The following is a 487587-nucleotide window of genomic DNA, read 5'->3' on the forward strand; positions in this document are numbered from 1 at the left end:
CCCTACCTCAAGGGGGCCGTTTCAACCTCACCGGGGTCGTCCCTACCTCACGGGGGCCGTTTCAACCTCACCGGGGTTGTCCCTACCACGCCAGGGCCGTTTCGACCTGACTGGGGTCGTCCCTACCTCACGGGGGCTGTTTCAACCTCACCGGGGTCGTCCCTACCACACCGGGGCCGTTTCAACCTGACCGGGGTTGTCCCTACCACACCGGGGCTGTTTCAACCTGACCGGGGTTGTCCCTACCACACGGGGGCCGTTTCAACCTCACCGGGGTCGTCCCTACCTCACGGGGGCCGTTTCAACCTCACCGGGGTTGTCCCTACCACGCCGGGGCCGTTTCGACCTGACTGGGGTCGTCCCTACCTCACGGGGGCTGTTTCAACCTCACCGGGGTCGTCCCTACCACACCGGGGCCGTTTCGACCTGACCAGGGTCGTCCCTACCTCACGGGGGCCGTTTCAACCTCACCGGGGTCGTCCCTACCACACCGGGGCCGTTTCAACCTGACCGGGGTTGTCCCTACCACACCAGGACTGTTTCAACCTCACCGGGGTCGTCCCTACCTCACGGGGGCCGTTTCAACCTCACCGGGGTATTCCCTACCACACCGGGGCCGTTTCGACCTGACTGGGGCCGTCCCTACCTCACGGGGGCCGTTTCAACCTCACCGGGGTTGTCCCTACCACACCGGGGCTGTTTCAACCTGACCGGGGTCGTCCCTACCTCACGGGGGCCGTTTCAACCTCACCGGGGTTGTCCCTACCACACCGGGGCTGTTTCAACCTGACCGCGGTTGTCCCTACCACACCGGGGCCGTTTCGACCTGACCAGGGTCGTCCCTACCTCATGGGGGCCGTTTCAACCTCACCGGGGTCGTCCCTACCTCATGGGGGCCGTTTCAACCTCACCGGGGTTGTCCCTACCACGCCGGGGCCGTTTCGACCTGACTGGGGTCGTCCCTACCTCACGGGGGCTGTTTCAACCTCACCGGGGTCGTCCCTACCACACCGGGGCCGTTTCGACCTGACCAGGGTCGTCCCTACCTCACGGGGGCCGTTTCAACCTCACCGGGGTCGTCCCTACCACACCGGGGCCGTTTCAACCTGACCGGGGTTGTCCCTACCACACCAGGACTGTTTCAACCTCACCGGGGTCGTCCCTACCTCACGGGGGCCGTTTCAACCTCACCGGGGTATTCCCTACCACACCGGGGCCGTTTCGACCTGACTGGGGCCGTCCCTACCTCACGGGGGCCGTTTCAACCTCACCGGGGTTGTCCCTACCACACCGGGGCTGTTTCAACCTGACCGGGGTCGTCCCTACCTCACGGGGGCCGTTTCAACCTCACCGGGGTTGTCCCTACCACACCGGGGCTGTTTCAACCTGACCGCGGTTGTCCCTACCACACCGGGGCCGTTTCGACCTGACTGGGGTTGTCCCTACCTCACGGGGGCTGTTTCAACCTCCCCGGGGTCGTCCCTACCACACCGGGGCCGATTCGACCTGACCAGGGTCGTCCCTACCTCATGGGGGCCGTTTCAACCTCACCGGGGTCGTCCCTACCTCACGGGGGCCCTATCAACCTCACCGGGGTTGTCCCTACCACGCCGGGGCCGTTTCGACCTGACTGGGGTCGTCCCTACCTCACGGGGGCTGTTTCAACCTCACCGGGGTCGTCCCTACCACACCGGGGCCGTTTCAACCTGACCAGGGTTGTCCCTACCACACCGGGGCTGTTTCAACCTGACCGGGGTTGTCCCTACCACACCGGGGCCGTTTCGACCTGACTGGGGTTGTCCCTACCTCACGGGGGCTGTTTCAACCTCCCCGGGGTCGTCCCTAACACACCGGGGCCGTTTCGACATGACCAGCGTCGTCCCTAACTCAGGGGGTCCGTTTCAACCTCACCGGGGTTGTCCCTACCACACCGGGGCTGTTTCAACCTGACCGGGGTCGTCCCTACCTCACGGGGGCCGTTTCAACCTCACCGGGGTTGTCCCTACCACACTGGGGCTGTTTCAACCTGACCGGGGTTGTCCCTACCACACTGGGGCTGTTTCAACCTGACCGGGGTTGTCCCTACCACACCGGGGCCGTTTCGACCGGTCTGCGGTTGTCCCTACCTCACGGGGGCTGTTTCAACCTCACCGGGGTCGTCTCTACCACACCGGGGCCGTTTCAACCTGACTGGGGTTGTCCCTACCTCACGGGGGCCGTTTCAACCTCACCGGGGTTGTCCCTACCACGCCGGGGCCGTTTCGACCTGACTGGGGTCGTCCCTACCTCACGGGGGCTGTTTCAACCTCACCGGGGTTGTCCCTACCACACTGGGGCTGTTTCAACCTAACCGGGGTTGTCCCTACCACGCCGGGGCCGTTTCGACCTGACTGGGGTCGTCCCTACCTCACGGGGGCCGTTTCAACCTCATCGGGGTCGTCCCTACCTCACGGGGGCCGTTTCAACCTCACCGGGGTTGTCCCTACCACACTGGGGCTTTTCAACCTGACCGGGGTTGTCCCTACCACACCGGGGCCGTTTCGACCTGACTGGGGTTGTCCCTACCTCACGGGGGCTGTTTCAACCTCACCGGGGTCATCCCTACTACACCGGGGCCGTTTCGACCTGACTGGGGTCGTCCCTACCTCATGTGGGCCGTTTCAACCTCACCGGGGTTGTCCCTACCACACTGGGGCTGTTTCAACCTGACCGGGGTTGTCCCTACCACACCGAGGCCGTTTCGACCTGACTGGGGTTGTCCCTACCTCACGGGGGCTGTTTCAACCTCCCTGGGGTCGTCCCTACCACACCGGGGCCGTTTCGATCTGACCAGGGTCGTCCCTATCTCACGGGGGCCGTTTCAACCTCACCGGGGTCGTCCCTACCTCACGGGGGCCGTTTCAACCTCACCGGGGTTGTCCCTACCACACTGGGGCGCTTTCCACCTGACCGGGGTTGTCCCTACCACACCGGGGCCGTTTCGACCTGACTGGGGTTGTCCCTACCACACTGGGGCCGTTTCAACCTGATCGGGGTTGTCCCTACCACACCAGGGCTGTTTCAACCTCACCGGGGTCGTCCCTACCACACCGAGGCCGTTTCGACCTGACTGGGATCGTCCCTACCTCACCGGGGATGTGTCAACCTCACCGGGGTCGTCCCTACCACACCGGGGCCGTTTCAACCTGATCGGGGTTGTCCCTACCACACCAGGGCTGTTTCAACCTCACTGGGGTCGTCCCTACCACACCGGGGCCGTTTCGACCTGACCAGGGTCGTCCCTACCACACCGGGGCCGTTTCAACCACACCGGGGTTGTCCCTACCACACCGGGGCTGTTTCAACCTGACCGGGGTTGTCCCTACCACACCGGGGCCGTTTTGACCTGACTGTGGTTGTCCCTACCTCACGGGGGCTGTTTCAACCTCCCCGGGGTCGTCCCTACCACACCGGGGCGGTTTCGACATGACCAGCGTTGTCCCTACCTGACGGGGGCCGTTTCAACCTCACCGGGGTTGTCCCTACCACACTGGGGCTGTTTCAACCTGACCGGGGTTGTCCCTACCACACCGGGGCCGTTTCAACCTGACCGGGGTTGTCCCTACCTCACGGGGGCTGTTTCAACCTCCCCGGGTCGTCCCTACCACACCGGGGCCGTTTCGACATGACCAGCGTCGTCCCTACCTCACGGGGGCCGTTTCAACCTCACCGGGGTTGTCCCTACCACACTGGGGCTGTTTCAACCTGACCGGGGTCGTCCCTACCTCACGGGGGCCGTTTCAACCTCACCGGGGTTGTCCCTACCACACTGGGGCTGTTTCAACCTGACCGGGGTTGTCCCTACCACACCGGGGCCGTTTCGACCTGACTGGGGTTGTCCCTACCTCACGGGGGCTGTTTCAACCTCCCTGGGGTCGTCCCTACCACACCAGGGCCGTTTCGACCTGACCAGGGTCGTCCCTACCTCAAGGGGGCCGTTTCAACCTCACCGGGGTCGTCCCTACCTCACGGGGGCCGTTTCAACCTCACCGGGGTTGTCCCTACCACGCCAGGGCCGTTTCGACCTGACTGGGGTCGCCCCTACCTCACGGGGGCTGTTTCAACCTCACCGGGGTGGTCCCTACCACACCGGGGCCGTTTCAACCTGACCGGGGTTGTCCCTACCACACCGGGGCTGTTTCAACCTGACCGGGGTTGTCCCTACCACACGGGGGCCGTTTCAACCTCACCGGGGTCGTCCCTACCTCACGGGGGCCGTTTCAACCTCACCGGGGTCGTCCCTACCACACCGGGGCCGTTTCGACCTGACTGGGGCCGTCCCTACCTCACGGGGGCTGTTTCAACCTCACCGGGGTTGTCCCTACCACGCCGGGGCCGTTTCGACCTGACTGGGGTCGTCCCTACCTCACGGGGGCTGTTTCAACCTCACCGGGGTTGTCCCTACCACGCCGGGGCCGTTTCGACCTGACCAGGGTCGTCCCTACCTCACGGGGGCCGTTTCAACCTCACCGGGGTCGTCCCTACCACACCGGGGCCGTTTCAACCTGACCGGGGTTGTCCCTACCACACCAGGACTGTTTCAACCTCACCGGGGTCGTCCCTACCTCACGGGGGCCGTTTCAACCTCACCGGGGTATTCCCTACCACACCGGGGCCGTTTCAACCTGACCGGGGTTGTCCCTACCACACCAGGACTGTTTCAACCTCACCGGGGTCGTCCCTACCTCACGGGGGCCGTTTCAACCTCACCGGGGTATTCCCTACCACACCGGGGCTGTTTCAACCTGACCGGGGTCGTCCCAACCACACCGGGGCCGTTTCGACCTGACTGGGGCCGTCCCTACCTCACGGGGGCTGTTTCAACCTCACCGGGGTTGTCCCTACCACGCCGGGGCCGTTTCGACCTGACTGGGGTCGTCCCTACCTCACGGGGGCTGTTTCAACCTCACCGGGGTTGTCCCTACCACGCCGGGGCCGTTTCGACCTGACCAGGGTCGTCCCTACCTCACGGGGGCCGTTTCAACCTCACCGGGGTCGTCCCTACCACACCGGGGCCGTTTCAACCTGACCGGGGTTGTCCCTACCACACCAGGACTGTTTCAACCTCACCGGGGTCGTCCCTACCTCACGGGGGCCGTTTCAACCTGACCGCGGTTGTCCCTACCACACCGGGGCTGTTTCAACCTGACCGCGGTTGTCCCTACCACACCGGGGCCGTTTCGACCTGACTGGGGTTGTCCCTACCTCACGGGGGCTGTTTCAACCTCCCCGGGGTCGTCCCTACCACACCAGGGCCGTTTCGACCTGACCAGGGTCGTCCCTACCTCAAGGGGGCCGTTTCAACCTCACCGGGGTCGTCCCTACCTCACGGGGGCCGTTTCAACCTCACTTGGGTTGTCCCTACCACGCCAGGGCCGTTTCGACCTGACTGGGGTCGTCCCTACCTCACGGGGGCTGTTTCAACCTCACCGGGGTCGTCCCTACCACACCGGGGCCGTTTCAACCTGACCGGGGTTGTCCCTACCACACCGGGGCTGTTTCAACCTGACCGGGGTTGTCCCTACCACACGGGGGCCGTTTCAACCTCACCGGGGTCGTCCCTACCTCACGGGGGCTGTTTCAACCTCACCGGGGTCGTCCCTACCACACCGGGGCCGTTTCAACCTGACCGGGGTTGTCCCTACCACACCGGGGCTGTTTCAACCTGACCGGGGTTGTCCCTACCACACGGGGGCCGTTTCAACCTCACCGGGGTCGTCCCTACCACACCGAGGCCGTTTCGACCTGACTGGGATCGTCCCTACCTCACGGGGGATGTGTCAACCTGACCGGGGTGGTCCCTACCACACCGGGGCCGTTTCAACCTGATCGGGGTTGTCCCTACCACACCAGGGCTGTTTCAACCTCACCGGGGTCGTCCCTACCACACGGGGGCCGTTTCAACCTCACCGGGGTCGTCCCTACCTCACGGGAGCCGTTTCAACCTCACCGGGGTCGTCCCTACCACACCGGGGCCGTTTCGACCTGACTGGGGCCGTCCCTACCTCACGGGGGCTGTTTCAACCTGACCGGGGTTGTCCCTCCCACACCGGGGCCGTTTCGACCTGACTGGGGTTGTCCCTACCTCACGGCGACTGTTTCAACCTCCCCGGGGTCGTCCCTACCACACCGGGGCCGTTTCGACCTGACCAGGGTCGTCCCTACCTCATGGGGGCCGTTTCAACCTCACCGGGGTCGTCCCTACCTCATGGGGGCCGTTTCAACCTCACCGGGGTTGTCCCTACCACGCCGGGGCCGTTTCGACCTGACTGGGGTCGTCCCTACCTCACGGGGGCTGTTTCAACCTCACCGGGGTCGTCCCTACCACACCGGGGCCGTTTCGACCTGACCAGGGTCGTCCCTACCTCACGGGGGCCGTTTCAACCTCACCGGGGTCGTCCCTACCACACCGGGGCCGTTTCAACCTGACCGGGGTTGTCCCTACCACACCAGGACTGTTTCAACCTCACCGGGGTCGTCCCTACCTCACGGGGGCCGTTTCAACCTCACCGGGGTATTCCCTACCACACCGGGGCTGTTTCAACCTGACCGGGGTCGTCCCTACCACACCGGGGCCGTTTCGACCTGACTGGGGCCGTCCCTACCTCACGGAGGCTGTTTCAACCTCACCGGGGTTGTCCCTACCACGCCGGGGCCGTTTCGACCTGACTGGGGTCGTCCCTACCTCACGGGGGCTGTTTCAACCTCACCGGGGTTGTCCCTACCACGCCGGGGCCGTTTCGACCTGACCAGGGTCGTCCCTACCTCACGGGGGCCGTTTCAACCTCACCGGGGTCGTCCCTACCACACCGGGGCCGTTTCAACCTGACCGGGGTTGTCCCTACCACACCAGGACTGTTTCAACCTCACCGGGGTCGTCCCTACCTCACGGGGGCCGTTTCAACCTCACCGGGGTTGTCCCTACCACACCGGGGCTGTTTCAACCTGACCGGGGTCGTCCCTACCTCACGGGGGCCGTTTCAACCTCACCGGGGTTGTCCCTACCACACCGGGGCTGTTTCAACCTGACCGCGGTTGTCCCTACCACACCGGGGCCGTTTCGACCTGACTGGGGTTGTCCCTACCTCACGGGGGCTGTTTCAACCTCCCCGGGGTCGTCCCTACCACACCAGGGCCGTTTCGACCTGACCAGGGTCGTCCCTACCTCAAGGGGGCCGTTTCAACCTCACCGGGGTCGTCCCTACCTCACGGGGGCCGTTTCAACCTCACTTGGGTTGTCCCTACCACGCCAGGGCCGTTTCGACCTGACTGGGGTCGTCCCTACCTCACGGGGGCTGTTTCAACCTCACCGGGGTCGTCCCTACCACACCGGGGCCGTTTCAACCTGACCGGGGTTGTCCCTACCACACCGGGGCTGTTTCAACCTTACCGGGGTTGTCCCTACCACACGGGGGCCGTTTCAACCTCACCGGGGTCGTCCCTACCTCACGGGGGCTGTTTCAACCTCACCGGGGTCGTCCCTACCACACCGGGGCCGTTTCAACCTGACCGGGGTTGTCCCTACCACACCGGGGCTGTTTCAACCTGACCGGGGTTGTCCCTACCACACGGGGGCCGTTTCAACCTCACCGGGGTCGTCCCTACCACACCGAGGCCGTTTCGACCTGACTGGGATCGTCCCTACCTCACGGGGGATGTGTCAACCTGACCGGGGTGGTCCCTACCACACCGGGGCCGTTTCAACCTGATCGGGGTTGTCCCTACCACACCAGGGCTGTTTCAACCTCACCGGGGTCGTCCCTACCACACGGGGGCCGTTTCAACCTCACCGGGGTCGTCCCTACCTCACGGGGGCCGTTTCAACCTCACCGGGGTCGTCCCTACCACACCGGGGCCGTTTCGACCTGACTGGGGCCGTCCCTACCTCACGGGGGCTGTTTCAACCTGACCGGGGTTGTCCCTCCCACACCGGGGCCGTTTCGACCTGACTGGGGTTGTCCCTACCTCACGGCGACTGTTTCAACCTCCCCGGGGTCGTCCCTACCACACCGGGGCCGTTTCGACCTGACCAGGGTCGTCCCTACCTCATGGGGGCCGTTTCAACCTCACCGGGGTCGTCCCTACCTCATGGGGGCCGTTTCAACCTCACCGGGGTTGTCCCTACCACGCCGGGGCCGTTTCGACCTGACTGGGGTCGTCCCTACCTCACGGGGGCTGTTTCAACCTCACCGGGGTCGTCCCTACCACACCGGGGCCGTTTCGACCTGACCAGGGTCGTCCCTACCTCACGGGGGCCGTTTCAACCTCACCGGGGTCGTCCCTACCACACCGGGGCCGTTTCAACCTGACCGGGGTTGTCCCTACCACACCAGGACTGTTTCAACCTCACCGGGGTCGTCCCTACCTCACGGGGGCCGTTTCAACCTCACCGGGGTATTCCCTACCACACCGGGGCCGTTTCGACCTGACTGGGGCCGTCCCTACCTCACGGGGGCCGTTTCAACCTCACCGGGGTTGTCCCTACCACACCGGGGCTGTTTCAACCTGACCGGGGTCGTCCCTACCTCACGGGGGCCGTTTCAACCTCACCGGGGTTGTCCCTACCACACCGGGGCTGTTTCAACCTGACCGCGGTTGTCCCTACCACACCGGGGCCGTTTCGACCTGACTGGGGTTGTCCCTAACTCACGGGGGCTGTTTCAACCTCCCCGGGGTCGTCCCTACCACACCGGGGCCGTTTCGACCTGACCAGGGTCGTCCCTACCTCATGGGGGCCGTTTCAACCTCACCGGGGTCGTCCCTACCTCACGGGGGCCCTTTCAACCTCACCGGGGTTGTCCCTACCACGCCGGGGCCGTTTCGACCTGACTGGGGTCGTCCCTACCTCACGGGGGCTGTTTCAACCTCACCGGGGTCGTCCCTACCACACCGGGGCCGTTTCAACCTGACCAGGGTTGTCCCTACCACACCGGGGCTGTTTCAACCTGACCGGGGTTGTCCCTACCACACCGGGGCCGTTTCGACCTGACTGGGGTTGTCCCTACCTCACGGGGGCTGTTTCAACCTCCCCGGGGTCGTCCCTAACACACCGGGGCCGTTTCGACATGACCAGCGTCGTCCCTACCTCAGGGGGTCCGTTTCAACCTCACCGGGGTTGTCCCTACCACACCGGGGCTGTTTCAACCTGACCGGGGTCGTCCCTACCTCACGGGGGCCGTTTCAACCTCACCGGGGTTGTCCCTACCACACTGGGGCTGTTTCAACCTGACCGGGGTTGTCCCTACCACACTGGGGCTGTTTCAACCTGACCGGGGTTGTCCCTACCACACTGGGGCCGTTTCGACCGGTCTGCGGTTGTCCCTACCTCACGGGGGCTGTTTCAACCTCACCGGGGTCGTCTCTACCACACCGGGGCCGTTTCAACCTGACTGGGGTTGTCCCTACCTCACGGGGGCCGTTTCAACCTCACCGGGGTTGTCCCTACCACGCCGGGGCCGTTTCGACCTGACTGGGGTCGTCCCTACCTCACGGGGGCTGTTTCAACCTCCCCGGGGTCGTCCCTACCACACCGGGGCCGTTTCGACCTGACCAGGGTCGTCCCTACCTCATGGGGGCCGTTTCAACCTCACCGGGGTCGTCCCTACCTCACGGGGGCCCTTTCAACCTCACCGGGGTTGTCCCTACCACGCCGGGGCCGTTTCGACCTGACTGGGGTCGTCCCTACCTCACGGGGGCTGTTTCAACCTCACCGGGGTCGTCCCTACCACACCGGGGCCGTTTCAACCTGACCAGGGTTGTCCCTACCACACCGGGGCTGTTTCAACCTGACCGGGGTTGTCCCTACCACACCGGGGCCGTTTCGACCTGACCAGGGTCGTCCCTACCTCACGGGGGCCGTTTCAACCTCACCGGGGTCGTCCCTACCACTCCGGGGCCGTTTCGACCTGACTGGGGCCGTCCCTACCTCACGGGGGCTGTTTCAACCTCACCGGGGTCGTCTCTACCACACCGGGGCCGTTTCAACCTGACCGGGGTTGTCCCTACCACACCAGGGCCGTTTCGACCTGACCAGGGTCGTCCCTACCTCTCGGGGGCCGTTTCAACCTCACCGGGGTCGTCCCTACCTCATGGGGGCCGTTTCAACCTCACCGGGGTTGTCCCTACCACGCCGGGGCCGTTTCGACCTGACTGGGGTCGTCCCTACCTCACGGGGGCTGTTTCAACCTCACCGGGGTCGTCCCTACCACACCGGGGCCGTTTCGACCTGACCAGGGTCGTCCCTACCTCACGGGGGCCGTTTCAACCTCACCGGGGTCGTCCCTACCACACCGGGGCCGTTTCAACCTGACCGGGGTTGTCCCTACCACACCAGGACTGTTTCAACCTCACCGGGGTCGTCCCTACCTCACGGGGGCCGTTTCAACCTCACCGGGGTATTCCCTACCACACCGGGGCTGTTTCAACCTGACCGGGGTCGTCCCTACCACACCGGGGCCGTTTCGACCTGACTGGGGCCGTCCCTACCTCACGGAGGCTGTTTCAACCTCACCGGGGTTGTCCCTACCACGCCGGGGCCGTTTCGACCTGACTGGGGTCGTCCCTACCTCACGGGGGCTGTTTCAACCTCACCGGGGTTGTCCCTACCACGCCGGGGCCGTTTCGACCTGACCAGGGTCGTCCCTACCTCACGGGGGCCGTTTCAACCTCACCGGGGTCGTCCCTACCACACCGGGGCCGTTTCAACCTGACCGGGGTTGTCCCTACCACACCAGGACTGTTTCAACCTCACCGGGGTCGTCCCTACCTCACGGGGGCCGTTTCAACCTCACCGGGGTTGTCCCTACCACACCGGGGCTGTTTCAACCTGACCGGGGTCGTCCCTACCTCACGGGGGCCGTTTCAACCTCACCGGGGTTGTCCCTACCACACCGGGGCTGTTTCAACCTGACCGCGGTTGTCCCTACCACACCGGGGCCGTTTCGACCTGACTGGGGTTGTCCCTACCTCACGGGGGCTGTTTCAACCTCCCCGGGGTCGTCCCTACCACACCAGGGCCGTTTCGACCTGACCAGGGTCGTCCCTACCTCAAGGGGGCCGTTTCAACCTCACCGGGGTCGTCCCTACCTCACGGGGGCCGTTTCAACCTCACTTGGGTTGTCCCTACCACGCCAGGGCCGTTTCGACCTGACTGGGGTCGTCCCTACCTCACGGGGGCTGTTTCAACCTCACCGGGGTCGTCCCTACCACACCGGGGCCGTTTCAACCTGACCGGGGTTGTCCCTACCACACCGGGGCTGTTTCAACCTGACCGGGGTTGTCCCTACCACACGGGGGCCGTTTCAACCTCACCGGGGTCGTCCCTACCTCACGGGGGCTGTTTCAACCTCACCGGGGTCGTCCCTACCACACCGGGGCCGTTTCAACCTGACCGGGGTTGTCCCTACCACACCGGGGCTGTTTCAACCTGACCGGGGTTGTCCCTACCACACGGGGGCCGTTTCAACCTCACCGGGGTCGTCCCTACCACACCGAGGCCGTTTCGACCTGACTGGGATCGTCCCTACCTCACGGGGGATGTGTCAACCTGACCGGGGTGGTCCCTACCACACCGGGGCCGTTTCAACCTGATCGGGGTTGTCCCTACCACACCAGGGCTGTTTCAACCTCACCGGGGTCGTCCCTACCACACGGGGGCCGTTTCAACCTCACCGGGGTCGTCCCTACCTCACGGGGGCCGTTTCAACCTCACCGGGGTCGTCCCTACCACACCGGGGCCGTTTCGACCTGACTGGGGCCGTCCCTACCTCACGGGGGCTGTTTCAACCTGACCGGGGTTGTCCCTCCCACACCGGGGCCGTTTCGACCTGACTGGGGTTGTCCCTACCTCACGGCGACTGTTTCAACCTCCCCGGGGTCGTCCCTACCACACCGGGGCCGTTTCGACCTGACCAGGGTCGTCCCTACCTCATGGGGGCCGTTTCAACCTCACCGGGGTCGTCCCTACCTCATGGGGGCCGTTTCAACCTCACCGGGGTTGTCCCTACCACGCCGGGGCCGTTTCGACCTGACTGGGGTCGTCCCTACCTCACGGGGGCTGTTTCAACCTCACCGGGGTCGTCCCTACCACACCGGGGCCGTTTCGACCTGACCAGGGTCGTCCCTACCTCACGGGGGCCGTTTCAACCTCACCGGGGTCGTCCCTACCACACCGGGGCCGTTTCAACCTGACCGGGGTTGTCCCTACCACACCAGGACTGTTTCAACCTCACCGGGGTCGTCCCTACCTCACGGGGGCCGTTTCAACCTCACCGGGGTATTCCCTACCACACCGGGGCCGTTTCGACCTGACTGGGGCCGTCCCTACCTCACGGGGGCCGTTTCAACCTCACCGGGGTTGTCCCTACCACACCGGGGCTGTTTCAACCTGACCGGGGTCGTCCCTACCTCACGGGGGCCGTTTCAACCTCACCGGGGTTGTCCCTACCACACCGGGGCTGTTTCAACCTGACCGCGGTTGTCCCTACCACACCGGGGCCGTTTCGACCTGACTGGGGTTGTCCCTAACTCACGGGGGCTGTTTCAACCTCCCCGGGGTCGTCCCTACCACACCGGGGCCGTTTCGACCTGACCAGGGTCGTCCCTACCTCATGGGGGCCGTTTCAACCTCACCGGGGTCGTCCCTACCTCACGGGGGCCCTTTCAACCTCACCGGGGTTGTCCCTACCACGCCGGGGCCGTTTCGACCTGACTGGGGTCGTCCCTACCTCACGGGGGCTGTTTCAACCTCCCCGGGGTCGTCCCTACCACACCGGGGCCGTTTCGACCTGACCAGGGTCGTCCCTACCTCATGGGGGCCGTTTCAACCTCACCGGGGTCGTCCCTACCTCACGGGGGCCCTTTCAACCTCACCGGGGTTGTCCCTACCACGCCGGGGCCGTTTCGACCTGACTGGGGTCGTCCCTACCTCACGGGGGCTGTTTCAACCTCACCGGGGTCGTCCCTACCACACCGGGGCCGTTTCAACCTGACCAGGGTTGTCCCTACCACACCGGGGCTGTTTCAACCTGACCGGGGTTGTCCCTACCACACCGGGGCCGTTTCGACCTGACCAGGGTCGTCCCTACCTCACGGGGGCCGTTTCAACCTCACCGGGGTCGTCCCTACCACTCCGGGGCCGTTTCGACCTGACTGGGGCCGTCCCTACCTCACGGGGGCTGTTTCAACCTCACCGGGGTCGTCTCTACCACACCGGGGCCGTTTCAACCTGACCGGGGTTGTCCCTACCACACCAGGGCCGTTTCGACCTGACCAGGGTCGTCCCTACCTCTCGGGGGCCGTTTCAACCTCACCGGGGTCGTCCCTACCACACCGGGGCCGTTTCGACCTGACTGGGGCCGTCCCTACCTCACGGGGGCTGTTTCAACCTCACCGGGGTCGTCCCTACCACACCGGGGCCGTTTCAACCTGACCGGGGTTGTCCCTACCACACCAGGGCTGTTTCAACCTCACCGGGGTTGTCCCTACCTCACGGGGGCCGTTTCAACCTCACCGGGTTTGTCCCTACCACGCCGGGGCCGTTTCGACCTGACTGGGGTCGTCCCTACCTCACGGGGGCTTTTTCAACCTCACCGGGGTCGTCCCTACCACACCGGGGCCGTTTCAACCTGACCGGGGTTGTCCCTACCACACCAGGGCTGTTTCAACCTCACCGGGGTCGTCCCTACCTCACGGGGGCTGTTTCAACCTCATCGGGGTCGTCCCTACCACACCGGGGCCGTTTCAACCTGACCGGGGTTGTCCCTACCACACCGGGGCCGTTTCGACCTGACCAGGGTCGTCCCTACCTCACGGGGGCCGTTTCAACCTCTCCGGGGTCGTCCCTACCTCACGGGGGCCGTTCAACCTGACCGGGGTTGTCCCTACCACACCTGGGCCGTTTCGACCTGACCAGGGTCGTCCCTACCTCACGGGGGCCGTTTCAACCTCACTGGGGTCGTCCCTACCACACCGGGGCCGTTTCGACCTGACTGGGTTCGTCCCTACCTCACGGGGGCTGTTTCAACCTCACCGGGGTGGTCCCTACCACACCGGGACCGTTTCAACCTCACCGGGCCATCCCGACCTCACCGGGGCCATCCCAGCCTTACCGGGGAAACAGGAAGTTTGGTCCTCTGTCCCCTGCCGGCGGCTCCCCACTAGACAAAATCTTCAGGCGTTCCTGGTGGTTGAACATCCAGCACTCCTGCCCTCCACCAAGTGCAGAGACTGCCTGTCTGCTGTCCCCCAGCGCCCCAAAAGAGACTGGGACCAGTGGGCATGTTTGTGAGCTTGCTGGTACAGCAGTTCCACAGTGCCGGCCGAGTCAGGCCCTGCCCTGGCCGGCCCCGGACCCGACTCTGCCCCCCGATTGCGTCCCTCCCAGATGCAAGGAGCTGAAATGTGCAGCCTGCTGGGATGGGCTCTGTACTTGGTGCCTCTGCACATCCTACTCAGTCTCAATGCGCTTCTTTCTATGCGAGGAGTTGAAATCTGCAGTTTGTTGGGTTGGGCTCTGTACTTGGTGTCACATCCTACTCAGTCTCAATGTTCTTTCTCCCTTTCCAGTTGTAGAGCTTCCACTGGGCCAACTTTCCCATGGTTCTGTATGATAGGTGTTTGTCTGATATTTGGTAGTTTCGATGTTGTTGTGTGAGGTAGCAAGCACAGGTCTCTTCCTTATGCCGCCATCCTGGTTCTCCTGGGTCTGCTTCTTGAGTGTGTCTCCCATGGCTGCGAGCAGTTGAAGTCTGCAATTTGTTGGGATAGGCTGCAAAAGCGCAGATGGGTCTTTTTGTGCACCTGGCACAGCTTGGATGGGGATGTAAATTGATTAGGGCTGAGACTCAGGGAGTCGCCATGGCGGAGCAAATAGCACTGGCTGAGTCTCCGCGGCCCCTTGACTCTCTGCCAGGGCTTTGTGTCCCCCAGTGCCGGCGAGCAGCTGTGCAACAGAGTCTCCCTCGCTTTCTGATGGCTGCAAGGCCGTGCTGCCTCTCCCCGTAGGGTCTGGTGCTTCATGATCCCGCCTGAACCAGCTCAGTGGATATGAAAGTTTGCAGAAGCAAAGGCGTTTCTACTTGTGAGTCTGGCACAGCCCAGATGGGAATGTAAATTTCGTAGGGCGGGGTCACAGGGAGTCGCCGGGGCGGAGACTCAGCGGACCCTTGCCTATCCAGGACTCCAGGACTTTGCGTCCCCCAGTGCCGGCGAGCAGCGGAGCGCCAGAGCCTCCCTCGCTTTCTGACCGCTGGAAGGCCGTGCCGTCTCTCGCCTTGGGGCCTGGGGCTCAGAGACCTGCCCGAACCAGCTCAGTGGATTTGAGAGTTTGTAAAAGCACAGTCATTCCCTCTTGTGCCTCTGGCACAGCCCTGAGGGTAGGGCGGGGTCACAGGGAGTCGCCAGCGTGGAGGAAATAGTGATGGCGGCGTCTCCGCGCCCCTCGCCTCCCCGGGACACCAGGACTTCTTGTCCATCGGTGCCGGCGAGCAGCCGCGTGTCAGAGCTTCCCTCGCTCTCCGACCACTGCAAGGCCGTGGCCGCCTCTCCCTGTGGGATCTGGGGCCTCAGAGACCCGCCCCGAGCAAGCCCAGAGGATTCGAGGGTTCGTAAAAAACCGAGAATCCATTTGAAGCCCGCTTGGCGTGTGACTGCGTACCTCTGGTTTGGGTGCCTCCGTAGCTCCCACTCAGTCTCACTGCGCTTCTTTCTTTTCCTCCAGTTGTAGATCTCCCACTGCCATTGCCCATTTTTTGATTGGATCGTTTATCTTCCTATTGTTAAGTTGCATGAGTTCCCTATAAATGTTGGAGATTAAACCCTTATTGGTGATATCATTGGCAAATATGTTATCTCATGCAGTGGGTCTTCTTGTTGTTTTGTTGATGGTTTCCTTTGCTGTGCAAAAGCTTTTTATTTTGATGTAGTCCCATTTGTTTATTTTCTCTTTAGTTTCCATTGCCCTAGGAGCAGTATCAGAGAAGAAATTTCTTTGGCATATGTTTGCGATTTCGCTGCCTTTGGATTCCTCTAGTATTTTTATGGTTTCCCTTCTTACGTTTAAGTCCTTTATCCATTTTGAGTTTATTTTTGTGTATAGTGTGAGTTGGTGGTCTAGTTTTATTTTTATTTTTTGCATGTATCTGTCCAATTTTCCCAACACCATTTATTGAAGAGACTATCTTGACTCCACTGTATGTTCTTGCTTTCTTTGTCAAATATTAAGTTGAGCATATTGGCTTGGGTCAATTTCTGGGGTCTCTGTTCTGTTCCATCAATATATATAAAAGGCTAAGTGGCCACCATATGTACGACCATACAACTGACTGACCGGTTGGTACATATGACACACACTGGCAATCCTATCTAATAAAAGAGAAAGATGCAAATTGACCATGGCCCCAAACGCTTCCCATTGGCTAATCAGGGAGATATGCAAATTAACTGCCAACCAAGATGGTGGCCGGCAGCCAGGCACCTGAAGCCAACAGGAGGCTTGCTTGCTCCAGTGATGGAGGAAGCCAAGGTTCCCCGCCTGCTGCTGCCGGCCTCTAAGCTGCAACTCTAAGAAACATTGTTGCAAATATAGAAGGTAAACATTCCCCAGAAACCTGCTTTCAGCCAGCCGGGCTTCAGCCAGCAGGATCACAACAGTGTTACAATTATAGAACCCAAACAAACCCAGATCCCTGCTTTCAGCAGCAGAGGTCTCATAGCTGGAGCCGAGCCTCAGAGCTAAAACCAGCTCTCAGCTCCAGTGACAGCCATAGAAGGTAAATAAATCCCAGAATAAAAAAAAAAAAAAAAAAGGAGAGGTTGGGAGCCTCAGTTGCCTGCCAGCCTGAAAACAGCCATCATCCCCTCATCCAGGCTGGCCAGGCACCCCAGTGGGGACCCCCACCCTGAAGCAACAAGATGGTGGCTAATTTGCATACTGAAGGCAGGTGGCAGCGGGAAAGGCTGTCTGTGGTCCAGGACCCGGATCTGTGACCCTGCTGGGCAGGTGCAGTGCTTGAGGCTGTCCGTGGTCTGGGACCCGGATCTGTGAACCTGCTGGGCGGGGGGCAGTGCTTGAGGCTGTCCACGGGACCAAGACACGGATCTATGACCCTGCCGGGTGGGGGGCCGTCCTTGAGGCTGTCCGTGGTCCCAGGACCCGGATCTGTGACCCTTCCCGGGGGGGCGGCAGCTCGCACAGAGGCGGATCGGCCAGGGTTGGGCAGGGCAGGACGCCTGGCTTCTGCCCAGCCCCAGTCACTCTGGGCAGGTGAACAGCGCAGAGAGCCTCTGGACAGGGGAGGCAGGCTGGCGGAGGGCGGCCTGTACTCCCCACATGGCAGTGGTGACAGCTGTGAGCGCGCCAAGCGGAGCCTGCAGACTGAGCTGAAGTAGCGCCTGCAGGCCATCAGCGCCCAGGAGTGGCTGCGCAAGATCCGCCTCCTGGCCCAGAAGGTGCAGGATCACAGGGACAGCCACCGTGGCAGGCCAGACTGACGTCCTCCTGGCCTCACCACAGGGGTTTGTATATCTGCAAAGCCAGAGGCCTCCAGTGTGCACATCACCCCTGGCATGCGAACATCCCCAGCACACTGTCACCCTCCCACGCCTGCAACAGTTGCAAACCAAGGCGTGCACAAGTTTCCCCCGCCTCTCCACCGCACTTCCATCAACCCGGCATGCCTAACACCCCCACAGGATGTGCACACATCCCCTCTGATGCGCTCACGTCCTTTGGAGAGTGTCTGGGTGTTCTGGGTGCTGAGAGTGGGCGCCTGTGAGATGACAGTGAGAGGGCAGAGTGGTGATGCCCTGTTCCCACGGAGGCCAGTGCAGCTACGAGATCACCTCTGGGGGGTTAATGCAGGTGCTGAGGCAGGAGCAGGTGCAGACAGACACACCTGGTGGGCGCCGGCGGCCCTCTCTGAGGTGCCTTTGGTCAGTGTTCAAGATCAAGAACCCAGAGGCGGAGAGGAATTCCGACCTCTCAATGAAACAGTGGGATAGTCGGGGCAACTGTAGAGGAGGAATGTGCACTTTGGTGCCAGCACCCATGAGCGAAGGCTGCCCTGACTGAGCCTCGCTTGCTTGGGGCCTAGCGCACTCCTGCCGGGCAGCGGGTGACAGGACGTGCTTTTCTGAATTAATGAGAGAAAACGTTGATTCTCCTGCTGCCCACGAAGGTGGAAAGTGAAGTGGGGAGACGTGGGGAGTGAGCGAGGTTCCCTGTCTGGGGGTTCCAAATCTGCTGTTGGTTTCTTTCACCGCTGACTAGAGATATACAGGGTGTCCCCCCAAAATGTGTACACACTTTGAATACCTACTAATTCCAATGGTTTTAAGCATAAGAAAGAAACAACAATGGAGCTGTTATCTGTTAAAAGTGTGGGCACAAACAGGTAGTTGGACATTCCCTGAGGGGTCTCAGATTGGAGAGGGTGAAGGCCAGACTGAGGGGCCCCTTTCCTTCCCCCCTATCCCAGTGCACGAATTTCATGCACTGGGCTACTAGTCTATGTATATAAAAGCCTAAGTAACAGGACGACCAGACGACCAGACGACCAGACGACCAGACAACTGGATGACTGGCCAGTAGCTATGATGCACACTGACCACCGGCGGCAGACGCTCAACACAGGAGCTGCCCCCTGGTGGTCAGTGCACCACCACAGTGTGAGTGCCGCTCAGCTGACAGATGGGCAGGTGCCAAACACCGGCCTGAAGGCTGGCGAGTGCAGCTGCAGGCGTGCAAGCCTCTCCTGCGGACACTCCTCCTGTGCACCCGAGCAGTGGCAGCAGGCGCAGCAGGGCTGGGATGAGTGGGAGCGGTGCAGTGTCCAGTCTGGGCTTGGGGTCCTCCCTGGCCACCTGCCATTTTGCGCACTACTTCGTGCTGTGTGGGATCAATGCAGACAGCGGGCTGGAGCCCCAATAGCTGGTGGGTAAGGCTGGGCTGCAGTGGCGTGGAGGTCTACTGATCACCACAGGCCAGGCTGAGCAACCCCACCAGTGTAGGAATCCATGCACCGGGCTTCTAGTTTAAAAATAAATGTTGGCTTGCACATGCGCGATACATATAAAGCTCTCGCTGGCACCAATTGCACGAGTGTTTTAATTTTATAATACTTTATTACATATACTATTTTGACATGTAATTTTTTGCAGTAATGTAAGTACCACACAAATATTTTTTATTTATTTATTTATTTATTATATATTTTATTGATTTTAGAGAGGAAGGAAGAGGGAGAGAGAGATAGGAACATCAATGGTGAGAGAGAATCATTAATTGGCTGCCTCCTGCATGCCCCCTCCTGGGGATCAAGCCCGCAACCCGGTCATGTGCCCTTGGCCAGAATCAAACCTGGGACCCTTCAGTCCGCAGACTGATGCTCTATCCATTGAGCAAAACCAGCTGGGGCATGAATCTTTGTTCTAATTAATTTCATTTCAATGTGCACAAATCTGTGCACCAGGCCATGAGTTGATCTATATGAGTGTTTTTGTACCGGTACCAGGCTGTTTTGATTATTGTGGCTTTATAGTATAACCTGATATCTGGTATTGTGATCCCTCCAACTTTGTTCTTTTTTCAAGATTGCTGCAGCTATTCTGGGTCTTTTTTGGTTCCATATGCATTTAAAAAATATATATATTTTATTGATTTTTTACAGAGAGGAAGGGAGAGGGATAGAGAGTTAGAATCATCGATGAGAGAGAAACATCGATCAGCTGCCTCCTGCACACTCCCCACTGGGGATGTGCCCACAACCAAGGTACATACCCTTGACCAGAATTGAACCTGGGACCCTTGAGTCCACAGGCCGATGCTCTATCTGCTGAGCCAAACCGGTTAGGGCTCCATATACATTTTTGGAGTGTTGGTTCTAGGTCTGTGAAATATGCTGTTGGTATTTTAGTAGGGATTGCATTAAATCTGTAGATTGCTTTGGATAGTACGAACATTTTAATGATGTTAATTCTACGAATCCATAAACACAGTATATTCTTCCACTTGTTTATATCTTCCTCTATTTTTTTCAATGCCCCGTAGCTTTCTGAATACAAGTTTTTTACCTCCTTGGTTAAGTTTATTCCTAAGTATCTTAATTTTTTTTTTTATTGCAGTGGTAAATGGGAGTGTTTATTTTTTCTTTCTGAGAATTCATTGTTGGTATATAAAAATGCCATCGATTTCTGGATGTTAATTTTGTATCCTGCCACATTGCCAAATTCATTTATTAAATATAATAGTTTTTGGTGGAGTCTTTAGAGTTTTTTATGTACAATATCATGTCATGTGTGAATAATGAGTTTTACTTCCTCCTTTCCAATTTGGATGTCTTTTATGTTTTCTTCTTGTTTGATTGCTGTGGCTAGGACTTCCAGTACTATGTTGAATAAGAGTGGTGAAAGCAGACATCCTTGTCTTATTCCTGTTCTTAGGGGAAATGGTTTTAGTTTTTGCCCATTGAGTATGATGTTGGCTGTAGATTTGTCATATATGGCCTTTATTATGTTGAGATATGATCCCTCTATTCCCACTATGCTGAGAGTTTTTATAAAAAATGGGTTTTGAATTTTGTTGAGTACTTTTTCTGCATCTATTGATATGATCATGTGATTTTTGTCTTTCATTTTGTTTATGTGATGTATCACGTTTATTGATTTGCAAATATTGTACCAGCCTTGCATCCCTGGAATACATCCCACTTGGTGATGGTGTATGACCTTTTTTATATATTGCTGGATCTGATTTGCTAATATTTTGTTGAGGATTTTAGCATCTAGGTTCATCGTTGTGTGTTCACTTTCATTTGTTTCCAGGAAGTTTTTGACTTCTTTCTTGATCTCATTGGTAACCCATCATTGTTGAATGTTTTGGAGTGTTTTTACTCTAGTTGATTTCTAATTTCATTCTATTGTTATCTGAGAAGATGCTTGATATGATTTCAATCTTCTTCAACTTGTAGAGACTTGTTTTGTGTCCTAATATGTGGCCTATCTTTGAAAATGACCCATGGCACTTGAGAAGAATGTATATTCTACAGCTTTGGGGTGAAATGTTCTATAAATGTCAATTAAATCCATCTGATTCAGTGTGCCATTTAGAGTCTCTGTTTCCTTGTTAATTTTTTTGTTTAGAAGATTTATCCAGTGAAGTCAGTGGGGTGTTAAAGTCCCCTATTATGACTGTATTGCTGTCGATCTCTCCCTTAAAGTCTTCTAGAAATTTTTTTTATATTTAGGTGCTCCTATATTGAATGCATATATATTTACTAGGGTTATATCCTCTTTTTAGATCAATCCCTTTAGTATGATGTAGTGACCTGTGTTGTCTCTTGTGATGGCCTTCATTTTGAAGTCTGTTTTGTCAAATATGAGTATTTCTACCCCAGCTTTTATTTCCTTTCCATTTATTTGCATGGAAAACTTTTTTCCATCCCTTCACTCTCATCCTGTGTGAGCTTTTCTTCTGAAGTGGGTCTCTTGTAGACAGCATATAATTGGGTCATGTTTTTGTATCCATTCAGCTACCCTATGTCTTTTGTTTGGAGCATTTAATCCATTTTCATTTAAGGTTATTATTGATAGGTACTTATTTAATTCTTTATGCTTATGTTTCTATTTCTTCTTTTCTTTACAGCAGCCCCTTTAGCATTTCTTGCAGTGCTGTTTTGGTGGTGATAAACTCTTTTAGCCTTTTAAATTTGTCCAGGAAGCTCTTTATTTCACCATCTATTTTGAGTGATAGCCTTGGTGGATATAGCAATCTTGGTTTCAGATCCTTGCTTTCCATTACCTTGAATATGTCATGCCATTCCCTTCTGGCCTATAGAGTTTCTGAAGAGAAATCAACCGACAGCTTTATGGGACTGCTTTGTAGGTACCAAATTGCTTGTTTTCTTGCCCTTAAGATTCTCTGTCTTTAATTCTTGGCATTTTAATTCTGATGTGTCTGGGCTTGGGCCTGTTTGGTTTCTTCTTGCTTGGGACTCTCTGTGCCTCCTGAACTTGTGTGACTTTTTCCTACACCAGGTTAAGGAAGTTTTCTGCCATTATTTATTCAAACACTTTTTTTTTTTTAAAATCCTTTGCTAACTGTTTTCTCCTTCTGGCACTCCTATTATGTGAATATTGTTGCTTTTCATAGTGTCCCACAGCTCCCTTAAGATGTCCTCCTTTTTATAATTGTTTTTTCTTTTTGGTTCTCTGATTTTTTACTACCGTGTCTTCTACTTCACTGATACTATCCTTGACTTCCCCTAATCTGCTGTGTATTCATTCTGATGTGTTTTTAATTAGCGCTATGTCATTCTTTATTTCTGACTCGTCTTTTTTCAGTTACTATATCTTTTTCTCATGCTGTTGAGCATCTTTGCCATCATTATTCTGAACTCTATATCTAATAAATTTCTTATCACCATTTTGTTTGGCTCTCCTCCTAGAGAATTCTTTTTTCTTTCATTAGGGCTGTTTTCTTTTTTTGTCTCCCTATTTTGACTGCCTGTTTGTGATTGTGTCTATGTATTAGGTATATCTACTACGACTGCTAATCTCTAGTGCAAGACACCCTCAGACAGTGTTTCTGACTGGCCTGGAATCCCTTATTTGGAGCTATCAGCATTTCTAAGCTTGTGGCTTCCTCTGCTGGGGCTGAGTGCCTTTGGAAAGGACCAAGATGTCCAGGGTCTGCTTTTCCTAGTCCCAGGCCCAGAGGAGATCAGGCAAGGACTCAAAACCTCCAGAGACCCACCTCTGCCTGCAGTTTGTATTCAGGCTTGATTAGCCTTAGGCTATTGACTACAGGGTGCAAGAGGTCTTCCAATAGAATGGGCAACTGCCTTCCCCCCAGGCAAAAATCACCTGGATAACAAAGGTCTGAGGAAAAGATGTCCTTCACAGTGTGAGGGAATGACTCAGCATGGGAAACTGGGGTGGCTTCCTTCGGAGCTCCAACCCCAGAGCCCTCCATTCTGGACTCACACAGCTCCAGTCCATTCTGCCCTCCCTCCACTAGAGCCCAAACTGAGTGGTTGCACACGAATTTTGTACATTGGCCCTTTAAGAGGGTGCCTGCATTTTCAGCTGTCTCTTGCTGGCTGATATCAACTCTGTTGCTGTTCACAGTCAGATGTTCTGTGGACACCTTTCTTAGTTCTGGTTATGTGGACTGGGGAGTTCCACTTGGGGTTTAGACCTCAGAGTTCTCGGTGGGAAGCCATCACCATTGAGCTATCCCTTTGGACCTTCAGCTGCTATCTGTGGCAGCTGGGCCAGGCCTTTTGCACCTCTGCACTTCCTACCAGTCTCTACGCAGTTTCCACGCTCCATCCTTAGTTACCAGGATTCTCTCCAGCTAGTCTTCAGTTGATTTTTCAGGGTGGTTTTTCTCCATTTTAGCTGTATTTCCACTTCGGTCCTGGGAGAGTGTCAGTGTAGCTTCCACTTCCTCCGCTGACATTTTAAGCCCCCATTTAGGCTATAGTTACACAGCTGTTTAGCTGCAATATAAAACTAAGTTTCAAACTTGCTGATAGTCTTAAAATGGAACTGGTAGGACAGAACGGGATTAGGTGTACTTTAGTGTCTATCATGTTTTACATACAGTATTTAATCCTTAGAGTACCTGCTTAAACAGACTATCTTCCCTTTGTAGATAAGGCTACTGAATCTCAATCATGCCTGAGGCAATAACTTTATAACCCACAGGGCTTTGATTTGATAAAAACATTCACACTCTTTCCCACACCACAGCATGTAATTTTAAAAAAAATTAAAAAAAATCCTTACCCAAGGATATATTTTTAAATTGATTTTGAGAGAGGGAGAGAGAGAGAGAAAGAGGGAGAAAAAGGGAGAGAAATGAAGTGAGAGAGAAATATCGATGGGTTGCCTCTCGTATGTGCCTGGACCAGGATGCAACTGCACCTAGGTATGTGCCCTAAGAACTGAACCCACTACCTTTTGGTGCATAGGATGAAGCTCCAACCAACGGAGCCATCTGGCCAGGGCAGCATGTAAATTTCTGTAAATATTTTCTCCTTTTTTATTTTAAGTGATGAAAGAATGAACTTTTATTGTCAGTAATCAGGTGACTGAGAAATCATACTTTGCCATTTTTTAAATATTTTAAAATTTATTTTAGAGAGACAGGAAAAGGAGAAACATCGAAGTGTGAGAGAAACATAGGATTGGTTGCCTCCTTCCTGTACGTACCCCAATGGTACTCTCCCCAACTGGGGATGGAACCTGAAACCTGGATATGTGCCCTGACCAGGAATTGAACCAGCGACACTTCAGTGCATTGGACGATGCTCAACCAACTGAGCCACACCAGCCAGGGCCTGCTTTGCCATTTTAATGGAATACCTATTATTAAAACATATGGTCAACATATAGTAAAAATTATAGTATAGTAAAAATAATAAGGCACATATCAGAAATATAATCCACTTATAATTTTTCTAATTATTTTGTTCCAATTAGGACTAGTACTTAGGAATTTCAACAGCCAAAGGGCAGAAATAATTAGGACAGTATTAAATGGAAAAGCCACTTATACTTACTTTCATTTTTGACTACCATCTATAGCTGGGTTTATATATGCTGGACCTTTATGAATTCCATATGAGATATAGGTTAAACAAATGTGACTATACTTATGGATCAATGCAACAAGATATTTGTCAGCAGGGTAGTTCAGTGCTCAATCCAATTTTGAATAACCTGCTTTCCTTTTGCATATTTTGAAGCTGAATTCTGCACACTGAATGCTTTTGACTCTAAGAAAGGGAACCAGCAAAAGATCTTTTTCCTATTTTGTATCATGTAACATCAATCAAACAGGTGTATAACTTACAGGCTGTTATAGTACCCAGTGAAATATTACAAGTAAACTCTGATATTCACCTGTCATTTATAATGCTAACACTTACAAATGGCATACTCAAAGTTTTGTAGGAGACTAATCTGCAGCACAGTCCAATCATGGTATGCATTTGGAAAAAAACACCTTAAAAAACACTTTACTAGTTTAGTTCAAAAGTAATTTATTTCTGGGACAAATCCTAGGGAGTTAGGAAAGATTGCTTTGATATGTTTTAACTCTTGAAAGAGACAATCAGATATCTGAACAGACTGATGGTCGTTGGTGCCAATTCAACGCCATCCCCAACTTGGAGCAGTAAAGAAAAAACTTTATTCAGTGCAAAACAGCCCAATTGTGATACTACATTGCTGGAAAACAGCACAGCTGTGAGGCAGCCCTGGAGCTAGGCTCCTCTATAGCTAGAGAGAGCTCTGCTCCTCACTGGTCCGCTTTGCTTTGCTCTGTTCTGTGCCAGCCTGCTCTGTCCCGCACTGGTATGCTCTGCTCCAGTGTGACAGCTTCAGTTTTTCAACTCCATCTATAAAAATGCAGAATTTGGTGGAAAGGGAAAGAGATATCAGAGGCAGCTGGGAGTTTACTTATATAGACAGAAGTTCTTACCCCTGGTCCCTGATTGGTTCATCCTCATGCAAATGAGGATTCCAAATCTTTGCAGTTTTATTGGCCCACAAGGCACTGTCCTGATTGGTCAGAGCCGAGCTGTTCTGATTGGTCAGTGAAGAAGCTGGGGTGGGGGAATAGTTGCACAACTCAGACTGGATGAGGAAAGCTTCAGTTCTACTAGTTGAAATAGGAATCCAGGAACTCTTCTAGAAGAGCAGGCTCAGATGGCAGCAACAGTGAAGGCTTCTCCCTGAAGTGCAGTTTGCATGAGAGACCCTTATGTAGAAATGGCTGCTAGGCTGTTTTTTTGTTTTTAATTTGAGCCCCATTAAGCCACCAGGAGCCCTCCTCAATAGGTACCTCCTTTCTCAGGGTCCACACAGGGTGTGGCTTCCTTCCGAGCTCCAACCCCAGAGCCCTCCACTCTGGACTCACACAGCTCCAGTCCATTCTGCCCTCCCTCCATTAGAGCCCAAACTGCATTAGCAGAAAGACAAAACCTTTCCAAAAGAGGACTTTATTCAACAGTTATTGAAATATTGCTCTCATCATCATCTACACTATGTCACATCTCTTGCTGTCCCTCCTCCCTACTTCACTATGGCTGACTACCAGATCCTAATTTCTTTTTCTGCTCCTGTCTTCCATTAGGTCTTCTTTTTATCCAAAACATACTGACCTGAAATGAAAACTTTTTGTGTAGCCTTCTCTTTGACTTTTAGTTTCAGCTCTTGTTCACTCAGGCCTGCTATGTAACCAGTACTTATTTAGAGTGACTGTGTTTTCCCTCCCTGATTAAAAGGAACTGAGTAACTGCCTCTGTGGTCACTGCTTGGTGAGGTTATTTTGAGCTATGAGGGCTGAGGGCAGGGTTAGGTTGGGGAAGTAGCTGAAATCAGTTTCATGTCTGAAGCTAATCTTGGTTTTGTTTTTAAAAAATTTTTAAAGTATATTTTTATTAATTTCAGAGAGGGAGAGGGATAGAAACATCAATGGTGAGAGAATCATTGGTTGGCTGCCTCCTGCACGCCCCCTACTGGGGATGGAGCCCACAACCCAGGCATGTGCCCTTGACCAGAATTGAACCTGGGACCCTTCAGTCCACAGGCCGATGCTCTATCCACTGAGCCAAACCAGCTAGGGCTAATTTTGTTTTTTAAGTGTCATATGCATTGCAATCTAATTCTCATTAAGAATAGAATTAATGGGTGTACCCGACATATCATCTAGTTAATTATTAGAAACAACTCTGAAAAAACACATCACTGGCTTAGGAGGGACAGCATTTCTTTTTACTCTTCATTCCACATTTTAAAAATGACATTGTCTGCATTTTGAATTAAGGTCACCCTTTCTCCTTTGTAGCTCAAAAACAAACTAATTTTTAGTTTGTAAGTTTCAGGTACAATTGTAGTTTTGAAATAACCATGATATAAATCAAACAATTCTGCCAGATTAAGGGTAAAGAGGAGAGAAAAAACTATCAGAAAGAAGAAATACTTATTTGAAATAACAGATAACCGTGAGAAGTTATCAGCTGAATTTTAAAACCACAGAACTTTGGATATAAGGAAGGAGTGTGCACATGGCTAATAGACAAGGTTAATGAAAGCTATTATCAATTCAGAGTAGCAAATTGACCACTCACTGAGCAAACTAAGTGGTCTACCAGAGCCATTTAATTTAATAAAGTTACTTGATTCCCCCTTTCATAAAGCATCCAGGAATCAGATGGGGAAAGATGGGCTAACAAAATCTTTGCAATGGGTATGCTGATAGCCAGGAAAGCTTTGCATGGTGAATGGAAGAGATAGCATAGAAGTGAATAATTGATCCTCATAATATTTAGATCTTGATCTGCTTCCAGCCAGTGGACTATGCAATAAGTTTTTGGTTCTTTTATCGTTTTCTTCTTGCATTCCTCTAGATTTCACATATCCTTAATTTGTTTTACAGATCACTACTTTTCCTTTGGAATAAGCCAATGTGGCTAATGGAGACCAAAAGGTAATTAATAAATGTTACAATAGCTTGGTTTTAAGGTTTTGGTGCATAACTTCAAGACATTTTCATAGAACATTGTGTTTTCAAGGTACGGTTAAAATGAAACTTTCCATTAGGATAATGTAGAGGATGACATTTTTTCAGGAAAAAGTAAAAATCCTAAGCTTGTCTCTATCCGGCATCTTCCCTCAGGCACTGAGATTGCAGCCATCCAACAAATGGGGACAGGCAGAATGAGACTTCAAAAGTCACAAATATACAATATCTAATTTTTAGCAAGTCTGGCAATGAGATCTTTCCATTCTCCCCTCTTCTTTGTGATGTATATAGGAGTGAGTAGCTGCAACAGTGATTCTGGCTGTTGTCTAAAAAAGTTCTGACACAAGGCCTCAGTGTTACATATCACGTACATCCCACAGTCATAGCTGTTTTGTTGAGCAGGGGCTTTCTCTTCCACAAACACTAGTTTGTCTCCTTTTCTGCCTAAGAAAGCCTCCAATTTTTCTGCTACCTGCTTTGCATGAACTGAGTTGCTTCTGCTATGGGAGTCATAATGAAAAAAGCTATTTTTATCTTGGAGATAAACCAGCAAACTCCAATGGGTTCCCCCAGCTGCCTGGTTGGAATTATCATTGATGGCTAAAAATACAACTCTCTTGTTGGGGATGTCCAGGGGTTCAAGGAACATGGCAATCTCTGCTGGGTTGCTAGTGCACTTGATGAACTGGGTGACTTCAGGACTGATGAAGCAGACTTGGTCAGAGCAGTCATGAAACTCACTATTGGCAAAGTACTCAAAGGCAAACCCAATAATACGGTCATTGAGCCAGCTTGGAGGATCCAATAATGAGACATCTGATTGCCGCAGTAGACTGTCCATGTAACTCAAGACTACAGGGTCCATCTTGTACTGACCAGGATTGCTCAGAAATTCTGGAAGCTGAAAGAGAGGCAGAAGACAATATTTAATGTTGAATATGACACCTGGCTGTCAAATGGGGATGATAAATCATAGCTACTCTCACAGAGTTTTGGGCAAAATTAAATACAATTGTAAACTAACAATGCCTACCTAAAAGTAAACATTCAGAAAACTGCAGGATAAATGCTTTATGTTTATAATTAGGTGGAATGAAAACTTGGGAAATTTTCTATGCTGAAACAGTAAGCATGGATTTTTAATTTCCTTTATAAATATAGGGATTGGTTAAAGTTATAACTAGTGTTTTCCTAAACTCCATGGCATTAACGATATATTTGGCCCTTTAATGAATATGCATGATTACAATGGCAAATTATTTTTAAATTAAAGATGAATTTTCAAAGAATCTAAAAAATGTTACTAATTACCAAGGGAAAAAGTTTCTATTTCCACTTTAATTTTCAAGAGATAAAGCATTGCTTCCTCATTCCATAATGGAAAGTGACAGTGATTAGAGTTGTAGTTAATGATGATTTTTATTTTTTTAAATATATTTTATTGATTTTTTTACAGAGAGGAAGGGAGAGGGATAGAGAGTTAGTAACATCAATCAGCTGCCTCCTGCACACACCCTACTGAAGATGTGCCCACAACCAAGGTACATGCCCTTGACCGGAATCGAACCTGGGACCCTTGAGTCCGCAGGCTGATGCTCTATCCACTGAGCCAAACTGGTTAGGTCTAGAGTTGTAGTTAAAAGTTGTAGTTAACACTTTCTGTAATGTGAAGAACAGACAATCATGAGCGTAATAGAAATGAAATTCATTTCTGACTCTGCCCAGCCAAGGGACAGAGAGGGAGAGAGGGAGAGAGAGAAAACATCAATTGGTTGTTGTCCGTATGTGCCCCACCTGGGGAATGAACCCGCAACCTAGGCACATGCCCTGAACCAGGAATGTAACCTGCAAGCTTTTTATTTATTTATATTTTTGGTGCACAGAACAATGCTCCAATTGAGGCACTCAGCCCAGGCCATTGGTTGATTCTTATATGAGCCCTGACCGGGTATCAAACCGGCATCCTTGGCATATGGACAATGCTCTAACCCTACCCGGACAGGACTGGTTACACTATTAAAACAATAAAATTTTGTGGCACAATCATTTTCATGTAATCAAAATCCTGCAAAAACCTATATAAAAGTAAACATACAGTAAATAAAGTAAATGAGGTAACTAAGAAAGACCAAAGAGGCTTTTATGTGCATGAGGTATGTCATAATATGAACTACTTCAGAAACAATACAGGGCTGTTTAAGTATGTGTCTGTCTGTCTATCTATCTATCTATCTATCTATCTATCAAATGAGATGGCATGAACTAAGATTTTCTTAAGAAGAAAGAATAATTTGAGCAGAGACATAAATTGGAACTAGGAACAAAGTTAATGAGGCACAGAGCCCATTTGTTATGAGTGAGCCACAAATTTGGCTCTAATTATTTGGCAGCTAACCTAAGAGCATTAAGTTAAATATTCACAATCTCCATAAGGTAAAAACAAAGCATTTGCTTAGGAGAGGTAAAAGTTTTCTTTGCATTAAGGTCAGACAGTTTTCTCTCAAGAAATTTTAATGCCCCCCAATATCTTTATAATATATGAAATTGTTTCAAAGGATTGTTTCTTCTAATGATCTATAATATTCAGCCTGATGGCAAAATGAGCTAACAGCAATTTACATGGACACTTGGTGCTCAGCTTGCTGCTGATCTGACTTAAGAGTATATGAATATGAAGAGGGAATGACGCATGTGTACCATGCAAGGCTCCCTTAATCACTCCCCTATACTGTCAATGAACACTACATAGTGGTGAGTGCCAGACTGTACTGCCTAGCAAACACCTGGAGACCTGCTCTCTATGCTGCCAGCTGAAATCAGACTCATTATTTTTTTATTTTTATTTTTATTTTTTGTTGGCAAAATAGATTTTATTTTATTTTATTTTATTTTATTTTTCGCTTAAAGTATTACAAAGGGTATTACATAAGTGTCCTTTTTCCCCCCCCCGCCCTTGACAAGCCCCTGCCCTCCCTTACCCCCCAGTGTCTTATGTCCATTAGTTATGGTTATATGGGTGCATACAAGTCCTTCGGTTGATCTCTTAATCCCCCCTCTCCTCCCCCCCAACCCTCCCTGGCCTTCCCACTGCAGTTTGACAATCAGTTTGAGGCAGCTCTGCCTCTGTATCTATTATTGTTCAAAAGTTTGTAATGGTCTTTATTATCCATGAATGAGTGAGATCATGTGGTATTTTTCCTTCATTGACTGGCTTGTTTCACTTAGCATAATGCTCTCCAGTTCCATCCATGCTGTTGCAAATGGTAGGAGTTCCTTCTTTTTAACAGCAGCATAGTATTCCATCGTGTAGATGTACCACAGTTTTCTAATCCATTCATCTACTGATGGGCACTTAGGCTGTTTCCAGATCTTAGCTATGGTGAATTGTGCTGCTATGAACATCTGGGTACATATATCCTTTCTGATTGGTGTTTCTGGTTTCTTGGGATATATTCCTAGAAGTGGGATCACAGGGTCAAATGGGAGTTCCATTTCCAATTTTTTGAGGAACCTCCATACTGCCTTCCACAGTGGCTGCACCAGTCTGCATTCCCACCAGCAGTGCACAAGTGTTCCTTTTTCTCCACATCCTCTCCAGCACTTGTCGTTTGTTGATTTGTTGATGATAGCCAGTCTGACAGGTGTGAGATGGTACCTCATTGTTGTTTTGATTTGCATCTCTCTGATGATTAGTGACTTTGAGCATGTTTTCATATGTCTCTTGGCTTTCTGAATGTCCTCTTTTGAAAGGTGTCTATTTAGATCCTTTGCCCATTTTTTGATTGGATTGTTTATCTTCTTTTTGTTAAGTTGTATGAGTTCCGTATAAATTTTGGAGATTAAGCCCTTATCAGATATGACGTTGGCAAATATGTTTTCCCACAAGGTGGGTTTTCTTGTTGTTCTGTTGATGGTTTCTTTTGCTGTGCAGAAGCTTTTTATTTTGATGTAGTCCCATTTGTTCAGTTTCTCTTTAGTTTCAACTGCCCTAGGAGCTGTATCAGTGAAGAAATTGTTTTGGCATATGTCTGAGATTTTGTTGCCTTTGTATTCTTCTAGAATTTTTATGGTTTCCTGTCGTACATTTAAGTCCTTTATCCATTTTGAGTTTATTCTTGTGTATGGTGTAAGTTGGTGGTCTAGTTTCATTTTCTTGCATATATCTGTCCAATTTTCCCAACACCATTTATTGAAGAGACTATCTTGGCTCCATTGTATGTTCATGCCTCCTTTGTCAAAAATTAATTGAGCATATTGGTTCGGGCTAATTTCTGGACTCTCTATTCTATTCCACTGATCTATATGTCTGTTCTTGTGCCAGTACCAGGCAGTTTTGAGAACAGTGGCTTTGTAATACAGCTTGATATCTGGCATTGAGATCCCACCTACTTTGTTCTTTCTCAGGATCGTTGCAGCTATTCGGGGTCTTTTTTTATTCCAGATGAATTTTTGGAGAGTTCGTTCAAGATCTTTGAAGAAGGCCATTGGTATTTTAATGGGAAGTGCGTTGAATTTATAGATTGCTTTGGGTAGTATGGACATTTTAATGATGTTGATTCTACCAATCCAAGAACATGGTATGTTCTTCCATCTGTTTATGTCTTCCTCTATCTCTTTTTTCAACGTCCTGTAGTTTTCTGAGTAGAGGTCTTTAACCTCTTTAGTTAAGTTTATTCCTAGGTATCTTAATTTTTTTGGTGCTATGGTAAATGGGATTGTTTTTCTAATCTCTCTTTCTGAAAGTTCACTATTGGTGTATAGAAATGCCTCAGATTTCTTGAGGTTAATTTTGTATCCTGCTACATTGCCAAATTCATGTATTAAGTCTAGTAGCTTTTGGATGGAGTCTCTTGGGTTTTGTATGTATAATATCATGTCATTTGCAAATAAGGACAGTTTTACTTCCTCTTTTCCAATTTGGATGCCTTTTATTTCTTCTTCTTGCCTAATTGCAATGGCTAATACTTCCAGTACTATGTTGAACAGGAGTGGTGAAAGTGGGCATCCCTGTCTTGTTCCTGTTCTTAGGGGAAATGGTGTTAGTTTTTGACCATTGAGTATGATGTTGGCTGTGGGCCTGTAATATATGGCTTTTATTATGTTGAGGTATGATCCTTCTATTCCCACCTTTCTGAGAGTTTTTATCAAAAATGGGTGTTGGATTTTGTCGAATGCCTTTTCTGCATCAATTGATATGACCATGTGGTTTTTTTCTTTCAATTTGTTTATGTGATGTATCACATTTATTGATTTACGGATGTTGTACCATCCTTGCATCTCTGGGATAAATCCTACTTGGTCATGGTGTATGATCCTTCTGATGTACTGCTGGATCCGATTTGCTAGGATTTTGTTGAGGATTTTGGCATCTATGTTCATGAGGGATATTGGCCTGTAATTCTCTTTCATTGTGATGTCTTTACCTGGTTTTGGTATTAGGGTGATGCTGGCTTCATAGAATGAGCTTGGAAGTGTTCCTTCCTCTTGAATTTTTTGTAGTAGTCTGAGGAGGGTAGGTTTTAGTTCTTCCTTGAATGTTTGGTAGAACTCCCCTGTGAAGCCGTCTGGCCCTGGGCTTTTGTTTGCTGGAAGCTTTCTGATGACTGCTTCAATTTCTTCCATAGTTATTGGCCTATTGAGGTTTTTAGATTCTTCCTGATTGAGTTTTGGAATGTTGTATTTTTCTAGGAATTTGTCCATTTCCTCCAGGTTGTCTAGTTTGTTGGAGTAGAGTTGCCCGTAGTATTGTTTAACAATCATTTGTATTTCTGTGGGGTCTGTTGTTATTTCGCCTCTATCATTTCTGATTTGGTTTATTTGGGACCTCTCTCTTTGCTTCTTGGTGAGCCTGGCTAGGGGTTTGTCAATCTTGTTTATCCTTTCAAAGAACCAGCTCTTGGTTTCATTGATTTTCTGTATTGTTTTTTTGGTCTCTATTTCATTGATTTCTGCTCTAATCTTTATTATCTCCTTCCTTCTGCTCACTCTGGGGTTTTCTTGTTGCTCTCTTTCTAATTCTTTGAGTTGTAGAGTTAGATGGTTAACTACCATTTTTTCTTGTTTTTTGAGATAGGCCTGTAGAGCTATAAACTTCCCTCTCAGGACTGCTTTCATTGTGACCCAGAGGTTTTGGATTGTTGTGTTTTCATTGTCATTAGTGTCCAGGATGTTTTTAATTTCTTCTTTGATGTCATCGGTAACCCAATCAATATTTAATAACATGCTATTCAGCTTCCAAGTGTTTGAGTATTTTGGGTTGTTTTTATTGTGGTTTATTTCTAACATTATGCCATCGTGGTCTGAGAAGATGCTTTTTATGATTTCAATCTTCTTGAATTTGTGGAGACTTTGCTTGTGACCCAATATGTGGTCTATTTTTGAATATGTCCCATGAGCACCTGAGAGGAATGTATATTCCGCAGCTGTGGGGTGAAGTGTTCTGAAGATGTCAATTAAGTCCATCTGATCTAGTGAGTCATTTAGGATTGCTGTTTCTTTGCTGATTGTTTGTCTAGAGGATTTATCCAGTGATGTCAGTGGTGTATTAAAGTCCCCTACTATGATTGTATTATTGTCGATCTCACCCCTGATATCTTCCAGAAGTTTTCTTATGTATGTGGGTGCTCCTGCATTGGGTGCATATATGTTTACCAGGGTTATATCTTCTTGTTGTATTGATCCCTTTAGTATTATGAAGTGGCTTTCCTTATCTCTGGATATGGCCTTCACTTTGAGATGTATTTTGTCCAATATAAGTATTGCTACCCCAGCTTTCTTTTCCTTTCCATTTGCGTGAAAGATATTTTTCCATCCCTTCACTTTCAGTCTGTGTGAGTCCCTTCTAATGAGGTGGGTCTCTTGTAGACAGCAAATGTATGGGTCATGTTTTTTTATCCATTCAGCCACTCGATGTCTTTTGGTTGGAGCATTTAGTCCATTTACATTTAAAGTTATTATTGAAAGGTACTTGTTTGTAGCCATTTCTTTTTTTGTGTGTGTGTGGCTGTTTTCTTTCTGAGCTTGATATTTCTTCTTTTTACACCAGTCCCTTTAGCATTTCTTGCATGGCTGGCTTGGTGGTGATAAACTCCCTTAGCCCTTTTTTGTCTGTGAAGCTTCTTATTTCCCCTTCAATTTTGAATGATAGCCTTGCTGGATAGAGTATTCTTGGATTCAGTCCTTTGCTTTGCATCATTTTTTAGATTTCCGTCCATTCTTTTCTGGCCTGATGAGTTTCTGTTGAGAAATCATTTGATAATCTAATGGGAGCTCCCTTGTATGTTACTTTCCGTCTCTCTCTTGCAGCCTGTAAGATTCTCTCTTTATCCTGAACATTTGCCATGGTAATTATGATGTGTCTTGGTGTGGGTCTTTTTGGGTTCACCTTGTTTGGGACTCTCTGGGCTTGTGTGACTTTTTTCTTCCCCACCTCAGGGAAGTTTTCTGATATTATTTCTTCGAATAGGTTTTCTAATCCATGTTCATCTTTCTGTTGTTCTGGCACCCCTATTATTCGTATGTTGTTTCGTTTCATGTTGTCCCAAAGTTCCCTTAGGCTCTCCTCCTGTCTTTTAATTTTTTTCTCCATTTGCAGTACAGTTTGAGTGTGTTTTGCTTCCTTGTCTTCTAATTCACTAATTCGGTCCTCCGCTTCTCCCAGTCTACTGTTGATACTTTCAATGGTGTTTTTTATTGCAGCTATGTCGCTCTTCATTTCTTCTTGGGACTTACTTAAGTTGTTGATTTTTTCATCTGTTTCTTCTAGCTTCTTGCATAAGTAGTTGAGTTTTTCATCTGTTTCTTCTTGCTTCTTGAACATCTGGTGCATGTACTCTAGGAACCTTATTCTGAATTCTTTTTCCGTCATGTTGCATATCTCTGTCTCACTTAGCTGCTTTTCTGGCAAGTCCTTTTCTTTCCTTTGGGGGTTTCTTTGTCTACCCATGTTTGATCTCACTGACATGACTAGTTGTTGAGTCGTTCAGTGGCTGGACCCTGGGTGGCAGTGGCCTCTCCCTGGGTGGCAGTGGCTCCTCGGGCTGTGGTTGCTCCTTGGGCGGTTGTGGTAGCAGCGGCTCCTCTGTTGATAGCAGAGCCTCTGGTGGGTGCTGTTCACAGTTGTAGTGGCTCTTCTGGCTGGTGGAGGGAGGCTTCACACACAGCAACTGTTCCCCAGGCAGAGCGTGTGGTGATCAGGAGGCCACTGTTGCTTGACTCTGCTGCGTTGATTTAAAGGCACAAAATACAACACAACAAGGCACAACGTACCAGGCACTGAACACTATTGTATTTACGATATTACTAACCCCAAATAAAGGTGGCCACCCGAGCTAAGAGAGTTGGGAGATAAGGGGGAAAGAAGAGCAAAATGTAGAAGAGAAAAAAGAAAGAAAAAAAGGAGTGCAAAAATGAAATTGGAAAAAGGGAGGGGAAAAAGAGGAGGAAAAAAAAAAAAAGTAAGAGAGAAAAGAGAATGAAGTATAAAAGGGGAAGAGACTATTTATATGAGGAGAAAACTCCTATAGGTCCGCCACTAATACCAACAAATTACAGCAACAGATTCCTGGAGATGAATACAAACTACAAACAACCAATAATATCAAGCGACGCAAGGGGAAACAGAAGCACAGAAATAACCGGGGGGGGGGGGGGGGGGAGAGGGAGGGGCAGGAAAATAAAAAGAATAAGCAGTCTAACCTCTCAAACAATCCAAAAAAAAAAAAACCAAAAAAAAACCAATATACTTGTCAATCAAGCAAACAACAATGAAACAATAGAGAGAGAAAAGAAGAAGAAGAGAGAAAAAAAAAATTGGATAGTGAAGGAAGATAAGGGAAAGGTGTATAAGGATTTAGAACAGGGGATTGGACGTAGGATATATAAGCAGGGTTAAATTTTGACAGGGGGTAAAAAGAATAGGGAAAATCAAAAGCTGGAGTAGGGTAAGAGAAACAGGACAGCAAAAGGGAAAAAGTGGGGAAGGTTGTTTAGCACAGAGGCAAATTGAGGTAGAGAAAAATGTTGCTAAAGGAACGATGAAAACAGAATGGAGAACATTAGTCCCAAAATAAAATAAAGACAAAATAAAATGACACTTTAAAAAATGGTAAAATGGTAGCGGTAATAATACTAGTTAAAAATAAAAATGTAGTAGCTGAAGGGGCAAAATCAGGTGATGGAGAAAAAGAAAAAATAAAAAAAATAAAAAAAAATATTTTCTTAGTCAAAAGGAGAAAAAGTAATTTAAAAAAATAAAAATAAAAATGTGGAGTAATGCAGGTGCTTCAGATCTTCTACTCTTCTTATTGGCACGCCCGGAATTCAGGAGAATGTTGAGTTTCCCTCTGATACACTGTTCCTCCGTGTTGTAAGCCACAATCCTGATTTTAAAGTCGGCCGTAAAATCCCCTTATTGCCTTATCTGTATTTACAGAAGAGTCAGTTCGTGGCTCTGCCTCTGGGTGGCAGTGTGTCTGGATTGACCTCCGAGGCTATAAGTTCTCTCTGACCAGTTCTCTGACCAGTTCTCTATTGTACCTGAACCAGCTCCGCCCAGAGTTGGTTCCCCAGGCGCCACTCCCAGCTCTGTTTCCCAGGCTCCCCCAAAACAATTTTCCCCTACAAGCTCTGCTAGTGACCCCAACTGGGCAATCACATGTACTGCGGTCAACAATCAAACTCACAGAAGTAAGAGGAAGTGTGCAAACAAGAGCCTGGGAAGCTGTTCGAACTCGCAGGGTTCCACCCTCCAGAGCTGTGCGGAGTGTCTGCGCGGAGTGTCTGCGCGCGCTCAAGCCCCTGGCAACAAGTAGGCGGCTATCAGGGAAACTCTGAGGCAGCCCTTTTGCATCCAGTCCAACTATGGGCTCATTTATAGTGTTACCTTCTGGCAGCAGCCCTGCGGGAGCCCTCCCCACTTGCGAGTCACGCTGGCCTCTATGGGCGCGGATTTTGGAGGGCGGAGATTTCCCCCTGCGCCCGCGCGCGGTTCCTCGCTCCAACCTGAACTGCAAACCGCACCTTTGGGGTAAGTCTAACCTTTCCGTGGAGGGGTGCAGGTCTCCTCTGGCTCTTGCAGTCGCGCTGCTTGCGAGTCGTTGCCTCCGGGTTAGTAGCCGCCGGGTTAGTAGCCGATCTCTGGATGCCGGTAACCGCTTCCCAAGATGGCGCGGTCTCGCCGCTGCGCTGGCGCCCAGGGGGAAGTTTCAGCCTCAATCTCTAACCATTCGCATTTTTTAGGAGTTCTCTGTCTTTCCTGGCTGCAGACTGTCTCTCAGCTGAACCTCCCCAGCTTGATCGGGCTGATTATTACCCGTTTCAGCTGCTCGCCCCTATCTGCTCCGGGACGAAGCACCAACACGTCCGTCTAAGCCTCCGCCATTTTTCCTCTCCTCATTATTTTTTTTAAAAAATATTTTTATTGATTTTTTACAGAGAGGAAGGGAGAGGGATAGAGAGTTAGAAACATCGATGAGAGAGAAACATCGACCAGATGCCTCCTGCACACCTCCTACTGGAGATGTGCCCGCAACCAAGGTATATGCCCTTGACTGGAATCGAACCTGGGACCCTTCAGTCCGCAGGCTGACGCTTTATCCACAGAGCCAAACCGGTTTTGGCCAGACTCATTATTTTAACAGCCAACCCCTACTAGGGATAGAAGTCTACAAGGAGTAGAGTACCTGGATATATAGGCATCTCACTTAGAAGGGAGTATCACAGGCAGAGCCAAGATTTTCTTCAGAAAATAGTTTTTGACTTGTCTGTTTGATTTTGAAAACATCCAACACACAATGTATCAATCAAGGACTTAATTCTATTCCATACTGCATGACTGCAATAGCTTAACATCAACAATTGTAAAGCAAATGGGCTTAGCCGGTATGGCTCAGTAGTTGAGCTTTGACCTATGAATCAGGAGGTTGGGGTTTGATTCCCCGTCACATGCCTGGGTTGCAGGCTTGATCCCCAGTAGGGGGCGTGCAGGAGGCAGCCGATTTATTTCTTCTCTGAAATAAATAAAAACATATTTTAAAAAATAAAGCAGGAACTCGAGGGCAGCTTTCTCTTGGAGGTACTTGCAGCAATTGCTGGGACACTGAGAAGTGGGGCCTCTGAAGGCAGGACTGAGAGCAGCCATAACTGCTCGCTCCGCCCGCCCTGTTGATCCCCTGGGACCCACCCTGCCCAAGCCTTGCATGGAGGCGTTTGCTGGATAGCCTCAGGCAGAGGCTAGATTAGCACCTCCTTAGAGCTCCAGGAAAGAAGTTCTCCCACTGCAGACACAGCTGATTCTCACAGCCAATTGGCCTGGAGGGCAATCCCTCCCAGTGTTACCTACAACAACCAAGGCTTAACTACAACAAGACTGTGCACAAAGACCACAAGGGGGAGCACCAAGAGTGTCCTCCTCAGGTAATTGGGGAGGCTGAACCACTGGGCCCCAGAGGACACTTAGCACAGAAAACCACTTTATCAACACAAGAAAGCATTAAAAATGCGGAGACAAAGAAACAGGACACAAATGACAGAAATGGAGGAAAGCAAACTGCTGGATATAGAGTTCAAAACCACACTTTTAAGGTTTTTCAAGAATTTTCTAGAAACCGCCGATAAATGTAGTGAGATCCTCAAGAAATCTACTGAGACCCTCGATGTTGTGATAAAGGACCAACTAGAAATTAAGCATACACTGACTGAAATAAAGAATATTATACAGATGCCCAACAGCAGACCAGAGGATCGCAAGAATCAAGTCAGAGATTTGAAATACGAAGAAGCAAAAAACACCCAACCGGAAAAGCAAAATGAAAAAAGAATCCAAAAATACGAAGATAGTGTAAGGAGCCTCTGGGACAGCTTCAAGCGTACCAACATCCGAATTATAGGGGTGCCAGAAGAAGAGAGAGAGCAAGATATTGAAAACCTATTTGAAGAAATAATGACAGAAAACTTCCCCTACCTGGTGAAAGAAATAGACTTACAAGTCCAAGAAGCGCAGAGAACCCCAAACAAAAGGAATCCAAAGAAGACCACACCAAGACACATCATAATTAAAATGCCAAGATCAAAAGACAAAGAGAGTATCCTAAAAGCAGCAAGAGAAAGAAAGTCAGTTACCTACAAGGGAGTACCCATACGACTGTCAGCTGATTTCTCAATAGAAACTTTGCAGGCCAGAAGGGAGTGGCAAGAAATATTCAAAGTGATGAATGCCAAGAACCTACAACCAAGATTACTTTATCCAGCAAAGCTATCATTCAGAATTGAAGGTCAGATAAAGAGCTTCACAGATAAGGAAAAGCTAAAGGAGTTCATCACCACCAAACCAGCATTATATGAAATGCTGAAAGGTATCCTTTAAGAAGAGGAAGAAGAAGAAAAATGGAAAGATAAAAATTTTGAACAACAAATACACATCTATCAACAAGTGAATCTAAAAATCAAGTGAATAAATAATCCGATGAACAGAATGAACTGGTGATTTTAATAGAATCAGGGGCATAGAAAGGGAATGGACTGAATATTCTTGTGGGGAAAAGGGGTGTGGGGGATGCGGGAAGAGACTGGACAAAAATTGCACACCTACGAAAGAGGACAGTGGGTGGGGAGTTAGGGCGGAGGGTGGGGTGGGAACTGGGTGGAGGGGAGTTATGGGGGAAAAAAGAGGAACAAATGTAATAATCTGAACAATAAAGATTTAATAAAAAACAAACAAACAAAAAAATAAAGCAAATGGAACCAAACTAGTCTTTGGAAAATCACCTTTGGTCAAGAAAAGGAACTCTAAACTTCACATGTGAAGACTTGAATTTTAGACTCAGTTCAGTTACTCCTACAGTCTGTGTGATCATAAACTACTTAATTTCTTGAAACCTGTTTCCTCTTCTGAAAAGTGAGAATATTAATACAAATATATAGATTATTTGTCAATGTAAAATGAAGAAACAGAGGTAACTAAAATTATATATATATAATATAGTATTTCCAGATACCTATTGTATCATCAGGAAATTTATGTCTTATACTCAATAAGAGAAGAAACCCATTAAGGCACAAAAAAAATATGTATAGGAATTCAGTACAGAGTACAATCATACCTGGCAAAGAGGGTGAAAGGGAAGGAGAGCTTAGATCAGGAAAGATTTCAAGGAGAAAGTGGCATAAAAGTGGGCTCTTGCAAGACTGGTAGAGTTAGATGCAAGGAGAAGGGCATTAAGAAGGCAGAGAGGCAAGGAAAGTGCCTTTAATTGTGTAGTCTAGTCTGGCTAGAATGAAGTGAGAGTAGGTATGAAGGAAGTAGGGTTAAAAGGAAGATTACTAGAAGTTACTGGTTAATAACGCAAATTTTTTTCAATAGATGGAGTTACACATATGTTGATATATATGCTATTTTGTTGTATTGACAGCAAGCTTCAAAACTTTATGTCAAATTTTCTGAAGGTGTTAACATCATAAATATTTTTATGCTTAAAAATGTGGAATTTTGTGCCAAAAAAGAGCATTTGCGGGAAGTTTTAATTCATTACTTTATGTTGAAGAAAAGTGCAGCTGAAAGTTATCATATACTTCGGGAAGCTTATGGTGAACACGCTCCATCTCAAGATACTTGTGAATGCTAGTTTAAACACTTTAAAAATGATGATTTCGATGTGAAAGACAAAGAATGTCCAGGTCAACCGAAAAAGTTTGGAGACCAACAATTAACAAGCATTATTGGATGAAGATGCGTGTTAAACTAAAAAACAACTTGCAGAAAGATTAAATGTTGCTCAGCAAACAATTTCCGATCGTTTACAAGCAATGGGAAAGATTTAAAAAAAAATATATTTTATTAATTTTTTACAGAGAGGAAGGGAGAGAGATAGCTAGAAACATCGATGAGAGAGAAACATCAATCAGCTGGATCAGCTGCCTCCTGCACACCTCCTACTGGGGATGTGCCCGCAACTAAGGTACATGCCCTTGACCGGAATTGAACCTAGGACCTTTCAGTCCGCAGGCCGACGCTCTATCCACTGAGCCAAACCGGTTATGGCAATGGGAAAGATTTTAAAGGAAGGAAAATGGGTGCCACATCAACTGAACGAAAGAAATGGAAAACCGAAAAATCATCAGTAAAATGTTGCTTCAACGGCACAAAAGGAAGTCTTTTTTTGCATCGAATTGTGACCGGCAATGAAAAGTGGATTTATTTTGAGAATCCCAAACGCACAAAATCATGGGTTGATCCAGGTCAACCATCAACATCGACTGCAAGGCCAAATCGTTCTGTGTTTGGTGGGATCAGGAAGGTGTGGTGTATTATGAGCTTCTAAAACCAGGTGAATCTGTTAATACTGATCACTACCGACAACAAATAATTAATTTGAACCATGCTTTGATCGTAAAACGACCAGAATGGGCCAGAAGACACGGCAAAATAATTTTGCTTCATGATGACGCACCATCACACACTTCAAAACCAGTTAAAGACAAGTTACAAGATCTTGCCTGGGAAGTATTAACCCACCTGCTGTATTTACCAGACCTTGCTCCTTCAGATTACCACTTGTTCCGATTGATGGCACATGCACTTTCTGAGCAGCATTTCAAAATGTACGAAGAAGTGGAAAACTGGGTCTCTGAATGGTTTGTCTCAAAACAATAAAAGTTCTATTGGGATGGTATCTACAAATTACCTGAACGATGGGGGAAATGTGTAACTAGCGATGGAGATTACTTTGAATGAAGCACTTTTGATGTTTCTCTTGAAATTATCGTGGTTTTTTTTTTATTACAAAATCCACTTTAATAACCGGTACACCTGGTAAGTGGTGACAAGCTGAATTCCAGGTGAGAGTTTGGAATTTATACTGGAGGAAAAGGAATGACTAGCTAAGCCAATGCTTTAGGAAGATTAACAATTCAGCATAGCATATAGAATTCATTTTTGGAAGAGAAATAGAAGGTAGAGATCAATTAGACTTTTATTAAAAGTAAAGGTAGGAGGACATGACCTAAACCAGGGGAAATAGTAGTTGGAATGGAGAAGCAAAGAAGAAAATATATTGTAGACAGAGCCTCAATAAGTGATCAAAGGAAGGTGGATTGCATAGGAAAGAAAGAATTAAGAAATGACCTGAGAATTTTAGTTGGGGTGTCTGGGATTTTAGCTATAGTTCATTATTAATGTTGTAGGGAGAAGGAGATGGAAGGGAACCTAGCAAAAGAACCAAGAACCATCTAGAACCATCCTAGCGATATTCCTTTCTATAAAATGAGCACTATGCTTGGCATATCTGAGATACAATAAATGTTTGCCAGAGGAATGAAATGTTTGAAAAAGAGAGTCAGAAAAAACAGATTAGGGGAAAAAAAGAGAAATGAGGTCTCTTAATATTTTTGTATTGTTTGTAAAACCCCATTTTATTTATTTATTTGTTTGTTTGTTTGTTTGTTTTAAAAGATCTCTGTACTTGGTTTTGGTGAATGCTAAGGGATATTGGGGAGTGAACTGGGGAGACAATGACCTCCTCAGAGTCCTATTTGTAAAATCCTACAAAATATATTATAGTTCTATGTTTTGGGACAAGGAGTTTTTGGGTCCAGGCTCTGACTTTGACACTTGCTATGTGACCCTGGGCAAGTTATTCATCCTCTTTTTGAGTCTCATTCTCCTCATCTGTAAAATGATATAATAATAAAACTTGCCTCCCAGGGTTGTTACATGAATCAAAAACAAATGAAAACACTCTGCACAATATCTGGTATATAGCAGGCTCTCAAAAACTGTTAACTTTCTTCCCTGTTCCTTATATTTGGGGTGATAATAATATACCTTAAAGATTTCTTGAACATAAAGCATTTGTTTGTTTACATAAAGCCACAAAGTCATCAAGGATAGATATGGCCAGGGCACAACTCCATGCTCTTGTGCTTTATCTTTGGAAAAGAAGTGTGAATGCTAAACTCCAGAGAAAATGGTTCTCTCAACCTCAGAGTGAAGCAATGATGTTAATGTGTTGTTAGTATAAACAAACCCTGTGATTACAAGGTTTAGTTTTTATCTTCCAACTTCTGTAGTGAAATGAAACTAATATTGAATTCAATAGTATAGAACACTTCCTAAACAAGTTAATTTTCACCAAAGGAAAAGACTATTTTTTTCATTTAAATCTTAAGATCCTTAAAATGCATACTACTACTTGAATATTTGTTTGTTATAAAAATAAGATAATTAAATAAAAAGTAATAAAATAACTTAAAGAGAAAAATTACAACTCAATAATCATTGTGATTTCCTGCTGATATGAAAGGAAGAAGCTGCTGGTCTAGTAGAGAAAAACACCAAGTTGGGAGTCAGAAGATTTGGAATTTGGCTCATATCTTCAATTAACCAGTTGTTTGACTCCGGAGAAGTCATTAAACTTCTGGGTCTCAGCTTCATCACCTATATACTGCATTTTGGACCGGAAATATAGTGATTGTAGCTGGGGTTACACATTAGAATCATCTTTGGGAATTTAAAAATTAAAAAAAAAAACAACCCTGATTTTACAGAGGGAGGAAGAGAGAGAGAAATAGAGATAGAGAGAGAGAGAGAGAGAGGAATTGAACCTGAGACCTTTGGATACACAGGACAATACTTCAACCGACTGAGCCACACCGGCCAGGACTAAGAATTTAAAGAGCAGATTTGATCTATTTCTGAGGGCAGGGTCTGGGTACCTATATATTTAAGATGTTTCCAAGTGATACTATGATTTCTACAATTCTAAGTCTAAGCTCTCATCTTTGCCAATTTTAAAATTTGTCATCCTCTTTAAAAAATCCTAAAATAGATTCTAGTTTTCTTGTCCAAGGGTCAATAAATTAGTCCACAGACTAAATTTGGCCCACTGCCTCTTTTTGTAAATAAAGTTTTACTCCAACAAAGTCATATTCATTTGTTTACATATTGTCTATTGCTGTTTTAGAGCTACAAGAACTGTGTACCCTGCAAAATCTAAAATATTTATTGTTTGACTTAGAGAAAAACTGTGCCAATCCCTGTTATAGACCACTCTTATGTAATCTATTGTAAATTTCTAGGTTGAATCAATTTTAAGATCTTTTAAAGGTCTAATAAAGCATTGGGGCTATTTATTAAAATATCTTAAAGGCATTTTTTCAGGCAGAATAACTAACCTTTAACTAAAGGTGTTGGCTGTTTCAATCTGGATTTTTCAGGAGGAAATGTCTAAAAATACTTACTACAGTGGACATAAATAAGAATTGCCTAATTTATAGATACATAACTATTTCAGAAGATCAAAAATATACCTGAGGATCTTAATTAACAAGTATTTCATAAGGTGTCGATGTAAGAAACATCCAAACTTGTAGAGAATTTTTATGAGTTTATTTGAGCCAAATTGACGAAAATTGCCAGAATGCAAAATCTCAACGGACTGAGAAAACTCTCTGGAGAATGGCAGTTTTGCACCTTATTTTGCTCATGAGAATCAAAGAAGATGTAAGAGGTTTACATGAAATACATTGGTGATAGATTAGGGAGGCTGGAGAAAGCAAAGGGAAGAGGGTCTCTGGAATTGGATAAAAAGTAAAATGAATAGACACATACTTCTTTTACATTGGTGGGTATAGGATAGTTAACAGTTAACAATGAACATGATAACAGTAACATGAGGGGTTTTCATAGTATCTGTTCTGGTGCTGTGTCCAGAGGGGTCTGAAAAAAAAAAATTACCCTGACAGTCCAAAGGTATGTTATCAGAGATGCAAAAAGACAATAGATAGGCTTAGTTAAGGAAGATAACGACCTAGGACATGACTACTCACTATCACTTGCTTTTAGATAGAAAGTTTTAATTTCAGACCATCCTGTGTGGTTACTTTGGAGTTTGTGAGACCTGTCATTCAGGCCTCCCCTGAACTCGTCAGGTTTAGTATGTGGCCCCATTTTTATCCATTAAGTATGCAACAATTCCCATAGCTTCTGGGAAAATATCCCTGGGCTAATGAATAATGATCCAGATAGAGCCCAACAGAGAAAACATACTATCCTAGAATTGTAACTTTAAAATATATATATATAAATTAAATTGATTTTAGAGAGGAAGGGAGAGGGAGAGATAGAAATGTCAATGATGAGAGAGAATCACTAATCGGCTGCCTCCCGCATGTCTCACTGGGGATTGAGCCCACAACCCAGGCATGTGCCCTTGACCAGAATAATATACAGGGATTCAACAGTAGATTAGAGGATTCCAAGAATCAAGTCAATGATTTCAAATACGAGGAAGCAAAAAACACCCAAACAGAAGAGCAAAATGAAAAAAGAATCCAAAAATATGAAGATAGTGTAAGAAGCCTCTGGGACAACTTCAAGCGTACCAACATCCGAATTATGGGGGTGCCAGAAGAAGAGAGAGAGCAAGATATTGAAAACCTATTTTAAGAAATAATGACAGAAAACTTCCCCTACCTGGTGAAAGAAATAGACTTACAAGTCCCCAAACAAGGGGAATCCAAAGAGGACCACACCAAAACACATGATAATTAAAATGCCAAGAGCAAAAGACAGAGAGAGAATCTTAAAAGCAGCAAGAGAAAAACAGTTAGTTACCTACAAGGGAGTGCCCATAATGACTGTCAGCTGATTTCTCAACAGAAACTATGCAGGCTAGAAGAGAGTGGCAAGAAATATTCAAAGTGATGAATAGCAAGAACCTACGATCAAGATTACTCTATCCAGCAAAGCGATCATTTAGAAATGAAGGTCAGATAAACAGCTTCACAGACAAGAAAAAGCTAAAGAAGTTCATCACCACCAAACCAGTATTATATGAAATGCTGAAGGGTATTCTTTAAGAGGAGGAAGAAGAAAAAGGTAGAGATAAAAAATTATGAACAACAAAGTGACAACAAATACATATCTATCAACAAGTGAATCTAAAAATCAAGTGAATAAAAAATCTGATGAGCAGAATAAACTGGTGAATGTAATATAATTAAGGGCATGGAAATGGAACAGACTGACAATTCTCAGCAGGAAGGGAGTGTGTGGCGGGGTGCAGGAAGAGAATAGACAAAGTTCTTATATGCATGTATGCATTACCTATGGACAAGAACAGGAGGGTGGCGAGGGCCTGGGGTGGGGTGGGAACTGGGTGGAGGGGAGCTACGGGGAGAAAAAAGAGGGGCATCTGTAATAACCTCAACAATAAAGATTGAAAAAATTAATTATATCCTAAACAGAAAAAAAAAAAAAAGCAAGGCCCCTATCTCATACCTTATATCAAATTACTGTATTTTAGATGAAGTAAAATGTAACAATCCCTGCCCAGGTAGCTCCGCTACTTAGAGCATCATCCAGATATGCCAATGTTGAAGTTTTGATCCCCAGTCAGAGCACATACTAGAATCAATCAGTGAATATATAAACAAGTGGAACAACATATCAATGTTTCTCTTTCCCTCCCTCCCTCCTTCCCTCACACTCCCTTTCTCTCTCTTTCAAATCAATTAATAAAAAATGTTTAAAAAGCCGAAACCGGTTTGGCTCAGTGGATAGAGCATCGGCCTGCGGACTGAAGGGTCCCGGGTTCGATTCCGGTCAAGGGCATGTACCTGGGTTGCGGGCACATCCCCAGTGGGAGATGTGCAGGAGGCAGCTGGTCGATGTTTCTCTCTCATCGATGTTTCTAACTTTCTATCTCTCTCCCTTCCTCTCTGTAAAAAATCAATAAAATATATTTAAAAAAAAAAAAGAAAAAAAAATGTTTAAAAAAAGAGGAAACAAAGATTTAGAAGAAAATAGAGCTTATACAATTGTATGACTGGCCAATGAAGAGATGAAAAGATACTCCACTAGGAATAAAAAATACTTACTATCAATCAAAGAAATTCAAGTTAAAGTAAGATTTCATTTTTCACCTACCAAATTAGCAAAGATGAGAAAAACTGATAATAACCAGCATTGCTGACAGACTGGGAAAACAGCCATTCTCATTGTTGACAGAGTGCAAACAAATGTGAGCTTTTGGAAAAGTAATTGGCCATCGTATTTTAATTCTTTTTTTTCTTTATTGATTAAGGTATTATATATGTGTCCTTATCCCCCCTATGGCGCCCCCCACCCCCATATTTTAACATTTAAGAAATGTGTAGCCCTAGCTGGTTTGGGTCAGTGGATAGAGCTTCGGCCTGTGGACTGAAGGGTCCCTGGTTCGATTCTGGTCAAGGGCACATGCCTGGGTTGCGGTCTCAATCCCCAGTAGGGGGCATGCAGAGGCAGCCGATGAATGATTCTCTCTCATCATTAATGTTTCTATCTCCCTTTCCTTCTCCCTTCCTCTCTGAAATCAATAAAAACATACTTTAAAAAAAGAAAGATGTTCATAATATGCTATGGAAAGGAAGGTTATATAAAAAGTTGTAAGAGAAAAACATACATAAAAATAATAAAGAATGAGATCCATCACAAATTTAGATAGTTTTTCTTTAAGAATAGGATTATTTAAACTTAAACTTTTTCCTTCTATGTTTTGGTACTGTCTGCTTTATTCCCCCCTTTCTTTTGATAATGAGCACATATCCAGTAAATGCAATTATTTCTACTTAGAAAAACAATGTACTACCTCCCACTTTTTTTACAGTTTACATTCAATATTACTTTATATTAGTTTCATGTGTACAGCACAGTGGTTAGACAATCATATACTTTACAAAGTGTTTCTTCCAATATTTCTAGAATGCATCTGGCAAAACACATATTTATCACAATATTACTGACTATATTTCCTATGCTGTACTTTACATCCTCATGACTATTCTGTAACTACCAATTTGTACTTAATCCCTTTACGTCTTTCATCCACTCCCCTAACACCCTTTCCCACTGACAACCACCAGTTCACTCTCTGTGTTTATGAGTCTGTCCCAATTTTGTTTGTTTCATTTATTTTGTTCTTTAGATTCCACATCCTATCTAATAAAAGTTATATGTAAATTAACCGTAACGCCACAACAAAATGGCCACACCCACAGCCAATAAGGAGGGAATATGCAAATTGACATGACAAAGATGGCGGCAACCGGCCAGGAAATTTGCAACAAGGCCAAGTTGGATGAGCAGCACAATGAGCGCCATCAGCAGGCCCATGCTGGCCATCTACTGCTGCAACAGCAGGGCGGGCCCTTGCTGGCCAGAGGCAGCAGTGAGGCGGGAGGCAACTCGGGCACCAGCAGTCTCCCCGTGGTGGCCACGCTGTTGGGGAGACGCGCAGCCGATGACAGGTTGCAGGGCTCGAAGGCGCCCAGGGCGAGTGCCGCTGCGCCCATGCCCAGCTGCAGAGGCCAGGGGCGGGGGTGTGGCGGGGTTGGCCCGTGTTTGGGGAACATCCCAGAGGTCAGGGTGGTTGGGCGCCTCCCACAACCAGGCTCGGCAGCCAAAGGGAATGGCGAAGCCGGGGCCTGACTCCTGGGCAGATGGACGGTCCCCCCAGCAGAGAATGGCTACTACAGCAAACCCCTAAGGAAGGGCTGGACAGAAAGGCTGGTTTCACATGTGGGTAGGCCCCACCAGCATTTCCATCTTCACTCTCTTCATTATCATGAAAAGTCGGAAACCCTTCCCCACCGCTGAGCCAGGAGAATGCTGCGTCTGCCTAAGAGCCCATCTTACAAGTCTTGCTCCCATGGTGGCCGATGAGACAGGAGTTAAGAGCTCAGGCTCTGAAGGGAGGGATGAAGGGAGGGGTTTGCTTCCCAATCCCGTCCTGCGTGGGCTGGGGCCTCCCAGCCAGGGACCTTCCGAAGGCTCAGCTTGCTCATCTGTGCAATGGCCCCATTGCAGGGCTCCAGGGCTGGTAGTGAGGGCTATGCGAGCCAGCACCTGGCACAGTGTGACACTCATACATATAACACGTGGTTCTAATGGCTGACAGGTGGTGCTGTGACATAGGACATGTGGTTCTGAATTTTTTTTCTCCTGAGCTGCAGTCTGTTTGGCCCTCATGGCAACCTCCGTCGGGTTGTGTTAGTCCTTGCTTAACTCCACTGACAATGGGAAGAGAGAAATGGACCCTGAGCAGCAGAAAAACTACCTTCTGAAATGACCCCTTCTTAGAGCATCCAGCGTTATGTTCTCTCCTTTTTCTAAGATAAAAAGTTGCATGTTGCAGTGGGCTGGGGACATTATCTCGTGATGAGTAAGGGAGGCTATTACTAGACCACGGCACGAAATGAAAGCTGCCTGCTCTCCCCAGGGGACTCTCGAAAATAACCCTCTTCCCCAGCAAATGGCCACGGAGAAGGTGGACTGCAGTCGTGTACAGCATCACAAACCTTTTCTCAGATCCTCTGTTATCTAAATTGGCACCTGCCCACCACCTCTCAGGAGCTGGGAGGGGCTCACTCACCCATCGGCCGCGCCTCACAGCCCTGGAGGCACCAGGAGGCCAGTTCTCTGTCCCCAACGCCTGGTTCTCACAGCCTGAGTCAGCACTCCCTACGCCTCAGTTCCACCCAGAAAGGTGATACCTCCTAAGGATGGGATTTGGCAATTATAGAAACTCTAATCCATCGTGGAGAGATAAGCAGTAAAGGTTAGGGAGCCGTCACCCAGCGACCTCCCACAAAAGGCCCCATGTACAATTTTAGTTTTAAGTATGGAGGGTGTCCCCCCAAAATGTCTACACACGCTCTGAATAATTCTAAAGGCAGTGCTTATTAAAATACATCTCATTTTCAGAATTGATCTACCAGCTGTTAAAGTGTGTGTATGCTGTATATACAGGGTATACACATATATATACATATATCTAAAACTAAAATCTTTTAAATATATACACATGTGAATATGTATGTGTGTATATGCATGTGTGCACATACTTTGAATAATTACATGGATGTATATAGATACATATGTGTGTACATATACATGCAAATAGCCGGCAGATGGACATCCCCTGAGGGCTCTTGGGCTGCCAGACGGATGTCTGACTGCCAGCTTAGGTCTGTTCCCCAGGGGAGTGGGCCTAAGCTGGCAGGTGGACATTCCCCAAGGGCTCCCAGGCTGCCAGAGAAATGTCTGACTTAGAGGGGAGGGATGTCCCCGAATTTTTGTACACTGGACCTCTAGTATAAGTGAAATATGGTATTTGTCTCTGACTGACTTATTTCACTTAGCAGAATATCTTCTAGGTCCATCCATGCTGTGACTGATGGCAGAATTTCATTCTTGTACTCAGAAAATTATAAGATACTGAAGAAAGAAATCGAAGAAGATACAAATAAATGGAAGCATATATCATGTTCATGGATAGGAAGAATTGATATCATTAAAATATCCAAACTATGCAAAATAATCTATAGATTCAATGCAATTCCTATCAAAATACCAATGGCATATTTTGCTGAACTAGAATAAATAATCCAAAAATTTATATGGAACTACAAGTGACCCCAAATAGCCTCAGCAATCTTAACAAAGTTGGAAGTATCACGCTATTTGATATCAAACTATATTACAAGGCTATAATAATCAAAACAGCATGGTACTGGCATAAAAACAGACATATAGATCAATAAGTCCAGAAATAAACCTACACCTACATGGTCAATTAATATTTGACAAAGGAGGCAAGAATATACAATGGGGTAAAGACAGACTATTCAAAAAATGGTGTTGGGAAAATTAGATACATCCACCTTCTCTCTCTCTTTTTTTTAATCGCACCCAAGGATAAATTTATTGATTTTGGAGAGAGAGGAGGGGGGGGGGGAGAGAGAGAAAAAAAGACAGAGAGAGAGAGAGAGAGAGAGAAAGAAAGAGAGAGAGAGAGAGAGATACTGATCAGTACGTACCCACACTGTGGACTGAACCAGAAACCTAGGTATGTACCCTGACTGGGAATCAAACTCACAACCTTTTTGGTGTACGGGACGACACTCCAACAAACTGAGCAACCTGGTCAGGGCTTTACTTCCCACTATTTTTTTTGTGTGTGTGGTCAAACTGAGTGTTTGTTTATTTATTTATTTATTTATTTATTTATTTTTATTATGATGATGAAAAACATGTAACATACAATTTTCCATCTTTTTCTTTCCATTATAGTTCACATTCAATGTTATTTTGTATTAGTTTCAGGTGCACAAGATAGTGGTTAGACCAGTGATGGTGAACCTATGACACACCTGTCAGAGGTGACACGCGAACTCATTTTTTTGGTTGATTTTTCTTTGTTAAATGGCATTTAAATATATAAAATAAACATCAAAAATATAAGTCTTTGTTTTACTATGGTTGCAAATATCAAAAAATTTCTATATGTAACACGGCACCAGAGTTAAGTTAGGGTTTTTCAAAATGTTGACACGCCGAGCTCAAAAGGTTCGCCATCACTGGGTTAGACAATCATATACTTTACCTCCTACTCTTACACTGACCTAAAATATATCTGTTTCTTCAACTCACTGGTCTCACTTCTGTCTTCTAGAAAAAACAGAGTAACTGTAATCTCTCTTCTATAAATCTTCAAATATAAAGATGTAAAAATAACCTGATGTTTACTAAAATTAGATTATGTTCAACTTCTAAGTATGATTTAATTTGCAATTTCACAAAAAGAATCACATGCAAGACCAAATGTGCTTTTCATGGCAGGGTAAGTACAAAAATTCTCAGGAAGGAATGTCAAGCCATTTTTATTTGTTTGTTTCAATTTCCCCCAATTTAACATTTCCTTTTAATGTAGCCTAAACCACTCAGGGATTTGTATGAAGAGCGATGTAAAAATTACCAAGATTTATATATATATCCCTCTTCGAGGCAGAGATTAGATTTTACTCATCTCTGTTATCTTCAGTGCTTGACAAACTGAACAAGTATTAATAAATGATTTTTTTCTTGAACAAAAATACATTTTGAAAAAACTCCTAAAAACACAAAATTGTCCTAAACATAGAAGATTTCTCTATTTTGTAAGTTATTTATAAATTTGAACAGTATTCCTTTATCATCAATATTTTACAAGTAGAGGAATTCAGCTTTCAAAGTAGAAAAACCACTTGGTATGATGATGATGCCTGGTAACTCTACTGCCATAGATACCATTTGGTCCTGTCTTGGGCCAGGGAGGCAGACTAGGTAAATTTTGAGGATTTCTTCTAGCACCAAGGCTATTCATTTATTGCTTTGTTACTAGGCATAGCTATCAATGGCTAAGGTGTCATTAACCATAAAAACAGTTTTATTCTCAGTCTACCATTACTATCCCAAGGGTTCCATTTATACTTGTATCACAATTTTTTTTTTTTGCTCACTATAAACTTGTAAACACCAGCCTTTTCTTAAACTGAGTTTGTTTTGCTTAAAGTTTTCTGAGAAATGGTTTTATACAATTGCTAAATTGAAATAACTAGGGTTATAAAGACAGTGTATGTGGAGGCCATTAGATTTAATGAAAGGTTTGTGTAAGATTATATTTAATAAAAAAGTGGGCAGAATTGTGTTTTGGCATATACAGTAACAAAAACTGATAAGCTGTGACTGAGCTGAAGTTATAATCTGCCAGATTTCATAAGTAATCATTGTATTCACCATATATTAGCTAAATACAAACACAATTTGAAAAAAATATGAAAAAGCCATCATCTTTTAATTTTTTGTGTGTGTGTTAATCCTCACACAAAAAGGAACATTTTTCCATTGATTTTTACAGAAAGTGGAAGGGAGAGGAGAGACACAGAGAGAGAAACATCATCGATTGGTTGCCTGCCGCCCTCACTGCCCCTACTAGGGCGGGGGATGGAGACTGCAACTGAGGTACGTGACCTTCACTGAAATCAAACCCTGGGCCTTTCAGTCCATGGGCTGATGTTCTATCCACTGAGCCAAACCCGGTAGGGTATCTTTTAATTTTTTTGTCCTGTAGATTTCAAAGCTTGGTATGTTATTTTTTTCACAGACATTTATTTAAGAGGTAAATTATTATAAACTTCTAATGAAAGGGTTTCAAAAATGTGCTTGGAACATAGTGGGGGCTTAATAAATATTTAATAAGTGAATTAAATAAATGATGAATTTATGTTTTACTATAGTGTGCTGATAGAACAGGGTCTGATGACACCAATTATGACATATAAAATTTTGTCTTGCAATTTGTCTTTCAATGTTAATTAACAAGAACACTTGTGAATTATCTAAGTTTGAATTATATTATACATTATTAAGTAGGGCTAAACATTTTCAGCAACTATTTACTTTAGTTGCTAAAGTGTCAAGTTGCTGCAATAAACAGTACTGAGAAAATTAGAGCCAGATAAGGACAGAAATCCCCAAGTTATTGTTTTAAAGGAATTTAACCTATCACATTACTCTCAGAGAAAACTTATTCATTGGCCACCAGGGAAGCCAGGCCTAAGGTTTTTAAATGTATAGATGTTCAAAAATAATAACTATAATCAGGACAATTTTTAGTATCAGGACTGTGTTCTAGTGCTTTCAAAACAGATGAATGTGAGAAGAGGTAGCCATTTAATTGGAAATCAGAGAAAGGAACTTTTAGATTTTCTGTAAGTAATAAAAATTCTTATAACCCTCATAAATTTCAAGTATTCCCTCTGCTTTAAGATAGACTCATTCCTCCATTTCCCCCCAAAAAGGGAACAGACAGATGAATCTCAACCTCTGCATAAGTCTTAATATAGACTGAAATCTATATTAAACCATATCACCACTCACATGATCTCTAATAGGTGGACAGAAAGTCAGTATAGGCCAGTCACGCTGAAGAAGGTAGTCTCAGAGAATCTGGTTCATAAAGTTAAGTAAGTTTACTTATTTGGTTTAGTAATACTTGGACCCCAAATTCAATTTGTTGAATAATATGTTTTAAAAAGGGCACAATTTGGGGACTATCTTGGATTTGGGCAGTTAGTTTTATATGGTCTGGTATCAATCAGTTTCCAAAGGGATGGGTTATCTGGGCTTTGAGGAATGCCTTTTTGTTTCCTAATACATTGTATTCATCAAAGAGGTTTAAGGGATTGGCAAGGAAAGGAGTCTTGACGTTAAAAAGTCAGAAATGTAGGACCTACAGGTGTAGATGACAGTTAATCAAGGAAACCTTAGCAACATCTGGGAACTGATTTATGAAGTAAAGCTATTGCTTATCAGAAGTGCTAACATTATCATTTTATAATACAAAAGAATGGAATAGCCTCTTGATCATGTAAAATGCTAACTGACCTCTACATTGGTGTACACATCCCTGTTGAGAGGTATGCTATTTATCCCAATCCATGTTTCTTAAAAAAAAAAAAAAATTATCGATTTCAGAGAGGAAGGGAGAGAGAGAGAGAGAGAGAGAGAGAGAGAGTGAGAGAGAGAAACATCAATGATGAGAGAGAATCATCTATTGGCTTTCTCCTGCATGCCCTGACTGGGGATCAAGCCTGAAACCAGGGCATGTGCCCTGACAGGGAATCAAACCTTGACCTCATGGTTCATAGGTCAATGCTCAACTACTGAGTCACATCAGCCAGACCCAATGTATGTTTCTTCATTGATTTTTTCTTTTTTCAGAGAGAGGTAGTGGGAAAGAGTGGGAGAGGGAGGGAGGAAAGAGGAGGAGGAGGAGGGAGAGAAGGAGAGAGAGAGGTGTAAGATTCAGTTGCCTCCTTTACAACCCCCTCACCCCCACACTGGGAATCGAATCTACCATCTTCTGGAGCACAGACAATGCTCTAACTAACCAAGCCACACTGGCTAGGGCCAATCTGTGTTTTTTAGAGTAGCCAGCACATTGGGGAAATAAAGTAATTTAGCAGACTCTTTAGAACGTCCCTTGATAACATTTAGTTTAAAAAATCATTTATTTATTTATTTACTTACTTATTTTATATAGTATCTTCATTCCTATCTTATCTTTTGATGATCTAACCTATATATTACTGCTAGAATAATTTTTCAAAAAGAACTCTAATTACATTATCCTACTCCAAAAATTTTTACATCTCTCCATCATCTGCCAAAGCAAGTACAGATTACAGCCTGGCATTCAATGATTTCCACAAAATAGCCCCAACCTATCTTTCCCAATCTATTTCCTAGTACTGCTCCTACATAGATAGCTACAAACTAGGCCTCTCCTCCAGGAGGCCTAAAGTATTAGGCAACAGTGGATTGCTGCACCTAAGGTACTGGAGGAGAAGACAATAGCCAGTTCCCCACTTGAGCTCCAACAGAGAGGTTGGGAAGTGAACACCGCTCTAGTACCTCTCTGAAACACAGATTTCATATATCATGCTATTGCTTAAAAACAATAGAGTGAGTTTTTTTTTTATAAATCTAGGCTCCATGGGCCAGGATGTGGTTAGAATTTAAAGTTTCCATGGAATTGGATTGGTGAATAAAATTGCATTTAAAAATATTTTTATTGATTTCAGAGAGGAAGGAAGAGGGAGAGAGAGACAGAAACATCCATGATGAGAGAGAATCATGGGCTGGCGGCCTCCTGCAAGTCCCCCACTGGGGATGGAGCCCACAACTTGTGCCCTTGACCGGAATCGAACCTGGGACCCTTCGAACCTGGGACCCTTCAGTTCGCAGGCCAATGCTCTATCCACTGAGCCAAACCGGCTAGGGCTGATTTTATTTTTTTTAGCGCTTCCCAGATGATGCTGATGTGGTACAAGGTTGAGCTCTATTAGAGCTCTTGATCCTATAAATTTGACACCCTCACCCATGCACTATCCACTTCTTGGTTCCATGGTACACTAAGAGTCTCTCATCTTTAAAGAAAATATACTTGCGGCCCACATTATCGGTCCTCATCCTTCTTACCCTTTACAACGACGCTTCCTTAAAGTGTAGGCTACACCAGTATGGTTTCCACTAGCTATATCCTATTCCTCGAACTTTCTACTCTTCCGGACCAAATACTGTCGTATCCTTTTGTACCTGGCACTCTTTCTGCTTCTCCTATTTCTTTGACCAGCAATTGCTCACTAGCCTTCTAACACAAGTGAAGAGTGAGCCGAAGGTCGCCTTGAAAGGGTTTCCTCGTCCTCCGCAATCGCGGGGGGGGGGGGGGGGGGGGAGGGGGGCCGAGGGGGGTCCTCTTCTATGCTCAGAGAGTATCCTGTGCTTTTTTTCTGTTATAATTTACTTTACTACCACTGCGGACTCTCTCATCGTCTCCCACGTAACACAACACTTCAGAAAGCTGAGGCTATTTCATTCGTTTCTGACTTTCTTGAGTCCAAGGTATGGACATCACTGTAAAAAGTCGGAAGAATGAATGGAAAGGACTAAAAAAAAAAAAAAAAAAAAAGGAGGTCGGGGGCGGGGAGAGGGGCGTGTGTGTGGAAAGGGGCGGGGGCTCAGAGGGCCGCTGAGAATCAAGAGCCAGAACTGGGGAGGGGGCACGGATACGCTAGCTCTGCGTGGGCAGCACAGCGGCCCCAGGCCCGGACACAATCCCGGACAAACCGAAGCGGGGAGGCGGCTTCTTACCTGCCTCGGGCCTCACCACCTCAACCAGCCTTCAGGCACGTCTGTCTCTGTGTTGGCCGGAAAGCGAGAGCTACGGTCGCAAACCCAGAGCTTTCTACCCCAACCTTGCGACATTACACTCCAGTAGAGGGAGAGTCGAAGGCAGCGTTCCCAGCTCCGCCGTTCGCAGCGGAAAAAAAAACGTTTGGGCGGGGCTGCCTGGAGTCGACGGAATGGGTGTGCCCGCGCAAGCGCACACGGGACTCTCTGGTGGCGTCACGTGCGAGCGGGCGACTCGGGTAGGCGGTAGGGGGCGTGGGAGGTAAGTGCGCGCGCCTGCTGGTCTGCAGCTGGGGAGTCGCGCGGGGCGGGGCCGCGTGCGCGGGGTCGGGGGCGCGCGGGCTGGAGCCGACCGAGGACCGGGCGGCGGTTGATGGTGGCTGCGCAGAGTCCAGCCAGGACCTTGAGAGTCGGCGGCAGAGGCAACCGCGGCACCGGCTGAGGCGGCGGCCCGACGCGTGCTCTCTGGGCGGGGTGCGGCGGGGGCTGTGCCTGCCCAGGCCGGGCGGAGTCTCTCTGACAGGGAGGGGGATGCGCGGCGGCCGCTCGCCCGGACCCTGAAGCAACTGGGCCCACCCTCCCGGAACCCTCGTTGGCCTCCGTCTCTGCTGTCTCCTCCGGCCTCACCCTGGGGCCGAGGGTGGGAGGCAGCTTCCGCCATAGAGGAGGGGCTGTAGTGGCCACCGCAGCGAAGCCCGAGGTAAGACCCGCCTTAGCCACCCAGCGGCCCCGCCGCCGGCCCGGCCCACGTCTCAGTCTCGCTCTTGGGCTCCTGCGGGGCCGCCCGGCCCCGCCCCAGCGGAGACGCCCCAGGAGCGGGTCTGCTCCGGAGCCTCCCCGACTCACGATCCCTGCCCCGGGTCCCCAGTAGACCCCACCCATCGTCTCTCTGACCCGACACCATTCCGGCCCTCCAGCCGCCCGGGCGGTTCGGCCGCGAACCCCCGTACTCGCAGCACGCCCCATTAGAACCCTCCTCGGACTCTTAGGATTCTTAAAGGAGCCTCCAGACTCCGTGACATCCTCCCGTGAGCTTACCGGATCACAGTTTCTCTGAGACCCAGTCACGGCCGCCCCCTTACCCATTGCAGCCCCCAGTTCCAAGGCAGATTCATTGCTGCCCACCCCCCTTCCGAGCGGACCGCCCCCTCCCAGGTCGCTCACCGCCAAGCCAACCAGCTCTTTCCCTACCCAACTGAGCTTTCACATAGTCTATTTCGTGATGCTCTTCCCTCCGGGAGATCTGGTGTCAGCCACTCTTTAGACACCCCCTTCTTTCCCCACTCCTCTCTCACAGACCTCTCCCTACACAGACCTTACCTTTTTTTCCTGGTGGTGATCCTTTCTTTGGTTGAAAGGGCTTAGCCATGAAATGCTGAAGGGATGTTTGCTTCGCGTGTATTCTCCCCACTTGGTCATAAGGGAACCAACCAACTGACACCCATGTTTGAAGGGTTTAGTCTGGTGCTGTGAAAGGGAGGGAGGGGGAAGAGTATGGAAGCTCAAGGCAGGGTGTGTGTGCTGTTATAAGGTCACACAGCCTGCTTCATATCTTGTGTCTTCTGTAGAACATGTGAGATAGTCCAGAACTGATTTTAGGAAGCTCCATTAAGGATTAAGTCATATTCCACTAATTCAGCGGTTCTCAACCTGTGGGTCGCGACCCCTTTGGGGGTCGAACGACCCTTTCACGGGGGTCGCCTAAGACCATGGGAAAACACATATATAATTACATATTGTTTTTGTGATTAATCACTATGCTTTAATTATGTTCAATTTGTAACAATGAAAATACATCCTGCATATCAGATATTTACATTACAGTTCATAACAGTAGCAAAATTACAGTTATGAAGTAGCAACGAAAATAATTTTATGGTTGGGGGGTCACCACAACATGAGGAACTGTACTAAAGGGTCGTGGCATTAGGAAGGTTGAGAACCACTGCACTAATTGGATGTAACTGTGTCTCTATGTAGTATCATTTGCTTCATCTTGCAGATTTTACAGATCTTTTGTACTGGTTTGAAGGAAACTTTTTTTTTATTTGCTGTTTTTGAATTTGCAGGAGAAGTAATATTTATTGGTATAGCTTTCTTTAATCCCTAAAGATTTAATGTCAATTTAATATATTTCTCCTACCTAGGGTTGCTTGCTGTCTTGCTTTACCAAGGAGCAAATACAGTTATCATGCAGTGTTCACTGGTGTCATTACCAACAGCTTCTCAGCAGTAGTAAAATCTCTATATATAAAAGGCTGATATGCTAAGTGTCCATCCGGGTAATGACGTCACGTAGCAACGCCTGGCTTCCTCTCCCTAGTGACTAGCCTCCTTGGAGTTTCTTCAGCCCAGGAACACGACTTGCTTTATAGCCAAGTGCAAACATTTTACACTTTAACCAAATGTCTGTGAAATGTTTTCCTATGCCTCATCTCATTGATCCTCACAGAAGTCCTGGAGTAGGTAGATGGGAAACTCGGTGGAATCCTATTTCCTTTTCATTAGCTAGAAAATGGAGATTTAGAAAGCTTGGAAACTTGACCAGACTGAAAAGAAGTAAATCATGGACCTTGAAAATGACTTCAGGTTTTCTCACTGCGCAGAATATAGTCAAACACTGCTGCAGTAAAATATTTTACCCTTTGTTCTCCCTGCATGATCTACAATAATAATCTGCTTCATGTTGATATTTATTGCTGTGTTGCTGATAATTACCTGAAAGAGAAGTGGGGTGCTTCACTGGGCTGGAAAAAGTTTAGCTGCATCAGAAATAATGTCTAATTAAGCAAGTTTATTCTATATCCTATCTAATAATAGACAAACATGGTAATTAACCATACCTCCGCTACGCTTCCCATTGGCTAATCAGCAGGATATGCAAATTAACTGCCAACAAAGATGGCGGCCGGCAGCCACGCAGCTGAAGCGAACATGAGGCTGGCTTGCTCCAGTGATGGAGGAAGCCAAGGTTCCCCTCCTGCCTCGGCCCAGCTCTGAGCTCCGGATGCAACAATGTTGCAATTATAGAAGCTAAACAAACCCCAGGTACCTGCTTTCAGCCGGCAGCGGGCTCAGAGCTTAGAGCGCCAGTGATGGTAACAGAGTTTCAATTATAGAAGCTAAACAAACCCAGATACCTGCTTTCAGCCAGCCAGGGTCTCAGAGCTGGAGTCGGCTCTCAGCTCTAGTGACAGCTATAGAAGGTAAATAAATCCTAGAATAAAAAAAAAAAAGAGGCTGGGAGCTTCAGTCACCTGCCAGCCTGAAAACGACCCTCAGCCCCTCACCCAGGCTGGCCAGGCACCCCAGTGGGGACCCCCACCCTGAAGGGGATGTGACCAGCTGCAAACAGCCATCAGCCCCTCATCCAGGCTGGCCAGGCACCCAAGCGGGACCCCCACCCTGATCCAGGACACCATTCAGGGCAAATCAGCCGGCCCCCACCTGTGCACCAGGCCTCTATCCTATATAGTAAAAGGGTCATATGCAAACTGACCCTAACAGCAGAAAGACTGGGAATGACTGGTCACTATGACACACACTGACCACCAGGGGGAAGACGATCAATGCAGGAGCTGCTCTCTGGTGGTCAGGGCGCTCTCACAGCGGGGAGCTCTGCTCAGCCACAAGCCAGGCTGATGGCTGCCAGTACAGCGGTGGTGGTGGGAGCCTCTCCTGCCTCCTCAGCAGCGCTAAGGATGTCCGACTGCAGCTTAGATCTGCTCTCCGCTGGCAAGTGGACATCTCCCAAGGGCTGCCGGGCTGCCAGAGGGATGTCCGATTGCCATCTTAGGCCCAATCCCCTGGGGAGCAGGCCTAAGCCAGCAAGTGGTCACCCTCGAGGGGTTCCAGACTGCGAAAGGGCACAGGCTGGGCTGAGGGACCCCCTGCCCCCGAGTGCACAAATTTTTGTGCACTGGGCCTCTAGTATATATATAAAAGACTATGTTGACTCACACATGCGTGATATATATAAAGCTCTAGCTGGCACCAGTCGCACGCGTGTGTTTCAATCTGTCATTGTCGATTGTGAATTTGGTTGACACTTCTATTACAGAAAAAAGGGTGAATAGTGATATTAAAATATTGTAATTAATTTCCTTTCAGTGTGCACGAATTTGTGCACCGGGTCCTAGTATTGAATAAAATGTTGTTGAAGTTGCACTCCTGAGCTGTAAAGAAGGAAATGTAATGTTACACCAAATGATCAGTGCATAATTTTAATGTTGTAGGGATGACGTGTAGAGAGGTTTTTGCAGTCAGTATATTTAACATTTTTATTTTGTGTGGAACTGAAGAGGGGGATAATCATGTTTAAAACTATAGATAATAATTAGATGGAATATAAAAATCAAAGGGGTTAAAAGAATAGGAAAAAGTTTCTCTTTATCCTCTAACCACCTGTTTTCACTCTTTAGAGGCAACCACTAATTCCATATCTGTGATATTTCTAGCATATAGAAGCATATACATTTATATTATTAAAACACTAAAGCATACTGCATACTATATAACTTTTTATCCCCATTTTATAATAGACCCTAGAGACCATTCAACAACAGTACATGTGTTAGTGCTTCGCTTGCTAGCTGAATGGTAGTTCCATTTTGGTGGTCGAGATATTTTCAGTCTTTGATTTTACAAACAGTGCTTCATGCTTTTTAAAAAAATGTATCAGTTGTTATATGTATGTTTTAAGTATATATTAGGATTGGAAAAAATTTCCTGATGATTCTTTTGTGCTGAACCTGCCAAAAAAAGATATAACAAGTAAATTTGATTGATCTGCTGAACTTCCATGGAGTGACTAGCTTTTTTTTTTCTTTTTTAGATATGTTTTTATTGATTTCAGAGAGGAAGGGAGAGGGAGAGAGAGAGATAGAAACATCAGTGATGAGAGAGAATCATTGATGGGCTGCCTCCCACATGCCCCCTACTGGGATCTAGCCAGCAACCCGGGCATGTGCCCTGACCTGGAATTGAACTGTGATCTCCTGGTTCATAGGTTAACACTCAACCACTGAACCACATCAGCTGGGCTGGAGTGACTAGCTTTAATGGTGACTATAGTATTTGTCAAATAAGTTACTGGAGGATTTAAAGTAGGGGTCTGAAATGATCAGACTTGCAATTTTTAATGTTTTTATTTATTTATTTATTTATTTATTTATTTATTTTTTAGAGAGAGAGGAAGGGAGAGGGATAGAGAGACAGAAACATCGATGAGAAAGAAACATCATTGATCGGCTGCCTCCTGCACCCTGTCTACTGGGGATCAAGCCCGAAATCCAGGCATATGCTCTGACCAGGAATTAAACCAGTGACCTCTTGGTTCTTGGGTCGATGTTCAGTCACTGAGCCAAGTCAACGGGGTGAGATTTGCATTTTTAAAAGGTCACTCTGGCTTCAATGAGGAGGGTAGATTGAAGAGTAGACAAAGGCTAAAGGCAGGAATATCAGGAAGGCAATTCAGGCAAATGATGGTAGTGGGTCTGGACTTGGGTATTGGGAGTAGACAGGACTAGGTGATTTCAATGGATTTGGGATTAGGGAGAGGGATCATAGAAGATACAATCTAGGTTCTAGCTTGTGGCTTTCACTGATGTGTGGGGATCCATATGAGGAAGGAGTTTAATTTTTATTTTTGTCAAGAAAGAGGAATTCAATTGTAACATGTTGAGTTTGAGTGGATTATACTTCTGTCAGATATAGATGGCCAGTAGGCAACTGGATTTGTGGCTTAAGGTAATTATTAAGTTCTGAGTTCATAGTAATAGATTTTGGAGACACAGGACTTGGATGAGAAAAAAAGATTGTAGGACAGAAACCCAGCATTTACAGTGCAAGTAAAGTTGAAGGTCTAAGCTAGTAAATTATGTGATTAACCCTCTGAGTGCCAACCAGTATCCTAGGAACTATGCTAAAATTGCCAAGGCATTTTTGCTGATTTTCCTTAGGTACCATCTGTCAATAAAGAGTGAACTACTAGCATCTAATAGTGACACTGCAGGAGGAGCGCAATAGCGCTCCCGGCACTTTTGGCAAAAGACAGGAGGAGCGTGATCGCACTCCCCGGCACTCTAGGGGTTAAGTCTTTAAGAAATTTTGTTATTATCTATCCTATATAATAAAAGCCTAATATGCTAAGTGTCCAGTTGTCCAGTCGGCTGTTCCACCAATCAAAGTGTAATATGCTAATGATATGTTAAGGCTGCTCAACTGCTAGCTATGACATGCACTGACCACCAGGGGGCAGACAGTCGACGGGTCAACCAGTTGCTATGATGTGCACTGACCACCAGGGGTCAGACTCTCCGACCCATAGGTTAGCTTGCTGCTGGGGTCTGGCTGATCAGGACTGAGTGAGATGGGCTGGACATGTCCTGGAGCCCTCCTGTGGTCCCTCCCCAGCTGGCCAACCTCCCACATCCCTCCCTGGCCCCAATTGTGTACTGGTGGGATCCCTTGGCCTGGTCTGCACCCTCTCGCAATCTGGAATCCCATGGGGGATGTTGGAGAGCCAGTTTCAGCCTGACGGCGGAACGACCAGTTGCTATGACGTGCACTGACTACCAGGGGGCAGATGCTCAATGTTGGAGCTGCCCTCTGGTGGTTAGTGTGCTCCCACAGGGAGAGCGCTGCTCAGCCAGAAGACGGGCTCATGGCTGGCATGTGGAGTGGCAGTGGCAGGAGCCTCTCCTACCTCCGTGGCAGTGATAAGGATGTCTGACTGCTGACTTAAAGCCCCCGAGGGCTCCCAGACTGCGAGAGGGTGCAGGCCAGGCTGAGGGACAGCCCCCCCCAAGTGCACGAATTTTGTGCACCAGGCCTTTAGTATCTATATATATAAAAGGCTAAGCGACCGTCGGACCGGTAGCTATGATGCACAATGACCACCCGGGGGCAGATGCTCAACGCAGGAGCTGCCAAGCTGCGGTGACTTGGTAGTGGCGGTTCTCGGGTGACGCACCCCAGAACCAGAGAGGAGGGAGCCCAATTCCGGGGTATGTCACCCGAGAACTGCCCTCTTGCAATCTGGGACCCCTTGGGGGATTTCAGAGAGCAGGTTTTGGCCCGATCCCCACAGGCTAGGCCAAGAGACCCCACCTGCCGGAGGGACCCCGCTCACTCCACAGATGCCCATCGAGCTGCAGTGCCAGGGCCACCGACCGGGGAAGGACCAAGGGAGGTTGGCTCCAGGGCATGTCCAGGCGACTCGCCCAGTCCCACCACGCTGGCCACCTTCTAATTAATATCCTTTCAATGTGCACAAATCCGTGCACCGGGGCACTAGTCTAATCTAATAAAAGAGAAACATGGTAATTAGCATACGACCGCTACCCTTTTCATTGGCTAATCAGGGCGATATGCAAATTAACTGCCAACTAAGATGGTGGTTAACCACCAACAAAGATGGCGGTTAATTTGCATATGTAGGCACAATGCAGGGAGGCGAAAGGGAAAGCAGGAAGAAGCCCCCTGCCACTGACAGTGATCGGAAACCCAGGGGGGAGCTAAGAGCCAGGGGGCAGGGCAAAGGCGGCCCTGGGGGCCGCCTTTGCCCTGCCCCCCAGCCAAGATCGGAGAATCGGGCGCCTTTGCCGCCCTGGCCAGTGATAGCGGGAAGTAGGGGTGGAGCCAGTGATGGGAGCTGGGCACGGGCGAAGCTGGCAGTCCCGGGAGCTAGGGGTCCCTTGCCTGGGCCTAAAGCGGAGCCCGCGCAATCGCGGGGCCGCTGCAGCTGCGGGTCCCCACTGCCCAGGCCGGATGCCTCGGCCAGAGGCGTCCGGCCTGGGCAGGGGCGGAGCCCGCGCGATCGAGGGGCCCCTGCCGCTGCCGCTGCCAGGCCAGGCAGGGGCGGAACCTGCAACCGCGGGGAGCTGGGGGTCCCCTGCCCAGGCCTAATGCCTCGGCCAGAGGCATCAGGCCTGAGTCGGGGGAGGAGCCGGTGATTGGGGGGATATGAGGGTCCCCTTGCCCAGGCCTGAAGCCTGGGTCAGAGGCGTCAGGCTTGGGCAGGGGGTGGAGCAAGCGATCAAAGGGAGATGGGGGTCCCCTGCCCAGGCATGATTCCTGGGCCAGAGGCATCAGGCCTGGGCGGGGGTCAGAGCCAGTGATCGGGGGGAGATGAGGGTCCCCTGTCCGAGCCTGACACCTCTGGTGGAGGCGTCAGGCCTGGGCAAGGGGCTGATCAGGTGATCGGAGGGTGATGGGGGTTGACGCCTCTGGCTGAGGCATCAGGCCTGGGCGAGGGCGGAGCTGGTGATCGGGGGGAGACGGGGGTCCCCTGCCCAGGCCTGAATCCTGGGCCAGAGGCATCAGGCCTGGGCGGGGGGCAGAACCAGTGATCGGGGGGAAATGAGGGTCCTCTGCCCAGGCCTGACACCTCTGGCAGAGGCGTCAGGCCTGGGCAAGGGGCCGATCCTGCGATTGGAGGGTGATGGGGGTCAACACCTGAGGGCTCCCAGTATGTGAGAGGGGGCAGGCTGGGCTGAGGGACACTCCCCCGCCCCCCACCCAGTGCACGAATTTCGTGCACTGGGCCCCTAGTCTACACTAATAAAAGAGAAACATGGTAATTAGCGTATGACCGCTACCCTTCCCATTGGCTAATCAGCATATCCTTATGCAAATTAACTGTCAGCCAAGATGGTTGCTGGCAGCCAGGCAGCTGGAAGCGAACATGAGGCTTGCTTGCTTCAGTGAAGGAGGACTCCAACGTTCCCCGCCTGACTTGCCGGCCTCTGAGCTGGCAGTTTGAAACATTGTAACAAATATAGAAGCTAAACAAAACCCCAGAAACCAGCTTTCAGCCGGCCGGGATCTCAGAGCTGGAGTTATACATTGTTTCGATTATAGAACGCAAACAAACCAGATACCTGTTTTCAGCAGCGGAAGCCTCAGAGCTAGAGCCAGAGCTAAAGCTGGCCCAGAATAAAATTAAAAAAAGAGAAAAAAAAAGAGTGGTTGGGAGCTTCAGTCAACAACCGCCAGCCTGAAAGCAGCCCTCAGCCCCTCACCCAGACTGGCCAGGCACCCCAGTGGGGACCCCCACCCTGAAGGGTGTGTGACCAGCTGCAAACAGCCATCATCCACTCATCCAGGCTGGCCAGGCACCCCAGTGGGGACCCCCACCCTGATCCAGGACACCCTTCAGGGCAAACCAGCCGGCCCCCAGGCCTCTATCCTATATAGTAAAAGGGTAATATGCCTCCCAGCACCGGGATCAGCGGAGCCGCGAGGCCTCCTGGCACTGGATCAGCGTGACGGGGCAGCGCCCAAACCCCCTGATCGCCCTGCGGCTCTGTGTGTGACAGGGGGCGGGGCCACAACCTCCCTATCCGCCCTGCTCTGTTCGTGACAGGGGAAGGCGCCCCAACCCCCTGATCAGCCCTGCTCTGTGCCTGATAGGGGGGAGCTCCCCAATCCCCTGATTGCCCTGCGGCTCTGTGTGTGACAGGGTGCGGCGCCCCCCTCCCTCCCCTGACAGGCCCTGCTCTGTGTGTGACAGGGTAGAGCCATAACCTCCCCATCGGCCCTGCCCTGAGTGTGTCAGTGGCTGCGCCCCAACCCCATGATCGGCCCTGCTCTGTGGGTGATAGAAGGCGGCGCCCCAACCCCCTGATCTGCCCTGCTCTGTGTGTGACAGGGGGCGGTGCCCTAACTCCCCTATCGGCCCTACTCTGTGCGTGACAGGGGGGAGCTCCCCAACACCCTGATGGGCCCTGCTCTGTGCATGACAGGGGGCAGCGCCCAACCCCCTGATGGTCCCTGCTCTGTGCGTGACAGGGGGCAGCGCCCCAACCCCCTGATTGGCCCTGCTCTGTGCGTGATGGGGTGGTGCCGCAACCTCCCCATCTACCCTGCCTTGAGTGTGACAGGGGGCGGTACCCCAACCCCCCAATCGGCCCCACCCTGAGCGTGACTGAGGGTGGCATCGCAACCTCCCAATCCGCCCTGCTCTGTGCATGACAGGGGGCGGCGCCCCAACTCCCCAATCAGTCCTGCTCGGAGCCCGACCAGGGGCTGCACCTAGGGATTGGGCCTGCCATCTGCCACCCGGGAGTGGGCCTAAGCCAGCAGGTCGTTATCTCCTGAGGGGTCCCAGATGGCGAGAGGGCACAGGCTGGGCTGAGGGACCCCCCCCCCCCCGAGAGTGTACAAATTTTTGTGCACCAGGCCTCTAGTATATATATAAAAGCCTAAGCGATGGAGTGGCCGAACGACCGGTCGACTAGTCACTATGATGCGCACTGCCCACCAGGGGGCAGATGCTCAATGCAGGAGATTCCCCCTGGTGGTCAGTGTGCTTCCACAGCCAACCTCCCATGACCTGCCAACCGCCAGCGGTCTCTCCCCGCGGCCAGCCCTGATTGGCCCTGATCGCCGGCCAGGCCGAGGGACCCTATCCATACAGGAATTCGTGCACTGGGCCTCTAGTAGTTTAATATTCAGTAGTGAGGTTCACTGTCTAACATGTGACTTTTTAATATATCCTCCCCTTAGTTATTTTTAGTGGTGTACAATTCATGAGGGAAATGGAGTAAACTTAGATATTTTCGTGTTAATTTAAAATTTATTTTTTAAGTAGATATTTTTTTTACATTGCATTTGTTTTTAAAACTTTATTTTTCAATTATAGTTGACATTCAGTATTCTTTTTTTATATTAGTTTCAGGTGTTCAGCATAGTAGTTAAATAATCATATAATTTACAAAGTGATTCCCCAGTGAGTCTAATACTCATCTGGCACCATACATAGTTATTACAATATTACTTACTCTATTCCCTATGCTGTATTTCACATCTCCTTGACTATTTTGCAACTACCTATTTGTACTCATTAATCCCTTCACCCATTTCACCCATCCCCCCAACCTCCCTCCCTATGGCAACCATAAGTTTGCTCTCTGAGTCTATGAGTCTGTTTCCATTTTGTTTGTTCATTTATTTAGTTCTTTAGATTCCACATATAAGTGAAATCATATGGTGTGTGTCTTAGCATAATATTCTCTAGATCTATCCGTTCTTTCTTGTGGCCGAGTAATATTCCATTGCATATATGTACCACCACTTATTCACTTGCCTGTTCATGAGCACTTGCATTGCTTACATATCTAGGCTATTGTAAATAAGGCTTCAGTGAACATAGGGGTGCACATATCTTTTTGAATTAGTGTTTTGGCAGGTAAATACCCAGAAGTGGAACTGCTGGATCATAAGGCAGTTCCATTTTTAAGTTTTTGAGGAACCTCTATACTGTTTTCCTATTGGCAGTGTCAATCTGCATTCTCACTAACAGTACATGAGGACTCCCTTTTCTCTACAACCTCGCCAACACTTGTTTGTTGATTTATTGATGATAGCCATTCTGACCAGATGTGAGGCTATATCTCGTGGTTTTAATTTGCATTTCTCTGATGATTCATTAAACTTAGATTTTTAAAGAAAAAGTAAAACCTCAGTAGAAATTAGTAATATTAACTCCACCTTTCCTAATCATTTGGATTATACTATCTAGTAGTTTGTTCTGTCTTCAGAGAAATTCAGGAGGTTTGAAATGTGTTTTGCCAAGAATATGTTGCTGTTAGTTTGCATGATTTTTTGTTATGTTAACTTAATTTAAAATAAATATTGGCCAAAGAATTTTCGGTTTTGTTTTAAGACTCTAACACCAACTTTATTTGTTCCTAAGTTTAGAGCTGCTGTGTAGAACTCTTGTCTCTAGTCTAGACCCCTATAAATTATTGCTAATGGACATCTCCACTTGGATTCACATTTCACAAGCACTTCAAACATGTACAATATAAAACTCTTCTCTGCCTCTCTTATCCCCAAAAAGGTGAGTAAGAGGGAGACTGCAACAAAATTTTTTTCTTTTGATTTCCTATCTTCATGAATAGCACCACATCACTTAAGTCCTGCACATTCTCCTTCATGATATTTCATATTCTTAATTGATATTTTTGTCTCGACTTCATTTTAACCCAAAGTATCTCTTGGGCTTTTGTAAAGTTTTTTAAGTGGTTGTCTTGCTTTTTCTCTTCTGCCTGTTGTTATGCCATGCCCTCCAGTTCATTCTCTGCATTGCTGCCAGAGTAAGTGTTCTAAAATGCTCTTTTAGTTAGGCTCTTTCAGGCAAAGAAGAGACTCAAGTTACCTTGAGTAGGTGCGTGCTTATTGAAAGGAAACCCAGGAAACAAGGGAACCCAGGAAAAGTTAAACAACTTGGTTTCAAGAAGAATAGGAGCTTAAAAAATAAAACTAGAAACAGGGAAAGATAGATTTCACTCTAGTGCTCTACTGTTAATTTGTCTTAGCTACTCTTTTTCTCTCTACTTAGGCACCCCCCCCCCCCCCCCCCAATGCCCAGCTCATAGCATTCATTTATTCCTAATTTCTGCCTCCTTATAACTGCTATGTCACTTTCATGCTAGCATCTTGACTCCTGGCTGCTATCTTTTTAACTTGAGCTCCTGTTAACTTCTTCCTTCTCTCTAGGATTTTCTGGTTTCTATTCCCAAGAAACAATCTCTTTGACTCAGTTTTTTTTTTTTCTCATGGACTGCTACAAAACCTGTGTAATTTGGTCATGTGACTCTTCCTGGCCACTTAATGTTGGTTTGTGTTTATTTGCACATGTGAGAGTGGAGCAGGATCATAAAGGTGAAAAGCATGGGGCAGTGTATAGGCTAATTTCTCACAAAATGGGGTTGCAAGCATGGCAGGCACCACAATTGACATTTATGCTGGAAATACAAATCTAATCATGTCCTTTTCTGTTGAAAGATCTTTAGTGCTTTATCATTGTTTTCAGGATAAAGTTTAAACTGTAACATGACATGTATGTGAGATCCTTAATGATCTACCTCTTAATTCTCTGAACTTTCCTTCCTTGCTGTCTTCCTTAAATCTTTGGTTCATTCTTATTGAATATACGCTTCCTCTTGCCTGTTTTGCATTCTTTGTTCTTTACTGTCTCCCCCCTCCCCCCCCTTTTTTTTTTTAATCTTTATTGTTCAGATTATTACATTTGTTCCTCTTTTTTCCCCCCATAACTCCCCTCCTTCCAGCTCCCACCCCACCCTCCACCCTCACTCCCCACCCACTGTGTTCATCCATAGGTGCATGATTTTAGTCCAGTCACTTCCCGCATCTCCCACACCCCTTTTCCCCCCAAGAATAGTCAGTCTATTCCCTTTTTATGTCCCTGATTCTATTATAATCACCAGTTCATTCTGTACATCAGGTTATTTATTCACTTGATTCTTAGATTCATTTGTTGATAGATGCATGTTTGTTGTTCATAATTTGTATCTTTACCTTTTTCTTCTTCTTCCTCTTCTTAAAGGATACCTTTCAGCATTTCATATAATACTGGTTTGGCGGTGATGAACTCCTTTAGCTTTTCCTTATCTGTGAAGCTCTTTATCTGACCTTCACTTCTGAATGATAGCTTTGCTGGATAAAGTAATCTTGGTTGTAGGTTCTTGGTATTCAGCACTTTGAATATTTCTTGCCATTCCCTTCTGGCCTGCAAAGTTTCTGTTGAGAAATCAGCTGACAGTCGTATGGGTATTCCCTTGTAGGTAATTGAGCCTCTTTCTCTTGCTGCTTTTAAGATTCTCTCTTTGTCTTTTGCTCTTGGCATTTTAATGATGATGTGTCTTGGTGTGGTCCTTTTTGGATTCCTTTTGTTTGGGGTTCTCTGCGCTTCTTGGACCTGTAAGTCCATTTCTTTCTCCAGATGGGGGAAGTTTTCTGCCATTATTTCTTGAAATAGGTTTTCAATATCTTGCTGTCTCTCATCTTCTGGCACTCCAATAATTCTGATATTAGTCTGCTTAAAGCTGTCCCAGAGGCTCCTTACACTATCTTCGTATTTTCGGATTCTTTTTTCATTTTGCTTTTCCAATTGGGTGTTTTTTGTCGAATCTTTGGTTTGATTCTTGTGCTCCTCTGGTCTGCTATTGGGTATAATATTCTTTATTTCAGTCCGTGTATGCTTACTTTCTAATTTCTTTATCGTAGCATCGAGGGTCTCATTAGTTTTCGTGAGGCTCTGCACAAATTTATGGCAAGCCCTCAAAATTGCGATTCTTAGCTCCATATCCTCCATTTCTGTCATGTTTTTTTGTCTCCGCATCTTTTATGCTTTCTTGGTGCACCCCCTTGTGGTCTCTCCCCCTCCCCCCCTTTTAAAAAAATATATTTTATTGATTTTTTAAAGAGAGGAGGGAGAAGGATAGAGATTTAGAAACATCGATGAGAGAGAAACATTGATCAGCCGCCTCCTGCACACCCCCTACTGGGATGTGCCCGCAACCAAGGTACATGCCCTTGACCGGAATCGAATCTGGGACCCTTTAGTCCGCAGGCCAATGCTCTATCCACTGAGCCAAACCGGTTAGGGCTCCCTTCCCCCCTTTTTTGCTTGGTTAACTCCTGTCTGAACTTCAGGATTCAGTTCAAGTGTATCTTCTTTACCTCTTCCATGTTAAGTTAGGTGCCACTCCTGTGTGCACCTGTACATAGTGCTTACTTCTGTAACAGCTCTCCAATGAAGTTCCTAATTACTAGATTTTCTTCCCTGGCTTTAACTTCTTTGGCATGAGTGCAATATAATTAGGCAGATTTTTAGACTGAGGATTTAAAAAATATACAAACTTTTTATAAATGATACATAAAAGTATCCAGATCATAAATGTACAGCTCAGTGAGTTTTCACCTAACAAACAACATTGCAACCAACACCCACATCAAGATACAGAATATTACTACAACTATGTAAGCCATCTCATTTATGCCCTCTTCCAGTCACTAATCAGTTCTAAGAGGATTTAATTTTAAATGGGAAAACTCTTTAACATAAAGATTTCTCTACATATTTTGTGTGTATCTTTAAACATACAAGAGACGTAGGTATTGCAATATTGATCCTATAAAAATGACCTATATAATTTACATTATGTTATAGAAAGGTAATTTTGGCATATTAAAAACAATTTTTTTGTTGTTAATCCTTATTTGAGGATAATTTTTCCATTGCTCTTCAGAGAGAGTGGGAAAGAGGGAAGGAGGAGGAGGAGAGGGAGATAGAGAAATATAGATGTGAGATGCCTCCTGCATGGGCCCTGACTGGAGTGGGGATGGGGAGGGGGGCGGAGAATGAACCCGCAACCCAGGTATGTGCCGTTGACTGGGAATCAAACCTGGGACCCTTTGGTTTGCAGTTTGATGCTCTAAACCATTGAGTACACCAGCCAGGGCTCGCATATTTTTATGCACTACCAGGGGTGGGCAAACTTTTTGACTCGAGGGCCACAATGGGTTCTTAAACTGGACCGGAGGGCCGGAACAAAAGCGTGGATGGAGTGTTTGTGTGAACTAATATAAATTCAAAGTAAACATCTACACTAATAAAAGAGAAACATGGTAATTGGCGTACGACCGCTACCCTTCCCATTGGCTAATCAGCGTATCCTTATGCAAATTAACTGTCAGCCAAGATGGCGGCCGGCAGCCAGGCACTGAAGCGAGCAGGGAGGCTTGCTTCCTCCAGGGACTGCAGACTCCAAAGTTCCCCGCCTCACTTGCCGGCCTCTCAACTGCAACTCTAAGCAACTATTACTATGTTGCAAATAAGCAGCTAAACAAAACCGGCTTTCAGTCAGCCCTGGACCGCAACATTGTATCCATGTTTTCAGCAGCGAGGCCTCAGAGCTAAAGCTGGCCCAGAATAAAAAAAAAAAAAAGAAAACAAGGAGCAGTTGGGAGCTTTTAGTCAACTGCCAGCAGGAAAACAGCCCTCAGCCCCTCAGCCAGCCTGGCCAGGCACCCCAGTGGGGACCCCCACCCTGATCCAGGACACCCTTCAGGGCAAACCAGCCGGCCCCCACCCATGCACCAGGCCTCTATCCTATATAGTAAAAGGGTAATATGCCTCCCGGCACCGGGATCAGTGGAGCCTCGAGGCTCCCAGCACTGGGATCAGCGGAGCAGCGAGGCTCCTGGCACTGGGATCAGCGTGACAGGGGGCAGCGCCCAAACCTCCTGATCAGCCCTGCTCTGTGCCTGATAGGGGGGAGCTCCCCAATCCCCCGATTGCCCTGTGGCTCTGTGTGTGACAGGGTGAGGCGCCCCAACCCCCCGCCCCCACGGGCCCTGGTCTGTGTGTGACAGGGTAGAGCCATAACCTCTCCATCGGCCCTGCCCTGAGTGTGACAGTGGTGGTACCCCAACCCCCTGATCGGCCCTGTTCTGTGGGTAATAGAGGGCGGCGCTCCAACCCCCCTCCATGGGCCTTGCTCTGTGTGTGACAGGGTAGAGCCATAACCTCCCCATTGGCCCTGCCCTGAGTGTGACAGGGTGCAGCGCCCTAACCCCTTGATCCGCCCTGCTCTGTGTGTGACAGGGGGCGGTGTCCCAGCTCCCCTATCGGCCCTACTCTGTGAGTGACAGCGGGGAGCTCCTCAACCCCCTGATGGGCCCTGCTCTGTGTGTGACAGGGGGCAGTGCCCCAACCCCCTGATTGGCCCTGCTCTGTGAGTGACAGGGGGCAGCGCCCCAACCCCCTGATTGACCCTGCTCTGTGCGTGACAGGGGGTGGCGCCGCAACCTCCCCATTGACCCTGCCTTGAGTGTAACAGGGGACAGTGCCCCAACCCCCCAATCAGTCTATCCTGAGCGTGACTGAGGGTGGCATTGCAACCTCCCGATCCGCCCTGCTCTGTGCATGATGGGGCGGTGCCCCAACTCCCCAATTGGCCCTGCTCTGAGCCTGACCAGGGGCTGCACCTAGGGATTGGGCCTGCCCTCTGCCACCTAGGAGCAGGCCTAAGCCAGCAGGTCGTTATCTCCTGAGGGGTCCCAGACTGTGAGAGGGCACAGGCCGGGCTGGGGGACCCCCCCCCCCCCCCGAGTGCACAAATTTTTGTGCACCGGGCCTCTAGTCATTACATAAGAGGGTACGGTTTTTTTTTTTTTAGTTTTATTCATTTCAAACAGGCCGGATCCGGCCCGCGGGTCGTAGTTTGCCCACGGCTGCACTAGACAAACTCAAAAGCACATAATACTAATATTCAGTTGTGGGACAGTGTTGTTTAAGTAGATTTCTTATTAGATTAATATTTTAATTTTTAGTTTAATATTTTAGTGTCAGGAAAGAATATGATAGATCAAAGAATATTTGCTGACAATAGCCTATTTTCAGTGGTAAATATGTTTGAGATGAGTAGAGTAAACATGTAGAGCACTTTCCATTTTCTAAATGGTGGTTGGCCTCTGGGTTTAATGTGAATTATGTTTCATATTTTGGCAGTAGGGTAATCCAATGGGCAACTGGAGTGTAATTTTACATCAAGGACTAGTTTTCCTCATAGACAGACAGCTGGCTTGCTAAGAATTGTCCTTTTTGCAACTAGCAATAATTTTACAGTGTACTTTTTTCTGTTTTGATTTTTTTAAAATTTAATTTTCAATTACAGTTTACATTCAATATTATCTTTTTTAAAAAATAAACTTTTATTCAGATTATTACAGTTGTTCCTCTTTTCCCCCCATTGCTCCCCTCCACCCGGTTCTCACCCCACCACCTGCTCTTACCCCCCTTCCCTCCCCCCACGGTCCTCGTCCATAGGTGTACGATTTTTGTCCAGTCTCTTCCCACATCCCCCACACCCTCTTACCCCCGAGAATTGTTAGTCCACTCCCTTTCTATGCCCCTGATTCTATTCTATTCACCAGTTTATTCTGTTCGTTAGATTTTTTATTCACTTGATTTTTATTTTTATTTTTTTATAAGTTAATACTTTCTTTTAAAATATATTTTATTGATTTTTTACAGAGAGAAAGGGAGAGGGATAGAGAGTTAGAAACATCGATGAGAGAGAAACATCGATCAGCTGCCTCCTGCACACCTCCTACTGGGGATGTGCCCACAACCAAGGTACATGCCCTTGACCGGAATCGAACCTGGGACCTTTCAGTCCGCAGGCTGACGCTCCATCCACTGAGCCAAACCAGTTAGGGCATATTCACTTGATTTTTAGATTCACTTGTTGATAGATAAGTATTTGTTGTCACTTTGTTGTTCATAATTTTTATCTGTACCTTTTTCTTCTTCCTCTTCTTAAAGAATACCCTTCAACATTTCATATAATATTGTTTTGGCAGTGATGAACTCCTTTAGCTTGTTCTTATCTGTGAAGCTCTTTATCTGACCTTCAATTCTAAATGATAGCTTTGCTGGATAAAGTAATCTTGGTTGTAGGTTCTTGCTATTCATCACTTTTTTTTTTCTTGGCGTGGAGACTTTATTTTCTTTTTTTTGTTGTTTTGTTTTATTTCTTTTTTTTTTAAGTATTTTTTTATTGCTTAAAATATTACAAAGAGTAGTACATTTGTCTCCTTTTTTTTCCCCTTGACCTTCCCCCAGCCTCCCCTACCCTCCCAGTGTCTTGTGTCCATTGGTTATGCTTATATGCATGCATACAAGTCCTTTGGTTGATCTCTTACCCCCTCCCCAACCTTCCCCAGCCTTCCTGCTGTAGTTTGACAATCTGTTTAATGCTGCTCTGCCTCTGAATCTATTTTTGTTCATCAGTTTATAATGGTTTTTATTATCCATGAATGAGTGAGATCACGTGGTATTTTTCCTTCGCAGACTGGCTTATTTCACTTAGCATAATGCTTTCCAGTTCCATCCATGCTGTTGCAAATGGTAAGAATTCCTTCTTTTTTACAGCAGCATAGTATTCCGTCGTGTAGATGTACTACAGTTTTCTAATCCATTCATCTGCTGATGGGCACTTAGGCTGTTTCCAGATCTTGCTATGGTAAATTGTGCTGCTATGAACATAAGGATGCATATATCCTTTCTGATTGGTGTTTCTGGTTTCTTGGGATATATTCCTAGAAGTGGGATCACTGGGTCAAATTGGAGTTCCATTTTTAACTTTTTGAGGAAACTCCATATTGTCTTCCACAGTGGCTGCACCAGTCTGCATTCCCACCAGCAGTGCACGAGTGTTCCCTTTTCTCCGCATCCTCTCCAGCACTTGTCATTTGTTGATTTGTTGATGATAGCCATTCTGACAGGTGTGAGATGATACATCATTGTTGTTTTGATTTGCATCTCTCGGATGATTAGTGACTTTGAGCATGTTTTCATATGTCTCTTGGCTTTCTGAATGTCCTCTTTTGAAAAGTGTCTATTTAGGTCCTTTGCCCATTTTTTGATTGGACTGTTTATCTTCTTTTTGTTAAGTTGTATGAGTTCCCTATAAATTTTGGAGATTAAACCCTTATCGGTGCCGAAACCGGTTTGGCTCAGTGGATAGAGCGTCGGCCTGCGGACTGGGGGGTCCCGGGTTCGATTCCGGTCAAGGGCATGTACTTGGGTTGCGGGCACATCCCCAGTGGGAGATGTGCAGGAGGCAGCTGATCGATGTTTCTCTCATCGATGTTTCTAACTCTCTATCTCTCTCCCTTCATCTCTGTAAAAAAATCAATAAAATATATTAAAAAAAAAACAAACAAAACAAAACAAAAAAACCCTTATCGGTGATAACATTGGCAAATATGTTCTCCCATGCAGTGGGCTTTCTTGTTGTTTTGTTGGTGGTTTCTTTTGCTGTGCAAAAGCTTTTTATTTTATGTAGTCCCATTTGTTTATTTTCTCTTTAGTTTCTAATGCCCTAGGAGCAGTATCAGTGAAGAAATTGCTTCGGCATATGTCTGAGATTTTGTTGCCTTTGGATTCCTTTAGTATTTTTATGGTTTCCCATCTTACATTTAAGTCCTTTATCCATTTTGAGTTTATTTTTGTGTATGGTGTAAGTTGGTGGTCTAGTTTCATTTTTTTGCATGTATCTGTCCAGTTTTCCCAACACCATTTATTGAAGAGACTGTCCTGACTCCATTGTATGTTCTTGCCTCCTTTGTCAAATATTAATTGAGCATATTGGTTTGGGTCGATTTCTGGGCTCTCTATTCTATTCCATTGATCTATATGTCTGTTCTTGTGCTAGTACCAGGCAATTTTGAGAACAGTGGCTTTGTAATACAGCTTGATATCTGGTATTGAGATCCCACCTACTTTGTTCGTCTTTCTCAGGATCGCTGCAGCTATTCAGGGTCTTTTTTTATTCCAGATGAATTTTTGGAGAGTTCGTTCTAGATCTGTGAAGTAGGCCGTTGGTATTTTAATGGGAAGTGCGTTGAATTTATAGATTGCTTTGGGTAGTATGGACATTTTAACCGTTTGAGTCCCAAGCCGCGCGATTGCGCTGCTGAGATTTTATGTCGAGAAAACCCAGCACATTTCGAACATTGTGGACAACTGACGGTGCGTTACCGATTGTCGAAGTAGCGCGCTCAGATTTACTGACGCAAGTACATCACACAGCTCCTTTTGAGTCCCATGCAGCGCGATCGCGCTGCTTGGTATTTCTCGACATAAAATAAAACAAGAGCTATCACGCTGTTTGGGTCCTTTCGTACTCATTTAGAGAAAGCGGGGTTGCGCTGTTTGGGATTCTTCGACAGTGTTTTTTCAATACCCCCTGGGACTCAAACGGTTAATGATGTTGATTCTACCAATCCATGAACACGGTATATTCTTCCATCTGTTTATGTCTTCCTCTATCTCTTTTTCAACGTCCTGTAGTTTTCTGAGTAGAGGTCTTTTACCTCTTTAGTTAAGTTTATTCCTAGGTATCTTAATTTTTTTGGTGTGATGGTAAATGGGATTAATTTTTTAGTCTCTCTTTCGTAAGTTCACTATTGGTGTATAGAAATGTCATAGATTTCTTGGTGTTAATTTTGTATCCTGCTACATTGCTGAATTCATTTATCAAGGCTAATAGTTTTTTGATGGAGTCTTTAGGGTTTTTTATGTACAATATCATGTCATCTGCAAATAAGGACAGTTTTACTTCTTTCATTTCCAATTTGGATGCCTTTTATTTCTTCTTCTTGTCTAATCGCAATGGCTAATAATTCCAGTACTATGTTGAACAGGAGTGGTGAGAGGGGGCATCCCTGTCTTGTTCCTGTTTTTAGGGGAAATGGTTTTAGTTTTTGTCCATTGAGTATGATGTTGGCTGTGGGTTTGTCATATATGGCTTTTATTGTGTTGAGGTATGATCCTTCTATTCCCCCTTTGCTGAGAGTTTTTATCAAAAATGGGTGTTGGATTTTGTCAAATGCTTTTTCTGCATCAATTGATATGACTGTGTGGTTTTCATCTCTCAATTTGTTTATGTGATGTATTACGTTTATTGATTTGCGGATATTGTACCATCCTTGCATCCCTGGGATAAACCCTACTTGGTCATGGTGAATGATCTTTCTGATGTACTGCTGGATCCGATTTGCTAGGATTTTGTTGAGGATTTTGGCATCTATGTTCATGAGGGATATTGGCCTGTAATTCTCTTTCATTGTGTTGCCTTTATCTGGTTTGGTATGAGGGTGATGCTGGCTTCATAGAAGGAGCTGGAAGTGTTCCTTCCTCTTGAATCTTTTGGAATAGTCTGAGGAGGATAGGTTTTAGTTCTTCCTTGAATGTTTGGTAAAACTCCCCTGTGAAGCTGTCTGGCCCCGGGCTTTTGTTTGCTGGAAGCGTTTTTTTTTTTATTTTATTGATTTTTTTACGGAGAGGAAGGGAGAAGGAAAGAGAGTTAGAAACATCGATGAGAGAGGAACACTGATCAGATGCCTCCTGCACACCCCCCACCCGGGATGTGCCCGCAACCAAGGTACATGCCCTTGACCGGAATCGAACCCGGGACCCTTCAGTCCGCAGGCCTACGCTCTATCCACTGAGCCAAACAGGTCAGGGCTGCTGGAAGCTTTTTGATGACTGCTTCAATTTCCTCCATAGTTATTGGCCTATTGAGATTTTTAGGTTCTTTCTGATTAAGTTTTGGAAGGTTGTATTATTTTAGGAATATGTCCATTTACTCCAGGTTGTCTAGTTTGTTGGAGTAGAGTTGTTCATAGTATTTTTTAACAATCCTTTGTATTTCTCTGGGGTCTGTTGTTATTTCTCCTCTTTCATTTCTGATTTTGTTTATTTGGGTCCTCTGTCTTTGTTTCTTGGTGAGCCTGGCTAGAGGTTCATCAATCTTGTTTATCCTTTCAAAGAACCAGCTCTTGGTTTTGTTGATCTTTTGTATTGTTTTTTTGGTCTCTATGTGGTTTATCTCCGCTCCGATCTTTATTATTTCCTTCCTTCTGCTTACACTGGGCTTTTCTTGTTGCTCTCTTTTTAACTCTTTGAGTTGTAGGGTTAGGTAATTTATTATCATTGTTTCTTGTTTTTTGTCGTAGGCTTGTAGAGCTATGAACTTCCCTCTCAAGACTGCTTTCGCTGGGTCCCATAGGTTTTGGATTGTTGTGTTTTCATCGTCGTTTGTTGCCATGATGTTTTTTATTTCTTCTTTGATCTCTCTGGTAACCCAGTTATTGTTTAATAGCATGCTATTTAGACTCCATGTGTTTGATTTTTTTGGATTGTTTTTATTGTAGTTTATTTCCAGTTTTATGCCATTGTGATCTGAGAAGATGCTTGATATGATTTCTATCTTCTTGAATTTGAAGAGATTTGCCTGTGACCCAATATATGGTCTATCTTTGAAAATGACTCATGTGCACTTGAGAAGAATGTATATTCTGTGGCTTTGGGGTGAAATGTTCTGAAGATGTCAATTCCATCTGATCTAGTGAGTCATTTAGGATTGATGTTTCTTTGCTGATTTTTTGTTTAGAGGATTTGTCCAATGGTGATAGTGGGGTGTTAAAGTTCCCTACTATGATTGTATTGCTGTCAATCTCTCCCTTGATCTCCAGAAGTTTTCTTATGTATTTGGGTGCTCCTATATTGGGTACATATATGTTTACCAGAGTTATTTCTTCTTGTTGGATTGCTCCCTTTAGTATTATGAAGTGGCCTTCCTTCTCTCTTTTTATGTCCTTCACTTTGATATCTAATTTGTCAGATATAAGTATTGCTACCCCAGCTTTTTTTTCATTTCCATTCGCCTGAAAAACCTTTTTCCATCCCTTCACCATCAGTCTGTGTGTGTCTTTTTTTCTGAGGTGGGTTTCCTGAAGACAGCAGATATATGGGTCGTGTTTTCTTATCCACTCAGTTACCCTATGTCTTTTGATTGGGGCATTTAATCCATTTACATTTAAAGTTATTAATGATAGATACTTGTTTGTCGCCATTTTTATTCTTTACCCCTGTGTTCCTTCTTTGTTTCCTTTTTTTTCTTTTTACAGTAGACCCTTTAGCATTTCTTTTTTTTAAAACATATTTTATTGATTTTTTACAGAGAGGAAGAGAGAGGGATAGAGAGTTAGAAACATCGATGAGAGAGAAACATTGATCAGCTGCTTCCTACACACCTCCTACTGGGAATGTGCCCACAACTAAGGTACATGCCCTTGACCAGAATAGAACCTGGGACCTTTCAGTCCGCAGGCCAACGCTCTATCCATTGAGCCAAACCGGTTAGGGCCCTTTAGCATTTCTTACATTGCTTGTTTGGTGGTAATAAACTCCCGTAGTCCTTTTTTTTTCTGTGAAGTTCCTGATTTCACCCTCAATTTTGATTGATAGCCTTGCTGGTTACAGTATTCTTGGATTCAGACCCTTCCTTTGAATGACTTTGTATATTTCATCCCATTCCCTTCTTGCATGATGTGTTTCTGTTGAGAAATCAGTCGCTAGTCTGATGGGGGATCCTTTGTCGGTAACTTTCTGTCTCTCTCTGGTTGCTTTTAAGATTCTTACTTTGTTGTTGGTGTTTGCCAATTTAATTATAATGTGCCTTGGCGTCGGTCTTTTGGGGTTCATTTTGTTTGGGACTTGTGTGCTTCTTGGATTTGTGTGAGTTTTTTCTTCCCTATATCAGGGACGTTTTCTGTCATTATTTCTTCAAACAGGTTTTCTATTCCTTGCTCAGTTTCCTCTCCTTCTGGCACCCCTATTATGTGGATGTTGTTTCTTTTCGTGTTGTCCCAAAGTTCTCTTAGTCTCTCCTCGTGCTTTTTAATTTTTTTTCCTAGAAGATTCTCTGCTTGGGTATTTTTTCCTAGCTTGTCTTCTAGCTCACTGATGCGGTTCTCTGCTTCTTCTAGTCTACTATTGATGCTTTCTATTGAGTTCTTTATAGCAGTGATGTCATTTTTCATTTCTTCTTGGTTCTTCTTCATTTCCTCTTGGTTCTTACACATATTGTTGAATTTTCTTCCATTCTTTTCATCCACCTTATGACCATTTCTCTGAATTCTTTCTCTGACAGGTTGCTTGCTTCCATTTTGTTTACTTCCTTTTCTGGTGATACCTGTTTTTCTTTCATATGCGGGCTGTTTCTTTGTCTCCCCATGATCTCTCTTCTCTGGGTGTTTGGTTATGTAGTTCTTTCTCTGCTGCGTTGATTTAAAGGCGCAATATACAACACAACAAGGCACAACACACAAGGTACTGAATACAAATGTATTCATGATACTAATAACCCCAAATAAACGTGACCACCAGAGCAAAGAGAATTAGTGGATAAGGAAGAAAGAAGAGAGAAAGAAAAAAAAAAAAGGAGTGCAAAAATGAAATTGGGAAAAGGAAAAAAACAAAATGTAAGAGAGAAAAGGAAGAGAATGAAATAGAAGAGGGGAAGAAACTATTTATATGGGGAGAAAACTCCCATAGAACAGCCACTAATCCCAACAAATTCTAGCAACAGATACCTAGAGATGAATGCAAACTACAAGCAACAACTAATATCAAGCAAGGTGAGGGAAAACAGAAGCAAAAAAATAACCGGGGGAAAAAAACTAACAAGAAAAAGAAAAAGCGAAACATTCTCACAAACAAGCTTAAAAAAACCAATATAATCAATAATCAAGCAAACAACAACAAAACGACAGAGAGAAAAAAAGAAAAAAAATTTGGATAGTGAAGAAAGAGGAGAGGTGTATATGCACTTAGAGCAGGGGATTGGAAATTAGATATATAAGTAGGGTGAAATTTTAATGGGGTAAAAAGAAGGAATAGGGAAAATCTAAAGCAGGAATAGGGTAAGAGAATCAGGACAACAAAAGGGAAAAAATGACTAAGAGAGTTTTGGCATAAAGATAAAGTTGAGATAGAGTAAAATGATGCTAAAGGAAAGATGATAATTGAATGTAGAACACTAATCCCAAAATAAAATAAAGAGAAAATAAAGTGACACTTTAAAAAAAGGTAAAATGCAACCCCGGTGAGGTTGAAACGGCCCCGGTGAGGTCGGGATGGCCCCGGTGAGGTTGAAACGGCCCCCGTGAGGTAGGGACGACCCCGGTGAGGTTGAAACGGCCCCCTTGAGGTAGGGACGACCCCGGTCAGGTCGAAACGGCCCCGGTGTGGTAGGGACGGCCCCGGTGAGGTTGAAACGGCCCCCGTGAGGTAGGGACGGCCCCGGTGAGGTTGAAACGGCCCCCTGAGGTAGGGACGGCCCCGGTGAGGTTGAAACGGCCCCCTGAGGTAGGGACAACCCCGGTCAGGTTGAAACGGCCCCGGTGTGGTAGGGACGACCCCGGTGAGGTTGAAACGGCCCTGGTGAGGCTCAGACGGCCCTGGTGAGGTTGAGACTACTCCAGTGAGGTTGGGACAAATAAAGGGGACCAGTATAGACTGATGAACAGGGGTAGATACAGAGGCAGAGCAACATTGAACAGAATGTTAAACTACAGTGGGAAGCCTGGGGAGGTTTGGGGGGGGGATTAAGAGACCAACTGAAGGACTTATATGCATGCATATAAGATTAACCAATGGACACAAGACATGGGGCGGGGGGGGGGGGCGGGGGGTAGGGGCCGGGGGAAGGTCAAGGGGGGGAAAAAAGGAGACATATGTAATACTCTTTGTAATACTTTAAGAAATAAAAATTAGTAAAATATTTAAAAAAAAATAAAAAAAGGTAAAATGGTAGTAGTAATAATACTGGTTAAACATAAAAGTGTTGTAATTAAAAAGGAAAAATCAGGTGATGAAAAAAGAAAAAAAATTTAGTTTCTTAAGTAAACGGTGAAACAAAATAAAAATGTGCAATAGAGAATGAAGGTCCTTCACTTCCTCTACACTTCTGTTTGGCACGCCTTAGTCCTGTCAGGTATTCAGGAAAGTGTTGAAGTTCCCTGCGATACACTGTTCCTCTGTGTTGTAAACCACAGTCCTGATTTTAAAGCAGGCTGTATTTGTTTTCCAGACTGCCTTTATTTGTATTTACAGAAAAGTCAGTTTGTGGTTCAGCCCCTGGGTGACAGTGTTTCTGGATTGACCTCCAAGGCTATAAGTCCTCTCTAGCCAGTATTTAGGTTTTGTTTTCCCTATCGCACTTAATACTTGTTTGGGAGAGTCAACTGCCCCAGGGCTGGTTGATCTTTACTCCCCGCTCTGATTCCCAGGTTCCACAAAAACAACTTTCCCCTGCAGTCTCAGTGAGTGACCCCAATTGGGCGATCCTGTGTATTGGGTTTAATAATCAAACACAAAGATTTAAGGAGGAAAAAAAAAAAAGAGCCTGAGTAGGTGCACGAGCTCACAACATTCCACCATCTAGCTCTGTGCGCAAATCTCCCAAAGTCTCTTCCGCACGTTCTCTCTTCCCTAGCACTAAGCATCCGGCACACTGGTAAAATCCGAGGCTGCCTTTTTGCACTCAGTCCAGCTATGGGCTGATTTTTAGAGTTTCCTTCAGCCAGCAGCTCTGTAGGACCCCTTCCACATTCATGGATCATGCTGGCCCCCTACGGCCACGGACTTTGTGGGGTGCAGACTTCCCCCGTGCGCGTTCCTCTCTCCAACCTTAATTACAAACCACATCTTTATCTAGGCGAAATCTGACCTTCCCCTGAGGAGGAGCAGGGCTCGTCTGAGTCCACGTATTCGCGCTGCTTGAGATCTGGTGTTCCCAGGTTCGTAGCTAGTCCCTGGGTGCCGTGGTTGCAGGGTCCCTGGATGTATAAGCTTCCGATAACAGCCACTCAAGATGGCGCGGTCTCCGCGGCTGAGCCGGCTGCTCTGGGAGAGATTTCAGCAGCAGTGGAGGCTGCCTGGTTAGGGGAGCCTGATCCGGCAGTCTCCAACGGTCCCCTTTCTCCGGGAGTCCTCTGCCTTTCCCGGCTGCAAACTGTCTCCCTGCTGAATTTCCTCTGCCAATTCGGGCTGGATGTTACTTGTTTCAGCTGCTCACCCTATCTGCTCCGGGACAAGTCATGGGGCACGTCCGTCTATATCACCGCCATTTTGTCTCCTCCGCTATTCATCAATTTTAAGATTTCTTGCCACTCCCTTCTGGCCTGCATGGTTTCTGTTGAGAAATCAGCTAACAGTCGTATGGGTACTCCCTTGTAGGTAACTAACTGTTTTTCTCTTGCTGCTTTTAAGATTCTCTCTTTTTGTCTTTTGCCCTTGGCATTTTAATTATGATGTGTCTTGCTGTGGTCCTCTTTGAATTCCCCTTGTTTGGGGTTCTCTCTGCTTTCTGAACTTATAAGTTTTCTGTCATTATTTCTTCAAATAGGTTTTCAGTATCTTGCTCTCTCTCTTCTTCTGGCACCCCTATAATTCGGATGTTGGTACACTTGAAGTCATCCCAGATGCTCCTTGCATTGTCTTCATATTTTTGGATTCTTTTTTCCTTTTGCTTTTCCGGTTGGGTGTGTTTTGCTTCTTTGTATTTCTAATCTTTGACTTGATTCTTGGGATCCTGTAGTCTGCTGTTGGATCTCTGTATATTATTCTTTATTTCAGTCAGTGTATGCTTAATTTTAATTGGTCCTTTTTTATATCTTTGAGGGTCTCACTATATTTCTCGGAGGTTTCTAGAAGATTCTTGAGTAATCTTAACCATGGTTTTGAGTTCTATGTCCAGTAGTTTGCTTTCCTCCATTTCTTTCATCTGTGATCTGTTTCTTTGTCTCTGCTGTTGATAGAGTGGCTCTGTGTGCTAGGTGTCCTATAGGGCCCAGTGGCTCAGCCTCCTGGTGCACCCCTTTGTGGGCTGTGTGCACAGTCTTGTTTTAGTTAAGCCTTGATTGGTGTTGATATCACTGGGAGGAATTGACTTCCAGGTCACTTGGCTGTGAGGACCAGTTGTGTCTACAATGGGAGAACTTCTGTGCAGGAGACACCCTTATGGGGCGGGACTTGCTTCAGTGGGGCTTTGGCACTCACTGAGTCTGCCCCCTGAGTGTGTCTCTTATGGATGTGAAGAGTCGTAATCTGGATGGTGTCACTCTGACCCCTGGGTAGACTGGCTCTTGAATCTCCAAGGATGTGCAAAGTCAGCCACTGCCTGAGGCCACCCAGCAGGAGCTACAGAGAGATCTGCAGATTCCTCCTCTTTGTTTGGGGTTTGGAGGTGCCCAGATGAGGTGCAGCTGTGAAGTAATGCAGGCTGCTGACGAGCCTTAGGCCTTCTTTTGGAAACTCTGGGGTTCTCTGACCCAGCAACAGTTTGACAGGTTTTTAGGTGGAGAAAGGCTAGGCCATTCATATGCAAAAGTCTCTGCACACAGCTTGGGTGGAGTTGTAAAATGGGTGGGGCGGCGTCTCAGTGAATCACCAAGGCTGAGCAAACTGCAATGGCTGCCAATCTGCTCTGCCTTGAAGTGGTCCTGGGGTCTGTGTCCTGCGCCCCGTGCAGGAACAGGGAACGCTACAAGCACCTCTGTGAAAAAGCCACCCTTACATTCTGGCCTGATGTCAGTCACTCTAGTTTCTCTCCGTATGAGTCTGAGTCCCCAAATTCTCACCTGGAACTGGAGTTCAGAGCAGTCGGGAGCTTGTTTCTCCCTCCTGATTGAAAAAGACAACAGCGTACCCAGATGCCAGCTCCTTTAGCACGCGTCTCCGTACCGCCACACTTCCATACCTCTGCACCTCCTACCGGACTCAATGTGCTTTTCTCTTTCCTTCTAGTTGTAGAATTTCCACTCAGCCAGCCTTCTTGTGGTTCTGGATGGTATTCGTTTTGTCTTTTAGTTGTAGTTTTAATGTGGTTTTGTGCAGCAGCAAGTTCAGGTTTTACCTATGCCACCATCTTGGTTGTCATCTACTTTCAGTATTATCTTATATTGGTTTCAGGTTTACAGCATAGTGGTTAGACAGTCATATACTTTACAAAGTGTTCCCACCTGATATTTCCAGTTCTCAGTTGGCACCATACATAGTTATCACAATATTATCGACTCTATTCCCTTAAGATTATATAGCTCTTGGATATGAAGGTATTCTTTTAAATATACTTTTTCCTTAGATGGGCTTTTCTGTCTGTAAATATTAAAACCACTAAGGCCAATTAATTGAAAAGCATATGGACTTTCAAACCTACATTTCCAATAGACCTCATTCAATTTCCATCCTTAATACTTATGAGCTGTCATTTGTGGGCAAGTCACTTAACATTTCTGATGGTTAAGAATGTTGATTTCTGCCCTAACCGGTTTGGCTCAGTGGATAGAGCGTCGGCCTGCGGACTGAAAGGTCCCAGGTTTGATTCCGGCCAAGGGCATGTACCTTGGTTGCAGACACATCCCCAGTAGGGGGTGTGCAGGAGGCAGCTGATCGATGTTTCTCTCTCATCAATGTTTCTAACTCTCTATCCCTCTCCCTTCCTCTCTGTAAAAAATCAATAAAATATAATTAAAAAAAAAAAATGTTGATTTCTCAAATGAGAATATTTACCTCACAAGATAACCATTAAAATTAAACACTTTTGCCGAAACCGGTTTGGCTCAGTGGATAGAGCGTCGGCCTGTGGACTGAAGGGTCCCGGGTTCGATTCCGGTCAGGGGCATGTGCCTGGGTTGCAGGCACATCCCCAGTGGGAGATGTGCAGGAGGCAGCTGATTGATGTTTCTCTCTCATCTATGTTTCTAACTCTCTATCTCTCTCTTCCTCTCTGTAAGAAATCAATAAAATATATTAAAAAAATAAAATAAAATTCAACACTTTTAAAGCACGATGCACATAGTTGATATTCGATAAGTCTTTCTTTTCCCCCTTGAATATATCTATTTTTTATGTTTAAGTATGAGATCAAGGATTTAACGAATTTCATTGTGTGACATTAGAATAAATGGCTAACCAAAGTTTGTTGCTAATAGAAGTAAATCTTGGAAGGATCATCTGCCAGCTAGCTCTCTTTCAAGTATAATCACATTTTTCAATTCAAAAAATTTAAAAGAAATGCTTTTCTTAATGTCAGCATATAAAATTAATGGATGTTAGAATATATTTCGATTCAGTATGAGATATCAACAAAATGTTCTGTTTGCCAATGACAAATATTCCTTAAATCATTGATAGATTGTAGTGCTATTGCTGTTTGTAGAGGGTCAAGTATTTGTTTGAAATCTGTTTACTTATATTGAGCAGAAGATAGTGGGCTGAGTAATCTGGATTTTTTTTTTAACTTAAAAAAATCCTCACCTGAGGTTATGTTTATTGATTTTTGGAGAGAAAAACATAAATGTGAGAGAAACATCAATCAGTTGCCTCCCATACATGTCCCGACTGAGGATTGAACCCACAACCGTTTGGTGTAGAGGACAATGTTCCAACCAACAAAGCCATCAACCGAGCCACCCGGCTGGGGCTACTTTTATAATTTTTTTAAATTAAATCTTTATTGTTCAGATTACATTTGTTCCTCTTTTTTTTCCCCCATAACTCCCCTCCTCCCAGTTCCCCCCCACCCACCGCCCTCACTCCCCACCCACTGTCCTCATCCATAGGTGCACGATTTTTGGCCAGTCTCTTCCCGCATCTCCCATTCCCCTTTCCCCCCCAAGAATAGTCAGTCCATTCCCTTTCTATGCTCCTGATTCTATTATAATCACCAGTTCATTCTGTACATCAGATTATTTATTCACTTGATTCTTAGATTCACTTGTTGATAGATGCATGTTTGTTGTTCATAATTTGTATCTTTACCTTTTTCTTCTTCCTCTTCTTAAAGGATACCGTTCAGCATTTCGTATAATACTGGTTTAGTGGTGATGAAGTCCTTTAGCTTTTCCTTATCTCTGAAGCTCTTTCTCTGACCTTCAATTCTGAATGATAGCTTTGCTGGATAAAGTAATCTTGGTTGTAGGTTCTTGGTATTCATCACTTTGAATATTTCTTGCCATTCCCTTCTGGCCTGCAAAGTTTCTGTTGAGAAATCAGCTGACAGTCGTATGGGTATTCCCTTGTAGGTAACTGAGTTTCTTTCTCTTGCTGCTTTTAAGATTCTCTCTTTGTCTTTTGCTCTTGGCATTTTAATTATGATGTGTCTTGGTGTGGTCTTTTTTGGATTCCTTTTGTTTGGGGTTCTCTGCGCTTCCTGAACCTGTAAGTCTATTTCTTTCACCAGGTAGGGGAAGTTTTCTGTCATTATTTCTTCAAATAGGTTTTCAATATCTTGCTGTCTCTCATCTTCTGGCACCCCTATAATTCTGATGTTGGTATGCTTGAAGCTGTCCCAGAGGCTCCTTACACTATCTTCGTATTTTTGGATTCTTTTTTCATTTTGCTTTTCCGGTTGGGTGTTTTTTGCTTCTTTGCATTTCAAATCTTTGACTTGATTCTTGCACTCCTCTGGTCTGCTGTAGGGTGTCTGTATAATATTCTTTATTTCAGTCAGTGTATGCTTAATTTCTAGTTGATTCTTTATCACAACATTGAGGGTCTCATTAGATTTCTTGTAGATCTCATCAAGCTTATCGGCAGTTTGTAGAAAATTATTGAAAGACCTTAAAAGTGCGTTTTTTAGCTCTATATCCTCCATTTCTGTCATGTTTCTTTGTCTCCGCATTTTTTATGCTTTCTCGGTGCACCCCCTTGTGGTCTTTGTGTGCAGTCTTGTTGTAGTTAAGCCTTGATTGTTGTCGGCAATACTGGGGGTGACTTGACCTCCAGGCTAACTGGCTATGAGAGTCAGCTGTGTCTGCAGTGGGAGAGCTTCTGTGCTGGATCTCTAGGGTGGTGCTAATCTAGCATTTGCCTAAGGCTATCTGGCAAATGCCTCTGTGCAGGGCTTGGGCGGGGCGGGTCCCCGGGGATCTACAGGGCGGGCGGAGTGAGCAGTTATGGCTGCTCTCAGTTCTGTCCCCAGGGGCTCTGCTTCTCAGAGTCCCAGCAACTGCTGCAAACCTCGGAGAGAAAGCTGCCTTCGAGTTCCGACCGAAGCCAGACAGTCCCGCTTCTCCCGTTTGAGTCTGGGTCCCTAGAGACTCGCCCGGATCTGGAGCTCAGAGTCTGAAACTCCCTCCCTATTGAAAACAACAACCGCGCCCTCCGCCGCCAGCCCGCTCCACATGCACTCCGCACCTTAGTATTTGACTTCAGCACTGCGCCTCCTCTGAGTCTCGGTATGCTATTCTCTTTCCTCCTAGTTGTAGAACTTCCACTCAGCCAGCCTTCCTGTGGTTCTGGATGATGTCCGTTCTGTCTTTTAGTTGTATTTTTGAAGTGGTTGTTCGAGGCAGCAAACTCCGGCGTTAACCTATGCCGCCATCTTGGTTTCTATCTAGATTTTTTTTTTTTTTTAATGTAAGGGTGAAAGGTTTTCAGGTGACTGTGGATATGTGTTTATAAATGATTTTTAGCTCATAGTTCTTTTTTGACATGCTTTTGCAACTCTTCTAATTATCTTCCTGCCAACTCTGCTTTTTTATAATAAAAAACAAAATATTGAAAAGTTGAAAGAATAGAACAAAGAAATTTGCCACCCAGATTCAGAAGTTAATATGCCATCCCTATCTTTATAGGTCTCTATGTATATGTGTGTGATATACTCTCACTGAACTTAAAAAAAAAAATCCCTTTACTTTTTTCACCCAGTCCCCCATGAACCTTTTTGAAAGTTTTGAATATTGTGACGTTTACATCAAAATACTTCAGCATACTAGTATATTGCTTAAGAAAGTAGGTGTTCTTATCACAATGCCATTACCAATTCCTAAGAAAAATAACAATAATTTCCTAATAACATTTTATTTACTCTACGTTTAAATATTCCCAATTGTTCCATAAAATGATATTTTTAAAACCAGAATTCAATCAAGATTTTGCATTGCATGTGATTGTCTCTTTAGTCTCTTTTAATCTAGCAAAAATTCCTTTCTCCACTCCCTTTTCTTATGATACTGAAATTTCTCTCAAAAGGCCAGATCTTGTACAGTGGCTTATGTCTTAAGATTATCTGATTGTTTCTTTGTGTTTTTTACTTGTTCCTTTGTTCCCTGTATATCCTGTACACTGGAAGTTATATTTTAAAGGCTTGATTAGATCCATGTTAAAAAGTTTTGTTAAAAATACTTAATAATTGATGTTATATTTAATGTTACATAACTTGGGAGGAATATAATGTCACAATTAGTGATCTCAGTTTTTGAGATTTATGGTGGTGTTTGTTATATCTTTGCATTGTAAAAGCATATCTTTTTCCTCCTGTGATCATTAAGTTCAGTAATCTGTGGGGGTGATACTTTGTTACCATACTTTGGTACCATTCCATTCTTCAGTATTTTTACCAAATAATTTTAGCATCCTTTGAGTCATTGGCAAATCAGTTATCTGAAGTTTGAAAAACGGTGATTTTTCTAATTCTGTAATTCAGTTACATTTATTAGCTGTCATTTTTTTAGTTAACAAGAGCTTTATAACCTTAATAAACTGGGAGTGAACTATACAGTTTCTTTAAAAAGGACAGAATAAATAAATGCTTAATTCTTTCACATCTAATTTTCAGAGTGAGGAGTTGGTCTAATAATTACCTACAATGGTGACAAATGAGAGTTTTTATGGTCTCAGATTTTTATTTGTTGTACTAGGGGCCCGGTGCATGAAATTTGTGCGGGGGGGGGCGTCCCTCAGCCCAGCCTGCCCCCTCTCACAGACTGGGAGCCCTCAGGGGATGTCTCCCCCTTATCTCACCCTCCCTTTGCCCTTGTCAGTATATCCCCTTCTGTAAAGGTTGCTATTATCCTGACCTTTCTGACTATCATTTTCTTTGCTTCATAATTTAAAATTCAAGGTTATATATTTTGAAACTATATAATTTTGTTTTCCTTGCTTTTGAACTTTATATGAGTATTTTATGTGATTTTAAAAATTTAGTTCAGCATTTATGAAATTATTTCCAGGTTATAGTTAGCCATAATAGTTCATTAGATTTCATTGTGGTAAAAGGTATTTCATTGTGTGATTATAATACAATTTCCTCATTCTGGTTTTTAAAAAATATGTTTTTTTAAAAATATATATCTTTATTGATTTCAGAGAGGAAGGGAGAGGGAGAGAGAGATAGAAACATCAATGATGAGAGAGAATCATTGATTGGCTGCCTCCTGCACGCCCCACACTGGGGATCAAGCCTGCAACCCAGGCATGTGCCCTTGGCCAGAATTGAACCCGGGACCCTTCAGTCCACAGGCCGACGCTCTACTCACTGAGCCAAACCGGCTAGCGCAAAAAAAAAAGTATTGTTATTGATTTCAGAAAGGAAGGGAGAAGGAGAGAGAGACAGAAACATCAGTGATGAGGAATCATTGATAGGCTGCCTCCTGCACTCCCCTTACTGGGGATCCAGCGTGCAACCCTGGCATGTGCCCTGACCAGGAATCTAACTGTTATCTCTTGATTCATAGGTTAATGTTCAACTACTGAGCCATGCAGGGCCAGGTTACTCATTCTAGCATTTAAAAAAAATATATGTTTTTATTGATTTTAGAGAGAAGAAAGGAGAGGGAGAGAGAGAGAGAATATCAATGATGAGAGAGAGTCATCAATCGGCTGCTTCCTGCACACCCCCCCAACAGGTAATCGAGCCACAATCCAGGCATGTGCCTTGATTGGGAATCAAACCATGACTTCCTGGTTCTTAGGTTGATGCTCAACCACTGAGCCACGCTGGCAGGGCTACTCATTCTAGTTTTGTGAATTGATTTTAGTTTTTTGCTGTTACACAAAAAATTCGGTGGTGAGTGCTCTTGTATCTCTTTCATGTTTGCAGGTATGCAGATATTTCCCTAGGATTCCTAGGAATGGAATTGCTGGGTTGCAAGGTATGCACATAATAAATCTGATAATAGCAAAGTGTTTTTCAAAATTATTTCAATTTACACTTTCACCAATGTAATGTATGACAGCTCCCATTGCTGTACTTTCTCAATACTTGATATTGTCATACTCTAATTGTTGCCAGTCTAATGGTAGGAATCTATTATTTTAATTTGCATTTCCATGATTACTATTGAAGTTGAGCCAAACCGGTTAGGGCGAGATTTTTTTTTATTGAAGTCATTAAGTTTGTTTGTTTGTTTTTATAAATGGGACCATTCAGGTCCTGGCCAGGTAGCTCAGTTGTTTGGAGCATTATCCTATACACTAAAAGGTTGCAGGTTAGATTCCTGGTCATGGCACATACACCTAGGTTGCAGATTTGATCCCCCAGTTGGGCACATACTGAAGGCAAGTGATCAATGTATCTCTCTCACATCGCTGTTTCTCTCTCCTACTTCCTCTCTGTTTCTTTCTCCCCCTCCTCTCTCTCTAAAAAAAAAAAAATCAGTAAAACATATCCTCAGATGATTAAAAAAATAATAAATAGGACCACTCAGGTTTTCTGTATCTTCTTGAGTAAGTTTTACTAAATTATATAGTATTTATTAGGGTTTTTTCAATTTCATCTAAATTAAAAAATTCTCTTAAATACTTAATATTTGCAGCATTGGTAGTTTTGTCCCCTTTTTCATTTTCCCCTAATAATACTATTTTTCACTTGTCATCTTGACAGATATTTGCCAATTTATAGTTTTTTCAAAACTTCTGGCTTTTGGCCCTAGTGTATATTTTCGTTTTGATTCTCATTATTTCTTTTATTTCCTTTTACTTGTCCAAAGTTTATTTTGCTATTCGATTTCTATCTTATTGAATAGATAGAAGTACCTATTATATCTATTATACCTATTTGGGGTTAGAAATTTTACTATAAAGCAGCGGTCGCCAACCAGTGGTCTGTGGATCACTGGTGGTCTGTGAGGTCTGAAAGATTGGCAACCGGTGCTATAAAGTATTGCTTTAGTTGCATTTCACAAGTTTTGAAATGTAGTATTTTTGTTATAGTTTAGTTCAAAATATTTTCTGTGTACTTATTTGTCACGTGGATTATTTGGAACTATATTTTTAAATTTACTACCTATGTGAGCATTTTCTAGTATGTTTGTTATCTATTGTGGCATAAAAAGTTAACTCCAAAACTTAGTGGCTCATTATTGTTTACAGTTTTTGTGGGTTAGGAATTCAGGAGTGGTTCAGCTTGGCAGTTCTGCTTCAGTTCCTTTGTATGTGGATTTTTCCATGGGGCTTTTAAAGTGCTGTTACGGTATGACCATTGGAATTCCTTAGGGAGAAAGTGACAGGTAGAAGCCATACTGCTGTTTACTGTTTATGAACTAGCCTTGTTATCAGTGGGGTGCTCTGCATGTCCCCACCTATTACTGGTGGAAGTGGGGCTCTTGGGGTGCTGTGGGAATAAGAATTTCCTGTGGGTCCCATGGGAGGATGAGGTGTTGTGGAAAGATTTATTTCTGTGGAATTAAACCTTTGTATTTCTAAGGTCCTGTCTCCTTCCATCCCACCTTGGGAAAAGTCCCATTTTGTCTTCAGTAGAGCTAAGATCAAAGCCAGTGCCCAAAGTTTCTGCTCCATATTTGCACAGTCCAGTCCAGCATCTGGCTAGGTTAGCTTGTGTTCCCAATTGCAGTCCATTGTGTGTGAGGTCCTTATGACTATGGAGGCACACAGTGAGTGCATGGAAGCAAGAGAGGAGTAAAAGGAACAAGAGAGTGAGAATTCCTTTGGGGATTATGTATTCCCAAATTTTCGTGGGCTTGCATTGGGGTCCACCCTCCTAGCCAGTGATCTTTGTTTCTAGGTTAGACTGACACGCACCTTTCCCACATCACCCTGACTTCACTGCACATGTGTCCATTTCCCTTTTGTTGGACCCCTTCCCCAAGTGATTTGCAGGGAATTTACTGGTGGTTCCCTAGGTTATATAAAGTTGCAGCTTCCTGGTGAAGCTGCCGAGATGCCATGCTTATAATGTCTGGCCTTCCCTTTGCTTTCTGCCATTAATATTAATAACTAGCTAGTTACAATACTAACAGCCTCACTTAGATTCTTTTGGTCTAGACCAGCAGTTCTCAACCTGTGGGTCGCGACCCCTTTGGTGGTCGAACGACCCTTTCACAGGGGTCGCCTAAGACCATCCTGCATATCAGATATTTACATTACGATTCATAACAGTAGCAACATTACAGTTATGAAGTAGCAACGAAAATAATTTTATGGTTGGGTTACAACATGAGGAACTGTATTTAAAGGGCCAGAAGGTTGAGAACCACTGGTCTAGAGCAGTGGTCGGCAAACTGCGGCTCGGCAAACCGCGGCTTGCGAGCCACATAAGACTCTTTGGCCCTTTGAGTGTGGCTCTTCCACAAAACACCGGCGCTTCCACAAAATACCGACTTCTGCGCATGGGCCACGAAGTTTCAATCGCACTGTACATGTGTGCCCGCACGTGGTATTTTGTGGAATCATTTTCAACTGGTGCCGCGAGAATTTTTAACCAGTTAACTGCCATGCGTCCAAAACGGAAGCCAGTCCCATACACCATAATATTTTGAATTTAATTTAAAATATCAATTTGCAATGAATATTATAAAAATAAATATATTACTCACAATTTGGGTGTTTTTGAATATTTTTAGTTGAAGATTTTCATGAAAAAATGATTTTAAAGCATTTATAGATGCTTATGTCATACGAAGGGTTAAAACATGGACTACTTGGCTATTTAATCAGTGGCACTGACCTCTTTCCCTTAGACTGTCAAATAAAAAGATGACAGCAGCCAACACAACAATAGCTGTCCGGTGTGACTGAATCAAAGTTATTCCTATTTTTTTTTTTTGTCAGATTGACAAAAAATAGATTTTTCAGTGTGCTGCAGAATTTTAGTAATTAGTTTGTGTGCCATGAGATGAAAATGGTTGAAAGTCACAGGTCTAGACAGTTGGAAAGGTCCACCCAAGTTCAAGGGGGAGAGAACTTAGGGGAAAGTATCAACATTATATTATCCTATATAATAAGAGAAAAATGCAAATTAACCATCCCTCTGCTACGCCCAAGCCATGCCCACAAGCCACGCCCACCAGCCAAGCAGGAGTGAGTATGCAAATTAACCAAACTAGGATGGTGGCAGCCACAGAGCTGGAGCGAACAGGAGACTTGGGTTGCTCCTGGTGATGGAGGAAGCCAAGCTTCCCGCCTGCCCTGGACTCCACTCAAGGCTACAAAGTTTCAATTATAGAAGATAAATAAATCCCAGAAAAAAAGAAAAAGAATAAAAGGAGAGGCTGGGAGCTTGGGTCGCTGCGGGGTGTGGCCAGCCTGAAAACTGCCATCAGCCCCTCACCCAGGCTGGCCAGGCACCCCAGCGGGACTCTCCCACCCTGAAGGGTCTGTGGCCAGCCTGAAAACGTCCCTCAGCCCCTAACCCAGGCTGGACACACCTCCATGGGGTGAAGGTCCCTGCTGGGGGGCTTGGCCAGCCTGCAAACAGCCATCAGCCCCTCACCCAGGCTTGCCAGGCACCCCAGTGGGGACCCTAACCCTGAAGGGGATGTGGCCAGTCTGCAAATGGCCCTCAACCCCTCACCCAGGCTGGGCAGGCACCCCAGGAGGGACCCCCACCCTGAAAGGGGTGTGACCAGCCTGAAAACAGCCCTCAGCCCCTCACCTAGGCTGGCCACACCTCCATGGGGTGAGGGTCCCCACTGGGGGGCTTGGCCAGCCTCCCAACAGCCATCAGCCCCTCACCCAGGCTGGCCAAGCACCCCAGTGGGGACCCCCACCCTGGAGGGGGTGTGGCCAGCCTGAAAACGCCCCTCAACCCCTCACCCAGGCTGGCCAGGCACCCCAGCAGGACCCCCACCCTGATCCGGGACACCCTTCAGGGCAAAACAGCCAGCCCCCCAGTGGGGACCCTAATAATAATAAAAGGGTAATATGCAAATTGACCCTAACAGCAGAAAGACTGGGAATGACTGGTCACTATGACACACACTGACCATCAGGGGGAAGACGATCAATGCAGTAGCTGTTCCCTGGTGGTCAGTATGCTCCCACAGGGGGAGCTCTGCTCAGCCACAAGCCAGGCTGACGGCTGCCAGCACAGCGGTAGTGGCGGGAGCCTCTCCCACCTCCTCAGCAGCGCTAAGGATGTCCGACTGCAGCTTAGGCCTGCTCCCCGCTTTCAAGTGGTCATCCCCCGAGAGCTCCCGGGCTGCCAGAGGGATGTCTGACTGCCAGCTTAGGCCTGTTCCCCCAGGGAGCAGGCCTAAGGCAGCAGGTGGACATCCCCCGAGGGGTCCCAGACTGTGAGAAGGCACAGGCCGGGCTGAGGAAACCCCCGAGTGCACAAATTTTTGTGCACCGGGCCTCTAGTTCTATATAATAAACTAGTTCTATATAATAAAAGGCCAATATGCAAATTGACTGAATGGCAGAACTACCGGTCGCTATGAAGTGCACTGACCGCCAGGGTGCAGACGCTCAATGCAGGAGCTGCCCCCTGGTGGTCAGTGCACTCCCACAGGGGGAGCCCTGCTCAGCCAGAAGCACTGAGCCAGGCTCATGGCTGGCTAGTGCAATGACGGTGACGGAGCTTCTCCCTCCTCTGCAGCACTCAGACATCCCCTGAGGGCTTCTGGACTGCAAGAGGGCGCAGGTCAGGCTGAGGGACTCCCTCCAGCCCCCAATTCCGAGTGCACGAATTTTGTGCACCGGGCCTCTAGTGGAAGTGTATAGAATGGGATATATATTGGTGTGAAATATACCATTTGTTATTCCTAGTTATCTTTTTGTTACTGATATCTGTTTGTTTTAAAAGGAAATGATATTATGGTTTCAGTGCTATTTTTTTCTTTTTCTGGATCTCTGATTTGCATATCTACACTAATAAAAGAGAAAAATGGTAATTAGCGTACGACCGCTACCCTTCCCATTGGCTAATCAACATATCCTTATGCAAATTAACTGTCAGCCAAGATGGCGGCCGGCAGCCAGGTAGCTGGAAGCGAACATGAGGTTTGCTTGCTCCGGTGACTGCAGACTCCAACGTTCCCCGCCTGACTTGCAGGCCTCTGAGCTGGCAGTTTGAAACTTTGTAACAAATATAGCTGGCTGGGATCTCAGAGCTGAAGTTATACATTGTTTCGATTATAGAACAGCAAACAAACCAGCAGCGGAAGCCTCAGAGCTAGAGCCAGAGCTAAAGCTGGCCCAGAAGAAAAAAAAAAAAGAAAAAAAGGAGTGGTTGGGAGCTTCAGTCAAAACCGCCAGCCTGAAAGCAGCCATCATCCCCTCACCCAGCCTGGCCAGGCACCCCAGTGGGGACCCCCACCCTGATCCAGGACACCCTTCAGGGCAAACCAGCCAGCCCCCAGGCCTCTATCCTATATAGTAAAAGGGTAATATGCCTCCCAGCACCGGGATCAGCGGAGCCGCTAGGCCTCCTGGCACTGGATCAGCGTGACGGGGCAGCGCCCAAACCCCCTGATCGCCCTGCGGCTCTGTGTGTGACAGGGTGTGGCATCCCAACCCCCTGATCGGCCCTGCTCTGTGTGTGACAGGGGGTGGCGCCCCAACCCCCTCCCCCCCTCCACTGGCCCTGCTCTGTCTGTGACAGGGTAGAGCCATAACCTCCTCATCGGCCCTGCCCTGAGTGTGACAGTGGTGGCGCCCCAACCCCCTGATCCGCCCTGCTCTGTGTGTGACAGGTGGCAGTGCCCTAATTCCCCTATCGGCCCTACTCTGTGCTTGACGGGGGAGCTCCCCAACCCCCTGATGGGCCCTGCTCTGTGCGTGACGGGGGGGGGGGGGCAGTGCCCCAACCCCCTGATTGGCCCTGCTCTGTGAGTGACAGGGGGCAGCGCCCCAACCCCCTGATTGGCCCTGCTCTGTGCATCACAGGGGGTGGTGCCGCAACCTCCCCATTGACCCTGCCTTGAGTGTGATACGGGGCGGTGCCCCAACCCCCCAATCAGCCCTACCCTGAGCGTGACTGAGGGTGGCATCACAACCTCCCAATCCGCCCTGCTCTGTGCATGACAGGGGGCGGCGCCCCAACTCCCCAATCAGCCCTGCTCTGAGCCCGACCAGGGGCTGCACCTAGGGATTGGGCCTGCCCTCTGCCACCCAGGAGCAGGCCTAAGCCAGCAGGTCGTTATCTCCTGAGGGGTCCCAGACTGCGAGAGGGCACAGGCCGGGCTGAGGGATCCCCCCCTTCCCCCCCGAGTGCACAAATTTTTGTGCACCGGGCCTCTAGTGTATATATATATATATATACTAGAGGCCCGGTGCACAAAAATTTGTGCACTGGCAGCGGGGGTGTGTCCCTCAGCCTCACTTAGGCCCCCTCCCGGGTGGCAGAGGGTAGGCCCAATCCCTAGGTGCCTGCCCCGCAGACCCTGGTCGGGCCCAGAGCTGGTTCGATTGGGGAGTTGGGACGCTGCCCCTGTCATGCACAGAGCAGGGTGGATCGGGAGGTTGCGATGCCACCCCAGTCACGCTCAGGGTAGGGTCGATTGGGGGGTTGGGGCGCCGCCCCCTGTCACACTCAAGGCAGAGTCGACGGGGAGGTTGTGGTGCCACCCCCTGTCATGCACAGAGCAGGGCAGATCAGGGGGTTGTGGCGCCACCCCTGTCACATACAGAGCCGGCCGATCAGGGTGTTGGGGCGCTGCCCCCGTCACGCGCAGAGCAGGGCCCATCAGGGGGGTTGGGGCTCCGTACCCTGTCACACAGAGAGCAGGGCTGATCAGGGGGTTGGGGAGCTCCCCCCTGTCACCCACAGAGCAGGGCCGATCAGGGGGTTGGGGAGCTCCCCCCTGTCACGCACAGAGCAGGGTCAATCAGGGGTTTGGGGCGCCTTCCCCTGTCATGAACAGAGCAGGGTGGATAGGGAGGTTGTGGCCCTGCCCCCTGTCACACGCAGAGCCCCAGAGCGATCAGGGGGTTTGGGCGCTGCCCCGTCACGCAGCTCCATGGGCCAGGAGACCTTGCGGGTCCGCTGATCCCAGTGCTGGGAGTCCTCGCGGCTCCGCTTGACACCTGGGCAGTGAGGCCTCGCTGCTCCGCTGATCCCGGTGCTGGGAGGCTCCGCTGATCCCCTGCCGGGAGGCCTTGCAGCTCTGCTGATCCCGGTGCTGGAAGGCATATTACCCTTTTACTATATAGGATAGAGGCCTGGTGCACAGGTGGCGGCCGGCTGGTTTGCCCTGAAGGGTGTCCTGGATCAGGGTGGGGGTCCCGCTTGGGTGCCTGGCCAGCCTGGATGAGGGGATGATGGCTGTTTGCAGCTGGTCACACCCCCTTCAGGGTGGGGTCCCCACTGGGGTGCCTGGCCAGTCTGGGTGAGGGGCTGAGGGCCGTTTTCAGGCTGGCGGGCGACTGAAGCTCCCAACCTCTCCTTTTTTTTTTTTTTTTATTCTGGGATTTATTTACCTTCTATGGCTGTCACTGGAGCTGAGAGCCGGCTTTAGCTCTGAGGCTCAGCTCCAGCTCTGAGACTTCGTCTGCTGAAAGCAGGTTTCTGGGGTTTGTTTGGGTTCTACAATTGAAACTTTGTTGCAACTCTAGCTCTGAGGCCTGGCAGGCTGAAAGCAGGTTTCTGGGAATTGTTTAGCTTCTATATTTGCAACATTGTTTCTTAGATTGCAAGCTCAGAGGCCGGCAGCGGCAGGCGGGAAACCTTGGCTTCCTCCTTCACTGGAGCAAGCAAGCCTCCTGTTCGCTTCAGCTGCCTGGCTGTTGGCCGCCATCTTGTTTGGCAGTTAATTTGCATATCGCCCTGATTAGCCAATGAGAAGTGTAGCGGAGGTACGGTTAATTACCACGTTTGTCTATTATTAGATAGGAGGATATATATATTAGATTTTCTCCCTTACATGTTTTTTTAAAAAATATGTTTTATTGATTTTCTACAGAGAGGAAGGGAGAGGGATAGTGAATTAGAAACATCCATGAGAGAGAAACATCAATCAGCTGCCTCCTTCACACCCTCTACTGGGGATGTGCCCACAGCTAAGGTACATGCCCTTGACCGGAATCGAACCTGGGACCCTTCAGTCCGCAGGCTGATGCTCTATCCACTGAGCCAAACCAGTTAGGGGTCCCTTACATGTTTTTAACCTTGTTTTGTTTTTTTTCTTCTTTCACTATTGGTGATTTCGTCAGATATGCCCTTTTTTAAAAATCCTCACCTGTGGGTATGTTTTTATTCATTTTAGAGAGAGGAACGGAGAGAGAGAGAGAAACATCATTTGGTTGCCTCCCATACATGTACACACCCTAACTGGGGATTGAATCATCAGCCTGGGTATGTGCCTTGATCAGGAATCAAACCAGCAATCTTTTGATGTATGGGATGATGTCCAACCAACTGAGCCATCGGCCAGGGCCAGATATGTCTTTTAATTCACTAATTTCTCTTCAACTATTCCACTTTATTTTAAATTTCAATTGTTGTGTTTTATAATTCCATAAATTGTTTTTACTTTTTTTCCAATCTTTCAAGTAATTTTTTGTGGTTCTTGTTCCTTTCAGATATTTTAAGTCTTGTTTATTCTTTTAAACGTTAGTAAAGAGTTATTTTATATTTTGTGTATGATCATTTATATCTGAAATTTTTGCATATTTATTTCTATTCTTTCTTGGTGCTTTGTTTCCTTCTTGCTTGTTCTAAATAATGCCTTTTCTTGGGTCATTATTTGTGACATTTGCAAATGTATCTTCTCGATGTCTATAACCTGGGTTTTCTGTGTTATCCAGGTTATGTGAATTAAGGTCACAAATCTGTGTGTGTGTGTGTGTGTGTGTGTGTGTGTGTATGTATGTCTGTGTAGGGTAGTGGTAGCTGAGGTGGCAGTATATGTTTTGTGGCCTATAGCCTGTTTATGTAAGGTCGCAAGTTAAGAATGGTTTTGAGATTTTTAAATAATTGGAAAGAAAGGACAGTATTTTGTGATATGAAACTCAAATTTTAGTGTCCATAAATAGTGTTTTCTGTTTTGTCTGTGGCTGTTTTCATGCTACAGTGACAAAGTTGAATGGTTGCAACAGAGATCACATGGCCTCTAAAGCCTAGAGTATATATATTTGGCCCTTTACAGAAAAAGTTCTAACTTGTCAAGAACTCTCCTTTTCCTTTCTCCTTTAAACCCCAGTGCCAAAGAACTTTCCTCGCAATTCTTAGGAGATAGGTTAAAATGGATCACATTTACTTTGGTTCATTTATGGGTTCCAGTTGTATGGTATAGTATCTCCTATAAGACTTACTACCTAAGGTGGGCCCTGGGCATGACTTTTATTTTTACGAGACAGTGAAAACCAAAGCTCAAGTTGGGCATTAGGGAGCTTATTTATGATCTAGGAAGGTGAACAATTATTATTACACATTCATTTCTATGTTCCCAGTACAGTCTTAAGGATTTCTGATGTTTGGGTCATGCAGAAGGAGTATCTCAGTTACAGAGGATAAGAAAGGCATAAAATATTCAAAAGCTATTTGGCAGAATATAGAGATTATATATAGATACTTGAGAACTAAAAATGTTGAAAAAGAAATGGAAAATTTTGTTGACTGTATAAAAGACAGTAAAATTCAGTAAATTTGCCATGTTAACTATATGATTCAAAGATGAAAGTAGACCTTTGTTGTGAAACTGTTTTGTAGCAATCATTGTTTTCTTTTAATATATAATATCATACTTAATTTCATAGCAACTGTGAGCTAGGAAATTGTGGTGATTTCTTGTAATAAATATACATATGTTTAGGGAAGATGGTTTACTACTTAGCCAAGATTACATAGCTAATAGTAGAATCTGAACCCTTTTATGACTATAAAGCCCATGTTTTCCCCATAAAATTGTATTGCAAAAAAAAAACAAAAACAAAAAAAGGTCTCTACATGTTAGTGGAGATTTTATGAAAATACTAGTGGCCCGGTGCACAAATTTGTGCACATGAAAGGAAATTAATTAGAAGAAATATTTTTTTTGATATGTTTTATTGATTTTCTACAGAGAGGAAGGGAGAGGGATAGTGAATTAGAAACATCGATGAGAGAGAAAAATCGATCAGCTGCCTCCTGCACAACCCCCTATTGGGGATGTGCCTGCAACTAAGGTACATGCCCTTGACCGGAATTGAACCTGGGACCCTTCAGTCCGCAGGCTGATGCTCTATCCACTGAGCCAAACCAGTCAGGGCTAGAAGAAATATTTTAATATCACTATTTGCCCTTTCTCTGTAATAGAAGTGTCAACCAAATTCATGATCGACAATGACAGATTGAAACACATGCATGTGATTGGCGCCAGCGAGAGCTTTATATATATAGAAGATAAACTTGCTTAATTAGACCTGCTTTCTGATGTAGCTAAACTTTTTCCAGCCCAGCGAAGCACCCCAATTTCTCTTTCAGGTAATTGTCAGCAACACAGCAATAAATATCAACACGAAGGAGATTATTGTTGTAGATCATGCAGGGAGAACAAAGGGTAAAATATTTAACTGGAGCAGTGTATGACTATATTCTGCGCAGTGATAAAACCTGAAGTCATTTTCAAGGTCGATGATTTCTTACTTCTTTTCAGTCAGATCAAGTTTCTAAGCTTTTTAAGTCTCTGTTTTCCAGCTAATGAAAAGAAAATAGGATTCCACCTAGTCTCCTATCTACCTACTCCAGGACTTCTGTGAGGATCAAATGAGATGAGGCACGGGAAAATGCTTCACAGACATTTGGTTGAACTGTAAAATGTTTGCACCTGGCAATAAAGCAAGTTGTGTTCCTGCGCTGAAGAAACTCCAAGGAGGCTAGTCACTAGGGAGAGGAAGCCAGGCATTGCTACATGACGTCATTACCTGGCGCCCACAGCCACAATTTCCGGGCTGGGCTGGGCTGTGGGCCGCATTTTGCGCCATGGGGTCTTGGCAGTGTTGGCTGTGATTTGGTGGGCTGTCACTCTGGGGTGGTGGCAGGACCTGTGTCCCACTTGGGGGAAGCTGGGTGTTGCTTTTTGGGCACCAGGTCTGCAGTGCCATTTCTCTGTAAATGGCCAGTGTGTGTCACGGCAGCTCCTGCATTGAGCGTCTTCTCCCTGGTGGTCAGTGCTCATTATAGCGACCGGTTGGACACTTAGCATAGACTTTTATATATACACTAGAGGCTTGGTGCATGAAGTTCTTGCACTGGTGGTTGGGGTTCCCTCAGCCCAGGCTGCCCCTCTCACAGTCCTGGCACCCTCAGTGGATGTCCTACTGACGGCCACAGTCTGGCAGCAGAGGCTCTGAGCAGGCGTCCTGTGTGTGTGTGTGTGTGTGTGTGTGTGTGTATGTGTCCGCTGGGGGCCTGCCCCCAGCCGCATTGGAGGCTCAGAGCAGGCACTGTGTGTGTGAGTGTGTGTGTCTTCTGGGGGCCTGCCCCCAGCCACACCATGGAGGCTTGGAGCAGGCGCTCCTCTTTGTTGATCTATCAGGCTCCTGGCCTCTACTGCGTATTTTTCTCTCCCTTGAGCTGTGGCCAGGGTGGGGTGCTGCCTGCAGGCTGCGCTTTCCTGCTCATGGATCACCGGATCACTGCAAAGACTGGGGCAGGCCCTGCTGGGTGCTGCCTGTGGGGAATTTTCCTGCCCTGGGATCACCATGGCAATCCCAGGAGCAGGCCCACCTGGGGTCCCCAGCCCTCCGCACTTGCCTGCTCTGGCGATCCCCAGGAGCAGGCCCATCTGGGGGCTGGCAGCCCTCCGCAATTGCCTGCTCTGTGACCGCCATGGCGATCCCAGGAGCAGGCCCACCTGGGGGGCCGCCTGCCCATCGCCATGGGGTCCCAGCTGGAAGCGGGGCTTAGGCAGCACACAGGGGTTCCAGCTGGGGGCAGGACTTAGGCGGCGCGGGGCTTAGGCGGCACACGGGGATCCCGGCTGGGGGCAGGGCTTAGGCGCACGGGGCTTAGGCGGCACACGGGGGTCCTGGCTGGCGCAGGGCTTAGGTGACGCGATCGCACCGCCTAAGCCCGGCCACTCAGGGCCGCACACGGGGCCCAGATGGCGTCTGGCGCTGGCCAGCCCTGTCTGCAGTATGCAAATTAACCGCCATCTTTGATGGCGGTTAATTTGCATATGGCGATGATTAGCCAATGGGAAGCATAGCGAAGGTACAGTCAATTACCCTTTTTGTCTTTTATTAGATAGGATAGATATGGTTAACATTTCTATACTTATATGAGAATCCCTCAGACTTTTCATTTAGAGGTTAGTTTATTTTAGACAATATAAGTGAGTATTTGGTTTTCAAGGTCACATGGATTAGAGGCAGCAATGAAACAGGGATGTTTGCAGGTTGTTATGCTGACAGGATGAAAAGCTTCTCTATAAACTAAAAGTTTGCTAATCTGGTGATATTGAGGATGGAGGCAGACGGCCTTGCATATATATATATGTGTATACACATATATATATATATATAATACACATATATCCGTAGTTTCTATTAATATCACTACCATATAGAAATTGACATTTATTGTAATTTTTCAAATTCTTAAGTAAAACATAAATTATATTCAGTATACCCTGCTTAAAAGGATATAAAGTTCTTGAAATATGTTGTGGAAATAATTTCATCCAGAGTATTTGAAAACAACTTCTAATACTTAAAGAGCTGAAATTCCAATTCATTTCAGCTAAAAGTTTAGCTGAAATTTTACTAAGAAGTAATTCTGTACTAATAAGTAATTTGTGACTAGCTATCCTATTCTATGCAGTAAAATAATGATTACCATGCTGTAAAGTAATAATTTGTACTTTTATTTTACATAATGTTAGTAACTTTTCACGAATACTCAGTCTTTATAAGTTATTAATTTAGAATTGTTATCTTACAGGTTAACAAAGCAGAGGTAAGATTATTTATAACCCCACTTGAAGCCATTGGCATAATATAGTTTTTGTCACATAGTGAATGATGGCACCTTTTTAAAAGGACCAAAACCCAAGGAAAAATTTAAGATTGAACTTTTCTGTAATTGGTCTGGCAACATTAATGGTGATAAGATCAAGACCTTGAAGGAATAAAAATGATTCATTTGCCATGTTTTGACTCTTTAGGCAGTAAGGTAATATTTGATGAACATTTTGAAGCATAACTTAGCTGTTTTTATTCTAATGGTAACAGAATTTTAGGCTTTATTCTTGAGTAAGTTGGTAAGGGATACTCTGTTCTCTGATCATACTACTACCTTTGGAGGGCTATTGCTTTGCAAAAATGCACATTATTGGTCAGAGAAGGGACACTGGATGAGTAGATAAATGAGCACAGATTTATCAGTGTAAGTAGAGAAATCAACTCTTAGCACATGTTTTGTTGATGGTAATAATGAAGCTGGACTCTCTTGACAGTATTTGAAGAGCAGTGTTTTTCACTTTAATAATCTACAGAGTTAACATTTGAACTTTCCGAACTGAAGGAATAGCTGCAATAGTCAGAAAAACAACCCCAGCCTTCTGGTGTGAGCAATAAGCTAAATAATCGACAGAAACCATCATGTTAATGGTTTGTTCATGAACCAGAAGTGCTCTCATTAGCTGGTGATGCTTCTAAATGCCTCATTGTCAACACTGCTGAGGCTAAGAAGTATAAATGAGGCATCTGGTAAAGGAGTGAGTGAAGAGGAAAAAGGTTTCAGAGTGGCAAGTGTCAAATATGTCAGATTACAAATTTGATAGTGTGTTGGAAAATAGGCCTGATAATGGAGGTAAATACTAAGAATAGAGAACAGAGATGATTATAGTTGAGGGGATGGCAGAGAAAGGAACTTGAGTATAATATTTGAAGCTCTGTTAGAACAAGAAAGATACTAGGCATAGAGGAAGTTGTATTTCTTAGACAATGGCAGAAAACTAGAGTTTGTATCCTTTGGAGTTCATTATAATATAACTAGTGGCCTGGTGCACGAAATTCGTGCAAGGAGGGGATTGGTGTCCCTCAGCCCAGCCTGCACCCTCTCTAATTTGGGACCCCTCAGGGGATAACCGGCAGTCGGACATCCCTCTCACAATACAGAACTGCTGGCTCCTAACCGCTCACCTGCCTACCTGATTGCCCCTAACTGCTTCTGCCTGCCAGCCTGATCATCCCCAATTGCTCCCCTGCTGGCTTGATTGACCCTAACCATCTCTGCCTCAGCCCCGCACCCGGGACCCAGGATTCCCTCCTCCAGCCGACCACAGGCACCTGGGACCCGGGCTTCCCTTCCTCTGGTCAGCCATAGGCACATGGGACCCGGGCTGGCTTTGCCCAGGCTGGCTGCAGTCGCAGGGGATGGTGGGCAGGTGGCTTCGCCCGGGCTGCAGCCGCAGGTGTTGGTGCCTGGGACCACAGGGTGGGCAGCTTCTCCGTCTCCCGGGCCACAGCCAGCCGCAGGCACTGGTGCCCGGGACTGCCGGCAGCTTCGCCTGGGCCCGGCTTTGTCAGGAAGGATGTGCTGATGGTCGTCTGGAAGATGTGCAGTCTAATTAACATATTACCCTTTTATTAGAATAGATCATGGTGTGTTTTTTCTTGCCAACATTATCCATAGTAACTGTTGCTTATGTATTAAAGTTCTATTCCTGCTAAGTCTAGAAGCAGCCTCAGAATCCTTCTCACCGTTCATCTTAAGTCTGATGCTTAGTTGATCAGAATTAATACCTGAGGTGAAGCCTCTTACTGCAGATGTATCCCAGAATGTATGGCATCCTCTTTGCTTTATGATCCAGGTAATAATACATTGCCTTAATCATGTTGATTGAGGTCATTTTTCCCCTTGCAGTTTCTAGTAGTAGATTACCATCTACTGACTAGGAAGTAAAATTGACTGTCTCCATGTAGATCACAAAATAAGGCATTTTTCTCATCAATAAAATTTCATTCTTTCAGCATGAGTAATTTTGTCAACAATGTTTTGAGGCAGTAACAGTTTATAACAAATTGAGTGAATTATTGTTTTAGCTACTATGCTGTGTCATACACAGTTTCATTTTATCTTTGCAACAACTCTATACAGTAGGTACTATAATTACACAGATGAGAACACTGAGGTATAGAGAGATCAGGTTACTTGACCAGTAAAACCTGAAAGTGGCTGAGTCTCATTTCAAATCCATGAGCCATGCCATTTAACCATTATACTCCACTCAGTATTGTGCTAGAGCACTGGTTCTCAACCTTCTGGCCCTTTAAATACAGTTCCTCATGTTGTGACCCAACCAGGTTCGATTCCGGCCAAGGGCATGTACCTTAGTTGCGGGCACATCCCCAGTAGGAGGTGTGCAGGAGGCAGCTGATCGATGTTTCTCTCTCATCGATGTTTCTAACTCTCTATCCCTTTCCTTTCCTCTCTGTGAAAAATCAATAAAATATATATTTAAAAAAAAATTATTTTCGTTGCTACTTCATAACTGTAATGTTGCTACTGTTATGAATTGTAATGTAAATATCTGATATGCAGGATGGTCTTAGGCAACAGCTGTGAAAGGGTCGTTCGACCGCCAAAGGGGTCGCGACCCACAGGTTGAGAACCGCTGTGCTAGAGCCTGCTCTTACTGGCTCACAAATTTTCAGGAATTTTGTAAGCTGGTTGTTAAACATGTTCATTATTAAAAACTAAATTATATAATCTTAAAAGTGAATAAATTACATTAAAACCAAAGGTAATACATACTCTAAATTCATCACTCCTCAATTATTTACTACACTTTACTGTTCTGACATGACATTATTTATATTTTTTGGGTCTTTCTGGTAGAATATAATAGTGTATTACTGCATGTTTCTCCTCAGCTCTGCATTTAGTGGCATCACATTAGCAGCTGAAATCAGCCATGGGTGGAGAATTTATGCCACAGAAATTGGCCGATAGTATAAATCAGAGTTTTGTTTTCTTTGATTGAGAGCCAGTTGTTAAACATTTATTGGCACAACACTGATCACATTGGTGGTGGTGGTCTTGTCAGAATGTTTTATATTATGCAGATGAAAATCTATTTAAACAGACTTGATGTAGATATTTTCTTTTTCTTTTTAAATATATTTTATTGATTTTTTACAGAGAGGAAGGGAGAGAGATAGATAGTTAGAAACATCGATGGGAGAGAAACATTGACCAGCTGCCTCCTGCACATCTCCCATGGGGGATGTGCCTGCAACCCAGGTACATGCCCTTGACCGGAATCGAACCCGGGACCTTTCAGTCTGCAGGCTGACGCTCTATCCACTGAGCCAAACCGGTTTTGGCATTGATGTAGATATTTTCAAAGATGGAAGAATTGTCCCTGTCAACTATTTTAGTTGATTCATATCTTCACTAATTGTCATCATTGCAAAGTTTTCAGTCCCCATATGGATTGCTGGATATAAAATGTCATGCCCTGTCTTTGTCCCCTCCCTTTGTAGCCTTTGTTACCTTAAGGACTCTAGTTTTCCATTTATATATTTAAGTACCAACCTTAACAGCTTAAAAATGTAAGCTTTTAACACTGCTCTCTCTGTTCCATATCCTTCAGATGAAAAGTGGAGTTGGGTTGCGGCAGAGGAAAGAAATCCAGAAGGGGGATATTGGAATAATGACTGCGGTGGGAGAAGAGGGAACCTATCTCCCGGGCCACAGGTGCTGGCGCCCTGGACCACAGGGCTGGCAGCTTCTCCTGGTGGCTGCAGCCTGGGTCCTCGGGGTGGGTGGCTTGTCTGTCTCCTGGGCCACAGCCAGCCTCAGGCGCTGGCGCCTGGACTGCAGGTGGGCGGCTTCTCCGTGTCCCCTTGGGATGCATTGTGGGCGGCTTCTCTGGCTGGCTGCGGCCTGGGATCAGGGGGCAGGCGGCTTCTTCGTCTCCCAGGCCGCAGCCAGCCTCAGGCGCTGGGCCCGGGTTCTCTGTCTCCCCTGGGATGCAGTGTGGGCAGCTTCTCTGGCTGGCTGCGGCCTGAGATCACAGGCAGGTGGCTTCTCCGGCTGGCTGCGGCCTGGGATCATGGGGTAGGCGGCTTCTTTATCTCCCGGGCCAAAGCCAGCCTCAGGCGCTGGAGCCAGACTTCTCTGTCTCCCCTGACTTCTGCGTCTCCAACAGGCCTGGAGCAGCCAGAGCCAGGATACTTGCATGGTAGCTGTGGCTGCAATGCAAGTATCCTGGCTCTGGCCTCCGCCATCTTTGTTGGATTAATTTGCATATCACTCCTGATTGGCTGGTGGGCATGGCTTATGGGCATTGCAAAGGGATGGTTAATTTGCATGTTTCTCTTTTATTAGTGTCGATGTAATGTCAATTAAAGTGTATTAATAATTGTGTGCTGAAACTGTATTAGTTTGCTAGGGCTGTCATAACAAAATACCACAGACTAGGTAGCTTAAATGACAGTAATTTATTTTTTTCACAGTTCTGGTGGCTGAAAGTTCAAGATCAAAGTATTGGCAGGTTTGGATTCTCCTGGGACTTCATATTAGAGGATGATGTTATAAAAATAGATTACTAACCACGAATGATTTATAATAGGAAAGATGTCTGTCTGCTTATATGTAGGTAATGGAATACTCAATAATTATTATTATACTAATAAAACTTGCCAACACCTAATGGCTGCTTCCATATGTTAAACTTATTTATCTCTCACACTAATCCCATGAGGAAATTGAGGTATTTGCCTAGAATCAATCAGCTACAATCAGAAATCAAGCACAAAAATGGTCATAACTGATTTCCATAGTTAAAAATATATAGGTCATTTCTCTACCCTTATCTGACTTCATTTGCTACTTCTTGAAATACTTCTCTTTTTTTAAAAAAATATTTTATTGATTTTTTACAGAGAGGAAGGGAGAAGGGATAGAGAGCTAGAAACATCGATGAGAGAGAAACATCAATCAGCTGCCTACTGCACACTCCCCACTGGGGATGTGCCCGCAACCAAGGTACATGCCCTTGACTGCAATCGAACCTGGGACCCTTGAGTCCATAGGCTGACGCTCTATCCACAGAGCCAAACCGGTAGGGCTGAGATACTTCTCTTTTGTGACTCTTCATTTGTCTGGTGGTTTTCCTTTGCTTAGAAATGTCATCTACCAGTAAGCAGGCTGTTTATCCTCTTCTTCAGTTTTTTCATTTGAAAATGGTGATAGTAGTGCTTACCTTCCAAAGTTGTTCTGAGATTTAATGACTTTAATGAATACTTTGGCACAGAAGTATTCTAAGGGTTAACCATTACTACTACTACCACCACCACCACTGTTACTACAAGTGCTTTTAAGTCATTAGCTGCACTGTTTTTTACTCCCCTTTCTTTCTCACCTGGACCACTAAACATTGGTAACGCACAGGGCTTGGTCATAGTTCTTTTTCTCTATCTGCAGTCTCTTCATATGTGAGTTCATCTAGTCTGGTTGCTTAAAATGCCAACCATATGTGGATGATTACCAGATGTGCATTATCTCTAGTCTTTTCCTCATTTGTTTTTCAGTCTGTATACATCCAATTATTTACACGATACTTCCATTTGCATATTCTATAGGAATTTTAGACTTAATATGACTAAAGGCATTTGAAGTCTTATTCCTCTTTCCCATATTAGTAAATAGAACCAGTATTTACCCAGTTGCTTTCAAATAAACCTACCTGTTGTGTTTGTTCCCACATCTAATTCAAATTGGCTCTATGGAATAAATTTACTCGAGTATTTCAGTGAGTTCAGAATACACATCCAATCTGTCCACTTCAGTCTCCACTGCTACTGCTCTGTCAAACAACCATTGTCTTTGCTGTACTACTACAGGCACCTCCTAATTGATCTTCTTGCTTCTACTCCTCCCTTCCTCCCTCCATCCCTCCCTCTAATCCATTCTCTTTCAATCAATTGGAGTAATCTTTTAAAAATATAAATTAGGTTATATTATAATATAACCTATATATTATGATATAATATAACCTATATAATAATATAACCCAGTATTATTCCCTGTATCAAAACAAAATACCCAGAGGCTTTCTATTACATTTTACAAGGTACTACACAGTCCAAACCTTTCCTACTTCTCATCTTTTTCCATATTCTTCTTTGAAAACTTTGCTTCAGACATACTAACCTCTTTTCTCTTTCTCAACATGCTAAATTCGTTTCTGATTTTGATATTTTGTACTACCTATTCTTCTTACCTTGAAGTATATCACCCATATATTAGTAGTTTGCTCCTTTGTGTCCTTTAGGTTTCTGACCGTCTCCCAGAGGCCTCACTGACTGTGGCGATAACTAAAATAAGCACACCTCAGTCCTCTGTTATAATCATAGACAAGCTACTGCCCACAGGCCAAATCCGGCAGGTAACTTGTTTTGTAGTGTCTGAGAGCTAAAAATGGTTTTTAGATTTTTTTAAACATTTGAAAAGAGTGAATATGTGACTTAGGTTTTATGTGACCTACAAAGCCTAAAATATTTACTGTCTGACCCTTTACAGAAAGAGAACTTACGGATATTCACAATTACTTTTTGCATTTGTATCCTTGGTATTTTTTTTGTTCTCAGAATGCTTAATTGTTGAAGAGTTTTGACATGTTGGTTAAGATCTCTGCAATGAAGAAATTGAGCAACTATCTATATCTATCTATCTATCTATCTATCTACCTATCTATCTATCATCTATCTATCTATCTATCTATAAAGCTAAGTGTCTCTCCTCCCCTCCAACCGGTAGCTATGATGTGCACTGATGACCCGGGGGCAGATGCAGGAGCTGCCATGATGCACATTGGCCATTTAAAAATAAATGGCACCATAGACCTGGCACCGACAAACCAACACTCGGCTTTCCCTAAGTGGGACAAAGGCCCCACTAGCACCCTGGAGCGACTCCTCACCAAATTGCAGCCAACACTGTCCCATTTTGCTGTGAGACAAAATGTAGCCCACAGCCCAGCCCAGCCCGGAAATGGTGGCTGTGGGCGCCGGGTAATGATGTCACGTAGCAACGCCCGGCTTCCTCTCCCTAAGTGACTAGCTTCCTTGGAGTTTCTTCAGCCCAGGAACATGACTTGCTTTATAGCCAGGTGCAAACAGTTCAACCAAATGTCTGTGAAGTATTTTCCCATGCCTCTTCTCATTTGATCCTCACAGAAGTCCTGAAGTAGTTAGGAGACTCAGTAGAATCCTATTTTCTTTTCATTAGCAAGACAGTGGAGATTTAGAAAGTTTAGAAACTTGATCCGACTGAAAAGAAGTAAGAAATGGTGGAACTTGAAAATGACTTCAGGTTTTCTCACTGTGCAGAGTATAGTCAAACACTGCTACAGTTAAATATTTTACCCTTTTCTTTCTGCATGATCTATAATAATAATCTGCTTTGTGTTGATATTTACTGCTGTGTTGCTGACAATTACCTGAAAGAGAAGTTGGGGTGCTTCACTGGGCTGGAAAAAGTTTATCTAAGTCAGAAAGCAGGTCTAATTAATAAGTTTATCTATCTATATAAAACGCTAAGTTGACTCACGCATGCATGATACATACAAAGCTCTCACTGATGCCAATCACACGCGTGTGTTTCAATCTGTCATTGTCAATCGTGAATTTGGTTGACACTTCTATTATAGAGAAAGGGCAAATAGCGATATTGAAATGTTTCTTCTAATTAATTTCCTTTCAGTGTGCATGAATCTATGCACTGGGACACCAGTAGTTAATAAAGGGACTATTAGAATCATTGTTCAAAGAGTAGAAAGGCAGAACAGATAAAAATGTTGTAGGGACAAAGACTAAAGAGTCTGTGGGACTTCTTCCAAAGTAGACAAGAAAAGGTGGTTTGTTCAAAGGATCTACTGCTCATATGATTTTGAAAGCCCCTTCAAAATCATTCATATGGAGGATTGAAATCTGAGTTTAAAGTATATCTGTGAAACTATTCAGATAATTAAGAGTATGTACATCTGAAAAGTGACTAAGTACCTGAAACCTGTCATATTATGGAGGCATGTGTTCCCTAGGCAAAGTAGTAGAGTGAAAGATATTCCTAGGCCATGGTTCTAAATAAGTGCTGAGCTATTGTTACACAAGCTTAAGAATATGGAAAGTGATGCTGAGTCTCACAGCATTTTGATGTGCACTTTATAGCCATACAGTGTCTATTTTATTTCCAAGACACCCAAAATATGAAAACATTTGTGAGTTCATAAATAGATCAACTCATAGATGAACTCCCCTAGTTTCTTATTCTTATTGAAAATCAAAGGAAGAAAGGTGCTCAATGAAGGGTATCTTGAACAAAACTAAAGGAATACAAATTTATAAATATGTAAATTAAGAAAAAGAAGAAGTCTCTTTTGTTTTACTTTGCTCCCATATTTACTGCTGGTTATAACATATGTCTCTACTGCCTATTACTTTACTTTCCTACTTCATCAACCTAATAGGTGGTTCACCACAAGTTATATAATTGCTTATGAGTCTCTTTTATATGATTGACTAGAGGCCCGGTGCACAAAAATTTGTGCACTCGGGGGGGGGGGGGAGAGGGGGTTCCTTAGCCCATCCTGTGCCCTCTCGCAGTCTGGGACCCCTCAGGAGATAATGACCTGCTGGCTTAGGCCTGCTCCCGGGTGGCAGAGGGCAGGCCCAATCCCTAGGTGCAGCCCCTGGTCGGGCTCAGAGCAGGGCTGATTGGGGAGTTGGGGCGCCGCCCCCTGTCATGCACAGAGCAGGGCGGATCGGGAGGTTGTGATGCCACCCCTAGTCATGCTCAGGGTACAGCCTATTGGGGGGTTGGGGCACCGCCCCCTGTCACACTCAAGGCAGGGTCGATAGGGAAGTTGCGGCGCCACCCCCTGTCACGCACAGAGCAGGGCCGATCAGGGGGTTGGGGCATTGCCCCCTGTCATGCACAGAGCAGGGCCCATCGGGGGTTGTGGCTCCGTACCCTGTCACACACAGAGCAGGGCGGATCAGGGGGTTGGGGTGCCGCCCTCTATCACCCACAGAGCAGGGCCGATCAGGGGGTTGGGGCGCCGCCACTGTCACACACAGAGCCGCAGAGCGATTAAGGGGTTGGGGAGCTCCCCATTATCAGGCACAGAGCAGGGCTGATCAGGGGGTTGGGGCACCTTCCCCTGTCAGGAACAGAGCAGGGCAGATAGGGAGGTTGTGGCCCTGCCCCCTGTCACACACAGAGCCGCAGGGCGATCAGGGGGTTTGGGCGCTGCCCCCTGTCACGCTGATCAGCTGATCCCGGTGCCGGGAGGCATATTACCCTTTTACTATATAGAATAGAGGCCTGGTGCACAGGTGGGGGCGGGCTGGTTTGCCCTGAAGGGTGTCCTGGATCAGGGTGGGGGTCCCCACTGGGGTGCCTGGCCAGTCTGGCTGAGGGGCTGAGGGCCGTTTTCAGGCTGGCGGGTGACTGAAGCTCCCAACCGCTCCTTTTTTTCTTTTTTTATTTTTTTTTAATTCTGGGCCAGCTTTAGCTCTGAGGCCTCGCTGCTGAAAGCAGGTTTCTGGCCTTTGTTTAACTTCTGTATTTGATACAATGTTGCGGTCCGGCTGGCTGAAGCCCGCTGACTAAAGCAGGTTTCTGGGGTTTTGTTTAGCTTCTATATTTGCAACATAGTTGCTTGGAGTTGCAGCTGAGAGGCCGGTAAGTCAGGCGGGGAACGTTGGAGTCCGCAGTCACTGGATCAAGCAAGCCTCCCTGTTCGCTTCAGTGCATGGCTGCCGGCCGCCATCTTGGCGGCAGTTAATTTGCACATCTCCCTGATTAGCCAATGGGAAGGGTAGCAGCCGTACGGCTAATTACCATGTTTCTCTTTTATTAGATAGGATTTTATTGATAGTGGGGATTGTGAGGTATAACACTATGTAATAAGAGTTTCATATATTTGTTCAGTAAACATTTTTTGAGTTTCTGCTAGGTATAAAGATTGTGAAGCAGATACAAAGTCAAAGAAAAAGCCCTCAACAAGCCTCTAGATTAGTAGGGGAGACTACTAAGTAATTAGATAATGTAATTTTTGGAGTTCAGTGGCAAGGCATAGCTCAACTATTACTATTGCAAAGAAGCCTTTCTTAGGGCCCCAGTGTATACTTTCTAGTCGCCCCTTATTACTTTCCAGTCCCTATGCTAGAAAAAAACCTAATCCTGTGGTGTAGTGGGGCTAGACTTGATCTTTGCTCTCTAATAAAAGTTTATAATTTCATAGAGTAAATGTGACATTTACTTTATCAAATGTAATATAAGGCAGTTTCTGAAAGGAAAAGTAGATGGTAGTTAAGAACCCCAATTCTGGGGCTAGACCACTGGCTATGCCAGTAACCTTAGAGTAGTGGCAATGTCATGGGCTTCAATTTCTTGATTTTTAAAATGCGGATGATAATAGTTTACATTTAATTAAGATTGTTATGAGGATTAAATTATCTAAGCACATAGTAAAAGCTATATGAGTGTTTGTTGCTATTATTTTTAATTATCATGTTTCTCACTAGTGCTTAGTATATTGGTTAAGAAATTGGAATCTGGTTCCTAATTCCAAATCACCCACATATTAGTTATATATCTTGGTATCACTACCCCCCACCCCCTCACCCCCCTGGGGATCAAACCTGCAACCCGGGCATGTGCTCTGACCTGAATTGCACTTTGACCTCCTGGTTCATGGGTTGACCCTCAACCACTGAGCAACTCCGGCCATGCTCTAATGATTTTGATTTGCATTTCTCTGATGACTAATGATTTTGTATTAGTCAACTATTACTGCTTAATAAACAACCTGAAAATTGCCAGTGATGTACAATAGTATTTATTTGTTGGTCATGATTTTGTGGATCAGCTGGAACAACTCTGCTCTATATATCTCATCTTTCTACTGGGACTAGTATCGGTAAGCTAGATGAGGCATGTTCTCAGGGCGGTGACACAAGTGCAAGAAGGCATACCTAGCTGGCCAAGCATATTTCAAGACCTTGTTTACATCATATCTGTTAACTTCCCACCCTCCAAACTAAGTCATGTTGCTCAGCCCAAATTCAATGCATGGGAAGGTATACTTCTCCAACAGACATGAAGGTAGGTAGTGAATATATTTGAATAATCTACAACATATGTTGAGTTCTTTTTCATGTTCTTATTGGCCATTTGGATAACCTTTCTTAAGAGCCACTCTTCCATATATATTGCTTGGCATGCGTAAAGGTATCAGTAACATTAACTACTTCTAAAAAAGGACTTTCATTATTTGCTCATTTTTAAAGCCAAACATTATCACATTGTTGAAAATAGCTCTTAGAAAGTGAAATAATGGAAATAGACGAAGTCAGCAGGAAAAGGAAAAAATGCTATGGATACCTCTGATGAAAAAGATAAGTCTTTTACCCTTTAGTGGGGAAGTCAGAGAATAAACAAAAAAGAAAACAGTCCTCACTGGTTTGGCTCAGTGACTAGAGCCCTTGGTCTGAAGAGTCCCAGGTTCTATTATGGTCAAGGGCATGTACCTAGGTTGCAGGCTTGATCTCTGGCCCTGGTCCAGGACATATGCGGGAGGCAACCAATCGATGTGTCTCTCTCTCATATTAATGTTTCTCTCTCTGTCTCTCTCTCCCTCCTACTCTCTCTAAAAATCAATGGGAAAATATCCTCGGGTGAGGATTAACAAAAACAAACAAAAGCAAACAAATGCCATTTTAGGTAAGAGCATCAAGTTTTTTGATTAAAAATAAATTAGGATAAGGAGAATAGAGTGGTGAAAGAGGCTTATTTTGTTTTTTTTTTTTATTATACTAGAGGCCCAGTGCATGAATTCGTGCACATTGAAAGGAAATTAATTAGAAGAAATATTTTAGAGGCCAGGGAGGAGGGCTCCATGGCGTGTCCAGCTCCTCTCACCCAGTCCCAATTGGGGCCATCTCTCCCAGTCCCCATCGGGGCCAATCAGGGCTAGCTGGCTGGGGAGGGACCACAGGAGGTTGGCCGGCCAGGGAGGGACTTTGGGAGAGGTCCAGGGTGTGTCCGGCCCGTCTCACCCAGTCTCAATTGGGGCTGTCTCACCCAGTCCCCATGAGGGCCGATTAGGGCCGGCTGGCTGGGGATGAACCGTGGGAGGGCTTCAGGGTGTGTCTGGCCCATCTCACCCAGTCCCGATCGGCCGGACCCCAGTAACAAGGTAACCTACCAGTTGTACCGTCTTCCCCCTGGTGGTCAGTGCACTTCATAGTGACTGGTTGAGCGGTTGACCGATTGGTCAGACACTTAGCATATTAGGCTTTTATATATATAGTAGAGGCCCAGTGCATGAAATTCGTGCACTGGGGATTCCCTCAGCCCAGCCTGCACCCTCTCCAGTTGGGGACCCCTTGGAGAATGTACGACTGCCGGTTTAGGCCCGATCGGTCGGACATCCCTATCGTAATCTGGGACCGCTGACTCCTAACTGCTCACCTGCCTGCCTGCCTAATCGCCCCTAACCCCTCTGCCTGCCTGCCTGATTACCCCTAACCTCTCTGCCTGCCTACCTGATCACCCTAACTGCTTCTGCCTGCCTGCCTGATTGTCCCTAACCACCTCTGCCTGCATGCCTGATCACCCCTAATTGCTTCCCTGCCAGCCTGATTGCCCTCAACTGCTCTCCCCTGCCGGCCTGATAGCCCTTAACTGCTCTCCCCTGCCAGCCTGGTTGCCCCTAACTGCCCTCCCCTGCCGGCCTGGTCACCCCCAACTGCCCTCCTCTACCGGCCTGGTCGCCCCCAACTGCCCTCCCTTGTTGGCCTGGTTGTCTCCAACGGCCCTCCCCTGCTGGCCTGGTCACCCCCAATGGCCCTCCCCTGCCAGCTTTATTGCCCCTAATTGCTCTCCCCTGCCAGCCTCATCACCCCTAACTGCCCTGCCCTGCAGACCTGATATTGGCCCTCAACCGCCCTCCCCTGCCAGCCAGTTTGCCCCCAGTGGCTTTCCCCTGCTGGCCTGGTCGCCCCCAACTGCCCTCTCCTGCCAGCCTGATTGCCCCTAACTAATTCTGCCTTGGCTCCCACCACCATGGCTTTGTCTGGAAGGAAGTTGGATGTCCGGAAGATGGCCAGTCAACCTGGTCTAATTAGCATATTACCCTTTTGTTAGTATATATAGGTTATATAGGATAGGATTGCTTAAATGGGGGCAGGGGAGACTTTTTCAGCAGGAGGAGATGCTCTTGGCAGACAAAAATACATAATCCCTGTATCTGGACTGATAGCCAGCTATATGCACTATACTGCCACACCAGTTATTAAAAAATTGAACTGCTTTCTTACACCTTAACACCAAATAGCTGTTGCCTTTAAAACCCCTCCTCAGCCCCCACTTTAGGTTCTGCCTTCACAGTTCACCCAGATTAGGTTCTGATTGGTCAGTTTCTATGCCAGTAGTGTCATAAGCTCTGCCTCCTAGGCAGCCATTGGCTCCTCACAGTTCACCCAGATTTGGTTCTAATTGGTCGGTTTCTATGCCAGTCAGAGTCTCTGGGCCTATCTCCAGGCCTATCTCCAGGCCTGATCCGCAGCCTCCGAGGCAGCTGCTGATCAGGCTTTGCCTCTCTCTCTCTCCGGGCCTCACCACGGCAACTGCTGATCAGGCCCTACCTCTCTCTCCCTCTGGGCCTCGCCAGCAGCCGTGGTGGCTGCTGATCAGGCCCCGCCTCTCTCTCTCCAGGCCTCGCCAGCAGCCACATCAGCTGCTGATCAGGCCCTGCCTCTCTTTTCAGGCCTCTCTTCAGGCTTGATCTGCAGCCGCTGCGGCAGCTGCGCATCAGGCCTTGCCTCTCTCTCCGGGCCTCTCTTGGGGCCTGATCCACAGCTGCCATGGCAGCAGCGAGGTCATTAGGCCTCTGGCCCAATCCCAGGCTGGTTGCTAACAACCTCCCTGTGCCCGCCTCGCCCCGTCCACCCGCCAGCCTTGCTGGGATAGGAGCCTGTGGGCCACTGGGGAGGGACCTAGAGTTGCTCCATGCACTTCCTGGTGACCGGTCGTCTGTCTGGTTGTTTAGGTTGTGACAGTCCCTAGCCTTTTATAATGTAGACTAGAGGCCTGGTGCACAAAAATTTGTGCACTCGGGGGAGTCCTTCAGCCCGGCCTATGCCCTCTTGCAGTCTGGGACACCTCGGAGGATGTCCACCTGCTGGCTTAGGCCCACTCCCTGGGGGATTGGGCCCAAGCTGGCAGTCAGACATCACTCTGGCAGCCGGGCAGCCCTTGGGGGATGTCCACTTACCAGCAGGGAGCAGACCTAAGCTGCAGTCGGACATCGTTAGTGCTGCTGAGGAGGCGGGAGAGGCTCCCGCCACCACCGCTGTACTGGCAGCCGTCAGCCTGGCTTGTGGCTGAGCAGAGCTCCCCCTGTGGGAGCGCACTGACCACCAGGGGACAGCTCCTGCATTGAGCGTCTGCCCCCTGGTGGTCAGTGTGTGTCATAGTGACCAGTCATTCCCAGTCTTTCTGCTGTTAGGGTCAATTTGCATATTACCCTTTCATTATATAGGATAGAAGCCTGGTGCACGGGTGGGGGCTGGCTGGTTTGCCCTGAAGGGTGTCCCGGATCAGGGTGGGGGTCCCACTGGGGTGCCTGGCCAGCCTGGGTGAGGGGCTGATGGCTGTTTGCAGGCTGGTCAAGTCGTCCCCCCCCCCCCCCCCCCCCAGTGGGGACCCTCACTGCATGGAGGTTTTGCCAGCCTGGGTGAAGGGCTGATGGCTGTTTTCAGGCTGGCCACACCCCCTTTAGGGTGTGGGGACCCCACTGGGGTGCCTGGCCAGTCTGGGTGAGGGGCTGAGGGCTTTTTTCAGGCTGGCCAAGCCCCCCAGCGATGGAAGCTCCCAGCCTCTCCTTTTTTTCTTTTCCTTTTTTATTCTGGGATTTATTTACCTTCTATAATAGAAACTTTGTAGCCTTGAGTGGAGCGGGAAGCTTGGCTTCCTCCTTCGCCAGGGGCAACCCATGCCTCCTGCTCGCTCCAGCTCTGTGGCCACGGCCGGCTGAAAGCAGGTATCTGGAATTTATTTATCTTCTATAATTGAAACTTTGTTGCCTTCAGTGGAGCTCAGAGCCGGCATGGCAGGCGGGAAGCTGGGCTTCCTCCATCACTGGGGCAACCAAGCTTCCTGTTCGCTGCAGCTCCGTGGCTGCTAGCCGCAATCTTGGTTGGGTTAATTTGCATATAGTCGCTCTGATTGGCTTGTGGGCGTAGCTTAAGGCATAACAAAGGTACAGTCAATTTGCATGTTTGTCTTTTATTAGTGTAGATAGATATTTTTTAAAATATATTTTTATTGATTTCAGAGTGGAAGGGAGAGGGAGAGAGAGATAGAAACATTAATGATATGAGAGAATCATTGATCAGCTGCCTCCTGCACACCCCCTACTGGGGATCAAGCCTGCAACCCAGGCATGTGCCCTTGACCAGAATCGAACCTGAGAACCTTCAGTCTGCAGGCCAGTGCTCTATCCACTGAGCCAAACCAGCTAGGGCAAGAGGATTATTTTAGATAAGGTAGTAAACAAAAGCCTCTGGGAACAGTTGACATTTGAGCAGAGACCTCAGTGATATAAAAGAAGGCCTAGGCAGACAGAGCAGGAAGTGTAAAGGTCCTGAAGCAGGGAAAAATTTAAACACAGATAAAAGACGATTGAGGATGGGATGGAGTGGAGTGAGGGAAAGATGAAGTTACGCCACAGTAAGAGGTTTCAATTTTATTTGTGTTATGGGAGATCCATTGAGGGTTTATGAATAGGAGAGAGAGTGACATGATCTGATTTACCTTTAAAAAGCCTGACTGTGTATTTTGTATAAATAACAGACTATGGTGGAGCAATAATAAAAGCAAGGATATCACACTCTTTCACTAATTCAGATGAGAGAATGGTGGTAGAGATGGGAATATTAATAAAAATAGATTCAGGATATATTTTAAAGGTAGTTCAGTATTATTTACTGATGGATTGAATATAAGAGGAATTTCCTTACGGAACTTCTACAGGGGAAAGGATGGGAAAATTTTTATAGTAATGCATTAGGGTAACTGCTTAGTTTAGTTACAACTAAACAACTAAGTATCAATGGCTCTGCACAGTAAGACTTTAGTTTTTATTTATATCACAGTCCAATGTAAATAAATGGAGGAGGGGTGATGTTGGGCACTCTTCTTCAAGTAGTCATTTTGGGCCCAGGATCCTTCCATCTAGTGGCTTTGTATCCCTTAGGACCGTGGTCGGCAAACCGCGGCTTGCGAGCCACATGTGGCTCTTTGGCCCCTTGAGTGTGGCTCTTCAACAAAATACCATGTGTGGGCCCGCACGTACAGTGCGATTGAAACTTCGTGGCCCATGCGCAGAAGTCGGTATTTTGTGGAAGAGCCACACTCAAGGGGCCAAAGAGCCGAATTTGACTCACAAACCGCGGTTTGCCGAGCCGCAGTTTGCCGACCACTGCCTTAGGACCTTAGAGTAGTGATGGCGAACCTTTTGAGCTCGGCGTGTTAGCATTTTGAAAAACCCTAACTTAACTCTGGTGCTGTGTCACAGATAGAAATTTTTTGATATTTGCAACCATAGTAAAACAAAGACATATTTTTGATATTTATTTTATATATTTAAATGCCATTTAACAAAGAAAAATCAACCAAAAAAATGAGTTCGCGTGTCACCTCTGACACGCGTGTCATAGGTTCGCCATCACTGCCTTAGAGCTTTTCCCTGAATCCTCTCCATTTTTCCAGCAGAATGAGAATTTTATTTGATCAGCTTGAAGGGAATGTTCATCGCCCCTGCCCACATACCATTTGCTTAAGATTTGGTCACATGGCCATATGTAACTAACTGCAAGGAAATTTGGGAAATATAGTCCTGGTATGTGCATAGGAAAGGAGGAAATGGGTTTGTAAGAGTATTGGGGAGTACTGAAAAAAAAATCATTATGAAACAGTTCGTAGAATTTAAAAATATGTTTACATATGTAAGTAAGTTGCATATATGTATATATATATATATATATATATATATATATATATGTGACTACACATCATTATAATAACTACGTTTATTTGTAGAACATTTGAATTAATGAAGAAACATGTACACCACTTTCCCAGAGTTGTTTTTCTAAAATAAGTTCAAAGTGTTTAATAGCTCTCTCCCCATGAAATTTATAGGTGCACTCAAATCACTGTTGTTTTCCACAATTGGACCTTGCCTTGATAATAATAGAATGTTCTCCTTTTAATATGTACTGGTGTGACCTTTGCTTTGAGTGATTTTCAAAAAATCCTCACCTGTGGATATTTTTCTATCCCTTTTAGATAGATTGGAAGAAAGGGGTGGGGGCAGAGAAACATTGATATGAGAGAGACACATCAATTAGTTGCCTCCTGCACGAGCACCCTGACCTGGGCTGGGGAACGAACTTGCTACCCAGGTATGTGCCCTTGACTGGGAATCAAACCTGTGACCCTTCACTGTGAGGGCCGACACTCTAGCCCAGCCGTGGGCAAACTACGGCCCGCGGGCCGGATGCGGCCGTTTGAAATGAATAAAACTAAAAAAAAAAAAGACAGTACCCTTTTATGTAATGATGTTTACTTTGAATTTATATTAGTTCACACAAACACTCCATCCATGCTTTTGTTCCGGCCCTCTGGTCCAGTTTAAGAACCCATTGTGGCCCTTGAGTCAAAAAGTTCGCCCACCCCTGCTCTAGCTGCAGACCACACTGACCAGGGCTTAAGTGATTTTTTTTTTCCTTTAGTGAAGCTAGATTTTTATTTTTCAGACATATATTTGCCTGATTCTATTCTTCCACTTCTCTTGTTACTGAATGATAATGTATGATTCTGTTTACTAACATTCATCAATAGATTCCTATGATAAAGCAAGTATAAAGAAAAAGGATACCCTTTTTTGTTGTTGTTGGAAAATAACCTTAAGAACTTGATAAAAAAGTAAAAGCAATAGTATATATTTTTTGAAAATTAAATTTTATTAGCGCACAGATACAAAACTGCATTAAAAATCTGTAGTCATTGCATATTTTTAGCTGAACTTGTAATTTAAAGTAAACTGTAATTACTAACTTCGTTCTTTCTTCACCATAGTTTCCCTCTATAATTAGTCTCTTCTAACTTAGTCCAGTGAATACCATCATAAGCTGGCCTATTCTGACCACACCCTACTGACCACAGCAACTGTCTACCACAGGGGTGGGCAAACTTTTTGACTCGAGGGCCACAATGGGTTCTTAAACTGGACCGGAGGGCCGGAACAAAAGCATGGATGGAGTGTTTGTGTGAACTAATATAAATTCAAAGTAAACATCATTACATAAAAGGGTACGGTCTTTTTTTTCTTTTTTAGTTTTATTCATTTCAAACGGGCCGCATCCGGCCCACGGGCCGTAGTTTGCCCACGGCTGGTCTACCACATTGTTTTCCTCTGTTACTATATAATTTTGAAATAATACTTTGGTATAGAGAATAAAAAGAATATTAATTTCCTTTATTAAAGATGCAGCAATGTTTGATTGCTGTAGAAGTACCAGTAATGTGCTAATTCTTTTTAAAAAAATATATTTTATTGATTTTTTTACAGAGAGGAAGGGAGAGGGATAGAGAGTTAGAAACATCGATCAGCTGCCTCCTGCACACCCCCTACTGGGGATGTGCCTGCAACCAAGGTACATGCCCTTGACCGGAATCGAACCTGGGACCCTTGAGTCCACAGGCCGATGCTCTATCCACTGCGCCAAACCGGTCAGGGCTTTTGTATAATTTTATTTCCACATTTATCCCCACATTATTATTGCATAATTTCCTTTTCTCTGGTGATTTGAAATGCCATCTTTACCTTAAAGTCCATATATTTCTTTCCTCTTTAAGCCTGAATTTTCTGACTTGAAAGGTTTGTTCCCTGTCTTAGAGAATTGCTATTAAACTCAAATGAGGTAATGCACTTCAAGCTTACTTTTGGTGAAAACTATAAAAGGAAATTTTGAAGATTTACCAGAAGCCTAACATTTTTGTCCATTTTTACATATATATATATATATATATACCTTTAAATAGAATTTTATATTTTGTGGGTTGTCATTTAGCATTCTGTTGTATATTCCTTGCCAAATTTCTTCAAGATTGGCATTACAAGTATCCTTTACTATCTAACTCTTGTTTAATTCTTCAGTTTGAAATGTGAATTTGGATGTCAGGGGAGTACTGCCTTATTTGAATCTGTTTGGTTTCTCAAGTTTGGATAGCAAGTTGCATGATAGTGAAGGAGGTATCCAAAAGTTTATTTAAATATATTTGGTTTCTGAGTTTAGAGAGATTTTTAGATATCAGGGATTTGGATAACAAAGAATACCTATATTCTCAAAGGGTATTGCACGGAGAACTTATTTATTGTAGTGGGACCTTTTGATTGCGGAGGACAATCACAGTGGCTTAGTGCATAAAAGGGAATTGATTGGCACACTTAACAAGAAAGTTCAGTGGTTGAGTTTATTTGATTCACAGTTGGATTCAGTGGCCCAAACAGAATGTATGTTAGTTCATTCTTTTTTACTACAGAGAAGCTTTTTTTTAATTAAAAATTTTTTTTTTATTAATGCATTCAGGGATGGCTGCCAACAACTCTAGGTTTACAGTAGTCCCCCCTTATCCACGGGGCATATGTTTCTAGACCCCCATGAATGCCTGAAACCATGGGTAGTACTTAACCCTATATATACTATGTTTTATCCCATACATATGATAAATTTTAATTTATAACTTAGGCTCAGTAAGAGATTAACAATAGTAACTAATAATAAAATAGAAAAATTATAAAAAATACTGAAATAGTCTGGCCAGTGTTGCTCAATGGTTGAGTGTAGACCCATGAGCCAGGAGGTCATGGTTTGATTCCTGGTCAGAGCACATGCCCAGGTTGTGGGCTTGATCCCCTGTGGGGGGTGTACAGGCAGCCAATCGATGATTCTCTTTCATCATTGATTAGAGGCTTGGTGCACGAAATTCGGGCATGGGTAGGAACCCTAGGCCTGGCCGGCGAATCAGGGCCAATTGGGGCCTTCTGGCTGCCGGCAGGGGCCTTCCTTTGTTCCATGCTGCCCCTGGTGGTCAGTGCACGTCATAGCGAGCGCTCAAACTCCTGGTCTCCTGATAGAACTCCCGAGGGGACACTTTGCATATTAGCTATATATACACACACACATGTATATATATAAATATGTATATATTTCTATCTCTCCCTCTCCCTTCCTCTCTCTGAAATCAATAAATATTAAAAATTAAAGAATTACTGTAATAAAAGTTATTTGAATGTGGTCTCTCTCTCGCTCTCAAAATCATTGTACTGTACTCACCCTTTTGATGATGTGAGATGATACAATGCCTACATGATGAGATGAAGTGAGGTGAATGACATAAGCATTGTGATAAACTGTTAGGCTACTATTGATCTTATGGCAGAAAAAGGGTCATTTACTTTGCGTGATCCTGGATAATCGAGCCATGGTGAGCTACTAAGTTACTGATTGTTGAGTAGCTTATATATAGGGATACACTGGACAAAGGGATGACTCATGACCCTGGGCAGACAGAGTGGGATGGTGTAAACTTTCATCACACTACTCAGAATGGCACACAATTTAAAACTTACGAACTTATTATTTACTTCTGGAATTTTCCATTGAATAGTTTTGGACAGTGGTTAACTGTGATAATTAAAAATACAGAAAGTGAAACTGTAGATAAGTGGGGTAGTAATGTACATCTTTCTAGATTAGCAGCCCAAGTGGAAAACATTTCTTTTTTAATAGTTGCAGCCAAGTTTCAGTATAGTGAACTGCCACCATCATCACTAGAGTGAATGGAATAAACTGACTGGGCCTGGGTCACAATTAATAACCACCCCTCTACCTTAACTAGGGGTTGAGTTTGATACATTTAAACTGTGTAAGATGACAAGATAGTTCTTCAAAGAAAAACATAGTACTTTCACCAGAAGAAGGTATAGACTACTTATTGGGAAGATTAAATTGATAGCTGTCCGTGTACCTATGCTATAGTGTGTCATGTGGTAACTTATATCGTACATCACCTTTTCTTTAGTTGAAATACTACAAAATGTTTTTTCTTTCTGCACCCAGTTTGGAAATACTGTATGTAAAAGGGGGACTGTATATGGTTTATCTAGTGATGAAGATCAGCTGACATGTACTCATCAAATCTTACCTGAAAAGCTGTTTCTCAACCCATCTTTTTTTTTTTTTTCAGAAGAAGAAATAGTAAAAAGCACCTTTTGGCTTTGACCTAAATCTCATTTAGTCTTGTTTACCATAAAAACCTTAGTTTATCAGTTAAATAATTTTTTATTGATTGAGCCTGAAATCCAGGCATTTGTCCTGATTGGAAATCCAACCAGTAACCCTTTGGTGCACTGGACAGCACTGAACTAACTGAGCCACACTGGCCAGGGAAGACATTGTTTTAAGTTTTCAGTTTCTGCTTCTCTACTTGATTCTATTTGTAGCTGTGAAGATGTATTCCCAAGCTCCTAACACACATTTAACTCATACTTCTCTTTCTTTTTTCTCTCTCTTTCATTTATAGACTATTTTATTAATACCTGCTAGTCTACTTACTTGCCAGGCTGCTACTTCTTCCTTAACTTAGTCTTTTTCAGTTTCCTGCTTTTCAGGATCACAAATGATATCCAGAGACCTTTGTCTCAGGCCAGTGGTCGGCAAACTCATTAGTCAACAGAGCCAAATATCAACAGTACAACAATTGAAATTTCTTTTGAGAGCCAAATTTTTTAAACTTAAACTATATAGGTAGGTACATTGTTATTAACTTAATTAGGGTACTCCTAAGGCTTAGGAAGAGCCACACTCAAGGGGCCAAAGAGCTGCATGTGGCTCGCGAGCCGCAGTTTGCCGACCACGGTCTCAGGCCTACAACTAGAATTATAAAATGCAAGGCCTAAAAGGGACCTACGATATATTTAACTCAGTTTTCTTTTTCTATTTTGCTTGTTGTTATTTTAGATTATACCGACTTTCTTTTGGCTAGAATTTACATGGTATATCTTTTTTGTCTTCTGGATTCTGTTTCCTCATATTACAGTTTTGTGTCTATTGAAAACAGCATATAGTTGGATTTTTAAAATCTGGTCTGATAATCCTTGTCTTTTAACTGGAGCATTTACACTTAATACAGTAATTGATATATTTAGTTTGCTTTCCATTTGTTCCATCTATTTTAAACCTCCCCTTTGTTGCTTTTCTTTGGAAATGACTTTTTTTTTTGGCTAATCCTTACCTGAGGATATTTTTCCATTGGATTTTAGAGAGAGTGGAAGGTAGAGGGAGAAAGAGAGAGAGGAAAACATTGATGTGAGAGAGACACATTGATTGGTTGCCTCTGCATGCACTCCCCGACCAGGGCCAGGAATGGAGCGCAACTGAGGTATGTGCCCTTTCCTGGAAGTGAACCTGGGACCCTTCAGTCTGTGGGCCAATGCTACATTCACTGAGCCAAACTGGCTAGGGCAGCCGTGGGCAAACTACGGCCCGCGGGCCGGATGCGGCCCGTTTGAAATGAATAAAACTAAAAAAAAATAAGACCGTACCCTTTTATGTAATGATGTTTGCTTTGAATTTATATTAGTTCACACAAACACTCCATCCATGCTTTTGTTCTGGCCCTCCAGTCCAGTTTAAGAACCCATTGTGGCCCTCGAGTCAAAAAGTTTGCCCACCCCTGGGCTAGGGCATGGAATTGATTATTTTTTATCATTCCATTTTTTTTTACTCTACTAGTTGAGAAGTTATACTTTTAAGATAGTTTTTAATGGTTACCCTGAAATAGGGGTCCATAAACTTTTTCTTTTAAAACTACATAGTAAACATTTTTGGCTTTATGGACATATGGTCTCTATCAACTACTCAGTTCTGCCATTGTAGCACAAAAATTCATAGATAATAGGCAACTGTATAAATCTTATATAATAAAAGGCTAATATGCAAATCGACTGAACAGTGGAATGACCCATCACTATGACATGCACTGACCAGCAGGGGGCAGATGCTCAACGCAGGAGCTTCTCCCTGGTGGTCAGTGCGCTCCCACAGGGGGAGTGCCACTCAGCCAGAAGCTGGGCTCATGGCTGGCGAGCGTAGCCAGGCTGAGGTACCTCCCTCCAACCCCGAGTGCATGAATTTCGTGCACCGGGCCTCTAGTTATAAAGAACTAAATAAAATTATCCAGGTAAAAGAGCACTGGGTTGAGACCAGAAACTGAGAATATTTTTATTTTTAAAGTGAGGAAAAAGAGTTATAAGAGTGCATCAGAAAGAGTGAGCCTATTAGAATATTGCAAAAAAAAGTAATTGTCATGTGATTGCAGTTTCAAGAATAAGATGGCCACTTCAGTGTGGTGTGTTAGGATGAGAATTGAGAAGAGGCTCTTGGATTAGGCAACTTTATGGTAATTGGTGATATTTTCAAAGAACATTGGCAGTAACTTGCTATGTGGGAAGAGTGGTAAGGGAGTGGAGAGTGGAAATATAGACCATTGATTTCCAAATGCTATACTCTGGACCAGCAACAACAGCATTGCCTAGATTTCCCAACCTCAGAAACATTATTGGGCCTAGAAATGTATATTTTAAAAATGTTTCCCAGATGATTCTGATAAACTCTCATGGCTTGTTGTCAAGATGTATTTGTGATGATATTTTGAGGCAACCTTTTTTCCCCCCCAAACACAAAGCAGTGATTGATAAAGTAACAAGAAGAGAAAATCAAATGGACATACATGGGGCTCAAAAAAAGAAAAACATTTTTATGTTTCAGAAAGGGAATAGAACATAAAGTAGTGAGTGAGGCTATGGCTCAGAGCCTAGACTGCAGGTAAAGCAACAGAGGTTTGGCTTCTTTGTTGAAAATGGGGAAGAGTTATTACAGTTGGTCTCATTGTTGGAAACCATGGGCCAGGATAGGTAGGGTTACTCTGTTGAAAGGGATATTTCTGAGTTTCGTTCTAGGACTGCCATCTTGTATACCTTTAGAGATCAGACTACAGTTTTGCAGTGCATCTCCTGGTTGTGCAAGGTACAGCTTGCTTGACTGGAAGGAGTAGCTTTGCTGTTGACTGGTGCCAGAGGCCACAGTTTATATGAAGCCATATACCTAGAGATTCAGGAGATTGCAAACATAGCTTTATAACTAGAAACCTGCCAGCTCATAGCATGTCCATACTGTTACTTCAGGACAGCTCTCCTGATTTGAGTAGACTGTAAGAAAAATACTTATGAGTTAAATGGGAAAATTGAACACTGGGGAAGTAAAAAATAGTAATATTAAAAATTGTTAATTTTTAGCCTGGCTGGTGTTGCTTGATTTGTTGAGTGTTGTCCCATGCACCAAGAGGTCACAGATTCCATTCCCAGTCAGGGCACATGCCTGGGTTGCAGGCTTGATCCCTAGTAGGGGGTGTGCAGGAGGTAGCCAATCAATGTTTCTCTCTTTCCCTCTCCCTTTCTCTCTCTCTAAAAACAATTAAAAATATTTATAAAAATTTAAAAAATTGTTAATTTTAAAGGTGCAATTAGTGGTATTGTGGTTATGTTTTTAAAAGTAGAAAATAGTGGGTTCTCAGTAAATGTATGAAAGACCAAAAAAAATCTTGTATCAAAAAATGTGACTATAAAGCTGAATTCTCAAACAAATTAAGCCATCTAATGCTGAGAAAGATACAAAATAAAATCAATCATCAAAAGAGCAGTTTACAGTGGATACAGAAGAGCAGTTTAAAGTTTTAGTTTGGAAAATATAAAATTATATATATTTAGGACTTTCAGGGAGATAAGTGAACAATTAATATCCCTTAAATTAAAACAATTATGAAATTTAAAGAGGGAGAGAAAAGATCAAGTGGATATGAAAATGAAAGAAATCTTAGAAGTGAAAAATAGTATAATTAAAAAAATAACATAGTGTTCATGAATGGGAAGTCAATAGGATGCCAGTTTTTTTCCAATATTAATCTATAAAATCTATACAATATCAAACTGCCAAAAGGTTATTTTATGTTTGTATGTGGCTCTTAAAATTCTTATGGCAGAGCAAATAGTGAAAGTAACGTTAAAGAAGAACAAATAGAGGTGATATGCTTCCCAGATATCAAAACTTATAGAGCTATAGTAATTAAGATAGGCCCAGGGATGGACAAGTAGGGGGAGGGAAAGAAAAACATGGAAGTGAAAGAGGCACATCGATTGATTGCCTCCCGCATGTGTCCCAACCCAGGTATGTGCCCTTGATTGGGAATTGAACCTATGACCCTGTGGTGTGTGGGCCGACCCTCTAACTTACCGATGACCAACATCAGCCAGGGTAAGGGCATGATCTTTTTGTTGCCCCCTTCTCCTCAAGAGTATAGAAGTTCTTGAATATGTCTGTTCTTTAGCAGGTTTTTCTTATCTAATTATTAATTAAATTAAAATAGTTTACTTTCTGATCTCATCTTACTGTTTTCTATTTCACGAAATTTTTGCTCCATCAATGGCATTTTTTTCTTGTTTTTGCTTTATTCATAAGAGCTTTTCAGTGCAGGGTGATTAGGTCTGTGTGATTATTTTGTCCATCTTAGTCTTCAGAGAGGCTCTTCAGATATAAAGAAAGGACCTAATTCTAATCTCAGGTACTTTAAAAACATTTGAGATAGTAAAAGACAAAATAATTTTTTATTTTGTACTCGGATTTTGATTTAATATAAAACATTGAAACAATTTTTGGCAAGTTGCTGTTTTAGAAAGAGTATTCATTTAAACAATAAAATGTAATATTATGTGGTCTCAATGAGATTGTTTTCAAGACTGTTCCTCCTTGACATTGCTAGATGGGATGCTGCCCAATTCATGAATCACTTAGTAAAGCCAATTAGAGTTTTTCCTTTTTAATATTTTTAAAATTGATTTCAGAGAGAAAGGGAGAGGGAGAAAGAGTTAGAAACATCAATGATGAGAAAGAATCATTGATCTGCTGCCTACTTCATGCTCCACACTCGGGATTGAGCCTGTAACCTGGGCATGTGCCCTGAATGGGAATTGAACCGTGACTTTCTTGTTCATAGGTTGATGACACTTAACCACTGGACCACATGATCCGGGCAAGCCAATTAGATTAAAAAAAAAAAAAGACTTTCCATACTGATTTAGGATTTTATGTTCTAAAAATGTAATTAACATGATTGTTAAACCTTTCTTTCTTGAGCATCAGAAAGCAATGATTGTGTAATGTGTCTTCTAAATGTTTCACATTTTTTATATTACAGTTCTTTTGCCACGAAAATGGTTTTCACAATCCTGAACATGTACTATTCATGCTGATGGGACAGGATTCAATATGAATATAAATGATGGAGGAAGACGACGCTTTGAGGATAATGAACATACATTGCATATATATCCTGGGACAATTTCAGAAGGGACAATCTACTGTCCTATTCCTGCCAGAAAAAACTCCACAGCTGCTGAGGTGATCGACTCTCTTATAAACAGACTTCATCTTGACAAAACAAAATGTTATGTTCTAGCAGAGGTAAAGGAATTTGGTGGAGAAGAATGGATACTCAATCCAACAGACTGTCCAGTTCAACGAATGATGTTGTGGCCTCGAATGGCTCTGGAAAATCGCCTAAGTGGAGAGGACTACCGATTTCTTTTGAGAGAAAAAAACCTTGATGGGTCAATCCATTATGGTAGTCTTCAGTCATGGCTACAGGTAACAGAAGAACGTCGCAGGATGATGGAACGGGGTTTTCTTCCACAGCCTCAACAGAAAGACTTTGATGATTTATGTAGCTTACCTGATTTGAATGAGAAAACTCTCTTAGAAAATCTACGAAATCGCTTTAAGCATGAAAAAATTTATACCTATGTTGGCAGTATTCTAATAGTCATTAACCCATTCAAGTTTCTTCCTATTTATAACCCCAAATATGTAAAAATGTATGATAACCACCAGTTGGGAAAACTTGAGCCTCACATTTATGCTGTGGCTGACGTAGCTTATCATACCATGCTTCAGCGCAAAAAGAATCAGTGCATTGTGATTTCAGGAGAGAGTGGTTCTGGGAAGACTCAAAGCACAAACTTTCTTATTCACCACCTTACTGCTCTCAGTCAGAAAGGATTTGCCAGTGGAGTGGAACAAATTATTCTTGGAGCCGGACCAGTTCTTGAGGTGTGTAGAAATACTTTCCTTACTCCTAAACATGTGTTAAAAAAATTAAAAATAAAAGTCTGGTAGATGTGAGAAAATGAAATGAAACTAAATAGAAGTATGGATGTCATAACTTACCAAGGAAAACGAAGATGGAACAGCAAAAAAAGAAGGTTGGGAGATAGTGGCAATATTTTTTTAAGGGTGTCTTTGGGTCATAATGATGCAAAATAAAGATATGATTAGAATCATATGTATTCCCCTGTAAAGGGAAATAGCAGTGGCAAAACTGTTAGTATAGGGTTATGGAAGTAGGTGGTTGGGGAAAATATTCTTGTCAATATATTTGTATCTTGGCAACCTTAACATCTGTGCCTAGCATTGATATTCTAAGGGTTCACTCTTGAAAATGTAGAGAATATGGGGTAATTTTTTTTTAGTTCTGTAATGTTTTGAGAGTAATACTATCAAGGGTGGAAAGGAAAGAAAATAGCTTTTTGTTTTAGAGCTGAAAGGAAAAGGTGATATTGCTTATTAAAGAGAGAGATTGCACCATAACCAGTTTGGCTCAGTGGATAGAGCGTCGGCCTGCGGACTGAAAGGTCCCACATTCGATTCCGGTCAAGGGCATGTACCTTGGTTGCGGGCACATCCCCAGTAGGAGGTGTGCAGGAGGCAGCTGATCGATGTTTCTCTCTCATTGATGTTTCTAACTCTCTATCTCCCTTCCTCTCTGTAAAAAATCAATAAAATGTATTTTAAAAAAAGAGAGATTGCGATGTATAATTGAGATACAGTGAACTAACTGCACATATTTAAAGTGTACAGTTTGATAAATTTTGACACATGTATATACCTATTAAACCACTACCATAGTCAAGATACAGAACATATCTGTTATCCTTAAAGTTTTGTCATATCTCTTTGTAATACCTCTCTCACACCCTTTCTAGTCCACTAATCTGCAGAAAACCACTTATGTGGTTTGTGTTACTGTAGATTAGTTTGTATTTTCTACAATTTCATATAAATGGAATTTTACTATATAATTAACTATATGTACTCCTTTATGTTTGACTTATCTTACTCAATATGATTATTTTAAGATTCATCCATGTTATGTGTGCCTATAATTTATTACTTTTGATAAGGTAGTATTTCATTGTATGGGTATACCACACTTTATTTATTTATTTTTAATCTTTATTGTTGAAAGTATTACATATGTCCCCCTTTTTCCCTGTTGACCCCCTCTCGCTTGCCCCCACCCCCTGCCTGAGGCCTTCACCACCCTACTATCTGTGTCCACGGTTTATGTATATATGTTACAAGATCTTTGGTTGATTATCACCTACACACCCATCCTCCCCCACTTTCCCTCCGAGATTCCACACTCTGTTCCATACTTTCATGTCTCTGGATCCACTCCGTTCATAAGTTTATTTCGTTACTTAGATTCCACATATGAGTGCAATCATGTGATTCTTGTCTTTCTCTGATTGACTTATTTCACTTAGCATGATATTCTCCAGGTCCCTCCATGCTGTCTCAAAGGGTAAGAGAGTCTTCTTTTTTACTGCTGCCTAGTATTCCATGGTATAAATGTACCACAGCTTTTTTATCCACTCATCTACTGATGGGCACTTGGGCTGTTTCCAGATCTTAGCTATTGTAAATTGCAGCATCATACTGTTTTTTTTTTTTTTAAATCTTTATTGTTCAGACTATTACAGATGTTCTCTCCCCCACCCGCCATAGCTCCCCTCCACCTGATTCCCACCCCACTCCATGCCCTTAACTCCCGCCACTGTCCTCATCCATAGGTGTAAGATTTTTGTCCAATTTCTTCCCGCACCCTTCACACCCCTTTCCCCCTGAGAATTGTCAGTCCACTCCCTTTCTATGCCCCTGCTTCTATTATATTCACCAGTTTATTCTGTTCATCAGATTTTTTTATTGTCTTATTTTTTAGATTCACTTGTTGATAGATATGTATTTGTTGTCCCTTTGTTGTTCATAATTTTTATCTTTACCTTTTTCTTCTTCTTCCTCTTCTTAAAGAATACCCTTCAGCATTTCATATAATACTGGTTTGGTGGTGATGAACTCCTTTAGCTTTTTCTTGTCTGTGAAGCTCTTTATCTGACCTTCAATTCTACATGATAGCTTTGCTGGGTAGAGTAATCTTGGTTGTAGGTTCTTGCTATTCATCACTTTTAATATTTCTTGCCACTCCCTTCTGGCCTGTATGGTTTCTGTTGAGAAATCAGCTGACAGTCGTATTGGCACTCTCTTGTAGGTAACTAACTGTTTTTCTCTTGCTGCTTTTAAGATTCTCTCTTTGTCTTTTGCCCTTGGCATTTTAATTATGATGTGTATTGGTGTGGTCCTCTTTGGATTCCTCTTATTTGGGGTTCTCTTTGCTTCCTGGACTTGTAAGTCTATTTCTTTCACCAGGTAGGGGAAGTTTTCTGTCATTATTTCTTCAAATAGGCTTTCAATATCTTGCTCTCTCTCTTCTTCTGGCACCCCCATAATGTGAATGCTGGTAACTTGAAGTTGTCCCAGAGGCTCCTTACACTATCTTCATATTTTTGGATTCCTTTTTCCTTTTGCTTTTCCGGTTGGGTGTGTTTTGCTTCTTTGTATTTCAAATCTTTGACTTGATTCTTGGGATCCTCTAGTATTCTGTTGGATCTCTGTATATTATTCTTTATTTCAGTCAGTGTAGCTCAATTTCTGACTGGTCATTTTCCATTTTTTTGGCATTCTCATTAAGAGCCTTGAAGGTCTCACTAAGTTCCTTGGAGGTTTGTAGAAGATTCTTGAGTAACCTTATAACTGTGGTTTTGAACTCTAAATCCAGTTAATTTGCTTTCCTCCATTTCTTTCATTTGTGACATGTTTCTTTGTCTCCACATTTTGGCTGCTTCCTTGTGTTGATAGAGTGGCTTTGTGTGGTAGGTGTCCTATTGGGCCCAGTGGCTCAGCCTCCCCAGTCACCTGAGGTGGACACTCTTGGTGCACCCCTTTGTGGGCTGGGTGCACAGTCTTGCTGTAGTTAAGCCTTGATTGTTGTAGGTATCACTGGGAGGAAATGACCTTCAGGCCAATTGACTGCAAGGACCCGTTGTGTCTATAGTGGAAGAACTGCTGTGCTGGAGACACCCTTATGGGGCAGGACTTGCTTCAGTGGGGCTTTGGTGCTCACTGAGTCTGCCTCTTGCGTGTGTCACTTATGAATGTGAGGAGTTGAAATCTAGTATCTGACCACTGGGTACCCTGGCTCCTGGATCTCCAAGGAGGTGCAAATTCAACCACTGTGTGAGTCCACCCAGCAGGAGCTACCGTGAGATCTGCAGATTTCTCCTCTTTGTTTGGGGTTTGGAAATTTTGGAGTTCTCTGATCTAGCTGCAGTTTGTTAGGTTAGGCTGCAAAAAGACAGGCGATTCATTTGCACCGCTGCGCACAGTTTGGGTGGGGTTGTAAATTGGGTGGGGCAGGGTCTCAGAGAATCACCAGGGCGGAGCAAACAGCGATGGCTGTCCTCTGCTGTCTCCGAGACTCGGCGTCTCTGTGTCCCGAGTCCCGTGCCCCCACAGTAACAATGATTTCTGTGAGCAGTTCTGCAAGAAAGCCACCTTCGCTTTCCGACCCAATGCCGGACAGTCTAGTTTCTCCCCGTAGGAGTCTGGGTCCCTAGAGTCTCGCCAGAAACAAGTTCAGTGCAGTTGGGACCTTGTATCTCCTGATTGAAAAAAACTGCGCACCTAGGTGCAGCCTGGTTCGCGTGCCTCTGTACCTCTGCTCTTGATGCCTCCGCACCTCCTACCCAGCCTCAATGCGCTTTTTTCTTTCCTTCTAGTTGAAGAACTTCCACTCAGCCAGCTTTCCCGTGGTTCTGAATGAAAGCTGTTTTGTCTTTTAGTTGTAGTTTTAATGTGGCTGTGAGGGGCGGCACTTACAGGTATATACCTTATGCCGCCATCTTGGTTGTCTGCATCATACTGTTTTGATTACTATAGCTTTATAATATCGTTTAAAATCAGGAGGAGTGTGGTAGTTGCAATATTTTTTCTAAGATATGTGATGCCTTCAGCTTTATTTTCCTTTTTCAAGATTGCTTTGGCTATTAGTGTCTTTTGTAACTCCATACAAATGTTAGGATTTTTTTTCCATTTCTGTGAAATATGCCATTGGAATTTTGATAGGAATTGCAATGAATTTGTAGATTGCTTTGGGTAGTATGGACATTTAACAATCCATGAGCATGGAATAGCTTTCCATTTATTAATATTTTAGAGTTTTCATTGTACAGAACTTTCACCTCCTTGGTGAAATTTCTCCCAGATTTAATCATCTCTTTTTTAAAAATATTTTTATTGATTTGAAAGAGAAAGGGAGAGGAATAGAGAGGTAGCAACATCAACAATGAGAGAGAATCATTAATTGGCTGCTTCCTGCACTCCCCATACCAGGGATCGAGCTTGTAACCTCAGCATGTGCCCTGACTGGAAATTGAACCATGACCTGGTTCATAGGTTGACACTCAATCATTGAGCCACACTGGCCGGGCTAATCCTTTCTTAATAGTACCTTTTGAAGACCAGAATATTAAATTTTGATCAATTTCAATGTAGCCATTTTTTTCTTTATGGATTGTTCTTTTGGTGTTACATTTAAGAAAACTGCCTAACTACTAGGTTGCAAAGATTTTCTCGTATTTTTTTCTATTTACATTTAGGTCTGTGGTCCATTTTTGTATATGGTGCAAATAGAAATCCAGTGATTACCTGTTAATATTCATTTGTTTCAAGTCTATTTTTTCTTCACCTTATTGCCTTTGTGTCTTTTGTTAAAAAAAAAATTTGCCCATGTATATGTCAGTTTATTTCTGGATTCTTCTGTCACATTGGCCTGTTTGTCTGCCTTTATACCAGTGCCACTTTATTTTCATTTTATAGCTTTACAATAATTCTTGAAATTGGGTAGTATTAGTCCTCCAGTTTCTTTTTTTTTGCAGAGTTGTTTGGATATTCTAGATTCTTTGCATTTCCATATGAATTTTATAACTAAATCATCAATTTCCCTATAAAAGCCTTTTGGGACTTTGATTGGGATAGCATTGAATCTGTAGCTCAGTTTGGGGCAGATTTGACATGGTAACAATATTAAGTCATCTGACCCGAGAACAAGTTACTCCATTTATTAAGATCTGTAATTTCTGTCAGCAGTATTTTGTTGTTTTCAATGTACAAGTCTTTTATAACTTTGGTAAGCTTATATCTCAATTTTTCATGAATGGCATTTAAAATTTTTCAATTGGTAATTCCTAGTGTATAGAAATACAGTTGATCTTGGTATATTGTTTTTGTATTCTATAACCTGGCTAGATGCAAATATTAGTTCTGTTATTTTTTTTTAGTTTCCATTAGCTTTTGCACATAGGAGATCGTGTTTGTGAATAAAAGGGCTGTTTTATTTCTTCCTTCCAATCCAAATGTCTGTTTTCCTTGCAGATTTCATTGGTTACTCCAGTATAATGTGAAATAGAAGAGGGAAAGCATTCAGTCCTTAAATAAATAAGTGTGATGATGGCTGTTGGTTTTGTGTAAATCCTCATTATTAGACTGAGGTTGTTCCCTTTTATTACTACTTTGTTAGATTTTTTTTATTAGGAATGGATGTTGGATTTTTAAAAAAATTGATTTTAGATGGGGGAAGAGGCAGGGGGAGACAGAGACAGAGAGACAGAGACATAGAAACATAGATTTGTTGTTCTATTAATTATTCATTCATTGGTTGATTCTTGTATGTGCCCTGACCAATCTACAACCTTGGGGTATCAGGATGATGTTCCAACCAGCTGAGCTACCCAGCCAGGTCAGGGATTAGATTTTTTGTCAAATGCTTTTTCTCTGTCTGTTGAGATGATCATATGGTTAAAAAAAATAATTTGTTATAATATGGTGAATTACATTGATGGATTTTTGAATGGCAAACCAGCTTAGCATTCCTGGGATAAACGCCACTTGGTCATGATGTATTATCTTTTAATGTTTTTCTGGTTTGACTCGCTAACATTTTTGTTTAGAATTTTTGCATCTGTGGTCATGAGAAATATTGTTTTCTTTAATGCCTTTTTGTTTTTGGTATCAGGGAAATGCAGGCCCAATGGAAAGGAGTTGTGAAGTCTTTTACATTTTTGGAAAAGTTTGTGTGAATCTGGTATTTTTCCCTATTATCCCTGTTAGATATCAATGAAGTAAGACCCTGGTGTGGTTTTGTTTGTGTTTATTTTGCCCTCCCCCACCCCCCAAAGTTTTTAAACAAAGTTTTAACTTTTCAAGTACATACAGAGCTATCTGTGCTATTTATTCTTCTTGATTGAGCTTTGGTAATTTGTGTTTTTCAAAGAAATTTTTTGCTCAATCTATGTTAAATTTATTGACATCATGTTTTATATAATATTCTTTTATTATGTAAAGCACCACATTTTGGTTTTATGGATTTTTGTTGTTGTTCTTTTTCTGTTTTATATTTCAGTATTTTCAGCTTTGACCCTTATTTTTTTTGGTTTACATCATATTTAATGTAACTTAATTACATTACATTTACTCTTTTAGTTTCCTAGTGTGGTACGTAAAGTCATTGATTTGAGACCTTACCTTTCTTTTCTTTTCTTTTTTGGTCTGTGTGGCCTACATATCAATATTACTTTATTTTTTAAAATATATTTTTTATTATTGATAGTATTACTGATATCTCCTATTTCCCCCCCTCCTCCCAGGCTCTAGCCATCCCCCAGGTCTTCATTACCCTATTGCCTGTGTCCATGGGTTATGCATATCCTATCTAATAATAGACAAACATGGTAATTAACCATACCTCCGCTACGCTTCCCATTGGCTAATCAGCAGGATATGCAAATTAACTGCCAACAAAGATGGCGGCCGGCAGCCACGCAGCTGAAGCGAACATGAGGCTGGCTTGCTCCAGTGATGGAGGAAGCCAAGGTTCCCGCTTGCCGCGGCCCAGCTCTGAGCTCCGGAAGCAACAATGTTTCAATTATAGAAGCTAAACAAACCCCAGATACCTGCTTTCAGCCAGCCGGGGCCTCAGAGCTTAGAGCGCCAGTGATGGCAACAGAGTTTCAATTATAGAAGCTAAACAAACCCAGATACCTGCTTTCAGCTGGCAACGGCCTCAGAGCTGGAGCCGGCTCTCAGCTCCAGTGACAGCTATAGAAGGTAAATAAATCCCAGAATAAAAAAAAAAAAGAAAAAAAAGGCTGGGAGCTTCAGTTGCCCACCAGCCTGAAAATGGCCCTCAGCCCCTCACCCAGGCTGGCCAGGCACCCCAGTGGGGACCCCCACCCTGAAGGGGGTGTGACCAGCTGCAAACAGCCATTAGCCCCTCACCCAGGCTGGCCAGGCACCCAAGCGGGACCCCCACCCTGATCCAGGACACCATTCAGGGCAAATCAGCCGGCCCCCACCCGTGCACCAGGCCTCTATCCTATATAGTAAAAGGGTAATATGCAAACTGACCCTAACAGCAGAAAGACTGGGAATGACTGGTCACTATGACACACACTGACCACCAGGGGGAAGACGCTCAATGCAGGAGCTGCCCTCTGGTGGTCAGTGTGCTCTCACAGGGGTGAGCTCTGCTCAGCCACAAGCCAGGCTGATGGCTGCCAGTACAGCGGTGGTGGTGGGAGCCTCTCCTGCCTCCTCAGCAGCGCTAAGGATGTCCGACTGCATCTTAGGCCTGCTCCCCGGTGGCAAGTGGACATCTCCCGAGGGCTGCCGGGCTGCCAGAGGGATGTCTGATTGCCATCTTAGGCCCAACCCCCGGGGAGCAGGCCTAAACCAGCAAGTGGTCACCCCCGAGGGGTCCCAGACTGTGAGAGGGCACAGGCCAGGCTGAGGGACCCCCCCCCCCCCCCGAGTGCACAAATTTTTGTGCACCGGGCCTCTAGTCTATATATATAAAAGCCTAAGTGACCTGCTGACTGGCTGACCGGCTGATAGCTATGACATGCACTGATCACCAAAGGGGCAGACGCTCAATGCAGGAGCTGTCGAGTGACAGCAATTTTGCAGAGTGCCCTCTAGGACCCCTTGGGGTATGTCAGACTGCCGGTTTTAGCGTGATCCCTGCAGGCCAGGCCAAGGGACCTCACCGGTGCATGAATCCATGCACTGGGCTTCTAGTAAGTATATATGTTCTTTGGTTTATCTCTCCTGTCACCCCAAGCCCACATTAAGTTATGCCAGTCTGTTCCATGCCTCCCTGCTTCAGGTCTTATTTTGTTGGTCAGTTCATTTTCTTCTTTAGATTCTACAAATAAGTGAGATCATGTGATATTTGTCTTTCTCAGTTTGGCTTATTTCACTTAGCATAATATTTTCTAGGTCCATCCATGCTGTCTGATGGCTGTGGCTAGGACTTCCAGTACTATGTTGAATAAGTGTGGTGAAAGTGGACATCTTTGTATTGTTCCTATTCTAAGGGAAACACTTTTAATTTTTGCCCATTGAGTATTATGTTGGCTATAGGTTTGTCATATATGGCCTTTATCATGTTCAGGCAGTGATGGCGAACCTTTTGAGCTCGGCGTGTCAACATTTTGAAAAACCCTAACTTAACTCTGGTGCCATGTCACATATAGAAATTTTTTGATATTTGCAACCATAGTAAAACAAAGATTTATATTTTTGATATTTATTTTATATATTTAAATGCCATTTAACAAAGAAAAACCAACCAAAAAAATGAGTTCGCGTGTCACCTCTGACACGTGTGTCATAGGTTCGCCATCACTGTGTTCAGGTATGCTCCCTCTCTTCCCACTTTACTGAGAGTTGTTATAAAAAAAGGTGCTGGATTTTGTTGAATGCTTTTTCTGCATCTATTGTTATGATCATTTGGTTTTTATCTTTTAATTTGTTTATTGGATGTATCACATTTATTGATTTGCAAATATTGTACCCGCCTTGCATCTCCAGAATAAATCTCACTTGGTCATGGTGTATGAGCTTTTTAATATATTGCTGGACCTGATTTGATAATATTTTGTTGTGGATTTTGGCATCTGTGTTCATCAAGGATATTGGCCTGTAATTCTCTTTCTTTGTAGTGTCTTTATCTGGTTTTGGAATTAGGATAAAGCTGGCTTCGTAAAAAGAGCGTGGAAGTATTCCTTCCTCTTGAATTTTTTGGAATAGTTTGAGGAGGATGGGTGTTATTTCTTCTTTGAATGTTTGATAAAACTCTTCTGTGAAGCCGTCTAGACCAGGGCTTTTCAAAAACTCTCTGGCCCTGGCTGGTTTGGCTCTGTGGATGGAGCATCAGCCTGAGCACTGAAGGGTTCCGGGTTTGATTCCCGTCAGGGGCACATGCCCAGGTTTTGGGCTTGATCCCCAGTATAGGGCGTGCAGGAGGCAGCTGTTCAATGATTCTCTCTTATTATTGATGTTTCCATCTCTCTCTTCCTCTCCTTTCCTCTCTGAAATCAATAAAAATATATTTAAAAAACCCCAAACCCAAACCAAAACAAAAACCCTCTGGTTTTTACAGCCTGAAGTTACCGGGGCTTCTCTTCCTAACTCTGGAACCTTGGGCTGGTGGTCTGGTGTGGGGCTGGGACCCCTTGCTCCTCATGGAAGACCACAGCAATCAAGATATCCCTTCTGATTAAAAACATGCCACATACCTGTGGGTGTCGGACCAGCCCTTTCTGTGCCTTCACCCCTCCCTACTAGTCTCCATGTGCTTTTCTCTTTACTTTTCTAGTTGTAGGACTTCCATTTAGCCAGATTTCAGGTGGTTGTGAATGATGGTTGTTCCTGTATTCCAGTTGTAATTTTGATGTGGTGTTGGCAGCGGTGCTTATTGGTGTTTACCTACGAAACTCTCTTGGTTGTCAGTGGGCCTTGCTTTTTTAAGTAATGTGACTATCTCTGGCTTTTAATTGGGCTGTTTTTACCATTTACCTTTAATGAGATTCCTGATATGGTTACCTTTGAATGTATTCTCTTGAATTATTTCCTATTAATCCCTTATATTTCTTGTGTCCTTTATCTTTTTTTGCCTTCTTTTAAAATTTTTTTTACTTTTTTGAGGTGAAATTCATATAACATAAAATTAACTATTTAAAGTGTATACTTCAGTGACATTTAATATATTCACGTTGTTACGCAACCTCTACCTCTGTCTAGTTTCAAAACTTTTTCATTCCAAAAGAAAATCCCATGACCATTAATCAGTCACTTCCCATTCTGCCCTTCCTCCAGCTCTTGGAAACCACCAATCTGTGTTCTGTCTCTGTGGGATTACCTATTCCAGATATTTCATATTTTCATATAAATGGAATTATACAATATGTATTCTTTGTGTCTGATTTCTTTCACTTAGTATAGTGTTTTAAAGGTCCATTCATGCCCTAACCAGTTTGGCACAGTGGATAGAGCTTTGGCCTGAAGACTGAAGGGTCCCAGGTTCGATTCCAGTCAAGGGTATGTGTCTAGGTTGCAGGCTCAATCCCCAGTCCAGTTGGGGCGTGTGCCAGAGGCAACTCATCTATGTATCTCTTCCACAACGATGTTTCTGTATCTCTATCTCTCCCCGCCCTCCTTCCACTCTCTCTAAAAATCAATGGGAAAATATCCTCGGATGAGGATTAATGAATAAAATAAAGGTCCATTCATGTTGTGAGATGTTACCAGTACTTCATATCTTTTTTTAGCAGAATCATATTTCATTGTATAGATAGATCAATTTTGTTTAACCAGTTATACATTTATGAACATTTGGGTTGTTTCCTTTTTTTCTTTTTTTGGCTATATGAATAATGTTATGACCATTCATGTACAAGATATTGTGGGGACATATGTTTTCAGTTCTCTTGGGTATATACTTAGGCATGGAATTGTGTCATGTTGTAGCTGTATTTAACTAACTGAGGAACTTCCAAACTGTTTTTTGAAATGACTACACTATTTTAGATTCCTACCAGTAATGTCTGAGGGGTCCATATTCTCCACATCCTCACCTATACTTGTTATTATTATTGTCTTACTATGTGTGAAGTGGTATCTCCTGGTTTTGATTTTCATTTCTCTAATGACTAATGATGTTGACCATGTTTTCCATGTCCTTGTTGTTCTTTTGTATATCATCTATGAAGATATGTTTATTCAAATTCTTTGCCCATCCTAAAACTATGATTCTTTCTTTTTCTTTACTATTGAGTTGTAAGAATTCTTTATATATTCTGGATGTGGATCAGATATATGACTTGAAAATATTTTCTCCCACTCTGTGGATTGTCTTTTCATTTTCTTTATTGTGTCTTTTGAAGCACAAAAGTATTTCATTTTGATGAAGTACAGTTTATTTTTTCTTTAGTAACTTGTATCTTTGGTGTTATTTTAAGAAACCATAGCCAAATCCAAGGTCATGAAGATTTATACCTATGGTTTCTCCTAAGAGTTTTATATTTTTCACCTTGACATTTAGGTCTTTGATTCATTTTGAATTATTTATTTATATGGTATAAGGTAGGAGTCCAGCTTTATTATTTTGCATATGGATTACCATGTGTTGAAAAGACAGTTTGTCCCCATTGAATTGTCTTGGCATCCTTGTTGAAACTCAGTAGACCATTAATGCAAGGATTTATTTCTTTATCCCAGTTTTAACCCATTGATCTACTTGTTTATCTATATAGTATTACTACCTTATCTTAATTGCTATCGCTTTGTAGTAATTTTTAAAATCAGGATGTGTGAATCTTCCAAATTTCTTCTTCCTCAAGATTGTTTTGGGCATTTTGAGTCCCTTGACTTTTTCTTCCAAAGATGATAGCTTTAATTTTGATAGGGATTTTACTAAATCTGTAGATTTCAACAATATTAAGTCTTCTAACCCAGGCATACAGGATGTCTTTTCTTTTGTGTAGTTATTCTTTAATTTTCTTCAACAATATTTAAAAATGTTTAGTGTATAAGTCTTACACCTCTTTGTTAAATTATTACAAGTATTTTAGTTTTTATGCTACCGTATATATAATTATTTTTCTTAATTTTATTTTCTGTTATTGCTAGTATATAGAATACTAGAGGCCCGGTGCACAAAAATTTGTGCGCTTGCGGGGGTTCCACAGCTCCCTGGGGGATCAGGCCTAAGCTGGCAGTCAGACATCCTTCTGGCAGCCCGGGGCTCTTGGGGGATGTCCACTTGCCAGCAGGGAGCAGGCCTAAGATGCAGTCGGACATCCTTAGCACTGCTGAAGAGGCAGGAGAGGCTCCCGCTACCACCAATGTGCTGGCAGCCATCAGCCTGGCTTGTGGCTGAGCAGAGCTCCCTCTGGGAGAGCGCACTGACCACCAGGGGGCTGCTCCTGCATTGAGCGTCTGCCCCCTGGTGGTCAGTGTGTGTCATAGTGACCAGTCATTCCCAGTCGTTCTGCTGTTAGGGTCAATTTGCATATTACCCTTTTATTATATAGGATAGAGGCCTGGTGCACGGGTGGGGGCCAGCTAGTTTGCCTTGAAGGGTGTCCCGGATCAGGGTGGGGTTCCCGCTGGGGTACCTGGCCAGCCTGGGTGAGGGGCTGATGGCTGTTTGCAGGCTGGCCACACCCCTTTCAGGGTGGGGGTCCCCACTGGAGTGCCTGGCCAGCCTGGGTGAGGGGCTGATGGCTGCTTGCAGGCTGGCCAAGCCCCCCCAGTGGGGACCCTCACCCCATGGGGGTGTGGTCAGCCTGGGTGAGGCGCTGAGGGCCGTTTCAGGCTGGCCACGTCCCCCCCGGCAACCCAAGCTCCCAGCCTCTCCTTTTTTTCTTTTTTCTTTTGTTCTGGGATTTATTTATCATCTGTAATTGAAATTTTGTAGCCTTGAGCGGAGGCCACGGCCGTCTGGAAGCAGGTATCTGGGATTTATTTATCTTCTATAATTGAAACTTTGTTGCCTTGAGCAGAGCCGAGGGCCGGCCAGGGCAGGCGGGAAGCTTGGCTTCCTCCATTGCTGGGGGCAACCCAAGCCTCCTGCTTGCTCCAGCTCCGTGGTCGCCGCCATCTTAGTTGGGTTGATTTGCATACTCGCTCCTGATTGGCTTGTGGGCGTGGCTTGTGGCATGGCTTGAGCATAGCAGAGGGATGGTTTATTTGCATGTTTCTCTTTTATTATATAGGATAATGGGTTTTTTGCATATTATGTTTGTACTCTGCAGCTTTGTTGAATTTATTAGATCTAATAGGCTTTTTTTTTATTCCTTCACAATTTCTATGTATAAGCTCATGTGATCTATGAATTTAGATAGCTATACTTCTTTTTTCAAAATCTGGATTCTTTTTTCTCCCAGTTGCCTAATTCTCAGTGCTTTGAATGTATAATCCCACTGTCTTTTGTCCTTAATGGTTTCTGTTGAGAAATTAGGTGTATTTCTATTGTGGATCCTTTGTATGGTAGTGTTGCTTCTCTTTTGCTGCTTATACAATTCATTCTTTGTCTTTCAGGAGTTTGATCATGACTTGTCTAGGTACCCATTTTTCTTAGTTTATTGTACTTGGAATTTATTGAGCTTCTTGATGTATAGATTAATGTTTTTCATTAAAATTGGGAAGTTTTTTGCTATTCTTTGTTAAAATATTTTTTCTTCCCTTTTTGCTCTATCCTCTCCTTCTGGTGTTCTCATTATATACATACTGGAGGCTCGGTGCATGAAATTGTGCACGGGAGGAGTCCCTTGGCCTGGCTGGAGATTGTGGCCCATCAGTGCATCTTGCCCAGTCCTGATTGGGGCTGGCCAGCAGGGGAGGGCCATGTGAGGTTGACCTGCCAGCCTTGGGGGAGGGGCCATGGGAGGTTCTGATCAGGGCCACTGGCCAGGGGGAGGGGCCGCGGAGTTGGCTGGCAGGGGGAAGGGCTGTGGGAGGTTGGCCGGCTGGCTGGGGGAGGAGCTGTGGAAGGTTGGCCAGCCGGAGGGAGGGACTGCAGGATCTTGGCCAGCTGGGTGAGGGACCGCAGGAGGTTGACCAGCTGCGGGAGGTTGGCCGTGGGAGTGTGCTGACCACTAGGGGGCTGCTCCTGCATTGAGTATCTGCCCCTGGTGGTCAGTGTGTGTCATAGCAACCAGTTTACTGGTTGAGTGACCATATAGGCTTTTATATATATACTAGAGGCCCGGTGCACGAAATTCGTGCACTGGGGGATGGGGTTCCCTCAGCCAAGCCTGCCCCTCAGTCTGGGAGCCCTCAGTGGATGTCCTACTGATGGCCACAGTCTGGCAGCAGAGGCTCGGTGCAGCCGTCCCCGTGTGTGTGTGTGTGTGTGTGTGTGTGTGTGTCTGTCTGTCTGCTGGGGGCCTGCCCCCAGCCCCGCCACATAGGCTCCGAGCAGTTGCCGGGTGTGTGTGTCCACTGGTAGTCTGCTCCCAACCACATTGGAAGCTCAGAGTAGGCGCTGTGTGTGTGTGTGTGTGTGTGTGCGTCTGCTAGAGGCCTACCACCAGCCACACCCTGAAGGCTTCAAGCAGGCGCCCCTCTCTGTTGATCACTCAGGCTCCTGGCCTCCACTGCATGTTGTACTCTCCCCTGAGCTGTGGCCAGGGTGGGGCGCCCTTCCCTACTGTGGGATCCCCAGGGCTACCTAGGAAAAGGCACACAGGGGGGCTGGCTGCAGGCCGCCCTTCCCTGCTTCGTGATCGCGGCTGCGATCCCACGGGCAGGCGCACACAGGAGCTGGCTACAGGCCGCCCTATCCTGCTCTGTGATCGCGGCTGCGATCCCACGGGCAGGCGCACACAGGAGCTGGCTACAGGCCGCCCTATCCTGCTCTGTGATCGCGGCTGCGATCCCACGGGCAGGCGCACACAGGGGCTGCCTGCAGACCGCCCTTTCCTGCTCGTGATCGCAGCTGTGATCCCACGGGCAGGCGCACACAGGGGCTGCCTGCAGACCGCCCTTTCCTGCTTGTGATCGCAGCTGTGATCCCAACGGCAGGTGCACACAGGGGCTGGCTGCAGGCCGCCCTATCCTGCTCCGTGATCGCAGCTGCGATCCCACGGGCAGGCGCACACAGGGACTGGCTGCAGGCCGCCCTTTCCTGCTCCGTGATCGCTGCTGCGATCCCATGGGCAGGTGCACACAGGGGCTGGCTGCAGGCCGCCCTTTCCTGCTCCGTGATCACGGCTGCGATCCCGCGGGCAGGCGCACACAGGGGCCGGCTGCAGGCCGCCCTTTCCTGCTCCATGATCGCTGCTGCATCCCGCGGGCAGGCGCACACAGGGACTGGCTGCAGGCTGCCCTTTCCTGCTCTGTGATCGCGGCTGTGATCCCACGGGCAGGCGCACACAGGGACTGGCTGCAGGCTGCCCTTTCCTGCTCCGTGATCGCTGCTGCGATCCCACGGGCAGGTGCACACAGGGGCTGGTTGCAGGCCGCCCTATCCTGCTCCGTGATCGCGGCTGCGATCCCACGGGCAGGCGCACACAGGGACTGGCTGCAGGCCGCCCTTTCCTGCTCCGTGATCGCGGCTGCGATCCCACGGGGAGGTGCACACAGGGGCTGGCTGCAGGCCGCCCTTTCCTGCTCGTGATCGCGGCTGCGATCCCAAGGGCAGGTGCACACAGGGGCTGGCTGCAGGCCGCCCTTTCCTGCTCCGTGATCGCTGCTGCGATCCCACGGGCAGGTGCACACGGGAATGCGGGTCCGGGCAACTCGCCAGCCCCGGTCTGCCAGCGGGTTGGGGGCGTGAGTGAGGGCGATCGCCCCCTCCCCCCACCCTCTCCCCGCTCTCGCGGGTTGGGGGCGTGTCTGCGGGCAGCCGCTGCAGCCGCCCCGCCAGCCAGGGTCTGCCCGGGGGAATGTGGGTCCAGGGTTACCCGCCAGTCCTGGTCTGCCAGTGGGAGTGGGTCCGGGGCAATCAGGCGGGTTGGGGCGTGAGTGCTGGCGATTGTAGCAGCCGCCTCCCCAGCCCTAGTCTGCCGGGGGAGCAGGTTGGGAGCCTCTGCCTCCCCAGCCTTGGTCTGCTGGCAGCAGCGGGTCTGGGGGGCGTGGCTGTGGGCGGAAGCCGAAGCCGCCAGGCCAGCCCCGGTCTGCTGGTGGGAGAGCTGGTTGGGGTCTTGGCCAGTAGGGGACAGCTGCGGTCACGCCCTGCCAGCCCTGGGTTGGGTCACCCGCCATCCAAGTCACAGATAGCAGGCCTGGATGGGGGAGGGGCAGGCACGATGGCGCTGCCCCATCCTGCCGGCAATATGCAAATTAGCCGCCATCTTGGTTGGCGGTTAACCGCCATCTTTGCTGACAGCTAATTTGCATATTGCCCGTGATTAGCCAATGGGAAGGGTAGCGGTCGTACGCCAATTACCATGTTTCTCTTTTATTAGTGTAGATATATAGCTGTTGATATGTTTAATGTTCCACAGGTCTTTGAAGCTCTGTTCATTTTTATTTTTTCCCCTGTTACTTAGATTGGATCATCTCAATTGATCATTCTTCAATTTTGCTGATTCTTCTACTTGCTCATGTCTTTACTTGAGCCCCTCTAAGGAATTTTTTATTTTAGTTAATGTATGCCAGAATTTTTATAGTTTTTGTAATTCCAACTTCTTTACTCATATTTTTCATTATTAAGGCATCTTTGTCATACTGTCATTTATTTGTTTGAAAATACTTAAAATAGCTGATAAAAGTCTTTGCCAAGAAAGTTCAATATCTGGGTTTGTCAAGGACAGTTTCTATCTATTGCTCTTCTTATTTTTCTGTGTCCATACATTATTATTTCTTTGCATGTCTTACATTTCTTAATTGAAATCTGGGCATTGTTATTAATGCAGTGTGGCAGTTCTGGAAATAAGATTTTTCCTTCTTCCAGGGTTTGCGGTGGTGGTTTTGTTATTGCTGTTTGGTTGCTCTTTGTAATAATTCTGCAAAGTCTGTACAGTAAATCCTCAATTTTGCAGACCTTGGTTTAATAGACTTCAGATTTAATGGACAGAATTTCCAATCAGCATGTCATTTGTGAAAATTAACACCCTGTTAAATTTTAAATGCTTTAAACCAAGATTTGCTTATAATTAAATTAACAGGTTTTTGTTGTTGTTAATTCACTATTTATAAAAAATTTTTTTTATTATTGTTGAAAGTATTACATATGTTCCCCTTTCCCCCCATTGTCTTCCCAGCCTGCCCTAATTCCCTCCTCTTCCCCACTGCCTTTTCTCTGGATCTATTTTTGTCCATCAGTTTATGTTGTTCATTATATTCCACAAATGAGTGAGATCATGCGATATTTATTTTTCTCTGACTGGCTTATTTCGCTTAGCATAATGCTCTCCAGGTCCATCCATGCTGTTGCAAATGGTAATAGTTTCTTTTTTTTCACAGCAGCGTAGTATTTCATTGTGTAGATGTACGACAGTGTTCTAATCCACTCATCTGCTGATGGGCACTTAGGCTGTTTCCAAATCTTAGATATTGTAAATAGTGCTGCTATGAACATAGGGATGCATATATTCTTTCTGTTTGGTATTTTTGGGATATATTCCTAGAAGTGGGATTACTGGGTCAAATGGGAGTTCTATTTTAATTTTTTGAGGAAACTCCATACTGTTTTCCGCAGAGGCTGCACTACTCTGCATTCCCACCAGCCATGTAGGAGGTTTCCCTTTTCTCCACATCTTCGCCAGCACTTGTCATTTGTTGATTTCTGATGATAACCATTCTGACGGTGTGAGGTGGTACCTTATTGTTGTTTTGATTTGCATCTCTCAGATGAGTAGTGATTTTGAGTATTATTTCATATGCGTTTTGGTCTTCTATATGTCCCCTTTGGAGAAGTGTCTATATAGGCCCTTTGCCTATATTTTGTTTGGATTGTTTATCTTCCTTTTGTTAAGTTGTATGAGTTCTCTATAAATTTTGGAGATTAAACCCTTATCTGAAATAGCATTGGCAAGTATGTTCTCCCATGCAGTGGGCTCTCGTTGTTTTGTTGATGGTTTTTTTTTTTTTTTTTTTTTTTTTGCTGTGCAGAAGCTTTTTATTTTGATGTAGTCCCATTTGTTTATTTTCTCCTTAGTTTCTATTGTCCTAGGGCAGGGGTGGGCACCCTGGCACGCGTGCCAAACATGGCACACCAGTAACTTTTGCTGGCACGCGAAACCCTGTTATAATCTTCCATTTACAATTTTTTTTTTTTTAATTTTGCAATATTGGAGGACCAGGCGGGCAAGTCCCGAAGGACTTCCACCCATGCTCAGGCTGCTCCAATCTTTTATTGATCTGGAGTAGCCCTTAGGGTAAGGAAGTTTCGATGACACACAGATCAGCAGCCAATTTCCAGGAGTAGACAAAAGTATCTCTACAATTTTTTTCTTAATATCGACTTTTTTATTTTTCAGATAAATTCAGTGTAGGTGCATCTTAGATAAATAAATAATTTTACATAACAAGTTATCTTAAAGACCATAGACATGGATTGACGAGAGAGGGGAAGAGCAATTTCTATGCCTCTGCCTTAACTCTCCCTGCCTTCCTAGATCCGACCAGTGTTTTGGTTTCATCCACATTCACTTGTGAATCTTTGTTCTCAGTGATGAATTTTGTTAAGTCTCGTAATAGGAGTAGCCTGACAGATGAAAGTAGTAGCTCGTGCATATCTCTGAAGGTCACGAAATGTAAACCTGACGTAAAATCTCTGTCATCAGTGATGCAGCAGCAAAAGTCCCACTGATAATATCAAACGGAGTCATAAAGTTTTCTGTTGGACTATCAGTGTACATGTATACATTAAAAAATAAATGTATTTTTCATCATTATATAATGTTTTTGTTGCTCCAATGAATTTTATTATTTCTTCAAGGTTCTTCACATACGTACACCTTAAGAGATATCAAGTAGGTGTAACATATTCTCAAAAAATTAGGGTTGGCACGCAGAAGAATTTTGAGTCAGAGATTTTGCTGGTTTTGGCACGCACTCACAAAAAGGTTGCCCACCCCTGTCCTAGGAGATGTTTCAGTAAATATATTGCTTCAAGCTACATTCAAGATATTTTGCTGCCTATAGATTTTTCTAAGATTTTTATGGTTTCCTATATTACATTTAAGTCCTTTATCCATTTTGAGTTTAATTTTGCGTATGGTGTAAGTTGGTGGTGTAGTTTCATTTTTTTTTTTTTGCGAGTATCTTTCAAATTTTCCCAGCACCATTTATTGAAGAGACTGTCTTGACTCCATTGTATGCTCTTGCCTCCTTTGTCGAATATTAATTGAGCATAATGCTTTGGGTTGATTTCTGTATTCTCTGTACTGTTCCATTATTCTATATGTTTGTTCTTGCAGTGTTTTGAGAATAGTGGCTTTGTAATATAACTTTATGTCTGGTATTGTGAACCTTCCAACTTGGTTCTTTTTGCTTAGGATTGCTATATCTATTTGGGGTCTTTTTATTTTATACTAGTGACTTGGTGCACGAAATTTGTGCACATTATAAGGGAATTAATTAGAGGAAGTATATTAATATTGCTATTTGCCCTTTCTCTATAATTGAAGTGTCAGAGATGAAAGAAAATTAGTAAAATATATATGAAAATCTTCCTCCTGTCAGCATCTGGGGCACGCCACTGGAACCAGAGTCAAGTCCTCGCCTACCACGTGTGCCTCCAAATCGTGCGAGACCCAGACCCGGCTGGCCCCACCCCCATTGGGCTAGATCTAGACCCAGCCAGCCCCACCCGCGTCAAGCCCTGTTGGGTGGGTGGCAAGGACTCATGTTGCCTGGCCTGGCGCTGGGGCGGGGGGTGCAGCCTGAGGTCCCCCAGCCCAGACTGTGGGGCACACCTTGAGGTCCTATGGCCCAGGCCGGGGGGCGTGTCCTGATGTCCCCCCTGTCAAGCCCCGCGGGCGGGGGATGCAGCCTCAGGTTCCCCGGTCTGGCACTGGGACGGGGGGAACAGCCTGAGGTCCCCCCCATCAAGCCCTGCTGGGCAGGTGACATGGTCTGAGGTCCCCTGTCAAGCCCTGCCAGGTGGGGGTTCGGCCTTAGGTCCCCCGGCCTGGCGCTCGTGTGGGAGGTGCAGCCTGAGGTCTCCTGTCGAGCCCCGCCAGGCAGGGGGCGCAGACTCAGGTCCGCTGTCCCGGCCCAGTGCCACTCAGCCTCAGGTCCCTGCTGATTCCTCGTTAAGGCTTGTTACGGGAACTCGGCCTCTGCTGTGGGTGCAGGCACCTTGTTATGACGTGATGGGCAATTTGCATATTCTTTCTTTATTAGATAGGATAAATTTTTGGAGTGTTTGTTCTAGGTCTGTGAAATATGTCATTGGTATTTTAATGGGGATTGCATTGAGTCTATAAATTGCTTTGGGTAGTATGGACATTTTAATGATGTTGATTCTACCAGTCCATGAACATGGTATATTCTCCCCTTTGTTTATATCTTCGTCTATCTCTTTCTTTAATGCCCTGTAGTCTTTCAAATACAGGTTTTTTACCTTCTTAGTTAAGTTTATTCCTAGGTATCTTAATTATTTTGTTGCAATGGTAAATGGGATTGTTTTTTTAAATTTCCCTTTCTGTGAGTTCATTATTGGTGTATAAAAAAGCCATAGATTTCTGGGTGTTAATTTTGTATCCTGCTGAATTCATTTGTTAAGTCTAGTTTTTTTTGGAGTCTTTAGGGTTTTATTTCTTTTTTTTTTTTCTTAATATATTTTTTTGTTTTTTTGTGTTTTTTTCTTTTTTTAAAAAAATAATTCTTTATTGTTCAGATTATTACAGTTGTTCCTCTTTTTCCCCCCATAGCTCCCCTGCACCCGGTTCCCACCCCACCCTCTGCCCTACCCCCCCCCCCCCCCCCACTGTCCTCATCCATTGGTGTACGATTTTTGTCCAGTCTCTTCCTGCACTCCCACACCCCTTCCCCCCAGAGAATTGTCAGTCCACTCCCTTTCTATGCCCCTGATTCTATTATATTTACCGGTTTATTCTGTTCATCAGATTTTTTATTCACTTATCTTTTTAGATTCACTTGTTGATAGATATGTATTTGTTGTCACTTTGTTGTTCGTAATTGTTATCTTTACCTTTTTCTTCTTCTTCCTCTTCTTAAAGAATACCCTTCAGCATTTCGTATAATACTGGTTTGGTGATGATGAACTCCTTTAGCTTTTTCTTATCTGTGAAGCTCTTTATCTGACCTTCAATTCTGAATGAGAGTTTTGCTGTGTAGAGTAATCTTGGTTGTAGGTTCTTGCTATTCATCACTTTTAATATTTCTTGCCACTCCCTTCTGGCCTGCATAGTTTCTGTTGAGAAATCAGCTCACAATCTTATGGGTACTCCCTTGTAGGTAACTAACTGTTTTCCTCTTGCTGCTTTTAAGATTCTCTCTTTGTCTTTTGCTCTTGTCATTTTAATTATAATGTGTCTTGGTGTGGTCCTCTTTGGATTCCTTTTGTTTGGGGTTCTCTGCGCTTCCTGGACTTGTAAGTCTATTTCTTTCACCAGGTAGGGGAAGTTTTCTGTCATTATTTCTTCAAATAGGTTTTCAATATCTTGCTCTCTCTCTTCTTCTGGCACCCCTATAATTCAGATGTTGGTTCGCTTGAAGTTGTCCCAGAGGCTCCTTACACTATCTTCATATTTTTGGATTCTTTTTTCTTTTCCGGTTGGGTGTGTTTTGCTTCTTCATATTTTAAATCTTTGACTTGATTCTTGGGATCCCCTAGTCTGCTGTTGGATCTCTGTATAGTATTCTTTATTTCAGTCAGTGTATGCTTAATTTCTATTTAGTCTTTTTTCATAACCTCGAGGGTCGCACTAGATTTCTTGAGGGTCTCACTAAATTTATCAGCGGTTTCTAGAAAATTCTTGAAAAACCTTAGAAGTGTGGTTTTGAACTCTATATCCAGTAGTTTGCTTTCCTCCATTTCTGTCATTTGTGACCTGTTTCTTGGTCTCCGCATTTTTTATGCTTTCCTGTGTTGATAGAGTGGCTTTTTGTGCTAGGTGTCCTATAGGGCCCATTAGCTCAGCCTCCCTAATTACCTGAGGTGGACACTCTTGTTGCACCCCATTGTGGGCTGTGTGCACAGTCTTGTTGTAGTTAAGCCTTGATTGTAGTTGATATCACTGGGAGGAATCGACCTCCAGGCCAATTGGCTGTGAGAATCAGATGTGTCTATGGTGGGAGAATTTCTGTGCTGGAGACACCCTTCTGGGGCAAGACTTGCTTCAGTGGGGCTTTGGTGCTCACTGAGTCTGCCCCCTGAGTGTGTCCCTTATGGATCTGAGGAGTTGTAATCTGGATGGTCCCACTCTGACCACTGGGTACACTGGCTCTTGGTTCTCTAAGGAGGTGCTAATTTAGCCTCTGTCTTAGGCTACCCAGCAGGAGCTACGGAGAGATCTGCAGATTCCTCTTCTTTGTTTGGGATTTGGAGATGCCCAGATGAGGCCCAGCTGTGAAGCAATGCAAGCTGCTATGGGGCTTTGGGCCTTCTTTTGGATGTTCTGGGTCTCTCTGATCCAGTTGCAGTTTGTTAGGTAATTTTAGATTGCAAAGGGCCAGGTCATTCATATGCAAAAACTTCTGCGCACAGCTTGGGTGGGGCGGGGTCTCAGGGAATCAACAGGGCTGAGCAAACAGCTATTGCTAATCCTCAGTTTTGCCCTAAGAGGCCCTGGGTCTCAGTGTCCCATGGTAATCACTGCAAGCACCTCTGAGAGAAAGCCGCCCTCGAGTTCCACCCACTGCCAGACAGTCCAGTTTCTCCCCGTATGAGTCTTGGTCCCCAGAGACTAGCCCGGAACCGGAGTTCAGAGCGGGAGCGTGTGTCTCACTCCCGATTGAAAAAGAGAACCGTGTCCTCAGTAGCCAGCTCTTTCCGCATGCGCCTCCGTACCTCTGCACTTTACTTCCTCACTTCCTCTGAGTCTTAGTGTGCTTTTCTCTTCCCTTCTAATTGTAGAATTTCCACTCAGCCAGCCTTCCTGTGGTTCTGGATGATGTCCGTTTTGTCTTTTAGTTGTATTTTTGAAGTGGTTGTGTGAGGCATTAATTTCAGGTGTTTACCTATGCCGCCATCTTGGTTTCTCTCTACGTTTTTTTTCTTTCTTTCTTAATATATTTCATTGATTTTTTTTACAGAGAGCAAGGGAGAGGGATAGAGAGTTAGAAACATTGATGAGAGAGAAACATCGATCAGCTGCCTCCTGCACACCCCCAACTGGGGATGTGCTTGCAACCAAGGTACATGCCCTTGACCGGAATTGATCCTGGGACCCTTCAGTCCGCAGGCCGATGCTCTATTTACTGAGCCAAACCATTTAGGGCTCTTTAGGGTTTTCTGTGTACAATAGCAGGTCATCTGCGAATCAAGGGAGTTTTAATTCCTGTTTTCCAATTTGGATGCCTTTTATTTTTTCTTTTTGTCTGATCGCTATGGCTAACACTTCCAGTATTATGTCGAACAGGAGTGGTGAGTGCGGGCATCCCTGTCTTGTTCCTGTTCTTCGGGGAAATGGTATTAGGTTTGTCATATAAGGCTTTTATTATGTTGAGGTATGATCCCTCTATTCCCACTTTGCTGAGTGTTTTTATCAAGAAGGAGTATTGGACTTTGTCAAACGCTTTTTCTGCATCAATTGATATGACTATGTGAATGATTTTTATCTCTCAGTTTGTTTATGTGATGTATCACGTTTATTGGTTTGTGGATATTGTACCAGCCTTGCTTCTCCAGAATAAATCCCACTTGGTCATGGTGTATAACCTTTCTAATTGTAATGCTGGATCCGATTTGCTAGAATTTTGTTAAGGATTTTAGTATCTATGTTCATCAAGGATATTGTAACTCTCTTTCTTTGTAGTGTCTTTATCTGGTTTTGGGATTAAGGTAATGGTGGTTTCATAGAAAGAGCTTGGAAGTGTGCCTTCCTCTTGAATTTCTTGAACTAGTCTGAGGAGGATAGGTTTTAGTTCTTCTTTGAAGGTTTGGTAAAACTCCCCTGTGAAGCCATCTGGCCCAGGACTTTTTTTTTGCTGGAAGTTTTTTTATTACTGCTTCAGTTTCATCTGTAGTTATTGGCCTATTAAGATTTTTTTTATTCTTCCTGATTGAGTTTTGGAAGATTTTATTTTTCTAGGAAGATGTCCATTTCATCTGCGTTGTCCAGTTAGTTGCAGTAGAGTTGTTCATAGTATTTTTTAAAAAATAATCCTTTGTATTTCTGTGGGGTTGGTTGTTACTTCACCTCTTATGTTTCTGATTTTGTTTATTTGGGTCCTTTCTCTCTGCTTCTTGGTGACTCTGGCTAGAGGTTCACCAATCTTGATTCTTATATATGTTTATCCTTTCAAAGAACAAGCTCTTGGTTATGTTAATGTTTTGTATTGGTTGATTTGGTCTCTATGTCATTTATTTCCACTCTGATCTTTATTATTTCCTTCAGCTTACTCTGGGCTTTTCTTGTTGCTCTCTTTCTAATTTTTTAAGTTGTGGAGTTAGATAATTATAAGTTTCTTTCTTTCTTTTTTTTCTTTTCTTTTTTTTTTTTTTTTTTTTTTTTTTGCAGTAGACCTATGAACTTCCCTCTCAGGCTTGTTTTCACCATGTCCCATAGATTATGGATTGTTGTATTTTCATTTGTTTCCAGGGTATTTTTTATTTCTTCTTTGATCCCTTTGGTAACCCAGTCATTGTTTAATAGCATGCTATTTAGTCTCCAAGTGTTTGATCTTTAAAAATTGTTTTTATTGTAATTGATTTGTAATGTTATGCCATTGTGATCTGACAAAATGCTTGATATGATAATCAGTCTTCTTGAATTTTAAGAAACTTTGCCTGTGTCCTAATATGTGATCTGTCTTGAAAATGTCCCATGTGCACTTGAGAAGAATGTATATTTCGTAGCTTTTGGGTGAAATGTTCTGAAGATGTCAATTAGTTCCATCTCATCTAGTAAGTTGTTTAGGATTGCTGTTTCTTTGTTGATTTTTTTTTCCAGAACATTTATCCAATGGTGTCAATGGGGTATTAAGGTCCCCTAGTATGATTATTTTGCTGTTGATCTCATCCTTGATATCTTCCAGTTTTTTTTATGTGTTTGGGTGCTCCTGTATTGGATGCATATATGTTTACCAGAGTTATGTCCTCTGGTTGTATTGATACCTTAAGTATTATGAAGTGACCCTCCTTATCTCTTATTATGGCCTTCACTTTGAGGTCTATTTTGTTAGATCTAAGTATCGCTACCCCAGCTTTTTTTTTCATTTCTGTTGGCCTGAAAAATTTTTCCATCCCTTCACTTTGTCAGTGTGAGTCCTTTGTTCTGAGGTGAGTCTCTTGTAGATAGCAAATATATGGGTCATGTTTCTTATCCATTCAGCCACCTGTGTCTTTTGATTTGAGCATTTAATCCATTTACGTTTAAGGTTATTATTGATAGATACTTGTTTCTTGTCATTTTTAATCTTTATGCTTGTGTTTCTTCTGGCCTTTCTATTCTTTTTACCACAGTTCCTTTAGCATTTCTTGCATTGCTGGCTTGGTATTACTTTCTGTAGTACTTTTATTGCATGCTGGCCAATATTCCCAAATGCACTAAGCCACTCCAGCTGTGTGCATTTGTTTACTTGTGTGACTGGTGAATGCACACATTTTTTAAATCCATTCAGTATGAATTTAAAATTACTATAATACATATAGAAAACTTTTCTGTGAGGTTAAACTTTTCATACATAATTTTAATTACAGAAACATATCTATATAAGTAAAAACAGGTAAAGTAACTAACTTGTCAGTTTTTTGACATACGCATTTGGGAAACCTACTTTATTAAATAACAGGTTTTTGGCTTTAACGGACACACCGTCTCCCGAATTAGTCCATTATACCAGGGTTCAATCTTTTTTTGTGTGAGACCATCAAATTATCTACTCAACTTGTGGTTAGATAATGATTGCACAGGGATTTCTGAAGCAATAGGTTTCCAAGTTTTTCTACAAGGTTTTGTGTGCTTGTTGGGATAAACTTCAGCTCTCAACCAGGCAGTTGTCAGTTCTTCCTTACCTGTTCTTCCAGTTTTCATAGATCCTGAATGTCAAATAGAAGTCTCGGTCCTTTGTATGTACACATTTCTGGGCATGTGCATAGTCCCAAACATGCACAACATCTTGTACATTTCCAGGAAAATTTCAAATCTTTTCAAAGCCCCTGTTGTACATGTTATTCATCAGCTTTTCCTTTGAAGTCATTCCTTGTTTTTGCCCCATCTTTGTATTGCCATTTTAGGCAGTTAAATTCTTTAAACAACTACTTTTGATTGTTTTACACAAACACACATGAGGAAAAAGGCTGTTCTCAGTGAGTTATCTCCAAGTGAGGTCAAATAAAGATAGCTCATTGAGTGAAATTTTCCAGGGAAATGCCATATAGGTCAAATTGTGACAATTATCTGTGGGACAGGGCTTTGGCTCTAACTCTGGTCTGATCCTTCCAATGACTTCAAGGCTGCCTTTTTTTTTTTTTTTTTTAAACACACACACACACACCTGTAATTATAGAGTGTTGGTTTTCTCTTCAGTGAGGAGCTAAGTAGAGGGAGAAGGGCAATCAATTGGGTAAGTTAAAATGCCATAATGCCTGTTTTTCTTACCAACATTTAGCTATTTTTTGTCTTTCTAAAGATTTTTAAATTGCTTTTGAGAGAGAGAGTAAGGAAGAGGGAGAGAGAGAAACATTGACATGAGATCAAAACATTGATCATTGCCTCCTACATGCCTCCCAGTGGGGATGGAGCAGAAGCCTAGGCATGTGTCTTGATAGGGAATCTTGAATCAGCAACCTCTAGGTGTATGGACAATGCCCAACAAACTGAGTCACACTGGCCGGGGCTCAGCCATTTTTCCATGATTAAGTGTTCCCCTGCAAAGAAATATTTCAAGCCTTTGGTTAATTTCCAGTGTCATTAAAAAGTTGATTTTGAAAGGTTTTGTTATTCTTTTTTCTCTTATACACTGAGTAGCCAGATTATTATGACCACATGGCATTTGTAGGCAAATTAGCTATAATTTCACGCTGAAGTTGCTAGAGGGCCAGACCATTATAAATAGGGAAGCAGATTGTTTACCACGACAGTAGAAGTGAATTTTTTCTGAAGATATGAGTAAACAACACGATTTAACAGCCTTTGAAGGTGGGATATATATTATTATGAGTGGCCAGATTATTATGACCACTCCATCAGTACTTCGTTGGGCCACCTTTTGCCTTCAATACTGTGATGATTCTTCTTGGCATTGACTCCACGAGATGTTGAAAGTTGATGCGAGGAATCTGACACCATGCCTGATGAATAGCACTGTTCAGTTCTTTGAGATTTGATGGTTGTGGAACCAGTTGACTGATGGCCCTTTTTTATTTTTTTTATTTTTTTTTATTTTTTATTTTTTATTTTTATTTTTTTTAAATTAAATCTTTATTGTTCTGATTACATTTGTTCCTCTTCCCCCCCCATAACTCCCCTTCTCCCAGTTCCCGCCCCACCCTCCGCTGTCACTCCCCACCCACTGTCCTCATCCATAGGTGCATGATTTTTGTCCATTCTCTTCCCGCATCTCCCATTCCCCTCCCCCCCCCCAAGAATAGTCAGTCCATTCCCCTTCTATGTCCCTGATTCATTGTAATCACCAGTTCATTCTGTACATCAGATTATTTATTCACTTGATTCTTAGATTCACTTGTTGATAGATGCATGTTTGTTGTTCACAATTTGTATCTTTACCTTTTTCTTCTTCCTCTTCTTAAAGGAAACCTTTCAGCATTTCGTATAATACTGGTTTAGTGGTGATGAAGTCCTTTAGCTTTTCCTTATCTGTGAAGCTCTTTATCTGACCTTCAATTCTGAATGATAGCTTTGCTGGATAAAGTAATCTTGGTTGTAGGTTCTTGGTATTCAGTACTTTGAATATTTCTTGCCATTCCCTTCTGGCCTGCAAAGTTTCTGTTGAGAAATCAGCTGACAGTCGTATGGGTATTCCCTTGTAGGTAATTGAGTCTCTTTCTCTTGCTGCTTTTAAGATTCTCTCTTTGTCTTTTGCTCTTGGCATTTTAATGATGATGTGTCTTGGTGTGGTCCTCTTTGGATTCCTTTTGTTTGGGGTTCTCTTCGCTTCTTGGACCTGTAAGTCCATTTCTTTCACCAGGTGGGGGAAGTTTTCTGCCATTATTTCTTCAAATAGGTTTTCAATATCTTGCTGTCTCTCATCTTCTGGCACCCCTATTATTCTGATATTAGTGCGCTTGAAGCTGTCCCAGAGGCTCCTTACACTATCTTCACACTTTCGGATTCTTTTTTCATTTTGCTTTTCCAGTTGGGTGTTTTTTGTCGAATCTTTGGTTTGATCCTTGTGCTCCTCTGGTCTGCTATTTGGTATAATATTCTTTATTTCAGTCCGTGTATGCTTACTTTCTAATTTCTTTATCGTAGCATCGAGGGTCTCATTAGTTTTCGTGAGGCTCTGCTCAAGTTTATAGCAAGCCCTCAAAATTGCGATTCTTAGCTCCATATCCTCCATTTCTGTCATGTTTTTTTGTCTCTGCATCTTTTATGCTTTCTTGGTGCACTCCCTTGTGGTCTTTGTGCGCAGTCTTGTTCTAGCCAAGCCTTAATTGTTGTAGTTAACACTAGAGGGATTTGACCACCAGGCTGACTGGCTGTAGGAATCAGCTGTGTGGAAAATGTCTGTCTTCTGGGGAGGCGCTAATCCAGCCTTTGCCTGAGGCGATCGGCAAATGGCTGTACGCAGGGTTTGGGCGGGGCGGGATCAACAGGGCGGGCGGAGGGAGCAGTTATGGCCGCTCTCATTCCCGTTCCCAGAGGCTCTGCTTCTCAGAACCCCGGCAGCCGCTGCAAACCTCGGAGAGAAAGCTGCCCTCAGGTTCCAACTGATGCCGGATAATCCCGCTTCTCCCGTTTGAGTCTGGGTCCCTAGAGACTCGCCTGGATCTGGAGCCCAGAGTCTGAGACTCACTCCCGACCGAAAACGACAACCGCGCCCTCAGCCACCAGCCCGCTTTCATGCGCACCTCGGTACCTTTGTATTTTCCACACTGCGCCTCCTCTGAGCTTCGGTTTGCTGTTCTCTTTCCTTCTAGTTGTAGAGTCTCTCTTCAGCCAGCCTTCCTGTGGTTCTGGGTGATGTCCGTTCCGTCTTTTAGTTGTATTTTTGAAGTGGTTGTTTGCGGCAGCGGTCTCCGGTGTTTACCTACGCCGCCAGACTGATGGCCCTTTTAACTTCGTTCCACAAATGCTCAGTTGGATTGAGATCTGGTGATTGTGGGGGCCACCTAAGCAAGGTAAAGTCTCCCTCATGTTCTTGAAACCACTCCTGCACAATACGAACACCATGGCATGGCTCGGTGGAAGAATCCATCTCCATTCGGATACGCCATCAACATGATACGATGAACTTGATGAGCAATGATACTTAGGTTTGTTGTGCTATTCAGATGTTGTTCCACATGAATTAAAAGGCCCAAATCATGCCAGGAAAACATGCCCCAAACCATAACACTGCCCCCACTAGCTTGAAGGGTTGTACTCATGTATGTGGGGTGCATGCTTTCATGCTGTTTCTGCCAAATTCTCACTCTGCCATCTGCATGATACAACTGGAAACGTGATTCATCGGACCACATGACTTTTTTCCAATGCTCGACTGTCCAATCCTTGTGTTCCTGTGCGAATTGGAGACGTTTTATCTTGGTAACTGCAGATAGCAAAGGTGTTCGAACAGGTCTTTGGCTTCCATATCCCATACGATGCAGTGTACGGCTAATTTGCCTACAAACGTGAGGTGGTCATAATAATCTGGCCACTCAGTGTGTGTGTGTGCGTGTGTGTGTGTGTGTGTGTGTGTGTGTGTGTGTATATATATATATATCCCACGTTCAAAGGCTGTAAATAACGTTGTTTACCCATATCATCAGAAAAAAATCACTTCTGTGGTGGTAAACAACCTGCTTCCCTGTTTATAATGGTCTGGCCCTCTAGCAACTTCAGCGGGAAATTATAGCTAATTTGCCTACAAACGTCAGGTGGTCATAATAATCTGGCCACTCAGTGTATATGGAAATGGATTTTCAGAGATCTTCATTACTAGATGCCCGGTGCATGAAAATTCATGCACTGGAGGGGTGTCCTTCAGCCCGACCTGCCTCCTCTCACAGTCTGGGAGTCCTCAGGGGCGGGAGATGACCTGGTGATCAGGGAAAGGCGATGCCCCCATCACACCTCTGTTGCTGCCACTGCCGGCAGCGCAAGCCTTGGGCGGCCCTGGGTGGCTGGGAAGCCACCATCTGAGGCTTGCCTGTGCCTCGGGCCTGGCCTGTTTGGCTGGGCATCCGACGTCCAATTTTTGCCTGTGCCTCGGGTCGGCCCTGGGCAGCTAGCGGGCTGAGGGCGGGTCAGGCCACACCGTGTGCCTGTTACCCTCCCGGTGGGGCTGAAAGGACTGGGGGACTCCTGCGGTGCTACGGGACTGGGCGCTGCCATTTTGTGGCTATGGGTGCCACCATCTTTGTGACGGTGTGACAGTCAATTTGCATAGTTCCTCTTTATTAGATAGGATTTTCTCTGAACCCATTCTTGTGGTCTTTTTAAAAGATTTAACTAATAAAATATATTTTGTATACTTACTCATGTGACTACCATTTCTGCTGTTCTCTATTCCTTACATTGATTTATATTTGAAAATATACTTTTCCTTCTGCATGAAGGACTTCATTTAATGTTTCCTTTAGTGTGATTTGGCTTATGATGAATATTTTCAGGTTTGTGTATTTAATACTTTCTTCTTTTGGCATTCATTTGCTAATGATTTAGGATTTCAAATAGATATTATTATGTGAAGAAATAACGTTACAGAAAAATTCTATGAATTTTAAAACATTAATTTGAATAATCATTTATATACAATCTGGGCATAGACTAGATTCACTATTCCATAAAACTACCTCATGCTATTGCTTATCTTTATATTTCTGCTCTCCAATATATTATTATTTGTGGGAAGTACTTGTCTTTTCTCCTTTGCTGTTTTTTTTTTTTTCTTCCCCAAAATGTCATATAAATGGAATCATAGAGTATGTAAAGTTTTGAGACTGGCTTCTCTGATACAGAATTATGTCTTGGAGATTCAAGTTGTTGAATATGTGATTTTAACGTTTGTTTTTTTTTCTTTTAGATCTCAGTTTTAATAAATTTTATTGAGACATAACTTACAATAAAATATTGCCATTTAAAATGTACAGTTCAATAATTTTTGATAAATGTATATACCTATGTAACCACATTAATATAGTCAATCTGTTTTTATTACCCTTGTGTACTCCTTTGTAGATATTTTAAAAAAATCTTTATTGTTCAGATTATTACAGATGTCCATCTTTTTCCCCCACATTGCTTCCCTCCACTTGGTTCCCACCCCACCGCAGGCCCTCACCATCCCACTCTCCACGTCCATAGGTACTGCATACATGCATATAAGATCTGTGTCCAACTCTTCCTGCACCCCCCACACCCCTTTCCTCCTAAGAATTGTCAGTCTGCTCCATTTCCATGCCCCCGATTCTATTAAATTCACCAGTTTATTTTGTTCATCAGATTTTAAAAAAAATATGTTTTATTGATTTTTTACAGGGAGGAAGGGAGAGGGATAGAGAGTTAGAAACATTGATGAGAGAGAAACATTGATCAGCTGCCTCCTGCACTCCTACTGGGGATGTGCCCACAACCAAGGTACATGCCCTTGACCGGAATCGAACCTGGGACCTTTCAGTCCGCAGGCTGAAGCTCTATCCACTGAGCCAAACTGGTTAGGGCTATCAAATTTTTTATTTATTTGATTTTTAGATTCACTTGTTGATAGATATGTATTTGTTGTCACTTTGTTGTTCATAAGTTTTATCTTTACCTTTTTCTTCTTCTTCTTCTTCTTAAAGAATGCCCATCAGCATTTCATATAATACTGGTTTGGTGGTGATGAACTCCTTTAGCTTTTTCTTATCTGTGAAGCTCTTTATCTGACCTTCAATTCTAAATGATAGCTTTCCTGGGTAGAGTAATCTTGGTTGTAGGTTCTTGCTGTTCATCACTTTGAATGTTTCTTGCGACTCCCTTCTGGCCTGCATAGTTTCTGTTGAGAAATCAGCTGACAGTTGTATGGGCACTCCCTTGTAGGTAACTAACTGTTTTTCTCCTGCTGCTTTTAAGATTCTCTCTCTGTTTTTTGCCCTTGGCATTTTAATTATCATGTGTTGGTGTGGTCCTCTTTGGATTCCTTTTGTTTGGGGTTCTCTACGCTTCCTGGACTTGTAAGTCTATTTCTTTCACCAGGTAGGGGAAGTTTTCTGTCATTATTTCTTCAAATAGGTTTTCAATATCTTGCTCTCTCTCTTCTTCTGGCACCCCCATAATTCGAATGTTGGTTTGCTTGAAGTTGTCCCAGAGGCTCCTTACACTGTCTTCATATTTTTGGATTCCTTTTTCGTTTTCCTCTTCTGGTTGAGTGTTTTTTGCTTCCTCATATTTAAAATCATTGACTTGATTCTTGGAATCATCTAGTCTACTGTTGAATCCTTGTATATTATTCTTTATTTCAGTCAGTGTAGCTTAATTTCTGACTGGTCCTTTTCCATTTTTTTGGCATTCTCACTAAGATCCATGTAGGTCTAAGTTCCTCGGAGGTTTCTAGAAAATTCTTGAGTAATCTTGTAAGTGGTTTTGAACTCTATATCCAATAGTTTGCTTTCTTCCATTTCTTTCATTTGTGACATGTTTCTTTGTCTCCACATTTTGCCTGCTTCCCTGTGTTCATTTTTATGTATTGGGTTGCTGCTAAGTCTCCTTGAGTTGATAGAGTGGCCTTGTGTAGTAGGTGTCTTATAGGGCCTAGCAGCTCAGCCTCCCCAATCACCTGATGTGGACACTCTTGGTGCACCCCTTTGTGGGCTGTGTGCACAGTCTTGTTATAGTTGAGCCTTGATTGCTGTTAGTATCACTGGTAGGAATTGACCTCCAGCGCAATTGGCTGTGGGACCAGCTTTGTTTACAATGGAAGAGCTGTTGTGCAGAAGACACTCTTATGGGGCAGGACTTTCTTCAGTGGGGCTTTGGTGCTCACTGAGTCTGTCCCTTGAGTGTGTCGCTTATGGATGTGAAGAGTTGAATCTGGATGGTCTTACTCTGACCACTGAGTACACTGAGTCTTCGATCTCTAAGGAGGTGCATAGTCATACGCTGCCTGTGGCCACCCAGTAGGAGCTACAGAGAGATCTGCAATTTCCTCCTCTTTGTATCAGGTTTGGAAGTGCCCAGATGAGGCCCAGCTGTGAAGTAAGGCAGGCTGCTGCTGGTGAGGCCTTGGGCCTTCTTTTGATGGCTTTGGGGCTCCCTGACCCAGCTGCAGCTTGTTTAACAAGTTTTAGGCTGAGAAAGGACAGGCCATTCATATGCAAAAGCCGCTGCACACAGCTTGGGTGGCTTTGTAAATTGGGGAAGGAGGGGTCTCAGGAACTCTCCAGGGCAGATCAAACAGCAATGGCTGTCATTCAGCCCTGGGACCACGGGGGTGGTCCCAATAAAGGAACAGTGACCATTGCGAGCACCTCCATCTGGAAGAAAGCCGCCCCTGCGTTCCTGCCCCGATGCCAGACAGTCCAGTTTCTCCCCCTATCTGTCTGGGTCCCCCGGAGCCTCACCCAGCACTGGAGCTCAGAGCAAGGGGGAGCTTGTATCCCCCTACCAATTAAAAAAGCAGCACACCCGGGTGCCAGCCTGTTTCATGCATCCACACTTCCTACCAGTCTCAGTGCGCTTTCTTTTTTACCTCTCTAGTTGTAGCACTTCTACTCAGTCAGCATTCCCACAGTTCTGGATGATAGTTGGTATATTTTAGTTGTAATTTTGATATGGTTGTGGGAGGCAGGAAGTACAGGTGTTTACCTATGCCGCCAACTTGGTTCTCCCCTTTGTAGACATTTTTCAACCCCATACTTATTTCCAAACAACTTGTAATATGCTTCCTGGTTTTCTTGTTTTGTTTTTTCTAGAATTTCATATTACAATATGTACTCTTGTGTCTGGTTTCTCCCCTTGACATGATGTTTAATATTCATCAATATTGATGTCATTACCAGTAGTTCATCTTTATTGCTGGGAAATATTTAATTGCATGGTATATACTTTAGGTAATAATTTAGGGAGCCTTTGTATTTTTATTCTTTTAAAAATATTACTGTACTTTAGTTTTAATTAGGTGTAATAAATTGTAGTACATTATGCAATGAAACGTCATTTTATTTATACTATTCTAAAATTTTAATTATTTTGTTGTATTTTTTACCTAGCATTTTAAAATTTCAGTTTAGCAAGATTAAAAATACCACACATATATTGCCCTGGCTGAGTAGCTCAATTGTTTAGAGAGTCGTCCTGATATGCCAAGGTGGTGGGTTCCATTCCTGGTCGAGGCACATACAAGAATCAACCAATGAATGAATAAATAAGTGGTATAACAAATTGATATTTTTCTCTCTAAAATCAATAAGTAAATTAATCAACTAAAAGTATATATATAAATATATTATGATAATTTGTTGATTCTAGAATGTGAAATTTAAATTTGAATAATCATTAAGTTTTTAAAATTAAGTTTTATTTTACCCAATAGCATTAAATACTGCCTACTTGTTTTTATTTCAATTAGTAGTTGCTTTCTTTTACTTTACCTGAACTATATGAGGCTGAAGGTATAAATGAATTCTTTTTCTGCTGTTTCTTTAGCATTTTGTTTCTTTGGATTTTTCCTACATAGGATTTTTCATTTTTTGAAAATTAAATTAATGAGAACTATTTATTTTGACAGGCCTTTGGAAATGCAAAGACAGCTCATAATAATAATTCAAGTCGTTTTGGCAAGTTTATTCAAGTAAATTACCAAGAAACAGGCACTGTACTTGGGTAAGTAGCAATGTCAGGCTTTGGAGCATGTTTATATTTTTGCTAGTGGCCCGATGCACGAAATCCGTGCAAGAGTAGGCCTTCCTTCCCCTAGCTGCTGGCACCGGCTTCCCTCTGGCACCCAGGACCTGGACTCCCTCTGGCCGCTGGCAGGCACTCGCACCCGGGCTTACCACCAGCCACTGGCAGGCACTCGGGACCCACCTTTCCTCAGGCCCCAGCTTAGTCCGGAAGGATATCTGGTCTAATTAGCATATTACCCTTTTATTATTATAGATGACTAGAGGCCTGGTGCATGAAATTTGTGCACGGGTAGGGTCCCTAGGCCTGGCCGGTGATCAGGGTCGATCTGTGTGGCGACTGGCGGGGTGATCGGGTGCCCCCCACTGGCACACACCTTGCTGCCCTGGGGACTGCGGGCTGGGATAGCTCCTGCATTGAGTGTCTGCCCCTTGGTGGTCAATGTACTTCATAGCGACCGGTCGTTCCACTCTTCAGTCGAATTGCATATTAGGCTTTTATTGTATAGATTTGTTCCTTTATTAGCAATAGATTGTTCATTTGATCTTTAATGAGAATAGTGATACTGGGAAGCATTTTTTGTGTGTGTTAATCCTCATCCAAGGATATTTTTACATTGATATTTAGTGAGAGTGGCAGAGAGGGAAAGTCAGAGAGAAACATCGATGTGAGAGAAGCACACCAATTGGTTTCCTCCTGCATGAGCCCTGACCAGAGCCTGGGCCCAGGAGAAGCTTGCAACCAAGGTATGCGCCCTTGACTGGAATCGAACCTGGGATCCTTTGTTCCCAGGCCGACGCTCTATCCACTGATCCAAACCAACAGTGGGAAGCAGATTTTTAATGGTGTTTGCATTAAAATTTTTTAAGACTTTTTTTCTTTTGGAATCTAATCTTACCTAACAATAGACAAACATAGTAATTGACCATACCTTCGCTACGCCTCCCATTGGCTAATCAGCAAGATATGCAAATTAACTGCCAACAAAGGTGGCGGCCGGCAGCCACGGAGCTGGAACGAGCAGGAGGCTTGCTTGCTCCAGTGATGGAGGAAGACAAGGTTCCCCGCCTGCCTCGGCCCTGATCTGAGCTACACTCTAAGCAACAAAGTTTCAATTATAGAAGGTAAATAAACCCCAGATACCTGCTTTCAGCCGGCCGTGGCCACTGAGCTGGAGCCTTGGGTTGCCCCTGGTGATCGAGGAAGCCAAGCCCTGGCGGCTCTAAGCTCCACTCCAGGCTACAAAGTTTCAATTATAGAAGGTAAATACCCCCCCCCCCCCCCCCCAAAAAAAAAAAAAAAGAAAAAAAGGAGAGGCTGGGAGCTTCTGTCGCTGGGGAGGCTTGGCCAGCCTGAAAACGGCCCTCAGCCCTTCACCCAGACTGGCCAGGCACCCCAGTGGGGGCCCCCCACCCTAAAGGTGGTGTGGCCAGCCTGAAAACAGCCATAAGCCCGTCACCCAGGCTGGCCAGGCACCCCAGTGGCACCCCAGTGGGGACCCCCACCCTGAAGGGCAAACTAGCCAGCCCCCACCTGTGCACCAGGCCTCTATTCTATATAATAAAAGGGTAATATGCAAACTGACCCGAACAGCAGAAGGACTGGGAATCACTGGTCACTATGACACACACTGACCACCAGGGGGAAGACGCTCAATGCAGGAGCTGCCCTCTGGTGGTCAGGGCGCTCTCACATGGGAGGAGCTCTGCTCAGTCACAGGCCAGGCTGATGGCTGCCAGTACAGCGGTGGTGGTGGGAGCCTCTCCTGCCTCCTCAGCAGCACTAAGGATGTCAGACTGCAGTTTAGGCCTGCTCTCCACTGGCAAGTGGACATCTCCCGAGGGCTGCCGGGCTGCCAGAGGGATGTCTCATTGCTATCTTAGGCCCAGTCTCCCGGGGAGCGGGCCTAAACCAGCAGGTGGTCATCCCCCGAGGGGTCTCAGACTGTGAGAGGGCACAGGCCGGGCTGAGGGACAACCCCCCTCCCCCCCCGTGCACAAATTTTTGTGCACCGGGCCTCTAGTGAATAAAATAAACGGATGAACAAAATAGATCCAGAGCCATGGAAGCATGGAACAGACTGAAAATCTCAGAAGGAAGCGGGTAGGGGTTTAGGAAGAGATTAACCAAAGAATTTATACATGTATATGCATATTCCATGGACACAGACAATAGTACTGAGAAGGTCTGGGGATGTGTGGGAGTGAGGTCAGGGGGATCAATGGGGGAATAGGGGATATCTGCAATACTTTCAACAATAAAGATAAATTTAATAAAAATGTTATAGGGAAGAAATGAGCTGAGGTGGGGCTGCTTTAGCTTGCTGGGAAGTCAGGTTTGGTGGGTTAGCTGTCTCTGCCCATTTCTTCCCTGGTTGACCATCTCATGGGGTCCCTTAGAGTTTAGGTGATGCGTGCCTGTAGGGGAAGAAGAAAGCAAAGGGGAAGATGCCAACATGCTCCTGGGAGGGAGAGCACTCGAAAAGGTGATTTTTTATCTTGGGTCTATTTGTTACTACTCAAGATGAATATTTTTTTGATCATTATTGATTAAAGAGAAAATTGAGCCCTTTTAGGTAGTCACTTAACATAGAGGATCCTGAATTTCATTTATAAAATTAGAAAATAAACATCAGCCATTTCTAAGTCATTAAACTGTCCTAAGAATCAATGAATATATATAATGCTACTTTGTAAGTTACAAAGCAATATACTCAACTTTACCCATTAGTAACGTCTCCAACAACACAATCATAAATACTAGCAAAGAGCAGCCAGACGTGACTGCATCCCGCTTTTATGAGTAAAAGTACCAACTGTACCTTTGAAAACTAACATTCCTCAACTCAGGAAAGGAATGAGCTATGAAACTTGTTTGCCATTGTAGAATAATTTATCCTTGTTTTTGCTTTTGTTTTCTTGTGGGGGGAGGGGAGGGGTAAGAATACATATAGTGTTGGTCAAAAATTTTAAATCTAAATGCAGAGCATTTGAGATCTTGCTTCCCAGCATATATCGTCAGCTTGACTGAAATAAACTCATATAAATAATTACATACATACATACATGCATATGTACATACATACAAAAAGTAAAGTGATAAGACTTAAGCATAATCAAAATACAGATCAATCTCACTTATTAACATAGAAGCCTTTATTTTATAAGTGGAGAAATTAATACTCAAAGATATGCAGAGTGCGTATAAGAATTTAACACACTAGTTTGTTAGTTCTCCTTTTCCCATTTTAGACCAATAAGACCCGGTTTCAGTAGTTTAGAATAGAGGTAGTAATGATAATTCAGAAGAAATGATAAATTTTAATTACTGTTGGTAGTAGTGACAATTTGCAAAGAAGGTACATTTGAGCTTCATTTTAATGAATGAATTGAATCTGCTAGATGGTGGGAATAGTCTACTGAATTAGACGTGGAAGGAAGACTGTGAACAATATATTCAGGAGTGAATATCTTTCTTGAGGGATTAGCCTGTATTTGGGAGTGGCTGAAATACAGAGCATACTATGGGAGGGAATTGAGGGAAATAAAAACTTAAGAATCAGATTTTGACCCCAAGAGGTTAATGCTAAGTAATTTGGATTCAGTAGTCTAAAGCTTTTATATTTGTAGAATCCCTTTTTCTTGTTAGAGCTTAACCGATTGCTCCAATTTGGATAAAGAGGTATTGAAGATTTGAAGGACACAGACTGGATAAAGATAATAACATCAGAAATACAATTCATGTTTAAGTTCCTTATTACTTCCAGGATAAATTCCTTTCTTCTGGCACACCATATATTGTTCTTCTTGATCTAATCCACTTGCCTGTCTCATTCTCTAGCCATGTTAAGTATCTTCCCTAAAGTTGATAGGTTTCCTTCTTTTATGCCTTTACATAAAGGCAGTTCTCCTTGTCTTATTCTGGGCAATCTTTCAGATTTCAGAGTCATTTAGTCACTTACTAGGTATATTTAATGAATGTTTACTGTGCACTATGTATTCAACCTCTGTGAGAATTCTTCCTTACATCCTTTTTCCTTCTTGGATTAAATCTTATGTGTTCCTCCTACTACATCTATAATTGGTTATTGTTCTATAATAAACCCAATCAACTCAGTATTGTAGCTGCTAATTTACTTATTTCCTCCACTATTTTGTAATCCCCTTGGGAATAGGTAATGAATGTATCATGTATTTCCAGTTTTGAACAATGCTTAGCACAGTGCACACTTAATGAATACTTTCTGAGTAAATCAGTAAATAATAATTGATTTCAGAATGTGGCAATAGCATTAATATGTAAAGAACATATATTTTTGAGTCCTCTTTAGTAGTCTGGCCAAAGTATGATATTTGAAATAATGTACAGTGTGGTAGATGAGCCTGGAAAGAAAGTAAGGTCTACCTTATGTTATAGGAAGTTCTTGTGTGCCATGTTTTGAACTTCTGGCTTTTTTTTGCTTATTGAAAGCAAAACAAAATAAAACAAAAAGATTTATGAGTTTACGAATCAAACATGGATAACACTCTAACAGTATCCATACACATTTACTAATGGTAAATGTACTGAAATGATCTGGATAGCCTTCTTTATACTTTTTCATCTTCTTTGAAAAAATATTTGTCTACCTTATATTAATTATATTAACCAATTTTATTTTTCTTCTAGTGCCTATGTTGAAAAATATCTATTGGAGAAGTCCAGACTCGTTTATCAAGAGCATAATGAACGGTACATATTTTCATTTGTATAATTAGATCAAGTTAACACTTGTATAATGCTGATTGACTTTTAGAATCTTTGTATATTATGATCTTTAATTGAGTTTATACCATGCATAGCTTTACACATAATTGCCATTTCTGTCATGGCCAGAACAGTGCACTTTTTCTGAGGCTGCTAGGAGATTATTTTTTTAAAATCCTCACCTAAAGATATGATTTATCGATTTTAAAGAGAGTTAAAGTGGGGGGGGGGGGGGGAGAGGAACATTGAAGTAGAGAGTAATGTCAATCGGCCGCCTCCTGTTTGCTCCCCAATTGGGGATCAAACCCAGAACCTAGATATGTGTCCTGACTGGGAATCTGAACCTGCAACCTTTTTGGTGTATGTGACAACACTCCAACCAACTGAGCCACCTGGCCTGGGGCTGCTAGGAGATTTTTAAAATGGGTATATAGAACTGTTCACCTTTCTAAATTCTAGGCAAAATATCAAAATAGGAAAACAGCGGTTATCTTTGTGCTCTTTGTGAGCATTGTGCCTTTGGAACATTTTCCATGTCTTAGTGTCTTTTCTTTAGTTTGAGAAAAGTCTTTAATAAAGCTTTTAATTTCATTGTAATATATGAGGTATGTGGGCTTCAGAGATGATATATATGCAACCTCCTTCAGATGAAGGAACCAAATATTGGAAGATGTAAATGATTTGCTTCATGGTACAATGAGACAAAATTAAAAGGCCAACTTTGAAGTTAAACAGACCTAATTATTCAAATAATGGATACTCCTTTGGCATCTCACTTAACTTCTCTGCTTCTTAGATACTCTAATTTTACAAATAGAAAATTATCCTAAAGTTGTTTAGAGGATTGTATAAAATCCTATCTAATAAAAGGTTAATATGCAAATTAACCATCACTCCGTCACAAAAGATGGCGGTGCCCATAGCAACAAGATGGTAGTGCCCAGTCCTCTCAGTCCTGCTGGAGTCCCCCAGTCCTGGTGGGGTGGCCGCTGAGAGTGGGCAGTGTGATCAGCCTGTTGGAATGCTTGCTTTGTTGCTGCGTGGACGAGGCAAGCATTCCACCCTGGCCACGGAAGGCCTCTGGGCCTTGGGCATGGAGCAGCTGGGGTGGGGGTGGGGGGAACTGTTGGCGTTCCACCTCGGCCGCGGATGGGCCTTTGGCCAGGCTGGGGTGCTGAACGCTTGCGTCGTTGCCCTGGCGATGAGGCAAGCGTTCCGTGCCTAGCTGCAGATGGGCCTCTGGCCGTGCCTGGCTGTGGATGGGCCTCTGGGTCGCGGAGAGCCTATGGGCAGTGGGCGTGGAGCGGCCAGGCTCTGCAGAGAGCTACTGGCGCACGCATTCGTGCGCAGGGCTATTAGTAATATTTATAAAATGTTATATGTATAATAACAGTTCAATAATTAATAGCTAACATTATCATTATGAATTATCTGCAAGGTTAGGACTAGAACTCAGACTTTCCTATTACTTTTTTTGTGGCTAGCAGATGAGAAAATCTGAATTAGAGGTATTTCAAAATGAAGGGAATAGAGTTTCAGGAAGAGAATCTATCCTATCTAATAATAGACAAACATGGTAATTAACCGTACCTCCGACACGCTTCCCATTGGCTAATCAGGGCGATATGCAAATTAACTGCCAACCAAGATGGTGGCCGGCAGCCAGGCAGCTGAAGCGAACAGGAGGCTTGCTTGCTCCAGTGATGGAAGAAGCCAAGGTTCCCCGCCTGCCGCTGCCGGCCTCTGAGCTGCACTCTAAGAAACAATGTTGCAATTATAGAAGCTAAACAAACCCCAGAAACCTGCTTTCAGCCAGCTGGGCCTCAGACCTGGAGCTGCAACAGTGTTTCAGTTGTAGAAGCCAAACAAACCCAGATACCTGCTTTCAGCAGCCGAGGTCTCAGAGCTGGAGCTGAGCCTCAAAGCTAAAGCCGGCTCTCAGTTCCAGTGACACCCATAGAAGGTAAATAAATCCCAGAATAAAAAAAGAAAAGACAAAAAAAGGAGAGGTTGGGAGCTTCAGTCACCCGCCAGCTTGAAAACGGCCCTCAGCCCCTCACCCAGACTGGCCAGGCACCCCATTGGGGACCCCCACCCTGAAGGGGGTGTGACCAGCTGCAAACAGCCATCATCCCTTCATCCAGGCTGGCCAGGCACCCCAGCAGGACCCCCACCCTGATCCGGGACACCCTTCAGGGCAAACTAGCCGGCCCCCACCCATACACCAGGCCTCTATCCTATATAGTAAAAGGGTAATATGCAAATTGACCCTAACAGCAGAAGGACTGGGAATGACTGGTCACTATGACACATACTGACCACCAGGGGGAAGACGCTCAATGCAGGAGCTGCCCTCTGGTGGTCAGGGTGCTCTCACATGGGAGGAGCTCTGCTCAGCCACAAGCCAGGCTGATGGCTGCCAGTACAGCGGTGGTGGTAGGAACCTCTCCTGCCTCCTCAGCAGCGCTAAGGATGTCCGACTGCATCTTAGGCCTGCTCCCCGGTGGCAAGTGGACATCTCCCGAGGGCTGCCGGGCTGCCAGAGGGATGTCTGATTGCCATCTTAGGCCCAATCCCCCAGGGAGCGGGCCTAAGCCAGCAGGTGGTCATCCCCTGGGGGTCCCAGACTGCGAGAGGGCACAGGCTGGGCTGAGGCACCCCCCCTCCCCCCCTCATGCACAAATTTTTGTGCACCGGGCCTCTAGTATATATATAACAGGCTAATATGCAAAGTGTCCCCTCGGGAGTTCAACCGGGAGACCGGAAGTTCGATTGCTCCCTGCTACGTGCGCTGACCACCAGGGGGCGGCGCGGAATGAAGGAAGCCCCCAACTGGCAGCTGGAAGGCCCCGATTGGCCCTGATTGCTGGCCAGGCCTAGGGACCCTACCCATGCACGAATTTCGTGCACTGGACCTCTAGTAGCTTTATAAAGACTTGCAGAGATAATAGGTCCTGTTTGTAGAAGGTTATTAGTAACTTTTTTCTAACACATTTTAATGGAATGGTAGGGGTATATGCCTGGTTTCCTTGGTTTTGAAGAATTTATAGGAGGTGAAGATCCAGAGCTTATAAACTGATTCTCTGTTATTTTACTGGATTTGATTTGCGGGTGTATGTATAATCTTTATTATATGTTGGTGGATTTGGCTTGATAATATGTTGTTGAAGGTTTTATGTGTATATTCATAAAGGATATTGCTGTATTATCCTTTTAAACTTTTGAAGTCTTTTTCTGCTTTTGGTATCAGGATAATGCTGACTCATTGAATAAGACTGAAAGAATTTGTGAAAGATTGGGTTAATTCTTTTTTAAACGTTTGGTAGAATTCACCAGTGAAACCATTTGATTTGGGGTTTTGTTTGTGGGAAGTTTTGTTTTTTTAAAATATATTTTATTAATTTTTACAGAGAGGAAGGGAGAGGGATAGAGAGTTAGAAACATCCATGAGAGAGAAACATCGACCAGCTGCCTCCTGCATACCCCCTACTGGAGATGTGCCCGCAACCAAGGTACATGCCCTTGACCTGAATCAAACCCGGGACCCTTCAGTCCACAGGCCGATGCTCCACCCACTGAGCCAAACAGGTTAAGGCTGTTTGTGAGAAGTTTTGATTACTGATTCAAACTCTTAGGTTTTTATGGGTCTGTTTAGATTTTCATTTTCTTCTTTAGTTAGATTTGGTAGTTTTTATCTTTCTGGGAATTTATCCATTTGATATAGGTTACAAAAATATTGTTTATAGTTTTCCCTTATGACATTTTTTTATTTCCATAGGTTGTTAGATTATAATATTCCCCCCTTTCATTTCTGACTTTGAGATATATCCTTGTTTTAACTCATCCAGGCTGATACAGTGGAACGTCAGTTCTTGAACTTAATTTGTTCCAGAAGGCTGTTCAAGAAGTGGTTTGTTTGAAAAACCAAGTCATTTTTTTCCCTTTAGAAATAACGTAAATTAAATTAATGTGTTCCAGACCCCCAAATAATTAGCTATTTTAACCTTTCTTAATTGCCTGTGATCATTGTTTTGTGAGCACTTTTACACCGTTAGCCACATCTGCACTTTTTGTTCTTGTTAATCCTCACCTGAAGATATTTTCTCAATTGATTTTTCAGAGAAAGTGGAAGAGAGGGGTGCGGGGAGACAGAGGAAGTGAGAGGGACAGAGAGAGAGAGATTGCAAAAGAGAGAGAAAAACATCGATGTGAGAGAGACACATCGATTGATTTGTTGGGACTGGGGACCAAACCTGCAAACCAGGTACGTGCTCTTGACTAGGAATCCAACCCGTAACCCTTTGGTGCGCTGGCTGATGCTCAAACCACACTGGCCAGGGCATATCAACATTCTTTTTTTTTTTCCTTATCAGCATTGTTGATGGCCTCTTTATGTTTTAAAATTGTGCTAATGATCGATTTCACCATGCCACACTCAGTAGCCAGATCAGACACGCAAACAGCTCTGTCTTTGCAATTATTTCTTTTTTAAGCTCTATCATTCTCACAACTTTCCTTTTCACTTTGCTGCTATCACTAACTTTCTTAGGATCCATGGTAACTTACTGTATGTATTTAATAATAATAAAAATTAACAAAAACAAAACAACATGAAAATATTCAGAGCACAATTTCCTGGGAGGTTTAGTGGGAAACTGACTCATACTTTCATTTGCACATTCTCTCATTTGTCGCCTGAGAGACCTGTGAGTGATCATTCAGGTATCAGCATGAAAGGGTTGTCAGTCAAGAACCTGACAACCAAGACGTTTTCCGTGAACATCGGAAGATGTTCAAGGACCGAGGTTTGACTGTATAACAAAATACTACAGACTGTGTAGTTTATAAATAACAGAAATTCATTTCTCACAGTTCTGGAGGCTGGGAAATCTAAGATGAAGGTGCCACCATGGTTGCATTCTGGTGAGAGCCCTCTTTCCTGGGTCCTCATGTGATAGACAGGAATAGGGATCTCTTTTATAAGAGCACTAATTCCATTCATGTGTGCTCCACCTTCATTACCTAATCACCTTCCAAAGGCCCCACCTTCTAATACCACCAGCTTTTTGAGTTATGATTTCAACATAGGAATTTGATGGGTACACATTCAGACCATAACAATCCACCCCCTCTTTCCAGATGACCAAGCAATGGTTTCATTGATTTTTTTTTCTCCTGTTCCCAATTTTATTTCTGCTCTCATGCTTATTACTTCATTCTGCTTGCTTTGGGTTTAATATGCTCCTTTTATTTATTTATTTTTCTAGTTTCTTAAAGTGGATGGTCAAGATATAGCGTTGAGATTTTTAAAAAATGAGTTTATAGCTATAAAGTCTCAGTGAACACTGCTTCAACTGTTTCTCATATTTTAGTATGTTGTATTTGTGTTTTCATGCATTTTCTAGTTTCCTATGTGATTTCTTCTTTGATCCATTATGTTATATAGGGTTGTGTTGTCGAATTTCCACATATTTGTGTATTTTGTTATTGATTTGTAAGATGGTCAGAGAACATACTTTGAATGATTTCAGTCCCCTTAAATTTTTTTTTTTAATATATTTTATTGATTTTTTACAGAGAGGAAGGGAGAGAGATAGAGAGTTAGAAACATCGATGAGAGAGAAACATTGATCAGCTACCTCCTGCACACCCCCTACTGGGGATGTGCCCGCAACCCAGGTACATGCCCTTGACCGGAATCGAACCTGGGACCCCCCAGTCCGCAGGCTGACGCTCTATCCACTGAGCCAAACCGATTTCGGCACAGTCCCCTTAAATTTATTGAGATTTGTTTTGTAGTTGAATATTGTCTATCCTGGAGAATATTCCATAGGTACTTGAGAAAATATGTAGCCTGTTGTTGTTGGATGGAGTATTCTATAGATGTCTCTTAGGTCTAGGTGGAATATAGTATTTCCAAGTCCTTTTTTCCTTGTTGATCTTCTGTCTAGTTTTTCTATTTTTTATTGAGGGGATGGGGAGTGTTGAAATATCTCAGTACTATTATTGAATTGCTTATTTATTCCTGCAGTTCTTTTAGTTTTTGATTCATGTGTTTTGGGGCTCTATTTTCAGATGTATTTATGTTTAGGATTGTTATACTTTCTTGGTGGATTGGTCCTTTTGACATTATAAAATGACCTTTGCATCTAGTAAAAAATTTGGTCTTAAAATCTATTTTATATGATGTAAGTATAGACACTTCAACTTTCTTTGGGGTACAGATTGCATGCTATTGTGTCCATCATTTTACTTTCAAAATATGTTTGTCTTTGAATCTATAATGTATGTCTCTTGTAGAAAGCATGTATCCTATCTAATAAAAGAGAAACGTGGTAATTAGTGTACAACCGCTACCCTTCCCATTGGCTAATCCGGGCGATATGCAAATTAATTGCCAGCCAAGATGGCGGTCGGCAGCCAGGCAGCTGGAAGCGAACATGAGGCTTGCTTGCTTCAGTGAAGGAGGACTCCAACGTTCACCACCTGTCTTGCCGGCCTCTGAGCTGGCAGTTTGAAACATTGTAACAAATATAGAAGTTAAACAAAACCCCAGAAACCAGCTTTCAGCTGGCCGGGATCTCAGAGCTGGAGATGATACAGTATTTCGATTATAGAGCCGAAACAAACCAGATACCTGCTTTCAGCACCAGAGGCCTTGGCCCAGAATAAAAAAAAAAAAGAAAAAAAGGAGCGGTTGGGAGCTTCAGTCATCCACCAGCCTGAAAACAGCCCTCAGCCCCTCACCCAGACTGGCCAGGCACCCCAGTGGGGACCCCCACCCTGAAGGGGGTGTGACCAGCTGCAAACAGCCATCATCCCCTCATACAGGCTGGTCAGGCACCCCAGTGGGGATCCCCACCCTGATCCAGGACACCCTTCAGGGCAAACCAGCCAGCCCCTAACCATGCACCAGGCCTCTATCCTATATAGTAAAAGGGTAATATGCCTCCCAGCACTGGGATCAGCGGAGCCGCGAGGCCTCCCGGCACCGGGATCAGCGTGACAGGGGGCAGCGACCAAACCCCCTGATCGCCCTGCGGCTCTGTGGGTGACAGGGGGTGGGGCCACAACCTCCCTATCCGCCCTGCTCTGTTCGTGACAAGGGAAGGCGCCCCAACCCCCTGATCAGCCCTGCTCTGTGCCTGATAGGGGGGAGCTCCCCAACCCCCTGATCGCCCTGCGGCTCTGTGTGTGACAGGGTGCGGCGCCCCAATCCCCGCCTCCCCACGGGTCCTGCTCTGTGTATGACGGGGTAGAGCCATAACCTCCCCATCGGCCCTGCCCTGAGTGTGAGAGTGGCGGCGCCCCAACCCCCTGATCGGCCCTGCTCCGTGTGTGACAGGGGGCGGTGCCCCAACTCCCCTATCGGCCCTGCTCTGTGCGTGACAGGGGGGAGCTCCCTACCCCCTGATCGACCCTGCTCTGTGCGTGACAGGGTACGGAGCCCCAACCCCCCTGATGGGCCCTGCTCTGTGTGTGACAGGGGGTGGCACCCCAACCCCCTGATCAGCCCTGCTCTGTGCGTGACAGGGGGTGGTGCCGAAACCTCCCCATTGACCCTGCCTTGAGTGTGACGGGGCGGTGCCCCAACCCCCCAATCGACCCTACCCTGAGCGTGACTGAGGGTGGCATCGCAATCTCCCAATCCGCCCTGCTCTGTGCATGACAGGGGGCAGTGCCCCAACTCCCCAATCGGTCCTGCTCTGAGCCCGACCAGGGTCTGCACCTATGGATTGGGCCTGCCCTCTGCCACCCGGTAGCAGGCCTAAGCCAGCAGGTCGTTATCTCCCGAGGGGTCCCAGACTGCGAGAGGGCACAGGCCGGGCTGAGGGATCCCCCCCCTCCCCCCTGAGTGCACAAATTTTTGTGCACCTGGCCTCTAGTTATATATATATTTTATTGATTTTAGAGAGGAAGGGAGAGGGAGAGAAAGATAGAAACATCAATGATAAGAGAGAATCATTGATTTGCTGCCTCCTGCATCCCCCCCACTGGGGGTAGAGCTCGAAACCTGGGCATGTGCCATGATTGGGAGTCAGACTGTGACCTCTTGGTTCATAGGTTGACACTCAAACGTGGAGCCACACCACTGGGGCTAATTATATATATATATACTAGAGGCCCGGTGCACAAAAATTTGTGCACTGGCGGAGGGTGGGGGTGGGGTGGGGGGTGGGGGTGTGTCCCTCAGCCAGACCTGTGCCCTCTCACAGTCTGGGACCCCTCAGGAGATAACCTCCTGCTGGCTTAGGCCGGCTCCTCGGGTGGCAGATGGCAGGCCCGGATCCCACGCTGGGTCACAGATGGCAGGCCCTCTGCCGCGCCGCCCCGCTGCCCACTGCCCGCCACACACGGCAGGCCTGGAGGGCGGTGGGGCGGGGCAGGCAGATGGGGCAGGCGGATTGCACACGGACTGCCGGCCCGGAGGGCAGCGTGGCGGGGCAGGGCATGGCGGGGCAGGGCGTGGCGGATCGCAATTTGCCGCGCCCCACCCCGCCGGCCCCGGCGCCGCGCTCATGGATGGCAAGCCCGGCAGGCAGCAGGGTGGGGTGGGATGCGGGGCAGGCAGATCGTGATCTGCTGCGCCCCGCCCTGCTGGCCGCCGTGCCGCAGACACAGACGGCAGGCAGGCGGCTTCTGGGGTCGCACACGGGCACCTGAATGGCGGCTCACGCTTGCGGCTCACGCTCTCCCGCCCTGCCTGCAGTATGCAAAGTAGCCGCCATCTTTGTTGGTGGTTAATTTGCATATCACATTGATTAGCCAATGGGAGGCGTAGCGAAGGTACGGTCAATTACCATGTTTGTCTATTATTAGATAGGATTTTAAAACATCCATATGTCAGTTATCCACCTGGGGATTGGAGTGTTTAATCCACTTATATTTGATGTGATTACTGTAGGATTTACGAATCCTGCTATTTATTTTGTATATGTATTATTCTCCTATTTCTGTCTTCTTTTGAATGAAATAGATGTTTTCTAGTGCACCATTTAAATTCCATTGGTGTTTTTTTAAATTATACAGTTGACTCTTGAACTACCACAACATGGGTTAAACTGCATGGATCTACTTCCAGGAGATTTTTTTCAATTGCCCTGACCAGTTTGGCTCAGTGGCTAGAGCGTCGGCCTGTGGACTGAAGAGTCCCAGGTTCGATTCCGGTCAAGGGCATGTACCTTGGTTGTGGGCACATCCCCAGTAGTGGGTGTGCAGGAGGCAGCTGATGGATGTTTCTCTCTCATGGATGTTTCTACTCTCTATCCCACTCCCTTCCTCTCTGTAAAATATCAATAAAATATATATTTAAAAAAAATAAAAAAGAAATACATTTAGTACTGTAAAATGTATTTACTCTTCCTATGTTTTCTTAATAACATATACTTTTCTCTAGCTTACTTTATTATAAGAATATAATGTACAATACATATAGCATACAAAATATTTCTTAATGGACTTTATGTTATTAGTAAGGCTTCAAATCAGTAGTAGGATATCAGTAGTTATGGGGAGTTAAAAGTAATAGTGGATTTTCAACTGCAGTGGGTTAGCACCGCTATTTCCTGTATTATTCAAAGGTCAGCCGTGTATTTCTTAAGTTCTTTTTTTTTCTTTTTACAAGTTTTACATTTGATGTTAACTATGTTGTTTCTCTTTTCTGTATTTTTAAAAAAAGAAACACTTTTTTAAAAAAATAAATATATTTTTATTGATTTCAGAGAAGAAGGGAGAGGGAGAGAGAGACAAACGTTATTAACCCAAACTAGACAAACGTCAATGATGAGAGAGAATCATTGATTGACTGTTTCCTGCATGCCCCCTACTGGGGATTGAACCCACCACTGTCCATTTGCCCTGACCAGGAATCAAACCGTGACCTCCTGATTCACAGGTTGATGCTCAGCCACTGAGGCACTCCAACCTGGCTTAATGATTGCTCTGGCAATTACAGTTAACATCTTAACAGTCTGGTTTGGGTTAATTTTGGCAGTTAACAAATGATTTTTCCGCTGTGTAGATCTGTTCCATTCTTCCTTTGTGCTTATTGTCATGAAAATTAGATTTTTACTAGTGGCCCAGTGCATGAAATTAGTGCACATTGAAAGGGAATTAATTAGAGGAAATATTTTAATATTGCTGTTTGCCCTTTCTCTATAATAGAAGTGTCAGAGATGAAAGAAAATTAGTAAGATGCATATGAAAATAATATATAAATTTATTAATAAATGAACAATAAAAATATGATATAACAACAACAAAGACATGATATAAGAACAACAAAAACATGATATGAAAACAACAAAAACATGATATAAAAACAACATTGATACAAACAATGACTGCTAAATTGATTAAACTTATTCTAATATCTCCCTGTATACCACATTAAGAGTGAAAACATTTTCAGAGTGCCTGACTAATTTCTCTTGTGATGAAGTATTTACAACTTTAACGTCACATGCTCTTTGAACTCGAGAGAAAGCAACATATAACTGACCATGTCCGAAAATGTTGCTCGTACGATTGATCACATGTATTTGTATTCGTTAATAAAGGATATTCCGGAAGTTTGAAATGTGAACATTTCATTCTATGCAATGTGAATACCTCTTGAATTTCATTAAGGGCATGCATTTCACAGTTCACACAGGCACTTTCTCTTCGGTATAATTTCCAACAAAAATCTTCAATAAAATGAGATTTATTCTCATCCTATAATTTATCTGCATCAGAAGGACATCCAAACACACATATATATGCAAAAAGTTGCCGTAGTTGTTTGGGCATATTAAGGATGATCACATCATCAATCGTATCTTTCCAGATAGTGTTGTTGATTAATAATCCTCAATAATTAGCAGCTTCATGAAATGTATCATAAATTACACCTCCTACAGTTTGCAGATCATCAAAACTTACTGCACGTTTTACATCCGAAGCAAAAGTCTAAGGTAATATTGTTCTGGTTCTCTAAAACTAACAGTGAACAGTCTAATACTTTATTCCCACCCTTTTGGCGTTTTATCCACAAAGAATTATTAAACACATAGTCTGTGGAATCTCCCAATAATAATAATTACGCGTATCAGAATCTTCTCTATTCAATAAGAACCAAGCCATCAAAGTCGAGTTATGCCTTTTAGCCCTAACTATAACTTCAGCAAAATCATCAGTATGAAAATACAGATTCTGTTCATTTGGCAAATGAATAGCTAATCTTGTGATTGCATGAGATTGGTCATGCATTCACATTGCAATAAGTCTCCAAACAGCCTCAGGAGCGCTCACATACTTGGAGTCAATGAAGTCCTGTACTTCATCATGGTTGATAATATTTTTTTCAGAAATTTGAATATTTGCACAATCGTGCCCTTTATAGATGTATTTAAATAAATATTTGACACTTCTAATCGATGCGCAGACTTCAACGTTTATGTGACAGTTACACTTAAGGCACAAATACAGGTTATAAGGGACAATCCAAGTGTTATCAACAACTTTATTTCCAATAGATATGGTGCTACCAGATCTTCGTTTGTATTTGGGATATCCATCAATATTTCCAATAGTCGCATTTTGAAATTATTTCGGATATCCCTTTGAACATTTTCCATTTTCCATACATGGACTATTTGGATTTTGTATTCCACATGGTCTGTGTTCCATATTTGATTTTATAATTTGAAAAAGTCGAGGACATTGGCTTTCATCCAGAATTTCTGCCTTAACTATACGGTCAATGTTATCTTCTGTTCGTAATTTGGATTCACTATCTAATATCTAATATCAATAATATGTGAGCTTGAGGCAGTCCACATTTCTGAAATTCAGTGACATGAATTTTAGCTATTACTTTGCCAAATAAATGGAATTTACATATATCATTTAAAAGAGCATTCAGCTTAATATTAAAAACTCTGGCTACCAAGTCAGGTCTATTTTCAACTTTTTGCCAGCATTTTAAACTGTTTGTAGTATCTGCCCATTTGGGGTTGCATGTCATGGTTATGAATAAATCGGGCTTGCCATACTTTGTTACAATTGTCATAACATCCTGATATTGCCGCTGCATATTTCTGGAACTACCCTCAAAAGATGATGTAAGTATTATTTTACCAATCGGCACATTGTCATTTTCAGGTTTAGATGTGATATAATCCATCAAACCACTATATTTTTCAACTCTCAACTTAGATTGGTTTGCTGTAATGAAATTTATCCGATTGGCTTCCATTTTTGAATATGAATCCTCAATATACTGTTGAGTTAATTTTCCTGCATTTAAAATAGGATTGAACATGTTCTGGACGGAGAGATGAAATCCATAATACTGCATTTGTGTGACTTGTGTTCTTACATTTCATCTAGTATCATTGTCAATTATACTGTCATCTCTGAGTCTTAATTTCACCATGTGGAAAAAGAATAGGATATGTCATTGCATCTAATGTAGGAAACAGGATACTGATTTGTTTCATTTTAGTGGCATTCAGATTATTGGTGTCTGGTTTACAATGAATGAGCAAGTCCCTTTCAAAAGGAGGCTCTCCGTCTTTGTTTCTGAATATGATGGCAACCTTGGTTACACAGGGAGAATTATGTCTACCCCGATCATTATTACAATCATATTTAATTACCATTGTTACTTCTATGGGAGCAATACCTTTCGCTGCTGCTTCAGATTGGGCTTCCTTTTCTACCTCATGTAGCATCTTGTATGATTTTGTTAATTTGTTTATTTTATGCATGAGGTTGTTGATATTGATCATGAGTTTTTCCAAGCAACCTTGGTTTTCTGGCATTGCTAATCTTTTACTCGTCGCTTAGGCTGTATCTAAAATACAGAGTTGATCAAACTTTCGAGAAACACCATCCGAAGGATGTAAAGTTCCAGTACGGTGATAAAGTTGTCCATGTATTCTAAAACTGTATGGCCCATATCCTGATGGTGATGCAATATTTGCACCCATTGAAGCACAAGAACTATTTATCGAACGAATATTTTCCATGAAATTTTTACTGTCAGAATCTTCATTTATCATTAATTTCTTAAAATATGCTGAGTATCCTGGAAAATGTATATTATTTGGACAAACTTTACCTTTGCTACAACATTGAGTAAATTTTCCACCAGATGGTTTTTCATCAGAGAAATTTAGTGATAGGCAAAATGGACATGTAATAGTCATTCTGCCACAACTATGTTCAATAATTGCATCCTCATTTACTTCATTTTCACTGTGAAGGCAGTTCCTACCAGTATTGGTAGTACTTGTCAATACTGTTCTTCAGACATATTCTGTCTACGACGCTGGCTTCTTTCAGCTTCGGAGGTATATTGTGCCAATAGTTGGTGTTCAGACATATTCTGTCACTGCCGCTGCTTTCTTTTGGCTGCAGGGGTATGTTGGGCCAATAGTTGGTCTTCAGATACATTGTGTTGACAACACCGGCTTCTCTCGGCTTCAGAGATATGTTGTGCCAATAGTTGATCTTCAGAAATATTCTGTTGATGACGCTGTTTTTTGTTTTTGTTTTTTTTGGCTGCAGAGGTACGTTGTGCCAATAGCTGGTCTTAAGATGCATTGTGTCGATGCCGCTAGCTTCTTTTGGCTTCAGAGGTACATTGTGACAATAGTTGGTCTTCAGACATATTCTGTTGTCGACGCAAGCCAGGGGAGAAACAGGCGGAATCGGGCTCCCTCCTCCCTCCTGCCAGGGTCAGAAGTGGGGGGGCGATTGGGGGCGGTGCTGGCAGGGGAAGGGGCCTATTGGGGCTTTTCTTCCCCTGGCTGCCAGCAGCTGGCCTCACCCCCGAGCCTGCCACTGCTTGCCATCTGTGTGGCACTGCCCCCACTCCACCACTGGTCGCCTCCCTCTGCGGACAAAAGGCATGGGGTGCCATCGCTCGGCTGGCCTGGGCCTCCCTCTGTGAGGAGTTAGCTGGCCGGCTCCACCCACCCGCCACAGTGTTGCTAGCCGATGACCTGGGCCTCCCTCTGTGGGGTGATGGATCACAGGGCCCCTAGATCGATGCCCTGCAGAGGGAGGCCCTGCCCACCCTGCTGGGGCTCTGCAATCAATTTCAGAGCAGAGAGAGGCCCTTCCCACCCGGCCTGGGCTCCGCCATAGATTGCCGCCCACAGGGAGGCCCTGCCCACCCTGCTGGGGCTCTGCGATCAACCGCAGAGCAGAGGGAGGTCTTTCCCACCTGTCTGGGGCTCTGCCGTTCATCGCTGCCCACGGGGTGGCCGTGCCCATTCAGCCTGGGCTCCGCCATTGATCACCGCCCACAGGGAGGCTCTGCCCACCCTGCTGAGGCTCTGTGACAGAGGCCCTCCTCACCCGGCCTGGACTCCGCCATTGAACGCTGCCCATAGGGAGGCCCTGCCCGCCATGCCTACCCTGCCAGGGCTCTATGATCAATGCTGTGCAGAGTGAGGCCCTGCCCACCTGGCCAGGGCTCGGTGATAGGCCCTCGCAGCCCCGACTTTATCCTGAAGGTTGTTCAGAAGGACATCTGGAAGGTCGTTCAGCTGTCCAGTCTAATTAGCATATTATACTTTTATTATTATAGATTATAAATTATTATAGATAACTAGAGGCCCGGTGCATGAAATTTGTGTATGGGGGGCAGGCTGTGTCCCTCAGCCTGGCCTGCACCCTCTCCAATCTGGGACATTCCTCTCACAATCTGGAACTGCTGGCTCCTAACCGCTCGCCTGCCTGCCTGCCTGATTGCCCCTAACTGCTTCTGCCTGCCAGCCTGATTGCCCCCTAACTGCTCCTCTGCCAGCCTGATTGATGCCTAACTGCTCGCCTGCTGGCCTGATAGTCCCCAAATACCCTCCCCTGCCAGCCTGATGGCCCCCAACTGCCCTCCCCTGCTGACCTGATGGCCCCCAAGTGCCCTCTTCTGCCGGCCCGATGGCCCCCAACTGCCTTCCCCTGCCAGCCCGATCGCCCACAACTGCCCTCCCCTGCCAGCCCGATTGCCCCCAACTGCCCTCCCCTGCCAGCCCGATCGCCCACAACTGCCCTCCCCTGCCAGCCCGATCGCCCCCAACTGCCCTTCCCTGCTGGCCTGTTTGCCCCCCAACTGCCCTCCTCTGCTGGCCATCTTGTGGCGGCCATCTTGTGATGACGTGAGGGTGTTGCACAATGGTGCAGGACCACCTAGGCTTTTATTACTATAGATAGACCCAGCAATAAAAATTTATAATTATTGTTCTTTGTAGAAGTCCTTAACTTTAATGAGGAAGAACATTGTTACAAACAAAAATATACATTTATGCTGTCTTTTATATTTACCTATGTCTTACCTTTATTAGTTACATTTTTAAATGCTTAACTGAATCTTGTTTAGTTACCTTTCATTTCAGCCATAAAAAACTCCCATTAACCATTTCTTGTAGGGTCCATCTGCTAGCTATGAAGCTTCTTTGGTTTTGTTCATCTGGGAATGTCTTAATTTCTCTTTTATTTTTTTAAAATTTTATTTGTATTAAATTTATTAGTGACATTGGTAACTAAATTATATAGGTTTAAATTGTACAACTCTTTCATACATCATCTGCATATTGCATTGTGTGTCCACTACCCAAAGTCAAGTCTCCTTCTGTCATCATATATGACCCCCTCTATCCTTCACTGTCGTCTATTCCCCTTTCTCTCCAATAACCACCATATTGCTTTTTGTGTCTATGAGTTTTTGTTCGATCGTTTGTCTTGTTTGTTCATTTGTTGCTTTTAGTTTTATATTCCATATATGAGTGAAATCATATGGTTCTTGACTTTTTCTGTCTGGCTTTTTTTGCTTACCATGATATTCTTAAGATCCATCCACATTGTCATAAATGGCTGTATTTCTTTTCTTTTTCTTTTTTTTTTTACTTTAGTATAGAGTAGCGATTTTCTTTTTTTAAAAAATTAAATCTTTATTGTTCAGATTATTACAGTTGTTCCCCCCCCCCCCCCATAGCTCCCCTCCACCCGGTTCCCACCCCACCCTCTGCCCTAACCCCTTCAACCCCACTGTCCTCATCCATAGGTGTACGATTTTTGTCCTGTCTCTTCCCGCACCACCCATACCTCTTCCCCCCCTAGCCCCCCCCCCCCCCCCGGAGAATAGTCAGTCCACTCCCTTTCTATGCCCCTGATTCTATTATATTCACCAGTTTATTCTGTTCATCAGATTATTTATTCACTTGATTTTTAGATTCACTTGTTGATAGATGTGTATTTGTTATTCATAATTTGTATCTTTACCTTTTTCTTCTTCTTCCTCTTCTTAAAGGATATCTTTCAGCATTTCATATAATACTGGTTTGGTGGTGATGAACTCCATTAGCTTTTTCTTATCTGTGAAGCTCTTTATCTGACCTTCAATTCTGAATGATAGCTTTGCTGGGTAAAGTATTCTTGCTTGTAGGTCCTTGTTATTCATCACTTTTAATATTTCTTGTCACTCCCTTCTGGCCTGCATAGTTTCTGTTGAGAAATCAGCTGACAGTTGTATGGGCACTCCCTTGTAGGTAACTGACTGTTTTTCTCTTGCTGCTTTTAAGATGGTTCTCTCTTTGTCTTTTGCTCTTGGCATTTTAATTATGATGTGTCTTGGTGTGGTGCTCTTTGGATTCCTTTTGTTTGGGGTTCTCTGCGCTTCCTGGACTTGTAAGTCTATTTCTTTCACCAGGTAGGGGAAGTTTTCTGTCATTATTTCTTCAAATAGGTTTTCAATATCTTGCTCTCTCTCTTCTTTTGGCACCCCTATAATTCGGATGTTGGTTCGTTTGAAGTTGTCCCAGAGGCTCCTTACACTATCTTCATATTTTTGGATTTTTTTTTCTTTTTGCTTTTCCGGTTGGGTGATTTTTGCTTCTTTGTATTTCAAATCTTTGACTTGATTCTTGCGATCCTCTAGTCTGCTGTTGGAACTCTGCATAATATCCTTTATTTCAGTCAGTGTATGCTTAATTTCTAGTTGGTCCTTTTTCATAACCTCGAGGGTCTCACTAGATTTCTTGAGGGTCTCACTAAATTTATCAGCGGTTTCTAGAAAATTCTTGAAAAACCTTAGAAGTGTGGTTTTGAACTCTATATCCAGTAGTTTGCTTTCCTCTATTTCTGTCATTTGTGACCTGTTTCTTTGTCTCCGCATTTTGGCTGCTTCCCTGTGTTGATAGAGTGGCTTTCTGTGCTAGGTGTCCTATAGGGCCCAATGGCTCAGCCTCCCCAGTTACCTGAGGTGGACACTCTTGGTGCACCCCTTTGTGGGCTGTGTGCACAGTCTTGTTGTAGTTAAGCCTTGATTGTTGTAGGTATCACTGGGAGGAATTGACCTCCAGGCCAATTGGCTGTGAGAATCAGCTGTGTCTGCAGTGGGAGAACTTCTGAGCTTGAGACACCCTTCTGGGGCAAGACTTGCTTCATTGAGGCTTTGGTGCTCACTGAATCTGCCCCCTGAGTGTGTCCCTTATGGATCTGAGGAGTTGTAATCTGGATGGTCCCACTCTGACCACTGGGTACACTGGCTCTTGGTTCTCTAAGGAGGTGCTAATTTAGCCTCTGTCTTAGGCTACCCAGCAGGAGCTACGGAGAGATCTGCAGATTCCTCTTCTTTTTTTTTTTAATTTAAAAATATGTTTTTATTGGTTTGGAGAGAGAGGAAGGGAGAGGGAGAGAGAGATAGAAACGTCGATGAAAGAGAAACATTGACTGGCTGCCTCCTGCATGTCTTCTACTGGGGATCGAGCCCGCAACCCCGGCGTGTGCCCTGACAGGGAATTGAACCAGCAACTTCTTGATGTACGGGTCGAAGCTCCACCACCGAGCCACACCAGCTGGGCTAACACTTTGCCGAACAAGCTCTGACCTCGATTGAAACCCATCCAGTGAGCCCATGGAGCTGAGAAAGGTCTGAAAACCACTCTCACCGAAGGCATGAAAGCTGGGACCTTCACAGTCAAGTTCAGCAAATGGGGCAGGCAGCCGCCGGGACCTGCCAGCCTGTCCACTCAGTTCCCATGCTCAGCAGCGGAGCACCGGCGGGCCTCCCCCGAGGCGGCCCCACACTCCATGTAGCGTGGGCTGCAGGCAGCCGAGGGGCCCCCTTACGGGCTGTGTGAGGGGCTCTCAGTCGGTGGAGGCCGAGGTTCCTGTGGAGCCTCCCCCTCCCACCGCATGCACGGCCTCCTCTCCCCCAACCCCTCCCCAGCTGACCTGCCTCAGGCCCTACTCGTTCCCCAGCTCAGCTCCTGCCCTCTGACCCGCCCTCTCCCCTGGAACCACCTGGTCATGGCCCCCGGCCCTCCCTGTGGGCGCACCTAATGGAGCGTTCACAGTCGCATCTTTCTCCACCTCTTGGCTGCCTTGGACGCAGCTGAGTGTTGCCTCCTTTAAAGACGCCTTGTCCTCCTGTTCCATCCAGCTCTTGGGATCCCTCCTGAGTGGCCCTCAGACTTTCCTGTGGACGCACCCCCCACCTGCTCCTGCCTCCCCCCCAGGTCCCCTAATGCCGTGCCCCCACCAATCTTCACGGTTGTCCCCTCACCTTCAGAAAGGGAACTCCTGTTCCAGGCTTGAGTTGCTCCCCCAGGGTTCATCCCACCCTCATCATCCCATCAACAGCAGGTCGGACAGTGCCAGGGCAGGGCCTCTGGCTTCTTGCTCTGCCCTCCCAGCCAGCCCTTGTCTGATCCCCAGTCTCCACGGGGCCTCACTGCCCACAGGAGGACTGGCACAGACAGGCATCCACTGTGTGATTTGGTGGCCTAGAGGAACATGGAGATAGTCACGCTGGGGAAATCAGAGATTCTGTTTTCTCCTCCTCTTCTTTGTTTGGGGTTTGGTGGTTCCCAGATGAGGCCCAGCTTTGAAGCAATGCAAGCTGCTGTGGGGCCTTGGGCATTCTTTTGGAAGTTCTGGGTCTCTCTGACCCAGCTGCAGTTTGTTAAGTAATTTTCAGATTGCAAAGGGCCAGGCCTTTCATATGCAAAAGCCTCTGTGCACAGCTTGGGTGGGGTGGGGTCTCAGGGAATCAACAGGGTAGACCAAACAGCTATGGCTGCTCCTCAGTCTTACCCTAAGAGGCCCCACGTCTCAGTGTCCCGGTAATCGCTGCAAGCACCTCTGAGAGAAAGCCGCTCTCAAGTTCCGACAGATTCCAGACAGTCCGGTTTCTCCCCATATGAGTCTGGGTCCCCAGAGACTTGCCCAGAACTGGAGTTCAGAGCAGTCGGGGGCTTGAGACTCCCGCCCGACTGAAAAAGACAACTGTGTCCTCAGTTGCCAGCCCTTTCCAAGTGTGCCTCCACACCTCTGCACTTTACTTCCGCACCTCCTCTGAGTCTCAGTGTGCTTTTCTCTTTCTTTCTAGTTGTAGAATTTCCACTCAGCCAGCCTTCCTGTGGTTTTGGATGATGTTTGTTTTGTCTTTTAGTTGTATTTTTGAAGTGGTTGTGAGAGGCAGCAATTTCCGGTGTTTACCTATGCCTCCATCTTGGTTTCTCTGGAGTAGCGATTTTCAATCTTGACTCTGTATTTCTTTTCTTATGGCTGAGTAGTATTCCATAGTATATATGTACCACATCTTCTTCTTTTTTTTTTTTTATATGTTTTTATTGATTTCAGAGAGGAAGGGAGAGAGATAGAAATATCAATGATGAGAGAGAATCATTGATTGGCTGATTCCTGCATGCCCCACACTGGGGATCGAACCCAGAACCCATGCATGTGCCCTTGACCAGAATCGGACCTGGGACCTTTCAGTCTGCTGTCCAACGCTCTATCCATGGAACCAAACCAGCTAGGGCTGTACCACAACTTCTTCTTTTTTTTTTTTAAATATATTTTATTGATTTTTTACAGAGAGGAAGGGAGAGAGATAGATAGTTAGAAACATCGATGGGAGAGAAACATCGATCAGCTGCCTCCTGCACATCTCCCACTGGGGATGTGCCCGCAACCCAGGTACATGCCCTTGACCGGAATCGAACCTGGAACCTTTCAGTCTGCAGGCCGACGCTCTATCCACTGAGCCAAACCGGTTTCGGCTACCACAACTTCTTTATCCAATGATCTATTGAGGGATACTTCAGTTGTTTGTTTTTCTGGATATATAATTCTTGATCCCCAGGTTTTTCCTTTCAGTGCTTTGAATTTATCCTTCTGTCATGGCTTTCAATGAGAAATCAGTTGAAAATCTTATATTAAGAATCTTCTAGGCAGTTCTCTGATGGTTCAGTGAAAAATTTTATCTTTTATAGCAGATCTACCTAATACATAGAAAAAAACAGAGAAGCAGCCAAATAGGGAGTCAGAGAAATGTCCAAAATGACAGAACAGGAGAAAACTCCAGAAAAAAGAAGTAAATGAAATCGAGGCACGCAATCTACCAAATGCAGAGTTCAAATCCTGGTTATAAGGATTCTAAACAAAGAGATGGTAAGCATAAAAAATGAGATAGAAACCATGAAAATGAATCAGTCAGAAATGAAGAATACAATAACTGAAATAAGGAATGCACTAGAAGAAATCAATAGCAAATTAGATGAAGCAGATGATCAACTCACTGATTTGGAAGACTAGGTCAAGGTAGCAGAAAACACCCAATTGGAACAGCAAAAAGAAAGGGATAAAAAAATGAGAATAGTTTAAGGTACTTCTGGGATGTCTGGAAGAATATCACATGTAATAAAATTCACATCATAGTGGTTCCAGAAGGATAAGAGAGAGGGAGCTATGGATTGAGAACTTATTTGAAGAAATAATTATGGATAACTTTTCTAACTTGATGAAGGATATAAATACACAAGTCCATGCCCTGGCCAGTATGGCTCAGTAGGTTGGATCATTGTCCTTTGCACTGGAAGATCATGAGTTTGATTCCTGGTCACTGCACATGCCTGGGTTGTGGGTTCAATCCCCGGTTGGGGCATGTGCAGGAGGCAGCTGATCAATGTATCTCTCTCTCTCGTAAATGTTTCTCCCTTTAGAATCAATAAAAATGAATAAGTAAATAAAAACAAAAACACAAGTCCAAGAAGCATAGAGAATCCCAAACAAGATGAACCCAAAAAGACGCACACTGAGACATATCATAATTAACCCATTGTATGCCATAAGTGTTTGTAGACGCATGTGGCAGACCTTGCCCACATGCCACTTGCATCTATAAAAAAAAAATGTTATCCCTAAGTGGCAGCCCTGACCAACTTTAAAATTATTTTTTGTGGGAATTTTCAGCTGAAAATTTTCAAGAACACCTGAATTGTGAGTAATATATTTTTTTTATAATATTCATTGCAAATTTTTTTAAATTAAATTCAGAATATCGTGACAGGTGGGGATGGTTTTCGTTTTGGATGCGTGGCAGATAACTGGCTAAAATATCAAAGATTAAAGACAAATAGAGACTCTTAAAAGAATCTAGAGAAAAGCAGTTAGTTGCCTAATAGATAGCTCTCATAGATTGTCAGCTGATTTCTCAACAGAACTTTGCAGTACTGAAGGGATTTGCCTGAAATATTCAAAATAATGAAAACAAGGACCTACAACCAAGACTACTTTACCCAGCAAAGTTATTTAAAATTGAAGGAGAAAGAAAAGAAAAAGTTAAGGCATTTACCACAATTAAGCCAGCATTAAAAGAAACAATAAAGGGACTTCTTTAAGAAAAAGGGGAAAAAAGAACACAAACATAAATAACAAATTGGCAGTACTACATATGTTTTAATAATGACTTTAAAAATAAATGGATTAAATTATCTAATCAAAAGACATAGAGTAGGCCCTGACCAGGTAGATCAGTTGGTTAGATTTTCCTCTCTGAAATCAACCCAGTATGCCATAGTTGTGTTTGATCTCTAGTCAAGGCACATATAAGAATCAACCAATGAATGCATACATAAGTGGAACAACAAATTGATGACTCTCTCTCTCTCTCTCTCTCTCTCTCTCTCTCTTTCTCCCTCCTCTTCCCTCCCTTCCTAGTTCTCTCCCTCCCTCTTCCCCATTCCTTTCCTATGTTTCCAAAATCAATAATAAAAAAAAGATATAGAGTAGCCAAGATAAGAAAACAAGACCCATACATATGCCATCTATAAGAGACCTATTCCAGATTGCAAGACACACACACAGAGACTGGCATAAAGGGATGGACAAGGATATTTCATGAAAATGGAAATAAAAAGAAGTTGGGGTACCAATACTTATATCAGACAAAGTAGACCTTAAAACAAAGGCTATAGCCCAGCCGGCATGGCTCAGTGGTTGAGCATCGACTAATGAACCAGGAGGTCATGGTTCGATTCCCAGTCAGGGCACATGCCCGGATTGTGGGCCTGACTCCCAGTGTGGGGCATGCAGGAGGCAGTTGATCAATGATTCTCTCTCATCATTGATGTTTCTCTCTCTCTCTCCCTCTCCTTTCCTCTCTGAAATCTATAAAACATTTTTTTAAAAAATCAAAGGCTATAATAGGATACAAGAATGACATTTCATAATGGTAAAGGGATCCATTCAACAAGAGGATATAACCCTTGTAAACATTTATGCACCTAAATCAGTGATGGCGAAACTTTTGAGCTCGGCGTGTCAGCATTTTGAAAAACCCTAACTTAACTCTGGTGCCGTGTCAAATATAGAAATTTTTTGATATTTGCAACCATAGTAAAACAAAGATTTATACTTTTGATATTTATTTTATATATTTAAATGCCATTTAACAAAGAAAAATCGACCAAAAAAATGAGTTCGCGTGTCACCTCTGACACGCGTGTCATAGGTTTGCCATCACTGACCTAAATATATAAAGCAAATGGAGACAGACATAAAAGGAGAAATTCACTGTAATACAGTCACAGTATGGGACTTTAACACCCCATTGGCATCATTGGCTAGATCTTTCATACAAAGTCAACAAGGACATCATAGCCTTAAATGACACATTAGACCAGAAGGATTTAATTGATATTTTAAGAGCATTTTACCCCAAGTCAGCAGAATATACATTTTTTTTCAGTTACACAAGTAACATTTTTCACGATATACCACGTTAGAACACAAAACTAGTCTCAATAAATTTAAGAAGATTTGAATCATATCAAGTATTTTCTCTGACCACAATAATATAAAGTTAGAAATCAAATACATGGGGGAAAAAACCTGAAAAATACACACACACATGGAGGTTAAATAAAATGCTACTAAATAATGAATGGGTTAACAATGAGATCAAGGGAGAAATCAAAAGATACCTTGAGACAAATGAAAATGAAAATGCTACAACCAAAAATCTGTAGGAAACAGCGAAAGCAGTCCTAAGGGAAATGCATAGCAGTAAGGCCTACTTCAAGAAAAAAGAGTCTCAAACAGCCTAACTTTACATCTAAAGGAAAAAGAAAAAAGAACAATAATGTTCAAAGTGAGTAGAAAGGAAATAATAAAGATTAGAGTAGAAATAAACAAAATAGAGTCTAAAATAAAACTAAGAGCCCTGGCTAGTGTGGCTCAGTTGGTGGGAGTGTTATCCCATACACCAAAAGGTTGTGGGTTCAATTCCCGGTCAAGGCACATACCTAGGTTGTGGGTTTGATCTTTGGTTGGGGTGCATATGATCGGCAACCTGTTGATGCAGGGGTTGGCAAACTTTTTGACTTGAGGGCCACAATGGGTTCTTAAACTGGACCGGAGGGCCGGAACAAAAGCATGGATGGAGTGTTTGTGTGAACTAATATAAATTCATAGTAAACATCATTACATAAAAGGGTACAGTCTTTTTTTTTTAGTTTTATTCATTTCAAACGGGCCGGATCTGGCCCGCGGGCCGTATTTTGCCCACGGCTGTAACTGCTCTCTCTCTCTCTCTCCTCTCTCCCCCTCTCTCTCCCTCTCTGTCCTCCCTCCCCTCCCCCTTCCTCTCCCCTATCACCCTCCCTTTCTTTCTAAAATTAAATGAAAATGTTCTCGGGTGAAGGTTGAAAAAATATACATAAAGTGAAACTGAGAAGGGGTTCTTTTCGAGATAAACAAGATCGATAAACCCTTAACCAGATACATCAAAAGAAAAAGAGAGAAGACCCAAATAAATCAGAAATGAAAGGGGAGAAGTGACAATGATATGACAGAAATACAAAGGATACTATGAATAATTATATATGCCAAAAATTTTGGACAATTTGGAAGAAATAAATTTCTAGAAACATAGTTTTCCAAGATTGAATCCAAAAGAATCAGAAGAATCTGAACACATTAGTTACTACTAATGTATTCGAATCAGTAATAAAAAAACTTCCAACAAACAAGAGTTTTGGAATGGATGGCTTCACAGAATTTCACCAAACATTCAAAGAATTAACTCCAATCTTCCTCAAGTGATCAAAAAATTCAAGAGGAGGGAAGACTCTCAAGCTTAGTTCATGAGGCCAGCATTACCCTGATTCTAAAATCAGACAAAGACATTACAAAAAAAAAAAATTATAGGCCAATATCTGATGAACATAGATGCAAAAATTCTCAATAAAATATTACCAAACTGAAGTCAGCTATACTTTAAAAATATTATACATCACGATCAAGTGGGATTTATTCCTGGCGGGCTAAATCGGTTCAATATCTGCAAACCAGTTAACGTAATACACCTTATAAAAAATTGAAGGATAAAAATCATATCATATCAATAGATGGAGACAAAGCATTCAATAAAACCCATCATTTATGAAAAAAAGAAATTCTTAGCAAAGTGGGAATAGAAGGGACACATCTCAACATTATAAAGGCAATATAAGACAAACCGACAGGTTACATCACACTCATTAAGATCAGGAATAAGACAAGGATGTCCACTTTCACCACTATTTAAAAAAAAATTAAAAAATATATATATATTGATTTCAGATAGGAAAGGAGAGGGAGAAATAGAAACATCATTGATGAGAGAGGAGTCATTAATCGGCTGCCTCCTGCATGCCCCATACGGGATTGAGCCCACAACCTGGGCATGTGCCCTAACCGGGAATGGAACTGTGACCTACTGGTTCATAAGTCAATGCTCAACCATTGAGCCATGCTGGCCCGGCCACTTTCACCACTTTTATTCAACATAATACTGGAAGTCCTAGTCATAGCAGTCAGATAATAAAAATAAAATAAAATGCATTTAAACTGGAAAGGAAGATGTAAAACTATCACTTTTTGCAGATGACATGATACTATAATACATAGAGGACCCATCAATAAACAATTAGAAGTGATAAATGAATTTAGTGTAATGTAATAGGATAAAATAATTAATATTCAGAATTTGGGTGTATGTGTATATATCCGTAATGAACTCTCAGAGAAATTAAGAAAACAATTTCATTTATAATTGCATCAAAAAACACGAAAAAATTTAACCAAGGTGGTAAAAAACGTGTACTCTGAAAATTATAAGATGTTGAAGAAAGAAGTTGACAGTATTATAGATAAATGGAAGCATATTGTGCGAATTGTTAGGAAGAATGAACATTGTTAAAATGTCCATATTACCCAAAGAATTTTATAGATGTTATTAAATTCCTATCAAAAAACCCACCCAGCATTTTTTTCACATAATTAGAGCAAATAATCCTGAAATTTAAGTGGTACCACCAAAGTCCCCAGACAGCCACAGCAATCTGAGAAAGAACAAAATTGGAAGTGTCATGCTACCTGATGTCAAACTATACTACAAGTTGATGTAATTAAAATGGTATGGTACTGGCGTAAAAATGGACACGCAGATCGATGGGACAGAATAAAGAGACCAGAAATAAACCCATGCTTATGTGGTTAATAAATATATGACAAAGGAGGCAAGAACATATGATTGTGTAAACACAGTCCATTAGATAAATTGTATTGGGAAAACTGGACAGGTACATGCAAAAGAATGAAACTGAATCACCGTACAACATACACCAAACTTAAAATGAATTAGAGACTTAAATGTAAGACTTGAAATCATAGAACTCCTAGAAGAAAACATAGGCAGTACACTTTTTGACATCTCTCTTGGTAATATATTTTTTTGAGATGTGTCTTCTTGGGCAAGGGAAACAAGAGAAAATAAACTAATGGGGCCATATCAGACTAAAGAGTTTTTGCACATCGAAGGAAATCATGAACAAAATGAAAATACAGCCTACTGAATGGGAGATTATATTCACCAATGATACATCTGAATGTCCAAAATATATAAGGATCTCATGCAACTGAACACCAAAAAACACAATCCAGTGAAAAATGGGCAGAGGACCTAAATAGACATTTTTTATCTTTTTTTTTTGAATAGACATTTTTTAAAATAAGACATACAGATGGCCAATAAACATATGAAAAGATGCTCAACATCACTAATCATCAGAGCAATGCACATTATAATCACAATGATATATTACCTCACACCTATCAGAATAGCTTTTATCAACAAAGCACCAAAGAACAGGAGTTGGCAAAGATGTGGAGAAAAGGGTACCCTCAAGCATTGTTAGTAGGTTTGCAAATTGGTGCAGCCATAATGAAAGCAGTATGGAGGTTCCTCAAAAAATTAAGAATAGACTCAACATATGACCCAGCAATTCCACTTTTGGGTATTTATCTGATGAAATCCAAAACACTTATTTGAAAAGATATATGCACTCCCATGTACATTGCAGCATTATTTACAATAACCAAGATATGGAAGCAACCTAAGTGTCCATCAGTAGACGAGTAGATAAATAAGAGGTGGTACATATATACAATGGAATATTATTACTCAGTCATAAAAAGAATGAAATCTTACCTTTTGTGCTTGACCACATGGATGGACCTAGAAGGTATTATGCTTAGTGAAATAAGTCAGTGAGAAAGACAAATACCATGTGATTTCACTTATACGTGGAATCTAAAGAACGAAATGAACACACAAAACAGAAACAGACTCATAGATACAGAGAACAAAATGATGGTTGCCAGATGGAAATGGGATTGGTGGCTGGGTGAAACAGGTGAAGGAATTAAGAAGTACAAATTGGTAGTTATAATATAATCACGGGTATGTCAAGTATGGCATAGGGAATATGGTTAATAATATTGTAATAGCTATGTATGGTGGTCGGTGGGTACTAGACTTATTAGGGGGATCACTATAAATTATATAAATGTCTAATCACTATGCTGTATACCTGAAACTAATATAAAGCAATATTGAACATCAACTGGAGTTGAAATATTACAAAAAAGAAAATTTTGTTTTTCTCTTTCAACAGTCTTGATTTGTCTAGGTTTGGATCTCGATTCCCCTTCCACCACCTGGAATTTTTTGAGTTTCTTTGATGAACAGAATATTATTCACCAAATTTGGGGAGTTCTTTGTCATTATTTTTTAAAATATTCTTTCTGCACTGTTTTCTCTTTTTGTTTTGAACTTGCATTGTCCATATCTTGGTACTCTGCATTATGCTAGTGTTGTTGTCTGTGTAATGGTGTCCCACAGAACTCTGAGACTCTGTTCAGTTTTCTTTATTTCTCTTTTTGTTTCTTAGACTGTTCTCAGTTGACCTGTTTGCAAGTTCACTGATTCATTCTTCTTGTCTGTTCAGATCTGATATTGACCTCTAGTTTTTTTTTTTTTAATTTAAATTTTTATAATTAAACTATGTTTTTCAACTTTAAAATTCCTTTTTGACATTTATGGTAAATTCTGTGTCTTTATTGATAGTCCATTTGATGAGATATTAGTCTCATATTTTCCTTTAGTTCTTTTAAACATAGTTTCCTTTAGTTTTTTGGACATATTTAAAACTGTTGTCTAATAAGTAATGCCTGAGCTTCCTCAGGGACAGTTACTATTGATATATATGTATGTTTTTTGTATGTGCTATGCCTTTTTGTTTCTTTGCATGCCCTCATATTTTTTTTTTTTGAAATTTTGACATTTGAAATAATCATGTGGCAGTTCTGGATATGAAATTCTCCCCATCCCAGGATTTGTGGTTGTTGTTTTTGTTCCTGCTGTTTGTTTCTTGACTTTTCTGAGCTAACTTCGTGAGGTCTGTATTCTTTTTCAAGTATGGGCATTGAAGTAAATCTGCTTGGTTACCTAATGATTAAAAAGATTTCCTTAAATGCTTGGAAATAGTAAGTTTGACATGCCTTTCACAATCAGATAGGCATTTTATAATTCTGCCTTCACCTTTACTTTCTGCTTGTGCAGACCATTAAGATTAACCAGAAGTGAGAGCTTAGTACCTCTTCTGGTATTTGCAGAGCTGGCATGTAGCCCTGGACATGTGCACAGCTTTACGTATGTGCATGGTCATCTAGATTCTCAGCAGTATATTGGAGCTTTTCAAAGACTGGGTGGAGATTCGCAGAGTTTTCCTTTAAGTTTTTGGTTAGTCTATTTTTTGCGTCAACATTTAATCCACTGCTTCAGACAATAACATATTAAAAATTTACCTATAATTCTTTTCTAAAAATGCCCCTGGGGAAAAGACTTTCACACTTGGTTTACTTTGGGGTCAGGTCAAATAAGGACAATTTTGAATATGGGTTCTTCCAGACAGTTCTGATAATGATATTTCTTATGGAACCAGGCTCTCTTTTGGAGACTGTCAGGCTTCGGTGTTGACCAGGATTGTAAACTGTTGGTTTTGAAGACTACCATAGATCTGGCAAGCAGCAGGTTGAATATGACAAGTTAAAAGGCCACAAAGCTTACTGGTTTTACTGAGATTCAGCCGTTTCTCTTATATAAACACTTCCTGGATTGCTGTAAACCTGTTAATTTCCAGAGTTCTAAAAAGTTGATTTTTGACAAATTTGCTAAGTATTCTAATTGGTTTATGAAGGAGAGAATTTTCAGAGGTTATAACTTTGCCATGTTCTTGCCTTCACCCCTCTGCTTTGAATTCAACATCCAAAACATTTTATTTTATAGTACTTAAATATTGAGCTTATCACCTTTGTATTAAAAATCAAGCAAAGCTGAAACATTTTAGTAATTAATGTTTGCTTTTTTTCCCAGTTAAATGATAACCATAGATCATATTCATTATAAAACCATGCTTCTTTGTTTCCAACAGGAACTATCATGTATTCTATTACCTCCTGGCAGGAGCAAGTGAAGAAGAGAGATTAGCATTCCATCTTAAACAACCAGAAGAATATCATTATCTTAATCAGGTAAGCATTAATGAAAAGCATTTTCAAATGTAGGGCATTATTAAATTTTAGCTCTTAGTAACAGTTTTCTTATCTTTTCTTTTTTTTTTTGGACTTTGTTTTCCAAATCTGGTAATAGATATTAACTAGTATTTCCAAACATGCAATCTAAAAATTTGTGTGATGTAGTTCTCAAATTTAAAAATTATTACTCTCATGAGTTTTAAAAGATTAGTTATATGTGTGCCTTTTGCATTTTTTGAGACTCTTTAAGAAAATAAGCTATTTATAGGTATCTCCATGTTAGAAAAATGGTTTATTGTCTCAAAAGTAATTTACCTTTTACAGACCACCCATGTTAAATGATACTAATGCTTCCCTGCCCAGGTTGATTAGTTGTTTAGAGCATCATCCCCATATGCCAAGCTTCCGGTTCCAGTTCGATCTTTGGTCAGGGTGCAAACTAGAAGCAACCAAGGAATTAAAAAATAAGTGGACCAACAAATCGAGGTTTCTTTCTTTTCTTCCTTCTCTCTCAAGTCAATAAAAAAATATATATATATATATATTAGTATATATTGTTAAATGATACCAATGCTTAATGCTTGACCTTTGCAAGGGATTACTTGAGATTTCATTTGCATGTTTTGAGGTCTAATACATACCCCTCTCTGCATGATACTGTAATACTGACTTAAGGTATTATTATTTTTATAATTTAGTGAATGATCCTATTAAACACTCAATATGAAATCTATCAAAGGAGTGACTTAGAAAATTTCTATCTTCCTTGAAACTCACATCATACTCCCAAACTTCCATAATAAATACTAATTATCACAACTTTTCATTACATTGATTTCACTAAGTTTATTATTTCTCATATTAGCAAAAATTCTAGGACCAACATTAATAGAATTGGTATGATAGTACATTAATGTCCTCTTCTTATTATTTTAATTTTTTGAGGCAAAAGTATCTATGGAAAGACATTCCTTTATGGTAATTAAAAAATCCTTATGAAGTTTTTGTAAGCAAATTGACACTTTGATAATGGCTGAAAGATTGTAGTATGTATTTAGGGTTGTGAAAGAAACATCTTAGACTTTTCTGAAGAAAAAGCCTGCTGTATAACGGGTATTTCTTAATTTTGAAGCGACATTGAAATAACTTCGAATTGATATATTGAGAACTATGAAATTATTAAAAATATCACTTCCTGATATAATACTAGGTACTTGTCATATATAGACTTAAGTAGTATTTTTTACAAAAAAACATTGATGGGGCTTCTGATTTTACCCCCTCCCCTGTTTAAACGATTTACATTATATTTGGGTAATTAAATATATTTCTTTTTAAAAAGTAGTAATTGCCCACAAATGAGCTGATAGTTGTTAATATTAGAGAAATTTAGAGTTACTGTTCTTCCAGATTTTTTGTAATCAGTGGCCATGCCATATGTATTCTTGTCATTAGGTCAGTATTCATAAATATGAGACTCAGCAGTTAATAAAAATCTCAGAGTCACTGGACAATAGTAGGTATCTATACTAATAAAAGAGTAATATGCTAATTAGACTGGATAGACTGGATGTCTTCCTTATGTCCTTCCAGACAAAGCCGCAGTGGCTGCAAGGGCTGAGGAGGGCCGGCAGCTGCGGTGGCTGGCAGTGGCAGCAGCAGCAGGGTGATGGGGGCGGCGCCTTCCCCTGATCAGCCTGGTCACCTCCTGCAGAGGGAGGCCAAACTGTGGGGAGCGGGCCTAAGCCATCAGTAGATATCCCCTGAGGGCTCCTGGACTGTGAAGGGGTCAGGCCAGGCTGAGGGACACCCCCCCTCCCAGTGCACGAAAATTCCAGTGCACTGGGCCTCTAGTGGTTATAATAATATATGATCCCTCAGAATTGGAATGTTTACCTGGTTGTTTCTTGTTTTATGCTGTTATGCAAAATAACTTTTTTTGGATAGCACCAGTGACATCTGAACACTATGAGATTATTAGAAAAGTGTAATAACTATTATTTCTACCTAACTAATCTGCCTTACTTTCAGATAACAAAGAAACCCCTCAGACAGAGCTGGGATGATTATTGCTGTGATTCTGAGCCGGTCAGTACAAGTACCTAAATACTGTATGTTCCTCTTAAGGGACCCTTATCTTGCTCATGTGCATCTATTTCATGACTTAGAAAGAAAATCAGCTGACATACAAACAATCTAGGAAAGAAGACTTAATATTAAATTTCTTTCCATTGATATATATGGTTTGTTGATTAAAAATCATTTAATTTACTTTTTTAAGATATTTTCTGCTAATAATTAGTTATATTTAGTATTTAATTTGACAAATAATAAATTGATTGCATTCCTGATTTCAGCATTGATGTGGATCCTTATGAACTACAGGGGATTTCTCCTTGACATTTTTTTTCTCAAAAATTTTTAATGGTTTACTCACATGAGTAGTATTTATTATTTATTTTTAAAAGTTATATCCTTCCTGTTTTATGTGTCAGTTAGCAGTCTACATCTGAATGCATGTGTAATTTTTCTGATTTTTTAATAGCAAGGGAGGCTATATTTATATCTTCTGCTTTATATTCATGTTTTACCAGGTGTACCGGTTAATAATGTGGACTTTTTTCAATAGATGGAATTGCACATATGTTGATATATATGTGATTTGATATGTATGCTATTTTGTTATATTGACAGCAAGCTTCAAAACTTCATATGTCAAATTTTCTGAAGGTGTTAACATCATAGATATTTTTCCATATAAAAATGTTGAATTTTGTGCCAAAAAAAGAGCATTTGCGGGAAGTTTTAATTCATTACTTTATGTTGAAGAAAAATGCTGCTGAAAGTTATCATATACTTCAGGAAGCTTATGGTGAACATGCTCCATCTCAAGATACTTGTGAACGCTGGTTTAAATGCTTTAAAAGTGATGATTTCGATATGAAAGACAAAGAACGTCAGGTCAACTGAAAAAGTTTGAAGACCAACTATTAACAAGCATTATTGGATGAAGATGCATGTCAAACTAAATAACAACTTGCAGAAAGATTAAACGTTGCTCAGCAAACAATTTCTGATCATTTACAAGCAATGGGAAAGATTTTAAAGGAAGAAAAATGGGTGCCACATCAACTGAACAAAAGACAAATGGCAAACCAAAAAGTCATCAGTAAAATGTTGCTTCAATGGCACGAAAGAAAGACTTTTTTGCATCGAATTGTGACTGGCGATGAAAAGTGGATTTATTTTGAGAATCCCAAAAGCACAAAATCATGGGTTGATCCAGGTCAACCATCAACATCGACTGCAAGGCCAAATCGCTTCGGAAAGAAGACAGTGTTCTATGTTTGGTGGGATCAGGAAGGTGTGGTGTATTATGAGCTTCTAAAACCAGGTGAATCTGTTAATACTGATCACTACCGACAACAAATAATTAATTTGAACCACGCTTTGATCGTAAAATGACCAGAATGGGCCAGAAGACACGGCAAAGTAATTTTGCTTCATGATGACGCACCATCACACACTTTAAAACCAGTCAAAGACACGTTAAAAGATCTTGCCTGGAAAGTATTAACCCACCCGCTGTATTCAACAGACCTTGCTCCTTCAGATTACCACTTGTTAAAATCGATGGCACGTGCATTTTCTGAGCAGCACTTCAAAACGTACAAAGAAGTGGAAAATTGGGTCTCTGAATGGTTTGCCTCAAAACAAGAAAAGTTCTATTGAGATGGTATCCACAAATTACCTGAAAGATGGGGAAATGTGTAGCTAGTGATGGACATTACTTTGAATAAAGCACTTTTGATGTTTCTCTTGAAATTATTGTGTTTTCTTTGATTACAAAATCCACCATTATTAACTGGTACACCTGGTAAATTGAGTGATTTAAGGGCATATCTATATATATAAAAAGCCAGTGTCTGTGATGACCAAGATGACCAAATGACCGGTTATCATGAGGTGCATTGAGCACCTCTTGGTCCCTTCTCCTGCCCGCAGGCTCCGATGATTCAGCAATGGTTAACGGGGGAATTGGGTTGGGTGGTGGGAGGACTAGGTTGACTGTCAGGTTGTTGGGATCACCAGCTCATCCCCGGCTGCTTGGGGGCTCAGGCCTGTGGAAAAACAAGCGCCGGCGACTTCACCTCGATGCGTGTGCGCCGGGCTGGCTGCTGATGAATTGCGCTGCCTGCTTGAGGCCCCTCACGCCAGGGCAGGTAGGTCGCGCGCGCACCCCACAGCTTCTGTCAGTGCCTCAAGCCCCAGCCCCAACAGCAATAGCGGCGGAGGTGGCTCCCGCATGAGCGACTCTGAGTGAGCAGCGCATTCCATCAGCGGTGACCCAGCACACACATGGAGGTGAAGTCTCCCGCACACACTTTCCCACAGGCCTGAGCCCCCGAGCAGCTGAGTAGCCAGGGTTGAGCTGGTGATCCTAACAGCCTGACAGCCCGGCGGCGGAGGCGGCATTCAGCCTGGGGATTGGTGAATGGGCAGAAGATAGCCCAGATTGCAGGAGGTTAGGCCTAGGGACCCTATCCACATGATTTCGTGCGCTGGGCCTCTAGTAGCATATAAAATGATAAGGTAAGTTTACCTTTATTTGTTATATTTTATGAGGACAAGTTTATAATCATATAAAAGACACAAAATAATCTTTTTCCTTCCCTTTAGTTTGCAATTAGGTCAATGTAATAGGCTGAAAACACACACTCATCTATGTCAGTTACTTACATAATGAACTAATTTATTAACAGGTCCTTTTGGAAACATAAAGTATCTTAGTCCTTGCTTTAAATAACCAGCATTTTAATTCTTACTGCATGTGATAAGAAACTCTACTAATTACAAAACAAGCTTATTTCAGAGTTGAAAAAGATCAGTAATTATGCACATTAATTTTTCCCTTCAAAGTTTGTGTTAGCATTTTCTAATAAGTCAAGCAATTTAACATTTTGGAAAGTAAATTTTAGACATTTAAATGTATAGATTCTGATAAATTTTAGTAGAAAAATTTTATGCTGTTTTTCTACTGTTGAGAGGCTTCTGTTTTTCACTTATTATACCATTGGGAAGTAGGTAAGAGCCCTAGAAACTCATGGCCAATATAAGACTTGATTTTCTGTGCAGAGATTATAATAAAATTATGAACAGATCTGCTATTCTTTAGATAGTCTAAATAATGCTTATGAATTTGCGCTCCAAAGTAAACAGACCTAACTTGAATACTGGCTCAACCACTTACTAGTTTTGAGAACCTGAGCAGGTCACTTAATTCTTTTGTTTCTATAATTTATTTAAGGAGTTAATAATGGTCTTTATCTTTTGTGAGTATTAAATTAGTGCATCTAAACAGCTTGACAGAGTGCTTAATCCTTAGTAAGTGCACAGTAAATGTTTCCACTACTGCTGCCACCATTGGAATCATCATTATCCATTTTTTCCTTTTGGAAGGATGTTTACAGCCATATTCTCCTACACCCTTAAGATTACTTTCATCACCACCATCCTGCTTCTTGTTTTCAAGTCTATTATAGTTTGAACTTTAATTATATTTTCTGTTGTTGGTTTTTTTCATAAGTAAAATTAATGAAAGCAATCAGTCAGTCTGAAGATCTTTTGTCCTTTCCTCTTAGCTCCTCCTCATAGTATATTTTGGGGCTATCTAAACTTTGTTTTTCTCTCTGTTATTAGAACTTATATAGTCCTATCTGGTTTGGCTCAGTGGATAGAGCGTCAGCCTGCGGACTGAAGGTCCTGGGTTTGATTCCGGTCAAGGGAACATGCCTGGGTTTCAGGTTTGATCCCCTGTAGGGGGCATGCAGGAGGCAGCCAATCAATGATTCTCTCTCATCATTGATGTTTCTTTCTCTTTCTCCTTCTCCCTTCCTCTCTGAAATCAATAAAAATATATTTTAAAGAAGAACTTATATAACTAGAATTATAGGAAGAGAGAATTGGTAAGGACTGTAATGCCAGTTGTGCTGTATTACTTATCATACATATTATGGAATTGTATAAATGATCCCAAGGGAAACTATAATGAGAAAATTGCTTTTAACAGAGAACCTAGTGTTATCTATTGGATGGTGATTTAATTTCTTTTAAGAATTATCCTATTAAATAAGCTCAAGCAACTAGTGTTACATGGGAAAGCAGAATATTTAGTACTGGATAGATTTTGGTTTGGCTGTCCATGTCATATAGGCGAGTTATTTAACCGCTGAGTCTGTTTCTTCCCTACAAATGGACATACAGTTATATATACATACCCATCTTTTTGTGTTTTGAGGATTTAGTGAGATTATATATGTGAAGTGACTCTCTCATCGTAACTCCCATATGTAGAAGACAATTAGTAAATGCTAATTTCCCTTCTTTAAACAGTAATAATCTATTCAAATAGTTTTACCTTAAAGCTAGTTTTGAATAACTTCTTATTTTTCAGAGCCAATCTTTGAATGATTTTAGGGTCCAACTATGAGGCAAAGTTTTAATGAGAATTATCATAATAAATCTCAGAATACTGTCATGTCTACCATGCTGCAGAGGAATTAGATTTTACTATCCAATGAGAACAAGTGCACACCATGGTCATTACTACTACCTTTGTAGGAATCCAAACATCTGTATAATACCTGGCAGCCTATTTTTCTATGAGGTAGACCTGATGCAGTATATAGGTAGATCCTGATGCAATTTGAGTAGGATCTTTTGAATCTGTAATGTTTCCATTTCTTTCTATTTTACGTGTTTCTATAGCATAAAGACTCTTACTGCCATTCCTTGTCTGACAGTTTATAAGTTTGTTGTAATTCCCTCCAATGTATCTTTTCTGGCTTTACTCTTTACCCTGTGCCAGTCCAATATAAGGTCTCTTCATGCTGTACATTGTTTTTTGCACACATTTTTCCATTTAAAAACCACTGTAACATCCATATTATATTTGATCATTATAAAACCCCTGGCTGTAGTTAGTTTGATTACCTCTCACCTGAGAAGCAATGGGGACTCAGAATTTAAGGGACTTCCCCCAGGGTGGTGAAGGAAGTTAAGTGTGTAACTGGGATTCCAATCGGGCTATGTTCTCTCTTCTCTCTCTCTCTCTCTCTCTCTCTCTCTCTCTCTCTCTACCTCTCTCTCTCCCTCTTCCTATTCCCCTCTCTCCCTCTTTCCCTCTCTCCCTCTCTCCCTCTCCCCCCTCTCCCCGTAAATGAACTCCAGTATCTTTACTCTCATAATGAATTATTATGACTTATGTCCTGCACCATCAACTGTAGTTATAAAAAAACATGATTTTCCAAATATCATTTTTTTCCTTTTTTTATTGTTTAAAGTATTACAAATAGTACATATGTCTCCCTTTTTCCCCCCAATTGACCTTCCCCCAGCTTCCCCTACTCCCCGGCACATGCCCTCACCCCACTCCCAGTGTCTTGCGTCCATTGGTTATGCTTATATGCATGCATAAAAGTCCTTCGGTTGATCTCTTACCCCCGCATCCTCCACCCATTCCCAGCCTGCCCCCTGTCGTTTGACAGTCTGTTCGATGCTTTTCTGCCTTTGTATCTATCTTTTTGTTCATCAGGTTATAATGTTCTTTATTATCCATAAATGAGTGAGATTCATGTGGTATTTTTCTTTCACTGACTGGCTTATTTCACTTAGTGTAATGCTCTCCAATTCCATCCATGCAAATGGTAAGAATTCCTTCTTTTTTTAAAGCAGTGTAGTATTCCATTGTGTAGATGTACCACAGTTTTCTAATCCACTCATCTGCTGATGGGCATTTAGGCTGTTTCCAAATCTTAGCTATTGTAAATTGTGCTGCTATGAACACAGGGGTGCATAGATCCTTTCTGATTGGTGTTTCTGTTTTCTTGGGATATATTCCTAAAAGTGGTATTATTGGGTCAAATGGCAATTCATTTTTAATTTTTTGAGGAAACACCATACTGCTTTCTTTTTTTAAATTGTTTTATTGCTTATAGTATTACAAAGAGTATTATATATGTCTCCTTTTTTTTCTCCCCTTGACCCTCCCCTAGCCTCCCATACCCCCCAGTGTCTTGTGTCCATTGGTTATGCTCATGTGCATGCATACAAGTCCCTCGGTTGATCTCTTACCCCCCCCGCAATTCTCCCCGGCCTTCCCGCTGTAGTTTGACAGTCTGTTCGATGTTGCTCTGCCCCTGTATCTATTTTTGCTCATCAGTTTATAATGGTCTTAATTATCCATAAATGAGTGAGACCATGTGGTATTTTTCTTTCATTGACTGGCTTATTTCACTTAGCATAATGTTCTCCAGTTCCATCCATGCTGTTGCAAATGGTAAGAATTCCTTCTTTTTTACAGCAGCATAGTATTCCATCGTGTAGATCAGGGGTCCTCAAACTTTTTAAACAAGGGGCCAGTTCACTGTCCCTCAGACCGTTGGAGGGCTGGACTATAGTTTAAAAAAACAACTATGAACAAATTCCTATGCACACTGCACATATCTTATTTTGAAGTAAAAAAAACAAAACGGGAACAAATACAATATTTGTATTTGCATGTGGCCCGCGGGCCGTAGTTTGAGGACCCCTGGTGTAGATGTACCACAGAGTTCTAATCCATTCATCTGCTGATGGGCACTTAGGCTGTTTCCAGATCTTAGCTATGGTGAATTGAGCTGCTATGAACATAGGGGTGCATATATCCTTTCTGGTTGGTGTTTCTGGTTTCTTGGGATATATTCCTAGAAGTGGGATCACTGGGTCAAATGGGAGTTCCATTTTTAACTTTTTGAGGAAACTCCATACTGTATTCCATAGTGGCTGCACCAGTCTGCATTCCCACCAGCAGTGCACGAGTGTTCCTTTTTCTCCACATCCTCTCCAGCACTTGTCGTTTGTGGATTTGTTGATGATAGCCATTCTGACAGGTGTGAGATGGTACCTCATTGTTGTTTTGATTTGCATTTCTCAGATGATTAGTAACTTTGAGCATGTTTTCATATGTCTCTTGGCTTTCTGAATGTCCTCTTTTGAAAAGTGTCTATTTAGGTCCTTTGCCCATTTTTTAATTGGGTTGTTTATCTTCCTTTTGTTAAGTTGTATGAGTTCCCTATAAATGTTGGAGATTAAACCCTTATCGGTGATAACATTGGCAAATATGTTCTCCCATGCAGTGGACTTTCTTGTTGTTTTGTTGATGGTTTCTTTTGCTGTGCAGAAGCTTTTTATTTTGATGCAGTCCTATTTGTTTATTTTCCCTTTCGTTTCCAATGCCCTTCACATGTATCGGTGAAGAAATTGCTTCGGCATATGTCTGAGATTTTGTTGCCTTTGGATTCCTCTAGTATTTTTATGGTTTCCTGTCTTACATTTAAGTCCTTTATCCATTTTGAGTTTATTTTTGTGTATGGTGTAAGTTGGTGGTCTAGTTTCATTTTTTTGCATGTATCTGTCCTATTTTCCCAACACCATTTATTGAAGAGACTGTCTTGACTCCATTGTATGTTCTTGCCTCCTTTGTCAGATATTAATTGAGCATATTGGTTTGGGTCGATTTCTGGGCTCTCTATTCTATTCTATATGTCTGTTCTTGTGCCAGTACCAGGCAGTTTTGAGAACAGTGGATTTGTAATACAGCTTGGTATCTGGTATTGATATCCCACCTACTTTGTTCTTCTTTCTCAGGATCACTGCAGCTATTCAGGGTCTTTTTTTATTCCAGGTGAATTTTTGGAGAGTTTGTTCTAGGTCTTTGAAGTATGCCATTGGTATGTTAATGGGAAGTGCGTTGAATTTATAGATTGCTTTGGGTAGTATGGACATTTTAATGATGTTGATTCTACCAATATATGAACATGGTATATGCTTCCATTTGTTCATGTCTTTCTCTCTCTTTTTTCAGCATTCTGGAATTTTCTGAGTACAGGTCCTTTATCTCCTTGGTTAAGTTTATTCCTATGTATCTTAATATTTTTGTTGCAATGGTAAATGGGATTGCTTTTTTAGTTCTTCTTTCTGTAAGTTCACTATTGGTGTATAGGAAAGCCATAGACTTCTGGGTGTTAATTTTGTATCCTGCTACATTGCCGAATTCATTTATTAAGTCCAGTAGTTTTTTGATGGAGTCTTTGGGGTTTTTTATGTATAATATCACGTCATCTGCGAATAAGAACAGTTTTACTTCTTCTTTTCCAATTTGGATGCCTTTTATTTCTTCTTGTCTGATCTCAATGGCTAGTACTTCCAGTACTATGTCAAACAGGAGTGGTGAGAGTGGGTATCTCTGTCTTGTTCCTGTTCTTAGTGGAAATGATTTTAGTTTTTGCCCATTGAGTATGATGTTGGCTGTGGGTTTGTCATATAAGGCTTTTATTATGTTGAGGTATGATCCTTCTATTCCCACCTTGTTGAGGGTTTTTATCAAGAAAGTGTTGGATTTTTGTCAAATGCTTTTTCTGCATCAGTGGGTATGATTATTTGGTTTTTATCTCTCAGTTTTATATGGTGTATCACATTTATTGATTTGCGGATATTGTACCATCCCCCCTGGAATAAATTCCACTTGGTCATGGTGTATGATCTTTCTAATGTATTGCTGGATTCAATTTGCTGGAATTTTTTTTGAAAAATATGGAATGCTTCACGAATTTGCGTGTCATCCTTGCGCAGGGGCCATGCTAATCTTCTCTGTATCATTCCAATTTTAGTGTATGTGCTCCCGAAGAGAGCACCCAAATACCATTCTAAAAAATAAAGACAGCATAGAAAAAATGTCAGATTTCACTATACCATTCACTTTCTCTTCCTCATACTCATATTAAATGCCTACTATATGCCGCACTTATTGTGGGCACTTATAAATGAGAAAGGGTTGGAAAAAACGCTGATGTCATAAAAGAACCATTTGGTGTTGGGGAGTGTGCAGTAGCATGTTATCAAGTAAGATTAGAGCTTGAGCTGAGTTGGACTACTAGAAGAGTTAGTTCTTTTCTTTCAGTGGAAAGGGTTGTAATGATTGAGGGATATTTCCCTGCCTTATTTTTTGAATCTTACCAGATCATTGTTCTCTCAGTGACCTCCAACAGCTTTGTATTTTGGTGCCTGAAAGCTTTCCCCAGGACCCAGTTTTTGTGCTCTTTTGGCCTATGAGTTAATTCACAACTCTCCTCCCCCTCTCTCCAAAAGTTTTCAACTATGACTGATTGGGAGATGGGTCTATAACTGCTCCAGCTCTTTCACCTCTGTACTTTTATACTGTTTCTCAGAGATTACTTTGGGGTTAAACTCCAGTTACCCTCTGTGGTAGCTACTTTAATATTGTACGCTATTCAGGCTACATTGCCTTCCCTATTTTACTAGTACTTTTCCATCCCCCTTCTACTTGTACTGAATCTTGATCTCAAGGTCTACTTCCATAGGAACCTAAATTAAGATAAGGATATTTCTGTTCTGGTAGATTAATCCATTCTTAGTTTTTCTAATATCTTTGTCATCAGAAAAACAGTTAAGTGCGTGTTTTAAAAAACTGTGATTTTGGTGTTCACTGAGACCACTTTGTAATAACAAAGTTGATTCTGGATAACAGAAAATATAAATGTATTTATATTTTAGTGCTTCTTTCAGTTTGCTTTCTCAGTATTATATATACACTAGGGGCCCAGTGCACAAAAATTTGTGCACTGGGGTTGGGGGGGAGGCGGGTCCCTCAGCCCGGCCTACGCCCTTTCACAGTCCAGGACCCCTTGGAGGATGTCCACATGTCAACTTAGGCCCACTCCCTGGGGGATCAGGCCTAAGTTTGCAGTCAGACATCTTTCTGGCAGCCAGGGAGCCCTCGGGGGATGTCCGACTAAAGGCTTAGGCCCCCAAGGGATTGGGTCTAAACCGTTAGTTGGACATTCTTAGTGCTGCCACGGAGGTGGGAGAGGCTCTTGCCACCACCACTGCACTGCCCAGCCATGAGCCAGCTTCTGGCTGAGTTGCACTCCCCATATGGAAGTGCACTGACCACCAGGGGGCAGCTCCTGCATTGAGAGTCTGCCCCCTGGTGGCCAGTGCGCATCAGAGCAACCGGTCATTCTGCCGTTCAGTCAATGTGCATATTAGCCTTTTATTATTATTATACAGGATGTCCCTATTTCCCCCCTCTTGCCCCCTCTACCCAGCTCTTGTCCCCCACTTCTCTCTGGCCATCACCATACTGTTGTCTGTGTCCATGGGTTGTGCATATATTTTTTTTGGCTAATCCCTTCTTTAAATTCATTTTTAAATCTTTATTTTCAGATAATTGCTTATAACTGCACTATTATATATTTTCTATTATATCATTTAGAATTAAGATATTTTTTAATTGAACCCTTGTAAATTTTAGCACAATTTAATAAATTATGCTAGAAGCAATTAGATTTTTCATGTAATGCAGATACATTTCAATTAATATTTTATTAATTTTTAATTTTTTAATATTGTAATTTGAAATTATATCATACATGTAAAAAGAACTATAAAATACTACAGCATATTATATGTACCCTTCACCCAATTTCTTAGGTGTTAATAATTTAAACATAACCATTATACAACTAACCAAATTTGGAATATATTTTTCTTATAATCTCTTTAATGTTACTTAATCCATTTACTTTGTTTTTGTTGATCTTCACCCAAGGGTATTTTTCCATTGAATTTTGAGAGAGTGAAGAGAAAGGGAGAGACACATTGATTGATTGCCTCCTACACATGCTTTGATAGGGACTGGGGATCAAGCCAGCAACTGAGGTACATGCCCTTGACTGGAATTGAACCTGGGACCCTTCAGTCCACGGGCTAATGCTCTATCCACTGAGTAAAACAGGCTGCAGCTTAATTCATTTACTTTTAATCTATATGTGTCTTTATATTTAAAGTGGGTTTTGTTTTTGATTCACCCTCATAATCTGTCTTTTAATTGGTGCATTTATGCCACTGACTTTCAGAGTGCTTACTGATAGAGTTACTACCATATCAGGCAGCTTCTGGGGCTTCTGGGGCGGGGCTGCCTTGCTGCCTGGGACCCGCTGATGATCGGGTCCCCGGCGGCAAGGTGGGGCTGGCTCCTGGGGGCTTCTGGGGTGGGGCTGCCTTGCTGCCTGGGACCCGCCAATGATTGGGTCCCAGGCAGTAAGGCAAGGCTGGCTCCTGGGGCTGGCCCTGCCCTGGATGGCAGCGCGCTGGCAGCTCTCGCTGTCCCGCCCTGCCTGAAGTATGCAAATTAGCTGCCATCTTTGTTGGCGGTTAATTTGCATATCGCGCCTATTAGCCAATGGGAGGTGTAGCGAAGATAAGGGTCAATTACCATGTTTGTCTATTATTAGATAGGATTGTAATATTCCTTTGGGAACAGACAAGAAGACTATAAATTATGAGAATCATTGCTATATCATTTGGTTTACTCAAGTGGAAGCACAGAACCCCTCACCCCCCTTACTGGTTATAGAGAAATGTTTATTAACTCATAAAATAAATGAGATGTTTGGGGTCTTGGAGGAAAGAAGCAAGAGCATTTTAAAAAGTTTTACTGTAGGTAAAAATGTGTTAAAATTTTTTAGTGAGCAGGACATTGTCTTAAATGTGTCTTAAAATTGCTTACCAAAAATGTTATAGGCAGAAAATGCATGGATTCTCAGAAAGAATTCTTATTGAAGTGTATTTAAAAATTTAAACTATATTGCGATGTATTCAGTAACTCATTCTTACAGTATCTGAAGCATATTATACATGATAGATGCTTGATACTTAAAAAAAAATAAATGAGCACTTCATTTCTCACAAAGGAGTGTTTCATTCAATTCAGTATTTATTTAATAATTCAATGATTATATATTTATTTCAATAATTACCCACTTTCTTCTTTGCTGACTTGATGCTGGAAATAATGAAGTGAATACAGCAGATAACAGTTTACTGAGTGTTTGATACAACATGCCTTTGGATAGGCATTACAAACATAAATACGTGGAAGGATGTTTTTGACTATGTAAATGTAATGGACTCTGAGAACATCCAATAAAGGAATGTATAGACTTAAGTGTACAGCCCTGGCTGGTGTGGCTAATTTGCCCCATGCACTGAGAGGTCGTAGGTTAGATTCCTGGTTAGGGGACTTGCCCAGGTTGTGGGCTCACTCCCCAGTAGGGGGCATGTAGGAAGCAGCTGATCCTGATTGATGTTTCTCTCTGTCCCTTTCCCTTCCTCTCTCTCTAAAATCAATAAACACATTTAAAATAATAAAAGAAACATAGTAAAATAACTTTAAAAAAAGGACTTAAGTGTACAATGTTAATGTTTTGGGGGGAACTGAAGGAGAATGGTTACTCTGAAAAAGTAATATTTTTTATCTGGTAGTGTACACTGTTTTCTTTTGCTGATTGATTATCATATTTATATTATTTTATTTGGAGCCATTTATTATATATCTGAATTGATATAATATGAACATTTTTGTATCATACAAATCTATACTCCACTTCTCAATTAAATTATTGCCTCTTCTAAAATTTATTTTTGTGTCCCAGGATCTAGTTCAGTGACTTGCTGATGAGTAGGCATTTATTAAATATTAGTGGCCCGGTGCACGAAAATCGTGCGGGGGTGGGGGGGTCCCCTCAGCCCAGCCTGCACCCTCTCCAATCGTACATCCCTCTCGCAATCTGGGACTGCTGGTTCCTAACTGCTCACCTGCCTGCCTGCCTGATCGCCCCTAACTGCCCTCCCCTGCTAACCTGATTTTGCCCCCAACTGCTTTCCCCTGCCAGCCTAATCTCGCCCTCAACTGCCTCTGCCTGCCTGATCACCCCTAACTACCCTCCCCTGCTGGCCTCATCTCGCCCTCAACTGCCCTCCCCTGCCGGCCTAATCTTGCCCCCAACGGCCCTCCCCTGCTGACCTAATCTCGCCCCAACTACCCTCCCCTGCTGGCCTAATCTTGCCCCTAACTGCCCTCTTCTGCAGGCCAATTTGGTTCTGATTGGTTGGTTTCTATGCCAGTCAGCGTCAAAAGCTCCGCCTCCTAGGCAGCCATTGGCTCCTCACAGTTGACCCATATTTGGTTCTGATTGGTTGGTTTCTATGCCAGTCAGCGTCTCTGGGCCTATCAATGGGGCCTGATCAGAAAGGTGGGGCTGATCAGCAGCCCCGGTGGAGGCCTGGAGAGAAATGGAGGCGCAGCTGCTGGTCCAGCCAGGAGAGAAAGAGAGAGGCAAGTGCTGATCAACAGCTGCCACACAGGCTACAGATCAGACCCTGCTTCTCTCTTCAGGCCTCTCTCTGGGCCTGATTCGCAGCCCCCTCAGCAGTCAGTGCTGGGTTGCCACGGCAACCCAACGCTGACTGCAGGTCTGACTTCCAGGTGGTCAAGCCTCCCGTCGTGATGGACCCAGGGTTTTTATATATTAGGATTTGTTGAATAATTTGCACTCGTTTGTGTAATTGAGGTCTTTTGAATGCTTTGGGTCTTTAAAACTCTTCTGAACCACTCAAAGTAAAAATTGCTATCATAAGTTACTTTTGAGAGTCTTGCCTTGTTGATTGTGAAAGGGAGAAAACAACGTAACTTTATGGTATTTTGGTAAGTACTATGTGTTTAGTTTGCATAAGATTAGAGGTATAATGAATTTGTCTAAGTATTTTACCAGCTCCAATTTTTATGTGTAGGTGTACTTATCTAAAATTACTATATTTCTGAGTGGCTTATGTTAGTTTTCAACAGGTAATTTTTATTTCCCCCTTTTTAAAATTTTTTTTTTTAATAAACAGGATTGCTTCACAGTGGAGGGGGAGGATTTGAAGCATGACTTTGAACGCTTACAACTGGCCATGGAAATGGTAGGATTTCTTCCCAAGACACAAAGACAGTGAGTTTATTTATTGTTTTTATACCTTGAACAGAGAACAAATTATGATGTGTGTTTAAGAATTCCTCTTTCTTGGTCCTTTGAGACACTTTTATTATAGTCCTGGTTTAGTGCCTTTTCCTTCTTAGGTGTGGCTTAGAAAATTTATTTTTCTAAAAGACTTGTTTTGAATTGTTTTTTTTGTCAAAAATTCTTTGAGGTATTTTGAAAATCAGTTGAAAGCCCAGGAGCTCTTCTTCCTGTACAATTTATATTTATAAACATTTGCATATAATTGCAAGAGTTTCTGGTGTCCCTGAAGCCTCTTCATGAACCTTATGTAAACACTGTTGCTTTATAACACTGTTTTTTTTTTTATAACACTGTTTTTATAGTTTTTTATTTTCTATATCATTGATCTCTAATCTTATTAAAGCTCACATACCTATCAGTAAAACATAATTTCCATATATTTACTCTTTAAAGTAATGTCTGTACTATTTGTACTAAACATTTTGTTTATTGTATTAAATACGTTGAACTAAAATAAAATGTAAAAAGGTTGAGATAAAGATGAAGTAAGCGATACATAACATAAACTATTTCAAATTAAAGACACAAATAACCTTGACTCTCACCAGAAAAATAATTGTAACATTACCAATTTAAAAAAAAGTTTATTGATTTTTAGAGAGAGAGGGAAGAGGGAGAGAGAGAGAGAAACATCAATGATGAGAGAGAATCATTGATCGGCTGCCTCCTGCACGCCCCCCTACTAGGGAGAGCCTGTAACCCAGGCATGTGCCCTTGACCAGAAAAGAATCTGGAACCCTTCAGTATGCTGTCCAACACTCTATCTACTGAGCCAAACCTTTTTAATGAGATTTCCTTTAACTGTACATTGTTTCTGCTTCTTTGTTTTTAGGTATCCTGCCTTATAGTATGGTTATTGTTATCTCCAAATGGAAGATTATAAGCTTTTTGAGAACAGGGACTCTTATTTATATTTATTAATCTTTTTTATATTGAATTATAGTATATTGATTTGCTTATATGATGTTTCTTATTCCTGGAGTCTATGCATTACATATTTGTGTATGAGGAAACATTAATGTGCTGATTTTTGAATCCAAAGTTCTGAAACAATGTAATTACCAACCATAGAAACTACTGCAAAAACAGTTTTTAAAAATGGCTCAGGCCTGGCTGGTGTGGTGTGGTGTTTGAGCGTCAGCCCATGAACCTGGAGGTTACAGTTTGATTTTCGGTCGGGGCACATGCCGGGGTTTCGGGGTTTCGGGCTCAATCCAAAGAGGGTGTGCAGGAGGCAGCCGATGGATGTTCCTCTTTTATTGATGTTTCTATCTCTCTATCCTTTTCCCTTCCTCTCTGTGAAATCAATAAAAAATTTTTTTTTAAAAAATGGCTCAGTAATTACTGTTTGTATATCTTTTGACTTCTGTTTATTTTTATAATATTTCACTTGATACTAAGTTTCCTCTTTAATTTAACCCAGTCTAACTTTATGACTTAGTCCTTTATAATTGACTTGTTTTTTGTTTGAATCATTAAACATTTTTAATTATTTAAGAAATTAGACCTATAAATTAGATGTTGACTCAGGACCTCTAAAAATATAGCTATAGGTCTCTAAAGAAGTATCTTTATTTATTTAGAATACTTCCTAATTTTAGTAAAACACATAGTGTAAATTTCATAAGTAAGGACAAATTTATCCTAAAGAAATAAAGTGGTCAAGGCACAAATATATGTATATATCTGAATTTTCAGGAATGGCTTTTAGATAGAGTTGTGTTCAGTTTTAGATGGTCAGTTGTGTTAAATGCCTTTGAGATGTCAGATAAGTTAAGGAATAATATGCTTTTCTTAGTTACATGGAAGTCCTTGGTAACCTCTATGAGACATTTTAGATGCCAGAATGTGATTGTAAAAAGGGATGACAAAGTAAAGACAAGGATTTATAAGTCAGTCCTTATTAGTATGCTTGTTTGTGAAGGGGAGGAAGAAGATGTGAAATCTAGGATGGGTTTTTTAAAGTGAGAGAGAAGTGAACATGAGATTATTTTGATTAAAAATTCTTATAGGTTTAGGTGAGTGATACAAAAAAAGTATAATAATGTATCCCAGCAAACTGGAGTTCATGGGATGGAGAGCGCAAGTGGAGGGATTAGTTTGCTGACTGGAAGAGGGGCATGTGTTCCTCAAAGACTGGAGGGTGCGGGGGGAGACAAAAGGGAGGGTCTAGAGGTAAATGTCTCACAGTTGGGGCCTGATATTAGATAATGTACCCCAATGGCCTCAGGCTGTTTTAAAAAAACATTTATCAAGGGTACCGTCATATGATGTAGGAAAGCCTTTTTTAAAAAAAAATTTTATCTTTATCGTTGAAAGTATTACAGATATCCCATTGGGCTCCTCTACCTTGTTCCAGTCACCTTCCTGGGCCTCCCTGCACACTATTGTCTGTCCATGGGCCATGCATATCCTACATAATAAAAGCCTAATATGCTAAGTGTCTGGTCATCCGTTCAACCAATCAAAGCGCAATCTACACTAATAAAAGAGAAAAATGGTAATTGGCGTACGACCGCTACCCTTCCGATTGGCTAATCAGCGTATCCTTATGCAAATTAACTGTCAGCCAAGATGGCGGCCGGCAGCCAGGCAGCTGGAAGCGAACGTGAGGTTTGCTTGCTCCAGTGACTGCAGATTCCAACGTTCCCCGCCTCACTTGCAGGCCTCTGAGCTGGCAGTTTGAAACATTCTAACAAATATAGCAGGCTGGGATCTCAGAGCTGAAGTTATACATTGTTTCGATTATAGAATGGCAAACAAACCAGCAGCGGAAGCCTCAGAGCTAGAGCCAGAGCTAAAGCTGGCCCAGAAGAAAAAAAAAAAGAAAAAAAGGAGTGGTTGGGAGCTTCAGTCAAAACCCCTAGCCTGAAAGCAGTCCTCAGCCCCTCACCCAGACTGGCCAGGCACCCCGGTGGGGACCCCCACCCTGATCCAGGACACCCTTCAGGGCAAACCAGCCAGCCCCCAGGCCTCTATCCTATATAGTAAAAGGGTAATATGCCTCCCAGCACAGGGATCAGCGGAGCCACGAGGCCTCCTGGCACCAGATCAGCATGACAGGGGGCAGCGCCCAAACCCCCTGATCGCCCTGCGGCTCTGTGTGTGACAGGGTGTGGTGTCCCAACCCCCTGATCGGCCCTGCTCTGTGTGTGACAGGGGGTGGTGCCCCAACCCCACCCCCCCCCCCCCCACGGGCCCTGCTCTGTGTGTGACGGGGTAGAGCCATAACCTCCCCATCGGCCCTGCCCTGAGTGTGACAGTGGGGGCGCCCCAACCCCCTGATTGGCCCTGCTCTGTGCGTGACAGGGGGGAGCTCCCCAACCCCCTGATGGGCCCTGCTCTGTGCGTGACAGGGGGGAGCTCCCCAACCCCCTGATGGGCCCTGCTCTGTGCGTGATGAGGGGGGGGGCAGTGCCCCAACCCCCTGATTGGCCCTGCTCTGTGAGTGACAGGGGACAGTGCCCCAACCCCCTGATGGGCCCTGCTCTGTGAGTGACAGGGGGCAGCGCCCCAACCCCCTGATTGGCCCTGCTCTGTGCATCACAGGGGGTGGCGCCGCAACCTCCCCATTGAACCTGCCTTGAGTGTGGCAGGGGGCGGTGCCCCAACCCCCCAATCAGCCCTACCCTGAGCGTGACTGAGGGTGGCATCGCAACCTCCCAATCTGCCCTGCTCTGTGCATGACTGGGGGCGGTGCCCCAACTCCCCAATCAGCCCTGCTCTGAGCCCGACCAGGGGCTGCACCTAGGGATTGGGCTTGCCCTCTGCCACTCAGGAGCAGGCCTAAGCCAGCAGGTCATTATCTCCCGAGGGGTCCCAGACTGCGAGAGGGCACAGGCCGGGCTGAGGGACCCCCTTTCCCCCCCCCCCGAGTGCACAAATTTTTGTGCACCGGGCCTCTAGTATGCTAATAATATGCTAAGGTCTCTCAACCGCTCACTATGACATGCACTGACCACTAGGGGGAGACAATAGACCAGTTGACCATTCGCTATGACATGCACTGACCACCAGGGGGCAAACAGTCAACTGGTCTACCAGTTGCTATGATGTGCACTGACCACCAGGGGGCAGACGCTCCAACTTCCAACTGGTAGGTTAGCTTGCTGTTGGGGTACGGCTGATCGGAACTGAGCGAGATGGGCCGAACATGCCCTAGAGCCCTCCCGCGGTCCCTCCCTGGCTAGCCAACCTCTCGTGTCCCTCCCCAGCCCCAGTCGTGTACTGGTGGGGTCCCTTGGCCTAGCCTGCACCCTCTTGCAATCCGGGACCCCTTGGGGGATGTCAGAGGGCCGGTTTCGGCTTGATCCCATGACATTTGGACATCCCCCGAGGGCTCCCGGACTGCAAGAGGGCACAGGCCAGGCTGAGGGACCCTCCACCCAAGTACATGAATTTCATGCACCAGGCCTCTTGTATACATATAAGTTCATTGGTTCATCTCTCCTTACCCCTCCCCTCTGAAATATGTCAGTGTATTGCATGCTTCAATGTCTCTGGGTCTCTTTTGTTCATCAGTTTAATTTGTTCATTAGATTCCAAATATAAGTGAGATCATGTAATACATGTAGGAAAGGCTTTCTTAAATACTAGAGGTCCGGTGCACAGATTTGTGCACTTGTGGGGTTTCTCAGCTTGTCCTGCACCCTCTTGCAATCCAGGACGCCTTGGGGGATGTCAGACTGCCGGTTTTAGCCTGATCCCTGTAGGCCAGGCCAAGAGACCCCACCGGGCCTCTAGTATGCATAAAAGATCTTTGGTTAATCTCTTCTCACCCTCCCTTCTCCCCACTTCCCTCAGATTCATCTGTGTGTTCCATGTTTCCATACCTGTGTGTTGAACGTCTGCCCCCCTAGTGGCTAGCGCACGTCATAGCTACTGATTGAAAGGTCGAACAGTCGCTTAGCCTTTTATATATATAGACTAGGGGCCTAGTGCACAAAGTTGTGCACCTTGAAAGGAACTGTGGGCCGGGAGGCTATGGTAGGCACAGGGGCTGGTCTCGGCACACCCTCTGTGCCCCTGCCCAGCCCCTTCTGCCGTAGCCCCTGGTTCCCTATCTGCCAGCAGCTCCGCTCCCGCTGTCGCTTCTCCCACACGCTGATGGCGACAGCTCCGCTCGCACCCGCTGAAGGCGTGGAGCAATTGTGGCCAGCGCCAACAGCGGGTGCAAGCGGCAGCTGCTGTCCCGATCTCCCCTCAGGAGCAGGAGGAGGTGGAGAAGCCCTGAGGGGCGATTGGGGTCGGTAGCTGCCGCTCGTACCTGCTGATGGTGCTGAGTGATCGGGCCTGGCACCGGGCGCTAGCAGTGGGTGCCAGCGGCGGCTCCAATGCCAGCAGCGGGTGCAGGTGGGGCCAGCGCCAGCAGCAGGTGCAAGCACCCGACGGAACTGCGACACGCGGGAGCAAAGAATTTTAAGTAACCACCAGTGGCTTGCACCGATGACAGTGACCGGTGCCCCACCTTGGTCTGGCACTCCTGCTCACCTGCTCCACCATCCCACTGCAGCTGACGCCCACTATGTTCCACGCACGCCCTCTGGTGGTCAATGCACGTCATAGCGACCGGTTGTTCGGTTGTTCTGCCATTCAGTCTATTTGCATATTAGCCTTTTATTACATAGGATAACTACTAACTAAAAAAAAATCACCTAGGATACGTGGTTAAAAATACAGATTCCAAGGCATGAAACATTCTTATTCAGTAGATCTGAAATAGACAGTGTAGGAAAAGGGCATTCCAGTCAGGATGAAAAGCATTTAGGAACGAATGGACTTTTGAAACACTACAGCAGATTCAGATAATAGCAAGATGTCCCCTTCAGATAACTTTTCTGACAAGTGGTAGGTACAATACTGAAGTTAAGGTTTTTTAAAGCACTTTGCACAATGACTAAAGTACTAAACACTCAATAAATTTTATAGTTCTAATTACTCTCATATTTCTTATTTTCTGAAGACTATTTGTACTAGTTAATTTGCTTGATTATGATTTTTGGGATGAAATAAGCTTAGAGAATACACAGAAACAAGTTGTAATTTGTAATTTTATTTTTGCAGGATTTTCTCTCTTCTATCAGCAATACTACATTTGGGTAATATCTGTTACAAAAAGAGGACATACCGGGATGACTCCATAGATATCTGTAATCCTGAAGTTCTTCCTGTTGTCTCAGAATTATTAGAAGTGAGTGATTACATTTTCAATTGTCATTTCAAATACTGGGTAACTTGTCAGTTTTTATTTTGTGGAAGTTTTGTAGGGGTAAATAGGTTAATGCTTTTTTATTAATAGTGTTTGCCCAAAAGATGGAAATTTTGCTATTGCGTGTGCCACAATGTTTGGAAAATTTGGGTTTTCTACCCTGCCTCCTCTTGCCCTAGATACCCATAATCCCTCAATTTGCTGTATAGGATGAATATTTCACTCAAGATGGCATAATATTCTAGGCCTTTACTACTTTTTCTTCTATATTTCAGATTTCTTCTCATGTTAAGACTTTGTTTAGATTGTTTTATTTGAAGATGGGGTACCTGGATGGATGGGGAGAAAAGGATACTAATTTTTCTTCATAGTTATATAGAAACCTACGATGCTTCTTTCCATAACAAGGTCTTTATTACCTTACTAGAGGCCCGGTGCACGAAATTCGTACACGGGGTTGGGCCCTTCAGCCCAGCCTGCACCCTCTCCAATCCGGGACCCCTCGGGGGATGTCCTACTACCTCTTGCAATCTGGGACTGCTGGCTCCTAACCACTTGCCTGCCTGCCTGCCTGATTGCCCCTAACCCCTCTGCCTGCCTGATCGCACCTAACCACCTCTGCCTGCCTGCCTGATTGCCCCTAACTGCTCCCCTACTGGCCTGATCACCCCTAACTGCTCCTCTGCTGGCCTGATCGCCCCTAACCACCTCTTCCTCACCCCGCACCTGGGACCCAGAATTCCCTCCTCCAGCCAGTCGCAGGCACCCAGGACTTGGGCTTCCTTCCCTCTGGTTGACTGCAGGCACACAGGACCTGGGTCGGCTTTGCCTGGGCCAGCCACAGCCGCAGGGGACTGTGGATGGGCGGCTTCGCCCGGTCGCAGCCGCATGTGCCTGGGACCACAGGGTGTGCGGCTTGTCCCTCTCCCAGGCCGCAGCCTGGCTGGTCCCCATTCCTCTCTTGCGAGCTCATTTGTGCCTGGCTGGTCCTCATTCCTCTCTCCCCAGTGTTGAGTGTCTGAGCCATTATTGCGTGACGTCGTGAGGGCGTGATGCCCATTTGCATATTAGCTCTTTATTATATAGGATTATATAGGATTCTTTCTGTAGTGATGATTTCTCATGCTTCCCAGCTAACTTCTCGTCTTGCCAGATTCATTTTGAAAGGGATATCATTTTTCATAGGCTCTCTCCTATGACAGAGTAAGGAAATATATGTATGTATACTAACCTAAGTATATTCATATATCTACAAATATTTTTGTATATATATATATATATAAATAAAGATGAGGTTTGCTAATGTTTCTAACTAATCCATTATCACATGTATCAGTCTAGCCTTCTCCCCTTACTTATATGTAAACTCCCACTCTAACATTGAGGAACCTGTCTCCCATCATCTTCCATTCATTAATTATTCAATTCTAGTATACATGTATAACAGTATTAGAATTGTTAACCCATACTTCTGTGGGAAATGACTTTGTCAACTAGAGTAGAGTGCTATAGCGCATAGTTCCTTTTGCCTTTAGTTTTATAGACTTCCTTCATTTTCAGAATTAGTTTTCTTCCCACCCACTTTCTTGAACATTGTGGTTGTTTCATATATTTGTCATATAGTCAGATTCTCTTGTCATGGTCTGAATTCTTTTCTAGGATCCCCCGGTGCCTTAAATAATTTGCTAAAACTTTGTATAGATTAAGATTCACTCTTTGTGCTGTATGGGTTCCGACAAAGGCATAATGTCATGTATCCTCTGTTAAACAGTATCATACAAAATAGTTTCCCTGCCCTAAAAATCTCCTTCACATAATCAACCCCTTCCCCACTGATGCCTGGCAACCACTCACCTTTTTACTAACTGTAGATTTGCCCTTTCTAGAATGTAGCATAATTGGAATCATACAGTACGTAGCCTTTTCAGACTGACTTGTTTCATTTAGCAATATGCATTTAAGACTCATCCATGCTTCTTGTCTCAATAGCTCATTTCTCTATATTGCTGGGTAATATTCCATTATAGCTATATCATGGTATAGCTGTATCATAGTTTATTTATCCATTCACCTCTTAAAGGATATCTTGGTTGTTTACAGTTTTTTTTTTTTGCAATTATGAATAGCTTGCTTTTTTCTATTAAAATATTGCTCATCTTTAAAATCTTGATTCATGTGCCAGCTCATGAAGTTTAACCTTGTTAAATGGTCTGACTCCATCAGTTTCTACTTAACATAGTTTATTTTTAGTTTTATAGCAGAAAGTTAATTTTTAACTAGTTTATGCCCATTATAAGGTGGCGGTGTTCTCTGAGAGCAATGGATGCCTCTTTCTTGTTTATCTGACCTTAAAGTGTTTATTATTTTGTACATGCCTGGGTGTTGCTTATTAACTTTCAATGGAATGAGTTAGCCTGGCAGAAGGGGCAGGAGAAGGGAGGAGTACCTTAAGTCGGAACTAGATTCACTCAGTGGAAATTCTACCAGGATGTTGAGTGTGGTATCTAAAGGTTGTAATTTTCAAGGTCATGAAGGTCAGAGAAAATTTCAGTCAGGCATTTTAAGTAATATTTTAGTCAAACATTTGGAATTGTAATACAGGGATTGTGGCTGGTGATCAACAAGTAGCAAGGTTTTTGGTTCTAGTGCAGTATTTATTCTTTGGTGAGAGACTGGTAAGAGCAATTCAAAGCAGTACTCAGATATTGGTAAAAAAAAAAAAAAAAAAGGAGAAATAAAATCCTGAGAATGCTTACCAGTGTCAAAGTTAGGCCAACAGCAAATGTGATTTGATAGCAAATCTCACTTTATAACATAAGCTTTTAAAATTCTTTCTTGTTATATATAGTTTGGATTGGTTCTAGGAATAGAGATTGGGTAATAAGCAGAAAGAAGATATCTTCAAAGATGAGGAGCTAGAGAAGATATGACAGCACCTACCATGGTATCCTGTCTATAGTTAGCATAGTGATTAATCACAAAAACAATATATAATTATATATGTGGTTTCCGATGGTCTTAGGCGACCCCTGTGAAAGGGTTGTTCGACCCCCAAAGGGGTCACGACCCACAGGTTGAGAACTGCTGCTCTAGCCAAAGGGCAAATAAAGGGATAACCTAGCAAGACAGAAAACATTTAAATAATAACCACTCAATTCCAGCCAAACACTATAGGAAAAATAACTATGCTCCTGCACCCAAACTATGCCAGCCAAGGTCAAGTAGGGAGCCCAGACTGCCACCCTACTTGTCTGTAACAAGGATTGGGGTGCAATGTTAGAGGAGGCCTAGTGGAGAGGCAGGACTTTTACCATAGCTCAGTGGTAACAAGGTCACCTACTTCAGTATCAGTGGAGACTGCCAGAACTCCCTACCCCATCCATTGGTAATGAGGAGCTCCCTCTCACATGCCAATGAAGGCTTAGTGGAGAACCTGGACTTCTGCCTCCACTTTGCAGTAACAAGGGAGTTCCTCCCACCCCTTTCTGGCTGGAGGGGTATCAAAAAAGCCAGATAAGCCATCAATAATTATTCTAAATGTAAATGGTCTGAATTCACCAGTAAAGAGGCACAGAGTAGCAGAGTGGGTCAAAAAACAAAACCCAACCATATGCTGCCTAAAAGAGATACATCTAAACAGCAAAGACAAAGGCAGATTCAAAGTAAAAGGGTGGGAAATTATTCTCCAAGCAAATAACATCCACAGAAAAGCAGGTGTAGCCATACTTATATCTGACAAAATAGATCTCAAGATAACAAGTGACAAAGCTGGACATTTTATAATGATAAAGGGAACACTACATCAAGAAAACATAACATTTCTTTTTAAAAATATATATATATTTTATTGATTTTTTTTACAGAGAGGAAGGGAGAGGGATAGAGAGTTAGAAACATCGATGAGAGAGAAACATCGATTCAGCTGCCTCCTGCACGCCCCCGACTGGGGATGTGCCCGCAACCAAGGTACATGCCCTTGACCGGAATCGAACCTGGGACCCTTCAGTCCTCAGGCCGATGCTCTATCCACTGAGTCAAACCGGTTAGGGCTTCCTGGAAGATTTTTGATTGCTGTTTCAATTTCTTCGGTAGTTATCGGCCTATTCAGGTTTTTTTATTCTTCTTGGTTGAGTTTTGGGAGCCTGTATTTTTCTAAGAATATGTCCATTTCAACTAGGTTGTCCATTTTGTTGGAATAGAATTGATCATAGTATTTTTTCATAATCATTTGTATTTCTGTGGGATCGTTTGTTACTTCACCTCTTTTATTTCTGATTTTGTTTATTTGGGTCCTCTCTCTTTGATTCTTGGTGAGCCTGGCTAGAGACTCATCAATCTTGTTTATTGTTTCAAAGAACCAGTTCTTGGTTTTGTTGACCTTTTTAATAGTATTTTTGGTCTCTATGTTGTTTATGTCCACTCTGATCTTTATTATCTCCTTCCTTCTGCTTACTCTGGGCTTTTATTGTTGGTCTCTTTCTAACTCTGATTTGTAGGGTTAGATAATTTATTACCATTTTTTCTTGTTTTTTTTGAGGTAGGCCTGTAGAGCTATGAACTTCACTCTCAAGACTGCTTTCACTGTGTCCCATAAATATTGGATTGTTGTGTTTTCATTATTGTTTTTTGCCATGATGCTTTTTATTTTTTCTTTGATCTCTCTGGTAACTCAATCATTGTTTAATAGCATGCTATTTATCCTCCAGGTGTTTGATTTTTTTGATTTATTGTAGTTAATTTCTAGTTTGCCATTTTGATCTGAGAAGATGCTAATATGATTTCTATCTTCTTGAATTTGCAGAGACTTTGCCTTTGTCCCCATATATGGTCTATCTTTGAAAATGACCCAGGTGCACTTGAGAAGAATGTATAATCTGTGGCTTTGGGGGTGCAATGTTCTAAAGATGTCAATTAATTCCATCTGATCTAGTGTGTCATTTGTGATTGATATTTCTTTTCTGATTTTTTTGTTTAAAGGATTTGTCCAGTAGTGTTAGTGGGGTTTTAATGTCCCCTACTATGACTGTATTGCTGTAAATCTCTCCCTTGATATTCTCCAGAAGTTTTTTTATGTATTTGGGTGCTCCTGTATTGGGAGCGTATATGTTTACCAGAGTTATATCTTCATGTTGGATTGTTCCCTTTAGTATTATGAAGTGGCCTTTCTTATCTCTTGTTATGTCCTTCACTTTGAGATCTAATTTGTCAGATATAAATATTGCTACCCAGCTTTTTTTTCATTTCCATTCGCCTGAAAAACCATTTTGCATCTCTTTACCATCAGTCTTTGTGAGTCCTTTGTTCTGAGATTGGTTTCTTGTAGACAGCAGATATAGGGGTCATGTTTTCTTATCCACTCAGCTACTCTGTTTTTTGATTGGGGCATTTAATCCATTTACATTTAAAGTTGTTATTGCCCTGACTGGTTTGGCTCAGTGGATAGAGCATTGGCCTGCGGAGTCAAGGGTCCCAGGTTCGATTCCAGTCAAGGGCATGTACCTTGGTTGCAGGCACATCCCTAGTGGGGAGTATGCAGGAGGCAGCTGCTTGATGTTTCTCTCTCATCAATGTTTCTAACTCTCTATCCGTCTCCCGTCCTCTCTCTAAAAATTCAATAAAATATATATATAAAAAAATAAAGTTATTATTGATAGGTACTTGTTTGTTGCCATTTTTATTCTTTATGCCTGTCTTCCTTCTTTGCTTCCTATTTCTTCTTTTTTACAGCAGACCCTTTAGCATTTCTTGCATTGCTGGTTTGGTGGTGATAAACTACCTTAGTTCTTTTTTGTCTGTGAAGCTCCTGATTTCACCCTCAATTTTGATTGATAGCCTTGCTGGGTACAGTATTCTTGGATTCAGACCCTTCCTTTGAATGACTTTGTATATTTCATTTCATTCCCTTCTGGCCTGATGGATTTCTGTTAAGGAATCAGTCGCTAGTCTGATGGGGGATCATTTGTTGGTAACTTTCTGTCTTTCTCTGGCTGCTTTTAAGATCCTTACTTTGTTGTTGGTTTTTGCCAATTTAATTATAATGTGCCTTGGTGCCAATTTAATTATAATGTGACAGACGTCTTTTGGGGTTTATTTTTTTGGGATTCTGTGAGCTTCTTGGACTTGTGTGAGTTTTTCCCCCTTTATATCAGGGAAGTTTTTTGTCATCATTTCTTCATATAGGTTTTCTGTTCCTCGCTTAGTTTCCTCTCCTTCTGGCACCCTTATTACGCAGATATTTTATTTTTTTTATGTTGTCCCAAAGTTCCCTTAGGCTCTCCTCCTGTTTTTTAAGTTTTTTTTCTAGATGCTGCTCTGCTTGGGTATTTTTTCCTACATTGTCTTCTAGCTCACTGATGTGGTCCTCCGCTTTTTCTAATCTACTGTTGATGCTTTTTATTGAGTTATTTATTGCAGCGATGTCATTTTTCATTTCTTCTTCGTTCTTCTTCATTTATTCTTGGTTCTTACACATATTGTTGAATTTGTCTTCCAACCTTTTCAGTGACCTTATGACCATTGTTCTGAATTCTTTCTCTGACATATTGCTTGCCTCCATTTTGTTTACTTCCTTTTCTGGTGATGCCTCCTTTTCTTTCATATGCAGTTTCTTTGTCTCCCATGATCTCTCCTGTCCAGGTGTCTGGTTATGTAGCTCTTTCTCTCCTGCATTGACTGAAAGGCACAAAATAGAACATAACAAGGCACAGCGCACAAGGCACCGAACACAAATGTATTCAGGATACTAATAATCCAATATAAAGGTGACCACCAGAGAAAAGAGAATTAGGGGATAAAAAAGAAAAGAAAAAAAAGAGTGCAAAAATCATATTGAGAAAAGTAAAAAAAAGTAAGAGAGAAAAGAAATAGAATAAAAAAGAAGGGGGAAGATACTATTTATATGGGGAGAAAATTCCAATAGAACAACAACTAATCCAAAAAAATGCAAACAACTAATACCAAGATATGAATGCAAACTACAAATAACAACTAATAACAAGCCAGGAGAGGAAAAACAGAAGAAAAAAAAGAGAAACAATCACACAAAGAAACAAAAAAACCAATCTAATCAACAATCAAACTAGCAACAATAATAAGACAGAGAGAAAGAAAGGCAAAACAAAACAAAATAAAACAGAAAACATAAGTAAAAAAACAAACAAAAAAAGGGAAGAGAAAAAAATTTGGATAGTGAAGAAAGAGAAGAGAAAAGTGTGTATGGACTTGGACCAGGCGATCAGAAGTTGGATATATAAGTAGGATGAATTGGTAATGCGATAAAAAGAAGGAATAGGGAAAATCTAAAGCAGGAGTAGGGTAAGAGAAACAGGACAACAAAAGGGTAAAAATGAGGAAGAGAGTGTTGGTATAAAGGTAAAGTTGAGATAGAATAAAATAATGCTAAAGGATAAATGAAAAAAGGATGTAGAACACTAATCCCAAAATGAAATAAAATAAAATAAAGAGAAAATAAAATGAAACTTTAAAAAACGGTAAAATAATCCTATATAATAGAGGTAATTCACAAATTGACTCACACCCTCGCACAAGATGGCTGCCCCCATGGGGTCACAAGATGGCTGTGCCCATGTCATCACAAGATGGTCACCACAAGATGGCCGGCAGGGGAGGGCAGTTGTGGCTGATCAGGGCAGCAGGGGAGGGCATTTGGGGGCAGTCAGGCCTTCAGGGGAAGACAGGTAGGGGCAACCAGACTGGCAGGGGAGGGCAGTTAGGGCGGGCCAGGCTGTCAGGGGAAGGCAGTTGGGGGCGATCGGGCTGGCAGGGGAGCAGTTAGGCGTCGATCAGGCTGGCAGGGGAGCGGTTAGGGGGCGATCAGGCTGGCAGGGGAGCGGTGAGGGGGCGATCAGGCTAGCAGGCAGAAGAGGTTAGGGGCGGTCAGGCAGGCAGGCAGGCAAGCGGTTGGGAGCCAGCAGTTTCAGATTGTGAGAGGGATGTCCGACTGCCGGTTTAGGCCTGTGGGATTGGGCCTAAACTGGCAGTCGGATATTCCCTGAAGGCTCCCAGTTTGGAGAGGTTGCAGGCTGGGCTGAGGGACACCCCCCCCCCCCCCCCGCCCCAGTTCACGAATTTCGTGCACCTGGCCTCTAGTAGTAATAACAGTACTGATTAAACATAAAAATATAATAATTGAAAAGGTAAAATCAAGTGAGAAAAAAATTAGTTCCTTCAGTAAAAGATAAGAAATAAAAATGTGCAGTAGTGAAGGTCATTCAATTCCTCTATTGTTCTGTTTGGCACGCCTGGTTTCCTGTCAGGGTATCAGGACAGTATTGAAGTTCCCTGTGTTCCACAGGTCCTCTTTGTTGTAAGCCAGAATCCTGTTTTCGAGCAGGCAGTATTTCTTTGTTTCTCAGCCTGCCTGTGATTGTATTTACACAAGAGTCAATTTGTGATTCAACCCCTGTGTGGCAGTGTTTCTGTATTGACATCCGGGGCTATAAGTCCTCTCTACCCAGTATTTAGAATTTGTTTTCCCTGCTGCACTTAATACTGGTTTGGGGGTATGGACTGCCCTAGAGCTGGTTTTCTGATATTTCTCCCCACGTTCCACAAAAACAACTCCCCCCTGCAGTCTCTGAGAGTGTGATCCTCTGTACTGGGCTTAGTAATCAAAAGCAAGGATTTAAAGAGAAAAAAGATCCAGAGTAAGTGTGTGAACTTGCGACTTTTTTGCCCCTTCACTGCGCGCGACTCTGCTCACTTCTCTGTGCATGTCTTTTTCCCCTGGCACAGTGCAGCCGATTTACTGGTGAAGCTTCATGCTGCCTTTTTGTGCCCAGTCCAGCTATGGGTTGATTTCTAGAGTTCTCTTCTGTCAGCAGTCCTGTGGACCCCTTTCCACATTTGCAGACTACGCTGGCCCCAACGGTTATGGATTTTGTGGGGCGCAGACTTCCTCCAAACCTCTAGATCCCACTGCGTGTGTTTCTCGCTCCAGCCTGGATCGCAGACCTCACCTTTCTTTGAGCAAAATCTTAACTTTCCTTGAGAAGGTGCAGAGCTTGTCCGAGTCCGCGTATTCGCGTTGCTTGAGACCCGGTGTTTGTGGGTTCGCAGCTGGTCCCTGGGTCTTGTGGTTGTAGGGTCCTGGGAGGTATTCAACTCTTCCCGATTGAAGGTAAGCCTAGGCTTCTGAACACAGTCACTCTCCACTTCAAGATGGCGTGGTCTCTGCGGCAGAGCCGGTCACTCCGGGAGAGATTTCAGCTGCAGTGGAGGCTGCCTGGTCAGGGGAGCCAGTCTGGTAGTCCCCAACAGTCCCTTGGAATATAGCTGTCCCTCACTCACAAACAGACACTCCCTGTACGTCCACACACTCTCCTTTTGTTCTCTCACTCACACACTATCTTGCAGCCTACCTTCCCATCGGCAGCCATCTTCAATCTCAAAGATATTTTGAGCCAGTAGTAGTAACAGTACTGATTAAACATAAAACCAATCTAATCAACAATTAAACTAACAACAACATATATATATATAGTTTCTAATCTGTTTTGCCTTTCTTTCTCTCTGTCCTATTTTATATATATATAAAACTAAGAGCATTTGGAAAATTATAGACGTATATAATGAATTCAGTAATATTTTCTTTAGGATGCTTATCAAATAGAAACAAGATTAGTTTTGTTTCTGTGCTTGTGTATAGTGTGTAGATGTGTGTACAATTGTTGTCAGGTTTTAGTGCCAGCATTAAGCCAACTTCTTGAGTTAGGTTGTTCTTCATTCTTTTACGGATTCTTCTGCAATTAAAAGAAGAAGTTGGACCTAGAGGGTATTATACTATGTGATATAAGTTAGAGAAAGAAAAGTACCATATGATTTGCTTATATGTGGAATCTAAAGAACAATAAAATGAACAAACAAAACAAAAACAGACTCATAGATACAGGGAACATAGTGATGGTTGTCAGAGGGGAGGTTGTAAGAAGTACAGTTTTGACGTTATAAAATAGTAATGGGGATGTAAAGTACAGTATAGTGGATATAGTCAATAATATTGTAAAAACCATATATGGTGATGGTTGAGTATTGGAAATATCAAAGTGTATGATTTTCCAACCCCTATGCTGTACACCTGAAACTGATGCACAGTGATATTGGGTATAAACTATAATTGAAAAAATTAAAAAAAATTTGCAGAGATTATTATATTCCATAAAAATTTGAGAGATATCAGCCCTGTGATCAACTATATTTGACGTCCTTTCAGTTTATTTGGGGTTAACTATTTAGGATTTTCAAATTTGGCATGAGTTAATGTTGATAATTTATGTTTTTCTAGGAATTAATGTGTTGATTAAATATTTAAAATTTATTATGTTTGTGTTCTTTGTAAATATGCTAATGTTTAAAAGTTTTTTTCTATGGTGTTAGCTTTCTGTATATTATTTTCAAACTAGAGCAGTGGTTCTCAACCTTCCTAATACTGTGACCCTTTAATACAGTTCCTCATGTTATGGTGACCCCCACTTTCATTGTTACAAATTGAACATAATTAAAGCATAGTGATTAATCACAAAAAACAATATGTAATTATATATGTGTTTTCTGATGGTCTTAGGTGACCCCTGTTAAAGGGTAGTTCGACCCCCAAAGGGGTTGCGACCCACAGGTTGAGAACCGCTGAACTAGAGGCCTGGTGCACAAAATTCCTGCACGGGGTTGTGTGTCTCTCAGCCCAGCCTGCACCCTCTCCAATCTGGGACACCTCGAGGGATGTCCGACTGTAACGGGCAGTTGGACATCCCTCTCACAATCCAGGACTGCTGGCTCCCAACCGCTCTCCTGCCTGCCTGTCTGATTGCCCCTAACAGCTTCTGCCTGCCAGCCTGATCACTCCCTAACCGCTCCCCTGCCAGCCTGATCTACACCTAACTGCTCCCCTGCCGGCCCGATTGCCTCTAACTGCCCTCCTCTGCCAGCCTGGTCACCCCTAACTGCCTTCCCCTGCTGGCCTGGTCGCCCCCAACTGCCCTCCCCTGCTGGCCCAGTCACCCCTAACTTCCCTCTCTTGCCAGCTCGGTTGCCCCTAACTGCCCTCCCCTGCTTGCCCGATTACCCCCAACTGCCCTCCCCTGCCGGCCCGATTGCCCCTAACTGCCCTCCCCTGCTGGCCTGTTTGCCCCTAACTGTCCTCCCCTTCAGGTCTGGTCGCCCCCAACAGGCCTGATTGCCCCCAACTGCCCTCCCCTGCCGGCCATCTTGTGTCCACATGGGGGCGGTCTCTTTGACCACATGGGGTGGCCATCTTGTGTGTTGGAGTGATGGTCAATTTGCATATTACTCTTTTATTAGATAGAATAAGGGGCCTTTTAGCCTTGGCTGTCGTTTCTCAGTGGTTAGAGCGCTGGCCCATGCACCTAAGGGTTGCAGGTTCGAGCCCCTGCACTGGTTGGGGCATGTGTGGGAAGCAACCAGTCAATGTGTCTCTCTCACATGGATGTTTCTCTATCTCTTCCCTCCTCCCTCTATCTATTCCACTCTCTCTAAAAATCTATGGGAAAAATATCCTTGGGTGAGGATTAACAAAACAAGAAAATAATGGGCCTTTAGATATATTAGTTCTGCCATTTAATTTATTAATTTTTGTTTTTATACATGTACTTTTCCTCTGTGTTAAATTATGAAACATTTTCAGCACAATACATATAGGAAATGATTTAACCACCTGAATGTATACTTACAGTCCTACACAAGTAATAAGACACTGCATATAATTAAAGCTCACTGTGTGCTCTACCCCTTCCAGAAGTAAACGCTATTCTGAATTTGATGTTTATCATTCCTATTCTTGATTTTATATTTTCTGAATAGATAGATATTTCCATAAAGAATATATAGTTTTGTTCTGCATGTTTTCACAATTTATATAAATGTTATACTGTGTGTATCATGCTAGACTTGACTTTTTCATTCCATATTATGATTTTGAGATTTTTCAAAGCTGATTTATATACTCTAGAGCAGGGGTGGGAAAACTTTTTGACTCGAGGGCCACAATGGGTTCTTAAACTGGACCGGAGGGCCGGAACAAAAGCATGGATGGAGTGTTTGTGTGAACTAATATAAATTCAAAGTAAACATCATTACATAAAACGGTACGGTCTTTTTTTTTTTTTTTTAGTTTTATTCATTTCAAACGGGCCGGATCCGGCCCGCGGGCCGTAGTTTGCCCACGGCTGCTCTAGAGTCTTCTTTTTAGTTGCTTTTTAAAATTCTATTCTATGAATAAAACAACATAGCTTATTTGCTTTAGTGGGGATTGAGGTTTGTAATTTTTTCATTTATAAATAAGACTAGAGGCTGGTGCATGAAATTCGTGCACGGGGGAGGAGGATCCCTCAGCCGGGTCTGCACCCTCTCGCAAATCCAGGACCCCTTGGGGGATGTCCGACTGTCTAAACCGGCAGTCGGACAGCCCTCTTGAAATCTGGGACCGCTGGTTCCTAACTGCTCGCCTGCCTGCCTGCCTGATCACCCCTAACCACTGTGCTTGCCTGCCTCATCACGCCTAACCACTTGGCTGCCTACCTGATTGCCCCTAACCACTCTGCCTGCCTGCCTCATTGCCTGTAACTGCCTCTGTCTCGCCCCCACCACCGTGGCTTGGTCAGGAAGGACGTCTGGTATGATGTCCGGAAGGTCATTCGGCTGTCTGGTCTAATTAGCATATTATGCTTTTATTATTATAGATTACGATAGACATTCTTGTACATGCCTGCTGTTAGCATGTGTGAGCATTATTCACAGGACAATGATTTTCAACCTTTTTAAAATCTCATGACACACATAAACTAATTACTAAAACTCTGGCATACCAAAAATATATTTTTTGTTGATCTGACAAAAAATAGGTATAATTTTGCTTCATTCATATTGGATGGCTATTGTGTTGGCTGCTGTCATTTTTTTTATTTGAAAATCTAAGGGAAAAGAGGTCAGTGCCCCTGATTAAATAGTTACGTATTGCATGTTTTAAAAACTCTTGAGGCACAGTGGTTGAAAATTGCTGTCTAGAGTATAGTTTAAGGAGTAGACTTTTGTGTTAAGGTATATACACATATTGAGGTTACTGATATTGACAAATGACTTTCTACAGGGGTTGTACCAGTTTATACAAGTATATGGAAATAACCGTTGCTCCATGTTTTTGCCAGCTTACATTTGCTCATTCCTTTAGAAAAATTTCTTGACCATACTGCATAGATCTTTTATTTTTAAATGTTTCTTTCATTTTTAATAATAATTGCTGAAATTTAGAAATACACCTCACAGTATAACAATGGTTTTTTTCTTTTATTGTATGTATGTATGTATGTATGTATGTATGTATTTAAATATATTTTTATTGATTTCAGAGAGGAAGGGAGAAGGAGAGAGAGATAGAAACATCAATGATGAGAGAGAATCATTGATTATTTGCCTCCTACCCGCCCCCTACTGGGGATTGAGCTCGCAACCAGGCATGTTTCCTTGATTGGAATCAAGCCCAGGACCCTTCAGTCCACAGGCCGACACTCTATCCACTGAGCCAAACCAGCTGGGGCATAATGCTGGTTTTTTAAAATCACATGTGTTTTCTTAGTTTTATTGTGTTTTTGTAATCTGCTATTTATTTTGGTTTATAAAAATATCTACACTAATAAAAGAGAAACATGGTAATTAGCGTACGACTGCTACCCTTCCCATTGGCTAATCAGCATATCCTTATGCAAATTAACTGTCAGCCAAGATGGCGGCCGGCAGCCATCCACTGAAGTGAGCAGGGAGGCTTGCTTGCTTCAGTGACTGCGAACTCCAACGTTCCCTGCCTAACTTGCCGGCCTCTCAGCTGCAACTCTAAGCAGCTATGTACTATGTTGCAAATAAGAAGCTAAACAAAACCCCAGAAACCAACCGGACTGAAAGCCAGCCGGACTGCAACATTGTATCGATGTTTTCAGCAGCGAGGCCTCAGAGCTAAAGCTGGCCCAGAATTAAAAAAAAAAAAAAAAGAAAACAAGAGCGGTTGGGAGCTTCAGTCAACTCACCAGCCTGAAAACAGCCCTCAGCACCTCAGCCAGCCTGGGCAGGCCCCCCGTGGGGACCCCCACCCTGATCCAGGACACCCTTCAGGGCAAACCAGCCGGCCCCCACCCATGCACCAGGCCTCTATTCTATATAGTAAAAGGGTAATATGCCTCCTGGCACCGGATCAGCGGAGCAGTGAGGCTCCCGGCACCGGGATCAGTGTGACAGGGGGCAGCGCCAAAACCCCCTGATCACCCTGCGGCTCTGTATGTGATGGGGGCGGGGCCACAACCTCCCTATCCGCCCTGCTCTGTTCGTGACAGGGGAAGGTGCCCCAACCCCCTGATCAGCCTTGCTCTGTGCCTGATAGGGGGGAGCTCCCCAATCCCCTGATTGCCCTGCAGCTCTGTGTGTGACAGGGTGCGGCGCCCCAACCCCCTGATCAGCCCTGCTCTGTACCTGATAGGGGGGAGCTCCCCAATCCCCTGATTGCCCTGCGGCTCTGTGTTTGACAGGGTGCAGCGCACCAACCCCCTGATCGGCCCTGCTCTGTGTGTGACAGGGTAGAGCCATAACCTCTCCATCGGCCCTGCCCTGAGTATGACAGTGGCGGCGCCCCAACCCCCTGATCGGCCCTGTTCTGTGGGTGATAGAGGGTGGCGCCCCAACCCCCCTCCATGGGCCTTGTTCTGTGTGTGACAGGGTAGAGCCATAACCTCCCCATTGGCCCTGCCCTGAGTGTGACAGGGTGCAGCGCCCAACCCCCTGATCCGCCCTGCTCTGTGTGTGACAGGGGGCGGTGCCCCAACTCCCCTATCAGCCCTACTCTGTGAGTGACAGCGGGGAGCTCCTCAACCCCGATTGGCCCTGCTCTGTGTGTGACAGGGGCGGTGCCCCAACTCCCCTATTGGCCCTGCTCTGTGCATGACAGGGGGGAGCTCCTCAACCCCCTGATCGACCCTGCTCTGTGTGTGACAGGGTACGGAGCCCCAACCTCCCTGATGGGCCCTTCTCTGTGAGTGACAGGGGGCAGCGCCCCAACCCCCTGATCGGCCCTGCTCTGTGCGTGACAGGGGGTGGCGCCGCAACCTCCCCATCGACCCTGCCTTGAGTGTGACAGGGGGTGGTGCCCCAACCCCCCAGTCGGCCCTACCCTGAGCGTGACTGAGGGTGGCATCGCAACCTCCCAATCCGCCCTGCTCTGTGCATGACAGGGGGCGGCGCCCCAACTCCCCAATTGGCCCTGCTCTGAGCCTGACCAGGGGCTGCACCTAGGGATTGGACGTGCCCTCTGCCACCCGGGAGCAGGCCTAAGCCAGCAGGTCATTATCTCCCGAGGGGTCCCAGACTGCGAGAGGGCACAGGCCGGGCTGGGGGACCCCCCCTCCCCACCCCCCCGAGTGCACAAATTTTTGTGCACCGGGCCTCTAGTTTTAAATATATCTGAAAGGATATGGTTTTATATTTAATCTTTGTTCATTTTTAGTTTTACTGTATTTTGTGAAAGTAATGTGCCTCAAATTGTCTTTACTTTTTGAAATTTGAGGATTGGGCAATAGAAGGTATATTTTTCAAAAGAAGGTCAATTTTCTTTCCTTTTTTTTTTGGTTAATCCTCACTTGAGGCTATTTTCCCATTGATTTTTAGGGAGAGTAGAAGAGAGAGGGAAAGACAGAGTAACACCAGTGTGAGAGAAACACAGCGATTGGTTGCCTCCTGCATGAGCCCCTACCCAGGCTGGGGAGGAGCTTACAACCAAGGTACGTGCCCTTGACTGGCATTGAATCTGGGACCCTTTGGTCCGCAGGACGATGCTCTATCCACTGAGCCAAACTGGCTAGGGCAAAAGAAGGTATATTTTCTTTATGGTGCAATCATATTTTAATAAAATGATTGATCTGTCATGAATTGCTGGTGTCAGGGTCATATCGTATTCTTATTTTTATAACTCATTTCTCCTTGTAGTCTACTCTATTTTGCTTTATGTATTTTATATTATCTACATAAAATCTTATGAAAATTCTATATTATGTATGGATGCTTTATAAAATACCCTGTTTTACCATTTCATGCTCACCAGTGTGGTAAAAGTAAAAAGTCTGATGATACCAGGTATAGTCAAGGTTTGAAGAAATAGGAAACTCTCAGTGCTGCTGCTGAGAGAGCAGGTTGGTAAAAATTGTGTACAGGAGTTTGGCAATATCCTATAAAGCTGAAAATGTGTACACTACAACCTGGTAATTTCACTTTTAGGTATGTACTTCAGAGAAACTCTTGAAAGCATATGCAGGAATATTTACTGCAGTTTATTTTCTAATAGAGCAAAAATATAAGTGGTGTTAGTGCCTAAAAGTAGAATGGATCACATTGTGGTAATTGATATAGTTTTGTGCTATATAGCATTTAAAATGAACAAGCTTGATCTAAATTATCAAGAGTTATATCTCAAAAATAAATGGGAATATGATATACAGATAAAAGTTAAATTCACTTGACAGTATAAGATAATGTTTATGAAAACATCTAATATGTACTGTATGTATACATAAATAAACTGAAATGACACATAGCAAATTTATGATAGTATTGGCCTCTAGAGAGTGAGAACAAAGGAAGCATGAACTTTATCTTAAAGTTTATCATCTGTAAATAAAAGTAAACAACTGAAACATAAATTATTACCCATTGCAATGTTCCTGGAACTCAAGAAGTGTTGTTACTGTTCAGTCCTTTTCTCCAGGTTAGGAGATTATGGTTGATCGTCTTAAAATGTTGTTTATACTATTTTATATTTTCCATATTCTGCACAATAAAACATGTTTCTCCATTATGATCAGAATGAAAACTTCAATTTAAAAAGACCCCTTTGATTTCTTTTTTTTTGGAGGTCTGGGAGTGGAGTCTATGGGACACATGTTTAAAAACATTTTAAAATAAAATTGATTTCAGAGATAGGAAGGGAGAGGGAGAGAGAAACATGGAGGAGAGAAAAACATTGCTGCCTCCTGCATGCCCCCTACTAGGGATTGAGCCCGAAACCGGGCATGTGCCCTGACTGGGAATTGAACCTTCGACTTCCTGGTGCATGGGTCAACGCTCAACCACTGAGCAGAACCCGCAAGTTAGGACACTTACATTTCACTTTGGCCAATATTTAAAATTTTCCAGTGTATTGTCTTTCTTGTACTCTGTTGTCTACTATTTGCTAATCTTAATTTTTTTCTATATGGCTTTTCAATAAATAATTCAAACCATTGTTATGAATCTTATATATTGAACTTACTTTTCTGTTGTACAGGTTAAAGAAGAGATGCTACTTGAAGCATTAATTATGAGGAAGACTGTGACAGTGGGAGAAAAGCTTATTTTACCATACAGACTGGCAGAGGTATGAGTAGATTTTCTCTGGATCAAAGTACTCTGATAATTTTTAGAAGTTTGGGTTGTGTCATTTCTCTTAACACAAAATGAAAATAACAAGAAAAAATGTTGATTGAAATATTTCTGGGCCCTTGAAATTTGTGAACTTTCCATCAACTTGAAAACTAAAAGTTGAATGTGATTTAAGGAATTAGGCTTATATTTTTCTTAAAAGCTCTTAATCTATTCACCATTCTTAAGTTTCATATTATAAATGAGCAATATTTGACCCAATTGATTATTCCTTCTTTTTTTAAAGTATGTTTTTATTTATTTCAGAGAGGAAGGGAGAAGGAGAGAGAGAATCATTGATTGGATGCCTCCTGTACACCCCACACTGGGGTTCGAGCCCGCAACCGCAACCTGGGCATGTGCCTTGACTAGGGATTGAACCGTGACCTGGTTCATAGATTGATGCTCAACCACTGAGGCAGTTTCTTATCTTTTGGTATTTCAGACTCTCCTGGTTTATTTTTTCAGTTTTAATTTTGTCTGTTTGCTTTTTTTTTCTTTCGTTCTGACCTCTGAAAGATGGAATGCCCTATGACACAATCTTTATCTTTTCCTCTCTGTATTCTTTATCTAGATTATTTTACCCAGTCCTATGACTTTAAATATAATCTGTATAGTAAGGCTTCCAGGTGAGATTTATTGCTATAGTGAACCATTGTTGTTGTACTATCCAGGTGTATAGAAGTAAGAAACTACTGAAAATCTGATTATTTTTAATGTAATTTTATGAAAGTGATAAGAAATGAAACTCTATGAGAGTTATAAAAATAGGACAGCAATATGAGATTAGAAGACACAAGGGTGGGGAAATAATGATTGAACTGTAGAGAATGCTTTATGGGCTGACGTTGATCCATTTATCCCACTTTTTGGGTCCCCCCTAACTGTACCTACAAGCCTACATATTTTCATTATGTCATGTATCTTATGTCATATTTTATAATGTCCACCTTTGAGAGCTTTTTTCTAAATAGCAGAAAAAGCCAACCTGTTTTTGTGTAAGCTTTCATTGCTTTTGTATTTTCTTTAACTTTTTTCATTATAAAGCATTTTAACTTTAAATTTAGTTTTCTGAGATTATATTTATAGCCTCTGCTCTATTTTTTATTTATATTTATTTAGGGTATTTGTTTAGAAATATGTGCTTAGAAATGTGCTAGGCATTAGATATAAATGAGGAGCAGTCCTTAAGGCTTTTAGTATTTCATCTGAAGATAAATGGAAGTTTCCAAATAAATCTTCACTCTGGCAGCAGTGTGAAGAGTTATTTGGAAATGAGTATATTAGTTTTGTGTAGCTGTGTAACAGACTTAGGCACTTAATACAATTTTATTATCTGACAGTTTCCAAAATCATGTCTGGGCACAGGTTAGGTGGGTACTCTGCTCAGGGTTTCACCAGGTTGAAGTCAAGATGTATGTCAGGGCTGTGTTCTCATCTGAGACTCAACATCTGCTTTCAAGTTCACAGGTTGTCGACAGGATTCAGTTTGTTGCAGTTGTAGGACTGAGACCCTGAATTTCTTGTTGGCTGTCAAGAGCCATTCTCAGCAGCTAGAGTCCTGTTAACAACATAGCAGTTTGCTTCTTCAATGCCAGCAGGAGAATTTCTAATGAAAGAAATCAGTTTCTTTTAAGAGTTTTCTCTGATTAAGTCAGTTCTATCCAGGATGATCTTCCTATGATTAAGTAAAAAAATAAAAAATAAAAAAAATCAGCTGATTTGGGGCCATAATGAAATCTTTAAAATCTCTTCATCTTAGTCATATAATATATGACAGTTAGTGGAATGAAATCCATCATAGCTACAGTCCTGTTCACACTTAGGTTCTGTATGTGTGATATAGAACATGTACAGCAGGAGATGGGAATCTTGGGGATCATTTTAGGATTAGGAAACAAGGCAAGAGTGAATATAGAAAGATTAATTTGGAGGCTGTATTAGTACTGAGGAGAAAGGTGTTTGCTGCTTTGTCTAGAATGGTAAGATACTTGTAGGGACAAATCATTATAGTTAAAATGAAAGAAATTTAGATGGTGAAACCAACAGGATCTGTCAATGATTTGCTAAATGGGAGGCAAGGAGGAAGAAATAATGTCAAGGATGAATCCTAATTTTATGGTTCACACAACTATTAAGAATATTGGTATTATTCAGTGAGATAGGAAACACTAAATGAGATCTTGTTTATGTGGGAAAATATTAATTGATATTGGGCTTATTGAGATTAAGCTGTGATAGGCAGGACTGCATTTCAAAAAGTAGGGGCTGAAAGTATAATATTGGGAGTTGTGGGGTTAATAAGTATTGGTATACTTTGGTAAATCTGGATTCTATTTAACTACATTTTATGAAAATAGTATCTAACTCTAAACCATAAATAGGTGGGTCTTAGTTTTTAATTTAATATGAAGGTCAGTCTTTTAACTAAAAAATTAACCCATTTATATTTAATGGGTTGAAATAACCAATATTTTGTCTTCTCTTTTTTTTTGTATCTTGCTTGTTTATTTAGATTTAAAATGTTTTACTTTTGCTGAATATGATCAGATTATCTTTATTCCCTTTTCTCCTCTGGGAAAAATAGAATGGCAATTCTTTCTAGATATTCTATTGTTATTTTATTAGTATTTTAAAGATACTCTGTTGATAACTTGCATAAGTATAGAATTCTAGGGACACATTCCTTTTACTCTGAGAACTTGTAAATATTTTCCAATTATTTTCAAGTTGATAATGTTAAAGATAGAGAATTTGATACCTGTCTTCTCTTTGGTAGTAGTTTTTAGGTAGCAGTAATATTTTTGGCTAGAACTTGAAGCTTTTCTTTTTTTTTCAACTGAAATTCAGAAATTCAGTCATCATCTGTATGATATCTATTTTGCAAATATGTAAGCTATAACCTAAGAGTTTAAATAATTTGAGTAAGGTCACGCAACTAGAATAAGTAGAGAATTTGGTATTGGAAGGTAGTCGAGCTATTAATCATTACTCTTTACTTCCTCTAAACTTCAGAACTGAATATAAATGTGTACCTGAATATACAATCTTCAAAATAAGTCCCTAGGTGATAACTATATAAATAATTGTATTCTAAGTGCTAAGACTCAAGATTATCTAAGACATATGTCCCCCCCGTTTAGGTTGTAGTACTTTTTTTTATTTTGAAAAAAATATGTTTTTATTGATTTTTTTTTTTTTTTTTTTGAGAGAGAGGAGGGGACAGGGGTAGAGAAATAGAAGCATTGATGAGAGAGAAGCATCATCAATTGGTTGTCTCCTGTACACTCCATACTGGGGATGGAGCCCACAACCTGGACTTGAACCAGTCACCTCTTGGTTCATGGGTTGATACTCAACCACTGAGCCACACTGGCTGGGTGGTTGTAGTACTTTTAAAATGTTGAATTTTCTTTAACTAGTAGAATTTGTGTTTTAGAACAATTTCAGATTTACAGAAAAATTGAGCAGTTAGTCTAGAGTTTCCATAAACTGGGGAAAGTTTGAAATGAGGGAAAAATAAATTGTATAACTCCGTAATGAAAGAATTGTTACTCTGTGAAGGGATGGAGAAATTCTAGAAGTTACTCTTGATGACAAGCTGAAGATAACCAGGAATGTAGCTGTAGTAATATGGTTATGTTTTAAGAAGCTGACTGGGATTCTGCACATAATTGATGGCCTTTTTGCTAACAGATTTATTGCTTTGCTTAGAATACTCTTCCTCACTTTATTTTATTTTATTTTTTTAAAAATATATTTTATTGATTTTTTATAGAGAGGAAGGGAGAGAGATAGAGAGTTAGGAACATCGATGAGAGAGAAACATCGATCAGCCGCCTCCTGCACATCTCCTAGTGGGGATGTGCCCGCAACCCAGGTACATGCCCTTGACCGGAATCGAACCTGGGACCTTTCAGTCCGCAGGCTGACACTCTGTCCACTGAGCCAAACCGGTTTCGGCTACTCTTCCTCACTTTAGATGGCAAGGTTATTTGTTTGTAAACTTCCTGTTATACCTTCTTTACCAGGTGGAAAAAAATGTGTGTGTATACATTAATTTTCAGTAAAACTATTTTGAACTGAATAACCTTCATTTTTCCTTATTTTTCAAGACAGTTTTAGCCTAGATTCTTTGAGTTGGATTAAATCAATGAATGTATATAGAAAACTTATAGCTTATTATAATTAGAGGTATTTATATTGAGAGAAAACTTAATTTTGAATTCATGCTAGTAAACTTTTTTCTTTAATGAGACCAAAACACACTTTGTTATAATATCTTAGTTAGATTATTGCTAATTTCACTTGTATTCATAACCCTTTCTTTTTTTTTTCAGGCTGTGACAGTGAGGAATTCCATGGCTAAGTCTTTATATAGTGCCCTATTTGACTGGATAGTTTTTCGGATTAATCATGCACTTCTGAATAGTAAAGATTTGGAGCAAAATACCAAGGTAGACATACATAAATTATATATTTTTACTAGAAAACGGTTTTAATAAAATGGTTAATACATTAAATTTAAAAAGACAGAATTATGTAAAAGTCATGAGTAAGAGTCATCTTTTATTTCTATTCTCTGCTGTTTTCTTCCTTATTTCTGTTTTTATTATCCTGTGTAGAGGAGGTGTTAATCTGTGTCTTTTTTCTTATGTACTTACATTCCTATAAATGTGCATATAGAGTTGCTTTTAAACATAAAAATACAATTATGATATTGTCATTGTAAGAAATGTCCTAACCTGTTGTGGATTTCTATGAGCTAATTTGAGCCAAACTGACGTTATATACTGGAGAGCAGCAGGATCTCAAGTACTGCGGAGAATAATATTTTTTGCAGTTTCTTTTATGCATTTGAAATTAGGAGGGAACTTAGGAAGATTACCTAAAGGTGGGAGGAGCCAACAGAATAGTTAAGATTATGTGCTCTCTTGAGAGTTAATACCACCTTCGAGGGTTATTGCTTCTGTTTTTTCAAAGGTGTGTTAACCTAGATGCACTGGAACAGTGGACATGGCTGGCTTAAAGCTTTTCACCAAAGAGGTTGTAGGCCTGGGACATGACTACCCACAATGAACTGCCTAGTTAGGAATTCATGAGAAGATCACCCTGTGAGGTTACTTCCCACAGAACCCCCCATTTTGTCCACATTATCTATATTGCGTCTATGTGTGTGTGTTTTTAAACCTAGCATGTCTTGAAATATAGCTTACCTCATTGTTTTATTTTTATTTTTTTAAAATATATTTTTATTGATTTCAGAGAGGAAGGGAGAGGAAGAGAGAGATAGAAACATCAATGATGAGAGGGAATCATTGATTGGCTGCCTTCTGCATGCTGGACCGAGCCCACAACCCAGGCATGTGCCCTTGACCGAATTGAACCTGGGACCCTTTGGTCCGCAGACCGATGCTCTATCCACTGAGCCAAACCAGCCAGGGCCTCATTGTTTTATTTTTATTGAATTTATTATGGTGACATTGGTTAATAAAATTATAAGGTTTCAGGTGTGCAATTCTATAATACATCCTGTGTATATTTATTCTGTTTACCACCACACATCAAGTCCCCTTCCATCACCATTTATCCCCCCCTTAAACCCTCTTTTACCTCCCCTATCCTCCTTTTTCTTTGGTAATCACCATAGTGTTGTCTGTGTCTATGAATTGTTGTTTTGTTTTGTTTTTTATTAATCCCTTCACCTTTTTCACCTGGCCCCTAAACCCCCCTCCCTCTGACAGTTTTCAGTCTGTTCTCTGTACCAATGTGTACCTCATTTTTATCAACTTTGTAATATATAGTTTGGATGTGTACCATAAATTCCCCCATTAAAAATATATTACATTTTTTATTGTTAAATAATAATGTAACAAATATTCTTTGCATACATTTCTCTAGGACAAAATCCTCAAAATGAATTGCTGGATTCAAAGATATATATGTTTAAAATTTTGGTAGATGCTGCTAAATTGCTTTTCAAAAAAATACTACACTTCCACCAGTAGTGCATAAAAGTGCTTATTTCCCTGCTACACCTTTAGTCACATTGGATATTCTCAGAATTTCCATTAGGCTAATCTGACAAGGAAGATAGTTCATTTTGTTGTTAATGTTTATGATAAATGAAAGGTGAGCATCTCATGTTTTCTCTGTTTTATTTCTTTTCTTTATTTCTTTATATATTTTTCCTATTTTTGTTGTTCATTTTATCTTTTTGTTATTCCTTTTTAGGAGTCATTGTGGATATTGCAGAGATTTATAGTTTGACATACATTGCAAACATTTTCTCTTTACTTTAAAGATTTGTTTATGTTGTGTTTTTTGAAGACCTTATGTTTTAAATTTTTGTACAGTTCTGTCATTCTTTTCTTTTATTGTCCTGGACTTTATTTATTTATTAATTTATTTTACATTGGAAGTCCTCTTCCAGCCCAAATTATAAAATATTTATTCTCATACATTTAGAATATAATTTTTTATATTCAGACCGTTTTTCCAATTGGAATTTACTTTTAACATGGCAGATTTTTGATACTTAATTTTAATAACTTCAATTTCATTTCCTAACAACTTTTTTAAAAAATATATCTTATTGATTTTTTTACAGAGAGGAAGGGAGAGGGATAAACAGAAACATCGATGAGAGAGAAACATCGATCAGCTGCCTCCTGCACACCCCCTACTGGGGATGTGCCCGCAACCAAGGTACATGCCCTTGACCGGAATCGAACCTGGGACCCTTGAGTCCGCAGGCCGATGCTCTATCCACTGAACCAAACTGGTTAGGGCAACTTTTATGGAATGAATAGTTTACCTTTTCAGGCTGATTAGAAATGTCATCTTTAATCCTCCTCTTCCTGGGGAGATCAGGTGTGTTGTCTCTGTCCCTATAATGTACTGAGGCAGAAGGACAGGGCACCAGCCCCCTTGGGGTCATGTCTTTGGTGCTGGTGGCTTCCAGTCTGCAGGTTCTATCTTCAAGATCTGGGACACAGGGAAAAGATAAAAGAAATGTCATCTTTATTACTTAATTTGATTATTTTAAATGTAAAATTGCTTTTATATGAACTTTTCAGGCTTTATGTGAGCCCACAGAATATTAATTTTAAATGTAATCCAACTTACCAAATTAACTTATTTTTGAAGGTCATTATTTTCATAAGGGCTTAGAATTAGTCAACAGAATTAATCAAACAAAATACTTTCTTTTTTTTTAATATATATTTTATTGATTTTTTACAGAGAGGAAGGGAGAGGGACAGAGAGTTAGAAACATCGATGAGAGAGAAACATTGACTAGCTGCCTCCTGCACACCCCCTACTGGAGATGTGCCCGTAACCAAGGTACATGCCCTTGACCGGAATCGAACCTGGGACCCTTGAGTCTGCAGGCTGACGCTCTATCCACTGAGCCAAACTGGTTAGGGCCAAACAAAATACTTTCATTTTGGGGGTTTGAGGGGACAGTAGGAAGTAGATCTGAATTTTATTGATTTAGGTACTTATGGAAAACAAAATACTCTTTTTTAAAAATTTTTTTAAAAATATATTTTATTGATTTTTTACAGAGAGGAAGGGAGAGGGATAGAGAGTTAGAAACATTGATGAGAGAGCAACATTGACTAGCTGCCTCCTGCACACCCCCTACTGGGGATGTGCCCGCAACCAAGGTACATGCCCTTGACCAGAATCGAACCTGGGACCTTTCAGTCTGCAGGCCAATGCTCTAGCCACTGAGCCAAACCGGTTAGGGCAAACAAAATACTCTTAATGGAAACTTTAAAAATATCTCTCACTATCACTCATTACATCATTTTGCCTAGTATCACTCTTAGCACCAGTGGAGAAAAATTATTTTCATTTAACCAAAATTGTCATACAACTGTATTTCAAGAATGAGGTGGAGTGGTGAGAAGAATGTTGGTGTGGGGGTATTAGAGTTAAATCCCTATCATCCATAGTAAGTAGTTAGAAGATAATTTCTACAAGTGAAATATCAAGAAATAGAAAAATAAGCACTTGTATACTATACTATACTATACTATACTATACTATACTATTCCATACCAAACAGCTCAACAATTTGAGTGTTGTTGATATTAGGGTGCAGAAATTGAGGATGAAGAATATATTGGTTTTTTTGTTATAATCCTTTTAGAACTATTTAACATTATAATCCTTGTACAATGTTTTTTTTTAATCCTCACCCGAGGATATTTTTTCCATTGACTTTTAGAGAGAGTGGAAGGGAGAGGGAGAGACAGAGAGAAACATCGATTGGTTGCCTCCCGCCCCTGACTAGGGGCTGGGAGCCTGCAACCGAGGTATGTGCCCTTGACCGGAATCGAACCCGGGACCTTTCAGTCCGCAGGCCAACCCTCTATCCACTGAGCCAAACTGGCTAGGGCCACAATGTTTTTTGTTTTGTTTTTTATAAAAAATTAAAAAATTTTTAACTTCAAGAAACCACATATTCTGATAGTTTTATTTCTAGCTTGCACAAGGCTGATTAAACATCCTTGTTAGCTTGGTTTTTAAAGCAGGATTCTATTGGAATATGGAAGTCAAAGTAGGAAAAATTGCATGGCCCTCTTGGTATAAAAACAAGGCATAGCCAGTAGTGACCTAGTAGTACTTAAGTAACTTTTTGAATTCCCCATAGCCTGTTATTTCCATTCTCTTGTCTCTTGGAGTTGAGGAATTTCTGAGATTGAGATAACTGGCCAGTGTCCCTGCTTTGTACATTTCTGTATAATAATCAGTGGGTTACGTGTGTTAAAATTTTGGATTAAAAAAAATAATTAGGATAAAAAGAAAAAGATGAAACTAAAGAGAACTAAAACGCTTTTTATTTATGGTATAATTTGGTTCAACATTGGCCCCCAAAACCTACTCTCCAGTGCTGAAAAGAACTTTGAGCATTTTGTTTCTTACTGTAAATATTATTTATGAAATAAATTTGAGCATCATTTTTTCAACCATAATTTTTTTCCTGCTTTGTAGACTTTGTCAATTGGTGTTCTTGATATTTTTGGCTTTGAAGATTATGAAAATAATAGCTTTGAACAGTTCTGCATTAATTTTGCTAATGAACGTTTACAACACTACTTTAATCAGCATATCTTTAAACTGGAGCAGGTGAGTACCTAAGTGCATGTATGTTTGCCCCCCCTGCCACTCCTTCATTCCCCACCTTCACATACACACATATAAATTTTTGATTCATAGTTATGATAAGCATTTAAAAATATTTTTATTGATTTCAGAGAGGAAGGGAGAGAGAGAGAGAGAGAGAGAGAGAGAGAGAGACAGAGACAGACAGACAGACAGACAGACATACCAAAGATGAGAAAGAATCATTGATTGGCTGCCTCCTATAGGCCCCACACTGGGGATGGAGCCTGCAACCTGGGGTCATGTACCCTGACTAGGAATCGAACTGTGACCTCCTGATTCATAGGTTAACACTCAACCACTGAGCCATGATGGCTGGGCCATGATAAGCATTTTAAGTCTTATATTTGCAATACAGATATTGAAGTCTTCGTATTAATGTAAGCAAATGATATGTCAGACCATAGGTTTTTAGATATATCATACAGGGTTTTGTTGTTTTTTTAATAGGACCCAAGTAGATTCAGTACTATGCATTTGAGTGCACCTTTGAATGAAAATTGGGTGGGTTTGTTTTGAGTTTCTATCAGTGTTACTGATTTTTAATTAGTTACATGGGCTTGGTCACATGCTAAGTATGCTTGTTTGATTGCTTTGGTCTCTTAGTTCCAGAATGGGATATAGGAGCTTATTAATGGAATCTCGAATCAACTCATAGTATGGATATAGGAAACAGGACAGTATAGAGAAAAAAAAAATGGGTAACTAGATATTTTCTATGAAAAGCTCAAATTGACTTAGTGTAGGAAGAGTGAGCCATTAATTTCCATAAGAAATCTTAGGTTAAATGCAGGGTCAAAGAAAATGTGGGGTCTTCCTCCAAGCCAAGTTTGAGGTCAGTAGCAAGTTGAGATTGTAGCATTTTTTTTCAGTTTATGTATGTGGACATAAGCAGAAGCAGGACTTACATTTGACTCAAGGGAAATGGTAAAGAAATGAAATGAACAACCCTGGCTGGGTAGCTCAGTTGGTTAAATTGTATCATCCCGATACACCAGGGTTTTGAGTTCATTCTCTCTCTCTCTCTCCCCACCCCCCCACTCTTCCTCTCCCTCTCTGTTTCTTCCTTCCTTCCTCCCTCTCTCATATTAATAATTTAAAAAAATGAAATGACCAGAAAGACCACAACAGTCTATAAAACAGAAAAAAGAAAAAAAGATCTTTTTTATCATTGTTGCCCTCTATCCTACCTCTATTTTGCTTAAAGGGTTATAAGGACTGATTAATAGTTGCACAAGCAACATTCGTCTGGTCATTTTGAATGCTTGAAGTTCTTATACACATGACTTTTTAGCTAGACTCTTTGATAGAGCTATTAAAAGATAGTATTGACTGACAATAAGATGGCAGCGTAGGTAAACGCCTGTAGTCTCCACCTCCCACAACCACATCAAAATTACAACTAAAATACAGAATAACCATCATCCAGAACCACTGGAAAACTTGTTGAATGGAAGTTCTATGACTAGAGAAGTAAAGAAGAAAGCACACTGAGACTGATAGGAGGTGCAGAGGCACGGAATCGGCTGGTGCGGCACCCACATGTGCCACTTCTTTAATCTGTGGAGGCCGCCCAGAAGATCAAGGGATCCCAGCCCCACACCAGACCCACAGCCCAGGGTCCCAGAGCTGGGAAAAGAAATCCCTATGGGCAGTAAGAACTACAGCTGTAAAAACCAGTGTGGATTGGGGCTCAGTGACACAGAGGCTGCTGGAGACCCAGCTGTTCCTCTTAAAAGCCCAGCACCACGAACTGAATTTACAAGGTCCCGCTTCCTCTGAGCTCTAGCACCAGAGTGAGGCTTTGAGGGACACAGATATATACGAGGAAGAACTGGATGGTCTCGCATGGGGCAGGAACTCGAGGGTGGCTTTCTCCCAGATGGAGGTGCTCACAGGGATCATTGTTCCTATGCTGGGACCTCCCCTGTCCCAGGGCTGACTGGCAGCCATTTTTGTTTGCTCCACCCTGGTGATTCACTAAGACCCCGCCTCATCCAATTTACAACCCCACCCAAGCTGTGTGCAGCGGCTATGAATGGCCTGTTCTTGCTCAGGCTAAAATCTCTCAAATAAACTGCAGCTGGGTCAAGGAGCCCCAGATCTATCAATAAAAGGCCCAAGACCTGGCACCAGCACCGGTCTGCCTTGCTTCATAGCTGGGCCTCATCTGGGCAGTTCCAAACTGGATACAAAGGAGGAATCTGCAAATCTCTCTGTATCTCCTGCTGGGTGGCCCCAGACAATGACTGACTTTGCACCTCCCTGGAGACCCAAGGGCCAGTGTACTATCCAGTGGTCAGTGTGAGACCATACCAGATTACAACTCTACACATCCATAAGTGACACACTCAAGGGGAAGACTCAGTGAGCACCAAAGCCCCATTGAAGCAAGTCCTGCTCCATTGAAGCAAGTCTCCTGCACAGCAGCTCTCCCACTGTAGTCGCAGCTAGTCTTCATAGCCAATTGGCCTGGAGGTCAATTCCTATCAGTGACAACAACAGCAGTCAAGTCTCAACTACAACAAGACTGTGCTCACAGCCCACAAAGGGGTGCACCTACAGCTCCCAGCTCAGGTGACTGGGGAGGCTGAGCCACTGGGCCCTATAGAGCACCTACTATACAAAGCCACTTTACCAACTCAAGGAGACTTAGCACCTCTACCCAATACATAGAAACAAACACAGGGAAGCAGCCAAAATGCAGAGACAAAGAAACAAATGAGAGAAATGGAAGAAAGCAAACTATTGAATATGGAGTTTAAAACCATAGTTACAAGGTTACTCAAGAGTCTTCTAGAAATCTCCAGAAGAATGGAAAAGGACCAATCAGAAATTAAGCATACACTGACTGAAATAAAGAATGATATACAGGGATTCAGCTGTAGAGTAGAGGATTCTGAGAATCAAATCAACGATTTGAAATATGAGGAAGCAAGAAACACCCATCCAGAAGAGCAAAAGAAAAAAGAATCCAAAAATATGAAGATAGTGTAAGGAGCCTCTGGGACAACTTCAAGTTACCAGCATTCACATTATGGGGGTGCCAGAAGAAGAGAGAGAGCAGGATATTGAAAGCCTATCTGAAGAAGTAATGACAGAAAACTTCCCCTACCTGGTGAAAGAAATAGACTTACAAGTCCAGGAAGCACAGAGAGTCTCAACTAAGAGGAATCCAAAGAGGACCACATCATAATTAAAATGCCAAGGGCAAAAGACAAAGAGAGAATCTTAAATGCAGCAAGAGAAAAGCAGTTAGTTACATACAAGGGAATGCCCTTACAACTGTCAAGTGATTTCTCAATAGAAACTATGCAGGCCAGAAGGGAGTGGCAAGAAATATTCAAAGTGATGAATAACAAGGACCTACAAGCAAGAATACTCTACCCAGCAAAGCTATAATTTAGAATTGAAGGTCAGATAAAGAGCTTCACAGATAAGAAAAAGCTAAAGGAGTTCATCACCACCAAACCAATATTATATGAAAGGTTGAAGGGTATTCTTTAAGAAGAGAAAGAAGAAGAAAAAGAGAGTGTTCAAAAATATGAACAAAATGGCAACAAATACATAGCTATCAACAATTGAATATAAAAATCAAACTAATAAGAAATCTAATGAACAGAATAAACTGGTGAATAAAATAGGATCAGAGGCATGGAAATGGAACAGACTGATGATTCTCAGAAGTAAGGGGGGCAGGGGGGATGGGAAGAAATTAAACAAAGGTCTTATATACATATATGCATTACCTATGGACACAGGCAGTAGGTTGGCAAAGGCATGGGGCTAGGTGGGAACCACGTGGAGGGAGGCATTGAGGGGAAAAAAGAGGGGCATCTGTAATAATCTTAACAATAAAGATTTTTTTTTAAAAAAAGATGGTATTAATATTACAACCTGGCTGATGTTTCTCAGTGGTTAGAGCGCTGGCCTGCACACTGAAGGGTGGTGGGTTTTATTCCCAGTCAAGGGCACATACATGGGTTGGCAGGTTTGATCCCTGGCCCTGGTCCAGGCACATGCGGGAGACAACCAATCAATGTGCTCTTTCACAGCAGTCTCAGTCTCTCTCTCTCTCTCTCTCTCTCTCTCTCTCTCTCTTCTCTCTCTGTGTCTCTTTCTCCTCTCTTCCCACTCTCTCTAAAAATCAATGGAAAAAATATCCTGAGGTGAGGATTAACAACAAAAAGATAGTATTGTTTGTTATAATAGCAGCTAGCATAATGTAGTGCCTACTATTTCTTAGGCAGGTCCTATTATTTTTATTCTAGTTTTACAGGTGATGCCTAAAGCAAGTATTCAGTCCTTAAGACTCTAGTTCCATAATTTTTGCTTTTAATCAAAAGCTTAGCTGGGATCGGTCTCTTAACAGTCCAGTATTCTTTTAACTAGCTCATGCCAAGTTAGTATTTTTATCTCTTGCAAATGGGTATATGTGTTGGGGGGTGGGGGCGAAGGATTGCATGTAGTTGATGTGTTCTGTACTTTAAAAAGCAAAGCACCACTTGCTCTGTGGATCATTAAACAGAAGACTGGTGCCAGCTGGTGTGGTTCAGTGGTTGAGCATTGACCTATGAGCCAGCAGGTCACGGTTCAATTCCTGGTCAGGGAACATGCCAGGTTGCAGGCTCGATCCCCAGTGTGGGGCATGCAGGAGGCATCTGATTAACGATTCTCTCTCATCATTGATGTTTCTGTCTTTCTCTCTCTCTTCCTTCCTCTCTGCAATCAATGAAAAAGTATATATCTATTTAAAAAGAGAAAACAACCAGAAGATTGGTTAAGTTGTTTTTGAAGAAGACATTTATTCTGTTATTGTGAACTGAAATTATTCTTACCTTTTCTAGAAGTCTAGATTAGACATGGGGGAGCCACAAGAAATGTCTTACCTAAAAACATCTATAAAATAAAACCTTAGAGTTCATGGAAAATGTGTTCATAACTACTTGGGGTGGGTGATTCTCATTGATTTGCTACTATGAATATCATAAGTTTGGGTAATGTTTTGGAACTATGGATCAGAAGGCTTAGATTCTAAGGCATATCTCTATTTTTTTTCAAGTCTCAGTATTCTCTTTTGTAATTTGTGATATAATGTAATTGTGTTTCAATGTTACTTCTGAAAAGTTTAGAAACCTTACACCTATTTGCCATCTCATCTATTTTATTCTTTCTCTCCTCAAGTTTTTCTCTTAAAATGGGTTTGCTGGGATTATTTATCAGTGGTACCTGGTAGGAGATGGGTACCCAGTGATTATTTGTTAAATTCAATTGAATACAGATCAGTTAAGGAGATACAATTTTTGAAAATGGAGATAAAAATAGTAAAGTATAAAATCTTCTTTGGGAGAAAACATCTTGAAAATCTTGATTACGGAAGTTCACCTTTACATTTTTTTCTTTTGAACTGAACAGAAAACAATCTTTATAATAGACACCTAAATACAATATGGTTTTTAAAATGAAATCATGTGTATATAGTTGTATTCATAAAGGTAAGTATACTCATCAAAACTATACAACAATAACAGCAAATCCAAATGCAAACAAAGATATTCTTCTGAATTCCGTTTCATCGAGCATCAAAAACCACCAATCTTTTAGTCCTTCTTGTACATTATTCTGTATCCTCATTCTCTGCATCTGATTGGATCCCTGGATTTTATTTCATTTCTGCGTGACATCCTCCACAGATATATCATTGGCTGCTGCTTTGGGGTTTGGAATTCCTTCTGCGTGTCCATTGTTAATCCTTAGCACCGACACACTCCTCTCGCCTCACCTTTACATTTTGTTCAAAAGTAGTACATAGGCACACAGGATGTAGTATTGTTATGTAGGATAGTAAATGCTATAATTAGATATAAGGTAAAGTAGTGATATAAAGAATGAAGTTGATTAGAACTTCCTGAAAGTCTGCAAAGATTTCCCAGGGATGATTCTGGAACATAGTTTTTAATGGAAGGTTGAGTTTACCATATTGTCAATGGGGAAAATATATTTTAAACAAAAGGTAACAATTTCCTTAAAACTTTGATATAAAATGACATAGCACTTTTGATGAACTGAATCAGTGTAGCTAAAATATAGGGTATAAAATAAAGAATGCAGGCAGGAAGAAAGGTAAGTTTGATGAAATAGCCTAAGGTCAGATAGTTGTGAGTCGTATATCATGAAGAGAAGATTAGAATTTTAGAGAATGAGGAGATATTTGAAATATATTTAGTGGAGGATTTGAATTGGAACTAAGGGAGATGGACTAAAGAGAGGTGAACTAGAAGAAAGGACATCATATATGAGCCATGTATATGAGCCAGTTGAAGTAGTGTGGGTTAGTGAGTGAGTCCTGAATCAGAGTTTTAGTAGAGAAAATGTGGAATAAGAGACAAAACAAAAGAGGTTTCTGTGATTTGAAAATATATTTCAAATCAGTATATGTCATTTGTAATAGTGTTTTCTTCTTATTTTCTTTACTTGCTCAGAATTATCCTCCAGGTCATTGATTCATCAATAAATTGAAAAATAATTGTGTCAGGCACTGTGCTAGGCATTGAAGATAGAAAATTTAGAGTTCCAGGGATATTATTTGAGGAGTTCATAATCTGGTGAGTTTTTCTTCTGTCTGTCCCACTTCTGGGGATGTCAGACTAGGTAATTTTCACTAAACTTGCCTTGAGGAACACCTGAAAAAAACTGAACAAATTATATTTGAAAGTATTGGAGTACCTTCAAATAAATAAAATTTTACTGTGCTTAGATCTGTAAGAATGAAATCCAGGGAGATGAGCCCATTATTTATGGACTTTTCTATTCTGGTAAAGGGCTGCTGATTCGGAAAGAGTCCAGCTTGAAGTGTGAGATACTGAACAGATTCAAGAGCAAGGAGGAGCCGTGGAGACTCCAATAGTTAAAACAACTTTATGTTTTTAAGTAGACTTATCAAATGATAGGGAAAAAAACATTTTCAGAACTGACATATAAGCAATACAAAATTTGTATCTATATCTATTAAAGAAATTGAATATTTAATAAAAAATCTTTTCATAAAGAACATTGTAAGCCAAGATGGCGTCACTGGTGAATTCTATGAACACAAAAGAAGATTGGTTTAACATAAAGCGTTATGTGAAATGGAAAAAAAGGGTCAATTCAATGTATTTTAGGGAGCCAGGACAACTTGATACCCAAATCTTTCAAGGATATTAGAAGTGGAAATTGCCTTGGCCTGTGTGGCTCAGTTTGTTGGAACGTGGTCTTATACACCAAAATGTCACAGGTTTAATTCCTTGTCAGGGCACATACCTAGGTTGCAGGTTCAAGTCCCTGGCAGAGCTGCATGTGAGAGGCAGCCTATCAATGTTTCTCTCTCACATTGATATTTCTCTCTCTCCCTCTCTCTAAAATCAATAAACATATCCTCAGGTGAGGATTTAAAAAAATAAATTTAAGGTTAGTATCGCTCATAAACATAGATTCCAAAACTTTAAACAAAATTAGCAAACTAAATTCAGCAAGATATATAAAAGGGTAATACATCAGAACCAAGTGGAGTTCTTTCCCAGTGTGAGTTAACATCTAGCCATCAATTAATTTAATTCATCTAGTAACAAAATGAAGAAAAAATACCTCATGATGATTTCAATCCTCTTATATAATAAAGAGGTAATATGCAAATTGACCATCACTCCAACACATAAGATGGCTGGCAGGAGAGGACAGTTGAGGGTGATCAAGCCAGCAGGGGAGGGCAGTTGGGGGGACCCAGGCCTGCAGGGGAGGGCAGTTAGGGATGACCAGGCCAAAGGGATTGGGCCTAAACGGGCAGACATCCCTTGAGGGGTCCCAGATTGGAGAGGGTGCAGGTTGGGCTGAGGGACAACCCTCCTGCCCCCCGTGCACGAATTTTGTGCATCGGGCCTCTAGTAGAAGTATAAAAAAGCATTTGATAAAATTATATATGTTAAAAAAAACACTTAGCAAACTAGGTATAGAAGGGAACTTTCTGATAAAGGGCATTCATAAAAAACTTACAGGTAATATAGTTAATTGAAACAAACTGAATGCTTTCCCCCTAAGATTGAGAACAAGGAAGAATGTTTCCTCAGAGTTTTTATCATAAACACTAGAGGCCTGGTGCACAAATTCATGCACCAGTGGGGTCCTTTGGCCTGGCCTGCGGGATTGGGCTGAAACCGGCTCTCTGAAATCCCCTGAGGGGTCCCGGATTGTGAGAGGGTGCAGGCCAGGCCAAGGGACCCCACTGGTGCACGATCAGGACCGAGGAGAGACACAGGAAGCTGGCCAGCCAGGGAAGGACCGTGGGAGTGCTCCAGGGCGTGTCTGGCCTGTCTTGTTCAGTCCCGATCAGCCAGACCCCAGCAGCAAGCTAACCTACGAGTCGGAGCATCTGCCCCCTGGTGGTCAGTACACGTCATAGTGACTGGTCGACCAGTCAGCTGTCTGCCCCCTGGTGGTCAGTGCACATCATAGTGAGCGGTTGAGCGGCCTTAGCATGTCATTAGCATATTACGCTTTGATTGGTTGAATGCCCAACTGGTCAACTGAACACAGCATATTAGGCTTTTATTATATAGGGGATAGGCATGTGATGACATCTAATTGAGCAGTGAACATGGAAAAGATTTCATACTTTATTAGTCATCAGGGAAATAAAAATTAAAACCACAATGAGATACCCCTAAGCATTCACCAGAATGACTAAAATGAAAAAGACTGATAATACAAGTATTAGATAAATACTGTGCATGAGAAAGTCCCCTACACCGGTGGTGGGTGCATAAATTGGTACAACTATTTAGAAAGTTTTTTGGCACTATCTGCTGAGGTTATACTGGTGTAGTTTATAAGCCTGTGTTTTCACATTCAGAATGCATATAAATGCACACCGAAGGTTTTGTACAGAAATATTCAAAATAGCATTTTTAATGACCAAAAATTGGGAGTAACTGTAATGTCTATTGATAGTGCAATGGGGGAATAAATTGCATATAAATATTCTACAGCATTGGTTCTCAAAAGTTTTGTTCTTCCCTTAACTTTACTGGTAGCATCAGCATTTCCAAGGAACTTGTTAGAAATGCAACTATTGGACTTCTCCCTATACCTACTTCAGAAATTCTGGGCATGGGTCCCAGCAGTCTGTGTTTTATGTTATATTTTTGTTAATCCTTACCTGAGGATATTTTTTCATTGATTTTTAGAGAGAGTGGAAGGGAGGGGGAGAGTCAGAGAGAGAAAAAAAACCCAGATTGGTTGCCTCCTGCATGTGCCTTGATCAACCTACTACCCTTCATTCCTCAGTCCTAAGCTCTATCCACTGAGCCAAACCAACTAGGGCAGCAGTCTGTGTTTTAATAAGCTCTCCATGTGATTCTGTTGTACATTAAAGTTTTTTTTTAATTTATTAATTGACTAGGGGCCCAGTGCATGAATTCGTGCACCTTGAAAGGAACTGTGGGCTGCAAGGCTGCGGTGGGCATAAGGGCGGGTCTTGGCCCATCCTCTGTGCTCCCGCCACGACCACAGGGCCCCTTCTGCCAGCAGCCCCGCTCCCGCTGCCACCGCTCCCATGCACTGACGGCATCGGCCCCGCTCGCACCTGCTGACAATGCAGAGCAGTTTGGGCTAGGGCCAGCAGCAGGTGTGAGTGGGGCTGCAGCTGTCTAACTAATTGAGCTTCCTGGCCAGGGCTGTACATTCAAGTTTGAGAATTAATGCTGTGTAGCAGATTTTGGTATACTTTTCCTCTAAAGGACCAGCTAAGTAAGTCTTAGGTTTTTGGGGCTATATGGTCTCAACTTTGCTGTTATATTGAGAAAACAGCCATAGGTAATGTATAAATGAGCAAATGTGTTCAGCAACCTCTGCCCTACAGCAATTAAAATGAATCAATCCTATAGCATGGATGTGTCTCTGAAACATAATGTTAAGTAAAAAAAAAAGCCAGATAAAAAGAATATGTATGGTATAATTTTACATACATAATATTTTTAAAGAATATTGTCAGTGGTATCAGAAGTTAGGATAATAGTTAATGGGCAAGATTCTTTGTCTTTGGAAAGAGGGGATGAGATGGGATTTTGGACCACTAGTGCTGTCTATAAAAGTTTTAACCTTAGTTAAACCTTAGTACACTTGTTAATCATCCTATAAAAAAGAATAAATAGGGGAAAAAGCTTTGTTAGCACCACTTGTGAAAAAAAACTTTTAAATACTTTATTTTTGAATTACAGTTGACATGTGTAATACTATATTAATTTCAGGTGTACAACTTAGTAATTGGACATTTAAAAAAATTAATTCATCTTTTATTCTTCTGACAAACAGATAATATGAACAAAGCTATATTGCTCGCTATAGTTAGTTATACACACTCCTTTTTGCTGTATATATATAAGTTGTAAACATATGGATAAAATTCTTGGCTTAACACGTATTTCAGAAATCCAACATACTTTTTGAGTTAGGACAAAGGAAAACTTAAGAAATTTCCATTAGATTGTCATAATACAGCAAAAACTGAATTAGTATATCTGCTTTTAAATTAATATCTCCCATTTTTTAAAGACTTCCATTTTAGGTTACAGCTAAAATGATTTTTTATGTGAAGTTTTATGAAAGAACAGAAGCTAACAAATGTTGTTCATAACCATAGAGACTATTTAAAAATAATAAAAATAGAAATAAATCCTGTAATCAAGAAAATGCCACGTGTCTTGTCAGAAAAAAAACAAAAACCTGCCAATAAGGTATTTTCCAATATCTTAAATATAGATGGGATTTATAATAACTAAGTTTCATGATACGTTGTTTTATTACTTCTGAATGCTTATCTTTTAATTTCAAAGTAATGATTACTTCAAAATAAAGCCAAGGTGTTTAGTATTTTATAATTTCATTATTTTATACATTTCAGACCTCCAAGAAAACTCAGATCACGGATTACAAAACAGTCAGCCTTCAGAATATATTTTGTCTGACAGGCAGAATGGTTGTTAACTTCTTAAAATAGAATACCTTCATGTAGTACTTACTTGCGCTAGTTGATTGACACCCCATTTTTAATATTATAAACCCGATATTTAACTATAAATTTGTTACATTCAGAAAGCAAAAATTCAAATGTTATATACTTCATGCTAAATGTTACTAGTTATTTCTAATTGAGGAAAAATAGATTCAACCAAAAAGGTCTCATTTACATAATACTTCCTTGCATATCAAATTATCAGACCCATTTGTATAGATGAGTACTATTTTCCTAGAAGGAATACTGTTACGTGTAACCTGAAATCTGAGTTAGATAAATCACACCAAAAAGCATTATATACTGATTTTTACTATAAAGTCTTGTCTCCCAAAGAGTAGCTTTTGACTTTATCCATACATGTATTACAAAAATTCTCAAATACTTGATTGAGTTAAGGAAAGATGACCTTAAAAGGCTAACAAAATAACAAATAAAAAAGACTTTGTTTTAATCCTAGAGAATGAAGCAAAAAAAGAGAAAGATCTTGTAAGACAAATTTGAAAAGAGGAAGTATTTGAAGTAAATTTGTCCTTGGACCCTTTTACATTGCTACTCCTTCAACTTGTACAAGTTAAAGAATAAGAGAGGTCCCAAACTGTTCCTTAGAGGAAAAACCTGCAAGGAAAGCAAAGCAGCTGAGCAGTGAAGGAGAAAACACAACAAAGATGTAAAAATGTGTAGTTATGAAAATAATCAAGAAATTATGGTATTAATTCCATTCTGAAGTTTAAGAAACAGCAAGTAGTAACATGAATTAGACATTATTAATCTGTTGGATCTTTTCATTTTTAATATTTATTTTTTTGTTGGGTCTTTTTACATTACACACAAATAAAAGGCTAATCTGTAATTGTTTAGGTTCAAAGCTGATAGGGAACACCTATTTACCTTTGAATTTGTGTCATCTCTTAAAGTTTAACATCTGATTCCCATCTAAAAAAAAAATACACGATTGGAACAAAACAAAATTCTCAGTCATTAAAACAAGCTTCTTAGCTGCATTTTGATGGGGTCATAAAAAAACTTCACAGCATTAATCCCATCAATACCAAGTTACTGCAGTCAAGTTTATAAGTGTTAATTAAATTTACTATCAGCATCCCCACACTTTATTGCAGTGACAAAAAGACTGAGTCATTTCATTTCTTCAAGAAAAATTACTGATATGGTTACTGGAAGCTTTTTAAAAATAATAAATTTTAATTGATTTCAGAGAGGAAGGGAGAGAGAGATAGAAACATCAATGATGAGAGAGAATCATTGATCTGCTGCCTCTTGCATGACCCCTACTGGGGATCAAGCCCACAACCTGAGCATGTGCCCTTGACCGGAATCGAACCCGGGTCCCTTCAGTCTGCAGGCCAACGTTCTATCCACTGAGCCAAACCAGCTAGGGTGGTTACTGAAAGCTTTTAAAAAAACATTTTAAGATTTATTTCAACAGTGTTCAGGGTCCTATATTAATAAAAATATAAGCAAACTAGGGGCTGCGAGGCTGTGGTGGGCACAGGGGCAGGTTTTGGCCCATCCTCCGTGTCCCTGCTGGCCCCTTCTGCTCCCCCCCCCCCCCCCCCCCCCACCATCCCCTGTCTGCCAGCAGCCCTGCTCACCGCCGCTTGCATCCACTGATGGTGCAGAGCAGTTGGGGCCAGTGCCAGCAGCAGGTGAGAGCAGGGCCGCCGTCAGAAGGTGCGAGTGGAGCTGGCACCATCAGTGGGTGCCAGCAGCAGCTGCTGCCCCATCACTCCTCAGGAGCAGGGGGAGGTGAAGAAACCCTGAGGGACATTCAGGGCCGGCAGCCACTGCTCGCATCTGCTGAAGGTGCCAAGTGATTGGGGCGGGGGCTGGCGCCGGGCACTGGCAGGGGGTGCAAGCGGCAGCTCCAGCACCAGCAGTGGGTGCGAGCAGGTCTGGAGCCGGCAGCAGGTGCAAGCCCTGGGCAGGACTGCAGCGCATGGGAGCAAAGAATTTTCAGTATACACCAGAGGCTAGCCCTGATGACAGTGAATGGCGCCCCGCCTTGGTCTGGCGCCCCACCATCCCGCCACAGCCGACGCCCGCCATGTTCTGCGCTTTGCCACCTGCTGCAGATGCTGCCATGTTCTGCGCACGCCCCCTGGTGGTCAGCGCACATCATGGTGACTGGTGGTTCGGTTGTTTCGTCATTCGGTCTATTTGCATCTTAGGGTATTATATATATAGATAGGGTTGCATCTTGGTCTGTGAATGATGTTCTTGACAATGGACTTATAAGTATTTTTAAAATACCACTAAGAGGACACTGGTTAAAGTTTATCTCTGACACAATTTTTTGAGAAGCCTGTTAGCAGCTTTGCCATAAAACTGATTTAAGGTAGTTGTGTTTTTCATTAATGTTTAGAGCAATCTAGCACTTGCTATGAATTATTCATATTGGCACACTGTACTAAAATTTAATTGTGCAACATTTTGTAAACTAGTTGAAATTTCCAGTAGCTCTGTTCACTAAGCCATATGCATGTCTCATATATGCAAGTCTTAATAGGTTTTTTTCGATACTCTGCCAATTACAATGGGAGGATAATCTGCCTGTATTATCTTTATTGGCATTTGTAAAATATGAGATACAGATTTTAGCTCAAGCTGACTTCCTCATGCAGCTGTGTATATAATGCCATCACAGTACTTTCCGAATTCTTCTGAAGTATACATATCTCCTGTATTAGGGTTTGTTAAAAATGGCAGAAAGTCTTCCACATGGCTTTGCATATACTTAGCAGTTTAATTACTTAAGGCAGCTATAGTCAGAGGGCATTTCTGTTCTTTCAATTGATCTTAAATGGCTCTCTACATGCAGTGGCTATCAGATGGAATCTTTAATTTCTGTCTAGCTGCCAGTATTTGAAGAAGTTTTTTACTTTCTACACATCTACTAGTAACTCCATCTAAGTTCTCAATTTCAGCTTCAGCTATCCTTTCTGCTCTTTTTCCAGTGCAGCTTTTTTGTCCCATCTCTTTTGTGCTGTTGATATCTAAGGTGGCTGATTCTTAAGAACCAAGTTTGAAATGTTAACAGCACCACACTTTTACTCTCCCTAGAAGGTAGCTTAAATTGCTCCAGTTTCTCTCTGTTTCTGTTCCATTTCTGCTTCCAACTTAGCAACATCTTCATTGAGTTGTTTCCTCCTCTTTTTGTCATTTTTCAGAACAGCATTTTTTATACCTTGAATTTTGGCTTGCAACTCCTCCTCCTCTTTGTAATGCCTCCTCATCAACTGCTCCTCTTGACCAACCCCTTCTGCTGAGACTCTAGATATTTACATTACTTACGAAGTGACCATCCTGATAAATCTAGTAGCCATCTGGCACCATACATAGTTATTACAATATTATTTACTATATTCCCTGTGCTGTACTTGACTTTTTTTATAACTGGCAATTTGCACATTTAAATCCCTTCCCATTTTTTCATCCATTCCCCCAAGTCTCCTCCCATCTGGAAACCATCAAAATATCTTCTGTATCTATGAGTTTGTTTCTGTTTTGTTTATTCATTTATCTTATTTTTTTTTAGATTCCACATATAAGTGAAATCATATAACATTTGTCTTTCTCTGACTCATTTTACTTAGCATAATACCCTCTAGGTCCATCTGTGTTGTTGAAAACGGCAAGATATCATTCTTTTTTATGGCTGAGCCATATTCCATCTTCTTTATCGATTTGTCTATCAGTGGGTACTTAGGTTGCTTCCCTATCTTGGCTATTGTAAATAATGCTGCAGTGAACATAGGGATGCAAATGTCTTTTTGAGTTTGTGTTTTAGCTTTCTTAGGATAAATACCCAGAAGTAGAATTGCTGGGTCCTTCTTTGTCTATTGTAATAGCCTTTGTTTAAGTGTCTGTTTGTTTGATATAAATATTGCTACCCCAACTTTTTATTCGTTTCCATTTGCATGAAATATTTTTTTCTATCTCTTTATTTTCAACTTTTGTTTGTCTTTTGACCTGAAGTGGCACTCCCGTAGACAGCATATGTTTGGGTCTTGTATTTTTATCCATTTGGCCATCCTATGGCTATTGATTGGACCATTAATCCATTAACATTTAAAGTAATTATTGATAGCCCTGGCTAATGTGGCTCAGATGGTTGGAGTGTTGTCCCATACCAGCGAAAGCTTCCAGCACCCCCTTGAAAGCTTGAGGTTTCCATTCCCGGGCAGGGCATATACTAGTACCTAGGTTTTGGGTCTGGTCTGGGGTTAGAGAATGTATGAGAGGCAACCGATCATTATTTCTCCCTCACATCAGTGTTTTTCTCTCTCTTTGTCTCCCTCCCTCTCTCTCTCTCTCTCTCTCTCTTCCCCTTCTCTCTAAAAAACTGTAAAGTAATTAATAGGTATGCAGTTATTGCTATTTTATTATTTATATTTCTTATCTTATTTTTTGTAAAAACTGATTTGGTAGTGATGAACTTCTTTAACTGTTTCTTATCTGGGAAGCTCTTTATTTGTCCTTCAATTCTATATGATAGCCTTACTGAATAGAGGAATCTTGGTTGCAGGTTCTTCCTTTTCCTCACAGTGAATGTTTTATGCTAATTACTTCTGGCCTTCAAAGTTTTGTTGAGAAATTAGCTGACAATCTATGGGAGCTCCCTTTGTAGGTCACTAAGTGCCTTTTTCTTGCTGCTATCTATCTATCTATCTATCTATCTATTTATTTATTGTTAATCCTTACCAGAGGATATTTTCCTATTAATTTTAATCAATTAATTATATTTTTTTTGTTAATCCTCACCTGAGGATATTTTTCCATTGATTTTTAGAGAGAGATAGATATAGAGAGAAACATCGATGTAAGAAAGCCACATCCATTGGTTGCCTCCTGCACGTGCTCAAACCAGAGCCACAGATAGAACCTGCAATCGAGGTATGTGTCCTTGACTAGAATAGAACTGGGACTCTTCAATCTGCAGGGCTACGCTCTATCCACTGAGCCAAACTGGGTTCTTTCTGCTTTTAAGATTTTATTTTCGTCTCTAACCTTTGTCATTTTCATTCTGATGTATGTTAGTGTGAGTCTGTTTGGTTTCATCTCTTTTGGGACTCTGGACTTCCTGCACTTGTATCTATTTCCTTTGCCAGGTTAGGGAAGTTTTCCATCATTATTTCTTCAACTAAGTTGTCATTTCTTTGCTCTCTCTCTTCTCCTTCTAACACCCCCATGATGCGAATGAATGTTGGTACACTTGAGGTTGTTCCAGAGGTCCTTTAAACTATCCTCATTTAAAAAATTCTTTTTTCTTTTTGCTGTTTTGATTGAGTGTTTTCTGCTACCCTACTTTCCAAATAGCTGATTCTGTCATCTGCTTCATCAAATTTACTGTTGATTTAATCTAATTTATTCTTTACTTTTAGTGATTGTATTCTTCATTTTTTACTGGTTCTTTTTTTATGTTTTGTTTCCGATTTTTATGTTTCTTATCTCTTTGTTAAAGTTCTTACTGAGTTCATCTACTCTTCCCCTACATTCATTGAACATTCTTATAACCAGTGTTTCAAACTCTGCATCTAGTAGATTATTTGTCTCCATTTAGTTTACTTTTCTTTAGTTTCCTCCTGTTCTTTCATTAGTGACATGTTTCTTTGTCTCCTCATTTTGGCTGCCTCCCTGTGTTTGTTTCTGTGTATTAGGTAGATGTTTCATGTTTCCAGGCTTGATAGAGTAGCCTTATGTACTAGGTGTCTTGTGAGGTCCACTGGCACAGTCTCCCAGGTCACATGAGTTAGGTGCTCCCTTGTGTGGGTTTTGTGTGTCCTTCTATTGTAGTTGAGTTTTGATTGCTGTTGGCACTTCAGTGGGAGGGATTTACCCTCAGGCTGAATGGCTATGAGGAATGGTCATGATTACATCAGAGATGCTGTTGTGCAGGGGTTGACCCCATGGAGCAAGATTTATGTTAGTGGGGCTCTAGTGCCTGCTGAGTTTGCCCTTTGGCAAGTCATTTGTAGAGGAGATTGGGTGGTCTGTTGTGGTCTGAAGTTAGTCACTGGGTATGTAGATTCTGGCACCTCTTGGGATGGTCTCTGGTGCAGGCCAAGGTCAGCCACTGCCTATGCCATTCTGGGGCCACATGGTATGGGCTACAAAGTGATCTGCAAATGGTTGCTACTTGTGTTTGGCTTGGAGGTGCCTGGGAGAATCTAAGCTGCCATCTAAGGCTGGCTGGCACTAGTGCTGGGCTTGGGCCTTGCTTAACAAGAAGAATGGGATACTCTGAGGCCAGCCACTGCTTGTTAGGGGTTTGTGAACCTTTGAGAGATTTAGGAAAGTCCCCAGCGCTAGCTGAGACAGGCTATTTAAATGGAAAAGTGGCTTGAGTTGGCCCACAAGTTGTGTGGGGTGGCATCTCAGAGATCAACAGGCAGGGCATTAGCCAGGTTGATGGATACTCAGACTTGGCACTGGCCTTTACCTCTAGGCTAGGTGGAGGGGGCTCAACAAAGGAACAGTGGCATCTGCCAGCACTTCTGCCTGAGAGAAAGCTGCTCTTCTAGCCCTTGCTTTGAAGCCAGACTGTTCAGTTCCTTCCTGTATGTCCCTGGTGCTTTTTGAGTTGCTGCCCCCCAGTACTTCTACTCAAGAGCAAGTGAGTCAGTGAGTAAATCTGTGCACAGGTCCTTTAAGAGGAATGCAATGGTTTTCACAGCCACAGGTTATGGGACTTCTCTTCCTGGCATTGGAACCCTAGGCTGGGGAGCCTGGTATGGGGCTGGAACCCCTCACTCCTCAGGAGGGACCTCTGCAGCTGAGTTATCCTTCCTGATTTTTAACTGTCACACGTGGGTGTGGGACTCGCCCGTTTTGCATCTCCACCCCTTCTACTGGTCTTGATGTGGCTTCTGTATATTTTTAGTTATAGAACTTCTGTTCAGCTAGTCTTCAGGCGGTTCTCAATGATGGTCATTCCATAGTTTAGTTGTAATTTTGATGTGGGTGTGGGAGGAGGTGAGAGCACTGCATACACCTACTCTGCCGTTTTGACTGGAAGTCTTACTTGAGAAATTTTTAATTAAAAGGAAAGATTTAAGCATTTTTGCTTTCCCAGTTAGAATAACTATCATCAATTGGTTGCCTCCTGTATATTAGGGTTATTTTTCTTTGTAGGATGATAATAATACAGAAAGTGATGAAAATTATAAAATCACCATATTTACAGAGAAGTAAGCAAGTATTTTCAGCGAATACTAAAACCATCATGTGAACATAGTATTTTCTTGGTGCCTAGATATCCCTGCAATATAGAAACATATCTTCTTAGATTCTCAGGGGCATCTTTCTGGAAAATAGTCAAAAAGTAAAAGCATCTCACTGATGGGTAAAATAATATTTTTTCAGTACAGAGAAATATTAGTAAGGAATGTGGGGTGGGTTTTTTTTGTTTTTGTTTTTTTTTGTCAGAGGGTTTTGAATAGTTGCTCAAGGCCTAAGGTTTGAGTTTTTAAGTGTTGGAATGTGAAACCTTGTTGTTTTGGAAAATATACTAAGGGTTTTATTTTGTTAAAGGCAAGTATATTTGAATTCTATATGATTTATATCGGTGATCACTGGAGGTGATGGTTTTCCACTTTGCCCAGACATTGTTTTATTAAATTCATTGTTGATGATTTATAGTCACATGGGAGAAATTAGGATTCTCTATTTTATATTTTTCCTTAGTGTAATCATCAAATAGGATGTCTAAAACAAATTTAACCCTAAATTTTGATCTGAATGTATCACAAGTAGGATTTAACAAAAAAATTTGGTTGCATGTACTTTTTAAAGGAAATAGACAGATACTATATCAAGATTTTATAAAATTGAAATTACACCTTTTGTCATGTGTCTTCCTGATTTAAAAGAGGAAACTTTAGACTATTCTTTTTTAAGCCTGTGAAAAGTTTTTCAGTCCTTATTATCATATACCTATTACTTTCTGCAAGATGAATAAATTGTTAATTTGTTGTTTCCTAGGAGGAATACAGAGCTGAAGGTATCAGCTGGCACAATATAGATTATATAGATAACACCTGTTGCATAAATCTTATTAGCAAGAAACCAACAGGACTGCTCCATCTTTTAGATGAAGAAAGCAAGTGAGTATAATTCTTTTCCATTTTGTCACAGGCCATTTGGGCTTTTCATGCCTAAGTCCTAATCTTTCTTCTTACACTATCAAAAGCATTGTGTGTGTGTGTGTGTGTATGTGTGTGTGTGTAGGAAAATTGTATGGACTTCACTATTATAGAACTCATTTAAATATGTTTTTCCATATTTCTTCTATAGAGTTACGTTGATGTTAAATTTGTTGTGTGTTTCTCTTTTCTTGAATCAAGTTATAAATGTGAGATGTGTTTGCTGTTTTCATGTTTAGTAGAAGATGTATCATGATAGATTAGTGATACTGCCATAACTGTGCAGGTGGTAAGTGGCAATATATGCCAAATATTTACCATCCTTTGTTAATACTGTTCAGTATACTAAACTTATCTATAAGCTTCAGAAATAAAGCTTCACACGGCATCCTCCAGAGCATTCTCAGTGCTCTATAAAGTATTATTTATAGTTAAATTATGCTAAGAGATGGCAGATTTAGAATTGGAGAAACTGAAGTGATGGAGAATGTGGGGGTTTTTTATTTTAAGTAAAATATTTGGAAATTAAATTAGATCACCTGGTACCTAGCTTAATATTATACCCATTAAACTAGGATATAAAATATTGGGGCTTTATTATAGGTAGGATGTTCATACATCATGTTTGTGTGGACAGTCTAAAGTTTATGACTGTTGTCTAGTTTAGTTATTAAAGGTACCTACTTTTACCCTCAGAATACCTGGTTTGTATAGTAAGTTATATGTCAACCTATTGATAAGCCATAAACACAAAGAATGGCTGTATAGAAATACAGAGTAAATATGGCAGTATGAAAAATATATTGGAAAGGAGACTGCAGACAGTTACAGCTAACCTCTGTATTACTAGACTATTTACATCAATCTAAATGGATTAAAATGTAGTTATTACAAAAATATTATAATTTCATGGCCACAGTTGTTTAAAAGTTTTTTGTTTTGCCTATATGCCCTGAAACATATATTATCTCTTATAAAATTGTAAGGTAGTGGTTCTTAACTCTGCTTGTGTACCTTTACCGCTGGTATATTTTCTTTTGAAAGCTTCATAAGTAGTTTTTTAATTCTCATCCAAGGATACATTTTTATTGATGAGAGAGAGAGAGAGAGAGAGAAAGAGAGAGAGAGAGAGATTGAAGCCAGAGAGAAACATCAATTGGTTGACTCCCATGTGCCCCCCTTCTCCCCCTTCCCTTCCCCTGTATGTGCCTTGACTGGGAATCATGATGCTCCAACCAACTAAGTGACACTGGCCACAGCCATAGGTAGTTTTTTTGTTTGATTTTCATCTTTTTTTTTTAATTTAAATTCTTTATTGTTTAATGTATTACATAAGTCTCCTTTTCCCCCCATTGACCTCTCCCCGGCCACCCCCACCCCCAGCAAATGCCCTCACCCACCTTCCCCCGTGTCTGCGTCCATTGGTTTTGCTCATATGCATGCATACAAGTCCTTTGGTTGATCTCTTACCCCCTAGCCCCCTGCCTTCCCTCATAGGTTGGATAGTCTGTTCAATGCTTCTATGACTCCGGTTCTATTTGTGTTCATCAGTTTATGTTGTTCATTATATTCCACAAATGAGTGAGATCATGTGATATTTATCTTTCTCTTACTGGCTTATTTCGCTTACCATAATGTTCTCCAGTTCCATCCATGCTATTGCAAATGGTAAGAATTCCTTCTTTTTGACAGCATCATAGTATTCCATTGTGTAGATGTACCAAAGTTTTCTAATCCACTCATCTGCTGATGGGCACTTAGGCTGTTTCTAAATCTTAGCTATTGTAAATTGTGCTACTATGAACAGAGGGGTGCATATATCCTTTCTGATTGGTGTTTCTGTTTTCTTGGGATATATTCCTAGAAGTGGAATTACTGGATTAAATGGAAATTCCATTTTTGATGTTTTGAGGAAATGCCATACTCTTCTCCACAGTGGCTGTACCAGTCTGCATTCCCACCAGCAGTGCACGAGGGTTCCTTTTTCTCCGCATCCTCGACAGCACTTGTCGTTTGTTGATTTGTTGATGGTAGCCATTCTGACAGGTGTGAGATGGTACCGCATTGTTGTTTTGATTTGCATCTCTCGGATGATTAGTGACATTGAGCATGTTTTCATATGCCTCTTGGCCTTCTGTAGGTCCTCTTCTGAAAGGTGTCTATTTAGATCCTTTACCTATTTTTTTATTGGATTATTTATCTTCCTTTTGTTAAGTTGTATGAGTTCCCTATAAATTTTGGAGATTAAAACTTTATCGGAGATAACATTGGCAATTATGTTCTCCCATGTAGTGGGGCTCTTTTGTTGCTTTGTTGATGGTTTCTTTTGCTGTGCCAGAAGCCTTTTATTTTGATGTAGTCCCATTTGTTTATTTTCTCCTTAGTTTCCATTGCTCTGGGAGCTGTAATGGTAAAGATATTGCTACGACATATGTCTGCTATTTTGCTGCCAATGGCTTTTTCTAAGATTTTTATGGTTTCCTGTCTTACGTTTAAGTCCTTTATCCATTTTGAGTTTGCCAAAGTCATTTATTAGATCTAGTAGTTTTTTGATGGAGTCTTTGGTGTTTTCTATGTTTAGTATCATGTCATCTGCAAATAAGGATAGTTTTACTTCTTTTTTTCCAATTTGGATGCCTTTTATTTCTTCTTCTTGTCTTATCACTATGGCTAGCAGTTCCAGTACTATGTCAAACAGGAGTGGTGAGAGTGGGCATCCTTTTCTTGTTTCTGTTCTTAGGGGAAATGGTTTTAGTTTTTGCCCATTGAGTATGATGTTGGCTCTAAGTTTTTCATATAGTGCTTTTATTATGTTGAGGTATGATCTCTCTATTCCCACTTTGCTGAGAGTTTTTATCAGGAAAGGGTGTTGGATTTTGTCAAATGCCTTTTCTGCATCAATTAATAGGATTATGTGATTTTTGTTTTTCAATTTGTTTATGTGATGTATCAAGTTTATTGATTTGCGGATATTGTACCAGCCTTGCATCTCTGGAATAAACCCCACTTGGTCATGGTGTATGATCTTTCTAATGTAATGCTGGATCTGATTTGCTAGAATTTTGTTGAGGATTTTAGCATCTATTGTTCATCAGGGATATTGGTCTGTAATTCTCTTTGTTGTGTCTTTATCTGGTTTTGGGATTAGGGTAACGCTGACTTCATAGAAAGAGCTTGGAAGTGTGCCTGCCTTCCTCTTGAATTTTTTGGAATAGTCTGAGAAGGATAGATTTTAGTTCTTCTTTAAATATTTGCTGAAACTCTCCTGTGAAGCTGTCTGGCCCTCGGCTTTTGTTTGCTGGAAGCTTTTTGGTGACTGCTTCAATTTCCTCATTTATCGGTCTGTTGAGATTTTTTTATTCTTCTTGATTGAGCTTTGGAAAGTTGTATTTTTCTAGGAATATATACATTTCCTTTAGGTTGTTTGGTTTGTTGGAATAGAATTGCTCATAGTATTTTTTTACAATCCATTGTATTTCTGTGGGGTCTGTTGTTATTTTGCCTATTTATTTCTGATTTTGTTTATTTGGGTCCTCTCTCTTTGCTTCTTGTTGAGCCTGGCTAGGGGTTCATCAATCTTTTTTTTTTAAAATATATTTTATTGATTTTATACAGAGAGGAAGGGAGAGGGATAGAGAGTTAGAAACATTGATGAGAGAGAAACATCGATCAGCTGCCTCCTGTACACCTCCTACTGGGGATGTGCCAGCAACCAAGGTACATGCCCTTGACCGGAATCGAACCTGGGACCCTTGAGTCCACAGGCTGACGCTCTACCCACTGAGCCAAACCAGTTAGGACTCATCAATCTTGTTTATCCTTTCAAAGAACCAGCTCTTGGTTTCATTGATCTTTTGTATTGTTTTTTCTTTTTTTGGCCTCTCTGTCATTTATTTCTGCTCTGATCTTTATTATTTCGTTCCTTCTGCTTATTCTAGGCTTTTCTTTTCTTTTTTTTTTTATTAAATCTTTATTGTTCAGATTACATTTGTTCCTCTTTTTTTCCCCCCCATAACTCCCCTCCTCCCAGTTCCCGCCCCACCCTCCGCCCTCACTCCCACCCACTGTCCTCATCCATAGGTGCACGATTTTTGTCCAGTCTCTTCCCGCATCTCCCACTCCCCTTTCCCCCACAAGAAGAGTCAGTCCATTCCCTTTCTATGTCCCTGATTCATTATAATCACCAGTTCATTCTGTACATCAGATTATTTATTCACTTGATTCTTAGATTCACTTGTTGATGGATGCATGTTTGTTGTTCATAGTTTGTATCTTTACCTTTTTCTTCTTCCTCTTCTTAAAGGATACCTTTCAGCATTTCGTATAATACGGGTTTAGTGGTGATGAACTCCTTTAGCTTTTCCTTATCCGTGAAGCTCTTTATCTGACCTTCAATTCTGAATGATAGCTTTGCTGGATAAAGTAATCTTGGTTGTAGGTTCTTGGTATTCATCACTCTGAATATTTCTTGCCATTCTCTTCTGGCCTGCAAAGTTTCTGTTGAGAAATCAGCTGACAGTCGTATGGGTATTCCCTTGTAGGTAATTGAGTCTCTTTCTCTTGCTGCTTTTAAGATTCTCTCTTTGTCTTTTGCTCTTGGCATTTTAATGATGATGTGTCTTGGTGTGGTCCTCTTTGGATTCCTTTTGTTTGGGGTTCTCTGCGCTTCTTGGACCTGTAAGTCCATTTCTTTCACCAGGTGGGGGAAGTTTTCTGCCATTATTTCTTCAAATAGGTTTTCAATATCTTGCTGTCTCTCATCTTCTGGCACCCCTATTATTCTGATGTTTGTACGCTTAAAGCTGTCCCAGAGGCTCCTTACACTATCTTCGTATTTTCGGATTCTTTTTTCATTTTGCTTTTCCGGTTGGGTGTTTTTTGCTTCTTCGCATTTCAAATCTTTGACTTGATTCTTGCACTCCTCTGGTCTGCTATTGGGTGTCTGTATAATATTCTTTATTTCAGTCAGTGTATGCTTAATTTCTAGTTCGTTCTTTATCATAGCACCGAGGGTCTCATTAGTTTTCGTGAGTCTCTCATCAAGTTTATTGGCTGCTTCTAGCACATTATTGCAAGCCCTCAAAATTGCGTTTTTTAGCTCCATATCCTCCATTTCTGTCATGTTTTTTTGTCTCCGCATCTTTTATGCTTTCTTGGTGCACCCCCTTGTGGTCTTTGTGTGCAGTCTTGTTCTAGTTAAGCCTTGATTGTTGTAGTTAATACTAGAGGGATTTGACCACCAGGCCGACTGGCTGTGAGAATCAGCTGTGTGGAAAACTTCTGTCCTCTGGGGAGGTGCTAATCTAGCCTTTGCCTGAGGTGATCCGGCAAATGGCTCTGCGCAGGGCTTGGGCGGGGCGGGCTCAACAGGGCGGGGGGAGGGAGCAGTATGGCTGCTCTCAGTCCCGTTCCCAGAGGCTCTGCTTCTCAGAACCCCAGCAATGGCTACAAACCTCGGAGAGAAGGCTGCCCTCACGTTCCAACTGATGCCAGACAATCCCGCTTCTCCCGTTTGAGTCTGAGTCCCTAGAGACTCGCCCGGATCTGGAGCTCAGAGTCTGAGACTCCCTCCTGATTGAAAATGACAACCTCGCACTCAGCCACCAGCCCGCTTTTCACTCGCACCTCCGCACCTTTAAATTTTCCACACTGCGCCTCTTCTGAGCCTCGGTATGCTGTTGTCTTTCCTTCTAGTTGAAGAGTCTGTCCTCGGCCAGCCTTCCTGTGGTTCTGGGTGATGTCCGTTCTGTCTTTTAGTTGTATTTTTGAAGTGGTTGTTTGCGGCAGCAATCTCAGGTGTTTACCTATGCCGCCATCTTGGTCTCCTCGTCCCATGGTCTCTAGGCTTTTCTTGTTGCTCTCTTTCTAATTCTTTAAGTTGCAGGGTTAGATAATTTATTATTATTTTTTTCTTGTTTTTTGAATTAGGCCTGTAATGCTACGAACTTCCCTCTCAGGACTGCTTTCACTGTGTCCCATAAGTTTTGGTTTTGTTGTGTTTTCATTGTCATTCATTTCCAGAACGTTTTTAATTTCTTCTTTGATCTCTTTGGTAACCCAGTCATTTTTTAATAGCATGTTACTCAGCCTCCAAGTGTTTTAATTGTTTTAATTGTTTTTATTGTAGTTGATTTCTAATATTATGCCATTGTGGTCTTAGAAGATGCTTGATATGATTTCAATCTTCATGAATTTGGAGAGACTTTGCCCATGTTCTAATATGTGATCTATCTTTGAAAATGCCCCATGTGCACTTAAGAAGAATGTATATTCTGTAGCTTTGGGGTGAAATGTTCTGAAGATGTCAATGAAGTCCTTCTGAACTAGTGAGTCATTTAGGATAGCTGTTTCTTTGCTGGTTTTTTGTCTAGAGTATTTATCCAGTGATGTCAATGGAGTATTAAAGTCCCCTACTATGATCGTATTGCTGTCAATCTCTCCCTTTGTTATCTTCCAGAAGAATTTTTATGTATTTGGGTGCTGCTGCATTGGGTGCATATATGTTTACCAGAGTTATATCCTCTGGTTGTATTGATCCCGTTAGTATTATGAAGTGGCCTTCCTTATCTCTTGTTATGGCCTTCACTTTGAGGTCTATTTTGTCATATATAAGTATTGCTACCCAGCTTTTTTTTCATTTCCATTTGCCTGAAAGATATTTTTCCATCCCTTCACTTTCAGTCTGTGTGAGTCCCTTGTGCTGAGGTGGGTCTCTTGTAGACAGCAAATATATAGGTCATGTTTTCTTATCCATTCAGCCACTCGATGTCTTTTGATTGCAGCTTTTAGTTCATTTATGTTTAAAGTTATTACTGACTAGAGGCCCGGTGCACAGCTTCGTGCACCGGTGGGGTCCCTCAGCCATGCCTGTGCCCTCTTGCAATCTGGGACCCCTCAGGGGATGTAATAGTGTGCCAAGTGGCAGGTGACCGGAGAGGAGCCCATGTCGTTCCTGCCACCACTGCTGCTTGTTAAGTTCGCTAAGCGGTGCTCCCGCTGTGGAAGTGCACTGACCACCAGGGGGCATCTCCTGCGTTGAGCATCTGCTCTCTGGTGGTCAGTGTGCATCATAGTGACCGGTCATTTGGTCTCTTTGGCTTTTATATACTGGTATATAGATAGGTACTTGTTTGCAGCCGTTTTTATTTTTTCCTGTGTTCCTCCTCAAACCACCCCCACCCCCCTCCCCCAGCCGCCTTTTTTTTCTTCTTTTTACAACAGTCCCTTTAACATTTCTTGCATTGCTGGCTTGGTAGTGATAAACTCCCTTATCCTTTCTTTGTCTGTGAAGCTCCTGATTTCCCCTTCTGTTTTGAATGATAGCCTTGCTGGATAAAGTATTCTTGGATTCAGTCCCTTTTTTTGCATCACTTTGTTTACTTTCTTCCATTCCTTTCTGGCCTGATGTGTTTCTGTTGAGAAATCATTTGATAATCTACTAGGAGATCTCTTGTATGTAACTTTCTGTCTCTCTCTTGTAGCCATTAGGATTCTCTCTTTGTCCTGAATGTTTGCCATTGTAATTATAACAAGTCTTGGTGTGGGTCTTTTTGGGTTTATCTTGTTTGGGACTCTGTGTTTGTGTGACTTTTTTCTTCCCCAAATCAGGGAAATTTTCTGTCATTATTTCTTCAAATAGGTTTTCTAATCCTTGCTCCTCTTCTTGTCATTCTGGCACCCCTATTATACATATATTGCTTCATTTCATGTTGTCCCAAAGCTCCCTCAGGTTCTCCTTCTGTCTTTTGATTTTTTTCTCCAATTGCAGTTCAGATTGGGTGTGTTTTGCATCCCTTTCTTCTAATTCGCTAATTTGGTCCTATGCTTCTCCTAGTCTACTGTTGAAAGCTTCCATAGTGTTTTTTTATCGTAGTTATTATCACTCTATATTTCTTCTTGATTCTTACATAGGTTGTTGATTTTCTCATCCATCTGGTTTATGAACTCTCTGACCCTTATTCTGAATTCTTCTTCTGACATATTGCATTGTCACTTTCATTTAGTTCCTTTGGTGATTCCTCTTTTCTTCCCTTTGGGGGTTGTTCTCCTGTCTCCCCATTTTTGCTCTCACTGAAGGATCTAGGAGTCAAATCGCACAGGGCTTGTGATTGCAGCGGAGGTCCTGGTGGCGGGTCACATGGTCACAAGTGGCAGCTGCTCCTCTCGTGGTCATGGGATGAGGCCTGCTCCTCAGGCTGTCGTGGGTGGTGGCTGCTCCTCGAGGGGTTACGGGCAGCGGCTGCTTGCTCCGTGCATGTTCCCGGATGGTGGCTCTTTTCACATGGCTGCTGGCTTGGTGTGGTGCCCGGGGCTAAAGCATCTGGCTGGCAGGAGGGGAGCACGCTCCAGAACTCACAGTAGCCCTCAGCTGGGGAGGCTAAAGTCTGGATGTTCGTGAGTTTGCAGCTGAGGCAGCAGTTCCCTGGCTGGTGTGGCTGTAGGTTCCTGGGTGGTATCTGAGGGCACCCTGGGTGGAGGTGAGGCTAGGCTCCCAGTCACCACATCTCTCCCCTTCAAGATGGCTCAGCTTCTGCGGCAGAGTTGGTGCTCTGGGAGAGATTACTGCACTAGCAGAGGCTGCCTGGCTAGGCGAGCCTGATCCGCCAGCCCCCAAAGGTCCTGCGAGATCTAGCTGTCCCTTCCTCAGACACACACATACACACACACCACATGTCCACACTCTTCCCTTTCACACCCTCAGCCACTCACACTCTCCCCCTCACTGCCGTCCTCCAGGCCACCATCTTGGAATCCCATAGCTAGTTATGATATTAATTGTTGACAACCATTATGGTTGATATTGAAATGATAAGCATTTTTTATGGTAATAAAAAGAACCAAAAACTTTAAGCAATTTGAGAAACAGGTCATATAGGCAGTAAATGGTGGACTGAAGATTTAAACCTTCCTGGTATTTTAAAAATTTTTATATTTTTGTTGATTTCAGAAAGGAAGGGAGAGGGAGAGAGATAGAAATATCAATGATGAGAGAAGATCATTGATCGGCTGCTTCCTGCACACCCCCTACTGGGGATTGAGTCCGCAACCTGGGCATGTGTCCTGACTGGGAGTCGGACTGGCAGTCTTTTGATGCACAGAACCACACTCGACCAACTAAGCCACACCGGCCAGGGCATCTGCTATATATATCTTAATGTGGTTATGAACGGCAGTTGAGATAGTTGATATATAATTGTAGAGCAAAGGAGTCTTGTCTGTCCTGTCATTCTTTAAGCAAAATTTTATTGAGTGCACATCTTTTATACAAAGACTATGTTACCCTGGACATTTGTAACCTCACATAAATATAAATATTGTCCAATGAGGAGAATGTCACCTCTTCGCTGTTGCCCAAAAGCTTGTGAGGTTAAGCCATGACCAGAAATTACAGGGAGACAGATTTTGACTCAATATATTGAAGAACTTTCTAATTATTAGGCTGATTAGCAGTTGCTTCATAATTATTTTGCATCATCTGTAAGGGTTTGTATGTAGGCGATAACTGAATAACCTCTTGATAGTTGTCCCTTCAATTATATTTCTATATTCAGTCCTCCATAAAAATTTTTAACAAACCTCAATTTATATTGTTGTTATTACCTTTGTCTCTATGCTTTAATATCCCAGAAGTTGCAAAGGCATAAAATATTTTTCCTCTGCCATGTATCTTTAAGGCAGGATTGAAAATAAGTTTGTCAGATGTAGGAGGAACCATTTTGGAAATCATTTAGACTAAGTAGTTTAATCTAAAAATATTTTGTTATATAGTGAATCTATAACATGAAATATATCTTTAGCAGTGTTCCTTCTTCATTCAGTGTATTTGTAGTGCTTTAGGTGCCTGGGTTTGAAGTCAGAAGTCTTTTTTAATTTTTTCTCACTATTTAATGGCTATTTGACATTGGGCAAGTTTTTTAAATTAGATTATAAGGGATTCATGCAGTGTGGAATCTAGAGAGGAGGAATAGTGTAAACAAAGTTAGGTAGGAATAGGATGCTAGGAGTGTTATTAGTCTTTCCTATAGTACTGAAAGTGTGATCTGCTGACAGCAGCACTGGCAGCATATTGAAGCTTATTAAAAATGCAGAATCTCAGACTTTCACCCTAGACTTCTTGAATCAGAATCACCGATTTAACAAACTGAAGTTAAGATCAGAGCATTCATTTAGGACAGTCTGTTGTCAATCTTGCCTGCTCATAAGAGCACTTGTAAAAAAAAATACTAATGTGGCACCACGTAGCTTCAATTCTGTAGAACCACAGCAAGTGGGGTCCGGCCGTTGGTATTTCTTTTTTTTTTTTTGAAAGTTTCAGAAGTACTTCCTATATGCATAGAAACACTGAAGCTACCCTTGCAGATAGCCTTTGGGGGAACACTAGATGAAGAGCTTTGGAATGAACAGTAATTTCTGATTTTTTTGTTCCAAGCTTTTTTGCTTGATAATGTAGTATGTATCCACAAATGTTCCTTGAATATGGGATATGTGGAGAGCTTTCCTTTCCATCTTTCCTTGTTTGAAATAAAAACTGTTCTCATGTCTGTCCTCCTTTGTTTGAATATTTCTTTCTTCCATGTAAAAGTAGGAGAAAAAGAAATCACAAGCATTTTGATTACTCTGGATTAGAAGATAAATAAATCTTTCCTGAAGAGAAGCATTCTGTTGTGGAGTAGTGAGGCATAAGTTTGCAGAGATTGGGGTTGGTCTAGGTCAGTGGTCGGCGCGAGCCACATGCGGCTCTTTGGCCCCTTGAGTGTGGCTCTTCCACAAAATACCACGTGTGGGCGCGCATGTACAGTGTGATTGAAATTTTGTGGCCCATGCGCAGAAGTCGGTATTTTGTGGAAGGAAGAGCTAGGGTACAGATGTTTTGAAGAAATTATAGTATTTGAATATGAAAGCATACCTAGGTGACTAGGAAAATGGCAATGTTGGCAACAAAAAGTAGATAACTTTTATATCATCTCTAGCAGATGCCAGCAAGTGTTAGATGTTTTTACTCGGGTTTTTAAAATCCTACTTGCATTGTGATACCTCATTGTACTAATTTTATGGATTAGGAAACCAATTCTTAAAGAAGGTTATCTACCTAGCTTGCCCAAGTTCACAGACAACTGGTAACCTATACTATGACTATGACTGACACCAAAGGCCATTTTCCTTTCAGATTCCAATACATACTACTTCATTAATCATTTTTGTTGTAATTTTGGAATCATTTTTACATATTAGATTTTATATTCAGCATCTTTACAACCTCTTGTCACATTATTTCTTATTATCTCAGCTACTATTAAGTGAAACTATTCTCTGAAAGATACTTGCTCTCTCCTTTCTCTATCAGTGATATTTCCTGTTTTCAACTCCTACCCAACCTTTAACATCTAGCTCATACTTGCCTTCTATACCCATATGGACCTTTTCTTTCTTTCTTTTTTCATATGAACCTTTTCATTACTCCCAGTGACTAGTGATTTTTTTCTCTTCTGAACTTTTATATTCCTGTATTTGCTGTTATGTAATACTTTGTTATAAATATTATTTGAATTATTCCTGGATATGAAATGCTCATCAGTGAGTACAATAACATTGATATATTTGAAATAATAGATAAAATATAAAAATATATAGTAATTGGCATGGGTAAGAAAATTACTGCTTAATTTATATATGAAGAAAAACAAAAATTACTGTGGATTTAAAGGACCTATCCAAATTGAGACATCATTTCCTTTTTGGAAATTCTTGGCTCCAAACAACATATGATTTAGTTTTTATTATCCTACTAGAGGCCGATGCATGAAATTCGTGCAAGAGTAGGCCTTTGCAGCTGTGGATGGCTGTCTAGATCCCTCCCTCGCAGCCATGGCAGCTGCAGCCCTAGCTTACTCTGGAAGGATATCCAGAAGGACGTCTGGTCTAATTAGCATATTACACTTTTATTATTACAGATAGGTTTTATAGTAGTACAGCACAATGCAACATAAGCTAAATACTTAAGAACCTGAGTTTATTTCTCAGTTCCACTTCTTTCAAAGTGTGAGTTTGGGCAAATCACAATTTTTGATCCTTCATCTATAAAATAGGAATACTTTTCTTGTTACATTCACTTTTTAGCTTGTTATGAAAATCAGATTAGATAATATCAGTAAAAACTCTTTGTAATTTGCTAAATGTGTTTGATGGCAGTGTAATTATAATGTGTGTGTGTTTTTAAAAAAGATTGTATTCACTGCAACATCTTTCTTTTGTTTTTAATTCAGTTTTCCACAGGCCACAAATCAAACATTGCTAGATAAATTTAAGCATCAACATGAAGAGAATTCTTACATTGAATTTCCAGCTGTGATGGAGCCTGCTTTCACCATAAAGCATTATGCCGGGAAAGTAAAATATGGGGTAAAGGTCAGTAAATTTCATATTGCATATGCCTTTAGGGTAGAGATGTATTCTTAACTCTACACCACACTACCCTCTTCGTAGGTGTGGAGGCTCTTCATCAGTAGCAATTAGTGACATTATTATAAGGATTATTATAAGGATACTACTAAAATTTAGATTTCACCTTGTAATATATTACTGTCTTAGGTGATGTTTCCGTTGATTTTTTCTACATATAAACCTGATATTAGTCCATTCTAATAGCCTTTTTAGATCTGAAAGAATAGATAGTATCAGTATGTCTTAAATGTACTAGTTGATCTTCATAGTTTGTTGAATTATTCTCTTCTCTACATCCATGAGGCCTGACTGAGGCTTCATGTCTTTATGCACCATTAGGAATTTGTGAGCTTGTACTACTAATGAATTTATTACAACTCTTTAACTCCTATGGAAGGAAATATTCATAATTTTGTTCAGTTCTTTTTTTGTAATTAATGCGTTAAGCGCCCAGCCTGTTTTGTCTACCGGACAGGAAGTATAGTGTCAGTCACTGGTGACTGGGCGCTTAACGTATTAATGAGCTATTATCTTTCAAATATTTGATGTTTGAGCCTGCCATTTAAGACAATTTCCCAGGCAAGATAGTGATGATATGGAGACTAGTGGAGCAATATATTTTCTCTTGGATCTTGAAGTAAGAGTAGAATTAAGATCACTTATTCAGGAAGTGTTTATTAAACACATAGCATGTCAGACCCTGAGCTTGGTATTTGGAATGATACAGTAATAAAGTAAAATAGACAAATATATTCCTGGCTCTCTATATACATACTAGTGGCCGGTGCACGAAATTTGTGCACGGGGAGTACGGTGTCCCTCAGCCCGGCCTGCACCATCTCCAATCTGGGACCCCTTGGTGGCAGTAGGACACTCCTTTCACAATCTGGGACCGTTGGCTCCTAATCGCTCACCTGCCTGCCTGCCTGCCTGCCTGATCTCCCCTAACCACTCTGCCTGCCGGCCTGATTGCCTCCAACTGCCCCCTCTTCTGGCCCGATCACCCCTAACTGCCACCCCCTGCTGGCTTGATTGCCCCCAACTGCCCCCCACTGCTGGCCTGCTCGCCCCCAACTGCCCCCACTGCTAGCCTGATCGCCCCCAACTGCTCCCCCCACATGCTGGCCTGATCGCCCCCAACTGCCCCCTCCCACCCCCACGCCGGCCTGCTCGCTCCCAACTGCCCTCCCCTGCCGGCCTGATCGTCCCTAACTGCCTCTGCCTCAGCCCTGCTACCATGGCTTTGTCTGGAAGGTCTCCCAGTCTAATTAGCATATTACCCTTTTATTAGTATAGATACACAAACACACACACACACACACACACACATTTATGTGTATGTATGTTTGTGTATAATACAGATAAATGGGGCTATGTGCTACTAATGAATGGGTTCTATGAGAGAAACTAGTGAAATATTGGATTTTCAATTTGTAGATCTATGAAGACCTCCCTGAGAAACTCAGATTTTGAGAGATGGCCTGAAGTAAATGTAAATGATGAATCATTAGATAGAAAAGAACCTAACATCTATATTATAAAAAGCCAGTGGCCGTAACGCCATAACAACCAAACGACTGATCACCAGGAGGTGCATGGAGCACCTCTCGGTCCCTTCCCCCAGGCCCCCGAGTTGCTCGCCATGGGGGGGGAGGGGTGCCGGCGGGGCTGTAATGGGGACTGTTGAGCGGTGGCAGCGACCGGGAGGGAGTTTTGTGGAGCAGTCCAGGAGCGGAGGGAGCCTTGTGGAGCAGTCATGGGGTGCAGGGAGTTTCGCGGAGCAGTCGCGGGGCGGGGGGAGTTTAGTGGAGCAGTCCAGGGGCGGGGAAGCCTTACAGAGCAGTTGCGGGGTGGGGGGGGGGGGCGGGTTTGCAGAGTAGTAGCGAGGCAGGGGGATTTTCTCGGAGTAGTTGCAGGGCGGGGGGAGCCTCATGGAGCAGTCGAGGGGGCAGCGGCCGTGAGCATCACGGATCGTCCTGGGGCAGAGAGCTTCACATAGCATTGCAGGGCAGCAGAGGTTATGCAATGGAGGCCAGGCTAGGCCTAGGGACCCTACTTGCACACGATTTCATGCGCTGGGTCTCTAGTGTAAGAATAATTGAAAACAAGCCAGTGTTACTAGGTTATAGCGAACACTGGATCTAGTGGCATAAAATAAATTCAGAGAATGGAAAGCAAGTTAATTCTTCAGGGCTTTTAGATGAAGTTAAATGAATTTGGTTTTTGTTGAAATTATTATGGGGAGCCATGAAAAAATTTTAAAGTTGAGGATCTCATTTGTATTTTTAAAAGATTTCTTTGATTACTGTGAGGAGAAAGAACAACAGAGGATGGGAATGGGAGGTGGGAGATCAAATTAGGTTATTTTTAAAACCTGTTCAGGTAAATTGGTAAGATAAACTGAACCACAGGGGTAGCAGTAGAGTTGGAGAAGATCTAGATAATTATGAAATATATTTCAGAGATATAATCAGTAGACCTTATTAAGGGATTTTAGGTAAGTAACTTTTGGCTATAGCTGATGGATAATTTTGATGTGCTGTTTTTTCTCAGATGGAAAAGACAGGAAGGAATAGATTTTAGACCAAACATTAAGAATAACAGAGCAGAATGGTGATTACCAGGGGCTAGAACAACAGTCACCAACCAGTGGTCTGTGGACCACTGGTGGTCCATGAGGTCCGAAAGGTTGGCAACTGCTGGGCTAGAGGGTGGGGGAATTGAGAAGATGTTGGGCAAAGGATTCAAACTTGCAGTTAGAAGATGATCATAATCATCTCTAAGTTCTGGAGATTTAATACACAGCATTGTGATTATAGTTAATATTATGATTATAATTTAGTGTTCAAAGTTCTTAAGGAACTAGATCCTTTTTTTTTTATGAGATCAGATCTTAAATGTTATCACCACAAAAAAGAAATGATAGTTATATGACTTCATGGAGATGTTAAAACTACTACGGCGGAAATTATATTGCAACATAAATGTATTGAATCAACATGTTTACACCTTATACTATGTTATATGTCAGTTATAACTTAGTTCAAAAAATATTTTAAAATGCATTTTAAAACAAAAACAAAATAGCTTGAGCTATAACATCATATAGTGAGTTACATAGTATATAAATCTAAAGTGTATGGATTTCTTTCATGCCCCTTCCCTGCTCATTCTCCCTCTCCCAGAGGTAACCACTATTCTACCTTTTTGTCCTAAATTTTACTTGTTATTAAATTTCAGATAAATGGAAGTATGCGGTATATACATTTGTGTCTGTGATGATTCATTCATATTATCATATAGGTTGAAAGTAGGATGGGAAACAGATATACTATGCAAACCCCAACTAAAAGAGGTGGTATATTTACATTATTATTTGACAAAGTAGACGTTAAGGCAAGAAGTATTATTAGAGATAAAGTGTCACATTTTATAACCAATAAAAGGGGCCAGTTCAACAGGAAGACATAATCATCAAAAGTTATCCTATATAATAAAAGGCTAATATGCAAATTAACCGAATGGCGGAACAGCCGGTTGCTATGACGTGCACTGACCACCAGGGAGTACATGCTCAACACAGTAGCTGCCTCCTGGTGGTCAGTGCGCTCCCACAGGGGGAGTGCCACTCAGCCAGAAGCCGGGCTCATGGCTGGCCAGCACAGCATCAGTGGCAGGAGCCTCTCCCGCCTCTGCAGCAGTGCTAAGGATGTCCAACTGACAGCTTAGGCCAGCTCCCCACACAGGCCTAAGCCATCAGTTAGACATACCATGAAGGCTCCTGGACTGTGAGAGGGCACAGGCAAGCTGAGGAAACCCCCCACCCCCACCCAGTGCACTAATTTCGTGCACCGGGCCTCTAGTATTACTATTTGACTTCATTTCAATATACACTGAGTGGCCAGATTATTATGACCACATGGCATTTGTAGGCAAATTAGCTATAATTTCACGCTGAAGTTGCTAGAGGGCCAGACCATTATAAATAGGGAAGCAGGTTGTTTACCACAACAGTAGAAGTGATTTTTTTTTTCTGAAGATATGGGTAAACAACACGATTTAACAGCCTTTGAACATGGGATATATGTTATTATGAGTGGCCAGATTATTATGACCACCCCATCAATACTTTGTTGGGCTACCTTTTGCCTTCAATACTGCGGCGATTCTTTTTGTCATTGACTCCACGAGATGTTGAGGTGATGCGAGGAATCTGACACCATGCCTGATGAATAGCACTGTCCAATTCTGTGAGATTTGATGGTTGTGGAACCAGCTGCCTGATGGCTCTTTTAACTTCGTCCCACAAATGCTCAATTGGGTTGAGATCTGGTGATTGTGGCGGCCACCTAAGCAAGGTAAAGTCTCCCTCATGTTCTTGAAACCACTCCTGCACAATACGAGCACCGTGGCATGGCGCATTGTCTTAAGGGAAGAAGCCATCTCCATTGGGATATGCCATCAACATGATAGGATTAACTTGATCGGCAATGATACTTAGGTATGTTGTGCTATTCAGACGTTGTTCCACACGAATTAATCATGCCAGGAAAACATGCCCCAAACCATAACACTGCCCCCACCAGCTTGAAGGGTTGTACTCATGCATGTGGGGTGCATGCTTTCATGCTGCTGTTTCCGCCAAATTCTCACTCTGCCATCTGCATGATGCAACTGGAAACGTGATTCATCGGACCACATGACTTTTTTCAAATGCTCGACTGTCCAATCCTTGTGTTCCTGTGCGAATTGGAGACGTTTTATCTTGGTAACTGCAGACAGCAAAGGTGTTCGAACAGGCCTTTGGCTTCCATATCCCATACGATGCAGTGTACGGCTAATTTGCCTACAAACGTCAGGTGGTCATAATAATCTGGCCACTGAGTGTGTGTGTGTGTGTGTGTATCCCACGTTCAAAGGCTGTTAAATTGCGTTGTTTACCCATATCTTCAGAAAAAAATCACTTCTACTGTTGTGGTAAACAACCTGCTTCCCTATTTATAATGGTCTGGCCCTCTAGCAACTTCAGCGTGAAATTTAGCTAATTTGCCCACAAACGCCATGTGGTCATTAAAATCTGGCCACTCAGTGTATATAAACCAAAAGGAGAGCAAAAGTAGAACTAGACAAGTCCATTTTTCACAGTTGTAGATTTTAAGACATAATCTCTTAGTATCTAACAAAATAAGTGGGCACAAAATAAAAAACAAAAAGTAAACTGTATTCTCAAAAAGCTGACATAATTGGCATATCATAAGGATAACTAGACAGTTTTGGGGTGTTTAGAATTTAAATAAAATTCTTCTGAATAACCTATGAGTCAAAAAAATTATAATAAAATGATAATATTTAAAATTGAACGTTAATGAAAATACAACATATCATAATTGGTCGGATGCATTTAAAACAAGGACTTAAAACTTTAAATGCATACATTTAGGGAAAATGATTAAAAAGTAATTATCTAAGCTTCCATGTTAAGAAACTAGGAAAAGAATAGCAAAGGACCCAGCAATTTTACCTGGGTATTTATTCTACGAAACCTAAAACACTGATTCGAAAAGACATATGCATCTCTCTTTATTGCAGCATTATTTACAACTAGAGGCCTGGTGCATGGATTCGTGTACCGGTGGGGTCCCTTGGTATGGCCTGTGCCCTCGCAATCTGGGACTCCTCGAGGGATGTCAAACTGCTAGTTTTGGCCCGATCCCCACAGGCCATGCCGAGGGACCCACTAGTGCAGGGGTGGGCAAACTTTTTGACTCTAGGGCCACAATGGTTTCTTAAACTGGACCGGAGGGCCGGAACAAAAGCATGGATGGAATGTTTGTGTGAACTAATATAAATTCAAAGTAAACATCATTACATAAAAGGGTACGGTCTTTTTTTTTTTTTAGTTTTATTCATTTCAAACGGACCGGATCCAGCCCGTGGGCCGTAGTTTGCCCACAGCTGCACTAGTGCATGAATCCGTGCACCAGGCCTCTAGTATGCATATAAGATATTTGGTTAATCTCTTCCCGCCCTTTTCCCTCCCCCCTTCGCTCTAAGATTCATCAGTCTGTTCCATGTTTCCATGCCTGTGTGTTGAGCCTCTGCCCCCTGGTGGTCAGTGCGCGTCATAGCTACCAGTCGAATGGTCGCTTATGCCTTTATATCCATATAGGCAGTCCTTGGGTTATGTTGGACTCGACGTACATCGTTTTGTGGTTAGGTCGCCATCTCCCATTTATTTATTCAAAAAAAGGTTTCGTCATGTACATATGTGCTTTTATGTTTTTTATTATTTATTTACCACAAGTAAAGATCAGGAATTGTTATCTTTCTTTTAAATTTTTTTTACTGTTTCTCTTCATTTCTGCTGTGTATGTGCTCCATGTGAGTGACGTAGGTGCTTATGTAGGTGGGTTCCACCTTATAGTGAAAATCATGTTACGTCTCGCCATAGGAACAGATCTCTGATGTAACCCGAGAACCTACTGTACTAGAAGCGTGGTGCACGAATTCGTGCGCCAGTGGGATTCCTTGGCCTGGTTTGTGGGATCGGGCTGAAACCGGCTCTCAGACATCCCCTGTGGGGTCCCGGATTGCAAGAGGGTGCAGGCCAGATTGAGGGACCCCACTGGTGCACAATCGGGGCCGGGGAGGGATGCAGGTGTTTGGCCAGCCAGGGACGGACTGTGGGAGGGCTCCAGGGCATGTCTGGCCCGTCTCGCTCATTCCCGATCGGCCAGACTCCAGCAGCAAGCTAACCTACCGGTCAGAGCTTCTGCCCCCTGGTGGTCAGTGCATGTCATAGTGAGTGGTTGAGTGGCCTTAGCATATCATTAGCATATTACACTTTGATTGGTTGAACAGATGACCGGACACTTAGCATATTAGGCTTTTATTACATACTAGAGGCCTGGTGCACAAAAATTTGTGCACTCGGGGGTGGGGGGGAGGTCCCTCAGCCTGGCCTGTGCCCTCTCACAGTCTGGGACCCCTCGGGGGATGACCATCTGCTGGCTGAGGCCTGCTCCCTGGGGGATCTGGCCCAAGCTGGCAGTCAGACATCCCTCTGGCAGCCTGGCAGCCCTTGGGGGATGTCCACTTGCCAGAGGGGAGCAGACCTAAGCTGCAGTCGGACATCCTTAGCACTGCTGAGGAGGCGGGAGAGGCTCCCACCACCACCGCTGTACTGGCAGCCATCAGCCTGGCTTGTGGCTGAGCAGAGCTCCTCCATGTGGGAGCTCACTGACCACCAGAGGGCAGCTCCTTCATTGAGCGTCTGCCCCCTGGTGGTCAGTGTGTGTCATAGTGACCAGTCATTCCCAGTGGTTCTGCTGTTAGGGTCAATTTGCATATTACCCTTTTACTATATAGGATAGAGGCCTGGTGCACGGGTCGGGGCCGGTTGGTTTGCCCTGAATGATGTCCTGGATCAGGGTGGGGGTCCCGCTTGGGTGCCTGGCCAGCCTGGATGAGGCGCTGAGGGCCGTTTTCAGGCGGGCCAAGCCTGCAACCGAAGCTCCCAGTCTCTCCTTTTTTCCTTTATTTTTTTTTATTCTGGGATTTATTTACCTTCTGTAATTGAAACTTTGTTGCGGCTCCAGCTCCAGCTGAAAGCAGGTATCTGGGGTTTGTTTAGCTTCTATAATTGCAACATTGTTGCTTAGAGTGCAGCTCAGAGCTGGGCGCCGGCAGACGGGGAACCTTGGCTTCCTCCATCACTGGAGCAAGCAAGCCTCATGTTCGCTTCAGCTGCGTGGCTGCCGGCTGCCATCTTGGTTGACAGTTAATTTGCATATCACCCTGATTAGCCAATGGGAAGCGTAGCGGAGGTATGGTTAATTACCATGTTTGTCTATTATTAGATAGGATGATGATGATAGAGATAGCCAAGATTTGGAAGCAACCTAAGTGTCCATCGATAAACAAATGGATAAAGAAAAAGTGGTATATATATATATATAATGGATTATATGACTCAGCCATAAAAGAGAATGAAATCTTGCCATCTGCAACAATCTGGATGGACTTATGGAATATAATAAGTGAAATGGGTCTGTCAAAGGAAGACAAATTCTATGTGATTTCACTTATATGTGAAATCTAGAAAACAAAATAAATTAATAAACCAAAAATACTCATAGATACAGATAACATTTTGATGGGTTTCTAGATGGGAGAGGCATTGGGGGGCATGGGTGAAAAATGGGAAGGAATTATGATGTGTAAATTGCTAGTTATTGAAACAGTCACAGGTTGTAAAGTTACAGTAGTAACTAGGTATGGTGTCAGATAGGTACTAGACTTATTGTGGTGATCACTTAGTAAGTTATATTAATATTTAATCAATAGGTTGTATACCTGAAGCTAATATAATATTGTATGTCAACTGTAATTGAAAAGTAAATAATTATTTTAAAATACCTCAGTAAAATAGGAGAAGGAAATAAGGAAAGAACAGAAATCAGTACAATAGAGTGCAGATATACAGTAGAGAAATTGACAAGGTTAAAAGTCAGATCCTTAAGAAGATAACAGAAATAATATAAGTAAAAGGTATAAAAAGTAACTAATTATTGAAAAAAAGATTCACAAATTATAGATATCAGAAATGAAAAAGGAGACTTAATTACATAACCTACAGATATTAAGAGGATATGAACATTTTATCAATAAATTTGACAACATAGATAAAATGGAAAATTTGATGAAAAATGCACATTACTAAAACTGACAACAGAAAAATATAGGAAAACTTGAAATCCCATGTTTGTTAAAATAATTTAAACCAGTAGTTTAAAACTTTCCCACAAAGGAAATTCCAGGCCTGCCTTGTTTTACTAGACAATGCATTCTTTCAATTTTGAAATGTGGAAATGTATGTTAGACTTAACAAGAAAGATCTGAGCTGGAAAAACGGATTTGGGCCTTATCATATAAGTATGTTATTTATTTATACCTAAGGTAGTGCTTCAAACCATCATTATGTTTGAGATCACCTGGTGTAAGATGAATGAAAAGAGTACATAAGACCAGATAGTAAGAATTTCTAATATGAAACCAGCAGTGGAGACAGAGGGGTAGCATAAAAAGTAAGTAGTAAATCACAAAATGTGTTATAGAAACCAAGAGAAAAGAGTTTCAAGTAGAATGATGTGACTAGTTTATGAAATGTATTTAGAAATCTAGACCTACATAGACAGAGAGACACGACCATTACATTTGGAAAATGAAGGTCTTTATCAATATTTGACAGTCATCATGGTAAAAAATTCTAGAATTTTAGGTTTTACAGTGTAGTTATAGGATGGGATGGTCTAGGGGTAGTGAAGATTGATGTTTCAATTCTTGCACTGGTACTTACTATGCTTGACTTTTGGCAAGCTTCTGTACCTCTCTGTTTACCTATCAATGAAGTGTAGCTTTTACTTGATTCTTTGAGTAATTGATAGAATTGAGTAGTTTATGTATAGTGTTTAACTTAGTGCCTGACATCTTGTCTGCCCTTGGCATGTATTATTTAATATGATGATGATGATGATGGCAATGGCGATGTTTTGGATTTGAAAGTTATTACTTAGTTTTACTAACTTTTATACAAGTGTCAAGAATAAACTGTTTTGTGTACTCACAACTGTAAACCTACTTTTGCCCCACCCTTTACTCAAAGGGTATTTAGGACAACCTAAGGACCAAGACTTCTGCCTGTTTGCCCCTTTTTCCTGTTCTCAGGTGAACAAAGAAGAATTAGGAAAGGAAATCCCTAAAAGTAGTAGGATGAGCCCAACTGCCTTTTGGACATCAGGGTAGATGACATCATATTAGGCATGTTCTTCATGCCTAATTCTGAGTTAGATCTATTTTTTAAAGCTGAACAAACTTGTAGTGATTCACTCCAAGTTTTGATCCTTCCATCTGGGTTTGGTTATAGCCAAATGCCCAGACTATACATATCAGTCTGGGATTTCCTTCCAGTAAGCTTCTTGCCCTCCCTATCATTCTGTGGGATATTTTAACCCATTTTCTTGTGTTCTATCCCTTCCAACCTCCATCCATGCTTTGGCAGGGATTTTTACTGCTTATTGACAGTTCTTAAGTACTTACTCAATTTTAAAAAATCTATATGTGGATGATATCCAAATGTGTTTTCTGAAATTTCTGTAGGACTCTAGACACATATATCCATCTGCCTACTTGATGTCTGTATGCAGACACAGTATAGTGGTTATGAGTGGTTGTGTTTGAACCTTTGTTCTTCCACTTACTGTGTGATAGGGGCTGAGATAGTTAACCTCTTTATTACTCAGTTTCCTCATCTATAAAATAGGAATAATATTAACTCAAGAAGTTGTTAGGAGAGCATAGTGGAGGAGACCAAGATGGTGGCATAGGTAAACACCTGAGATTGCTGCCGCAAACAGCCACTTCAAAAATACAACTAAAAGATGGAACGGACATCACCCAGAACCACAGGAAGGCTGGCCGAGGACAGACTCTTCAACTAGAAGGAAAGACAACAGCATACTGAGGCTCAGAAGAGGCGCAGTGTGGAAAATTTAAAGGTGCAGAGGAGCGTGCGAAAAGCAGGCTGGTGGCTGAGTGCGAGGTTGTCGTTTTCAATCAGGAGGGAGTCTCAGACTCTGAGCTCCAGATCCGAGCAAGTCTCTAGGGACTCAGACTCAAACGGGAGAAGCGGGATTGTCTGGCATCAGTTGAAACGTGAGGGCAGCTTTCTCTCTGAGATTTGCAGCCGTTGCTGGGGTTCTGAGAAGCAGAGCCTCTGGGAACGGGACTGAGAGCAGCCATAACTGCTCCCTCCACCTGCCCTGTTGATCCCTTGCGACCCGCCCCACACAAGCCCTGTGCAGAGCCATTTGCCGGATAGCCTCAGGCAAAGGCTAGATTAGCACCTCTCCAGAGGACAGAAGTTCTCCCACTGCAGATACAGGTGATTCTCACAGCCAGTCGGCCTGGTGGTCAAATCCCTCTAGTATTAACTACAATAATCAAGGCTTAACTAGAACAAGACTGCGCACAAAGACCACAAGGGGGTGCACCAAGAAAGCATAAAAGATGCGGAGACAAAAAAACATGACAGAAATGGAGGATATAGAGCTAAAAAACGCAATTTTGAGGGCTTGCAATAATGTGCTAGAAGCTGCCAATAAACTTGATGAGAGCCTCACGAAAACTAATGAGACCCTCGATGCTATGATAAAGAACCAACTAGAAATTAAGCATACACAGACTGAAATAAAGAATATTATACAGACACCCAATAGCAGACCAGAGGAGTGCAAGAATCAAGTCAAAGATTTGAAATGCGAAGAAGCAAAAAACACCCAACCGGAAAAGCAAAATGAAAAAAGAATCCGAAAATACGAAGATAGTGTAAGGAGCCTCTGGGACAGCTTCAAGCGTACAAACATCAGAATAATAGGGGTGCCAGAAGATGAGAGACAGCAAGATATTGAAAACCTATTTGAAGAAATAATGGCAGAAAACTTCCCCCACCTGGTGAAAGAAATGGACTTACAGGTCCAAGAAGCGCAGAGAACCCCAAACAAAAGGAATCCAAAGAGGACCACACCAAGACACATCATAATTAAAATGCCAAGAGCAAAAGACAAAGAGAGAATCTTAAAAGCAGCAAGAGAAAGAGACTCAATTACCTACAAGGGAATACCCATACGACTGTCAGCTGATTTCTCAACAGAAACTTTGCAGGCCAGAAGGGAATGGCAAGAAATATTCAAAGTGATGAATACCAAGAACCTACAACCAAGATTACTTTATCCAGCAAAGCTATCATTCAGAATTGAAGGTCAGATAAAGAGCTTCACGGATAAGGAAAAGCTAAAGGAGTTCATCACCACTAAACCAGTATTATACGAAATGCTGAAAGGTATCCTTTAAGAAGAGGAAGAAGAAAAAGGTAAAGATACAAATTGTGAACAACAAACATGCATCTATCAACAAGTGAATCTAAGAATCAAGTGAATAAATAATCTGATGTACAGAATGAACTGGTGATTATAATGAATCAGGGACATAGAAAGGGAATGGACTGACTATTCTTGGGGGGGAAAGGGGAATGGGAGATGCGGGAAGAGACTGGACAAAAATCGTGCACCTATGGATGAGGACAGTGGGTGGGGAGTGAGGGCGGAGGGTGGGGCAGGAACTGGGAGGAGGGGAGTTATGGGGGGGGGGAAAGAGGAACAAATGTAATCTGAATAATAAAGATTTAATTTAAAAAAATAAAGCATAGTGACTAATCACAAAAAAAAAAGTTGTTAGGAGAATGAAATGAGCTTAAATAAGACAACACATGTAAAATGCTTAGAGGAATTTCAACACATAGTAACCTCTTCATAAATGTTACTTGCTATTATAATATCCTTACCATTTTAAACTTAACTTGGACAGAATTGATCTCTTAATCCTTATTTCCTATCTCCACACCTCTTTTCTCTAGTCTTCTCCATATCAGTATATGGCACCTCTATTCACCTAGTTACTCAAACCCCAAATATAGTTGTTAACCCAATTCCCTCATTTTCTCACCATGCCCTAATCCACCAACAAGTCCTTTGTCTTTACCTCCATAACATATCATAAATATGATCACTATTTTTCCTTTCTATTCATACTACCAACCTAGTCCCAGTCACTGTCAGCTCTTACCTGGAATGTTACAATAGCTGGTCTCCCTTTTTCTATTCTTTGCACAGTTCATTCCCTTCACAGCAACCAAATGGTGTTTAGAAAACACCAGTTAGCTCATGTCATCACCCTTTTAGTGACTTGCCTTTACACTTAAATAAAATCCAGACTCCTAATTCAGGTTTATATAGTCTACATAGTGTATTTATTTGTCTAATCTTTCACAACACTCATTGCCTAGAATACTCCAGCCCTTGCTCTTAATGCTTTTCTCCTAACTTGTTCAAATATTCCTCACCTTCGGGTAGTAGGTGTTCCTTTTGCTTGGAATACTGTTTCTGACCTTCTTATGTCTGATTCCTTTTCATCATTCAGCTTTCTTGTCATTTCACATGGTACCTCTTCAGAGAGCTCTCCCTGACCAGGGTTTATCAAGTGCAATAAAATTGTGGAATATACTTTCTAATTCAAATGTAATATAGAATCTAATAGTTTTAGGATTGAGTGGGACTTTATAGAAGATATTTTGTTCAGTTAGCTACTTAGAACAGAAATAACTTCTATAGTCCTTATTCAATCACTGTTCAAATATGTGACCTGTTATCTTCTTGGTTTAATAATTTTATAAAAAATAACACTGGTATTTTTTTCATATAGGATTTCCGGGAAAAAAATACAGATCATATGCGCCCTGACATTGTAGCTCTTCTGAGAAGTAGCAAAAATGCATTTATCTCTGGGATGATTGGAATTGATCCTGTATCTGTTTTCCGATGGGCGGTTCTCCGAGCCTTTTTCAGGGCTATGGTTGCTTTCAGGGAAGCCGGGAAGAGACATATTCAGAGAAAAACTGGTAAGCAGTAGTATTAGTATTCTACCATGTTTCATTTTATAATTTTTTACTTCTCTAAGGAGACATAATAATCTTATGCCATTCTGTTTTCTTACCATACCCTAACATCATGTTTCAGATATCATTTGTTCTGGTGAACTTCATATAATTGAATTAAATAGATATGTGATGTATATTTGTTATATGGGTTGTTACTTTTATTAATAAACACCGATAGGAATGAGTGTAAAGCACCTGATATTTAGTAGGCACTCAGTAAAACATTGCTATGCTTTTTAAACAAAAAGTGAAATTTAATTATTATTTAAGTATATAGAATTTGATATTGATATCTTTCTCTGCTTCTTATGTGATAGTTTTTACTAGAAATGAAACAATTTAATGTGGAAGCATAAATTAGGAGTCAGAAAATTAGATGGAGGTAGTGGAGATAGTGGAGATAACCTGACTTAGGTAGTCAACCAGATGTCATCTTTTCTCTTGACTGATTTTGCAGCTATTAGCAGTATTTCTTGGAGTGCTACTGCTGCCTTTAAAATTGTGATGGTAAACTCAGATAATACATGCAAAGTATCGGTTTATGACTTTTTTTTATTTAATGGTTTTAGAAAGATAGGAAGGGGGGAGAGAGAGAAAGAAAAAGAAACATTGATTTGTTGTTCCACTTATTTATGCATTCATTGTTTGATTCTTGTGTATGCCTTGACCAGGGATCGGACCTACATCCTTGGTGTATTGGCATGATGCTCTAACCAACTGAGCTACCCAGTCAGGGCTATGAAGTGTTAGTCCCTTCCCCTCCCCCCTACCACTTACCCTTAACTCAGTTCATTGGATTTTACTTTGACATTTAGAAATGGTTAAAGCAGGTTTCTTTTTCTGTATGCCTCTTCCTTAAATCATAAAATATCCTATTTCACATTCTGTGGGAGGGCATCTTCATAAGCCCTTGTTAACTACTGCAATCACACTATTGCCTGCTGTAGTTCTAGCCTTTGATAGACCATTGCTATGTAGTGAGAATTTTCTAATATATATGTAGTCATTTTCTGGCCAAAGTAACTTCAATAGAAGTGTGCTGGGTACACCTGTGTTTTTAGGACTCTGAGACTTATATGGCTTTTTGGCATGTGCACTACCAGTAAAACTTTTAAATTCAGCTTTGATGTATTTCAAAAGAATAACTATTTGGGAGGTTTTCTTTCTAAAATGAGAGATAAAACTAATTCTATGAGTTTTCATTTTTCAGATTTTCATGTGTGTAAATTGGCCTTTGTAGATAAGGGAGAGTTATAGTTGTGTGTTTTTTTAAGTAAAAGGAATATCTTAAATTTGCTTTGACTTTTGCAAAGTTATTTCTAAGAAGCTATCTTACAAAAAGGCTTAAGGCAAAGTGTTTTTTTTTTAATTTAAGATATGTTTTATTTATTACAATGGACATCAGTTTTGAAAAATTTAAAGTTGATTAAATATCCTGCTAAAATGTAACTAAGCAAAGAAACATTTCTTCTATTTACTATTACATATATTCTTTTCTAAGAAGATTATTTACATTATATGCTCCTTTTGCATTTAAAATATTATTTGTGGAAGCTGTATGTGTATAATAATTTATACAAAGACATTCAGTGTTACTAATGATCAAAAGATTGAACCTGTATTACCTCTGCTTTCATAATTTCTGGATTCTTCTAGTTTTCTAATCTAGTTTTTCTTCCTGGCACATTTAGAGGTTTTATATAATAAACTCTCTTTGAAAATTTTTTTATTCTGGGACATAACATGCATACAAAAAAGTGCACACACAAAAAATGTATAGCTCAGTGAATTGTCAGAAACGAAAACACCCTTGTAACTACCACCTAGGTTAAGAAAAAGAATATTACCAACACCCTAGACTTCCCCCTTGGAGAAAGTTTTTAAATTGTACTTTCTATAAAGGAAAAGAAGAGCTATAGTTTATTTGCGTTTTGAGCAATTGACTCAGCAGATATGTTATTGAGAATGATTGTATTACAGTGTATTAGTGCCAGTGTCACAACATTTTTGCTCTTTCCACACCACTTTACCATCTACTATTTTCTGGTGTGTTTGAGGTAAAAGGATACCATAAAATTAGAAATTGTAGCATTGCAAAATAAAAACTAACAGAATAACTAAAAATGGATTAAGTAGAAGATTCAGAACATTTATAAAGACTGTAAATAGTATGCAAACATATTAAAGTGAAACAGGAATTGGAGGTTATTTAAGCAGAAGCAGAATATATGGAAGGCAAAAGGTAACGAAATTCAGATCTTGAATGAAAATAAGAGGTAAAAGATCATATTTCTAATGAAGAAAGAAGATGTAGACTGAAGAAGTACAGTATCACTTCTTTTGAGTCTGTCTTTATAAAAAATTTCAATGGAATCTTAGTTAATTGTCAACAAATATCCTTACAGTGATCCAAAAGTCCTGGATTTTAAAAATTATATTTATTTACTTACTATATTTTTATTGATTTTAGAGAGGAAGGGAGAGGGAGAGAGAGATAGAAATAACAATGATGAGAGAGAATCATTGATTGGCTGCCTCCTACACTCTCCACACTGGGGATCGAGGCTGCAACCTGGACCGTGCACCAGGCCTCTATCCTATATAATAAAAGGGTAATATGCAAGTTGACCCTAATGGAAGAATGTCCAGAACAACCACTGGACCAGGCACTATGAGGTACACTGACCACCTCTTGGTTCCTTTCCCAGTCGGCAGGCTCTGATTGCCTGATGGTCACCCGCTGTGGGGGCAGGGCTGGTGAGTGGATGGGAACAACTGACCTCTTGGTCCCTTACCCCAGTTGTCAAGCACCGATCACCCGATGGTGAACAGGGAACCCGGGGTGGGTGGCGGCCGGGGGCGGGGCTGGCTGTGGGCAGCTGGGGAAGATGGTCCTGATCGCAGGCCAGGCCTAGGGACTGTACCCACGCTCGGATTTCATGCGCTGGGCTTCCAGTACTAGTCTACACTAATAAAAGACAAGATGCAAATTGACCATACCTTTGCTACGCCTTAAGCCACACCCACCAGCCAGTCAGAGCGACTATATGCAAATTAACCCAACCAAGATGGCGGCCGGCAGCCACGGAGCTGGGGCAAGCAGGAGGCTTGGTTGCCCGGGCAATGGAGGAAGCCAAGCTTCCCGCCTGCCGCGGCGGCTCTGAGCTCCACTTAAAGCAACAAAGTTTCAATTATAGAAGGTAAATAAACCCCAGATACCTGCTTTCAGCCGGCTGTGGCCACGGAGCTGGAGCGAGCAGGAGACTTCCCTCCCACCCGCCCTGGCTGGCTCTGAGCTCCTCTCAACGCTACAAAGTTTCAATTATAGAAAGTAAATAAATCCCAGAATAAAAAATAAAAAATAAGGAGAGGCTGGGAGCTTCTGTCGCCAGGGGGGCTTGGCCAGCCTGAAAACAGCCCTCAGCCGCTCACCCAGACTGGCCAGGCACCCCAGTGGACCCCCCACCCTAAAGGGGGTGTGGCCAGCCTGCAAACAGCCATCAGCCCCTCACCCAGGCTGGCCAGGCACCCCAGTGGGAACCCCTACCCTGATGTGGGTGTGACCAGCCTGCAAACAGCCATCAGCCCCTCACCCAGGCTGGCCAGGCACCCCAGTGGGGACCCCCACCCTGAAGGGGGTGTGACCAACCTGCAAATGCCCCTCAGCCCCTCACCCAGGCTGGCCAGGCACCTCAGCGGTGCTGCCACCCTGATCTGGGACACCCTTCAGGGCAAACCAGCCGGCCCCCACCCGTGCACCAGGCCTCTATCCTATATAATAAAAGGGTAATATGCAAACTACCCTAACAGAATGACTGGGAATGACTGGTCACTATGACACACACTGACCACCAGGGGGCAGACGCTCAATGCAGGAGCTGCCCCTGGTGGTCAGTGCGCTCCCACAGGGGGAGCTCTGCTCAGCCACAAGCCAGGCTGACGGCTGCCAGTACAGCAGTGGTGGTGGGAGCCTCTCCTGCCTCCTCAGCAGCGCTAAGGATATTCGACTGCACTTAGGTCTGCTCCCTGCTGGCAAGTGGACATCCCCCGAGGGCTGCCAGGCTGCCAGAGGGATGTCTGACTGCCAGCTTGGGCCCAATCCCCCAGGGAGCAGGCCTAAGCCAGCATGTGGACATCCTCCGAGGGGTCCCAGACTGCAAGAGGGCATAGGCTGGGCTGAGGGACCCCCCCACCCCCCACGAGTGCACAAATTTTTGTGCACCAGGCCTCTAGTATATACATAAAATCCTGAGTGACTATTATGACTGAATGACTGGAATGACCAGAATGACTGGTCAACCAGTCACTATGATGCGCACTAACCACCGGGGGGCAGACGCTTAATGCAGGAACTGCCCCCTGGAGGTCAGTGCACTCCCACAGCCAACCTCCCCCGGTCCCTCCCTGCAGCCAACCTCCCACGTTCCCTCCCCCTGGTCTCCTCCTGGCCGACGGGCCCAGATTGGCCTGGCCCCACTCAGGACTGGGCGAGGCAGCCTGATTGACCCTGATAGCTGGCCAGGCCTAGGGACCCCACCCATGAATGAATTCGTGCACCAGGCCTCTAGTTAGAAATAAAAAAGCCACCATCTTAACTGCCACCACAAATGTGAAAGCAGGATCTAGGACATTAGTAGAAAAAAGATGTGTTCCTAAGCCTTCATCCCAGTTTGGAGAAAAAAGTCAGAACCTGATGATGAGCTGCTGTTTGATTTTCTTAATAGTTCACAGAAGGAGCCTGCAGAAGGGTGGAAATAAAAAAGGGGCAAGACACTGGTGCTTCATTGTTCTCAGACAAGTGTCAGAGCTATAAACACCCGCATAACCATCATCAAAACCACTGAAGAAAATCTTTCTGGGAGCCAAAGCCATGAAGCCTTTAATAATTCAGATTCTGGTCATGAATTCCAAGAGGATTCTTCAAAAAAAAATGTATCATCAAATGCTGCTTGCACTAATCACAACCCATGATGGCAAATTACATGAACTATCTAAACTTCAGCTGGAGAATCAACTGCTGAGGAATGAAGTTCAGTCTTTAAAAAAAAAAAAATGGCCTCATGCCCTGGCCGTTGGCACAATGGTTAGAGCATCAGCACACACACTGAAGGGTTGTGGGTTTGATTCCTTGTCAAGGGCATGTACCTGGTTTGCAGATTCGATGCTCAGGCCTGGTTGGGGCAGGTGTGGGAGGCAACTGATCGATGTGTCTCTTTCCCTGTTCTCTCTTTCTCCCTTCCTCCCTTCCACTCTTCCACTCTCTCTAAAAAGTCAGTGGAAAAATATTCTTGGGTGAGGATGAACAGCAACAACAAAAAATGGCCTCATTAGCCCTGGCCAGTCTGGCTCAGTGGATAGAGCGTCAGCCTGCAGACTCAAGGGTCCCAGGTTCGATTCTGGTCAAGGGCATGTACCTTGGTTGCGGGCACATCCCCAGTGGGGAGTGTGCAAGAGGCAGCTGATAGATGTTTCTCTCTCATTGATGTTTCTAACTCTCTATCCCTCTCCCTTCCTCTCTGTAAAAAATCAATAAAATATATTTTTTAAAAAAATGGCCTCATTGTTTCAAAGAGCCAAGGAAATTCAAGAAGAATGAAACAAAGCCAGAGCAAGAGTTGAAAGTGGAATGCTGACCATTCAAAGAGTGACTAACTCAAGAACTTCGAGCCCAAGTAGACAACCTGAGTGAAGTTAGGGCTACAAAGGATTCCCAGCTGGCTGTACTAAAAGTGAGAATCCAAGAAGCTGACCAGCTACTGAATTCTTGCACAAAAGCATTAGAAGCCTTACAGAGTGAAAAATCACAAGAGACTGCATGAAGTGGATGCTACTCTGGAGAGCCAGGAGAGCTATCAAGTAATACAGAGTCAGCTTGCTACACAACTGAATAAAATGGAAATGAAACGTGAATTTGACAGAAGCCATTACTCTGGCAGAAAGACAATACTCAGATGAGAAGAAGAAAGTTGATGAGCAGAAAATGAAAATGTGTAAGTCCAACTTAGAGTCCTTTAAGCAGGAACTGACTATAAGCAAATAGCTACTAGAATACTTCAATCTACAGATAAGCTGATTAATAGCTTAAAAGAAGGATCTGGTTTTGAAGGCCTAGATAGCAATACTGCTAAATAGCATGGAGCTAGAAGAACTTCGGCATGAAAAACAGAGAAGAAATACAGAAGCTGATGGGTCAGAAACATCAGCTGAGTTCTGAATTAGAGGATATGGAGGCTCAGCAGGCCAGTGAAGCAGAATCAGCAAGAAGACAGCTATAGGATCTGCAATACCAAGTAAATAGCTCGACATAAAGCATCTAAACAAGAACTAGAGGCAGAAGTGGACCGACAGAAGCAAGAATTCCACTATGTAGATCTGTATTGAACAAAGAACAAATTGCAAAGCAGAATTAAAAATTGAGAAGAAATTTAAAAACTCAGGAATCAGCTTACCAATAAAACTTTAAGCCAGTGATTTTCAATAGGTATGCTGCAAGAATTTTAAAAACATGTAATACCTGACTGTTTAATCAGAGGCACTGACCTCTTTTCCCTTAGATGTCAAATAAAAATTGACAATAGCGAACACAACAGTAGGCGGCCGGTGTGAATGAATAAAAATTATACCTATTAGTTTTTTGTCAGATTGGCAAAAAATATATTTTTTGGTGTGCTGCAAAATTTTAATAATTAGTTTGTGTGTGCTATGAGATGAAAAAGGTTGAAAATTGCTGCCTGAGTTAGAAAATAGACTCCATCAGCTGACAGAGATGCTCATCCAGAAGCAAACCTTGCTGGAGAGTCTCAGCACAGTAAAGAACTTGTTGGTCTTCCAGCTGGAGCACCTAGAGCAGCAGATGAAATCTGCCACTGGAAGTGGTAGTAATGGGTCTTTTAGTAATATGTCTGGAGTTGATAGTGGTGAAGGTACACATCTGTGAAACATTCCTATTCTTTTTAATGACACAGAAACTAATCTGGCAGGAATGTATGTAAAAGTTCCAAAAGCTACTAGTTCAGTTGACCAATTTAGTATCCGTCCAGGAATTTTTTTTCCAGAGATACCCTATAGTATGATTTTTTTGTAATTCTATATATGGCTTTGCTTCACCTTTTTGTCATGATTGTTCTATTGACTTATACAATAGAAATGCACCATTACCAACCACTTGGCAAATGAACTGAACCCAGTTGTTTAAATCAGCGGTTGCCAACCTTTCTGACCTCATGGACCACCAGTGGTCCGCTGACCACCGGTTGGCAACCACTGGTTTAAATGATTGGTTATCTTTTTTTAGACCTGAGGTCTGCAAAAGGGTCAGTTGCCTAAAATCCCTGAGGAGGGTACACAAGATTATTTTATCACTAAAAAAACCAAAAAACAAATTATCCAAACTAGACCAGGAACAAGCATGAGCAAGCACTAAATAAACCTGGTTTTAAAAGGAGAGATAAACCTAAGAACTTATATACTTAAATGTTTAGCACATGGACGTGAACAATAGGGTGGTGAAGACTCGGGGGGTCAGAAAGAGCTGGGTGTAGGAGGGTAAAGGGGGTTGGAATGGGAGACACCTGAAATACTGTCAACAACAACAAAACAAAAAGCCTCAAAAAAAGTTTATGAGATCCCCTTAGAAAATAACTTCTACTGAAAATATACTTCTAAACTATCCTAGAAAGCCAAACCACTTTGACGGGGAGTTGGTACACACAGGAAACAGAAGGAATATCACTTTAAAGTTTGAAGTAGTATTATAGTCTGTAAAATAATGTTTAAAAGTTAAAGAGTTAGAAGAGGACATAGAAAACAGAATGAAAAAACAGAAAGGAAGTAAAAACTAAGACATGATGGTGTGAGACACAAAACAATCACAGATACAAAATTACCCATATCTAAATGGTATTGCCACAATTTGTTAGATAAAATAGAAAATAGAATACAGCGGCTGTGGTAATGTTGAGTGCGATTTCTTAAAACCATGTAACAAATTAGAATTTTTAATATCTTGAACTTTTAATATACAATACTTTAATACCATAATCATAGTTCTCTGACTAGCAGATTATCAAGTTAACTACTGAAGGGTCTGAAAATCTGTTGATAATTTTATAAATTACAGATTGGGTGGAGTATGAGTAGAGCTCAATAGATGTCCTTTTCTCAGATGGTCTCCTCAACAAATATCTCCTCTCTGTCTTAACTACCCAAGCACAATGTAGTCTGAGCCTAAGAATTCTTTCTCCAGGCAGCCCATCAAGGGGAAAATCCTATATAAGAAAAGCCCAATATGCTAAGTGTCCGGTCGTCTGGCTGGCCATTCAACCAATAAAAGCGTAATATGCTAATGATATGCTAAGGCTGCTCAACTCACTATGATGTGCACTGACCACCAGGAGGCAGACACTCTGAGGCTCCAACCCGTAGGTTAGCTTGCTGCTGGGGTCTGGCCAATCGGGTGTGAGTGAGACGGGCTGGACACACTCTGGAGCCTTCCTGCAGTCCCCAGCTGGCCAACCTCCCGCATACTTCCCTGGCCCTGATCATCCACGGGTGGGGTCCCTTGGCCTGGCCTGCGCCCTCTTGCAATGTGGGACCCCTCGGGAGATGTCAGAGAGCCAGTTTCGGCCTGAAGCTATGATGTGCACTGACCACCATGGGGCAGATGCTCAATGCAGGAGCTGCCCCCTGGTGGTCAGTGCACTCCCACAGAGGGAGCGCTGCTCAGCCAGAAGCTGGGAGGATACAGTGAAGGTGGCGGGAGCGGGCCTAAGCCATCAGTCGGTCATCCCCCAAGGGCTCCGGACTATGAGAGGGCGCAGGCCGGGCTGAGGGACCCCTACACTCTGAGTGCACAAATTTTGTGCACCGGGCCTCTAGTTATCTAATAAAGAGGGAATATACTAATTGACTGCCCTGCCCTTAAAGATGGCAGTGCCCAGTCCCCTCAACCCTGCCGGGGTGGCAGGTGTGTGGCAAGGCTGGGCCCATCCCCAAGCAGGCCCGGCCATTCTGTGCGCCTGCCTCTGGAGTCCCCCAGTCCCCTCAGCCCCCCAGCTGCCCAGGGCTGGTCTGAGGGACAGACAAGCCTTGGATGGCGGCTGCCCAGCTGCCCAGGGCCTCCCGAAGCTCAGGTAACCAGGGCAGGCCGAGGCTCGCGCTGCCAGCAGTGGCAGCAGCAGGGGTGTGATGGGGCATCGCCTTCCTCTGATCACCGGGTCGCCTCCCGCCCCTGAGGGCTCCAGGATTGTGAGAAGGGCAGTCCGGGCTGAGGGACCCCCCACTCCAGTGCATGAATTTTCATGCACCAGGCCTCTAGTCTATATGTGTGTGTGTGTGTGTGTGTGTGTGTGTGTGTGTATATATATATATATATATATATATATATATATATATATATATATAAAGCCAGCGACTGGAACGCTGTAATGACCAGAACAACTGGTCACTATGACACCTACTGTGGCCAGCTAACTGGCCCAAATGGGGGTGGGGTTGGCAGTCCAACCACCCACGGCCCCTCCCCACAGCCAGCCCGCTTCTGATTGGCCTCTCCCACCCCGATTGAGGCTGGGGCAGCTGGCCAACACCCCCACGGCCCTTCCCCATGGCTCACCTGCCCTATTGCCTCCCTACTCCTATAGGAGGCAGGGCCTGCTGGCCAACCTCCTGCAGCCCCTCCCCTATCTGGCCCCACCTCTGATTGGCCCCCACCACCTTGATCGGCCCTCAGCCTCTTCCCCCGGCCAGCCTGGCCCCTGATTGCTTCCACACCCCAATAGGAGGTAGGGTTGGCTGGCCAACTTCCTATGGCCCCTCCCCCCAGCCAGCCCTACCCCTGATGGGCCCCCACCCTCCTGATCGGCCTACAGCCCCTCATCCCAGCCAGCTCTGCCCCGATTGGTCCCCCCCCAACTCTGATCAGGGGAAGGGCCGGCCAGCCTCCCACTGTCTCCTCCTCCCAACAGGCCCAGCCCCGATACACCCTGACTGGGGCCAGGGCCGGCCGGACCCCTCCCATGCACAAATTCATGCACTGGGCCTCTAGTCGATAATAATGAGAATAGAAAATTTTTATTGGAGTGTATAACTTGGTAATAATTGTCTCTTTTTTGTTGTTTTCTCTTTTTAAAATTGATTTTAGAGAGAGGAAGTGTGTGTGTTGTGTGTATGAGAGAGAGAGAGAGACTTAGATGTGAGAGAGAAACATTGGTCTGTTGCCTCCCGTTGACGCCCTGACTGGGGGTCAAATTCACAACCTGAGCATGTGCTAGATCGGCAATATAATCCATGACCTTTGGTGTATGGGAGATCACTCCAACCAACTGAGGCACACCAGCTGGGGCAATAGCTATCTCATTTTGAAACATTGAACATTTGCAACTATGGGCTCTCCCTTTTTGGTAGATAAGATAGTGCTTTATTAGCTTACCTATTTTTATTATTATATGTGAAAAAAGAAATATTCAAAGTCATTTTATTTTTAAAAGCCTGGTACTTATATGTATACTATTATCTTATGTTAGGCTCTAATAAAATTCCATTTCCTGAGCTTAAGTGTAGATGCGTATTCTCTGGATTTAGAAACTAAACCAAGCTTTGCAAACTTTTTTTAATACTCTGCCTCTGTTTAACTTTTTAAAAGAGTCTCCCTTGAGAACTATTCATAGGTAGTATTGCGTTCTTAATTATACAGTAAACTAGAGGCCAGGTGCACAGATTTGTGCACCAGTGGGGTCTCTCGACCTGGCCTGCGGGGATAGTGGTCCTCCATGCTTCTACAGCCTGGCCTTACCCACCGGCTTGGCGGGTTTCAGTTTCTGTCCGCATCAATCCCGCACTGCACCAAGTAGTGTGCAAAGTGGCAGGTGGCCGGGGAGAAGCCCGAGCCCCAGCCAGGTGCCCTGCCACTCCTGCTCATCCCAGCCCAACTACGCATGCCGCCACTGCTCGGTAGGCTTCCTGCCACTCTGCTGCAGTCTCTGCGCGTTTGTCCTAGGGTGATATGAGTGCAGCGCCCGTGACCACACAGCCGCCGCTTGTCATTGAAGCCTTGCTCCTCACACGGTGCTGGAGAAGGGGCCATGGGCTCGTGCCCAGTCAATATGGATGCTGGTCCCAGATTCCGGTCCCAGTCCAGATGGGGGAGGGATGCGCAGTGGGAGTGTCCACGGGAGAGGCTCGTGCTGCCGCAGCTGTGCTTGCCAGCCATGAGCCCTTTGGTCAGCTGAGCGATGCTCCCACTGTGGGAGCGCACTGACCACTAGGGGGCAGCTCCTGTGTTAAGCATCTGCCCCCTGGTGGCCAGTGAGCGTCATAGCTACTGGTCGACTGGTTGCTTAGGCTTTTATATATATACTAGGGGCCCAGTGCACAAATTTGTGCACCTTGAAAGGAACGGTGGGCCACGAGGCTGCAGTGGGCACAGGGGTGTGTCTCAGCCCATCCTCCCAGCCCCTCCTGCCGTGACCCCCGGTCTCCTGCCTGCCAGCAGCCCTGCTCCCTCCGCTGCTGCTCCCACGTGGGATGGCACAGAGTGATTGGGGTCAGCACCAGCAGCGGTTACAAGTGGGGCTGGCACCATCAGCAGGTGTGAGCAGTGGCTGCTGGCCATGATCGCCCTTCGGGAGCAGGGGGAGGTGGAGAAGCCCTGAGAGGCCATCAGGGCTGGCAGCCACTGCTCGCACCCGCTGACAGCGCTGAGCGATCAGTGCTGGCACCCAGTGCCAGCAGCAGATGCGAGTGACATGCGGGACCTCAGTGAGCGGGAGCAAAGAATTTTCAGTAACCACTAGAAGCTTGCCCCGATGACAGCGACCAGCGCCTCACCTTGGTCTGGCACCCCCACTCACCTGCTCCACTATCCCACCGCAGCCGATGCCCACCATGTTCCACGCTCTGCTGCGCATGCTCACTATGTTCTGCGCCTGCCCCCTGGCGGTCACCACACATCATAGTGACCGGTTGTTTGGTTGTTCTGCTGTTTGGTCTATTTGCATATTAGCCTTTTATTATATAGGACTAGAGGCCTAGTGCATGAAAATTCGTGCATTTGGGAGGGGGGGTCCCTCAGCCTGGCCTGCATCCTCTCACAGTCCGGGTACCCACGCGGGATGTCCACCTGCTGGCATAGGCCTGCTTCCCCAGGGGATCGGCTCTAAGCTGGCAGTCAGACATCCCTCTGGCAGCCTGGGAGCCCTTGGGGGATGTACGACTAACAGCTTAGGCCTTCTCCCCGCAGGATTGTTCAGCCGCTTAGGCTTTTATATATATACTAGAGGCCCAGTGCACAAAAATTTGTGCACTCGGGGGTTGGGAAGGGGGGGGCCCTCAGCCTGGCCTGTGCCCTCTCGCAGTCTGGGACCCCTCGGGAGATAACGGCCTGCTGGCTTAGGCCTGCTCCCGGGTGGCAGAGGGCAGGCCCAATCCCTAGGTGCAGCCCTTGGTCGGGCTCAGAGCAGGGCCGATTGGGGAGTTGGGGCGCCGCCACCTGGCATGCACAGAGCAGGGCGGATTTGGAGGTTGCGATGCCACCCTCAGTCACGCTCAGGGTAGGGCTGATTGAGGGGTTGGGGCACCGCTCCCTGTCACACTCAAGGCAGGGTCGATGGGGAGGTTGGGGCGCCACCCCCTGTCATGCACAGAGCAGGGCCAATCAGGGGGTTGGGCGCTGCCCCCTGTCATGCACAGAGCAGGGCTGATCAGGGGGTTGGGGTGCCGCCACTGTCATACTCAGGGCAGGGCCAATGGGGAGGTTATGGCTCTACCCTGTCACACACAGAGCAGGGCCCGTGGGGGGGGGGGGTTGGGGCGCCGCCCTCTATCACACACAGAGCCGCAGGGCGATCAGGGGGTTTGGGCGCTGCCCCCTGTCACGCTGATCCCGGTGCTGGGAGGCATATTACCCTTTTACTATATAGGATAGAGGCCTGGGGGCCGGCTGGTTTGCCCTGAAGGGTGTCCTGGATCAGGGTGGCGGTCCCCACTGGGGTGCCTGGCCAGTCTGGGTGAGGGGCTGAGGGCTGCTTTCAGTCTGACTGAAGCTCCCAACCGCTCCTTTATTTTATTTCCTTCTGGGGCAGCTTTAGCTCTGGCTCTAGCTCTGAGGCTTCGTATCTGGTTTGTTTCGGTTCTATAATCGAAACAATGTGTAACTTCAGCTCTGAGATCCCGGCCTATATTTGTTAGAATGTTTCAAACTGCCAGCTCAGAGGCCGGCAAGTCAGGAGTCTGCAGTCCCTGGAGCAAGGAAGCCTCATGTTCGCTTCCAGCTGCCTGGCTGCCGGCCGCCATCTTGGCTGACAGTTAATTTGCATAAGGATACGCTGATTAGCCAATGGGAAGGGTAGCGGTCGTACGCCAATTACCATGTTTCTCTTTTATTAGTGTAGATGCACCAATGGAACTTCAGTTCATTGTTTAATTTCCCTCTCTCTGTTAGTCGGATATTCTTAGTGCTGCCGTAGAGGTGGGAGAGGCTCCCACCACTGCTGCTGCACTTGCCAGCCGTGAGCCCAGCTTCTGGCTGAGCAGTACTCCCCCTGTGAAAGTGCACTGACCATCATAGTGCAGCTCCTATGTTGTGCGCCTGCCCCCTGGTGGTCAGTGCAAGTCATCGCAACTGGTCGTTCCTCTGTTAGGGTCAATTTGCATATTAACCTTTTATTATATAGGATAGACTAGAGGTCTTGTGCATGAATTCGTGCACAGGTGGGGTCCCTCGGCCTGGTGGGTGATCGGTGTCCATTGGTGCCATCTCGCCCAGTCCCAATTGGGGCTGGCTGGCTGGGGGGAGGGACCGCAGGAGGTTGGCCCGCTGGGGGAGGTTAGCTGTGGGAGTGCACTGATCACCCAGCTGTCTGACAGGAAGGACCACAGGAGGTTGGCGGTCACGGGAGGTTGGCTGGCCATGGGAGGTTGGTTGTGGGAGTGCACTGACCACCAGGGGGCAGCTCCTGTGTTGAGCGTCTGCCCCCTGGTGGTCAGTGTGCATCATAACAACCTGTTGATATCTTGTTAGGTCATTCAGTCATTCGGTCACTTAGGCTTTTATATACTGTATATATATATATATATATCCCATGTTCAAAGGCTGTTAAATCGCGTTGTTTACCCATATCTTCAGAAAAAAATCACTTCTACTGTCGTGGTAAATAACCTGCTTCCCTATTTATAATGGTCTGGCCCTCTAGCAACTTCAGCATGAAATTATAGCTAATTTGCCTACAAAAGTCAGGTGGTCATAATAATCTGGCCACTCATTGTATATTGATATGCACCAATGGAGCTTCAGTTGATTGTTTAATTTGCCTCTATTTGTTAACTATTCACTTTTGCCTTTCAAAGGCAATGTACGTAAATTTGAAGTTAATGGCATAAGTCTAGAGATGTTCTCTAAGTAAATGATACTTAAGTTCCTCCCTACCTGGAAAACCTGTATTCTCTTTTACATTCATGTATTGCTAATATTTATGGTACTGAAGCTCCCTCTCCTCCACCCCCCCCCCCCCACACACACACACATTATTGCTTGAGTGATTCATTGTTTCAGCAACACTAATCTGGGGCTTTGGTCCTTACCGAAAGTGCTCTCTTCCCTTTCCCACCAGTAGTTGATTCTGTCTCACTTTATAAGAATTGGTAGTGAAGTAGAGATTTTTTAGCTTGTTTTTAGCTTTATAAATATACAGAAGTGCTGCTGGGATTTCCTGCTCTGTGGTGCTTTCTTCCCACTCTTTCAACATTGACACACTTGTTGGAATTCCTACAAGTGTTGTTAATTGCAAGATTTGTGATATAATTGTTTAACTTTTGGTAATTTGTTTTGGGTAAATTTCTCTTTGGGGTTCATCAGTGTTTCTTGCATTGTTGCCAACTATATGCCAATTATATTTCAGACCTGATAAAAATGAGTCAATTTTTTTAAAAAAATCTAAACCGTACCAATTATTTTTGAAATTTCCATACCAGTTGTATTTTAAATTCGAAATTTTTAGTATGATGCTAACTCACAACACTTTGAGTACTGAAAAGAATATTTTGATTACTAAAAAGGACCTTTAGTTTTTACTGTTATTGTTGTGTAATTTCGTCAAATTAATTGGAAAAATCATTCACCTTTAACTCATATCATTTGATACATTTTTTATATCCTCTAAGATAGTTGGCAGCATTGTCCTTGATTCTCAATTGGTTTGGGCTTATATAATGTCTTTTTCTTTTCTCCATTTTTGTTGTTTTTCTTTTGCTTCCTAAGGGCATGATGATACAGCGCCATGTGCAATTTTGAAAAGTATGGATAGTTTTAGCTTTCTCCAACACCCAGTCCACCAGAGGAGCTTAGAGATTCTGCAGAGGTGCAAGGAAGAGAAGTACAGTAAGGCTAAAAATCCTGATAAACTATGTCATCATATATGCATTTGGAAATGGAAACCAGGAGCATTCTACACCAGGGTGGGGCATAAATTATATAGGCAATATGACCTCCAGAATCCTTTGACCAGTTGGTCTCAGGATATTTTTAATGAAACTTTAGTTTTTTCTCTTAAAAAAGTTGATATACCTGTTCTTTTAATTTGAATGTCTGTTTGCCTGTGATCCTTGAGTTTTTAATAATATTTTGTTACAGACTCTGAATTGATTTTTCTTTTGGCTCTAAAGTAGCTGAGTGGTGGGTAAAAATGAACAGTGATTTTCTTTCCTGCTGATTTTTTTTGAAGCTTTATTGAAATCTAATTGAGGTAAAACAAACTGCATGCAAAAGCATAAAGTTTGGTAAGTTTTTACATATATATGCACCTGTGAAATCATTAACCACAAGATGATTAATATATCCAACACTACTACAAGTTTCCCCTTGCAAATTCCTGCTGATTTTTATGTTTGCTTATAGTTGAATTTTAACATCAGCAGTGTTGCTTTAGTGTATCATTGGTAAATTGCTTAGTTTGATTGCACTTCTCCTATCAGACTTTCTTATGTCTGGTTTAGAGCAAAGCTACTACATTAATGTTTTGGCTTAAGGAAGAATAACAGAATCATAGTGGATGTTCTTTTTTCTTTTAATAAGTTGGTGTAAAATGATGCTCTTGGTCTCCATTTCCTCCTTTTCTATTTGTTATACTCCTTCTGCATAAAAATGGGTTCTTTTGCCTGTTGTGGGATTGCAGTTATTTGGCTAACTGAAATAATGAGAATAAAAAAATACTACAGAATACTTGATGCTTAACTCAGAAATTTGCATATAATGGATCTAAACTACTTACATTTTCTGTTGTAAGCTTTTTACAGTACACTACAGATACACTTTGCTAATTTCCCAGTTTCGTGATTGAAATTCCATGAAATTTTACTATCCAATTATCAGTGAATGAAATTCCTAAAAGCAAATGTTATGTCTTTTTCTTTCTTTAAAAAAATATTTTTATTGATTTCAGAGAGGAAAGGAGAGAGAGAGAGAAACATCAATGATAAAAGAGAATCATTGGTAGGCTGCCCCCTGCATGCCCCACATGGGGGATTGAGCCCACAACCTGGGCATGTACCCTGACTGGAATCTAACCGTGACCTCCTGGTTCATAGGTTGATGCTCAACCAGTGAGCCATGCCGGCCAGGCTCTGAGTTTTTTTCTTTAGTTCTTCTTATTCTGTCTTGGTATAAGAAAACATGTAATGTATTTTGAAAAACATTATTTAAAATGTTTTCTCATTTTAAAAAGAACAGAGGTAAGTATTTCATTAAAAAAAAGACATTTTAAATGTTATTGTTAATTATTGCTATTATTTCTAAAAGGTATACAAGTCCTTATTCCATTTATCCACCTTTTTTTAAAAAATATTTTAATCTATGGGACATTGTTTAAAACAATCTATAGATCTTTTCTGGGTAGCTTAAATTAATTGTTTTTAACTTGTAAATAGTTGCAAGTGGTTTATTTGTTTTGTTGATGTTCATGTCTCTCAGCCTGACATTCTTAGGCTTAATTGTATTCTAGCTTGGTATATATAGGCCCGGAATAGGAAAGCACAAATTTCAGCACAGGCTGTATAAGGAAATTGTACATTTACCTGTGTTCACATGCAAATTTATTTCTACATTTGTGGAAGTTGCACTTTTTTCATTATTTTAGGTAGTTTATTCCCTTTTCCATTGTAGTACTACCAATAATTAAAATTATGTAATATATAAAATTATAAACTCATGTTTGGAAGATTGTTTTAAAAACAAAAATCGGGACTACTAGCTTTAGGTGATGGTAAATTGGTGAGGTGAATGAACCCTCTCTCAGGTAAAAATGATAAAACCTTGAAAAAAATTCAAAATAACTATTTGAAAGAACTGGAAAAAGATTCCAAAGACTAGAAGACCAAAAAAAGACCAACAAGAAGCAGAAACTTGAGGAGAATAATTCTTTAAGTAGCGGGTAAGAATTGTGAATGTGGCCAAAACCGGTTTGGCTCAGTGGATAGAGCGTCGGCCTGCGGACTGAAGGGTCCCAGGTTCGATTCCGGTCAAGGGCATGTACCTGGGTTGCGGGCACATCCCCAGGAGGAGATGTGCAGGAGGCAGCTGATCTCTCATCCATGTTTCTAACTCTCTATCTCTCTTCCTTTCTCTCTGTAAAAAATCAATAAAATATATTTTAAAAAAAAAATCTCTCTCAGTAAAGAAGAACCAAATTTAAAAAAAAAAAAAAAAAGAATTGTGAATGTGTGCCTTTTTGCACAAAGTACTTCCCAACTCCCATCTAGTTATCTACACAAATAAAAGACAAAGATGCTAATTGACTGTACCTTTGCTATGTCCTAAGCCACACCCACCAGCCAATTAGAGCGACTGTATGCAAATTAACCCAACCAAGATGGCGGCTGGCAGCCACGGAGCTGGAGCAAGCAGGAGGCTTGGTTGCCCGGGCAATGGAGGAAGCCAAGCTTCCCGTCCTCCCTGAGCCAGCTGTGGCCTCCGCTCATGGCAACAAAGTTTCAATAATAGAAGACAAATAAATCCCAGATACCTGCTTCCAGCCAGCCTCCACTGGGAGCTTGGATGGCTGGGGGCCGTGGCCAGCCTACAAACAGCCATCAGCCCCTCACACAGGCTGGCCACACCCTCATGGGATGAGGGTCCCTGCTGGGGGGCTTAGCCAGCCTGAAAACAGCCCTCAGGCCCTCTCCCAGGATAGCCAAGCACCCCAGCAGGACCCCCACCCTGAGGGGCTGTAGCCAGCCTGCAAACAACCATCAGCCCGTCAACCAGGCTGGTCAGGCACTCCTATATAATAAAAGGGTAATATGCAAATTGACCCTAACAGCAGAATGACTGGGAATGACTGGTCACTATGACACACACTGACCACCAGGGGGAAGTCGCTCAATGCAGGAGCGTCTGGTGGTCAGTATGCTCTCACAGGGGGAGCTCTGCTCAGCCACAAGCCAGGCTGACAGCTGTCAGTACAGCGGTGGTGGTGGAAGCCTCTCCCACCTCCTCAGCAGCGCTAAGGATGTTCGACTGCAGCTTAGGCCTGCTCCCCGGTGGCAAATGGACATCCCCTGAGGGCTCCCGGCCTGCCAGAGGGATATCTGACTGCCAGCTTAGGCCCAATCCCCCAGGGAGCGGGCCTAAGCCAGCACGTGGTCATCCCCTGAGGGGTCCCCGACTGCGAGAGGGCACAGGCCGGGCTGAGGGACCCCCCTGAGTGCACAAATTTTTGTGCACCAGGCCTCTAGTCCTATCTAATAATAGAGAAACATGGTAATTAGCCGTACCTCCGCTACCCTTCCCATTGGCTAGTCAGGGCAATATGCAAATTAACTGCCAACCAAGATGGCGGCCGGCAGCCAGGCAGCTTGAAGCGAACAGGAGGCTTGCTTGCTTCAGTGATGGAGGAAGCCAACGTTCCCCGCCTGCCTTGCCGGCCTGTGAGCTTGCAGTTTAAGAAACATTGTTACAAATATAGAAGCTAAACAAAACCCCAGAAACCTGCTTTCAGCCAGCCGGGCTTCAGCCAGCAGGACTGAAACATTGTTTCAATTATAGAACAAACGCAGATCCCTGCTTTCAGCCAGCCAGGATCTCAGAGCTGGAGTGAGCAGGACCACAACAGTGTTACAATTATAGAACCCAAACAAACCAGATACCTGCTTTCAGCAGCCAAGGCCTGAGAGCTGGAGCCAAGCCTCAGAGCTAAAGCTGGCTCAGATTTAAAAAAAAAGAAAAAAAGGACAGGTTGGGAGCTTCAGTTACCCGCCAGCCTGAAAACGGCCCTCAGCCCCTCACCCAGACTGGCCAGGCACCTCAGGGGGGACACCCACCCTGAAGGGGCTGTGGCCAGCCTGCAAACAGCCATCAGCCCCTCACCCAGACTGACCAGGCACCCCAGCAGGACCCGCCTCCCTGAAGGGGGTATGGCCAGCCTGAAAACGGCCCTCAGCCCCGCACCCAGACTGGCCAGGCACTCCAGCGGGGACCCCCACCCTGAAGCAGTGTGGCCAGTCTGAAAATGCCCCTCAGCCCCTCACCCAGGCTGGCCAGGCACCTCAGCAGTACCCCCACCCTGATCCGGGACACCCTTCAGGGCAAACCAGCTGGCCCCCACCCATGCACCAGGCCTCTATCCTATATAGTAAAAGGGTAATATGCAAATTGACCCTAACAGCAGAACCACTGGGAATGACTGGTCACTATGACACACACTGACCACCAGGGGGCAGACGCTCAATGCTGGAGCTGCCCCCTGGTTCTCAGTGCACTCCCACAGGGGGACCTCTGCTCAGCCACAAGCCAGGCTGACGGCTGCCAGTACAGTGGTGGTGGTGGGATCTAAGAGCTGGAGTGAGCAGGATGTCTGACTGCAGCTTAGGCTTGCTCCCTGCTGGCAAGTGGACATCCCCCGAGGGCTGCCGGGCTGCCAGAGGGATGTCTGACTGCCAGCTTAGGCCCAATCCCCCAAGGAGTGTGCCTAAGCCAGCAGGTGGTCATCCCCTGAGGGGTCCCCGACTGCAAGAGGGCACAGGCTGGGGTGAGGGACCCCCCCGAGTACACAAATTTTTGTGCACCAGGCCTCTAGTATATATATAAAAGCTTAAATGACCTTTAGGACCAAAAGACCAGAACTACTGGTAGACCAGTCACTATGATGCACACTGACCACCAGGGAGCAGACGCTCAGTGCAGGAGCTGCCACAGTGCACTCCCACAGGCAAACTCCCCTGGTCCCTCCCCCTGTCCCTCACCCTGTCCGGCAAATATAGAATTCAGAAATAATAAATGTATAAAACAAATGACTATATGTATTCTTTTCTTAATTTCTTTAAAAAAGATATATGACTATTTAAGGTAAAAATTATTTCATTGTTCTGGCGGTTTAAAATGTGTCTACAAATTCTTTGGTACACCTCCCTTCAAAAGGTTTGTGCTGTACTTAGTGACTCCCTTCTAAAAAATGGAATGTGGAAGAAGTGACTTTGTGACCTTCAAGATTAAGACATAAAAGATATTGTGGCTCTTCCTCCTTTTTATTTCTGGTGCTCCGACCTTCCCTCTGCAGTGACTAATTCTCTGAGATTTAGCAGGGAGGAAATTAGAGGTTTGGGTAGAAATTGGGGTTCTTGGAAGTATGAGATGCGACCCCACTTCTTTAAAGGTCAGGAGCTCTGGAAAGAATAAGGCATAAGATGGCAGGAGGAAAAGAAAAAGGGTAGAATAGAACTTCATTTCAATTTGAACCCTTACTTTTGACCTTCAGTCTAGTCTCAGGACAATGGAGATGGTGATGTGTATGAAAAAGATGAAGGATCAAGTCAGAAAAGGGCTGTGTGTGGGCTTGATGCTCCTAACGACTCTCACCTTGCTGACTGTGGCTGCCTTAATGTCCAGGACCTCAGGCTTTCGTTTAGTGTGGTTACACAAATGATTGAAATTTAAAGTATGTTGTTTGACCAAAATGGACAGTTATCAATAGAAAGTATCTGAGAAATTCTTATATATTTGGTAAATAAACAACATCCTATATAATAAGAGGATAATATGCAAATTGACCCTAACTTCGGAATGACCAGAATTACTGCTCAACCAGTCACTATGAGGCGCACTGACCACCTCTTGGTCCCTTACCCCCACCGGCAGGCTCCCATCATCTGATGGCGAATGGGGAACCGGGAGTGTGTGACGGGGGATGTAGGAGGTGCCAGGTCAAGGCACACACAGAGGATGACCTGCAGCAGGGTTGGGGCCAGGGAACAGCTGACATCTTGGTCCCTCCCCCATGCAGCAGGCTTCGATTACCTGATGGTAAATGGGGATCTGGGGGTGGGTGGCAGCGGGGGACAGGGCTAGCTGAGGGCAGTGGGGGAAGTGGCCCTGATTGCCGGCCAGGCCTAGGGACCATACCCGTGAGCTAATTTCGTGTGCCGGGCCTCTAGTGTATAAATAACTCATGAGTTAAAGAAAAATTCATAAGGGAAACATGAAAATCTTTTGATCTGAATAATAATGAAAACACACATTGCATCATGTGATATGCAACTAAAGAAGTGCTTAGAAGAAAATTTCTTGCCCTAACCGGTGTGGCTCCGTGGATAGAGTGTCGGCCTGCGGACTGAAGGGTCCCGGGTTCGATTCCTGTCAAGGGCATGTGCCTTGGTTGCGGGCACATCTCCAGTAGGGGGTGTGCAGGAGGCAGCTTATTGATGTTTCTCTCTCATCGATGTTTCTAACTCTCTATCCTTCTCCCTTCTTCTCTGTAAAAAATCAATAAAATATATTTTAAAAAAAAAAGAAGAAGAAAATTTCTAGCTTTAAATATTTAGGAGAAATAAGATAAAAATATCATTAATGATGTAAGAAGCTAAAGCTACAACAAGAAGAGCAGATTAGACTCAAAACAAGTGGAAGGAAGTGAAAAAAGTTAAGAGCTAAAATCTGTGAATAGAAAGCAGTCCAACAGTTGAAACCAAAAGCTGGTGTTTTTTTGTGTTTTTTTTTAAAGAACAATGAAATTGGTAAAGTTCAAGTCCAGCACTGTCCAGTAGCACTTTCTGTGAAGATGGGAATGTTCTCCAACTATGTTGTCCAAAACTGTAGCTATTAGCTTACACGTGGCTGTCAAGTACCTGAAATTTTAAAAAATTTAAAAACTGAAGCTTTAATCAATTTAAATTTGAATGGCACATATGGCTAGTGTCTGCTGAATTGGACAGTGCTGTTCTTGCCATTCTGATCAAGAAACATGAGCAAAGAGCAAATACTATTACCTGGATTTAAAGAATAGACACAGTTGCATATGGTACAGATCAAAAGGTTGAGGAGCAGTGGAATTGTGAACATTTATGCCAATAAATTCAACCTTGATGAAATGGACAAATTCATTCAGTGTCAACAAGTCATCTAAATGGACCCAAGGAAAAATAGAAAATCCTATTAGTCCTATATCTGTTAATGATATTGGATTCATAAGTAAGATTTTCACACAAAAACACAAAAGAGTTCAAACGCAGGTAGCTTCCATTGTGAATTTTATTTAAGAAATGTCTAAGAAAAGAATAATATCAGTTCTCAACTCTTTCAGAAAACAGAAGGAACACTATACAAATCATATCATGAGGCCAAGTATTATTACTCAAATACCAAAATCAGACAAAAATATTATAGGAACTAATCTATAAACCAACATACCTCACAATGATAGATGTAAAAATCTTGAATAAGAGCACATTGAATTCAGGAATATGTAGAAAATAATATATGAAGACTAAGTGGAACTTATTCCTGGAATGAAAGTTTTGGGGTTTGATAATAGAAAATCAATATAACTCGCTATATTAACCATCTTTAAAAAATGCTTATCTTAGTAGATGTATAAAAAGAGTTTGTCATAATTCTATACCCAGTCCTATTATAAAACTTAGCAGGCTAGGAATAGAAAACAACTTGTTGTTGTTGTTAATCCTCACATGAGGATATTTTTCCATTGATTTTTTTAGAGAGAGTGGAAGGGAGAAAGGGAGGAGGAGATACAGACAGGGGTAGAGGAGAGAGAGAGAAACGTTGATGTGAGAGAGACACATTGATTGGTTGCCTCCTGCACGCACCCTGGCCTTGGGCTGGTGATTGAACCCATGACCCTTCGGTGCGCAGGCTGACACTCTAACCACTGTGCAACACCAACCAGGGTAACGTTTTTATTATCCTCATCCGAGGATATGTTTTGATTTGACAGAGAGAGAGAGAGAGACAGAGAGACATTGTTTGCTTCCTGATTGGAGTTCAAACTCACAAACTTTAGGTTCACAGGAGGATGATCAACCAACTGAGCTACCCATCTAGGGCAGCTTTTTCAACTTTACACATGAAAATTCTATAGCAGACTTTATACTTAATGGAGAAAGATGGAATGCTTCTCCCTGACATTTAGAACAAGACAAAGATGTTTGCTTTTACCACTCAACAATGTACTAAAGCAGCGGTTCTCAACCTGTGGGTCGCAACCCCTTTGGCGGTTGAACAACCCTTTCACAGGGGTCGCCTAAGACCATCCTGCATATCAGATATTTACATTATGATTCATAAAAGTAGCAACATTACAGTTACGAAGTAGCAACGAAAATAATTTTATGGTTGGGTCACAACATGAGGAACTGTATTTAAAGGGCCAGAAGGTTGAGAACCACTGCTAAAGGTAACAAAAAGAAATAAAAGGTATATAGATTTAAAAGGAAGATGTAGACAGCATGACGTCTGTATAGAAAGTGCTAAGGGGTTTAAAAAATGCTCTTTGATTGCCGAAACCGGTTTGGCTCAGTGGATAGAGTGTCGGCCTGCGGACTGAAAGCTCCCAGGTTCGATTCCGGTCAAGGGCATGTACCTGGGTTGCGGTCACATCCCCAGTAGGAGATGTGCAGGAGGCAGCTGATCAATGTTTCTCTCTCAACGATGTTTCTAACTCTCTATCTCTCTTCCTTCCTCTCTGTAAAAAATCAATAAAATATATTTTAAAAAATGCTCTTTGATCTAAAAAGTGAATTTAACAGTCAAAGGATACCAAGTAAATATGCGAAATTAAAATGTAATATACTAGAAAACAAAAAGCCGGAGAGACCAAGGTGGCAGCAGAGGTAAACACTGGAGATTGCTGCCACAAACAACCACTTCAGAAATACAGCTAAAAGACAGAACGGACATCACCCAGAACCACAGGAAGGCTGGCTGAGGAGAAACTCTTCAACTAGAAGGAAAGAGGACAGCATACCGAGGCTCAGAGGAGGCGCAGTGTGGAAAATACAAAGGTACAGAGGTACACTCGCAAAGCGGGCTGGTGGCTGAGGGCGCGGTTGTCATTTTCAATCAGGAGGGAGTCTCAGACTCTGAGCTCCAGATCCGGGCGAGTCTCTAGGGACTCAGACTCAAACGGGAGAGGTGGGATTGTCTGGCATCAGTTGGAACGTGAGGGCAGCCTTCTCTCCGAGATTTGCAGCCGTTGCTGGGGTTCTGAGAAGCAGAGCCTCTGGGAACGGGACTGAGAGCAGCCATAACTGCTCCCTCCACCTGCCCTGTTGATCCCTTGTGACCCGCCCCACACAAGCCCTGCGCAGAGCCATTTGCCGGATAGCCTCAGGCAAAGGCTAGATTAGCACCTCTCCAGAGGACAGAAGTTCTCCCACTGCAGATACAGGTGATTCTCACAGCCAGTCGGCCTGGTGGTCAAATCCCTCTAGTATTAACTACAACAATCAAGGCTTAACTAGAACAAGACTGCGCACAAAGACCACAAGGGGGTGCACCAAGAAAGCATAAAAAATGCGGAGACAAAAAACATGACAGAAATGGAGGATATAGAGCTAAAAAACGCAATTTTGAGGGCTTGCAATAATGTGCTAGAAGCTGCCAATAAACTTGATGAGAGCCTCACGAAATCTAATGCGACCCTCGATGCTATGATAAAGAACCAACTAGAAATTAAGCATACACGGATTGATATAAAGAATATTATACAGACACCCAATAGCAGACCAGAGGAGCGCAAGAATCAAGTCAAAGATTTGAAATGCGAAGAAGCAAAAAACACCCAACTGGAAAAGCAAAATGAAAAAAGAATCCGAAAATACGAAGATAGTGTAAGGAGCCTCTGGGATAGCTTCAAGCGTACCAACATCCGAATTATAGGAGTTCCAGAAGATGAGAGACAGCAAGATATTGAAAACCTATAGTGAAAGAAATGGACTTACAGGTCCAAGAAGCGCAGAGAACCCCAAACAAAAGGAATCCAAAGAGGACCACACCAAGACACACCATAATTAAAATGCCAAGAGCAAAAGACAAAGAGAGAATCTTAAAAGCAGCAGGAGAAAGAGACTCAATTACCTACAAGGGAATACCCATACGACTGTCAGCTGATTTCTCAACAGAAACTTTGCAGGCCAAAAGGGAATGGCAAGAAATATTCAAAGTGATGAATGCCAAGAACCTACAACCAAGAATACTTTATCCAGCAAAGCTATCATTCAGAATTGAAGGTCAGATAAAGAGCTTCACAGATAAGGAAAAGCTAAAGGAGTTCATCACCACTAAACCAGTATTATATGAAATGCTGAAAGGTATCCTTTAAGAAGAGGAAGAAGAAAAAGGTAAAGATACAAATTATGAACAACAAACATGCATCTATCAACAAGTGAATCTAAGAAGTGAATAAATAATCTGATGTACAGAATGAACTGGTGATTATAATGAATCAGGGACATAGAAAGGGAATGGACTGACTATTCTTGGGGGGGGGGGGGGAAGGGGAGTGGGAGATGCGGGAAGAGACTGGACAAAAATCGTGCACCTGTGGATGAGGACAGTGGGTGGGAGTGAGGGCGGAGGGTAGGGCGGGAACTGGGAGGAGGGGAGTAATGGGGGGCTAAAATAAAGAGGAACAAATGTAATCTGAACAATAAAGATTTAATTAAAAAAAATAAAAAAATAAAACAAAAAAAATGTAATATACTAACCATGAATACTTGGAAAGTGAAATTTATAAGTTCCACTTATACATCTATGGCTGCCAGCCTCCTAGATAGCCCCAGTTATCCCCATCTTCTGATATTTATAACTTTGTGTAATCTCCCACATTTTACTAGTGCTAGTTTGTGTGACCTATAGTACATGGCAGAAGTGATAGTATGTTGCTTCTGAAATTAAGTTATAAAGGACTACATTTCCATCTTAGGTAATTTCTTCCTAGCTCTCTGTTCATTGTCCCTAAGAAGAGCAAATTGCCATTTATGAGTAGCCCTATTAGAAATCCCACTGAAGCCTCTAGTTAGGAGGCACTGAGGCTTGCCACCAACTATATGAGTGACCTTAGAAGCAGATCTTTAGTTCTATTCCAGTCTTCAGATGACTGCAGCCTTGGCCGACAGTTTGAATACAACCTAATGAAATCTTGTCAGAACTACCCAGCTAAGCAGCTCTTGAAACCCGTTCCTCTAGAATCTTTGATATGATAACTGTTGTTTTAAAGTGCTAGGTTTTAGAGCAATTTAATATGGAACAGACAATAATATACCAAAACATGAAATACTTAGGGATAAATTTAATGAAATATGTATTAGACTGGTGTCCAACTAAAAGAAAATAAAAAATACCTAAATAGGTGAAGATAGGTACATGTTTTTGTTTTTATAAGATTTCAGTTCTCTCCCAAATGGATCTGTAGATTGACTACATAATCCTAATGAATATTAGAGCAGATTTTTGGTAGAAATTCATAAGCTGATAACTAAAATTTATATAGAAATATAGAATAGCTAGAATGACCAAATAATTTTGAAAAAGAACAAAACTGGAGACTTACACTATATGATTTCAACACTAAGATAATCATGACATTGTTGTCCGTGTAAGGATCAATAGAATCTGATCAATAGAATCACGTAAAGAATCCAGGAGTAGGTCTTACACATATATAGTCAATTGATTTTCCACAAAGGTGCTGAGGTAATTCAGTGGGGGTAAATTATATAGTCTTTTAAATAAATGGCATTGGAACAATTGGATATTTATATATTACAAGAGAACTTTGACTCCAATACATAAAAATTAACTCTAAATGGACTTTGTAAAGAGTAAAACTATTAAATTTGTAGAAAAAAAACCTGAGAGAAAATGTTTGCAATCTTGGGGCAGGCGAAGATTTCTTAGATGGGACAATAAAAGTATGAAAAAAATTGATAAATTGTAGTCCACTGAAATTGAAAACTTTAGCTTTTAAAAAGATATTTAAAAAACAAAAAGTATACCACAGCTGGGAAACAATATTTATAATACTGAAAACTGTTAATGGACTTGAAATAAAATTTTAAAAAAATAAATCCTGCAACAGTAAGACAAAAATAAGTAAAAAGTGGCCAGAGATTTGAATATACATTTCCAAAAAGAACATTTATAAATGGTCCATAAACCCATGAAAAATTATCAGCTTCATTGGGAAATGCAAATTATAATCACAATGCTGATGAGAATGTGAAGCAATTGGAACAATTACAAACGCTATTGGCAATGTAAAATAGTACAGTTATTTTGGAAAACACTTTGTCAGTTTTTAATAAAGATAAGCATGTATTTTCCATAAGATCCATTAGTTTCAGTTTTAGGTAGGATCTTTTTTAAAGTCTCATAAGAAACCTTTACAAATGAAAATTAAGGGGAAAATGAGTTAAAAGAATAAAATAAATGGGAAATATGAAATAAAATACAAATGCTACTATTTAAAATTAATAAAAGATTAACCTCACCAATTAAAATTTCAAAATGGATTTTCAAAACGTTTAGTTGACTAATTATAAAATTCTTAAAATGATGAAAATGAAAGGCTGGACAAAGATATATCAGGCAGATATGAATAGAAGCCATAAATAAATAATAGTAATCTGAACAAATCTTTATAGTAGAACTTACGAAAAGATTTCATGGAGAAAGAAGCTGAACTAACTCACCAGAAAGTTTTGAGTTCTGATAAAGAAATTGGTAAATGTGTGTAAATCTAAATAAACAATCTATAAAACTTAGTAGTAATATCTAATTTGGTTGATTAATGGAAAGAAAACAAGGTGAAAATAAGTACTGGGTAGCATCATCTGTTACAGGGATGGTTTGACTAGAATCAAAGCATTAGAAAGTTCTTGTACTGTTTAGGAAAAGAAAAGAATTTAGATTTGAATTCATGAATATGTTAAAAATTCATAATCAAAGAGGCGAGTGTATATCTACACTAATAAAAGAGAAACATGGTAATTGGCGTACGACCGCTACCCTTCCCATTGGCTAATCAGCGTATCCTTATGTAAATTAACTGTCAGCCAAGATGGCGGCCGGCAGCCAGGCACTGAAGTGAGCAGGGAGGCTTGCTTCCTCCAGGAACTGCAAACTCCAACCTTCCCCGCCTCACTTGCCGGCCTCTCAACTGCAACTCTAAGCAACTATTACTATGTTGCAAATAAGCAGCTAAACAAAACCGGCTTTCAGTCAGCCCCGGACCGCAACATTGTATCCATGTTTTCAGCAGCGAGGCCTCAGAGCTAAAGCTGGCCCAGAATAAAAAAAGAAAAAGAAAACAAGGAGCAGTTGGGAGCTTTTAGTCAACTGCCAGCGGGAAAACAGCCCTCAGCCCCTCAGCCAGCCTGGCCAGGCACCCCAGTGGGGACCCCCACCCTGATCCAGGACATCCTTCAGGGCAAACCAGCCAGCCCCCACCCATGCACCAGGCCTCTATCCTATATAGTAAAAGGGTAATATGCCTCCCGGCACCGGGATCAGCGGAGCAGCGAGGCTCCCGGCACCGGGATCAGCGTGACAGGGGGCAGCGCCCAAACCTCCTGATCAGCCCTGCTCTGTGCCTGATAGGGGGGGAGCTCCCCAATCCCCCGATTGCCCTGCAGCTCTGTGTGTGACAGGGTGAGGCACCCCAACAACCCGCCCCCACGGGCCCTGCTCTGTGTGTGACAGGGTAGAACCATAACCTCTCCATCGGCCCTGCCCTGAGTGTGACAGTGGTGGCGCCCCAACCCCCTGATCGGCCCTGTTCTGTGGGTAATAGAGGGTGGCACCCCAATCCCCCTCCACGGGCCTTGCTCTGTGTGTGACAGGGTAGAGCCATAACCTCCCCATTGGCCCTGCCCTGAGTGTGACAGGGTGCAGCGCCCCAACCCCTTGATCCGCCCTGCTCTGTGTGTGACAGGGGGCGGTGTCCCAGCTCCCCTATCGGCCCTACTCTGTGAGTGACAGCGGGGAGCTCCTCAACCCCCTGATTGGCCCTGCTCTGTGAGTGACAGCGGGCAGCGCCCCACCCCCTGATCGGCCCTGCTCTGTGCGTGACATGGGGTGGCGCCACAACCTCCCCATTGACCCTGCCTTGAGTGTAACAGGGGGCAGTGCCCCAACCCCCATCAGTCTATCCTGAGCGTGACTGAGGGTGGCATTGCAACCTCCCGATCCACCCTGCTCTGTGCATAATGGGGCGGTGCCCCAACTCCCCAATCGGCCCTGCTCTGATCCTGACCAGGGGCTGCACCCAGGGATTGGGCCTGCCCTCTGCCACCCGGGAGCAGGCCTAAGCCAGCAGGTCGTTATCTCCCGAGGGGTCCCAGACTGTGAGAGGGCACAGGCCGGGCTGGGGGACCCCCCCCCCCCGCCCCCCGAGTGCACAAATTTTTGTGCACCGGGCCTCTAGTAACTTTATAAAATGAGAAAAAGAAATCAGAATATAAATAAATTCAGTGGAAATCTGGATAAAACTGTATAATAATTAGGGTAAATACAAAGCATAAAATAAAAAGGCAGAAAAAATCCAGATATATCAGTAACGCTAATAAATTATTTTTTTATAATGTATATTTTAAATCCTCAGCTGAGGTTATGTTTTTATTGATTTTAGAGAGAGAAACATCAATCTGTTGCCTCCTGCATGCACCCTTGATGGAATCGAACCTGAAGTTTTTTGGTGTATGGGACATGACTCCAACCAACTGAGCCACCTGGCCAGGGCAATACCAATAAATTAAAATGAACTAAACATTTAAAAAACAGATTATTCAGTTACAAAAAATAAAATAATATTTAGTTATAAGGTAAAATACAAACCTAAAACATGAACATAAAATGATTAAAAATAAAATATTGGAATAAAATTGTATCAGAAAATTTATTCTTGCTCTCTTGTACATTTTCCCAGCTCCTTTAGACAACTTTTTAAAAGTATATTTTTTATTGATTTCAGAGAGGAAGGGAGAGAGATAGAGAGATTGAAACATCACTGATGAGAGAGAATCATTGATTGGCTGCCTCCTGCATGCCTCCTACTGTAGGTGATCAAGCCTGCAACCCGGGCAAGTGCCCTTGGCCGGAATCGAACCTGGGACCTTTTAGTCCACAGGCCAATGCTCTACCCACTGAGCCAAACCAGCTAGGGCTAGACAACTTTTGTTAAGATTCCTGTAATAATAATAAAAAAGATTTCTATTACTATGTAAATTAGTTTTGCCTTTTCTAAAAATTTTACAGAAATGGAATCATACAGTGTGTGTTCTTTGGTGTTCTGAAGTTATGCAACATAATGCTATACATATTCATCTGTGTTGTTTTATATCTCAGTAATTTGTTGCTGACTTATTCCATTGTGTGGAATATGTGTGTATACACACACACACACACACACACACACATACAGTTGTATATACAATGTTGTGTTTATCATTCGTTTCTTGGTGGATAAGGGGGTTGTGTACTGCTTTGAGCTATTGTGAGGGATTCAGCTATTCAAACATTCTTGTTTGTGTCATTTGTATACATGTATTTTCATTCTTAGGAATGAAACTTATCAGTGGAGTTACTGTGTCATAACATAGACATGTATTTAACATCATTAGGCACTATCAAACTTTTGGCACTTTAAGGATGTTGTTTCATTTTTTCCATACATTATTTGTGCTTATAAACTCCGATATAAGATGTTATTCTTTCACATCTAATGTACCTTTTTTTTTTTTTCACACTGGTTGCTTATGATTTTCTATTTATCTTTTGAATTTTAGCAATTTGACTGTGGTGTCCCTAAATTATTATATTTATCCTATTTGGGATTTGCTTCACCTTTTGGACTTGTGCTTCATTGTTTTTAATCAAATTTAGGAAATTTTTGGCCAATATTAAAATTTTTTTCTGCTACAATTTTTCTTTTTCTTCTGAGATACTGATTTAGATGATCTTAGAATATTTGATATTATGACACATATTCCTCATATTCTGTTCATTATTTTCTATTTTTGTTCTTTTCTTCAGATTGGATAATTTTTATTTATCTGATTTCAAGTTCATTATGCTGTTTCAAGTCTTCTCTTAAACCCATGAAATGAATTTTTCATTTCATAATATTTGTTTTTAGTTCCAGAATATTCATTTGGTTCTTTTTTAGTTTCCATTTCTTTCTGGAGACTTACTATCTGTTAACTCAATAAGATAATCTTCTAATTTAAGTCACTGAACATTATGATAGCTGTTTAAAGTACTTTTATGATAATTCCAACAAGTGATCAATTTTGGGATCTGATGCTGTTGGGATGGGATCCGAGTGTGGTGCACCGGGCTTCATTTCCTAATCTGAGTGATCAGTTGGAAGTGTTCAGTATACTATTCTGTCTTTTTAATGTTTAAAATATTTAATAATTGATATTACATAATTACACAGAGGAAAATAAGGGAGTTATGCATAAAAGAACCACCCTAAAAGAAACACACTATTTTGTTTGCAGGAAAAATACTCCCAAGAAAAAGTTCCCTGTGAGCAGTTAACAGAATAGAAGAATTTAAGAACGTGAAGCCAATAAAGCAATAGCACACATTTGAGGATATAAAATATCAGTATGATAATGAAAATAGGTATTGAGATACTGAAACAAGCAGAGTTATAAAGCAACATCTGTATGAGCTCAAGAATTAGAGGAAAGAGTTGAAAATTGAATTACTAATATTGAGGAAAGGCTTGAGATGATTGTTTTAATATGCAGAAGAAAAGAATGGATATAGAGCATAGACAATGATAATCTGTTATAGTGAAATTAGTGTCCATGACTTAGGAACTGAAGAAATGAAATTACTTTTCATTGAATTGTCTTAGCACCTTTATCAAAATTAAGTTGATCATAAATGTAAAGGTTTATTTCTGTACTCTCAGTTTCTTTCCATTGATATATTTGTTTATTGTTATATACAACAGTAACTGAGACTGGTACCATGTCTCAGTTACTGTTTCTTTGTTGTAAGTTTTGAATTCAAGGAGTGTGAGTCCTCCAACCATGTTCCTCATTTTCAATGTTGTTTTGGCTATTCTGTGTCTCTTGCATATACATATTAATTATAGGATCAGTGTATTTATTTCTGTAAAAAAAGGCAGTTGGAATTTTAATAGAGATTGCATAGATCTGTAGATCCATTTGGTAAGCATTGCCATCTTAACATTATTAAGTTTTCTAGTCCATGAGCATGGATGGCATTCCATTTAATTAGTTTAAATTTCTTTTAATGATGTTTGTCATTTTCATTATAGATATTTTATACTTTTTTGTTAAATTTATTTCTTTTATTTGATGTTATTAATGGAATTTCTTAATTTCATTTTTTGATTATTGTTATTGTATAGAAATACAATTTTGAATATTGATCTTATATCTTATTACTTTACTGACCTCATTTATTCTAATTTTTTGTGTGGGTTAATTAGAATTTTCTTTTTTTTTTTTTTTAAATATATTTTATTGATTTTTTTACAGAGAGGAAGGGAGAGAGATAGAGAGTTAGAAACATCGATGGAGAGAAACACCGATCAGCTGCCTCCTGCACATCTCCTACTGGGGAAGTGCCCGCAACCCAGGTACATGCCCTTGACCGGAATCGAACCTGGGACCTTTCAGTCCGCAGGCCGACGCTCTATCCACTGAGCCAAACCGGTTTCGGCTAATTAGAATTTTCTACATAAAAGACTATTATCTTGAATAGAGTTACTTTCACTTCTTCTTATATGTCTTACCTATAGTAAATGTCTTTGTGTGGATAGGTTATAAAAATTGGTGGCCATATGCTTATAGAGTTTCAATGTTCATTGAATGATTTGAAGAAAAAACTTAAGAATATTGATAATCCTTAAGAAAACAATTTGTCATCTTTGATTCTTAGTGTTTTTATATGTAAGATTAATTGATATTTAAAATCTATAGTTGAAACAGCATTTGACACTGTCCTGCACTAGAGATTGAGAGGTGTAGAGGATCTATCTAGTACATAGTCACAAACCCAAACAGCCAACCAAAATGAGGAGACAGAGAAATAACCCCCAATGAAAGAACAAGCGAATGATCCAGAAGAGATAAATGAAGCAGAGATAAGAAATTTATCTGAAACAGAGCTCAGAGTAATGATGGTAAAGATGCTCAACAGCATGAGAAAAGATATAGTAACTATTAAAAAAGAACAGTCAGAAATAAAGAATGACATAGCACAAATAAAGAACACATTGGAAGGAATACAGAGCAGATTAGGGGAAGCTGATGATCAAATCAGTAAATTAGAAGACAGGGTTGAAAAAAACAATCAGAGAACCAAAAAGCAAAAACAATTAAAAAACAGGACAGCTTAAGAGAGCTGTGGGACAATGTGAAAGTAATAATATTAGAATAGTAGGTGTGCCAGAAGAGGCAGAAAGGGAGAAAGGAATAGAGAATGTGTTTGAAGAAGTAATGGCAAAAAACTTCCTTAACTTGGTGAAGGAAAAGTCACACAAGTTCAAGAGGCATAGAGAACCCCAAGCAAGAAGAACCCAACCAGGCCCACACCCAGACATGTCATAATTAAAATGCCAAAAATTAAAGACAAAGAATCTTAAAGGCAGCAATAGACAAGCAAACTGTTAACTACAAAGGAGCTCCCATAATGCTGACACCTGATTTCTCATCAGAAACTCTACAGGCCAGAAGGGAATGGCATGAAGTACTCAAGGTAATGGAAAACAAGGATCTGAGGCCAAGATTACTGTATCCAGCAAGGCTATCATTCAAAATAGATAGCCAAATAAAGAGCTTCCCAGACAAAAAAAAAAAAAAAAAAAAAAGGCTAAAGGAGTACATCACCAAGTCAGCATTACAAGAAATGGTAAAGGGACTGCTGTAATGAGAAGAAGAAAGAGAGAGAGAAACCTAGACATACAGAATTAAAATGGCAATAAATAAGTACCTATCAATAATTACCCTAAATGTAAATGGATTAAATGTTCCAATCAAAAGGCATAGGGTAGCAGAATGAATACAAAAACATGAACCAACTATATGCTGTTTACTAGAGACCCACGTCAGAACAAGACACACACAAGATGAGAGTGAAGGGATGGAAAAAAATTTTCCATGCAAATGGAAAAAAAAAAAAGCTCGGGTAGCAATAGTCATATCCGACAAAATACACTAAAATCTATAGTTAATATTAGCAATATACTTATTGCTGAAAAAATTGGGTTCATTGTTGGTTAAGTCAGATTTGTAAGTAACAGTCATGGGACTTGCTTCATATTATTATTTAGCTATTTCTGACATGTTTAGCAAATATTTACTATCAAAGAACATTCATTTCATTTTTCCTTGGAAATATTACTTCATGTTTAGTTTTTCTTAGCACTGATTTGAAAACTTTTGCTTCTTATATGCTAGGTGTAACCCGGAAAAATCCTAGGACACCTCTTTCTGATCTCCAGGGCATAAATACTTTAAATGAAAAAAACCAACAGTAAGTATGTTTGGCTTTTGTTTTCAAGGAAGTATAGAAAAAATAACTAGAATTCTTATACTTTTGTGGCTTTAAAAATATAAAGAAAATCAGGCCTAGTTTGCTTTATATTTTTTAACTCGTTTATAAATGATATAGTTTGTTACTAAGGTTAGAGTTAACAAAATTGCCTCTGGTAAAATGGTTGTACAATTAAAAACAAGTTTTCCCAGAATAATTTAAAATAACCACTTATGTTTTTATTTCTGAGACCCTTCTTGCATTTTATGTCTTTTGCAAATTTTAAGGGTTATTCTGCTGCTCTCTGTGGAGAAATCTTATTGGTAAGTAATAATTGAGTATGGTTTATATCAAACCATTGAATACCTTTTGTTGCTCAGTGTGATAATCAGAGCTTACTTTTTAACCATTTTTAATGAAGAATTCTTGAGTAAATTTTGAAAATAACAAGTATAATTTTCACAGTTTGTAAATAAAGTTACTTTGTTCTTTATACATGCTGTTTTCAAAAGATTGTACTTTATATGAGCACATTGTTCTATCACCTATTTTCTCTAAAATATGTATATTTAGTGTCTATCTAGAGTCTGCTTTCTACATTTTAAACATCATCAAGTAAATTGAGCTTCCTAGTAATAAGGATGTAGTTATAAAAGGTATCTTATTGTAGTTATAATTTTCATTTTCTTGCTTATTAATGATGCTGAATATATTTTTGTATAAAATGCCTGTTCTGCCCTAGCCGGTTTGGCTCAGTGGATAGAGTGTTGGCCTGTGGACTGAAGGGTCCCAGGTTCGATTTTGGCCAAGGGCACATGCCTGGGTTGCGGGCTTGATCCTCAGTAGGGTGCGTGCAGGAGGCAGCCAATCAATGATTCTGTCTTATCATTGATGTTTCTATCTCTCTCTCTTTCTTCCTTCTTCTCTGAAATCAATAAAGAAGTATATATAATGCCTGTTCTTTGTTTGCACATATTCTTAAAAAGTTTTTAAAATAAATCTTATGTACTGATCCCACTTAAGTAACATGTTACAAATATATTCTCCCAATTTGTAGCGTAGCTGTTTACTTTCGTTGTTGTTGCTGTTAATCCTCACCTGAGCATATATTTTTTCCATTGATTTTTTAGACAGGGTGGAAGAGAGAAACAGAGAGAGATAGAGATAGATAGATAGAGCTGTCCTGTCATTAAAATTAAGGTATAACGTTATTGATCACTTTTCCTATTTTGCATTACTATATATTTTAATGTATATTGTCACTTCCCTGCTCAATAGGTTTTTTATAACTCTTCGTTGCTTGTTAAAAGAAGTCTAGATTCATTGGTCTCAAATGCTAGATCTGTTACAGCCCAAGTATCCAATCTCAACTCTATTTACCTTCAATGCCAACAAATTGAATGATTTACTATCTTTATAGTTATGCATCTTGTTTTCTTAATAGTGATACTTGACTAATGATGAGATTCACCACTATATTTTTGTGTTAAGTTTCACCCAAGAACAAATTAGATCTTTAATCTGTTGACCTGTGCACCTTCAATTCAGTCTATTGAGAGTACAGGTGTACATTGTGGGGTTGGTTCCAGACCATCGCAATAAAGCAAATATTATTGCAATAGAATGAGTCACATGAATTTTTTGATCTCCCAGTGCATATAAAAGTTATATTTACACTATACTTAGTCTATTAAGTGTGCAGTTGTTGTATGTCTGCAAAAGCAATGTACATGTCTTAATTTAAAGTTACTTTATTGCTAAAACATGCTAACCATCATCTGTGCCTTCAGCAAGTCATAGTATTTTTTGCTGATAGAGGGACTTACCGTTAATTTGTAATAAATGCAATATCTGCAAAGTGCAGTAAATCAAAGTGCAATAAAATGAGGTGTGCCTGTATTCTAACCCTGGTCATTAGAGATCTCTGAGTTAACGAACCTGTTTTGTTGATTTGGATTTAAAAAAGAGCCCAGCTGGTGTCGCTCTGTGGTTGAGTGTCAACTTATGACCTATGAACCAGGAAGTCCTGGTTGGATTCCCTGTCAGGGCACATGCCTGGGTTGTGGGCTCAGTTCCTAGTGTGGGCATGCAGGAGGCAGCTGATCAATGAGTCTCTCTCATCATTGATGTTTCTATCTCTCCCTTTCCCTTCCTCTCTGAAATCATTAAAAATATACTTAGTCCTTGCCTGGTTTGGCTCAGTGGATAGAGCGTCGGCCTGTGGACTGAAGGATCCCAGGTTCGATTCCGGTCAAGGGCACATGCCCGGGTTGCGGGCTCAATCCCTAGAAGGAGGCAGCCAATCAATGATTCTCTCTCATCATTGATGTTTCTAATTCTTTCTCCCTCTTTCTTCCTCTTTGAAATCAATAAAAATATATTTTAAAAATATATATGTTTTAAAAAATAAAAGGTTACAGTGACTTACCCCATTTCCCAAAGCAATTTAATGCTTATAACTCTCTTAATTTCCAGCTTTTTTTTCTTTATACTTCAAATTTTGGATACCTGGAGTGACCTATATGGACTTTTGTTTTTTATATATCAGTTGGGATAGTCTAATACAGTGGTTCTCAACCTTCTGGCCCTTTAAATACAGTTCCTCATATTGTGACCCAATCATAAAATTGTTTTCGTTGCTACTTCATAACTGTAATGTTGCTACTGTTATGAATCATAATGTAAATATCTGATATGCAGGATGGTCTTAGGTGACCCCTGTGAAAGGTGTTATGCCCAGATTTCAGGATCCCCAAGAAACCACATCAGGGAGCCAGCCATGTCCGATGCAAAAGCATAAGAGTCTTTATTCGAGCTAGCTCGGCTCCCCCACCTTGCCGACACAGCAGCAGGAAGCAGAGAGAGAGATAACTCTGTGTGGAGACGGGTTATATAGGGGGAGTTGGAGGAAGGGGAGGAGAAAGGACTGTGCTCTGCCGATTGGCCAGGCAAGAGTCGGTGTCTTGTTCCTGGGTGTGGCTAGCAGAGGCTTAGACTTCCGGGAAGAAGCTCCTTGCCAAGCACGTGGCCAAGGTAAGATGGAGCACTTACCCTGGGGCAAGGTGGAGGGCGTAGCCCTTACCCTGGGGCAAGGTGGAGGGTGTAGCCCTTACCCTGGGGCTAGGTGGAGGGCCTAGCCCTTACCTTGGGGCAAGGTGGAGGGCCTAGCCCTTACCTTGGGGCAAGGTGGAGGGCCTAGCCCTCGCCCTTTCATTCCCCCCTTTGTCTTGGAACTTCCGGCTCAATCATGAGATGGACTGCATTTCTATTCCACCATTGCTAGAGGCCCATACTGGGCATATCTTAACAAATGGTCTGGTGGAAGGGAAAGAAACCATTTTAGCTTTAACAACTTCTATTGAAATAGGATTTTTCTTCTTAAAATTCCTCCATGGCTATCAAAAAAACCAAATTAAGATTATGTTTGCATAAACACAACAAGAATGGTAACTGATTACCTTTGCTGGAATCTCATGGTTGAATCTTAATGTGCCCCGTAGGGCCAGGAAGCCATGCCACCCAGCTGCCATCAGGCCCGCCTGCAGTATCTGCTGAGTTAGGTGAATCCCTCACCTGTAGCAACTCCACCTGAGCTCACGCTCCAGGCTTTAAGGCCCATCTCAGTAGCCCTCCTACTTGTTGCGGCCCAGAGTGTGTGGGGGTTCCGCAGGGATGCAGAGGCATCTTTACTGCTCCCCTTCTACTCTTACCAACTGCCAGTGATGGTAGGGCATTGGCCTGAGGCTCCAGCGCCAGCCATCTTCAGGGCTTCCAAGCAGGATACCAGGCTTTCTTTGTGGCATTCTTACTGGCTTCAAGTCTTTAGAGCTCAGACAGGGCTCTTTAAAACATGATACTCCAGTCAAAGTTTTCCGTTAATAAAACCACTATTAGGAACCGGTCTTATTGAATCTATGCAAAGAAATGTATTGCCATGTTAGCATTGCCAAATTTTGGAGGAATTACATAAGAAGAAAGACATACTGATCTACTCTAAGATTTTCTGACTTTCCTTGCCAATTCTTTTTGATAAAACAGTAATTGTTGGCATTAAATTTTCTTTCTATGCATAATCATACCTTAGACCTTCTATTCTAAACAGGCCTTTTCCAGCTTACTACCCCTGACATGGGCATGGTCACAAAGGCCTGCAAGACAGTATTACAGGCTGCCAACTGTTAGCTGTCGCTCAACAGAGACCAAAACCTGATGGGCACTGTTCCTGCCCATTTGGGCACCTGTCCTCTTGGCAGCTAGCCATTCTTTACTTTTGGGGGTCACCCCACATAGTTCCCTTCCAGGACAGCCAGCACACATTCAAACCTGCAAGAGAATTAAAGGTCAATATAACATATCAATACAATGAAACATGATATTGGCATCATGGCCGCTTCAGGCAGCCAAATCCTACTAAAGTCTATTCTTGGCCTTCCTGTAAATTATCCTTGTCTCTTTGGAGCCATGTCCATGAAGATGCAGGCATCATCTGAGTCGCGAGCAATGTTACCAGCATCAGGCAGGTAGCAGGTTGCGTTGATCTCGATCGACGCTCCATTTGGTGATGAAGTCTTTCCGGATCATGGATGGGTCCGCTGACCGGACGTGGGTGTGATGGACCCAGGTAGCATGTGCAGGGCTGCCAGGGCCTTGTCAGGCTCAGGACTTTCTGGCGGAAGGCTGAGGCTTTGGGGCTGGCTCCCGGTCGGCCTAGCACACAGATGGGCACCAGACTGCAGATGAGTGTGAGCACCAGCAGGAGCACCAGGGCCTCCAACTTCACCTCTAGGTCCACAGGCAGTGGGGGAGCCAAGGCTACTGCCTCTGGGCGCCACACCAGGAGCTCTGGTTCTCCCCAGGGCCCCATGGTGGCCGGCTGCTCCAGTGACTCTCAGACCTCTTGAGGGTCTCACTCCATGGCCCCCACCAGGTTCCATGGTTTGTTTCTACCAGTTCCGTTTGTGGCAGAGCAGCAACCAGGCCTCTTTCAAGGGAGTGCGCTAGGAGAGGGTATCAGCCTCTCCTTTGCTAGCAGCAACAGGTACCAAACCCTTTAAGTACATTTGTCCAGCTTCATTCCCACCTATCTTTACAGATTCAAAGGCCCATTTTTTTTTTCTTAATCAGTACTGGCCTGTATTATCTAATTCAGCACAGGCAGGGGGAAGGGCCCATTAAATCTTTGCCTTGAGGAACTGTGAGCCCCATCCTTAAATGTCCCAATCAGACTAGAAAAGCCACAAATACCTTTTAAATTTACCCCAGAATTCCAAAATCCCAACCCAGCACAGAATATCACATAGCAAATCAAAGTTCCCAGCAAACAAACAGAGATGCTTACAAACATCAAATAAACATTTACACTTACACCTTTTCAGTGAACAAGTATTTTTACAGTCTTGGGCTCTTGAGCTGATAACAGGAACATCGCCCAAGTCCCCTGATGGGGGCCTGACAGGAACAGATGTGGGAGTCTTCCCTTTCCCACATTCCAGGACAGGATTCTTGACCTATGTCTCATTCAGATAGAAACGGTTTTCATCACAAACGAACAAACAAATCCAAAACCAGAAACCAAGAAAACCAAGGCCAAAAGTACCCTCTGATGTTTCAGGGGTACCAAGGAAGGAGAAGTTAGGCAGTGTCCAGCCCTTCTCACAATCCACCACCAGTGACCAGTTCCAGCTTACTGGCCTACCATCCATTCAAAATTTCTTTCCTCCCATCACACCAAAGCCATACTTTTCAGTTAGTTAAAACTTTTAGCCTTAATTTTTAGGTGACATGTAAATAATTAACATTCCTCAGATTAACAATACATTCAAATTTAACAAGGATACATATTTAAGCAATAAGGACAGATCAATTTACAGAAGCAGAGACAGCATGCAATCCAAACCACAGCTGTGGGTAAACACATTATCTAGAGTCCTTGGGTAACCTAGTTTAAACTTAGGCATATCCTGGGTCTCCTGAACACTGAGTTGCAAGTTAGCTGGAGCCCTCCCGACCCTGGGACAGCTGCACTGTCCCTCCCAGGCAAAGGAAAAATATGCCCTTGAATATCAGCATGAAACCACAGTCTCTATCTGACTTTAGAAATTGGATTACTGCTATCAGTCCCTTTTCTTAAAAATAAATCCTCGAGGCAAGCTTACTTCTGCCCCATAAAACTCCACCTTAAAGTTCCACCCCTGACTAAATCAGAGGGAGGGGCCTTTGCTGTTTCAAGATGGCGGCCGCCGGGGGAGTGGCAAACCATGCGGCCAACATGGCGGCTGCCAAGTCATGCAGCCCAAAATGGTGGCTGTACCAATAAGCAAAGGCATTTAGTTACCACAATAACACAATTTTTTCCAATTCAATCCGAACCTTAAACTTTTAGCTGGCAAGTCAAAATATTCAGCATTTCTCAATCAGTCTAGAATCTAGCTAGCGTCCGTTTTTTTTTTTTTTTTTTTTTTGGGTAAATGATCAGTCTTGGGCTCCATCCTGCACATCTGCAAAGAGACTCTAGCTCAAAACTCTATCCAAAATCGGACAGTGCGCGCATTAGTTTTAAGCCAGCTTTTCTCTCTACACGTGCACAGAAATCCCAGACGCATTTACTTGGGGAGGGGGTGACCTGTTTTCACAGATCCTCACTCAGATGCCCACCTGACCGAAGTCGTGGAGCCACACAAAGGAGGGGAGAGGGCAGGCCCCCTCCCTCCACACTCACACACTTTCACCAGACATTCACTCAGAGTTTAAACAATAACAATTTTCCAACTCCTGAGGGAGCTCTAGAGCCTCCCCCAATCTCCTTGAAATGATCAATCACAATACCCAAAGGAGCAGTCTGAGTCCATCCCATAACATCCATCCAGTAAGTCCACAGAAAACAAAAACACAGACACAGACAAACAGGGCCCCAAAGAACAGCCTTCCAACTCCATGGAAGCAACTAGACGATGGCCTTACGCCAAACCGGCGGGAGCGACCCGCCTCGTCTCAAATCCGCGAGAGGAATACACATCTCTCATGAGGGGAATACACATCCCTCAAATCCGTGAGGAGAATACACATTCCTCGTGGGGAGCAGAACGTCTTCTAACTCTCCCCCGCCTGTGGTCGTACACGGCGCGTCCGCCTGGACCCCTCAGGCACAGATTCCAGAAGTGAGCTCACACAGAACAGATACAGAACAAATCCCTGAACAGAGGCAGTAGAAAACTGCCTAGGAATGCTTCTCTTCTACCTTTTTTAAAAGATAGGCCAGATTCGAACCTTTAGCCAGTCCGAGTTTTGATAGTGAGTACCATCTAGAAGCCATTCCTCCAGATACAGGATGAGTCCCTTAGAGATAACATATATCACACAGAACAGAATACACAACACACAGACACTTACCGCGGCCAGTCAGACTCTTCGAACTGGGGGTCCCTGGATGGTCTTGGGAATCCCGGACGAGCCCCCAAATGTTATGCCCAGATTTCAGGATCCCCAAGAAACCACATCAGGGAGCCAGCCATGTCCGATGCAAAAGCATAAGAGTCTTTATTCGAGCTAGCTCGGCTCCCCCACCTTGCCGACACAGCAGCAGGAAGCAGAGAGAGAGATAACTCTGTGTGGAGACGGGTTATATAGGGGGAGTTGGAGGAAGGGGAGGAGAAAGGACTGTGCTCTGCCGATTGGCCAGGCAAGAGTCGGTGTCTTGTTCCTGGGTGTGGCTAGCAGAGGCTTAGACTTCCGGGAAGAAGCTCCTTGCCAAGCACGTGGCCAAGGTAAGATGGAGCACTTACCCTGGGGCAAGATGGAGGGCGTAGCCCTTACCCTGGGGCAAGGTGGAGGGCCTAGCCCTTACCCTGGGGCAAGATGGAGGGCCTAGCCCTCGCCCTTTCAAAAGGGTCGTTCAACCGCCAAAGGGGTCGCGACCCACAGGTTGAGAACCGCTGGTCTAATACTTAAGATTGATTGAGTTGGTCTGGACTCAAGCAGTTAACTGAATTTAGGCACTCATGGAATGATAAGTTAATTTTGTAAATATATGTATATAAATTTATATGAGACCCTTCTTCACGGGAAATTATATTACATCAGCTTGATTCTTTTCTGTTGTATACAATAAAGAAAGATATATGTGGCATTGAAGCAATGTTATCAGGAAAAGGTCAGCTAGCGTTCTTAACAAGAGGATTCTTCCAGATTGTATTTATTATATTGGTGAATTTATTTTATACATATTTTAGAGAAAATAGGTGAGAAGAGGGAGAAGACAGGGTATTAGATACTTAGAAAATAAGATCAACTATGAAATCATTAGCTATGTCTATTAAGTGGGGTCTTTTGGATCTTTCCTATGTAATTCTCCTAATAAGTGACTCTTAAATGATAAAAGCGTGGACTGTCCAATTTGGTGGTGATCTAGGACTAAGAATTGATATAGTCTGTATAAAACCAATGAAAAGTAAATAGTAAAACAGTTTTTAGTTAGTGCAAATATTCCTCAAGTGAGAGATAAAACTTTCATTAATGTTGGAAGGGCAATTGTTATTTTTGCTAAGAGAGTATAAACTGGAAACAAATGTCTTTATATCAAACTATGATTTGTGAAAAAGTACAGAGCCTCTGATTACATATCATAAAGCAAAGATTGTAAATGTACTAGGGGCACTGCTATAATGACTCTTATTATGAATAAAAAGACTGCACTAGTAGGCAAAGACACATATATTCCTAGGTGGAAATAGCTCTTGTAAGTGAATAGTTGCAGAGCAGAATGTGTGAAGACTAAAATATACCATCTTATATTGACAAAAACAATGCCTTTGGAAAGTTGTTATCTAGGAGGAAACAAAAGTGTGTGTCAGAATTTATTATCAACAAATACATAATGAATTTTGTACATTGTAGAAGTATATGGTAGGTTTTATAATTAAATGGTACCTATTGTACTACCATGCAAATCCCAAGCCATTAAGGAACAGGAATAACTCTCATTAAAGCTCTTAGGTTATGGCACCAATCTTTAGGACTTTGTACTATATTGGTATCCACATATTTGATGACTGAAATAGAATTATCCTGTAAAAGTTAACTGTAGCATGTTGTGCATCCTGATTTCTATTCTTAATACAACTAAAAACTCGCTGTCTAAAGCATTATTGATGTTGAAATTCAACTTTTCCTCTTGATCTGGACAAATGTGTATTATCTGAGATATTCTATTGTAAAATAACAATAATGAGAACGAAAGTAAGTACTTCTGATAAAGTTTTGTTAAAAACGTCAAATTATTAATATCGTTGTTTTAGAAATCATATTTAACATTTATAAAGATGAGTGGATTTCAAAGTTCTATTAGAATTGATATGACTCGATGCCACATAAAATAGCTTGGAGTGATTTTTTTATGTTATAGCTAGATAAATCTCATCGATTTCTTCATGTCCTAGTATGTATTTCGTTTACCATATTTTCTAGGAAAAATATAAAACTTGGATATTAGTGTAAATAGGTGTATGTGATTATAAATCATATAATAATAGCAAATTACAAGTATGAAATAACTTATATTTTACTATAAATTTAAAATGTTATGTATTGTGTAGTCATTTCAGAAGTCTTTTTTGCGTTTTTACATAGTTTGTTGGTCCTTTATTTGTTATAAAAATTACTGGCTGTTTTTACTCAGGCATAATTTGCTTGTTATATCCATTCCTAAACAGATAAATTAAGAAAAATACAACTTACAGTTCTGGTAGACCACTTGTTTATTTAACAAGTACTTAGTACTGGGTAGAAACTAGAGAATCAATATTTTGTAAGATAGGTGTGATAAGTGACATGATCGAAGAAATAACACATAAAGGGACTGCTTAGTTTAATTTTTTAAAAGATATGTTTTATTATTGATTTCAGAGAAGAAAGGAGAGGGAAAGAGAGATGGAAACATCAATGATGAGATAGAATTATTGATCAGCTGCCTACTGCATGCCCCACACTGGGGATTGAGCCTGCAACCTGGGTATATGCCCTGAATGAGAATCGAACTGTGACCTCCTGGTTCATAGGTTGATGCTCAACCACTGACCTACGCCAGCCGGGCAGTTTAATTTTTTATGTTGATGGTGTTTGTAAAGAATTGGATGTGGGGGTAGATATATCAGAAAGGTTTTTTCAGAAAAATAATCTTTTAAACTATTCTCCAAGAGAAGAGTAAGAGTAAGCTCTCTGAAGAGAGCTGTGATGTACTCCAGGCAGAGGAGCAACCTGTATAAAGGTTCGGGGAATAAAAGAGGGGGTGGGTGGGAATTAAGGGAGGTGGGGAGAGAAAGAATGACACAAATAAAGAATTAAAAGAATGTGAATATGAAGTGAGAAGTGTTGAGAATTGACTCCAGAAAGAAAACTGTTATAGACTAGTTCATGTAGGGCAGTTATGATTAGAATTTAATGTTGTTAAGCAGGGGACTGACATTTCAGAAGAATCTTTCTGGTTGACTTATGGAGAATGATTTGTAGATACAGGGAGACTAGTAGTTCCGGCAAGAAATGATGGTTTGGAATGGGTGGTCGTGGTGGATATACATTGATGTGAACCTTTATTAAGAAGGAAAGTTAATTGGGTGTGGAGAGAGCAGAGCGCCTGAAGAATGGCTTCCCTGTGTACAACACATCCAACAGCAACTTGGGCTTACTCCTCATGGGTGGCAGAATACTATGGCCTTCCTGTGACATTACGCCCTATACATAAAAAAAAAAAAGAAGGAAAGTTAAAAGGGCTGAGTTTGCTGAAAGAGGAATGGAATTGACTCCAGAGGAGCTGCAAGACCTAGTCATCACATATTGGCAGGAAGTGGAGAAACCATTTGGGACTTGACAGTGGAGTCTTGGATCAAGCTCTTTCAAAAAATACATTCTGAGCTGGTGAGGCAATCTGCGGACAGAAAGGTCAGATATCACCTAGAGTGTCAATGCAGGAGAGAGAGAGCTACATAACCAGACACCCTGAAAGGAGCTGTCATAGGGAGACAAAGAAACAGCCTGCATACAAAAGAAAAGAAGGAATCACTAGAAAAGGAAGTAAATGAAATGGAGGCAAGCAATATGTCAGAGAAAGAATTCAGAGCAATGGTCATAAGGTCACTGAAAAGGATGGAAGACAAATTCAACAATATGTGTAAGAACCACCAGGAAATGAAGAAGAACAAAGAAATGAAAAATGACATCGCTGCAATAAATAACTCAATAGAAAGCATCAACAGTAGACTAGAAGAAGTGGCGGACCACATCAGTGAGCTAGAAGACAACGGAAAAAATACCCAAGCAGAGCAGCATCTAGAAAAAAAAACTTGCCCATACCGGTTTGGCTCAGTGGATAGAGCATCGGCCTGTGGACTGAAGGGTCCCAGGTTCGATTCCGGTCAAGGGCATGTACCTTGGTTGTGGGCACATCCCCAGTGGGGGGTGTGCAGGAGGCAGCTGATCGATGTTTCTCTCTCATCGATGTTTCTAACTCTCTATCCCTCTCCCTTCCTCTCTGTGAAAAATCAATAAAATATATTTAAAAAAAAAAAACTTAACCAGGAGGCGAGCCTAAGGGAACTTTGGGACAACATTAAACAAAACAACATCTACATAATAGGGGTGTCAGAAGGAGAGGAAATTGAGCGAGGAATAGAAAACCTGTTTGAAGAAATAATGACAGAAAACTTCCCTGATATTTGGAAGAAAAAACTCACACAAGTCCAAGAAGCTCAAAGAGTCCCAAACAAGATGAACCCCAAAAGACCAACACCAAGACACATTATAATTAAATTGGCAAACACCAACGACAAATTAAGAATCCTAAAGGCCGCCAGAGAGAGAGAGAAAGTTACCTACAAAGGATCTCCCATCAGACTATCGACTGATTTCTCAACAGAAAAACATCAGGCCAGAAGGGAATGGAATAAAATATACAAAGTCATGCAAAGCAAGGGTCTGAATCGAAGAATACTGTACTCAGCAAGGCTGTCAATTAAAATTGAGGGAGAAATCAGGAGCTTCACAGACAAAAAAAGGACTAAGGGAGTTTATTATCACCAAACCAGCAATGCAAGAAATGCTAAAAGGTCTGCTATAAAAAGAAGAAATAGGAAGGGAAGAAGGAAGACAGGCATAAAGAATAAAAAATGGCGACAAATACCTATCCTATCTAATAATAGACAAACATGGTAATTAACCGTACCTTTGCTACCATCACCATTGGCTGATCAGCATGATATGCAAATTAACCGCCAACAAAGATGGCTAATTTGCATACTGCAGGCAGGGCGGGACACCGGGAGCTGCCATCCAGGCCCCCATGTGTGACCCCAGGAGCCGCTGGAAAGCCAGGCCGCAGGCAAGGTGGCCCCCTGGGACTCAGGAGCCACCTTGCCTGCAGCCCGTGATCGTGATCGTGATCAGAAAGCTGGATCCCAGAAGCCCATCGGCGAGGTTGCAGGCGAAGCAGCGATCAAGCTATGAGGGGGAGGGTGGGGGGTGGAAGGAGCTACAGGAGCAGCTCTGGCCAGAGTCTGAAGACTCCAGCCGGAGCAAGGAGCAAAGACTGAAGGCTCCAGCCACAGCGAAGACTGCATCCAGAGAGAAGATGGAAGGCGGTGGCCAGAGTGAAGGTCTGGGTCCCGGGTGCCAGAGGAAAACTAGTACTGGCAGCAGGGGGAAAGAAGACCTATTGCATGAATCTTTGTGCAACGGCCCTCTAGTCAATAATAACTTTAAATGCAAATAGATTAAATGCCCCAATCAGAAGACATAGGGTAGCTGAGTGGATAAGAAAACATGACCCATATATCTGCTGTCTACAGGAAACCAATCTCAGAACAAAGGACTCACACAGACTGATGGTGAAGGGATGGAAAAAGGTTTTCAGGCTAATGGAAATGAAAAAAATGCTGGGGTAGCAATACTTATATCTGACAAATTAGACCTCAAAGTGAAGGCCATAACGAGATAAGGAAGGCCACTTCATAATACTAAAGGGAGCAATTCAACAAGAAGATATAACTCTGATAAACATACCAGTATATGCACCCAATACAGGAGCACCCAAATATATAAAATAACTTTTGGAGGACATCAAGGGTGAGATTGACAGCAATAAAGTCATAGTAGGGGGCTTTAATACCCCACTAACACCATTGGACAAATCCTCTAAACAAAAAATCAGCAAAGAAACAGCAATCCTAAATGATTCACTAGATCAGATGGAATTGACATCTTCAGAACATTTCACCCCAAAGTCACAGAATATACATTCTTCCCAAGTGCACCTGGGTCATTTTCAAAGATAAATCACATATTGGGACACAGGCAAAGTCTCTTCAAATTCAAGATAGAAACCATATCAAGCATCTTCTCAGATCACAATAGCATAAAACTAGAAATCAACTACAACAAAAGCAATAAAAAAAATCAAACACCTGGAGGCTAAATAGCATGCTATTAAACAACGATTGGGTTACCAAAGATATCAAAGAAGAAATAAAAAGCATCATGGCAACAAATGACAATGAAAACACAACAATCCAAAATCTATGGGACACAGTGAAAGCAGTCTTGAGAGGGAAGTTCATAGCTCCACAGGCCTATTTCAAAAAACAAGAAAATAAGGTAATAAATTATCTAACCCTACAACTCAAAGAGTTAGAGAGCAACAAGAAAAGCCCAGAGTAAGCAGAAGGAAGGAAATAAAGATCAGAGTGGAGATAAACGACATAGAGATAAAAAAAAAAACACACAGTACAAGCCCTGACCGGTTTGGCTCAGTGGATAGAGCGTCGGCCTACGGACTGAAGGGTCCTGGGTTTGATTCCAGCCAAGGGCATGTACCTTGGTTGTGGGCACATCCCCACTGGGGGATTGTGCAGGACGCAGCTGATCGATGTTTCTCTCTCATCGATGTTTCTAACTCTCTATCCCTCTCCCTTTCTCTCTGTAAAAAATCAATGAAATATATTTTAAAAAAGAAAAAAACAATACAAAAGATCAACAAAACCAAGAGCTGGGTCTGTGAAAGTTAAACAAGATTTATGAGCCTCTAGCCAGGCTCACCAAAAAGCAAAGAGAGAGGACCCAAATAAACAAAATCGGAAATGAAACTCTATTCCAACAAAATGGACATACTAGATGAAATGGTCATATTCCTAGAAAAATACAAGCTCCCAAAACTCAAGAAGAATCAAAAAACCTGAATAGGCCATTAACTTCTAAAGAAATTGAAACATTGATCAAAAATCTTCCAGCAAACAAAAGTCCTGGTCTGGACGGCTTTACAGGGGAGTTCTACCAAGCATTCAAAGAAGAACTAAAACCTGTCCTCTTCAGACTATTCCAAAAAATTCAAGAGGAAGGCACACTTCCAAGCTCTTTCTATGAAGCCAGCATTACCCTAATCCCAAAACCAGATAAAGGCACCACAAAAAAAGAGAACTACAGGCCTATATCCTTGATGAACATAGATGCTAAAATCCTCAACAAAATTCTAGCAAATCAGATTCAGCAATACATTAGAAATATAATACACCATGACCAAGTGGGGTTTATTCCGGGGATGCAAGGATGGTACAATATCTGCAAATCAATAAATGTGATACATCACATAAACAAACTGAGAGACAAAAATCACAATCATGTCAATCGATGCAGAAAAAGCATTTGACAAAAATCCAACAACCTTCCTTGATAAAAACTCTCAGGAAAATGGGAATAGAGGGATCATACCTCAACATAATAAAAGCCTTATATGACAAACCTACAGCCAACATCATACTCAATGGGCAAAAACTAAACTTATTTCCCCTAAAAACAGGAACAAGAAAAGGATGCCCACTTTCACCACTTCTGTTCGATATAGTACTGAAAGTGCTAGCCATATCGATCAGACAAGAAGAAGAAATAAAAGGCATCCAAATTGGAAAAGAAGAAGTAAAACTGTCCTTATTCACCGATGACATGATACTATACATAGAAAACCCCAAAGACTCCATGCAAAAACTGCTAGACCTAATAAATGAATTTGGCAATGTAGCAGGATACAAAATTAACACCCAGAAATCTATGGCCTTTTAAAAAATATATATTTTTTTTTATTGATTTTTTTACAGAGAGGAAGGGAGAAGGAGAAGGATAGAGAGTTAGAAACACTGATGAGAGAGAAACATCGATTCAGCTGCTTCCTGCACACTCCCTACTGGGGATGTGCCCGCAACCAAGGTACATGCCCTTGACTGGAATTGAACCCGGGACCCTTCAGTCCACAGGCCGATGCTCTATCCCAGGGGTCCTCAAACTACGGCCTGCGGGCCACATGCAAATACAAATATTGTATTTGTTCCCGTTTTGTTTTTTTACTTCAAAATAAGATATGTGCAGTGTGCATAGGAATTTGTTCATAGTTTTTTTTAAAACTGTAGTCCGGCCCTCCAATGGTCTGAGGGACAGTGAACTGGCCCCCTGTTTAAAAAGTTTGAGGACCCCTGCTCTATCCCCTGAGCCAAACCGGTCAGGGCTCTATGGCCTTTTTCTACACCAATAATGAACTTACAGAAAGAGAAGCAAAAAAAAAAAAAAAAAATCCCATTTACCATTGCACCCAAAAAAAAAAAAAAAAAAAAAAAATTAAGATACCTAGGAATAAACTTAACTAAGGTTGTAAAATATCTGTACTCTGAAAACTACAGGACATTGAAAAAAGAGATAGAGGAAGACATAAACAAATGCAAGAACATACCATGTTCTTGGATTGGTAAAATCAACATCATTAAAATGTCCATACTACCCAAAGCAATCTACAGATTCAATGCAATCCCCATTAAAATACCAAAAGCATATTTCAAAGATCTAGAACAAACTCTCCAAAAATTTATCTGGAGTAAAATACCTCAAATAGCCACAGCAATACTGAGAAAGAAGAACAAAGTTGGGAGGATCACAATACCAGACATCAAGCTATATTACCAAGCCATGGTTCTCAAAACTGCCCGTAATTGGCACAAGAACAGACATATAGACCAGTGGAACAATAGAGAACCCAGAAATTGACCCAAGCCATTATGCTCAATTAATATTTGACAAAGGAGGCAAGAGCATACAGTGGAGTCAAGACAGTCTCTTCAGTAAATGGTGTTGGGAAAATTGGCCAGAAACATGCAAAAAAAATGTTGTGATGAATGTTGTGATAAGGGTGCACATATCTTATCAAATTACTGTTTTCATTTTCTTTGGATAAAAACTCAGGAGTGAAATTGCTCAATCATATGATAGTTCTATTTTTAATTTCTTTAGGAACACTACTGTTTTTTTTTTTATAGTGGTTACACCCATTTATATCCCCACCAACAGTGTGTACAAGGTTTCCTTTTTCTCTACATCCTTGCCTATCGTTCTCCTAGTAATATCCCTGTTGGTTTTTAAAGGCCAATATGTTGGGAGCTCATCTCTCCAGTGCAGGTTCTAAGGGTTGGGATGACAGATGTGGGGCACAGCCCACTGTCTCTTTAGGAAGGAACTCCATGTTTATGAGATTCCTTCCCACTGTGTTTTGCTATGCTGGGTGTGGGTTTTTGGGCAGACCATGTCTCTGTCATCCCTTTCAGTGTCAGTGTGGTCCTTTTATCCTTTATTGTAGAGGATCTGATCATTTAGTTGTAAGGTCTTTTTCAGGGAGAATTGTTCCATAGGTAGTTGTAGATTTGTTGTGTCTGTGAGATGAAGTGAGTTCAGGATCTTCTTATGCTGCCAACTTGAACTGCCTCCTAATTCCTTCTCTTTTCAATGTGACCTCACCTTTACCTTTTGCTATGCTTAATGTCCCTGACTTCTGCTGAGATCCTATGCTTCTAGCTTCTCTATAAATTAAAATTTCCATCTTTTATAGGTATGAGGAAGGGAATGTTACTTAACTATATAGGGTAAGGGCTTAGCTTTATTTTAAATAATTCTTTAAAAAATGTTTTTATTGATTTTTTTAGATAAAGAGGAAGGGAGAGGGATAGAGAAATAGAGACAACATTGATCAGCTGCTCCTGCACACCCGCTATAGGGAATCGAGCCCACAGCCCGGGCATATGCCCTGACCGGGAATCAAACCGGGGGTTGATGGTGCCAGGGCTGACCAGCAGACCCTGAGCAATGGGTGAATGATTACTGTGACACATGTTTATGTGAAAGAGTGGGCTAAAGGATTGCCTGGCTATAGAAACCAAACAGCCCTGTTTGCCTGCCTTCTTAGGCTTTTATTGTAACAACAGCTTGAACTAAAATTAACTATTAGATACTATTAGTAGGGTAAGTTCATGGGTTGATGGTCAACCACTGAGTCACACCAGCTGGGCAGGGGTTAGCATATTTTAAATACTTTCAATAAAATGTTTATTTTAAATATTTTCTTAGTTTTGACCTCACTCAGCACCACCATTGCAGTGGTACCAGTTATCTCTAATACCTGAACCTTTCCAGAATTCTCAGTGAAATCCACATGCATTTTGTTGTGTTAGTCTCTCTCATACTCCCAACCCTAGCTTCTATACACACACACACACACACACACACACACACACACACACACACATATATACGTATATACAGTGTGTGTGTGTATGTGTATGTCTCCTCAATCACACATACACATATATGCCCTCCTTTCCTATGATTCCCATATACTGAGGTTGATGCTCAAGGATTGAGCCATGCCGGCTGGGCTGCTCTTTGTGTTTTACATAGTCTTTCTTCCTACTCTTTTTCTTGTAAAGTTATGACATTTTTATATATCATTTTAGTGGTATTTCAGCTTGGGGGCTTAGTATGCCCCAATTGAGTTTAGTATGCCATGGAGGCTTATTACAGGTTTCCCTTAAGTAGAGACTAAGTAGTTTATTTAAGGATGTTATCCTAAAGAGCAGGGATGGTGCCAGGGCCAGCAGACCCTGAGCAATGGGTAAATGATTACTGTGACACATGTTTATGTGAAAGAGAGGGCTAAAGGATTGCCTGGCTATAGAAACCAAACAGCCCCGTTTGCCTGCCTCCTTAGGCTTTTATTGTAACAACAGCTTGAACTAAAATTAACTATTAGATACTGTCAGTAGGGTAAGTATCCTTGAGAAGATACATGTGTCTGCAGTTTCCTTTAAGCAAGGATGTCTGAAGACTAAGCAGAAAGATTCCAGTAAATACTCGGGGGCTTGTACTTGTTTGGAAAAGTCAAGGCAGGGGCTGCTGCCTTCAGCCAACTCCTGTCCCGTGCTTCCCCACAGGGTGGACTTATAGGAGTAAAAACGGGAAGGATGGGAAACCCAATTAAGAATGCATTAATGAGAAGACACACAGATGGCCAACAGACATGAAAAGATGCGCAACATCACTAATTATCAGAGAGATGCAAATTAAAATGACAGTGAGGTAAACCTCACACCTCTCAGAGCAGCTACCATCAAGAAGTCAACAAATGACAAGTGTTAGTCAGGAGATGGAGAAAATGGAACCTCGTGCACTGATGGTGGGAATGCAGATTGGTGCAGCCACTATGGAAAACAGTATGGAATAGCCTCAAAAAATTAAAGGTGGAAATGCCTTATGACCTAGCAATTCCACTTCTGGGAATATGTCTGAAGAAGCCCAAAATACTAATTGGAAAGAATATATGCACCCCTATGCTCATTGCAGCATTACTTATAACTAGTGGCCTGGTGCACGAAATTTGTGCACATTAGCCCCTAGAGTGCCTGGGAGCGCGATTGCGCTCCTCCTGTCTTTCGCCAAAAGTGCTGGGAGCGCTATCAAAGCTTCGAAATGGTGTCCAGTTCTAAGTCTGCTTTTATTAGTGATGATGGTATTGCTAAATATGTCAATGTAGTAAAGGTTTCCTTAAGTTTTTGAATATGTAACTTCATTTACTTGCGATTCATAATTTTTTTCCTAAACTGCTGTAAAATCAGCAAAAATGCCTTGGCAATTTTAGCATAGTTTCTAGGATATTGGTTGGCACTCAAAGGGTTAAAAGAGAATTAGAGGAAATATTTTAATATTGCTATTTGCCCTTTCTCTATAATAGAAGTGTCAGAGATGAAAGAAAATTAGTAAAATGTATATGAAAATCTCCCTCCTGTCAGAGTCTGGGGTGTGCCACGAGACCCAGAGTCAAGTCCCCATCCACCCATGCGTGCCTCAAAATCGTGCGAGTCCCAGACCCAGCTGGCCCCATCCCCTGCAGGGTGGGGGGATACAGCCTCAGGTGCCCCAGCCTGGCACCGTGCAATGGCGCAGCCTCAGGTCCCCCGTCAAGCCCCACCTTGGGGGGGTGGCGCAGCCTCAGGTCCCCTGTCAAGCCCTGCCAGGTGGGGGGCACAGCCTCAGGTCCCGCATCAAGCCTCACTGGGCAGGGGGCAGGCACAGCCTCAGGTTCCCCGTCAAGCCCTGCCGGGCGGGGGGCACAGCCTCAGGTCCCCTAGCCTGGCGCCGGGCAGGAGGTGCGGCCTCAGGTCCCCCACCCCTGGCGCGAAGGCGTGACGTCCATTTGCATATGAGCTCTTTATTATATAGGATAGCGAAAATATGTAAGCAGCCCAAGTGCCCATCTATAGATGGGTGGATAAAAAAGTTGTGGTACATTTACACAGTGGAATACTACTCAGCTGTAAAAAATAATAAAATCTTACCAACAGCATGGATAGCCTTAGAGGGTATTATACTGAGTGAAATAAGTCAGAGAAAGACAAATACCATGTGATTTCACTTACATTTAGAATCTAAAGAACAATATAAATGAACAAAACAGAAACAGATATAGAGAACAGACTGTTGATTGCCAGAGGGGAGGGGATTTTGGAGGATGGGTGGAAAAGGTGAAGGGAAGGGATTAAGTATAAATTGGTAGTTACAGAATAGTCATGGTGACATAAAGTACAGCATAGGGAATATAATCAGTAATATTGTGATAACTATGAATGGTGCCAAGTTTGTATTGGGAATATTAGGGGAACACTTTGTGAAGTATATGATTGTCTAACTACTATGCTATACACCTGAAATTAATACAAAATAATATTGAATGTAAACTGTAATTAAAAACTAAAATTAAAGAAAAAGAAAAGCTTAGGCTTCTCTGGATTTTTTAGAGGCAGTGTAAACTGCCTAAGAGGAAAATAAATGCTGGAACTACAGTAGGTCTTTGGGTTACATCGGAGATCTGTTCCTGCGACGTAATGCGATTTTCACCGTAAGTCGGAACCCACCTACATAAGCACTTACGTCACTCACATGGAGCACATACAGAGCAGTAACGAAGTGAAACAGTAAAAAAAATTTAAAAGAAAGATAACAATTCCTGACCTTTACTTGTGGTAAATAAATAATAAAAAACATAAAGCACATATGTACATACGTTGAAATGACAGAAATTTTTCTTTTTTATAAATAAATGGGAGATGGCGACGTAATCACGAAACGACATATGTCGAGTCCAACATAACCCGAGGACTGTCTGTAATGGGAAAAAATAAAAAAGAATGCATTAGTGAGTTGGCTACTGCTTACTCAACCCCGTGGGACCAGTTGATAAGCTGAATAATTTGTGTCTCAGGACCATCTGTTTGCCTGCAAAAGAAAGGAGTAAGATCTTATCCCACAGAGATTTATTTACTAGTAAATGCAGAGGAGAAGCCTACATCATATAAAAGGAGCCTGAAACCAGGTGCTATTATAGCATCTCTTTAAAACTATGTAAAGTATGTGTGTCTAACCCATCACAGTACTGTTTGCAGGAGCAGTAAACTGAGGATTTTAAATGGTACATATGAAGTGTTTACCGTACCTGTTTTATGGGAAGCTCCTATTGTCTTTGTACATTAATGTAGCATTTGATAGAAGAGACTACACAAAACACATGTACATTAGGAAGCATACCAACAAAATAATCCCTCCACCCAAGATCAGAACCAGAAGATCATTAATACTACTGTAGCCACCTTTATTTTACTTTGTGATCATTTCCCTTCCTCACATCCCACAGGTAACTGTCCTCCAGAATTTTATGTTTATCATTATTGTGCTCTAAAAAAGTTAGTTTTATAATAAACTAGAGGCTCAGTGCACGAAATTCGTGCACTTGGGGGGGAGTCCCTCAGCCTGGCCTACGCCCTCTTATAGTCCGGGAGCCCTCAGGGGATGTCCAACTGATGGCTTACCACAGGAAGTGTGCCCAAGCTGTCAGTCAGATATCTTTAGTGCTGCCGCAGAGGCAGGAGAGGCTCCTGCCACTGCTGCTGCACTCACCAGCCATGAGCCTGGCTTCTGGCTGAGTGCACTAATCACCAATGGGTAGCTTTTGTGTTGAGTGTCTGCCCCTTGGTGGTCAGTGCGCATCATAGTGACTGGTCTATTTGCATATTAGCCTTTTATTATATACTAGAGGCCCAGTGCATGAAAATTCGTGCACTGGGGGAGGAGGGGCCCTCAGCTCGGCCTGTGCCCTCTCGCAGTCCAGGAGCCCTCAAGGGACATACATAGTGCTGCCACTGAGGCTGGAGAGGCTCCCACCACTGCTGCTCCGCTCGTCAGCCATGAGCCCGGCTTCTGGCTGAGCAACACTCCCCCTGTGGGAGCTCACTGATCAACAGGGGGAAGCCTATGTGTTAAGTGTCTGCCCCCTGGTGGTCAGTGCGTGTCATAGTGACCAGTCGTTCTGACGTTTGGTCTATTTGCATATTAGCCTTTTATTATATAGGACTAGTGGCCCGGTGTGCGAAATTCATGCACGGGGCGGGGTGTCCCTCAGCCCCGCCTGCATCCTCTCCAATCTGGGACATACCTCTCGCAATTCGGGACCGCTGGCTCCTAACTGCTCACCTGCCTGCCTGCATGATTGCCCTATCCCTCCACCCAAGATCAGAACTACCCCCCAACTGTCCCGCACTGCTGGCCTGATTGCCCTTAACCACCTCTGCCTCGGCCCCGCCACCATGGCTTTGTCTGGAAGGACATCCGGAAGGTTTCCCAGAAGGTCTCCCAGTCTAATTAGCATATTACCCTTTTATTAGTATAGATAGGATGTATTTTACTAAGCAATAGATTGTTTGGCTTTGATAGTTTTTGAGTTTTACAGAAATACTAATATGTAGTCCTCTTTGACTTTTTCTTCCCTCTGCCTGCTGGCCTGCTCGCCCCCAACTGTCCCCCTTGGTGGCCTGATCGCCCCTAACTGCCCCCCACCCGCCATCCTGCTCACCCCCAACAGCCCCCCTTGCCAGTCTGCTCAACCCCAACTGCTCCCCCCTGCTGGCCTGCTTGACCCCTACTGCCACCCCTGCTGGCCTGCTCACCCCCAACTGCCCCTCCGCCCACTCCTGCTGGCCTGCTTGCCCCCAACTGCCCCCCCCACAGGCCTGATCACCCCAAACTGCCCCCCACTGTCGGCCTGATTGCCCCTAACCACCTCTGCCTCAGCCCCGCCACCATGGCTTTGTCTGGAAGGAGGTCCGGAAGGTCTCCCAGAAGGTCTCTCAGTCTAATTAGCATATTATCCTTTTATTAGTATAGATAGGATGTATTTTTCTAAGCAATAGATTGTTTGGCTTTGATCGTTTTTGAGTTTTACAGAAATACTAATATGTAGTCTTCTTTGACTTTTTTTCCCTCTCAACAGTATGCATCTAAAATTCATTCATCTTATAATATGTAATTTGTTCTTTTTAGTTGCTATATAATACTATATGATATTGGGGGGAATGGGCAGTTATTGTTTAATGGGTACAACGTTTCAGTTTATCTAAAAGTGCTAGAGATGGAGAATGGTGTTTACACAACAATAATGTACCTAATGCAACTGAATTGTACACTTATAAATGGTTTAAATTAGTAAATTTTATGCTATGTACATTTCGCTACAAAAATATTTAAAAAGGAATTTATGATCTTGGGGGAATAGGGAGTTGATATGTATTGGATACAGAACTTTAATTTGGGTTGATAAAAAATTCTGAAGATAGAAGGTGGTGATGGTTGTACAACAATGTGAATGTATTCAATGGCACTGTATTGTACATTTAAAATGGCTTAAGTGGACAGAGAACAGATTGGTGTTTGCCAGAGGCAAGGTGGTAGGGGATTGACAAAATGGATGAAAAGTGGTTAAAAGGTACAAACTTCCAATTATAATATAAATAAGTCATGGGGATATAATGTACAGCATGGTGACGATAGTAATACTGTATTATATATTTGAAAATTGCTAAGAGAGTAGAAAAAGTTCTCATCACAGCCCTCGCCGGGTAGATTAGTTGGTTGGAGCATCATCCTATACAACAAAAGGTATTGGGTTTGATTCCCAGTCAGGACACATACCGTGGTTTTGGGTTCTATCCCCGGTTGGGGGCACCTCCTGGAGGCTGCCAAACATACCCTCAGATGAGGATTAAAAAGCAAAAGTTCTCATTACAGAAAAAAACAAAACGTAGCTATGTGTAGTGATAGCTGTTAACTGGACTTATTGTGGTGATCATTTAGCAATATAAAAAATTTTGAGTCATTATGTTGTGCACCTGATACGAATATAATGTTGTATGTCAATTACATCTCAATAAAAATAAATAAAAGTATTAAAATGGTAAATTTAAGTTATGAATATTGTAGCACAATAAGAAATTACATGGTATGAATATACCATAATTGATTTATTCGTTAATTCTGTCAGCGGGTATTTGGTGTTGCTGCTTTAAACATGCTCAAACATATCTTCTTGTTAACCTATTATTAAATCTGTGAGATATATACTTAGTAGTGGAACTGCTAGTTCAGTAGGATGTGTGCATGTTTTATAAGATAATCCAAAATTGTTTTTCAGGGTAGTTGTACCAGTGTACACTAACAGTGGCAGCTAAAAATTCCCTTTGCTTCATTCCTTGTCAACATAACTTATTGTCAGACTTCTTAAATTTTGACAATCTAGTTATAAAATGGTATCTTATTGTAGTTATAATTTTCATTTTCTTGCTTATTAATGATGCTGAACATATTTTTCTATAAAATGTTCTTTGTTTGCCCATATTTTTTAAAAGTTTTAAAAATAAATCTTATGTACTGATCCCACTTAAGTAACATGTAAATATATTCTCCCAATTTGTAGCTCAGCTTTTTACGTTTGTTGTTGTTGCTGTTAATCCTCACCTGAGGATATATTTTTTCCATTGATTTTTTAGAGAGGGTAGAAGAGAGAGGGGGGAGAGAACAGAGAGAGATATAGAGATAGATATTTTTTCCATTGATTTTTAGAGAGTGGAAAGGGTTGGGGAGGGCGGGAGAGAGAAACATCTATGTGAGAGGGGAGTGGAGAAAAACATCGATGTGAGATGTGTCTACTTTGTCCACATATATAATTGATTGGTTGCCTCCCCCATATTCCCTGACCAGAGATGGGGATTGAACCTGCAACCCAGGTGCGTATCCCTGACTTCTTGACCAGAAGTTAAACCCTCGATCCCCCAGTTGCTCCCTTGCATAACTAAATATTACCTCACACTTGATTGGTAATTTGGCTGTGTATAGAACTCTTGGTTGGAATTATTTTCCTCAGAAGTTAGAAGACATTGCTACATTGCATTTTAGTTACAACATTCCTGATTTTTGAGCCCTTGTTTTAAATAGCTTTATTGAGATACTAGAGGCCCGGTGCATGGATTCATGCACTGGTGGGGTCCCTTGGCCCAGCCTACAGGAATTGGCTGAAACCAGCAGTCCGACATCCCCTGAGGGGTTCGGGAGTGGGAGAGGGCACTCTACAAAGTTGCTGATGCTCGGCAGCTCCTGCGTTGAGCGTCTGCCCCCTGGTGGCCAGTGCACGTCATAGCTACTGGTCAGTTGGCCAGTCAGCCGGTCGCTTAGACTTTTATATATATAGATATTTTGCATACCACAAAATTTCACCTATTTAAAGTATACAATTCAGTTGGGTTTGGTGTGTTTCAGAGTTGACCAACCATTCTGAAATCTAATTTAGAGCATTTTTATCACATCTAAAAAAAGCTTCCTACTTACTCATTTCTCTTCTCCATTCCAACTGTAGGTAAATATGAATCCACTTTTTATTGCTATAGATTTGCTTGTTCTGGAAATGTCATATAAATGGAGTCTTACAATATGTGGTCTTTTGTGTGAAACATGCTTCACTGAGCATAATGTTTTCAAGGATAACCCATGTTGTAGCATGTTCTAGTACAGGTACTTAATTCTTTTTTATGGCTACATAATATTCTCTTGTATGGATATTTTGCTTATGCATTTATCAGTTGATCAACACTTAGATTGTTTCCACTTTTTTATGAATAATGCTGCTGTAAACAATCATATACAAGTTTTTGTGTGGATATATACTTTCGATTGTTTTTAGTGTATACCTAGTAAAGGGTCACATGGTAACTGTTCTGTTTAACATTTTGAGAAATTGCCAAACTGTTTTCCAAAGTGACTGCAACATTTTATATTCCCACTTGTAACTGGATAAAGAGTTCCAGTTTTTCCACATCCTTGCCAATATTTGTTTTTGCTTGTCTTTTTTATTTTAGCTACCTTAGTGGGTGTGAAGTAGTAGCTCATTGTATTTTTGATTTGCATTTCCCTAATGCTTAATGATGTACAGCATCTTATGTACTTACTAGAGGCCCAGTGCATGAAATTCGTGCATGGGTACGGTCCCTAGGCTTAACCGGCAATTGAAGCCCAAATGTCTGGTATGGAAGGGCAGGTCCCAGCTGACCTCTGGGTCCTGGGCAGCACCTGGGCCCCCGGACTCCTGCGTGCCCCTCTCCACCTGAGTCACGGCACCCTCGTCCCCACACAGAGATGTTGTGAGTGCAGCCAGATGCTGCGGGCCGGGATGCAGCACAATCTCTCCTGGCCAGCCTTGCAGACCCGCTCCTGTGCAAACCCATAGGGATCCTGACCAGCCCGTGCGGTCCTGGCGACTGCAGCCTGGCTCACCCAGAAAAGGCCACGCATGTGTGGGGCAAGCTTCTTGTGGATGCCCGGCACCTGAGTGCGGGGGCTTTCCTGGTGCCCGAGCCCTGGCATCCTGGGGAAGGGTAGCAGGGAGAGTGAGAGTGAGCTCGGCACACACTCCGCATTCTCACCACACCTCCGTCTCCATCATTCCCACTCCCAGGTAGCTGGCGAGAGGTCACAATGTGTCCCCGACACCCTCCATGTTCCATGTCTTCCCCTGGTGGTCAGTGCATATCATAGGGAGCGGTTGAACTCCTGGTCTTTTGGTCAAATGATTGCCCGAGGGAACAATTTGCATATTAGGCTTTTATTATATAGGATTGGTGATTTATCTTCTTTGATAATTCATATATCTTCTGAATAAGTATCTACTTTGCCCATTAAAGATCATTTCTTTTTGGTATGTATTCTTCTTTCCAAGTATAAATATAATTGTCTTAAACAAAACTGTGATAATACAGTCATATTTTATATAAATTAATAATACATGCAAACATCTTTTTATGCCATTAAATATTATTCTGCAACATGATTTTTAATGCCCTCATAGACTTCCATTGAGTGGGTATAACAAAGTCTATTTCACCTATTTCTAATTATTGGTTATCTGGGTTGTTAATAATATTTTATAGTGCTGAAAATTTTTGTAATTAAAATGTTTGATTATTGTCTTATCTTCTGTCCCTCTTAATAAAAAGCCTAACCAGAAGAACAGAACAAAGTTGTTATAAAAATTTAAAGGTACTGACTTGGCTACCCAAAAAAAGTATTAGAGAGTTTAAATAAGGAACTAATAGGAAAATAATTTTTAAGGTTATGTTCTATTTTTCAAAGCAGGATGTTTCAAAAATAGTACAAAGGGAAAAAAAATAGTTCATTGAGTCTCATGTACCCTTCATTCAGTTTCCCTTAAGTGACATCTTATTTAATAGTAGTACATTATCAAACCCAGGAAATTTATATTAGTACATTCATGTTAACTGAACTACAGTTTATTCACCATTCAAAATATGCATATATGTGTATCTGTAGTTTTTTTGTAGTTTTATCTCATGTATAGATTTTTATAATTTTTTATTAATATTTTATGTGCATCAGTATTCATAGAAAAGCAAATCTAGAAGCAGTTATACTTGGGGTCTTATATTCTGTTAACAAAGAAAAGGTTATTTTGGCTTTAGGGAATGATTAAAAAGTGGGGAAATGACTCGGAAATATTTGGGGAAGCTAATGGAAGTTATTTTCATAAGGTTTGTTAATGCAAATTCATCTCAGTGTCTGTTCTATGTCTCTGATGAGAAGAGTTGCTCTACTTTTCCTTGTAAGGGAGAGAGGGACACCTTCACAAAGGGGAATTTATGCCTTGCTTGTGAGGGCAGAGAACTAACTCTTCCTGTTATGTGTTGATTCTGAGTTCCTTTCAGCTAAAAATAATCCTTATGCCAAAGTAGCATATTTTGGGGTTATATATCCTAACCCTCAATAATTTTTTGAGGTTAACTTTTTTCTCTAAACACAGTGCTTAGTCTGTCAGATAGTTCATTCCTTTTATTTCTGAGTAATTTTCCTATTTTTAAATAAGGTTCTCTTAGTATTTTTGAGTGATATATTTATATATTCCAGACATAGTTCCCTTATTAGGTATATGATTTGAAAGTATTTTCTCTCAGTCTGAGAGTTAATTGTCCTTTCACTTTTTTATGGTAGTGTTTTGAAGTGGAAAAGTTTTTTATTTTGATGAAGTCTAATTTATCTGTTTTTTTGGCTATCCTTTTTTGTCATATTTAAGAAATTATTACCTAAGCCCATGTCACAAGGGTTATGTTTTTTCCTAAGAATTTTATAATTTTAACTCTTAAATTTAGATGTACGATCCATTTTGAGTTTATTTTTTGTATCTGTTATAAGATAGAAGTCCAACTTCATTCTTTTGCCTGTGGAGATCAAGTTATCTCAACACCACTTGTTGAAAATACTGTTCTTGCCTGGCTGGTGTGGTTCAGTAGTTGTGCATTGACCAATGAACCAGAAGGTCCATGGTTCAATTCCTGGTCAGTGCATATGCCCGGGTTGTGGGTTTGATCTCTAGAAGGGGTCATGCAGGAGGCAGCCGATCGATGATTTTCATCATCTCTCTCTCTCTCTCTCTTTCTTCCTCTCTCTCTCTTCCTTTCTCTCTCTCTCTCTCTCTCTCTCTCTCTCTCTCTCAAATAAATAAAAACATATTTAAAAAAAGAAAATACTGTTCTTCCCCCATTGAATTATTGACACCTTTTCAAAACTCAGTTGACTATAACTGATAGCATTTATTTCTGGGTTCTCAATTCTATTCCACTGACCTTATGCCAGTACCATGTTATCTTGATTACTGCAGCTTTGTGTGTGCTTACACATCAGGAACTATAATTCTTCCAGCTTTGGTGTATTTTGTAAACATGATTTTGGCTATTTTGGGTTCTTTTCATTTCCATATGCATTTTAGGATCAGCTCGTCAGTTTGTTAAAAAAAAAGGCAGCTGGGTTTTTTATAAGGTTATGTTGAATCTGTAGATCAATTTGGGGAGTATTATCAGCAAGGCTGAGATAGAGTAAGCTGGGGAAGGGTGATAGGAGATAAAATTGGAGGAGGATGCCACGTTACATATACCTTTTATATTATACTAGAGGCCTGGTGCACGACATTCATGCACTGGTGGGTGTGGGGGTCCCTTAGCCCAACCTGCACCCTCTCCAATCTGGGAGTTTCTGTCTGTCTTTGCAATCATATGAGTGAATTGTCTGAGACCCCAACTCAGTTTGGTTTGTTGCTCACAGAATAATAGAGGCATTTTTCTTTTTCTTTGCTTCATTGGAGATTTCCTGGAAGTTTTAGGATATCTTCCCTTTAATTTTTCCTAGACACTCTGATTTTACTTATGTCTCTCACCTTTGGTTTCCCTGCATCCCCCACCGCCACAGTAACTTGCTCCAGGCTCACTTTGCTCTAGTGCAGTGGTTCTAAACCTTGGCTGCACATTAGAATCACCTGGGAATCTTTTGAAAATCCTAATTTCTGGGCCTTATCCTCCAGAAATTGTTTCTTTGTTATGGGGTGGGGCCACAACATTAGTAACAAAGAAACAGAATTTCCGGAGGATGAGGCCCAGAAATCAGGATTTTAAAAAGATTCCCAGGTGATTCTAATATGCATCCAAGGTTGAGAACCACTGGTCTAGTGTCTAGGACAGTGATGGTGAACCTATGACATGTGTGTCAGAGGTGACACGCGAACTCATTTTTTTGGTTGACTTTTCTTTGTTAAATGGCATTTATATAAAATAAATATCAAAAATATAAATCTTTTTTATACTATGGTTGCAAATATCAAAAAATTTCTATATATGACACGGCACCAGAGTTAGGTTAGGGTTTTTCAAAATGTTGACACGCTGAGCTCAAAAGGTTCGCCATCACTGGTCTAGGAGTTCCATCTGCCACCGAACTACAATCCCAGCATTCCTGGTGCTCCGTGCACTCTGGGCTTCCACTTCCAGTTCTGGGGCTGCCACCAGAACTACTATTCCCAGAATTCCTGGTGCTCCCCGTGCTCTTGTTTTTTCCTTCCTGCTCTGTCTCCGTCCCATGGCCTCCCACTCTGCCAAGTCCTCCAAGCCTCCAGGTCTCCCTCTCTGCTCTTCATCTGGCGGCTTGAGGAGCCAAGTTCCCCAAGCCACTCCACTCTCCGCCAGCACCTGTGTATGCAAATTAACCCACCATCTTTGTTGGGTTAATTTGCATACTCACTCATGATTGGCTGGTGAGTGTAGCGGAGGAACAGTCAATCATGTTTCTCTTTTATTATATAGGATAAGAATTTTTGGCTTTTAATGGGAATGAGAAAAACACAGGATGATTTTTTAAAAATAATTCTTTATTGTTGAAAGTATTACATATGTCCCCTTTCCCCCCCATTGACTCCCCTCCAGCCCTCCTCCTCCCAACTCCCTACCTCACCCCAGGCCTTCAGCACCCTATTGTCTGACACAGGATGATTTTGAACAAAACACTGACCTGATTAAGCTTATAGGTTAAAATAAATGATCTGACTGACTTCTTAATATATCTCAGACTCATTAGCAACATTTCTGCCTCTGGAACTTTGTGTTTTTTCTTCTCTCTACATGGAATACTCTTCTCCCAGATAACTGCTTGATTTTTTAAAAAAAATCTCATTTACATCTCTGTGTAAATGGAACCTTATTGATGCTAACTACCTTATTAAAAAGACTAACATTCTCAGATTTTAAAAAAATACTTCTTTTCTGTTAAAATTTCTCCTTAGTGCTTGTTATGCGCCATACAATATATTTTGTCATGTGTTTATTATTTGTCTTTTTCCACCTAAATTTAATCCTCATGAGGGTAGAACTTTTAGTATGTTAATTGGTATATGCCCACTGCTGGAAAAATAATTGACACTAGTTGGTGCTCAATAAATATTTTTGAATGTGTGAAAGTATATTCTACTGCATTTTCATTAGTGTCATATTTTAATTTTCATACATTTTTTGTTACTAATTTTATCTTTTCTATGCTTACTTTATATAGCATCTTGTTCTTATTTTATACATGGAATATTTTCTCTCAACTCTCTAAAGATAATGATAGCTTTAAAAATTATTTTCCCTGTCTAGTCTTTTTCCTTCAAGCTATTTGTGTCATGATTGTTTTGATCTTTATGTTTCATGCTAGGGACTTCCTTCAGATGTCTAGTGAGCCTTGGTCAACTGTTCATATTTAGGATTGAGATACTGAAAAGCTAATTGGAATCTTTGAGTAGTCTCTGGAACTTACCAATATCTTTGGGTCTTTCCTCTTGGCATAGTCAGATTTCACACAAAAATTTATTCTAATTTTCTGCCTGGAGACTATACAGTTGACCTTTGAACAACACAGGGGTTAGGGGCACAGACCCTCCTGTGCACTAAAAGTTACACATATAACTTTTGACTTTCTAAAAACTTAACTACTGCTAACATAAATAGTCTATTAACACAGCTTTTATATGTTACATTTATTATGACTATTCTTACAAGAAAGTAAGCTAGAGAAAAATAATGTTATTTAAAAATGTTATTAAGAAAAAAATACATTAACAGTATTTATTGAAAAAATGTATGGACCTGTGCAGTTCAAATTTGTGTTGTTGAGGGGTCAGCTGAAGCCCAGATGCCAGCATTCTGGAGCCAGCTGGGTAACAAACTGAGACCTCTGTTTTCAGTATTTCCTTTAACTTCTACATAACATACTCATCCTCCATTGTGCATGGTTTTCTCTTTTATCCTCTTGCTTATGTAAGTGAGGGATGGTCATTCGGTTTCATGGACTTTTAAGTGCTTCTTAACCTGACTTTCAACTAGGGCTCCCATTTTTAACCTACATTTTCACCACTTCCAAAGGTACTTGCTACTTCCAGTTTCAGAGCCTTTGGGGAGTCCTGCAGAGTAAATAGAGATGCTTCTTAACTTTTCCCACAACCAATTTAAGGTTTACTACTGAAAAAGCTATTTACTCTCTACATCTGCTTTCCATATTTCAAAAATGTGTTAGGGTTGTGTATTAGTGTATTCTCTTAAATATTTATTCCTTTAAAAGTTATTAATGCTTTTACGTGTTTCTGGAGGAATTCAAATATGAATGCAATTTGCTGTCTACCTGGAAAGCCCCCTGTTAACTCTTTTTATTGTAATCACTGATAATTTTATTTGTTTTGTTCATTCCTATATCTTCAGTGCCTAGAATAGTGCTCAGCCCTAGTGGACATGTGTGTAATAGTGAAACCTCCCAAGAGGAAATGAAATATTCCACAATGGGATGGCCTGTTAGAATTGGAAATTCCTTCAGTAGCATTTGAAAGTTCTAAAATCTAACAAAGACAAAAGCCTTTACATTATATTATATACTGATTGTTAAACGGTTACAATATATTTAAAGACAGCTGTATGATGTCATCTACCTGCACACTTGCATGTAAATATGCTAGAATCCATAGAAAATTTTTTGTTTTGAATGAATAAAAGATTAGTTTAAATTGATTAATAATCTCTCTGATAAAAAAACACTTGCTGCTTGTTTAGCATTTTGTCTAAATTAAAACTTTATGTTTAAAGTTTCATTTTACTTTTTAAAGCAGTTTAGAGTGTTAGAGATGTTTTAATTAACTAAAGCAAATTGTACTATATTTAATTTTTACAGTGATACATTTGATATTGCCTGGAATGGCAGAACTGGGATTCACCAGAGCAGACTATCAAGTAACACCTCCTTGCTTGACAAAGATGGGATATTCGCTAACTCAGCTAGCAGCAAACTATTGGAAAGAGCCCATGGAATTCTCACGTTAGTATTAATCAGTGATGTGGATTACTTTATGTGACAGGTTTAAAATCCTGGGTGAAAAAAGAGGAAGTGATGGAGATACTACTTCATGAGTAGAATTTTGAGTTAAAGCAAGATTAAAAAATACTCAATATTTAGAGCTCTCAATCTTATGTATTATTAAGCTGGTATGTTTTTGTTTGTTTTCATCTCACCAGAAGAATCATGGTTGAATATATACTCATTATAGAGATAATTCTTTATTGCTCTTTGATGGACCTTACATCCAGAGAGAGAAAACACTATTAGTCCTTTTTAAGATTCCTGGTCTTTATCAGCAATTGTCCTTCAATTCTGGCAGTCCTAACAGATTGGGCAGGAAAATTCTCTATGAAATGGTGAATGGTACCACATAGAGTGATAGATACATAACACTTATCCAGTTGGTTTGAGGACATAGATACACCATGCATGGTAGACCACTAAAAAGTTTTTAGCTACCTATATCAACATATTCCAGATACTTCCAAAGCATAGTTTTGGACCACTAGCTGGAGGTGTGACTAAATTGGATTCCTTAATCCCTAAGTTATTGTTTAACAGTGTCATAGTTCAATTTATGTGAATCTTGCTATAATCCAGAATTATGAATTAACTAATTTAATTCTCACAATAACTCTAAGAGGTAGGTGGTATTATCATTCTTATTTTACATTACCATGTAATGAAACCAAGGCTTGAGAGGTTAAAATCATACCTTAGTAGGTGAAAGAGCTTAGATTCAAGCCCAGGTCTTTATGACTCCCCAACCCACATTCATCATTATTAGCTTGTGTTATCTTTCCTTCTGTGGCCATAATAAAAAATAATGGTCTTGATGTAAGTATGCTTTTGAATTATGAATAAGAAAAAAAAAGGAGAAGAGAATTTTTAATTTCCCAAAGTGGAAAACCATAAGTTTTAGTGAAAAGTACATTTAAAAAATTCATTAAAATATAAGCATCTATTTAAACTCTTAAAGTGACAGAAACAAAACTTCTGTAGTCATTAGAAATTAGAGACCTATTAACATCCAAAAGAAAATGAAACTTAAGCTTTAAATATACAACATTATGTTATTGATTATCAGGCATAAGTCTGTTTATACCTATATTACAGAGCAGGCATCTCTTTCCTTGTTGTCTTTTTGCTATCCTTCCTTCCTAAAGGTGCCTGCTTAGTTGAATCAGACAGCATTTTCATATAAATGATCTGTGTCATGGAAATGGGTATATAACCTGTTGTTTCAATAGAGACCTTGAAATCATTCATCCTTACAATAGTTTTTTTTTTCTGTGTATGATTTGTCTCTTTAGGAGAAACAGAAACTTCAAATTCAAGCCTGGCCTTCCAAAGGTGGGTATTATGAAAAATCTTTTACCCATTGGTGTCCTATTTCATAATTATATTTTTATTACTCATGCAAATAATCTTTAGAAATCAAAGATAAGAGATACCTTATTTATACCCAAAATAGGGACTGCATGCATTCAGTTAAATCCATTTTAGAAGTAAGATTAGATATTATAAAATGGCCAAGCTTGATGATTCAGGTAGATTTATTTGTGCTATATCTTTTTTCCTAGTATTTGAAAAACCTCTGAATAAAATGCAAATTTTTATTGAGTAATTGCCTCTTTACATGAGATCTGAATAAAATGCAAATTTTTATTGAGTAATTGCCTCTTTACATGAGATCTTTTTATTTCTTTTTGAGCCAGGTTAATATCAAAATCTGAATTTTACTTGGTTTTTAGATAATTTCTAATTAGACCTTGCCTAATTCTTATTATCATTAGCATTAGTTAGTTAAGTTTTCCTATAAAGGTCCATATAGGTTTACAGACCTATGGTCTCTGTTCTAACTACATAGCTTTGCTATGTAGTACAAATGCAGCTCTAGACAATACATAATTGAATGAGTGTGACTGTATTCCAATAAAACTTTATTTATGGACACTGAAGTTTCAGTTTCATATAATTTTCACATGTCCTTAAGTATTATTTTAATTTTTTTCAAGCATATAAATTATATAAAAAATAGTGGGCAGGATTTGGGCCTTGGTGAAATCCTATAGACTCTTTCATATCTTGTTTTATGAAGCATTTTTGCATGCATCTGTACAACATTTATAGCTAGTGGAAATAAGATTCAGTCACTTGTATTCAAGGCACATCTCATTTTATTGAGATTGGTAGTCTTTAGAATGCTTTATTTTTACTACAATCCCAAACAGTTAAACATCAGCAAATATTTTAAAAATGCAACTTTCAAAAGCCCCTAGCCCTCTGTTAATATAGTTCTCTTTTTTTAAATATATTTTTTATTGTTGATAGTATTACAGATATTTCCCACTTCCCTCTCCCGAAACCTCCATCCCCCCATGCCCCAGGTCTCCATTACCCTATTGGCCATATCCATGGGCTATGCATCTCCTATATAATAAAAGCCTCATATGCTAAGTGTCTGGTCATCCATTCAACCAATCAAAGCATAATATGCTAATGATATGCTAAGGCCGCTCAACCACTCGCTATGACATGCACTGACCACCAGGGGTCAGATAGTCGACTAGTTGACCAGTTGCTATGACATGCACTGACCACCAGGGGGCAGATGCTCTGACCGGTAGGTTAGCTTTCTACTGGGATCCAGCTGATTGGGACTGAGCGAGATGGCCAGACATGCCCTGGAGCCCTCCTGTGATCCCTCCCCGGCTGGCCAACCTCCCATGTCCCTCCCCGGCCCCGATCATGCACTGGTGGGGTCCCTTGGCCTGGCTTGCGCCCTCTCGTAATCCGGGACCTCTCGGGGGATGTCAGAGAGCCAGTTTCGGCCCAATCCTGCAGGCCAGGCCAAGGGACCCCACTGGTGCACAAATTCGTGCACCGGGCCTCTAGTAAATATATAAGTTCTTTGGTTTCTCTCTTCTTGTCCCCCTAACCTCACATTGAGGTATGTCAGTCTGTTCCATGCCTCTCTGCTTTGGGTCTTATTTTGTTGGTCAATTCATTTTGTTCATTAGATTCCACAAATAAGTGATATTATGTGATATTTGTCTTTCTCAGTTTGGCTTATTTCACTTAGCATAATATTTTCCAGGTCCATCCATGCTGCCCCAAAGGACAAGAGATCCCTCTTTTTTATAGCTGCATAGTATTCCATAATGTAAATGTCCCACAGCTTTCTATTCATCTGATGATGGGCACTTGGGCTGTTTCCAAATCTTAGCTATTACAAATAACGCTGCATTGAACATAGGGGTACATATGTTCATTCTGATTGGTGTTTTGGGGTCTTTAGGATATATTTCCAGAAGTGGGATCACTGGGTCAAATAGAAGTTTCATTTTTAATTGTTTGCAGAAACTCCATACTGTTTTCCATAGTGGCTGCACCAGTCTGCATTCCCACTTGTTGTTTGTTGATTTTTGATGATAGCCATTCTGACACGTGTGAGGTGATATCCCACTGTGGTTTTAATTTGCATTTCTCTGATGATTAGTGACTTTGAGCATTTTTTCATTTGTCTCTTGGCCATTTGTATAGTTCTATTTTGATTGTACTTTACTTTTTCTCTCTTAGAATTTATTTCCACTCAGTTCTCTTTTGATAGTACTTTCTTTTTTTGTCTCCTTTTTCATCTTCTTTAATTCTCACAACACCTTGTGAGGTGGGCATTACTACGATATGATTAAATGAATGAATGGTTTCAGATTAAACCTCAACAATAGCTTTGTTTTCTGATCTTCTTACTTGACTGACTTCTTTTAAGGCTTCCTGATTGGTTGGGCAGGGAGAGAGACCAGGGGACAGGCACCTGCAGTCCAGCTCAGGCCCCCATTTCTCAGGCCCCTGGATGCTCAGCAGGGGAGGCTGAGCTGCTTTCAGATTTAAGCCTTTTGTGCTTTCGCATGCCTCTGGCCTCAGGTGGTGGGGCCACACCTGGCTGGTGCTGGGGTCTTGGCTGAGATGTTGTTCCGCCAGTGGACACAAGTTCATTCAGAGGGTATGACTACATTCCAGAGAGAATATTTCCCACATCAAGATGTCAAACGACCACACATCACTCTGGGTAGTATAAGCCTTGTAAAAAATGTCTTTAGGTGCCATCCACTTGAGAGTCTTGCATCTCTATTCCAGATATAGTCAGGGTCTTTGTAGATGTCTCTGGCCAAACCAAAGTCACAGGTCTTCACATTGTTATCATTAGTTAGAAGGATGTTCTGAGCAGCCAAGTCCTGATGAATGCATTTTCTGGAAGCAAGGAACTCCATGCCCTTGGCCATTTGGAATATAGCAGATTAGGTTCTCCAAAGTGAAGGCAGTGCTTGTACAGATTATTGAAATCTACTTGGTGAGTTATTGTGGCCCCCAGAAGGTGGCCATTAATTCTTCCTCCTCATCAGATTCACTATAGCTCTTGTTCTCAATGATTATTACAGATAGTACTTTCCCTTTTCCCTCTTAGAATTTATTTCTGCTCATACCTTGAAGCTGTCACCTCTGTTAAATCTACTTTTCTAACATGACCTCACTTTTAATTTCCAATTTTTTACTGACAGTTGCCCTGTTGTACATTTCTACTTTGTTGTACATTCCTGCTCATCTTTCTTTCTTGGTGCCCAGAGTGATTTTAATATGTCATTTCCTTACTAAATTTTTAGTTACTCAGGCTCAAGACATGAAGTTAATTTTAGTCTTCTTTAACACGAGCAGTATCATCTTTTTATAAATTAATTTAATTTCAATTACAGTTGACATACAATATTACGTTAGTTTCAGCTATACAACACAGTGATTAGATACCTTACAAAGTGATTTATATACCTTACGAAGTGATTTTCCTGATAAGTCTAGTACCCTTCTGGCATCATACATAGTTATTACAATATTACTGATGATATTCCCTATACTGTACTTTACATCCCTGTGACTGTAATTGTAACTGGTAATTTATATATCTTAATCCCATATTTTTTTCATCTATTCCCCCACCCACCTTTTGGCAACCATCAGAATGTTCTAGAGTTTGTTTCTGTTTTGTTTATTGTTTTATTGTGTTTTGGTTTTCTTAGATTCTATATATAAGTGAAATCATATCGTATTTGTCTTTCTCTGTCTGACTTATTTCACTTAACATAATACCCTCTAGATCAGTGATGGCGAACCTATGACACACATGTCAGAGGTGACACGCAAACTCATTTTTTTGGTTGATTTTTCTTTGTTATTTGGCATTTAAATATATAAAATAAATATCAAAAATATAAGTCTTTGTTTTACTATGGTTGCAAATATCAAAAAATTTCTATATGTGACACGGCACCAGAGTTAAGTTAGGGTTTTTCAAAATGCTGACACGCCGAGCTCAAAAGGTTCGCCATCACTGCTCTAGATCTATCCAAGTTGTCACAAATGACAAGATTTAAATTTTTTTTTTATGGCTAAGTAACATTCCATTGTATATATGTACCAACTCTTCTTTATCCATTTGTCTGTTGATGGGCATTTGGATTCCTTTCATATCTTGGCTATTGTAGATAATGTCTAAGCAGTATCTTTTTGATGTTTGTTTCTACACCTTGTACAGCAAGCACTAAATAATAGGTTTTTTTTAAAAAAGAACTGATTAATTAAGCTGAATAAATCAAACAATGAAAATGGAATTAAGAAAGGAATAAAGTAGATAATGAATGGAAGATCTAAGAAAGAAATTAACTCGATATTTTTTTCCCCACTAGATCTCTTTTCTGCATTCTAGTTTGTGGTTTCTGTCACATCATGCTGGACTATTGCAGCTGTCACTTAACTGTATTCATCTCTCTCTTGTCCCTTTAGTCTCTTGCCTTCCACCTTGTTCTGTTTTGCCTTGTCTCCCCATTTTTCACTTGTCCTATTTTATCTTCTTTATAAATCTTAATAACCCTCAAGTTATCATTTATTTTATAATGCCCTTGTAGCCTGTTTCCCTGTACTTAAATGTACTGTATTCCAAACACTTAGAACAGAGCCTGATCTGTAGTAATCTGAATATTTGTTGATTGATCTGAGCATGGTGATTTTATGGGCAGAAGTCTGGCCTCCAGTTGCTAAGGAAACAATGCTCAAAAATCATTAGTTGCTAACCATCCATCCATTCATTCATCAAAACTAATAGTTTTTGAATACCTACTCTGCACCAGAACACAGGCATTAGGGGTACAGGGATGAACAGTCTAGTCTTTGCTTTCCTTTAGTTTATCTTATAGTGAAGAAAATGTAAATAAATATATGAAAAGATAATTAGATGATATGTGCAAAGAGGAAAATGAAATGACATGTTGACTTTTGGGGTAGTTAAGCAAGAACTTCATGAGAATGTTTTGGGCATTTAAGCTAGAAGTTGAATGCCAAGAAAAATCAAGCCATGTGAAGATCTGGCTTCAGAGTATTCCAAGCAAATACATATATGTTATTGTTTTACATGGTATTTTTTGTCAGTAGTATTTGCAAATATTTCTCCATGTCAGGAAATACAGGTTTTTTATTTTTATTTTTTTAATTTTTATTTTTTTTTCTAAAAGTATTACAAAGGGTATTACATATGTGTCGTTCCCTCCCTCCCCCCACCCTTGACAATCCCCTGCCCTCCCTTACCCCCCAGTGTCTTATGTCCATTAGTTATGCTTATATGCATGCATACAAGTCCTTCGGTTGATCTCTTACTCCCCTCCCTCCTGCCCCCCAACCCTCCCTGGCCTTCCCACTGCAGTTTGACAATCAGTTTGAGGCAGCTCTGCCTCTGTATCTATTATTGTTGAAAAGTTTGTAATGGTTTTTATTATCCATGAATGAGTGAGATCATGTGGTATTTTTCCTTCATTGACTGGCTTATTTCACTTAGCATAATGCTCTCCAGTTCCATCCATGCTGTTGCAAATGGTAAGAGTTCCTTCTTTTTTACAGCAGCATAGTATTCCATCGTGTAGATGTACCACAGTTTTCTAATTCATTCATCTACTGATGGGCACTTAGGCTGTTTCCAGATCTTAGCTATGGTGAATTGTGCTGCTATGAACATAGGGGTGCACATATCCTTTCTGATTGGTGTTTCTGGTTTCTTGGGATATATTCCTAGAAGTGGGATCACAGGGTCAAATGGGTGTTCCATTTCCAGTTTTTTGAGGAAACTCCATACTGTCTTCCATAGTGGCTGCACCAGTCTGCATTCCCACCAGCAGTGCACAAGTGTTCCTTTTTCTCCACATCCTCTCCAGCACTTGTTGTTTGTGGATTTGTTGATGATAGCCAGTCTGACAGGTGTGAGATGGTACTGCATTGTTGTTTTGATTTGCATCTCTCGGATGATTAGTGACTTTGAGCATGTTTTCATATGTCTCTTGGCTTTCTGAATGTCCTCTTTTAAAAGGTGTCTATTTAGATCCTTTGCCCATTTTTTGATTGGATTGTTTATCTTCTTTTTGTTAAGTTGTATGAGTTCCCTATAAATTTTGGAGATTAGGTCTTTATCAGATATGACGTTGGCAAATATGTTTTCCCACGCAGTAGGTTTTCTTGTTCTTTTGTTGATGGTTTCTTTTGCTGTGCAGAAGCTTTTTATTTTGATGTAGTCCCATTTGTTTATTTTCTCTTTAGTTTCCAATGCCCTAGGAGCTGTATCGGTGAAGAAATTGCTTTGGCATATGTCTGAGATTTTGTTGCCTTTGGATTCCTCTAGTATTTTTTAAAAAATTGAATTTATTGGGGTGACATTGGCTAATAAATTTATATATGTTTCAGGTGTATAATTCTATAATACATCATTTGTGTATTGTATTGTGTGCTCACCATCCCAAGTAAAGTTTCCTTCCATCACCATTTGGTCCCCTTTTACCCTTTACCCTTTTCTTCCTCCCTCCCCGCCCCCCTCTGTTTTATGATCTATGGCAGTACTCAGTTGTGTGGATGAAACATACTTTATGAAAAAAGTTCCATATAAATGCATATCTCTGTTCATAATTTTTTATTATTTTTTGAAGGACATTGTCAGAGATAGCATTCAGATCTTTTCTGACATTCTCCTTAAATAAATACCTGAGAATGACATTGCTTATCAGGAAGGTTATACTGATTTGCATTCCTAAGAACAGTGCATATATAAGCCTATTTCCCCACATCCGCATGAATGTTGGGTTTTGTAAGTCTTTATTATGTTTGCCAATCTGATATGCAGAAAATATCTTTAAAAGAAATTGTTTCTTTTCTTACAAGTGAAATTGAATGATTGTCATTATGTTGTCATTTATACTTTGTGAATTTTTAAAGGATTTCTTACAGTTCTTATATATAGATAATGAGTCATTATACTTGTTGGAAACATTTTTCTCGCTTGAAAGTTGTTGTTTTTTAATGCTTATATTGTCAAAATTTATATTTAAAAAAATTTTCCTTACTTTTCACTGATTTTTTAGAAAGAGAGGGAGAGAGAAAGAGAAACATTGATGTGAGAGTGGAACATCAATGATACACTGCCTCCTGCACACCCCCTGCTGGGGATCGAGCCTGCAACATTATTAGTTGCACATCTGTATAGATATATTCTTTTCATTAACAAAGTCACTGCCATATACAAGGTGTCCCCCCAAAAAATATATACACTTTAACAGCTGATAGCTCAATTGATGTTTCTTTTCAGATTTAACCCATTGGAATTAATAATTATTCAAAGTGTGTATACATTTTTTTGATACAACCTATATTTTTTGATGGGCTAAAAAAGCTCCCAATACTTTATTAATATTTTATTTTACATTCTTTAATTGCTTATGTGTAATTTGGATCTTAAGATTAATAATTAGCACATCAGGATGACTGTTAATAGGGAGTTTCTCTTTTGTGTGTTCATGGCATATCTGATATAGCCCTTGGATTGAATTTAATTTGTCTCTGTGAGTTAGGATTCTGTTGCAGATAACAGTAATTATTGTAGATATTTTTATGTAGAAAGGGACTTAATTCAGAGAGGCACTTAGAAAAGCGCTAGAAGTCTTAGTTTCAGACTAGTAAAATAACAATGCAGAACTGACCTGAGCTGCAATCAGAAAGTAGTAGCTGCTGGAGAAGCTGCTAAAACTATTGGCTCCAGGGCTCAAGTGCCTTTATTAGAGTTGCAGTGACAATACACTCTGTCTCTCAGCACTTAAAAAAGTAGTACCTGGACAGAAAACTGAAGCACTTATTATGTACACGCTTGCCAGCAGAAACAGAAGCTACTAGCCAAAGCCTCTGCCTCATTATACTTTCCCAGTTTCATGTATGGAAATTCAATTGTTGAACTTAAATCACTTTCTGAACCTGAGATGAAAGAGAATTTGGGAAAAGTAGTTTTCTTTTTAGTTAGAAAGCTTCTGCAGGAAAGCATGAGGAAGGTAAGATGGATGTTGAATATCAATCTCCCATATTCACCATAATCATTATACATAGGAAATGATGAAAATGGGCTTACAATTTTGTGTTTCCTATTCTTAGATTAATTTAAGAAGAATTTGATTCTCCCCCTCACCCCTTTTTCTTTTTAGCACTTGCTAGAGGTAAATTCTTTAAAGCACCTGACTAGACTGACTCTGCAGGATCGCATTACCAAATCCCTTCTTCATTTGCACAAGAAGAAGAAACCTCCCAGCATCAGTGCTCAGTTTCAGGTTAGTTCCTATTTTACTTTTAACAAAGAGGAATCTGTTTCCTTCAGATTGATTGATACTGAAAAGTCAAAATGATTGGCAAGATAACCTGAATGGGATATGGTTGATGTGACTAAAAAGCCATGCTGTAATGGTCATTTGGCTTTTCAGAAAAAAACCTATTTCTTTGTATACCACTCATTTTTGCATATTTTAACAACATTATTGTTTATATTTATAAATTGTTGCCAATGTGGGATGGAAGAAAATTCTCATTATATTATTGTTTTGTATCACAGGCCTCATTAAACAAGCTGATGGAGACACTTGGTCAAGCAGAACCATATTTTGTAAAATGCATTCGCTCTAATGCAGAAAAGGTAAAAATGTCCATACATGAGAACTCGCTCAGCTTACTTCAAACCAAGCTTTAAATTCTTTCTAAGGAGAGCAAGTGGATAGAAAGAACTATCCTATCTAATAAAAGAGAAACATGGTAATTAGCCGTACATCCGCTACCCTTCCCATTGGCTAATCGGGGCGATATGCAAATTAACTGCCAGCCAAGATGGCGGCCAGCAGCCATGCACTGAAGCGAACAGGGAGGCTTGCTTGCTCCAGTGACTGCAGACTCCAACGTTCCCCGCCTGACTTGCCGGTCTCTCAGCTGCAACTCTAAGCAACTATGTTGCAAATATAGAAGCTAAACAAAACCCCAGAAACCTGCTTTAGTCAGCCAGGCTTCAGCCAGCCAGGCCGCAACATTGTATCAAATACAGAAGGTAAACAAAGGCCAGAGCCGAGGCCTCAGAGCTAAAGCTGGCCCAGAATAAAAAAAAAAAAAAGAAAAAAAGGAGCGGTTGGGAGCTTCAGTCACCCGCCAGCCTGAAAACGGCCCTCAGCCCCTCAGCCAGGCTGGCCAGGCACCCCAGTGGGGACTCCCACCCTGATCCAGGACACCCTTCAGGACAAACCAGCCAGCCCCCACCCGTGCACCAGGCCTCTATTCTATGTAGTAAAAGGGTAATATGCCTCCCAGCACTGGGATCAGCGGAGCCGCGAGGCCTCCCGGCACCGGGATCAGCGTGACAGGGGGCAGCACCCAAACCCCCTGATCACCCTGTGGCTCTGTGTGTGACAGGGAGCGGGGCCACAACCTCCCTATCCGCCCTGCTCTGTTCGTGACGGGGGAGCTCCTCAACCCCCTGATCGGCCCTGCTCTGTGCCTGATGGTGGGAGCTCCCCAACCCCCTGATCGCCCTGTGGCTCTGTGTGTGACAGGGAGCGGTGCCCCAACCCCCTGATCGGCCCTGCTCTGTGTGTGATAGGGGGCAGCACTCCAACCCCCTGATCGGCCCTGCTCTGTGTGTGACGGGGCAGGGCCACAACTTCCCTATCTGCCCTGCTCTGTTCGTGACAGGGGAAGGCGCCCCAACCCCCTGATCAGCCCTGCTCTGTGCCTGATGGGGGGAGCTCCCCAACCCCCTGATCTCCCTGCAGCTCTGTGTGTGACAGGGTGCAGTGCCCTAACCCCCTGATCGGCCGTGCTCCGTGGGTGACGGGGCGGTGCCCCAACTCCCCTATGGGCCCTACTCTGTGAGTGATGGGGGGAGCTCCTCAACCCCCTGATTGGCCCCGCTCTGTGCGTGACAGGGGGGAGCTCCTCAATCCCCTGATCGGCCCTGCTCTGTGCGTGACAGGGGGGAGCTCCTCAATCCCCTGATCGGCCCTGCTCTGTGTGTGACAGGGTACGGAGCCCCAACCCCCCTGATGGGCCCTGCTCTGTGCATGACAGGGGGCAACGCCCCAACCCCCTGATCGGCCCTGCTCTGTGCATGACAGGGGGTGACGCCGCAACTTCCCTATCGACCCTGCCTTGAGTGTGACAGGGAGCGGTGCCCCAAACCCCAATCGGCTGTATCCTGAGCGTGACTAGGGGTGGCATCGCAACCTCTCGATCCGCCCTGCTCTGTGCATGACAGGGAGCAGCGCCCCAACTCCCCAATCGGCCCTGCTCTGAGCCCGACCAGGAGCTGCACCTAGGGATTGGGCCTGCCCTCTGTCACCCAGGAGCAGGCCTAAGCCAGCAGGTCATTATCTCCTGAGGGGTCCCAGACTGCGAGAGGGCACAGGACGGGCTGAGGGACCCCCCCGTCCCCCCCGAGTGCACAAATTTTTGTGCACCGGGCCTCTAGTCCTATCTAATAGAAGAGAAACATGCAAATTGACCATACCTCCACTACACCCACAAGCCACGCCCACCCACCAATCAGGAGCGAGTATGCAAATTAACCCAACTAAGATGGCGGTGGCCATGGAGCTGGAGTGAGCAGGAGGCTTGGGTTGCCCCCGGCAATGGAGGAAGCCAAGCTTCCCACCTGCCCTGCGGGCCCTGAGCTCTGCTCAAGGCTATAAAGTTTCAATTATAGAAGATAGATAAATCCCAGATACCTGCTTCCAGCCTACGGCCGTGGCACATCTGAAAACGGCCCTCAGCCCCTCACCCAAGATGGCCACGCCTCCTTCACTGAAGGGGCTGTGGCCAGCCTGAAAACAGCCATCAGTCCCTCACCCAGGCTGGCCAGGCACCCCAGCGGGAACCTCCACCCTGAAGGGGGTGTGGCCAGCCTGAAAACAGCCTTCAGCCCCTCACCCAGGCTGCCTCCCCCCCCATGGAGTGAGGCTCCCCGCTGGAGGGCTTGGCCAGCCTGCGAACAGCCATCAGCCCCTCACCCAGGCTGGCCAGGCACCCAAGCGGGACCCCCACCCAGATCCAGGACACCCTTCAGGGCAAACCAGCCAGCCTCCACCCGTGCACCAGGCCTCTATTCTATATCTATATAATAAAAGGGTAATATGCAAATTGACCCTAACGGCAGAACCACTGGGAATGACTGGTCACTATGACACACACTGACCACCAGGGGGCAGATGCTCAATGCAGGAGCTGCCCCCTGGTGGTTAGTGCGCTCCCACAGGGAGACCTCTGCTCAGCCACAAGCCAGGCTGATGGCTGCCAGCACAGAGGTGGTGGCGGGAGCCTCTCCCGCCTCCTCAGCAGTGCTAATGATATCCAACTGGGGCTTAGGCCTGCTCCCCGCTGGCAAGTGAACATCCCCCGAGGGCTCCCGGGCTGCCAGAGGGATGTCTGACTGCCAGCTTAGGTCCGATCCCCCGGGGAGCGGGCCTTAGCCAGCAGGTGGACATTCCCCGAGGGGTCCCAGATTGTGAGAGGGCACAGGCCGGGCTGAGGGACCCCCCAAGTGCACAAATTTTTGTGCACCGGGCCTCTAGTCTATAATATTTTTTAAGGAAAACAGCATTCTATAGTTTCTATGGATATATTTCTTGTGTTTACACCTACTTGCCTGTAAGGTATTTACATGGTATTGATTTAATATCTACAAGAATTTTGAGAAGCAAATATCTCTTGAAATTCCATAATAAAAGTTTTATGCAACGTTTATTACCTGGAGATTAATCCCTCTTGTTTGGATATACATTGTCACTCTTAAAGAACATGCCAGGCATTTTTCATGTTTAGAGATTCTTATCTTTGTAAAATAGGGAAGATATGGGCATTCTTGATTCCTTTCTATTTTCTATGACAGATCCCCTAATTAGGGATTTGCAAAATATATCTAAAAAGTGTAAACATTTGTCATCTTTCATTATGTTCATCATAGGAAAAAATAGTTCCCAGCCTGAACAGCTAAACTGTGTAGGAATTATGTTCAGCTTTCTTAATTCTTAAGAAGCAGTCTCTAACTTTGTTATATGCAAGCTTTGTGACCTTAGACAAGTTATCCTTTCTGTAGTTTAAATATTTTCATCCAGGTAAGAATATATTGTATTTGTAGGACCTCATAGTGTTTTGTGAGTATATATGAGTTAATACTGGTAATATACTTAGAGTGTTCCCAGCCCATACTAAGTGGTTAGTAAATGTCACTATTCTTTTATAGTGACTAAAAAAGAAATGATTTTATTTATAGTTAAATAGAAGTTTGAGTCCCTGTTATTAAATGAGACCTTGCTATACAAAGAGTTCAATTAATGAAGTAGTTCAGGGTATAGAATAAGTACTAAATAAATGTCAGCTATTATTATTATTATTATTATTATTATTTAACATAAGTTGCCCATTGACTTTATTTCCTTGACAGCTGGTATGCCCCATCTGTCTGAAGGAAAATGTTTAGGATTGCTTTAGGGAATCATTGAAAATAGTATTTAGAATGAATAGGGAGAAATATCAGAAGCTCCAAATGCATATTGTTTTGAATGTCTGAAAATGTGCCTTCAGAGATACCTAGGAGTTTCAGGGCGTTGTGACTACTAGCTGCTTCCCTATCAGTGCCTTTACAATGAAATCAGTTGTCAGGGACTGGAGGAATTTTTTGTTTTTCAATGTGTCATACCAGTATTATCAGCAAAAGTATTTAGGGAAATAAACTACTCTTAACCTTGTACTAGTCATTAGAAGAAGAATCTGTCAGCTCTCGGTTAACCAAGGTAACTGATAAAGTAGGGCAGGTAGTTTCTGAGTGAGATTATAGATACAATCATAATTAAAAACAAAAATGCAGACACTCTTGACTATATGTAAGTAGGTTAGTTTTGATATGTATTTTATATTGACTCCTGTGGGTAACTACATTCCTTTTGAACTACAGCTAGAGAAGTCTGGAAACGTGGTTTCTCATATTCCCTAGGGTCAGGCAGTCAGAACTTTTTTGAAGCTACCAGCTGGAGAAGGAAGATTGTCCTGTCACTTCACTATATCTTAACCAGACAAGCTTCAAGTCAGTTCCTAGATATTCAAAAGTTAATCATATTTGTAAGACAAACATTAATTTGGAGATCTATTCTTCTAGGTTGATGTTTTTTTTCTATTGCTTTGTTTTAGCTGCCATTAAGGTTCAATGATGCCTTGGTACTTAGGCAGCTTCGGTATACTGGGATGCTGGAGACAGTTCGAATTCGCCAATCAGGATACAGCTGCAAATACTCTTTCCAGGTTATACTTTTACAGTGATCTTTAAGTATATATGCATATCAAGTAAATTCTTCCTGTCTTGTTTATTTTTTATTTGGGGCTTATTTCTCTTAATTCTTCCTTCCCATTCCATCTTCTGTACACAGAATTAACCAGGTAGTGAGTACTCACTTCCATTGAATGGCACCAGTCTTATTAAGCTTGTGTTTTAAGAGAATCCAGTACTTGGCTCTTCTCATTTGATCTGAATGTTTCCTAATACTAAATTTACTCATAACATAACAGTTCTTCACACTGATTGCTTCACACTAAATGTACTCATAGCATAGCAGTTCTTCATACTCTTATGAGTAAATACTAAATTTACTCACAGCATAGCAGTTCTTCACATGTATTACAAGTCTTCACACTAAAATAATTCAATCAGAACTGTCTAGTTCAAAAGAAAATATTCCATTTGATTTTTGCTAGAGTTTTCTCAGCAGGATTTTCTTTTATAGGAAGCTGCCAGCAAGACTCATGCTTATTCTCATCAGTTGCTGCTCTGGGTAGAAAAAGTATATTGAAGCTTTCCAGCAGCTGAGCAGGTTTTACTGTTACTTGGAGGGAAAGCTTCATTCTCAGTTATATCCTATAATAACTGTACTTTGCTTATTTTTCTAAATTTTGCTAAAAGTTTCTGATTATTGTTATATAACTTTTTCTTTGTTTTTTAATACAGCTTTCTCAAAAGGGATGATTAGTTTCTGCTCTTGGTTTCTTTCCAGCTTCCCTTTGATAACAAAATACTCTGTTGAACTCACTGCACCTCCTTCCATTTTATAAGTTAACCTTTGGTAATACTTTGTTAACAAGTACTTCCTTGGTTTCACCATATTGAAAAGAATGAGAAATGGATCAATAAAAGGATAGTTAGCTAAAGTTTAGGATCTTGTAGCTTTATAACATTTTCATGGCATTCTTTTGTGGCCTTATAATATTTTCTTTTCATTTTTTTCAGGATTTTGTGAGCCACTTCCATGTACTTCTTCCTCGAAATATTATTCCATCTAAATTTCACATTCAGGATTTCTTCAGGAAAATAAATATTAATCCAAATAATTATCAAGTTGGAAAATCCATGGTAAATATATATTGTCAAAATTGAGTGTATTTTTGTGTTTAAATAATAATGACAATCTTTGCCTATGATAATGTTTTGTAAAAAACATAATTTTCTAGCCCTAGCCAGTTTGGCTCAGTTGATAGAGCATCAGCCTGCAGATTGAAAGGTCCCAGGTTCAATTCCATTCAAGGGCACATACCCAGGTTGCAAACTTGATCCCCAACCATGGTGTGGTTGGCAGCCAATCGATGTGTCTCTCTCACATTGATGTTTCTCTCTGTGTGTCTCTCTCCCTCCCCTCCACTCTCTCTAAAAATATATAGAAAAATATCCCCAGGTGAGGAGTAACAAAAAAACAAGATAACAAAGAAAAACATAGTTTTCCAGATGTCATAAGGAAATTGAGAAGGCCACAATTTTTTTACTTAATAATATAGTCAATTTAAAGAGCTTCTGGCCAATTCTCTAGTTCTACCTATAATTTTAACTGCCTAAAAATCATCTCCCCTAGTGCTCTACTGTAATCTCCAACTCTACTTGCCCAAAGTCACCTCATCCTGATTTCCCTATTATCCTTAATTTATCAACTACTCTTTTCTGTCATTCTTCTTCTAGTTTCTTAGGCTAGAAGCCATAATCATATTTGGCTTACCCTTTACTTTAATCCTTTTACAAAATTGTTTCTTTTTTTTTTTAACAAATGATTCTCACATCTCTGCCTTTTTCTCTAATGCTACTGCATCCATAGTAGGTCTGTTTCTTTACCTTTCACATATATTTCTCTTACAGTAAACAGATCCCTTGTCTTGTTCCAGTCTGTTTGTTATTCTGTTGAAATCTACCCATTTTATCAAAATCATCTTAATATATTTCTTTCTTTAATTTGACTTCCTGCTCAGTAATAATCCCCTGATAACCTTCTCATTAGATTCAAACATCTTTCTCCTTTTCAAGAACCTTCATATTGTGATTTTACACTATTTAATTCCTTCATTATAAAGATTAGGTATTTCATTGTCCCTGTATGTGCCTTTATCGTTATTTCCAACTCCTTGTTTTGTTCAGGTGGGCTCCTCTGTCTCTTGCCCTCATTAGTTTACTCTTTTCCATTTTGTTATCTAATATCTATGTGCTCTTTTTAAAGGCAACTTATTTTATGTTTTAATTCTCACCCAAGGAGAGAATTTAATGTTGTTATTGATTTTAGAGAGAAAGAAATATCAATGTGAGAGAGAAACATTGATCACTTGCCTCCTGGGTGCCCCGATCGGAGATTGAACCCACAACCTAGGTTTGTGTCCTGACTGGGAATTGAATCCTCCAGCTGACTGACTGAGCCTCTGACCAGGGCTGGTGCTCTTTTTAAAAATATTTTTTTATTTTTGACAAAAATGGGAGATGATGCATATGTTAATTAGTTTGATTGTGGTAATCATTTCACAGTGTATACATACATCAAAACATATACCTTAAATGTATACAATTTTTAATATCTACCTGCTCTTTAAGGTGAATGCAAATCCTATTTTGTAAGGGACCATGTCTAAGTTATCTTTGTATCCCCCTAGATTTTTTTTTAATGGAATGAAGGAGTAAATAAATAAACTGATAAATAGCTTTGGGCAGCAAGAAGCCTTTTATGCCTACTGGGTTTCTAAAAGACTTATTATTGGTTTATTCATCTTATGATCAAACTTGAAGATTTGTGGTTCTCAACTTGTTTCCCCTACTCCAACATCCTTGAAAAATATGACACCCTGGCTTGTGTGGCTCAGTTGTGTGGAGCATTATCCTGTACACAGAAAGGTGGTGGGTTTGATTCCTGGTCAGGGCACATACCCAGGTTGCAGGTTTGATCCCCAGTTAGGGCATGTGTGGGAGACAACCAATTGATGTTTCTCTCTCACATCAATGTTTCTCTCTCTCTTTCCCTTCCTCTCTCTTAAAAAAAAAAAAATTAATAGAAATATGACATACTACCAGCAGTACATTGGCTCATGATGGTGGTGAATTTCCCAAGGGAATAATCTATATACACTGAGTGGCCAGATTATTAAGACCACCTGACGCTTGTAGGCAAATTAGCTATAATTTCGCGCTGAAGTTGCTAGAGGGCCAGATCATTATAAACGTCCCAATAGCACAACATACCTAAGTATCATTGCTGATTAAGTTCATCCTATCATGTTGATGGCGTATCCCAATGGAATGGTTTCTTCTAACAAGACAATGCGCCATGCCATGGTGCTCGTACTGTGCAGGAGTGGTTTCAAGAACATGAGGGAGACTTTACCTTGCTTAGGTGGCCCCCACAATCACCAGATCTCAATCCAGTTGAGCATTTGTGGGATGAAGTTAAAAGAGCCATCAGGCAGCTGGTTCCACAACCATCAAATCTCACAGAACTGGACAGTGCTATTCATCAGGCATGGTGTCAGATTCCTCGCATCACCTTTCAACATCTCGTGGAGTCAATGCCAAGAAGAATTGCTGCAGTATTGAAGGCAAAAGGTGGCCCAACAAAGTACTGATGGGGTGGTCATAATAATCTGGCCGGTCATAATAATCTGGCCACTCAGTGTATATGTAAAAGGCTAAGCGACCAGCCGGTAGATATGATGCACACTGACCACCAGTGGGCAGACGCTCAACACAGGAGCTGCTGAACGACAGCGACTTTGCAGAGTGCCCTCTTGCACTCCGGGACCCCTTAGGGCAGTGGTTCTCAACCTTCCTAATGCCACGACCCTTTAATACAGTTCCTCATGTTGTAGTGACCCCCAATTTCATTGTTACAAATTGAACATAATTAAAGCATAGTGATTAATCATAAAAACAATATGTAATTATATATGTTTTCCAATGGTCTTAGGCGACCCTTGTGAAAGGGTCGTTCAACCCCCAAAGGGGTCGCAACCCACAGGTTGAGAACTGTTGCCTTAGGGGATGTCAGATTGCTGGTTTCAGCGCAATCCCTACAGGCCAGGCTGAGGGACCCCACCTGCTGGAGGGACCCTGCTCACTTGGCAGATGCCCTGCAAGCCCCGGCGCCACCCCAGGTGTGGCTGGCCAGGGAGGGACCATAGGAGGTTGGCTCCAGGGCATGTCTGGCCCCTTGCACCCAGTCCCGCCCCGCTGGCCACCTTCTAATTAATTTCCTTTCCATGTGCACGAATCTGTGCACCAGGCCTCTAGTGTATCATATATCTTGCACTGGAATTTTTGTACACATGTGCACCTTCCCATTTCCCCTTCTATATCCTAATGTTTTATTTTAATTTTGAGAATGACCACTTTGGATAAATTGTAGAAATATTTATCAGTACTGCTTTTATTAATCTGCCACTGTATTTGTTCTTCTCTAAAAAGGCTAATTACAGAAGGGATGATTCATGAAATAAATTTCTCATTTCTTCTTAAACTGTATTTCTCATCTTTCTTCTTTTTGGTAGGTGTTCCTAAAGGAACAGGAACGACAGCACCTACAAGATCTGCTTCACCAAGAGGTGCTCCGCAGAATAATATTGTTACAACGATGGTTTAGGGTCTTGCTGTGCAGGCAGCATTTTCTCCATCTGAGACAGGCATCAGTTATCATTCAGGTGGGAGACAAAAGATTTCTTGCATGAGATTAGCTAGTTTATTTGGCCTTTGTTTTAGTAACCAGAATTATTTTACTATGAAACATATAAATAAGAATATAAACTTCTTCAGAGGTGAGAATGTGTTCTACACATTTTTGAAATGTTGATAGCACCAAAAAGATTACTTGCCATATAATAACAGACTATTAATAAATATCAATGGAGTTTAATTTAAATTAAATTGAATTTATAGTTATAATGACTTGTGAGGTATGATTGGGGCAAAGGAATTATGTGCCTTAATTTTTGTTACATAGTTATTCTATATAATAAGAGAGGGGTATGCTAATTAGCCCAGATATGCTAATTAGCTGCCGCCAGATATGCTAATTAGTCATGACCAGTATGCAGATTGACCACCACTCCCAACACACAAGATGGCCCCCCCAATGTGGCCACAAGATGGCCTGCAGAGGAGGGCAGTTGGGGGCGATCAGGCCAGCAGGGGAGGGCAGTTGGGGGTGACCAGGCCGGCAGGGGAGGGCAGCTGGGGGTGACCGGGCTGGCAGGGGAGTGGTTAGGGGTGATCAGGCTGGCAGGGGAGTGGTTAGGGGTGATCAGGCTGGCAGGCAGAAGTGGTTAGGGGCAATCAGGCAGGCAGGAGAGCGGTTGGGAGCCAGCAGTCCTGGATTGTGAGAGGGATGTCCAACTGCCCGATCCCGGTGGGATCGGGCCTAAATGGGCAGTCAGACATCCCTCAAGGAGTCCCAGATTGGAGAGGGTGCAGGCTGGGCTGAGGGACACACCCTCCCCCACCCCCCCAGTGCACAAATTTCGTGCACTGGGCCTCTAGTATTTAATCGTTTTCTGAGTGACATTTGCGTGTTATAAATACATTGTTGTTAGATACTCATCTTGGTTTATAGGTACCTTGTTTCACATTTACCTGTTTTACTTTCTCATTGATTTATACAATAGCTGTTTCCACAGGACCTTTTCTGTTTGTACAAGAATATCTTTTTATCTTAATTTTTGAAATGTGTACATATTGACCTTGAACCCAATTAATATAGGCAAGTTGTATGAGAATAATTTATAACTTGTTTAAATTAATTCGTAGGACATGAAAGCATCAAAATTTTAAATTAAGTTCTATAATTAACTTTATTGAGGTTTTATTATCTAAAATATTTGCTTTAACTAAGCATATCTAGAAAAGAAAACTTTTTTAAATCACCCACAATTTAACTGTTTAGCCACTTACCCTCTAATTATGACATAAGAAATTTATTCTTTTTTCTTTTTTCTGTGAAAATGTGGTATAAGATATGACAACAGTTTCTATTATTTTGTCTTCCCCACAGCGATTCTGGCGGAATTACCTAAATCAAAAGCAAGTCAGAGACGCAGCTGTGCAAAAGGATGCTCTAGTTATGGCTAGTGCAGCTACTCTTCTCCAGGCTTCCTGGCGTGCTCACTTAGAGAGGCAGCGGTATTTGGAGCTCCGGACTGCAACCATCATCATCCAGCAGAGATGGAGGGAGTGCTATAGGTGGAGGCACATGGCTGCTATTTGTATACAGGCAAGATGGAAAGGCTACAGGGAAAATAAGAAGTATCAAGAACAAAGGAACAAAATTATCCTTTTGCAGTCAATATGTAGAGGATTCAGAGCAAGACAAAGGTAATCTTTGTTGTTATAATAATTCTCTCTGTGCAAGTACATTATTTATACTTTTGTTCTAACACTTGCCTAACTTGTGTTAGAATTGGTTTTGTGCAATTTGTCTTCTCCACTAAACTGTGATACTCCTAGCAATTTTAATCTACATTGTGTCGTCTATAATAGAAGCTAAATAAGTGTTTATTGAATTAAAGTGGACTGAAAACCTACATGGTCTGTGGTTATAATTGCTGAGTTAACTTTTACATTAGGTTGAATCTTTAAAAAATTGGCATTATTCAACTGTTTTTATCTTTAGAAACTTTAATTTTATGTTTAAGGTTTATGTTAAAATAAGGATATTGTTAAAGGAGAGCTTACTTCTGGTTTTATTTATTTATTTTTTTAGTAAAATGCCTAATTACAAATAATGCACTTAATGATATATAATCTCACTCATCAAAATAGGATTATGAAATGTGCTTTGAAGTTAGTTTGAAACATACTTAGGTATATTAAAATTTTCTTCTTTTTTTTCTTAAATTCTCAGTAAATGTATTTTCTCCAGTAATAACCTACTTTTTTTTTTTTCTATTTTCATATAGATTTAAAGCTTTAAAAGAACAAAGGCTAAAAGAAACAAAACTAGAACTTGGATTGATGAATATTGAGCCACATGGAGCTCTGAAAATTCAGGGTTCAGACCCTTCAGAATGGGAGGATTGTTCTTTTGACAACAGAGTAAAAGCCATAGAGGAATGTAAATCTGTGATAGAGAGTAATCGAATTAGTTCAGTGGACTGCTTGAAGGATTCCCCAAACAAGCGACAGGAGAGAGCCAGAAGCCAGAGTGGTGTGGACTTGCAGGAAGATGTGATTATGAGAGAGAGACCCAAGTCCTTGGAGGATCTCCACCAGAAAAAAGTAGGTCGGGCCAAAAGAGAAAGTCGGAGAATGAGAGAACTAGAACAAGCTATATTTAGCTTAGAATTGCTAAAAGTTCGTTCTCTTGGTGGTGTGTCTCCTTCAGAAGAACGCCGATGGTCTACAGAACTGATGCCTGAGGGCCTTCAGTCTTTACAGGGTACACCTGATAGTGAAAGCTCTCAAGAAAGCTTGGAACTTCTGAGCTGCGAGGAAAGCCAAAAGAGCAAACTAGAGTCTGTAATGTTAGATGAAGGAGACTTGCAGTTTCTATCACCTAAGATATCTAGCAGTCAAAAATTTGATTCACAGGCCAATGCCCGAAGTACCTCAAGTGAGACTAACTATACATTGAGTCAAAAGGGAGCATCCTCTGACTCAATGCATTTGAAGAATGGGACTATGAAGGAAAAACTGGTTTGCAGTTCTGAATCTATTACCTCTAAGCCACAACTGAGAGACTCCTTTGTTTCCAGTAGTTTGCCTACATTTTTTTATATTCCTCAACAAGACCCATTGAAAACAAGTTCCCAACTAGACACAAGTATCCAGAGAAACAAACTAATGGAAAGTGAAGAAACAATTCCAGCTCTTACTTTGGATATTAACAGGAAAACTAGAAAGTATCGCTACTCAGGAGAAAATCAAGTTGTTGCTTTGAGTACAGATTCTTCTAATACTGTGCTTAAGAAGTTGGAAAAGCTGAACACTGAGAAGGAAGAAAGGCAAAAACAGTTGCAGCAGCAGAATGAAAAAGAGATGATGGAACAGATTAGACAGCAAACAGATATTTTAGAGAGGGAGCGTAAAACCTTCAAGACAATTGAAAAACAAAGAATTGGGGAGTCTTTTCCAGTATCATCTTTCTGTAAATCAAAACCAAGAGTAGAGAGACCATCGTCTCTCCTCATTCCGAATACCCCAAATAAGAAAGAATCTGATGTACTAGGGCATCCATCAGTAACTGTAAAAGATGCAGCTCTTGCCCTAAAAGACAGTCCCTCCGCTCACTTTCCCCTGAAGGATCGACCTGCCACCCTGTTCTTTGAAAGAAAAGGAGGCCCATGCCAATCTAGTACTGTCAATGAATTATCCAAGACAGACAGAATGTGCAACCAACCGAATGTAGCCTGTAAATTCAATAATAATGGCATTTCCAAAAGAGAACACTTTAAGCCAACTCAGTCTAAGAGCCACAAATCTAATGACCCTCCCAGAGATGGAACTACTATGGCCATTTTCTTCACACCAAAGGAAAATATGAGTATTTCCCTGTAAGTGAAATGTTTATTTATTTTCATGTATAAATGGGAAACTTTTGGAGAATTTTGCAGACATACCTCAGAGATACTGAGGGTTCAATTCCAGACCACTGAGCAAAGCGAGTATCACAGTAAAGTGAGTCATAATCTTTTTGCTGATTAATCATTAATCATCCTTGTGAATTACTTTTTTGTGAATTATTTTTTAAAATCAATTTTTCAAGATAAACTATCTTTAGTCTACTTGATCTAGTTTGCTTTACCTAAGTAAGAACTGCTTATCTTCAAAATGATTATATATTAGATTGTTTATGTAAAAGCTTAAGTAAAATGTATATTTCAAGTCTCTCATTCTACAAGTAATACTAGAAACCTTAGCATTTTATAGAATTATAAATGTTGATGTTTTTAAATTTATCTAGTCCAGTTCTCACATATAGATGAGCTCACTGGTGCCTCCAGAAGTGAAATGACTTAAGGTCACATTAAATAGCTGGGACTAAAACCTGAGTTTCATGATTAGGAATCAGCATTGGGTTTCATAGTGGTGATAAGTACATGATGGTCTTCATCTGGTTCATGAGAAAGAACAAAAAGAAATGGAATCTAAAGGAAATGCCATGAGTTTAAAAGTTAGGGTGGTCAAATGCTATCAAATGTTCTAGTGCCCGGCCGGTATTGCTCAGTGGTTGAGCATAAGCCTATGAACCAGGAGGTTACAGTTCTATTCCGGTCAGGGTACATGCCAGGGTTGCGGGCTCAGTCTCCGGTGGGGGGCGTTGTAGGAGGCAGCCGATCCATGATTCTCTCTCATTATTGATATTTCTATCTCTCTCTCCCTCTCTGAAATTTAAACAAAAAAGCTTCTAGTAATTATTGCTCTCTTTGGAGAACTAATCAAAGATCAATAGGCACAACTGTGGTAAAAGAAATTATAATGACCAAAAGGGAATCTTTTAGGAGAAATTAGGATTGCTAGGCTTGATCATACATAGTCAAAAAGGGAGATATCTGAAATGCCATTACCTAGGAAAGATTGCCATCTATATGGGATTGTTTAGGGATTATTACATAGGACAAAGGACAAGATATTAATTTTGTATTCTGCTACTGTGATGAGTTCATTTATTAGATCTAGTAGTTTTTTGGTGGAGTCTTTAGTTTTTCTATGTACAGTATTATGTCATCTGTGAATAATGACAGTTTTCCTTCCTCCTTTCCAATTTGGATGCCTTTTCTTTCTTCTTCTTGTCTGATTGCTGTGGCTAGGACTTCCAGCACTATGTTGAATAAGAGTGGTGAGAGCGGATATATCTGTCTTATTCCTGATCTTAATGGAAATGCTTTTATTTATTTTTTTGCCCGTTGAGTATGATATTGGCTGTAGGTTTTTCATATATGGCCTTTGTTATGTTGAGGTATAATCCCTCTAGTCCCACCTTACTAAGAGTTTTTATCATAAATGGGTGCTGGATTTTATCCAGGGCTTTTTATGCATCTACTGATTTGATCATATTTTTATCTTTTATTTATGTGATGTATCACATTTATTGATTTTCGGATATTGTAGCAGCATCCCCAGTATAAATCCCACTTGGTCATGGTGTATGATCTTTTTATTTATTCATTTTCTTTTATGTTTTTAATGGATCTTTTAGTAAGAGTGAAAGAGAGATGGGGAGAGAGAGAAACATCAGTATGAGAGAAAAAATTAATTGGCTGCCTCCTGCATACCCCCTACTGTGGATGGACCCCAAAACCAGAGCATGTGCCCCGACCAGGAATCGAACCTGAGACCCTTTGGTGCATGGGTCAACGCTCAACTAACTGAACCACACTGGCCAGGACATGTGTATGATCTTTTTAATTTTTCACTTGATCCGCTTTGCTAATATTTTGTTGAGGATTTTAGCATCTATGGTCATCTAGGGTATTGGCCTATAATTATTATCTTTGTTTGTAGGGTCTTTATCTGGTTTTGGAATTAGGATAATGCTGGCTTCATAAAAAGAGTTTGAAAGTCTCCCTCCTTGAACTTTTTGCAATAGTTTGAGAAGCATAGGTGTTAGTTCTTCTTTGAATGTTTTGTAAAATTTGCCTGTGAAGCCACCAGGACTTTTGTTTGCTGGGAGTTTTTTTCATTACTGCTTCAATTTCATTAGGTATTACTGGTCTCTTCAGGTTACTGATTCTTCCTGATTGAGTTTTAGAAGATTGTATGTTTCTAGGAATTTGTTTATTTTGCCCAGGTTGTCCAATTTGTTGGCATATAATTGTTCATAGCATTTTCTTACAATCTTTTGTATTTCTGTGGTCAGTTGTTACTTTGATTATTTCATTTCTGATTTTATTTATATGGGTCCTCTCTCTGTTTCTTGGTCAGTCTATCTGGCTAAAGGTTCATCAATCTTGTTTATCTTTCCTTCTTTCCTTCCTTCCTTCCTTTTTTCCTTCCTTCCTTCCTTCCTTCCTTCCTTCCTTCCTTCCTTCCTTCCTTCCTTCCTTCCTTCCTTCCTTTAACATATTTTATTGATTTTTTTACAGAGAGGAAGGAAGAGGGATAGAGAGTTAAAACATCGATGAGAGAGAAACATCCATCAGCTGCCTCCTGCACACCCGCTACTGGGGATGTGCCCGCAACCAAGGTACATGCCCTTGACCGGAATTGAACACTCTATCCACTGAGCCAAACTGATTAGGGCTTGTTTATCTTTTCAAAGAACCAACTCTTGGTTTCATTGATCTTTTGTATTGTTTTTTTAGACACTGTGGTTTATTTACTCTCTGATCTTTATTATTTCCTTCCTTTTACTTTATCTGGGCTTTTCATATTGTTCTAGTTCTAGTTCTTTTAGGTGTAAGGTTAGATTGTATATTTGAGATTTTTCTTGCTTTTTGAGGTAGGCCTGTTATGCAGTGAACTTCCCTCTCAGGACTGCTTTCTGTGCGTCCCGTAGATTTTGGGTTATTGTGTGTTCATTTTCATTTATTTCCAAGTAATTTTTTATTTCTTCTTTGATCTCCTTGGTAACCCATTGATTGTGTAAAAGCATGCTGCTTAGCCTCCATGTGCTGGAATGATTTTGAGTGTTTTCATTTTAGTTGATTTCTAGTTTCATGCCATTGTGATCCTGGAAGATGCTTAATATGATTTCAATTTTCTTGAATTTGTTAAGATTTCTCTTATGTCCTAACATGTGGACTTTTTTTGAGAATGTTCTATGAGCACTTAAAGAATGTATACTCTCCTGCTTTGGGATGAAATGTTCTCTAAATATCAGTTAAATCCATCTGATCTAGTGTCATTTAAGGTCGCAATTTCCTTGTTGATTATTTGTCTAGAAGATCTATCCACTGATGACAGTGGGGTTTTAAAGTCCCTTACTGTGACTGTATTACTGCCAATTTCTCCCTTAAAGTCCACCAAAAGTTTTATATATGCGCTCCTATATTGAGTGTATATATGTTTACAAGGGTTATGTCCTCTTGTTGCATCAATTTCTTTAGTATTGTGTAGTGGCCTTCTTTGTCTCTGTTATGGCCTTTATTTTGTAGTCTATTTTACCAGATATAAGTATTTCTACTCCAATTTTTTTTCATTTCCACTTGCATGGAATATTTTTTTCCCATCCCTTCACTTCCTGTCTGTATGTTTTGTTCTGAGGTGGGTGTCTTGTGGACAGCATATATATAGGTCATGTTTTCTTATCCATTCTACTACCCTATGTCTTTTGATTGAAGTATGTAGTCTGTTTACATTTTAGGTTCTTATTGATAGGTACTTATTCATTGCCATTTTTTTCCTTTATATCCTCGTACCTCTCTTTATATTTTGTCTTCTTTTTAAAGCAATCTGTTAACGTAAAAAAAAAAAAATTCAAACCTGTAAAGAATTTTTGTGAGTTTATTTGAGCCAACCTGTCAACAGTTGCCAGGAAGCAGAACCTCAATGAATTGAGATAATGCTTTGGAGAATGGCAGGTTACATCTATATTTATATATTGCAATCAAAGGAGGGACAAAGGTGGGTTACATGAGATCCATTAGTGATAGACTAGAAAGGCAGGAGAAAGCAAAGCGTGAAAACCCTGGGATTGGATAAAAAGTAAAATGGTAGCCACATACTTAGGTGGGTATAGGAACAATTAACATGATAACAATGAAGGAATTTATGGTATCTGTCTTGGCTCCCAGGCACATTAGATTGTTCGGCAAGGGGTCCAGAAAAAGGGAAGTTACAAGTACCTAGACATTTCAAGGGTATGTTATTATAGATGCAAAAGGTTATATGGATATTAAAGGTTGACCTTGTCAGTGAAGATACTGGCCTAGCATGTAACTACCCACCATAACTGCTTTTAGTTAAAGTTTAATTTCAGACCATCCTTTGTGGTTACTTTAGGTCTCTGAGTTTGCAAGACCACCATGCAGGCCTCCCCTGAGTTTGTCAGGTTAGCATGTGGCCCCTTTTGTCCACACATCCCCCTTTTCATCATAAATCAGTCCAAAGGATACATTGATGACCAATCTTTTGGTTGGATAATGGAGTCCCACGGTGCTAGGAAGGCTTATTCCTAGGATGTCTCAGTGTCAGCATGTCTTGCTGAATAGGGGGGAACACTGTGGATGGGGCAAGACCATAACCTTAGATGGCATTTAAGGTCGAATTGTTATTATTCAAAAAGGGCAGGTAAATGGGAGGCAGTCAGATCCTATATGTCCTTGTTAAAAAGTATTCTGGATCATTTCTAATTTTTGAGTCACTATGATCCAAGTCTTTTTTGCTGTTTGTCAAGTTTTGTTTTTCTGCATCTAGTATAACATTTACATACCAGGAATAAAAGTAACAACAATAAACCAGTAACACTGGTTAGAAACAGAAAATGTCTAATATTAGACAAGGAAGGATCTGAGGGGAAATAAGTATCTGCTATTATCCAGAAGTTCCAATTTTTCTTCTGGGCAGTTAATTTTACCCATTCCTATATTTAGACAGTATTCATCTAAAATACTAATCTAGATTAGATCTATATATAATTCTACCAGGGGAATTATTAGGGAGGTGTTCTTAGAGAGGTTTGTCCAAGGTAGATCCTTTATAATAGATACTAGAGGCCCAGAGCACAAAATTCGTGTGCAGGTATGGTCCCTAGGCCTGGCCTATCTTCCCCAGCTGCCCACAGCTGGCCCCGCCCCCCGCTGCCATCCTCCCCCAGTTCCCTTTCGCCATAGGGCAGTGGTCGGCAAACTGCGGCTCACGAGCCACATGCGGCTCTTTGGCCCCTTGAGTAGGGCCACAAAGTTTCAATCGCACTGTGCATGCACGCCCACAGTTTGCCGACCACTGCCGCAAGGGACTGGGGGAAGGGACTGAGAGGTTGGCTGTTACTGCCCTCTCACTGGCCCAGCCCCTGCCGTGGGTTTCCCTCTGTGTAGGGGGCAACTGGTGGGGCAGGGTGCCTTGGCCTGGCACTGTCCACATCCCCCACCACCTACCCCCAGTTCCCCATTCGCCATCAAGTGATCGAAGCCTGCCGACTGGGGAAAGGAACCAAGAGGTGGTCAGTGCACCTCATAGTGAATGGTCCAGCGGTTGGTCTGACCGTTCTGCCTTTAGGGTCAATATTCATATTTCTCTTTTATTATATAGGATAGAGACCTGGTGTACTGGTGGGGGCCGGCTGGCCAGCCCTGATGGGAGCCCCGGATCCGGGCAAGAGTTCCCCACTGGGGGTGGGACCGGCCTGGGCGAGGGGCCATGGGTGGTTTTTAGGCTGACCACGCCCCTATTGGGGTGGGGGACCCCTCCGGGGTGTGGGGCCAGCCTGGGCAAGGGGCCACAGGTGGTTTGCAGGTCGACCACACCCCCATTGGGGTAGGGGGTCCCGGCTGGGGGGCGGGGCTGGTCTGGGCGAGGGGCTGCGGAGGGGTTTTGACCAGCTGCCCCACCCTCAATCAGGTGGGAGAGGCTGATCAGGGGTGGGGCCAGCCAGGGGGTGGGGCTGGGTCCACTGGCCCCAGTGGGCATCATAGCGACCAGTCGCCCAGTTGTTACGGTGGCTGGCTTTTCATATATATACTAGAGGCTCGGTGCACGAAATTCATGCACTGGAGAGGTGTCCCTCAGCCCAGCCTGCACCCTCTCCAATCTGGGACATCCTTCTCACAATCTGGGACTGCTGGCTCCTACCTGCTCGCCTGCCTGCCTGCCTGCCTGATTGCCCCTAACTGCTCCCCTGCCAGCCTGATTAACACCTAACTGTTCCCCTGCCAGCCTGATTAACACCTAACTGCTCCCCTGCTGGCCCAATCATCCCCAACTGCCCTCCCCTGCCAGCCCAGTTGCCCCCAACTGCCCTCCCCTGCTGGCCTGTTCACTCCCAACTGCCTTCACCTGCTGGCCTGTTCGCTCCAAACTGCCTTCCCCTGCTGGCCATCTTGTGGTGGCCATCTTGTGACGACGTGGGGGAGGCCATCTTGTGATGATGTGAGGGCATGACGGTCACCTAGGCTTTTATTAGTATAGATAGATAGCCTAAAAAATGCACCAAAGCTTATATTGATAGTAGAAGACCACTAGTGTGTGGCCAACAAAACATTAACTTCATTATCATAGGTGATAATCAGAATATCACTGTCTAGTAGGTGGGAAAGATTAGCAGGTACCGAAGTTAAATTTTTCATGTCTAATAGGGAAAGGGGTCTAGGGAGACAGATACTGTTTACACTAGGAAACCATAAGGAAGATAATGGCAGTATAAAAATAATTTTATATACATTTAATCAATAACAATTAGGTGATATATGAACAAGGTTTGAGCAGCATCAATTTGTGAGTATACAGGCCTTGATGTCTTGGGATGGCTGTCTACTTCCTCCGTAGTCAGTGGCTTCTCATCCTTGAGATGAAGGCGCATGTCAGAGACACGGGCAAATGTCCATTCATGGTTAGGTACCTGATAAGGTAAGGTCCCTTTAACACTGTTGGAGAGAGTCTTACATTAATGTATTTTCCAATGGACAAAAATCTCCAGGTTTTCATAGTCTTTGAATCTTTGTCTTCTGTGAAATGAATGTTACTAATTTGTTAGTTCCTATAATGCAGCAGTTCTCAACCTGTGGGTTGCGACCCCTTTGGGGGTCGAACATCCCTTTCACAGGGGTCGCCTAAGACCATCAGAAAACACATATATAATTACATATTGTTTTTGTGATTAATCACTGTGCTTTATGTTCAATTTGTAACAATGAAAATACATCCTGCATATGAGATATTTACATTAAGATTCATAACAGTAGCAAAATTACAGTTATGAAGTAGCAACGAAAATAATTTTATGGTTGGGGGTCACTACAACATGAGGAACTGTATTAAAGGGTCGCGGCATTAAGAAGGTTGAGAACCACTTCTATAATGAGAATGTCTGCCTTTTAGTTTTCCTTATATTTGGGAAACAAAAGATTTAAAAATCAACAATATTTTAAACAGAGTCATAAGAATAATTATTCTCAATTCATTTAGTCCCGTAGTTATTTTTGTTTATCCTGATTATTTGCCAGTATATTTTTTTTCTTTTAGAAGACAAAAGTACTTGGACATTTTAATTAACTTCCCTCCATGTAGCTTGAAGCTACCAGGACACAGTCCCCACCAACACCCTTAATCTTCTCCTCGGCTCTTCTGCTGAAGAACTTGGCCTTCACGATGACAGGCTGCTTTGGGAGCTTTCCCTTCCCCAGAACTTTGTAGTAGCCTGATCGCACCACATCAATGATAGTAGCAGCTCCAGTCTTGCTTTTGGCAGCATTTACCTGTGTCTGCTCACTGACCAGGGTCCACAGTTTATCAAGGTTGACGGTTGGGCAGAAGCTCTGGTTCCTCTTTAAGTGGTAATGCCTCATACCAGCTTTCCCAAAGTAACCTGGGTGATATTTGTCAAAGTTGATCCTGTGATGATGCAAGCCACCAGCACTACCGCGCCCTCCCCCCCCCCCCCCTGAGTGCTTCCTGTGCTTGCCGATGTGGTTGTGTCCGTGGCTCATGTGGCCCCGAAATTTTCGGGTCTTCCTCGGTCTGGATGGCATGTCGGTGGCCGAGTTGCAAGAGTTTGCCAGTATTTTTTTTTAACTCATTTATTCCTTAAAGTTCTATAAATCTTTATCCAGTTCAAAGATATGACCTGCTTAGAAGCTTGCAATTTAGAGTAAGTCAGAGTCCTCTTCATAGATTTTTCTAAAGATACTAGAGGCCCAGTGCATGAAATTCATGCACAGGTAGGGTCCCTAGGCCTGGCCGTCGATCAGGGCCGATCTGTGGGGTGACTGGTGGGGCGATTGAGGCTCCCACTCGCACCCGCCTTGGCTGGCCTGGCGCTGCCTGCTCACCATTCCCCGCCCCCCCCCCCAGCCCCCCGCCACCGCTGCCGGTCAGGGCCTGCAGGCTGGGGCAGCTCCTGCATTGAGCGTCTGCCCCCTGGTGGTCAGTGCATGTCATAGCAACCCATCATTCCACCGGTCATTCTGCTGTTCAGTTGATTTGCATATTAGGCTGTTATTATATAGGATATTTTGAGATAATGCTTCGGAGAATGGCGGTCTTACATCTATTTTTATACATTGTAATCAAAGGAGGAGACATAGATGGGTTACATGAAATCCATTGGTGATAGATTAGAGAGGCAGGAGAAAGCAAGGGGGAGGGGATCCCCTGGGATTGGATAAGAAGTAAAATGATAGACACATACTTAGGTGGTTGCAGGAACAATGAACATGATAACAATGAAGGAATTTGTGGTATCTGTCCTGGTGCCCAGGCACATTAGACTGTGCCCCAAGAGGTCCAGAAAAAGGGAAGTTACAAGTTACCCAGACATTTCAAGGGTATGTTATTATAGATGCAAAAAGACAGATAGGCTCAGTTAAATTAAAGGTTGAGCTTGTCAGTGAATATACTGGCCTAGGATGTAACTACCCATAACTGCTTTTACTTAAAGTTTAATTTCAGACCATCCTTTGTGGTTACTTTAGGTCTCTGAGTTTGCAAGACTGCTATGCAGGCCTTCCCTGAACTTGTCAGGTTAGCATGTGGCCCCTTTTGTCCACAAGTCCCTTTAACATTTTTTGCAGTGCTGGTTTGTGGTATTGAACTTCTTTTACCTTTTTTTTTGGGGGGGGGGGGGGCTGGGCAGCTGTTTATTTGGCCTTCAATTTCAAATAATGACCTTGCTCAATAGAGTAGTCTTGGATTCAGGTCCTTGCTTTTCATTACTTTGAATGCTTCATGCCAGTCCCTTCTGGCCTGAAGTGTTTCTGTTGGAAAATTAGCTGATGTCCTTACGCGAATGCTCTTGTAGGTAACTTTCTCTTTTGCTGCCTTTAAGATTCTCTCTTTGTCTTTAATGTTTGCCATTTTAATCTTGATGTGTCTTGGGGTGGGTCTCTTTGTGTTCATCTTGATTGGAACTCTCTTGTGCTTCTTGAACTTGTGTGACTTTTTCTTTCACCAGGTTAGAGAAGTTTTCTGTCATTATTTCTTCAAATAGGTTTTTTGTTCCTTGCTTACTTCTTCTTCTGGTACCCCTATGATACGGATATTGTTATTTTTCAGGTTGTCCCAAAGTTCCCTTAAACTATTCTTGTTTTTTAAAATTCTTTTTCTTTTTGTTGTTCTTATTGGTTGTTGTTTTTTTCCTTACACATTACTGATTCAATCCTCTGCTCCATCCAGCCTACTTTTAATTCCTTATATTTTGATGTCAGATAAGGTATTCTTTATTTCTTTCTGGTTCTTCAGGGTTTCTATGTCCTTTTTTATGCTGATGTAGTAATTCCCACTAAGTTCCTTGTAGTTCCCATTAAGTTCCTTGTAATTCTCACTAAATTCCTTGAGCATCCTTATTCTGAACTCTTTGTCTGACAAATTGCTTGCCTCTATTTCATTTAGCTCTTTTTCTGGAGAGTCCTTTTTTCTTTCATTTGGGGTTGTTTCTTTGTCTTCCCACTTTAGCTGCCTCTTTGTGTTTGTTTCTATGTATTAGATATAGCTGCTATGACTCCCAGGCTTTGTGAGGTGGCCTCACCGGTGACTGACATTATACTTTTCGGTTGGACCATGTCAGTCTCCGGCCACCAGCATATTGGTGAAATGGGATATCGCAGGCTAAATGGAAGGGAAGACAAAACAGGCTTGGCGCTTAACGTGTTAAGTGTCCTGTGGTATCCAGTGGTGCAGTCTCTTTTATCTCCTGAGTTGGATGCTCTAGAAATGTTCCTTTTGTGGGTTCTTTGGGCTCTCTTCTGGTAATTGGGTCTTGATTGTTGTTGTCCCCTTTGTGGGTGGAATCTCCCCTAGGCTGACTGACTATGATGCTCAACCCTGACCACATCATGCAAGCTGTTGTACAGGTGCAGTCTCAAGGTGGTTTTTGCCCTTAGTTGTTTAAAAGTCTCTTCTTCAGCTAGTCTTCAGTTGGCTAATTCAGGGAGAATGTTCCCCAATTTAGTTTTATTCCTAGTTTGGTTCTGGGAGGAGGATCAAGAAAGATTCACTATCCCGCCCCACCTTGAAAAAAACATAAATTCTTGATAATAGTATCAATGTGATAATCAGAAAATTTTTTATCTATTTTTTTGGGAATTGAATATGTATGGAATTTGCCGGAATTCTTCAACCTGGCTGTGGAAGTATATTTTATGCTGTACTTGAAGACTTCTGCCAGGAATTGAAATGTAATCCTGCTTTTTTATTTCTAAGTGTCAACAGGGAATCCTTAAACAGTGGAAATCCTAAAGTCCATAAACAAGATGAACCAATCTGGAAACCTATGAAGTTAACTGGGCCGGGCCAAGGAGAGGTAAGTATGGAATTTTGCCTATCTATATTTTATGCAAAATCAATGCATGCTATTTTGGAAATTACTATTCTTGTAGACATAGCATCTCATCTACCCATTTAATCTGAAGCATTTATAGAGAAAGAAGCCATGAGTTAAGTTTGTTCTTACTTAGGGAGGTGAACTTTAGGCAGGGAATGGTGTCTACAAACCCAGATGTTATTTATAAAAAAGAAGTTGCTAAGAAAAAGAAGGCAATTTATGCAAGTGATTTTTGTGACTTATTATGGCAGTGAAAGATGACTTCCTTGGCTATGGAGAAGAACAATGTAAATTTAGCTTCCATTCTCATCCTTTGTCCAGAGTAATGTATATGGATTGCTTTTGGTTATCTCTGTCACTTCTAGTGGAAAGTACATTGTGGGTGGAGGGATATTTCAAGAAATTCATGAGCTCTCTGATATCTTTCATTGGCATCATCTCAAAAACAAAACAAAACATTGTTGTGTTATTTGTTTTATCATTTGGTCAAGCAGGTTGCCAGACCGGCCCATAAAAAGAAAGCTCGAATGGCGCGGACGCGCTCCGATTTCTTGACTAGAGGTACTTTTGCTGATGGGGAGGGGGATACAGAGGAAGATGATTACGATGACATTGAGCCCCTTCTCTCCCTTGACCAACCTTCTCACTCTGAGCTAGGGCCAGCTCCCATCCTGGGTCAGGCCTCTCACAGTGACTCCGAAATGGTAATTTTATATAAGAAATATAGGCAACAAGCAAATCTGATGGGCATAGTCTTTGCTAATCTAAAGCTAACCTTCACAGCTTCTTCCCTGTATAATGGTTTGTACATGAGAAACCTCAGTGAACACAGCAAATAAGCTAAACTTTAATAGGACAAAGATAAAAGGCACATTAGCAGTTTATGTCAAATCATAAATTAGGCAGCATTACGGTTAACTTCATGTAGAAATGTTCTGTATTATGTCTTGAAAGGTCTGGAACATGGACCCTTAAGTATTTTTTCTGTAACAGGTAGGATGGTAAACATTTTAGACTCTGTGGGTCAAGCAGTCTTTGTTGCAACTACTTAACTCTGCCACCACAGAGTGAAAACAGCCAGAGACAATAAGTTAACAACTGGACATGGCTGTGTTCCAATAAAACTATTTACAAAAACAGCAATGAGCTGTACTTCACCTGTTGGCCATAGTTTGCTGATCCCTCTCTGATCTAGTGACTTAGGTTATGTGTTAGAGTTAGATAACCAATAGCTTTTAATTGAAATGGTGTTCTCTTTTTTTCTTTTTTGCATTTAAAGTTGCTTTCCCTCCCTAATTTCTTAGTAATAGAAAATAAACATGGATTTTTAAAAATTTTACATAATGAGCAATGCCAAAAATGACTCCCTACACCAACCTAGCCAAGTAGAGGTTTTGTATGTAATGTAAGTTTGTTATAATCAAAAATTATAACATTGGAATTAGGCTTGAATAAAACTGCTTTATTTCAACAAAGAATATAACTTTATCATCAGATCTCAACCAAAATTAGATATATATACATGTCCCCCCACAAAAAAAAATATGTAAACACACTAACAGCTGATAGTTCAATTTTGAAAATGAAATGTATTTTAATAAACACTGCTTTTATAATTATTTAAAGTATGTGTATATATTTTGGGTGGACACCCTATAGTTGGGCAAGTGTGAATGTATTTGTGCATATAAAGTGTTAATTTTGGAATTGACCTGGAAAATACACAATATAAGGACCCTGTATGTCTGTTATGTGCTAAAACATTACACTGGTAAACGTGGAGTGATATGCAGATTATTACCATGCGTATCCTTAATTAAGTTGGATCTCATTCTTTTTTATGGGAGGAAAATTTTAGAGTGGTCTTCTTTTGACTCATTAAATATTTTATCTTTGAACTGTTTTAAGCTGTTTGTGCCAAAGATTGAGTTTATTAAAATGTTTGCTAATTTCCAGAATATTCTCATTTTCTTTATCTTTTGTTGTAGATAGACCCAGTTTTAAAATGACAGTATTGACATTCTAAGAAAGAAAAAACAACACAGAAAAATGCACTATCAATTCTCTAATTAGACAAATGATTCATTACACTGAGCCAAACTGTAGGATTGTAAATGATTGGGACAGTTTGTATATCACAAATATATATAATTAGAGCCAAAGCCCTCTCTTTAGGTACAATAAAATAACTCCATTTTGGAGGTGCCTTGTTTTTTAGTTATAAATAGCAACACATACTCTTTTATGATTATTAGTTAAAGATGAATTATGTAATGAAGCAAACTAATTTTAATGAAAAGTACTACCTACATATTTTTTTACGGTGAATAGGGAGCATGCTTAATTTATTCTCTAAAGCCTAAATAAATATTTTATTTGTGGAAGAACTTATCATTTGTAATTGCTGCTTTGTTCCTGAGAGTTTCCTTTGTTACAAACCTTAGTCTTTTTGGTGGTAGAATTCTTTCTTACTAAGAACTCTACTGAGATGAACCAGGAAGTTGGGCTTTCTGCTTGGAGCATTCAGCCCCTTTAAGGGTTCTAGCTGGTAGCCTCTGCCAATGATTCTGTTCACCTGCTTGACGGTCACTGCATGCCAGTAGTTATAGAACACCCTCTGCAGTATGTTAGTCACTTCTCCAGCTTTCTCACTGCCCTTCTGTTTCATTACTATTTTAGGAACAAGTGGTGGTGGTTGCTTCTGGTGGATACTTGCATGAAGAAGCTTTGCTTTCTAGAATACGCTGATAGATATTCGGTGGGGTTAGGGGTGGGAAGGGTAGGGACAGTTTTAAAGTGTTTCTGTTTATCTTGAAAATATGCCATGTTCTAATGTTATCTGATGTTGTGAAGATGAAGACTAATTGTTTCTAAATGGAATCTACTGAATTTTCAAAATTGAGATATCTTTAGGATTTTAAATGGGCTTTATTCTGTGGCACATGGATTTTTAAAAACATCATTGTTTTGTAGTTTTTTTTACTAGACAAAGTGATCCCATCACTGACTTTTGCTAGAATGTGTGTCAGTTCTATCTTGGAAGAAGCCATCTATCCTTTCCAGTTGTGAAACATCTAATGGGATAAAGGCAGTTTATTAATGAATTACATAAAGGGAATTTGATAAGCATTACCTCCTAAGTTGATGAATTGTTGCTCATCAGTTGTTAACCAGTTGTGGAGGAGTGGAAACAAGAATAGTAGTTTCCCTCCTTAAGACTTTGGTGTGTGTGTTTTTTTAAATTCCTACTTATAACTCTGCCATTTGAATAATTGTTTAGTCTATGTATGCTGCTTTCACTTAGTTCTTATACCCACTATATTGGCTTTTACCCAAGAAGAATGACACATTCTGCTAAGCAGTATTTTTAAGGTGGTTTTTGTATAGGATTCTAGTCTCTCAATCTTCTGAATGGTGAGTTTAGTAAAATAATTTCTATCCCTTATTCATAGGATTGGTATAGGTAACATTACAGTTTTCTCTGTATAGTTTCTTCTACTATTCTCCAGGGTTAAACCAATCATTTCTATGAGTATGACTCCAAAATAGCACTCCAGAATTTGTCTTCTTTATCTCCAGTATGATAAAACTAAATTTCTCACATCCCCCAACTGCTGTCGCTTCTTATATTCTTATTTCTGTGTGTTATTCTCTGAGATACTCTCCAATCCTTATCTGTGTTAAGTTTTCCTTCTTTTCCACTCCCCCAAAATCAGCTAGAAAAACCTGCTGATTAAGTATGGCTAAGTTTATTAACTTATTTTATAGTAAGTGAAAATCAACATTGATTAGGTCTTAGTAATTTCTCAGAAAGGGGAAGTCAAGAGGATGTGTATAGGATTTTGGGACCTAGGTTAGTGATTTTGAGGTGGTCTTAATAGTTGGAAAGCTGGTTGGTAGTGAACAAAGTTTATGACGTAAGAGGTTTGGATTGGTGGCCCCCACACAACAGCCACAATGTTAAATACACTGAGTATTTATATGTTTATTTTATTCCTTCCAGAAAGTTAGGGATAGTTTATAGCATTGTGGCTCTGCTCTTTGAAGATTGCATAGGCTTTCCCTATGAAACAATCAGTATTTTTTAAATTTATTATGTGATCAGTTTTTGTGAATATATCATGTGCATTTGATAAGGTGTATTTTTTATTTATAGTGTAAAATTTTAGTACATATCCATAATCTCTACCTTATTGATTATGTTGTCTTTTATATTTTTATTACTTTTTGTACACTTGATCTGTCTTATACACAATGAATGTTGTGTTAAAGTCACCTTTTATTCATTATGAATGGTGGCTCTTGTCACATTCAGTACGTTTTGCTTGAATTCTTCTCAATAGTAATACCACAGCCTCCATTTTCTTATTATTTCTATTTGTCCAGAATACTTTTAGTCATCCCCTATTTTAGCCATTCTGGATGTTTTTGTGAGTTTGGTCCTGCTTTGTGAGCCAAATTAAAAATTTCTTCCCCTGATAGATGAGTTCAATCTATTCTTATTTATTAATATAACTGACAATTCAGTCTCAACTCTTATCTATATATATAAAAGGCTAATAAGCAAAGTGTCCCCTCGGGAGTTCAGTCGGGAGACTGGGAGTTCGATCACTCGCTATGATGTGCACTGACCACCAGGGGTTGGCGTGGAACGAAGGAAGGCCCCGGCCAGCAGCTGGAAGGAAGGCCCTGGCCAGCAGCCAGAAGACCCCGATTGGTCCTGATCTCCGGCCAGGCCTAAGGACCCTATCCGTGCATGAATTTCATACACCAGGCCTCTAGTAATTTTATATTGTGCTACATCAAATTTGCTGTGTTATGTTACATGTGTTTTTTTTTCTCTTATTTTTAAAAATTTCTTTTGATATTTAGGGAAGATTGTGTTCTTGTTCTATTGGTTGTTTTCCTTTGTATATAACTTTTTAATTTACTACTTTTATTTACTACTTTTTAACCAATTATTCTCCAGTAATTTTTTAATGAGTAATATTCTTTAATTCTCATCTACCGTGACCCAACTATTGATGAGTTACTCTACTCTCTACTTTTCCTCTTCCTTCAACTCTTGTTTCTTAGGTTTCAACTTTGTCAGAACGTGTAATTTTCCACGTTATTCTTTTACCCTAGTCCCCATCCTTGTTTTTGCCTGAGATTTACTATTAAATATATTGAATAATGACATTAAATGTTTTGCTGAAGTTTCCTGATTTATCTCTTGTTTGGATGAAGGTCTTCCCTAGTAAATTACTCATGAAGGGCACATAGATGTGGAATTCCTTGAGTTCTTTTTAAAGGCTTGATATTTGAAGGGACATCCTGGCCATATATAATATCCTTGATTCATACTTTCCCTGAATTTTTTTAAAATGATGTTTTATTGTTTACTTGCTCTGTTTGTTATTTTTGGTAGGTTTATTGCCAGTATAATTTTCTTGCCTTCATAAGTTATTTGATTGTTTTTCTTGGAGGCTTTCAGAATTTTTTCTTTATATTTAAAGTTTCTGATATGTCCTCAAGTTGATCATTACAGATCAGTTACTCCATATACCTGCAGGACTCTGTCAATATTTAAATTCTGGTCTTGCCTTATTTATGAACAGTTTTAATGGATTATTGTTTTAAATTTCTGTTGTTTTCCTTGTTTCGGAACTCCAATTACTATAAGTTTTTTTTCTTATTTTCCTGTCTTCCATTTAAGCCACCTTCTCTCTGACCCTTTTTTTCCTTATTTCTTTATATCACCTTATATTCTTTACTAGAGGTCCAGTGCACAAAATTCATTCACGGGTAGGGTCGCTAGGCCTGGCCAGCCATCAGGGCCTATCGGGGCCTTCCCGCTGCTGGCCAGGGCCTTCCTTCCCTGGCTGCCAGTTGCCAGCCATAGCCTTCCTTCATTCCACGCCTACCCCTGGTGGTCAGTGCATGTCATATCGAGTGATTGAACTCCCAGTCAAACTCCCAAGGAGACAATTTGTATATTAGGCTTTCAAATATATAGATTATCTTCCTGCCTTAGTTTAGTCTCTTTAAATTTTTATTTGTACCTTTTTCCCTTAGTCATCTTATAAATTAGTCTTCATTGCACTATCTTTTTATTCCTTTTCTGAATTCATTCAACATGTTTTTTCATTTCTTACTGGTATTTCATACATGTGAAGATATTTAATTCATTTTTGAATTACAGTTTTCTGCTTCGAGCTTGGTGTGTTTTTCTCGGGGGAAGGGGCAGTGAGATGTGGAGTTAACCAACTGAGTTGTTTTGGTTTGAATTTTGGTTTTCTTACTGTAGCTTGTGTAGATTTTGTATGTTTTAACTTATTAGTTTTGTACATTTGGAGTAGTTTATAAGAACAAGTTCAAGCACTTTCTCTTCTACCATTGTAGCAAAGTTCAGTTTCTTTTATATACAGCCTTTTTGGGTTTGTTTTTGTGATGGCAGAGGCATTGTGTGTCTGCTATTATTTTTCTTTTCATTTGTTTTGCTGGATTATAAATTTAAAAAATATATATGTATATATTTATTGAATTCAGAGAGGAAGGGAGAGGGAGAGAGAGATAGAAACATTAATGATGATGAGAGAGAATCATTGATCGGCTGCCTCCTGTATGCCCCACTCTGGGGATCGAGCCTGTAACCCGGGCATATGCCCCAACCAGAAATTGAACTGTGATCCCCAGGTTCATAGGTTGACGCTCAACCACTGAGCCACGCTGGCCAGGCCTTGGGTTATAAATTTTTACCTTCTGCTGTGTTTCCTCTTTAATGCCCAATCTCCAAAAGGCACCCCTTTCTTCCGTTTTTTTTTTCTTTTTTTTCCCCAACAGGTTTTATTGTACACAGAGGGGATGGGGCTCAGTCCTTCTTGGCTGCTGCCTTCCTCATGGCTGCAAGGGCATTGCTCAGCTCCTCTCTCCTCCTCTTGGCACAGATGTGTGTCTCCACCCTTTTCTTGATGAACTTCAGGGCCCTCTTGTCCTTAGAGACCTTGAGCCATTCCATGGCATGCCACTCATAGGGGACAAAGCCCACACACCTCTCAGATCATGTCCCACACGAACTTAGTTTGCTTGGTGAGGTATCCACGGTGGTGGCTGTGCCTTGACTTGCTCATGATATTGGTGTGGCCCTTGTTGAGGCCCCTGGCTATGGGCTAGCGCAAAGCCTTGGCTGCTGCTCCTCAGTGGCTGCCCACCTGCCTCCCCTTTTTATCTTCTTTTACCTCAGAAATAATGCCTCTAAATATATGCCATTTTGAATCACATGCCATTTTATGTTCTTTCCCTTTAGTCAGCTCTCTAACTGCCAGTACCCGATAACATTTGTGTTAGTATTTTTCTTCTCGTTCCCAGTGTATATTCTTACTTACTTGCATGCCTAGTTATTTCTTACTGGATGCCTGACTTTGTGAATTTTGTCTTGTTGGATATTTATATTTGATTAATATTCTTGAGCCTGTTATATTTCAGCAATATTCCAAAGCTTTGTTCTGGAAGCAACTTGGTCCTTTTAGGTTTTTCTTTTAAGGGTTGTTAGGCTCACTGTATTAAATACTGGAAATTTGTCAAGAGAGTAGATTTCAGGTGCTCTCATCAGCAAAGGAGATATGTTAATTAACTTGACTTTAGTTATCTTTTTACTATTTATATGTAAGTAAAATTCTCACAACTTAAACATATATAATTTTTATTAAATAAAATAAAAATTTGTTAGGCTCAAGCAGAGCAGTACTTAGGCTACCAGTGGTCAGCAAACTCATTAGTCAACAGAGCCAAATATCAACAGTACAACGATTGAAATTTCTTTTGAGAGCCAAATTTTTTAAACTTACACTATATAGTACATTGTTATTAACTTAATTAGGGTACTCCTAAGGCTTAGGAAGAGCCACACTCAAGGGGCCAAAGAGCCGCATGTGGCTCGCGAGCCGCAGTTTGCCGACCACGGGGCTAGACTATTGAGGCAAGATTCTCAATGTACGTTACTCAGTGCCCTGGGAATCATAAAGTTGTGTACTCTGACTCTTGGGCACAGGCACTGGATGAGCACTATTACCTTTAATCTTTTCAGGTGGCCTTTTCCTGGTCTTGGGCAGTTTTCTGACACAGAAGTGTTGATTAGTACTCTACTAAATACTCAATGTGTAAACTCTGAAGATCTCTGAAGTTCTTTTTCTGTGCATCCTCTTCTCTCCAATCTCCTGACTTTTGGTCACCTTCATCTCTCTGGACTTTTAGCTTCATGGATTCAGCTCAGAGAGTCTGCCAAGTTTCACCTGGATTCTCCCTCTCTGTCACAACTTGGAAACAACCTCAAGTCACTAAGCTGGGGCAGTTGTAGGACGCACTTTCTTTTTTTCTCCTCTCTCAGGGATAACTGTCCATCATCTTGATAAGTGCTGTTTCATGTTGTTTTGTATGGGTTTCTGTTTTTGGTTATTTCAGCAAGAGGATAAAAAGGGTCCCTGTTACTTCATCTTTGCCAGAAGCAGAAGTTTGTTCTTTAAATTTTAACAACTCAAGATAGTTTTTGTTGATAAGGCCATAGTCAGGCAGACCAAAGGGTTAAGGAAAAGATATTATAATTTTAGAAAAATTAAATATTAGGAAATGACTTGAATAGGTAACAGGAAATTCACTCCTTTAAAAAGGCATATTGTAAACAAGTGGCACAGGAATTGCCAATTGAAATTCAGGTCCCAGTTGGATAGCCATATAAGTTGTTTATAATTTAGACTGTTGGTGGTGATAATGATTTTTTATTCTTTGCTCCTTTGTTTTTTCTTATCTTTCTGTATACTTGCTCTTTTAAATCCTTTCCTGGATATAATAAAAATCTATAATAGCAAGTTAAGCCATAAAAATGAGCTATGAAAGACTGTACTTAGCATCTTATATTTGTCAGATCCTGGATCTTTTGTCTGTATCTTTAGATGGTTTAACTTTTTTCTTATCGTTCCACTTGATATTTTTTGTTAAACTGTCAGAAAACATGAGCTGGTAGGTCCTATTTAGCATTTTCATTGACTCAAGTTTTCTTTACTTCAGATTACACCAGGCAGAGTTTTTAATAGTTTCTCTTATGTCAAAATCTCTGTATAATATTAATGTATTTTTGTATGTTTTTAATAGGTGTAATTCTCAAAAAATTATATAACCTGAATTTCAGTTATAGTGCTATGATATATTACTTAGTTTTAAAGTCTTCCACATATGTAATTATTACAGACATCACAACGATTTTCTTCGGTTGATCAAGAAACAAAACTTCATAAGACTATGTCTCAAGGAGAGATTACGAAGTTGGCAGTGAGAGAGAAGTCTTCAGATTCGGATATAAGGTATAAAATATACACTGAAAGTTAATAGGGATAATATAACTTATTTCCTAATTGACTATAGTTAAATACTTAGCTTCTTTTCAAAAACGTAATTGACAGAACAGTTAGTTTTGAAATTTAGCTATTTTCAACAAGTATTAAGTACCAACTGTGTGACAGGCACATAATAGTTCAGATGTATAATAAGCTTTATCTTTCTAAGTGTGAATTGAGCTAAGTCTTTAAATCATTATATGATTTGTGATTTTGTTGTTGTTGTAAAAGAAGAGATTAGACCAGATGAGATTGAAAATATTTTTCAGTTTTAGACTTAGATTTTATTCTAAGTTAAGTGATTTACAAATGGAACTGGAAAAATCTTTTGGGAAATAATTCTGTTGTTTTTAAGAGAGTATGTAGAATTTTTATTTGTCAAATAAATATATTTGGGATGTGAAGAAAAGGGAAACCTAGTGCACTGTTAGTAGGAATGCAGATTGTTGCAACCACTATGGAATGTTCCACTATGGAACATTAAAAATGGAACTGCCTTATGACCCAGTGGTTACACTTGGGTATATATCTGCAGAAACCTGAAACACTAATTTGAAAGAATATATGCATGTGTATGTTCACTGCAGCGTTATTTACAATAGCCAAGATATGGAAGCAACCCAAGTGCCCCTCAGTAGATGAGTGGATAAAAGAGCTATGGTCCATTTATACAATGAAATACTGCTTGGCAGTGAAAAAAAAAAAAAAAAAAAAAAAAAAAAGAAGTCTTACCTTTTGTGACAGCATGAATGGACCTAAAGGGTATTACGCTACGTGAAATAAACAAGTCAGAGAAAGAAAAATACCATATGATTTCACTTATATGTGGAATGTAATGGAACAAAATAAGCAACAAACAAACAAAAAAAACCAGACTCATAGATACAGAGAATGGACTGACAGTTGTCAGAAGGGAGGGGAGTTGGGAGAATGGGTGAAAAAGGTGAAGAGATTGAGAATTACAACATTGGAATTGTAATCAGTAATCCTATCTAATAATAGAGAAACATGGTAATTAACCGTAACTTCGCTACCCTTCCCATTGGCTAATCAGCATATCCTTATGCAAATTAACCGCCAACCAAGATGGCGGCCAGCAGCCAGGCAGCTGAAGCTAACAGGAGGCTTGCTTGCTCCAGTGAAGGAGGAAGCCAAGGTTCCCCGCCTGCCGCTGCTGGGCTCTGAGCTTGCACTCTAAGAAACAATCTTGCAATTATAGAAGCTAAACAAACCCCAGAAACCTGCTTTCAGCCATCAGAGCTGGAGCTGCAACAGTGTTTCAATTATAGAAGCCAAACAAACCCAGATACCTGCTTTCAGCAGCCGAGGTCTCAGAGCTGGAGCCGAGCCTCAGAGCTAAAGCCGGCTCTCAGCTCCAGTGACAGCCATAGAAGGTAAATAAATCCCAGAATAAAAAAAAAAGAAAAAAAGGAGAGGTTGGGAGCTTCAGTCACCCGCCAGCCTGAAAACGGCCCTCAGCCCCTCACCCAGACTGGCCAGGAACCTCAGTGGGGACCGCCATCCTGAAGGGGGTGTGGTCAGCCTGAAAACAGCCATCATCCCCTCATCCAGGCTGGCCAGGCACCCAAGCGGGACCCCCACCCTAATCCGGGACACCCTTCAGGGCAAACCAGCCGGCCCCCACCCGTGCACCAGGCCTCTATCCTATATAGTAAAAGGGTAATATGCAAACTGACCCTAACAGCAGAAAGACTGGGAATGACTGGTCACTATGACACACACTGACCACCAGGGGGCAGATGCTCAATGCAGGAGCTGCCCCCTGGTGGTCAGGGCGCTCTCACATGGGAGGAGCTCTGCTCAGCCACAAGCCAGGCTGATGGCTGCCAGTACAGCGGTGGTGGTGGAAGCCTCTCCTGCCTCAGCAGCGCTAAGGATGTCTGACTGCAGTTTAGGCCTGCTCCCCACTGGAAAGTGGACATCTCCCGAGGGCTGCCGGGCTGCCAGAGGGATGTCTGATTGCCACCTTAGGCCCAATCCCCCGGGGAGCGGGCCTAAGCCAGCAGGTGGTCATCCCCTGAGGGGTCCCAGACTGCGAGAGGGCACAGGCCGGGCTGAGGAACTCCCCCCCCCCCCCCCCCCGAGTGCACAAATTTTTGTGCACCGAGCCTCTAGTATTATAATAACTATGTATGGTGCCAGGTGGATGCTTGGGGCAGCAGGCAGATCATTCTGTAGATTATGTGATTTTCTGGCCACTTTGCTGTACATCTGGAGCTAGTGCAGAATGGTATTGGGCATGGACTGTGTTTAAGGGGGGGGCGGGAATTAAAAAAAAATAAAAACAGCCAGTTTACAATAAAAACACAATTTTACAGTATTTTAATTGACAATGAAGAAATCATTATAGGAAAAGAAGAAATTTTAAAGTAATTTTACATTTATTTTAAAAAATGAACTTGAAGTACAAATAAAATTGAACTATTTCAAGAAAAATATTTACTACCAAAACTGACTCTGGAAAATATTTAAGGAAAAATTAAGCAGACCAAATAAATAAATATCTTTGTTCCTTATTGTGTTATATAAAGCAGTCAGGCTCTCACTGAACACTTAAAGATCACATTGAAATCTATGGTTCATAACACTATTAAAGACCAATTCCTTAATGATTGTATAGGCATAAGCCAGATAACCCAAATCCAGAGCAACTTATCCTAGAGAAATTTTGGCAAACTAGAAAGAACATATAGCTGGAGATAGCAGATTAAGTATACAAGTTTAATTTTCACTTTCTCCTTCAAAATTACTAAAGTGATAAAACCTATGCAGGACAAAAAAACAACAGGAAAACAGCACAAGACAACAACAATAAAACTGTGGTATCCTAAAAGTAAATAGCCCAGCTGGCATGGTTCAGTGGTAAAGCATCAATCTATGAACCAGGAGATCACAGTTCAATTCCCAGTCAGGCCACATGCCTGGGTTGTGGGCTCCATCCCCAGTGTGGAGCATTCAGGAAGCAGTTGATCAATGATTCTCTCTCCCTCTCCCTTCCTCTCTGAAATCAATAAAAATATATATATTTTAAAAAGTAAGTAGAAAAATTTTAAATATGTCATGGCTGGTATGGTTCAGTTGGTTAGGTGTCATCTTATGCACCAAAAGGTTGCCAGTTCGATTCCCAGTCAGGGCACATGCCCAGGTTGTGGGCTCGATCCCCAGTAGAGGGCCATGTAGGAGGCAACTGATTAATGTTTTGCTCTCATATCTCTCTCTCTCTCTCTCTCTCTCTCTCTCTCTCTCTCTCTCTCTCTCTCTCCCTCCCTCCCTCCCTCCCTCCCCCACCCCCAACCCTTCTTCTTCTCTCAATTAAAAAAAAATGAGGCAGTTGAATCCTAAACCAACCAACTGGGTAAAGCTGAGAAAGAAGCATCGGGTTGACTGTTCTTCCCCATCCTAACAGAAAACAGGAAATTTATTCCCTAGAACGAATAAAACAAAAGATCTCTGTACTTGGAGATTACCAGACTTTTGGAGATTGGGGTACATATTTGGCACAGGTTATTTAGTGAATGCTTACAAACTGGATGTTAGATTGCCCAGCTTTTTTCCTCAACTCAGCTTCCACATTTCATGTACCTTTTAAGCAGATGGTTTGAAGAGTCTTTGGGACTTTTAGTCCAACCTTCTAGGAAAGATGTAGAGATATTTGTATAAGGGCTCTCCCTACAAAACAGAACCACCAGATAATCCTACAAGGAAGACCACAGTTTGGAAGCCCCACCAATGCACATTGGAGCTTCCAACAGCTTTTTGTTTTTTAACCTATTTTTTAAAATATATTTTTATTGATTTCAGAGAGGAAGGGAGAGGAAGAGAGATAGAAATATCAATGATGAGAGAGAATCATTGATCAGCTGCCTTCTGCACACCCCACTACTGGGGATCGAGCCTGCAACCTGGGCATGTGCCCTTGACCAGAATCAAACCCAGGACCCTTCAGTCCACAGGCCGACACTCTACCCACTGAGACAAAGTGGCTAGAGCTTGTTTTTTACCCTATTTTTTGATTGCTACACATTTGAGGGAACATCTTAAATGAAATAAACTAAAAATAATATATAAAACACAACTTGGAAGAAATAAACTATAGGGGTGAAGGGGGAGGAATTCAAGACAGACAAGTACAATTTTTTTTGACAAGTAAAATTATTAATAGACCTATATTAATAAATATTACTACATTTATGAAACCAGAGTGCATGAAAAAGAAACATTCATAATGAAAAGAGCTTTTGAAAATTAAAAGTATAATAGCATAAAGAAACAACTCAGACGTGTTAGAAAAATGAGGCCATATCTCATAAAGTTGAGCAAATAGGCAAAGAGATGGAAGAGACAAGAAAAAATAAGAAAATTAGAGGAGCTCTTCAGCAGATTCAGTGACCCACTGATGGGAGCTCTGGAAAGATAGAACAAAGAAAATGGAGGGGATGAAATCATTAATAAAGTAACTCAAATTTTATAGAACTGAAGGGCATGAATTTCTAGATAGAAAGGTCCCACTGAGAGCCTAACATAATGGCTGAAAATAGACTCATACCAAAAGATATCTATACTAATAAAAGGGTAATACGTTAATTAGACAGGACATCTTCCAGACATCCTTCCGGACGTCCTTCCAGACACAGCCAGGGTGGCGGGGCCGAGGCAGAAGTGGATAGGGGCGACCAGGCTGGCAGGGGAGGGCAGTTAGGGGCAACCAGGCTGGCAGGGGAGGGCAGTTAGGGGTGACCAGGCTGGCAGGGGAGGACAGATAGGGGCAACCAGGCAGGCAGGGGAGGGTAGTTAGGGGTGACCAGGCTGGCAGGGGAGGACAGATGGGGGCAACCAGGCAGGCAGGGGAGGGCAGTTAGGGGCGACCAGGCTGGTAGGGGAGGGCAGTTAGGGGTGACCAGGCAGACAGGCAGAGTGCTTAGGGGCGATCAGGCAGGCAGGTGAGCGGTTAGGAGCCAGCGAATCCGGATTGCGAGAGGGATGTCTGACTGCCGGTTAATCCCCTGAGAGGTCCGGGAGTGGAGAGGATGCAGACTGGGCTGAGGGATCCCCCACCCCCGCATGAATTTCATGCACCGGGCCTCTAGTTCATATATAAAAAATCCAGGGACCGAAACGACCAAACGACTGGTCGCCATGAGCTGGCATTGACTGGCAAGCGGGCTGAACTGCTGACCTCTCGGTCCCTCCCCCTGACTGCTGTAGGTGGCGGTAGCTCCCTCCCGCCTCCTGCAGATGGTGGCAGCTCCCACCCGCCTCCAGCGAACCACTGCCGCCCACTGTAGCCAGCAAACCAGTCCGATCAGGGGGTGGGGCTGGCCAACCTCGCAGCCTCTCCCCCTGCCAGCCTGCCCCTGATTAGACTCTCCCATCCCGATCAAGAGTGGGCTGCACAGAGCCTGGACCCTTCCTGGCAGCCCCCAGTTCCTGGGGTTGAGAATTCTAATGGCCCTGCCCAGAGAGTAGAGGCGCCTGACAGACAGGGACAGGGATCACAGGCCTCCAGGGAGCACTGTAGAGTTGGTGAGGAGAGGAGAGGGCCTGCGGAGGTAGGAGGAGGCGAAGCCAGCAGATATCAGCCCAGAATCCAGCCCTTGCCCCCAAAGGCAGCGGGCCCTCAACCAGAACCCCAGCATGAATCGGAAGAGCCCAAGGGAGGCTTCAGGAAGCTCTACGCAGAGCTGCGCGTTGAGAACAAGAGACTTCGTGAGGCCCTAACAGACCACGCAGCTGGCTGGCACAGCTCAAAGTGGAGCTGGAACGTACCATGCAGAGGCAGGAGCGCTTTGCAGAGAGGCCAGCCCTCCTGAAGCTGGAGAGATTTGAGCGCAGGGCCCTGGAGCACAAGGCCGCTGAGCTGAAAGAGGAGCTTGAAGGGCCTGTCCAACCTCCGGGCTGACAATCAGCACCTCAAGGACGAGAACACGGCCCTGATCTGCATCATCAGCAAACTGTCCAAGTGACCCCAGAGGACTTGCCCCTGCACCCGCATTTATACAGCTGCTTCTGCCACACACACCCTTTCCCGTGTGTGAACATGAGTGACAGGGCTGCTGGGGAGTCTCTGAGAAGCCATAACCTCCCCTGGGGACCTCCAGGCTGGGAGGGGAGCACAGAGCCCCCAGGAGCCAAGGGGGCCATCTGAGGCCGGGATCCGAGAATGTGCCAAGCATCCCGCTGGCCTGGGTGGGTGGGCCTGTATAAAGGGTCCATGTGCAATAGGGAGGGATGTCTTGTATTTTTTGCTTCCCCCTCCCTGACGCTGGGGGAGAAGGTGTTTTTGAGCGCTGCAGGGCAGTGGGCGGGGCTGTGAGCAGAGCAGGTTACCGCACGTGTGATTTCACGCACTGGGCCTCTAGTCCTATCTAATAAAAGAAACATGGTAATTAGCCGTAACTTCGCTACCCTTCCCATTGGCTAATCAGCATATCCTTATGCAAATTAACTGCCAACCAAGATGGCGGCCGGCTGCCAGGCAGCTGAAGTGAACAGGGAGGCTTGCTTGCTCCAGTGACGGAGGAAGCCAGGTTCCCCGCCTGCCTTGCCGGCCTCTCAGCTGCTCTCTAAGAAACATTGTTACAAATATAGAAGCTAAACAAAACCCCAGAAACCTGCTTTCAGTCAGCCGGGATCTCAGAGCTGGAGTCGCAACAAAGTTTCAAATACAAAAGGTAAACAAAGGCCAGAAACCTGCTTTCAGCAGCCGAGGTCTCAGAGCTGGAGCCGAGCCTCAGAGCTAAAGACGGCTCTCAGTTCCAGTGACAGCCATAGAAGGTAAATAAATGCCAGAATAAAAAAGAAAAAAGAAATAAAAGAGAGGTTGGGAGCTTCAGTCACCCGCCAGCCTTAAAACGGCCCTCAGCCCCTCACCCAGACTGGCCAGGCACCCCAGTGGGGACCGCCATCCTGAAGGGGGTGTGACCAGCTGAAAACAGCCATCATCCCCTCACCCAGGCTGGCCAGGCACCCCAGTGGGGACCCCCACCCTGAAGGGGGTGTGACCAGCTGCAAACAGCCATCATCCTCTCATTCAGGCTGGCCAGGCGCCCCAGTGGGGAACCCCACCCTGATCCAGGACACCCTTCAGGGCAAACCAGCCGGCCCCCACCCGTGCACCAGGCCTCTATCCTATATAGTAAAAGGGTAATATGCCTCCCAGCACCAGGATCAGCAGAGCAGCGAGGCCTCCCAGCACCGGGATCAGCGGAGCCACAAGGCCTCCCGAACCCGGGATCAGCGGAGCCGCGACGCCTCCTGGCACCGGGATCAGCGGAGCCACGAGGCCTCCTGGCCCCTGGAGCAGCATGACAGGGGGCAGCGCCCAAACCCCCTGATCGCCCTGTGGCTCTGTGTGTGACTGGGGGTGGGGCCACAACCTCCCTATCTGCCCTGCTCTGTTCGTGACGGGGGAAGGCGCCCCAACCCCCTGATTAACCCTGCTCTGTGCCTGATAGGGGGTAGCTTCCCAACCCCCTGATCGGCCCTGCTCTGTGTGTGACAGGGGGCGGCGCCCCAACCCCCCAATCGGCCCTACCCTGAGCGTGACTGGGTGGCATCACAGCCTCCTGATCCGCCCTGCTCTGTGCGTGACAGGGGGCAGCGCCCCAACCCCCTGATTGGCCCTGCTCTGTGCGTGACAGGGGGGAGCTCCCCAACCCCCTGATCGGCCCTGCTGTGTATGTGACAGGGTACGGAGCCCCAACCCCCCTGATGAGCCCTGCTCTGTGCGTGACAGGGGGCAGCGCCCCAACCCCTTGATCAGCTGGCTCAGTATGTGACAGGGGTGGCGCCACAACCCCCTGATCCGCCCTGCTCTGTGCATGACAGGGGGTGGTGCCCCAACTCCCCAATCAGCCCTGCTCTGAGCCCGACCAGGGGCTGCGGGGCAGGCACCTAGGGATTGGGCCTGCCCTCTGCCACCCGGGAGCGGGCCTAAGCCAGCAGGTCATTATCTCCTGAGGGGTCCCAGACTGTGAGAGGGCACAAGTGGGGCTGAGGGATACCTGCCTGCGCCCCCCCCCCCCCCCCCCGCCACCGCCAGTGCACAAATTTTTGTGCACCGGGCCTCTAGTCTATATTTAAAAGCCTAAGTGACAGTTATAATCAGAATGATCGGTCAACCAGTCACTGTGACGCGCACTGACCACAAGGGGGCAGATGCTCAATGCAGGAGCTGACCCCTTGTGGTCAGTGCGCTCCCACAGCCAACCTCCTGTGGCCAGTCAATGTCCCCTGGTCTCTCCCCACAATCTGCTGGCCTCCCAATTGGCCCAATTCGGGGATCGGCCGGCCAACCTCCCACAGCCCCTCCCCCTGGCCACCCCAGCTGCGGTCCCTCACCCCTGGTTGGCTGCTCTGACGGCCCATCCCCCCTCCTCCCACTGGTCAACTTCCCACAGCCCCTCCCTCTGACCAGCCCGGCCTTGATGGGCCCCAATTTGGGGCAGGGCTGGATGGCCAACCTCTCATGGTCCCTCCCCCTGGCTTGCCGGCCCCCATTGGCCCCAATTTCTGGCCAGGCCGAGGGACCCCACCCATGCATGAATTCGTGCACCGGGCTTCTAGTGTCATTATAAAACAGTAAGAGACAAAAGTACTCTCTATTGTGTCTGTGAAAGTAGCTTTTCAACTGATAGTTGTACAGCAAACACTGAGGGAAACCACATCAGAGATGCTCGGGAGAGAGATTTCAAGAATATGAAACTTGATGGAGTACCTACTATGTTTGAACATGTTGAGAGGAGATATACACAAATGGGGAAACTATGGAGAAAAGTAAGCAAGTATAGAATAACATTTATTAACTCTAGAAAAAAAACAGGTTATGCAGGGAACTACATGTTTTAGCTGTGAATATTATTTACATAATAAAAATAGTGAAAATTACTGAAAGAAAATACTGTATATTGATCTAACTAAAATTATGATATGATTCTATTGGCGGCACATCTGTGCTTGTGGAAGGTGTATAAATATGTGGTGGAACATGCTTAATCATTATCTGTGGCTATGAATATGATAGCAATGTAAGTACAATAAATATTGATAGAATCAGTTAAATTAATTCAAAAGCATTCTCTTCAGGGAGTAGAAAAGGAATGTGAATGGCAGAAGATTGCTATCATTTGTAATGAGCCTTACAGAAAATTTCTCCTTATGCTATGTGGACATATAAGTTTAATAAGAAGCTTTTAAAAAAGCGCAAACAAAAGAAAAAAGATCATGGGCTTCAGAACCCATAGATAGACCTCATTTTACCTTCTAGCTTCATCAGCCCTCTGAGTCTCATTTGCTCATGTGTAAAAGTAAGGATAATAATGCTTATTTATCACAGTACATTTGACCCTTAAACATGGGTTTGATCTACTTGGGTCCACTTAATATGCACATTTTTTGCAATAAATACATATAGTACTGTAGATATATTTTCTCTTTCTTATGATTTTCTTAACACTTTCCTCTAGCTTACTTTATTGTAATAATACAGTATATAATACATATAACAAAAATTATGTGTTAATTGACTGTTATCAGTAAGGCTTCCAGTCAACAGTGGGCTATTGGTAGGTAGTTAAGTTTTTGGGGAATCAAAAGTTATGCACGATTTTCATCTGCACATCGGGTGGGTGCCCCTAACCCTCATATTTGTTGTTCAAGGGTCATCTGTAGTTATGAAAATTACACATATCATATATAAAACATAATACCTGGCTTTTATTAGATGTTCAAAAAAATTTATTAACTCAGTGAATATATGAAGGAACAAACTAATGTACAAATAAGTCTCCTAGTTTGGGGTGAAGACAATTGATATATAGTCAGTAAATGTGAGCTGTTATTATCTCAAGGTGTTGCCTTGATCTATATATATATAAAGAGCCAGGGTCTGTAACATCCAAAACGACCAAAGGCTTGACCCAACACCAGGCGGGGGTGGGCGGGGCGGGGCCAGGCGGGCGTGGTGAGGTAGCCTCCAGCCTGGGCGCCCTGCTGCCTCCGTGGTTGACTCCAGCAGGACCTGGGCCCTCCCCTCTGTGGACCAGAGGCCCTTTTTCTGATACCATCATGTTCCCAGGATCTCTCAGACTCATTTGTAGAAGTCAGGAAACACTGCGTGTGGTCATCCCCCCTTGGGGACTCCAAGGGTTGACAGCAAGGGTGGGCTTCTGTGGGGTCCCCTCTGTTATGCAATCCAGGATCCCTACATCCTAATATTGATTCTGGCAGGACTTGGGCCGGTCCTCTGTGTATCTGAGGTCCGGCTCCCTATACTAACGCCCCCGAGTCTCTGAGACCCGGATGCAGAAATTGCCTGTTGTCATCCCACCCTGGGGACTCCCAGGGCTTACACTGGGGGAGGGCTTTGGTGGTGTCGCCTCTGTTGTGGTATACAGAGTCCCATTACTGTTTCCTTAGGGTCCTCCACCTTGACTCTGGCAGGACTTGGGCTGGTCCTCTACGTATCTGAGGTCCTGCTCCCTATACCAAAGCTCCTGAGTCTCTGAGACCCGGATGCAGAAATCGCCTGTTGTCATCATCCCGCCCTTGGTGGGATGATTCTGTTCTAGGGTCCAGGGTCCCTCCCTGGGAAATTTTGACATGGTTAAGATGACCAGGAAACCACAAAACTCCTAGCACAGTTATGTAACAACCAACCCCATTCACCAAAAGAAGGTAAAAGGAAGAAGCCCTGTTAACCCAGGTCCAGTGTCCAGGATTAAAGGACCACACCCAAACTTCTCCTCCTCTTCTTTAGTGGCATCTCCCCAAGACTCCCTGGTCTTGCCTGGCAGATTCTATCCGCAACCCATACTTTTTCTCATGAAGACTTTTTTCCCTTTCATCCCAGCCATTTCCCAACAAACCAATGTCCTTCAGTGCTCACTCTGTTGTCCTTCCAGGTACTAAAGACATCCATGGGGGTGAAAAGATGTCTTTAAGGGAGTTCAAGGAAAGGAGCCTTTTCAAAAATTCCTACCCATTCAAGAAAACCTACGAAAGCTATAAAGCCAACAATATGTGGCCATTATCACAGGCCAAATGAGGAACTGAATAAAAATGATCCAGAAAAAGACCAAGACAATGTAGAAAAATTCACCTCGAGTGATAACTTGGGCAGCCAGTAATTTCAGAGCAAGGCCAGAGACCTCAGAACTATCTATGAAGTCTCTGAAGTCTGACCCCAAGAAATGCTGACAGTGTGGAAGCCAAATTTTACACCTACAGGGTACACCAATAGTGATGATTAAAATAAAATTGATAAGTGGTTCACTTCTAGTGTAAGCATAATTTGCAGACAATTTTTATTAAATGTATGGATAACATCTATACTAATAAAAGGGTAATATGCTAATTAGACTGGGAGACCTTCCGGACAAAGCCATGGTGGCGGGGCTGAGGCAGAGGCGGTTAGGGGTCATCAGACCAGGAGGGGAGGGCAGTTGGGGGTAATCAGGCCGCCGGGGGGGGGGGGCAGTTGGGGGTGAGCAGGCCGGCAGGGGGAGCAGTTGGGGGCAATCAGGCAGGCACGCAGGTGAGTGGTTAGGAACCAGTGGTCCTGGATTGCAAGAGGGATGTCCGACTGCCGGTTTAGGGCCTAAACTGGTAGTTGGACATCCACCGAGGGGTCCCAGATTGGAGAGGGTACAGGCCGGGCTGAGGGACACCCCCCCCCCCCCCCCGCATGAATTTTGTGCACCAGGCCACTAGTTTATGTGATAAAAAGAGTATGTCATTGCAAAGAATGAGGCAATATAGCATAGTAGGTGCGATTTGCAATTTTGTCACTCACTAGGTGTGCATCCTTGGGAAAGGTACCTACTGGTTAAGCTTTCAGTTTTTCACCTGTAAGATGGTTATAATAGTTTGAAAGTAAGCTTGTAATAATTGTAACAAGTAATCCTATACAAGCACTTGGTACTGTGCCTGGAGCAAGATAACAACTCAAGTTAAGTGGTGGCTTTTTAAAATAATATTGATGACTCATGAATATAAAAGAGTAACATTAAACCCTTTGTTACATAATGGTAAGAGGAAAGATTCAAAGTCGTATCTGTATCATGATTACAAGATGTGAAAATAGATATGCATATGGATAAATACTGGAAGGAAATTACCCCCAAAATGTAAACTAATATGTTTTAGAGTGATGGCATATCAGTGATTTTTTAAAAGTATTTTCATTCTTGTTATGTTATCTATACATTAAATCCTAGCTAGAAGAAGGACAGGAATGAAGAGATAACCACTTTAAGAATTAGAAAACCTGAGTTGGAATCCTAATTCCACTGCTTTGTAGCCATTTATTTTAGGAAATTATTTAATGTCTAGGTCTTATTATTTCTGTGTTGTAGGTGAGGAAAATATTTACCTTTCAGATAAAATTTAAATGTGAAATTAAAAATTAAGTATGATTAAATTTACATGTGAATATTAAATGAACTAAGGAATACTTACAATATTGCTTAAAATGGTTATAAATATTATCACTGGAACTGGCTGATTTCCATTTTGACTTTTATTTTATTTTATTTTTCTAAATAGACCTCAGAAAGCGAGGATGAGATTCTGGGCCAAAGGGAAACAAGGGGAGAAGAAGACCACCAGAGTGAAACCTGCCACCCAGTCGGAGGTTTTACCGCTCTTGGCTGGCTCAGATATGATTCCAATGCATCAGTTTCCAGATGGTAAAAAGGGACAAAGGGGGGGATTGTCTTTGTAATTCCTGTTTACTCTTTCTGAAAGTTTGCTATTTTTCTAATATCATAATGGCAATCCTGTTGGTTACATTTTCTACTGAGATAGGACCAGGATTATGAAATCCTTCCTTAACTAAAAGATAATTATGTGGTACAAAATGGTGAAGCAACAACTACTTTAAGAATGGTTGAATCTTTGGTTAGCCTCATTTTTTTAAAGTATTAAAATTTAGTCCTCATACACTCACAAATATATATTATTAGTAAAAATAACAGCAGCTCATATTTGAGTGCTTACTATGTATAAAGCACTGTACTAAGCATGTATGCATTAAATCAGTTGATCCTCACAACTTTTTGAGGTAATATGATTATTATTCCTAATTTATAGATGAGAAAACAGGCACAGAGAAGTTATTTGCTTATATACATATAGTAATTGGCAAAGCTGAAATTTGAATCTAGGCAGTCTAGCACCAGAATCCACATTCTTAACCACCATGGTGCATATTAAGTAACTACCATATGTCAGTGCCTGGAACTTTATAATGGTAGCTGTTATTTTAACTTTTTAGACATCAATCATAACATATTTGAAAGTACCCAACAGTTAGTTCATCTGGCTTTTTGAAATGATAGAATTACTAACTCTCTAAGGATTTCAGTAACCCCTCTATTAGATTACCCCGTTCTTCCCTTTGCTTAAGCATGTTTTTTGGTTTTTTTATTTTTTTTAATAAATCTTTATTGTTCGGATTATTACAATTGTTCCTCTTTTTCCCCCCCATAGCTCCCCTCCACCCGGTTCCCACCCCACCCTCTGCCCTTACCCCCGCCGCCACTGTCCTCGTCCATAGGTGTACGATTTTTGTCCAGTCTCTTCCTGCACCCCCCGCACCCTCTTCCCCCCGAGAATTGTCAGTCCACTCCCTTTCTATGCTCCTGATTCTATTCTATTCACCAGTTTATTCTGTTCGTCAGATTTTTTTATTCACTTGATTTTTAGATTCACTTGTTGATAGATATGTATTTGTTGTCACTTTGTTCATAATTTTTATCTTTACCTTTTTTTTCTTCTTCCTCCTCTTAAAGAATACCCTTCAGCATTTCATATAATACTGGTTTGGCGGTGATGAACTCCTTTAGCTTTTTCTTATCTGTGGAGCTCTTTATCTTTAAATGATAGCTTTGCTGGGTAAAGTAATCTTGGTTGTAGGTTCTTGGTATTCATCACTTTGAATATTTCTTGCCACCCCCTTCTGGCCTGCATAGTTTCTGTTGAGAAATCCACTGACAATCGTATGGGTACTCCCTTGTAGGTAACTGTTTTTCTCTTGGTGCTTTTAAGATTCTCTCCTTGTCTTTTGCCCTTGGCATTTTAATTATGATGTGTGGTCCTCTTTGGATTCCTTTTGTTTGAGGTTCTCTGTGCTTCCTGGACTTGTAAGTTTATTTCTTTCACCAGGTATGGAAAGTTTTCTGTCATTTCTTCAAATAGGTTTTCAATATCTTGCTCTCTCTCTTCTTCTGGGACCCCAATAATTTGGATATTGGTATGTTTGAAGTTGTCCCAGAGGCTCCTTACACTACCTTTATATTTTTGGATTCTTTTTTCCTTTTGCTTTTCTGGTTGGGTGATTTTTGCTTCTTCGTATTTCAAATCATTGACTTGATTCTTGGGATCCTCTAGTTTGCTGTTGGATCTCTGTATATTCTTTATTTCAGTCAGTGTATGCTTAATTTCTAATTGGTCCTTTTTCATGTCCTTGAGGGTCTCACTATATTTCTCGGAGGTTTCTAGAAGATTCTTGAGTAACCTTATAACCGTGGTTTTGAACTCTACATCCAGTAGTTTGCTTTCCTCCATTTCTTTCATTTATGACCTGTTTCTTTGTCTCTGCATTTTGGCTGCTTCCCTGTGTTGATAGAGTGGCTTTGTGTGCTAGGTGTCCTATAGGGCCCAGTGGCTCAGCCTCCCTAATAACCTGAGGTGGACACTCATGGTGCACCCCTTTGTGGGCTGTGTGCATAGTCTTGTTGTAGTTAAGCTTTGATTGCTGTTGGTATCACTGGGAGAACTTCTGTGCTGGAGACATCCTTACGGGGCAGGACTTGCTTCAGTGGGGCTTTGGCGCTCACTGAATCAGCCCCCTAAGTGTGTCTCTTATGGATGTGAAGAGTTGTAATATGGATGGTCTCACTCTGACCACTGGATCTCCAAGGAGGTGCAAAGTCAGCCACTGCCTGAGGCCACCCTGCAGGAGCTACAGAGGGATCTCCAGATTCTTCCTCTATGTTTGGGGTTTGGAGATGCCCAGATGAGGCACAGCTGTGAAGCAATGCAGGCTGATGACGAGCCTTAGGCCTTTTTTGAAGCTCTGGGGTTCTCTGACCCAGCTGCAGTTTGACAGGTTTTTAGGCGGAGAAAGGCCAGGCCATTGGTATGAAAAAGCCTCTGCGCACAGCTTGGGTGGGGTTGTAAATTGGGTGGGGGAGGGTCTCAGGGAATCACCAGGGCAGAGCAAACAGCAATGGTTGCCTGTCCGCCCGCTCCGGATAGGTCCCTGGGTCTCTGTGTCCTGTGGCTCCATGCAGGAACAATGACCGGTGCAAGCACCTCTGTGAGAAAGCCGCCCTCACGTTCCGGCCCAATGCCAGTCTAGTTTCTCTCTGTATGAGTCTGAGTTCAGAGCAGTCGGGAGCTTATCTCCCTCCCGATTGACAAAGACAACAGTGTACCCAGATGCCAGCCCCTTTCGCGCACACCTCCGTACCTCCGCTCTTCCACACCTCTGCACCTCCTACCGGACTCAATGTGCTTTTCTCTTTCCTTCTAGTTGTAGAATTTCCACTCAGCCAGCCTTCCCACAGTTCTGGATGATATTCGTTTTGTCTTTTAGTTGTAGTTTTAATGTGGTTGTGCGCGGCAGCAAGTTCAGGTGTATACCTATGCCGCCATCTTGGTTGTCTCTGCTTAAGCATGTTTTAAATTACTATATGTAAAGAGATCAGCTATCTTCAGTAGGGATATACATCAAAGATGAGTATGCACTGGGTAAAATACCAGTATTGAATAAAATGGAAAGAGGTCCTAGGAAGAAAGTTATTATCTCTTAAAGAAAGATACAACAGAAGCAATTACAATAAATAAATAAAACTGTTAATATATATGATAAAGGGACAAGGAGGACAGATCATTAAGTTCCACATAGGGCCCTAGCTGGTTTGGCTCAGTGGATAGCATGTCAGCCTGCAGACCAAAGGGTCCCAGCTTCAATTCTGGTCAAGGGCACGTTCTTTGGTTGCAGGCTTCTCCCGGGCCCGGGCCCTGGTCAGGGCATGTGCAGGAGTCAACCAATCAATATGTTTCTCTCTGTCTTTCCCTCTCTCTACCACTTTCTCTAAAGATCAATGGAAAAACATCCTCAGGTGAATATTAACAAAAACAAAAAAGTTCCACATAGTCCACATAGTCCACTGTGTGTCAGACAAACTGATAAGGATAAAACCAATAATGAATTAAGTGAATACTACAAGTTTAGTTTGGAAGATTAGTTCCTTTCTATTACATTACTAACAGGAACAGTTTCATATATCTTATCTGGTTTATAGAAATCATTCTAAATTTTCCATTTTTCACAGTTATTTCCTTCGTTACTAATTCCCAAAAAGAAAGATTAAAACTCTTTAATTGGAGCATATATTAACAGTCTTTATTGTCTATTTGCTCCATAGGGATATGTGTATAAAATTTAAGATTGTAGCTTTTTATTTTGAATACTAGAGGCCTGATGAATGAAATCTGTGCAAGGGACTTGGCCCCCGCCACTGCGGCAGCTGCCTCTGTCTCGCCCCCCGCCACCATGGCTTCGTCTGGAGGGTCGTCCGGAAGGACGTCCAGTCTAATTAGCATATTATGCTTTTATTATTATAGACTAGAGGCCCAGTGCATGGGGGTGGGGGTTGTCCCTCAGCCCAGCCTGCACTCTCTCCAATCTGGGACCCCTCAAGGGATATCATCCCTCTCACAATCCAGGACTGCTGGCTCCCAACCGCTCACCTGCCTGCCTGCCTGATTGCCCCTAACCACTCCCCTGCCAGCCTGATCAATGCCTAACTGCTCCCCTGCTGGCCCGATTGCCCCTACCTGCCCTCCTCTGCTGGCCTGGTCGCCCTTAACTGTCCTCCCCTGCAGGCCTGGTTGCCCCTAACTGCCTTGCCCTGCCGGTCCGGTCACCCCTAACTGCCCTCCCTGCCCACCTGGTCGCCCCTAACTGCCCTCCCCTGCAGGTAAGGTCGCCCCTAACTGCCCTCCCCAGCAGGTCTGGTCACCCCTAACTGCCCTCTCCATCAGGTCTGGTTGCCCAAAACTGCTCTCCCCTGCAGGTCTGGTTGCCCCTAATTGCTCTCCCCTGTAGGCCTGGTTCCCCCCAACTGCCCTCCCTTGCAGGCCTGGTTTCCCCTAACTGCCCTCCTCTGCCGGCCCAGTCACCCCTAACTGCCCTCCCCTGCTGGCCTGATCACCCACAACTGCCCTCCCTTTCAGGCCTGGTCCCTCCCAACTGCCCTCCCCTGCCAGCCTGATCACCCACAACTTCCCTTTCCTACCTGCCATCTTGAGTTCACATGGGGGTGGCCATCTTGTGTGTTGGAGTGATGGTCAATTTGCATATTACTCTTTTATTAGATAGGATATTTTTATTGATTTCAGAAAAGAAGGGAGAGGGAGAGAGAAATAGGAACATCAATGATGAATCATTGATTGGCTGTCTACTGCTTGCGCCACACTGGGGATAGAGGCTGCAACCTGGGCATGTGCCCTGACTAGGAATTGAACTGTGACCTCCTAGTTCATAGGTTGACACTCAACCACTAAGCCACGATGGCCGGGCAAGATTGTAGCTTTTTAAATATCTTTGGGTAGAAGTTTATTAAGGTAGCCCTTGTTTTTAATGGTGAAATAGGATTATAAACAGTTACTTTAGTAATTATTATTTCTTTTATTATAAGAAAGATCATTAACTTTACTAAATGGAATACTTATATATCTAGGTTATATAATGGAATTAAAATCAGTTGATATTTGTATATACTCGTATCCTATATCTTTGTAATTTTTATTCTGGCATCATATCTGAGGTTGGGTTAGTCACACTTCTGCCTGAGGTGGAATTGGCATTTTTTCCCAATATCAGAATGAGCTTTTTTTTGTTAGTCCTCACCCAAGGATATATTTTTCCCATTGATTTTTAGAGATAGTGGAAGGGAGGGGGAGAGATAGAGAGAGAAACATCTATGAGAGAGAGACACATCAATTGGTTGCCTCCTGCACACACCCCAACTGGGGTCAAGGTGAGAGCCTGCAACCGAGGTAAGTGCCCTTGATCAGAATCAAAACCATGACCTCTCAGTCTGTGGGTCACTGCTCTAACCATTGAGCAAACCGGCTAGGGCCAGAATTAGCTTTTAGATGGGATGAGGATATATCATTGGAGAGAGGGTAAGGTGAATACATGTGGGGAAACAAACAAATATGTGAAATGAGAAGGGGCCAATATTCTTAGAAGCCCCAGGTAGGGTTTTAGAAATCCACTATAGTTCTAGATTGTAATGAACTCTACGGAATCCAGTTTCTTTGGTGTAAACAATTGTAGAGAAAATCTGTTGTGTTTTCTAATATATAATATTATATTATATATAAAACAAAGCCAAGTTCATTCCAGGAATTCTCTGGGAAATTCAGACAGTTATGTGGAAGATATATAGGAAAATCCCAAATGCAAAAGAGATCGAAGTAGAACCAAGTTCAGATATTATTACTGAAGCATTCATGGCTTTAGCCCCTAGTTGAAGCATATATTATTAGCAGTCTTCATTGTGTATTTGCTTCATAAGGATATGTGTATAAAAGTTAAGATTGTAGCTTTTTAATTATCGTTGGGCAGAAATAATAATCAAACTTCACTTGTTTGTTCAAGTTTTATAGAGCTGGATGTTCTTTCAAATAAATTCAGTAAAATTATGACTGGGTTAATAGCATTTAACATGCTAGTGTGATTTTTGTACTCTTCTTTCTTTTCCTTGGCACTGGCTTCAGTTCTATAAGATACTTCCATTCAGGTTTTCAGTATCAGACCTTAGGAAGACAGGATAGATAGCATTTTTATTGAAACGTGGTCATTCTTGCCCGGATGTGGTAGATCAGTTATTGAGCATCAAACTATGAACCAGAAGATCAGAGTTCGATTCCCAGTCAGAGCACTATGCCCTTGTTGCAGACTCCATCATCAGTGTGGGAGGCAGCTGATGAGTGATTCTCATCATTGATGTTTCTATCTCTCTCTGTCTTTTCCTTACTCTATGAAATAGGAATATATTTTTTTTTTAAAAAAAGAAAAGTGGTCATCTTGAATACATTTTATGTACAAATGTGCAGTCTGGATTTACTGTTTAACTGCCTGGCCTCAAACATCATTGTTATTTTGCTTTTCAAATATTTACATGTGTTTCTTACAGTGACTTACTAAAGGAACTTAAAAAGAAGGATGTGGAGATTTTATTATTTTTACTAAATTTCTTTTCTTTTTGGCTACTCTCTGTTGAATTGTAGAATTAGCTCAGTATCACCCAACACCTCCTTTGAGCCCAGAATTGCCTGGTAGTTGCCAGAAGGAGTTCAAAGAGAACAAAGAGCCCTCTCCAAAGGCAAAGCGCAAGCGAAGTGTGAAGATCAGCAGCCTGGCTTTGGAATCTATGCATTGGCAAAATGACTCTGTCCAGATCATAGAAAGTGCCAGTGATTTAAAGAGCATGGATGAATTTCTTCTGAAAAAGGTATACTTTGAATGCTGAGTTAGGCTCCTGAGCAGCTTTGACTATGGAATATTTGTATATATCAGGATATGGTCCCTAGAGATCAGGGTGACATATTAGATGGTCTTTCCTTTTCGAAAAAGGTGTAAATAATATAATATACATTAGTCGGTCTGGGTAAACAGAATTTTACTTTAACTGTCATGTTATATATTCCGTATGTGAAGATGAGGCTTGTTATTGCATACCATACTTGAAGTTGTTTTTCTGGTAGAACTATAGAATCATAAATGTTAGAAAGGACATTAGAAAATCATCTAGCAATAATAAAACTTTGGCTGTTTAGTCGTGCTTTTACCTATAATAGAGTGGTTTGCACTTTCAGGACAGTCATATGTGTTCACGATTTCATTTACCTCTTTTCAATTACTTGATTCAGTACAAAAACTCTTTCTGTGGTCCCCAGATGAATGACCTAGATAATGAAGACAGCAAGAAAGACACACTAGTGGATGTTGTATTTAAAAAAGCCCTGAAAGAATTCCGGCAGAATATCTTCAGCTTTTATTCATCTGCATTGGCGGTAATTAGTATATATTTTGTAGCTCAACATAGAAAAAATTTGTCAATACTGTAGAAGATAATACAGAGGCCATGTTCAACTAGAGATTTATTTGGTTCCTTGTTTTTGTTTTAGGTATAGCTAGGGAAAAGCATACTGACTGTTCTCAGATTAGTAGCTTCCTCAAATTTCCTTAAGTAGTTTTCTTTTTCTCCCTCCTGGGTATATTTTCATCTTCCTAAGATATTGAATTTAAATATTCTAGATATTACCCAGGGACTCTACTATTTTGACTTTTCATAATCCTTTAGTTCTAGCTTCTAATTCTTATATGTGTGGAATTATTATATAGTTTTTTCCAGTAGTTTTGTTCACTGATTTCTACCTATCAGTTTATATCACTTTCAGATTTACTTTATGCTTTCATATGATATTGGTTGTGTTTTAGAAAATTTATATTATAATGCCAGACTATAGGAGAAAGTCCAAGGACTTTTTCAAATTACATTCTTTAAACTGTTTAGTATTTTGCTAAAATTTAGCAGGTTTTACTCAGCAGATATTTCACAGTATAGTAGGAATTTACATCTATAAGTACCACATGACCTCCTGGGCATGCCCATTAGAAAGTTTATCAGGTTCCTAATTTTTATTCTGAATATTAACCCAATGCAAATTGAATCAATCTTCTATATGAAAGAATTTCTTCCTAAAAACCTTAAATTTCTTCTTTTATTGCTTATTAGATAGATGATGGGAAAAGCATACGGTATAAAGACCTCTATGCACTATTTGAGCAGATTCTGGAAAAGACCATGAGACTTGAGCAGCGAGATTGGAGAGAATCTCCAGTCAGAGTTTGGGTCAACACTTTTAAAGTGTTTTTAGATGAATATATGAATGAATTCAAGACTTTGGATTGTATACCCCCAAAGGTAAATATGGTATATTTTGATTTCTTAAAGGATTCAGTTATTAACTCTGCTTAAGAGTCTGTTTGAGACATCTGGTATTTGAGAAAAATATTACAGTGAAATGTCAACTTAGCATTACTTGAGATTTAACAAACTCCATTATGTCTTACAAGTTCATCAGACCATATTTTCTAAATATGTCATTTAATGCATTAATTAGTACATTCTTCACTGAGATAAAATATAATGTGCCCTCAAGATTATACCTTCAGCTTTGATAGAGGTCATTACATGAATTTTCTTTTGTAAAATAGTGGTTGAAGGTATGAGTCACTGTATCATCTAGTGACCTTTACATGAGGATCCACAAATTATATTTCTCCTTGAATTAGGTTTTAGGAAAATGTATGTTTCTGGAAATCTGTAGAACAGTAATAATAATATTTATTAAGTACCAGGAATTGGTCTAGGTCAGTGGTTCTCAACCTTCCTAATGCCGCGACCCTTTAATACAGTTCCTCATGTTGTGGTGACCCCCAATTTCATTGTTACAAATTGAACATAATTAAAGCATAGTGATTAATCACAAAAACAATATGTAATTATATATGTGTTTTCCGATGGTCTTAGGCGACCCCTGTGAAAGGGTCGTTCGACCCCCAAAGGGGTGGCGACCCACAGGTTGAGAACCGCTGGTCTAGGTGTTTGGTGTTTAATTCTTGCTTCAGCCCTATTAAATAACTATTATGAAATCCATTTTACAGAGGAGTAGCAGGCTTAGAAAAAGTTATCAATGTGTTTCCTTTTAGTATCCCAGCTTAAATAATTAGCTGGGATACTGAATTATTAGGTATTAATATTATCTAATTATTAGGTATTAGGAATACTATTAATCCTTTTTGTTATGTTACATTTTATTTTCAATTATTCTGGTTATATGTTTTTAGATTTACAAACTACCTTAAATCATTTTTGAAGTAGTCAGATACAAATAAATCCTTAGAAGTTCTTCTGTTCTAGATCTAGGTTAAGGTCTTTGTTATGCAGAAGATTTTTACTAGGCTTATACAGTGTTTGTTTATAATTTTAAAAGGTTAGGCTTCAATTGTTCTATACTATGGTTATCAGGAAATGTCATATGTAAAAGAACTTTTTTGTGTTCCACAAAGTTTTTTATATTTAGCTCTGGGATAGAGAGTTTTCTAGAGCCAAAATAGGGAAAATGCAATCTTTGTCATTAGTAATCATTTAATTAATGAGTAAAATAAAATCTTTTAAATTAATATGGTGTGGTCTCTGGACAGAACTGAGGTTTAAAGAGAAAATAATTTCTAAAGTATCCTTTCATTCTGTTGTTTTTATGAATATTGTTTTAGCAAACTTCAAATTTTATCACATTTGCTTACTCTATTACCTTTTGAGCAAAAATCTTAGCATTTGCAAAGAAGTAAGAAAGTATGTTGGTCTTTGTTATATCACAGTTTTTATATTTATTTCCCACCAGGTGCCAAAAACAGAAAGAAAGAAAAGAAGGAAAAAAGAAACTGATTTAGTAAGTCATAGTCTTTTATGTTATAAAAAAGGTAATTTTTAGACCAGCAGTCTGAAGCATATCATACCATATTTATGTGGCTATGTTTAAGGAATAAGTTCATCAGTTGCCTATAATGTAATCATTTTTGGCTTTAAAATATTTGGAATGACATGTGGCTTTGTCTTTTGTGATTTGACTTGTTATCAGTGGTGGCTCCCTAAAATGGCTGGCTGACTTCAAACCTACTAAACTGTGTGATAATAAATGGGTATTGTTTTAAGCTGCTAAGTTTATGGTAATTTGTTACAGTAGCAATAGAAAACATATAATAGCTGTGCATAGAAATCTGTTTTACAGCTGTCTAATATTCCTTGCCAGACCTTTGGGTTATTTCTAGTCTTCTGCTGTTACAAACAGTAATGGCACAGTCAGTAACTCTGTGTGTGTGTGTGTGTGTGTGTGTGTGTGTGTGTGTGTGTATGTGTGTGTTTAAGTGTGTAAGTAAGTGGGGGGATATTCTTAGAATTGGAATTACTGGGTCAAAATGCATCTGTTATTTTTATAAATATTGCTTTGTTTCCCCATAGGGGTAATCTCATTTTTCAGTTTCAACAGTAATATCTGAATATGGGTTGTTAAATTTTTAGATTTTTTTGCCAGTTTGATAGACAAGGAATATTGTATCTCCTTATAGTTTTAATTTTATTTTATCTTATTATCAACTAGAGGCCTGGTGCACGAAATTCGTACACTTGGAGGGGACGGGGGCTGGGGGTCCCTCAGCCTGGCCTGCGCCCTCTCGCAGTCCGGGAACCCTCGGGGGATGTCCGACTGACGACTTAGGCCCAAGCCATCAATCGGACATTTTTAGCACTGCTGTGGAGGTGGGAGAGGCTCCCGCCACCGCCACTGTGCTCGCCAGCCATGAGCCCAGCTTCTGACTGAGTGGTGCTTCCCCGCTGTGGGAGCGCACTGACCACCAGGGGGCAGCACCTGCATTGCATGGGATTGGGCTGAAACTGGCTCTCCAACATTCGCTGAGGGTCCCAGATTGTGAGAGGGTGCAGGCCAGGTCAAGGAACCCCACAGGTGCATGATTGGGGCCGGGGAGGGACGCGGGAGGTTGGCCAGCCAGGGTGGGACTGTGGGAGGGCTCCAGGGCGTGTCCGGCCCATCTCGCTTAGTCCTGATCAGCTGGACCCCAGCAACAAGCTAACCTACCAGTCAGAGTATCTGCCCCCTGGTGGTCAGTGCACATCATAGCAACTGGTCAACTATCTGCCCCCTGGTGGTCAGTGCATGTCATAGTGAGCAGTTTAGCAGCCTTAACATATCATTAGCATATTACACTTTGATTGGTTGAATGGCTGACTGGACACTTAGCATATTAGGCTTATATTATCTGGATAGGATGAGTTTATCTCTTTTTATGCTTAAGTACCATTTGCATTTTTCCTCATGTCCTGTATGTTTATGTTCAATACCCATTTTTCTATTGGGGTTTTGGTCTTTTCTTTCTCAATTTCTAGGAATTTCATATATGAAGCAGATTACCTTTTGTCTGTGATATAAGTTGCAAATATGTTTTCCCATTTTGTCAGTTGTTTTTTGACCTGTCCTTTGATGTTACTTGCTGTATAGATTTTTACTTTTACAGAATTAGACTTACCAATCTTTTCTTTCATAGGCTCTGAATTTAGAGTCTCAATTAAACTTTCCCCTACTTAAAGGTTAAAAAGAAATTCTAAATTTTTATCTTCTAACATTTTAATGGTCACATTATTTTGCATTTAAATTCTAAGTGGAGTTTATCCTGATGGATAGTATGAGATACAAATGTAATTTTACCTCTTATCAAATCTAATATCATTTATTTAAAAGTCTATCTTTTTGAGATATCACCCTTTTTATGTTCTAATTCCCCTTTATGCATTGATCTTTCTTATTCTGTTCCATTAGTTGCTCTGAATATTCATGAGTTAATTTCACATTATGTTAATTATTAAATTTTTCTTATGTGTGATAGTTGGCAGGGCTAAATCCTCCTTAATTAATTTTCTCTTCTAGAACTTTTCTGGCTATTCCTTCTTGTTTTTCCATATGAACTTTGAATTTACTTATCTAGTTTGTTGAGGCAAAAATATATTAGTTTTTTTTTTTTTGCTTCCCTTATAAGTTAATATAGAACTGACATCTTTATAATTTTGAATCTTTTCACGTCTGTTTTTGTATTCTTTAGGAAGGGTTTTAAAGTTTTTCATATATAGGTTTTTATTATTTCATGTTACATCTATTTCTGGGTATTTTATCTCAGCAGAGAGAATCACTGTAGTTCATAATATGGTGTATATCCTTCTATACTTTTTCTCTACTTATATAAACTCTTTAATCTGGTGGTTTTCAAAATAATCTTCAGGTAAAACTGCTGACAACTTAGCTCAAATCAGGGGTTTCTGGGACACTTTCAGGGATTTTGCAAGATCAAAACTATTTTCATAATAATAATAATAATAACATTATTTTTCTTCTTCACTGAGTTAACAATCATAGGTAAAACTGCTGACAACTTAGCTCAAATCAGGTCAGTTGCTCCAAATGGGAATGGGAAGAATTCAATAGCTGCAAATAATGGTTGTCTCAAAAAAATAAAATCTCTTGTACAATTTAACTGTAAACTGATATAGCCTTTAAAAAACTGTGACAAATACTTATAACAAAATTTATAATTTTAAAGTATACAGCTTAATGTGGTTTAGTAATAGTCATGCACTGCATAAGGACATTTCATTCAATCATGAACTGCACATTCAATGGTGGTCCCATCTATATATATAAAGAGCCAGGGTCCCTAATGTCCAAAATGACCGAAGGGACGACCAGTCGCCTCCCCCCAGCCCATAGGGGACTGGTGAGCTGCGGCAGGCGGTAAACAGCAAACGGCTCGCGCTGGGCCAGGCCCTACCCTCCCCCCACAGGCAGTGCAGCAGGGCCTGTGCCAGGCAGAGGCAGGAGAGGCACATCCCGCACCCTCCCAGGTTCTCAGACCCCCGTGCCAGCATCAAGGCCACAGATGCCAACGCTTTGTTATCTGCTACAACTCCGCGGCCCTGGCGCTGCCCTGGCAGAAGTTTTGCGTGCCTCACTTATCCGGCCCAGGGCCATTTTCTCCATCTACTCTTGCCACCTGCTGCCCGCCCGCCGCTCAGACACCCAAGCCAGGGACTGGCTGCGGAGCGCTCTCAGACGCTCCTTTCCGCCCCCAAGCGTCCGGCAGCGTCTGAGCCCTGGGAGGGTGGGTCTGGGCTAGGGATCCACAGCCCCTCCTCTGCAATGTTCCACCCAGCAGTGGGGGAGGGGGCAGCCTCCCTCCTTTCCAGCTCTGTCACAGTGCAGAGGCTGGGGCGCATCTCTGCCCCCAACACCCTCTGAAACCCTGGGAAGTAGTGCCCGCCAGCCCAACCTCAGGCTCTCCACCCTCACGAGCCTGCACCTGGCTCGCCAAGTGGCTGTTGCTCCCCTCAGCCATCAGCCCGCCAGCATGCGAGGAGAGGAAAGGAGAGCTGAGCAAATGGCCTGTTGTGAACAACTACTGTGTGCCAAGCACTATGCTAGATGCTTTTGCATAAATGCCTCGACTTCATCTAAAATATGCCCCAGGGAAGAAAATCTTTTCTGTTGCTCGTAATCCTCACCCAAGGATATTTTCCCACTGATTTTTAGAGAGAGTGGAAGGGAGGGGGAGAGACACAGAGAAACACTGATATGAGAGAGACACATTGACTGGTTGCCCCCGCATGCACCCTGACCAGAGCCAGGGATCCAGCCTGCAACTGAGGTATATGCCCTTGACCTGAATCGTAGCCAGTTAAGGGCAGGGAGGAAAATTTTAGTGCAAATGAGGAACCTGTGGCTCAGAGATTAAGGGTGATAAATGGAAGAATGCCAATACCATTCATACCTTAAAAAAAAACACAACAAGTTTCTCAAGAGGATACAAATAAAAAGAGGACGAATATGTTTTCCGTCTCCAAGGCTGAAACAAACCTTCATTAAGGGCAGGGTAGACAAACTACGATTTTCAGGCCAAAATTGGCCCACCACTTGTTTTGACACAGTTTGCTTGAAAACAGCCATGCTCAATGTCTGTAGCTGCTTTCAGGCTACAAGGGCAGAGTCAACAGCTGTCACAAAAACCATGTGGCACAAAATCCTTAAATACTTTCTCTCTAGCACTTTACAGAAAAAGTCAGCTGACCCCTGATCAAGTGTAAAAATTTATCAAGCAACTTCTATGCTGTATACTAAGCTTCAGCTAATATGTTGCCATAAACAGGAACTTCATGAAACAAATTTAAATTTTATTTTTATTTTTCTTGTTAATCCTCACCTGAAGATAAATTTTCCACTGCTTTTCAGAGAGAGTGAAAGGGAGGGGTGTAGAGAGAGAAACATTAATGTGAGAGAAACACATCAACTGGTTGCCTCCCGCACATGCCCACAGGGAGGGGGCAGTGCTGGGGCCCATGCTGTGTCACAGATCAATGTGAACTATAGTAAACTTAAAGCAATGGACTTGTCATACATATATCCCTACTGCAGAAATTAATAAAAATAAATATTTAGCAAATACATTTGTCAAAATTATTTAAATGAACCTAAAAACTTTAATATCCTAAAAAATATCATTACCTTTGGATTGTGCATAACAGTAGTCTCTCCACTTGGAAACTCTAATCTGCGGTGCCACTGATTTGTGGTTACAGCTTTTTTATATTCGACCTACAATAATAAAAACAACATACATCCATTAATACAAATCTATATCACATTGAGAAAAAGTGGAAGAAAATTATAACTATGATGGTAGAAGCAGGTGCTGTGGGAGCAAAGGGACCAAAAAAATGGTTATGTCCAACAGCCACCTAACGCCACACATGGTGTGCGATTTAGTCATTGTTAGAACCGAATTTAGTACTGGTGTGCCCCATTTTAAGCAGACCCCCCAAATAGACTTACCATATTGATAATTCACTTTACTACAGAAAGAATGCACAAAGATTCTTGAAATAAGCAGAATATTTTGCATCTCATAGTATGAAACGTTTAAACATCATTAAAAATAATCTGAGTAAAGGTAGTTGATATTAGCAAAATCTAATATACCCAATTCAAAATGTCATTCAGAAATGCATCTACTATGGAAAATCAAAGTATGGGATCTAGGGTTTGGAGAAAGCAACTTTACTCTGCTCTACCTGCTCATCATCTCAGGCTTATGCTTTGCACAATAGTTCCAATAAAGAGATGGAGCAGAAGGAAAAGTAATGCCTCATGGCACTGAAATTTATCAGTTTCCTCAACAAATATTTATAAAAGTTGTATTAACTTTGTGCCTGTATTCTAGAAACACAGTACAGCTCTGTCCCTATCTTCAAAGGGCTTACAGCAGTGGTTCTCAATCTTCTGGCCCTTTAAATACAGTTCCTCATGTTGTGACCCAACCATAAAATTATTTTCGTTGCTACTTCATAACTGTAATGTTGCTACTGTTATGAATCATAATGTAAATATCTGATATGCAGGATGGTCTTAGGCGACCCCTGTGAAAGGGTTGTTTGACCACCAAAGGGGTCACAGCCCACAGGTTGAGAACCGCTGCACTAGAACAAGAATTAAAAGGAGCAAATAAATATAATGAATGAATCAGAACTCCTTTGGGGACCCCAACCCTCAGGGACTAACACAGGTTTTGTGAGGCCTAAAGTTTACTGAACCTGAAGGACTATTTTTGGGAGGGGGGAATTTTTTAATAAGGTTCAAAAATGACTTTATTTAGAATAAGAAAATAAATTACAAATAACTGTAGGCTTGGGGAATCTGTCCCTTTCTCTTTTAAATCATTTCAGGCAGGTTATCCAAAATGCTGCTGGTTGCAACTTGCTTGCTCTCTCCCCCAAAACAAATCCAACTCTCACAGGGGCTCTGAAGCTTCCTTAGCTTTACCATAAAAATAAAAAAAACATTTCAGCAACACTCCTTTCTGGACAAAATTCTTTCTTTTTAAATTTTTTAATTTTATCAGAGTAGTAAATACATAGTTCATAATGTATCTTTTTTTTCCCTAATAGGTGTGTAGTGTAGTGGTATATCATTGTTTTTATTCTATTGTTGACACTATTATAGATGTCTCCCATTTCCCCCCTTTATCCTCCTCCACCCAGACCCCCACCTCTGGCTATTACCACACTTTTATCTATGTCCATCCCCCTCCCCTCTGACCTCTGTCAGTCCCTCCCATCCTATATAATAAAAGGCTAATATGCACATCGACCAAACAGTGGAACAACCAGTCACTGTGATGCACACTGATCACCAGGGGGCAGACTCTCAATACAGGAGCTGCCCCCTGATGGTCAGTGCGCTCCCACAGGGGGAGTGCTGCTCAGCCAGAAGCCCTGAGCTGGGCTCAAAGCTGGCAAGTGCAGCAGCAGTGGCGGGAGCCTCTCCTGCCTCTGTAGCAGAGCTAAGGATGTCTGACTGCTGGCTTAGGGTCACATCCCCCGAGGGCTCCCAGACTGCGAGAGGGCACAGGCCGGGCTGATGGACCCCAGCCATATGCATGTTGGGGGCGACCAGGCCAGCAGGGGAGGGCCATTAGGGGCGACCAGGCAGGCAGGCAGGCAGAGGTGGTTAGGGGCAATCAGGCAGGCAGGGGAGCAGTTAGGGGCATTAAGCAGGCAGGCAGCTAAGTGGTTAGGAACCAGTGGTCCTGGATTACGAGAGGGATGTCCAACTGCCGGTTTACGCCCACTCCTCAGGATCAGGCCTAAACTGGCAGTCGGACATCCCCCGAGGGGTCCGGGATTAGAGAGAGTGCACCCCTCCCCCCCCCCCCCACATGAATTTTGTGTACTGGGCCTCTAGTAATATTATAATGAAGCTGAAAAAGTTTGATTGCCTAGTGAGGTTAAAACTTTCATAATGTCAGAGCACAACCCTTTACTCATATGTCTGTGGTGGTAATGGTGTAAACAAATCTGTGCTGCCAGTAAAAGTATAGCACATACAATTGTGTACAGTACATAATAATTGATAGTGATAATAAATGACTGTTACTGGTTTATTTATTGTACTATATTCTTTATTGTTATTTTTAGAGTATATTTATTCAAAAAACTTATTCAAAACACTTGGCTCTAAAACAGTATGATGTGCCTCATACATCTCGTGTTTACTGTGTCTCTAGATTGCATCATTTTCTCTTATGCTTCATTTAATCTGGGGTTGTTTTATAAATTTGGTGTAGCTTAAGTGTACAGTGTTTATAGTTTAGAGTGGTGTAGAGTAATATCCTAGGCCTTCACATTCACTCACTATTCACTTACTGATTCACCCAGAGCAACATCTAGTCCAGCAAACTCCATTCATGGTAAATGTCCTATACATGTGTACCATTTCTTATCTTTTATACTATACTAGAGACCCGGTGCACGACATTCATGCACTCGGTAGGGGAGGGAGGCCCTCAGCCCGGCCTGCACCCTCTTGCAGTCCAGGAGCCCTAGGTGAATATCCGACTGATGGCAGTTGGACATCTTTAGCACTGCTATGGAGGTGAGAGAGGCTCCCACCACCACAGCTGCTGCACTCACCAGCTGTGAGCTCGGCTCAGGGCTCCTGCGTTGAGCGTCTGACCCCTGGTGGTCAGTGCGCATCATAGTGACCAGTCGTTTTGCCTTTCGGTTGACTTGCATATTAGCCTTTTATTATATAGGATTATTACTATACCTTTTCTATGTTTATATATGTTTACATACATGAGTATTTAACATTGTGTTACAGTTGCTTACAGTATTCAATACAGTAACATGTTGTATAGATTTGTAGCCTAGGAGCAATAGACTATACCATATAGCCTGTGCATGTAGTAGGCTATTCCATTTAGGTTTTCATAAGTGAATTCTATGATGCACAGTGACAAAATAACCTAATGACGCATTTCTCAGAATGTATCCCCATCTTAAGCAGCACATGACTGTATTCACTACGTTGGGTAACTATCACCACTGAGAAGTCATTCTTTCTGTCTTCCCCCAGCCCTGTCAACCACTAATCTACTGTCTGTCTCTGTGGATTTGCCTGTTGTGGACATTTCAGATTGAACAAAAATCATACAGTATTGGTCTTTTAGGTTCATCTTCTTTCACTTAGAATATTGTTTCCAAGATTCATGCATATTGTAGCATGTATGGTACTTTTTTCCTTTTTATAGCCAAATTGCATTTTATTGTGTGGATTATACTACACTTTATCCATTCATCAGTTTATGGACTTTTGGGTTTTCCTACTTTTTAGCTAGAGTAATGATACTAGGAATATCAACTTTTTATATCATTATGTGTCTCTATCCACTTTTTTAATAGAAATCACTTTTACTTTATTAATAAGCTATACTTACTTAGACTTACGTATTTGGCAGACATTTTCTGCAAATGAACAAAGTGACCCTCTCACTTCAAAGAAAACACCTGACTATATTATAAGTGGTAAAGTTTGAGATTTCAAGCAAATATTAGAATTGTGGAAAACTTTTGTTTCCCACTGTGAGCATGACAACTTTCCAGTAGAGAACTTCTGATGAGATTGTTGATAATATGAAGGAACATGACTTTCTGATAGTGTGTAATAAAATGTGTCAACATTTGGAAATGCCGCACAACTCTGTGAACCAGTATTTTCTGAATCATCAATGTATAATACTATAAAATCATGTCCATTTAAAGTGTAGGATAGACAAAAATGTTTCTTAAAAGAGCTTTATTGAGGTAAATTTAATTACAATGTAATTTATCTCTTCTAAGAATACAGTTCAGTGATTTTCAATAAATTTATAGTTATAACCATTACCTCAATCCAATTTCAGAGCATTTACATTACCCTAAGAGGATTTTTTATGCCAGTTTGCAGGCATTGCCCTTTACAATTCCCAGTTACAGGCAATTACTAATCTACTTTTTGTTTTTATATTTATATTTTAGCATTTTCTGGACATTTCATAGTAATGGAATCATACAGTGTGTGGCCTTTTGCATAATGTTTTTGCAGTTCATTCAAGTTATGTTATCAGTAGTTTGGTGGGTTTTGGTGCAGAAATACTACTATCCCATTGTGTGGATATTACACACTTATTTATCCTTTTATCATTTGATGGGTATTTAAGTTATTTCCACGTTTGGGGTATATAAAAATGCCACTACATGAATATTCGTGTTTATGAATATTTTTTGTGAGAACATATGTTTTCAGTTCTCTTGGATGTAAACCTAAGAATAGAATTTCTGGGTCATACGATAACTCTATGTTGAATATTTTCAAAAAACGCTAAACTGTTTTCCAAATGACTGTACCATTTTACAGTCCCAGCTGCAGTATCTGAAGGTTCCAGTCTCTCCACATTCTCACCAGAAGTCATTATTATCTTTTTAAATTGTAGCCATTCCAGTGAGTGTGAAACAGTATCTCATCATGGTTTTAATTTGCGTTTTCCTGATTAGTGATGATTTTGAATGTATTTTCATGTGCCTGTTGGCCATTTGTACTTTTTAAATAAACTGTCTATTCAATGTTTTGCCCATTTTAAAATTATCTTCTTGAGTTGTAACCGTTTTTCATATATTCTAGATAGAAGTTCTTTATCAGCTATACTAGTATGATTTGCAAATATCTTCTCAAGTCTGTGGCTTATCTTTTTATTTTCTTAATGGTACTTTGAGTAAAAGTTGTAAATTTTAATGAAGCCCAGGAAAATGATTTTAATGTCACAGAGCATGAAGTGTTCATTGGTATGGTTTTAGTTTCCATATTTTAATTAACCTTTAAGGTATCATTTGTAGAGGTTTGATGTAGTATTATCTAAAAGGACAATTAAAGTATTCTTTTATTTTTATCAATTTTATATCTGTGTGAACCTGGATTTTCTTCGTATCTTTCAAACTAAACTGTACCTGCCAACAGGTTGAATGAAGATGGGGATATGAGATGCAAGTGTCTTTTATTAAGCCACATATTAAAGAGATCTACAAAAAGTTAAAACAATACCCTTTTTGTCATTACTTTTTTTAATTTTAAAAATATAGTTGTTTTTCATGAAAATGTTATTTATGTTAATGTATAATATGTTTAGTGTTAATTTTAAATGAATTGGATAAATACTTACAATTATTTAATACTGATACGATAGTAAATATCAGTAGGTATAACTTATGTTTGAGGTCGTCAATAATTTTCAAAAGTGTAAAAGGTTTTTGAGGTTAAAAATTCGAGAACTGCTTTTAATTTAACATGCTGATTAGATTCACATAAGGTAGCTCTTATGTGTTTATAGAATTGCTTTTTGATTTTCATATAAGTTAGTCTTGTTTCTCTACTAAATTGTTAGCTTTTTGAAAGCAGGGAACACATATTTTGCTTTTATTTTATTTCTTATAAGATCATAATTTTCCTTGTGGAATAAGTGCTCAAAAGGACTTAATAAGGGATTGAAGGATTTCCTAATGGCTGACCATGTTAGGGCAACAGTTACTGTTGGCTTTTACATAAGAAGCTGTATTCTTTCATTCAGGTGGAAGAGCACAATGGTCACATCTTCAAGGCCACTCAATATAGCATTCCTACGTACTGTGAGTACTGTTCTTCTTTGATATGGATAATGGACCGAGCCTCTGTTTGCAAATGTAAGTATAAAAGATCTTTGAGGAATTTTTTAACTGCTTGACATTTCTATTTCCCTTACTTCTTTTTTTTTTGAAGACCTATTCTACTTAAAAAAAAACAAATTAATTTATTTTAGAGAGAGAAAAAGAGAAAGAAGCATCAATGTGAGAGAAATACATTGCCCTGACAGGCAATTGAACCCACCACCTTTTGGTGTATGGGACAGTGCTCCAACCAACTGAACCACACAGGCAGAGTTCCCTTAGTTTTCTTATGTCACTATTTCTAATTCTCTAACCTCATCTCTCTCTACTCTCAGTAGCCAAACCAGGTATTTTGATGTTCTTTGGTCACTCTACTTGCAGCTCACTCTATCTGAAATGCTCTTCTTCTAGATGTTAGTTGGACTTTACTATTTCAGTTAATTTATGTCTCTACTCAAATGTTACCTCTTTGAGAGCTCTTTCCTTATTCTGTACCTAAAATGCCACCCGGTCCCCTAATTCTCTGTCCCATTACTCAACTTTAAAAATCTTTTATAGTACTTATCGCCACTCAAGATTATATTAAGTATTCATTTATTTTTTTGTTTGTTTGTCCCACTAGAATGTATGTCCTATAAGGTTGGGAAACTTATCTGTCCCTTCTATATCACCAGTGCCTAAAACAGTTCTGGCATATTGTAAGTTTTAATAATATTTTAATGTAAATGGACCTACAGAATGGATTAATTACCTAATGAATTTTTAGATTATAACCTAAAAGGGTACTTTTTTTCTACTGTAATCTTTCCATCAGAATATATAAATCCTAGATTGTAAATTGGGACTTTTTGTAGGTCAACTTGGTTCTGGCTTATAAGAGGACCTTTCTTCATTCCTGTCATTTCATGGATCTACTCTGGTGCTGTCAGTAATTCTTTGAGGGTTTAATTACTAAGGGCTGGATTTAGTAAGGCAACAAGGATAAAAGTCATCTTCTCCATTGCCAAATCACCACTATTGCTAGATATGTTTACATGTTCTATGCTTTAACAATTGTTTTCTTTTGTTTTGTTTAAAAAGCTATAGTGACGTATTTAATGTTAGTCTGATTCCTTTTGGTTTGGTATAATTTTATCTCTAATTTGAAACTGAAAATGTAAAGAATCTGCTTTTTTATGACTTGGGTGGGCTTGGTTTGATTTCTTAGTAGAATTACTTTCTTTGTGACTATACTGATGATTTCACCGGTGAATGAGGTCCTTATTTGGTCTTGGCCTTGAAACACCGCAAGTTATACTATTGGAGGTCAAGGATATGATATGCAGGTGCTGGTGCTTGTATAGCAGAATGACATAGGCCAGCTGTGTTCTTAGTGTCTTCCTCTTGATGTGCCTCTTCCTACCTGCCTAGACACCCTATTTTCTCCTGCTCTAAGATGTTATTTCTGCTCTGAACCTTTTCTTTATCTTATCTTCCCAAACACAGCTGATACTTTTATGTTTTGATCTTCAAAGCTCTATTCTGGACTTTTAAGACCTTTCTTATATCTTATGTGTTAATTTTTTTTTTTATTATTTCAGTAAAGGTCTTTGGCAGTAATGCCTTTCTTACCCATTGGAATGTTTGCAAATGTAGCTATTTCTGGCATTTTAGCAGATTGTAAAATGAGGGGAACATGAATAATTTGTGAATCAAACCTCAGAGACAAATAAATATTGTACTGGAATATGGGAGGGGAGGGGAGGAATGGTAGGCAAAATTATAAAAAGTATAGACATTGTTTAGAAACTTTAGGCATGTTTTTCAACTTTATATTTCCAAATAGAATGGGTTAAATAAGTAAATTGAATTTATAAAGGATGGGTTAAACTTTTTTTCTTTCTAATATTGTACAAAGCATATATTCAATATTATGGCAGTCTGGAATCTAAAGAAAAAAATTTATATCCAAAATAAACATAAACTTTTTAAGTTCTTGTCATTGATGTACAGACTTCTAAAAATTCTGCATTCTTAACCTGTTTTTCAGTATGCAAGTATGCTTGCCATAAGAAGTGCTGTCTGAAAACCATAGCCAAGTGTTCTAAAAAGGTAAGAAGTTATTACCTATGCGTAATAATTAACAGATCTGTTGGTTTTTTGTGCCTCATGAAAGGAAACCAAGGCCTCTTTCATAGTTTTATAGAGCAGTGGGTTTTAAACTTTGACTGCAAATCATAGTAAGAAATATACATTTTTATGTCATGATCCAGCATACACATATAGAAATATGTATATTTATATATAACTGAATTGATTTTCCTGGAACTACATTTTCCTTTACTACATGGGAGCTACTAAACTGATTCCCCTACAATATATTAAAACACTGCTTTTAAAGGTTTTCTACTTCATTAAACACTCATATGTCTTCCTAGAAGTTGTCTTAAAAGTGGTAGTTTACAATTAAATATTTTAACATGAACATCAAAATGCACCATTTCGTTGGTGGATACACAGAGGTCTAAAAGATACTGAACATGTACTTTGGTGTCTCATGCTTCAAGGAAGCAACTGTTTTTGAAAGATTTCAGGCTTTTATTGATGTATAATCACATTTTCTTACTTATTAGTAACATACAGACAATTGTAACAGTACTGTGCAAATCTGAACTATAATATAAATGTGTGTGCATGCTGTCTATAGCCTTTAGATAGAATTTTCATTGGTTCCAAATTAGTAGACAAATCATGGCTACTTACCAGAGAGAATAGGGTGAATCCTCTGTAAAGAGAGAGAACATCATCCACAGCTTTTATAATTTGTTTATATACAATATCAGACATTAAGAAATGAGACTAAGAGAAAAACAGACAATATCAATAGACTCAGAGATGATCCAATTACTGAGTTGTCAGACATGTACTTTAAAAATTTTTTATTAGAATGTTCAAATAATAGGTAAAAATATAGAAATTTTCTTGTCTATCAGAAAGAAACTAGACCACCTTCTTATAAGAAAAAGCTCTGAATGATTAAAGACTTAAATGTTAGACTCAAAACCATAAAATTCCTAGAAGAAAACATAGGCAGTAAAATCTCTGACATTTCTCTTAGCAATATTTGTTCTGATATTTTCTTCAAGCACGGGAAACAAAAGAAAGACAAATGGGACCACACCAAACTAAAAAACAAAGGAAACCATCAACAAAACAAAAAGACAACCTTCTGAATAGGAGAATATATTCACCAATGATATGTCTGATAATGGGTTAATATTCAAAATATATAAGGAACTCATACAACTTAAAACACACACACACCAAAAGAACACAACAACAAACAAAGCCAATTCAATTAAAAAATGGGCAGAGGACTTGAAAAGACATTTCTCTAAGACAAGCATATCAAACTCAAAGGCTAACACAGGCCACATAAACAAGGTTTAAGTTTATGTGGGCCACAAAAAAATAAAAGCTTCAATTTTCATAGAAACGTAGCTTTATTTCGATAGAGATATGCTGAATACAAAGGGCTGAAATAAATGAGTAATTGTTAACATAAAATAATAGAACATTTTAATAAAAATTAATATTTTTTCCTGAACATTAACTTACCAGACACTGAATAACTGCACAAATTAATAGGTAATACAAATAAACCTATTTTTCTTGTTCTCCAAAAGTGAAATATTTCCTGTTGTGCACACCAAACAAGTCAGTACAAGACTAATGACGTGGCAATCAGCTGCTAAAATATTCGCTGTTAGTATTAGTGTGCCTGCGCATAAGGCGCATAAGGAAAATGAATGCAACATGATTATAATAATCAGTCATTAACGAACGTAGTAGTTCGTTATTAACTAGAGGCCTGGTGCATAAAATTCGTGCACGGGAGGGGGGGCAGATCCCTCAGCCCAGCCTGCACCCTCTCCAATCCAGGACCCCTCAGGGGATGTCCAACTGTCAGTTTAGGCCCAATCCCTGTGGGATTGACCCTAAATCGACAGTTGGACATCCCTCTCACAATCCGGGACTGCTGACTCCTAAGCGCTTGCCTGCCCCTAACTCCTGCCCTGCCGGCCTGATCGCCCCTAACCACCTCCGCCTGCCAGCCTGATGGCCCCCTAACTGCCCCCCCTGCCGGCCTGATTGCCCATAACTGCCCAGCCCTGCCAGAGATCGTCCCTAACTGCCCTCCTCTGCTGGCCTATCACCCCTAATTGCCCTTCCCTTCAGGCCTGATTGCCCCTAACCGCCTCTGCCTCAGCCACCGCCACCATGGCTTTGTCTGGAAGATGTCCAGTCTAATTAGCATATTACCCTTTTATTAGTATAGATTATGTATAACAGGATATTGTAAAAATTAAGTTACTAAATTTTTATTAAACATTTCTTACATACCATTATATTGGCTGGGCCGCAAAAATATTTGTTGTGGGCCGCATGCAGCCCGTGGGCCACAAGTTTGACATGCTTGCTCTAAGAGGACATATAGGTGGCCAGTAGATATATGAAAAATGCTGAATGTCACTGACGATTAGTGAATTTGAAAATGAAAACCATAAGATATCACCTCACACCTGTCAGAATGGCAATCATCAGTAAATCTACAAGCAGCCCTGGCATTAGGTTTGATTCCCAGTGAGGGAAACATATCTAGGTTGTGATTTGAGCACTGGTCGGAGTACGCACAGGAGGCAACCAATCAGTGTTTTTCTCTCACATCGATGTTTCTTTCTCCCCCACTTCCTTCCCTTTCCCTTCCTTTCTCTAAACATATCCTTGGTGAAGATTAGAAACAAAACATATCCTTGGGTGAAGATTAATAAAAATAAATAAATCAATCAACAAACAGCAATTGTTGGCAAGGATGTGGAGAAAAGGGAACCCTCATGCACTTCTGGTGTGATTGTAAATTGATGTAGCCACTATGGAAAACAGTATTGAGGTTCCTCAAAAATTTAAAAATGGAACTACCTTATGACCCAGCAATTCTACTTCTCGGTACTTATCTGGAGAAATCCAAAACACTAATTCAAAAAGATATATGCACCCTATATTTATTGCACCATTATTTAGAGACCCAAGACTTAGCAACCTAAGTCTCCATTGATAAATGAATGGCTAAAGAAGAGGTGATGCATATATATAATGGAATATTACTCAGCCATATAAAGCAAATTAATCTTACAATTTGTGATAACATAGATGGACCTAGAGGATATTATGCTAAGTGAAATAAGTTAGAGAAAGACAAATCCCATATGATTTCACTTATATGTGGAATCTAAAATAGATACTAACAAGCAAAATAGAAATTCACAGATACAAAGAACATTTTGATAGTTGCCAGATGGGAAGGAGGTTGGGGGATAGGTATAAAGGAGAAGAAATTAAGATGTACAAATTGCCAATTATAAAAATAGTCATGGGTATGTAAAATACAACATAGGGAATATAGTTAATATTGTAATAACTGTGTATGGTATCACATGGGTACTAGACTTATCTGGGTTATCACTTTGTAGGTTATATAAATGGCTAAATACTATGTTATACACCTGAAACTAATATAATATTGCACATCAACTGTAATCGAAAAATTTTTTAAAAACAAAGAAAAATTTGCCCAAAGCTATCCTCCTATGTAATAAAAGCCTAATATTCTAAGTGTCCAGTCGTCCAGTTGGCCGTTCAACCAATCAAAGCATAATATGCAAATGATATGCTAAGGCCGCTCAACTGCTCGCTATGACATGCACTGACCACCAGGGGGCAAATGCTCCGACTGGTAGGTTAGCTTGCTGCTGGGGTCCAGCCGATTGGGGCTGAGCGAGATGGGCCAGACATGCCCAGGAGCCCTCCTGTGGTCCATCCCCGGCTGGCCAACCTCCCATGTCCCTCCCTGGCCCTGATCGTGCCTGGCTTGTGCCTTCTCACAATCTGGGACCCCTCAAGGGATGTTGGAGAGCTGGTTTTGGCCCAACGGCAGAACAACCGGTCACTATGATGCGCACTGACCATCAGGGGCAGATGTTCAACACAGAAGCTGCCCCTTGGTGGTCAGTACGCTCCCACGGGGGAGCACTGCTCAGCCAGAAGCCAGGCTCGTGGCTGGCGAATGTAGCAGCGGTGGTGGGAGCCTCTCCTGCCTCCACAGCAGCACTAAGGATGTCCGATTGACAGCTTAGGCCCGCTCCCCCAGGGCTCCCAGACTGTGAGAGGGCACAGGCCAGGCTGAGGGACGCCCCCTGAGTTCATGAATTTCGTGCACCAGGCCTCTAGTAATAAATAAACAGCATATTAAAAATAAAAAATGTTAATAAACCAAATTCATTTGAATTATAACATTAGGTTAAAACCAACTGAAAGACTTCAGTGATATCCTGTTTATAACAGACATACTTAAATATAAAGATAGAGAAAAGTTGAAAGCGAAGGATAGATAGATATAGGATAGAAAGAGTAGCCAGTAGAAAGGTGGTGTTGCTGTATAATATTAAAGTGTACTTTAGGACAAGAAACATTATGTCAGATAAAGATGTTTAATAATGAGAAAATGGTGAACCTATCAGGGAGACAGAAAAATTTTATCTTTAGAACAGTCTAATATAGCTTTTAATACCTGGCAGACAAAAATTCAGTAAAGATGAAAATGATATGAAAAACAAAGGTTAAAAAACTTAACCTAGCCCTAGCCAGTTTGGCTCAGTGGATAGAGCGTCGGCCTGCGGACTCAAGGGTCCTGGGTTCGATTGCGGTCAGGGGCATGTACCTTGGTTGCAGGCACATCCCCAGTGGGGGGCGTGCAGAAGGCAACTGGTCGATGTTTCTCTCTCATCAATATTTCTAACTCTGTCCCTCTCCCTTCTTCTCTGTAAAAAAATCAATAAAATATATTAAAAAAAAAACAAAAAACTTAACCTAGTTGTCATGTATTGAACTTGACATCCTATAATTGCCTGACTACAGTCTTTTCAAGTGCACATGGAACATTTGACAAAATCAGTCATGTTGGGCCATAAAGCAAGTTCCTACAAATTTCAAAAGATAGAAAATATTGAGAGTATATTCTTTGAGCAGAATTGAATTAAGCTATACATAAACATAAGGATAACTAGACAATTCTCATGTTTGGAAATTAAGCAGTATACTAAATTACAATAAAAGTAGAAAAATATTTTGATTTCAGTGGTAATGAAATTGTGACATAGCAAAAGTGTGGCTATAGATAAAGAATAGTTGTAACTTTAAATCATATTACAAAAGATACAAGGATAGAAATTATCTAAATTGCCATCTCTAGAAGAAAAAAAAAAGCCCAGGAAGTTAAACCCAAAGACAGCAAAAGGAAGATAATAAAGAAAAATAAATTAAATCAAAAGCATTTGTTCAAGAGATATAAATGTACAAAGACACATTTTAGCTCTTTAAAAAACCTCAAACAATAATTTCTTAGCAAACGATAAAATTTTTAACAAAGTGCCATGTCACTGCAGGTATTGCATACATTATAAAGTAAATAAAACACTATTACAAATACCTTGATACCAATAAATTTGACCATCTAGATTAATTGGACACATTTCCACAAAACACAACTTAGCTAAACTAAAGTAACAAAAAAATAAGAAATAGAGTCATATTTATTATAGTGGAATCTATAATTGAAAATCTTTCCACAAAGAACTCTCTAGATCCAGATGGTTTTACTATAAATATGTGTTAGTATTTAAAGAAGAATCAACACTAATCTTTTACAAACTATGCCAGGAAATGGCAAAAGAGTGAATACTTTGTGACTTTTTTTTTTTTAACCAAATTGACTTATGTGAAACCTTGAAGGCAAGCATGAAAAGGATATTACAATATAGGAACATTGCACATCAATATATATATCATAAGCATAGATGTAAAAGTCTTAAAATATTGGCACATTGACTCTGTACTAATGATTACAAAGTGAAAAAGTAACTCATGATAAAGTTGGTTTTTATTTTATGAATGCAAAGTTGGTTTATCATTCAGAAATCAATGTAATTCACTACATTGAGCAAGTAAAGAAAAAAGTGTGATCATCTCTATAAGTACAGGAAAAGTATTAGAACTCAAAACCCATTCATTATTCAAAGAAGAAGGGAAATGCAAATTGAAACGATAGTGAGATAATAGTATATGCCCACTAGAATGGCTAAAATTAAAAATACCCTAGCAAGGATTAGAGCAACTGGAACTTTCATCCATTACTGGTAGGAGTGTAAGTTGACATATTCTTGAAATTATTTGACAGTATTTATCAAACTTGAACATAAGCTTTCTCATGACTTTTAGCAGTACCACTCTAAGATATATATATATATATACTCAACAGATATACATAGATATTTGTGCGCAAAGACAAATACAAGAACATTTATATCATCACTGTTTGAAATAGCCCCAAACTGAAAGAAGTCTGAATATCCATCAGCAATAGAATGAATAAATAAGCTGTGGTATATTTGTATAATGGAATGCTATATAGCAATGAAATTAAACTATTGGTACTCAGAAACATAAAGTTCAAAATTGATGAAACTAACTCATGATATGCATGTTCTACCATTTATATAATGTTCAAAAGCAGATAAAACTATAGTGATACAAGTATAGATACTGGTTATTTGTAAACAGTAAAACACAATTGCTGGGAGTGCCTTGAGGGGAATTTTATATTGCTGGTTATATTCTATTTCTTGATTTGGGTCCTGGTAACAAGTGTGCATTTATTTTGTCAAAGACTATATATACTTAGGATCTGTACACATTTTTGTATGTATGTCCTACTTCAATAAAACTTTATTTAAAATTCTCAAGGAAGTTAATTGGGAGGAAAACATTATAAAAACATTTTCACAAAGAAAACTCAGTTAAATTTTTCAGTTGAAAATATTCAAATTAGCCCTGGCCAGTTTGGCTCAGTGGATGGAGCGTCAGCCTGCGAACTGAAGGGTCCTGGGTTCGATTCCGGTCAAGGGCATGTGCCTTGGTTGCGGGCACATCCCCAGTAGGGGGTGTGCAGGAGGCAGCTGATTGATGTTTCTCTCTCATCGATGTTTCTGACTCTCTATCCCTTTCCCTTCCTCTCTGTAAAGAATCAATAAATATATATTTAAAAAAAAAATAATAATAATAATAAAAAGAAAATATTCAAATTAATTTTTCCTTGATTTCTTGAGTCTTCATTAACATTACCAATGCCCTAGCGATAGCCATATCATTTAAGTAAGTGAATTATATAAGTGCATGTGTGTATTATAATAATAATAGTAAGAAATTTGGCCAATATTCATTTTGTTTTAATCACTGCAGCAAGCATTATTTTATTTATTTAACAATTCATTGAGCATTTGTCATTTACCAGGTACTGTGCTATATATGTTTATCTGTAACTTAATCTTTACAATAACCCTCTGAAATAGAAAAACGATATTCCTGTTACAAATATGAAATAATCTAAATAACCTAATATATATAGTGATTATATAAAATTTTTACTTGTATCCTATAAATAGTTCAAGATTAAATGTCTTTTCTATTCCACCTCAGACCTAGAAATATTTTTCAGAGATATTACCTTGTATAATTTAAGGCTGCTGGAATGCAGAGTATATGTAGATGAATGATGAATAAAAATATAAAACTTATATCTTCCCCTACTTAAAACTCTCTGGTGGCTTCCCCTAGCTATCAGGACAAGACCCAAATTCTGTAACTTAGTATTCAAAGTCCTTTTTAATGTTAGCTTTTTCTCATTTTTAGTTCAGCCATATCAGATTAATGTTAATTTGCCCAATTTTGTAGTTCTTTGTTTTCTGTGTCTAACGGGTGCTTTTCTTGCTTTCTTTACTCATGTACTAGTATTTGCTTTCCAACAGATTAAGCATCAGATCTTCTCAAGGTTATTATTTGTTACCCAGCCCAATCCTTCCTGATCTAGCTGTTTCATTTCTGTAGCTCCATAATACTGAATAAATCTGTTGTTTCTGTTCTATTTATCTCCACACACTTAAACTACTAGTCTTAGCATTATTCTTAGGATAAGGACTATCTCTTATTTGATTTTGTTTCCCCATTATCTAACACATAAGTGACAAAGGCATTAACATAAGACTGTAAAGAGAAATTAGGATCAATTCAAGTAATATCTTAAATGTTAGACTGAGGAATGTTTGCACCTTTTATTCGATATATACTAATTAGCCCTGAAGATTTTTGAGGATAATAAAGTAGACTATAGCCCCAACCAGTTTTCTCAGTGGTTAGAGCACAGCCCTAGGACCAAAGGGTCTCGGGTTTAATTTCTAGTCAAGGACATGTACCTGAGTTGCAGGTTTGATCCTCAGCCCCCAGTCAGGGTGCATGAAGGAGGCAACCAATTGGTGTGTCTCTCATTCACATTGATGTTTCTCTTTCTCTCTCTTCTTCCCTCCCTCCCTCCCTCCTCTCACCCCTCCCCCCTCCCCCTTTCATTCTCTCTAAAAAAGTTATGGAAAAAATATATCCTCAGGTGAAGATTAACATAAAAATAAAGTAGACTATATATACTTTACAGTATATTAAGTGAAAATAGATATGGGGAAATTCATTAAGAAGCTATTGGAATAGTCCAAGTATGCAGTGATGCAGGTTTGAACTAGGGTGATGGCACTGAGAACAGGAAATTAAAAATAGAGTGTATTGCTTGATTAAAAGAACTTGACACTGATTGGATGCAGATAGGAGGACAGAGGTACACAGTGTTGGATTAGGGAAGAAGAATGGTGCAGGAGAAGGAAAGGACAAAAATGAAATTTACACAAAAGGTTTTTGCTCAGAGATAATACCTCACATTTTTCTTTTCTGAGAATTGAAATAATCTTAAGGATAAACTATTCTTTTGCAGTCACATAAACTGTAGTTAGTAAGATATGATGTCAGATACACTATTGAAGTAAAAAAAAAAGAGCTAGAACACTAAACATGGGCCAATCTGTGTGTGCCTCTGCCTTTAGCTATGGCATCAGTGTTTAGTTGAACTTCTCTAAAATTACATAAACATTGAAGCATTTTTTTAAATCCTCACTCAAGGATATTTTTTTTCCATTGATTTTAGTGGCGGGGGGGGGGAGTGGGGGGGAGGGGTGTGGGGGGAGGATGAGAGACAGAGAGAGAAACGTCTGCTTGCCTCCTGCATGCCCCCTGAAGCCTGGGATCAAGCCTGCAACAGAAGTATGTTCCCCCGACCAGAATTGAACCCTCAACCCTTTGGTCTGAGGGCCAACTGAGCTGGCCAGGCGACAATTCTAATTGGTAGATTTTCTAATGGTACCTGTTAAATGTTAATATACATTTAAGTTCCTTCCCTCTCTCTCTCTCCACCTTTACATGAAGAGATTTTTAACAGGAAGGGAAATAGCAGCCTGTTACCTTCATTCTTCACCCCATTATTTTTGGGGGGTATTCCTAGTGGGAGAGGGTGGAAACTAACATCAAACTTATTTATACTGTCAGCTTTAACCATGATCCCCTTTCCCCCTAACTCTCATAACTAGGCTCATAAGGGAAATAAGTAGTTCCTCTTAAAAAATTGGTTAAACATGTTTAAAGATGTTTGAACGTATTTGGGAAACAAAAATTATCTTCCATTTAGTATGACCCAGAGCTATCATCTCGACAATTTGGGGTTGAACTGTCCCGTTTGACTAGTGAAGACCGAACTGTTCCTTTAGTGGTGGAAAAGCTCATAAACTACATTGAAATGCATGGACTGTACACAGAAGGTATTTACCGAAAGTCTGGTTCAACTAATAAAATCAAGGAGCTTCGACAAGGTCTAGACACAGGTAAGAATGGTGCCCTCCAAATCAAGACCAAATGACAAAATAGTCATTTTGTGCCCTTAAAGTTTTTATTACCTCCTGCATGCGCCCTGTTGATCATTTTTTTTTTGTGCCAGAAGAATGTAATCTTTTCTGTGATGCTTATTTAATCATTTTGTGGCTTTCTAAAGAGACTTTTTTACCAAAAAAAAAAAAAATGTTTTTGATTTTAGAGAGAGAGAGAGATCAATGTGAGAGAGAAACATTGCTTAGTTGCCTCCCAGTACACACCTGGACCAGGAACTGAACCTGAAACCTGGGCTTGTGCCCTGACCAGGAATTTAATTGGCAACCTTTCCGTGCATGGGATATCACTCAATCAAATAAGCCACACAGGCCAGGAGACTTTGATTTTTATGTGGTCAATTCAGCAAACATATATTGAGTGTGTCATTTATACAAGACATTATTAGGTACTTCAGACAAATCTCATTTAATCTTTTTAACAGTCTGGTAAGATTATGATATCTGTAATTTTCAAAGAAAAATTTAGGTTCAGGGTAATTAAATGAACTGTTGATGATGCAGGGCACTGAGCTAATGCTGTTATATACCGGTAATAATCTTCACAACAATCCTATGAATTAGGGATTATTATCCCTGTTATAGATTTAAAAAACAGAGGTTTAAAGAGGGGCTTGCCCAAAGACTCATCACCCTTAAGTAGTCAAGCTGGAATTTAACACCAAATCTTTAGAATTCATAGTCTAAACTATTGCCTATTAATCTCTATTTTTCTGATTCCAAGTACAGTTTGCAGTGCATCTTCCTGCCTTCCTACATTGATGACATAGTTATTTAAACTGATAATTAGTGGGTTGAACATGTAGCTGTGAACAGCTTTAGCTACAGCTCTGGAATGTATCCAGGGGTTTGACTTTGGTTTCATTCTCAACTTCTACTCTTTACTGCTATTGGGCATAGGTCATTTTGAATCACACTTATGTATAAAGCCTCTCTCTGCATAGTCAAGAACCTACCCACAGTAGTTGGTTTTTTTTAAATGAACAAATCAATGAGAAATGAATCAGTAAGGAAATAATAACAGAAAATGCCTGGTAAAACTTAAGCAAGAGGTTCTGCCTACTGCAGTTTAAAGGCAATTGCCAACTTGTTTCTTGGCTATTGAGTCAATACAAGTGAAAAATCAATCATCCTATATCCTCTCGATCATCTTGATTATCGCATCTTTAAACCTCATCTGTAGAAACTCCTTAAGGAGTTAATAAGTGAAACAGAGTAAAGGTATTTTCTTTACATTTCCTAAGTTCAATTATTACTCTCCTTTCATCTCTAAGAATGACTTAAAATCAGCCTTACTTTTAGAAAATGTCCTCTGGGACTTTTTTCCATTTGCCATCTAAAGCATTGTTACTAAAAGTGTGGTTCAAGACAAACATAGCAAGATAAGTACAGAAGTTGAGAGTAAGCATTTGGAAACTGTTAGAGCAATTTAACAGTGCTTTGAAACTGATCTTTTATTTTACACATGGATCAGACTATAACAGATTTGGAAAACAAACATAAACTGCTCATTTACTAACTACAGTTAGAAGCACTGTTCCAAAGTATGGGATTAGATTGTAGAAGATATAAATTAGCCTGATTAAGAACATGAAGCCTTCTTTTGGTGATGATAGTTTCTGAAATGAATTATTTGAATCTCTTTGCATGTTTTGTCTTTATTATCTATAAACTCTTGTCTATAAATAGATGCTGAGAGTGTAAACCTAGATGACTATAACATACACGTCATTGCAAGTGTATTCAAACAATGGCTTCGTGATTTGCCCAATCCACTCATGACCTTTGAACTATATGAAGAATTTCTTCGAGCTATGGGTAAGCACAGGCTTCCTGAGTTTGAGGGAAGGCCTACACTTGGGAAAGGAATGCCACCTTTGTTATAGATTATTTAGGCATCCTCTAGTAGTGGTTTTACCATGAAGATCCAAAAGTATGCTTTTGGTAGTCAATATAAACTGGCAGTAAATGTTGACTTTTTTAGAGGCTCATTAAAATGTCAGTGTCCTAAAAGTTTTCCGAGTTAGTTGCTTGTCACAGATTGCAAGACTAGGGTTCCAAACAAATTAAAAGATTAAATAAGATATGTTATAGGCACCTCTCACAGACACCAGAGAGGTGTTAGGGGACAGCCCCATGAGTGGGAGGGAGAGGGCTGTCCCCTCCTCGGTTCTAGTCTTGTATGAATGAATTCAAACAAGTGACTCCAGATAATTGCATTGCGTTAAAGTTCATTTATTAAGAAAGTAAAGCATTCAAATTTATTAAAGAAACAAGGCAAGCAAATCTATCTGGCATGAAGCACGGATGGGCTCTCAGCTAATCTGAAGAGTGAGTGTTGTGTGGGGATGGGTTGCCTTATATACTTTTCTGTCTATAAATTTTAAAATTCCTCTGCTAGTTATCCTAGTACAGGTTAACTCTGAAAGTCTCTCTCTCTTTTACTTTGTTATGGCTTTCTCAGAATTTATGAGAAGCACCTGGCAATTAAATTCAGAGACTATTGGCTTTTTTGTTTAAACAGTGGGATGAGATGAGACTGCACTCTTCCTTCCCTCTTCTTCCTCCTCTATGCCTCTCCCTCTTTCCTTCCCCCTCTCCTGCATTCTTTGAGAAACATTAACCATTTGCTCTCATGCATCCTTGATTGGGGGAAGATAAGGGCTTGCTATTTATAAGCTGGCTACAGGCTGCCAAACTGTTTGGCCTTGTTTAATTTTCTTATCTCAGTTTCCCTATTCCTCCCACCATGGAATTTTCCTAGCTGCTTCTTAAACTATAACAGGATATTTAAGGGTTGGTTTATGATCATTTAAATTGTGAATCTAGGCAAGAACTCTGTGTAAAGCTGGCTGTCTATTTTATGCCAGGTTTAACAGGTTATGGAATTTAGTTTTTCAGTGCTGATATGTAGACTATGGATGAAGGCCTAGAAGTATGTAGTCTCTGAGGCATGACTTCTCAAAGGCCCATAAGACTTACTTCAAAATTATATGGCAGTTGATTAATTTTAATGGGGGATCAGTTAGCCACCAGATGCCTGAAAAACTAGGGCATCTCTTTCCCCTTGTTGTAATCAGGGTTACTGGAATATAGATTAAAACTCAGGAGATTGCTAATGAAAATAGAACTCAAGCAATGAGAGATAAGTGGTAACTGAGTTAACCTGCCACATAGGCACAACTACCTCTCCTAAAACTCTAGAGCCAGTCTCCCCTGCTACCTAATGTCTATCCAGGAGGAATATTCTGTATATAAGAGGGGATATTCAATCTTATATGCTGCTCTTACTGTTTTTAGGTCTTCAGGAAAGGAAAGAGACAATTCGTGGTGTATACTCTGTGATTGATCAGCTCTCCCGAACTCATCTTAATACACTGGAACGCCTCATCTTTCATCTTGTCAGGTAACTTCAGCAGTTCCTTTTGGATTCTTTTAAATAAATGAAGAGCTCTTTTATTTGGAAAACTGATAGATCTTTTTTCCCCTATGTATAAAGTCAATGCCTGAAAGAGATAATTAACAATTCCTTGGAGCAGAAATTCTCAGACTAGTTGGACTATCTGTCAGGTGCTTCTCTGCTGAGTCAAGTAACAACTTTAGCCTCAGGGTGGCACTGTGTAGCCTGACCTATTATTTAAATCCTGAACTAGAAAGTTTGTCTATCTGTTGACATAACCTGATTCATAGGAGGTAGGTTCAGATGGTGCTTAGGAATGGACTGACCAAAGAGACTTCAGGAGTAGTTCTCTTCCTCTGAGTGTAAATATCAGCAGTACTTGGAAAAAACACCATCTTTCTTTTTAGATAAATAAGACTATCTGAAAATGCCTTAAAGTTTCTACTCTACATTCTTCAGACATGTTCATCTAGTAATGGTAACCTTGAGCCATGGGCCATAGATTTCCCTTGATAAGCTATCTGCTGGCCTACTACATTGCTTCAAAGAAGACACAGAGTAAAAGTGTGTTTTCCAGAGGCAAAGGAACAGCTTTCAGAAAAGCCTACAGTATCTCCCTTCAACTGTTATGAATATCCTTCAATACTATGCATTTGATGGCATACGTCTTCTTTCTCATCTCTTCTGCCTACCTCCCTACTATTTTCTCTTTGTTTCACTTGGGGTCTTTCTTTTTTTTTTTTTTTTTTTAGGATTGCTCTTCAGGAAAACACTAATCGAATGTCTGCTAATGCTTTAGCCATTGTGTTTGCACCCTGCATTCTACGCTGCCCTGATACCATTGACCCACTACAAAGCGTGCAGGACATCAGTAAGACTACCACGTAAGGCCAGTCACCATCACCTCTTCAGTGTAGTCACTTTATCCAGATATCAAACATAGTAAATTATTTTATAAGCTTAGATTATTTTTAAAAGATTTCTGGCCCTAGCTGGTTTTCTCAGTGGATAGAGCATTGGCTTGCGAACTGAAGGGTCCCGGGTTCGATTCCTATCAAGGGCCCATGCCTGGGTTTCAGGCTCAATCCCCAGTAGGGGGCATGCAGGAGACAGCCAGTCAATGGTTCATTCTCATCATTGATGTTTCTATCTCTCTCTCCCAAGCCCTTCCTTTCTGAAATAAATAAAAATATATTTTTAAAAAAAGATTTCTGGACACCTTGGATTTTTTAATGCTAAAGTTCTTTAGAGTCAGTTCAAGTGAGCATCATTTGTTTTGAGGATTCTTATTTTTAAAATTTGGCTTTTCTTGTTCAGTTGGTTAGAGCATCATTCCAATATGCCAAGGTTGTGGATTCTATCCCCAGTCAGGAATACATAATGAATACATAAATAAGTGGAACAAATCGATCTCTTTATCTTTCTTTCTCTCAAATCAATAAAAATAACAAAATGATTGAAGCAAAGTGTCAACCTTTTTGAACTTTTTAAAAAATGTATTTTTATTGATTTCAGAGAGGAAGGGAGAGAGAGAGATAGAAACATCAATAATGAGAGATAATCATCCATCAGCCACCTCCTCCACTACCCCTACCAAAGGTTGAGCCCGCAACCCAGGCATGTGCCCTGACCTAGAATTGAACTGTGACCTCCTGGTTCACAGGTCGATGCTCAACCACTGAGCCACAACAGCCGGGCAGGTGTCAACCTTTTTAAAAAAATAAAATGTGGCTTTTATTTAGGAATGCTATGGTTTCTAAATATATTTTAAAATTCCAATTTACCAAATTATATATACTTTGTATCTTTTTGTAATCTAGTCTGGTCTTATGGTTCTGAATTCCTTTGCCTTTAGTATTCCTGCATTTCACCTTGGTCTTTTTCTTTGTGAGCCTCTGCTTTCCTTCAGGATTAGTGGCTCTTAACTTATCTGCCCAAGGAGGTTTTAAAAAATACTGGTGTTTGTGTCCTATCCCCACAATCTAGTCTGATTTAATTGTTCTGGGGTATGGCCTGGGCTTTGGGACTTATAACCACTCCTCAGATGGGTACTGAAGTGCAGCCAAAGTTCTGAACCACCATTCTAAATCCTATCAGCTCATAAAATAAGGGATGTTGATTTTTCTTTCTCCCTCTGACATCTACCACACTTAGCTGAAAGACAGTCTGTGGGTGCTATATTTTATTTGATTTACTTTAGCCCTTAACAGTTTTCTCTCTTTCCTCCCATTTCAGTTGTGTGGAGCTGATTGTTGTGGAACAAATGAATAAATATAAGGCTCGTCTCAAAGACATCAGTAGCCTGGAATTTGCTGAGAATAAGGCAAAGACCAGGTTGTCACTGATTCGTAGATCAATGGTAAGATGCACGATGTGAAATCACGGGGAAATGAGAGCCTTCCTGGGATTTTAAGTGTGCATTTATGGTGGAGAGAGATTATTCTCTGAGTCTTTTTCACATGAAACAAGTAAAAAAAATCATCAAATTTCAGGGTACTATGAATGCCTCATGTTTGATCTTTTAGCTCTCCTTATTTGTATGTACAGAACATATATGCAGTTAAATATGTAGGATTTTAAAAATCAGGTATTTGAATAAAATGTTGGAGGTTTAATAATCTGCCCTATTTTCTTTTCCTGTCCTTTCTATGAAAACTTAACCTATCTTAACTTTCTTCTCTACTTCCTTCCACCATCTGTTTCTACCCTCAGCCATATCATTTTTGGTGGTCCTGCCAATACTCCTGGGATGTAGAGAACTTAACCAATTGAAAAATATGATTTATAAGGAATTAGAATTTCATCTATGAGTCTACCATTATCAAATAGAGATTCTTCAAGGGTTTATTGTTGTGTTTTGAGAAAAGTCTTGCAAAAATGGTATTTTATTTCTTCCATTTGGCTACTTTTCTGTTTACTATTTTTCTTTGTAACCAATGACCTTCTAGTAACTAGAATATATAGGTAATTCCAGTTCTCACTGACCAATAATCAATAGGTTCTGAGTAATTGGAAAACTACTTTGAATTAAAGTTTAATTATTGCACATTTTCTACCCTTCCCCTCAATTGTAAAACAAAATTGTAGTGATGAACACCCACTCAGATCTCCAGTAAATCTCTAAAAAGAAGCAGGCTTCCCCATCATCATACCTGTGTTTTTCCAGTGGCCCAGCAATACTTCCTTCATCTTCATGGTTTATAGTTAGATTAATATTAAAATAACTCTGTTCTTCCTTCAATATTAAAACTGCCTGGCACAGAGCAAGTACTCAACAAATGTCTATTGATTAGATTAGAAGAGGATCTTTTCTAAAAACAAACATAAAGATAGACTTTTTCCAAGCAGTAAAGCCCATCACAGGACACTATCTAAATCTTTTCCCCAGAAATTGAAAAAAGAAACCCCATTTAAAAGTGAAACCCTTTCTGTAGTATGAATTTTCAGGAACTCAGTTTTGAGAGGCTCATTTTAGCTCATCCAGGCAGGAAGGGAAGAGACCTTTTACTAAAAAAGCTACTCTTCAAAGCAGATAGGCTAGCTGTGTTTTTTTGCTGATGCTGCAGAATAAGTCCACTGAAAGATTAAACCTTCTCTTTTAATGGGACAATAACATGTACATTCTAACCTTCTGCTTTCCTTTTCATGTCCTTCCTAATCCAGAAACCTGTACTAATTGCAGTTAGATTTATGAGCATTACCCGCAGTTCAGTCTCGGTATGTATTAATATTGCAATGTGTCATAGCCACTTTACATTATTGTCTCTCATCCATCCAAGAGTTGTTCTACTCTGTCATTCATGCTTGTCCATCCTCAGTGTGCAGCCCCAGGCAAGGCCCCACTTCCTGATCAGCCTTCACTTGCTTTTCTCTTACTCTTTCTTTAGAACCTTCATTTTCCTTCCTCTGTATCATGCAGCTGAATAATCTCCATTTACATATACACATTTTTCCTCTTTGTCAGATAAGCCTCTTTGTGGTTTCTTCTTTGGTTGGATCATTAAAAGGTGAATGTTGAAAGCATTGAGTTATCAAATTAATTTCTGTTTTCTGAGCTGTGTTCTCATTAGTCTCCTTCACTTTATTACTTGAAATATCTGTTGCTACTTCCAACATCCATTATTAGTAATGCTTATATGTCCATTTATATCTGTGACTTCAATGGTGTCTTCCCAGGTATAAAAGTATGGCTCTTATCCAATTAGCATTTTTTAGACTGAGCAGCAAATAGTAGTGTGCAAATTGATGGCCTTAAATATCACAGTATAATAGAACTTACATCAGGATTTTATTAATTATACAAAATAGAAATGGAGATTTGAGAACACCAGTATATAGGGAAACTAATTTCAGAGACTATCCATCTATGTGTAACCAGTTCTTTGAGGATCTCAACTTGCTGGCAAATAAATACAAATCAGTTTTGCTTTTTATCTAGTAACTGTCCTCTAACTCTACCATGCCAAACTCTTTTCCTACTGGATATTGACTACCTTAACAACATCTTGTCACTATTCCATAGTACTCAAATGCTGTAGTCTTATTTCAGTATTTAAGACTTAGTTCTCTTCATACAGCTTCACTCACGGGCTTGATGTAGCACTCTTATAACTTTATCCAAGGACAAACTGATTTTAATCTGGGGTTGAAAACTTTGGGGGTAGATAAGTAGGGGTTTGTTTCCTTTTTTTTTTGTCACACACTTCTGCCCTCTCTTTTTCTTGTGCTTTTTCTTCCTCTGGTGTTGAAGCTGGGAGGAGTGATAGGGAGGCAGAATTCTGCATATCCCAGTGTTGAGGTGGCACTTCTCTTTCTTGGTTGTTCCACAGTAATTTCCAGCTCTTTGTCAACAGGCTAAATGAAGATGAGTGACAGCTCGAGTTTACCCTGATGACAGTGAGCTTGATCCTATCCCATTGCCATAAGCATTGATGTCATCCCATGCAAGATTTTGTCACATCATCTAGCTAGCCTGACTGATGGCATTCATACCTAGTGACTCTGATAGGTATTTGTTTTGCAAGACTTTATCCAATCAAATCTACCTCTTATTGTACATTGGGGTAGAGGTTACATTTTTTTATACCTCTTGGGAACCAACAACTCAGGTGGGCAATAGTTTTGCCTACCTCTCTACCTGACACTTACCGACCACACTCTCTCTCCATTTCTCTTTTCTCCTGTGCATATAACAGGGAGGCAAATCAGTAAATCTTTTGCCTATATAGGTAACCAAACGGGATGAAATACTAGCGTGCCTTTCTTTTAGATGACCTCAAACTTTGATTCTAACTTACACAATGGATTCACATACAACTACTTTTTTCTCCAAAAAGGGGATGGAATATCCTTTTTTCATAAACTCTGTGTTTCCCTCAAAGTCCAATAAACCCCTCTTTTCGGCCTTTTTAGATTCACACCAAGGGAAGGTGTTGCAATATTGACGATAGGGCTGGTTCAATAAATCGATGCCTCTCAGTAAGCCCTAAGAGAAGAGGCCAGTACCAACTACTATTGGCTCATTGAAGTTAGAATAAGGGGTATTTAATTTGGGCTTTATTCACAGTTTTGGAACAAGAGGAAAAACCCCATTGAACATCCTAATGCATATGCATTTAGCTGTAGAAAAGACTTTAGGCCCAGTCTTAAGAATAAGACTGTCTCTGGGACATATTTGATATCCAGTAAGCATCTATGGAAAATTGAATCTAAAAGAGATAGAAGTTAGTTTTAAGGATATCCATTAAAAATAGACTGACTCAATTTCAGTCTATTTTTAATCAAAGTCACTGATGTTCATGTATTCATAAATTTTTTAAAATTTCTACTTTAAATACGATAGTGGCTTTTCTGAAATGCCGAGTGGACTGCATTTATAAGAAGTACGTTTTATTATTGACAAGTGAAAAGTCATTTGAGTTGGGTGTTGAAAGATGAGTAGTAATTTAACAAATGGAGAAAAGAAAGAGGAAGACAATTCCAGAGGCAAGAAAACATGAAACAGCAATCTATGAATAATAACTACTTTGTATAGCTAGAGCAGGTGTGGAAGTGACAGAAGAATTAGGAAAGGTAGATTAGAACCATGTGTGCAACATTAAGAATTTAGAATTTTCTACTTTGAAGCATTTCGAAGCTATAGAAAGGTTGTTTTGTTTTTTTTTTTAAATATATTTTATTGATTTTTTACAGAGAGGAAGGGAGAGAGATAGAGAGTTAGAAACATCGATGAGAGAGAAACATCGATCAGCTGCCTCCTGCACATCTCCCACTGGGGATGTGCCCGCAACCCAGGTACATGCCCTTGACCGGAATCGAACCTGGGACCCTTCAGTCCGCAGCCTGACGCTCCATCCACTGAGCCAAACCGGTTTCGGCTATAGAAAGGTTTTTAAGTAGGAATATCACCATCAACGTGCCTTTTAGAAGATAATCTGAAGAATAATGATTAGAGATGGGCAAAACTGAGAGCCATATATCAGAAGGCTCTTGACTTGTAAATAATCATGTTGCCATTATTAAAATAGATTGAATCCTCATTTTATTTTGAAGTGATTTTGAAAATATAGATGACCCTTGACAACATGGGTTTGAACTGCATGGGGCAGGGCCACTTATACGTTGTTTTGTTTTTCAATAAATACCCAGTCAGCCCTCCATATCACCAGGTTGGGAATCCGCGGATGTGGAGGGATGATTACATGCATTGTTCTGTGTCATTTTATTTAAATAAGGGACTTGAGCATCCATTAATTTGGGGCAGGAGGTCCAGGATCCTGTCCCCCATGGATACTGAGGGACAACTGTGGCAAAGTTCTGGGGGAGTCAAAAGTTATATGAGGATTTTTTACTGTGTGGGTGGTTGGCACCCCTAACCCCATGTTGTTCAAGAGTCAACTATTTCTATTTCTGCTACTATGTGGAAAGGGGTAATTAGATTTATGGGACATAACCTTGACTAAGCTATTCTCAGACTAACTGCAGAATATGATATGCTTACAATCCACCCAGTAATACCTTTTCTATAACAAATCTCTTTTTGTTACTTATTTATGCTATAATTCCAAGCATAAACGTTGATATAGCAGTATTTAAGCTAATAAACTATGAAGAACATAATTGAAATAAAGTTTACTAATCTGTAAAACCCTCATAAATTATCTTCTTAAAAGATGTTACACACAAAGGCTTCCATAGCCAAACAAAGTTGGGATATAATGTGTAACACTTTCAAGACTTTGACCATGGAGTCCTTTTTTTCATAATATATCTAGCTGAACAGGGTTCTAAGAATAACATTTTTATTTTTTAAAATAGTATCAGTTGCTATATTTATTTAGTGTGGAATTTTAAAATTGCTTTAGGATTTTTTCAGTATTTTCCTGCTGTGCTTGTAGTGATTGGCAGTATTTGTTAATTTTGTATATTCTAGGCTTTATTAAAGACACCTGCATATGTCTTGTTAGAAATTGACATACCTGCATTTCTCTATTAATGTGGGTAAGTAGATATGTGGGGTTAAGCTTTGCAATTTACACCAAAAGAAGCAAGAAATGCCTCTCCAAAAGTTAAGTTTTAATAGTTTGAAAGCCAGCAATCAATTGAAAAGTTGCAGCTCTAAAGAGCTCCAAAGGAAAGTAAAGAGATATTCTAAGTGTGGACTTGGACTTACTTGACTCTAGCAAAGGGTCCCGCCATCCTCCTATATAATAAAAGGCCAATATGCAAATTGTCCCTGTGGGCGGGAGTTCAACCGACCAGGAGTTAGACATGCGCTGACCACCAGGGGGCGGCACAGAACATGACGGGCATGGACAACACAGCGCTGACAGCGGGTGTCAGTGGTGGCATTGCCGGCCCCAATGGGCCCAGACAAGAGCAGGACTGCAGCGGGATGGTGGAGCAGATGAGCGGGCAGTGCCAGGTGAGCGGGCAGTGCCAGGCCAGGCGGGTGAAAAGGGAGGCCCTGGCTGGCTGCGGCAGCAGGTAGCCAGGGAAGGGAGGTCCTGGCCAGAAGCCACTAGGGACCCTACCCATGTATGAATTTCATGCACTGGGCCTCTAGTCTATATATATAAAGCCTAAGCAACTGCTTGACCACTTGACTGGTAGCTATAACGCACACTGACCACCAGGGGGCAGATGCTCAATGCAGGAGCTGCCCCCTGGTGGTCAGTGTGCTCCCACAGCAGGAACACCGCTCAGCTCACCAACGGGTGCCAGACGCCGGGCTCATGGCTGGCAAGCGCAGCTGTGGTGGCACGAGCCTCTCCCGTGGACACTCCCCCTGCGCGCCCCTCCCCCGTCTGGACTGGGATTAGGACCAGCATCGGGACTGACTGGGCGTGAACCTGCAGCCGCTTCTTGGTCATGGGTGCGCCGGTATTTCCCTAGGACAGGTACGTGGAGACTGCAGTGGAGCAGCAGCAAGCCTACCAAGCAGTGGTGGCGGCAGGCACAGCGGGGCCAGGATGAGCGGGAGTGGCGCGGCAGTCGGCCTGGGCTCCTCCCGCCTGTGGCTTTGAGCACTACTACATCCCTCAGGGGATGTTGGACTGCTGGTTTCGGCTGATCCCCGCAGGGCAGGCCAAGGGACCCCACCAATGAACAAGCCCATGCACCGGGCCTCTAGTTTTCTTATATTAATGCATGGTGTTTAAGTCTGTTGGTCATATTCAGGTGACCTGACATAATGAGAATTAGATTCAGAGAATGAGGATTTTCTCAGAATATAGAGGCATTCTTACTGTTAGTGGTACTGATCAGCTGGTATTTTTAGCTGGTTTGGCTCAGTGGATAGAACGTCAGCCTGTGGACCATAGGGTCCCAGGTTCAATTCCAGTCAGGGGCATGTACCTTGGTTGCAGGCTCCTCCCTGGCCCAGGCCCTGGTCGAGGCTTGTGCAGTAAGCAACCAGTGAATGTGTTTCTCTCAAATCAATGTTTCTCTCTGTCTGTCTCTCTCTCTTCCACTCTCCCTAAAAATCAATGGGAAAACATCTTCTGGTGAGGATTAACAACAACAAACAAACAAACAAACAAAAGAGATATAATACTATCTAATAATAGACAAACATGGTAATTAACCATACCTTCGCTATGCCTCCCATTGGCTAATCAGCATGATATGCAAATTAACCTCCAACAAAGATGGCGGTTAATTTGCATACGTAGGCTCCAAGAGGTGGAGCGAAGCCTGATGGCCCGGGGCTGGCGGAGCAGCGAGGCCTCACGTCCCCTGGGGCCGGCGGAGCAGCAAAGCCTGACGTTTCCGGGGCCGGCTCTGGCCAGAACTCAGCCATAGCGAAGGCCTGGGCCCTGGGTGCCAGAGGCAAAACCACGCCAGCAGCCAGGGAAAAGGAAGGCCTATTGCACGAATCTCTTCGTGCAACAGGCCTCTAATTGACATAACATTCTATTGTAGGTGTACAACATGATTATTTGATATATGTATATATTGCAAAATGATTATCACAGTAAATTTAGTTAACATCCATCACTTCACATAGTTAACAGTCTTTTTCCATGTGATGAGATCTGGTAGTGTTATCTTTGATAACACTAGTCAGAAGATTTCCTACTCTGTTTCTCCCTAACTCTCTTCCAGAGATCATTATGGTGTGCAAAAGGCATTACTTGAAGATGTGCATGCAGCAGTCATGTAAGAGCCAGTGCTGAAGAGGAGTAGGCCCGGGATCTCTTGGGGGTAATAGGCAAAAGAAGAACAATATTTAGGTTCTTTTTTGAAAAAGAAGCACCTCTTTTAAAGCCTTGTAATCTTCTCTCAGATGGAGACAAACAGGAAGAGAAATTATATAGGGAATTCTTATAGAAAAGAGAGGAAGAACTACAGTAATATATGGCAAAGAAATTTGACTTTTTCAGGAGGCCTGCTAATTAGGTTTGGGAGAATAAAAAGCAGAAGGTAGAAAGAGACAATAATATAAGGATTAGTGTGGTGTTGAGATGATAGGATTATATGTGAGAGAAGAGAAAGTGGAGAGTTCACAAATGGTAGAGTGATCCAAAGGGGTTATGTGTTTAGAGAACAAAAAGTACACAATACTAGACAAAAATAAATTATGTTGGCCCCCTATGTGGTTTTTGCTGCTAGAAAGAGATAACCCCAACCCCGCAGCTGAGATGTCCCTCCTCACCCTTGGGCCTGGCGCATGTGAGTTGGCCCAGCCCTCTCTCAACCCTGCCCTTCCTACCAGTCTGGAGGTGGTTTGTGCCTTATTTAAAAAGTCTCCTCTTCAGTTAGTCTTCAGTTGGTAATTCAGGGTGAATGTTCCCAAATTTAGTTTTATTTCCAGTTTGATTCTGGGAGGCAGTGCAAGAAAAATCCCACCGATTCCACTGCCATACTAGCTCTTTTTTACATAATAACATACTTAATGCTTTTAAGGAAACTTTTATAATTTCTCATAGAACTTGAAAATGAAAGATAAACTATTTTATATTTAGCAATTACTGAACTTTTTTCTTTTAAAATTAGCCATTTGATAAATCTAAGATCTTATACTTCTACATAAAAGATAGATTTAGATACTTGTTTCATGTTCAATTTAGAAAATTTTGAACAGTAGGGTAAAGTGTAAAAGGCAAGAAGAAAATCACCAGTGTCTATTAATATTTTTGAATATTTATATTTTCCTTATGTATGCTTAATTGAATTTATGACAGTACTATGGTATTCATAGCTTTATATTTTTAGGAAGATTTTTGTAGAGATAAAACCTGAACTCAATTTAGTATCATAAATCCATTTAATACTTTTAAACTTTTACAGTTTTACTAAGTAAAAATGAGACTACTTTAAATACATGTTTCTTTAGAAGTACTTCTCTTTGTCTTTTTTCCCCTTTTCATTCTCTTCTATAGATGAGACCTGTTCCTTTAACTTCATTTATTCAATTTCATTTATTCTCTTTCTTTTTCTTTCAACAAAAAAGGCCATGTTTCAGGCATTGTGCTAGGTGTGCTGGAGGTTTAGAAACGACAAGATCTTTGCCTTAGATAAATTAACAATCTAGTAAACAAAAATGTCAGTCATGGTAGTTCAGTTTATTAAATCTCATCTGTTCAAGGCGATAGGGATATAGAGAGCTGGGTGACTAGTACTACTTGAGAAAATTGAATAAACTTCAATGGCTACAATAGAAGATTTCTTGGTAGGAATGAAGGAAGGGAAGATTGATGGTAAGGTTTTAGGTCCTTAAATTTCAGGACCAGAAGTTTGGATTTGATCCTTTTAGGCCTTGAGAGGCCATCAAAAGTTTTTAAACCAGGAAATAGTACCACCAAACTTTTCCCCATCACCAAAGTCTTCCAGACCTTTAGGGAAAAACAATGGGTTTACTCAAGTGGTAGCTTCTAGAATGTGACTATTAGGTATGCATGGGGTACCCTAAAGTCATCAAGTATATTCACAATAATCTTCCCTAACAAAACACCCCAAAATTAATTAGCTTGATATAATAATTATGTATTTATCACTTATCTCTGTGAAATGGCTAGGGCTCAGCTGATTTGGAGTAAGCTTCAGGTTGAGTCCAGCTTTGTTCTGTACATCTCTCATTCTTCTTGAACTAGTGAACTATCTGGGATATATTTTTCTAATAGAAATCAATTCTATTACAGAAGGTTAGAGAAGTGAAACCAGTAATTTAATTTATCATAGTCTTTGATAATGTCTCACAGAGCAAGGAAGATAGCTCAGGAACATGTTTCTTTACAAAGAAAGCAGAGTTTTTCCCTCATACATTCCCTAAAACAACTTAGTTATTTATTCCACCTGCTTAGCATCTGCTTCTTGATCCAAAGCTGTGTTTCCTTCTTCCCTGTAGAATGTTGGCCTTGTAGATGAAAAACCCTTGCTTCTTTTATTAAAAGGGATCAGCTCGTAGCTCTTTTAAAGATGCCATTAAGAGATTCAGACTCATACCTGTTAAAATGTGTGGTATCTTGAGTGAGGGAAGTGGTTTATATGGTTTTGATCTGGTCATTCACATAAATTTGTTTGCTCTTTGGGCCTACACCTCCAAATCAACAAGTTTTAGTTTCTTATAAGTTAGTTGCAATATAGACTGTGACATTAAAATCTATTGGTTGCCCTAGCTTGGCCTGCAGACTGAAGGGTCCCAGGTTCGATTCCAGTCAAGGGCACGTACCATGGTTGCAGGCTCTATACAACCCCCCCACCCCCCAACCCCCTGAGCGGGAGGCAACCAATTGATGTGTCTCTATCACTTCAATGTCTCTCTCTCTCTCCCGCCCCCCCCCCCCTCCACTCTCTCTAAGAATCAATGGAAAAACATCCTGGGGTGAAGATTAACAACAACAACAAAAATAAATAAATATATATATATATATATATATATATATATATATAAATAAATAAAGAGCCAGGGGCCATCACAACCAAATGGACGACCGAACAGGCTGTGGGGCGACCAGGCCGGCAGGGGGGTTAGTGAGGGTCGACCAAAAGACTGAACAGCAGGCTGCGTGGGGCGATCAGGCCGGCAGCAGGGTTAGTGAGGGACAACCAAATGACTGAGCAGCAGGCTGCGTGGGGCAACAAGGCTGGCAGGGGGATTAGTGAGGGACAACCAAACAACTGAACAAGCAGGCTGTGTGGGGTGACCAGGCCAGCAGGGGGGGCAGTGAGGGATGACCAGGCCAGTAGGGAGGGCAGTTGGGGGCAACCAGGCCAGCAGGGGGGGGGGGGGGCAATTGGGGGCAACCAGGCTGGCAGAGGGGTGCATGAGGGGCGATCAGGCTGGCAGGGGGGCAAATGGGGGTGACCAGGCTGGTAAGGGAGGCAGTTGGGGGTGACCAGGCCTGCAGGGGGGCAGTAAGGGGTGACTAGGCTAGCAGGGGGGCAGTTAGGGGCAACCAGGCTGGCAGGCAAAGGCAGTTAGGGGTGATCAGGCTGGCAGGGGGGCCAGTAGGGGCAGTCAGGCAGGCAGGCAGATGAGCAGTTAGGAGCCAGCAGCCCTGGATTGTGAGAGGGATGTCCGACTGCCAGTTTAAACTGGCAGTCGGACATACCCCGAGGGGTTCTGGATTGGAGAGGGTGCAGGCTGGGCTGAGGGGGGACTCCCCCTCCCCCCGTGCACAAATTTCATGCACCGGTCCTCTAGTAAAAAAATAAAAAAATAATCTATTGGTTATTTCACATTTTGAAGAGATTTTTTAAAAACTCATATGGCTTCGTAATGTCATAAGTGAATCATTCAGAAAATATTGGCTCACTGAGTTGTGCAGATCTTTCAAATGTTTCATTATACAATATCAAACAAAAGTAACATTTGTTAATATTACCACCAATCTCTTCAGAAAATCTTTAGTACTGGGCAGCTGTCAAACTCATGGGGCAGTTATAAGTTTTCTAAAATTCTAATATTTGTTTGAAAGCTTGAAATGTTGTCATTGACAAAAAATATGATCATACATTTATTTTATTCGAAATGATGGGCTCCCTTCTTAAATTTTTAAAGACAGTGTCTGCTGTATGCAGTAGTCATACTTTGTCGATTATTTTAACGCATTGCAGATGGATCACGAGAATTCTTGCTTCATATTACACAGTGTTTTACAAAGTATCATACTTTAAAAAGATATTAGCTTGTAAGAACATGTAATAAATAACTTAAAAATACAATGGGTATTTAATTTTAAAGCGTGCCTTTAACATTTATATAAAACTTTTTTTGTACTCGTTCAATAGAAACTTATCTGACCACGGGGTAAAGCTAGCAATAAGACTACTGGTCTGCAATGTGTTAAGTAGCATTTCATGAATAAAGCTCTTAATTCAGCTTGCATTTCAAATGTACACATATTTTTTTCTTAAGATAGGTAGTCAGTATGTAGCAAAGTTTCGTTGTGTATAAAACTTTTAATTTTATCACACAGAAAATTAAAAATAGTGAACTCAAGGGTTAAGAATAAAATTAATTTATACTGCTTAATGGAAGACATGAAATGAAATTGACTTTTTTTTTAAGCTATGCATGATAGCACAGAATATGATTATTAGTATAGTTTGGTACACTGCTTTCATTTATGCAAAGATGCCAACAGCTTGTACAGTTAGTGGAAGGACAACTAGCATCTTAGTATCATTATAAAAATAATTTTGAGCCCTGATAAGTGTGGTTCAATGGTTGGAGCATCAGGCCATGGACCGAAGGGTTGTAGGTTCAATTCCTGGTTGAGGGCATGTACCTGGGTTGCAGGTTAGATCCCAGCCTGGCCCTGATTGGGATGCTTACCAGAGGCAGCCAGTCGATGTATCTCTCACATCAATGTTTCTCTCTCTCTCTCTCTCTCTCTCTCTGATTCCCTCCCACTCTCTCTAAAAATCACTGGGGAAATATATCCTCAGGTGAGGTTTAACAAAAAAATAATCATAATAATTTTGACATCTCCATGGGCTTGTAGACACCACCTAATTCCTTCAGGAATCCATGGACTACACTTTGAGAACCACTACTCTACAATACATACAGCGCTCCTGGCTTACCGAATTGCACAGAAATATTTGGTGAGGATAATTCCTTTTCATGTGTAAGAATAAATGCACAAACATGACTAAAATGTTTAAAGTGCTTACTAATCTTCATCTGGTGAATCATAACTACAGGCATTGGGATATTTGAACAAGCCTGGTTACCTAATTATAACACTATGCAAAACAGCCAATTTTCTAGACCTCTCCTGACCAGGAAAGTAGACTTCTCAGGAAGTGGTCCCATAATTCAATTATTTGCTTTCTATTTTTGTGACTTAACAGAAGACACTCAAACAGTGATAGTCTATCTTGGTCCAAAGTGCTGTTTGGGGGTATGGTTTCTTCATTAGGATTCTGAGATTTGTGCTTTAACTAGTTATATACAGTCCTATCTAGATAGTGCATATTTTTTCCTTCTTATATATCCAACCCATGGACAAACTCCAGTCCTATATAATTAAAGCCTAATATGCTAAGTGTCCAACTGTTTGTTTGACCGTTCGACCAGTCACTATGACATGCACTGACCACCAAGGGACAGACGCTCTGACAAGTAGGTTAGCTTGCTGCTGGGGTCCGGCTGATTGGGACTGGGCAAAATGGGCCGAACACGACCTGGAGCCCTCCCGCGGTCCCTCCCCGGCCCCAATCATGCACCAGTGGGTTCCCTGGCCTGGCCTGCGCCCTCTCGAAATCCGGGACCCCTCCAGGGATGTCAGAGAGCTGGTTTCAGCTGGATCCTCACAGGCCAGGTCGAGGAACCCGACCGGTGCACGAATCCATGCACTGGGCCTCTAGTTATATATATTTTTCTTGGATCTTCATGATTCCCTAGTAGTGTGAGAGATGTCTTTCCCTACATAGTCATCAAGTTTTTTTTGTTTGTATGTTTTTAAATATATTTTTATTGAATTTTAGATAGGAAGGGAGAGGGAGAGAGAGATAGGACCATCGATCCACTGCCTTCTGTAAGCCCCCCCACCAGGGATTAAGCCCACAAGTTGGGCATGTGCCCTGACTGGGAATGGAACCAGCGACCTCTTGGTGCATGGGTCAACGCTCAACCACTGAGCCACAACAGCTGGGCAGTCATCAAGTTTCTTTAAGGGTTGTGCGATCCACTCCCTAATTACCACCACAAGTATCTCTAACTTCATCTGTCTTTAACTCTTGGGGCTTATTTTGACTCATAGCATTGAATATGTCTGTGTCCCCTCCACCATACCTTGCCATTCCTTCCTGCATTCTTTCTCCATCATGGGCCTTATAAGGGCATTTTTCTGAGAAATCAAAACTCTCCTCATAGGCTTTATTCATTTTAACACTTTGGTGTACCTTCTACTTGTTTATATTATTACCTCTTTAAGCCTTATGAGAAAATGGAAATGCTGGGCTCAACTGAGGATCACCTCAAAGAGGTATTTTCACTTAGATCCTTCACATTAAAGCATTTGGTTCCCAATATTTTTGTTATAGTAGGAAAGCTTAATACAGATCAGTCTCACAGAATAATAGGAAAGTCTATTAGGGACTGTTCTTACAGAATTCTGACCCAAATTACATAATTAAGGATCTCTGTTAAATTGTTCTGGCTGGTGTGTCTCAGTTGGAGCATCATCCAGTGCACCAAAAAGGTTGCGGATTTGATTCTCAGTCAGGGCACTAGTTTCTCTCACATTGATGTTATTTCTCTTACCACCCCGCCCCCTTTCTTTCTAAAAATTAAAGAAAGATATCCTTGAGTGAGGATTAAAAAAAACAAACCTATGGTATACAAGTTTATGTCCACTTTTTAACACAATATTAACATTTTCTCATATTTCTAAAGCCCTATGTAATCAACTTCAAAAGTTATTTTCCTTGACCTTGTAAGAGAACTCTGGGCTGTAGAGGTTTCAGGTTTTCCTTCATCTTTATTTAATGCTGTCTTAAAAGAGCTAGACCTGTAGAACTTGTTTGATTTTCTTTAGCTCTGTTAAGTAATCCTTAGCTAACCCATGGTAAAGTACTTGGGCAGCTAGGAAGGTGATGGTATGGACACTGAACAAAGGCAACTTTAAATATATATATAATTTTTTTTCCAGAGAGGAAGGGAGAGATAGAAACATCAATGATAACAGAGAGATCATTGATTGGCTGCCTCCTGCATGCCCCACCCCCCAACTGGGGATCAAGCCCCCAACCCGGGCATGTACTCTGACCTGTAATCGATCTGTTACCTCCTGGTTCATAGATCAACACTCAATCAGTGAGCTACATTGGCCGGGCAAAGGCATCAGTGCCTTCTTCAAAGGCATTTTTTGTTGAATTTGCAGACTGATCTTGTGTTTTGAGCAACTTTTTCTTAATATTTTCTTTACTTCTTGCTCTCAGAACTAAAAGTGGAATAATAATTTTGTAATCCTCTTGATTTTCATCCCATTGCATATTTTAGAACACATGAGTTTAGTTAGCCTGAATACCCTTAGAACTTGCCCTCCACTTCCGCCTCACCTCAACACCAGGGCTAGATCAATAGTTTCTGTTTCTGATACAGCATGTCTTCCTTCTTTCTCCCCCAAATCAACTGAGAAATATGTCAGTTTATTGTCTCATGCTATTCAAAAGATAATGGCATATTTGCATAAAAAGCTAACATTAAAAAGCTTTAAAATACCACTTTTGTTGTGAAATACAACACATATAGAGAAGCACAGAAATATACATAAACAGATCTCACTCATTCATGGATAATAAAGACCATTACAAACTTTTGAACAATAATAGATACAGAGGCAGAGCTGCCTCAAACTGATTGCCAAACTGCAGTGGGAAGGCCAGAGAGGGTTGGGGGGCAGAAGGGAGGGGAGTAAGAGACCAACCGAAGGACTTGTATGCATGCATATAAGCATAACTAATGGACATAAGACACTGGGGGGTAAGGGAGGGCACGAGATTGTCAAGGGCGGGGGGGGGCGGGGTAGGACACATATGTAATACCGTTTGTAATACTTATTATAATATTTTTTTAAAAGAATAAATAATAAAAAAAGAAATATACATAAACATCTTAATCTATTTATATAAAAGCCTAAGCAACCGTTTCGGCAGAACCACCAGAACGACCAGTCGCTATGATGCACATTGACTTCCAGGGGCAAACGCTCAATGCAGGAGCTGCCCCCTGGTGGTCAGTGCACTCCCACAGGGGGAGTGCCGCTCAGCACTGCTACATCCCCCAAGGGGTCCTGGACTGCAAGAGGGATGTCCGACTGCCGGCTTAGGCCCGATCCCAGTGTTGTTCTCTGTAGAAGGCATTCAGTCTGAACAACTCAGTGACTCAGGGAAGCGCAGGGAACTCAGGGTCAGCTTGCCTCTGTGCTTGACTCACCCACTCAATGGTGTTCACAGGACAGATGGTGTTGGCCCAGCCCGTGCACGTGCAGCAGTTGCTGAAGCTCAAGCAGCAAGCCGTGCAGCAGCAGAAGGCCATCCAGCCACAAGCCAGCAGTCAGACATCCCCCGAGGGGTCCCAGACTGCAAGAGAGCACAGGCCGGGCTGAGGGACACCCCCCCCCCCCCAGTGCACTAATTTTGTGCACCAGGCCTCTAGTGAATTATAAAATGAACATCCACGTACCACTCACAATCAAGAAATAGAACATTGCCAGCACTCCCAAAAGCACCTCTTTTTCTTTCCAATCACAATCCTTTTTCTCCCCCAGAGGTGAGCAGTAACTTGAGTTTTATGTTACTTGCTCTCTTTTCTTTGTTGTTTTCCCACTAAAGGATGTATTCCTGAGCACTATAGTTTTGTTGTGTTTGTTTTCAGCTCTATATAAATGGAATCATATTATTCTGTATCTGACTTATTTCAGTCTTATTATGTATAAGACTTATCCATGTTGTGTTTAGTTGTAATTCATTTTTGTTACTGTATAGTATTCCAGGGTATATGTATACCACCATTTAACCATTTTCATGTTGGTAGACATTGGCTTGTGTTTTGGGAGTTATGAATAATGCTATTATGAATATTTTGATACATGTATTTTTTATGGACACATGCATGTATTTTTGTTGGGGAAATATAGGAGTGGAATTACTGGGTCATGATATATATGTATCATCAACTTTGGTACATAAAGTTGTGCTACAGTAGTAGTGTATGAAAGTTACCAATTGTTCCACTTCCTTGTCAACACTTACATTCCAGATTTCTTAATTTTAGCTACCTTTAGCAGTGTGTAATTGTGGTTTTAATTTGCACTTCTGTACCTTTAATGTGCTTAAGTACCTTTTTATAAGTATGTATTAGATATCCTTTTTTGAAGGACCTGTTCAAAGCTCTTGCCCATTTTTCTAATTGGCTTGCCTGTTTCTTCCTGATCTGTAGGAGTTCTTTATGAATTCTCAATGCAAGCCCTTTATTGGTTACTTCTGTTGCAAATTTCTTCTTCCACTTAGAGGTGCCATTAGATGAATCAGGAATTCTTTTTTTAAAAAAACCAGGAGTTCTTAATTTTAATGTAGTCTAAATTTTATCAGCCATTTCCTTAGGCTAGTACATTTTATGTCACGTTTAAGACATTTTTCACTACTTGATGTTATGAAGATAAGGTTTCTAAAAAGCTTTATATTTTTGCCCTTCATATTCATTTTCAATTATTACCAGGATTTTAATATTTTAATGCAATTATAAGTGTTATTTTTAAATTGTTATATTCTATTTGTTCCTCATGAAAGAAAAATACATTTGATTTTGGTGTTCACCTTGCTCAACTCACTTATTCTAATAATTTTGCTGTGACTCCTTTGGATTTCATACCTCTAGTCATATTGTTCATGAGTAACAATAGTTTCACTTGTTTTTTAATAGTTGATACGGTTTTGTTTTGTTTTTCCTTAGCTAGAACCTCCAGTACAGTGTTGAAAGGAAGTGATGATAAGGATCATTTTCACATTGCCCGATCTCAAAGGGAAGGCTTTAAAACTTTTACCACTAAATATGATGTTTGCTGTAGAATTTTTGTAGATGCTTTATGAGATAATTTTCCCTTCCATTCCTGGATTTCTGAGAATTGTTATTAGGATTTATTATTGAATGTTATGAAATACCTTTACTATGTCCATTTAGGTGTTCATAGACTTTTATGTTATAGACTAGAGGCCCGGTGCACGAAATTCATGCGGGTTCCCTCAGCCCAGTCTGCACCCTCTCCAATCCAGGACCCCTCGGGGGATGTCCGACCGCCGGTTTAGGCCCGGTCAGACATCCCTCACAATCCAGAACTGCTGGCTCCTAACTGCTCACCTGCCTGCCTGCCTGCCTGATCACCCCTCCTGGCCCCCCTGCCAGCCTGATCACCCCTAACTGCCTCTGCCTGCCAGTCTGTGCCCCCAACTGCCCCCAACTGCCAGCCTGGTTGTCCCCAACTGCCTCCCCCCACCAGCCTTGTCGCTCCTAACTGCCCCCCTGCCAGCCTGGTTGCCCTTAACTGCACCCCCCTGCCGACCTGGTCACCTCCAACTGCCCCCCCACACGGGCCTGGTCGCCCCTCACTGCCGGCCTGGTCACCCCCAAATATCCCCTCCTGCTGGACTGGTTGCCCCCAACTGCCCCCTCTGCCGGCTTGGTCTCCTTTCACAGCTTCCCCTGCCAACCTGGTCGCCCCCAGCTACCCCCCCTGCTAGCCTGGTCGCCCCTCACTGCCCTCCTCTGCTAGCCTGGTCACCCCTCACTGACCCCCCCTGCTGGCCTGGTTGCCCCATGCAGCCTGGTACTCATCGTTTGGTTTCCCTCACTAACCCCCCTGCCGACCTGGTCGCCCCACACAGCCTGTTCGGTCCTCCATTTGGTTGTGATGGCCCCTGGCTCTTTATATATATAGATATGTCGTATTATACCAAGTGTTTTTCTAATGTTAATCCATCATTGTACTACCGCAATAAATCCAACTTAGTCATGAGGTGATATCCTTCTTACATATTGCTTGATTTAGTTTATAGTAAGTTGTTTAGAGTTTTTGTACCTGTGTTGATGAGTAAAATTGTCTTATAATAGTTCTTACTTTTCATATCCTTGCCATGTCTTTGATTTTTAATCGATTTTAGAGAGAGGGGAAAGGAGAGGGAAAGAGAGACAGAAACACTGATAAGAGAAACATTAATCAGCTGCTTCCTGCACACCCCCCTACTAGGGATCAAGCTGGCAATCCAGGCAGATGCCCTGATCAAGAATTGAATTGGCAACCTCTTGGTGCGTGGGATGACACCCAACCAAGTCATACCAGCCAGGGCCATATTCTTGTTTTGTCTTTTTTTTTTTTTTTTTTTTTAATATATTTTATTGATCTTTTACAGAGAGGAAGGGAGAGAGATAGAGAGTTAGAAACATCGATGAGAGAGAAACATCGATCAGCTGCCTCCTGCACATCTCCTACTGGGGATGTGCCTGCAACCCAGGTACATGCCCTTGACCGGAATCGAACCTGGGACCCTTCAGTCCGCAGGCTGACGCTCTATCCACTGAGCCAAACCGGTTTCGGCTTCTTGTTGTGTCTTGATATCAAGGTTATGCTGCCCTCTAAGAATGAGTTGGGGAATAGTCCTTTTTATAATTCTGTAAAGAATTTGTGTGATTTGTATGTTATTTCTTCTTTTTTGCTAATGAAATCATGCAGGCCTAGAGTTTTCTATCTTGAAAGTATGAATTTATGGATTCAATTGATAAGATTATTCACTTTTTTGTATTTCTTTACTGACAGTATTAATTACTTGAATTTTCTTAGAATTTCTCCACTTATATTTTTGTATAAAATTTCAGATTTATTGACAAAGTTGTTCATAGTAGCCTCTTATCCTTTTTATGTCTATAAGTTTTGTATGATGTTCCTTTTTCATTGCTGCCTTTGGTTACTTGTGAATTCTCTCTATTTATCTTCATCTTGACAGGATTTTAACTTGTTTATTAGTCTTTTCAAAGAACTACATTTTGGATTTTGTCCTCTCTTTTCTAATGTTTATTTACTCTTCTCTTTATTTTTTTTCCTTTCCTTGAATTTATTTTGTTGTTCTTTATTTAGTTTGTTGTTCCTGGGGAAAAAATGCTTACTTTAAAATTTAACCTTTTCTATTTGTTGCTTATTAGAGAAAAATGCATATATAAAACTATAATTTAAAGGTAGGCAGGGTTAAACTGTATCCGACAGACTTTGATATTGTTGATTAATTAAAAATATTTTCTAATTTCCATTGTGATTTCTTCTTTGACTCTGAGTGTGTTAGAGGTCTATTTCTTAATATATAGGTGTTTTTAGTTTTCCCCTTATAATTGTGTTGTTAGCAAACTTATTTTAAATTACTTTAAAGGTCAGATAAATTATTTCAACCCTAAAAAATGCATTGTCTTTGCTGTATGTGCCTTAAAATAACGAGTATTTTATAGTTGTTAGATACTGAATTCTGTATGTCTGTTATTATCACTTTATTTTAAGTTGTTCAGATCCATAGCTTACTGATTTGTTTGTACACAGTTGTTTTCTCTGTGACGATTATAGCTTTGTCAATTTCTTTGAGTATTTTTGTCAATATTTTACTTTAAATTTATTTTTTTAAGTTTATTCCTTAAGTTGAACAACCTTTACACACAAAATAGATGGTTTAAGATTTTTAAGTGGAGCCCTGACCGGTTTGGCTCAGTGGATAGAGCGTCAGCCTGCGGACCAAAGGGTCCCGGGTTCGATTCCGGTCAAGGGCATGTACCTTGGTTGCGGGCACATCCCCAGTAGGGGGTGTGCAGGAGGCAGCTGATTGATGTTTCTCGCTCATTGATGTTCCTAACTCTCTATCCCTCTCCCTTCCTCTCTGTAAAAAATCAATAAAATATATTTTTAAAAAAATATTTTTAAGTGGAAAGAATTTTAGGACTTAAGAGGTTTTATGAGTCTGCTAATGTTTTAAGACCTGTGATGGCTGCGGCCAGATAGAAAAGTACTTTAAATTTCTGAAGCCATTTCTTCAGAAATGGATATTTGCAAATTTGGAAATAATGTTATATCTTCTTCATAATTTGAATTTTTGTCATTGTGAAATATCCCTCTTCATCACAGGTAACACTTCTTACCTTAAAGTTTACTTTGTCTAGAATTAAAATAGTGACACTAGTTTCCTTTTGATTAGACATGGTATGCCTTTTATTTCCATCCTTTTATTCTCTGCCTTTCTGAATTCTTATGTTTTATATGTGTCCCTTGTAGACTTCATATAGTTTGATTTTTTAAAAAAATACAGTCTGATAATCATCAAATTTTTAATTAGAGCATTTAATCAATTTACATTTAATGTAATCACTGATGTATTTGGATTTAAATCTATTATGATGTGCTTTTACTTTACCTGACACATGTTCCTTTTCTTTCTTGCCTTTTTGGTTCCTTTTTGCCTTTTTCTTTTGACTATTTTTTATTATTCCACTTTTTTCTTTTGTTAGTTTAAAAGGTTTTACACTCTTTTACGCTTCTTTTAGTCGTTAAACTAAAGGTTACAATAAAAATCCATTACCTACCAAAGTCTATTCATTGGTACTTTTATCTTTTTCCAAGATAATGCAAGAACTTTAATATGCTTTAGTTATGATATAGTTGCTGTTTGTATTTTAAATTATCTGTATATTTTTAATCCAATGTATTATTATTACGTTTTATGCAGTCACTTTTCATTTAGATTCACTCACATATTTACTATTTTCATTGTTCTTCATTCTCCCTCACTAACATTTCTTCTTGTGTCATTTTCTATCTCTTCTTTAGTGCGGGTCCGCTGGTGACAGATTCTCTTAGACTGACTAAAAATGTCTTCATTGCAATTGCATTCTTGAAAGTTGTTTTGCTATGTATAGAATTCTAGATTGGCAGTTACTTTTTTCTTTCATCACTTTGAAAATATCTATTTTCTGCTTCCATTGTTTCTATTGAAAAGTTGCTTCTTTATTGCAGCTACATTTTTTTTTCTTACTGCTTTTAAAATTTTCTCTTGCCTTTGATTTTTAGCAATTGTGTCTGGGTATGGACTTTTTAAGTGTATCTTTCTTATAGGTTGAAGGCTTTCTTTAGTCAGTAGGTTGACATCTTTAATTGGTCTTGAAAATGCTCTGCCATTATCTCATCAATATTTCTTCTACAGAATCGCTCTTCTCTCCTGATACACACACACACACACACACACACACATATAGTAGGTCTTTTTATTGTGTCCTGTTGTTTACCTTCTTTTCTGAATTTTTCCTGAAAATTTTTTGTTTTGTTTTGTTTTATTTTCTTCTGATCTAACTTCTGGTCCATTAATTCAACAATGTATTTCTGTCTCCTTCAGCATGGTTATTTTAAGTTTGTCTTATAGTACAATGTCTGGAATCATTGAAGGTTTCTGTTTTCTGTTGTTTTTACTGGTTTTCATTTACATTGTCTTGTATCCTTTTGTTCTTGGTTACCTTTGATTGTGTGTCAGACACAGTATTTAAAAAATTATTTCTAAAAATATTTTGAGGCCTGAGATGATGTTTCTTTCCTCTAAATAGTATTTTTACTTTTTCTGCCAGGTGCTAGGGCACTAAAAATCTGGCTTACTTTAATTCAATTTCGGGATTACAATTTTCTGGACTATTCAGCTGACTTGAAGATAGGCTGCAGTGTCTGCAAGGACTATTATAATTTCAGTTTACCCTGAGATCTAGGATATAAATCTTGGGGATCCCTGTGTCAGGCATGGAGCCCACACCCTTGTGCGGTTCTGGACTCCCACTTTTATTCTCTACCCCATGGGTTGGCAGACTCTTTCTGAAAAGGACAAGAGAGTAAATATTTTAGGCTTTGTAGACCTTACAGTTTTAGTTGCAACAATTAATGCTGCCATTGTTCTGCAGAAGAGCCATAGATAATGTGTGAATTAATGAGAATGAATATATTCCAATAAAACTTTTTTTACAAAATCAGGCACAAGGCCAGATTTGACCCCTGATATAGTCTGTCAGAAGCTCTGTTCAGACTCTCAGCCACCTTTTCTTAAATTTAGATTAGCCCGAAGTGCTGGGCTAGCCTTTCCTTGGCCTACCTTGTTAGCTCTCTGGTGCCTTTAAGAATATGTTGGGTTTTTTGTGTTTTTGGTCCAGTTGTTCTTGGCACTCCTGCTGAGATAATCTGAAATACCTAATCTGCCATTATCAGGAGCTAAAGTTATATATAAAGTAACCAATTTAAAAGTAATAAGAATTTTTTTCCCCCTCTGATCTCAAGAAAGAAATTTCTTGAGTTGTTCTCAGAGAATCTCTCTCACCAGCACCCTGTGATATAGACATGATTTTTTTTTTAAGTGAAACTGAGTTTCGGGACATGTTTTTATAGTCTTCCTAGAGAGATTGTGCATTCCACAGTTAAAGGTGAAGAGCATTGTTATCCATCAGAACTTTATGTGATGATGGAAATGTTCTATATCTGCACTGTTCAATATGGTAGCTTCTAACCACCTGTGACTATTGAGAACTTGCAATGTCGCTAGTGAAAATGCAGAACTAAATTTTTACTTATTTAATTTTAATTGATTTACATTTAAATAGCCATGTATGGATATTTAGTTTGGAGTGGATGCAGCCTATATTTACAAGAAGAATCACATCCCACTACACAATGTGTCCTTATACTCCCACGTGCTGAAGTATTCATTTCCCAGTGCTCTTGAAAGAAATATTTAATCTAAATGTATTTGATGGATGGTATCTCACTAAGTATCTTGGGCCTTACAGAATTTATTTCTAACATTTATTTCTAACATTCACCTGGTATGATGGAAGTACTCTTGTTATCCTAAATGGGTCATGTAAAACTGATGTAGGCACTCAATTTACTTTAAACATATATTTTTCTTTGTAGGGAAAGGGGTGTCTTCGTCGAGGAAACTATGCAAGTCCATCCTCTCCTGTTGTAGTTCGGTTGCCCTCTATGTCTGATGTCCCAGAAGAGACCTTGACTAGTGAGGCAGCCATGGAGATGGACATCACAGAACAGCAGCAAGCAGCTATGCAGCAGGAGGAGAGAGTGCTGACTGAACAGATTGAGAACCTACAGAAAGAGAAGTGAGTTTCCAGGAGGAAAGAGAATCACCAGTTTATTTGTTTTCATTTCCTTCCTTCTGTCCTTTATATTTCCTTATTTATTAAGTATCTCCTATGAGTCAAGCACTGTATCATCAGGTGATACAGAGGATGTGGAGATGACAAAGATACGTTGCCTGAAGGAAGCTCCGTGAGCATGGAGACTTGAAGCTGCTACAGTGATGATTCTAGACAGGCTGACTGGGACAGTGTATGTCAAGGAATCTTAGCCGAGATTCTAACAGGTCAGAGACCAGCTTCGGTGAACAGATTTATCTTGAAAAGGGGGAATAAAGATTCGCAGTCTAAGACAAAGTCCCTTCTCAGAATGGGCATTATTCAGAACTCCATGAAGGAAGGATGTTGTCTACTGGTCAATATAGCCATGGGGCCAGCAACTAGATAGTCAGAGTAGGGCAGCAACACTAATGGGTGCTGGAATACTGGGTAGAAAAATTGGTTGTAATTTAGGGGAGGGACAAATAAGTAGCTTTGTAACCTTTGCTGTCACTGGAGCAAAAATGGTAACAATACATCTTGGGGATAATATGAACATCCCATGGTTCTCCCTGAAGGTACCATGTACTGATCTTGACTGATGATGTTGACTCTTTAGTTTTAAGGGGATTTTTGTTCCTGAGTTCCAGAATCCCAGGTCTGAGAGCTTGATTCATGTGGGGATATGAGTCTGTTAAAGTACTTTTTGTTTGCCAGGCTTGAGTCTAGAATTTAGGCAAGCTAAAAAAGCAGCTGGAGCTCAGCTTGGCAGAACATGATAAAGCAAAAGTAAGGTACATTGTCTGGGCTATTTGATACAAGAATGATCTAAAAAGAAGACCTAACTCAGCTCTGATGAAAATGGTATTGGAGATATTGAAGGATGAATAGGAATTTGTAGGAAGGGGAAAATCTCTAGAGAAGAAAAAGTATGAGCACTGTCTCAGAGGTGTGAATACACATGGCTTATGACAGTGGTAATTGCAGCAATGAGATTATCTTTGAAATGACTGTCTAAGCTAGGTAGTGGAAGTGAAGCTTAAAGGGCTTTGAAAGGGAGGAGATGAAAAAGGAAGTAAGAATTGGAATGACAAGGAGTTTGTGGGCAAGTAGAGTATGCGTTAGATTCAGAGCTGGTATAATTCCAGATCTTCCCATTGGAGAAAGTTGCCTATATAAAGTGGAGGGAAGGCTGTTAGAAGTTGCAGACATAAAGGAACTTTGGTGGTAGGGTATTATAGTGAGCGGTTACAAAGATATTGATTGAAGTAGATTAGGGTGATATCAGGCAGTAGTTGGAAAAGCAAGATTAGGAGCCATGTACCAAAGACTTCAGGGACTGAGGGGGCATGACTGAGATAGGTAAGTGATTGATGAAGAGGAGAAGAAAATATGATAAGTGGAGATGGCTTAAGCTTCAAGGACAGAAAAGATCAAGTCAGTGTTTTACTTCATCCAGAGGTTTCTCTGTAGTCAAGGTAGAGAATATAGTAAAGTTTCATGGAAAATAGTTAAAGAGCTGGAAGGAATCTTAGAGATGATCTAGTTTAACCTCTTTGTTTTGTGGATGAGGAAACAGGACCAGAGAGAAGAAAGTTCCTTCCTTTGGCATTATAAACGAGTTTAGAGTGAATGTGAAAAAAACATGATATATATTTCAGAGAGGAAGGGAGAGGGAGAGTGAGATAGAAATATCAATGATGAGAGAGAATCATTGATTGGCTGCCTCCTGCACACCCCCAACTGGGGATCAAGCCCGCAACCCAGGTATGTGCCCTTGACCAGAATTGAACCTGGGACCCTTCAGTCCACAGCCCCATGCTCTATCCACTGAGCCAAACCAGGTAAGGGCTAGAGTAAATTTAGAACACTAATCTGATTATTAGATCTTACAGCTTTGGCATCTTTCCCTACCTCACCATTGGCCCTTTTATGGGTCCAGCCTTTGCTGCATTTTGTCTTTTAGTACATACAGTGTTAGCCTTCACCATTACTATGGCTTTCAGAGCCTTATCACCACCCTGATTGGGAACAGTAAGAAATGTAACTGGTTTTGCTACTTAAATTCCTGACTTTTATGGAAGGTCTTTTCTCCTGTTGACTTCCTTCCACTTCTTATCAAATACTAATGGATTTCTTGATTGTATCTTACAGGGAGGAGCTAACATTTGAGATGCTTATACTGGAACCCCGTGCCTCTGATGATGAAACCCTTGAGTCTGAGGCCTCCATTGGGACTGCCGATAGCTCAGAAAACTTAAATATTGAGTCTGAAGGTGCCATCTCTGAGAAATCAGGTAAATGAACATGTTAGTGCAAAGGAGGATTAAGGATTCCCAAGCTAAGACAGAGTCCTAAGGAGTTGGAAAATAATGATCTTTGTGAACCTTTTATATAAATTATTCATTAGATGAAGCCTTCAATGTAATGTAGCTTTTGGTAATTTAATGTTTTCTCTAGTATTTACTTTGCCAAAGAGAAAAGCCAATAATCACAACAATGTTGTCTTACTGACCCATGATCCATTTTCTAAGAGTGGGTAGTTTAAAATGACAGTGACAATTGTAGGCATCTCCTAATGGCATAGTCAAATCCCAGACTTCATTGGAGTTGATTCTGAAATGATGTGTGTAGAAATGGATGGTGAGCTCTTTTTGAGTTATGTGTGTGCACAAAGTAGTTTAGCCTGGACCCTCCAAATCTAGCCCACCTCATTTCACGTGTGAATAGTCATGCCTGTTCATTATATAATGATATGCTTTAGAGGGAACTGTCATTTACAGCTTTGGTCTCTTCTCTGGATTAGAGAGAAGCTTGGCTCTTAGCTCCCTGAGGGCAGCTGGCAAGTCTGCACCTTCTAGCAAGTTGAGAAAGCAGCTAAAAAAGCAGCACGACTCTTTGGATTCAGTGGACTCTTCAGTCTCTTCTCATGGGACCAGAAAACGATTTCAGATTTATTCCAAATCTCCATTCTACCGAGCTGGCTCAGCTGGTGAGGCCCTGGAAATGGAGGGACCATTGGGCCTGACCAAATCCCTAGAAGACAGACCTCAGTTCATCAGCAGAGGAACCTTCAACCCTGAAAAGGGCAAACAAAAATTAAAGAATGTGAAAAACTCACCTCAGAAAACCAAAGAGACCCCAGAGGGGACCGTGGGGTCTGGCCACAGGAAAACTGTGGACCCAGACTGCAGCTCCACCCAACAGCCAGCTCTCTTTGGAAATAATGAGTTTATGGTCTGAACTAGCAGATGTATATTCCTTCATAGCTGCAGAGTAGTAAACACATCTCATTTTTAGGCCTCTTCTCATTGCCTCGTCCACAATAGTCCATTCTAAGTGAGGTCCAGCCTCTTGCCCAAGCATACAACCAAGACCTGTTGTGCTAAATTCCTGGGCCTCCTGTGGAAGTGGAAAGGCCTCCTTGAAGCCTGCCGGGATGGTGCCAGCTGTGCCTTGGCTGCAGTATTTGACCAGAGATTTCACTAACAAAGCCACCTAGCTAGGACTTGGGGATTTGGGTCAGTCGTGGAGGTCTTGTAGTTGCCTCTCTTCCATCCTCTTTTCCCTTTCCAGAGGTGGGTGTGGAACTGGTGAGCACATTGTGGGCCTGAGGGGCGCATTGATTTCTGGCCTTGGAAGAAAACATGTAAATCTTTCTTAACCGTGTAAGCAAAAGCCTTTCAGTTTATTTTGGGATAGTTAGGAGCTGGGGTAGAATATACTTTTTTCCCCCAAGGATTTATAAAAAAAGGCTAAGCCCTCTAATTTAAGATTTTTTTGAAAAACACTTCATGTTATATTCTGGGGAAAGTAAAAAGGCAATTGTTCCCATTAAGCCATCAGAGCATGTCTCAGACCTCTGGTTACACAATGAAGAAGAGAGTAGAAGTCTTGTTTTTTTATGATATTTGATGTAATAATAATCAATGCTGGTTTAACTTCTAGTTAGTTCCTGCCAAATATATTGCATGGGCTGAAGTTTCAGTAGCCATACTGTTCTCATATTCTCTGGTCCTAGGATCAGTTTCCTCTAATTTTCTTAAATGACCCAGAGATATGGTGTAGATTGAACTGAAGATCACATATTCATCTGCTGGTAGATTTCAACCTAGAACTCAAAGACAAATGACCAATTAATCAATTCTCTCAAAACATTCACAACACAATACTACATGAATAAGTGTTACAGAAAGCTGCCAAAAAATAAGAGAGAACTTTTTCAGATGACCCATCTAACTTATTTTTTCCTCAGACCATCAGTATTAAATAGACTTTTTTAAAAATCAAGGACTACTTGAAGCTACTTTTGTTAATATTCTGGTTACTGAAGTTTACTGTAAATATAAATGTATAGTATGCATATTTCTTTTTCACCTTATGCTTCCCTCCTCCCATGGAATTTCTTCCTAAGATTAGGGATCATTGAACAGGGAGGTGAGAGCCACACATCCCTGGGTTGAGGGACAAGTCACAAGTCAAACCATCTTCACCACTAGGTGTCTCCGTACACATGAGTTATAATAGCATTTTAAGCTTCTTAGCATCAGTAGGATTCAAAATCTATTTCTGCTATTTATATATAATATATGAGAAATGAAACATGCTCCTCTTTCTTGAGATAAATATGTGAAAATGTTTATTTTTAAAGTTACTAAATGGATCTTGTCTAACTACCACATGCACTGTTACCTGAATTTTGGTTATTCTTCCTTTTAATGCTTTTTGAATTTGAAGTTACAGAACTATTAAGACATGTTAAGGCAGAGTCTCTCCTGTTACATGACACTGAACCTCATGCCACTGCCAAAGTGGTGGTTGTCGAACTCCAGAGATGAGACTTGGAACATCATTCTGAGTGGCAGCTAAAGGCAGCAGGAGTCTTCTCTGTCCCTGGTTTGGGTTCCAAAATGAGCTAGGAAAAGGGATCTTTATAAATCCCCAGAATGATGATGGTTAGTGAATAAATGTTCCCTTTTATATACCCCGCAAACATCTGCCACCTTGTCCAGGCTGTCCTGAGGAGTCATAAATGTAAAGCCTTTAAAAATCTGAATTTCGGAAAGTTTCCCAGAGGAAAACCTAATTCATCCCCAGCATGGCTGTGTGAAAGTGGGATTGCTGCTGCCTTGGTGCCGCTGCCAGACTGCAGGTCTGTGTCAGTGTTCTTGGGAGAGTAGCATTCTGCTGGGCATGACTGCTGCTCTTCACTTGCCAGGCATTGGTCAATACCATACAAAAGGAGAGAGTACCCTTATTGCACAGTTTCCTTTGGCCCAGAGGAATGGCCTGCAGAACACATCTTGGCATGTTCTTCTAAATTTTTGTGGATTTTTATTGTTTTTGCAAAATAAGTTTTGGCAATTAAAAAACAACTCGTATAGGACGTTTTATAGGAACTTGACAATGGATGTTAAGAGACTTTATAATTTTTCTCAGGGACTTGAAACCTGAATTTGGATAAAGTTAAATAAAAAATATTGCTTTTCAGTTGCTAGATTTGTGGATTTCTAGTCATTTAACAAGCTGCCAGAATGGAGGGTGGTAGGGAGGAGAGAGCCACACAATTGCAAAAATGCAGAGCAAGTGTGGGACCCTCCTTTTGAAGGAAGGAAAGCTGCTATTCTCATGGGATAATAGGTGTTGTGGGCCTGATACAGAGATGATGCCATAACTCTCAAAAACTGTCAGAACCAAGTGTTCTGTCTCCCTCCATTTGATCTTAACTGGTTCTCTCCCTGGTTATGTCACCACAAACTGATGCTGTATGCATTGCAACCACTTATGATTAAGATATTTAACCTTAACATGTGTCACATCTGTATTTTCTATTGCTTTGCATGTTTACTTTGATCTCAAATGCCTCAAAGAAAATGCCTGCATGGCAGCAGCAGGATGGCCCCATACTTGGAGCCCATACTCCAAATTGAAGAGCATTCTGTTCTATCACACATTCCTGGCCCCAAACAAAGCCTGGATTTCAATTTTCCCCAGTGAAACCAACACATCCCTTACCATGAAAAATGTGATAGCATCAGAAAAGTCTAATTTGGATCACATTGGGTGCCACAAAGTGAAGCAAATGATTATAACAGCAAAACAGGAAAGGTTCAGGGAGGTGGTATGCTTAGTTTGTAATGCACTTTGTACTTCCTGCCATTTTAATTATTTTCCCACTCTGGGCTTCTGAAAACACTAGGGGAGGTACGCCTTCCTGTAGGAGCCTTGCAGAGGCAAGGGACCCAGGTCAGGGAAGGGGATCCCAGAGCCCTGCCTTCTCATTCCTCAGAAACCAGCTGCAGCTCTCCACTCACCTCTGCTGGGAGGCTAGAAGGGACTTCCCTGTTCTATCATGAGAGGGTTTTCACTGTCAGAGACAAAGGATCCCAGAAACCTGCTGAAAAGAGGAAGTCCAGCGGAGTGCTGCAGGCCCCCTTCAGTGCCTGTGGGCCTTGATGTCTTTAAAATTGTGACTAATGACTGTGTCCATTTCACAAGCACTTTGGTAAACCAGAGAGAAGAAAGTGTTCTCAGGATGTGTTCAAAGCTAAGAGTTTTAATTTTAAAGAGAAACACAGTCCAAACAGCTTTCCTCATCCTCCTCTCCTTTTTTTTTTCCCCCTTAATGGGGAGCTGGATATGGGACATGCATCATTCTATGTTGAAAAATGCATCTGTCACCCATAATTTTGTGATAACTTCTCAGCCCTGTTCCCCAACGCCATGCTAGCCTTGGTTGTAAAATTCTTCGGTATTTGTGGGAGTCCTTTGTCTTTTCTAAGCCCCTAAAATACTTTTAACCACTTTTTTTCTGGAACCATTCCCACGTTTGATTTGGTGTTCAACAGTAACAGCAAAATGATGAGTGTGGACATGGACCTATTAGGTTTTGTTGATCTCTTGGTTGAAACTTAAAAAAAAAAAAAAAAAAAAAAAAAAAGCCCCACCAAGGGGCCTATCACCTTGCTATCCATCCATACTTAATACCTATTTATCTGTCTTCCTAGGTCATATAAAAGTTGCACCTTTTGAACCATGTAATTGTATTTAACTAGGGGAAAGGTGTATACTACAGATTAGTATTATATTATTTTAATGGGTTTAAATAATTTATAAGTATGCTGAGTGTAAATTTTTAAAAGACTATGTATTGTAAAAGGACATATCCTGTGAAATATATTTTACTGTTAAACAGAATAATTCTATAAGAAGA

At 42.1% G+C, this 487587-nt stretch overlaps 3 protein-coding genes, 3 non-coding genes and 4 pseudogenes across 17 annotated transcripts; 4 read left to right on the forward strand and 6 right to left on the reverse strand.

The window, feature by feature from the left end:
• Positions 1 to 27189: 27189 nt before the first annotated feature.
• SENP8 (SUMO peptidase family member, NEDD8 specific) lies at positions 27190 to 57235 on the reverse strand. Of its 3 annotated transcripts, XM_070431025.1 has the most exons (3): positions 57081 to 57235; positions 37610 to 37751; positions 27190 to 28472 (listed from the first exon to the last, which is right to left on the reverse strand). In XM_070431025.1, the coding sequence occupies exon 3, from the start codon at positions 28434 to 28436 to the stop codon at positions 27798 to 27800; it is 639 nt and encodes a 212-aa protein (XP_070287126.1). In that variant the 5' UTR covers positions 28437 to 28472; positions 37610 to 37751; positions 57081 to 57235; the 3' UTR covers positions 27190 to 27797. The 3 variants fall into 3 exon arrangements, with proteins under 3 accessions (XP_070287126.1, XP_070287116.1, XP_070287134.1); XM_070431015.1 differs by lacking the exon at positions 37610 to 37751; XM_070431033.1 differs by lacking the exon at positions 57081 to 57235 and having other exon boundaries at positions 37610 to 37777.
• A 118-nt stretch (positions 57236 to 57353) lies between these two features.
• MYO9A (myosin IXA) lies at positions 57354 to 487341 on the forward strand. 10 transcript variants are annotated; one of them, XM_070431061.1, is made up of 45 exons: positions 57485 to 57819; positions 92174 to 92225; positions 131633 to 132543; positions 167464 to 167558; positions 172248 to 172310; positions 201419 to 201518; positions 203553 to 203609; positions 217317 to 217414; positions 223550 to 223676; positions 241024 to 241113; positions 245498 to 245614; positions 250164 to 250298; positions 269383 to 269504; positions 281807 to 281948; positions 295302 to 295497; positions 310790 to 310909; positions 330256 to 330331; positions 362582 to 362725; positions 364060 to 364099; positions 372304 to 372426; positions 372705 to 372785; positions 377315 to 377425; positions 378405 to 378527; positions 381962 to 382111; positions 383458 to 383777; positions 384362 to 385954; positions 396696 to 396795; positions 397308 to 397520; positions 406042 to 406154; positions 418752 to 418894; positions 425517 to 425740; positions 426186 to 426302; positions 427028 to 427216; positions 428700 to 428747; positions 439351 to 439462; positions 441456 to 441517; positions 451080 to 451272; positions 453022 to 453150; positions 454633 to 454738; positions 455485 to 455616; positions 456968 to 457091; positions 458396 to 458449; positions 480157 to 480359; positions 482529 to 482671; positions 483181 to 487341. In XM_070431061.1, exons 3-45 carry the CDS (start codon positions 131704 to 131706, stop codon positions 483615 to 483617), a joined length of 7905 nt encoding a protein of 2634 aa, XP_070287162.1. In that variant the 5' UTR covers positions 57485 to 57819; positions 92174 to 92225; positions 131633 to 131703; the 3' UTR covers positions 483618 to 487341. The 10 variants fall into 10 exon arrangements, with proteins under 10 accessions (XP_070287154.1, XP_070287162.1, XP_070287146.1 ...); XM_070431053.1 differs by lacking the exons at positions 57485 to 57819; positions 92174 to 92225 and adding an exon at positions 57354 to 57381; XM_070431045.1 differs by lacking the exon at positions 92174 to 92225.
• On the reverse strand, positions 212148 to 212254 carry LOC138999665 (U6 spliceosomal RNA). The gene has a single exon (XR_011469421.1). It is a non-coding gene; the product is annotated as a U6 spliceosomal RNA (small nuclear RNA).
• On the forward strand, positions 248008 to 248155 carry LOC139001292 (small nucleolar RNA SNORA57). Its single transcript, XR_011469940.1, has one exon. It is a non-coding gene; the product is annotated as a small nucleolar RNA SNORA57 (small nucleolar RNA).
• On the reverse strand, positions 255870 to 256078 carry LOC139005368 (DNA-directed RNA polymerases I, II, and III subunit RPABC4 pseudogene; annotated as a pseudogene).
• On the reverse strand, positions 263840 to 264674 carry LOC138998263 (deubiquitinase OTUD6B pseudogene; annotated as a pseudogene).
• On the forward strand, positions 300080 to 302712 carry LOC138998703 (golgin subfamily A member 5 pseudogene; annotated as a pseudogene).
• LOC139001474 (small nucleolar RNA SNORA11) lies at positions 340936 to 341064 on the forward strand. Its single transcript, XR_011470041.1, has one exon. It is a non-coding gene; the product is annotated as a small nucleolar RNA SNORA11 (small nucleolar RNA).
• Positions 393544 to 394027, reverse strand: LOC139020995 (large ribosomal subunit protein uL15-like). Its single transcript, XM_070431132.1, has one exon. The coding sequence runs from the start codon at positions 394025 to 394027 to the stop codon at positions 393548 to 393550; it is 480 nt and encodes a 159-aa protein (XP_070287233.1). The 3' UTR covers positions 393544 to 393547.
• Positions 403670 to 405057, reverse strand: LOC138998719 (large ribosomal subunit protein eL36-like; annotated as a pseudogene).
• Positions 487342 to 487587: the final 246 nt, after the last annotated feature.

The sequence above is a fragment of the Myotis yumanensis genome, unplaced genomic scaffold (assembly GCF_028538775.1).
Source record: "Myotis yumanensis isolate MYYU_CA2020_CCGP unplaced genomic scaffold, mMyoYum1.0.hap1 SCAF_1, whole genome shotgun sequence".
NCBI classification, from domain to species: Eukaryota; Metazoa; Chordata; class Mammalia; order Chiroptera; family Vespertilionidae; genus Myotis; species Myotis yumanensis.

What these genes read in the sequence shown, in the direction of transcription:
- SENP8 (XM_070431015.1), bottom strand. Translation starts at nt 28,436, where the DNA reads ATGGACCCTGTAGTCTTGAGTTACATGGACAGTCTACTGCGGCAATCA.
- MYO9A (XM_070431053.1), top strand. Translation starts at nt 131,704, where the DNA reads ATGAATATAAATGATGGAGGAAGACGACGCTTTGAGGATAATGAACAT. An exon ending in CTTCCCAAGACACAAAGACA is followed by an intron (nt 217,415 to 223,549) that starts GTGAGTTTATTT and finishes TTATTTTTGCAG; the next exon opens with GATTTTCTCTCTTCTATCAG. An exon ending in AGGCATCAGTTATCATTCAG is followed by an intron (nt 382,112 to 383,457) that starts GTGGGAGACAAA and finishes TCTTCCCCACAG; the next exon opens with CGATTCTGGCGGAATTACCT.
- LOC139020995 (XM_070431132.1), bottom strand. Translation starts at nt 394,027, where the DNA reads ATGCCATCCAGACCGAGGAAGACCCGAAAATTTCGGGGCCACATGAGC.